This window comes from Saccopteryx bilineata, chromosome 3 (genome assembly GCF_036850765.1).
Source record: "Saccopteryx bilineata isolate mSacBil1 chromosome 3, mSacBil1_pri_phased_curated, whole genome shotgun sequence".
In the NCBI taxonomy this organism is placed as follows: domain Eukaryota; kingdom Metazoa; phylum Chordata; class Mammalia; order Chiroptera; family Emballonuridae; genus Saccopteryx; species Saccopteryx bilineata.
Window position 1 is genome coordinate 59,712,923 of NC_089492.1, and position 576,716 is coordinate 60,289,638.

Sequence of the window (576,716 nt, forward strand, 5' to 3'; positions counted from 1 at the left end):
ATATCCAAAGAAAGAAATGAAACCTTTTTTTTCACTTTTTTTTTCTTTTTCTTTTCTTTTCTTTTCTTTTTTTTTTTTTTTGAGATTGCCAGCAAACATCCATTCTGTCTTCCTCTTCTTCCCATAAACCAGCTGAATGGAAGAACTATTTTTACCCCTCTCTCTCCTCCCACCTCCCCATGCTAGGGTTCCATCATTCCTTTCTCCACCCTTCTGCTGAAGCTGTTAGTTAACTGAAGAAGCTATGAGAGGATCTTTAGATCTTCAGGGCCCTCAGATCTTGCACATAAAAGGTGATAATGAAGAAGAGGGGTCCTTCCTGGCCCAGCCCAAACATAGGACAGCCTCTCAGTGCCCAAACCTTGTGTTTAATTATGCTGAGTCTTTCTTTCCTTTTTGTTTCTTCTGTTTTCTATCACCCTAAGCTCCCCAGAGGAAGCACCACCATCCAGGAAGTGGATAAAGGAGAGGGGAGATATGAATACTGAAGAACTACAGTGTGTCCGTAAAGTCATGGTGCACTTTTGACCGGTCACAGGAAAGCAACAAAAGACAATAGAAATGTGAAATCTGCACCAAATAAAAGAAAAACTCTCCCAGTTTCATACCTATTCAGTGCAGTTCGATGTGGGCTCACACACAGATTTTTTAGGGCTCCTTAGGTAGCTATCCCATATAGCCTCTACAGACTCGTCACTGACTGATGGCCTACCAGAACGGGGTTTCTCCACCAAACTGCCGGTTTCTTTCAACTGCTTATCCCACCAAGTAATGTTATTCCTATGTGGGGCGCTTTATTATAAATGCGCTGATATTCACGTTGCACTTTGGTCATGGATTCTAATTTAGTGAGCCACAGAACACACTGAACTTTCCTCTGTACCGTCCACATCTCGACTAGCATGGCTGTGGGCTGCTCCACTGTATACACGGTGTTACGTCATCATCTGCACATGCATACATGCTGCCACATCATCCTACAGAAACTGGTAGGGTTTTCCTTTCATTTGGTGCAGATTTCACATTTCTATCGTCTTTTGTTGCTTTCCTGTGACCGGTCAAAAGTGCACCATGACTTTACGGACACACTGTATTGTAAGGTGGTCAGCAATGGGGGAAGGTCACGTGAGGAATCCAGACCCGGGAACTTTGGCTAGAACCGCCCACACCCAGGCTTGCCAAAAGAAACTTCCCAGGAATCCCTTGGAAAAGAGCGACCGTCTGTCAGCCAATGAAATTTTACCACGTCATATTAGCTCAACCACCCTAACGACCCTTTAAATTTCCCCCACGTGGTTTTCTCCATGTGATTTTCCTGGCCTTCATCTCCCAGGCCAGTGAATCTCATCCGAGAAATGCTGTACCCAATAAAGCTTTTGCTTATCCACACTTGGTGGCTACGCCCCTTCCTTCTTTCTCAGCGGGGAAAAATACCTTACAACTATTAAGGGTAGTAAGAAGGAAACACCAAAATGAAGAGGTTTGCAAGCTTAATGTGTGGGAGAATGATACTGTATGCTTATTTAAATTCAAATTCTCAGGCTTCTCTAAGTCCTTGAAATTTGGATTCAGTAGATCTGGGGTGGAAGTGTTGGATCTGTATTTTAAAGAGGTGTTCTGATAATGTTTTAAAGTGAGTCTTATGCCTTAACCTGTGGTCGGAGCTCCCTGATCTAAGTCAGTACTCCCAGCTCATGTGTGCTCTGAAGCTGCTTCCCAGAGGTGGACAGAGGACAGTCCAGAGGGATGACCCTCCACCAGCCGCATCCATTTACCTTGCTGGGCCTTACAAATCCTGTTGTCTGTTGAGTGTGCCTATGTGGAGGTGCAGCACTGGCTCAGCAACACTATTTTGGACCCAACACAGGTTAACTATCACTTGAATTATAAAGCTAATTTCAAAACAGAAAGAGAAGAAAGGATAGCATTCGGTTCCAAGTAGGAAGGTAGGAGAGACCTCTACACAATATCCCCAATTACTCTACAAAGGAGGATAAACAAAAAGTCCTGGAGAACGCGAGGATGCCACAGTTCCCACCTTTGGGCAAAGACGCTCTCCTCTTGTGTTGAAACACTGCATTTCTTTCTTTCATCTTTCAGCAGCTGCTCTCTCTGCCTTGTGTTTTTAAAGCACGCCGTGGGATGTTGCCCGACTGTCCAGGATAACCATAATCACCATAAGGTGCTCCCTAGGTGTATCTGGTGAGCATGCAGGATTCTGTTCCTTGTTCTGACATTGGGGAATGGCACTACTTTAATGGAAGTGCATCCACTGAACTTGTCTTTGACTTCAGTGCCTGAAAAGATAAAAATTAGACACCCTTCTCCTGCGAATCAAAGCCCATCTCGTGTTAGGGCAGATTTTCCCTTAACACACAACTGACCACCTTCCAGGCTACAGGCAGTGTTAAGTGAGAAGGTGGCAGGAATCCAGGAGGCTCTCTCCCTTCTGGCTGACTCGCCCTTTCCTGACTCAGGTCCACCGGAAGGTTCGGAGCTACAGCGGTAAAACACACTGGTTGCCTTGGGAGCCTGTCACACATGCGCTCCAGCTGGGAGGTGCTGGAGCAGAGAAGGTGGGGGTGCTGGTAACGTAATGTGGTCTTATTGGCAATTTAGTTAAACCTGCTAGGCAGCACTCTCCCGAGGCAGGAAGATGAATGATCATTTTAGTGATTGAATCAGCTGGCATTTGAAAGAGGACGAGCAAGAGAGAGCTCCTTCCCTGAGAGGTTTGACAGATAAAAAATGACCCAGGAAAGTCCCTATTAAAACAGTGCTCTGGGCTGGCAGAGGTACTACTGGAAACCAATGCATATTTATCCTAGTTTGGTTAAGATTTCTGCTAAAACTCGCTGCTTCTTTCACCAGCACCCAGAGGACAAGGTTTCACATGTTACTATCTTTTACCCACATGCTTTTTGTTGAATATCAACTCTCAATTATTTTTAGTATTGCAAATGTACAATGGTAGTAAAAAAAAACAACCACAGACTAATTTTAGTTGACTTTTGAATGTACTTTTGTATTGACATCTGAAATGGGTGTTCTCCATGCTTTAAGACATCTTGTACAAAATGTAATGAGACTCCACCAGGCAGATCACCCCAGTTCCTGATGACTCCTTTCATGGGCTCACATCTATAATCCGGGACCTCTTGGGATTCAACATTATTGATCTTAAGACACTTGGCTTGTAGGAGAGATAAAGTTAAGTGTTTGCATTTCTCCATTTTTCTGTTGACAAAATGAATGGGAGCTGCGAAAGTTATAATGAACCACACTGGGTGTGCTGAGCAGGTGTGGTGTTGCAAAAAGGGCATAGCATCTGGTAATGCAGGACCTGGGCTAGAGAACCAGCTCTGCTACTGAACAATATAGCCTGAAGCAAGTCATTTAGTCTCTCCAAGCAGTAGACCCTCATCATTAAAGGGTTATCATTGTCAGTACCCCACTTATCTCATGAGGTGGTAGGAAGGTCGAGTAGGTGGTAAATATGAAAACATTGAGCAATTGCAATGTGGTCTTTTCTATTTCAGTCCAGGGCTCCAGTACTAGTCAGTATCCTACACAGTGACGAAGCAGTGTCCTAGGCTCCTAGCAGTGTTCTAGTAATCCTTGTAACGAATGAGTGTGGAACTTTCTGTATACAAAGAGATAGTCTGTCTCAAATAATTGCAAATTTACTGTTAGTATACTTTCTGGTTTCACTTCAAGCTGCAATAGTATGACCGGAAGTATCAGAAAAGATATACCCTCACACTGAAATCAAGAAAACTTGGACTTGGTTGAAGGCCTGCAGTCTTGGGCTAAACCACGGCCATGCCCAGAATGCAGATCTTGTCTTTTTCTTTTCTCTCTGTCTCTCCAGGTTATCTCATTCAGCCCTATGATGTTAAATGCCATCTGTGTGCTGAAGGTGCTGAAAGTTACAGCTACAAGTTGGGATGTTTTCTAAACTCCAAACATGTGTCCAATTAAAATTTCAATTTCCAGTGCCTCACTTGGTTGTCTAATAGGCATTAGAAAATTACCATGACCCATACAGTCCACTGGTCTCCTTTTAAATCCACTTTGTACCAAGCCTCACTTTATCTCAGCTGAAGGCAAATCCTCTACCCAATGGCTTGGGCTAAAATCATAGCCCGCAATGTTCAAATCCCAGCTCTGTTGCTTATTAGCTCTGTGACTTTGTCTAGGTAAGTCTTCCTGAACCCCGGTGTCCTTCTCTCTAAAATAGGGACAATATTGCACCTATCTATTCAGATTTTTAAATGAAGATTACATGTATTAATATGCATAAAGCCCTCAGAACAGTGCCTAGCACACTGTAGGTTCTTTGTAAGGGTTTGTTATTATTGTTACTTGCTCATGGCTCACCTACATTGCAGTCACCACCGTCACTGCCATGCACATGCAGGTGCAGGTTCTCATTGAATTCAGGCAGACCGTAAAGAAACAGTAGAGCCCAAAATTGGTGGGCCATTTCTTTATTCTAGCCTCACAACTGGCCAGTGAATAAACACACAGAAGAAAAACACTTCCTTTCCACTCATTCAGAGCTCACAAAGCTACTGACACATCCGGGTTTTCTTAGAATCAAAGGCCCCCACCAGTCTTAAACTGGTTTCTCTCTCCTTTCCTTCTATCTTAACTTCAACAACTTCTCCTCCTCCTCCTCCTCCTCCTCCTCCTCCTCCTCCTCCTCCTCCTTCTTCTTTTTCTTTCTTCCTCCTTCTAAAAAAACTACCTGGATCCACAAAGACCCCTCATCCAGCACACATTAGCATAACAATGGCTCTTCCCAAGCAGGAAGGTAATTAGCAGTTTCACCAGGCAGCACCATTCATGTGGGCAGTGCCATGTTTAACAATAAAAATGAGCAAATTCAACACAAATTTTACAAACTTATTTGCCCAACAGTCCCCAAATGTCTTATATAAGTCTTATTTATGCCCCATCTTCACCTATAACAAGGCCAGATACAGACTCTCCAAATTCCCATTCTTTGCCTCAGAAATTATTAGCTCAACTGTTTGTCTGCACTGATCAATTGGAACAAAGTGCTTGGTAACTAAATTTTGGCTAATACTCTTCCTTCCCCCAGGCCACTCAACTTCAGCACACCCTCAGCCTGAGCCAGCAGGCACATGAAAATAGGTTGGCCACAGAGTAAACATTCTGTGCCCTACTATCTGGTCAGGCCACTCTACCCCAATATCCCTTAACTGATTCCTTCCAGCCTTTTTACTTCTTCCTATAAAAGAAAACCCCTTTGGCCTCACCCTTGATGTGTTTACAGATTTTATGGTCACAGTGTTCTTCCTATTGCAATAATTCCTTTCCCTCCTTGCAAGGATCCTTTTGAATAAAGTCTCCCTTTAACAAATCCATTTTTTTTTATTTGAAAGTCCCCAGTGTCTAAAAGATGCCTGATACAGGGTGAGTGCCTAATGAATATTTACTATAGAATAAAAATATATTTTTATTTGGGATTCTAATAAAACATTGCAGCTTAAAAAAAGTTTTAAAGTTATTTTATTTACTTAAAAATATTTTGGGTTTATTGGGATGATATTGGTTAATAAAATTATATAGGTTCCTGGTATAAAATTCTATAATATATCATCTGTATATTGTACTGTGGGTTCACCACCCAAGTCAAGTCTCCTTCCATCACCATCTCTCCTCCCTTTACCCTTTTTACCTCCCCACCCCACTTCCCACCTTGTCGTCTCCATACTGTTGTCTGTGTCTATGAGATTTTGTTTTATTTTTTGCTTAATCCCAACTCCTCCTCTAACAGCTGTCAGTCTGTTCTCCGTAACTATGAGTCTGTTTCTATTTTGTTTTTTAATTTACTTTGTTTTTTAGATCCCATGTGTAAATGAAATTATAGCAACTCTGTCAGTGGTGAACCCCAATGCTCCCTGTGGAAACCCCCTGGTGAAACTCACAGAGTCAGTTCCACTGTGTGTTAACTTCTGGCCACAGAGAGAGAACCTTAGGAGTGAAAAGGCATTCAGAATGAGAGTGGATGGTTGATGGTCAGGATAAAATTGTCATTTACCCATCAACTCCTTTCACTCTTCTTCACTTGCTAATGCATGCCCTGGTCCTCCTGACATTTTAATTCCCTTGTTCCCCATCCTCAGTCCTTTGCTGCACACCGCCTGGCATGGTATGTGAGTGAAGATGAGATTAGTGTGAGGGTATTGTACTTGCAGGAGGCTAAATATCCATGTAATGAAAGGGTATTATTAAAAACATCTCCCATTTTTCAAGTAGGTGTTTAACATCTTATAAACTTTGTATTTAAATTTGTATTATACTCCTGATTGTATTTAAAAATTAAAACCAGTAGATATAAAATGGAATAAATATGTCGCAGACACTTTCCATCACACACACATACAAACAACCATGTTTTAAAAACATTTTATTTTAGGTTACCCATGTTTAGTCTCTCATCCTTTAGTATAGAATATGTAGCCTGACCTGTGGTGGCGCAGTGGATAAAACATCGACCTAGAACGCTGAGGTCGCCGGTTCAAAACCCTGCACTTGTCTGGTCTAAGGCACATATGGCAGTTGAGGCTTCCTGCTCCTCCTCTCTCTCTCTCTCTCTCTCTCTCTCCTCTCTAAAATGAATAATTAAATAAAAATATAAAAACAAGCCTTCCTGCTTCCAGTTAAGCTTCAATTCATCAAAAAAAAATATGTAGCTGACTCTAATTTTATAGAAAAAATTATCTTCAACCTGAAAAGATAGAGCAACTCCTATTATATTTTCTCTATACTGTTTAAATAGTTGTGGTTAAAAAAAGTAAATAACTCTCTACACCAGTCCAGTTTTTCCTCTTCCTGTGACTAATCTAAGCATCCTTCTCAATTGCAAATATGTTAAATGATAATTATGATTGAGGTACATAGCTAATTTGAGTTTATTGCCTTTTTAGATGTATAACAAATATGAGCTTTCCAAGTCAGTATAATTATGTTTCAAGAACCATAAAATATGCTTCATTTTATTGTAACTATATTGTCATTTTGAGTTAATTTATTTAAGAAAATTCTGCTTACTGCTATTAAGGAATCTATCTCATGGCTGGGCATGAAAAAGGCCATTAATTAACACTTCACTGATGGACTGATCATGGAAGGAGTCTGCCGTTCATGGGCCCTCGCGGTAACACAGCACCATATAAAGATCTTGATGCCAGCTGCTGGTGATAGGAGAGTCATTTTGAATATGTAAGAATTAGAAATGGTATCCTGGCTGGTTTGCTCAATGGGTTAGAGCATTGTCCCGAAACAACAAGGTTGAAAGTTTGATTCTGGGTTGGGCACATACAGGAAGTAACCAATGAATGCACAATTAAGTGCAAAAACAAAATGAAAGCTTCCTTTTCTCTCCCCTCCAGTCTCTATTTCTCTTAAAAAATAAAAAAAGAATTAGAACCAGCTAATAGGTAAAAATTCCTAAAAACAACATTCAGGTTACTTTTAATGTTTCACAGGATGTCAGACAACCAACAGTAATTCACTGAGTATTTTCTTTGTGCCCAGCATTGTGCTAAATGTGAATGAATGATTTAAAAAGGGTATGAGCCTGACCAGGTGGTGGCATAGTGGATAGAGCATTGGACTGGGATGCAGAGGACCCAGGTTCAAAACTTGGAGGTTGCCAGTTTGAACCCAAGGTCACTGGCTTAAGCAAGGGGTCATTCACTCTGCTATAGCCCCCCCCTCCCCTTCCCGGTCAAAGCACATATGAGAGACCAGTCAATGAACTACTAAGGTGCCACAATGAAGAATAGATGCTTCTCATCTTTATCCTTTCCTGTCTGTCTGACCCTATCTGTCCCTCTCTCTGTCTCTGATACAAAACAAAACAAAACAAAACAAAACAATAAAAGAGTATGGGATCCAGTCTTTCAATGATGCTTCAAGAAATCTATTTTATTTTCTTGGCATTAGTTTAGATTAGATTAAACAGTTTGACTTTATTTTTCTTGAATGGCTGCTAGATGTGCTCACTGATTCCAACTGAAATTAGCTCTATTTCCCCGAGTTTAATCTTGTTGACAGTTATTGATAATGCCATCTCTCTACCCCAATGAATCACTTGATCAAGGACATACTTAATTCCTTTAAGCTTTTCTCTTGTTGCTTTCTCTTCCTCTTCCACCTCAACCAAATTCAGATTAGTGAGCTCATTACTATTTGTATGTTGGTGTCTTTTAACATGTAGCAAAATTCAGATGTTTTCATAGAAGCAGGGAAATTGCTACTTTCCTATTTCATCACACTGCCATTGATTTTTAGGTCCCAAGAATTTATCTCCATTTTGAAAATACATCATGATAAAGAATTACACAATCACTGGTTCTTTTAAAGATTGGGTGACTAAATACTGCCTTAAAATACACATTTCATTTTATCCAGATGAAGTTCCTTAAAATTTGGTGCTACTCTCTTAAATTGATTAACACTTGTAGTCTCATATCTTCATAATTCATATTACAGGCTTTGCTCATTTCTCCAAGCACAAATATTGTTGTCAGCTTTAAAGACTGCAATCTTTGAGTAATACATAAAAAGTGCAACTGAATAAGTAATTCATGGAAGGACTCTTCTGGTTGTGCAGAAAATTAATGAAGTTTTCAAAGGTGCCTGATTTGTCAACAGGGAATAGCTAAGATGTCCTGAGATTTTTACTTCAAGCCAAAGAAACAAAGACTATTAAATTATGAGGACCGGAAAGGAGAGAAATTTTATCTAATCCAGAGATTGCAAACAGGAGACCCCAGGTTTGATCTGGCCTTCAGATTGTTTTTCTTTCTTAAACTTTGGTTTCAAATGCCTTCAGGGAACAGAAATGGATCTTCTACCCACCATGCTGTCTACTATTGTCCCTGCTGACCACTGGGTACATTCGTGCATTCACATTGTGTGCTTGGCACCTGAACACAAGTTCACTCTGTGACCCAGTTCTTTCATAAGGATGTGAAACATCTCGGAGGTAAATGATTTGTTCAAGGTAACTGATGAGCAATGTGTTTTTTTACCACACAACTATCCTTATTCTCCATCCAGAGTCCTTTCCACTCCCTGCGTGGTGATATTTCTCTGTGAGATTCAAGTCAGAACCAACAACAAATCTAGGTCATTAATACAACATTTTATACTTTTATAAAAATCACCTAAGTGTTTTAGAGAAGGAAGCTTAGTTCAAAGAGGTTGAGTAATTTGACCAATCCAAAGAAGAAAGCTGATCTCTGCCCACTCAAGAGTCATGAATACTTATTTATTTGTTTCTTTTAACTTGTAAAACTTTTCTCTCAAATTACAGTTTATATTCAACACCACTGTAACATCCTTCCATGCATCAGCACCATGGCCAGAACACCACACACCTTACAGGGTGATGGCCTGATGCTTCGCGCACCCACAGGGCCTCACACATCACCACCATGACTGACTTATCTTCCACACGGCAGCCACATCTCTGTGACTATTCTGTAATTGCCAATTTGTATTTCTTAACTCCTTTCCTTTTTAACCAGTCCCACAAACCCCTTCCCTCTGACAACTCTCTGTTCTCTGCATCTATGAGTCTGTTTCTATTTTGTTTTAGATTTTAGATTCTGCAGATTTTGAGTCTTGTGTTCAACCCTACAAATGTTGGGTTTATTATTTGTTTTACACAATAAAAGGAGCAGTCATTAAATTAGGACACTTCTTTTCACAAGCTTAAAGTCACAATTTCCAAATAAACCTCTAGAAGGTATTTGCCTTTAAAATGCCATTGATCCCTTAGAAAAACAAACTACTGAATTAAATAAGTAAAAGACCTATGGTATGCTTAGAAATTATTTTCTCTTAGCCATCATGTGACTCATGCAAAATTTCTGTATGTCATCCCGACTTTATTTCAAAAAGATCATTCCCACTCAGGACCTGGAATTACTAGCTGCACTGGTTTGCGGCATGTGCCCAGATATACAAGTAAATATAGTTACTCTATTATACCATTTCATTATGGAAATACTGCTCTTTTTGTTAACACATCATTATTATACTATTTATTATTAACACATCATTATATTATTTTTAGATAAATACATCCAAATAAAATGGATAGATTTCTCAAAAAGAAGCATGATATTGAAGAATCTGATTCTGGAAGAGAGCAAAAGTTAAGTGTAAATAAAATAGGACTTGAAAAAAAAAAAGATCATTTGGATTGCCAGAAAAGGCAGTAATATTTCTTCATTTAAATTGTCACTAACAGGGTAATCAAGGACCACACTGCATCATAGAAGCATGAAAGGCAAAAAGCATAAAAGGCTTAGGTGAGAGAATTCTAAATTCTTCACATTTTCTGACTTAGAGCTAACCATTCATTAAGAGAACAATAGTTCTTGTGTGGTTTTATAAGGTATTTGGGAAAAGCCATTAACAGTTAGGAAAGAGGCCCACAGAATGAAGGACAAAGTCCCAAATAATTAGTGAAAATACACTCTCCCATTATTCTTTGTCCAAACAGTGCCATCAGTATACACCATTTGTTTGCATTCTATTTACATCTCTTCCCTCCTTATTTCTTAGTTACCATGTAGTCAATGGATTTGTCATACTTCCTTTTCTCTTTGTTTATTCCTTTTTTCTCTTCCACAGAGTGATTCCCAGCAGTCCCAGTGGGAGATCTATATGAGTTAGAACAGGGGTCGAGAACCTGTGGCTTGCAATCCAGATGTGGCTCTTTTGATGGCTGCATCTGGCTCGCAGACAGATCTTTAATAAAAAATAATAACGTTAAAAATATAAAACATTCTCATGAATTACAATTTATTCATTTCATACCACTCATGTTCATGGTTGTGGGTGGCTGGAGCCAATCACAGCTGTCCTCTGGGACAACACCAAATTTTTATTGGATAATGTGTAATGTACACGGGTCATTGTATGGCTCTCATGGAATTACATTTTAAAATATGTGGCATTCATGGCTCTCTCAGCCAAAAAGTTTCCCAACCCCTGAGTTAAAAAGAAACCCTTGCATTTATGTGCCAGCAAAGTTGTATTTCTGGCGATATTCTCTTGTTTGTTTTTAGATCTTAATTAAATGAGACTGTTAGTTTTTAAACCTCTTCTGTGCTTCACAACAATTTTCATTCTTGTATTCGGTACTTATCTGATTGCACTGTGAACATGTGCTCAGACATTCAGCTCCCTTATTTGACTCTATGCACCTCAAGGACAAGATTATGTCTTAGTCAGTTTTGTATTCCTGGTACTTACCATAATCCATGTGATATTATTGAAGAAAAAACTGAATAAATAAAACCACACAGAATAATAGGGTTCTGCTTTTAAAAGAAGCAAAGTTTTAGGTAATATATAAAAATACAGGAAAGAGACAGAGTGAGTTAGAAGAATCAAGAAATATAATTTATAGAAGAGGGTGTGTAATCAAAGGAAGGGAAGCTGGGTCAGTCCAATGAGCCAAGTAGATCAGAGGGAAGAGTGGCTACCATTGACCTCTGACATTCTCTCTGCCCCATGTCAAGTTTTTTCCTTCCTCTGATATCTTGTTCCTTACCATTTGCTTCTTCACTGATGCTTGAGTGAGTTGTGGTTATATTGATTTGGCTTTCAGATTCTCCTTTTTCTATCCCCCTATATAACAGACAAAATTTCTCTTTATTCACATCTTTTTACTTTATACTTGCTGGCTCAGGAGTACCTCCCACCCCACACTGACATAACACTTACAATGTACCAAGCATTTTCTAAGCAGCACCCCAGCCCTTAGAATGGGAACTTTTGCTCTGGCCATGTGCATACCATCCCCTAGGAATGAGAGGCTCATGGTGCCCAAGAACATGTCCACCCAAAGTCTGAACCACCCTCCCATGTTCCAAATACCCAGATGGGTAAATATCCCTCACTTTGGCCCTGGCCGGTTGGCTCAGTGGTAGAGCATCGGCCTGGCGTGCAGAAGTCCCGGGTTCAGTCCCGGCCAGGGCACACAGGAGAAGCATCCATCTGCTTCTCCACCCCTCCCCCTCTCCTTCCTCTCTGTCTCTCTCTTCCCCTCCCGCAGCCAAGGCTCCATTGGAGCAAAGATGGCCCGGGCGCTGGGGATGGCTCCTTGGCCTCTGCCCCAGGCACTAGAGTGGCTCTGGTAGCAACAGAGTGATGCCCCGGAGGGGCAGAGCATTACCCCCTGGTGGGCAGAGCGTGGCCCCTGGTGGGCGTGCCGGGTGGATCCCGGTCGGGCGCATGCGGGAGTCTGTCTGACTGTCTCTCCCCGTTTCTAGCTTCAGAAAAATACCAAAAAAAAAAAAAAATATCCCTCACTTCTCCCATCTCCCTTGTCCAAATGGCCTTCAAACTTGCATATGGGGCTTGTGTGAACCTCTTCCAAAGGCTCTAATTAAACATGCTTGTGCTCCTTTTGGGGGTGAGTTTGGCGAGCTCTGTTGTGTGCAATGTCCACGTATGCCCTTATGAGTCCCCTCATGATACAGGACACAATCAAGGGTGAACATAGAAGGGGCTGGTCTTGAGTGGGGGTGTGAAGGCCTCTACTTTTACTCAATGACTACTTTCAGCTTCCATAAATGTTAACAGCTGCTAAGTGCTTTACATATATGGTTTCATTTGTTCTCCACAACTCCATGTGGGTGAAATCAAGGACTTATGGGGAAAACAAAATTAAAGGGAATTACTAAGTCTCAAGTAAACTTATTCATTCACCAAATATTGATAGTCATAGTAGTAAGCAAAAGCAAATGGCTTCTTCTCTCATGAAACTTTTCATACCCCTTAAACAAAGCAATAAGGACAACCCAGTAAGCAAAAGAAACACTCTATCATTGTCCACATCTTTAAATAACAATCACATTTCCTGTAACACCAGTTTCTATTTACCAGTCTTGGATGGCTGGAAAATATGTAGGCTCAACTTCTCCTCACTCTGAGAAAAGTCCTTGTAAATTTATATCTTTTCTTGTGAACATTTTTGCCTATGTCTTGTCTTCAAAACAAAGGTTCAAAATTTCTTATTTTTAACTTGGAGGTATTAGATACAACTTCTTAAATTCTCTGATAATGTTAATAACACATTATATATGTTGCTAGATGTTGTCGGTGGTTAAAGATTTTTTCCTCTTTCCTCTTCTCTGTTGAAACAGGAACCCTGAAATGAGTCAAGGCAATTTAACCCTTCTAACTCTCCCAAGTCTAGAACCAGACTGGTTGGAATGACTTAGTGGGTATCCATTAGAAAAGGATATCATCTTGGAATCACTAAGAGTGGCTTTCTCCTGGACCCCAAGCATAGCTGTTACTTCATTAATCCTATACTTCTGGGACCTCTGAGCCAGGTGGTGCTGAGCACCACTGAGAGCTTGAGGGTGGGACACAGACTACAGCAATGGGTCAGACATCCTTACTAATGGGACTGGCACCACCTGTGTAGGACAGGATTCCAGAGACAGAACATAGCTGGAGAGAAACACTGGCTAGAATGAACCAATCAAACTGTACTCTGCTTGAATGTGGAGGCCTGTACTTCCTCCTTGGGCTGAATTGGCCTATGAGGTTCTTGGACATTGCAGGGGAGGAAGAAACTTTCTGCTCTTAAGGTTTGGAGAGAAATAGTTAAGTAATTGTTTTGAAACAATAGAGATCCCAGGTATTTAGCATTTGTGATACTTATTTTGTGGGTTACATTTGGGATGGAAAAAATTGGGGCTTAAGAAAACATGAATTGTGTTTCCTAACTCCAGTCTCCCACCTCCTAACATCCCAGTTTTGTCTGCAGTGACTTCATGCCATGGTCCATGCTCAAAGCCAGATCCTCTTTTGCATCTAGTTCCAGCTTCTCATTGAGCAAAGGCAACTCTTGGTCTAGAGATGTCTTAGCTTTCTCATCTCTCCCAAGTCTTTATGCAAAAACTCTGGGCCTCTCTACCATTTGCTCTACCTATCTCCCATTCACAAGGACCAGTTTTCTTTTTTTCTAAAAGTCTCCTAGAGAAAGGACTTGCAAATTCTAGATTCAGAAATCAAATTCTTATAGTATCTTATACCACATATATCTAAATTTGCAGTCAAACTCACAGTGCCTAGAATCCATTCAGAGCCCATTTGTAGTACTAATCTCCCCAATCATAACTCTCCTCTTATCTCCTATTATCATATCCATTGAAAGCTTTAGGGAACTGAAACTATATTTTTGTGATACTTTAACGGAATCATAAGAATGTAATATGAATTTTCAATTCAATAAGATATATGCAGGTTGGATGTTTCATTATTTATGAAATATATGTATATAATATATATAATATACATTAAAATATTGAATATAAAACCTAGTAGATACAATACCTAAGTTCAGGTTCTTAACAAAAATTTTAGTGAGATAAATTGAATTTTAGAAATAATCCTAATAACTTTAAAATTAACTAATTTTGATTAGAAGAAGTGAGGCCTCATCTAGCATGATAGAATTTGCCATGGAGGCATAAAATTACATGAGCAGAAGACGAAAAATGAGTTTTAAATAGCTTATTTTAAATAGGATGAAAACAGCATACTCAAATATCTTCTGTACATGTTATTAATCATATTATTCAAAGCACAGGGGCAAAAGAACTAATTTTAAATTAAATGAATATTTTAATATGTTGAATAAGTAACAAATCTAATTAAATGCACAATTGCTAAAGTTTATTCCTTTTATTAGAATTTTTCTTTGTGAATTCAAAATAATGTCCAATTTCTGCCAAATCCAAATTTTGAAATCATATAGCTGACATTTGGTATTGAAGAGCTATTTTATCATGAGTTTTATATTAAAATGTTATTGAAGGCCCTGGCTGGGTAGCTCAGTTGGTTTGAGAATTGTTCTAATGTGACGAGGTTGCAGGTTTGATCCTGGTCAGGGTACACACAAGAATCAACCAATGATGACATAACTAAGTGAAACAATAAGTCAGTGTTTCTCTCTCTCTCTTTCTCTCCCCTCCTTCCTCTGTCTTTAAAAAGCAAAACATAAATAAATATATAAAAATTGAAGAAATTGTCATAAAATCTTTTTATATTAAAATAAAAATAAACATCGTAAGATCATTACATATCTACATTAACAAACACCAGATTTTTAAAAGAAACTAAATATGAATTCTTTGAGGTATTTGCTTTATTAGTGACAACAAAGTTTCCATGTTGCAAATATAAGAGCTCGAAAAATAAGTTTTAAAGTATTTTTATCATATACTTTAACATACTTTTGCCTCATAAACAGTGGTTGAGTGACTAATGAACACATGTACATTTCATTGTCTTTTCCTTTAAGTGACATTATAGCTCACCAGAGAGAGACATGTGCCTTACAACCTTGGAGACAATGGATGGAGACTTAGATTTGAACATTTGTTCTGTACAATTTCCTTCTCTTGAGCAGAATCAACAGCATCATTACAAAAATTTTTAGAAAACACTAAGAAAATGTGGTCTTCCCTCAGTCCGAAATGAGGTAAATTGAAATGCAACACTAATTGTTGAGCTATAAAAGAATGAGGATGATCAGTACAAGGCTTTTCATGACCAAAGGGCAAGAAAAGCACTTTGGGGTATAACCATGTAACCAACTTAACTGTGCCTCCCCTTGAATTCATATGTTGAAGCTATAAACCCAATGTAACTGTATTTGGAGATAGAACTTGTAAAAAGATAACTAGGGTTAAATGAGGCCATCAGAGTGGGGCCTTAATCCAGCAGGATTGGCATCCTTATAAGAAGAGGAAGAAAAACTAAGAGTGTGGGTAGACAGAAAGAAGGCCACGCGACAACAGAGTGAGAAGCAATCACCTGTAGCCAAGTAGAGAGGCCTTACTAGAAACCCACCTTGTTCATATCTTGATCTTGAATTCTTAGCCTCCAGAACTATAAGAAAAATAAATTTCTGTGTCTAAGCCATCAAGTCTTGGTATTTGTTATTAACCTTACCAGTAATAAAGGAGTGTCCTTCCATTTACCAGTGTACCCCTTTCTGTTTCTTACCATCTCACTTGATGACTAAGGTCCTTTTGCTGCGTCCTATCTGTTCAAAGCAGCCATTGATCCCCTATAATCCCAACCTGCCTTACTAACTCCAGATCATTTCTGACATTCCTCCTTCAAATATATGTTGTTTTTGCATCTCAAACCCTAGGAAACTTGCCAAGTGACTGGCTTGCCTATTTTAGTCATTAAAACTTGCAAAGATGTTTATAAACATATAGCAACAAATGACCAACAAGCCATGAAATTCTGATGTTCCCTTTTGAGAAAAGTGTCTATTGGTGGTCCATTACAATTATGTTTTCCCAGCATTGCTTTGAGCACAGCCAGTTAACACTGGGCTGGTCCTGAGCAAAAGGCAACTAGTAATAGAACAGCCTATCATGCTGCCTATGAAATAATTTTACCTAGAGGACACTCCTTGTTTGATGACAACTAAATGAGCCAATCAGATTGTGGTTCTACAAAAGTTTGAATGCAACTCACACAGAGAATCTCTCAGTAAAGTAGGTAAAGACGTGAGAGAGCTGGCAGTAGTCATAAGGCACGAGGAGCAGAAGTTATGAGGGAGAAAGGGGAAGAGAGGAAGAAATAGCTGGCAAAAGCAGAGAAAGGAGAGGAAAAAGTCAAGATAGAAACTGCTTAAAAGACCACAGCAGCAGCATTGAGATTTCTAAGAGGCCCAATTGCCCAGTTCTTGTGGGATTCATATACATGGTGGTTAAGAGTGTTAAGATACTCCCTGCCATCCAAATAATTCAGGCTCAGGCATATACTTGATCTTTCTATGAATCAGTTTAGGTAAAATGGAAACAATGAAAGTACCTCTTTCATGGAATTGCTATGAGGATTCAACGACATATTGCTTACAAAGTCCTTGCTATATTGCTTTTGCATAGTAAAAAACAATGCATTTTAGCTGTTATTTTTTTATAACTTGCTTTCCAACTTCCTGAAATATTGTTAAAAATATTTTAACCTCTGAATTTTTATTCAGACACAGATCAATTACTACTTCCTTACTAAAACTTTCTTGATTTATCAAGGAAAAATGAGCTGATATCTGTCATACTGCAACAATCAAACCTTGCTTACTGTGTTATGTTTTAAATTCTATGCTCTCTACACTTCCTGTTATTATTATTATTATTTTCTGTGTATACTCATAAAAAGCTCCCATTTGATCAATTAAATAAAGTTAGGATCTATTCCTTGCAATCTGAAAGATGTTAATACATAGTTATTATGACAAAATGTGTGGGAGACAGGCTGTAAGCTGACAAAGCCCTTATAGCCTAGGGCTTAGTTTAAGACTCCACACATCCTTTTAAGACTATAAAATCTTCCCACACCCCTCTAAGACTAAGATCTTTTCCACAGTCTTGACTGTTGCATGGTGGGGGGTAGTGCATCTTATGAGGATTCCTGTTTATGCCTCAGATGTGTGACTTTGTATCAGAGACTTCCTTATTTGCATATGGCTCTGCACTATATAATGAAGCAGACCACGGGCTTTGCTTTTGCTCTGGCTTGCTATCAGCTTGCAGAGACCTCCTAATTCCATCCTTTTTCTCTCTGAGTTTATTTCTTCATTCTTACTCAGGACCTGGACAATTCCTAGCTGTGCTGATTTGTGGCAATAATGAATAATGCATCTCTAAAAGATACATTTTGAAGAGGTTTAGAAGAACTAAAGTGTATAGTTTCTAATACTCACCTGTTATTTTCCCCCTAACCAAAAGGAGACATGTGGAAGAAGCTGTAATTACCCAAAGTAATCTGACTAAATGGTAAAAAGTCTCTTTGGCAAATCCCAGTATGGGTAATGCCACTTAAACTCACTATTTCTCATTTTCTCCTTCCAAAGTTGGGTATTCACACAGAAGGCCTATTTTCTGAGAGGTAAACTTTCCTCATAAGATCCAGTTTCAAAGAGAAATTTTGGTCTGAGTAGTAAAGTCTTCTCACACTATTTTGGAAAAGTCAGTAGAATTAAATAGAAATATATATAAAATAGCAAAGATGGAAACTCAATTCAAATGAGCTTAACGGGTTAGTAGTCATGTGGTTCAGACAGTCGAAGGATGAGTTCTAGGATCCAAAACCTTGGGACCAGAAATGGAACCCAGAAGACTTTTCATTCTCCTCCAGACTCTCAGAGCCTTTACTTCTTCCTACTTTCTTTATCCATTGTGCCTACTGCAGCAATGATTAACCAGAGTGGGGGTTCGATCCCTGGTCCGGGCACATATGAGAATCAAACAACGAATGCATAAATTAGTGGGACAAAAAATCAGTCTCTCTCTGTCTCTGTCTCTCTCTCTCTCTCCCCACCTTCCTCTCACTCTCTAAAACCAATAAAAAATAAAATGAACAAACCGTGTTTTTAGAATAATAGTTCACCACAGATTCCACAACTAGTAAGAAGTAGTGACTTAAACCAAAGTTTTCTCAAGTCTTCTATCTCCAAATCTTATGCCCTTTCTTTAATTATATTGATGTTGATTACTAACTTCTTTTGTTCTCAAGACATAGAAGTAATAATTCTAATAGCAGTGATTATGCTTTTTTGTTTGAAACAGTAGACAATTACTTTACTCTTTTTTTTTCTGTCAAGAATTTCCAACCTTAAGTATCTCCTACTGTTTGATCTTGCAAAATGATTCCCTAGCGTGGGTATCAGAAATAATGATGTGTTGTCAGTTCTGTTTTTAATCTCTCAAGGGTTGGAGTAGCTTATATTTGCATTTCCTTTTTAAATTCTACTGCACATCAAATTCTGCCCCCACTGTTCCCAGCTCTGTTCCTATCTGTCCCTCTCTGTCACTGTCACAAAAATAATAGTCAATTAAGGTCTGGCTCGTTGGCTCAGAGGTAGAATATTAGTGTGTGGATGTCCTGGGTACGATTCCTGGTCAAGGCACACAGGAGAAGTGACCATCTGCTTCTCACTCCTCCTCATCTCCTTATCTCTCTCTCTGTCTCTTTCTTTCTCTCTCTGTTTCCCTTCCACAGCTATGGCTCCACTGATTTGAGCTCATTGGCCCTGCATACTGAGGATGGCTCCATGGAGCCTCAGGCACTAAAAATAGCTCAGTTGCAAACATAACCCCAGATGGGCAGAGCAATGGCCCCAGACAGGGGTTGTTTCCAGATGGGTCTCAGTCAGGGAACATGTGGGAGTCTGTCTCTCTATCTCCCTTCCTCTCACTTGGAAAAGAAGAAAACATAAAAAAATAGCCAATTAATTTTTGCTCTCAATTAAAGAGATAAAATTAAGAAAACATTTGACGAAAAGTCTATTAAAACCAAATATATTTGGTAAATATCAGATTAAGTATGTGACCTTCATGGTTATTTAAAATCTCTCAATGGTTTAGATTTCTCAAGAAAAAGATCAGGAAAAAGATCTGACTTTAGTATGTACTACTCCAGAGAGTCTCAAATATCTTGAAGAAAAGTTGGGGAATAAAAAAGCAAATAAATATTGTAGCTCTAAGGTCTGTGTCTCCAAACAAATATAGTGTGACTACTGGAACATGAAACTGATTGTCAGACAGACAATGCACCTCTAAAGTCTGCAGAGAATTATAATTCCAAGGAAACTATAAACTTGGCATTAAAAATGCCTGTGAGCCTTAGATAACTGAAACGACCTGTGAGCCTTCAATCTCCCACAGAAGGAGAGTGAACTGAAAAACCATAGAACCCCTATGGACTTTGAAATACGTATGCTTCAAAATATTGTAATCATCTGTTTTACGTGGAAATTGGCTAGTTGTGAACTTAATTTGACCTTAAACATTTTTATGTCACTCCAAAGGAAATGGATTACTTTTCTAAGCATATGGCTACCTTGCCTCATACGTATTAGAATATGGCAATTTAAGATCATTCCAGCTTAATGAGGCAACTCTGAATGTTGTAATTTTGAATGACTGGAGTATGAGGTATCTGATGACATCCAGGCCTCAGCTGGAAGAAACACCTGACAGGCCACATCAGCAATGGAGCAACGGTGACTTCGGTACCCTGAATCTCTCCAAAAAATCTTGAACTCACAAGCTGAAGATATCTAGTAGTGGTGAAGACAGAGGAAGACTGAACAATTCAGAGACTCAGTTTGTACACCACTTTCCCACGTTTTAAGAAAGCTTGCTTATCCACTTAGTCTTTTGAGGAAATGCTGGAATTTATAAATGTTTAATTATGTTGTTTCTTGTGTTATATTGCTACTCAAAGAACTGAATGTTTGCTGTGACCCAAGTAAAATAGAAATTGAAACTGAAATTCAAAACTCAATATCAACTGAGGGCATAGTCCACAATTTCCATTTTGAATGTGGTCAAGGACTGTAATGGAAAAATAACAAGAACTTCTCAGACTGTGATACTGGGGATAATAGAGAACAAAGGGATAAGTGCTCTTCCCAGAGACCAAATAACGCTATAACCAAAAAATATTCTCTTACCCCCAGTGTAAGAGGTCTCTATCACATCTGTCCAGTGTGATTTCAGGATTACTGGGCTCAGTGACTGGCAAGTATCTTTCCATCCTTTCTTTTCTGAATAGGAGTGTTGATGGTAGTTATTCCATCTCTCTTCTACTATTGTATATAGGGAATTACAAATAATCTTTATTTTTGTATGTACATCTCTGGAACAAGAGGGTCACATGTAGATATGTGGAAGAGCTAAGACGACAGTATAAAACCTAAATATCTGAACCTTTCAACTAGATGTAGACACTAAAGAAATCTTGGGAGATGAACTGAGTGTGTTCAATGTGTGTTAAGAAGAGAACTAGGAGGCCTGACCTGTGCTAGTGCAGTGGATAAAGCATCTGCCTGGAATGCTGAGGTGAGCAGTTAAAAACCCCGGGCTTGCCCAATTGGTGCACATGCGAGAAGCAACAGCTGCCTACAAGTTGATGCTTCCCGCTCCTCCCCACCTGCTTTCTCTCTCTCTCTCCTTTCTCTAAAATCAATAATTTTTTTTTAAAAAAGAAGAGAACTAATATATTATTAGTAACTGCAAATGACTGTTGCAGAAATACTGACTGCTCATCAAATATTCGTGTGATTGACCACATTTCCTCATTCTTTTGCATATAGGCGAGGCCATGTGACTTGTTCTCACCAATGGACTGTGAGCAAAAATACTGTGTGTTACTGCCAGGCTGAACCAGAAGATCAGGCCCACGTTTTCCAGGTGTTATTGTTCCCTACTCTGGCCCCTGGGTGACCAGGTAGAACAGGGCCCAACCTTTTCTCTAACCCTCAAAACAGTGGAAACAAGAAAGAAACCATTGTTTTGGGAAGCCACTGGGACTGTAGAGTTAATTTGTTCTTTTAGCATTACCTAGATGGTGCTAACTAATAGAAACTCTAAAACTTTAAAACTGGCCTGCACATTAGCTAATAAAAATATCAGTGGCATTCTTTCATTATAACATATTGAGATATAGATCACAAAATTATGGGGAGAACAAAACATCATTATGGTTAACTAAATATTCTTACTTTTGCAACTTGACCTTGTTCTTCATATATTTTCTAGTCCTCAAACATCAAGCTAGAAACTTTTATCACTGTTTTATCATTATGATATCATCCTAACATCTCTGTCATAAATATCAACATTTCTCTGGATCATATCCCATTATGTCTGAACTCAGATTTCAGTGCACCACTACATGGATGGAATCTTCATCTGTCATGAGCCAAGCCACAGAAAGCACCTTCTCCTCATCCAGACCTAGACAATGGCATAACCCCACATTAACAGGGTCCTTTAAGGCAATAGAGAAATGAGTAGCTGACTTGGGAATGCCAGATACAAGATCAGAAAGCATGAAAGATGCTTGTGAACAGGTCATACTTTCACCCTGGGATTGGTTGCTTGTATACAAAGGGTTACATGGAGGAATCCTACAAAGACATAGGTGGCTGTAGTGTGAAGAGCTCAAAGGGAGGTTGAATAGATTGTGCAGAATATCAGCACAATGTCACTCGGAGTGGTTAAGAAAAGAACCCCACCCAGAAGTCTCTGGTTTACACTTACCAGGCAAAACATTAAAACAAAGACAATTTAGATCACAAGAAACAGAAAGACAGATTCAATGTAGTTAAGACACAAATACTTAGTAAAGAGCTGTTGTTCTTACACAGGAACTTGAGTTGGTATAGAAAGGTATTATCACAAAAAACACAGGGTTAATGCTCCTGAATATAAAAGGAATGGTACACTTTCATTGGCACTTTGGGGAAAAAGTAAATTTTTTAATATATCAAGCATAACTATTCTAATTGTCAATAAAAATGACTTATTTATTTATTTATTTATTTTTGTATTTTTCTGAAGTTGGAAATGGGGAGGCAGTCAGACAGCCTCCCTCATGAGCCCAGCTGGGATCCACCCAGCATGCCCACCAGGGGGCAATGCTCTGCCCATCTGGGGCGTCGCTCTGTTGCAACCAGAGCCATTCTAGTGCCTGAGGCAGAGGCCATGGAGCCATCCTCAGCACCCGGGCCAACTTTGCTCCAATGGAGCCTTGGCTGCCGGAGGGGAAGAGAGAGACAGAGAGGAAGGAGAGGGGGAGGTGTGGAGAAGCAGATGGGCACTTCTCCTGTGTGCCCTGGCCGGGAATCAAACTCGGGACTCCTGCATGCCAGGCTAACACTCTACCACTAAGCCAACTGGCCAGGGCCAAAAATGACTCATTTTAAACTAATTTTTTTTTACTTTGATCAGTGCAAGTAAATTTAAAAATTGCTTTTAAAACTTATGGAATAGGCCTGACCTGTGGTGGCACAGTGGATAAAGCGTTGACCTGGAAATGCTGAGGTCGCCGGTTCAAAACCCTGGGCTTGCCTGGTCAAGGCACATATGGGAGTTGATGCTTCCAGCTCCTCCCCCCCTTCTCTCTCTCTATCTCTCTCTCCTCTCTCTCTCTCCTCTCTAAAATGAATAAATAAAATAAAAGTTTTAAAACTTATGGAATATAAGGCTGTATTCTGGTAGCCAGTAGCTTTTGTATTTATACTATGTGGACCCTGTCACATGATCAAGCAAGAGAATACTGGTTTATATCTCAGCCTCATATAGGCAGAGATAGTTTTCCTCTATAAAGAGTTCTCAGGGGCCCTGGCCAGTTGGCTCAGTGGTAGAGCGTCGGCCTGGCGTGCAGGAGTCCCAGGTTTGATTCCCGGCCAGGGCACACAGGAGAAGCGCCCATCTGCTACTCCACCCCTCCCCCTCTCCTTCCTCTCTGTCTCTCTCTTCCCCTCCTGCAGCAGAGGCTCCACTGGAGCAAAGTTGGCCCCGGCGCTGAGGATGGCTCTGTGGCCTCTGCCTCAGGCGCTAGGATGGCTCTGGATGCAACAGAGCGACGCCCCAGAGGGGCAGAGCGTCGCCTCCTGATGGGCATGCCGGGTGGATCCTGGTCGGGCACATGCAGGAGTCTGACTGCCTCCCCGTTTCCAGCTTCGGAAAAATGGGGGAAAAAAAGAGTTCTCAGGAAGGACACTATATATTTGTACATATACATACTCATAAACATAGTTATTTCTACATAGATCTATATGTGTGTGTATAGATAAAATGTATAATTTTATTTTCTACTTCAGCTTAGAAAATACAAATAAAACTCGGCTAGGTTATAAATGTCATTCAAAAGTCACATTAATAATGAATAAAAACTAAGAAGGAACACCAGCTGAGCAAAGATATCAAAGTTTATTTTAAATTTTAAAAAAATTGAAATAGAAATATTTAGCTTATTAAACACTTAGGTCTTATTTAATGTTACAGGATAAAGAAAAGGAGGAAAAGAAACAGAATAATTAACATCTCAGAAAAGAGGAAAGTTTACAAAGTCTTTAAAGTTATCAGGACCAAGAAGAAATGAGGAGTATTAGAGTGGAAGTTAGAGAATTTACTTTTTTTAAAAAAAAATTCACATTTGATGCTGCTGCAAGTCATGTCCATGATTAGCTAAACCTCTGACAATGTCCCTTGAGTTTATATGTGATCAAAACTCAGCAGCAACCTCAGATTATTTTGGTATGCCATGCCTTATTGAATAACAACTATCTGAAATTTGTAGCTTTATAAAATATTTTAAAATAGATCTGTATGTGGGAAGGTTAGATAACTCATTCATTCATCATCATTCATTCACTTATTCATTTTTCTATTTAATAAACATTTATTTAACTCCTGTGATGTTCCAGACACACATTCAGGTGCTTAGGAAGCAGCAGTAAACAAAACAAAAGTTTTTACCACATGGTACTTGTATTCTATTGGAGAGAGAGACAATAAACAGACAAGTAAATGATTATATAATGCTATGTCAGAGTTAGAATTCTGACAACTTTTAAGTCTCTGTGAAATAAGTGGATTGCTTTAAAATACTTAAGTTTTCTTCTTTTGTTAAATATAAAAACTTTAGGTAAATACAAAGAAGAGCATCAAGTTGTTCAACTTGATAGAAAGCAGATTTACTTACAACCTCATCACATTATCCTATGATCTTGCCAACTTGATAATAGGCAGAGAGTACTGTATTTGGTATATTCTTTTCCTCAGTTTCCATTTTGTTAGCATTTTTGTTTTTAACAGTCTTCAAAATATGTTTTTAATAGTTCCAAATATTACAGGCTATATAAAGAAATGTTAATGCTTCCATTGTTTTTGACAATTTCTATGATCAGGAATTAAATTTATATACATAAATATTTATCTGCGTAGCTGACTATATCTTTAGTATACTGTGCATAAAGTGAAATTATTGGTTCTAAATAGATGTACATTTTATGACACTTGATATATGTTGTAAAATAGATTTACAGAACGGTTGCACTTTCTCATTATTATCACGCAGTATGAGATAATAAGTAGATGTAAAACTTCAGACAAAATTACATCTCAGTGCTATTTTAAATTACATATCTCTGTTTACTGGTGAGATTAGTTCATGTTTCTTTAGTGAATTCATTTTTATTTGCTCTTCATCTTTTTTTCTTAAAGCATTAGTATTTTTCTTTTGCTATACAAGATATTTTATGTATGAAACATATATTTGTTGTAATTTTTCCAAGTAGTATTTATATTTATGCTTTTATAATATCTTTACATTTAAAATTATTTTTATGCACTCAAATTATTGATATCTTTTCTTTGTGATTGCTTCTATTCCTAGTGTGCTTAAAAAGCTCTTCTAAGACCAGTAAAATTTTTCTTATGCTCTTCTAGTTTTTAAAAATAATTTAACTTTTATATTTACCTGTTTAATCTATGTGGGATTAATTTTGGTGAGATGAGGTTTTGGGTCTTTTCCAAATCATTTGTTCTATTACCACATTTGTTAATAAAATAATCTTTTTCCCATTAGGTCTGTTTTTATCTGTTATATCTGCACGCGCGTACACACACACTCTTATCTGTTTCAGAGGCTGCATTAATCTGAATAATTACATTTTTAGGGTTAGGAGGTGATGTTCGGGTACTTTTTGTCCCAGCTGTTGCAAAATTAAAATAATTCTTGGTATTGTCTTGACGGACTTCAGGAGAGAAACGGTGCGGAGGCATTTAGGACCCAGGGGAAAGCCAGGCTCGGTATAGAAAGACGGAGTCTCTGGCGCACACGCCTCCTACCAAAATCAGAGCCCGTTGGAGCCGGGGCTCTCATTCACAGCTTTCTAGAGAAATCTGAGCCCGAACCTACCAGAATAGGGGATCTCACCTACTCAGCTCAGCAGCGAGGACACCTGCAGAAATACATTCCCAAAGCAAGGCTGGGCAGCTGTGTGAAGGTATTTGTTGCTTTTTTCTCTATTCTGTATTTGCCGAGTCTCCCCACCTTTCCTCCCACTCTTGCGATGCCATGGCTGCGGCGTTTCAGCACTTGGGTGCGTGGACAGCTCCCATCTGCAATCCCTCCGTACTCCATCCCTTCCGCGCCCCGCTCCCCACCGCTCTCGCGGTCCATCCTTCTGCTCCCGCGCCCGCTCAGCCTGCGCTCCCTCACACCGTGAGCAACCCCATCTCCACCATCGCCGTTATGATCTCCACCATCGCCAGCGCCGTAACTACAGTCAACACAACTGTGTCTTGTCACTTAGACAAAGCCCTAGGTCCGCAGCGTGGAAGGAAAGAGCCCAAGTTTTCAGGCATGGGAAGGAAAGTTCAGGTGGCCGGCACCTCTGAAAACAAAGAGAGACGCCTGCTTGAGAGAAAGAAAAAGTGAAGACAGGCAAGAGAGACCCCAGGCAGGGGGACAGATGGGGCACTTCCCAGACACCAACAGTTAGCCAGCTGCCTTTCAGATTAGGGACTGTTTAGTTCAGGAAATTAACATGGCCTGGGGGATAGTGTGATTCCGGTAAAATAGATATGTAAACTCCATCCTTGGTTTGGCTTTCCAATGGAGAATCACCAGGAAGCAGGGTGGGGGTGATTGATGACTCATATTCACCCACACTCCCTTTTTTCTTCCTGAGTGTTTATTGCAGAAACTCTGAAATTAAGTTTTGTGGTTTTTTTTACTAAAATGTTTTGTAAAATGGAAACCCCAAAGGTTAACTCTGTGGCCAGGGTGAAAATTAAAAATGATGGTGATGATAATAACGTAACGAATGCGGCTCTCGTTGGAAAGTGCTATTTGTTCAAATGCCTCTTCCTGTCTACTTACTTCATTTCAATTTTCCAATCTTAAACCTCTCATTGAAGCAGAGAATATAGATCCCTTGGTCAAATGACCAAATGATAATAACGATATTCAGAGCAGATGGCCTGGCTTTGTTCATCACTAGTCAAGGACTGACTCGGATTTGGAAGGCAAGATCTTGCATGCTTTCAGTAATCAGGCAATAACACCATTTTCCTATAATAGTAAAGGGTAATGGAGTGCAAAAATTGAAAAGACATTTTATGTAACTGTTCTATCAGGCTCTGCTTTCAGAGTGCTATCATTTTCTATCTCAGTTGAAGCATCGTTCAAATATCTTGAGGGTCAAACCCAAGTTATAGCACCTCTTTTATTTAGCTAGGATCAACTGCTTATTAAGAGCTAACAAACATAGAAAAGTGCACGAGCCTGTCATAAGTAAATATCTTTTGGTGAGTGCTCATAAAATCAATTATGACTGAACAGCAAAATATTGTTTTATTTTTTTGGCAAATTGTTTTTCAATAAAATCAACATCTTAATTAAAAATGAGATGAATCAAATTTTTCTATGGAAATAATGTCATGTCACATGTAACAACCAAGTTTAAATCAGAGCACAGAAAATATTCATTTAAAAATTACCCTTGTACATTTATTCTGCCTCTTTAAAAAGAGGCGATAAAGCAAGTTTCGTCTTAACCAGCTTGCTCATCATTAGAGGCATTGTCAAAAATAAAGAATGGTTACAAACAAGTATCTTCTGGAAGAAGTTCTGCAGAAAAATTCACAGCAAATACTCTTCTCAAATGTCAAAAGTTAGTTACAACTAAACATTGACATAATCTTCCATGCTTCTAAGGTTCACTTACTTTTAAATTCAAACCAAGTAAACTAGTGAAAATGTATTGTGAAATGAACTTATATACTGTCCTTGGATTAGTAATAGTCACAGTAACCAGTAAACAAACCTCTCAAGACCCCAACCAATGAGATACTTAAAACTTCCTTATCTATATGCAAAGAATGTTTCAGCTCAGGCAAATTTTAAAAGTGTACATATTGCCAGATCTACCTCCTTCAAACCAGAAACTCAAGCCAGGTATCCAGTTCCTCCAATTCTTCTGTTTTCCTGTGCTTAATACAATTTCCTGAGGCTGAGGATATTTCAAAATAATGCTGCTTCGATGAGATTTACAGGCATCTGTCTCAGAAGCAATGCCATTCTCCAACTGAAATATTATGCTGAGCTTATTAATTTTTATAGAGTGCTGCTATCCTGGCTTCCTTTTTTTATTTTTTCCTATTAAGGGGCATTTTGCTTTTTTTATGTTTCCAATAACAGAAATTCCTCATTTTTATAATGGGCTTAAAGGTGAATAGAAAACATATTTTTCAGTAGAGAAGCATCATTCACTTTCATAGATATGTTCTCAGAGGGTCACATCCTTTGAGAATCATAGAGAATAAAGTGAGAAGGTCCTTCATTTCCCAAAAGGGAGAATCCATAATTTTTCAGAACAGGAGGTGTCTGTTTATTTCTTCAAGCTTTACAAAGGGACACTTTATTAACCCTAAGAAGTCTTTTTATGACTTTATACACATCCTCACAGCAAAGGCAACCTTAGTAAATGGCTTCAGGCTGGCTTGGATCTCCTCTGCATTCCTGTTACCTAGTGACTCAGAGAGAGAAGGTAACACTACTGAATGGGTATACAAAACACGAGGTCTGGCCAATGCAATCTGCCTAGAAATAGCCCTCAACATTGCCAAGAAAGATCTTTCCCCTATTAGATCCTTTTCCCAATTTTGATTATTTTAATTATGGTTCCTTTTATCTAGATTTTACTGAAATAATTTTGTTTCAGGAGAAGACCCACAGTATGAATGACTAGATGAGTCTACAACCCCTAACATTAGCACCAAGTGTTACAACTCTCTAGAGAAAACTGTGCTTAATTTCCATTCCAAGTTTTTAATTTTTTCCCCACTTAAGGAAAGTTTGACTTATGTTTGAGTCTTCATGGGTGTGCAAATAAACTGGTCATTTTTCTCTCAATAAAAAATAAACACCTTTCATTTATTTAGATAATAAGGTTATTATTCTTGACTACCTCTGCTGCCTCCCATAGATCTTTCTCATATTTTCTCTGGCCAGATGGTCTATGTAGTTCTTCCTTATGGCCCTATTATCATGGTACAGAAAGTATCAGAGAAAGTTTTCTGTGTGGGAGGCTAATTTCCTATAAGATTTTCTTCCTCCTGACTTCTGAGCCATCAGGAATTTCCCCATTGTGCTTGAGATGCTTCATTCTTGTTTCCTGGACCCTTTTAGCCAAATCTTCAGTTCTTAGATTTTATGCAGACCACTTTCTCCATCTCTTCTTACAACAACATTACATCAATTTGGGGTTTTTTTAATCTCTCAAATGTCTTATGTAAAATTTCATACTTTTCCATGTGTCAAGTACATAGTATATTTGGTGTTCATTATTTGATAGTTTTAGAGTCAGTAGAAGGAAAGTTGTGGGCCTGGAAATGGCAGTTGGGGGTTCAAATCATAGTCTCTAGTAATAAAAGACCTCTAGTCTGATGTGTGGTCAAAATAAAATATAATAAACAAAACATATGAGATTTTTCTCTTTTTCTTTTTCTCTTTCTCCTTACCTCTCTTCTTCTCTTGCTTCTTGCATTGTTCCTTTCTTTATTGCTGTTGGTTGATGTATATAACATTCAAGCATGTGTAAACAACTAATGGGGTGATCTGAGAAGTTATTATGAATGCCAGGACCCCAAAAGAAATAAGCATATTGGGGTGATTTTACTCCCTTCTTGGACAACATAGCACTGCTGTCCACAGACGGTGTGAGCTCTAATCTCAGAGCAGTTAATGTACCTCCTCAACCTTTTTATTCATTATGAACCTTTAAACCATTGATTCCCAAACATTAATATGCATATGAATTGCTTGGGGATTCTACTACCTGTGCAGCAGGTCTGGGAGGGTCCTGAGGGTTGTGGTGCTAACAAATTCTTAGGTGCTGATGTTGCTGCTGATGCACACAGCATACTTTCCGGGAGCAAAGACAAAGAACAGCCTTCTTCTCCTTCTTCTTCTTCTTCTTCTTCTTCTTCTTCTTCTTATTATTATTATTATTATTATTATTCTTTCTTCTTCCTCTTCTTCTTCATCTTCTTCCTCCTCTTCCTCTTCCTTCTTTCTTCTTTTTTCTTTCTTCTTCTTTTTACATTCTTACCCTATGTCTTATTAAATAATGGCACTCAAACTAAAGGAAAACAAAAGTCATTCCAAGTTCAGAGGCAATAATAACCTCAAATATCATAGCTCTGGTTAGGGAGAAAGTTATACCACAGCCAGTTTCCTCCCACCTCACGCAGACATGTCCTTCTGCATCTCTTTCACCAGCCAGTTTTCCTAACTCAGACACCTGCTGCTATCCTCTGTCCAATCACATGCAGAGGAAGGGTCCCAGAGACATGCCGGGGGAAAAACACTGAGTGGACACAAGTAGACTTCGTGTCCATTTTTGGGTAATCCCTGTTCTTCTTACAGTTCTACAGATCCTCTTCCTCCTAAAGAGTCTATTCTTAGAGAAATACCCTCATCCAAGTGTTTTTCTTTCTTCTCCAATTGCTACTCTTAAGAAGCATAACTAAATCCATTTTTAAATTGTGGCATTGACTGCCAATGACTTTTTATTAGATAGTTTTATGGCATAAAAAAAATCCAGTCCAAATACTCCTTTAATTTTAAACTTTTCTACTTAATAGAGTGAGGCAGCAGACAAACCCATACCTTCCTTACAAGCTGTCTTTGTCTTCCTATCTTTGCATTTTCTGTCCCAAAGTAAACTACAGGAATAAAAGCTATATAGATTGTCCTAGAACTCAGAACTCTAGAACTCTTCTGTCCAATAGGTCTACTTTATCCAAATCCTAGCATATTCTAATTCTGATCTAGTATCTATTTTGGGTAGAAGTTCTTAGTGTCTCTACTCTGATGAAATTCATTCCAATTTACTTTTAATCTTTGTTAAGAGCCGGAACAAATGGGAGCAGATGACTATGTGTTTAGTTGCTATTTTAAAGGGCGCCCAGGGAGACTACACAATGAATATTTATGTGGCAAGGGTAAACCCTGGGCTAGGAGTGAGCTACAGATATGGAAAGTTGACTGTGAGCCAGAGGCTAAATTCTGGTTCAGCTATACTTTCAGATGATTAAAGGTCTCCCCTTTGTCTTTCCAGACTACTCTCCCTGCCCCTGGTATGGATAGTTCTTATCTGCAAGTTGGCTAATGGTTGATAGCAAGTTGATGGATTAGGGGTCAATTTGCTATTCACAGGGCTTTGCCAGCACTTATGCAAAGAAGTCCTACACCCTAATGGTCAATCTCAAATTCATCATTTGGAAAAAAGATTCCTTTCTGGTCAGCACCAAAGAATGTTGTAATTAACCAACCTCTAAGACTTAAATGTAGGCTTACTGGCAGTAAGGGAGCATGCCATCTTTCAGAAAAGATTTTAAATAGAGTAGTATTCAAAAAAAGAAGATTTTGTTGCTCACTGTGATTTTCAGCTTTGGTCTAGATGTATCAGCAGCATCTAATTTTATTTTGTTCAGCATAATAATTTAGCATTTCTAAGGGAAAATACATATTTAGTTGGAAAATTTTGAAGTGAGATTTTAGAAAGGTGAAGAGCCATAAGGGTTAACCAAGGCCTGATCTGTGGTGGCGCAGTGGATAAAGCGTCTACCTGGAAACGCTGAGGTCGCCGGTTCAAAACCCTGGGCTTGCCTGGTCAAGGCACATATGGGAGTTGATGCTTCCAGCTCCTCCCCACCTTCTCTCTCTGTCTCTCTCTCCTCTCTCTCTCTCTTCCTTTCTCTCTCCTTTCTAAAATGAATAAATAAAATTAAAAAAATTAAAAAAAAATCCTCAAGGGTTGTAACCGTTACAACCCTGATTGGGCCTATTGGTTAACAAAGTCCCTTTAAAAAAAAAAAGGGTTAACCAAATTTAAAATATGTTTAAAATTTGGAAACATGACTTTCACAGTTACTGATGGGTGAAAGAGCTGATTAGACTTTCACGTGAGAAGTTTTATCATTTAGGTCCATTTTTAAAATCTTCTTCTTACAAGAGAAGCCCACAAAACAAAGATAGATATAACATCCCATTTTATATTTGAGTTAATTTAAATTTGTATCCTTAAAATTGTTCATTGTATTATCAAGAACACCAAGATATAACACATATTTGAAGTATTGTTAATTAATTATCGATGTTTCCATATTTTAAAAACAATATTTAGGCTCCATACGTTTTACCTTTCTGGTCATGACAACAATATATTCCTTTCTCCCCTGAATTAGTCAGTTTTATAGCATTTCTTAAATAATCTCCCCTAGGACTGGTGGGGTGTGGATGTGTGCCGGCCATGCGCATGAGTGATTGTGGAGGAACTGGTACCCTGGGTGGTGCAGGCAAAGCAGCCATTCTGAGAGGCAGGACAGGGTCATGGACAGAACTTGAGCTTTGGGCCAGGTAGGCTTGGGTATGAATCTTTGTTCTTCCAGCTATACTTAATTTATCTAAATTTCAGATTTATTTTTTCATCTACTAAATAATAACTTAGTTTAAATGGTTGGTGTGGAGATTAGATCATATAACATCAAAGTCCTAGGCACATAACAAGTACTCAATGAATATTTGTTTGTTTTTCCTCGACTTTAATACTAACTAATTATCCAACTAAGCCAAGTGCTTAGTTGTGCTGGGCCTCAATATCCTTTTATTTACCTGGAGACAACAAAATAATGATATCAACAAGAAATTACAGTAAATGTGAAATGTCAAAAGGAGCTTTTCATTTCCAAAGCACTTTTACTTACATTATTCCACATAATCCTCTGCACCTTTCACGGAATTATCTTTCTTCTACATATTGCAGGAGCAGTGCAACAATGAAGAAAACAATTGATAGAAAATGCTTTAAAATGACTGCCTAATGGTAGACAAGATGTGGTTGTTATTCTGATTGTTTCCGACTATGTTTAATATGTTTTTCTGAAGATAATGAAATAAATGAGAATAATGGATTATAAAATGACCAAAATAGATTTCACTTGAGTTAATGTACTTTAAAAAAATATTTTATTCGGTAGAGCGTCGGCCTAGCGTGCGGAGGACCCGGGTTCGATTCCCGGCCAGGGCACACAGGAGAAGCGCCCATTTGCTTCTCCACCCCTCCGCCGCGCTTTCCTCTCTGTCTCTCTCTTCCCCTCCCGCAGCCAAGGCTCCATTGGAGCAAAGATGGCCCGGGCGCTGGGGATGGCTCTGTGGCCTCTGCCCCAGGCGCTAGAGTGGCTCTGGTCGCAACATGGCGACGCCCAGGATGGGCAGATTATCGCCCCCTGGTGGGCAGAGCGTCGCCCCTGGTAGGCGTGCCGGGTGGATCCCGGTCGGGCGCATGCGGGAGTCTGTCTGACTGTCTCTCCCCATTTCCAGCTTCAGAAAAAATGAAAAAAAATAAATAAATAAAAATATTTTATTTATAGCCCTGGCCGGTTGGCTCAGTGGTAGAGCGTCGGCCTGGCATGCAGAAGTCCCGGGTTCGATTGCCTGCCAGGGCACACAGGAGAAGCACCCATCTGCTTCTCCACCCCTCCCCCTCTCCTTCCTCTCTGTCTCTCTCTTTCCCTCCCACAGCCGAGGCTCCATTGAAGCAAAGATGGCCCGGGTGCTGAGGATGGCTCCTCGGCCTCTGCCCCAGGCGCTAGAGTGGCTCTGGTTGTAACAGAGCGATGCCCCCAGAGGGGCAGAGCATCGCCCCCTGGTGGGCAGAGCATCGCCCCCTGGTGGGCGTGCCGGGTGGATCCTGGTCCGGCGCATGCGGGAGTCTGTCTGACTGTCTCTCCCCCGTTTCCGGCTTCAGAAAAATACAGGGAAAAAATATTTTACTTATAGATTTTTAGAGAGAGGAGAAAGAGAAAGGTGGTGGGGGAGGAGCAGTATGTACCTTGATGGGGCAAGCCCAGGGCATTGAACCAGCAACCTCAGCATTTCAGATTGATGCTTTATCCACTATACCACCACAGGTGAGGTGCTTTTAAGATGATCTTTTTATACCTAGACTCCTTAGTTCATAAATACAAGAGTGTGTTTATGGGAGTGTGTGTGTGTGTGTGTGCACTCACAAATGTACACTTTAAGGCTGAATTCTGAATGAGGAAATATACAAATAGATTTTTGTCTAAAGGAAATGAGATGAAATATGAGTTTGGAATCTATAGATGCCATACTTTCAAATATCATAATATGGAGACTCTCCGTTCCTCTCCCTTATACAAAAGGACCACTAACTCAATTTCTAATTCATTAGAAAAAGCATGATTAGAAGCAAGTGGAAGTTAGTTTCTTGGGTTCTTCAGAGGGTGTGTGATAAGTTAATCTCCATGTATTTGGAACAATCTCTAAATTTAAAAAAATCACTGAGGACTCAACCAACAATGGGAAGGATGGCTTCTGAAGCTCACAGGAATCTGCTTCAAGTGTCTTTTTTGCTTAACAAGCATATTTCATTGCTCAGGTTGTGCCTGGCACTCTGATAGGCATGGCAAAGTATCAACCATTCAAATAGAGTGGCAAGGTTTTTGATCTGGCATTTTAGCCAAAAGAAGATACATAAAGGAAGAGGACAAAATTGTGGTAGCTGGGAAAAGCATGGACAGCTAGGGCTCAACAGTGGGTAAACCTAACCCCTTAGCCAGAGTTAGGTTTCTAGAATGGCAAACTTGGAGTGGATTTTAGGGCAGGAGAGGGAGGCTCTGAGAGGGAAGGACTTTCTGAATGTCACATAGGCCATAAGTAGTAAATAGTAGACCCTCTCTGTTACATATAAGGGAAATAAGAGTGTTGTAGTAAAAAGCGTGGGATGGAGAAAGATCACTTGGGCTTAAACCCAGTTTCTGCTTCTTAGTAGCTGTCTATAACCTTGGGAAGGTTTTTAACCTCTCTATGCCTCCAATTCCGCATCTAAAAATGGTGAAAATATTATACTCATTTAATACAGCTCTTCTAAGGATTAAGTAATATACTACATAGTAAAGAATATGTAAGTGTCTGGAGCATAATAAATAATAAGTTATGGCTATATTATTATTAATACCACTGGGACATAAAACTACTCATGTGATACCAAGTATAATGTAGCCTTTTATAGTTGTTTGACCAATTCAGAAAAGTTAAATGAGAACCAAGTCCTTCACATGAACAAAAGAGTATACAGTCTATTGAAATTCTACATCCTGTAAAACATTCTTATGTAGCACAGCATGTTTAGTACCTTAAATATTATCAGTTGAAGTTGTTATTTAAGTAGCAGTCTATTCAGACTTCTGAAATGAAGGATTTGCCTTTAATGAAAATTATTTCATCTTAAGTATGAAACCCAGTGACTCTGGCTTGGGTAATCTTCCCACAAGCTGCCACTGTTTGCTGAGCACAGAATAAAGATATAAATTGAAGCAAATTTATTTCAGATGTTATAGATTGGAGACCCAGTTATGTGTGGAAGTGGGCCATGAAAAATGCAACCTCAACTCTCCCCCTGAACCCATAATAATTTATCCCAAAAACATTGTTCAGCTCCCTGAACTGTAAGGTAAGTAACTTACTCCTAGCATCTTTAAATCTTCTGCAGGGGATGAGCCACTACTATTTCTTGTGCTCTAAGCACTTTGCACCATGGCTTTGAACTGTGAACATAACCAAGCATACTTCAAAGAGTGATGAACGGGAAGTACAATGCACCTACCTAGGCTAAGTTCTCCTAGGGAAAAAATGCTTTGTAAATGAAAGGGAAAATGAAAAGCCCCCATTGGGTCCTAGATATACCCAAACAGAATGGGAAACCACTTATTCACCAAAACAACATTTTAAGTACTTTATTCATTTATTCTATGTATATTTATTGAGCACCTACTCTGTGACAGGCACTGTTTTAGGCACCAGGAATTAGGAGGTAAACAGAACAAAGTCAGCCAGCTCATGAAGCTGACCTTCTTTGTACCAGGCACTGTATTGAGGATGCAGAGATGAATGAGGTCCAGCTGTCTCTGCAAGGAGTTCAGAGAAAAGAGGGAGAGAGAAAAAAGGCAATAAAGTGTGGTGTGGTAGGGGCTTTGGAGCCCCTCATAACCTCTGAAGATCAGTGTGGGGTTCCTGGAGAAAATGATCTTCAGGATGACTCCCGAAAGGCAAAAAGGAATTAATCAGTGGTCATTATGGGCAGAGAGAGCATCTTTGCCAAGGCCCCCAGAAATTGCAGTGCTTCAGTGTTCTGCATGGCTGGATGGTGACAGATGGGAATCAGATGATGAAGGGCCTCATAAACTACATTACATAGCTTTATACTTTATCCTAGTGAGTTGGTAGCTATTGATCAATGTCAATCAAAGGGTGACATGAGAACTCAACTGTAATACTGGGAAAAGGCGAGGCTGGCATCAAAGGCATCACAGGGAGAATGTTGCAGTACTACACAGGTGAGGGGTAACATGATCAAACAAAGGCAATGAAAATGGATGGAAAAATTGGGTAGGTCTGAGATATATTATGAAAGTGATTGCCCAGAAGTGGGTGGTGAGGGAGAAGGTGAAATAATGGCTGACTCCCAGGTTTCTAGCATGGGAAATGGTGTAGAAGTTGATACCAGTCACTAAGAAACGAAAGTGGAGGAGCAAATTCAGAATGAGTTCGTATTATCAGTTCAGTTTTAAATGTACTAACTTTGTGGTGTCTACGGGGCACTACGTGGAGGTGTTCAGTAGGCAGTTGAATATGTAACCTGAAGATCAGGAGAAAAGCTATGGACAGATAACTGGATAACTTGCCTATTGAATGTATGAACAGAAAGATCATTCACTAGTAGGGTGAGCATCTGTTTGATTCATTTGGAACTGTCCCAGTTTGTGCCTATTGTTCCAGCAGTATTATTATTAGTGTCCCCTAGTGTCTAAAGTTGGGTACTGAGTTGTATGATCATACTGGTCATTGGTTGGTAAGAGCAGTCAAAGATAGAAAGGGTAAGTGTAAGGATGAATTTGGAAGAGAGAGAGACATCAAACAAGGGAAGTTTTTGAAGGGGTGTAGTGAGGCTATTAGAGAGGGAATTTTAACATCGTGTGGTGATTGAACTAGATGGATTTTGAAGTTTTCTTCCAATCCTGGGAATAGTTCATTGAATTATTTTCCATTATTATTTCCTTTCCTTCCCTTAAAATCAATGAGAATCAAGACTCTTCTATTTTTATCTCCACACATTACAGAGCTAAATGTTATCTTGCAAAGGCAATATAAAGCAGAGATATGTAAGTTGGTTGTTTCCCTTAAGAAAGTATTACTATCCTAAATTAAGCAGAAGAATAATTTTGGCTTTTTTTTTAAGAGAGACAGAGAGAGAGAGTCAGAGAGAGGGATAGACAGATAGGAACAGAGGGATGAGAAGCATCAATCATCAGTTTTTTGTTGCGCATTGGACACCTTAGTTGTTCATTGATTGCTTTCTCATATGTGCCTTGACCGTAGGCCTTCAGCAGACCACGTAACCCCTCGCTTGAGCCAATGACCTTGGGTCCAAGCTGGCGAGCCTTGCTCAAGCCAGATGAGCTCGCACTCAAGCTGGCAACCTCGGGGTCTCGAACCTGGGTCCTTCTGCATCCAGTCTGATGCTCTATCCACTGTACCACCGCTTGGTCAGGCTCATTTTGGCTTTTAAATTATTTTGTATGATAAAGCATTACCAATACTAATTAAGTTGGGAGTAGATATTCTGCTTTTTTATTGTAGATATCATAGATATTATTGACTTAGGAATTCTAGGGAAAAAATACAAGCTTCCAAGTTTATTTGTGTCTTCTGATTTTTTGAACTTCTACGTTAAATCAAACATGTCTGGGTTTAAACATTTGTAGTTGAATGAGAAAGATAGAGGTGCCTCTCTGCATACCATTTAGGTGGAGAAATCATAAAAAATGTATCTAACATGATTAAAAGAATCATTATTATGAGTGAGATAATATCTCAGAACAACAAAAATTTATATAAAGTGGAACAATTTTTAAGCCCATATAGATATTACACAAGATAGGAAGACAACATAGAGTTTCAAGTCCCTTTGTCTTCCCTGCAGAAGAGTGACAAAGGCAAATAATAACATCCTTTGTAAATTTCCACATGTAAGCATCTTTTCCAGTTGCTGTTGAATTTGATTATTAAAGATCAGCTTCTAGTTATAAGCCTGTCCTTCCCTCCCCACCCCATTGTTCTTAGTTCAGTTTAATAATTAGGTATCTCTGGAGCTGGGATAAGTAGCCTTTAACAGTCCATTTTTATTGTTAAGATGGAAATGGCTGCCTTTAAAAAAAAGGTGGGGAAAGGAGGTTTCTTTGAAAGATACTTCTATTTGAAAAAAAGTTAATGGGAAGCAGTACACTGTACAGGAGCCATAATTTGTCTGCCATATCTGGGGCTGTGGGGAGCCTCATGGAGCATGCTGTATCAGTAAGGATCTTTCTCTCTTCTTACTGTCTTTTAGGGTAATTAACAGCACAATCTATTACTAACCTGACTATATACTGTTATATTAACTGGTCAGTGTAACTGAAAAAGTTTCAGATATATTTAAAATACCTGCATATTATGCATTTTTTTGTCACTAAAATGATGCCAAATACACTCCTGTAAAAATAATTCACCCTGTATTCTTTGGATACCTAATATAATCAGACCAGAAGCATAATATCCTGCTTTGCTATCTCGGATCCAATTCATTTGCCCAGACTTTTTTTGTGTGTCATCTCTGTTTTGTTTCTCTCATTTTGCAGTTGCAATGGCCTCAGTTTGGCTTCTCTTTTGGAGGGCTACCACCACATAGGACCTGGATGTCCTACTGCTTTCCAGAAACAGAAAGAAGACCCTCGAGTTCTCTGTTTCAGTGGCAGCCTGGTCATAAAACAACTGTTGAGTGGGCCAGGGTTTCAGCAGACCATTACGTGAATGGGACCAGTTTCTCTTCTTCCCAAATATCAGAAATTAAACACTTGGAACGGAGATTTGGCCAAGATGACCCATTTACAGGCTGGACTCAGTCCAGAGACTATAGAGAAAGCTCGCCTGGAACTGAATGAAAATCCAGATGTTTTACATCAGGATATTCAGCAAGTCAGGGACATGATCATTACCCGGCCGGACATTGGATTTTTACGTACAGATGATGCCTTCATTCTGAGATTTCTCCGAGCCAGGAAGTTTCACCAAGCAGATGCCTTTAGACTCCTGGCCCAGTACTTCCAGTACCGCCAGCTAAACCTGGACATGTTCAAAAACTTCAAGGCCGATGACCCTGGCATTAAGAGGGCTCTCATCGATGGGTTCCCTGGAGTGCTGGAGAGCCGCGACCACTACGGCAGGAAGATTCTCCTGCTGTTTGCAGCCAATTGGGACCAGAGTAGGTAAATGTAGATAGTGTCTTTACTTGTTTTTTTTTTATATAAGCATAGCCACTGCATGTTGGGGCTCTATGGCTTTATAGATAGTGGGATTTTATTTAAAAAAACATATCCCACATACCCACAAAGAAGGTTTAAGCCTACAAATTTACTGTTATCAGAAGGCAATTCCTGATTTATGGTTATATTTTGGAACAACAGATTCATAGTGCTAGAATTGTGAGACACCTTAGAAGTCATTAGTCTCTTTATCAAACTGAATTATTGTTTAAAATTGAAAGCTGGTCTTCTAGAAGAACCATAATTTCTATTTTTAGTGTTCTCATCTTTAACCACTACAACAAAAATGGATTTGAAAGATGGTTTTAAATCAAGTGTTTTCAACACATAAAATTATTTCTGGGATCCCCTCCATGACTTTAAAATCCTATATTTCTTCTGAGTGGTAGACCTTTCTTCCCGAAAATCTTATAAAGAACCACAAACTGAACATGTCCCTAACTGAATGTCATCATCCCTGCTCTTCTCCATTCAGTCTCTTGAGCCAGAATTCTGGCTGTCATCCCAGGCTGCTCCTTGCCATTGCTCTCACATCTAATTAATTGCCAAGTCCTGTCCTTTTCTTAAAACCTCCCAAATCTTTTCCTTTTTTCTCCCATTGCTGTTGCCTTCGTGTAGGTTCTTATCATTGCTCACTTGCCTTACTGCAACAGCTTCCTAATTAGTGTTTCTGCCTCTGGTCTAGTGTCCTCTGAGCCATTCTTGTCTACACTGTAACCAGAGTGACCCTTACAAAATTCTGTCACGTCACTCTCTTGATTAAAATTCCTCAAAGTACAAGAAGGCCCTTTATGATTCATTTTCTACATCTTCACTTCACCCTCTGCCCTTCTCTGTTCTCTGTTCTAGCTGGTGGGAAGTATAGCGTTGCCTTGAGTAGCTGAAACTTTAATATGCCTCCCTGCTTTTGGACTGGTCCCATTATTTACCAACTATTTCTCATCCCAATTCAAACAATCCTGGACACAATCTGATTCATATCCATCTTTATGGTTCTTCAGGAAGGTGGTCTCCATCTCCCCCCTACCCCAACCCTTTTTAATTAGGTGCCCTTCCTTTATTCATGTTGCCATTAAAGCATTTACAATAGAAGTGTAAGAATCAATGCTATCATAGCTAATACTTTTGCATACTCACCACATACTCTACTAAACCTTTATATATATTGTTTAACCCATCAAGAATTTTGCATGACTGGAATTATTATTATCCCTATTTTACGTTTGATGACACATAGAAGTTCAGTAACTCACTCACACAACTAGTAAAATATGGAGTGGGCACTGAACCCCAGTAGTCTGACTTGAGAATGAGTTGTCTAAACCTCACTTTTTTGTAATTGTGTTTACTTGTGTGCTCCTTTTTACCCCTCCTCCCAAGACTGCAAGTTTCTCCAGGGAAGGAGACTGTGTCTTTTTTATGTTTATCTCTTGGCACATGGCACAGTATTGGATATATGTTGAATGAGAAAGAATACATGAATCAGTCTCCAAACCTTCACCTGTGGTATGCGCGTTCACAGAAGGGTCACCATTGAAATTTTTCTGTTACATGGGGAGACACAGGTTCAAAGATAATAATAGAAATAACTTAAAAAACTTACTAAAGAATCCCTCTCCAAATATATTAGAAGGAATTCTGGGGTGCCCCTTCACTGCCTCATGTCACGACGCCTCCTCCTAAATATGCTGATGGTATAGGACACTTCAGAGACCACTGGCTATTTTACAGTTAATTAATCGGGTTAGGGCACTTTCACCCCGAAAAGGGATTTGAATATTTTCACACTGTTAGTGTAGAGTTTGTCAGGGCTGCCCCCAAGCCTGGCCCACCCTTCCATGTTTCTGTTCTATTATTTCGTAAGTGTTAGTGATGAGTCTCTCATTCCAATGCTTTATTCATGAGAAAGGTTTCCAGGCCTTTACAGTTCCCTTTCTGTCATTCACTCAGCAAACACTTAATGAGTACAGGCTTCACACCAGGGCTTGCAGTAGGCACCGAGAACACTGACGAAAACACCAGGACCCTGCAGTAAGGAGCTTGCGGTGATGCACCTGCCAGACAATGGTGCGGACACACCCCTCGTAGCTCCCGGCTACCAGGGGAGGCTTCCTCCTCAGACACAAGCCATCCACACAGGACATCAGGCTTCAACTAGAGGGAACGGCTGTCCTTTCGAGAGTGATATATTAACATTTGGATTTAAGAACAGAAAAATTTTGATTATTCTGAGAATAATCATGCGGACTTTGTTTGTACTTAGTTGTAAGTGTTCTAGAACTTCCATCTGCCTAGGCAGATGATGCATAGAATGCCAGCACGTAGTGATTTACTCATAGAGAAGTGTCATAGCAAAATATATTATTTTGTATTAGCATTGGGTCTTTGTATACATCTCAAAATGCATTAAGAAGTAAGAACCAATAGTAATAAGAGGAAGCAAATCTCAAGGAATAATCTAAATGTTCACGATTATGAGAATCTTGGATGAGTTACTTCACTTCTTTGTCCCTCAGTTTCCTCAAGTGTAAAACAAGAAGCTTGAACTAGGTAATTCCTGAGACACTTTTCGGCTCTAATGGCTCATGGATGTGAAGCTCTTTAGACTAATGCTATGGATGGAAAGGGAGTTTAAATTCACTCTACGCTCTTAATCCACTAGGCTTTTTGAAGTAATCTCTCTCTTTCTCTTCCTCTCACCACTCCCACCGCAAGGTTGGGTCTACTTGAGGCAATTTTTTTTTCAAACTAAACAATACTATTTGTTTCAAATATTTTGGTTTTAACAAGAAGGTGAACGATGAAGCTATACCATCAACAGGTAGAGATCATTAGAAGTGAACACTTCTCAGTTTGAATGTGGAGAGCCTGTCATGTGTTTTACTGGCTATATAACCTGGGACAAGCAACCTCTCTGGGACTCAGTTTTCTTCTCTGTGTGTGTGTGCGTGCACGCATGTGTGTTGGAGGGGGTGATAATGTTATCTATCTAATAATTTAATTGGAAGGATTGAATAAAATAGTGCATTTAGGAACACAGCTCATTGGCACATGGTAAGCACGTAATAAATACTAGCCTCTAGTAATATTATTAGTATCATAAAACATCATACTATAAATATAATAAAGATAAATAGTAAATAAATTAACAACATAGACAGGAGGACAATGTTTGAAAATGGTAGTGGGTCGACAGATGTAATCTTCCTGCACGCCCATCCAAAGCACTTGTTCGTTTACTCACCAGGCACGTTCCCTGTCACACAGACCCAGCCTACACGGGGCTCGTAAGGCCAGAAAAGTTGACATGGCTTTGCCAAATGATTCCTTCACTCTCATTGGGAGCCTGCAATGACTGGGAAGTGATTTGAATGTCTCATACAAAAAATTTACCAAGATTAAAATGGTTATTAATATTTATTAAAACTATGTAAATCTCATTCATCTGGACCCAGACTCCATAAACAAAAGTGCAGAATGGTGAGGATGGGAAGCAGGAGCCTCCAGAGGCACATGCCAGGCCCGGCTGCCCAGGTCAGATGGGCCACGTGAGAGGTTGGAGCCCTGGCCGGCTGCCCGGGTCAGGTGGGTCACGTGAGAGGCTGGAGCGTGCACATGCCCGGCCGGCTGCCCGGGTCAGGTGGGTCACGTGAGAGGCTGGAGCGTGCACACGCCCGGCCGGCTGCCCGGGTCAGGTGGGTCACGTGAGAGGCTGGAGCGTGCACACGCCCGCCGGCTGCCCGGGTCAGGTGGGCCACGTGAGAGGCTGGAGCGTGCACACGCCCGGCCGGCTGCCCGGGTCAGGTGGGTCACGTGAGAGGCTGGAGCGTGCACACGCCCACCGGCTGCCTGGGTCAGGTGGGCCACGTGAGAGGCTGGAGCGTGCACATGCCCGGCCGGCTGCCCGGGTCAGGTGGGTCACGTGAGAGGCTGGAGCGTGCACACGCCCGCCGGCTGCCCGGGTCAGGTGGGCCACGTGAGAGGCTGGAGCGTGCACATGCCCGGCCGGCTGCCCGGGTCAGGTGAGTCACGTGAGTCCAGGAGCTCCCTGGACCTCAGAGCATAACTGGCCTCCTCCAGAAACCGGGCTACAGCAGAGAGCTCTCTGACTTCTATGGTTTCTGAGACTGCCGGTATGAACTGAAATGAATTAGATTAAACCAGCACCCACATATACATTCATAAATAAAGCTTTCAGAGTCAGCAGAGTTTATGTTTCAGCTCACCAGCTTTAAATGTGCTGGTGACCGAAGAGGACATTATTGTTCAATGAGCCCTGTGATCTCTCATCTGAACTGATATCAGCATTGGCAAGAATTCACAATTTGCCCCTTAAGATTCGATACAAATAAAATCCATTTATTTTTTTCTGAGTCGCACACTAACCATTGGTTAGAAGGCTGACTTGCCCAGAAATGCCATTCCCATGGGAAGGAAAATGTGAGCACATTTTTCACCAATTTCACTCAGTTAAAAAAAGAGGTAAACTTGCTCCAGTTATCTTACTTTCTGGAGTCACAATTTCATCAAGTGGAAATGGGTATGATATCTGGCATGGGGAGTTGTTGCAAGGATCAGTAGCTTAGCGAGGTGGGGGTCAAGGGGGTCTATGCCCCAGGCGCCACTCACAGAGGGTGCCAAATGGTCTCCAAGACAAACAAGAAAAGAAGCGTACTGAGGGGGAGAGCAGCACCAATAAAGTGTGGTGCCCCGGGCGCCAGTTATGTTCGCTACGCCACTGGCAAGGATTAATCCCGGTTGCCCTACTTGATGGTGTCCAAGAGGCAGAATGGAATAGCGATTAAATGCACTAACTCTGAAGCTAGTTGGCCGACTTTAAACCTCAGCTACCTCCCAACCAGCCATGTGATCCTGAACAAGTTGCTTAAACTCTTACTTCCCTCAGTTTCTCACCTGTACAGTATGTGTATGTGGGTGGGGAGGTTGTCAATGATTATAGGTTAGCACTAGTTGGTGTTCAATAAATTGCAGATGTTTCTTAAGAAAAAAAAATTCAAATCAGGCAAATATCTATGATACTGGGTCACAAGATGTCCTTTCGAAGGGTGGCAGAATTTGGTGCCATAATCAACATTTCTCTACCTTGAAAAATATGAAAAACGCAACTGAGACTCCAAGCCACCTGTGTTCCAAAATTCTCTACAGTAGTTGAGTTGTAGCTCTGAGATATCACCTGGTCTAGGGCCTTTACTTATTGTGTTTATGAAATTCTCAGGCTATAAGAAAGGCATTAGGGAAGGGGTCTGGATAATAAAAGCCACACAAGAGACAAAAAAAAACACCCATTAGTGCTATGTGAAAAGCAGTTGGTCTCTAAGCACTTTAGTGGGAAAAAAACAACTTATAATGCATCGCAAATCATAATATATAAAATTATACTGGATGTTCTTTTGTCAGTGTGTTGTATGTTTATCACAATTATAAGTTCAGAAATCAGCAGCTAGTTTAAAAATTAGTTGAAAAGTTGGTCTGTAAGGAAGCAGAGGCACTCTAAGGAAGAGCTAAGTTAGGGTAATTAAATAGCGAGGAAAGAAGGCTGATGAACAACTTGATTACTACCATCAAGTATATGGAATTACTCTAAGAAGGCAATTAATCCAGTGGGCTCTTTCCCCACCATCCGCAACAAAGGATAAGAGGTTTGGGTTAAAGAACAGCCAATGGAATTGAAGATTAAGAAGCATGAACCAAGACCTCAGACCCAGGGCCACGACAAGGGTGAAGGGGTGGGGCATTTGCATGGGGTGCAAAATTTAATAGGCTGCAAAAACACTAAGGCATCAAAGTAAAGAATACTGTCATGCACTATTTTTAAAAATCAAGATTAATGCAGAAAAAAATTCCCTATGAATAATATATCAGAATTTTTAAGAAGACAGCATAAGAATTACTGATTTTTCCCTTCTGCATCATACTCCAGTGTAACTCAGCACGGCTTGGCAAGGCCACTCAGATTTCTCAAAGGATGAAAGAGCCTTCAATGGGCTCCTGGCCAATTATATTACAGTGCGTAATACTGTACGGCCATATACTACACAGCTGCTAGGGCATTATGGTTTTCAGGCATTTCCATGTACATTTTCTAGTTGAATTCTCATAATCATTGGAGAATTTTAATATCACTAAGTGACAGATGAAGAAGAGGTTCAAGGAGGAGAAGATACTTTCTAATTGGGGAACTATATGATTCATCAATGTAAAAACATAAGCTCAGAGTGAAGGCTTCCAATTTCAAGTTCATTCCAAAGACAGCTGGAGCCCATTGCTCAGTCCCTGCGTGATTAGATATTTCAAAATATCCTTGGAGCTTCTGAAAGGCTGTAAGTAGATTTCTTGGTGGTGTACAAGTGTGTAGATGAATACAGTGAGACAGTGGAGAGGGTCTGATGTTTAGGGGCAGTGATTCTCAAGAGAAGCCCATTTGGCGTTTGAAGCTGCGCAGTTCTTAATGTGTAAGATGTGTCGAGCATTGTGGAATGTTTAGCATCACCTCCCCCAAGCACTGTGACAACCTAATAGACTACCTTCATATTTCCAAAGACCTTAGGGGAGTTAGAGTGCACTTTGCGGACCTCTGATGGGGTGCGCCAACAAAGATTCTAACACTAATATCTATAACTACATTTTGTTAAGTGCATTTGTGCCAAATGTTTTATATATGGTGTGTGTGTGTGTGTGTGTGTATAAGGTCTACCGGAAAGTTCTGTTCATTTCTATTACAAGTTTTGACATGTAAGCACATATTTATTTGGCTCATGTGTGCCTATTTTTATCACTTAATGTGTACATACTGACGTAGCAAATTAACTAAAACAAAGTTGATTCACGTTAGTCTTATGTGTGAAGCGATAGTGTACCCATGGCTACCGATAAAGTTCATTTACGCCGCTGTAATTTTTACGAATTTCAACCAGGAAGAAATGCTACAGAAGCATATCTGTCGTATCCACCATATTCCCCGGACTTAGCCCCCTCCGACTATCACTTGTTTTTGTCCTTACAAAATTTTTTGAAGGGCAAAAAATTCAAAAATGAAGAAGAGATCAAACAAGCACTGGTTCAATTTTTCGCATCAAAAGATAAAACATTTTTCAAAAATGGGATATACAAATTTCCCTCACGCTGGCAATAAATTATTAATAATAATGGCAATTATATTATTTAATAAAGTTTATTGATGGTAAGAAAAATTTGTATTTTGTTTTATTCCAAAAATGGACAGAACTTTCTGGTAGACCTCATATATATATATATATATATATTTTTTTTTTTTTTTTTTTTTTTTTTTTTCCTAATCCCTACCATAGTTTCACAACGATCTGTGTTGGGTACAGGTAATATATTATATAGCAGTTTTCTTCCCTAGTCTGTCTGAATGTAAAGACTGCCTTTCCACAAAGCCCTAGCTACTGTCTCATTCCTACAGTGAACTCAGAGTTCCTAAAGCCTACTACAATCAAAATATGAATCATTAGTATGTTACAAGTGGCAAAGTGGTCCCAGGCTCCAAATTTAAGGTGTTTTACACCTCCCTCAACTCCTTCTCTTAGCCAAGCGGCACAAAGCAGCTTCATGTCAACAATATAGCCATTCTCACAGGGCTCAGGCGGTAAGGATGTGCATTGGACGCTGGGTGCACAGAAAGTTGAGATGGTCTGAAGGCTCAAGGCTGACAGCCTGTCTAGTTCCTAATATGAATAGGAAAAAGGAAGTGGAGAGGGGCTGATAGCTTCAGTTAGGCAAATGAGAAAGTGGATGGGGTCCTGACCAATACACAAGACCTGTTATTCTTTAGTGGGACAAATCCAAGCCTCATTCATTCCTTTGTGCACTAGTTAAACATACTGAATAGCTACAGTTACCTTGTTCTGTGTGAGTTTCTAAAGGTCCAAAGACTGTGTTCTTGATCTGAACTCAACATCCCAGAATGGTACCTCACAATAGTCCTCCCCTATCCCTCCAGGCATTAAATGATGGGAAGATGAATGTTACTAGGGTACTTGACCTTCTTGCCTTTGCTACTCTGAAAGCAAGGACACTGTCATGTTTACTTTATAATGTAGAAAGCAACCTGGAATCTGTCTGTTCTTAGGAAGCATTTTTCTGGGACAGCATTCAGCTGTTTCCTGTCCCTTCATGCCATGCAGTAATTTATTTGATGGATATGCTGGAGATAGCAGCTCCTTCAAACGTCACCGGTTATTGCTGACCTCTGGCAACCTCCAAACGGCTGACATGGCAAACATCCCCACAATTCCGTGGTGTGATTTAGCAGTGGGAGACAAGGCGAAGTCGGTTCTTCCTTCTGATTCAAACCCCAAGGCAGTAGGTGGGATATGACTCTTCAAACTATAAATAAGCTGGTTGATTGAGGTTCACCTTTGGCTTTTGCAAGAGCATAAAAGAGCTTTTTACAATAGCAGGATGTCTGTACCTCCTTCAGTTAACTGTTCTTGGTGTAAGAATGTGTAATTTAAAAAGGGACAGACTTTTAACGTGTCAGTTCTCGAATATTTGTGAGAGAAAATGAGATGAGGTGATCCAGGTGGATTTTATGCTTCCCACCAGTACCATGAGGTAACCTTCTTCCCCAAATCCCAAGGGCTGTTGACAGAGGTTTAAAAAAATGGGTAGCTATCTGTTCTTCCTATGGAAATATTACCAGAATTATTCTGGATCAGTTTTTTAGTTGTCATGAGTTTAGGAATGAGCAAAAATGAACTAAGGAGAAGGAGAGTTATTACAACCACAAAAACAAACAACACTAAGTGCTTACCACGTGGCAGGCAGTGAGGCTCTCACATAGGCACTGTAATATCCATATTTTGAGATGATAAAATGGTGGTTCAGAGAGGTTAGGTAACCTATCCAAAGTCACACAGATTGTAAATAGCTAAAATGGACTAGATCAGTGGTAGTCAACCTGGTCCCTACCACCCACTAGTAGGCGTTCCAGCATTCATGGTGGGCGGTAGCGGAGCAATCAAAGTATAAATAAAAAGATAGATTTAACTATAGTAAGTTGTTTTATAAAGATTTATTCTGCCAAGCTTAGCGAAAATCCGACATAAAGTACTTGGTAAGTAATTATTATTATATGCTTTAACTTGCTGTAACTCTGCTTTATAAATTTTATAAAGTAAAGTTACTTCCCTACTTTATAAATCACCATTACTGTGGAACAGGTGGTTGGTTAGAAAATTTTACTACTAACAGAAATACAAAAGTGGGCTGTAGTTATAAAAAGGTTGGCTATCCCTGAACTAGGTCTTGGACCTAGCTTCACAGTTAAAATGCCATGCTGCAAAGCTCATCACTAGAACTCATTTGCCAAATTTGGGGGCCACTAAATCTCGAAAGACTTGAAAAGGATCTCAGCTCAAAAGCAAATCCTAAAGCTACATATTCCAATGACACAGAAACCATGCAAATCAAATGTTGAGAATCCTATCCAATCTCTGCCCAGATGATTTGACAATAATAACAGTGACAACTTTGACTATTAAAAATTCCAGCACAACAAAAGAATCTGGATGTTGCTTGGAGTACATTACAAAAAGTGGTCTTAATATGAGCCTGATTTTACCTGCACTCCTTGTATTAAAATGTGTTCATAGACAGACCTTCAGCTGGCAAACAGATCCCCAGCTGTGCAGCTTACTAGCTCTGTGACCTTGGCAAGATAATGCACTTCCTCTAACCCTCAGTGTCCTCATTGTCTGGTAATAATCATATGCGCCTTATAGAGCTGGGAGAATTAACCGATCCTAGATAGGTAAGGGGACACACACACACACACACACACACACACACACAGCTTTTCCTTTTTCCCATAATTCAGGTGTTTTCACACTTCTACTTAATCCAGTGTGAAATGCCCAAGATATGATTTCTCATTCAGTTGAAAGATCTTATAAAATAGAATATAACTCTCTCATGCTCCTAGAAAGCTGGTTGTTGATGATGGGGAGTGAAGTCAGAATAGTTTATGCTGCCCCCTCACCCCACTGGATGAGTGTATGGCTTGTCATGTGGGTCAACCAAGCAGCTCCACAAAGAGTTCTTTTAAATTCCCTTCTTCCTTCACAAAACTCCTTATCAGGCATCCTTCAGCTCTCACACTCTAATGCCACTTCGTCCTGGCTCAGCTGCTTTCTGCCCACTGTCAACATTTCCTTAGGACTGAGCTCGGACCTTTGGAAGCTTGCCTGTTAGAAGCCGGCTCCCACATGGATTAAATGGAAGCAAGAGCAGTAGGGTCTCTGCTCTGAGATAATACAGCATGTGTGTCCCACCTAACTGGGTGGTTGTCCTCAGGAAGATATCAAATGTCACATAGCTTTTGCAGTATTATTGCAACTGTGGTACGAGAGGCCTCTAGGACCGGGAGAGCTAACTTTTATTGATAGCATATCTTCTCAGACCAGCTGCTCTTCCCAAGTTCACATTTACAACCCAGGAATTTAAAAGATACGGCACTCATTACCTTGCAGGTAAAATGTCCCCTCTAATAGCTAGAAATTTAAGGGTCTAAGAATAACTTTCTTCTCTGCCCAAGTGGATTTGCTAGTGCTATATCCACTTAAAACTGGGCTGCAGTGAGGGAATGACCTGAGTCTGCTCTTTAAAAGGATAAGGTCAGTAAAAGAGGGCATGGAAGAGGGGGCAGTTTTTATTCATGGCATTACCTCCTGCGTTCACTGTTAGATTTTTCTCATGGGCATAGCTGACTTCCTGAATGAGTGCTTTGCAAGCTATGGGGCCTTTTCCTGTACAATTTGAAGCTCTCCTGGACTATGGACTGCTTTTCTGAGTTCCCAAGGAGCTAGGAAGCATCTTTTGATCCCTTTGCAGGGAAAAGATACTGTAGAGCTGAAAAGAAACCCCAAGTCCCTGAGCCCCAAACCTCAGTGCTATAACCACCCACTAACTCTCCTGCCCTTTAAATATGCTCTGGATAATCATTCCTAACAGTGATTATCCACAACCTTAAACAGCTGCGGGAGTGACTAAATGCCTGCACCTCACTAAGGTTGTAAATCACGCTCAGCAGCTTTTACTATATAGCTGTAGAAGTTATTGCTACTGTACTGCAAAATGTAACATCAGACAGGGAAATAAAGAGAGGGTAAATTTTGCTGTGAAGGTTTTAAAGTGATGTGTTGTTTTTTCTTTGCACATTGTCTTTCTGTTTCTCATCATTTTTCTCTCCTGTTTGCCTCTGTTTTTTTCCCCACGAAATGTCTCTGGATTTTATTTCAAGCATGGCATTCCCACAAATAACATCCAGTGTCTTTCCAGATTAGAGAATATTGATATTGGTAACGTTCCCAGGCATTGGGAATCGCCTTGTACTACATTGCTTAATCCTCACAACAATTTTTGAAGGACATATTATTATCATCATCTTAAATAGTGGCCATTTAACCTGGACAAAATCATGGGGCTGGCTGGTAATTTGATCCTGAGTATTACTCTTTCTCCTTCTTCATGATGCCTGATTATGTTTGGGTCTCTTGTTGGGGACTGTGCCACCTAATCTTTAATTCCTTGAAATCATTGCTCAGAAACCTTTAATGTCTCCTTAATAAAGTTGGTTCAGTCTCTTTGCCATATATTTTGCCATACAAAACCTTAAGAATTTGGCATCAGTTTCCTTACCCAAAGAACATCTTCCACTTGAGTCGAAGGAGTCTCCCTCCTCCCCCTTCTCTCTCTTCCTCCTCCTAGCTCTTCCTGACCTTAGCTTTTGTTGTTCTTCCTACTCAGTCTGCATCTGTGTAATGAGGTGAGCATGGGCCCTACAGGAGCACAAATAAGAGGCCTCTATCCCAGCTGGAAAGACAGAACCTCAGAGAAATGTTCCTAAAAGCATTGCAAGGAAATGCAAGGGACGTTGTTTGAGACAAAAAGCACACTATGCAGCGATCTGTGCAGAAAGAACTTGCCCTGTGGGGAGAGCCCCAGTTGGCTCCATTGCACAGAGAATATAAAGGCTCACATGGAGAGAGACAGGGCTGGGGAGGCAGGCTGAGGCCAGGCATGAAAGGCTGTTTGCCATAGGGAATTTAGGCTTCATGCTTGAGGTCAAATCAAGTCCCACTCGTCTTTCAAAGCTCATATCCACCCTAACAGGCTTTGCCCATGGCTGCAGTGTCACTGACCTCCCCTTTCCCTCCCTGAATGCCTGTCACACTGTCTTCTTCACTACAAACTTTTCCATGCTTCAGGAAAGTTTCTGGAAGGCAGCATGTCATGTCTTTCCCTCCTTGGTATCCATGGGTGTAGAGTACGGCTCAGTGGCATCCTCTTGAATGACTGACATGTGGGGAAAAGTTCAGAACAATGGAAAACCCAAAAGAGAGAGGCTCTTTCTAGACTCTTCCCCATTACAATGTTGTTGTTGAGGGGCCAGGAGTTTTGTGCAGTTAAACTTGATAATAAAAGAAGAAGAGACTAGGATGTTCTTTCTACCCCTTGCCTACCGATTCTCAGCATGACATCATGGAGACAGTGTCCTTTAAGATCGAGGGGGGGGTGGCAACCAGGGCACAGAATGGGAGTCAACATTGTGGGATCTGTAATGGCTCCCTCCCCTGTATGATGAGGTGACAAGTTTCTTCATCTAATGATGATGAAAGTAGATGACTATCATCATTTGCTCTCAACTCTTGAGTTTAATATTCTATGGTGCCATTGTGCATAAGACTGAGTTAAGAAAAGGTTTCACGTTATAAAACCTCCTTTGTTCAGGGAGCTACCTTCTGTGCTAAGCTCAGGAGTGGAAACTCGATTCTCTACCTCGATTTTAGTGAATGGCTTTTTATAGCTAATTGGTGTTCTCTCCCTGACATGTCTGTATAGATTTTGATCACACATTTTCTCATGAGTTTCTGATGAATCCATCCATCATGCAGTTTTATAGCATGCGTGTTGATTAGTATATCACACAGCACAGGTAGAGTATTTCAGTTCGATATTTGATCTGTGAAATCTCCCAGAATAATACTGCAATACCTCATTTATCTTATATCTTTGTAAGAAAAGAGGGCATTCAAGAGACATTAAATCTTCAACTAGTTGAGGGCTGCCTTTTAAGGGCTGATTTTTAAACTTTGGTATATTTAGTTCTGGTTAAAAAGAAAAAAGAAACTTTATAATGCATTATGTACTGCCTACCCTGTTAAATATAATTTTATACTTCCTTTATGACAAATGGTGACTATAATGAATATAAATTATTGTCCCCTGGGCTGTGAAATAGCTATCATGATGAGGATTTGGGGGCATATGAACTTTGTCCCCCTGCTATGTGGCCCATACTGCCATGCTTTATGCACTTTCTAATCTTTTTGTGTATGTGTACTTTTTTCTCCTCTTAGCTGTTAATTATTACTGTTAGTGGGCCTGCTTTAAAAGCCTCTCTCTTTCTAATTTTCTATGGATTATGGAGCCAGGAAACTGAGCTTGTTGAATTATATGCTTTGGGCAAGGACTGCTGGGGAAGCCCAAGAAATAAAGTAAATGAGCTGTAGCAGGGCATGAATTTTTAAACATCTCACTGTATGCTCAGAAATACAGTTCTGCTTAATGCACCAGCAGGCAGGGCGTGAAGCACCTTCTACCGCAGCATCTGCTGAAACTGTGCAAAATTGAAAACCTGGGCAATTTTTCTTCCAAGGTTTCTCCAACCTTGGATTTGTGTACCACACATCCCTCTGACTTCCGTCTCTTCTGTCTCTATAATACTTCCCCCCGCCTAACAAAAGGGGACCCATATCTTCATTTATACTTGGACTAATAGTTGTATTTTTAACAAAATGGTGACTATCCTTTGTATTTTCATTTTTAGACTTTTTAGCTATTAAATATAAGCTTCTGTTTGTCATCAAAGATGTGCTGGGCAAAATAAAGTAGCTTATTATTATTATTATTTTTTTTTTTTTCTGAAGCTGGAAACGGGGAGAGACAGTCAGACAGACTCCCACAAGCACCCGACCGGGATCCACCCGGCACGCCTACCAGGGGGCAATGCTCTGCCCACCAGGGGGTGATGCTCTGCCCCTCCAGGCGTCACTCTGTTGCGACTAGAGCCACTCTAGCGCCTGGGGCAGAGACCAAGGAGCCATCCCCCAGCACCCGGGCCATCTTTGCTCCAATGGAGCCTCAGCTGTGGGAGGGGAAGAGAGAGACAGAGAGGAAGGAGAGGGGGAGGGGTGGAGAAGCAGATGGGCGCTTCTCCTGTGTGCCCTGGCCGGGAATCGAACCCGGGACTTCTGCACGCCAGGCCAACGCTCTACCACTGAGCCAACCGGCCAGGGCCAGTAGCTTATTATTTTGCTTATCTTTTACTATGTCCTTTACCTTCCCTCCACACCTGCTCTAAAGCAATGGAGAGCCCAATAGCATTGTCATCGGGTCCATTCTCTTTGGCCCCCTCACCTGAGCTACCACCCTCTTCTCATTTGTCATATGACTTTTGCTTCACTACCATGGCCATAGTTTTTATTATAACAAGTTTAAATTTCCATTGCTTTGGTTCTTCCAGTATCCAGTCACCCAAGGGAAGGGACAAGGGCAGGAACATTGGCAGGGATCCACTAAGGTCAAAGCCACCTTAGTTGGGGAGTGAAACATGGTTGATGCTTTCTTTCTTGATTTCTGCAGTGGTCTAGGTAGTTGAAGCTACTGGTTAAGTGAGATACTTTAACCTGGTTTGTTCTTTATCTGAGGGCAGAGACTTTTGATCTATAGTTTGCTACTGGGAATTTGTGAATCTCCTAACATTTCAGACACATGCATTTGGCAGAAAAGATACAGTTTCCACCAGATTCTCAAGGGTTTTACAACACAAAAGAGATTAAGGATCACCACATTAGATCAAAGTTCTACTGGTTAGCCCTTGAGTACAAATCTGTGAGACACTAGGAAGGCAAGCATCTTGTTGGGTAGTATAATAAAAAGGATTGATTGCTTTATCCTAAAAATGAAGAATATGTGGCTATAAGGTTAAGAATTCTCATTAAAGAAAATGGTGAAAACAGAAATAGTGTCAAAACATTAAAAATCATTCATAACCCCTCCACTTAGCTATAACTACTACTTACATTGAGAGTTGAGGTCTGTTTTAAGCGCACACACACACAATTGAGCTTATACTATGTATAGCTGTATGAATCTACACAGAATAGCATGTTGGTAAAGAGCTCAAGCACTGTGGCCAGATTGCCTGGGTTTGAGTCAGAACTCTACCATTTACTAGCTAACTGAGCATAAGCAAGCTACTTAAACACTGTAACTAATTTTCCTTACGTATAAAAGGAAAATAATAGTATCAACTTCAAAGGGTTGTAATGAGGATTAAGGTGTTAACAAAAGTAAAGGTTCAAGAAAAAAATGACCAATTCATACATAGTTAGCACTCAATAAATGACCAACCCATAGTTAGCACTCAAAAAACATCAACTCTTTGTTATTCTGCTTTTTGGAGAATAAAATTTTAAATTTTTATTAATTTTTAAAATTATATCATGGTTTGTTTATTAGTTTACTAAGTGTGCATTGAGCACAAAATTGTGGCTGGATAGTTTAAAACTCAATTAATTCTGGACATTAGGCTATTTTCAATTTTTAGCCAGTATAAATAATGGTTTAATGAATATCTATATAAATATTTTACCACATCTTTGGTTTTGTTCTTCCTTAGGATAAATTCAAGAAGTTGAATTAATGAGCAATGAAAAATTTTATGGCTCTTGCTAGCTATAGTTAAATTGCTTTTCTGATGGTTGTTTAGTTCTCTATTCCCATCATTGATCTCTATTCTCCAGTCTACAAGAGCACCATCTCCCCTCCTCACAATGCAAGGTCTTACTACCGTACTACCATTGAGCATTGCTCTCTGTTGGTCTGATTGTCTTTATTTTTTCCTGCTTTACCTCACTTTCACATTTGGGGTTTGTAAGTTATCTATTTCTATTATTTTACATGTTATTCTCCAAATTTTAATATGGATGCTTTACTAGCAGGTCTTCCTAAAGGATCCAAAGTCAGTTAATTTCTCTATTCTCATCCAGGACAAGAAAAGAAAGAATGCTTTAACTTCTCTCTGAACTTACTCATGTTTAAAATCATTCTTTCAAAAATACACTGATAGGGATTTTGACAGGGGTTGTACTGAATCTGTATGTTGCTTTGGGTAGTACAAACATTTTTAACAATATAAATTACTCTAATCCATGAACACAGAATATCTTTCCATTTATTTGTGTCTTCTGTTTCTTTTATCAGTATTTTATAGTTTTCAAAGCATACAAAGTTTTCATCTCCTTTCTAAGCATTTTATTCTTTTTGGTGTTATTTTAAATGGATTATTTTCTTAGTTTCTCTTTCTGATAGTTTGTGGTTAGTGTATAGAAATGCATCTGATATTTTGTATATGGATTTGGTATCCTGAGAATTTACTAAATAATTTATGTATTAATTTTTAACAGTTTTGTGTGTGTGTGTCAGAGAGAGAGAGAAGGAGAGGGAGAGGGAGAGAAAGAGAGGGAGGTAAAGAGTGAGAGAGGGAAAGAGAGAGAGAGGGAGAGAAAGAGAAGGATGAGGAGAGTGAAAGAGGGAGAGAGAGAGAGAGAGGGAGAGAGATGAGAAACATCAACTCATCAACTTGTACTTGTGTCACTTTAGTTGTTCATTGATTCCTTCCCATATGTGCCTTGAATGAAGGACTCCAGCCAAGCCAGTGATCCCTTTCTCAAGCCAGCAACCTTGTGATCATGTCAATGATTGCAAACTCAGGCCTGCAACCATGTGCCCAAGCTGGTGAGCTCACACTCAAGCCAACGACCTTGGGATTTTGAACCTGGGACCTCAATATCCCAGGTTAACTCTCTATCTACTTTGCAACAAGCAGTCAGGCTAATTCTAACAGTTTTTTTTAATGGAGGTTTAAATATATATTATATCTTGTCATCTAATATCATGTCACAATAATAATATCATGCCACATGGCAGAGACTCTACCCATCCTCTATGGATTTAGATGAATGCCCCATTCTCTGTCAAGGCCAATGATAGGTAGAAATTTCTGTATTCCTGTTACAATGAGGTTTTCTCCATTTTCCAGGCCTTGACTTCCATCTTATCACGATAGAAGCATTAAAACTCTAGTCCCTAAAAGATAGATCTGGTTCAGTTGCTCCATAAAGCTTTCAATATCCCATCTTTCTGATGATCCTTGCTTCATTTGTGAGTCCTGGAGATTTTCCTTTCTTGATTTCGACTTCAGCTACCAATTAACATTTAAAAATCATATTTATCCCATATATCTATTTTGTTGGAGAAAGGTTGCTGCTTCCTTCCTTCAACCTATTCTATCATCGCAAACAGAATTTCTAATATATAAATATTTGTATATTTGCTTTATATTAATTTACTTTAAGTTTTTTATTTTTGGGGGTTGCAAGCATACAATCACATATTCTAAAAATACTGATAAATTTGTTCTCTACTTCTATCAAAAACTGTTATTTCTTTTTTTCTGCCTATATATTCTATCACAGATTGATAGCAGTGTGTCAAATTCTTCTAATATAACTGTATTTTATCAGTCTCTAGATAATTTGCATTTGATAAGTACCATATTATTCATTTTATTTTTAGCATCAACTATAGCTTTTATCTCTATAAAATAATGCTTTTTTTTTAGTTGTTTTGACTTATCAGATATTAAAATGTTGCCTCTATAACTCTTCCTTTGGAATTATCTACTGTTTTTGATCACTTTAATTGTTTTAAGCTTTTCTGTGTTTTGGGGGTTTTTTTTGCTCTTTTTCAGATGGGTTCCTTATAAGTTACAGTTGCTCTGGATGGTGTTGTTACTGTTTAATTCTTTTTATTTTTGTTATTATATGCATTTTATTGATTTGTTCAGTTTTGCTGTATATATTTTTACTTATTGCTATTTTTCTGGCCATAATTTAAGATAAGCTTTGTGCTTTTAAGAATTGTTAACTTAAAATTTTCAAAGACAAGATTAGACCTGTATAAATTATCTTATAGTAAAGAATACATTAATAACTTTGAAAACAGTCTCGAGGAAGGTGAGAAATATAGTAGTGTTCCGTTTTACACTCTACCCCTCTCATCCTGGGTTTGCTCAGAACCCTGTGGTCATGGACGCCATCATTTCTTTCCATTATCTTAGAAATAAAAGTAATCACTTAAGCCTGACCTGTGGTGGCGCAGTGGATAAAGCGCCAACCTGGAAATGCTGAGGTTGCCGGTTCAAAACTCTGGGCTTGCCTGGTCAAGGCACATATGGGAGTTGATGCTTCCTGCTTCTCCCCCCTTCTCTCTCTCTCTCTCTCTCTCTCTCTCTCTCTCTCTCACTTTCTCTCTCCTCTCTATAATAAATAAATAAATAAATTTTTTAAAAAATTCTTAAAAAAAAGTAATCACTTAATTCACTTGAAAATACCTTTTAGTAGTCAATTTTATAATCATTGAAAGGAAACATTTAAATTCATCTCTGCATCTTACTCATGTGTCTGCTCAATACTGTTTTTACCAAGAGTTCTCCATTCTGGACTTATTGTTACATGTGCTTCGTTGCCTTGGCATAGATACAATGGCTTATTCAGGAAGAGGTCCTGAGGGTTGGTCTTTGTGTGCCCAAGTAGATAACACATTTGTGCTTTTTCACACACAAAGAAGGGTGTAGGCTCAGAGGCTTAGCCTCCAGGGCTCTGAAGTGGTTTGCTAGCTTGCTCTCTGGCACGACGACTTGTGGAGGAGTCCGAGAGCAATTTGATTTTGTTGTGGATTTTTTTTTTCTAGTTGCCTTAAAAATTTTTTTTCTGGATTTTTATGAGTCTCTCCTATTTTCCCTCTTTTCACCTTCTCATTTCAGATGCTAACAAATTCTTTCTTGTTATGCTTAGCAGTGGTTGTTATCCTGACATTTTGTTTCCTTAGAACATAATGTACACTCTAAATTTCTCACTGAAGTATTTCTTCAGTGAGGAAATCTCTCTTACACTGCTCTGGCTCCTTGATGCTCTCTCGTTGCTTCTTACTAAGCAATAGTGCTGTGCATGTCCACACAATTCCTCCCACCCAGTGACCCCTCTTCTGAAAGTTCATGGATGCAATAGTCTTTGAATGTTTTGAATCATAGAAATGAAATATTTTAAGATTTTTTTGTCATATTTCTTGGGAAAAAAACCTCTTCATTAGAGATAAAAATGGTGGTTCTTCGCTGATCTTGCCTGGGTTCACTGGCAGCACTCAGCTGTAACATTCATTAGCTATGAGTTGGCCTCAGTTCAACAGTGGAGAGCTCTGCTTCTATCTTCAAATAGCTTTTAACCATAGGCTTCTGTTTAGTATGGTGGTCACAGGATTCCAGGAGAGAAAGGGCAAATGGCTGCAAGCCTGTTGAGGCCTAGACTGTGGAACTCAGATGTTACCGGTTCACATTTTTATCATCAAAGTTAAGTCGCTTGACCAGCCTGGTTTAAAGAGACTCTGTCTCTGGGAGAGGTAGACAGCATGGTCACATTACAAAAGGAGATGTCTCCTGAGACAGGAGAAATTTGTGACCACTGAATAATAAATAGACCACAGACACCAAGTCTAATTCATTTTTGTATTCAGTATAGCACCAAGTAGATCTAACATAAACAAGCGTCTGATAGATATTTGTTGAAGTGAAAAAGACTGGAGATCAGTAATTCCAAATCTGATGTTCTATTTAAAATCGACTTGGCATTCAGATATTTTCAAAGACATTTTTTTCCCTTATGATTTAGGAGGATTTCATTCCACACAATAAATGTAGCCCCCAAATGCAGATTTTATCTTTTAATACTTGAGAATCCTGAAAACACTGTTCAGTTCAGTTAAAGGATTTTCGATTTGACAACTCATGAATACGGTATCCAGACTATTGTTGAAAGTGAGCCAAAGTGGATCTCTTGGTATTGGAGGCAAAATGTACTTCATATACATGAATCTATCTTATTATATATTTCTGTGTAAAGGAAACTATCAATATTAGATGTAGAGAGCGCAAGAGAATTCAAAATGGGCCCTTTAAGGAAGATACTACATTTTTCTCTTTAGTTTATAAAAAAGAGAAAGAGAGAAGCATTATTTCTATATATTGCAATAAATTTCATCTTACAGTACTCTAAGTGAGTTTACTTTGCAGCAATTTAAAATAAAGTCAGTCCTGAGCATAAATATGTATAGATATCAGCACAGCTAGTGGTTTTATTGTCATGATAATGCTCTATTGTTTAAGATCCAGAATCTCATTTTACATTTCCACTTCTTAATGGATAAAACAGGGAATGGAAATTTCCAAACCACTTCGAGAATTATTTGTAATGTAAATATTGTCTCTCCTTGATAAGCTCATTAAAGTCAAAGACCATAGATTATCCACTTTCTCATGTCTAGCTCAGAGCATTACATTTAGTTGACCCCTCAATATGTAAACTGAATTAAATAAAATTGAGCTTGTAGTTTCAATTCTAAGAATGACTTAAAAGTTTCAACTTTTCAAAAAAAAAGTTTCAACTTTCTGTTTGATTTTATTGCTACAAACACATTGGAAATAGTCTTTAGATAACTTTCAAGGGCATTTTTCTCTTCATCATTGAAAGGGGTATCACAACAAAGTAGGACCACTGAGCCAACACCCAAGTGACCTTGCTCTTATCTCAGGATAAGATTCAGTGGCTTCTCCCCAACCATCAGCATTTAGGACTATATTTAAATTAGAAGAATGGGATTCTGTTTTTCAGAGCCACCCCTGTCTTAATCAAGCTACACAGACTCAACAGTATCCACCATGTGCCTGCACCATGCAGAGAGAAAAAGACAAGTCCTCGTCCTCAAGATATGTGTAGTTGAATCGAGCAAAGAATATTTACATAAGTAATAATAATCTTAGTAATTCTAATAGCAGCTACCATGTGTTGCACACCTATTCTTTGACAAGAACTCTACATTCATCATCTCCATTTTCCAAGAACATTGCAAATTAGATAATTATTTTGCCTAATTTGCAGGTAAGGAAACTGGTCCAGGGAGTTTTGTAAACTTGCCCAATGCCGTAACTACCGTAAGTAGGTAAAGCAGGAATTCTGACTCAAATTCAATGCCAAAGGCCATGCTCTTTCTTAGCTGTCTTCTAATCCAGGGAAGACTGGATCAGGACATATGTCAGGAAATCCTAAAAGAGCTTCAAATGGGGGTGTAGGACCCCAGCAAACAGTGAGGAGGAGAGAGTCCTAAAATGGCATGTTTTGTGGTGAAGGTGGAGACTGAGCTTCAGTTGTTAGGTGGGGGTTGACTTGGACACAGAGGATGGGCAAAAATCACAGGGGAAGTTCAAACTGGGTCAAGGCGAGCTGGTTGTCCTATGAGCTTGCCTGCTTTCCTCTTCTACTCTGTCCTGGTCAAACTTATTCTTTTATATTACCTCTCTTATCTTCACCCAAGAACTCTTCTTGCCTGACCTGTGGTGGCACAGTGGATAAAGCGTCAACCTGGAAACGCTGAGGTTGCCGGTTCAAAAAACCCTGGGCTTGCCTGGTCAAGGCACATATGGGAGTTGATGCTTTCTGCTCCTCCCTCCTTCTGTCTCTCTCTCTCTCTCTCTCTCTCTCTCTCTCTCCTTCTATAATGAATAAATAAAATCTCAAAAAAAAAAAAAAAAAAGAACTCTTCTTCCACCATTCAATGCGTCTTACAAATCCATTGCTTCACAAATCCTCCTTCAGAATGCAAATTCCCTGAAACCTCAGACCTCCAGCATGCCTATTCATTTCTAACCTGCTTTAGATGAATTTCTGTGTGCCCTAATTCCTGTTTTCATGTTTTCCCACTTATGCTGGTTGTCTCTCAGGAGGAGCTGGGTCTCATGGAAACAGAGATTTGTCTTTTGTTGTTAATGCCCCTTATCCTCACCCTGCTCTCTATTTACTTTGAATTTGGAAAATGTTACGGATAGACTCAGAAGCTTGTTGTGAGGAATAAATTAAGGCAATAAAAATAATAAATGGCAATCCATGAAAGCTTTGCAGAATGGTGCACTGCATCTAAAATAGAATTTTTATGATTACGTCTTCAAATTCAACTTGGACCTGTATATTCTTTTTTTTTCTTTATTTTTGTTCTAAAATTATTTTTGTCCCTCCCTTTTGACAATTGTATATTTTCTCATTCATTTTCTTCCAAGTTATTTCCTTCCAATGATTTTCTTTCTTTTAAGTTAGTTTTTTTAAATCAAGGTAATAATGCAAATAGTTTCAAAAATTAAATAAAATAGCCTCAGCCTCTTCCTATCTCTCCCTGTCTCTCTTCTTCTCTTGCTCAGAAGCAAATGATTTCAAATGTTTTAACTGTATCTACTGGTATTTACTTGTATATTTAAAACTGACATGCCTATACAGCTATTTGTTGATTATTTTACTTTTAATAACTATTTAGTAATCCTACTATAAAGCTTAACCCCACCTTGCACATACATTTTCTTTCCTTCCAAACTCTCAAAATAGTTAAAACATTATTTGAGGCAAAATTAATATTTAGTGTTTCTATTATTATAACAATATATATTTATAGCTAAGCCATATTAAAAAAATCTGACAATATTTTAAATGTTTTTTTTACCTGTAATAAACTATGATGACATTTTCTTCCTTATACAACATTTTGCTATCCCTTAAGTTAGTAAATGTTTTTATAAGAATTTAGTTGATATTCTATGCATCCGGTACTGCCCTTAGACCCAGGCAACAAGAGTCTTTTGCCCTTGGCCATGAGCTTTGAGTCTGGCTTTCCCCCATCCTCACCCCTCAAGTCAAGGAATCCATAAAGGGGTCATGCCCACCTGGAACCTGTGCCATTCTGCCCTCCTAGAACTTCCCTTGAAACCCTGCACTCAAGAATTCCTTGCTCAGATGGTCCCAAGTTCCCTTTCAGGTCCCTTTTTGCAAAGGCAGACAGTGCTATTGTGTACAAACCCTAAGGCTAAGTAGTGACCAAGGAGTAGGTGTTTCAGTGATATCCTCAGGCTTGTGCAAGACCCATGGTGGTAGAGAACGGAGCCAGGGGCAGGAGGAGGGGGATGGCTGTGGGTTGAAGCCTCCATTAAACTCTTGGCCTGATCTGCAAATATTAGGGGCCAGTGTGTATGCACCTAGCAGTAATTCATCCCCAACAGATGACTGGACTAAATCTCCTCTCTGTTCTTCAAACACAACTGCTAGTATCTTAGTCTTGTTTATTTTTTGTTTTTTTGTTTGTTCGTTTGTTTTTTAGAGAAGGCCTTCCTCTCACAGTTATCCAAATCACTAGCCTCGCCGCACAGCTGGCACCCATCCCCTCTCCTCTCTCTGTTTGGGGACCCCCGCTGCTTCCCCTTTTGTGTGTGTGTCTCTGCTCTTTTCTGGATCCCTGTTTCTCTTTCTTCTTGGTTTATTTCATTGTTTTGTGGAGTGGGTACATGGGAGATACATTGGAGGTAGGAAAATATTATATTTCAGCTTCACCGTAAGCTAGGTGTTAAGTTTATAGGCTGGAAATAGTTTGCCTTCAGAATTTTGGAAGTATTGCTTTATTATGTTCAAGCTTCCAATGGTTCAGCTCAGTCCAATGATACTTTAATCTTTGATTCTTCACATGGAATCCATTTCTTCTCTCCTGGAGCCTCTCAAGAGATGACTCCTGGTGCTCTGTAATTTCAGATTGACAGGTTTGGTTTGGGTCTTTTTTTTTTTTTTTTTTTTTACTCAGTTGAACACTCAATGAATCCGTGCAATCTGAAAATTCACATGCTCAAGGCCAGAAAAACTTTCTTACTTTATTACTACTTTTTTGTTATTAAATTCCCTCTTCCATTTTCTTTGATTTTTATTTTTGTAACTTCTGTTATTTGAATATTTGATTTTCAGGAGTTAACATTTTTTTTTGTACTCTTTTCTTCCACATTTAAAATTTGTCATTTTATTTTATTTTGGGGGGAGGATTTTCTTGAACATTCTGAATATAATCCTTGTTTGCATTTTTCACATATGCTATCATACTTTTTCTTAAGCGCACTCTGGATCATTGCTGTCAATAACATTTTACTCTTTTATCCCCCAAAGACTCAACATTTTTATATTCTCTGAAGATATAATTATAATTCTCTGTTCATTTTCTATTTTCTTCAAGTTAGTTTTCTCATTTGTCACCAATCCTTGGCCAAGTCACCTTAAGAGTGGGAACTCTAAAGACCTATTTGGAAGTCTGCATGCCTGGGAGAAGCCTGTCAACTTGGTGGGCTCCATACTGGCACAACAAGGTGGCAAGCTATTTTTTTCCTTGGAGGACTCCCAAATGTCAGTATCTATAGGTCCTTTTTTTCTGAGCAGATTACCATCACCGGAGGGATGTCCTCCCAATCTCTTACTGGGGAAAGAGGTGGCTGCCAGCTCTCTGGGAATTGGGTGGAAAAGGGGGATGTTGGTGTTGCAGTTTCAGAAATACACTTTGAGTTGACCCACTGTTTGGCGCTTGGGCCCGGCCTGAGCTGGGCTTGTCTCCCTGTAGCTTCTCTGTGTTTCAACCACCCAGAGAGTACACTGTCCCTCTTCTGCTGAGAAGTCTCCTGGGTACCTTAACTGCTCTTTTAAACACATTCCATGGACTCTTTGCATCTGGGCCACCTGTCCCTGCCTTCAGAGGAGACTCTATCTCTTGAGCATTTCCAGAAGTTTGTGGTGCAAACTGATTCGCTTCTTGCTGACTCCGTTCTCTGGCCTGCTGAGTCAGCAGCCGCTTGTCCCTGTGCTTGCCCACTTCCAGAGTTGTCCATATCCCTCATTGGTTCTCGTTTCTTCATATGTTCTCTTTGTTCCCTAGGATTATACATTTTAAAAACTCTTTTACTCTCATGTAAATAAATATTTTATTTTGAAAGTTAAATCTATGCCTTTTTAAAAATTTATTTTTCCATTACAGTTGACATACAAATGTAGAAGAAATAAACATGTTCAATATGCCATGTTTAACTGGAAGTTCTAACAATATTTATTTAGTTTTGTTCATATAGTTTCTTTATAATTTCCTGTGAGCCTATTATTGATAACAAGTTTTGAGTCCATTTATTTTCATATGCATCTACTATTTTTTTTTATTACATTACTTAGGAAGCATAAAAGTTTTCAGGTACACTTTAAATTAGGGCAAGAATAAAATATGAAAAAATTTGAAAGTTTAATACAGTATCTACACATCAAGTGTCAAATAGGTAAACATCGGCCCTGGCCAGTTGGCTCAGCGGTAGAGCGTCGGCCTGGCATGCAGGAGTCCCGGGTTCGATTCCCGGCCAGGGCACACAGGAGAAGCGCCCATTTGCTTCTCCACCCCTCCCCCTCTCCTTCCTTTCTGTCTCTCTCTTCCCCTCCCGCAGCCGAGGCTCCATTGGAGCAAAGATGGCCCGGGCTCTGGGGATGGCTCTGTGGCCTCTGCCTCAGGCGCTAGAGTGGCTCTGGATGCAACAGAGCAATGCCCCAGAGGGGCAGAACATCGCCCCCTGGTGGGCGTGCCGGGTGGATCCCGGTCGGGCGCATGCGGGAGTCTGTCTGACTGCCTCCCCATTTCCAGCTTCGGAAAAATGAAAAAAAAAAAAAGGTAAACATCATAATAAGGAGAAATTATTATCAAAAACACCTTTAAAAAAATCAAAGCCCAGTCACCTAGTTGTGACACTTAACAAGGTCCTGTAAAATCTCACCCAGAAGTGAAGATGTTGTATAGTATAGATACATGTCTGAGCCTGTAAGAAAAAATAAAACAGAAAGGAAACTTTAGGATTAATTATTAATTAGAAATCTTGAGTTTCCAAACTAACAAATACAACAGCTTAAATTTTTTACCAAGTGCTTTCTGTGTAAGAATAAATATGTTGCCAAAGGAAGAACAAATATGGGTTTAGTAAGAAGAGACTTTATTCAAGATTATTGCAAGGGAAAGATAATTATTTTTAATAATCCAGTATTTATATAACTCTAAGTCACTTATGTTACTTATTTCAAATTGCGTAATGCCAAAGCCAGTCGAAAAAAGAAGCTAACGCACACTACTGCAAGGTAATTCAATGAGTTGCTCTTTTTTCTTTTTAAACAAATTTGTACAGGAAAAAAAAAAAACAATCACAGTCTGCACCATGCAGTCACCGTCCAGTCTGCAGGAAGCCAGGGGAGCCTGTGACGGCAGCTGGCGGGCGGCTCTGCAGGAATAATCCCTGTTCACAGAGGACACGTGCTCTGGGAAATTCTCCAGTCTCCTTGAGTTCCTGTATTGCACTAGGGAGAGGAGGACTATTACTGTAGGGAGCACGCTGTGCACATGAGATCAGCGAGTGTGTGAGGGTTTGGAAAAAAGGGTTTTCTTTCATAGGGAGGAGAAAACAAGGCAAGAAAAAAAAACGGTGGGTGGGAAGGAGAATTAAACATCAGGATCTATAGGTCAGAGAATATTTTACCCGGAGGCCAGGTGAGGACGAGCCACGGGGAAGGAGAGATTCTTAATCAGATGTGGCTAACAAGCATCTTGCTTTGATTGATCTTCAGGGATCAGCAGTTCAGCGAATCGGAAAGAATGGGGAATCGGAGGGTCTGTGTCTGGCCTTGTCACAGGTGAACAAAGGAGGGGCATCTGGGAGAGTCTTAGCTAAGTCATTTGGGAAGAGCGGTTTTTGCAGTCGGCCCTATTTTCTGGAACACAAAGGATGGGCGATTTCTTAATCTTGGCTGTTTCTAGGATCATGGGAATCACTAGTGACTAGTTGGTCAATATGAATCAGCAAGATGGCTACCCCTGAAAAACTAAGCGGCTAATGAGGGTAATAACTGAGCAAAGTATTTCAGTACATTGTGTAAGTGTTGTGATAAACAAATATGCAGGTTGCCATGGCAATGCAGAGGAGAGGAACCTCGTGCGGGGGGAGGGGCAGGCAGCAATAGCTGCGCTGGGTCTTAATGGATGACCAGGATATATCCAGGTGGAGCCCAGGGCACCAGCTCTGAAACCAGGAAATATCAGCTGAAATCACAAAGGCAAATAAGCTTTTTTGTGAACTTGATGCAGCACAGCTGATGCTCAAATGGACTAAGGGGAAAATAGTCTTTTCTGGCTGAAGAGAGATTTTTCTCCTTAGGGCTGTTACAACAGTTTTCTTGGGGTAAGAGGCTATTTGTAAATATGTAGTAAAAACCAGTGTAATACGTATGATTTTTTTAGAGCTTATTTTCCAAATTAAGGCTTTTATTGTCTCCCAGCATGACCTTTCATCTTCTAAAAGGTGTCAAACTCTTACTTTACGCTTTCTGGGGAATGGACTGCTGCCAGAGGGAATGTTTTCCCTTGCACTCCAAACGCAGAGCAGGTCCCCTGAGCCCAGAGAGCCGAGCATCCCAGGGGACAGGCCTTGCCCTGGGCTTGGCGGTGCTCTCTGAATGGCCTGTGGGAGGGAAACCTGTTTGTGTGTCAGAACTTAACCTGCATGCACACCAAGTGTGGTGCCTGGTGGACACCTTTGGAGGTTTAGGGGTTGGTGACAGGGTCAGGGCACACATGAACACTATCTAAGAGAAGAGACATTGTCTGTCTGAGTAGGACTCAGGAAAAGGAGAGGGCGACAGGGGCTCTGCATGCCCCCTGGACCCTCATTTCTATCTAAGCTGCCCAGAGATGCCCCCAGAAGTTGCTATGATATCACTCCAACTGCCTTTCAAAGTATAAACTCTCTCCAGACATCTACCTTTGAGTCTTTTCAGAACTTTACCCAATACTAGACACATTTATTTCCATGAGTGATGGTGGTTCTGTTTTGTTATGAATGTGTAGCTTCTAACATGCTCTAGCATTTTAACAAGAGGGAACCAGATGCGTTTTTTCTGATTTGAAGGGTAGTAAAACAGCACACCCTCAGTTTAGAGGCAGAGCCAGTCTTGCGGTGTTGCATTGGCTTCCCGTTCGGCATCGTGCCTTTTCCCGCAGGAAGGGTCCTCACCAGCGAGTCTGCCCAGCAGCCGCGTCAGGACAGTGGGAGCAAGTGTAGCTCTCACCTGTCACACTGGTCTCTGTTGGACGACAGGTGTGAGGCATGGAGGAGGTGAGCAAGGCAGAAAAAGAAGATTTTGGCAAGTAAAAAATGAACATTAATAGTAATAATAGTAATCCAGCACAATGAGAAAGAAAAAGAGCCAAATGTCTCAAAATCAACAGAGCAATCTAGAGAAAAATAAGGTGGGAGAGAGGAAGGCAGATTTAAAAAGCTCGTGAACCTGAAGATGCACACTGAGGGGGAAAGAGAGGTGGAGCAAAATGCAAGCATCTGAGGAAGGGTAGTGCATAAAAATAAAAACAACACTAAAACTTCAGAAATCTTCTGCATCTAAAACTACAGAGGGAGGCCCTGGCCGGTTGGCTCAGCGGTAGAGCGTCGGCCTGGCGTGCGGGGGACCCAGATTCGATTCCCGGCCAGGGCACATAGGAGAAGCGCCCATTTGCTTCTCCACCCCCACCCCCTCCTTCCTCTCTGTCTCTCTCTTCCCCTCCCGCAGCCAAGGCTCCATTGGAGCAAAGATGGCCCGGGCGCTGGGGATGGCTCCTTGGCCTCTGCCCCAGGCGCTAGAGTGGCTCTGGTCGCGGCACAGCGACGCCCCGGAGGGGCAGAGCATCGCCCCCTGGTGGGCAGAGCGTTGCCCCTGGTGGGCGTGCCGGGTGGATCCCGGTGGGGCGCATGCGGGAGTCTGTCTGACTGTCTCTCCCCGTTTCCAGCTTCAGAAAAATAAAAAAAAAAAAAAAAAAAAAAAAAAAGAAGTAAAACTACAGAGGGAATAGAGTGTGGTAGAAAGAGCAAAGCAGGAAATGCAATGTGAATTCTGTATTGGCCTTTGTCAGTCATTCCGTGTCCAGGGTAAAATCACACGACTTTGTCAGCTTCCCTGCCTCCAGCTGTGAAGTCAGTTAGGGATGGGATCAGGCTGCTGACTCGAGCACCTAACGAGGGGGACCCTCGGCACCGCTCAGACTTCTGCATCCGCCACAAGGCCAGGGGAGCCAAGGCGTCAGGACGGGTGGCTTGTATTCCTGTCCACTCCATTCCTTCCCAACCCAAAGCAGTGAGCTCTTTTGAGCAGTAGGTTTGGCTCTACATAGTTTCTGGGCTCAATTACGAGAAAGTCTGCTGTTATTTCTGGATCTCATGGCCACAAGGGGGTAAGTTATGTAATAATGCCCCCTTGTGATTAGGCCCTTGTTTTCCTCTGCAACCTGTCAGGTTTGCTGCACATTCCCAGTTCTCCTTTACCCGGCAATTACTCTCTGTACTGAGAGTCCAGGTCCTGGTCGGGGTTGACACCCTGCCCAGCTCTGGACAGCCCCTCCCTGGCCGACTTGCACAGTTGCTAGATGGCCTGTTTCTTTTTCTTTTTTAAAAGAATTTATTCATTTTTAGAAAGGGAAGAGAGAGAGAGAGAGAGAGAGAGAGTGCGAGAGAGAGAGAGAGAAAGAGAGAGAAGGGGGGAGGAGCAGGAAGAATCAACTCCCTTATGTGACTTGACCAGCCAAGCCCGGGGTTTTAACCAGCAACCTCAGTGTTCCAGGTTGATGCTTTATCCACTGCACCACCACAGGTCAGGCTAGATGGCCTGTTTCAAATTGGTTGCCATTTCATGCTCCCTGCCATTCCGGACACACACCCAAACACCTGCCCTGTCGGAGAGTTCTACCGCTGTGTCCTGCCTTTAGGATGAGCCCTCTCTGATCCCACCAGTTTTGATCTGTGATTTGGGCTTCTGCATAAGTGTCTTCACATACAGCCATTTATCTGTAGTCTTTATTTTCAAGATGAGGACACTAAAAACCAGAATCATTCCAAAATTCATGCGAGGTCCTACAGCTCAGAAGTGGCAGGGCTGGGATGCAGGTCTGGATTTGGGTGACATCTGGAGCTACCTGTTCCACCTCCTCATCCAGATGGCTGGAGAATATCTGCTGTAAGGCCCTTATTTTTAAAGATGACAATAAGGAAAACAAAGACCGTGGAAATTGATTTGCCTAAGATTATTTGCCTAAAAAACTGACTTGCCATGTAACAGTAGTCAGTGGCAGAATTGAGTTTTAATAGATCTCCTCACTCCCAGACAAGTAGTCTGCAGCAGAAGACCTTGAGACTTGGCACAGAAAAATGGGGCAATTTCAATGATTTTTCAGTCTCTCTGTGTTTTCTCGGGAAAAGTTCAGACGCTTAGGATGGAGCCGAGTGTGACCCATTTTCTCTTATTTCACTTTGTGTCCCTGCAATACCAGGAACTGACCCTCTAGTTCTGTAGATATTTCAATTCAATTGAAACGTAATGGGTTAGGGCAATTTTTAAAAAGATTCTATACTTCTTTCATTCTGGATGAAGTAATGGGGGGGGGGGAGGCTATTATTTACCATTTGAAATACTGTGATAGACCTTCAGTTGACCAGGGGTTCTCAAATTGAGGGTATGCCAGAATCACCTGGAAGGCTTGTGAAAGCCTAAGATTGCTGAGCCCCCAACCCAGAGTTTCTGGCCTATGTGGGGACCAGAGAATTTGCATTTCTAATTAATTCCCAGGCGATGCTGACACCACTGGTCCAGGGACTGCACTGTGCAGATCAGCAGTATGGACGTGATTATCTTAATTCTTTCAGTGAAGCCAAAAGGATGCTATTCTTCTCTGCATTTTATAAAAGAGGATATTGTAACTCAGAATATTAGACAAGTTCCTAAAACTACCCAGCTAATTAAAGCCACATTATCCTAGCAGAGGTCTTTCTTGTTCCCAGATAGTGTCTTTGCTCATTCAGGAAGCAACCTGGGTATCCATTGATAGATGAATAGGTAACGAAGATGTGATACACACACACACTCATACACACAGACACACTGGAATATTACTCAGCCATAAAAACAAAGAAATCTTGCTATTTGCAACAATATGCATGAGCCTAGAGGGCATAATGCTAAGTGAGATAAGTCAGACAGAGAAAGACAATTTCTGAATGATTTCACTTATATGTGGAATATAAAAAAACAAAACAAACAAACAAAACGGAAACACAAACCCACAGATATAGAGAAGAAGCCGATGGCTGCCATAGGGAGGGGTGGAGGGATGGGAACAAAAAATAATCAAAACAGATAAATGCTGTAGAACAAATTGGGTGCTTAGTTTCATGGGAAAAAATATGAACTCAGAGTGAGGACTTGTGTTCAAGTCTGTGGTCAATAAAAAGAAAATAAAACTGGGTGTGACAAGGGACTGTGAGTGGCACAGTAAACAAACAAAGCAAGAAACAAAACCAGAAAGCCCTGGCCGGTTGGCTCAGCGGTAGAGCGTCGGCCTGGCATGTGGGGGACCCGGGTTTGATTCCTGGTCAGGGCACATAGGAGAAGCGCCCATTTGCTTCTCCACCCCCACCCCCTCCTTCCTCTCTGTCTCTCTCTTCCCCTCCCGCAGCCAAGGCTCCATTGGAGCAAAGATGGCCTGGGCGCTGGGGATGGCTCCTTGGCCTCTGCCCCAGGCACTAGAGTGGTTCTGGTCGCGGCAGAGTGACGCCCCAGAGGGGCAGAGCATCGCCCCCTGGTGGGCAGAGTGTCGCCCCTGGTGGGCGTGCTGGGTGGATCCCAGTCGGGCGCATGCGGGAGTCTGTCTGACTGTCTCTCCCCGTTTCCAGCTTCAGAAAAATACAAAAAAAAAAAAAAAAAGAAAAAGAAAAAGAAACAAAACCAGAAACAGAGGGGAGGGGAGTGGGGGCTGGGTGAAGGGGAATAAGAAGTACAAACTTCCAGTTATGAAATTAATAAGTGACGGGGATGCAACGTACAACACAACATGGTCATTAATAGTGCAGTAACTTTGTACAATGATGGATTGTCCCAGTAGAGCCCAAGCTCTATGTCAATCAGGCATCCCTGCTTCAACTTCCCTGAACAGTGGGACACTCCTGTTTAACAGCAGGGCTGGTGGCCTCTTCGAGACTACTCTTGAGGTGGCTATGAGAATTCTACATATTGGTATCGAGACCAATTGCCGCTGGAGGAAAGACATGACTGACACACAAGTTAGTTGCAAGAATCACACAGGCAGTTTATTTCTCACAAATCCTTTAGTTGTGCCTGGGTACAGCTAAATGGGCCCCTGTTGGCATGCTCCTCTCTCCTCTCAGCTGTCCTTGGTCAGAGCAGCGTGGACAGGATCCACTTTCAAAGGTGGAGTCTGGGCGACTAACTGCAAGAGGGGGCCCCTTGGCTTTGGCACCCTTTTCTGGCATAAACCTTTTACAGGTGTTAATCTATGGGATTATCACATCAAACCACTTTTTTGGGAGTTCCTCACAGGGAGCTCTTTTTAGCTATATAACTTCACACACACACTAACTGGACCCTGCGCAAAAGGCACAGTCTGCCTATCCCATCTGTACACACTAGATTAGTTCCCACCCAGAGGGCGTAGCCTTACTCACTTGCCTTAATGGCTTTTAATATTATATTCTAATTTATTTATACATATCTTCTATATTTTTCTATATTTCTATATATTTAATTACTATAACATTATATTACTATAACACAGATGGTTACTAGATTCATGGTGGTCACATTGTAAGGTATATAACTATTGAATCACTATGTTGTATACCTGAAACTAATATAATACTGTATATCAACTGTACTTGAATTTTAAAAAATCATATTCTTTTATAAGCAGCAGATTTTCCAAGGACGAGGCAAATTGATGGTTTCCTTCCATGTGGGAGCTGTGGTCAGGTGTGGGAAACTCACAAGGGGTCTCCTCTCGGATTCCATGCTTCCTCTGCTGCAGAGACCCTGCCTGTTGCTGGTGTGTTCAGACCCATTGTCAAAACAGGAAGACAAGGTCTAATTTACAGCCAGCTCACCCTTCCCCCTTCTCCCAGGGGTTGGTGGAGAAAGGAAGCGTTTTGTTTGTGAATGTGTATTTATTTTGAGGGGGCCAAGGATGCTTTGCAGACAGGAGTTAGGGGGTGAGGGTGGAGGGTGCGGAGAGGCTCCCTGGAATGACTCATAAAGACTGTCCTTGCAGAATTGGGGACAGTGCATCTACTGCCCCTCCGGGGCTTGGGTGTAGTGGGCCTCTCTGCCCTGTCCTCTTCCTTTGTAGGTGGAAATGAGGGGATGATGCAGGGAAAAGATGCATTGGACCACTTTCCCCCATACAATCTGAGCGATCTGCATAGTGGGCAGAACCAAAGGGACAGAGCAGAAAGGCAGACGGCCTGACGTTCCCTTGAAAGCAGTAGGAATCTTGCCCTGGATGCAAGAGGGCCTCCTATTTGAGCAATTAGGAATCAGGTAGATGCTGGGCCTCCCGTGAGCAGTCATCAGCCGCAGGGGGTGAGGTACTGAAGTGGTCCAGCTTCAGCCTCAGCTGTAACCTGTGTCCTGTGTCCCAGCAAGGTTGGTTGTCCTGCCATTTGTCTCTCACGGAGCATCCACTGAGGGGTCCAGCGCCCCCAGGGGTGGTTAAAAGGTACCTCACCAAATTGATGTTTGGCCTGTATCTCATAAGCAACATGTATTCAGAAGCATAAACGTCAGGCAAGCTGATGGAGAGTTTAAAAAAAACACTTCTCACTTTCTAGCAGTGCTGGGTACATTTCTATTGGAAATGCATTTCCATATTGTATTAAAAACAAACAGAAATTTTGTTTCTAACTAATTTTTTTAATTTTTTTAAGTGATTCAATAATTTTAAAACTCTAAGGAAGAATATATTCAGGTTGGCTGTTTTGAAAATAAGAAGACAATTTGTATTTCTTGCTTTTTGCTTTTTTAAAATTTTGTAAAGTCCATTCTTTCAACTTAGTGTTGTTGACATAAGAAAAGTCCAGACCTGTAGAGAATTTTTATGAGTTTATTTGAGCCAAACTGAGGACAATTTTAGGGAAATAAAATATAAATGGGTTGAGAAAATGCTCTAGAGGATGGCCATTTTGCACCTTATTTTATAGGAAAGCCTTTGGTGACAGAGTGGGGAGATGGGAGAAAGCAAAGCAAGGGTGGGGGAGATCTCTGGGATTGCATACCATGTAACATGGATAGACACAGAGGTCTCTTACATTGTGGGGGCAGGATACTTAGCAGTTAACAATGAACATGGTAACAATGACAATGAGGGTTCTGTAGCCTCTGCTCTGGTGCAGTGATTGTGCCCTGCCGGGTCTGGAAAAAGGAAATTACCCTAGTTCCAAAGGTATGTCATCATAGATGCAAAAAGACGATTGGCAGGCTCAGTTCAGGTAAAGATTAACCTTTGTATCCCTGGCTGGTTTTCTCAGTGGATAGAGCATTGGCCCAGTGTGTAGAGGTCCTGGGTTCAATACTTGGTCAGGGCACATGGGAGAAAAGACCATCTGCTTCTCTTCCTCTCTCTCTTCCCCTTTGCTCTCTCTTGCTCTTTCACAGCCAGTGTCTCAAGCATCAGCCCTGGGTGCTATGTAAAGCTCCATTGATTCAAGCACTGGCCTCAGACAGAAAATAAATAAATAAAAATTTTGTCAGGGAAGATACCACCTTGGGACATGACTCTGCACCGTAACTCACTTTTAGTTAGAAAGTTTTCATGTCAGACGACCATCCTATCTGGTTACTTTGGGTCTCTGAGTTTGTAGGGCCCTCCATGCAGGCCTCCCCAGAGCTTGTCAGGTTTAGTATATGACCCTTTTCGTTTACAGTGTAAACATCACAGGCAGGATACAAACAGTGAAGATAATGGCCTTCTCTTAAATATATTATGAATAAAAACATACACCTTTAAAATGCACTGACAAGAATAAATTATGCCTAGTAGGAAAACAATAGAAAACATTTCCTTTACAGCTTCTTGATTGCTTCAGTGTTTGTCATTCTTAGTCACCACAACAGAATGAATTCTATGCCACATGTTGATAAGTCCATCATTCTGTTTAGAGGGAACCAGGTCTGAAAATTGCACTGGACTGAAATTGGATGGTAGCCCGAAGCTGTTAAAGATAATAGACCTGTGTTAAAACTCACAAAGGAATGGAGCAGTGGTCTGGCTGTGATGCGAACTCATCATCCTCCCTGGGCCGGCTTCCACACACACAATGTGTTCACAGCTGGCTGTCCATTCTCCGTGGGGCATCTGGTCCTGTTCTGGGAGCCAGCTCTTTCTGGGCTACATCTAGTGGCAATCCAAGCAGGTTTGTTTCCAAGGTCACTAAAATGAACTTTTCCCTGGGTTTCAGAATTCTGTTTTTGCCAAAATAAAGTGTATCTCAGAGATATTCTGGCAGAATTTTCCACATTTTAGGGCTGGAGGTGAAAGCCAAGGTTGTGGTAGCAGATTGGGATGGAGTTACCAGCATCTAATTGATGGCTTCGGAGGAAATTTCAGGAGCCTTGGATGTGACCACTACTGAGTAAAAGCAGCTATTGCCTCTTCTCTTTGAATGGATGCTGAACTTGCTGTCATTTCCTGGAGGGCTTGTAATGTTCAGACTCTTAAAAGTGGCAGATTCAAAAAAGTTGGGATAATTGGATAATTGATTTTCCAGTGAAAAGTGATCATTTCCAACCTTCAGCTAGCCACCTTTAACACCCCAGATTCCTGAGGGGTGTTTGCAAGGAAATCTCTGGGGGGTGCTTTGCCCAAACCTCTCCACTAGCAAGGTGGTGAACTGGATCTGGCTGCTCTTCTGACCTTGGAGCACCCAGTGGGGTTACCTATCAGCTTTCTTCCTCTAGCCCAGCTCCCACCCCGGCTCCATTTTGGCCCCTGCAGAGGGGGAAGAAGTCTCCTCCCCAAGCAGAGGGGATTGAGGACCCTTGTCCATCACTTGTGGACAAGGCCTACCAGGGGTGAAGACCACGGGGATGCAGAGACCCAACTCCAGAGACCAGGTTCAGTGATGCAGATCCGTTTTATTCAGGAAGTAAGCTAGCTCATATACACAGGTTCAGCCTATAGGGTGTTACAGTGTGTTCTTCACAGCCAATGGCTGAAAAGATCAGGGAGCTGCATGGTTGGTGCTGAGTCACTTCCTTACAGTGGGTGAGCTCCCTCCTGGGTGTGCCTAGGAGGGTTTCAGGTGCTGGAGTGTTCTCGCAGCATTGCATCAGCCACAGCTGCTAGGAGTGCGCTCTACCTACATTTCCTCCTTCTCTTTTAATTAGGGCCAATTGGACTTGATGAATGATAGCTTGCTGTTGTTGTCTCTATGGGCAGGATAATGCCAGGGTGGGGAAAAGCAGCCCAGATGTGGGGATCTGCCCACATCTGGGAGTTAGCAGTATTATCGCACACATAAGCAGGAACAGAGTACCAGGGCCTGGGGGCCTGTCAGGGGCCATTCTCTGGGCTTGCTCCACTAAAGCCTTTATATCCCCCCAGGTAATGGGGTGTGCACATTGGCCGTGAGGTCTTCCTCTGGAGCGCTGAGGACCTTCTCCATGCAGCCGTTCATCGGGGGCAAGGTTTGCCATCTCCTGGGTTGGGGGGCTCGCTGGAGGGGTCATCTTGGGACACTGGAATTGATCAGATACTCTGTCCTGGGATCCAAATGGGCTTTGGGATGTTTTCTGGAAAGACACAGCATAACCTCTCCCTTGCATTAGAAGAGGATGTGGTCCCAGCCACTGAGCTGTGGCTGGATCCTTCCAGTGTACCAATGGCAATGGGGTCAGTTGACTACAAAGGCCTCCCCAATACTTTTAAGTGGGAGTTATGCCATCAGAATCAAAATTTAAATAATTGAGAGTGAATACAGCACTAAGGAGCACTTCTCTGGGTGAAGCACAGGGCATATCCCCCCTTTGTCTCTGTGTCGCCGTTCTACAATGGCTTGTTCTTGGGGGTTGTAAGGAATGCCAAGGCGGTGTGTGATTTGCCATTGAGAACAAAAGGCTTTAAATTGGCCACTGGTATAACAGGGCCCATTGTCAGTTTTAATCTCCCAAGGTACACCAAGGCAAAGCATGGCTTGTTGAAGGGCATGAATTGCATGTTTGGTTTTTTTCTCCAGCTAGGGCCGTGGCCAAGATGGCTCCAGATAAGGTATCTACCACTATGTGCATGTAGCAAAGTTTGCCAAATTGGGGGACATGAGTGACATCTATTTGCTACACAGTAGTAGGCTGTAGGCCCCGAGGGTTGACACCTTGTGACTGTAGGGGGCCTAATGGTAGTAAGAGCCCGCACTGTTTACATGTACAAACAAGGTGTTTGCAGGCTGCATGAGTGAGATGGGGAAAAAGAGATTTGAGAGAATGGGCAGACGTATGAAACTGGGTGTGAAGTTGTCTGGCTTGCTCAGTAGGAGAAAGGGTCAAGACTAGATGATCAGCTTGTGTGTTGCCTGCTGTTAGAGGGCCAGGTAAGCCAGAGTGGGAGCAGAGATGCTGAATATACCAAGGGTATTGATGCTCCTCCAATAGTTCTTTAAGTTGGCTGAGGGCCGTATCAAGTAACGTCTGCTTGGGTTGGAAGGTGGAATGAGCAAGGCCTTTGACTGTTTGTACTGCATAAGCACTATCTGAAAAGATGTTAAGGGGCCATGTTGTCAAAGGTGTAGAGCATAGTAGATGGCTAGCAATTCACCTACTTGTACTGACCCCTCATAGATATATTTGTGGAATTTAGTGCCTTCCGTTTGTGATTTGAACACTATTCCGCAGAAGGAACGACTGGCATCTGTAAACGCAAACATGCTGTGTGGAAGAGGGGTAGATGCTGGATACGAATGAGGGGTGGTTTGCAGGAGGACCCTTTGTAGTGTCTGTAAAAGTCAATCATTTGGGAGGTGATTGTCTACTTGTCCAGGATAGTTAGCTAAGAGCATCTGCATTTCTAAATCATTGGCTAGGAGAAATTGTATATGGTTGAGAGGAATTGGCAGGATAAGTACATCAGGCTCTCTCGGCCATATAAGGTGACACAAGTTTGCCGTAGCTTCTGGCCAAGAATGCAGATTGCAGTCTTGCTGTGGGTGATTTTAGACAGCTGACTATATGCTAAGTGTACCCAGTAAAGGGGTTTGTTCTGAAATAGGACTCCTGTAGGAGTGCCTTTTGTGGCTAGGACAATAGCTGAGATTGGCTGATCAGGTTCTAGTCTGGCTGTCGACACAGAGCTAATAGCATTGTTAACGTCCACTATAACCTGTTTTGCTGCTGCAGTGAGACGGTGGACACTAGTGGACTCTCTGTCGCCCTCGAGGAGGGAGAATAAAGGGTCTAATTCAGCAGTAGAAATAGATAGGTATCCACGTATCCAGTTTATTTGACTGCATAGCTCTAGCAATTCATGTAAAGAGCATTGCTGAGGGACTGTGAGCAAAGGGGAAATAAGTGTTATTTCTTCCCCTATGCGATATCCCAAGAAAGCAAAGGGCGGCAAGGTCTGTACTTTCTCTGGTGCTACAGAAAGCTCAATGGCATTCAGATTAGTTAACAGCTGCTGGTAACACTCTTCAAATATCGTAGGATTGCCATGAGCTATTAATATGTCATCCATATAATAGTATATGAGGCATTGCTTCTGCAAAGGTTGTGTTGTGGTGCCTACATACTGCTGGCAGATGGTGGGGCTATTTTTCATGCCTTGCAGTAGGACTGTCCACTGATACCTTTGAGCTGGAAGGGCATGATTAGTGGAGGGCACAGTAAAAGCAAAATAAGGCTTGTCCTCTGGTGGAGGGGAATTGAGAAAAAACAGTCTTTAATGTCTATAATTTTGATATGGGCTGCCCGCAGTACCGCAGAAGGATGTGGTAAGCCTGGCTATAAAGTGCCCATTTTTGCCATATGCTTATTAATTGCCCTTAAATCATGGAGGAATCTTCATTTTCCAGATGCCTTCTTCTGTATCACAAAAACAGGCAAACTATGAGGACTGGTGGAGGGTTCAATATGTTTGGCTTCTAACTGTTGCTGGACTAGCTTGTGTAACTCTTTTAGTTTCGGCTTTGTTAATGGCCACTACTCGACCCAAATTGGTTGGTTGGTATCCCATGTAATTTTGATGGGTTCTGGGGGATTTAGTTGAGCAGTGGCCTTTAGAATTGGGGGGGGGGGGCTGGCTGGTAATAGAGACATGGAGTAAAGTTAGCATGTCTTGTCCCCAAAGTGTATGTGGTAATTCAGTTATAAATAAAGGACTGAAACTCCAGTCACCCAGTCAGGACCTGGCCTGGGCCACGTGGCCGTAGGGCTTGTTGGGCTGGTCACACTCTGCTAACTCCCTGTAGGAGAGGCCCGGGCCACGTGGCCCAGCCTTCCTTTTTATCCTCTTCCCTAATTACAGAAACATCAGCACCTGAGTCTCTGAGCCCAAGAATGGGGTGGCCTTCTACTCGCAGGGTCAGAAAGGCCTTATTCTGAGTTAAGGGTAAGGTCCAATAGACTCCTATGTGGAGTTGCTCTCTTATGGGCGGGGCTGAGAGCTGCCCCACTTCCTGTTTAAAGGCTCCAGGGGGCCCTGACCGGTTGGCTCAGCGGTAGAGCATCGGCCTAGCGTGCGGAGGACCTGGGTTCGATTCCCGGCCAGGGCACATAGGAGAAGCGCCCATTTGCTTCTCCACCCCTCCACCGTGCTTTCCTCTCTTCCCCTCCCGCAGCCAAGGCTCCATTGGAGCAAAGATGGCCCGGGCGCTGGGGATGGCTCTGTGGCCTCTGCCTCAGGTGCTAGAGTGGCTCTGATGGGCAGAGCATTGCCCCCTGGTGGGCAGAGCATCGCCCCTGGTGGGCATGCCGGGTGGATCCCGGTCAGGCACATGCGGGAGTCTGTCTGACTATCTCTCCCTGTTTCCAGCTTCAGAAAAATGAAAAAAAATAAAAATAAAAATAAAAATAAATAAAGGCTCCAGGGGCTTTCCATCTGTGGTAGTAGTTGAGCAGCAGTCTCATTTCCAGTGAAACCCTTTTTTGCAACGGGGGCACACAGAAGGTGGTTTTTTGTCATTTTTCCTTTTCCTATCAGGGCACTGCCATGCAAAATGTCCTGTGCCCTTGCATTTAAAGCAGGCTCCTTGTGTTTGCTGGTTTCCCTGATGGGAGACACTTAACTGAGCTGCAAGAGCGGTAGCTAGGGCAGCTGCTGAGTTGCTGCCCGCATCTCGGCATGCAAGGACCCAATCATGTAGGGACACAGCTCTGATAGGTCCTACTGCCTGTCTACACTCTCCATTGGCACCTTCCCACACTAGTTCTTTAGTTAGAGCATCTGCCACATTAGCATGCGTTACTTTACGCTTTATGGCTTCTTGGACCCTTCCTAAGAAATCTGAAAAAGGCTCATTGGGACCCTGAAGCAATTTGGAAAAGCTTCAAGGACCTTCCATGAGCATTAGTTTGGGTAAAGGCTCTAGTGGCACATAGGCACACTTAATCAAAATACTGAGGGGGTCGGGTAGCTTGTACAGCAGGGGAGGCAAATTGCCCTTCTCCTTTGAGGGCTTCCAGGGGGAGGTTAATACCAGCCCTTTGATTCCTTTCACCTATTATCTCACATTGCTCATTGTACAAAGTTTTCCATTGAATTAAATCTCCCATGGTGAGGACTGCTCAGGCTAACGTCTTCCAATTACGAGGGCAATTTAAATCAATACTGATATTCTCAAGTAATTGCTGAACATAGGGAGAGTGAAGGCCATCTTCCTGGATGGTTTTTCTGAGAGTAATGACTGGTTTTTGGTCATGAGGATACCAAGCTTGTGGCCATGCAGCGGTAGGGTTAATGATGACTGGAAAAAGGTGAGGGGGCTCTAGTCCCAATACCACATGAAAAATATCTCTTTGCTGACACAAAGGGGCATATAGGCTGGCCCATGGGTCTACAGCGGGGACACAGGTTAGATTTATAGCTGGGGTAAAAAATGGAGTCTGAGGAACTTGGGTGGGGCACTGAGTCCCGGCAGGGACTGCAGAAGTGGTGACTTCCGCTTCTTCGGGCAGTGGAGCTGATGATGAGGTTATTAATTCAGTTGGTTTTGTTTCTGCACACTCAGCCGCAAGTTTATCAAACTCAAAGGCCCAATTACCTTCCTCCTCTGCAGGGGAAGGTGAATATGAAGGTAGGGGCTCCTCTGAAAGAGGAGTAGCCTGTAGGACCTTAGGAACCGGCGGAGGGTCCTCAGCAGGAGCACCGGTCAGGCAGGCATGTATTGCTAATAGGGCAGGAGTGAGGCCAAGAGGGAAGATTTGTCCTTCATGTACTTCAGCAGAATGAACACATCAGAGAGCTCGGGCCAAAGTGTCCAGGTCCCAGAGAGGTACATCCTCAAGCCAGGGATTGAAACCAGAGAGGATCTCCCAGTAAGTACAAAGATCCTTTTCACTAACTTTAACTCGCCTACTCTGCAATAGGGCTTGGAGGGCTCAAGCTTGTGGGGCTCGGGAGTGAGGGAGGTTTCCCATTGCAGAGGGTCACTCACCTGTCCCTTGGATGCTGCTTGGGTCCCTGTTCGGGCACCAGTTGTGGACAAGGCCCACTGGGGATGAGGACAACAGAGACACAGAGACCCGACTCAGGGGACCAGGTTCAGTGATGCAGATCCGCTTTATTCAGGAAGTAAGCTAGCTTATATACACAGGGTCAGCCTATAGGGTGTTACAGCATGTTCTTCACAGCCAATGGCTGAAAAGATCAGGGAGCTGCCTGGGTGGTGCCGAGTCACTTTCTTACAGCAGATGAGCTCCCTCCTGGGTGTGCCTAGGAGGGTTTCAGGTGCTGGAGTGTTCTTACAGCATTGCATCCGCCACAGCTGCTAGGAATGTGCTCTGCGTTCTACCTACAATCAGTGAAGGAAAGAGAAAAGAGCAGAACAGAGTCATGAAAGAGGACACGGTGGTGAGAAGGGGAGCGGACTCTGCTGTCTACTCAAGGGGGTAGGTCCTGGCTCCTCCATGACTTAACCAATAAAGTTTGCTGTCAGCCTTAGTTCTTGTATCCACTCGACAAATTACTCCCTGCAAAGTGTGGGGAAGTCTTTATTTTCAGAATAATAAAAAAATGCAAATGTGATTTTATAATTAATTATCATAAGAACTATTGTCAATACTGGAAAAATATAATTACCAGGATTATGTAAAGTAAAAATGTGGGCGGTAAGTGTACAGTGCATATAGTCATGAGAAACAAAGTTGAACTTGCTTCATCTTGTCTTGTGGATACGTAGTCAGGTGCTATTATTCTTCTATAGTGATGCACTCTTCAATATAGGTTAATAAAGGAATGGATTTTTATTAAAAGCCTTGAACATAAGGATAGTTTAGAAAATTGCCACTAAAGAGACACTGAGAAAGAGGTATAGCAGCAAATAAGTAAATCTGAGCCAACAAAACACATATTTGACTCTGGTAACACAATGGGTCTCACAAATATTATTTTCCATATTATCTATTTTATATGGTACTTTTCCACTTTCATTGGAATAGCACTTTTTCTTGGTCAATTCAGTTCCCAGATATGGCAACTCAGTATTTCTTTTCTTTTTTTTTTACTTTAAATACTTTTTTATTTCAATTACAGTTGAGATACAATATTGTGTTAGTTTCAGGTATACAACCCAGTGATTAGACATTATATAACTTACTAAGTGATCATCTGGATAAATCTTGTGCTCATATGACACCATACTCAGTTATTACAATATTATTGACTTTACCCTATGTTGTAATTTATATCTCATGACTATTCTGTAAATACCAATTTATGTTTCTTAATCTCTTCAAAAAATGAGGACCATATAAGGATCCTCTGGGACACCTTCAAACATACAATCCTTCACATCATGCAGTGCCAGAAGGAGAAGAGAGAGAGCAATGAATTAAAAACCTATATAAAAAAAATAATGATGGGAAAAACTTGCCTAACCTGGTGAAGGAAATAAACATACAAGTCCAAGAAGTGCTGAGTCCCAAACAAGATGAACCCAAAGAAACCCACACCAAGACACATCAGTCAGTATTTCTTAATCCTGGCTGCCTGAGACCTGACCCAAAATTAATATCATACATCAAACTCTGTGTAGAGAGTAGAGGTCACAGATAAGAAAACTGAATAGTTAAAGAGAAAAGCAAAGCTAGAGTCTTTCAGAGCCTCATAAAGCCTGTGTAAGATATGTCTGTGCTTACTGCACTGTAGTAACAAGGGCTCCCTCCCACCAAACACCTTTTATATGTCTCTAATTAGTTAATAAGCAGCAACCAATTAATTCCCATTTATCATCATATTTTCACTAGCAAAGTTCCAAATTGTACTCCTTTGTAAAATAGTTTTAGTTTTTTTCCAGATAATTTATTCATTTGACAAACTTTGAGTGCCTAATCTGTGTATAGTGTGGTTCATGGGCGGATATCAGCCCACAGGCAGGGACCTTCCATTCTAATGGTGGAGATAGTTGTAAAACAATTCATTACATAAGTAACATCCCGCCTAATTAAAAAATGTTTTCCACTTTTGTTTTTCCTTTATTAGACTATTTCTCGAAATGAACACAGCTTTACTTTGCTTATAATAAAAATAACACATGCTAATTAAAATACATTTACACAAAAGATGTAAAGAAAAAAGTTAAAATTACCTTTAATCTCATTACCCAGAAAGAACTTTTATTAACATTTTGATGTGTACCTTTCCACATTTTTTCCTATGCATACACAAAAAGTATGATTGCGTTATACATATTTGTCCTGGTAGAGCCCAAGCTCTATGTCAATCAGGCATATTCGACTGGACTTCCCTGCACAGTGGGACACTCCTGCTTAATGGCAGGGCCGGCAGCCTCTTCAAAACTACTCTTGAGGCGGTGGCTCTGAGGATTCTATTTATCGGTACCAAGACCAATCGCCACCGGAGGAAAGACACAACCGACAAACAAGTTAGTTGCAAGAATCACACAGGCAGTTTATTACTCACAGATCCTATGGTGTGCCTGGGTACGGCTTAAGGGGGCCCCATCAGTATGCTCCTCTTGGTTGTCCTTGGTGAGAGCAGAGTGGGGACGATCCACAATCCTCAATCCACATTCAACGTTGGAGTCTGACTGCAGCTGGGGCCCCTTGGTTTAAGTACCCTTTCTGGCATATGCCTTCTAACACATGTTAATCTAAGGGATTATCACATCAAGCCACTTTTAGGGAGTTCCTTGCAGGGAGCTCTTTTTATCTCCATATCATTTCACACACACATACACTGACTGAGCCCTGCAGAGAGGGCATGGTCTTGCCTGTCACATCTCTCCACACAAGGTTAGTGCTTACCCATAGGGGTAGCCTTATTCACTTGCCCTAACGGCTTTTAATATTATATTCTAATTTATATCTATATATTTAATTTCCTATATTACTATAATAATTATGTCTTGTAAAAGTTATAAAATTAAATTTAACATATAATGGGCATTTTTCTTTTATGATAAATACCAATCTTTATCATTATTTTTAAATCTGCAGAGCAACATTTTAATCATTCAATCATATCTCTATAATGATAATCATTTACGGGGCTTCCAGGATTTCGGGACAAATAACACTGTGATAAACATATTTATACAAACAACTTTCTATTTTTTCAGTTATTTCTTTAGGATAAATTCACAGAAGTAAAATTGCTAGGTAAATTGGACAAAAATTAACAAACTGAATACATGTTGCCAAATTACCCTTTGGAGAGGCCAATCTTATTTACATTACTATGATCAGTGAATGAGAAATTATTGCTCCACACTTTACCAATATTAGCAATTAGAAATCTTAAGAATGTATTTATTGTTGCTTAATTACTCTGGCTACTTCATAAGAAAGCACTGATTGAATTCTGAGAGAAAATTTCACTTGAGCCACGAAAGCCACTAAGATTCAATCCCACAGTTGTTAAGTCACAGATGTCTTGAATCTGAATATAATTTAAGTGATGTTCTGCTTATTATCTTTTAAAAGTTTGTTCTTGAAGTCTGTACAGTTAAGTTACTGGCCGATTGATTTTCATTTCCCATTTTGGTCCTGCACATCCAAGATTAACCTGAGAAGTAATTGGAAGGGTCGTGAAGTCACTTATTAACTTTACATCCCCCCTCCTTTCCATGTGAAACATCATGAGACAGATCTAATACTCCTGTGTTCCACTGAAACCGTTTCAGTTCTGCAACTTGAAATTTCATTTTTTTTTAAATTTTTAAATTGATTTGAGAGACACAGAGAGAGAAACATTGATTTTTTACTCCACTTAGTTATGCATTCATTGGTTGATTCTTGTAGGTGCCCTGACCAGGGATTGAACCCACAACTTTGGCATATGGGGACATTGCTCTAACCAACTGAGAACCTCCCAGGGCACATCTTCAAATTTCTGGCTTGAAGCACTTCCCTCTGCCCCCAAAACTTTCTCTTACTCATCCAGCAGTAACCTTCTCCCCTTCACCTTTTACGTTGAGGTTTCTGCCCCTCTTTGGCTTTTCCAAATAACTTTTTTTAAAATTTATTTTTTGAACTAAATTTATTGGAGTGACATTGGTTAATACAGTTATAAAGGTTTCAAGTGTATATTTCTGTGATGCATGATCTGTATACTGCATTGTGTGCCCACCAGTCATCCTCCATCACCCTACATTTGGCCCCCTTTACCCTTTACTATACCCACTGCCTTCTCTTTGGTAACCACTATACTATTGTCTGTATCTATGAGTTCCAGTTTTATATCCCACATATGAGTAAAATCATAAGGCTCTTAAATTTTTCTGACTACTTATTTTGCTTAGCATAACATTCTCAAGGTCCATTTATGTTGTTGTAAATGGCAGTATTTCATCTTTTCTTACGGCTGAGTAGTATTCCATTGTCTATATGTACTACCTTTTCTTTATCCAATCTTCTATCACAGGACATTTGGTTGTCTCCATGTCTTGGCCATTATCAATAATGCAGCAGTGAACATAGGGTTGCATATATCTTTGCGAATAAATGTTTCCCTCAGAAGAGGGATTGCTGGGTCATATGACAACTTTATTTCTTAATTTGTTGAGGAATCACCATACAGTTTTCCAAAATGGCTGGTACAACTATCTAATTTTTAAATTATGAGTGTGGTAATTGTTCAGAGAAGAACAGGATGCTAAAGAATGGAAAGCAAGAGTCCTGATTGGCTCCAGGGCAGATATTTAAGAAGAGATCTGAAAGAGCCACGGTTAGCATCCCAGATCAAGAGAACAGTCTGTGTAAATGTCCTTGGGTGGTAAAAAGTCATGGTGTATTTAAGGAACTTAAGAAGGCTAAGAAACTGAAAAGTTGGAGTTTGGGTCAAAGGAGGTACACTTTTCTCATAGTGGGACCCCTACTCTTGTTAAATGTACACACACTCGGAGCTGGTACAGCTAACTTCTAGGGGGCACAGAGCACAGGAGAAGGCTGCAGCAGTACTGAGAATGAACCCTGAGTTGCAGGAAATGATATTCAGGAGGGACAAAACAAAACCATGCAAAGCCTGGCAAGTTGTCCTATGAAAGGATAGTTGGAGGCCCTGAAGGGTTTAAGAAAAGGAGTGGTGTAATGAACTTTGTCTCAGAAAATTTCTCTGCCTACAGGGCTGAGACTAGATTGGAGGGTTTTAAGAATAAAAGCAGCAGATATTAGTCCCAAGCCTATTTTGTGCTGAGATGAAGATGACAGGAGGTGTTAAGTGGAGGTGAGGACAAGGAGACCCGGACAGATTGAGAAGTTATTAAAGGTAAAACCAACAGAGCTTGGGGACTGACAGGATATGTGTGAGAGGAGGGGAAGGAGGAGAAGGGTCAAAGATACCTTCCGTATTTCTGCATGAGAACCTGGGTTTGGTCCACGGAGGTGGGGAGCAATGGGAGGACCAGGCTTGGGTTGTCAGATGGTTCAGAATATACACCAAGTTTTTTTGTATGTTTGATTCCCCCATCTGAATGCTCAGAACCTCAGCGTAAAACTATTTAAAGTAATTTTCACTTCTAGTGTACTTGATTCTAAACTCCCGGTTTGAAGTTTTCAATAAGAAAAAATATAAATACCAAAAAAATCAGGCTACATAAATTTTCACAGGGAAGAGAACACCAGTTGATGAAAGATCACTCCAAGCAGTGACATCAAGCACCTTCTGGCTCACTAGCACTCCCCTCCCCCCTTTTTAAATGCTTTTTTAAAAAGATTTTTTTATTTATTGATTGATATTTTAGAGAAAGAGAGAAGGGGGGAAGAGTGGGAAGCATCCACTCATAGTAGTTGCCTCTCATATGTTCTTGACCAGATAAGCCCAGGGTTTCGAACCCACGACCTCAGTATTCCAAGTCAATGCTTTCTCCACTGTGCCACCACAGGTCAGGCTCCAGCACTTTCCAAACACGGCCATACTTGTGGGCTCCAGTACCTGCATCTTTTAAGCCAATCCACATAATCCCTGAACTGCATCAAAGAGGCACATGCTGTATTTGCCACACAAGGGTTTTTTTCAGAAAGCTTTCTTTTCATCTCTTGCATAGACTAATCAGTCTGCAGGGTATTAAATTAACATAACACATTAAGGTGTAGTGTTATACTCACCCTGTAGTGTTCTACTCACCGTCCTGAGTGTTTTTAACCACTGAAGAGAAAATCAGCTGTTCATATGGGTCTTTGCCCATTTCTCTTAGGCTTGGTTCACATCTCTCCCTCACGTCCCTTCTTCACTCCTATTCTCTATTTTCCAAATTGGATATTTCTTTTGCAAGTCTGTATATTTGGTATTGTCTGATGTATTGGAATGTGCTTTTCTCCTTATCATAAATTATGGTGATAATGCATTGCAAGAGGGAAACATTTCAATAAACAACTAGAAGAGTTTTGGTTCCTGAATGGCTTTATTATTCTGAAGATAAACTAAGGGTGTAATCTGCCATCTTGTTAAATGTACACGTACATTCAAACAATTGTCAGATGCCAGGCAGCTTAGAAATACATATCTTGTCCTCCCCCTCTTATGTTATGTTCTTGTTCATGTGTACTAAAATCAAAGGTAAAGAGAAAAAAATGAGCAAAGCAATTACCATGTTGAACAGAGAAAATGGAGCTGAGTGAATGTCTTCAGTTAGTGTATGATTCCTTGTCGCCCACATAGTAATGATAGTAGCAGAGAGCTGTGGGGGCAGCTGGTCCTTTCTTGTGAAGCTTTCCTTACCTCTCTCTGGCTGTGGAGTTGAATGGGGATGGTGTGCTGCTTGCCCGGGAGGCATGATAGGCTGATGATGGCAGACTCTACAAAGATTTGGTATGGATAAGGAGGACAGGTGTTGGTGGGAAATGAATGCATGTCTTCATCTGTTCCAGGAAGATGTGGTTGACACCATGGTTGGTCTTTTTTTCTTTTTTTTTTTCATGGTTGGTCTTTATAAGCATATTTGTGCTATGCCTGAATCTGGTCTTTCCTCTCTACTTGCTCAGGTCTGGACTCCTGCAAGGAATACTATATAGTCAGGATCATCCCAGGAAGGTCTAAACTGACTAGAATCTTCTTCATGAGTCCTTCTCCCTATATGGAAGGTCTCCATTCTGCATAAAAGGTTGTAAGTGGAAAATTACAGAACATAGAAGAGCTAAAACAATTTGACAAATAAGAATAAAGTGTGAGGAACCACTACCTAATATGAAGTCTTACTCTATAGCTACAGTGTAGTATTGATGGAGGGACAGACACATAGATCAATGGTACAGAGACTAGAACACAGAAATAAACCCACAGAAACAAGCCAAGGAATTTTCGGCTAAGTGCAAAACAATTCAATGGAGAGAGGATAGCCTTTTCAACAAACAGAGCATGTATTACTGAACATCCACAGGTTAAAAAAAACTCTCCAACTAAAATTCACATCTTATTTAAAAATTAATTCAAAATGGATTATAGATTTTAATGTGAAAGTATAAAATTATTATAGTACCCAGAAGACTAAAAGAGAAGAAATCAAATTAGTGATTTTGTTCATCAAGTGTTAGTGAGGATGCTAAGAAATTGGAATCACGTGTCAATATTACTCTTGAGAACATAAAATAGTATAGTATTTCTGGAAAACAGTTTCTTAAAAAAAAACAACCTATACATACAATTACCATATGACCCAGAAATCATACCCTTGGATACTTATCCCAGAGAAATTAAAACTTATATTCACATAAATGCCTATACCCAAATGGTCATAGCACCGTTATTTGTAATAACCACAAAATGAATTAATTCAGACATTTTTCAATGGGTGAATAGTTAAACAAATACTACTCAGCAATAAAAAATTAAATTAAATTTAGAAAACTATATATGTAACAACTTGGATGAATTCTAGTTAATTTATGCTGAATGAAAAAAAACTAGGTCCCCCGCAAGTTATATAATATTCCATTTATCTAATATTTTTTGAAATGACAACATTTTAGATATAAAGAAGAGCTTAGTGGTTGTCAGGTTTTAGGGACAGGAGGAAAGAAGTATGAAAGGGCAACATTCGAACCCTTGTTGGCTCAGTATCTTGACTGGGATGGTAGACACAGCGACCTCCATTGTGATAAAATTGTGTGTGTGTGTGTATGTGTATGTATATATATATATGTGTGTGTATATATTATATATAAAACACCACCCTTTATTGTGATAAAATTGTGTATACACACACGTGACTATAATTGCATGTGAATCTACAGTTATCTCAATTTTTAAAAATTCTTTTCTTTTCCTTATAAATATGAAATTGTCTTCATGCCCAACCAAAACCCACAGTAAATCATTCTTGGCATAAAATTTCTGCTAAGCTTTGAGATAGGTGTCTACTCTTTTTCAACAAGAGCTCTTACAGAAACCCTCAATTTATCAGACTTGGCAATGAATTCAAGTTTATTAGCATCATCATATGAACTATTCTCTCCAAAAAGATCTAATCTGACTGTACCCAAGCCTGTGAAGTTCACTCCAGTTTGAGAGAAACAATTCAATGGCATAAAAAAACAACAATAATAATAAACAATAGGCCAATCTAAGGTGTAGAACATTCTGCAGAACAAGTGGCCTGGAAATCACTTTCCAAAATGATGGATAAAACTGTTTGTCCTTATACTTTATCTGCATCCACATATGCACGTATACACACATATGGCAGGTAGGGCAACTATGCAAAATGTTGACAATTGTTGAATCAAATAATGGGTATATTATTGGAGTATTCTTTCAACTTTTCTATTTGCCTGGACATTTTCTTAATAGAGTCAGTGGAAAACATACTCTACTGACCTTCTGGGTACTGAATGGATCTTTCAGGTTCTTTCCCACTATGATATTCAGACACCGAAGTTTAAATCTTGGCCCGAATATTTGTTAGCTGTGTCCCCTGGGCCTCATTTTTCCTCATATATAAAGATAAGGGCTTTGAACAGTTCTGAAATTCTATCATTAGGTCACCAGAATAGTTGATTCAAAATCTCTCAGTAATCCGTTGACGTCATGAACAATTCTTACTGCCAGCACATTTATCTTCCAACTTGAATCTTTCAAATAGTAATTTTAAAACTTTCCCTCTTCTTCTGGACCCTGGAAAAAAAGAATGAAGGGGGAAAATGTAGTCTTCAAATATTTAAAAAAACATTCTTTGTTTGCTCCTCACTTACTCCTTTTCTAGGCTAGTCATATACAGCAAGTCAAACCAATGTATAACTATACATATACATATACTGCGTGCAGATGTACATGCTATGTGCAAGCCTCTTTAGCCTTCCCTTGATCAATAGTTAGTCGTATTTTCATTTTCTCTGTATTTTTTCCAAGGTCTATCAGCCTAAGTTCTAACTAATTTATTCCTATTGCTCTGAGCAGCTCCCCTGGTATGTCTTATCCAAGGGTAAGTCCTGAATTCAATCAGAATTCCAGACCATCATTCACTTTCTGAGCTATAAAGCTGAACATGAATACAAAGAATTGCGCCAACAGGTGTGCTTGGCCTTAATACAAAGTTCAGCTTCAGGAACAGAGAGCTAAATTTCCCTCTCCAAAGTCAAGGTCTGAGTAAACCCAGGACAGAGGCTGCCCAAGTAGAGTACTGTAGCAAGAACAGCAGAACATATTAGATCAAAAAGCTATGGGGCTAGAGCATACCAAAGGTATAAATTTCAAGTTGCTCATCCTAACAAATAGATGACCCTGTGAGGCTTTTTTCTCTTGTAGTTGCTCTTATAAGGTGTATATATTTATTTTGTGTTATTGTTAGAACTTGATTTTTTTAGAGTAGTTTGAGGTTCACAGCAAAACTGAAAGTGCAGAGATTTTCCTTATACTCCTGTCTCCTCACATGTATAGTTTACCCTGTTATCAACATTCCCCACCAGAGTGGTACATTTGTTACGATTGGTGAACCTACACTGACACACCATTACCACCCGGAGTCCATAGTTTAGTTTAGGGTTTACTCCTGGTAATCTGCATTTAATGGCTTTGGGCAAATGTATAATGAAAGATATCCATCATTATAGTAACATAAAGAGTATTTTTCCTGCCTTAAAAATCCTCTGTGCTCTGTCCTGTGATCTTTTTCCACACTCCCAACCTCTGGCAACCACCAGTAATTTTACTATTTCCCTAGTTTCACCTCTTTCAGAATACCACATAGTCGGATTTATACAATATGTAATCTTTTTAGCTGGCCTTCCTCCACTTGGCAATGTGCATTTAAGTTTCTTGTATGTCTTCTTATGGTGTCATAGCTCCCTTCTTTTTAGCACTAAATAATGTTTCATTTTGACATACCATAGTTTATTTATCCATTTGCCTACTAAAGAGCATCTTCGTGACTTCCAAGTTTTGCCAATTATAAAGCATGGTTCCCCGGTGGGCATGCCAGGTGGATCTCGGTCGGGTGCATGCGGGAGTCTGTCTGACTGCCTTCCCGTTTCTAACTTCAGAAAAATACAAAAAAAAATAATAATCTCTCATGACTTAAAAGGTTAATTTACCAATTTCACTAGTAGAAGGAAATATTAGATTCTTGTAATTTTACTATGTCTATAGCATGTGACCAATTTATAGACCTTGTAAAGTTGACACCTGTTAAAAATATAAAAATAAAGGTATATCTGTTTAATGATGGCAGGAATTACTATTGTAATCAACTTAGAAGTAAGAACTCTGGATCCAGTATAAATGTCACTTCATTTTACTAATGGTCAACTTAAGCCATAAAAAAGTTACATAATTCATTTAAATGTATAAAATTAACCTATGGCCGAGGTTTTTGCCTAGCCAGTGAACTGGTTCTAATCAAACATTTGTATGCTCCACTTGGTGTTCTTCAAATTTTTGAAGAATCTGGGAACAGTGTGGCTCCCAAACCGTGACAAAATGACTCCCTGTTCTCGGTCGCACATTGAGAGGACCTTCCTCTGGCCTTACCACACCATGCTCCCCTCGAGGGGGACCAGGACTGTAGGTCTGTAGGGCCAGGGAGATGCACCCCTCTGTAGACCATGCACTCTCTTTTCAGCTTGTGCTGTGGAACTCAGAACACTGAATGGTCCCAAACCCACTTCCTAGGCCTGCACGGGCCTCTTCCTCAGATCTGACTTTCCCCAAGTGTGCACAGACATGGACCTCCAGGCCCGAGACAAAACCAAGGGGGTGCTGTCTGCAGGGAACACGGCTGAGCGTAGACATGTGAACCAGGCTGTCCGTTCCTTTGCAGGCCGCCCTTCCATGTTGGGTGGAGCCAGGGAGAAAGGGCCAGGGTGGGTGCACCCAGGTGCTGGGATGACTTTCTCAGTGTGCCACAATCAGGCAGGGAATTCAAAAGAATTCTAAATTAAGACCTGGCCTTCCAGGTCATCCTGAAAGTATATTTATCAAAGGAGGGTACTAGAACATATTTTAGTAAGCCATTTTTTGGCTTAATTTTTACCCTTTAAATATGGACATACAGTCCTTGGGCCTTCGTTTGTGCTCTCACCCCAGGCTTCACAAATGGTAGGGGCCGACCTGTTTGTCAGTGTTTAAACATTAGAGGATTCACATGAGAAATCCCAATTTTAAGCTGTTCTTGGTGCTAAGAGGTAGCTTCTTCTGTGGTTAGGTGATCTCCGAAGGGCCTGTGTCCCGCAACCTGCTTCACCATTCACAGGTCCCGCCTGCCCATGCAGACATTTGAGTTGTCAGCTGCTATCTCCTGCGTGGAGAGCTGAATTGAAATCTCCTTGCTCTCTAGCAAGCTGTGAGCTCTGCCTTGTGCTGAACACAGGGCTGACACATAGCTCAGCTCTCAAAACCGTTTGGAAAGCCGACGTAGGCAGGCTTGCTTGGGAAAGAGCAGACTTGTATACAGTTGGGCAGGAACTGTGTGTTGAGATCTGGAGGACGAGTTTATAAAGAGACCATTTAGTCATGGTTCATCTAGAAGAGGCAACTTTTCCACTGGTTTGACAGGCCTTCCTAGCTGCTGTGTGTGAAAGAAGAGAAGATGTTATTGAATCACTTTAAAAACACAGAAGCAGAGTTTTGTTTGGGTTGTGATTCTGGAAACCCTTTTATATCATCCCACCCTGGAAATCCTTTAACTATAGGAAACATCTTACAGTTAAGAGATAAAATTATTTAAAAACTGGCTTGAATAGCATTTTGTGTGCATGCATTTAAAGCAGATTCAGTGGTCAGTCAATCAAAGGAAGCAAATATTCTCAATCTTTTGCAGTTTCTATTGTAGACCGTAGGGAAGACAGGGCCCCTGGAGCAGTGAGAAGTGTGTGAGTGGGAGGCACCAAAACAAGAAAGCCAGAAGGGAGACAAACTCAGAAAATTCCAAAAATATGACCTAGGTGGACCCTGTTTACTCCCAGACATCTGGGGCAAAAGGCAGCTCCTAGAGCTCCCAGGCCGCTGCAAACAGGGTTTCCTCTTTACTATATAAAGATTTGGGGAGTGTCAAAGTCTATTTTTATAGGGAGTGCTGAAGTGAGACCCACATAATTTGTTCTTGATTTCTTGACAACAGACAGTGAACGCTGCCATTAGATATTTGAGTTCTAATCTCTGCTCATCACTTTGCTGTATGGCTTTCCACCAATGACTTTACCAAGCCCCAGTGTCTGATCTTGTGTGCACTAATGTCTACTTCAGTGGTTCTCAAACTTTTGAAGTTGGGGCACATTTAAAATCTTACAAATAATTGTAGGTGCACTATATACAAATTTCTGAGAAATATGTTATAATAATTAAGTGAAGTATTAAAGAAAAAATAAAGTCCAAGCATGCTTTTATGGTAATTAAATGAAATAAATATGACAAAATTAAACTTATTCTGACATTAAAAAACATTTTATGTTACATTTTTTGAATTATGCTTTTTATAATTCATAAAAAAGAGAGGTTAAAAAATAAAAAAACAACAAAAAAGTTATCTTTTTATATAGAGAGAGATACATTCTTAGTAAGATTTAGTAAATTCGGCAGGTCCTGGCACAGATGTGTTAAGTTTTTTTATTCTTGTGTTTATGAGAAACATGAGCCTGATGTGTCCTAGCGATTTCTTCAATGTTTGGGCATATATTTGAAAGGCAAACTCTGATTTCCTCATCAATATATTGAAGAATTCCTCTCTTTTTACTCTTAATTGTGTTGAGTGCAGAAAACCCCCACCATACATATCATCTTAACTTTACACCAAACAAAGGATAGAAGAAACTTGCCTCCAGTCTTTCTGGGGAACATGGGGGGTAGTGTAAACAATCCACCACCACAGCTTAACAGCCTTTTGCAACCTAATCAGGCAAGTGAGGTGGTGGGTTGGGCAGACTGTCAGTTTACAGCCAATTTCTCACACCTCTGTCCCCCAAAAATCTAAATTCCAAAATCCTTGTTGATTTTTTGGTCCCCAACAGGCACATATTTCTCTGGAATACCATAGGGAGCACCTGGAAATCTTCTAGGTAACACCAGTGCGCCCTGGCGCACACTTTGAGAACCACTGGCCTTCTTCATAGGGTTGTCGTGAAGGTGATGAGATGGTGCATGCGGAGCCACGGCATTTAGTGCCTGGCTCACATTAACCATCACTAAACATCAGCTCTGTTCCTTTCTACTAAGAGAGATAAACCCAATCAAATTCAGCTGGACCAAAACTGTGTCTTTGGCCCATAAACCAATAAGTTTTGTGCCCTTCTGAGAAGGCTCTAAGTTATGAGAGCCACATAATTTGATAAGTTTCCATTTCATTAAGTTTCAAGATTAGTCTGGAGGGAAAAAACTATGACTTTTTTTTCTTGACAACTTTGTATTAGGCCCAAAGAAAAAATATGTGAGTTGTCAGTTCACAGTCTCTGGTGGGGGATAAGGAACAAAAGCGTTTCCACTGATTCTTTTTTTTTTTTAAACATTTTTTTAGATTTTTTATTTATTTTTTAGAGAGAGGAAACAGAGAGAGAGAGAGAGAGAGAGAGAGAAGGGGGGAGGAGCAGAAAGCATCAACTCCCATATGTGCCTTGACCAGGGAAGCCTGGGGTTTTGAACCAGCGACCTCAGCATTTCCAGGTCGACGCTTTTACCCACTGCACCACCACAGGTCAGGCGTCCACTAATTCTTGAAGAAGGTGCAACTTTTTGCATAAATAATAAGTATTAAATACTAGAGTTAAATTTTCTAACTTTCTTCAGTCTTTCAATGTTGACAAATGTGTCAGTGAAGAATGCATAAATCAGTACAAATGAATGCGTCCAGTCAGTGTGAGATGATAACTGAAAAAGTCTGCTCTACTCGGCAGTATCCTCTCCCTTCGTTTCATCCACATAACTCTAAGGTACCATATTGTCTCCTTTGTGAATTGAATACCTCAAAGGACATTCTCCAAGCTTTAAAGGGTTTTACCTTTTCTTGTCCTATAGACTGACACAGCTGACTGCTTTGTCTACAGAGAAAGCTCATTAGTACAGGTGGATGGAGAAGTCTTCCTGGGGGCCAGTCCCTGGGAGCATGGGAAGAACTTTTCAGGGTCAGATTATATGAAGAACATCTCAGTCTGCATGAGGTTCCTCTGTCTCATCCACAGGCTTTTCTCCCTGCTTTCAGCCTAGCTGGCCAGTGTAAGCACATCTATCTAGATGGCTCATGTTAGTTATTCATCCATTTAATATACACTTATTAATGCTACATGAGAAAAATAATTCCATGGAATTTGTTAAGAATAGCCAAGAAGGCCTGACCTGTGGTGGTGCAGTGGATAAAGCATCGACCTGGAATGCTGAGGTCACCGGTTCAAAACCCTGGGCTTGCCTGGTCAAGGCACATATGGGAGTTGATGCTTCCTGCTCCTCCCCCTTCTCTCTCTCTCTCTCCACCCCTCTCTCTCTCCCTTCTCTCTCTAATAAAAATGAATAAATAAAATCTAAAAAAGTAAATAAATAAATAAATAAAAGAATAGCCAAGAAGACTTTATTCAAGACTCATGCAATGAGGATCAAGACTATTGTAACGGGGGAGAAAGTTTAAACTCAACCTCAATTACAATGGGGACAGTGTGGTTTTATAGCTAATAGGCAGGGTGAGGGAATGGATGGAAATTAGTAAGAACTTGGTTAGGTGTCAAGGATGGGGGAGAGGGTGGAGAGGAATTTGATAAATAAATTTAGCAAGATTCTTTGCTACACCGAGCTCTGCAGGTCAGAGATATGGACAAAGAACGTGATCTACTTAGAAAAAGGGCTCAGAGGAGCCTGACAAGTTTTGTCCAAGTAGGAGTTCTTATCAATAGTCTGTTATTTCTTGTGCTAAGCAATTGTCCCTAACAAGGTGACATTTGACTCAAGACTTAAATAATGAGAAGGAGTTAGCCTAGTGATGAATAGAGAAAGAATAGTCTAGGCACAGAGAAAGTGAGAGCAAGACGGGAACAACAAGACAGGGCCGTGATTCCAGTCATTGTTCAGGCTCCCATTTGAGTTAATAGTTCTTCCTTTGCATGTTCTGTGAGCCTCGGAGCTGAGACAGGCCAACTGAACTGAGGAGTTGGGAAACATGTGACTATTTTGCAACAAATTGCTCATGTGGCTTCATTGAGCTTCTCGGGAACTGAACTTGGTTAGTTAAGATAAAGAAGTTACTAGCATTGGGGTGGGATCCATTCTGGGGGCTGCACTGCACGTTGTGGGATATTTAGTATTACTGGCCTCCATCCCACAAATGTCGGTAGCATTCTCTAAATACCGTGAAAACAAGTAACGACCCCTTTCCCATAGGCACATTACCAGATGTCTCCCAAATAGGGAGGAGGGATCCTACCTTCAGTAGAGAATCATCGGGTAATCATAAAGTTTCTGCTAGCTCTCAGCTGTCTCATTCCATATGACTTATACAGTAACTCCACCCTGGGAGAAGCAGCCTCTGTGTTCCTCCACTCTCCCCAGCCCTCACCCCCAACTTCCTCAGTACCTGGATTTTCAGCAGTCAGCAATTACTTGCAGTATTTATACGTTGCTTCAGGATCCAGAGAATTATGTAGGTGTGAGTATCATTCCCGAAGGTGTGAAAGAAAGAAACAGAAAGTTCCAGTTCTTTCCTCGGGGAATGTCCTACATGAGTAAAATCCTCCTTGTGATTTGTTCATAGAAAAGAGATCAGTAATGGCCCATCAGTTTGTGGAAGGTAAGGATTAAAGCAAGAGGAAAAATTGGAGATAAACTTTCCAAAGCTTGAGCATTTAATTTTTCCTCTTCTTTTTCTCTTTGGAAATTAAACTGCTGATCTTTCTAAGTAATCCCTTACAATCTCTGAAATTCGTTAGGATAGATTTAGGCAATGATATGCTTCGACAGCAAAATCCCAAATTATAAAATGGTATATTTTGTATGACTATTTACAATATATAAGTTATATATGTATGTATGTATGTATATATGTATGTATGTATCTATGTATCTATCTATCTATGTAATGCATTTTATAAATTCTGTTCTGCTCTTCAGAGTAGGATATTTGGGATGGCTGTTAAAGATAGATATATGTTGATGTTTTATAGTATCTCCTGTAGTGTAGTACCTATTAAGTGGCAGCAATAAATAATAACCATTGGCTCTCATTGCTTAGAGGATTGCCAAGTGATAATCTCCCATGTAATTAATTAAAAGAAAACAATATTGTCTCTAACCACTTTTATAAAATAATTCCTCAGAGATTTGTCAGAGCCTCCATGGGTAAAGTTATTTTGTAGGGCATAGTTAGCCCTCCAAGCACACTGACCCTGGGTAGGAAACAAACCAATTCTGTTGTTAAATGACCGTGTGTTCATGTTTTGATGAGTGCATTAAATGTTCTCTTTTGTTTTGCTTCTGATTCCCAGAATTAGGCAGGGTGAAAATGTGTTCTGATGCGGCCTAGTCAATGGGCTCATTAGAGCTCTCAGCCCACTGGTTTATGAAGAGAGTCCAGGGAGAGGGCATTACCACTCTGTATTCTCTATGACTTGCCTGATGGGGGCTGGGTTGGGGCCCAGTGAGTACACATGCCTGCCCTCATCTAGGAGGATTTTAGAAACTCCCACATCTCTCTTATGACATGTCTGGTCCTGTCAATTAACTATTATAGTCACAGCACCCTAGGCTCCAGTTGTCTTCGGAAACCTCTGAAGGGGATTCTTCTGCTGAAGTTAGGCACATGTTCTATTCTGGAAAATAGTGTAGGTGGAATTTGCAGAAGGCTTTTCCCCTTTAGGCCGTGGGGATATATTTATCTTGGTTTCAGAAGCATGATCAAGCGGCTTGTCATTATAGTAATTTGTGAGATGTCACTAACATTGTAGGAGTTGATCAAGACCAAAAATTCTTCTCATCAGACTTGCCTTCCTGGAGCCCAAACTCATAAACATTGTAAATAGTGGTAAGGGTCTCCCTGAGCTGGATAGCTTTAAAGGTCATGGGAACCTTATATCTTTCTCTCTTCAAGAATTCAATAACCATGAGGTATCTTGAGAAAGAAGAAATAGTTGAAGAGTGGTAACCAGAGAGAAGAATGCCTACTTGGAAACCAGCCAACAAGTTGCATTTCTGTCAGATTATTAAACTACCCCGAATAACCTATCTATGAAAATAAGACTTTTCTTCCCATCACATAATGGTTTCCTGTGGCTCTCCTCTTTTAATCTTTCATGAACTTGATTGCTTGCTGATGTTTTAGTAGCTTACAAGTAAGGCTAGAATTTTAAAAGGGGAAAGGATAAACCAACATTGAAAACTTCAGTCAGATCGCAGACTCTTTAAACTCAGTCAGCCCCTGTGGACTCTTCTGATGTGAATTACCGGTATTTGTCAGGGTTGAGACTCCTATTTGTAGACAACTACTTTTAGAGCCTTGGGACATCTCTTGGTTTTAAGATCTTTTTATCCTGCCAGAATATATTGATCTCTTTATTAAGTACAGAGGTTTGGAGATTTCAATGGAGGTAGGCAATTTTATGAATTAACTAAAATTATGAGATGTTGTATACTTTTAAGTCACATGAAATGTAATATCTATAGCGTCCCTTTGCTACTGTACTATTTATATAGCTCAAGGTGCCTTGCACACTGTCATTAGAGTTTGTGATTTCAGAAAGGAATCTCTTGATTGCAAGAGTGATTTCAGCTTGTCACCCAGAGGAAAAACCACAGGAGGGTAAAATAACTCAAAGCCATATAGTACCATAGGATGGGTCCTTTCCGAAAATGCCTTCTCTCTCATCTTATTGCCCAATTTCTTATTCTGAAATTTATGATTATGAGAGTAAAGAATACCCCTTTTCAGTACTGACTAGTACATTTCATGAACCCTGTGCAAGATCTGTGTCAGTTGTATTCCGTTGGAATTAAGAGTAGTGTGGCCATCCACATTGGTTCACCCACAGCAAAGATCTTGCTGTTTGTAACCCTGGTTAGGCTGATTTGATTCTAACTCCATACCTAATATTTAGTAGTAAGTGCTATTTTACCTACTTGATGCTCTTTCTAGTTTTTACTTTCTGAAGATCCTCAGCCAGGGGAGTTACCAGAATAGACAAGCATGAAATTAATTTTTCATAGTCTTTCAGTGATGGATGGGATGCTCATAGCTCACTTCCACTGGGGTGTGTTTTTATTCTTCTGCTGCTTCCTTTCGACCCTGGCTCAATCCCCATTTAGAGAACTGTATGCAATAAACACCTTCTTTGCTTGCATTCCAGGCTATCTTCAAGTGGTGTTGGGTGTCAGTTCTTTCTCAATGGGCATGAGGCATGCCCACCTTCCTATCTGCAAGTATCCAACTAGTGTTTATTATTAACTGTTCTAGGTTGTCATTTTCTTATTGTCTTCATTTATCCTCTCACTATCCTCATATGAATGCAGGCATGACCCTCTCCTAAATTAAAATCAACTTTTAAAACTTTGTGTTTTTTCCAACGCGGGTAGCATATCATTCTATAAATATGAACCATGATAGAAAAAAATGATTAAGGGACACACATCTGACATCACTTCCCCCAGCAGTGAGCATAAGAGGCAGTGAAGGGGAAGGAAAGGTACCCACTGGTGCTCCCAGAGTGGGTTTTGCTTATTTTCAGTGTTTCAGAGCTTCCAATGGGTTGGTTTAGCATGCTCTATTTTGTTCCTTCACTAAGACTCATTTATTGAGCATCAACTGTGTGTAGGTACAGGTAATTTCCTTGGACTCAAAGGCAAAAAATACAGACACTCCAAACCCTGATGAAGCTCATAGTCTAGGCTAGAGAGGCAAGTGGTCTCTTCTTATGAACAAAATGAACTATTCTCTCCTACAGACATGGCATCTGCTTATGGTGGTCTTTCATCACTTGAGTGGCAGAAATGTAGACCCCGTACAACTATGCACTTCTACGCATCCCCTTGACAACCCAATGTCAAATAATATGAATATTGCGTGTTACTGTCCTGGGTGCTGATTCCTATTGTGTAAGAACTACTGAAGATACAAGTACAATACCTCTGACTCATTTCCTACTCAACAGAGTTTCTTTTATCCTTGATTTGCCCACAAGAAAGTACCACTATCTTTCCCTTCTTTATGCCAAATCTAATCTATAACCAAGTCATGGTTACTGTCCCTCATAATTCTTCTCGTATCTCTATTGTTTTCATTCAGCTCTCATTGAATGCTCTGCAATTGCACCCTTCAGTTTGGACCAAGTCGCTCCAGTCTCCTGAGTTCACTTTACATAATCCCTGTTGTCAGCCCAAATTTTCTAAAAGTGTAACTGTCATTGTTTCCTTCCCCTGCATAGTTAGTAGTTCTCCTGAAAAACAGAACAAAGAACACACTTCAAACCTTATTTCTACATTCCTTTTTACTCATTTCATGGCACAGGCAAACTTGCCATATTTCCCAATTCAATAGTCTCTACACTCTCAGACCTTACGTTTTATGTAACTCTTTCTATGTCCACTGTCCACAACTTTACCTTCTTCACAGCCCAATTGAAGATGGTCCCTAATCTACAAGTGGTAAGTGATTTCTCCTTGCAATTCAAAAACATTTTACAACCTCTATTACTTTCTACCTGATATCATATTCACTTATGAGGTCATGAAAACCACCATGATGATCAGCTCCTTCTATGGATTAGTAAGAGCCAGTTGCTCTGCTCTGACTTTGTGTACATTTATCTCACTTTATCATTACCAGTGAGGCTGGTGTTATGATTCTCTTTCTGTGAATGAGGAAACTAAACCACAAAGAGATAAAGTAACTTACCAAGGCTGCATAGAATGGACAGAATTTAAATCAGAATCTGCTAACTCTAAACCTTTTGCTTTTAATGACTTCGCTTTGTTGTCTTCCATGTACATATAATCATATATTTTAATGTCTTCTACCAGTTTCTATCTACTGGTAAAAAAATACCCTCTTATATGTCTTCTATAAAGTAGAACTTTATTAAATCTTTGAACAAATGCTTCTTGATTCTTTATCCAGTTTCAGATACTTCAAAGATTTTTAAAGAAGACGTTAAGAAATTGCATTTACTGTGTAAGTGAACCAATGGATGCATTTATGTTAATTTTATTCTCTTCAATTCTTGGGAAAATTTAGAAGCAGTTGGACAAAATGTGATAAAATATGATAAAATATAAATCTTATCTATTCAAATCATCTTTTTATTTAAAACAACAACAAAAAGAAAGCTGAATGGAGGAAATTCTAAATGGTGAATTATTGTATATGCTCACACACATACATTATATTCTTGTTTACCACAGATATACAATCAAGAAAGACTCTGGCAAATTGAAATTTGAGAGCTTTAGTTTCTGTGTCATTTTGAATGGTGGATACAAATACTTTGTGTTCTTGTTTTTATATCTAGAGATGGGTAAGCCTGTCAGGATTGGTCTAGAGAGACACAGCCTCTTATCTTTATGCTTTACTTGAGTGAGAAAACGTTGTCCTGCTATTTTCTCTAGTCTAGTTCAAAATAGGGCATTGTTCAAGAGCATTACCTTCGTGTTCTGTCCTCAGTAAGTGTATGGTTGAGTTGAATGTAGGTTGAGTCTGAGAATGATTGCCCCATATTCTTTCCATATATTGTTGCTATAAAAGATAGAGATAGACAAACATTTAAAATGACTGTACTTGTTTTTTAAAATGTACACCATTTCAGTTGTGATTCAGTGACCTGAACTGAACCAAAGATTCAGAAAGAGGATGATATGCTACAACTTGCTCTTTGTCTAAATCTCCACACATAAGGCTTTGCATGTTTTAAGATATTTGAATAGTTTCAAATACATTATTCATTTTATCTAATGCTGAGGCACTGAGAGCCAGATATTCTTATATGACAACTAATAATAAATCAGGCAGCTCATTTATTCTGCTGTTATAAGGAAGTATATTCTTATGTTAACATGAATCCAAGTTTTCTTTACAAACCAAATTAGGATAAAATTAATAGAAATGAAAAATTAATTGAAAGGTTTCCTTTCTTTCTTTTTTTATTCATTCATTCTTTCTTTTTTTCTTTTCTCTCTCCTCTTAAAATTATAAGCCTATCAAACCATGTGAAGCAGAGTTAAATCCCAGGCTTCTGTTTTCTTGGGGATCATCCCTGCTGAAAAAGCAATTTTCTAATTTGACTTTCTAGCTAATATTCAAGGTAGTAAATTTAATATTAAGCTCTTGCAAATATTAATTCTATTACAGCAAGGCTAATTATTTTTTTTGACAGAGACAGAGAGAGGGACAGATAGGGACAGACAAGAAGGGAGAGAGATGAGAAGCATCAATTCTTTGTTATAGCAGCTTAGTTGTTCAGGGATTGCTTTCCTTTATGTGCCTCGATAGGGATCTACAGCAGAGCGAGTGACCTCTTGCTCAAGCCAGCGACCTTGGGCTCAAACCAGCAACCTTGGGCTTCAAGCCAGCGACCTTTGGGCTCAAGCTAGCGACCATGAGGTCATGTCTATGATGCTGTGCTCAAGCTGGTGAGCCTATGCTCAAGCAGGCGACCTCGAGGTTTTGAACATGAGTCCTGTGTGTCCCAGTTCAATGCTCTATCCACTCTGCCATTGCCTGGTCAGGCATAAGCTAACCATTTTTTTTTTACAGAAACAGAGAGAGGGATAGACAGGGACAGACAGGAATGGAGAGATGAGAAGCATCAATCATTAGTTTTTCGTTGCACATTGCGACACCTTAGTTGTTCATTAATTGCTTTCTCATATGTGCCTTGACCATGGGCCTTCAGCAGACTAAGTAACCCCTTGCTCGAGCCAGCGAACTTGGGTCCAAGCTGGTGAGCTTTTGCTCAAACCAGAAGAGCCTGTGCTCAAGCTGGTCATCTCGAGGTCTTGAACCTGGGTCCTCAGAATCCCAGTCCAATGCTCTATCCACTGTGCCACCGCCTGGTCAGGCCATAAGCTAACCATTTTTATTAGCATCTTCCTTGCATCTAATATTTTAAAAACACAAATGTTTCTTGTTTTGTTTTTTACTTTTTCTGGATTACCCCATTGAGAAGTATGGATTCATTTGCTTACTTGCACAATGATGCATGGAAGACCATCCAGCTAAAACATGATTCACATAGGAATTATTAGAATCCATTTAGGAAAATATGTCACCAAAATTTCTATTCCAGACCTTTTATAAGACCCTCTGCCTTGGAAGAGGAGAAAATAGGTTTACCTGAACAAAATTTTGCACAATTTCCATTGCCCTGCTGCCAGTACTACCATGAATAACTGCAGCCACGATGGGTAGACCTATAATCTGTGCAAGTGCAAATTTTGTCTCCAGTTGGAGTATGTTTTACAATTCACAAAACTCCTTCACACATATCATTTTGCATAACTGTTGCAACAACCCCCTATATGGAGGAACAGGTAATTACCCCTCAATGAACTTCAGTCTTCTACCTGAGGTTGTATGCTTGGTGAGTGGCAGAGCCAGATGTCAAACCCTTGAGTACAGGCCCTTTTGTCACTTTACCAAAAGAGGGCTCATCCCATGTCCAGAAGCCAGAATGCATCAGAGGAGTTGCGGACAGAGCATGTGCTCCTCATCACCTTGGCAAGGGCACCATTATCTGATGAGAGGCAAAGCACTCAGTAACTGTGAAAGCCATGCCAAGCACTCAGTAACTGTGAAAGCCATGCCATGGTTATCTTAGCAATTAACTTTGGGAGAAACTTTAGATGAGATAAAGGGGTAAAGAAGCATGCCCAGATGTAATGTTTTTGAATAAATATTTGGTGGCAAACTAGCTGCAAAACCACTTGTCTAAGGAGAACCTTAAAAAATTCCCAAGAAGAATTTATATGCCTCTAGATATTAAATATAAAGCTAAAAGGTTGTAAGCTAGGACTATCCAAAAATTTAGCTACTAATTTTAACAGACTTCTTGCTGTTGAAAGTAGCATAGGAATAAGCTTTGTGATTTCAGAATTGACTACAAGGCTTCCCACTGCTTTTCCTAAGAAATAGTGTCACTGATAACCACATTTTATCTGTATGTAGTTATCCGATTATGCTTAGCTTTTTTATTTCTTGTGTGAGTCTAGTTCTGGGATATAGGTTTAAGATTCTTCACTAGAAATTTAAAGTACGAAGAAGTCACTTCCTGAAACATAAATATGTTCCAGTGCAAAAGTATACATTATTTTCCATTATTTTGCATCTGTTTTATTTTACACTGCTGACTTAGATTTTAAAGGCTTAGGAGGAGATATTGAATAGTCAATTCATATAAAGAACAATGGAACCTACAAATAAGTCACTATGCATGAGTTCTAGTTTCTGAATGTAAAATAATAAACCTCTTGTAAATAAACTATTAGTAAGTCCTAATTAGTATAAAGTTAATATTTTGCAGAGGAAGTTGGAATTTCCCATTTTCCGCACATTCCATTCAACTCTTTCCTGCCCACCAAGTTCCTCTGGAAAAGTGAAGCATTTGAATATTTAGAAACTATAATGAAGTCCAGGATCCTTTTACTTTTCTCCAGGGATCATCCCATGATTATAACACTTTATTCACTGCCAATACCTATCCTGTAATAAGGTTTTGGTCTTGAAAATGCAGTTTCCAGGCAGAATTTAATATTTTCTCTTGGGAATGTATATGAGTGGGATATGTGATGGGAAGAGATGCTTTCTTTCATTTATACAGGAAAAAAATGAAATAATGATTAAGTGATTTGCTAAAAAATTTCGTAATCAATGATTTTCATCTTCACCATTCAATTAAAAGTGCTGTTTCAAATTTTTCCAAAGATTTTCTTGTTACCAAATACAATGGCCCTTTATCCTTCCTTATTTTCCTAAGTATTCTGTTGTATTTGACTTGTTTTTCTACCCTCTGGTATTAGATTGTTGTTTCTGTGTAACAAACTATCTCCAAACTCAGTGGCTTAAAAAGGCAATAATTTATTACTCCTTACAAACCTGTGGGCCAGTTGGAATTTATCTAGGCTGGGTTCAGCTGGGTGGCTCTACTTCTCATGAAGATCTGCTAGTTGGCTGGGAAGTTACTGGTCTCTTTCTTATCCTTCTCTTCAATGCATGATAGCTATAGCATGTTTTTACCATGGCAATGGCACAAGACAAGAGAACAATTAGTAACATCTGAGGTCTATAAGAGCTAGATTCAGAATTGGCACACTGTCATTTCTGTCACATGCCATCAGTTAAATCAAGTCACATGGATATGGGGCAGGAAATATACTCTATTGATAATGAGGTTAACAGATAGCTAGTGCGTGGATGCTCAGATAAGTAAATAATTAGAGTCAGTAATGGGTAATGCAATTTATCATGTCCTTATTTCTTTAAATACAGTGATCCTTTCACATTTTATTTTCTCAATTCTTCCTTCATTAACCTCTGTACTATATGTAGGCTTTAGCTAAGGCTTAGCCTTTCAGCCATGAATTTTTCTATGTGTGTGCTCTTCTTAAGAAAGCTTATCCAAGATAAGGCTTTCTAACTCTCTAATGGTCATTTCTAGTTTACCATTGGCTATTTCCATATTTCCATTTGGAATTGCTTCAACTCATAATCTTTGGTCATTTGCTCCAGTTAAATCAATGTGGGGTTTTTTTGTTTCTTTTTCTAATACAAAGCTGAATTTCTAAAATAAATTTTAGTCTTTAGATTATGTTTGCTATGCCTGACCTGTGGTGGCACAGTGGATAAAGCTTCGACCTGGAACTCTGAGGTCGCTGGTTCAAAACCCTGGGCTTGCTTGGTCAAGGCACATATGGGAGTTGATGCTTTCTGCTCCTCCCTTCTCTCTCTCTCTCTCTCTCTTTCTCTCTCTCTCTCCTCTCTAAAATGAATAAATAAATAAAGTTAAAAAAAAAGATCTTTGTTTAAAAAAAAAAAAAGATTATGTTTGCTATGAATGCAAAACAAAAAAACAAAGAAAAACCTAATGAAAATTTTATTCTACATTAATAGGAACTTTACATCCTTAAAACTTAAAGAGAATGTACCTGAAAGAAAACAATAGCCTGCCCAGTGGTGGCACAGTGGATAAAGTGTTTACCTGAATGCTAAAGTTACTGGTTCGAAAACCAAAGTCGATGGTTCTGCACGTGGGCTTGTCAGCATGGGGTTGCTGACTTAAGTGAAAGATCATCCATAGGATGCCAGAGCTCACCAGCTTGAGCCCAAAGGTTGCCGGCATGAAAAGCCCAAGGTTGCTAGCTTGATTAAGGGGACACGGGCACAACCCAGTCAAGGCACGTATGAGAAACTCAATGCACAACTAAAGTGAAAGCAGCTATGAGTTGATTCATCTTATTCTCTCTTTCCTCCCTCCCTTGGAAGCAATCAATGCACAACTAAAGTGAAAACAACTACGAGTTGATGCTTCTCTCCCTCTCTTTCCCTTTCTGTCTCTCTCTCTCAAGAAAAAAAAAAATGAGAAGAGTATTACAGCTATTTCCTAAGATAAATAAAGTTTTTGCCTGACCAGGCAGTGGCGCAGTGGATAGAGCCTCGGACTGGGACGCAGAGGACCCACGTTTGAAACCCTGAGATCCCCGGCTTGAGCATGGGCTTACCAACTTGAGTGTAGGTCACTGGCTTGAGCATGGAATCATAGACATGACCCCATGGTCGCTGGCTTGAGCCCAAAGGTTGCTGGCTTGAAGCCCAAGGTCGCTGGCTTGTGCCTAAGATTGCTGGCTTGAACCCAAGGTCGCTGGCTTGAGCAAGGGATCACTGGCTCAGCTGTAGCCCCCACACACCCCCATCAAGGCACATATGAAAAAGCAATCAATGAACAGCTAAGGAATCGCAACAAAGAATTGATGCTTCTTATCTCTCTCCCTTCCTGTCTGTCTGTCCCTATCTCTCCCTCTCTCACTGTCTCTGTCACAAAAAAGTGGTTAAAGGTATTAATAATTTTTTTAACATAGAGATTATATGGGGTGCCATGATCACTGTGTTTAGATAATTAAAAGTATATGCTATGAAAAGATCTGAAGTTTTTTTCTTTTCATCAGAGCCACACCCAATGGGTACATTTAAGGGAGGAAAAATTTAACATGATATAATGAAGAAATTTTTACTAAAAAACTGAACAGAAACAGAATGAGTTGATATTTTTATTTTGCACTTGTGTCATTTCTAAAATGTCTTGCTCTTCCTTCTCCCACTGATCCATCAAAATCCTATCTGTCTTTTGAAGCTTATCCCAAACCTTCATCCCTGACTACTTAAACTAAATTGATCCCTTTTGATTTATCTTGCTAATCTCCTACCCCATCCCAACGAAATTAAGGGCTCTCTGAAAGTAGAAATACAACATGTTATTTTTAATAAGTTCAAGTATGATATACCACACCAAACTTATAATAAGCTTTCAGTACATTTTCACTGGTTTACAGCTCAGTCACAGATTTCCTGATTTTAAATCTGGAATCACCAAACCTGGTTAGAATTCGAACCAGATTTAAATGCTCAGGAACCTGATCTTTTCACACTGATTTTACAAGAGGACGGTGTTTCTGATTTTAATGATAGCCTGAAAAAAGTAACAGATTTTGCTATCACTTGCTATCCAAAGTTATATTTTTCTACTTACCAAATAAACAGACACCAAGTTCTCTAAGATCTTAAATTTATAGTTCTAATAATTTGTTGACAAGAGAAGAGTGAATATGCCATCATTTCTTCGTGTCTGAAAATTATTTAAAATAAAATTCAGCTGGTGAATGGGGGATATATGATGTGAAGGAACACTACACCACTGGAGAACTGTCACTCTAGTTTGTATTCAGGTCTGCCTGTTGTCATAGTTACTGATGTACTCAAAGCAATTTCCTTTCTAAATCACACTCTGTAAATCTTCAATGAAAATAAGCTATTCTTCATGATTATTTTTTCTCTTCCCGTGAATTGAAGCTGAAAAATAGCTTGGTTTTACACTTTTAGCAAGATTTTAAACAAACGAAAGGAATAAGATGTTTAATCAAAACAAGCGCCTCTGATTAAGGTCTCATCTCATTTGTTCAGCAATGATTCATTGAGTAGTTAGGTACTGGGACATGACTATGATTACAGTCCAGTCCCTGCTCTAAATAAGATGAGAGCTCTGTCCAGGGAAAGAGAGGGGTAAGGGATGCATTTCAAGGGAAGGCCATCAGAGATGTAGTGGAGGCAGAGTGCAGAGACCCCTAGAAACAAGGCAGATGCCCTCTAAAGTTTAGGGTCCTGGTGTAGTCAGATCAAAGGGAGCTTTCTGTCTTGTGAACCTTGGAGCACTGCACTTTTTCTGTGAAGTTTAGCAAATGCATTTTCAGTTGCATTGGGTACAGAACACCAATGTTACGTTGCAGTAAGCAGTGATTTCCCCACTCACAAAACTGTGGAGTGAGGAGGCCCACGCCTCAGAGCAAAGTGCTACCACCTACTCATATTCACACACAGCTCCTCCTTTCTGCTCTGGCTGCAGGAACTCCTTCACAGACATCCTCCGGGCCATCCTGCTGTCATTGGAAGTCCTTATTGAAGATCCAGAGCTTCAGATCAATGGGTTCCTTTTAATTATAGACTGGAGTAATTTTTCCTTCAAACAAGCCTCCAAACTGACACCTTCCATTCTCAAACTGGCCATCGAAGGGTTGCAGGTACGTTCCATGAATGTACAGTATGAGACTATGTACAGCAATGTTATTTTTCTTTCTTAATTGCAACCAAAGTAATATTTGCCTTTTAGAGTGGAAAGGAAAACAGATTAAAGTTATCCATGATATTGTGTTTTTACCTCAGCCTGAATTTACATGTTTGCTTTTTTTTCCTAATTAGGCTTCACTTGCATTAATAACTCTAAATTACTGTTACTGCAGGCACAAATTACCTACTGTAGCAATTATGAATAAAGCTCAGAGATATTTAGCCTAATTCATCTGAGAGCTTATAAAAATTAAAACTAGAAAATACCCACTTTATGAGCCTGTCCTACATAGAGGTAGCATGGGAGCTTTCCAGGGTTTCTAGAAGTATCTTCGTAACTTGGAAAGCCCCATGGGTACTCCCCAGAATACAATGTGCTGCAATGTTTGTACTAGAGTAAATCCATACAGTGCAAACAACGGAAACAAATGAAACTTAACTTCCTGTTTGTGTGAACAGTGTCAAACCTTTGGGGAAGAGTTTTCTGTGCTCTGTGGAGGTTGTGGTAGTCAGTCTCTGGGCTCCCTTCTGCTTTTAAGGACCCATGAGTCTATGAAAAGCAACAAACTCAGGGAGGCAACACTGCTTAGCTTCGTGCTGACACATTACTATAGAACAAAAGTGAAGGCACGGTTCAGGGAGTTTCAGAATCAGCATAAATAAATCTCATGTCCCTTCTTAATTTTGTGGCAAGACTCACTCAATGGGGTAAATTCCCTTCCCAATAAACAGCAGTTACATGCAGCTATATAGGTAGTAAATGATTTGCTAATTCTCAGATAAAGCAATCATTACTCGTGTGTTTCGAAGTGCAAGACAAGAAATCCCATTTCAATCACCCATCCTACTCTAGTGAGAGAAGCAATTAGTGGGTCTGTTTCTTAAACTGGGGCTTATTCTTATTTGGCCCCCAGCAAAGACCTAGTGGGTTTATGATAAACATGTGTTCACTGAATGGATCTTATTTGATTGAAATGGTTACCAACTTCAAGGGGAAGAGAAGTGGAGCAGGCATTTCAGAAGAGGAGGAACAACTAGCCACAGATCCAGAGGTGCCCAGCTGTTCTGGGTGGCTACATCGTGCAGTAAATCAGAGATACTCTGGGCCACATGGGGTGTCCTGCCTTACCTTACAACTCCCAGTCATAGGCTCGTATATTCTTTACTATCAGTTGCTCTCTCTTAACTTGAATTCCTTTCCTCAGCCTCCTCTCGTCTAAAGCCTCTGAACACTCAATCTCCTTAAAACTATCAAAGGGAGTTTTAAAGTAAGCTACAAGGTTTATTTCATACCCTTTACTTATGCTGACCATCTTTCCAGGATTTTCTGTAGGAGTACAAGTTTTATTTAATTTTATCTTTAAAAACAAAAAGAAGATAATGTATTACATGTATAAGTAGCTTTAACTCAAGTTCTCAGTATTTATAGTATTTTTTCATAAATTAAATAAGAAAATGTCCTTTATCCAACCTTGTGTTCTAATTTTGCTTTCTGAAAAACATGTTGAATTATGTAATGTGTCCCTTGCCAAATTCACTGGGCTGATGTGGGTCTTCCTGTGTTAATGCATGGGAGTGCAATTTAAAAGGTAAAACTAGGCAGAAGCTTATTAACTATTTTTATGAGAAATACTAAATGACCTTTTGTGGGGCAAAGTGGGTCCCCTCTGAGCCTTCACTTGTCATGTACCAGGATCAGGGATAAACTCTGCAATGTCCTATAGCTCTGGTTAGGACATAGCTCCTACTGGGAGAAGGGAGATGTATGAGGCCAGGGTCCCAGCCAAGAAAATGCATATCCTTCCATCATCTCACACAGCAATGGCTTTGGTCCCTTTTTCCCCCTTCCCTTCTATAAGGCAAGTATAATTTACCTTGAAGATGGGGAAGCATTGGGCCATCCTCAAGTCAAGCTCTCTGGATCAGGCTGCAGCTTTTTCTATGAACTGCTCAAGCCCTGGAGACCCAGAGACACTTAGAAAGGTTCAGTTCCTCCTGCCTGGAGAAGAAAGCTAACTGTCTCAGGGGTGGGTGACCTGGGTACAACTCCTCCATCTAGGAAGGGCCTCCCTATACTATTTAATTTGTTGTTTTGGCAACTATGAAGAAGCGCTCAGGGTCACTGCAGCGACCAGCTTCTGATAATTTCTCAAATCAGGCTACTCTCTCTTGGGCGTTAGGGACATTCAGACACCAAGGTCACCCCTCCATTGGCTCTCCCAGTGACTTTTTCAGTGCAGGGATAGTTTCTATTCCTAGTGTAGCCATCAACCCCTTCTAACACTTCAAAAAAGTTGTACTTGGTACTAAGCAGAATATATGGCTTTGTAGGCTCTCAACTAGGTCTCTGTCAACCATGAAGGCTCAATATGAATTCCACAACCCCACTGGCATGGGTGAAGGCACTGACCAGTGGAGAAAGAGAAAGCTGTACAGTGGCAGTGACAGAAGAGATGCCGTTGCTCTCCTCCCTCCTCTGCATCCTCAAGGGGACCAGAGGGGGTGAGGGTGTCTGCCAGACATGCAGGAGATTGAAGGACAGGGAGATCCTGTGTTCCAGTAAAGGAAACTTGCTCTTTGGTGTCCTACATTTGTACAGTAGACATAAGCATGTAGTGTTGTCAGCAGAAATCATCAGATCACTTTGTGCTAGCCCATCTAGTTGGGGTTTCAGCTGTTTATCAGAGTCATCTAAAATTATCTGCTGCTCAACCCCCATAGAATTTGGGCACTTGGGATATGACAGTTCCTCCTCCAGTAACTAATACAACTCCTCCTGCAGGGAGAAGGGAGTGGGAGACCACTGTTCAGACAGTGAGAAGTTAGGGTTGTTTTTGATCATTCTTGCACCCCGCATTACAACCTACTTCCAGAACTACTAGTTTTAACTTTGTTACGCCCATTCTTAGTTTTTGATAAGATAGTTACCAATGAGACATTCAGTTATTACTTGTTGACTATAGGGTGCTCCAGAAAGCAGATTCTGACACAGAGAACAACATGCAGGAGATTTATTAGGGAGCATTCTTGTGGTCAACAAGAAAGTTTGGCAGCAGAAGTTAAGGTGGGACTCAGTCATTTTCAATGCATTCTGAGGCTGAGATGATCCTTCAGAATGTCCCTGATTGAGGCCAAGGGACTGGGCTTTATATTATCATAGCCCTGGGAAGTGGCTATGAATTTGGGCAAAGTGGCTCTCTACAGCTTGAGTCCCCAGAGGACACTGTTATCTGAGAATTTCCCCCGGTAGCACCCACGTCTCCTGGGAATAAATCCTCCAATCTGAAGGAGACCTAACCGCATATGGAGTATCTACTGCAAATAAGTAATAGATATTTGGAATATCCTGTAATGTAATGTAATAAATCAAGATGTCTAACTTAAAAAAAATTTACCCCAGGTAATATAGAGCTAATGGGCACTGGGCTAGCAACTTGGTGAAAGCTTTCTATTTATATCTACCAGTTGTATTTCTATGCTTCAAAAGGTAATTATATGTATTCAACTGACCTTTGATAAAGGAGCAAAGGCAATACAATGTAGGAAAGATGGTATTGGAACCATCTTTTCAACAAATGGTGCTGGAACAATTAAATAATCACATTAAAAAAAAAAAACCCAAAACAGAATCTAGATGCAGACCTTACACTCTTCACAAAAATTAACTCAAGGTGGATCACGGACCTAAATGAAAAATTATAAAACTTCTAAAAAATAACATAGAAGAAAATTTTTGTTATCTTGAATATGGTAATGACTTTTTAGATACAACACTAAAAACAGAGCCCATGGAAAAATAATTAAAAAACTGAATTTTATTAAAATTTAAAAATCTCTGCTTTGCAAAATACAATGTCAATAGAATGAGCAGAAATGCCACTAAATGGGAGAAAATATTTCAAAAGACACATCTGATAAAGGAGTATTATCCAAAATATATGATCTCTTAAAATTCAACAATAAGGAAACAAATAACCCAATTTAAAAATTTGACCTGAACAGACACCTCACCAAAGAAGGCAAATAAGGATACAAAAAATATACTTCACACCATGTGTCATCAGGAAAATGCAAATTAAAACAACAATAAAATATTACTACATAGCTGAATGGCCAAAATCTGGAACACTGGCGATCTTAAATTTTGGCAAGGATGTAAAATAAAGCAAAAGTAACTCTCACATGAATTGCTGGTGGGAATGCAAAATGGTACAGCTACTTTGGAAGACAGTTTGGCAGTATCTTAGAAAACATACTTTTACCTTATGATTCAGCAATCTTGCTCCTTGGTATTTACTTAGAGGAGTTAAATTTTTTGACTTATGGTGGTGAACACACAATGCAATATGCAGATGATATATTACAGAAATCTACACCTGAAAACTATATAATTTTATCAACCAATGTCATCCAAGTAAATTCAATAATTTTTCTTTTTTAGTGAGAAGAGGGGAGGCAGATGTGACCTCTCTGGGATCCACCTGGCAAACCCACTAGGGGGCGATGCTCTACCCATCTGGGGCATTGCTCTGTTGTTTAGCAACCGAGCTCTTCTTAGTGCCTGAGGTGGAGGCCATGGAGCCATCTGTAGCAGCCAGGGCCAAGTAGCACCAATCAAGTCAGAGCTGTTGAAGGGGAAGAGAGAGAGAGAGAAGCGAGAGGGAGAGGGATGGAGAAGCAGATGTGTGCTTCCCCTGTGTGCTCTGACTGGGAATTGACCCTAGGACGTCCACATACTGGGTGGATGCTCTACCACTGAGCCAAGTGGCCAGGGCCTTGATAAATTTTTTTTTAAATAAATTTTTATTAGTGGTAATGGGCTGACATTAATAAATCAGGGTACATATATTCAAAGAAAACATGTCTAGGTTATTTTGTCATTAAATTATGTTGCGTACCCCTCGCCCAAAGTCAGATTGTCCTCCGCCACCCTCTATCTAGTTCTCTGTGCCCCTCCCCCTCCCCCTAACTCTCTCCCTCCCTCCCTCCCATGTCCTCCCTCCCCCCACCCCTGGTAACCACCACACTCTTGTCCATGTCTCTTAGTTTCATTTTTATGTTCCACCAATGTATGGAATCATGTAGTTCTTGTTTTTTTCTGATTTACTTATTTCACTCCGTATAATGTTATCAAGATCCCACCATTTTGCTGTAAATGATCTGATGTCATCATTTCTTATGGCTGAGTAGTATTCCATAGTGTATATGTGCCACATCTTCTTTATCCAGTCTTCTATTGAAGGGCTTTTTGGTTGTTTCCATGTCTTGGCCACTGTGAACAGTGCTGCAATGAACATGGGGCTACATGTGTCTTCACGTATCAATGTTTCTGAGGTTTTGGGGTATATACCCAGTAGAGGGATTGCTGGGTCATAAGGTAGTTCTATTTGCAGTTTTTTGAGGAACCACCATACTTTCCTCCATAATGGTTGTACTACTTTACAGTCCCACCAACAGTGAATGAGGGTTCCTTTTTCTCCACAGCCTCTCCAACATTTGCTATTACCCGTCTTGTTGATAATAGCTAATCTAACAGGAGTGAGGTGGTATCTCATTGTAGTTTTGATTTGCATTTCTCTAATAACTAATGAAGCTGAGCATCTTTTCATATATCTGTTGGCCATTTGTACTTCTTCCTGAGAGAAGTGTCTGTTCATGTCCTCTTCCCATTTTTTTATGGGATTGTTTGTTTGTTTGTTGTTGAGTTTCATGAGTTCTTTGTAAATTTTGGATATTAGGCCCTTATCTGAGCTGTTGTTTGAAAATATCATTTCCCATTTAGTTGGCTGTCTGTTTATTTTTATATCAGTTTCTCTTGCTGAGCAAAAACTTTTTATTCTGATGTAGTCCCATTCATTTATCTTTGCCTTCACTTCTCTTGCCATTGGAGTCAAGTTCATAAAATGTTCTTTAAAACCCAAGTCCATGATTTTAGTACCTATGTCTTCTTCTATGTACTTTATTGTTTCAGGTCTTATATTTAGGTCTTTGATCCATTTTGAATTAATTTTAGTACACGGGGACAGGCTGTAGTCGAGTTTCATTCTTTTGCATGTGGCTTTCCAGTTTTCCCAACACCATTTGTTGAAGAGGCTTTCTTTTCTCCATTGTGTGTTGTTGGCCCCTTTATCAAAGATTATTTGACCATATATATGTGGTTTTATTTCTGGGCTTTCTATTCTGTTCCATTGGTCTGAGTGTCTATTTTTCTGCCAATACCAGCTGTTTTGATTATCGTGGCCCTATAATATAGTTTAAAGTCAGGTATTGTAATGCCCCCAGCTTCATTCTTTTTCCTTAGGATTGTTTTGGCTATTCGGGGTTTTTTATAGTTCCATATAAATCTGATGATTTTTTGTTCCATTTCTTTAAAAAATCTCAATAGGGATTTTGATGGGAATTGCATTAAATTTGTATATTGCTTTGGGTAATATGGCCATTTTGATTATATTTATTCTTCCTATCCAAGAACAAGGAATATTTTTCCATCTCATTGTATCTTTTTCGATTTCCCTTAACAATGCTTTGTAATTTTCATTATATAGGTCCTTTACATTCTTTGTTATGTTTATTCCTAGGTATTTTATTTTTTTTGTTGCAATCGTGAAGGGGATTATTTTTTTGAGTTCGTTTTCTAATATTTCATTGTTGGCATATAGAAAGGCTATGGACTTTTGTATGTTAATTTTGTATCCTGCGACCTTACTGTATTGGTTTATTGTTTCTAATAATCTTTTTGTGGAGTCCTTCAGATTTTCGATGTATAGGATCATATCATCAGCAAAAAGTGATACCTTTACTTCTTCTTTTCCGATATGGATGCCTTTTATTTCTTTGTCTTGTCTGATTGCTCTGGCCAGAACTTCTAGCACCACGTTAAATAAGAGTGGAGAGAGTGGACAACCCTGTCTTGTTCCTGATTTAAGGTAGAAAGTCCTCAGTTTTATGCCGTTTAATAGGATGTTGGCTGATGGTTTATCATATATGGCCTTTATCATGTTGAGATATTTTCCTTCTATACCCATTTTGTTGAGAGTCTTAAACATAAAATTGTGTTGTATTTTATCAAAAGCCTTTTCTGCATCTATTGATAAGATCATGTGGTTTTTGTTCTTCGTTTTGTTGATATGGTGTATTACGTTAACCGTTTTGCGTATGTTGAACCATCCTTGAGATTCTGGGATGAATCCCACTTGATCATGATGTATTATTTTTTTAATATGTTGTTGTATTCGGTTTGCCAGTATTTTCTTTAGTATTTTAGCATCTGTATTCATTAGAGATATTGGTCTGTAGTTTTCTTTCTTTGTGCCATCCTTGCCAGGTTTTGGTATGAGGGTTATGTTGGCCTCATAAAATGTGTTTGGAAGTATTGCTTCTTCTCCAATTTTTTGGAAGACTTTCAGTAGAATAGGAACCAAGTCTTCTTTGAATGTTTGATAGAATTCACTAGTATAACCGTCTGGGCCTGGACTTTTATTTTTGGGGAGGTTTTTAATAGTTTTTTCTATTTCCTCCCTGCTGATTGGTCTGTTTAGGCTTTCTGCTTCTTCATGACTCAGTCTAGGAAGGTTGTATTGTTCTAGGAATTTATCCATTTCTTCTAGATTGTTGTATTTGGTGGCATATAATTTTTCATAGTATTCTACAATAATTCTTTGTATATCTATGATGTCTGTGGTGATCTCTCCTCTTTCATTTTGGATTTTATTTATTTGAGTCCTGTGTCTTTTTTCCTTGGTGAGTCTTGCCAAGGGTTTGTCAATTTTGTTGATCTTTTCAAAGAACCAGCTCCTTGTTTTATTGATTTTTTCTATAGTTTTTCTGTTCTCTATTTCATTTATTTCTGCTCTGATTTTTATTATCTCCTTTCTTCGGCTGGTTTTGGGTTGTCTTTGTTCTTCTTTTTCTAGTTCCTTAAGGTGTGAAGTTAAGTGGTTTACTTCGGCTCTCTCTTGTTTGTTCATATAGGCCTGAAGTGATATGAACTTTCCTCTTATTACTGCTTTTGCTGCATCCCAGAGATTCTGATATGTCGTATTTTCATTTTCATTTGTCTGTATATATCTTTTGATCTCTGCGCTTATTTCTTCTTTGACCCATTCATTTTTTAGAAGTATGTTGTTTAGTTTCCACATTTTTGTGGGTTTTTCCCCCTCTTTTTTGCAGTTGAATTCTAGTTTCAAGGCTTTATGATCAGAAAATATGCTTGGTACAATTTCAATTTTTCTAAATTTGCTGATATTGTCTTTGTGGCCCAACATATGGTCAATTCTTGAGAATGTTCCATGTACACTAGAGAAAAATGTATACTCTGTCGCTTTGGGATGAAGTGTCCTGTAGATGTCTATCATATCCAGGTGTCCTAGTATTTCGTTTAAGGCCACTATATCTTTATTGATTCTCTGTTTGGATGACCGATCTAGAGCCGTCAGCGGTGTATTGAGGTCTCCAAGTATGATTGTATTTTTGTTAGTTTTTGTTTTAAGGTCAATAAGTAGCTGTCTTATATATTTTGGTGCTCCTTGGTTTGGTGCATATATATTAAGGATTGTTATGTCTTCTTGATTCAACTTCCCCTTAATCATTATGAAATGACCATTTTTGTCTCTGAGTACTTTTTCTGTCTTGTAGTCAGCATTATTAGATATGAGTATTGCTACACCTGCTTTTTTTTGGGTGTTGTTTGCTTGGAGTATTGTTTTCCAGCCTTTCACTTTGAATTTGTTTTTATCCTTGTTGCTTAGATGTGTTTCTTGTAGGCAGCATATAGTTGGATTTTCTTTTTTAATCCATTCTGCTACTCTGTGTCTTTTTATTGGTAAGTTTAATCCATTTACATTTAGTGTAATTATTGACACTTGTGGGTTCCCTACTGCCATTTTATAAGTTGATTTCTGTTAGTTTTGTATCTAGTTTGATTCTTCTCTTTTGTTTTTCTATCATTTGTTTTTGTTTGTTTGTGTTCCATACTTCTTTCATCTGTTGCTACCTTTTTTAAGTCAAGTGTTTTTGTGGTGGTTTTTTCAAGCGTGGTTACCATTAAGTAATGAAAAAGGTACCTACCATATTCATTGTAGTACCCTATGTTATAAGTATTTCTGCACTTCATCATCCTTTGCTACTGTTAATCTCCATCCTCTCCCCCCTTTTTTTCCTTTGTTGTCACAGTTTAAGTTTGGTTTTATTGTGTTCTTGGTGGAGCTGTTACTTGTGGTGTTGTTTTCTTTTGTTCTTTGAATCTGGTTGGAAAACCTCCTTTAGTATTTCCTGGAGTGGGGGCTTTCTGTTGATAAATTCTCTCATCTTTTCTGTATTTGTGAATGTTTTTATATCTCCTTCATACTTGAAGGATAGCTTTGATAGGTATAGTATTCTTGGCTGAAAGTTCCTCTCTTTCAGGGCTTTAATATTGGGGTCCAATCTCTTCTAACTTGTAGAGTTTCTGCTGAGAAATCTGATGATAATCTAATAGGCCTTCCTTTATATGTTGTACTCTTCTTTTCCCTGGCTGCCTTGAGAATTTTTTCTTTGTCATTGGTTTGTGTCATCTTTATTATGATGTGCCTTGGAGTGGGTTTGTTGGGGTTAAGAAAATTCGGTGTTCTGTTTGCTTCTTGAATTTGAGGCTTTAGTTCTTTCCACAGGCTTGGGAAGTTCTCATCTATTATTTGTTTGAGTATATTCTCCATTCCATTTTCTTTCTCTTCTCCCTCTGATATACCTATTATTCTTATGTTATTCTTTCTGATGGAGTCAGACAATTCCTGTAGGGCTTTCTCGTTTTTTATTATTTTTGAGTCTCTTTCTTTTTCTCTCTGTTGTGCCTCAAGTTGTTTGTCTTCTATTTCACTAATCCTATCTTCAATCTGGGCTGTTCTGTTAGCCAAGCTTGTTACCTCGTTTTTCAGCTCGTGAATTGAGTTTTTCTTTTCTGTTTGACTTGTTTTAATAGTTTCAATTTCCTTGGTAATATATTCTTTGTGTTCATTGAGTTGTTTTCTGATCTCCCTATATTGCCTTTCTGTGTTTTCTTGTATATCTCTGAGTATTTTTAAGATTTCTATTTTAAATTCTCTGTCATTTAGCTCCAAGGCTTCCAATATGTTAAGTCTTTTCTCCATAGATTTTTCCACATCTATTTGTGTTACCTCTCTTTCTTTTGTATTTATAATATTTGATTTCCTCTTTCTTATAGGCATCTGAGGGTGGTCTTGTTGATAACATTAATTAGAATTAATAAAGAGTAAAAAGTAAAAAAAAAAAAAAAAAAGGTAAAACACCCCACAAGAAAAAACAGTAATAATTTATTATTTTCCCCTTTTTTCTTTCTTCTCTTTCCCTCCTCTCCCCTCCTCAGGGAAATATCATGCCTATAATGGAGGGCCTGATTTGGGGTGAAGAGTTCAAGGGGCAAAAAAAGGGAGTAGAGACCTACTAAATGTAAAAAAAAAAAAAGGAAGAAAATTTTAGACAAGCATAAGATGATTTGCTTGTAAGTGATGGTCAACTAAGAGATATAATGAGAGGGATAAGAGGGAACCAGAGAAAAGGACCAAAAAAAGAATAATAAAGAAGAAAAAAATAAAAATAATAAGTAAAAATCTGTTGTATTAAGTGGAGCGAAGACTAAATACAATGGAGACCTTGGGTTGGGAGGACCCAAAATGCCACAAAAATAAACAAACAAGAAAAAAACAAAAGCAAAAAAGAAAAATAAAGCCAAAAAAAGCCTTGAGTCCCAAATTAACTAATTTTTTCGTGATTGAGGATTAAATGGGAGGAAAGTAAAACGAGAAAAGAAAAAACGAATAGAAAGGAAAAAATAAGAAAAAGAGAAAAACGAAGGAAGAAATAAAAAAGGAAGAGAAAAAAACAGAATAAAGCAAAACAAAAAAAAACAAAAGAGGAGAGAGTGAGAGTTAAGTGTTTTGGAGTATAACCTTAAAGGAGGGTGAGGATGAAGAAGAGAAATAAAATGTAACACTCATGGGTAGTGTAGTTCAAGAAAAGGGAAGCATAAGATGGGCAGAGAATAGAAGGACCGAGGTGGAGGAAATAAAGGCAATAAGATAGAAGAAACAAACAACAACAACAAAAAAAATAGTGGAACAAGTTGTAAAGTCTGTGGATTTTTCTTGATTTTGAGAGGTTAACTTCTTCCTTTTTCTTTTCTCTCCCTCTTCCTGGTCGGTGACTCTGTACCCCAGGCTCTGCCTCTGTGTCACACTTAGGTAGGGATTTGCAGTTGATGGGATTCTATGGCAATGTCATATAATTGGCTTTAGTCTTGCTGGTAGTCAAGGCTTGTTGGCGTTTGCAGGGTCCAACGATGAGAGAGTTTGCTTTCCTGGATTCTCTCTCCTAGTCCCCCCTTCCTGAATTAGCAGCCTGGTGATCCAGCTATAAGGCTGCAACTGCTTCTGCCTGGGGAGTAAGAGGCTCAAAGAGCTGGGAAATCCCCACTCTATCCCCACTCAGTGCAAGGCTTTAGGAAAGGCTCTGGCAGTCAGGGCCTCCAGTGTAATCAGGCGGGGGTGGGAGTCAATTGTTGTCAAGGTGACTGTTCAGCGCCTAGCATTCAGTTGGACCTCTCAACCCAGGCTTTCCACACTTTGTAGCCTGTTTTGGCTGGGAAGAAGAGGCACTAGTTTCTGCTTGCGACTAGTGTAGTATAGATCTTATTATCTGCCAAGTCCTTCTTGTTAGCGTTTATCCCTGAATATGGAGGCTCTATCAATCAGAAGTTGCCCCCGCCCCTTTAGCGAGAGGCACTAAAAAATATCACGCCTCTTGTCTTGGATCGCTGAACTGAGAGAGATCTTATCAATTAGAACCGAGGGTGCGCAGATTTCATGGGTTAAGCTAATTTCAGCGATTGGGTCGCAGCTGTGCTCCCGAAGGCATTTTAGGCTGCCTGCGCGCGCCCCTCCCCCAACGCTTGATTGTTAGCTTGAATGGCTGGGTGAGGTGCCCCGCCCACGGAGAGAATGTCCCAAGTAGAAGACCACCCTGGTGCCTCTCCCGCTCGCCCTGCCGCTGGCGGCTGGATCGCACCAGGTGCAGGATAATGGGGCACCCTGGGTGTGCGGGCCAGTAGGGCGCTCTGGGTGTGTGGAATGCCCAGGGCACGCGCGCGAATGGGGTGCTCTGGGCACCGGTGGCTGGCGACTCTCACTCGCAGTGCGCGGGCCGCTGGGAACGTTAGCGGTGCAACCGGACCGGGCGCGCGCCCGCGGCTGCTCGCGGCTCCCGAGTGTGGGCGGTGCTCGCTCTGCAACCCGACCGGGCGCGCGCCCGCGGCTGCTCGCGGCTCCCGAGTGTGGGCTGACTCACCACAGGCGCACTCCCTTGCGGCTTGAATGAAGGTCCCTGCGGTAGCTTCCTCCACACCCTCGTCTCTCAGATTCAAGTGATAACAGTCCTTTCGCTTTCAGTTTGTGTGGAACTCCGAAATGCTCCGAGGATAAATTTTTCTGTTTCTAGTTGATAAATTTGTTGTGATTTAGGGGAGATCTGTCGGACGCGCTGCTCATGGCGCCATTTCCGTGACGTCACTGATAAATTTTTTTTAAATGTATGTGCACATGAATGTTTTTAGCAGTTTTATTCATAATTTCCAAAACTTGGAAGCAGCAGAGATGTCTTTCAGTAGGTGAATAGGTAAATTATGGAACATCCAGACAATGGAATATTACTCAGCTCATAGAAGAAAGTACTATCAAACCATGAAAAGTCACAGAGGAGACTTAAATGCAAATTGTTAACTGAAAGAAGTCAATTTGTAAAGGCTACTTGTATATAATTCCAACTATGTAACATTTTGAAAAAAGTAAAACTGTGGAGACAATAAGATGAGTGGTTGCCAGGGAGTGAGGGTGGGGTCAGGGAGGGATGAATAGGTGCAGCTCAGAGGATGTATAATACTATAATGTGGATACATGTCATCATATATTTATCTAAACCCCTAGAATGTACAACAGCAAGAGTGAACCTTAATGTAAACTATGGACTTTGGGTGATTATGATTTATCAATAAGGGTTTATCAACTATAATAAATGTGCCCCTCTGGTGGGATATGTTGCTAATGGCAGAAGCAACACATGTGTGGGAACAGAGGGTTTATGGGAAATCTCTACAACTTCCTCTCAGTTTTTTTATAAACCTAAAACCATTCAAAAATTAATTTTAATTTTTCAAAAGTGAATTATACTGCATCTGACAACAATCATCAAAAGATGGCATGTGCATAGAACTTTGGTTATTCACTTTCACAGGTTGAATTAATGAGATATAATAGTAATCATACAAAAGACTACTCTTTACAGGATATCAGATTTTTAGATCAAAAGATACCAGTATCAGCTAGTCATAAAATTCTAATATTCCTCCTTTCAGGGCAATGCTCTGAGGAAATGTCATTGTTTAGAATATTAAGTTGTCCTAGTTCCATAAATATTCTATGAACGTGAGTTCAAAGGATTCTAGTTAAAAACTAATTTTGAGAATGCCTGTAAGTCATTTTCTTTTACTCTGCTGTTTGATCTCTTAAATGTGGTCAATAATGCCTAAAAGAGCTGTTGTATCTCTTCATTACAACTTGTTAAATTTTTTTTTCTTTTTTTTTTTTTTTTTAATAAATTTTTATTAATGGTAATGGGATGACATTAATAAATCAGGGTACATATATTCAAAGAAAAGAAAACATGTCTAGGTTATTTTGTAATCAAATTATGTTGCAAACCCCTCGCCCAAAGTCAGATTGTCCTCCGTCACCCTCTATCTAGTTCTCTGTGCCCCTCCCCCTCCCCCTAACTCTCTCCCTCCCTCCCTCCCATGTCCTCCCTCCCCCCCACCCTTGGTAACCACCACAATCTTGTCCATGTCTCTTAGTCTCATTTTTATGTTCCACCAATGTATGGAATCATGTAGTTCTTGTTTTTTTCTGATTTACTTATTTCACTCCTTATAATGTTATCAAGATCCCACCATTTTGCTGTAAATGATCTGATGTCATCATTTCTTATGGCTGAGTAGTATTCCATAGTGTATATGTGCCACATCTTCTTTATCCAGTCTTCTATTGAAGGGCATTTTGGTTGTTTCCATGTCTTGGCCACTGTGAACAGTGCTGCAATGAACATGGGGCTACATGTGTCTTCACGTATCAATGTTTCTGAGGTTTTGGGGTATATACCCAGTAGAGGGATTGCTGGGTCATAAGGTAGTTCTATTTGCAGTTTTTTGAGGAACCACCATACTTTCCTCCATAATGGTTGTACTACTTTACAGTCCCACCAACAGTGAATGAGGGTTCCTTTTTCTCCACAGCCTCTCCAACATTTGCTATTACCCGTCTTGTTGATAATAGCTAATCTAACAGGAGTGAGGTTGGTATCTCATTGTAGTTTTGATTTGCATTTCTCTAATAACTAATGAAGCTGAGCATCATTTCATATATCTGTTGGCCATTTGTACTTCTTCCTGAGAGAAGTGTCTGTTCATGTCCTCTTCCCATTTTTTTATGGGATTGTTTGTTTGTTTGTTGTTGAGTTTTATGAGTTCTTTGTAAATTTTGGATATTGGGCCCTTATCTGAGCTGTCGTTTGAAAATATAAGTTCCCATATAGTTGGCTGTCTGTTTATTTTTATATCAGTTTCTCTTGCTGAACAGAAACTTTTAATTCTAATGTAGTCCCATTCATTTATCTTTGCCTTCACTTCTCTTGCCATTGGAGTCAAGTTCATAAAATGTTCTTTAAAACCCAAGTCCATGATTTTAGTACCTATGTCTTCTTCTATGTACTTTATTGTTTCAGGTCTTATATTTAGGTCTTTGATCCATTTTGAATTAATTTTAGTACACGGGGACAGGCTGTAGTCGAGTTTCATTCTTTTGCATGTGGCTTTCCAGTTTTCCCAACACCATTTGTTGAAGAGGCTTTCTTTTCTCCATTGTGTGTTGTTGGCCCCTTTATCAAAGATTATTTGACCATATATATGTGGTTTTATTTCTGGGCTTTCTATTCTGTTCCATTGGTCTGAGTGTCTATTTTTCTGCCAATACCATGCTGTTTTGATTATCGTGGCCCTATAATATAGTTTAAAGTCAGGTATTGTAATGCCCCCAGCTTCATTCTTTTTCCTTAGGATTGTTTTGGCTATTCGGTGTTTTTTATAGTTCCATATAAATCTGATGATTTTTTGTTCCATTTCTTTAAAAAATCTCATAGGGATTTTGATGGGAATTGCATTAAATTTGTATATTGCTTTGGGTAATATGGCCATTTTGATTATATTTATTCTTCCTATCCAAGAACAAGGAATATTTTTCCATCTCATTGTATCTTTTTCGATTTCCCTTAACAATGCTTTGTAATTTTCATTATATAGGTCCTTTACGTTCTTTGTTATGTTTATTCCTAGGTATTGTATTTTTTTTGTTGCAATCGTGAAGGGGATTATTTTTTTGAGTTCGTTTTCTAATATTTCATTGTTGGCATATAGAAAGGCTATGGACTTTTGTATGTTAATTTTGTATCCTGTGACCTTACTGTATTGGTTTATTGTTTCTAATAATCTTTTTGTGGAGTCCTTCAGATTTTCGATGTATAGGATCATATCATCAGCAAAAAGTGATAGCTTTACTTCTTCTTTTCCGATATGGATGCCTTTTATTTCTTTTTCTTGTCTGATTGCTCTGGCCAGAACTTCTAGCACCACGTTGAATAAGAGTGGAGAGAGTGGACAACCCTGTCTTGTTCCTGATTTAAGGTAGAAAGTCCTCAGTTTTATGCCGTTTAATAGGATGTTGGCTGATGGTTTATCATATATGGCCTTTATCATGTTGAGATATTTTCCTTCTATACCCATTTTGTTGAGAGTCTTAAACATAAAATTGTGTTGTATTTTATCAAAAGCCTTTTCTGCATCTATTGATAAGATCATGTGGTTTTTGTTCTTCGTTTTGTTGATATGGTGTATTACGTTAACCGTTTTGCGTATGTTGAACCATCCTTGAGATTCTGGGATGAATCCCACTTGATCATGATGTATTATTTTTTTAATATGTTGTTGTATTCGGTTTGCCAGTATTTTCTTTAGTATTTTAGCATCTGTATTCATTAGAGATATTGGTCTGTAGTTTTCTTTCTTTGTGCCATCCTTGCCTGGTTTTGGTATGAGGGTTATGTTGGCCTCATAAAATGTGTTTGGAAGTATTGCTTCTTCTTCAATTTTTTGGAAGACTTTGAGTAGAATAGGAACCAAGTCTTCTTTGAATGTTTGATAGAATTCACTAGTATAACCGTCTGGGCCTGGACTTTTATTTTTGGGGAGATTTTTAATAGTTTTTTCTATTTCCTCCCTGCTGATTGGTCTGTTTAGGCTTTCTGCTTCTTCATGACTCAGTCTAGGAAGGTTGTATTGTTCTAGGAATTTATCCATTTCTTCTAGATTGTTGTATTTGGTGGCATATAATTTTTCATAGTATTCTACAATAATTCTTTGTATATCTATGATGTCTGTGGTGATCTCTCCTCTTTCATTTTGGATTTTATTTATTTGAGTCCTGTGTCTTTTTTCCTTGGTGAGTCTTGCCAAGGGTTTGTCAATTTTGTTGATCTTTTCAAAGAACCAGCTCCTTGTTTTATTGATTTTTTCTATAGTTTTTCTGTTCTCTATTTCATTTATTTCTGCTCTGATTTTTATTATCTCCTTTCTTCGGCTGGTTTTGGGTTGTCTTTGTTCTTCTTTTTCTAGTTCCTTAAGGTGTGAAGTTAAGTGGTTTACTTCGGCTCTCTCTTGTTTGTTCATATAGGCCTGAAGTGATATGAACTTTCCTCTTATTACTGCTTTTGCTGCATCCCAGAGATTCTGATATGTCGTATTTTCATTTTCATTTGTCTGTATATATCTTTTGATCTCTGCGCTTATTTCTTCTTTGACCCATTCATTTTTTAGAAGTATGTTGTTTAGTTTCCACATTTTTGTGGGTTTTTCCCCCTCTTTTTTGCAGTTGAATTCTAGTTTCAAGGCTTTATGATCAGAAAATATGCTTGGTACAATTTCAATTTTTCTAAATTTGCTGATATTGTCTTTGTGGCCCAACATATGGTCAATTCTTGAGAATGTTCCATGTACACTAGAGAAAAATGTATACTCTGTCGCTTTGGGATGAAGTGTCCTGTAGATGTCTATCATATCCAGGTGTCCTAGTATTTCGTTTAAGGCCACTATATCTTTATTGATTCTCTGTTTGGATGACCGATCTAGAGCCGTCAGCGGTGTATTGAGGTCTCCAAGTATGATTGTATTTTTGTTAGTTTTTGTTTTAAGGTCAATAAGTAGCTGTCTTATATATTTTGGTGCTCCTTGGTTTGGTGCATATATATTAAGGATTGTTATGTCTTCTTGATTCAACTTCCCCTTAATCATTATGAAATGACCATTTTTGTCTCTGAGTACTTTTTCTGTCTTGTAGTCAGCATTATTAGATATGAGTATTGCTACGCCTGCTTTTTTTTGGGTGTTGTTTGCTTGGAGTATTGTTTTCCAGCCTTTCACTTTGAATTTGTTTTTATCCTTGTTGCTTAGATGTGTTTCTTGTAGGCAGCATATAGTTGGATTTTCTTTTTTAATCCATTCTGCTACTCTGTGTCTTTTTATTGGTAAGTTTAATCCATTTACATTTAGTGTAATTATTGACACTTGTGGGTTCCCTACTGCCATTTTATAAATTGCTTTCTGTTAGTTTTGTATCTAGTTTGATTCTTCTCTTGTTTTTCTATCATTTGTTTTTGTTTGTTTGTGTTCCATACTTCTTTCCTCTGTTGCTACCTTTTTTAAGTCAAGTGTTTTTGTGGTGGTTTTTTCAAGGGTGGTTACCATTAAGTAATGAAAAGGGTACCTACCATATTCATTGTAGTACCCTATGTTATAAGTATTTCTGCACTTCATCATCCTTTGCTACTGTTAATCTCCATCCTCTCCCCCCTTTTTTTCCTTTGTTGTCACAGTTTAAGTTTGGTTTTATTGTGTTCTTGGTGGAGCTGTTACTTGTGGTGTTGTTTTCTTTTGTTCTTTGAATCTGGTTGGAAAACCCCCTTTAGTATTTCCTGGAGTGGGGGCTTTCTGTTAATAAATTCTCTCATCTTTTCTGTATTTGTGAATGTTTTTATATCTCCTTCATACTTGAAGGATAGCTTTGATAGGTATAGTATTCTTGGCTGAAAGTTCCTCTCTTTCAGGGCTTTAAATATTGGGGTCCACTCTCTTCTAGCTTGTAGAGTTTCTGCTGAGAAATCTGATGATAATCTAATAGGCCTTCCTTTATATGTTGTACTCTTCTTTTCCCTGGCTGCCTTGAGAATTTTTTCTTTGTCATTGGTTTGTGTCATCTTTATTATGATGTGCCTTGGAGTGGGTTTGTTGGGGTTAAGAAAACTTGGTGTTCTGTTTGCTTCTTGAATTTGAGGCTTTAGTTCCTTCCACAGGCTTGGGAAGTTCTCGTCTATTATTTGTTTGAGTATATTCTCCATTCCATTTTCTTTCTCTTCTCCCTCTGATATACCTATTATTCTTATGTTATTCTTTCTGATGGAGTCAGACAATTCCTGTAGGGCTTTCTCGTTTTTTATTATTTTTGAGTCTCTTTCTTCTTCTCTCTGTTGTGCCTCAAGTTGTTTGTCTTCTATTTCACTAATCCTATCTTCAATCTGGGCTGTTCTGTTAGCTAAGCTTGTTACCTCGTTTTTCAGCTTGTGAATTGAGTTTTTCATTTCTGTTTGATTTGTTTTTATAGTTTCAATTTCCTTGGTAATATATTCTTTGTGTTCATTGAGTTGTTTTCTGATCTCCCTATATTGCCTTTCTGTGTTTTCTTGTATATCTCTGAGTATTTTTAAGATTTCTATTTTAAATTCTCTGTCATTTAGCTCCAAGGCTTCCAATATGTTAAGTCTTTTCTCCATAGATTTTTCCACATCTATTTGTGTTACCTCTCTTTCTTTTGTATCCATAATATTCTATTTCCTCTTTCTTATAGGCATCTGAGGGTGGTCTTATTGATAGCACACAGGCGCACTTCCTTGCGGTTTGAAAGAACGTCCCTGTGGTAGATTTCTCCACACCCTCGTCTCTCAGATTCAAGTGATAACAGTCCTTTCGCTATCAGTTTGTGTGGAACTCCGGAATGCTCCGAGGATAAATTTTTCTGTTTCTAGTTGATAAATTTGTTGTGATTTAGGGGAGAGCTGTCGGACGCGCTGCTCACGGCGCCATTTCCGTGACGTCACTCACAACTTGTTAAATTTTAATCAAACTAAAAGTAATATTCATGCCACCAACTTAATACAGCACAGTGTTTGTCTCAGTTCTGCTGGGGAATTCTGGTGGAATGAGAAACACAATGAAGTTTTGCTCTTGAGTTTTGTAATGTTTCCAAAATCAACATTTGGAATTATTTCATAGAAATCATTGCAGCCTAACCACTATAATAATTTCTCCATGTTCAGCCAATCCACCTACTTAAAGAGCTTACTGTGCTGAAGTGTTTTATTTAGGAAGAGCTATAGCAGTGTGTCCTATAAACTTGTTATAAAATACTTGATTCCTTTTAGAATGAAGGCATTTGTTAAAGGTTTAGAGAAGCTTTCTTTTCACTCACTAGAGGAGATCCAGACAGCAGTCTTGCCCCCTGCCAACCTCCACTGCTCATTTCTGTGCTCATGTTTTTCTCTGGCCAATCACTTTATCATCTCAAGCCTCCTTTCAAGGTTTTCTTACATGGCCATTTTTGTTGTAAAATATACAGTTTATATTCAGTTTATATATCTATTTCAGTTTCTATTCAAATTCTTCCAACAGCTTTGAGTCAAGCTAGTGGAAAGGGCAGTCAATTGATTTCCCAACTCTTAACCCAAGGGCGGAGGGGGGTTTGGAGCAATGCTCAAAGTCTTAGCCAACAGTGAATCATCCATACTCTAAGTGGCCCTTTTTATTACACTTGTTCATACTGCTGTCTGTCCTCTCTAGCCTCCTTTTGACATCCTACTTCTTCAACCTTTTCCCCAAACATATGGTATCTTCACTTGCCCTTGGGGAATTCAAAGTGCCATAGTTACTCAAAAGGTTAGAACAGTAAAAAGCCTGTCAAGTCAGTGGGCAACCTGACAGTTCCTGAGTGTAAATGGATAGTGTGATTAGAAATTTGAAGAGGCAGGTTGGGCAGGTGCATGTCAAGTTAGTCGTGGATTCACATCAAATCAATAGTCCATAACTCAGATAGGCAGACAAACTGACTTCTGGTGTATTCACTCATTCAACATAAAATGTGGGTCTTTTAAACAAGATTACACCAGACAACAAAGCCATACCAGCTTCCTGATACATACATTCTGGAATTTTATTAGGCATAGAGTAGTCCTCAAACAAGCAATATGAGCATCCCTGGGAGCTGGTTAGAATTGAAGACTCTCAGGGCCTCGCCCAGAGCTACTCAATCAGAACCTGCATTTCAAGGAGTTCTCCAAGTAATTTGTATGCACGCTGAAGTTTGGAGAAGCACCATTCTAACACATGGTGTTGCAATATAATGTGATGGATTGCAACCCTAAATTTGTCAGACTCCCCTAGAGGGCTTGTTGCAACCCCCACCCCAGGTTTTATGACTCCATTGACCTAGAACAGAGGCCATTAGCTCACCCTTCAAAAATGTTCCCAGGTGCTGCTAGTGCTGCTGATACAACCACAGTTTGGTGTGGGTAACAGCCTAGTCAAGTATTTGTGATTTCATGCCAGGCTCTGCCAATGAAAAACCTAAGTAGGTCATTTATCTCTCTAGGTTTCAGTTTTGTCTCTGTAAAATGTGATGTCATAATAGTACTGCCACATAGGTTTATGGTGAAAATGAAATAGTACATGAAAATTGCCTGGACCATAGTCAGTGCTCACTGAATGACACAGTGTTGTCAAAAGAATGAAAAGGCCTGCACTTATACATGGGCTCTGGTGGCTCTGATGCACAGATTTAAATGAAATTGCTCTCCAGTGCCCTGGTTCTGAAAATTAGTCATTGCCCATCTATTCACTGGCCTTGAACATGGAACTCCTTCTCTCTGCTCACCTTAGTTAATGACTTAGGTCTGGATAGGTGTCATTTGCCCAAGCTCTGACACTAAAGTTGACTTTTCTTTCTACTTATGTGGTGTGATCCTTTTAATTATCACCCAACAGTCTATTCCCAACACTTTTGCAGTTGGATGATCAGTGGGGTCAAAACTTCCCTTTGTCTTCCTGTAAAACTCATTTTAGCAGGAACATTTGCAGTGTCTTTTATTGATCCTTACTTTTTTTATGTATTAAAGAATATTAGGGAGAGATTAAAAGAAACTTGTTGCCAAGAAGTTTCTTTATGTTTTCCAAACACTCCAGGTATGCTTGAAGAACACTTTCCCTCTAGACAAGCTATTTTTTACCTTCTCAGGCCACAAAGCTGTAATTCTGAATTTTCAATCACGCAATATGTTATTACGGAAATATTAGAGGAATAAAATATCTCCTTTAATGTTCTACCTTGTTAAGTATCAATTAAGCTCAGGAAGATAATTAGAGCTAATGACACTCTGGTGATCCTGATGGCAGAGAGTATGGCCCATTTAAAATAGTTCCAATTAAGTAAGTCTATCTCCGGCGTATTTTGATAAATGGCTTTTGGGGGCTCTCATGCAGTCCTAGCCAATGCTCTGATTCATCCATTCAAGAAACAGTTACGGCCTGACCTGTGGTGGCACAGTGGATAAAGCGTCAACCTGGAATGCTGAGGTCGCCGGTTCAAAACCCTGGGCTTGCCCAGTCAAGGCACATATGGGAGTTGATGCTTCCTCCTTCTCTCTCTCTCTCTCTCTCTCTCCTCTCTAAAATGAATAAAGTCTTTAAGAATTAAAAAATATATAAATAAAAATAAAGTCTATTTTTTAAAAAAAAGAAACAGTTACTAAGTCTTTACTTTGAGTCAGTCACAAATGTAAACAGAAATTGTCCCTGTTCTCAGGAAGTCACAGTTCAAAGCAAAGGCACCTATGATGAGAATGAAGTAGCATGTGCAGGAAGTAAGAGAGGCATTAGGTTAATAAAATCCCAATCCAGGCAAGAATTGCTAGGCCTGACCAGTGGTGGTGCAGTGGATAGAGTCGACCTGAGATACTGAGGTCCCAGGTTTGAAACCTCAAGGTTACTGGCTTGAGCAATGGCTCATTCATCTTAAACGCGGGTTTATCAGCTTGAGCGTGGGGTCATTGGCTTCAGTGTGACATCATTGACATGATCACTGGCTTCAGCCCAAAGTCACTGGCTTAAACAAGGGCTCACTAGTATGGCTTGAGCCCCTACCCTGGTCAGAGCACACAGGAGAAGTAACCATCTGCTTTTCCCTCCTCTCCCTTCTCTCTCTTCTTTTTCCACAGCCAGTGGTTCCACTGGTTTAAGCGTCGTCCCAGGCACTGAACATAGCTTGGTAGCTCCAAGCATAAGCTTCAGGTGCTAAAAATAGCTCTGTTGATTCAAGCATCTACCCCAGATGGAGGTTGCTAGGTTGATCCCTATTGGGACTTATGTGGGATTCTGTCTCACTATCTCCTCGTCTCTCACTGAAAAAAAAAATTAAAAAGAAATTAAACCTTTATCACTTGTAACAAACATTTTTTTCACAATCTGCATCTACAATGAATAGTGTTGATTTTTGCTGTTCTTGTTTAAAGCAGTTTATAAAGTTTATGAGATCAAATCTGTTCACTACATTTTCTAAGACTTAGAAAATCTTCACCCTCCCTAATGTTTTATAAAATTTATAAGTATATTTTTCTAAATTTGAATTGTTTTAATTTAATATTTTGAATCTATTAAAATTTAAATGACATGAGGAAGGGATCTGACTTAATTTTCCTATGTATTTTGATTAATCCTAATACCAGTAATCAGATAATGCATCTTGAAATGCATTTTAGAAGGTAGACAATTCAGTGTAGAAGAAATATTAAGGAGAGTTGTGACAGAGCTAATTATTTATTGAATGCTTTTTGTAAGAAATTTGAGCTCTTTCTTTCATATGAATATCAGCAGTGACGTGAATTGGGAAAAGGTGGTGAGAAGTGTCTTCAACAACTATTTAGTCAACTTACCATGCGCTAGAGGTCCAAGCAGGTATAGGTAGAGGACAAGCTGATCATGCCCCAGGACAAGATGAAGATTAGCTTGGTATTTCTCTGGGGCCACATGGGAGGAAAGGAAAAATGAGACGGGTCAGTCAGATATAGGGCAGTTGTTGGGCATAAAAGTTGGACCGATGAGTTTAGAAAACACCCTTCATTGTCAAGGAATTCTAAAATATATACTCATGAAAATGATTTCTCTTATTTCAATAATTATTGAGTGAAATTTAGTCATTGAAAGATGTTTAATTGAGAGTATTAACAATGTTTAAAAAAAACTTAGATTAAGCTACAGCCAGGTCAACTAGAATGTCATTAATTGAGAGGAGTAATCCCTAATGTCTTAACCCATGGGCTCATTAAGGATTTGAAAGAAATTATGAATAACTTGTTCCATTAACTAAATGAGGTTTTAATTAAGATATTTTTGGAAAAACAAGAGTACACAGCAATGTTAAAGTGGATTTTAAGATGTTGGAAGGACCAACTCAGCTCTGAAAGAGATCTAGAGCAGCTAGGACCAGGCTCAGAAGCTCTGAAAGAGATCTAGAGCAGCTAGGACCAGGCTCAGAAGCTCTGAAAAGAATGGCAACTTGATAGATCCAAAGCCTGAGAACATCCTGAACTACTTCTCTCCAGTCGGAGCATGTTATTATTGAGTACTTCAGTGCAAAGTTCCACTTCTTTGTTGTTCTTGTGTGATTTTCCTTAATTACCATTCTTAAAAACGTGAATGTCTTATTAAACACCTTCTGTAAGAAAGTCAGCTACATATAATAATGAGGAGAGAGCAAGTCTCCCACACTCTTCACGCCTTCAGAGGAGAGAAACCAGAAGAACACAAGGGAAAGGAGCCAGCAGGGATAACTGAGTCAGCCAGTTATAAATTAACTACATCCTATAGGTCTCTAAATGGTTGCTTGGAGCCACTTGCAACACAAAGCAAGAAAAGCAGGATCTGTATATAGCTATGACCAGTGACCCGGAAACCCCTTCCCCCTGGCTGACCCCACTGAAACTCCCCCACCCCTCTCCTTTAGTCCTGAGAACCTTTTTTTTTTTAAGTTTTTTATTTCTTTATTCATTTTTTTAGAGAGGAGAGGGAGATACAGAGAGAGAAGGAGGGGAGGAGCTAGAAGCATCAACTCCCATATGTGCCTTGACCAGGCAAGCCCAGGGTTTCGAACTGGCAACCTCAGCATTTCCAGGTCGACGCTTTATCCACTGCGCCACCACAGGTCAGGCAGTCCTGAGAACCTTAAGCAAAGGAATCACACACCCAATGCTTGGATACTGTAAAGGTGTATAACCCATAAGAAAATCTAGTTCAGGTAGCTCATGCTTTGGTGCTACTATATAGTTCCACATGCTCCATCAGCAACTAATAAATTCTCCTTTCTCTATTAAGTTATCTGAGTGTCTTTTGGTATCTTTTATTAGGTGTTGCTCCCTGCAACAATAAGTCTATTAACTCCAAGTATAATTGATACACAGAAAATAATCAACTCTATGCAGAAACCTAATATTCAGTATTATGAGCTACCAATATTACGAGTCTATTAGTTTAAGTCTATTTACAGTGCTGCCCAACATGAAATTTTATACTTAAAATAGAACTTAGTTGCCTGACCAGGCGGTGGCGCAGTGGATAGTGTCGGACTGGGATGCGGAAGGACCCAGATTCGAGACTCTGAGGTCGCCAGCTTGAGCGTAGGCTCATCTGGTTTGAGCAAAAGCTCACCGGCTTGAGCCCAAGGTCGCTGGCTCGAGCAAGGGGTTACTCGGTCTGCTGAAGGCCTGCGGTCAAGGCACATATGAGAAAGCAATCAATGAACAACTAAGGTGTTGCAACGCGCAATGAAAAACTAATGATTGATGTTTCTCATCTCTCCATTCCTGTCTGTCTGTTCCTGTCTATTTCTCTCTCTGACTCTCTCTCTCTCTCTGTCTCTGTAAAAAAAAAAAAAAAAAAAGAACTTGGAGACGGTATAACTCAGTGTGTTTCAAACTTTAGTATGTATCAGAATCCACAAGGATATTTTAAACATTAAAAATATTGCTAAAAAAGAAAAAAAGAGAAGGAAAGGGGGGAGGGAGGGAGAGAGAGAGAGAGAGAGAGAGAGACAGAAAGAAAGAAAGAAAAGAAAGAAAGAAAGAGAAAGAGAAAGAAAGAAAGAAAGAAAGAGAGAAGAAAGAAAGAAAGAAAGAAAGAAAGAAAGAAAGAAAGAAGAAAGAGAGAGAGAGAGAGAGAGAGAAAAGAAAGATTGCTCAGCCCATCCAGTTTCTGATTCCACAGGTCTGGGTGGGGTCTGAGAATCTGCATTTTGGTCATGTTCATAAACGATGCTGATGTTACTGATCCAGAAACTGTCTTTGAGAATCACTACTAGAGCACCTCTCTATACAAATAATAAATCAAGAATCAAAATGATTTGTTCTATATCATAAAGCTAGTTAATGACACAGAAACTTTGTTGTCAACACAGGAGCAGGTTCTCAAGGTTACATTTTGTGATGCTAAACCAGCGTATAAACACCACTGTCTCCTTAAATAAAAATAAAATGGTTTTGAAGTTATATCTATCTATCTATCATCTATCTATCTATCTATCTATCTATCTATCATCTATCTATCTATCTATCTATCTATCTATCTATCTATCTATCTATCATCTATCTAGATATATCCTTCCACTTGTCAGTTATTGCTAAGATATTGAGTGGTTCCACTATCCACATACCATCCCAAATAAAATCCCTGACTGAATTATTTAATCTACTTTTTGCCTCATGTATATAATTGGTTTCCAAGTCCAAAGGAGATTTTATCTTTTTAATATTTTTCAATATTTTGTCTTCTTCTCTTCATCCCTGAAGCCACCACTTTGGTTTGGGATCTCACCTTTTTGTTTGTTTGTTTGTTTTTACAGAAGGCAAATAACTTTCTAATTGTCCTTTCTGCCTTGTTCTAAGCTTATTTTGATTCATTCTTAAGGTTCCATATTGTCTTCCTAAAAGCAAAATCTGTTTTATAATATACACCATTTCCATATTAATCTGAATAAATATCTTTCATGGTAAATTTTAAAAATGGGAAATAATAAAAATTTACTGGATCATTTTGAAATTTTTCAAAAATATGAAGAAATTAAAAATTAACTGTGATTCTTCAGCCAGAGAGAACCACAGTTTATATTTTAGTGTTTCCTTTTTACCCGTTATTGAGATATAATTCATTTAGCATGTAATTCACTCATTGAAAGTGTACAGTTAGTGGTTTTTACCATATTCACAAAGTTGTGCAATTATCACCACAATGTAATTTTAGAACTTCATCATTATCCCACAAAAAAATCCCATACCCACTACTAGTCTTTCCTCATTAATTGCACCCTTCACTCCTTTCAGAGCCTTCAGCAACCACTAATTTTTTTTTCTTTTTTGTCTTTGTAGATTTGCCAATTCTGGTTATTTCACATAAATGGAATCGTACAATATGTGGTTCTTTGTGATTGGCTTCTTTCACTTAGCAAAATGTTTTCAAGGCCTGTGCATGTTCTAGCATCCATCAGTACTTCATTCTTTTATTACTAAATGATATTCCATTGCATAGTTATATTAAAAAATTTTATTCATTTATCAGATGATGGCTATTTGAGTTGTTTCTACTTTGACTATTACACATACCCTGCTATGGATATTCATGTACACATTTTTGTGTGGACATATATTTTCAGTTCTCTTGGGTATATCTAGTAATGCAATTACTGGGTCATATAGTAACTCTTCATTTAAAAAACTACCAATTTATTTTTCAAAGTGGTTGCACCATTTTATATTTCGAACAGCAATTTATAAGGACTCCAATCTTTGCCAACCTTAGTATTGCCTATTTTATTTAAAAAAATCAAAACTATAGCTATATTTATTGGTGTGAAAAGATATGTCATTGTGGTTTTGCATTTCCTTAATGACTAATAATATTGTGAATCTTTTCATGTGCTTATTGGCCAGTTGTTTACTTCATGGAAAATTGTGAATTCAAGTGCTTTGCCAATTTTCAATTGAGCCATTTGTCTTTTTATGATTGAGAGGCAAGAGATACATAATTATTTTGAATTCTACTCTTGTTAGAAATAGCATTTGCAATTTTTTTCTTTCATCCTGTAGGCCAGGGGTAGTCAACTTTTTTATACCTACTGCCCACTTTCGTATCTCTGTTAGTAGTAAAATTTTCTAACCACCCACCAGTTCCACAGTAATGGTAATTTATAAAGTAGGAAAGTAACTTTACTTTATAAAATTTATAAAGAGAGTTACAGCAAGTTAAAGCATATAATAATAATTATTTTCCAAGTACTTTATGTTGGATTTTTGCTAAGTTTGGCAGAATAAGTCTTTATAAAACAACTTACTATAATTAAATCTATCTTTTTATTTATACTTTGGTGGCTCCACTACCACCCATCATGAAAGCTGAAACGCCCACTAGTGGGCAGTAGGGACCAGGTTGACTACCACTGCTGTAGGCTGTCTTTTCACTTTACTGATGGAATCATTTGAAGCATAAAAGTTTTTAATTTTGATGAAGTCCAATTTATCTATTATTTCTTTTTGTTGTTGTGCTGTTGGTGTCAGATCCAAGAAACCATTACCCAGCCCAATGCCATAAAGATTTATTCCTATCTACTTAGTTTAAAATTTTTGTGTTTAGGTTTATGATCCATTTTGTGTTAATTTTCATTTATAGTGTGAGGTAGGATTCCAACTGTAATCTTTTGCACGAGAATATCCATTTGTCCCAGGTTTATTTGTTGAAAAGAATATCCTTTTTTATTGAATCATATTGTTTCCCTTGTTGAAATTAATTGGCCATAAACATAACAGTTAATTTCTAGGCCTTCAATTTTATTCCGTTGGTCTATATGTTTATCCTTTGCTAATACAACACTATCTTGATTAATGTAGCTTTGTAAGAAGTTTTAAATTGCAAAATTTGAGTCACCGCACACTATTCTTCTTTTCTAAGTTTTTTTTTTATCATAGGTCTCTTGCATTTTCAAACTAATTTCTTAATTTTATTTTGGATTATTTATTGTTAATGTATTAAAATAAATTTATATCTTGTATCCTATCACTTGCTAAACTCATTTATTAGCTTTAATATGTACATTACATCACATCATCCAAAAAAAAGGAAGAAGAAGAAGAAAAAAATAATTTTACTTCTTTTCTAATCTGGATGATTTTCATTTATTTATATTTTTCTCGCCTAATTGTTCCAGCTAAATCTCCACTACAATATTGAATAGAGGTGTTAAGAAGAGACATATCCATGTCTTGCTCCTCTGGATCTTACAAAAAACCATTTAGTTCTTCTCCATTACGAATGAGGTTAGATGTGGGGGTTTTTTGTAGATGACCATAGCAGGTTAAGGAAGTTCCTATTTCTAGGTTAGTCGCTCACTGCCATCTTCTTTTAAAATCCTTCAGTAGATACCCATTTCTTATCAGATCAAGTTTATGTTCTACAGCCTGGGTCATATGCCCTCCTAGAGCTTCCCCTGCCTGTGTTTCTAGCCTCTCTCCTGATATTCCCCCTGCACCACCTTTCTAACCCCACCTCCAAAGTATTTAGCTCTAGCCATATTCACATATGCCTTTCTTAACATTTCATGTTACCTCATGCCTCTCTGCTCTACCTTCTGCTTTCTCCCTGTTTCACCTCTTAATTGTGCTTCATGATATAGCTCAGGTGTCACTAATTTCAGAACAGTGTCAATCAACTAGATTGGGCTTAAATGCCCTGTTTCTGTATTCTCATAACACACTGCTTATACTATGCTAAAATTCAACATACTCTTCTGCATTGTTGCTTTAAATTTCTGCCTATCCAGGCAGGATGAACTCTTATAGTCAGGGGCCATATCTTATGTATCTTTCATCCAGAGGGCTTGGAACACACTGACTAAATTGCTAGACAAATGGATGGATGGATAGATATTGAAATTTATGTCATTTTTTTTTTTTTACTTTCACAAGCCACTTTTTCATTGCATGTATTGGAGTGACATTGGTTAATAAAATTTTATAGGTTTCAGGTGTCCAATTCTATATCATCTGTATATTGTAACTCCCCTTTATCTTCTACCTTCTCTACCCCTTTCCCTATAATAATCACCGTACTGTTGTCTGTGTTGATAAGATATTTTTGTTTGCTTAATTGATTCACCTTTTTCACCTAGCTTCCAATTCCCTTCCCCTCTGACAGCTGTCAGTCTGTTCTCTGTATCAATGAGTCTGTTTCTGCTTTGTTTGTTAGTTTATTTTGTTCATTAGATCCCACATATAAGTAAAATCATCTGGTACTTGTATTTCTCTGGCTGGTTTATTTCACTTAGTATAATACTCTCCAGATCCATCCATGCTGTCACAAATGGTAAGATTTGTTTTATGACTGAGTAGTATTCCATTATGTAAATGTCCCACAGCATTTTATCCATTCATCTACTAAAGTGGATGCTTCCAAATCTTGGCTATTGTAAATAACACTGCAACGAACATAGAGTGCATATATTCTTTCAAATTAGTATTTTGGATTTTTAAAGATATATTCCCAGAAGTGGAATCACTGGTTCTATTATTAATTTTTTGAGGCAATTCCACATTGCTTTCCACAATGGCTACACCAATCTGCATTCCCAACAATAGTGCATGAGGGTTCCCTTTTCTCCACATCCTTATAAATTTGTGTGTTGATTTATTGATGTTAGCCATTCTGAGAAGTGTAAGGTGATATGTCATTGTGGTTTTAATTTGCATTCCTCTGGTAATTAGTGACACTGAGCATCTTTTTATGTCTATTGGCCATCTGTATATTCTCTTTGGAGAAATGTCTACTCAGGTCCTTTACCTATTTTTTAAATTGGATTGGCTGTGTTTTTCATGTTGACTTTTATGTTACTTATAAATTTTGGATAGTAACTCCTTATCAAATGTATCATTAGCAAATATATTCTCCCATTCAACATAGTACTGTCTTTTTATTTTGCTCACGGTTTCTTTTGCTATGCAAAAGCTTTTTAGTTTGATGCAGTCTCATTTGTTCTTTTGTTTTGTTTCCTTTGCCTGAGGAGATATATCAGGCAAAAAAATATTGCTATCAGAAATGTTTGAGAATTTACTGTCTATGTTTTCTTCTAGGATTTTTATGGTTTTGAGTCTAACAGATAAGTTTTTAAATTAATTTGAATTTATACTTATATATAGTATAAGAAGGTGGTCTAGGTTCATGTTTTTACATGCATCTGTTCAATTTTCCCAACACTATTTACTAAATGGACTATTTTTACCACCATTATATGTTCTTGCCTAATGTTAATTGACCATAAAGACATAAGTTTATTTTATTTGGGTCTCTCTATTTTGTTCCATTAATCTATATATCTTTTTTTTATGCCAGTACCATGCTGTTTTTATTACTATGGCCATGTAATATAGTTTTCTATCAGGTAGCATGATACTTCTAACTTTGTTCTTCTTTCTCAAGATTGCTGTGGCTATTCAGTTTTGTTTGTGGTTTCATATTAATTTTTGAAATATTTGTTCTAGTTCTGTGAAATACGCTATTGGTATCTTGATAGGAATTGCATTGACTCTATAGATTGCTTTGAGTAGTATGGACATTTTAAATAAATTCTTCCTATTCATGAACACAGTATATGCTTCCATTTATTTGTATCTTTTTCACTTTTTTTTTTTTACAGAGACAGAGAGAGTCAGAGAGAGGTACAGATAGAGACAGACAGACAGGAAGGGAGAGAGATGAGAGCATCAATTATTCGTTGTAGCATCTTAGTTGTTCATTGATTGCTTGTTCGTGAATTGCTTCCTCATATGTGCTTGACCAGGGGGCTACAGCAGAGCAAGTGACCCCTTGCTCGAGCCATCGACCTTGGACTTAAGTCAGTGACCTTGAACTTCAAGCCAGTGACCTTTGGGCTCAAACTAGTGACCATGTGGTCATGTTTATGATCCTACACTCAAGCCATTGACCCCTCACTCAAGCTGGTGATCCCTTGCTCAAGCCAGATGAGCCCACGGTTAAGTTGGCAACTTCAAGGTTTCGAACCTGGGTCCTCCGCATCCCAGTCCAACACTCTATCCACTACACCACTGCCTAGTCAGGCTTCACTTTCTTTCTTTAGTGTCATTAACTTTCCAAGTACAGTACAAGTCATATATCCTTGGTTAAATTTATTTCTAGGCATTGTATTTATTTATTTTCTGATGCAATTGTAAATGGGATTGTTTTATTAGTTCCCCTTTCTGATAGTTCATTATTTCTGCATAAAAATGCAACCAATTTCTGTATACTTATTTTGTATTCTGCTACTTTACTGAATTCATTTATCAGTTCTAGTGGATTTTGGTGGAATCTTTAGGGTTCTCTACCTACAGTACCATATCACCTGCAAATAATGACAGTTTTACTTTTTCTTTTCCAATTCAGATGCTTTTTATTTCTTCTTCTTATATGATTGCTGTTGCTAGGACATCCAGTACTATGTTGAATAAAAGTGATGAAAACAGATATTCTTGTCTGTTTTCTGTCTTGAAGGAAATACTTCTAGTTTATTCCAATTGAGTGTGATATTGGCTGTGGGTTTGTCATATATGGCCTAAATTATATTGAGGTATGTTCTTTGTGTTCCAGCTTTGCTGAGAGTTTTTATCATAAATGGGTACTGAATTTTAGTAAATGCTTTATCTGCATCTTTGATATGATCATGTTGTTTTTATTTTTTATTTTGTTTATGTGATGTATCTCACATATCAATTTGTGAATATTGTACCAAACTTGCATCTCCAGAATAAATATCACTTGATCCTGATGTATGATCATTTTAATGTATTGTTAGATTCAGTTTGCTAATATTTCACTGAGAATTTTATCATCAATGTTCATTAAGGATACTGGTTTTCTTTCTTTGTAGTGTCTTTGCTTTGGAATTAGTATAATGCATGCCTCATAAAATGAGCTTAGGAGTCTTCACTGTTCTTGAATATTTTGCAATAGTTTAAGAAGGATAGGTGTTAGCTCTTCTTTGAATGTTTGCCAAAATTCACCATGAAGCCATATTATCTAAGACTTGTTTATTATGAGGTTTTTTAAATTACTCCTTCAATTTCATTAGTTGTAATCTGCCTATTCAGATTTCCCGATTTTTTGTGATTTAGTAGGGAAAATTGTATGTTCTTAGGAATTTAACCATTTCATTGTAATTTCCCAATTTGTTGGCATATGGCTGTTGGTGATATTTTCTTACAATCTTTTGTATTTCTTTGGTGTGATTTATTGCTTCTCCTCTTTGACTTCTGATTTTATTTATTTGTGTCCTCTCTCTTTTTTCTTGATGAATCCAGTTAAAGTTTGTCAATCTTATTTATTTTTTCATTGATCATTTATATTTTTTAGACTCTATTTCATTTATTCTTCTGTAATCTTTATTATTTCCTTTCTTTTATTCACTTTGGGCTTTTTTATTGTTCCTTTTCTAATTCTTTTAAATAAAAAATTAAATTTTTTATTTGAGATTTATTTTTTTGCTTCTTGAAGTAAGCCTGTAATGTTAAAAATCTCTCCCTTTTTATTTTTATTTTTTTATTGAGAGGCGAGGAGGCAGAGAGACAGACTCCTGCTTGTGCCCCAGCTGGGGGAAGGGATGAAGAAGCAGATGGTCACTTTTCCTGTGTGCCCTGACCAGGAATCGAACCTGGGACTTCTACATGACAGGCCAATGCTCTACCACAGAGCCAAACAGCCAGGGCTGAAAATTTCTATCTTAGGAGTGTGTTTGCAGTATCCCATAAGTTTTAGGTTCTTGTGTACTCATTTTCATTTGTTTCATAATATCTTTTGATTTCTTTCTTGATCCTGCTTTTAACCCACTCATTGTTTAGTAACATATTTTTAGCCTTCATGTCTTTGTGTGTTTTTCAGGTTTTTCCTTGTGATTGATTTCTAGTTTCATATCATTATGGTGAGAGAAGATGCTTGATAGGATTTCAGTCTTCTTAGATGTACTGAGAGTTGTTTTCTATTCTAACATGTGGTATATCTTAGAAAATGTTCCATGTTCACTTGAAAAGAATGTATATTTTGCTGCTTTGGGGTGAAATACCCTGAAGATATCAATTAAATCCATTTGAACTAGTGTATCATTTAAGGCTGCCATTTCCTTATTGATTTTGTTTGAAAGATCTATCCATTAATGTAAGCTGGGTGTTAAAGTCTCCTACTATGACTGTATTACTGTAAATCTCTCCCTTTATGTTCATTAGTGTGAGGCAAGCAGAGTTTATCAGGACCAACTAGACCAATATTTGGCTATATGAAAGGAAGGCTTTGTATAGGTTGGGCATGTGAGGGAAAAATGGCTCCAATTCTAGAACTACAAAATTCACTCTGCCCAAGATTTTGCCAGGAGCCCTAACTAAGCAGAGCAGTGCCACAGGAAGTCAGGAGAATGGAGCTAGTGAATCACCTGTGAAATGGAAACATCAGTCAGGTTTTGTGAGAAGGTGGGAGAAATGGACCCCATCCCAAAGCCACCCTGCTCAGGTATTAAACTCTTCAGCGAGGTGTAAGCTTTGCAGGGTTGGTCAACAGGGAGTCCACACAATGGGACTATTGCTTTCCCCCAGGCTGATGCCATATAAAAGGAAGTGCTCCATTTAAGAAATATGGCATCTTTGGTGTGGGAAAGTAACTCAGGACAGGTATCCTGGTGGTTGTCCCTTCAGGTCTCCCTTCAGAACTACAAGCCCCAGACTCTCCTCACAGGACTCTAGTCCGCTCTGCCTTCCCTTCTTAGGAGATCTGAGAGAGTAACTGAGAAAAAGATTTTGTGCATTGGCCCCTGAAGAGGGTACCTGTGTCTTTAGCAGACTTCTGTCTCCCCCTAGAGGACAGAATTTTTGCTGATTTTAATAGCCAGATGTTATGTGGATGCCTCTTTCCAGCTCTGGTACTCTGGGTTTGGGAGCTGGGTTGGGGTTGAGATCCCATGCTCCTCAGGGGAAATCTTGGCAACGGAGATATCCCTCCAAAGTCTTAGCCACTGCCCGTGAGAGCAGAGCCAGCCCTTTTCACATTGTTGCCTTTCCTTCCAGTCTCTATGTGGCTTCTTCTGTAAATCCTTGTTTGTAAGACTTCTCTTCAGCTAGTTTTCAGTGAGTTATTTAGGTTAATTGCTTTATATTTTAGCTGTAATTATAGTTTGGTCCTGAAAGGAGGTGAGTATAGCTTCCATCTACTCCACCACCATCTTGGATCCTCTGTCATTTTTTATATTGAGCACATATAAATTAATTAAAAAGAGTCACACAACCCTAAAGTAGTTAGTAGCCTAAAAGGCAAAAATTAAGTTTATCTAATGCTTATGGAGTATAAATGGGAGTAAAATTAATAAATACATAAAGAGAAACAAATATAGGGTGACGGAGGATGATTTGACTTTGGGTGATGGGTATACAGCATAATCGAGTCTCCAAATGATGTGGAGATATTTTCTCTAAATCTCTGTACTCTGGTTAACCAGTGTCATCCTGTTAAATTTAATTGTCTAAATAAAATTTTTTTAAATTAATAACAAATAAAAGACCATAAGAAGAAAAAATATTGGAATCTAGTATTTCTGCAAAACTTGTTTTAATTCCTGGAAATAATGCTTTCTATGGTTGGTCTCAATTGCTTTAATGCTCTATGAATAATGCTTCCTAAGGACTCTCATTCCTCATCTGTCCCAATGTTCACTCACAGTCTCCACCACCAGTTATTGTACATTATATTCAATTCAAAATACATGGTAGAACATATATTAAGTAATCAACCATCCTCATGTATATAAAAAAAGTAAGAGTTGCAACCTGTGATCCAAAAAAAAACAGGTTTCATCAAATTATCACTTCTCACACATAAGATTGAGTAAGACATCAAAAACGGCAATAATTAAATGTCAAAATGGGCAGTACAGACAATAGCAGTTCAGTGGAGGGAAAGTCTCATTCACTGAACAATTATTGACTATGTGTTAGCTATAAGCCAGGTGAGTATGTGATGTTGAATCATTCAGAATCTGTGTGCTCAAAGAATTTATAGTCTACTAAAGAAGTAATGCAAGTTAACATATAACTTATTCATCCAGAAAATATTATTAAATCCATAGATAGTATCCTAGGGGTGCTAATGAATAAAAAAAGACCAAAATCTGCCTGAATAAAGCATACATTCTACTGAAGAGAGGCAGACAATAAACAAATAAATTATATAATGTGTTATAAAAAGTACTATAAAAATACAAATCAAGGTGATCAAGACTGAAGGGGCATGGATGAGAATGGCTTGCAATTTAAAGTAGGGTTATTGTCAAATCGATAGTTGTCAGATAGAAGAGGGTTTGAGGGGCTGGGTAAAAAAGGTGAAGGGATTAAGAAGTACAAATTTCCAGTTATGAAAATAGTCATGGGAATGTAAAACATAGCATAGGGTTTACAGTCAATAATATTGCAATAACTATGTATAGTGGCAGAGTACTAGGTTTATTAGGGTGATTATATCACAATATATATGTGTGTCTAATCATTATGCTGTACATCTGAAACTAATAATTTTGTATGTCAACTGTAATTTAAAAATTTTTAAAATAGAGTTATTGTGATTAGCTTCATTAAGAAAGTGATATTAAAGCTAAAATTTAAAGAAGATGAAGTTGTTGACCATATAGTTGTTGTGATCTAGGCAGAAGGAAAAGATACGGCAATGCCCTGAGGTGAGAGTGTGTTGAGAATATTCAAAAAATAGCAAGAAAGCTCTAGTTTTAAAGTTCAATGACATGGAGCAATGGTAGAAAATGAGGTCAGAGAGGTTGGAGTGCTCTGTGGGCCTTGGAAGAAGGTTAGTCTTAGAAAAATGGGGAACAATTAGAGGGCTTTGAGAAAAGTGATACAATTAAATTTGCCTTTTAAACATATTACTCTGGCTACTTGTGAAGAATAGAGTTGAGGTACTAGAGTAGATACAGGAAAACCAGTTAGGAGACCACTGAAACAATTTAGGCTTGAGATTATCTAGCAGCCAAGATTAGAGAGGAAACAGTCCAGGTGGTGAGAAGATACAAGATTCTGGATATAAAAAAGAATAGAATACTTTTTTTTATCAATATATATTTAACTAAGGGTGTGATGGACCTATGTACTGAAAACCACAAAGCATTGGTAAAAGAGATGGAAAAAGGCACAATGAAATGGAAAAAATATTCCATGTTCATAGATTGGAAGAATCAACATAGTTAAAATATTCATATTACCCAAAGCAATATACAGATTTAATGTAATCCCCATCAAAACCCCAATGTCATTTTTTAAAAGAAATAGAACAAAAAATCATCAGATTTATATGGAACCACAGGAGACTTCCTAAAAGCATTCCTGAGAAAAGAAGTACAAAGCCACAAGTATCACACTACCTGGCTTCAAATTATAATACAGAGCTATGATACTTAAAACATCATGGTATTAGCAGAAAAACAAACACACAGATCTATAGAACAGATTTGAGAGCCCAGAAATAAAAGCATATATATATGGACAAATAATTTTTGGCAAAGGAACCAAAAACATACAATGAAGAAAAGAAAATCTCTTTAATAAATGGTGCTGATAAAATTAGAAAGCCACAGCAAAAAAATAAAATTAGGTTGCAGTTTGTCCCCATGTACAAAAATTAATGCAAAATTAGTCAAAGACCTGACTATAAGATCTGAAACAATAAACTAATAGAAGAAAACATGTATTAAACTTATGGATTTTTGTCTTAAAGAACATTTTATGAATTTAACCCAAAAGACAATGGTAATAAAGGTAAAAATAAATGAATGGGACTATATCAAACTAAAAAATCTTCTGAGAAACCAACAACAAAACAAAAAGGTTACTGACCAAATGGGAGATAATATTTGAAAACAACAGCTCCAACAAGACATTAATATCCAAAATATGTAAATAACTCATACAACCCAACACCAAACAATCTAATTTTAAAATAGGCATAAAGAAAATTAAAAAATGGAAAGAGGACCTGAACAGACACCTCTCCCAAGAAGACATACGAATGGCCAACAGATATATATGAAAAAATGTTCAACTTCACTAGCTATTAGGGAAATGCAAATCAAAACTACAATGAGATACCCCCCACACACACACTGATTAGAATGGTTATTATCAACAAGGCAGGCAAAATAAGTCAGACAGAGATAGCTAAGAATCATATAATTTTACTCGTGTGGGCTATAAAACTGGAACTCATAGACACAGACAACAGTATGGCGGTTACCAGAGGAAGGAGTTGGAGGTGTAGTAAAGGGTAAAGGGGGCCAAATACATGGTGATGAAAGAAGATTTGACTTTGGATGTTGGGCACACAATGCAGTGTAAGATCATGCATCATAGAAATGTACATCTGAATCCTATATGATTCTATTAACCAATGTCACCCCAATAAATTTAATTTAAAATAACTTGTAAACATTAAAAATAAAGTTAGAGATAGTACTGTATGCATGTTCTTTGAAACAGAAAGGAACCAAAAAAAAAAAAATTAAAGATTTTTGTAAGGGCTACTACCTAGGAGAATGGGAAAGGATAGAGAGAAAAGCAAAATATTCAGGTGAAACCAACTGGTGATGGTGTTGGGGAGGTCAGGAATTCAGGAAGTGTGAAGTCTTTCAGGCAAAGTTATCATTTCGATGGTTGGATATATAAGTACCAAAGCAAAAGCTAGCACAGGATTCTATGGGAACACGTGGGGTGGAGGAGCACCAATACAAAGTTTCCTGATGAAATGGCAAGTGCTGCCTCTAAAAAGGAAGCTGATATGATAAAAAATGCTTTTGGAAGTAAGTTTGCCATTGAACAACAGGAAAAATTTTGCTACAGATAGAGTGCTAAGAGAATTCCAGACATAGGGAACATTTAAGCAAGATCCTTGGAATAGCAACAAGCATAGTGAGGTTGTGAGAGTGAGCAGAGAGCCCTGCCTGGGGCACAGAGTCCAATACCAGGGCATAAATACAGACAGGTAACTTGGGGCTAGACTTGAGGACACTTTAGCAGGGGTCCCCAAACTACGCATGCGGCCCCCTGAGGCCATTTATCCGGCCCCCACCGCACTTCCAGAAGAGGCACCTCTTTCATTGGTGGTCTGTGAGAGGAGCATAGTTCCCATTGAAATACTGGTCAGTTTGTTGATTTAAATTTACTTGTTCTTTATTTTAAATATTGTATTTGTTCCCGTTTTGTTTTTTTACTTTAAAATAAAATATGTGCAGTGTGCATAGGGATTTGTTCATAGTTTTTTTATAGTCTGGCCCTCCAACGGTCTGAGGGACAGTGAACTGGCCCCCTGTGGAAAAAGTTTGGGGACCCCTGCTTTAAAGTCTAGACTCCTCCCCTAAAAACAGCCTGGCTCATTGGTCAGGTAAAGGCCCCCTCCCGAGGCCTCTATAGCCAGTGTTCACATGTCTATCTCAGCACTCCTCCAGAGTCTTCTATGGGTCTGTTTACTTTTCTTTTGGTCCTAGATTGTAAGTTCCTTGAGAGCAAAGATCTGATATTTTGATTTTGTAACTACCACAATGATTCATGGGTGGGATTTTAATAATTTTTTTGTTCAAAGAATAAATTATATTTTTATATGTGACAAACATACTTCCTGATCATATTTTATTTTAGTGTCTAAGAGGATTTCTAATTTAAAGAATAATCTTCATCTATTGAACAGGTAAAAGTTTCATTATAATTAGCCTACCTTAATAAGAACATGTTAGAAAGATTGCGGAAAACAGGATTTTTCAAAATAACAACTACCAAGTGACAGAGAGCACAATACCCCTCAAGCTGCTAAGGAGGAACATTTGGGAACTTGAAGGTACAGAACAGATTGGCTTGTTATGAATTGATTAAAGAGGAAAATGTCTGGTGGATTCGCAGTGAAAGCATTTGTCTAAGCTAGTTGTATCCCTTGTGTGGATAAAAAGAGCTCACTTAGATAATAAGACCTTTGTCTTTTCATATTATCTCTTCAGAGACCTGTCAGCAGAGCCCTGGGTTCCACCTACCCACAGACCTTCTAAGATGACAGTTATTCTTTACAGGAGAGGAGCTTCAATGTCAAGCTCAATTACCAGCCCTGGCAAGAAAAGCAAGGTGGACTGCCATGTCTGGCTTAAACCAACCAATTGCCACTGATTCAGGGGCTGGCCTCCAGAATCAAATCTGCTGCTTAAGTTACCATCTGGGTTTGATTGTTACAAAGAGCTCTGCAGGGGCATTAAATACATGCACTAATTCCTTTAAAAATATTTCTGTGTTAATTACTGTACCAGCCATGGTTTTCACCCTGACTCTTGTGACTTGAAAATACTATCACTTGTTTTCCTTGAAATGACAGGATCACTTTGCTCATTTTGGGGAAAGCATCTGCCAGAAACCCAAATTTGAATATTCATATTTGTTTTTCAGTCAGTCTTTCACATAAAAATAATGTTCTCTGTAAAAAGCAGCTTAAGCCCTGGCCAGTTGGCTCAGTGGTAGAGCATCGACCCGACATGTTAAAGTCCTGGGTTCGATTTCCGACCAGGGCACACAGGAGAAGCGCTCATCTGCTTCTCCACCCTTCCCCCTCTCCTTTCTCTCTATCCCTCTCTTCTTCTCCATCAGCCAAGGCTCCACTGGAGCAAAGTTGGCCTGGAGCTGAGGATGGCTCCATGACCTCTGCCTCAGGCACTAGAATGGATCCAGTTGCAATGAAGCAACACCCCAGATGGGCAGAGAATCACCCCTTGATGGGCTTGCCAGGTCAAGCACATGCAGGAGTCTGTCTCTCTGCCTCCCTACTTCTTACTTCAGAAAAAAATACAAAACAATCAAACAAATCCCCCCCAAAAAAAAGCAGTTTAGTCCACTCCCAAGTCAAACAATGGCACGAGGACATTCTTCAAGATAATCGGTTGTATCTCAGTGCACAGTAGAAGTGCTTCATGGGTACTTCCCGTTTCTTCACACAGAATATTAAAAAGCTATGTGTTTAAGAGTCAAGATTTAATAAAGCTATTAATGTTTACTACTTTATTAAAGGCCCCTATAAATGGAGCTGACATATTTTTTATTCCTGGGACATGGAAGTGTAGAAGACAATGAGTTTTCATACATTAGTTTGGTGCCACTGTCTTTATTCATGCTGCTTCATTGGTGCAAGTGACAACACAGTGAAAGAGGTAAATAATTGTAGTAATATTATGAAAATAGTTTTGACCTTATGGTTGCCCGCAAAAAGGTGTCAGGGATTTTGACAGCCTGATAGAATAAAAAATGTTTTCTCAGTGAAAGTATAATTTGCATTTCTCTAGTTATGACTGAAGTGGAGCATCTTTTCACATGTTTAAATGGAATTTGTATTCTCTTTTCTGTTACTTAACTATTCATACTTTTCCCCATTTCCTTTTTATGTTGTGGGTCATACCAATTTCTATTAGAGACCTTAGCTTTTTGAGATACAATTTGCAAATGTTTTGCATAGCTTTCTTTTTTTATTTTTATTTATTCATTTTTTAGAGAGGAGAGAGAGAGGGAGAGAGAGAGACAGAGAGGAGAGAGAGACAGAGAGAGAGAAGAGGGGAGGAGCTGGAAGCATCAACTCCCATATGTGCTTTGACCAGGCAAGCCCAGGGTTTCGAACCGGCGACCTCAGCATTTCCAGGTCGATGCTTTATCCACTGCGCCACCACAGGTCAGGCCAGCATAGCTTTCTTTTTTAATTTGGTTTTGATTTTACTTGCAGGATTTTTTTCTTTGTTTTCTTTTTGCTAGATAAGGAGTTTTTATTGTAGCATTTATTAATTTTGTATGGCTTCTGGATTTTCTCCTAAAATGTTATGGCTTCTTTTTACTTTACTTTAAAATCTTTCATCTGTTTGCAGTTTATCCTAGTGCAAAGTGTGAGAGTTTTGTTTTATTTTGTTTGGGGTTTTTTTGTGTTTTTTTTTCCATAGAAGGCTTTCTGGTTGTTCCACACAATTTATGGAAACATTTATTTTCACCCTCTGTATTTTCCATGTTCATGACATGCATTTATATTTAAGTCTCTTCATGCATAGATACTACACTGTTTCATGTACTGAAGCTTAAAAATATTAATATCCAGGAGACCCAGTTTCTTGAATAAGTCTACTCAGGCTTGAGCCATTGGCTGTGGAAAGAAAGAGTGCTGATTATCGGAAGCTGACTGCAATCTTCTGGGTCAGAAGCCGAAGGCCTCCCTAGGAGCGGCCTCCTTCACCCTCCTTCTGCTCTGTGCCGGCCACTCTCCACTCCATCAGTTTTCACTGTTAAAGTGGTGTTTGTGGGCACTGAGAACTGTTTCTCCCTCTGTCCTCGGTGCAGATGACAAAATTCAGTGCTTCATAAAGCTTCCAGATGTGAGAGGATGTGTGTCTGCATCCACATTGTTGAATCCAGATCCTAGAAGTTGTTCAGGGAGCAGAGAATCATTGAATGTTCATACATTGCTTATGGGAACATAGGCTCCCAAGAACATTTTAAGAGAAATAAACATAAAGGAGAGTGTAAAGCAAAAAGAGAAAGAGAAGAAAAAGTAAGGGGGGAAGGTATTTATCAATCTCCAGGGCTTGCTTGACTGTAATTCCTCCCAATCTTCACCACACCCCATTTCTTCAGTATTTCACCCTCTTCCTCAGGAAAGTCCACCTCTTCCTACTGGTGCCCAGCTCTCTCACCTGACACTCACACTCCCTACTCACACTCACTGCCTCAGGGACACCGTCACCCTACTGTCAGTCATACTCCCTGTGCATCTGCTGCATGTTCTGCTCTCACACTCTCACGTGTGCAGTCACGCCCTCACTCCCATGTTCTCTCCCCTCATTCACTCTCATTCTCCCTCACGGTCACTCACTCTCCCACACACTCCTTTATCCACTCTCCCTTCCTTTTCCAGATCTTTCTGCTTGCCTCGGAATTATAGCCCTTTTCAGGGAGGAATGAAAAGAAGCCTCTCTAATCACAGCTGGGATGTGCAGCTATGTTAGTGCTTCTATTTTTATCAAAGAAAAAGACATCCATATGTTTCCATACAATCCAACCAATATCGACACAGCCATGTGCAGGGCATGGAGGGATGGGAGAAGAGGGTGAGGAGGGTGGTGTCAGCCCAGCCCGCAGGAGTGGCTGACTGTGGACGGACGCTCAGCTTCGGAAGGCAGTCACCTGGTGGCACTCAGCCCGGTGCTTCTTAGCAGGTATTCACTCAGCACTCTCTGGGAGCTCACACCACACTAGGTCCAGATGATAAAATGATGGGAAAGACATACTATCCTTAAACAAAGTGATGGCTGGGGGGTTGGGGAGACATGTGATATAGAAACTAATCAAGAAAAACACACATTTTAAATGATTTTGAATTAAAAAGTTAAAATTCTAATGGAAATACTATGATATATGCATGAGAACAGTTGAAATACAGAGAAAGAACCAAATCAAAGAAAGGTAGAAAACAAAGTACTGTGAAAACTTGGTAAAACCAAATGACTACATATGGCAGAGGTCTCCATGTTGGCGTTTTGAGAAGAGGGATTTGACTCAGACCTCAGAAATAAGGTCGAATAATAACAGAAGGTCTGAACAGGCATCCATACTGGTTATAGCATGGATTACTGGGAGGGATGGGGCTGAGATGCATTTGTGATATTATAATGAGTCACACCTGTGTAAAGACCAAGTGCTCTCATAGGGTGGCACTCTGTCCTCATAGTGACGAGAGGAAGAGTGACTGCTTCTCCTCTAACTCTGTCCAGAGGTTATGAACCCCGGGGCAGGGACAGCAGTGTGCTCCAGGAGGGTCGAGGAGCCAGTCTGGTTAAGACTGGCTGCAGGTAAAGGGAGGTGATGAGATCTGAGGTGAAGACATGACCTTCAGTCACTGTGCAAGGGTCTTGAATGTCAACAGAAGGGCTAAGAATTTGTATTATGAATTTCTAAATTCCCCAGACCTTCCTGTCAGAATCACCATAGAATTCTCTAAATTGCACATTTTTATTCTCCTTTAATTACTTTCCCCACTAATAACAGATATCTATATTTTCCTCCTCAATCTTTTGCCTTTCTGGCCTGCCCTGTGGTGGCACAGTGGATAAAACGTCGACCTGGAACACCTGAGGTCGCCAGTTCAAAACCCTGCACTTGCCTGGTCATGGTACATATGGGAGTTGATGTTTCCTGCTCCTCCCCCTTCTCTCTCTCTCTCTCTCTCCTCTCTAAAATGAATAAATAAATAAATAATTTTTGCCTTTCTGATTTACATTCAGAAGCTTTTGTGCATTTTTGGAATTAACATTTTAATTTGGTCTATTTGAGAATGATCCTCTAAGGCCATGACAAACAATTTGTCATTTCCCTGAGGCCCTTGAATTCAGTGCCTTATGAGACTACAGGAGTAACATGTCACTTAGCCACTGGGCAGGCATAGCTCAGCCTAAAGTCTATATTTCCTTTTTGAGTTCTGTTTGAAACTCTTGGTCAAAGATTTATTTTATTGGGTAAATCATATACTACAGTGGAAATAGTTAACTGGAGTTTCCCACATGGGAAAACGTTGAAATGCTGCTCTGGGCAAAAGCCCAAAGCTTTTGCCTTAATTGCCCTCACTGGCTCTGGCCTCATCTATATTCTAAGGCCTTCTCCCTAATCATTTCTTTCTGCATTTCTAGGCTCTCCCAGGCTTTGTCACTGCACATCAGGCCCATTTTTTACGTTATTTATTTTTGCTTGTTAACACTTCCTTGATGGTAGGAGCAAATGGGTGTGGCCCCTGTGAGGTGTCTTCGTGGGGTAGCCCCCTGCAGGGTGGCCCTGTGCTGCCACCCAGGTGGGGAGCTGGGCCAGCTGCTCCAGAAGCTCTGAGCTGAGGACAATGCTGCTCTCAGCCCCCGATCTTTGTTTGGCCGTCATACATTTGTGTCAAACATTTTCAAGAAAAAAGAGTAAAATCTGTAATAAGAAAAAAATGAATGCTAGGGGAGTCTTTTTATTTTTTGTATTTTTCTGAAGTGAGAAGTGGGGAGGCAGAGAGACAGACTCCCTGATAAACCCAAATGGGATCCACTGATCATGCCCACCAGGGGGTGATGCTCTGCCCATCTGGGGTAGTTGCTCCAATTGCAACTGGAGCCATTCCAGTGCCTGAGGTGGAGGCCATGGAGCCATCCTCAGCACGCGGGCCAATTTTGCTCCAATGGAGTCTTGGCTGCAGGAGAGAAAGAGAGAGAAAAAAAGGAGAGGGAAAAGAGTGGAGAAGCAGATGGACACCTCTCCTGTGTGCCCTGACCAGGAATCAAACCAGGGACATCCACACGCTGGGCCAACACTCTACTGCTGAGCCAATCATTTAAGGCCTGATGGTAGGAGATTCTTAATTATCTTTCCAATGGTGATGGCTAAATCATCTCAAGGTAACTAGAACTTTATTCAAAGGCATCAAAATAATCAGCTATTCAATAGATTTTCCCATCTTGCTCATCAAAATCCCTGGGCAACTACTAACAGCAAGGCCAGCAGCAGAACTGCCACAGTCAGAGAACCTCAGAAATATTTGTGTGAAATATGCTAGGTTGAGTTCTTATCTCTGCATCTATCTCCATCAAAAAATTGGACCACATCTTACCTATGGTGGTGTAATGGATGAAGCATTGGCCTGGAACACTAAGGTTGTGGTTCAAAACCCCAAGCTTGCCTGGTCAAGGCACATATGAGAAGCAACTACTACAAGTTGATGCTTCCTGCTCCATCCCCAATTTCTCTCTCTCTCTCTCTCTCTCTCTAAAATCAATAAATAAAATCTTTAAAAATATTGGACCACAAACAGATAATCCATGGACAAAGTTCCACCTACACACACAAGAATAGAAAAAGGCATCTCAGTCATGGAAACCTTCCTTGCTGTCGTCTCCAGCTGAAGCAGTTCCCCCTTTCCTTCCTTGTTCACTGTGGTCTCCCAGAGTGGTGTTCCGCACCCGGGCTGTAAGGTGCAAGTCAGTCTTTGGAGGTGGGAAATTCAATCAGTCAGAATGCTGGGGAGTTTGAAGTGGGTGGGGGTGACATTTGGTCCCAGCAGGATGGGGCTGGTTCTTAAGAGAACAACCAAAGGGGAAGCTGCTCCCTCCCGCTATGTGGCAGGGAGTGATTGGTCAGGAGGTTACACAAGACCAGGGCAGGAGGAACCCGTCCAAGGCACGCCTGGCCTGCAGAGACCAGAAAACATGGTAAAAAAAGAGACTGAAAAACCAGGCAGGGGGAGTGTCCAAGAGAGAGACTGCGGACTGTGGAGAGGAAAGAAACCTTGTTTGGGAGTTTCCACAGGATATGGATGAGATGGAAAATGAGTGATATTTAAACATAAAATAAAAGAGCATAGCTGTACATTATGAAAGTGCCCTTACTCCCCCATCTGCCGTTGTCTATGTGCCTATGCACACATGTGTTTTCAGAAACATCCATATATCTCAAATATTTAAAATACACTTTTTTTCACCAGACTTTTGTTTCTTTAAATATGATGCCAAGCAGAAAGTGACCTATGTAAAGTTCTTGGTTTAAGTTTGGCCACACCGTTCAAACTTTCTGGGTTTGGGGGATGCCTGCCTGAAAGGGTCAGAATTCTTCTGGTTGCTCACCTGCTCAATCCAGGTGAGGACTGCTAGGTATAGAAATTCATCTTCATTGGCATCAAGTATTAAAAACTATACTCAAAACAGAGAAACAGGTAGAAAACCCTAAGCATTTCCCAACTAAGTTCTCACAACTCACAAAATTGTTCATACATACAAATAATAGTCATCCTTAACCCTCTTCCTTATGCCGGAGACTGGGAAACCCAACCTGAGAGCCATGTGACAACAGCTGGGTACTCCGATAGGGTCTCTGGACTTGAAGAAAACTTGAAGAAGTGATGAAAAACTCCATGTAGCCAACCTGGTGTCAGATATCACACCCAGAGCCAAGTGGTCTATTAATCCCTTTAGTCTAAACGTTTTATCCCTCAGTACCTAAAACTTTTATTTGGCTTTTGTGCCCTGCCCCAAATCTTGACAAGTTGTGATGTGTTTGTCCTACGGAAAGAATCAATTGCTCTGGGTAGAAATCTCACTGTCCTCCCAACCAGAGGATTTGGTTTGGAGTCTGGCTTGACCTGTTTCTGCCCTCATTATCTGAGAAAGACCTTGGTTTCTCCCAGAATTAGATTTTTCTTTTTACCCATAAAAACAAAGAATTTCTAGTCTCAACCTTATAGAATTGTTTATTTTTCTATTTGTCCTTTATGTGTAAAATTTTTATTTCATACTTTTAAAACTATAAAAGTGATGCACGCTAATTTTACCTAATGAAACAGGTGCTAGCAAAGGGAAACTGTAGAAAGGCAGATGATTTTCTTCCCCCCTCCACCCCCTTCCTCTGATATAGGTGATGCACTCATCCTTCTAGTTCCTCCTTCTTGCTCATACATACATAAATAAATAGGAATTTTATTTGTGCTAAAATTTATTGATAATACATACATTATTCTGCAACTAGGTGTTTTTCTTTTCCACTCAATACATTGGTGTTTCGAAGAGCAAATGAAAGACCTTAGTAAACTGTAGTCACCACGCTTCAAGGTTTAGACGTTGGGTGTTTTGTTGGTTAGATCAATCAGCTTTCTCACCCCAACATCCATAAGAGATCAGCTGAATGGAAGAAAAAGTACATTTATTGAACACAGATGAAGTCAGTTACTGTTGCTTAGAATGCAGAGCTGCCTCATCCGCCCAGCCTGGTGGAGAACGTGTCAGTGGGAACAGGATGAGGATGGGGCTGGGGCAGAAGAGAGCCAGGATCACCTACCTGGTCCATGTGGGTCCCCAGAACCAAGCACATCACAGTGTGCCTGACCAATAAACCTGGGGTGAGATGGGAGACGAAGGAAAAGTTAATGAATAGATCAGTGAATCTAAAAAGGAGCAAATGAAGGCACAAAGAAGACTACAAACAAGGACTATTTTTTTAAGCAGCATTGTGGTGAAAATAAAGACGAAAGTAATGAGGGGAAACAGGGAATTTTATCTAAGACATCTCGGGATGCATTTGAATAAGCAATGAAAAAAAACACAACTGCTGACACGCTGGAGGCTGATGGCAAGGGACCTGTAATTGTTTCACCAGCCCAGGGAACTCCGAAGGGGAATTGGAAATCAGGCTTCTCTTTTACCCTCTTACATTAATACAGTTTAACATAATTCTTTGGAACGTCCTCAGGGAATATGGCCTCTGGGAGCAGCTCATTCGCAAGCTGGATGCCTCAGTTATAACCATTATCATTCTTTATATCTCCATAAACTCCGGTTTTTCTGGCATAATGTCCTGCTTCTAGCTGCTTCTGGACTTTGCGTGTTGAACTTTAACTGTTTATCTACAAACTGCCAGTGAAAGATGTAGTGTCCAAAGGGCCCACCACACCACAGACTTCTAGAGTTTCTAAGAATGTTTTCTAACCCCTTCACAGTTGCTATTTACCTACTAGGCATGCCAAGTAAGCACGGTAAAGATGGTTCAGTAAGGTAACAGGCAAATAACCTACCCATTATCTATACAAGCCTGAAGCCTTCAAATCTGATTATTATATCTTTTAACAACTTTCTTTCCTTTTATTCATTTGATATAGGAACTCTGGAGTTAAACTGCTGAGGTTCAAATCCTGACTCCAAAGTATGTTGCTTATAGGTGCTGAAGTAAATTAACCTCTCTGAGTCTCAATTTTCTCATCCTTCAAATGGAACTCATAATATTGCCTCTCATAAGATTGTTATAATATTTAACTGATACATGTATAAAGACACATAGCAGAAGATTTGGTACATGGTAAACACCTAAGAAAGGTTTGTAAAAGAAACTTTTAAAAAACATTGTTATTATTTTAGAAATTATGTTTATCAATGATTAACTTATTTTTACATTTAATACTTAAAAGTATATCCAACTGAGTGTGCAAGTTAAGAAAAATAGAGACTAAATCTAGCATCAAATGTAGAGTGTTTTTTGTTTTTTGTGTGAGGTAGTTGGTGCTGTGTTGGGATGCAAATTTTATTCTGAGTGAACTCTTGAAATATTGAAAATATACTGCTCACAAAAATTAGGGGATATTTTATTGCTTCATATTTGTTTTGAAATATCCCCTAATTTTTGTGAGCAGTATAGCTAGATGGGCACCTAAGACTCTCCCCTCAACAGGACCTAGCTGGATGTCACTGCTCGAACCTTGTACAGAAGAGCTGTGAGTACATAGCTATGTCACCAAGAAATTCCCTGTTTAACATCCAGGAAGAGGCTACTAACTAAGCCCCTACAATGACCTAGAGCAGGGGTCCCCAAACTTTTTACACAGGGGGCCAGTTCACTGTCCCTCAGACCATTGGAGGGCCGGACTATAAAAAAAAACTATGAACAAATCCCTATGCACACTGCACATATCTTATTTTAAAGTAAAAAAACAAAATGGGAACAAATACAATATTGAAAATAAAGAATAAGTAAATTTAAATCAACAATCTGACCAGTATTTCAACGGGAACTATGCTCCTCTCACTGACCACCAATGAAAGAGGTGCCTCTTCTGGAAGTGCGGCAGGGGCCGGATAAATGGCCTCAGGGGGCCGCATGCGGCCCACGGGCCATAGTTTGGGGACCCCTGACCTAGAGGTTGACCTGGGCACTGAATTTGCCGAGTGCAAAGCAAATGTGATCATTGAATCATAGGAACCGGGGTTCCAAGGGTAAGAAAACAAAACAAGCAAATATGTAATTAAAGATTATTTTCAATGCTGTGACGAAGAGAATATAAGTCAATATGACTTGGTATGGCTAAAATGCTCCTTAGCTAAGATTTCTCCCTTATTGTCTCTGTCGTTCAGCTGTTTTCTTTTACAAACCTAATTTATACACAAGACCTAGTTTTGAAGCTGCCGAAGTTCCAGTGAGGAGTCATCTATCACTTGAATAGGGTTAGCTAGACTATGGAGGAAAACCAGGGAAAGGATAGTAAACCACTAGCACAATCATAGAGGAAATCTTCTTAACTGAAAATCACCGTTAATTCCCATAGTGAGCTGTGTATGCTCTGGAAGACTAAGTAAAATCAAAGGAAACATGATTATCAAAAGTCTTCTGTAATCTACTCTCGTGAGTCAGTTGAAATGTTTAAAAGCATTTAAACAAAGACGAAAGGCTTCTTCACAGGGCAGAATCAAAGAAGACCGGGGTGGAAGCAGCCCCAACCACCCATCTCCCTGTCCTCCAGCCCTGCCCCAGGTGGGCCATCCCCCAGGATGGGAATGCTCCCTCGGCACAGCTAGCAACGCTGCGTGACCAGGAAGGAGCTCTCTGGGAAGAACTGCAGCCATCCTGCCCCCATACGCTTCCCCCTCCTCCTCCCTGCTGTGGCATCCGTGCTGGACACTTATTTCTTTATTAGCTCAGGAAATCCTGAAAATCAGATGAGAAAGGGTCTAAGTGCTTTAGCTTTAGCAGAGATTAGTAATAATAAAAAATATTCTTGAATATAAAAATTATCTAATTCATATAAAAATTACCTAATTTACAAAAAGAGCATTTTCAATTAGTTTACTCAAAACAAATTCACTATGACTTTTATACCTTTTCTAGGGCAGGACAAGCATAGAAATGTTCTATAGGGATTTTGTCCTGTAGGAGACACCTGCTCACCTAATTATAAATGTCTTCAGAAGGGCAACTGTGTGGTGTTATATAATTGTGCTGAAAATATTTTTCAATAGGGGAATGACTGATAAGGGGTAGTGTGTCCTAAATCTGACCTTGGATCTATCAAAAAGAAGGGTGCAATTGTGAACACGTGTGATGAAACTGGAAAGACACCTATGCTCCAGTTCTACACAAAGGCATACGCGAACCCCTCACAGGGGCTCACCCTGGTTGTCCATGTCCTGCCAAGTGCGTATGTTAGTCATCGAAACAAACACACACAAGCAAAACTTAATACCTAACAATGCAAGTAACAGTAAATTCCCTTTCATAATTAAATTTAATAGATTCTCTTTCTTTTTTTTCTAAAGAATGATTTATCTACATTCCTTTAAAATGCTATTGAGAGAAATTTCAACTGTGCCCCCTTTTCCTCTTGCCTTTTGATAAAATTAATTACCTAACAACTAGCAGAGGCATTCCAATTAATTTTACTGACTATACAGATACATTTTCCAAGAATTACCAGAAAGAGTCTCTTTTCATCACTTACTAGCATGTTTGACCGAGTTTCTCCCAGGGAAGAGAGAGTAGTAGACTGAACTTAGACAGAAATGTAACTTGAACAGTATCAGAGGATTGAAACAGTTAATTTCCCCAATATGAACACACTAATTTTCTCTGTGACAAACCTGTCTGCTTTTCAAATAAGAGTAATCTGCAGAGACTTGGAAACATTTATCAATATTTTATAAGATTATTATGTGAGGCTCCAGAATGCAGGCCATCTTTGCCTATGCTTATCTGTCCTTGCTCATCATGCACACGCGCGCGCGCAAACACACACACACACACACACACACACACACACACACACACTGTATCAAGCCACCTGGCACTATATACAGAATGATATACCTGTTGAACTATTTATCTCAGTGGAGAGGACTAATTAGCAAGTTAATTAGTTCCTGTTTTTTCTTAAAAGTTGTCAGTTGTAATCATTCATTTGTTTTTTCCAAATTGCCATTCTTATCATCATTAAGGCCTCACAGTGAATGCTTGGACTTCACAAAGGTCTTAGACTTCCTGCAGAGCAAAGCCTCCAGTGTACCCAGAGTTTTGGGCAAAGCATGGGATTTACTTGACAAATCATTGTTCTTTGGCATAGAGTACTAAAACGAAAGACTGATTCCTAATTTGTTTGTTCTATCTCCCCAGCAGCAAAGAATCACAAACATGTAGACAGCAAAATAGCTTGAACTAACTTCCAGACATAAGCTATACTTCATAATTTATTTATGCCATGCAACAGTGGAAGCTCTGTTAACTAAATAGTAGTGTATATAATCTTGCCTTTATTTAGTTATGATTGTACTTCTCTTACATCCACTAGTAATAAAAAAATCATAGTCATAAGTATGTATAATACTGCCTTAGTTATTTTTGTGTGTGTGTCTTTTGCTCACCAAACTGTGTCTCTCTTAAGGGAGGCTACCCAGTACTTCATCTTTGTGTCTCCAATGCCTCCACCCAGGCACAGTGGGTCTTGTTAGATAATCACTGGCTAAAAAATAGGAGAACTTATGAGTTACTCTGGAAGATTTGAGTTTTCTTCAATTGGAACTATTCACAGAAAGGGAACACCCATAGAATGTATCTGGGAGATTAAATGTCTCTATTTTATGCAGTGCAAATGCAAATATATCTTTCTCTTTGGTATGAGCTCTTTAACCATGTGGATATTAAATATATATAGTTGTTCCTTGAACAATACAAAAGTTAAAGGTAAGCCCCTCCCACTGCAGTCAAAATCTGCATGTAACTTTTGACTTTCCCAAACTTAATGACTAATTGCCTACTGTTGACTGAAAACCTTTCCAATAAAAAGTCAATTAACACATATTTTGTATTTTGTAAGTGTTATATACTGTATTTTACAATAAGATAAGCTAGAGGAAAGGACATGTTATTAAGAAAATCATAAGAAAGGAAAAATGTATTTATAGTATTTACATATATATGGACCCACAGAGTTAAACATGGGTTATTCAATTATAGGTTGAAATCCCTCTGTTTATTCTCCCTATACATCTGATTCAACGGCCCAGTTCCAATTGTGCCTGTACTCAGTGGCAGCGGTTACGTCAGTCTCTGTAAGTAAGATGCCTAGCTACACAATCGGGCTGGTTATAAAGTGGTGTTAGAATTTCAAGATGACTGAAGGGTTAAGTGAGCTTTTAGATTAACATCTCAAACCCGATTCTCATTATTCCCCACCACGTGTGACAGCAGTTATAAAAGTCAGTAAGGGAGTCTTCCCAGGCCTCTGTCTTTGCCTCTTTGATTTCAGTCTTTGTCTCCTTTACAAGTCTGAGCTCTCTTTGACTAATCCCTTTGTTGATGATCTTCAGGGAAAGGATAGCTACGTTTGGGAGGGAATAATGCATTTTATTTCACCCAGTGGATCCAAAGTATTGCCATTTCAACATGTAATAAAGGTTTTAAAAAGATTAAAGAGGTATTTTTTTATTTTTTTTTGTACTAAGTCTTCAAAATTGTGGTTTTTTATACATTTCAACTTGGAAAAGAAGCATTTAAAGTGTTCAATAACCTAGTGGCACCCATTAAACAGTTCAGGCATATAGGAATCGACTGCTTACCAGCAGTAATCTGTTGAATCTGATAGTGTATGCCAGACAGATAGAGAACTGATTGTAGTTCTGGGCATAAGTGTTAGAGGAAAGACAGAATCCAGGAAAGAACTCCCATTTTTCTGTTTGTAGAAGCATTAGGATGTGTGGTCAAGAAGAACAATTCTGTTACAGCTGTTTAACTCTCTCTACCAAATTTTATCTGAGAAAGTCCCCGAGTATTGCGGTAGTTGGAGTTGAATCTATATAGCTCAGTATGTAGTATATTCAATTGTTCTTAGAGAATTTCAAAATATTTTAGTGCTTCATGATTCAGCCAGTAATGAGTCCTAGCTTTATAGGATTCTAGAAAAATACTGCAACTTAGATATCTGAATAAATGTGAATTGGAAAAATGACCAAGTGAACCAGTAGCCCCTAAATTAATGAGCCCATGGTCATTTGCATGCAGGTCTTCTGTTAAAAGTGCTTTCATATTTCAATGGAATAATTTTTTCTCTGTTTGAGGTCATAATTTTCATTGGCTTGTAATGAAAATTCCTTTATTTTCAGGAATAAAACTAATGTAATACACAATAAGCTGTGTTTGGATTCTTTTCTTTTTTTTTTTCTGTATTTTTCTGAAGCCAGAAATGGGGAGAGACAGTCAGACAGACTCCTGCATGCGCCCAACCGGGATCCACCCCGCACGCCCACCAGGGGGCGACACTCTGCCCACCAGGGGGCGATGCTCTGCCCCTCCGGGGCGTTGCTCTGTTGCGACCAGAGCCACTCTAGCGCCTGGGGCAGAGGCCGAGGAGTCATCCCCAGCGCCCGGGCCATCTTTGCTCCAGTGAAGCCTCGGCTGCGGGAGGGGAAGAGAGAGACAGAGAGGAAGGAGAGGGGGAGGGGTGGAGAAGCAGATGGGCGCTCCTCCTGTGTGCCCTGGCCGGGAATCGAACTGGGACTTCTGCACGCCAGGCCGACGCTCTACCACTGAGCCAACCAGCCAGGGCCCTGTGTTTGGATTCTTGAGTTGTAATGTATCTCATCCAGATTTTTATAAAAATCTCAACTGTGATTTTTACTAAAAATAACAACTTTATTGAAATATATTTCCTATCTCATGAAATTCACCCTTTTAAAGTGCACAGTTCAGTGGGTTGTAGTATAATCACAGAACCATTACCACTATCAAACTTGGGAACTTTTTCATCACCTCAAATAGAAACTCTGTTTCCTCTAGTAGTCACTCACTGGCACTCCTGTCCCCTGGCACCATGTAGGTACCTTTCATTAGAAAAATCATCTCTTGGCCCTGGCCGGTTGGCTCAGCGGTAGAGCGTCGGCCTGGCGTGCGGGGGACCCGGGTTCGATTGCCGGCCAGGGCACATAGGAGAAGCGCCCATTTGCTTCTCCACCCCCCCTCCTTCCTCTCTGTCTCTCTCTTCCCCTCCCGCAGCCAAGGCTCCATTAGAGCAAAGATGGCCTGGGCGCTGGGGATGACTCCTTGGCCTCTGCCCCAGGCGCTAGAGTGGCTCTGATAGCAGCAGAGCAACGCCCCAGAGGGGCAGAGCATCGCCCCCTGGTGGGCAGAGCGTCGCCCCCTGGTGGGCGTGCGGGGTGGATCCCGGTCGGGCGCACGCGGGAGTCTGACTGTCTCTCCCCATTTCCAGCTTCAGAAAAATACAGAAAAAAAAAATAGAAAAATCATCTCAAAGGTGGAGCTTATCATTTATGTAATAGAATAGGCAGTGAACTTTTTGGCATGGAAGTGTATTGCTCTCATGCTATTCTCTATTTCATTTGCTCTACAAATATTTATTGACTAGTATGTAGGGTATTAGAATAAAAGAGTGTAGCTAATTCTGCTTGTTAGATGTGATTCTTCTTTTGACATAAGCTCAGGGTATACAGACTAGATCTCATTTCTGTGCTTGACTGCTATTAATTAGGTCAGCTACAACACCATTTTGTATGAAGTTATAGTTTAGGTTGCTAAAATACCATCTATCATTTCATGTCTCTGTCCCAACTGAGCTGGACATACATTTTTGCAAGTTTATTTAAAATTAGAACCTGGTTAAAAAAAAAAAAAGAAAAGAAAAACCTGATCAGACAGTGGCACAATGAATAGAGCATCAATCAGGGATGCTGAAGGCCCAGGTTCAAAACCCCGACATAGCTGGCTTGAGCGCAGGCTCATTCAGCTTGAGCACAAGTTTATCTGCTTAAGTGCAGGGTTGTCGATGTAAACATGAGAGGATAGACATGACCCCATGGTTGTTAACTTGAAGGCCAAAGTTGCTGCCTTGAGCCCAAGGTCACTGGCTTGAGCAAGGGGTCACTGGCTCATCTGGAGCCCCCTGGTCAAGACACAGATGAGAAAGCAATCAATGAACAACTAAAGTGCTGCAACTACAAGTTGATGCATCTCATCTCTCTCCCTTCCTCTCTGTCTCTTACTAAAAAAAAAAAAAAAAAGAAAAGAAAAGAAAGAAAGAAAGAAAGAAAGAAAGAAAGAAAGAAAGAAAGAAAGAAAGAGAAAGAAAGAAAGAAACTACCTGGCTTTAATCAGGAGGCCATGGGTGTATGAGTACAAAGTTTGACTTGCTTGCATTTCACATTCTACCTCTATTCTACTGTATTTCAGGGGAAACCCAACCAGCCTATAGTCCATGAGCACCAATCCATCATTCTTTTTTTTTTTTTACAGAGAGAGAGAGATAGAGATAGATAGGGACAGACAGACAGGAACGGAGAGAGATGAGAAGCATCAATTCTTCGTTGAGGCACCTTAGTTAGTCAGTGATTGCTTTCTCATATGTGCCTTGACTGTGGGGCTACAGCTGACTGAGTGACCCCTTGCTCGAGCCAGCAACCTTGGGCTCAAGCTGGTGAGCTTTTTTGCTCAAGCCAGATGAGCCTGCGCTCAAGCTTGTGACCTCGAGGTCTCGAACCTGGGTCCTCCACATCCCAGTCCGACTCTCTATCCACTGCGCTACCACCTGGTCAGGCCAATCCATCATTCTTATACATATATCATTCTCACACATGCCTTCTTCTATCAGGGGTCCTATAGTGTCACCCGAGTTTAGTCCAAATATTCTTTTGGACATTTATTTCTGTTGCATAGTAGGAAAAGCTTACCTGACAAACAATCCCCACAACACAGTCTCTTCTAGCTCAAGAGTTTGTGCTTCACTGTATGCGGACTTATTTGCTATTGTCTCTTGTGTTTGTTCTATCTTCTCGAATGGAGTGAGGGTGCTTAAGACTAATGAACGGTGTGCCCTGTCCCGCCCCAGCCTCATCACATGTCAGTGTGTCTTCATGCCATTAATACATGACAATTAACGGAATCAGCTTAAGTGTCCGGTAGAAAGCTGTAAGTTGCGCAATCATTCTTACTCGCATTTTATATATAATGGTATTCAGTAGGGAGTACGGTTCTGTCAACCGGTGTTGCTGCCTTTGATCTCCAGGCTCAGCACCCACCATTACTGGACTAGCCTTGTGTCTGAGCACCTACTATGTGCCTGGCTCTGTGCTAGGTGTTTGACAGCAGCAGCCCTACCCTATGCTCACCTGTCCCTCCCTTCTATCAGTACATTCACCCCACATGGAACAGGTGTTTCATTTTCTGTCCTCCTTAGACTGCGCCTCCTCCTGGGCAGAATGGAGCCTCACACTGAGCCGACACGCAGCGGGCGCTCAGTCAGTTCTGTCCTGTGGATACTAAAGTGGGAAACAGTTACTGGCAGCTTTCCCTGTTACAAGTAGAGCGAGATTAGGAAGGGACAGACTCTGCCAGGGCTGTAGAGAGCCTTCCTCGCTGTTTGGGACATGCCACTAGGTGACACTGTGCAAACAGCAGCAAGCGCCCCAAAGCTGTTGATGACATGGAACCTAAACCCGCTGGGCATCCCACCCCTTGCCCAAACAGAACATGACTCACGTGTCTCAGGAAGGGGTTGTCAGTGCTCAGTCCTGCTGGGACAGGGCACCCCCGGTCATCAGGCTTCTCGTTGGTCCTCCTGCTGGAGTTTCAACTCCGCCGACGGCCAGGATAAACGGGGGTCTCGCCTGGTTGCACTGCTCACACCCTCTGTGCCTGTCTGTACAGCCAGATGCTCCAGCTCCTTAAGCTAACTTGGCCCTATGAAGGGTCAAGTCTATTTTCCTGAGGAAACTAGGGATCCCTTGCTTTGAAATTCCATTGTTGAGTTTTCAAACCAAAGGCCAAAGTTCAGTAATGTCAATAACACAGCATCCATGTATCAGTCTGGGTGTAACCAGGAAAACAGAAACAGCTAGAGGTATTAAAAAGTGAGGTAACTTAAAACAAGGAACTGGCCACACCACACAGGTGGTAGAAAATGAGTAGCCAAACAGAGACGATGGAGTAAACAAGAGGGTAGCCAGAATAGGGCACGCAGCCCACCTGAGGCTGGAGACAAAGGGTCCTGCGGGTGCAGGGACGGAGCCCACCTGGGCCGGTCCTGAGAGGGCATGAATCTCGGAGGAGAGGCCTGGCTTCTCTCCAAGATGGGACCAAGGGGCGGAAAGTGCCCTGGCTTCCCCACCTCACCCACCTCAGAGTTTCACTGAATATCTCCCACAGGCTGAAAAGGAGTCTGGGAGCTGGGGCTAGGGGCAGGGTCAGAGCCCTCACTACAGCCCAGAGCAGGGGAGGGTCAGTGATGGACCCACCCCGGGGCAAACAAGACCAGGAAACACACAGTCTGTGTGAGAGCTCACTGACAAACCCAGGGAAAATAACCACATGACTGGAAGACGGACCCAGTGGTGCAGAAAGAGCCTGGCCATAAAGTGGGCGTGCCCAGATGTGCTTCCGTAGAGAGGGCGGGAATGTGAATAAAGGCTAAACAGAGACACAGGCAGGGCGCATCCCAGTTGCCAGGCTCTGCGGTCACACACACCAATCCATTAGAGCCTCACAATCACCTGTAGGATTTTCCTAGGAACCAACTGGGCCCAGAGAAATGAAGTAACTTGCCCAAAGTCACAATCCGTGTAGCATCGGAACCAAAACTCCCTGAACACAGTTTCCACTGACGACACTGTGCCTGAAACACAGCGTTGCATTCCCATAGGTGCCCATAAGTATGTCCCTGCTAGTGACACCATTAGAGGGACAGAGCTGGTGACAGCTTCCAGTTCATGCTTTTCTGCCTTCCATGGAGGGCCCCCTCCTCAGCCTACACACACCTTGTCACCACCATTCCTCTCCCCACCTCCACCCCCGCAAGCACACACACACAAATTCAAACTGGTAACAGCTCCAAATCTGTTCCCAGGATATAGGAGAGAAAAATAATCAGGATTTTGCCCTGACAGTGGTTTCTTTATTTTATCAGGACCTAAAGGTCTGTGCAAAGAGAATGCTCTTTAATGAGGGATTTGCCAGTTCCAGAAGGGGGCGGAGATCAGCTGTCACCTCTGAGTTAACACCCCAAAAGTCACAGCTAACTCCTGTCCTAAGAAGGCCGCTGTTGAATTCTTTTCTTTTATAAATTTGAATGCATTTTCTCCTAAATTTAGGAGGCTTCACTAATAAGCAAGAAAGAGAAAGACCTAAAAAATAGACATATATCAACTGTATGCTGGAGTCTGTGGTGTGTGTGTGTGTGTGTAAGGGGAAGAGGAAAGAGCAAAATAAAAACTTTTATCCTGATCTCATATTCAATCCCAGAACTATAACTAATGGATACAATGTGGACATAACATGAAGTAGGATAGAAGGACAATATTATAACATCCTGAATACTATCCCTGGAAGTGTCATATATGTGTGGAGAGTCTTCTCCGTCAAGCAGTGGGTTCCTTGTTCCTTTAGTATGAGCTCCATGGAGGGCACATGGCCAGCACAGCAGGCTTAAATTATGCTGATGTAAAAAGATCTACTCTTCCCCTTGGGGCTGATTAGGATGCCCCTAATGTTGCTCCCCTGTAGATATCCACGTATTTGTGTGTGTATATGGAACTATTATATCTAAAAGCATTTTTTCTTGAAGGTATCAGCTAATTCCAAAAGCCTCTAATCTGAAATAGGATACCTTAATGCCGCAGTTTTCAATAAACAGTGCTTTCGTTGCATATGAAATACTTATAAGGATTTGTGTTAGTAACACACAGACACACACACAAAAAAATAGAAGAGCCACTTTCCCCAAGGTATATTATAATGGTGGTGGCAAATTTTCTCTAACAGAAAATATCTAATTTTATGAGTAATAATCTTCTCTCGAATGGCTGTTAAGTTCCCAAAGATCTTTCCAGCTGTTAAGTTAAAAGCACAAACAAAATTTCAAAATTAACAAGTCCTATTTGGTGAGCTTTTTATTATCACCGGGATCATTTTTATCCTTTCTTATTAAAAAACTACCAAGATAAGCTGTTTTTCCATGAGAACATTACTCATGTATTTATAATGGTCAATATTTATTAAGGAGCTGATTAGCTGTCAGTGCTCAGACCAATGCAATGCATAAATGAGTATATAAAGACTGCTGTAAAGTGTACATACCTGTCACAACTCTTTTGCAGATGACTTTATGAATCATAAATAAATGAATGCATCAGATCCCCAGATATATTTAAATCAAACATTAAATTTCATAGCACCATTGGGGTAGTTTGGTGTGATTTAGCAGGAATTTTCTCCGGATAGTGGAGTGTTTACAAGACAATATGGGCCCCGTGCTGCATGGAAGACGGAAGAGCAAGCAGAAGAGGAGTATGAGATAGTTTTTCAAAAACAGAAAAAATAAAATCCCCCCAACGGCACTTAATAGCCTCCACGAGCAAGGCAGATATTTTTTTCCACCCAGCAAAGCAGCAAACTTAATGAAGGACTTTTTTTTAGGTCCAGCCCGACTCTTCGCCTGGGTCCTAGGTCACAGTGACCTGTCAGCCATCTCTCTGGACTCTACTGCTTGCAAGCATCATACTCTCAAGAGGACACCAAATCATTGTTCAATGTGTTCTCATTTAAAGAAAAGAGTATGCTCTGTGCTGACCTCAAACATAGGTCTCATTTAACCTCTAATGGGTGGTGCTGTTGTTTCCTAAGGCAGGAGAACAAAGAATTGGAGTGGAAATTAGCCTGACTGCTTTGGAGGAGATCTAGTACCCTGTTCCGACTGGCAGGGAGCTTCCCTCTCTTTAAAGACCCAAAGACCATGGGCACGCTTGGGAAAATGTGAATAATACACATATTCAAATGACTAAAATGTAGTTCTTAAACAGACACAAAGTAATTTCTTGAAAACACATGCTGGCTCCCAATTACTTTATGACTTTCATAATGGATTTGTTTAAAATAGTATCTGACAAGATCTAAACTGTCACGTTGGCAACTCAAGTCTGTGAGATCAGCTACCTGACGTCCACTGTTTTCTGACCTACACAGAGAGGTAAGTCCGTCTAAAATTTTACCCTGTGGATTTTTTTAGAATGTTGGTTTTGGTTAATATATACCTTCCTAAAAATGCCTCATGGTTTAAAACATATGGGAAACAACCAATCTAACAGTTCAATCAGTTTCTTTGTTACTGGACTTTTTCAAAAACTATCATTAAATAGATAAATATGTTCCTTTATTTCCCAAGGGACTTTGAATATACAGTGTTTAATTTGAAGTCCTCTTTTTGCATGGGTGAGGAAGCGTTCAGAATGGATATTCTGCTAGACTGACTTTGGGAAATGCTGGCTTGGTGGATCCCTTCCTTTAGACACAGTGGGGGCACTCCTGTTGCTGGGTGTATGCATAGTTCTCTTTGCCTGAAACACTGGCCCCGGGCAGCTGCATGGCTTCCCACATCACCTGTGGTCTTACTTGGGGCTGCTTTCTCACCAACGTCTTCCCTGACCAAGTTTTTAAATTCAAGTCCCTTCCTCGACATTCCTTAGGCTTCTTCCCTACTTATCTACAAGGTAGCATCTTCTATCTAGCCTATTTGTTTTATTGTTTGTTTATTTATTTATTTATTTATTTATTTATTTATTTCTCTAGTTATGAACTCTGCCAACCAGAAGATAAGCTCCTTAAAGGATAGGACTTTCACATTGCCCCACATTCAAGGGGGATTTCTCAGCCTCATCTTATTCATTCACTCAGGATCATTTGACATCACTGAATGCTCTATCTATTGTAAAAGTGCTGAGATGTTGCAGAAATGCCTGGCTGGCCACCCTTCAGATATCTGTCCTGTAGTCTTCTCATATTTCTTCCCTTTAAACATGACAGTGCAGAGGGCTCAGTCCTGGGATGGCATCTCTGCTCTATCCTTGCTTATTTCCTGGACGACCTCACAAAGTGCATGGATTTAAATATCATCAAGCTGTTCACTCCCGAGTCATTTCCTCAGCCAAGTTGTCCCCTACCCTTCATTGTTTGTGTCCGAGTTCATTAGGACAGGGTAAGTTGTGCTGTGTTTGGTTTTACTAATGGAACAAGCGTTTCTTACTCCCACAGAATCCTCTGCCCCTGTCTGGAATTAGCCAGCTATTTTAGACATGTATCTCTCCTTCACCTAGTGGTTCATAGGTTGGGGCTCCTTCCATTTTGGGGCTCCTTCCTCTTCTGAGGTCTCAGAGTCCTTCATTTCTCACCACATGGAAAAAGGAGAAAAAGTTGGAGTACTCACATATGTTTGGTTGTTGAATGAGATGGACCTTCCACCCCCATCTCATTCTCCCGAAATCAGTCATATGTCTCACCTTAAAGCAAGTGCACTGGAAACATCGTTTGGCCATAATCCTGGGAAGGGGAGAAAATGAGAGCATTGGTGAGTTCCACCAACTACATCACGAAGACGAAAGAGCAGTACCACAAATCAATTCCATGGCTTTGTCTAAGCCAGTCTTGATAGAATCTTCCCTACTATTTATTCTGGAGATGGGTTATTGGTAGTTTTTGATGTAAAAAAAAGTGTTTTATATTTAGTGATTATAAAATAAAATGTCCTAAGTACAAGGAAACTCTCAGCTGATTCAAATCTTCTGCAGAATAAGATCAAATTAAAATAAATGCATCCATGCTAAAAAAAAAAAGTACAACATTCTTCAAAAGGTGGAACCTTATATGGAGATACTCTGGCTTATTATTAAAATTTTCAGAGTTTTTATTAAGAATCCCTGTTTATTCTAGTCTAATAACAACTTTAACTCTCTTTAAATGACAACACTCTCAAACTATGATGATGATCCTTTTATGAAACTTATATACAGGATGTGTAGCTAAAACAAGAGTGGGACAATTTAACTTGAATTTGAGATTTATGCTCATAAAATGTTTATTGTTTTACCTGAATTAGTAAGCATATGCATCCTGAAAAGTCACATTAAGATGGCCAACAGTCCAAATTTTGCTGCTACCTGGAGTTTAAATGAGCCTATAATAGAGGAATACAGTGAAGGAGCTAAGAGCTTGACTATCAGAACAGTCAGGTCTGCATCCAAATTCATTCAGTCTCTTGGTCAGTATGAACCTGACCAAGTTTTTAATGACTTTAAATAAGGCTATGTTTCCTTATCTGTAAAACTGGCATAATAGAGATAATATATACATAATACCTACATAATATTGTGATGATGCTATATGAGATAACACAGTGGTCCCCAACCTTTTTTGGGCCATGAAACGAATTAATGTCAGAAAATATTTTCACGGACCGGCCTTTAGGGTGAAACGGATAAATGTATCATGTGACTGAGACAAGCGTCAAGAGTGAGTCTTAGACAGATGCAACAGAGGGAATCTGGTCATTTTTTTTTAAAATAGAACATCGTTCAGACTTAAATATAAATAAAACGAAAATAATGTAAGTTATTTATTATTTCTCTGTGAACCAATACCAAATGGCCCATGGACCGGTATCGATCTGCGACTCGGGGGTTGGGGACCACTGAGATAACAAATATAAAACTTTCTGGTCGATAATAAGTGGCCCATTCTTTTTTTTTTTAATAATTTTATTTTTTTAATGGGGTGACATCAGTAAATCAGGATACATATATTCAAAGATAACAAGTCCAGGTTATCTTGTCGTTCAATTATGTTGCATACCCATCACCCAAAGTCAGATTGTCCTCTGTCACCTTCTATCTTGTTTTCTTTGTGCCCCTCCCCCTCCCCCTTTCTCTCTCCCATTCCCCCCACCCCCCCATAACCACCACACTCTTATCAATGTCTCTTAGTTTCACTTTTATGTCCCACCTACGTATGGAATAATGCAGTTACTGGTTTTTTCTGATTTACTTATTTCGCTTCGTATCATGTTATCAAGATCCCACCATTTTGCTGTAAATGTTCCAATGTCATCATTTCTTATGGCTGAGTAGTATTCCATAGTGTATATGTGCCACATCTTCTTTATCCAGTCATCTATTGACGGGCTTTTTGGTTGTTTCCATGTCCTGGCCACTGTGAACAATGCTGCAATAAACATGGGGCTGCATGTGTCTTTACGTATCAATGTTTCTGAGTTTTTGGGGTATATACCCAGTAGAGGGATTGCTGAGTCATAAGGTAGTTCTGTTTTCAGTTTTTTGAGGAACCATCATACTTTCTTCCATAATGGTTGTACTACTTTACATTCCCACCAACAGTGTATGAGGGTTCCTTTTTCTCCACAGCCTCTCCAACATTTGCTATTACCTGTCTTGCTAATAACAGCTAATCGAACAGGTGTGAGGTGGTATCTCATTGCCGTTTTAATTTGCATTTCTCTAATAGCTAAAGAAGACGAGCATCTTTTCATATATCTGTTGGCCATATGTATTTCTTCCTGGGAGAAGTGTCTGTTCATATCCTCTTCCCATTTTTTTATTGGATTGTTTGTTTGTTGTTGAGTTTTATGAGTTCTTTGTATATTTTGGATATTAGGCCCTTATCTGAGCTGTTGTTTGAAAATATCATTTCCCATTTAGTTGGCTTTCTGTTTATTTTGTTGTCAGTTTCTCTTGCTGAGCAAAAACTTCTTAGTCTGATGTAGTCCCATTCATTAATTTTTGCCTTCACTTCTCTTGCCTGTGGAGTCAAATTCATAAAATGCTCTTTAAAACCCAGGTCCATGAGTTTAGTACCTATGTCTTCTTCTATGTACTTAATTGTTTCAGGTCTTATGTTTAGATCTTTGATCCATTTTGAGTTAATTTTTGTACAGGGGGAGAGACTGTAGTCCAGTTTCATTCTTTTGCATGTGGCTTTCCAGTTTTCCCAGCACCATTTATTGAAGAGGCTTTCTTTTCTCCATTGTGTGTTGTTGGCCCCTTTATCAAAAATTATTTGACTATATATATGTGGTTTTATTTCTGGACTTTCTATTCTGTTCCATTGGTCTGAGTGTCTATTTTTCTGCCAATACCATGCTGTTTTGATTGTCGTGGCCCTATAATAGAGTTTGAAGTCAGGTATTGCAATGCCCCCAGCTTCATTCTTTTTCTTTAGGATTGCTTTGGCTATTCAGGGTTTTTTATAGTTCCATGTAAATCTGATGATTTTTTGCTCTATTTCTTTAAAAAATGTCATTGGAAGTTTGATGGGAATTGCATTAAATTTGTATATTGCTTTGGGTGATATAGCCATCTTGATTATATTTATTCTTCCTAGCCAAGAACAAGGTATATTTTTCCATCTCATTATATCTTTTTCGATTTCCCTTAACAATGGTTTATAGTTTTCATTATATAAGTCCTTTACATTCTTTGTTATGTTTATTCCTAAGTATTTTATTTTTTTTGTTGCAATCGTGAAGGGGATTATTTTTTTGAGTTCATTCTCAATTGTTTCATTGTTGGCATATAGAAAGGCTATTGACTTCTGTATGTTAATTTTGTATCCTGCGACCTTACTGTATTGGCTTATTGTTTCTAGTAGTCTTTTTGTGGATTCTTTGGGGTTTTCGATGTATAGGATCATATCATCTGCAAAAAGTGATACCTTTACTTCTTCTTTTCCGATATGGATGCCTTTTATTTCTTTGTCTTGTCTGATTGCTCTGGCTAGAACCTCTAGTACCACATTAAATAAGAGTGGAGAGAGTGGACAACCTGTCTTGTTCCTGATTTAAGGGGGAAAGCCTTCAGTTTAGTGCCATTTAATATGATGTTAGCTGATGGTTTATCATATATGGCCTTTATCATGTTGAGATATTTTCCTTCTATACCCATTTTGTTGAGGGTCTTAAACATAAAATTGTGTTGTATTTTATCAAAAGCCTTTTCTGCGTCTATTGATAAGATCATGTGGTTTTTGTTCTTTGTTTTGTTGATATGGTGTATTACGTTAACCGTTTTACATATGTTGAACCATCCTTGAGATTCTGGGATGAATCCCACTTGATCATGATGTATTATCTTTTTAATATGTTGTTGTATTTGATTTACTAGTATTTTGTTTAGTATTTTAGCATCTGTATTCATTAGAGATATTGGTCTGTAGTTTTCTTTTTTTGTGCCATCCTAGCCTGGTTTGAGTATGAGGGTTATGTTGGCCTCATAAAATGTGTTTGGAAGTATTGCTTCTTCTTCAATTTTTTGGAAGACTTTGAGTAGAATAGGAACCAAGTCTTCTTTGAATGTTTGATAAAATTCGCTGGTATAGCCATCAGGGCCTGGACTTTTATTTTTGGGGAGGTTTTTAATGGTTTTTCTATTTCTTCTCTACTAATAGGTTTTTAGGCTTTCTGCTTCTTCTTGACTCAGTCTAGGAAGGTTGTATTGTTCTAGGAATTTATCCATTTCTTCTAGGTTGTTGAATTTAGTGGCATAAAGTTTTTCATAGTATTCTACAATAATTCTTTGTATATCTATGGTGTCCGTGATGATTTCTCCTCTTTCATTTTGGATTTTGTTTATATGAGTTCTTTCTCTTTTTTCCTTGGTAAGTCTTGCCAAGGGTTTTTCAATTTTGTTGATCTTTTCAAAGAACCAGCTCCTTGTTCTATTAATTTTTTCTATAGTTTTTCTGTTCTCTATTTCATTTATTTCTGCTCTGATTTTTATTGTCTCCTTTCTTCAGCTGGTTTTGGGTTGTCTTTGTTCTTCTTTTTCTAGTTCCTTAAGGTGTGAAGTTAAGTGGTTCACTTGGGCTCTCTCTTGTTTGTTCATATATGCCTGAAGTGATATGAACTTCCCTCTTATCACTGCTTTTGCTGCATCCCATAGATTCTGATATGTCATATTGTCATTTTCATTAGTCTGTATATATCTTTTGATCTCTGCACTTATTTCTTCTTTGACTCATTCATTTTTTAAAAGTATGTTGTTTAGTTTCCACATTTTTGTGGGATTTTTTTCCTCTTTTTTGCAGTTGAATTCTAGTTTCAAGGCTTTATGATCAGAAAATATGCTTGGTACAACTTCAATTTTTCTGAATTTGCTGATGTTGTTTTTGTGGCCCAACATATGGTCAATTCTTGGGAATGATCCATGTATACTGGAGAAAAATGTATACTCAGTCACTTTGGGATGAAATGTCCTGTAGATGTCTATCATATCCAGGTGCTCTAGTGTTTTGTTTAAGGCCACTATGTCTTTGTTGATTCTCTGTTTGGATGACCGATCTAGAGCCGTCAGCGGTGTATTGAGGTCTCCAAGTATGATTGTATTTTTGTCAGTTTTTGTTTTAAGATCAATAAGTAGCTGTCATATATTTTGGTGCTCCTTGGTTTGGTGCATATATATTAAGAATTGTTATGTCTTCTTGATTCAGTGTCCCCTTAGCTATTGTGAAATGGCCATTTTTGTCTCTGAGTACTTTTCCTGTTTTGTAGTCAGCATTATCCGATATGAGTATTGCTACACCTGCTTTTTTTTGGATGTTATTTGCTTGGAGTATTGTTTTCCAGCCTTTCACTTTGAATTTGTTTTTATCCTTGTTACTTAGATGAGTTTCCTGTAGGCAGCATATAGTTGGATTTTCTTTTTTAATTCATTCTGCTACTCTGTGCCTTTTTATTGGTGAGTTTAATCCGTTTACATTTAGTGTAATTATTGACACTTTGAGTTCCCTATTGCCATTTTATATCTTGTTTTCTGTTAGTTTTGTGTCTTGTTTAATCCTTCTCTTTCGTTTTCCTATCTTTTGTTTTTATTTGGTTGTATTCCATACATCTTTCCTCTGTTGCTATCTCTTTTATCTCATGTGCTTCTGTGGTGGTTTTTTCAATGGTGGTTACCTTTGAGTAATGAAAAGGGTCCCTACTCTGTTCATTGTAGCAAACTATTTTGTGAGTACTTTTGCACTCCATCGTCCTTTGCTACTGTTAATCTCCATCTTCTCCCCCTCTTTCTTTTTGTTGTTGTCACAGTTTAAATTTGGTTTTATTGTGTTCTTCTTGGAGCTTTTACTTGTGGCTCTGTTTTTTTTTTTTGTTCTTTGTATCTGATTGGAGAACCCCCTTTAGTAATTCCTGGAGTGGGGGTTTTCTGATGATAAATTCCCTCATCTTTTCTGTATCTGTGAATGTTTTTATTTCTCCTTCATATTTGAAGGATAGCTTTGATGGGTATAGTATTGGTGGCTGAAAGTTCCCCTCTTTCAGGACTTTAAATATTGGGGTCCACTCTCTTCTAGCTTGTAGAGTTTCTGCTGAGAAATCTGATGATAATCTAATGGGCCTTCCTTTATATGTTGTATTCTTCTTTTCCCTGGCTGCCTTGAGAATTTTTTCTTTGCTGTTGGTTTGTGTCAATTTCATTATGATATGCCTTGAAGTAGGTTTGTTGGGGTTAAGAAAACTCGGAGTTCTGTTTGCTTCTTGAACTTGAGGCTTTAGTTCTTTCCACAGGCTTGGGAAGTTCTCATCTATTATTTGTTTGAGTATGTTCTCCATTCCATTTTCTCTCTCTTCTCCCTCTGATATACCTATTATTCTTATGTTATTCTTTTTGATGGAGTCAGATAATTATTGTAGGGCTATCTCATTTTTTTTAATTTTTGAGTCTCTTTCTTCTTCTCTCTGTTGTGCCTCAAGTTGCTTGTCTTCTATTTCACTAATTCTCTCTTCTATCTGACCTGTTCTATTAGCTAAGCTTGTTACTTCATTTTTCAGCTTGTGAATTGAGTTTTTCATCTCTGTTTGATTTGTTTTTATAGTTTCAATTTCCTTGGACATATATTCTTTGTGTTCATTGAGTTGTTTTCTGAGCTCCCTAAATTGCCTTTCTGTGTTTTCTTGTATATCTCAGAGGATTTTTAGGATTTCTATATTGAATTCTCTGACATTTAGCTCCAAGGTTTCCAATATATTAAATTTTTTCTCCATAGATTTTTTCCTCATCTAGCTGTGTTACCTCTCTTTCTTTTGTATCCATGATATTCGATTTTCTCTTCCTTAATGGCATCTGAGGGTGGTTTTGTTGATAGTATTAATGAGATTTAATAAAGAATAAAAAGTTAAATAAATAAAAAATCAAAAAGAGTTGCTTTTTTAAAAAACTTAATAATGAAATAAAGAAAAATAAAATAAAATAAAAATTTTAAAAAAAGGAAATTATTCCCTCCCTCGTTTTTTCCTCTTCTCTCCTCTCCCCTCTTTCTTGAGAAAATCTTGTGGTGAACTGTGAATTATAACAAACAATGCCTGTAATGGAGGGCCTGGATTGGGGAAAAGTAATAAAGGGGCAAAAAAAAAGAAAAAAAAAGAAAAAAGAAGGGGGTATGGACCCACAAAAAGCAAATAAGGAAAAAATTTGGGTCAAGAATAAAATGATTTGCTTTTAGGTGTTGGTTTTCTAAGAATTATGATGAGAGGAATAAGAGGAAAACAGAAAAATTGGGGGACAAATTAAAAAATTACTATTGTATTTAGTGGAACAAGAACTAGATAAAATGGAGAACCAGGGATGGGAGCACTGCTAGTGAGTTAAAAAGGTGAAGTAAAAACCCCCTAAAATGAGTGACCCATTCTTAACTATTAAATTAGCTTCACTGACTGCATTTTCTTTTTAATTTTGTTCAGAAAATTTAATTTTACAGGGTGACATTGATCAATAAAAGTACATAGGTTCCAGGTGAACATTTTCATAACATTTGAACTGTTGATTACATTGTATACCCATCACCCAAAGTCAAATCATTTTCCATCACCTTATATTTGTCCCTTTTTATGCCCTTCCCCTGACTCCCATCCCATGTCCCCTCCCCCAATTCCCCTTCCCTTGGTAACCACTTCAGTTTTATTTATGTCCACAAGTCCCAGTTTTATATACTACCTTTGTGTGAAATCGTACCTATGAATTGTATGATTTCACACATAGGTGATTGCAATTTTTAAAAAATTGTGTCTATTATATTTATTATACCTGCCTATTAAAATTTTAGGTACAGACCAAAGACATTTTTCTGGTTAAAAGTTTAACATTTGCCAGAGGTTTGTTGTGAATGACTTCTGTGTGACTTCTGCCTGCTTCTTTCTTAGGAGACACCATGATTTTATGGATTTAAGCACTAAGTGGCAGGTTGAATCTTATGAAACCTGCTGTATCTTCTGACATTGATTTTCTGGCAAACCAGTGATTCAAGCACTCTGGGTTTCTCCATGAATTGGCTTGTAATTAATGAACAACAATCATCTATTTACCACTTAGAGTCCCTGAGGGAGAATTGAAGATGACGTGTTGTATACTCACCACAATACATTTGCTATTTAATAGTCAAATATAAACCAGTTTTAAGGTCACTGTGGCTAGAGAAGCTGGCAGTGATTTTTATGGCAAATTAAATTTCCATTGTTTAAGCTCAGCTCTGCAGACACAGAGTGACCAGGCGGGATGAATTTGCCTTCCATCCCTTCTTTCCTCCCAGTAGCAGTCACCTCCTAGAATTTGGTCACCAATGTGGTCATCTCGCCTGGCCAGCAATGAGGTTGCCAGAGCCAAGGAAGAATGAAGTTCTCTTATTTAGAGCTCTATTAAGTAAGAAGTAAAAATAGCCAATGAGATTATCTTGGCTTTCCTGTTACTAAAAGCTTTCATACCAGGTATGAGGCAAATATCATTGTAATCAATATATTATTTAATTGATAGTCACATTTCCTGTTGTCTTGTCAGAAATTTGGGACACAATATAAAATAATATTTATCTATTATCCTCTTTTCCTTCCTTTCTTCCTTTTTTCCTCCCTTCCTTCCTTCTTCCCTCCCTTTCTCCCTTCCTTCCTTCCTGCCTGCCTTCTTTCCTTTCTTCCTTCCTTTTATGGTTTTATTTTTTAAATAGAAACACCTGTAAGCTTATTCTTAGAAAATAGTAGGGGCTAAGCAAAATGTTGGAACTCCTGGTGGCAAATAAACTCTTAAAGACTCAACCACAGTCCATCGTCAAATCCTTCATTAGCTCTTTTATAGTAGGCTGTCTTATTCGGCCTCTGCAGGACATCCAGCCTGATCTTCCCTTCTGATTGTCTACACACTGTTTATTCACTCTGCTCTCAGGAACTGCCATAAAGCCTCAGAACCTAAACTCTGAATTCTGTGTCTTTTCTCAAACAAAGCATTGTCATTTCCCTCACTGTCCCTGGACAATGCACTGACTGATGACAAGGAGCACTTCTCATATATCCCTGTATTCCTGCATTTCACTCGTAAAAGGAGCTCAAAAACTGCTTGTTGATCTGCTAAACAGGATTGAACATAAAGGATATCATCAAGTTATATTGTTTAGGTTGCAGCCAGGGAGGTTCTGAGCTTGGTCTGCTTGCCTGGGCCGGTTTGACAGAAGGTCAGTTTCAATTACTATGGTTAGGAGAATTGCCAAACGGTTACAATTGTTCTAGGACCTGCAGATAAGACTGTCTTCTAGCATTCTTTGGTCTGAACTTGCATAAAAACCCAAGTCTTTCCTAATCTCAAGAGAGCACTGGCTGGTACAGCTTCTAGAAGGCATCAGTACCTTTTAGGAGCATATATTCCATAGGTAGCTATAGCGTTTGCACACCTGCCTTCCCAACGAGTTCATTCTCTCTTCTCTCATGCTTGCTACTGATGTATCTGAAGCATTTGAAGTGTAACTGCTATAGCATGAGCTCTCCATTTCCTTGTAAAGAGGTAGATCTGTGACTTTCACACTAATGACTACCACCTGGTATAATAGAAACCCATCACCACGAAACATAGCATTTTTAGAAGGTTCTCTTGCGTCAGTGAAGCCCATTATGCTGAAAGTGTTATTATCTGTCTGCTCTGGTGTGAGAAGTGGGTGCCATTAGTAAGACATGCATGAACTGAACAGAGAAAATCAAACGTCACGCTTGTGTCTTTATGCCACCTTCAGACCTACATACAGTTATATGAATGAATGGATGCCTTCTGTCAAGGCCCTGAAGGATTCAGAACTATTCACAGAAGGGAGACAGGAGATCCAGATGATCATCCCTCCCCTTTTCATCTTTGCATTTGACTTTCAAAGGATAGATGGGGCAAGTCTGCAGTGTTTGTGAGTCTCAGTTGCCCTGTTCTAGTTTCCACAGAAGAATAGAAGAGGGAAGGAAGGAGGAGAGTCATAGGATATAGCCAATGTGAGCCAAGGTCTCAAGCTTCACAGGGCAATGCAATTTTAAAGTCAGGTGTGTTTTGAACCGAGGTGAGAAGTGTGTTAACCTGCAAGTATTACATATGTTAGAAAAATGCTACATTATCCAACAGAAAACTCTGCCAAATGCCTCTGGTAACATCTGTATCTGATTGTCAAAGAAAGAGTGGAAATAATTTTGCCTTTGTCATGATGTTCCTAAATCCTGGGCAAACACAAGAAAAGGCAGCTGAGGAATATTTAAATGGCACTGTGTGAAATGAAGGGTAAACAAAGTGCCCATGGAATAATGAAGCATGTTTCAATGATTCACTCAATACTGCCCAAGACTCCCTAGGAAAATGAAGAAGAGTCGCGTAGATGCCCCACAGTGTATCTTGCACCTTACAATTTACCTCAGCATTTTTTGTTTAACATCCCATCCTTAGAAATGCTTCTATACTTTAAAAAAAATGGCTGCTCCATTTTGGAGAGTTTTGAAACAGTCACAGAAATAATATTTTTGGTTTTTTTGTTTTAAGATAATAATAGTAGATTCAATATCACAACGAGGATATTGATAGTGATACAGTCAAGATACTGAACATTTTCATCACAACAATCACTCATGTTACCCTTTTATAGACACATTTATTTCCATCGACCTCACCCACTTCTAATTTCTAGCAACCACTAATATGTTGTTTCTATAATCTTGTCATTTCAAGAATGTTATGTGATAAGTGGAATCATACATGTAACATTTTAGGGTTGGCTTTTTTCACTTAGCAAAATACTCCAGAGAGTCATTCAAATTGTGTATGTCAGTAATTGTTCCCTTTAATTGCTGAGTGGTATTTCATGGTATAAATGTACTCATTTAACTATTCTGTCATTGAAAGATATTTAGGTTATTTTCAGTTTGGGGGTATTGCAAATAAATCTGCTCTATTTTCTCTGAAGCTGTAGTTTCTCTTTTTAACTATTTCATAGAGTAAAAGTTTTTAATTTTGACATCCAATGTATTATTTTTTTATTTTCTAGAATTTTTTATTGAATTTATTGAGGTGACACTGATTAACAAATTATACTGGTTTCTGCTCCTCAATTTTATAACACTTCTCTGTACACTATATTATATATTCACTCCCCAAGTCAAGTCTTCATCCATCACCATTTATCCCTGCTACACCCTCTTCTACCTCCCCACCTGGCCATCACCACGCTGTTGTCCATGAGTTCTCTCTCTCTCTCTCTCTCTCTCTCTCTCGGTCCTTTTCTGCCCAATTACTCTACTTCTGTCCCCAGTCTCCTCCCCCCACATCTGTCAGCCTGCTCTCTATGTATAAGTCTGTCTCTATTTTGTTTATTAGTTCATTTTGCTCATTAGATTCCACATATGAGTGAAGTTATATGATACTTGTCTTTCTCTGACTGGCTTATTTCACTTAGCATTATACTTTCCAGGTCCATTCAGGTTGTTGCAAATGGTAAAATTTTCCTTTTTTAATGGCTGTATAGTATTCTACTGTGTAAATGTGCCTTTTTATCCACTAATATACTGTTGGGCACTTGGGCTGCTTCCAAATCTTGGCTATTATAAATAAACCTGCAATAAACATAGGGGTATATATACCCTTTTAAATTATCTTCAGATAAATTCCCAAAAGTAGAATTTCTGGCCATAGGCAGTTCAATTTTTATTTTTTGAGGTGACTCCATACTTCTTTCCACAGTGTCTATACCAAACTGCATTCCCACAAACAGTGCACAAAGGTTCCTTTTTCTCCATACCTTTTCCAACAATTGTTGCTTGTTGATTTATTAATGATAGCCATTCTGACCAGTGTAAGATATAAATGAATAATGAACTATCAGAAAGAAAACTTAAGAAAATCCCATTCACAATTGCATCAAAAGTAACTAACTAAATAACTAAATAAATAAAATACCTAGGTATAAATTTAAATAAGAATGTAAAAGACCTATACTCAGAAAATTATAAGACACCGAATAATGAAATTGAAGAAGATACGAAGATACAAATAAATGGAACCATATATTGTGTTTATGGATAGGAAGAATTAACACCAATAAAATGTTCATACTACCCAAAGCAATCTATAGATTCAGTGCAATTCCTATCAAGATACCAAAGGTGTATTTCACAGAACTAGAACAAATATTCCAAAAATTTATATGGAACTACAAAACCCCAAATAGCCACAGCAATCTCAGAAAAGAAGAATGAATTGGAGAAATCATACTACCTAATGTCAAACTATACTACAAAGCCATAGTAATCAAAACTGCATGGAGCTCAGCAGTAGACTGTCAGCCTGGCTTGTGGAAGTTCCAGGTTTGATCTTGGTCAGGGCACACAGGAGAAGTGACCATCTGCTTCTCCACCTCTCATCCACCTTCTCTCTCTCCCTCTTTCTTTCTCTCTCTTCCCCTACCACAGCCATGGCTCGAATGGTTCAAGCAAGTTGGCCCCAGGTACTGAGTATGGCTCCATGACCTCACTTCAGGTGCTGAAATAGCTCGGTTGCCAAGCAGTGGAGCAGCAGCCCCAGATGGGCAGGATATTACCCTGTAGGGGGCTTTCTAGGTGGATCCCAGTCGGGGCACATGAAAAAGTCTGTCTCTCTGCCTCCCTGCCTCCTGCCTCTCACTTAATTTAAACAAAAAAATAAAACCCCACATGGTACTGCCATAAAAACAGTTATATAGATCAATGGAACAGAATAGAGAGTCCAGAAATCAATCCATGCCTATATGGTCAATTAATATTTGACAAAGGAGGTAAGAACATACAATTAGTCAAGGCAGTTTATTCAGTAAATGGTGTTGGGAAAATTGAACAGTTACGTGCAAAAATAAAAATAAAACTAAATTATGCTTTTCGAGTCAAATCTAAAATCTCTTTTCTTAGTCTAAGATACCAAAGGTTGTCTCATCTTTTTTTAAAAACTAGTCCAGGATCCATTTTAAGTAAATTTTGCATTTAGTGTATAGTTTGTCAGGTTCATTTTTGATCTGTGGAAGAGTGATTGTTCCAGCACTTTTTTTTTTTTTTTTTTTGAGAGAAAGGTGGGGAGAGACAGGATCATCCAGCTCTTCCTATATGTGCCTTGACAGGGAATCAAACCAGCAACCTCTACACTCCAGAACAACACTCCAGCCAACTGAGCTATCCAGCCAGGGCTTAAATTCTTTTTTTTTTAATTGATTGATTGATTTCCTAAGAGACAGAAGGTAGAGAGGAGGAAGGGGAAATTAAAGTATTCATGTGTTATTCTACTCAGTTATGCATTCATTGGTTGCTTCCCATGTGTGCCCTGACCGGGGATTGAATCTGTAGCCTTGTTTTGAGACAACGCTCTTAACCAACTGAGCTAACTGGCCAGGGCTGTTCCAGCACTGTTGAAAAGCTTTCTTTCCTCCAATGAAATGCTTTGTACCTAAGTCAAAAATCAGTTGGGCGTATTTGTGTGGATCTATTTCTGAGTTCTCTGTTCTGCTTCATTGACCTACGGGTCTTTCCCTCCTCCAGTACCACACAGTCTTGATTACTGTAGCTGTATAATGAGTTTTAAAGTTGGATAGAATGATTCCTTCCATTTTATTCTTCTTTTCAAAATTGTTTTAACAGTTCTAAGATCTGTGCTTTCCCATATAATAGATAATATTATCTGTGTCTACAAAAAAATCTTACTTAGCTTTTGATAGGTACCATATTAAATCTGTCTATCAATTTGAGGGGAGTTGACATATTTAGTATGTTGTCTTCCAAGTCACAACATAATATGTCTTCATTTATTTAAATCTTCTTGGATTTTTTTTCTGCTTGCGTAGTTTTCAGCATACAAATTCTAGATATAACTTGCTGGTCTATGCTTAAATATTTAATGTTTTGAGTAATTGTAAATGGTAGTAAATGTTTAATTTTGATGTCTTCATGCTTATTGTTTAGAAATACAATTAATTCTTTGTATGTTTCTCTTTGATCCCACAATGTTGATGAACTTATTAGTTATAGGAATTTAAAAAAAATAAATTGTTTGGAACTTTCTATGTTTATAACTATGTTATCGGTAAATAAAGACCTACTTTTCCACAATTTTTTAAAATAAGGAACGGGTGTTGAATTTTATCAAATGCTTTTTTTTGCATTGGTTGATGATCATATGGTTTTTCCTTGTTAGTCTGTTAATATGAAGGATTACTATTGTAAAGACATCTGGGATTTGTTTTAATTAGGTATGGCGAGACACACAGACATGGAAGTGTCTGTCATGAAAGAAGAAATTTGATTCACACATCTTTAGAAATGGGGGCGTGGCACACCACACAGTGCAGGGTACAAGGGGAAGCTCTGGGTTAGTCAGGAAGCAGAGGAAGCTAAAAGGGAAAACTGGCAAGAGACATTATTGTAGTTTTCCTGGGAAGAAATGGGCAAGTCAGAGAAAGGAGGCGCAGCAGATGTAGGATTGGCTAGTTTGAGTTGTATCGGTGGGTTCTTGGGTATAGGGGCTGTGCCTAGCTGGCTGGTACCTGGCCCTGAGGGTGATTATTAAGGCAGAGAAATAGTGGCCCAGAGTGTAAAAGCCCAATAAAGGAAGTTATTGGAAATATGGGTGCTAGATTGGTTAGTGTGCATATGAAAGCAGTGCTCCCAAAGCTAGTTATTTGCTATCTCTAGGAATCAGCTAACTCTTACTAGTCAGCGTGGCCCTAGGCATTTAAGCATAAAATATAGAAAATGTGGTTAATACATTAGAGCAATTGATTTTTAAGTATTGAATCAGTCTTGCATCCTGGGATAAACCCTACTTGATCATAGTGCATAATTCTTTTAACATAGTGCTGAATTCTATTTGTAAATATATATATTGTCAGGGACTTTTGCATCTATCTTCATGAAGGATATCAACGTGCAATTTTATTTTTTGGAACTGTATTTGTTTTGTCTTGGTATCAGGGTGATACTAGTTTCATAAACACATTGGGAGTTTTTCCTTCTTTTCTATTTTCTAGAAGAGATTGTGTAGAATTGGTGTTAACTCTTCGTTAAAAGTTTAGTAGAATCTTCTAGTGGAACTATCTGAACTTGGAGATTTATATTTGATAACTTTTTAAATTATTAATTTAAATTTGTCAGTTTATGTTTTGTGAGAAAATGATCCATTTCTTCTCAGTTGTCAAAAATAGGTGTGTAGAGTTGTTTGCAGTATTCCCTGATTATCTTTTTGGTGCCTGGACACTCTGCAGCAATATCTGCTATTTTGTTCCTGATTTTGGTAATTTGTGACATCTTTTTGCTTCTCTGTTAATTTTGTTAAAAGTTTGTTTATTTTACTGACCCTTTTAAAAATCAGCTGTTTAATTTTGTTTTTCGATTTTCAATTTTATTAATTTCTGTTCTTTAGTATTTTCTTTCTTCTCCTTGATTTAGTTTCTTTTGCTTCCCTCTTTCTACATTTTTGAGGTGAGGGTTTTGATTATTGATTCAAAAATTTTCTTCTCTTCTTATACTTGTGGTTAGTGTTATAAATTTCCCTGTCAGTACTGCTTTAACTGTGTCCCCAAAAATTTAATGTTTCATTTCCACTCAGTTTCATGTATGTTTAAAATTTCTCTTGAGACTTCTCTGACCCATCCATAAATTGTTTAAAAGTGTATTCTTTAGTTGCCAAGTGTTTATAAAATTTTGCCATTATCTTCCTGTTTTTTATTTCCTGTCTGATTCCAATATGGACAGAGAATGTATTCTGTATGATTTCACTTCTTTAAAAATTGTTGAGGTTTATTTTATGGTCCAGGTGTGATCCATTGGTATATGTTTTATGAGCAATTAAAAACAAAATATGTTCTGTAGGTATTGGGTGGAGTGTTTTGCACATACCAATTAAATTTTACTCATTAATGGAGCTGTTGAGTTCCTTTCTATCCTGGCTGATTTTCTGTCTATAAATCTATCAATTGTTGAGAGAACAATGTTGAATTCACTGATAATAATTGTAGATTTTTAATTTTTTTGTACTTCTGCCAATTTTTGTTTCCTATATGTTGCAGCCTATATAAGTTATATTTGAAGTGAGTTTTTTTGTAGACAGCATATATTGATAGTATAGTGGGTAATGTTACCTAACTCACTCTATTCTTTAATTGGTATATTTAGACCAATTTAAATTAATTACTAAGGCCCTAGTCAGGTAGCTCAGTTGATTAGAGCATTGTCCCAAATACCAAGATTATAGGTTTGATTCCCAGTTAAGGTACATACAACAATAAGCCAATGAATGTATAAATAAGTGGAACAAAAAAATCAATCTCTCTCTCTTTCCCTTCCTCTCTCTCTTTAAAATTAAAAACTGAATTAGTTATTAATATGTTAGGGTTTAAGTCTGCCATTTAATGTTTTCTATTTGTTGTTTCTATTGCATTTTCATTTTCTTCTTTCTGCATTCCATCGAGTTACATGTACTACGTTTTAGTATTTTATTTATCTATAATGTTATTGAGTATACCTTTTTGTATGACTTCTTTAGCAATGCTCTAAGTATTGTATTATATAGCTGATCAATATATTGATGTCAAAATTTTACCAGTTCAAGTATAAAAATCTATCTCCCTTTACTTTTTTTTCCTCTCCCTAATTTATATAATTGCTTAAATATTTTTTTACATACATTTGGAACCACATCAGACAGTGTCATGACTTTTATTTCAATTTAGAAAATTTAAGAGAAGAAAAGTTTATCATATTTACATATATATATCATATTTACATATATATATATATTTTTGGTTACTGTAATTTTTCTTCCTTCTTGATGACACAAGGGTCTTTTCATCATTTCCTTTCTGGTTAAGAGAACTTCTTCAAACCATTATTATTAAGGTAGGTCGGCTGTTAACATTTTGCTTGGTTTTTCTTCACTTGAGAATTTCTTGATATCACCCTCATGCCTAAAGGATATTTTTTCTGGGTATAAAATTCTATGTTGATATTTCTTTTCTTTCAACACTTGAAAAATATTGTACCTCTTCCATCTGGCATCTGTGGCCTCTGATGAGAAATCCACTGTCATTATATTAGGTTTTCTGCTGTAGGTGAGATAACTTTTCCCCCTCTGGCCACATTTGATATTCTGTCCTTAGTTTTCAAAAATTTATTTATGGAATGTCTTGGCATCAATGTATTTGAGTTTATACTGTTTGGTGTTTACTAAATTCCTCCAAACTGTAAAGTTAAGTCTCTTGCTAAATGTTGGAAGTTTTCAGATATTATTTCTTGGAGTACTTTCAGTCCTGCCCTCTTTCTTTTCTTTTTCCAGGACAATGATGTCACAAATGTTAGATCTCTAGTTGTAGGCTCAACAGGTCTCTAAGACTCTACTCATTGTTTTAAGCTCTTTGTTCACACTGGGTGATTTCTGTTGCATCTTTTAGTTCACTGACTTTGTTTTCTCCCATTGATCCTACTGATGAACTCATATCCTGTACTTTTTTTCTTTTGCTTACTGTATTTTTCAGTTCAAAGTTTTATTGTTATTTTCTTTATATTTTATATTATTTTGCTGAGTTTCTATTTATTTTCTGAGATTTTATGTTTTTTCTTTCACTTGTGACAAGTGAATTTATAATTGCTTGTTTGTTTAAAATCTTTGCCAAGTTTTCTAACAGCTCTGTAATTTTGTGTATGCCTCTATTAATTGTAATATTTCATTCAGTTTGTGGTCTTCTGGGTTTTTGGTAAAAAGAGTGATTTTTTTTATTTTAACTAAAACATTTTAAGTCAGTGAGAAATAAACCTTGATAGTTTTAAATGATGAAAAGCAAGCGTTGTATGTTACTATAATATAATATAGCCTATTCTTAATGAGAAAAAAATAATAAAAGTATATCTTTTATAGTGGAACTGTAGGCAACTTTTCTTTTCTTCTTTGTTGTCTTTTTATATTTTCTAATTATTCAAATAATATTTTTATTTACTTGTATTTTTCCAGAGGGCGTATTATTTTTATAACAAGGAAATAAGTAAAAATATCAATAACTTAAACTGGGGGAAAGACAAATTTTATATTTTGAATATTTATTATTTGAAATAATGTTATATTTTTATTGATAAATGCTTGAAATATTCAAATATTGATACCATTTTTTTGAATGTAGAGTATGTTTTTGGCTCATACTTTTTAGTTGCTAAGAACATAGAACAACAAAATGTTAGACTGCCATTGTATCAAGGCTTGCCATCTTCAGCTAGGTCTGCCCCAACCTCAAAGAAATGTACCTCCTTGGGTGTGGTGCCACTCTTAGGATCCTGGGAGACATTTCTGTGACAGACAACTTCTCCATTACCTGCAGTTTGCTGATGAGACCAGGCTACAAAACCAACAATGATGGGCATGCCCATATGAGGATTGTGTCTACTGATTTTTCCTCCTCCACCTTTTTCTCTTCACTACACACACACCATTATTAATAATATGGCCCAGCTCATTTGCACATGCAAAATATCTGCACAGAGAACTTTCATTGGAATTTTATAGATGGGACTTGAAAATAAAGTAATCCTGTTTCTATTCTGGCCCAAACCCAGAAGTAGGAGGAACAGGGTTTTACATAAATTTATCTGTACATGGTTGCTGGAAGACATGAAGGAGATCAATAAAAAACCCTCTGGGCCTTTGAGCTAACCAACTCAAAGCCAAGGCCAACCTAGAGAGGACTGACGGGAATCTCAGGCCTGTGTTTTGTCTTCCAACATCCTCCGACACAAATAGGAGACAGCTTTGATGTCTTTGATGACTGAGGTTCCATAGACTAAAACTAAGGCTCTCTAGACATTTTTCAAAGGTTAATATTTCCTTTGAGGTTTTGCCTATTCCCTCTAGAATGTTATTTACAGAGTTTTCTTCCACTTTACTGACCTAGAAGTGTGTAATGCAACAGCCTCTCAGCAGAAAAAACATCTTTTTATTGGTCTTATTAGAAAAGACAGTAAAGCACTGGTTTTATAGATAAACCCTTTCCTCTCCTTCTTCTGCTACAGCCTCTCAGAACCCATGCTTAGTGTGTGGGATAATGGGTTATACTTCTGAGTAACAGGTGCCAAAGGACCACAAAGAGTAAGGCTAGTGCTTAGCACTGCAAAGGGAAAACTTCGGAAATTTTCCCTTTTCTTTCCTTTCCTTTTTTTTAAGGAACCAAAGAATTTTTAGATGGCAAACTGTTCCTAAAAGAAAATACTGCCTTATTAAGAACTTTTACATTTCTCAATTCAGATTTGAAATAGAGATTATAACAAATGTACCAATTACTATAAATGGTCTCTCTAGCTTTACATGGTAGTTTCATTAAGTATTTTTAAAATGAAAGAAACAAAACAGAAAATAAATACTCTGCAAAACAAAGAACTTTTATTGACTGTCTAACGTTGCCTTTAAAATATTTAATTTTGTTGTACTTGGTAAAATATCTACACAGAGGCAAAATTATTTTTAAGTTTTCAAACGTCAACCATTAAGCACAGTGCCATGCACATATTAGAAACTAGGTCTTGGTGTAAACACTGCAGAGAGATCTTGTAGACTCAGAGGAGTCTGAAAAAAGTTAGTAACCCTCTTTCCAAGTTACTAAAAATGCCCCGGGCAAGGCCCTTTTAGTACACTCAGACACCTGCCAGAGGCAGCAGCTGCCTGCAGCGCTGGTTCAGACAGCCAAGCCTCTGCCATTTCACCTCGTTTTGTAACATTTTACAAAGATATTTGTTGAAATGAAATTGACTGCCAGCACACTTGGCAATTCAGATTGTATTAGATGTTCCTTGCTAATTCCATTAACCAAGATGGATGCAAGGCAATCTGGGAGAGCCCTTCACCAGGACCTCAGCGCTTGGTGCTGTGGGACTAGCTCAGACATGGTAATCAAGGTCTCCTATCCTGTAAATCTAATTAGCACTGAGTGTAGCTTCTCAGCTTCGAAAACACGTTTGTGCCCTGATCTGGATTCCAAAATAGGAACCATTTATAAAACATTCTTATTTCCTGATACAAAATATATTAATCTGCCAAAAACAAGGACCTCTATTAGAAGAATTCACTAGCCCATCAATCAGCAAGCATCTCATCCCTGGGTCCCAGGATGAAGAGAGGGTCTACTTCCGTAATCTGTGAAAAAGGTGTTGGTGCTCCCAGTGTGGGTGGATTCCAGAGATCCTTTGGAATTCTTTTTCAGCTCCTTTCCACAGAGTCCTCACTCACCCGGACAGTGCAGCCATTATCATGGTAATCCATGGAGAGGGTAGGAGCAGGGAATCAGAGGATGAGGGTAAGGAGGTGGGCCTTGTGCTGGTTGGGAACTGAACCTCCTTTCCTAATGCTACAAAGAAGGCTGCCCAGCTTCTGCCACGTGCGTGGTCACATACTTGTGACTTGGAAAAGGTGGGCCTAGCACTAGATTTTTAAGTAGTGCAGCAACAGGGGTCTGGGCAAGGGGAACAGAGGAAACGTCAGCGGGTAGGAAGGGCTGTGTTTTCCGTCTTTCCTTGCCTTTACCTAGCGTCGGATGGAAGACACCGGTTACTCTGGGACTGCAGCCCTGCACGCCCAGGCTGCCCAGGCTGCCCAGGCTGCGTGCTAACTGGCCTGTTTCTCTCTTTCTGCCTCAGGACAGCTTTCCTGCCCGCTTCGGAGGAGTCCATTTTGTCAACCAGCCCTGGTACATTCACGCCCTGTACACGCTCATCAAGCCATTCCTTAAAGACAAGACCAGGAAGCGGGTAATGAGAAACGCCCTGTGCTGGGAAGGTGGGCTGGGCTGGACAGTTACAGCGCCCTCCCCCCCGCCTTCCCCCGCCTCAGTCGCTCAATTCGCCCCCCACCCTCATTTATCTCTGTGGTTTTTCTGCTTTTCTGCAATCCCTGAGCTTTGGAACCTCAGCTGGAGTTTGCAAATGGCCTGGATTCAATCAATAATTTAGTACAACTGGGTTATTTTCAGAGTCCCAGTGACAACCAAAGGAAACTTTGAAGGCATGCAAATACCAGATGCCTATTTTACTGCAAATGAGTGTGGGAGATAAGGGGTCAAGCAACTTCCTGTTTGTGGAATATTTCAATAGCCAGCATTTTGTCCTGCAAAAGTAGTATCACAATACAGACTATTTACAGTCCCCCCCCCCCAGACTTGGGTCATAGCTGACAAATCTATCACCTTTGAGGTTGGGGAAACATTTCTCATTGAAAATGATGATGAGGAAGGCGTTTAAAATCTTGATTGCATCAGCTGCTGACTGTGGGAAACTGGCCTTCTTCAGGGAGATCTGATTAGCTGAGAACTGAGCATTCATTAACCACTTTGAATCTGTTTCCTCATTTATAAAATAGGGAAACTAACACCCACATCGCAGAGCTGCTGGGACAATTTGAGGAGACAGCATATGAAAGCAGGTAGCAAAAGGTCACAACGGAGTGGAGACTCAGTGACTTTTATTTCTCTTTACCATTTAGCTCCCTTTTCTTTTAAGCTTTCTGATTTCAGCACCTCCTTGGGTAAAGAGCGCCCCCTCACAAGGAAGCCTGGCCAGGGTCATTCTTACATGTACCCTTACACCTAGGGACCCCATGCTAGAGCTCGGAGAACTGTGGGGAGAATGATGATGTGAGGGAACCCCCCCACACACACACACACATACACTCACATACTCTGCAGGGCTCCTCACTCCTAGACCTCAGATGCTTCCCAGTCCTTACGGAACATTGCAATATGGTTCAGGCCAGGTCATTCCCTGTCCCTAAATAAATGTGGAACTGGGAATTAGAACTAACCAGCCTCAGGAGACAGAGACATTCTGGGACATTATGCAATCTGTCTGGGACTCAGGACCATGCTAAGGACAGAGATGTGTCCTAGGCTGTTCCCAGTATAGCTCTAGACTTCCCACTGGCTTCATATTCTACTCAGGAAGTAGCCAGCAAGAATTCCTCCCATCAAGCAATCAGCACTTGGTGCTGCTCCATAAAAGGGGGTGTAAGGCCAGGAGCTGCCATTGTGGCCATTCACATGCAGGTTCCCATTTGATTCAGACAGATGGTAATGAAACAACAGAGCCAAGAACTTGTGAGCCATTATCTTTAATCCTAGCTTGCACTTGGTGGGCAAGAAATACACACAGTGGGAAAACACTTCCCTTTCCATTCAGGGCTCCCAAAGCCACCGACTTATCCGAGTTTCCTAGAATCTAAGGTTTGTACCTCACCAGCCTTATTCACCTCTGTTCCGCATCCCCTTCTCTCTGCACAAACTCTGCACTAACTGGCTTCTCCTACAGAACTCCACCATCTTGGCTGCTTCTTCTCCCCTCCACGTGGCCTTTTTCTGTTTTCCTCCCATGGGCTCTTCCTAGAAGGTAATCACTCTTCCTTGGAACAACGTGATCTCTCCTTTTAAAACCTTTTAGCATGAAAGCCCTCCCCCAACACATATTAACATAATCACTCCCATCCCAAACAAGAAGGGCAACTAATATTATCACCTAGGCAACGGGCTTCCACGTGAGCAGCGCCATCTTTAACAAAGTGAGCATAATATATTTTATCTGCCCAACAGGGGGTTTCTGGAGCTCTGGGTGCAGAACAGAATAGGATAGGTGGGACGTCTAGTCTCCCTCCTGCTGCGTTTCTTCATCCCACAGAGCCCCCAGAAGAGGGCCAGTTTCCACAGTGCTCTTTGTCCTTTGAGAACCAGGGGTGTTGGGTGGGTAGGTCCAAATGTTTGCTCTTAACACCAGGCTGGTATTTAGTTCCAGGTTTTCTGTCCTTCAATACTACAGTTCCTCCTGTGAGGTATTTTGCAAAAGCCAGAACATGTGAATTTCTTATTAAAACTTGGTCATACCCAATTTAATGTCAGAAAATGTACACTGCTTTCTGTAGTGCTACAGTATTCTGAAGAATTTTAGCACTTAGCTTCTTGTCCCCTTCCTCTTTAAATGATGCCATTATATCTTAAGTTAAAACCAAAACAACAGAACAAAGTAGCAAGTGTTTATTGTATACTTATATGGTATACTGTAATATAATATACTGTTATATAGCACAATATCATACTTATACAGTATTATATGGTACTACATTTACATATTTTAAAGATCACATGTAGATTTTTAAAAAAATTTTTTTATTAAGTGAGAGGAAGGGAGGCTGAGAGACAGACTCCCACATGTGCCCCACAGACTCCCAGAATACCTAGGAGGTACTCTGTGCTGCTACTCAGCAATTGAGCTATTTTTAGTGCCCAAGACAAGGCTCCACAGAGCCATCCTGAATACCCAGGGCCAACTCGCTGGAACCAACAGGGTCATGGCTGTAAGACAGGAAGAAAGAGAGAGAGAGAGAGAGCGGAATAGAGAGAAGGTGGAAGGGGAAATTGAAGAAACAGATGGTCACTTCTCCTGTGTGCCCTGACCAGGAATTAAACCCAAGGCATCCACACAGGTTGATGCTCTACCACTGAGCCAACTGGCCAGGGTCACATGTAGATTTCATAATGATTAACTGGGTTGCATGTGTATACATGCGTGATGGTCTTATACTTATGAGTACTAAGTCTACAACATGAAGAACTGTGGAAACTGATGTTATTATACAGATGTACTTTAAATACACTTCCAGGATTCAATTCCTAAATTGCAGACTGTGGTAATTATCAACTTGTGGCTTATCCACTTTGTGCATCTGTCTGAAAATAATTGTAATTTAGAGGTGTTTTCTCTTCTGCTCGACCAATTTCCATCACCATCCATTATATATTTAGAAGATGCAAACCTGTTTGGCTATTAGCCCTCAACCTAAAGACAAAAGGAAAATGGTTTTAATACTATTCCACAATAAATTCCCAGTTTTCAATTTTATTAACTAAGAATTGATTGAGCTTTTTCCTTGTGCACACATTACCTCGGGAGCTAGGAGCATATTAGAAAAGGAAGAAAACATTACCCCTTTTTCTATGTATCTTTCTTTTCTTGTTGTCCAGCAAGACATAAAGGAATGAATTAGGAAAAAAAAACAGAAGTCAGCAAATAATAGTTAACTGGGAAGGGAGTTGGAGAACCAGAGTGGCAGGTGTCACTGGGACAGATTTAGGAGGAAGCTACCACTTGGTGTAGGCCTGGGAACAATGAGGATTATTGAGGGGACAGAGGGCTGGGAATGCCCCAGGAGACAGAGGGAGCAGTGCGCAGGTGTATGGGAAGCATGGTTAGGGCTTCGGATGGTCTGCATCACTACTCTTGTCATTAGCAGGGACAGTTAGGAAATGACTATGTCTGTAAATTAGGGCCATGGTCAAACAATACCCCATTTGTTCATAAACTTCATTTTTAAGGACTATTAATTTAGCCCTTTTTCTGAGAAATTAATTGGCATTTTTAAAGACGAAGCCATAGACAAATGCCTCCTGAAACACCATGAACACCAGCAGTGTATCCAATTTGTCATTGCTCAGTTGTGTGTTGGATTAAATACTCGGTCATATGTTTTAGATTTTTTAATTGCTAATTATTTTTTTCTTCCCAGATTTTCCTGCATGGGAACAATTTAAACAGCCTTCACCAGCTAATACACCCTGAATTTTTGCCCTCTGAATTTGGAGGAACCCTTCCTCCTTATGACATGGGAACTTGGGCCCGGACGTTACTTGGTCCCGACTACAGCGATGAGAATGACTATACCCACACTTCCTACAATGCGATGCACGTGAAACACACATCCTCCAACCTAGAGAGGGAGTGCTCACCCACACCGATGAAGAGGTAAGGCCTGGCTTATCAGAGCCTCCCTGTCAGAGGTAACAGGCATTTTTGACTTGGGCTTATTGTGGGTTAAGTAATTGAAGACCTTTATGGGCACAGCACCTAAAAAAATACATTGCAATACATTCTCAGTTGATTTCATCAGAATTAAAAGCAAATGGGGCTTGGCTGGCCCAGAAATATATTTGTCCCATTGTATTGAAGAAACCATTCAAGGCAAGGACCTCATTCATGTCATGATTATAGTCTTAATCCCTAAGGAGTCTGTTAATACACACAGAATGAAATGTGGGACCTTTAGACAGAGTGATGGAAAAGCAGCCTGCTAAAAAACGTCCCCGTCATCTAGGCATTTGGAACCATTCATTGAATATGTACTTGACTCTGGGCACTGATCAGGCACTGGGACACTAATATGAATAAGAACAGAGGAATGGGCCTGGTGAAGTTCAGTGCATACTGCGGCATGGGAGAGGGTTTTATTTTTTTAATTGATATATATAAATATATGTGCTTTATCATTGTAAAAAGTAAAGCCTTATTTTTAAGGCTAAATCCCCTTCCACCTTCCCCCACTATCCTTACCCCCAGTCCCACCCACAGGTACCCACTGTTCTCAGCAGGGAAAGAGCCTTTCGTTCTGTTTTCTGTCCAATACAGTGCACTAGTCTGCTAGGACTGCTCTAACAGTGCCACAGACTAGGTCTCTTTAACAATGGAAATGTATTTTCTCACCGTTCTGGAGGCTAGAAGTCCAAGATCAAGGTGGTGGCAGGTTTGGTGTCTTCTGAGACCTCTCCTGTTGACTTGCAGGCGACCCTGTTTTCCCATGTCTTCCATGGTCTACTTTTTTCTTATATGGACATCAATTATTTTGGATTAGGACCCACCTCACTTGACCTGTTTTAAGATTTTTGTATCCAAACATAGACGGTCTGAGGTGCTGGGGGTTAGGAATTCAACATACATTTTGGGTGGACACTTTATCCCGTGACATTGTTACGTAACATCTTTCTGTGTTAGTAAGTCTCGATGTGGCTCATGTTTTCCATACTGAATAGCATTCCAGAGCATGGGTACATCAGATTAGCCATTTCCTTTTGATTGGCATTTAGGTTTTTATTTTGAGGGTTTTTTTCTCCATTCCAAACAAGGCTCAATGAGTGTCCTTGATAAGCCTCCTTGTTCCCATGGGAAAGTCCTTCTGTTTAGACTTGGAGCCCGGAATTGCTGGGGAAGAGGGTGTGTGAATTTTTCATTTTAGTCTACAGTGCCTCGAGGCCCTCCAAAGCGACCATACTAATTGACACTCCCACCAGGAGTATGTGAGACTCTCCTCCCCCAAACTTTTGAAAAGTACTTGATATTATCTACCTTCAAGTTTAATCATAACCTGGTTGGTGGGACAACTCTATATCAGGGCTCGGGAACCTATGGCTCGCGAGCCAGATGTGGCTCTTTTGATGGCTGCATTTGGCTCGCAGACAAATCTTTAATAAAAAATAATAACGTTAAAAATAGAAAACATTCTCATGTATTAAAATCCATTCATTTCCTACTGCTCATGTTCATGATTGCGGGTGGCTGGAGCCAATCACAGCTGTCCTCCCGGACAACACTAAGTTTTTATTGGATAATGCATAACGTACACAGGTCATTGTATGGTTCTTATGGAATCACACCTTAAAATATGTGGCTCTCTCAGCCAAAAAGTTTCCTGACCCCTGGCCTAGGATCACATAGCTAGCAAATGGCCACACTGGGATTTCAACCAAGGCAGTCCCGCTCCGAGCTCTTGTTTGTGCCCTCTATAACATAGGAAAACCACTTCTTGCTTTTCCTTATACATTCTATCCTCAGCTCTAGTGCCAGCCCTCTCTCCAGTCCCTCATGGGCAGTGACAATCACACCTCACATTGCCTGTCTGTGCCCTCTCTCTGGACACTTTTGACTAAGGCCATCATCCCCTTATACATGTCTGAGCTTCCATGTCAAGTGGTGTAAAATAGGAATTTGCCACTCTTTTTCCAGAGGATCAGTTACAGAGCTACATCTCTTTTGGGTGACCAGACATGTCCTGACACCAAATTTCAACCCCGAGTTGATGTTGAGGGTCAGAGGAGGTGGCAGTTTTCATTATTATGGTGAATTTTAGAAGGTAAAATCTTTGTCCAGCTCTTACTCACTTTAGCCCCTCCCCAATGGTGGGATTTAGCCAGTTCGCATCGGTTTGGCAAAATCAATAACTAGTTTTTTGTAATTTGGTGAACCAGTTGTTAAAATGGCACTTGTAATCAGGGTTCTCTCTAATGTGGGCACCTGGGCAGCTACCTAATGTGGAAATCACAAATTTACATTCCTTACTCTTTTTTAATGTTCATCTGCGCAACAGTATTCTGAGCATAGTAATGTTCATTCTGCCCATAGGTGAAAAAAAAAGTGATGGAATTATGCTTGTAATATTTATTTATTCATTTCATAAAACTCATTACACCTTTGATCAAATACTACATTTTAATTTCCTCACATTTGTTACTTCAGTAAAAAAACATATAAAGTAAAGAGAGAAGGAGCCAAACAAACAGGAGGTAATGGCTTGCATCTGTTTCAGCTTCATGTTACACCTCAAATTTCCCTGAGATATTATGAATATTATTTAATATTTTAAAACTCTTTCTTATAACAATCTAGTTTTGTATACCTCTTTTATTGTTCTTATTTAAGTGTTAAATGCATGAAATAATAAACTACCTTTTGGTATATATCATTTTTTTAAACTTAAAATGGTCATTAGGGCAGGGAACTGGTTGCTAAATTATTTGAATTCCACCACTGCCCCTCCCCAAGAATCCAACTTAATGGTCCAACACAAAGCAGACATACTGTGCATGCTTGTCATGTATGAATTAATAGTTAATGAAAAGTACTAGCTCCAAAACCCATCCTTGGTGCACTTGTCCAATTGCTTCAACCAAACTGTCAGCTCTTAGATGGAAAGAGTTGACTTCCCCTGGATTTCCCAAGGATCTCATGGATCCTGCCTTCTGAAATCCTAGTAGAGAAGATAAGGTATGCCCACAAATAACTATATGACATCGTAGCATGGGAGAGGTACTCTAAAGGAGATGTCTCAGCGTTCTGAGGCAGCACTCATTAATTTCACAAGAAGACTCTTCGGGAAGTCCTCATGGAGGCAGAAGCCTCTGACCTGGATTTGGAGGCACAGAGACATTGGAGGGATGGGACATTACATACACATCTTATAACCCTACCAGGGCCACCAAGGTGTCGCCCACTCCTGCTGCCTTTGCTGCAACAGTCTGAGCTTTTGCTTAGGTATTTCAGGCAGGAACAGGTTGGGCTGCGAGGAGATTGGCAGCAGGGACAAGGAGGGACAACCCCTGCTGTTGGACTGTGCCCGCCATCAGGTGCCGCACTGACAGAATCCGCAGTGACTAAGAAAATTACAGGGACAGAACAAGCACCTTTTTACCCCTTGGAATCTATGGGGACATGGCAAAATTCAAAACAGAATTGGAAGAGACCTTAAAGGTCATCTGTTTCAGTTTCCCACCTGATGTGGTTGTGTGTTCTGTAGCAGAGGCTGCCGGCTGGCCTTCGTTTGCATCGTCCAGAGACAGGCAGGCAGCTTGTAGGGCAGCATGTTCCGTGTATCATGGCACTAGGAAGTACCGCCTTATTTTGAGCCCAATGACCCGGCTCTGTCCTCTGGAGCAGTGCTTCTACTTCCTGTGAGTGGACTTTACCTATAGTCCTAACCCCTGCCGTAGTCCTCAGCAGCCTTCAGGTCCGTTATTCCTCCCATTAATTTTCCAAGTAAATATGTAGGTCTCAGAACTGAGAAAGAAATGCCAAGCCTGATGATAATGGAACCATGGCTTCTTCTAAAAGCCCGGAAATTACCATGGCACAAAAGCACATTTTTCTCTTCCCTGTGCAGCAGGTGAGCTGAATGGCATATCACCACACCCAGCTGTTTCACAGTCCAGCCACTTAGGTCAAATGGAGTCACTTTGAGGAAAGACAGAGAGTGCCTTTGAAGATACACAGAGAGGTGCTTTATGTGCAGCATCCAAGACAGAGAACAATGACCGTGCCCACCCAGGCCTTATCCACTTAACAAATATTTAGTTAGCATCTCCTCGGTGCTGAGATCACAGGGCCCTGTCTTTCATGGACTCAGAAGACTAGTGTCAACAAAGCACCTCAGTGCAAAAAGTGACAATACTAATTCCACCCGTGCAGAAGAATGCAAACGTTACATTTTAGTTATGAATCCTTACAACTTTCTAAGTTGACATAACACAGCAATGATTCTGTTTCCTTCATTATATACAGAGGTCAAAGTAGGTTTAGAGTTGTGAGTATGGCAACTGTTTATTCTTTTATTATTATTTATTAATTATTGCATTATTTTCTATACAAAAGAACTGTAAACCTACTTTTTTTTGCGAACCCCTGAGTTTACCTTTAAAGGTGTTTGCTCTGAAGCTTATTTACGTATTTATTTTCAGCTACATGATAGCATCATTCATATAGTTAAAACATTTAATCCTTGTCATTGCCAGGAAGTTGGGATTAGTTTTTGTTGCAGCTTGACCATAGACAAAGATGGGCTGAGTATATGTAATCATGTATGTTTTTATTTATTTACTAAACCTTAAGAGCTTATCAGAGACCTAGAAAATTATTTACAGAGAAAAAAAGCATAAGAAACTCAAGCTGCACTCTTCCCTAGTAAAATTGGCCCCAATTTTCAGATCCACCCTCGTCATCTCCCCTAGAGGGTCCGTGATTGGAAGAGCCAGTGCTCTGTGGGCTTGTCCAGCTACATTACGTTAGGATTTTTTTTTTTTTTTTGTCTTCTTGACCAAATGCCTTCATCCTAATATTCTCTAAATACCCCTTCTGGATGCCACATATAAGAAGTGAGAAGGTGTCATAAAGACATTGTGAGCCATCTGATTTTTTTTTTGAGGGGGTTGGTTAGTGTAGAGAAGATAGAGGAAAGTCTGGATTATTAAATTCAGATTTCTGAGCCAGAAAGAAATTTTAAGCCATGTTGCTTCCTCTTGGTCCCTACATGGGTGGTAAAAGTGTTTAACTATTTTCAGCTGTCCATAAAATTGGCCGTGACCTTGGTGATCTTTCAGCATGTAGCCCTTTTTACAGGGTGAATGTATGCATTTGCTGGATAACTACTCATTTCCGGCAGAAGTAATACATCATCATGAATTACAACCCATACAAAAAAAATGAAGGATGGTGGTGTGGGAACAGGAGGACCCTTGTCTTTTAAGCAGTAATGGCAAAAAGGGTCCATTTTACTGTGTGGCCTGAGAACAGATGTCCCATATGGATGTTACATTCAATAAAATTACGTAATGCATCATTTATTAATAAATGACCCACAGTCTCTGCTGCCCCCTAATTGTCTCATGACAGGTTTCCAGTGAAAAAGAATGGAACTTTTTAGTTTTGGGGGTGTCATTTCTATGAAGGCAGCTAATGCCTAATATGTCATTGCTTCCAGAAGCAAAGATCTCTTGGGTAAGTAATAAACACCCAGTGTTTTATGCAGGTTATTGGATATTGGTGTATTTCATGGGTGCTGACAGGAATTTGTTAACATTTCTTAAGGAACAACAAAAAAAGTAGCTGCTTAGCATCATCGCTGCTTATGTTTCAGGCTGAGATAGACATCCTGCTTTTTCCAGCTTTCTCTCAGTGGCAGAAATGATGGGGCCATCTCCTTACAAGCACATCCGACACAGCCGTGCAGAACTAGAGTCAGAGGAAATCCACACAATGAATTGGGTCCACAAGAAAATGAATGGGGTTAGAAAAATGCTGTGTATAGAGCAAGCATGCTCTCTCTTCTTTTTTAAAAGAATAACATGACAAATTCTGAGCTAAAGCATTCTGAGCTCCTGGCAAAGCGGAAGTAGGGTTGAATTAGAGAGAAATGAACAGATGTGGGTGAGCTGCCTGGGTGTATACAGTTTCCAATTCAAATAGTTTGATTACTCACAGAGTGTGTTCTGAAAAAGACTCCTGTGTGCCCAAGCACCAGGATCAGATGCAAGTACTAGCGAAGGGAGATGTAGACTAGGCAAGAAAAACAAAGAACATTTCTTCCTTGTGAGCATATTTCTGTTGGTAAACAAACATTTTGCTGGATTTCAGTAGCTGATACTGTGTGTGCCCAACAATCTAGCCAGCAATGAATCTCGCTTATAAGCTTTAATGATTGTAGTATGTAATAAAAACCTCTTTGTAGTGTCATTCTTGAAAGCAGGGTGCTGCTTGCATATGGTATTACGGTTTCTTTTCAGATTTAGGAAAACATTATTGTAGATGACATTTGGGTTTAACAGCCCTAGCTGGTTGGCTCAGTGGTAGAGCATCAGCTTGGCATGTGGAAATCCCTGGTTCGATTCCTGGTCAGGGCACACAGGAGAAGTGACCATCTGCTTCTCTGCCCTTCCCCTTCTCCCTTCTCTCTTTATCTTTCTCTCCCCCTCCCATGGCTCATTTGGAACAAGTTGGCCTCAGGTGCTTAAGACCGATCCATGCCCCTCCTCAGGCACTAAAATAGCTCAGTTGCGGAGCAATGGAGCAACAACCCCAGAAGAGCTGAGTATTGCCTGGTAGGGGGTTTGCCAGGTGAATCCTGGTCAGGCTGCATGTGGGAGTCTATCCCTCTGCCTCCCTGCTTCTCACTCAAGAAAAAAAAAGAAAAGAACATTTGGACTTAATGTGTCCAAACTGTGGTGTTTGAGTTTTTATGTCTAGACCACAACTGAGTCTTGTTGAGCTACCAGCATCTCACTGGAAACACTTGTGTTTCTGTTTTAATGGTGGTCAGCCCAGGATCCTGGTTGTGCTCTGCTCTGCTGCTCTCCAGGATGGGTCTCTGAGGTGCCACACACATCACCATATCCTGATTCCTACCTGCTGACTCATGCTTCATGACATTGATATGATGGTTACACTTTTCCTCTCTATTTGTCTTTATTTCCCAATTTTACTGGGTTCTTGTCATTTTCTTCTACTGATTTTTTTAGTTGTGTGACCTAGAGCAAGTCACTTAACCTTGCCGCATCTTGGCTTCCTCAGTTATTAAGTGGACATAACCCCTGGGGGTCACTGTTAGAGTTGAATGGCAGGAGCGTGAGGAAGTGCACCACAAAGCACTAAATAACAGTTCGATAAGTACTCTCTTCCCCAACACTGTACACAAGGAGTCCCATGTTGTTGAAGTTTTTATTTCTTTCCCAATGGAAGTTTCCCCTGAACTATGAGAATTCCCAACCATGTAACAGAGAGGTAGGCAATGATTAGGCTTGGTGACTTGAAGGGAGATGCCTTGAATTCCTGGTTAGAAGTGAGACTTACACTGGCCATTTCCCTTCTTTACCTTATTTTATGCAGAGGGCCAGTGTTGAGTCTCTTGTGTCTTTGGAGTCCTGCACCTAGAAAGTGGTCAGGCAGAGTAAGGACAGAGCATGGAAGGCAAAGCCAAGGAGGAGGAGGAATTAGTGACATAGACCCCCTGCCTCTCTTCCTGTAGGTCAAGCTGGCCCTTGTCGCCGCTCCATCTTGGTCTCAGCCTGTCTCTTTTTGGCTTGGATAACAATTACAGCTCTGTTGGTCTTTGACAGTGATGCTCCTTTCTCTCTATTTAATCTAAACCATTACCCATGTGGTCTTGCATGCAATCTTTAACCCTTTGAGTAGTGAGATTTTTTATGCTCACTGACCTCCCAGGAATGAGTTTTTTTTTTCCCAAAAAATGAAATTAGTTCCAGTTACAGTTTTATTAACTTAAAATCATGTTTGTTTGAGGACCAATTTATGGAAACAAGAAGAACCTACATTTGCCTTTTTTTAATGTTGCCTTACACATGTACAAGCCTACTCTGGATGGTAAGGAGGCACGAGGATGTACATGAATGTTCATACTGCTCAAAGGGTTAAAAACTGTAATGATGCCTAACCCCCACCAAAGACTTCCCTCTGGTCTCCCGCTAAAGGCTGCTCCCCTGTCATGCAGGCCATGGCCACACTGGCTTCCATCCCCCCCCCCTCGTTGTGCCAGGCTTCGTCCCTGCCCTGGGCTGCTCTTAGCCTCGTCTGTGGCCAACTCCTCATTCATCATGTCTGGCTTCCCCATCCGCCTCCTCTCATCCTGCTGAGCCCTCCCTTCTTATTCTGCTATTATCTACTACCAGATGCTGTTTTCTTCTTAATAGGGATCACAACTCCATAGATACATGTTTTTTGGTTCTACTTACATATTAAATGTTCCTTTTAGAGATTATATACTCTCTGAGGGAAAGGACTGTGCTGTTTTATTCACCAGAATGTATCCTGTACCTCACATAATCCCTAGTATATTAACAGAAGCTCAATGAAAATTTTTTGAAGGAAGGAAGAGGGGAGGGAGAGAGGGAGAGAGAATAAATGAGAAGGGAAATAGAAAAGAAGGAAGGAAGAAAAGAAGAAACTGTATGACAGCAAATGCTGTTGGAACAGGGTACTGTGTAGAGTGATGAGGATGTTATCATCTACCATCTATAATAGCATAATGATTAGTTTGAATTTGAAATGGTCATTTGGGTAATCAGTAACTGGCTCCTTAATCTTATTGTTTCTCCCAGTTTCCGGAATTCCATTAACAACAAACAATAATAATATTATGTTTTATAAATTTTATTTATTCATTCAACAAATGTGTATTGAGTAGCAACTAGGCACCAAGATATAACGTAGGATAAGAGACGAGGATCTGAAATCAGAGTCTACAGGTTCAAATTAGTTCCAGTCTGACCTCAGTGATCTTGCTTTTCTCTTTCTAATGGGGGTTAATCATAGATCTACCTTATTATTACACTGTGAGAATTAAATGAAGCAAGCACAAATATTAGCTGCTGAGGTGAGTGGCTCACGGGGCAGACTCTGCTCCTTTTCTCCCACCTGCAGTCTACTAAGAGAGACAGACCTTAAACCCGTTACTACACGGCAGCTGTTAAAAGATCATCCTGACAACTGCTTTGAAAATTAGTGTCATGAGGGTGCACATTGTGGGGGTCCTGTTCTAGTCTAGGAGGTGATGGGTAGGAAGGGCTTCTCAGAGGAAACGGGACATAAGCTGAGGCTTGAAAGATGAGCAGAAGAATTTTCCAGGTAAAAGGAGGAGAAGTGGAGGGGACATCCTGCATTCAGAAGGGGCAGGGCCAGTTCCCGTATGCCTGTGTTACCTAGAGATGGAAAGCGAGAAGCAAGGAGAATCATGGCTGGGAAGGCACAGGGGCCTGCCCTGCAGAAGCACATGGATCGTTTTGTGTGTGTGTGTGTGTGTGACAGAAACAGGGAGAGTCAGAGAGAAGGACAGATAGGGACAAAGAAACAGAAAGGGAGAGAGATGAGAAGCATCAGTTCCTCGTTACAGCACCTTAGTTGTTCATTGATTGCTTTCTCATATGTGCCTTGCTGGGGGCTACTGCAGAACAAGTAACCCCTTGCTCGAGCCAATGACCTTGGGCTCAAGCTGGCGACCTCGGGGTCTTAAACCTGGGTCTTCTGCGTCCCAGTCGGACCATCTATCCACTGTACCACCACCTGGTCAGGACACATTGATCTTGATAAAAACACTGAATGTTATCTTGTGAGCAAAGAAAACTCATGGAAAGGTTTTAAGCAGGGGAGGCATATGAATATATGAGTTTATTAAAATTGTCACTCTGTCTGCTAAGAACGGACTGGATGGAGTAGAGGAGGTTAAGTGCAGGGACCTGGGGCTCCTGCAAAGTGCAATCAAGAGCTACTGACAGTGGGGCTGGGGCAGTGAGAGTGACACTGGAGAGCACAGACTAAAAAATATTTAGTGGCTAAAATTGACAAGACCTCACGATCAAGTGGTTATGGGGAATAAAGCAAAGGGGTTTCAGGAGTGACTGGCAGCTTCCCACACGTGTAACGGATGGAGAACACGCCCACCTCTCCTCCCTCCCGACCCACCCTCCACCCCCGGGATGTGGAACTCTGGGGAGCTGCTCCCTGGGAAAAAGGTCAAGAGCAGTGACCATTCTGTCCTTCCTAAAACTCTCACTCGACCTTCTACCCCCCCCAACTTCAGGGACACCACCTCCTACACCTTCAGACACTCACCCCGAGCTCCCCTGCCCATGGCTTGCATTACTTTTTTTTTTGAATGCGTGTGAGCTCCTAGATTTTGACCATCCCACGATTCTCTTCTGAGCTTTGTAGCCATATATAAGCAACTGCCTACATTAGCCCTTATGTTAACCATATTCAAAACTGAACTCATAACCCTCCCTCCAACCCTGTTAATTCTACCCACTTAATACAGATCTCAATGTCTCAATGCATTATTGTAAAATACAACTTTTGCGGGTTTTTTTTAATCAGCTAATATTTTTAATTGGAACCAAAGTAAAACAAAGACCTAAATTGAATAGTGGTAATCTTCCATCTTGGTGGAGGTGCACCCTTGCTAAAGCAGCACGAATCAATCCCTTCCCCCCAGATCCCACTTTCATGTTGTCCTGATTCATTTGCTTCCTAGCACTTCCCACACTCCAAAACCTTCCATTTGCTTTCCTATTCACTGTCACTGTAAGCCCTTCCCTCTCAGCTCTGGAAGATGTTCCTTAGACTTGTTCTGAGGATTCTTGAAAACTGGAGCTTTTCAGGTTTTGAGAATCTCTAAAAAATAGATCATTTATAAAATTAGATGTAAAATAGATTATTTTTTTATAAAATAGTTATTATTATTTTCACGTTAAGACTGAAATGGCTGAGGCATACAGAGGTTAAATGATTTACCCACCACAAGGAAGTTACAGAATACTATCAATTCAGTTCTCTTTATTCCAGGCAAAGGCTCCTTCTCCTATATCAGAGTAGTTCTCATGCTGTTTGCACCTTCATTCTTGTCCTTCCTTCCCTCCTCCTCCTTCCTTCCTTCTCTTCCTCCATCTCTCCCTCCCTCACTCCCTCCACCGGGGTTCACAGAGCACCTTCGTGGGTGTTTGCTTTTGCTTAGCCATCTTGGCTGAAGTCCGTTCCCATTCCTGCCAGCCCCAATTCTCCCCTGTCTTTAAGACTCCGTTGAAAAGCAACTTACTCACTGTCCTTGCAATGTGCTATCCCTAAACCTCATTCAAGTAGGAAGAGACAGACACTCAGGAAAAAAAAAAAATTCAGGCTAATCTAGTAATATCAAAGGAGATCCATTAATGTTGCAATTTAGATCTATTAACATGTAATTTAGATCCATTAACATACTGTCATTCATTAGTCTTAAAAAACGAGGCCTTTGAAAGGTAGCTTTTACCAGGAACACTAGCCATCCTTTTCCAACCTCGATGGTGAGTCATCCCCATTGCTTCAGCTGTTGGCAGCTCCTGGTGTTTTCCACCTGAATTGGAACATCCTGTTTGGTTTTAGCTTGTCACTCCCCTGAAGCCTTGCACCACCAATTTCAGAGGGAGGAGAGTAATTAGGAACAATGGAAATGCTCTAAAACTGACCTACACCGCTCTGTGCCTAATTCTAATGAAATGTGACTCTATTCAAGGCAGGAGGTGCAAGCACCTACAGCCATTGGCTGGGCTGCCATTTTAACTTCTTCTGATTGGTAGGAAAAAGTAAAAAAATAAACTCTTCACAAATATCTGCATGTTAAAAACATGATTTTTCACACTCCTTCTTACCATACCAGCACTCCTGAATCCACATCAAAGTAAATATAAGCAGTGCATTCCATCCCTCCAAATTTTGCAGACTTGCATGGAGAATATGGAGTGATTCCAAGGCTAGCCGACTGGTTCAGGTACAGGTTGGGTCATAAGACATCTATAGCCCCCCTTCTGATGCCCTGGGTTCCAACAATGGATTTGGGCACAGCGTACACTAGTTATGACCTTGAATTTTCTCAAAACTTCAGGTGCACTAGGGCCACTCTGCTTAAAGGAATTCTTTGGTACATTGCTCAGTAAAATCAAGAATACATGTCTAATCTAATTTATCTCTTGCTCTTTATTTATTTTCTAAACCTGCAATCTTTTCTTTGGCTTTCTGCAAGTGGGCAGATGTGGGCTGTTGTCAGACAAGGCAGCGTGTCAGTTGTTCATGTTCACACTCAGGGAGATGTTAGTAAAATGATAAATACTTCTAATTTAAATTCATTCTTCCCTCAGAGAACTCCAAGCACTTTAGTGTATCTTATATTTCTCATAGCCTTGTGGAGAATATGATAACAGTCTCTCATTTTACGGATGTAAAATTGTGAATTAATTTGACAGAAATACCTAGTTTCATAAAAAGCAATAAACTTTGCAAATAAATTAAACAAAGTGTCCAGTTGCACCTGCTGGTTTCCACCATGGCCTTTTGTGACTCCCTGCCAAGTCCTTTCCTTCTCACCTCCAGTTCCTGGACTGGTGCGTCCTCTGGTGGCCGAGCTCTGCCCCCAAGTACGTCTATCTAACCTCCTCTCTTTCTTTCCACTAAGCAATTTTCCATGTAGATTGATTGAGTTCTGTAGAAGTGTTCCCAGCCATTTGGTGAATGTTAAACTTTTAAAAGAAAGGTTCTCTCTCTCTCTTTTTACGTGAGAGGAAAGGAGCTAGTGAGGTAGACTCCCACATGTACCCCGACTGGGATCCACCTGGCAAACCCATCTGGGGTCAATGCTTGAGTAATGAACTATTTTTAGGGCCTGAGGCCGATGTGCTTGGACCAATTAAGCTATCCTCAGTGCTTGGGGCCATGCTTGAACCAACTGAACCACTGGCTGTGACAGGAAAAGAGGGAGAGTAAGAAGAGAAGGAAGAGGGATAGAAACAATCACTTCTCCTTTGTGCCTTGACCAGATCGAACCCAGGATGTCCATGCACCAGGCCAATGCTCTATCCACTGAACCACTATCCAGGGCCAAGAAAGGATCTTGAAGTATTAAATACCCTTCGTTATCATTATAAAGATATGACTGTATAACCTGTAATTCTTAGAACACTTATTTTTCTGAGTGAAATTTCACTATTTTCTTTTCTGATTTAAGTTACTATGCCTAAATTAAAGTTTAAAAAATAATACTGTAGATGATTATGTTAACTATTGTGTTCATCAATACCAATAGGAGAAATGCTTCTTTGAGACCTTGAACATTAGCAGTGCCTGATATATATGTTTATGTCCTTTGGTTTTTTGTCAAGTTGTAGATATTTCTTGTGCAGTATAGCACAGTTTTTAAGAATATACATTCTAGAGTCATATTTGGGTTTAGATTCTAGTTCCACAACTAGTTGTGGAAACTTATGCAAATGAGTTAACTTCTCCAGAACTCGGTTGCCTAATCTGCAAAATAGAATTAATAATACCTTTCCCAGAAGATCACCGTGAGGATTAAACAGAGATAATGCAGGCTGAATTCTTAGTGCGGAACCTAGCATGTAGCAGTACTCAATGGTGGTTGTTGTCAGTGATGATGATGATGTTGATGCTGGTGATGATAATAATTATAACCAGTCATGGTGTTGGGAAACTCTCTTTCATGTTAAAATTCTAAAAATATCCAAATAAATTTTAAATCTTTTTTTCCAAAACATTCTGAAACTGATTTCAGCTGGGACAACAAGGTATACTGATTGCTGATTGGAGTTTTGCACACACTGGCTCATCCTTGAGGGCTGCACATTAGGTGGGAGCCACTTGCTCCAGCAAGGAACTGTGAGTCAAGGAGGGATCGTTTCTAGCAATAAGATACTTTAAAGAATCTACAACACTTTCAAAATGACAGAGGAAGAGAGTTAAATTTGAATTCAACATTTAAAAACTCATGAAAATAAAAAATATTTTTTAAAAAATATTTTAAATCTTTTCGGCTCATGAAACTAAATGTATTGGGCACATACTAACTTCAAGAAAGGCTTTCTGCCTGACTAGGCAATGGCGCAGTGGCTAGAGCATCGGACTGGGACACGGAGGACCCAGGTTCAAAACCCTGAGGTTGCACAGGCTCATCTAGCTTGAGCAGAGGCTCACCAGCTTGAGCAAGGGGTTGCTGGCTTGTGCAAGGGATCATAGACATGACCCCATGGTCGCTGGCTTGAAGCCCATGGTCACTGGCTTGAGCAAAGGATCACTTGCTCTGCTATAGACTCCTCCTGGTCAAGGCACATATGAGAAAGCAATCACTGAACAACTAAGGAGCTGAAACAAAAAATTGATGCTTGTCATCTCTCTCTTCCCGTCTGTCTATCCCTATCTGACTCTCTCTCTGTTCTCTCTCTCTCTCTGTCCCATCAAAAAAAAAAAAAGGCTTTCCATGTCTCAAACTTTTGTTATTTTTAGTATTTTTATGCTTTTCCAGAAGGAAACCAACGTGAAGTAGAGAGGTCCAGCGGTCCCTTGTCTATAGTGGAGGTTAGGTTTTAGAACCCTCACGATAGGTGAAAGTCAGTGAAGTAGCGACCTTATATTTACTTTATTATTTATACATATTTTAAGGCTTTATGGACCCTCCCCACACTCTTATAAACCATTCCTATATGTTATTAACCTTTCCCATATTCTTATAAACACTTCTTATGCTCTTAAATACTTTCTACACTCTTAAACCTGTGTAATTTTGACAACATATATAATTATATACGGGCACTCACCAGTGAATACTAATATGTTTTAATTTTTTATATTTTTATATTGTTTTTAATTTTTTAGACTAGAAAATGCTTGTTTTACCACAAAAATAATTAAAATGATAAATATATAAAAATATCAATATACCACAAAATCCCACAATATAGCGAAACATCCGTGATACAGAATTAGATATATACAACTTAAAAATCCATGATACAGTGAGACCACGAAAAGTGAACCGCAATTTGGCAATGGATGACTGTACTTCTATTTGAGCAAATTAGCTTAAAGTCTGAACTGTAGAACTTTGAAAATTGAAGTCTATTATCAGGAACAAAGGTGATTGTAACCCAGTCTAGCAGAGTTCAGGAAATCTCAGGGGTAAAAATACCTCATCCAAGATCGCCCATTTACAGTTGAAAAATGTGGTGTCAGGAAAGCTGAGTGAAGTACCACAGAGTCACACAGAGAGCTGGTGACATGGTGACTGAGAAGAGGCACTTAGCCCAAGCCCAGCACAGTTCTATCAACTCACACCGGGGGGCCCTTATAATGAACAACAGAAAACATCTGTAGTCATAACATAAAGTCAACATAAAGCTTGTCCTATGTTCAGAAAGAACACTTCTTTTCTTCAAATAGCTTAAATTTCTTCCTAAAGTGTTTTCATATTATTTATTTATAGATTAAAAAATGTGTATGTTCCCCTTCATCTAAATGATAACAAATTAGCAGAATCTATGCTAATGAAGTTTCTTTCTCATCAGAATTGAGGCAACAACAGTGCTACTCAGAAACCTGCTCTCTTGTCACAGGAAGTTTTGTGTGAATCAATGAGAGGATTAAACCTGATCACACAGTGGAGCAGTGGATAGGGCGTTGGACTGGGATGCAGATGACCCAGGTTCGAAACCCCAAGGTCACCTGTTTGAGTGCAGACTCATCTGATTTAAGCACAGCTCACCAGCTTAAGCCCAGGGTCCCTGGCTTAAGCAAGGGGTCACTTGGTCTGCTGTAGCCCCTGGTCAAGGCACATATGAGAAAGCAATCAATGAATAACTAAGGTGCTGCAACAAAGAATTGATGTTTCTCATCTCTCTCCCTTCCTGTCTGTCCCTATCTGTCCCTCTTTCTGGCTATCTCTCTCTGTCTCTGTCACACACACACAAAAATGTGAGGATTAAATGAATTAATAAATGGAAAGCTAATAACAGTAAATATTAGCAATGACATAATAATGTTGCTGAGGCCCTTTAAGATGACTATGAATTTTTCAGAGAAGGTTAATATATCACTCTGGACTCAGCCATAATCATAATAGGATAAACAAGGTTCTAGACCAGTGCAGTACAATAGGAACATCATGTGAACCACACATGTAATTTTAAGTTATCTTGTAGCCATATCACATAAGAAATGGAAGATATTAATTTAATAATGTTTTATTGAGCCCACTGTATACAAAAAATATAATTTCAACATAGAATTCTAAAAACTCTCAATAAGATACTTTACATTTGTGTTCCTCCTACTGCCTTTGACTGCCAGTGAACACATCACCTTTGTTGACCATCTCCATTCAGACTGGCCTAATTTCAAGTCTACGTGTGACTCAGGCTCTGTGTTGGACCCCTGCTCTTGTTCTAATTACTTGTGAGCCCAATTTCATAAAAGCAACCTGTTTCCACCTTTTCTGAAAGTGTACATGCTTTCTTTTCTGTTATAAGGTGAGTGGTCTATTCCCAAGCCCATCTGAGGTAAATATAAATACATTATACATTTGAATTTGAGTTGTAGTACATATAGACAAGAGCTGAGCTGGATGTTTGGCTCACTCTAAATATAGTTCACTTAAAAAGCAATAGAATGTTTATTTTTCTTGGTTTCTTTCTATATTTCAATAAATAGTGGCAGATTGTATTGACAAATTAGAAGGAGGTTTAATTATTTATTTTTTACTTTGATAATGAAAAGGTTTGCTGCTTTACATGAGAAATACTTAGGCTTATCTTTCTTAAAAATTACTTTATTGGCCCTGGCCGGTTAGCTCAGTGGTAGAGTGCCGGCCTGGCGTGTGGGAGTCCTGGGTTCGATTCCCAGCCAGGGCACACAGGAGAAGCACCCATCTGCTTTTTCACCCCTCCCCCCTCTCCTTCCTCTCTGTCTCTCTCTTCCCCTCCCGCAGCCAAGGCTCCATTGGAGCAAAGTTTGCCCGGGCGCTGAGGATGGCTCCATGGCCTCTGCCTCAGGTGCTAGAATGGCTCTGATTGCAGCAGAGTGATGCCCCAAGATGGGCAGAGCATCGCCCCCTGGTGGGCGTGCCGGGTGGATCCCGGTCGGGCGCATGCGGGAGTCTGCCTGACTGCCTCCCCGTTTCTGGCTTTGGAAAAATACAAAAAAAAAATTATTTTATTTACCTTGTTCAGTAATCATTGATTGTTCCCAGTAAGCATAGCCATGTTTTCTGCACAGACGGTTTTGATTATGAACAGTTTGGTAGCTGAACAGAAGAATATGTACTTGTCTTAAAAAACATATCTTAAAACTCCTTATTGAGGACATCATTAAGGCATAATGATAGAAAGAAACCCCATGTTGCTCAAACAGTGGGAAACAACTGCAAATTTGTTTCACTGGAAGCTACATCAACAGATGCTTCTCATCTCTCTTATTAATGATAAAAATTTCTGTTACTTCTAAAAATTGTAAGATATAAGGGAAGGTAATGAGCTTAGCTTTCAGGTGGAAGTCTCAACACTTATTTTGAATTTTAAAAGTATCAGTCTTTATTTTGAAATGTTAGTTTTTCATTTAGCCTTAGGTTCCATGGTGCATCAGAACACAAAATTCTCTCATCCGCATTTTATAATGCAGAAGAGTTGTTATAATGCTTAGAGTTTGTTTCATGCTTTGTGGCTCAAACTGTAAATTAATTCAGTAATTCCAAATCTTACTTTTCATTATCTATAAATGAGGAAGAATAATAACAGTTAAAAATGAGCCTGACCAGGCGGTGGCACAGTGGATAGAGCGTTGGAATGGATGCAGAGGACTCAGGTTCAAGATCCCGAGGTCGCCAGCTTGAGGGCGGGCTCATCTGGTTTGAGCAAAGCTCACCAGCTTGGACCCAAGGTCACTGGCTCAAGCAAGGGGTCACTCAATCTGCTGAAGGCCCATGGTCAAGGCACATATGAGAAAGCAATCAATGAACAACTAAGGTGTTGCAACGAAAAACTGATGATTGATGCTTCTCATCTCTTTTTGTTCCTCTCTGTCCCAATCTATCCCTCTCTCTGACTCTCTGTTTCTGTAAAAAATAAAATAAAATAAAATAAAATAAAATAAAATAAAATAAAATAAAAGAATGAGCATAAGTGCCAAGCTGACACTGGTCTAGGCACTTTACATGCCTCAGTTATTTAATGTGCATATTCCCACCTACTGTGATGTAGGCAGATGAGGAGTTGGAATTCACCCAAGATCACGAAGTCAGTGGTGGAGGCATCATTCAGGCCCAAGCTGGAGCTCCTGAGGGAATTTCCTTGATACTTCAAGTTACAGCAAAAAAAAAGATGCTGCGTAGAATTACTTAGAAGAATTCTTTAAAGATATTTTAAAAATTCTCTTTGTTTAGAAGTCCTTCTATAGGCTCACCAGAATATCAGAAATTTTGTGCTACTCCACAAAGCCAAGCCCATTGCTGACTTGGGGAAAGACAGCAGGCCTGTGGAATGCCACCTGATGAAGGAATGAGGTTGATCTCTGGAAAACGAATGGGTAGGACCTGAGTCACTGAAGGTGTGATTGGATCATTCTGAAGCTCCTGCCAGCTCTGGCCTTTCTTCTGTCACTCTTGGGAAATGCCTGGGTTTGAAAGGCAGAGTTTTGGCATCCTGGTATGGGGTCCATAGAACTCAAGCCAGGCAATGGCTGTTCATTAGTAAGAATCTGTGGGGATAGCTGTTGAGATACCATCGCTCAGTGTGGGCTTGTTCATGGTGAATGTTTTCTGTTTTCACCTTGTTCTTCCTGGATTCAGTAAAAATTAAATCATGGTTGTAGATCTTTGATGATATGAAGTGGGGAAAGTTCCAAATTTCAGAGTGGAAAAGCGGAAGGGAGAAGATACAAAGGAAGAGAGAAAGGCAGGAAGGGAGGGAAGGATGCGGTAAAGGGAAGGAGGGGGAAAGAGAGAATGAGAATATAGCAGGAAAAAAAAAGTGTAGTTATCAATACTAGAATGAAGCCTTTGTCATGGTAGTTTGCTACACCCTGAGATAATGATGGCTGAAATCACTCAAATCACTCCCTTGCCTGCCCTTGGGGTTAAGCTGGCTCTCAGAGTTGGAGAGACAACCCAAGAGAAAAGTCTGAAATGTTTATTTTAGCAGAAGTGTTAAGCTTCTTGTGAGAAGGTAAAGCCCTGAATGGGAAGATTACCACCAAGAGTGATCTGGGTAAGGGTGTCACAAGGTAAGTGGCTCCTCCAGTTACTACACTAGATGCACAATTGTGAGCATTCTGTTTACAAGTGCTGGAGACATTTTTATCTGGGACCAGTGGATCAGTCTTCCCAGAGATTACTTTGACTCAGCTAAATGGACTGAGGGCAAGATTCAAGATGGGTGTGTCTCTTGGCTTCATTTACTTGTACTTGATTTTTTAAAAGCAACATTTGCTTTATATTTTTTCAATAAATTACAAATATCATAACATAGTGTTACTTATATCAATGTTCATTGTGTGATCAGGTAAATGGAATTATGTCCCACTGAAAGTAAAGAGACCATAGTCATCTGTCTCATCAGAGAAAATGCAGGCAAAAAAGTTGTTTGGGTCTGAATGCTCAGTTCCTCAGACTTGTTCAATTGTTATCAGCTACTCGCTCAAGACATACAGGTTATTGACTGAGATAGGAGAGCCTGCATTCTGTGCTGCTGCCACAGATATTGAAAGAAATCACAGGCCCTGGCCAGTTGGCTCAGTGCTAGTGTTGGCATAGCATGTGGATATCCTGGGTTTGATTCCCAGTCAGGGAACACAGAAAAAGCAACCACCTGCTTCTCTACCCCTCCTTCATCCCCCTTCCTCTCCCGCAGCCATGGTTCAATTGGTTCATGAATTGGACCTGGGGCACTGAGGATGGCTTTATGGACTCCGCTTCAGGCACTAAAAAAATGGCTCAGTTGCTGAGCAACGGAGCAGTGGCCCAGATAGGCAGAGCATTGCCCCCTAGTGGGCTTGCCAGATCGATCCCAGTCAGGGTGCATGTGGGAGTCTGTCTCTCTGCCTCCTCTCCTCTCCTTAAAAAAAAAGGAAGAAATCACATAGGTCCAATCTGACCCCAGATGGAGGTGGAACAGTCACCTGAACAAAGTCTGTAACAATTTCATGTGTGGACAGCTTTTTCTTGCCTCCCTTTCCTTCTAGAGCTAAGGCCTCACCCACCCAAAAACATCTCTTCTGGGTGCTATCACAGTACTAGTGGGTCTATGACTGGGTAATGGATACAGTATTTCCACAAAAGAATAAAGGTTTCTCAACATTTGCTCACAGTCCCTGACCTAGCAGGAAACATTCACAAACATTCCCTAGCATGGCTGAATATAAATAAATGACTGTATGAAGATTCAATATTTGAGGATTTGTTGAGGTTTTTTTTTTTTTTTTTTTTTTCCGTAATGGCTTCAAAAACAAGGGCAGGGAAGTTTGTAAACAAATCTAATACTCAGGAAAATTACTAACAAACCCCTGACCAGTTGGCTCCTTTAGAGCCACATCTCAAAACACAAAGGTGCGGGTTCAATCCCTGGTCAGGGCACATAAGGGAAGCAACCAATGAATGCACAAGTGAGTGCTCCCCCCTCCTCTCTTTGTCTTTTTAAGATCAATCAATTTTTAGGCCCTGGCCGGTTGGCTCAGTGGTAGAGCGTTGGCCTGGCGTGCAGAAGTCCCGGGTTCAATTCCCGGCCAGGGCACACAGAAGAAACGCCCATCTGCTTCCCCACCCCTCCCCCTCTCCTTCCTCTCTGTCTCTCTCTTCCCCTCTGGCAGCCAAGGCTCCATTGGAGCAAAGATGGCCCGGGCGCTGGGGATGGCTCTGTGGCCTCTGCCTCAGGCGCTAGAGTGGCTCTGGTCGCAACATAGCGACCCCCCTCCATGGGCAGAGCATCGCCCTTTGGTGGGCAAAGCGTCGCCCCCTGGTGGACGTGCTGGGTGGATCCCGATCGGGCGTATGCGGGAGTCTGTCTGACTGTCTCTCCCCGTTTCCAGCTTCAGAAAAAAAAAAAGATCAATCAATTTTTAAAAAGCACAGACAATAATTTGGACAGGTAAAATATTTCAATATTCAAAAGGATGATACGGTGGAAATATGAACCAAACTTTAAAAGATAAAGTTTAACTCAACCAAGCACCTTCAAGATGAGGGAGAAATGGTTTAACAGCAGCATGTGTAAATATAGGTGTATTTTTCCTCAGCTGTGTTATGTGAGTGCTAGAAAGGCTAATGCAATTCTAGGTGCATTTTTTTATGCTTCAACAGAAGCATACATAAAGAAAAAAAGAAAGCAATAATTTTACTCTATTTTGAGATGACACCCCGTAGGCAACCAGTTCATAAAGCTGATGCAGGAGAGTGCCCGAGTGATGAGCTTTAGAAACCATGGCACAAGAAGAATTCGGTTAGCCTTGGTGAGGGTGATGAGGGCAATGAGGTCTAGATAAAATACTTAAATGGCTGTTTATGTGGACCCCGTGGATTATACATACTAGGGTGGATCCAGCAGATAGGACCAGAAACAATATACAGAAGTTGCTAGAAGACAGATTTTAGTTCAGTGCAAGGAAGAACTTACTAGCATAGCAGTGTTGCCCCTCGAGGGGCTGAAGAAGTGTGTTTCTCAAGTTAGATGTATTCAAGAGGCTGCATGGTCCCTTATTGAATATTTCCTATTAGGTTACTCTAGATAAAAGTCCCTTGTAACTCCGTGACTATGACTTACTTGCCATGTTGTAAAATAAAGTCACTTAGCATGAAAGGAGATGAGAAAAGCAGTGTTGAGGTCTCTAAAGTGGAATGACCAATAGCTGCCATTTCCCCCAGGGCCTGTAAGGCACAGCGACTAGGCAGCTGTCCGAGGTGCTGGAGGGAGTTGTCTCGAGTAGGCAGATGGCACTTTGGTTTTCTTCCTGCTTGTTTGGCTGTCTTCTGGATTTGTGGCTTTTCTGTTCCTTGTATAATTCTATAAATTTCCCCAACTTCCAGACAGCAGAGCTTTAACTAAACCAGAGAGAGAAATGCACAGAAAATGTGTAAAATAGCGGAGCTACCTGGGGCGTCCTCTGCTCCACTCCAAGAAAATATGAATCCACTTTATTGTAAAGGTTAGGCTTCACACTTAAAGTTGGACTGTTTGGCTGGATTGATATTTAGAGTAAAAACCTATTGATTTGAGACAACTGTACAAATTTGCTTCCTTAATGTCTTTATTTTATGCTTTCTTTTTTTCTTAAGTGAGAAGCAGGGTGGCAGAGAAATAGACTCCCACATGCACCCGACTGGTATTTACTCAGCAAGCCCCCTATGGGGAGATACTCTGCCCATCTGGTGCAGGTGCTTCGTTGCTTGGCAACCGACCTATTTTAGTGCCTGAGGCGAGGCCATGGTGCCATCCTCAGCGCCCAGGGCCAAGTAGCTCCAACCGAGCCATGGCTACGGGAGGAAGAGAGATAGAAAGAAGGGAAAGGGGTGGAGAAGCAGATGGTAATTTCTCCTGTGCGCCCTGATCAAATATCAAACCTTGGATTTCCACAAGCCAGGCTGACACTCTACTGCTGAGCGAAATGGCGAGGGCTCCATGTTACTATGGCCTTGTAGTATAGTTTGACATTAGGTAGTGTGATTCCTCCAACTTCATTCTTCTTTCTCAAGATTACTGTGGCAGAATATACATATCCTGAGTGGAGATAAGAATCTTAGGCAGAAAATTATTTCTATGGTGAGGTGGAAGGAACACTAAATATTTCAGCTGAACAGCTTTGCAGCCTTAGATATACCAGGAGTAGTGTGATGGTGATAAATCTGTCCTGTTCTTCATTCCCTATTTTTGTTGCTTTTCCTATGTTACTTGATTTTTGTTATTGTTGTTCCTTACTTTTTTCTCATATAAAAAAATGGAGACAACAATAGCACCACTCCTTCGGGTTGTGAAAACAAGCTAATGCATGTAAAGAATTTATAGCAATGGCAGGTGCATACACAACAAATATTACTGTTATTACAGCTTGTGTTTGGGGGTCCTTAAGACCACCCTAAGGTTTGATACCTTGCCAGGACTCACAGTTATGGTTTGTTACAGCAAAAGAGTAGAGATTAAAACCAGCAAAGGAAAAAGGTGCATTGGGTGGAGTCCAGGTCCACTGGACCAGTTCCAAGCTCCCAGTTGTCATTCCAGCAGAGTAACACAAACAGAGCCTAATTCTTTTAGCAATAATGTGCAACAAAAAGTGCAAAGTGTTACCAACCAGGGAAACTCACCCATGCCTTGGTGCTCAGGGCTTTAATTGGGGATGAGGGGGTAGGTCGGTCACATAGGCATATGGTGTGTGTGTGATTGCCCTTAGCTACTCAGTCTTCAGTTCCTTCTTCCCGCCCCTCCCCCCATCACTAGAGGTCAAACTGATACAGTGTGACCCAAAGCTCAGGCATACAAAAACAGGCATTCAATATAAATCATTGTCAGCATACTATGTGGCATGGCCCAAAGTTTCAGTTATATAAAGGTGCTTTTATAAGGCAGGGTACCCAAGGGTTTAGAGGAGGCAGGCAAGAGACTGACCATTGGAATGTGGAAGGTTTGGGCAACTCAGGTCTACTGAGTTAACCATTTACTGCACATGTTTGTAAATTTTGCTTGCTTGGTTAATCAATTTTAATGTTTTGAATGATTTTCTTTTTAGCATGTAAACATTTATTGAATGGTGTGTTCATAGCTCTTATAACTTTCTCTTTATAAACTGAAAAATAATTTTAGTTTCAATCCATGTTATAAACTCAGGAAAGAAATGGTTATTGCTTCAATATGAAAGGACACATCAGAAATTAAATATCACTGTTGTTAATAGCAATAGTGCACTCCATCAATTTTAACTACAAAACTAGAAAGCATGTCAAATGCTTTGTGTATATTATAAGGTCCTTATCAACAGCTGTGGGAGGTAGATAATAGTTCTATTTTACAGGTGAGAGAGTAAAGGTTCAGAGTGTTAAAAATTCTTCAGCCAGTAAGGGGTAGAATCTGTATTTACTATTTGATTCTAAAGCTCATGGTCTTAACATCATGCATGACATTTTCTTATGACTTTGAGTTGAATAAAGGCTCTAAAAAGTATTTTGAAAAAATTTTAAAATCCAACAAAAGCCTTGGCCAGTAGCGTAGTAGATAGAGCATCATCCTGGAGCACCAAGTTTGTTGGCTTGATCTTGGGGTCACTGGCTTGATGCCAGGGTCACTGGCTGGACCCCAAGGTTGCCAACTTGAGCCCCAGTCAGGACACATATGAAAAGCAACCAATGGGTACACAACTAAGTGGGACAACTAGTTAATGCTTCTCTCTCACACTCTCTCTCAAAAAAAGTCCAACAAAATTTATTTGACTTTATACATCTCAAGGTCCATAGAATGTTTAGAAGCTGGGGTAAAGTTGTGGCTAGGTCACATATTTTTTTTACCAATGGATGAGTTTTCTGCACAGAAGATTCCAAGGTGCCGCTCTCCCTATAAAAATGTGAAGACACATTTTTATAGAAGGAAAACAGAGCTCCTCAAGGGGAGGGGATTAGTTATTTTGAACGTTTTGATTAATAAAGGGAATATAAAATCCAAACACCCTCCAAGGTTCCAAAATTGTTGCCCTCATGAATTGTTTGTAATCATATCTCTTTCCTTCCTTCCCATATTATTAGATCTCAGTCTGTGGTAGAAGCTGGAACCCTGAAACATGAGGAGAAGGGGGAGAATGAGAACACTCAGCCACTCCTGGCTCTGGACTGAACCCTGAGTCACTCCATGTTCCTGCATATTGCCAGCCGTCAGTGTTATCAGCCACCCAGGAAGCACATGAGCAACTGACCCACACAGACACGTGCGTTCGGCTTGACAACAGATTCTTCACTCTTGCCACCCAGTAATGACTGTCACCAGCCATTGGTCGGAGCAGCCAAAGTGAAACAAAGTCTTGAGAGATGCTTTCTTTTTTTTCAATGAGGGCACTGGATGGAGAAAAAAGCAAGGCAGTTATGTAAACAAGATTCCCCTCTCCCACATTTATGGTATTAAGTGAATTGAAAAGAGAAAAACTAAATTTGATGCACACTCTGCATTAGAACAAGGATTTTTCTGAGGCATTGCCCAGAGACCTTCTCCAGTTTTTTGCAATTTAAGATTAAGTGCATTTCCAAGTAGATACGTCAGAATTAAACTGTGCAGACACAATTGTCAAGTTTAATGTAGTGCAAAGCCCTGAGACAACGGTATCTCCAGTAATTTCCATTCTTATTGAATTATTTTCCTTGACCTCATCACCAGCATCAAGTTGTTCAGCCTGAGAGCATGTTCTCTGAGGTCTGGCTATTTTCAGAGTTTATTTTGATATCCTGCAAAAATGACTTTGACATCACATCTTTTGTCAGGCTACCAGCTGATTGTCACGAGTTGACTTTAAAAGAAGGCACACAATGTGAAATACGATTATTTCATCTTAGCAATGTGACTTTCACAGGCAACCTGTATCTGCAGATGGGGGTGGGGTCCCATTGGAAACCCATGTCAATGATTAATAAGTACATTCAAGTTGCCTCACTTGAATCACTACAGCAAAGAAAAGTGTTACTAAAGCAACTAACCCCTTACCTTCTCCTCCTGCAAACAGATAAAGGAATAAGAAAGGGCATGGCTGTTGCTGAGCAGGTAGGTATTCAATCTTGGAGGAAGACTCTTAAGGATGGCTAAATATGCAAGTACTGAAAATCAGAGACTAGGAATGCAGGATGAAATGCCAAAGATCATTGTATTTCTTTGTCTATTCTCCTTAGAAATGGAGCCCCCCAACTATCCATTCAGAGGAATTAGATAAAATTAAAGACATCATAGGACATAACATCCTCACTTGTGCCATGTTTCTCAAACCAGTTATATGTTTTTAGATATCTCTTATTCTCCCAGACATCTGCATGACATTCATTAGTATGACCAGTGGGCGCTCAATGTCAAATAAAAATATTTTTGTTGACAATGGGCAGTAAAAAATGATTTTACATTTTAAGGATTTGGGAGGGTTATTTTGTTAGCTAAAAAATTCAAAAGAAAGAGCTGATTCAACTGGTCACAGATCATCCTCAATGGAGTGTATTATTAATATTAACCATTTATTACATCTCTTTCTCAATGAATCTAGTGTTTTAATTTTTTTCTACTGGTAGATAATGGTTAACAGAAGTAATTTTTGTATTCCACCCTTGAAATAAAATTGAAATAGAATTAAAACTATTTCTCAAACAACTGCATCACAGTATTAATAAGACCAATTCATTTTGTTTAGACATTTTAGATAACAAAATAATACTGTAATAATTCTACCAATGCAGTGACTGAAACACTTTTCTTATATACTGTGACGTAAGGAAGGATGATGAAGAATTAAAGTGAATCAGAAAATCCATTTTATTACTTGGGTTTTTAAGGTAGTTGTGGAACCCCAGTACTTCAAATGCTATTGGAATCAACTATTGCCAACCCTTTTGCAACAGTAGGTATAATTCTGGCTTTTCAATTGGCAATATTTAGAATCCTATGGTGACCTGGTTTTAAATACCATTATAACTACTAAGTTAAGACCTAGTTTTTACTCTATTTCATGAGTTCATTACATGAATGTAAGGTGATGGTTCAACAATGACAACTTATACTTTGAATTTCTTTATGTGTAAGCAGCATCCATACAAGAACCAAATCCTGTAAAAAGTAACACAGATGTTACTACATGAGCACTGGATTGTACTGTCCTTTGTCTGTCCTTTCCTCTGTTGAATAAATACTGAAGAACACAAATACCTTTTTATTCTTCAAGAGTTTCCTTTTTTTATAGAGTTTGGTAATTAATTTTGATATTTTTCCTCACATACTGCTTCAACTATTTTAGTGAGTTTTTTAAACACTGGCAAAACATAAGGGGACCCAAGCAATATTTTGCAAACTCTTCTCCTGAAAGCTATTGTGCTTTAAGGGCAAGCAAAAACAGTCCATTTCAATTTGAAAGAACTGATTCTGATTGTCCTTGAATGAAAAAGAAAGCACAAGCTTTTTTTCTACCTCTAAATGATATTTGGTAACCTAAGTGTCGTTTGTTCCCCATTTTTGTTCATATTGGCTTAAAATTCAGTGCATTAATATTATGACATTCTCACAGCTGACCTTTCTAGTTAGCTCAATGTTTAAAAACATCATTTAATGCATTCATAATCCACCAGATTAATGACTTGGTCATTTTGAAATGAGTAGGCAAGACTATTTTTCCAACAGCTATTTTTAGGCTGTGGGTAATATTAAAGCAAAACTATGAATAATAACTGCTATTTCAAAGTGATGTTTACAGGGCAAGAGTTTCTCAAGCCAGGGCACTGAAAGAGTCTTCCGAACTCTCTCAAAGAGGAAGGCTATTTTGAGATCTGGTACCCAGGAAAAGAATCCTGGCATTCTTGGTCTTCCACTCTGCCATCCTTCCTATTCTCGCAAAATTGTGATGGGACTCCGTTCCCGGACACTGTCACTCACATGGATTTACAGCAGGCAAAGATATTCTGGATCCCAACTCTGTCTCATGGACAGGATGAGGCAGGGGCCGCTGTCATAGCAGTCACCGGCCTTCATGATCCCGTGGGAACATTTTTACTTGGAAAAACTTTCCTTTTTTTTTTTTTTCAAACCCTAACACTTGGCATTGAAAAAAATTAACATGTGGCATTTTTATAACTCAATATAAAGTGATTTCATGTCTCCTTTTAGTCTGAAAGCTTCCTCTTAGAAAGAAATGCCATTTTGACAGCATCTCCACCATTCGTGTGGTAAGGAGAGAAAGGAAGACATCGGCTCTCAATGAAGCTAAAAAGAGCAAATAGACTCAGCAGGTAGAGAGCTGTACAGTTCATAGATATTGGCATAATTACAAATTTTCCTTTGTATTAAGAAAATAAAATTGCTTCCTTCATGATTGTCTTTGTCTAGAGATAAAAGAGAGAAGTGTGAGTTCACCAGGAAAGTTACCATTAAACAGCTAGAAGTAAAGCATTTACATAGCATCATTAAAATTAACAACAGCAAAAAAAGTAGTGGTATATGATGACAAAAAAATCATCTAAGTACCCTAGAAAAATATATTTGCATAGAAAAATTAGAAGCTAAGCAATCCATTCACAGTTTCTACATGTATTCTCACTGTACACTGACAGCCTATTCTAAATGAGGAAAACATCTTTGGCTGGCATGGTAGAAGCTATCACGTATTTACCTGAAATACGGGCACCAGATGGGTGCTGTCATGGGATGAAATACAGCAGGGTATTTTCTAAGGTGATTGCAGTGAGGCAAACATTCCCTTTAGTGTCTTCTAACCCTAAGAAGAGGTTTAGAAATGTTCAGGCTGCAAGTCAAGGGTATTAAGGGCACTGGTGCTTGAACTTCCATCCCCACATCCAAGAAGATAGAGCCAGAGAGGCAGCCTCTCTCCAGTGTGTCCTGTGCCCGCACGACATGCTAAATCGCAGGCAGGCTGCGTCTCTGCTGAGGTGTCAGCTCTGGGTGCCACACATCCACGATGAATATCAGCCGGAAAGATGCAGCATCCTGCCACACCTCGTGCTCAAAGGAGTCATCAAAGATGAGCACCTTGCCTTCTTCCCATGTCCTGCAACAGAAAAATAGGATTCTTGTGATTCCGATTCCTGAGGATCAATTCATGTCTATGTGCAGGAAGGTACTGTCATGATGACCTTTGCAATGTTACCAGACAACTGAACCACCAAGTCAAGGTTTAGGGTTTATTATTTCCTTAGTGATTTAGAGAGACTTTCAAGATTTTTTTTTTTTTTTTTTGAGGAAGAGTGAGCAAGTGAAAGAGAATCAGTGATAGGAAGAGAAAGAGGGAGGAGAGAAATGAGAAGCATCAACTTGTAGATGTTTCACTTTAGTTGTTCATTGATTGCTTCTCACACATGCCTGGACCAGAGGCTCAAGATGAGCAAGGGACCCCTTGCTCAAGTTAGCAACCTTGGGCTTCAAGCCAGCGACCTTGGGATCACGTTAATGATCTTACGCTCAAGTGGACGAACCCACACTGAAGCCAGCGATCTTGGGGTCTCATTCCAGGTCGATGCTCTATCCACTGCACCACTGCATGTCAGGTAAGAATTTCAGGATTCTTATCATGAACATCAATTTTCAATGCTCAGCAATGAAGGTTCACAATGAGCAGGAGACTGGTGAAAAGAATATACTTTTTCTTGCTAGAAACCTAGGCAAGGCTTGTTTAGTTGGGCAAGCATTCGGACGCATGCCCCAACCACCGATGCCCAGGTTGACTTCTGGCCAATGACGCCATGGAATTCTCCCTGCAGGTTCAGGGGTGACTTTAGACCTGCACACAGTGACTGGCTCCCAGGCTTCTCTTAGCTTGTAGGATACCTGGCAGGGGATCTCTGCACCTCCAAATGGTTTTCTTTTCAACCCATTCCATTTGTTAAAGTTCCACTTTATGAAAGAAAGTTCTATTTTATAGAAGGATAGATGGTAAATATTTCTAATGTCATCTGTGAAGCAACTGGATTATACATGGAATATTTTCCATCAAAATATCCATTAGGGCCAATAGCCCTATGTCCTAAGATATCTGTATAGGAGCCTAGATCTAAATATAGTGTGCAGGCAGCAATTACACAGTGCCTTTCAAATCCAATGAAAGTTTATTAATCATGCTAATGTTCTCCTATTTTTCAAATAGGTATTAATTATCAATATATTCCATGCTAAGTTATGTTTTTAAAGTAAAAACTTTTTTTACTAGGAAATTTTCTTTAGATAGTAAAATTCTACTTAAGAACTTATAAGCTTAAATTCTGGATAAGCAAATAAAATTATAGGAGGAAAAATGCTAACTTGATTTCAAGTTATTACATTATCAAAATTTCTTAGGAAAATGATTTGTGTCTTTATGTTCATTACTAAGTGATTACTCAATATTAAATTAATTTACATATTACAGGCACTATTGACATTTGGGACCACATAATTCTTTGTGCTGGGGGCACAAGGAGGCCACCAGACTCGTATGGGGGCTCGTATGTGCTGGCAGCCTACACAAGCAAACCAATACCTAGGCCGAGTCAGTGCACTGGAATCTGAGAAAGTACAATTTAACAACCATTCACACACAGCCAACCAGGCTTCCATAAGCCAGGCAACCACAATGCTATAGCTGCTCAAATAATTTCTTCCTTCGCTTCGGTGTGTTCTCTATAAAAAGCTTGCCCTAGGTCCTGTTGGTGGACTGCTCCTAACCATATTTGGTTTGACGCTGCCTGATTCAAACTGATGTAAAAACGAGACTAAGAGACATGGACAAGAATGTGGTGGTTACCGGGGGTGGGGGGAGGGGGGCTGTGGGAGGGAAGGAGGGAGAGGGGAAGGGGGAAGGGGAGGGACACAAAGAAAACTAGTTAGAAGGTGACGGAGGACAATCTGACTTTGGGTGATGGGTATGCAACATAATTGAATGACAAGATAACCCGGACATGTTTTCTTTGAATATATGTCAAAGAAATATATTGACCTGATAAATAAATACCCTGATTTATTGATGTCACCCCATTAACATTAATAAAGATTTATAAAACAAAAACAAAAACAAAAAAAACCCTGATGTATGTACAAATAAACTCTTGAAAATTTTAATGAGTATCAATTTACTTTTTTTTTTTTTACAGAGACAGAGAGAGAGAGTCAGAGAGGGGATAGATAGAGACAGACAGACAGGAAAGGAGAGAGATGAGAAACATCAATCATCAGTTTTTCGTTGCAATACCTTAGTTGTTCATTGATTGCTTTCTCATATGTGCCTCTACCATGGGCCTTCAGCAGACTAAGCCCTTGTTCAAGTCATCGATCTTGGGTCCAAGCTGGTGAGCTTTTGATCAAACCAGATGAGCTCGCACTCAAGCTGGCGACCTTGGGGTCTTGAACCTGGGTCCTCTTCATCCCAGTTCGACGCTCTATCTACTGCGTCACCACCTGGTCAGGCTCAGTTTACTTTTAAAAAGTATCCCATCCTCTTGATTGCTGAAATCATGCAATATTCCTCATATGTGGCCTGTGAATTCTGGTTTCTGTGCCTTTACAGATGCTCCTCTTTCAGCCTGGAATGCCTTCTCTCTAAGCTCTCAATGTCTAAGTCTTTCCTGTCTTTTAAAATCACCACTGACTGCCTGAGTAGGTGGTGGTGCAGTGGATAGAGCATCGCTGGCTTAAGCACGGGCTCATCTGGCTTGAGCATGGGCTCATCTGGCTTGAGTACAGGGTTGCCGGCTTGAGCATAGACATGATCCTGTGGTTGCTGGCTTGAACCCAAAGGTCACTGGTTTGAAGCCCAATGTCGCTGGTTTGAGCAAGGGGTTATTGGCTCAGCTGGAGCCCCCTGGTAAAGGCACGTATAAGAAGCAGTCAATAAACAACTAACGTGGCACAACTAAGAGCTAATGCTTCTCATCTCACTCCTTTCCTGTCTGTCTCTGTCTCCACCTCTCTAAAAAGAAACCCACCAATGAAACCTTGGCAGCAAATGAGCTGCCCACTGACCTATCTGTAGCATTGTTATCTGTGTATCTCTTGTGACTCCTCCTTGATCAGATACGCCTGGCAGGGGAAGGCCCCCTGGCATTCATCTTCGAATCTGCCCAGCACTCTGCACCACGTGCCATGCCCAGGGCAGGGAGGTATCTGCCAACAACTGAATGAATGACTCCTGAGCACCCACCCCCATCAGCCTCTACCAAGGACTATAAGAAATGCATAAAACCAACAGCTTCCTTTATGCTCTCCAGAAGCTTAACCCACTCATGGAGATTAGCTTAATATATGCTAATTAATAAAAATTAATAGAAGATAAAGAACAGAATTACTGAGAATATATACTATGCACACTCTAAAACATCAGAAGATAGCTTCCTTTTCATGAAACTAAATTGGATCTTAGTAATAGGTTTATTTTGGATGGAAAATCCAGGTGAAGGGAGTAATAAGATTAGGACAGGAAAAGGCATTGGGAGAAGGGCCCTTACATTCACATCCCTGCTCATGCTAAGGCCGGGGCTAAGTGCCTTGTGGGCACTGTTCCATTTGATCCATACAATAGTCCTGCAAAGCAGATAGTGTCACTGCCAATTTTATAAGTAGGAAGGCTGGGGCTTGAGGGGATTAAGTAATGAGCCAAGGTTACACAGAATCAGGTGGCAGGGCAAGGATCTGAACAAGGCCACCGGCTTCCACGGCACCATGCTGACTCCTCTATAGAGTAAAACAGAACTGTCACCAGGGTGTTCTCTTCAGGAAGGGAGACTCTTTGTATTATTGAATAATTCAAGGGGTAAAGCAATACACACACAATGTGTAATAAGTATGGGGCTCAGCACAAGTCAGCTGACTCTGAATGCAAGTCTGTCCATCTAGAAAGAGAAGCAAGAAGGCTCATCAAACAGAAGGTGTCCCTGGAGCTGGGGAATATCTCCAGATGAACAGAAAAGACAAAGAAGGTACAGAGACTAAAGAGTTTGGATCAACAACACACTCCCCTGTCTACATCAGTTACAAAGGAAGGGAAAGTATCTGTCAGGGTCAATAATTAAGAGAGAAGACGGTGGGAGCAAACATACTTGGTCTCATTGGCACATCGGATCTTGCAGCCTTCCTTGGGGATCACCAAGCCCAGGTGCATTCGGAGCCTGCAGTTTGTGGGCCCTGTGTGCGGCCACACGTGAGTTCCTGGGTGCATGATGGAATATTTGATCTGTGCAGAAAATATAACACACCGTTCTTCCATTTATCAAAGTGTGGGGGAATTGCTAAATTAAAGTGACAGTACAAAATTACTGTCAGTTTGAATTAGAGCCTTTGTAAGACTCAGAATTAATATTCTCCTCTTATTTCTTTGTTAAGGAACTAAAAATAAGTACTCCTCTTTTCCACAAAGCTATGCATACCAAACATTTTCCACCTTTCACTCTGACATTAACCCCAAGAAATTGTTTCATTAAGAGACAGTGAAAGGAGGCATTCACTGGGTCAAAAGGGAAAAATAAAATCAGTTGTAATCATCAGCATTCCCTTATTGCTAAAAAGCAACTGTGCTCTTCCAAGCACTGGAAACACCCTCGGTACCTGGCCTCTTCTGCATCCTGTTGTCTCGGGGAATTTATCTAGTAGAGAGCAGGTTTTAGGAACTCCTTTACAGGCATTTTCATTTTTTCTTCCTGGAACAATAAACGATAAAAGCATTGTCAGAAACAAATCACAGTAAAGCTTTAAACTCATCCTGTTACGACCACATGCGATATATATTTTCATCCTTACTGTAGGGTTGAGAAGGCTGCACATATGCAAGAAAACAATGTGTCTTGTTCTCATAGATACCGACTTGCAGAGCAAGGACTAGAATTTTCCACTCACTGGAGGATGATTTGACAAAGGATGTCAAAGGATGCTAATTAATAAAAAGCAATGGAAGATAAAGAACAGAATTACTGAGAATATATACTATGCACACTCTAAGAAATCAGAGGAGAGCTTCCTTTTCATGAAACTAAATTGGATCTTAGTAATAGGTTTATTTTGGATGGAAACTCCAGGTGAAGGGAGTAGTAAGATTAGGACAGGAAAAGGCATTGGGAGAAGGGCCCTCACATTCACATCCCTGCTCATGCTAGGGCCAGGGCTAAGTGCCTTGTGGGCACTGTTCCATTTGATCCATACAATAGTCCTGCAAAGCAGATAGTGTCACTGCCAATTTTATAAGCAGGAAGGCATGGGTAGAATATTTATTCTCTCCCACCCCACCCGTGGCAGGCAGAATATTGACCCCTTCCCAAGGGTATCCACATTATAAACCCAGGAACCTATGGATATGTTATGTTAACATGGAAAGGAGAAATTTCTAATCAGCAAACCTTAAAATATGGAGATTATCCTGGATTAACTAAATGGGCCCAATGTCATCCCAGGGTCCTATGAGTGGAAGAGAGAGGCAGCAGAGCCAGAGTCTGAGCGACAGGGAAACACTTGACTGTGTGTTTCCGCCATTGCGGACCTGATGATGGAGAGGGACCTACGGACCGAAGAATGTGGGCAGACTCCGGGAGCTGGAGCCTCCAGAAGGAATGCAGCCGAGACACTTTGATTTCAGCACCGTGGGACCCACTGTAGACCCCTGACCTCCAGAACGCTAGAGGTAATAAATGCATGTTATGTTAAGCCACTGAGTTTGTGGCCACTTCTTACAGCAGCCACAGTAAATTAATACTCCTGCTACTGATGAAAAAGAGCTTATATTTCAACCTAAAAATGCATTTCCAGGACTAAAAAGTTACCTAAACACATTTTTAATAAGAGTTTAATAAATATTTTTTATTTTATAGATCATCCTTTATGTGTAGACAAAACATAGGAGTTAAGTGAAGACAGGAAGAGGTTTTTGAGAGATGATGTTTTCCAAATTATTGTGCCAGACACAAAGATTTTGTGACGTAGTCTTAAGCATCCTAGACCATGCAAATTTCTTTATCATCTACAGAATCACTATTTCTTAGAGAAGATGTGCTTAGGAAGGTACAAAGCATCATTTGCTTTCTTAGAATTTTTAAAAGATAGAAACATTTTGACTCCCTATTCAAGATGCCTGCAAAGGAATCTACATCTAAAGCTGAGTTTAGCTTTATTTAATGAATGTTAGTTGTGTCCTAAGATAATCATGTACTGAGAATGCATTAAAAGAAATGGAACATAAAGGCGTTCTCAAAGTGACCTCAAGATTTTAGAAAATATAAATAGCTTCTATATCTACACTGGCTTTTTCTAAGTATTCCTTTTGCCTTTTAATTGGGTCACATGTTAGTGGCTATTTTTAGTTATTAATGGAATGGCTTAGGTGAGTGGAATGATAAATGTCAGTTTCAATAAACACATTCTTGTATAAGTTATCATAAAGCATTTTTAAGTCCTAGGTTTCCTGTATAAGTTATCATAAAGCATTTTTAAGTCCTAGCTTTCCATTCCCACATGTAGGATCTGGGGACAGTCTGGCAAGACTTAAATCTGGGTTCTGTCCTGGTCAGGCAGCATTTAAGTGAAGCCTGGTGGATTAAGGAGCAACCAGATTTGGCTGGACTTCACATGAGTACAGTAGGGAGGGCTGACCACATGCTCCTGGAGAACAGATACATCTTGGGTAACATAATGAATGTGTCATTAGAATTGCTAGTTTGTCAGGACTCGATTAGAGAGCACCTCTAGTCACATAAATCTTTTCTAGTCTGTAAATACAGATTCTCTGTGGCGGGAAAAGCTGTTTAGCAGATGCCTGGTATCCGTGGACTGTCATTGGCCATTTTAACTATTCACATGTGACCACGAGGGCAGGAATGCACCAACAGTTCCATGGTGCTCACCACTCCCTATTATTAGGATGACTGATCTGTTGCCCACACTATCTGGTCGGGGAGGCGCTATTAGTGTTGAATTTCATAGAAGAGGAACCAAGGCGCGTGGTCACACAATAAGTGGCACAGCAGGAATTCCAGCCTAGCTGGACCCAGAGTCCGTTTTCTTAACCATGACCCAAGACTGCCTCTCCACTGCTGTTATTATTGTACAACATATGATTATTATGTAGTAAAAATAGTATCACTATCATTTATTGAATAACGGTGTGTCAGACCCTTCAAAAGAGCTACTGATCCTCATAACAACCCCATACTTGAGGCACTATTTTCACTGCCAGTTCTCAGAGGAGGAGGCTGAGGCTCAGAGGTTCCGGAACTTGCCATCACACAGCAAATAAGAGTGCAGCCAGGCCTCCAACCCAGGACTGATGGTCTCCAAAGCCTATGCTTTAAAGCACAATTTGTCATTTCTAGAACTACTCAGCTGAGGAGGAAATTGTCCAGCAGCTGAACTCAATGTGACTTTGTTGTTGTTTTTTTACTTCTCACCAAACTGAAAGTAACTCTCAAGTGATATGCTTTGTTTCTCTGGGAAAATGGCCCTAGAAAGAGATCTAACTGTCCACACAGATCTGAAAAATCAAATGAATTTTTCATTTATAAGTGAATACACTTTATGAGATATTCATGGAGTTGGGATTTCTAAAGGCCTTGGGTTGTATCTTTCTTAGGCAAGGCTCTACTGCTAGGATGACAACAGGTTCAACTTGCACAACAACCCTGACCACTTGATATTGGCTACTTAAAATACTGTGTTAAGAAGGATTCGGAACTTCAGCTTGAGCCAGTTCAGAAAGGCTATTGGGGTCTGTCAACACTGTCTCCTACAGACCCTGGAAGAAAGAACGGCTGAATGCACAGTGCAGCACGGTTGCTAACTGTGTATCTCATTGTTCACTGCTGCTGACAATTCATACATTTGAACAAAACAGATGTTCCACAACATTCACATAGGAGTTTAAAAACTTATCTATGAGAAAAAAAACATTATTTATATCATTGATTCTGTCTTTTTTCTCCAACTCAAAAATGTTAATCATTTAAAAAGGAATAAATATACTTTAATACTGATTATATCACTTAGAGGTCTACCTTAATTGCCACTTAACATTTGGATTGAAACAAAACTTTCAGCCACAGCTCAAGGCCTTCAACAATCTTGCAGCATCCTCTTCTAACCAAACTGGACAACTAAGTTGATATACATCCATTTCTTGGTCGGGACCTGAGCTCTCTGTGTCTCTCCCCATCATCGTCTCCAACCCCAACTGCCACAGGACTGCTCTGTCTGTCTGAGCCGCAGCACTGAGAGGGCACCTGCCTTCAGAGACTCCATCCCGCTCTGCGCAACCTATGATATTAATCGCCTTCAAAATTCTTTGTAAACTTCTTTCCAGAAAGTAGTTACTGGGTCCCTCCCAGAAGCTTGAAACCACAAATAAAAGGCCACAAAGAACCTGAATAAAACTTTTTAAAAGTGAAATATGTGACTGATATTCTTTTGTGATAAAAAAATAGAAATTAATTTCTACTCAATTGCAACCCATTGACAAATACATGCTTCTGACCAAGCAGGTGCACACACACATGTAAATTATTTTGAATCAAAATGGAAATCAAGATGGAAAGGCAGTCCATTTTTAAAATAACACAGTAAAAATATCATACATTAGAGCTTATGAAATATATCCAAAGCTGTACCCAGATATCAGTCCATAATCTTAAGTGTTTCTAGTAATAAAAAAATAATAATAATTTTACCAAGGTATTTCAATTGAAAATTTTAAAAGAATAATAAAATAAACAGTTTTAAAAATGGAACAAGAGGCGAAAAATATAAAAGCAGGAATTAGATAAGGTGAGAAATAATTTTATGAGATTTTAACAACATAATAGATTACTCTGTCAAATTTAAGAAAAAGGATAGCATATTTCATTCAACTGGAAAAAGGATTTAAGAACAAATACCACGAAAGTAAAAAAAAAAAACAAGAAGGAAATACTGTTAACAATTCATGCAAAGTTGAGAAGGGCCCTCATTTCAAAAATGATTGTTAATTGCTGGTGTCTGTATAAATTTTGATGATTCTTTTAAACCTATTACCCTTGTAGACTTAAAAAATTAGAGCTGTCTTCCTAATAAGTCTACTTTTTGGTTTGGACCTTTCAATTATTATTTTAAAAATGATACATATACGGAAGAAAAAAATTTATGGAAAATCAGGTACACTCAAAATGTGAAAATTTACAGGTTATCCAATACTGTGTGATTCCACTTATAAGAGGGATCAAAAGTGGTCAAATTCACAGAAACAGAAAGTTTAAAAATGGAACTTTTTAAAGTTCCACTAAATGGTGGTTGCCAAGGATTGGGGGGGGGGGGGATGAGGAGTTGTTAGTAGGTATGAAGTTTCAGTTTTGCAAAATGAAAAAGTTTCAAAAATTGGTTGCATAATACTATAAATATACTTAACAGTTATAAATGATTAAGACGGTAAATTTTAGGTTATGTGCCACAATTAAAATTTTTTTTAAATACGCATAAACTTAGTCAAAATGTCACCTCCAACCAAATGTCTCCTTTATTTATTTTCTTGCTTGCTTCATACTTCTTTATGGCCTATAATGCTTTGCATACTTCAATTTTTCAAGTGCCTATTTTTAGCAGAGTCTGGTTTCTGAAAACTACTGCCAGGATGCATGCTATTTTGAAGCATTGTTCTAGGAAGCACAATAACTTCTACGAAGCATAAGGGTATTGTGGAACTGGGACATCAGGTGAACTGGTCAATGCTTAAGGCCAATACAACTGACTCATTTTAGTGAGATGTCAATAGGTAAGCCTAGCATGTTATTCACACATTGGCCACATTGCTGCATTTAAAAACATTTTGTTGCCAAAAAGTTGACAGTCACTTGAAATCATGTGATCTTTCTTCTCATGGATGTTTCCTTGAACATCTCATTGAAGCAGTTCTTTTTCTTATGTGTAAAGCATTCTGAACGCACAACTGAGATAAGTGATTATGCTTATTTGTCCTTTAATATAAACCAACTGCTTATTATCGTCTCAGTTTATTTCATGTGTAAAAGTTATGCAATGAGTGCTGTTTATCTTCAAATTGGATTTACTTTTGCATAGCTATGGTTAACTCAGGTTAACTTGAGTTTTCAAGAATAAAAGTGGAAAGAGATTTAAAGATAAAATTCAATTCTACTCATTCTAAGGCTTGACTGATATAGAAATTCATTGAACACAACACATATTGGAGCCCGGTGTGCCTTCGCCTGAGTTCAGCTCAGGGAATATGAGGTTGAACATGAACCACGTCCTCGTCTTAAAGAGCTCAGACATCAGTTATTATTGTCTCGTCACTGGTGTGGCATCACCTCTAACAACTCTTACCTGTGGTGATATCATTTTGGCATGCATCATTATCTCCATTTTACAGGAGCAAGGAGGTTCCGGAAGCTCCTTTCTAAGGCACTGAGGCACTTTGCAGTTATGCTTACACAGTCGAGTTACTCTTTGTAACATCACTTAACAGAAAAGACCAGGAAAGTAAAAATACTACCATATTTACTTATCCAAATGCACATGTGCTATACACACATATATTTACATCCATATACACATAGAAGTGTTCACATGTAGTTTTAAAACACAATGAATGGGGCCCTGGCCAGGCGACTCAGCCGGTAGTGCCTAGTCCTGGCACGATGAGACTGAAGGTTCAATCCCTGCTCAGGGCACATATGAGAAGCAATCAATGAGTGTATAACTAAATGGAACAACTAAGTAAAACAAGTTGATGCTTACTCTCTCTCTCTCTCTCTCTCTCTTTCTTTCTCTCTCTCTCTCTCTCTCTCTCACGGGCTCTCTCCCTCCTCCCCTCCTCAAATTAATGGGGAAAAAAACCCAATGAATGGACTTTGATTATCTAGGTTTTTGCAGGCAGTTTCCTATAGATTGGAGAATCCTGGCTCTGGGAAATGTCACCAGACTAGTGTCCACTTCCTGTAAGTGGTTAGCTGCAAAGAACAGTCGAGGAGTCGGGAGCTTGGGGAATCCTGGCTCTGGGAAATGTCACCAGACTGGTGTCCACTTCCTGTGAGTGGTTAGGTGCAGAGAACAGTCGAGGAGTCGGGAGCTCACCTTGCTGCCACAGTGTGAACTGGCTCCAGTGCCCCTTCTCCCTCAGGTTTTCGTCCTCGGGCAGGAAGAGGCCTTGGGCTTTATCCATCACTGCAAGGCCTTCATCGCGGATCAACTTCCAGTTTCTTTCTAAGGACTAGAGAGAAGATTCTGGTTTCACTGGACTGAAATGCCAGGTAGAACACCTTATAATGACTCACAGCTTTTCATTTGTCTGATTAATCAAGTAATAAAATGTTGCCCTTGGCTAGGTCAGCGGTTTTCAACCTTTTTACACCCGTGGACTTGTGAAAATAGGGAAATTGATTTTTGGGATCGCTAAGATAGAAATCACCCTGAGCATAAGCAAATTCAGCTAAGATCACTGGGTCTATAATCTTCATACAACATCCGGTTATTAATTAGCTCTTGCGGATGGGCATAAAATTTCTGGCGAACCAGCCCACCCAGATCGCTTATTTCAATATCCTCTAAGACCCTTGTCAAGGTTGTCCTAACAGACCAGAAAAAACCCCAAATATTTTTCAGAACTAAGTGCCTTTGCATCATAAAGGAACCTCAGAGAATAATCCCTTCCATAATTAGTTTTTAGGTTTGCTTTAAGGTTTATTTTATTTTATTTATTTTTGAGAAAGAGAGAGAGAGAGAGAGATAAGAAGGACCAACTCATAACTGTTCCTTGATTACTTCTCATGTGTGCCTTGAATTCTCTCTCAAGCTGAGCTAGTGGAATCCTTGCTCAAGCCAGCGAGCTTGGGCTTCAAGCCTGTGACCTTTGGATTATGTTCATGATCCTGTGCTCAAGACAGCGATCCTGAACTCAAGCTGGTAAGCCTGCACTCAAGCTGGTGACCGTGGGGTTTTGAGCCTAGGACCTCAACATCCCAGGTCAATGCTTTATTATCCACTCATCACCACTGGACTGGCTAAAGGTTTTCTTTTTAAAGACCACATATTAACAAGAGTATTGATCTTGTTATATCAGTGCACTAACTACAATAACACCATGTGATACTCGAACTTCCGAACTGGAACACAAACCATGGACTTCACTTCACCTTCAATAGAGGTCCCATATAGAGGCATCATAATGATGCCACCCAACATTGTAAATATTCACTAAATTTCAAAGACATCAGAAAAGTGCCCACCGGAGAACTGGCTGTATTATAAAATTAACAACAACACAAAGCAAACAAATGCCCAGAAAATCAATAAGGAGCCAAGAAGATAACACATCTACAGGTCTCCACAAAAGACGGGCACCCTGAGCATTGTATGAAAACCTGATGCCAACTTCAGCCAAACTGAGGGAAAAGTTTTTATATTGTAGGAAAACACTAGGTTCATTAAAATATTCTAGGGCAAGAGACAGATTGAAGATTAGATATTGATTTAATACTTCTTTTTCCCTCATTTCCTTGAGTCTATTGGTTTATTTATTTTTAAATTTCAGCTTTATTGAGGTATAATTGACACATACAATTGTAGAATATTTTTTTAAAATTATTATTTATTTATTTATTCATTTTTAGACAGGAGAGGGAGAGACAGAGAGAGAGAGAGAGAGAGAGAGAGAAGGGGGGGAGGAGCTGGAAGCATCAACTCCCATATGTGCCTTGACCAGGCAAGCCCAGGGTTTCGAACCGGCGACCTCAGCATTTCCAGGTCGACGCTTTATCCACTGCACCACCACAGGTCAGGCACAATTGTAGAATATTTAAAGTGTACATTGTAGTGATTTGATATACATTGTGAAAGGAATTCCCCCAGTGGTTAACACATCCATCACCTCACATATTTATCTTTGTGTGTGTGTTTGAAAACATTTAAGCTCCATTTTCTTAGCAAATTTTAATTATGCAATACAGTGTTATTAACTATATTCACCATGTTTTACATTAGATTTTCAGAAATAATTTATCTGATAGCTGAAAGTCTGTACCCTTTAACAACCTCTCCCTGTTTCCCCACCTCCTGGCAACCACCTTCCTATTCTATTTCTGGTAGAATACACATATAAGTGACACCATGCTGTAAGGCTAGGGGCCGCCGCCATTGTGGCCATGCAGGTGCAGGTTCCCATCAGATTCGGACAGATGGTAAAGACACAGTGGGGCCGAAAAATGGTGGGCCATGCCTTTATTCAAGATTCATACTGGCCAATGAGCAACACATATAGGGAATAACACTTCCCTTTCACTCAGAGCTCACAAAGCTACTGACACACTCTCCGATTCCACAACCAGGAGCATCTTCTCCAGTTTTTCCTAGAATCAAAGGCCCCACCAGTCTTGGCAGAGCTTGCAAAAGCTCCTCACCTCTGGTTCCCTATCTGCCAACATGGCTTCTTATTACGCAAAACTGGCTTCTTTCTCTCTTTTTCCCTGTCATCTTGGCTTCTTCCTTAGCACTCTGCATCCTCTCTGCTCTCACTGTCCAAAAACGGCTTTCTTCTTCTTCTTCTCTCCTTTTATAACTTTTCTGGCACCAAAACCTCTCCTCCAACAAAGACTAGCATAACAATGGCCCTTCTCAAGCAGGAAAGTAATTAGCAATTTCACAGATCACATACCTGGTGCTGCCCAGTGCCATCTTTCACAATAAAAGTGAGCAAACTCAAATAACACAAACTTTACAAACTCTTTTGTCCAACACATGTCGTGTTGTCTTTGTCAGGCTTATTTCACTCAGTGGAATGCCCTCTAAGTCCATCTGTGTTGTTACAAATGGTGGGATTTTCTTCTTTTACGTCATCTTTATCCATTCATCCACTGTTGAACATTCAGGTTGTTTCCATATCTTGGTTATTGTGAATAATGGTGCAATGAACATGGGGTATAGGTATCTCTTTGACATCCTATTTTCATTTCCTTTGGAAATATACCCAGAAGTGGAATTGCTAGGTCATATGGTAGTTTTATTTTTAATATTTTGAAGAACCTCCATACTGTTTCTACAGTGGCTGCACCAAACTTACTAATTTTATACTTCTCTTTCCGTGAAACCCATCCATTGATTTGCATGAAAATCTACAGCTGCTCCCCTTATCACCCTGCTTTATGTTGGTCACTTATCCATAAATGATTTCAATATTACTTCATCCCAAGTAGGTCATTCATAAGCAGCAAGTCAAAGATTTAATTTCAATAAAGGTATACTCAAAGGCCCCCACTGTGGCAAGTCTTCAGAGGGGGAGAACACGGTGCTTTTCTCAAGAACACCAAGATTATGGAAAGAATAAAAAGATGTACCTCAGATAGTCAACTCTTCTGTAAAACATGTAAATCACTAACACTGCGGGCAGCTAGTTAACTTGCTCAAGGTGCTAGATAAATCTGCTCAATCCTTGTTCAATTGTCACACAGATGAGAGGGGAGTAACCTCTCCAACATAGGAAATTACTCCCCAAGTGAGGGTATGGCACCTCACAGGCAGGCTTTTCCCCTCCTCCCTCCTGGTATTTTAGACATTTCTTTCATTTCTTTTGAAAGCAAATTTTAGAGGCATCTTTGGGAGAAGTTGATCTTTTGTTACTAAAATAGGGCGCAAAGCCCTAAGGAAAATGTTAAAGTAATTGCATTACTAAATAAAATGTTTTAAATTTTACTTAAGAAGAGCTGCTCTTGTATGTGAAATGCTGTCATCCCTGCCCCCACTCGTCTCTTCTCCATGTCTCCCAGGGAAGCTGCTGGGGTCCTTTTCCATGAGCAGTAATGATTTTAAAAAAAACATTTTTGTATCTCCTTATTACACATGGCGCACAGGAGCTGGGTGACAAACCCCTGCTCAAAGGAGCAGACCACAGAAGAGCGCCTCCCCGGCCCCAGCTTGAAACACCTGTGCTGCGAGGCCACGGACCTGTTCAATACTAACCAAGCACTGCACAGATTTCTAGGTTATTTTCAGTATAAAATAGCCACTCATCTTTTTCTCTTCTAGGTTCAACACCTTGTGATACAATTTTACAACTGGAAGGATCCATCCTGTTAATCTAGTGGAAATTTTATCACTTAGGGACAACGGAGTAACTCTTGGAGTGCCTAATGAGCTTAACATCTCAGGCTCATGGCCAGAAACGTTCTTCCGTGCCCCCTTGACTATTCCTAAGGCACCTGAGGGAGGTGTAGGGTGAGGCTCTGGTGGGCCCGGGGGACCCTGCTCCCCTCTGGAATGAGAGTGATTGATAGCTGCCGCCAGCTCCTGTGAGTGATTTAACAGGTGGTCCTCAGGGACAAAGGGCTCCCCACTGGGCACTGTGTAGCCTAAGACAGTTCACATACATAGCAGCTGCAGAAAACTGGACTGACCAGAAAAACCACACTGAGTAAACCTGAGGAAATCATGAACAACACAAAGGTAACAACAACCATGATCTTCTATGGGGTCAATGCAATCATTATTTCTACAAAAGTAATGACTGCACTAGGGGAGTGATTTTCAGCCACCTGACTATGTAGGTAGGGGCACTGGATCCTTTTTCCGTTACATTGTCAAATAAAAAAAAATGACAACAGCCAACACAACAATAGCCATCTGGTGTGAATGAATCAAAATAATACTTTTTTTTTTGTCAGATAGACAATATATATACTTTTTGCTGTGCCACAGAATTTTAGTAATTACTTTACGTGTGCTATGATATGACAAAGGTTGAAAATCGCTGCCCTAGGAAAGACATGCAAGGTCTTTTTCATGGGCACCAGGGAGAAAGCTGGGAGGGGACCTGGTAATGCTATTTTAAGCACAAAACCCCCCCACACTGTATAAAATTCACATGGTTATAGATGATTAGAGACCAAACTAATTACATGTGATGTGCATGCGTGTGTGTGTGTGTGTGTATGTGTGAAAGAGAGAAAGAGGATAAAAGTATACATTTTCTCTATAGTTAAATTATTCAGTTTTCTAAGATGGCAAAGAATTCCATTTTTTAGGAAAATCCTATTGGAACCTGAAGGCTCACATGGAGTAGGCAATCCCTACATTTTAAAACGTCTCATAGGAAATACTAACTTCTGTGACCCTAAATTCATCTATTTCATGAAACTGAAAAAGAGAAACTGATAGGGTTGGTATCCAAGTTGGTGCCCAGAACACAACAGCTTCAAATTCACATTTTTTCTCACGGCTACACAGACTTGACAAAACAGAGATTTGGGCCCTGGCCCAGTAGCTCAGCTGGTTAGAGTGTCGTCTCGATAGACCAAGGTTGCAGGTTCAATCCCCAGTCAGGGCACATACAAGAATGAACCAATGAGTTTGTAAATAAGTGAAATGACAGAACAATGTTTCGCTCTCCCTTCCTCTCTCTTTCTCTCTAAAATCAATAGATACAAGTTTAAAAAAAAAGAAACAGATTTGATTGTTTTTACAGTGCCACACTTGTAGCACTTGCCTATTGAGTTAAACCTCAGTGGTATCTGGCACTCTGGTTGTCTATGATGAATTTCCCACTCTCAGGCCCCATTAGATTCATGATAAGCTCCAGCTCTCTTTAATCGAAACCCTCCGTCCAGTTCAGGACACTTTCCTCACCTCGCCGATATTCTGCTCATCCCACTAAAGCCAAGCTAATTAATTCTTATTTAACTATTTTGCATCTTATTTTCATTTGATTAAAAAAATACACATTATTTTCTTTCTTGTGCTTACAGCTCTTTTTTTATATTTATCTACTAGGTTTTCTAATTCTCACCAGAAGCCTCCCACCATAAAAAAGAAAACCGCACATTTTTAAAAAGTTTTCAAATATTACTATAGGGTTTATAATGAAAGCAGCAGTCTCTTGCTCAACTCTTCCCCAATCCGTAGCTATTTCCTTTAGCGCGATAACAATGATGTCTTCTTTCCCCTCTTCATCATGCAACACAGTTAAATTCACTTATCTTTCATTCACCTGGGTCAATTCAGTCAGTTTTCTAATGTCATGACAATGAGGTAGCATTCACACTTGAGTTGCAATAATTATACTGCATTTCACATGCAGCTTTTTTTTTTTATTCTGTCTTCTTTTCTTTGGTTTAATTTTCTAAGGCACTTATCACTGTTTCTTCTTTATAGCACCGAAGGAATTCTAGAAAATCTCGATACTATTCTCCCTTTGCCAAAAACATCCCATAAGCTATTATTACTTTTCTTCGTTTCTCTCTTTTTCTCAGAGAACCCTCCAATAGCAATCTGCCTTGCTTTTATCTGAACGGGCTGCTGTTTGGGCTTGCTGGACAACTGCCCTTGGCCTCTGCCTGGTGTCGGGCTCCCTAGTTATTGAATTCTAGTTGTTCCTGAGAAAGAACGCACCACGGATAAAATTGAATTTCTGAGGCTATTCATACACTTGATTGAAGGCCTGGCCATGTACAGAATTCTGGGTGGTGAGTAATTTCGTTTTAGAATTTTTGAAAGCACTGCTCTATTGCATTATAACTTTCAGTGTTGCTTTTGGAAAATCTTATACCTTCGGAGACCTTTTATTTTGGTCTTTAGAAGTTTTTTCAAAGTCAGTAGAGTGTAGTATTTAGGAATGTAAAATCTGGAGCCCAACGGCCTGGATTTGAAATCTGACTCTGTTACTTACTAGCTGTGTGATATTGGGCAAGTTAATTAACCACTCTCTGCCTTAGGCTACTCACTTACGAAAGGGTAAGATGCTACTACTTCCCTTGAGAGTCTCTGAAAAGATTAAATGTGCTGAAAGTATGTGTGCTCTCTATAAGTATAGCTGTAATGGTAACGACAAAGATTTTAAGATCTTTTTATTTCTGGTTTCCTGAAATTTCATGGCAATGTGTCTTAGTGTAAATGTTGGAAACTCAGCCATCCCTTCAATATGCAAATTCACATTTTTAAATTCTAGACCAGCTAATATTATTTCTATAATCATTTCTCATCCACCCCCCCCCCCATCTTTCTGGAACTCCTTTTGTTTGTATGTTGGACATAGTTGAGTCTATAATTTTCTTAACTTTTTTTTTATTGACAGACAGACAGAGGAAGGGAGAGCGATGAGAAGAATCGATTCATAGTTGAATAATTTTGTTCATTGATTGCTTCTCATACAGACCTTGAGTTCTCTCTCAAGCTGAGTCAGGGACTCCTTGCTTAAGCCAGTGACCTTGGAATCATGTTAATGGTCCTTTGCTCCAGCCAGATGAGACCACGTTCAAACTGGTGATCTCGAGGTTTTGAACCTGAGACCTCAGCATCCCAGGTTGACACTCTATCCACTGCGCCACCACCAGTCAGGCAATTTTCCATCTTTGTATTCTTGTTTATCCTTCTGAGAGAGTTCCTTGACTTAGCTTCCAATACTGCTACTTAATTTTTATTTTAACAAGTCACATTTAAAAATCTTTGAGAGCCCTGCCTGGGTCCCTCGGTCCTCATTTCTTTTTTTGTATAGTATCTTTTTTTTTTTCAGGGATACACTATCTTCTCTTAGAAATATTATTTGCATTTTGTTCCCTCCATTTTCTGTTTCTCCCTGAGCTACAGCCTTATTTTTGTTTTGTTCATTATCTTCTTTCACATGGAAGCGTCTCTCCAATGTTTGATGATCCTTGGCAGTTAGAGCTATGAAACTGGGATAGGGTGAAAGGCAGGGCCCCCGCCTGACGGGCCTCACTGCTGGGAGCATCACCAAACCGGTTCTTTCATTGGGCACCCTAAACCGTCCGAAAATCCTCACTTAACATTGTCCATGGCTCTTGGAAACAGTGACTTTAAACAAAACGATGTATAAGGAAACCAATTTAACTGTAGGCTAATTGACATAAACAAGAGTTAAGTTCTGTAAGGCCAGTGGCCGTCACTGTGGCCATGCAGGTTCACACTGGATTTAGGCAGATGGTAAAAGAACTGTGAAGCCAGAAGGGGGTGGGTCATTCCCTTTATTAAAGTCTTGTAAGGGTGGACAAGCAAACAGGCAGGGAAGGCTGTTTCCCTTCTTCTCTCCAGACTCACCCAGACCCCCAGACCCCCAGAAGCACAACAGCACTCCCCAGCAAAACTGGCAGGGCGGAAATACCCCTTCTCTGGCAAATAATAGCAAACAATCCCCCTCCCCAGGGTGGCAGGCAGTCCACAGCCTCACACAGGCTACACACACATGGCACTGCCCTGTGCCAATGCTCCAATTAGGCAAAATACAAGCGAGCAAACTTAATATAAACTGCTCACAAAAATTAAGGGATATTTCAAAATGAATATGAAGCAATAACAAAAAGAGGCATTTGATTTTTTTTATTAAACAAAAAGATCAGAAAAACAAACAAGTCAAAGAAAGTTGTTTGATTATGCAAATGAGATGCAAAACCAACTTTTATTTCATGGGTGAAAATGCATTTGACAAAAGGCTGGAAGTACTGGAGTATCTGCATATTCTCTGATCCCAATTTTTGTGAGCAGGTATATGAAACATATTGGTTTGTCCAACAAGTTTCTAAGGCATATTTCTGGTCACAAAAATACCATCAACTTCTAAATAAAGACCTAAAACATTCACATTAAATACTGAGATAAAAATGATTTTTTAAAGAGATAAAATCAGCTTACTTAAATCTTAGCCAAAACATGCTAATACTTTACACTATGATTATAAGACAGGGGTAGCAGTATACTCTGCCTTAGGAAGCATACAGTGTGTGTGTGTGGGGGGGCGTGGCAGGTCCCCCAAGTGCCAAACTGAAGTTAGAAAGAACAAAGATTACAGCGAGTCTAATGCCCTCACAACAAACTATCTTTGCAATAATTTTAATAAAATCCTTAGATTAGGAGCAATCTCTTGCTATTCCTGATGTATGATTGCCTATTTTTCAAGTTATAAAGAAAAACATCTGACATTTCTTATTGTGGAAATAACAAAGGCCAACCAAATGAAAGAGCAAAGGCTATTTACTTGCAGCTTGCTAGAGTGAGCACCACCGCTTGTGTTTTGGCGGAGAAGTGGAAAAGCTTCCCAGAGAAAGCTTCCAGAGTGCCCTGATTGGAGGCTGTCGGCAGGGGCCGCTGTGAGCGGCTGACCAGGTGTAGGCGTCCCATGTGGACTGGAGCGCACAGGCCTTTCTCTGGTTGCTCCTAAGTTGGAAGCAGGAACAGTTAGAAAAGCTGTCAGTTACTAATCAAGTCCCGGCCAATTTGGGCTGACTGCACACAAGTTATTGTTTATCTTCCCAGACTGTCACCAGAGAGCCACACAAGGACTTCTGCATGTCTCATTCACAACAAGCTGGCTTCCTGGGTATTTATTGTAGATGAGGGGTAGGATTCCCAGGCTGTGCAGTACAGGTCGTGGGTCAAGGTCCTATTTTTAGTCTGGTCTGGCCATTGTCTGTGTGTCTCTTCCTTCTCTCTTTCATTGTCCTTTTTGAAGGATAACACCTAGCACTGGCCAAGACAAGAATGTGGAGAACTGAGTTTTGCTCTTTCTCAGCAGTAGGAGAAAACATAGTCCAGGGTGCCAGGAGACACAGCCAGCCTGAGCTTCTAGGACTCAGAGAGCAAAGGAGACCCGCCTTACTCAGATCATAGCCCAGAAGAGCAGGGGCACCGGCCAGCATTCTTAGTCAAAGGAGGTAAAAGGGGAGACCAGGGCTCCCTGCACGGTTCTACCTACTGTGAATAGTGTGCTGAGCTATGTCCTGAGGGAGTGACAGTTCTGAGCTAAAATCCCCAAAGTCCCTCAAGGGACTGAAAGTCTGATGAGTAAACTTTCTGTGTACATATAATCACTTGATAAACAGAAAAGCAAGTTATGATGTGCCTGTGCATACATATAGTCAAGAAATCAACCTGTGTGCATGTACAGTAAGCCATAGATCATGACCTATTCAATAAAAAATTTGGAACTGCACATGTACTACCATTCCTCATGTACAGTTTGCAGTTATTCTAAAATATCAAACACTGTACTCTGACTTCCCAAAGGGAGCCACGGAGTCAATATTTAGGCTTTTTTTCACATTCACAAATACTGAAAACTCAACAATTTTACTTTGAGAAAGAAAACATGCTTTTAGTTTGAAATAATTCAAAGAATATAAAATATTTTAGCCCTGGCTGGTTTGCTCAGTGGATAAAGCGTCAGACCAGCATATGGACATCCTGGATTTGATCCCTAGTCAGGGCACACATGAGAAACAACCATTTGTGTAAAGCCAGTAGCCACGGCCACCATCACAGCCACCTGGCCCATGCAGGTTCGCATTTGATTCAGACAGACGGTAATGAAACAACGAAGCCAAGAACTGGTGGGCCATCATCTTTATCCTAGCTTGTACCCGGTGGGCAAGAAATACACACAGTGTGAAAACACTTCTCTTTCCAGTCAGGCCTCCCAAAGCCACTGACTTATCCAAGTTTCCTAGAATCAAATTCTTCTGCCTCCCCAGCCTTATTCACCTCTGTTCCCCATCTCCTTCTCCCTGCACGAACTCTGCACAAACTGGCTTCTCCTTCAGCACTCTGCCATCTTGGCTGCATGTCATTTCCTCCATGTGGCCTTTCTTTGCTCTCCTCTGCCCCATTTTATAGTGGAGAAATGAAAACCTTTAATCCAATATACAAACAAGGAAGTCTCTGATACAAAGTGAAAGGCTTAGTCTTAAAACTAAGCCTTAGGCTATAGCCACCCAGCCTGCTTACAGCCTGTCCCCCACACCCAATGCAAACTATAAGCAATCAAACATATATATCATATTTACAAACTTATTTGACCAACAATTTGCTTCTCTTTTTCTCCTCTCCCTCTCCCCCTTTTCTCTCTCTTCTTCTCTCACAGCCAGTGGCTCAGTTGGTTTGAGCTTTGGCCCAGATGCTGAGGATAGTTTGGTTGGCCCAAGCACATCAGCCTCAGGCACTGAGTTTAGCTCAGTTGATTTGAGCATTGGTAAAACAGGGGTTGCCAGGTGGATCCCAGTTGGGGTGCCTGCAGAGTCTCTCAATTTTCCCTCCTCTCACTTAGGAAAAAAACAACTATCCTTTTGTTATTGCCATAATCGGCATCATATGTAGTCTTGTCCTATAACCTCGGCAGTGTTGACTCTTTTTAAAGGTTCACATTTAAACACACACAGGAACACCCATGATGTTGTGTTTTTGTTGTATTTTGTTTTGTTTTTGAGCCTTACCAAAAGCTTGAAGGAGGGCAAAAACAGGTAATTATTCTGTATTGAGAGATAAAGAAACTGAGGCTTCCATGACTTGCCCAAGGTATTAGAACTGAGAAAAAAAAAACTAATCTGTTTCTAATTGTAGACCCCCCTTTTAAGAAGTTCACCTTTAAATCATAAAGCATCAGATTCCGAGTTCCCTCAACTCCCCTTGTCACTTTGTTGTCATTTTCAGTGACAGTTTCATTGGAATCCAAAAAACTAAAAGTCTGATTTAAAAAGATAGGATTAAACTATTATGCTAATCTTAAGGAGCTGCTTCCAGCACTTCCTCATACTTAATACCATTCTATAAAATTGATAATCCTCTTATCTTACCGCGTAATTCCAGTGTAAACCGGACATGTTGGCTTCTTTCTCAATCCATTTCATTTCAAAAGAAGTTCAGTGGAAACATTCAAATATTTAATCACACAGCTAGAAATGTTGAACTACTAATGTTATTACTGTATGTCTTCTTTTCTTTGTCCAGGTGACATTATTCATACACAATGGATTTCTTAATTAATAAAAGCCACCGTCTGAAGGAAAATGACAGAGAGCGTACTGTTCTAATCAATCATTCTTAAGCACTGTGTCACACCATTGGCAAAATATCACCAGGCACTTCTCCAACTGTAATAAAATTATAATATGAGGAAAGGAAAACTTATCTGCGATGCGATTTGTTTATATCAGAGCAGCTGCTCTGAAACATTTGAAGGATGCAAGAGTTTTCTTTTCCCCCAGTGATGAATAGGGGAAAGAGTTGGGTAGCAAGAAAAACAAAAACAAAAGGATGTTAAACAATGGCTTTTAGTTGCTTTTGGCTGTTATGTTTTCAGTGTTACTATAGTGCTTTCTATGCATGCATGTTCACATCTAAATTCACCTCGGAATATGGTGGATTAAAAATAATCTCAAAAATGGAAGAGCACAGTTCTCAAGGGATGTTGGCTTTTCTCTCACTAGAAGACATTTCTCTTCTCTTTTCTATTTATATCCTAGCCAAATCTTTAATCCATTTTTGTTTCGATTTGTGTTAAATGCTCCTAAGGCATTAGGGTTTTGTTATCTGTGATGTGGGCAACAACCTACTCAGTTTTATTATTTTTTTAATTGACTGATTTTAGAGAGAGAGGAGGGAGAAAGAGAGTGAGTGAGAAAGAGAAAAGAGCATTCACTTATTGTTCTATGTGCACTCCCTGGTCACTTCCTATCTATGCCCTGACCCACACACAACCTTGGTGTATTGGGATGATGCTCTAACCGACTGCGTAAACCAGCCAGGACCCAAACTACTCAGTTTTAATGATGCCTAAAAGATAAAAATTCAACGAGAATATTTTTTTCTAATTTTTTTTTGTTGAGTTGCACAATCTCTTAACACCCCCAGTGCACAGAGCTCTCAAATTGCAAACTACACAATAAAAGGGAACAATGACAACTCAACAAAGGGAAAAACACAGATGATGAATTTTACTGAACATTGTCTCATGCCTTCAAGAAAATTGTACTGTACATCTCCTTGGAACACACAATGAGGAGAATTTAAGTGAAAATGTACCATGTATGGTATTTAATTATCACATAAACGCCAGAATCTGGGTCATATCCTAAAAGAATTTGGCCAGACACAAAGGTTACCAGATTTAGAAAGTTTCCACTTTAAGATGTTAATGCCTTGGTGGTGATCCGTGATTCATAGTATTCAAATCTGTAATTTGAAAATGGAAGAAAATATTCATGTGCAAGTGTTTGTCAACTAAATGGTCATGGGCTCTGGGTATCTCACATAGCATCTCTCTCATCTCAGTTATTACTGACAAGTGGTTGATCACCTTAAAACGACTTTTTAAAAAGTCATAACCAGACCAGTATTAACATTCCAGCAAATAAAGGTAGTTAGCAAAGTAAAGCTAACTTTATAAGCACAAAGCACTGAGTTCTGAACACAAGATGTCACCCACACTGAGATTTCCATGCTGCTGAGGACCCTGTGACTAACATCCATGTCTTGCTTTTTTTCTTAAATGAAGCATAACTTAATGCAGGCAGAGCTGAAATCAAGAAACCCAGGGAAATAGAATTTTGAAGAAGGGGAAGGACATGAGACACAAGGGCAGACGTTAGTAATTCGAGGGCAGGCAGAGTGAGATACCAGTGAGGACACGGACTTTGAGGACACAGAGACTTTAGTTTGAATCCCAGTCCTGTCACCATTAAATATGGGACCTTAGGCAAATTTCTTAATTTCACTAATCCTTAGTTTACTAATGTATAAGTGGGCACAATAACACCTATCTGGCAGAGTTGTAAAGATTAGAAGTATTATACACAAAAGTGCTCAGCACACTGACTGCAAATAGGAGACATTTAATATGAAATTACTGTTTTATTATTTCAATACTATATAATATTTAAAAATTGGCTTTCCATGATATATTTTAGAAACTAGAAAATATTTTACTATTAAAAAAAGGTAATAATTAAAATGACAAATCATTGTAACAATAATGTTCATTGAGCACTTCTTACTTACTTATTAAATGAATAACCATGGAACAAGTACAATTTCCACAGGTGCTTTGCTGATAATAAAGTTGAAACACAAAGCAGTGTTGCTCAATGTGACACAGCTAATAAGGAACGGACCACAGAATTGAAGCCAGCTACTGTGGGTATGGAGCCTATGCTCCACTACACTGCCGTGCTGAGGATTAGAATGCCATCACCCTCCAGAAAGCTGTTTATTCTTAACATACTTGAACAACAGCGTATCTACTCCTCGATATATCAGTTTTCCATTTTTAATAGAATTATTGAGATATCATTCACGCGATATAAAATTTACTCAAATAACTTTTATAATTCAGTGGTTTTTAGTACATTCAGAGTTGTGCAACCATCAACACTATCTAATTTTACAACATTTCATCACAACAAAAAGTAACCCCTTATACATCAGCAGTTACTCTATCTGCTCAGTCCCTGGCAGTCACCAATCTACTCCTGTCTCTATGAATCTGCCTCATCTGGACAGTTCATAACTCTACGTAGCATGTAGCCTTTCAGGTATGGCTTCCTTTACTGAGTATGCTTGCAAGGTTCATCCATGTTGTACCATGTATCAGTACTTCATGCTTTTTTATTGCCATGTGTAGCTATACCACATTTTATTCATTTATTCATCATCATTTAGATAGGCATCTGGGTTCTTTCCACTTTTTTTGCTTTTATGAATAATGTTACTATAAACATTCCTGGACACATTTTTGTATGAATGTGTCCTAGAAGTAGAATTGCTGGGCCTATGTTTAACTGCCAAACTGTTTCCCAGAGTGGCTGCACAACTTTCTCACACTCCGACCAAAAATGGCTGAAGCTAACAATCACACCATATCTTGACAACTCTTCGTAACGTTCATCTTTTTTGGTATAGCTCTCCTAGTGGGTGCTACGTGGTATCGCACTGTGGTTTTGATTTGCATTTCCTTAATGGTGAATGATATTGAGCATCTTTTTATGCATTTCTTGGCCATTCATATATTTTCTTTGAATAAATGACTATATAAATCCTTTTCCCATTTTTAAATTGGGTTATTTGTTTTAACATAATTGAGTTATCAGAGTTCTTCATATATTTGGGATCAAGTCTCCTGTCTGTTATATGACTTGTTTTATACCTTACAGGTCTATTTCCATTTTGAGTTCTTTTTTTTTTTTATAGTATGAGGTAACCTCATTATTTTTCATGTGGATATCCAGTTGTCCTAGCACCATTTGTGAAAAGACAACTCTCTCCCCATTACATTGTCTTGGCACCTTTGCCAAAAATTAATTAATCATAAACGTAGGGATTTACTCTGGACTCTCCACTCTTTCCCACGTATGTCCCACGTGTCTGTCCTCATGGTCCTATCACATTGCCTTCACTAACTGCTGCCTTGCAGTAAGTTTTGAAATTGGAAAGTGTGAGTCCTCCAACTTTTTTGGCTATTCTGGGTCCCTTGTATTTTCATAGAAATATTAGGATCAGTTTGCCAAGTTTTGCTAAAACAAACAAACAAACAAACAAAACCAAGAAAACCCCCTGCCACATGAAATTTTGATAGATTGCGTGAAGCTTTAGGTAAATTTGGACAGTATTGTTATCTTAACAATATTAAAGTTTTTTATCCATTAACATAGGTCAGAAACACCCCCCATTAACATGAGGTGTGTTTCTACTTATTTAGATATTTTAAAGTTTCTTCTAATATGGTTTTATAGTTTTCAGTGTACACGTCTTACAGTATTTTGTAAATTTTATTCCTAAGTACACATTGTTGGGTCAAATCATATCCCCTTAATTTATATGTTGAAGTCCTAACCCCCACAGTACCATAGAATGTGACCTTATTTGGAAGTAGGGTCTTTACAGAACTAATCAAGTTAAAATGAGGAATTGAGGTGGGTTCTAGTTCAGTATGACTAGTGACCTTGTTAAAAAAAGGAATATTTTGAGACAGATACACACACAGGGAGAATGCCATGTAAAGATGATAATAGCAATCTATAATCCACAACTTCAATAATTGTCAGAAAATGACCAGAAGCTAGGAGAAGGAGGAGACAGATTCTTTCAGAGTTTTCATAAGGAAACACACAGCCGGTACCTTGATGTTGGACTTCCAGCCTCCACAACTGTGCAACAGTAAGTTTCTACAATTTAAACTACCTGGTATGTGTGGTATTTTGTTATGGCAGTCCTACCACAGTAATACAATGTCTAATTATTTTTTTATGTTATTGCAAATGAAATCATTTTCTTAATTTCATTTTGGGAGTTTTTTGCTAATGTAAAGAAATACAATTGACTTCTTTATACTGATTTGGTATCCTGCAGCCTGGATGAACTCTAATATTAGTTCTAATAGTTTTCTTTGGTGAATTTCTTAGGATTTTCTGTATCCAAAATAATGTCATCCACAAATATAAATATTTTACTTCTTTCTTTTAGTCTTTCACCATTAAGTATGATGCTAGGTATAGATTTCTATAGATGCCCCTTTTTTTAAGGCTGAGAAATTTACCTTTTTTTCCTAGTGTTGTATATATTTAATCATGAAAAGGTATTCAAGTTTGTTAAATGCCTTTTCCATCTAATGAAATGATCATGTAATTTTAATTCTTCATTCTAATAATACGGTTTATTATATTGATTAACTTTTATTTGCATTTTCTGGAAAAATTCTGTTGGTTTTATATATATATATTTTTATATGGTGCTGAATTTAGTATGTTAATATTTTGTTGAAGATTTCTGTGTCTATATTCATAAGGAATTTTGGTCCAGTTTTCTTTTCCTGTCATGTTCTTGTTTGGGTTTGGTATCAAAATAATATTAGCTCATAAAATTAATGGGCCAATTATCCCTCCTCTTTTATTTGTTGAACGTTTGTGAAGAGCTGATAGTAATTATTATTTATGTATTTAATATAATTCATCAATGAAGAAATCTGAGCCTGGGCTTATCTTTGTGGGAAGCTTTCAAATTAATAATTTGAAATTACTTGTTACAGGTGCAGTTAGATTTTTTATTTCTCAATGAGTCAGTTTCAGTAGCCTGTATCTTTTAATAATCAATTCATTTCATCTAGGTTATCTAATTTATTAGCAAATAGTTGTTCATATTATTCCATTATAATCCTTCAAATTTTGTGAGTATGGTAGTGATATCTCCTCTTTCTTTCCTGATTTTTAGCAATTTGAGTCTTCAGTCTTTTTTTTAAAATTAGTTAATGTGGATAACAGTTTGCCAAATAATTTTTAAAGAATCAAATTTTGGTTTTATTGATTTTCTTTATTGTTTTTCTATTCACTATTTCATTTATTTGCACTGCGAGCTTTATTATTTCCAGTTTTCTGCTTGCTTTGGGTTTATTTTGCCCTGCTAATTTACCTTCTTATAGCAAACAATTAGATTACTGCTTTATAATCATTCTCTTTTTTTAATGTAAGCATTAACAGGTGTAACATTCTAAGAACTGTGTGCTACATAATATCAGTTTTGCTATGATGTTTCATTCATTCAAGTCTTTTGTTTTTGTTTCATTCATCTCAAAGAATTTTGTAATTTCTCTTGTAATTTCATTGTTGACCCACTGAATATTTAAAGAGTATGTTGTTCAATTCTCATAGATTTGTAAATTTCTCAACTTCCTTTTGGTTCATGATTTCTAATTTCATTCCACTGTGGTCAGGGAACATGTTTTGTATTATTTCAATATTTCAATAATTTGAGGCTTGCTTACTGGCCTAGTGCATAGTATATGTGTACTTGAAAAGATTGTGTATTCCGCTTTTGATAAGCAAAGTGTTTTAGAGATGTTATCACTTTCTTTATTCAGTGTTTATTTTTCCAGGTCCTTGTTCACCCCAATTGGTGATATTTAAAAAAACAAACAAATAAACAAAAAACTTGCCACTGACTGTTTTGTCTGACAGTCTGGGACAAAGCTTTACTTGTGAGTGAGGTCAAAGAACAGATGTCCTGAGAATAAGCTTTCTGAGCAGCCTGAGATAGGTCAAGTGCTGACAGTGCTCTGGGGCGTCGCTCTGGGAAGTGCTCCTACCGAGCCTGCCTGCCTGGTCTCCGCAGGGGTACCCAGAGGCTGCGGTGTTCCAGGCTCAGAGCCGGCAGTGAGTCAAGTTACTGTCCACAAATCCTGCTGTTCTTACTGAGGTTTAGCAGGCTTTCTTGAATAATGTTCCTCAGATTGTTATAAGTCCTCATTAATGTACAGAGTTTTGAAAAAGCTGATTTTGATGATTTTTCTCTGCATTTTTATTGCTTTTATGAAAGAGTAGATTTAAAAAATAGTGTTTCTGCTATTCCAAATCTTTGGCCCATTTTCCAATATTTTATAAGCAATTAAACGCTTAAAATTTTGACAGGAACTCTGTCCAACATATCTTTCCTATTATGCAGCAGCAATTTCTAGAAAAGAATGCCCTTGTCTCCTGAAATAGCAGTGAGAGGGCTCTTTTTCTTCTCTAGACCTCCCTCTCCCAGGGCAGCAGAAGTAAGGACAGAATTTTCCCCACATTCAGGAAAGGCCAAGAAGGATGCCAGTCACACCAACTGCTTATATAGAAGGAAGGTTAAATAATAAAACCTTTATATTCCTGAAACTTCTGACACATCTATGAAGCAATTCAAGAAAACTCATAGAACAGACCTCATCTCTGAGCACCTATTCTATGTCAGCTAACCCTGTCCTACTCCTGAATAAGAGGGACATGGTCCCGCCATCATGGAGTATATGATTTCACGGGTCTATGGAGAACTGAAGAGGCTATGAGAATAGAGTGTATTTAAGTGTTTTAAAAGGATGTGCAAGGTGCTTTTGAGTACATGTAAGGAGGAACCTCTAACTTATCCTCCCAAAAAGAAACGACAGCTTTTCCAAAATCCGAAGTATAAACAGGAATTGGATGTGAAGCAGACAGGAGGGAAGAGAGAGGGAAGGGGTAAAGAAAAGGAGCTATCACAGGGAAGCTCTGTGGGAGGACAGATTTCAGCTGAGAAGGTACTATAGGGCAGGGGTAGGAGATAAGGACAGAGTAATGAACCTGGTATCTGGGGTAAAGCTGAATCACTGGAATCTAATGAAGACAATAAACTAACAAGTAAATAGAGACAGACTCATGGTTGACAGCTGTTGGGTTGAGTGAGACGGGTAAAGGGATTGAGCAAAGAAGGACAAAAAAGAGAGAGAAAAAATTCCTGGACACAGACAATAGTGCCGTGATTGCTGAGGGTGGAGGTGGAGGAGGGCACAAGGGGTAAATGGTGATGGACAAAGACTTGACTTGGGGTTGGGGGTGGACACACAATACGGTGTACAGAGCTGTGTTGTAGAATTGGGCAGCTGAAGCCTGTATAATTATGTTAACCAGTGTCACACAATAAATTCAATTAAAAAACTATAAGTTGGAAAGGAACATAACCATGGGATTAAATGGAGAGTTAATTTTTACATTGAATGTTAATGTCTCCAGGCAGTGGGAGATAGAATAGAAAAAGTGAGAAGTCTCTTTGGGGAGCATAGCTTTGATAGGAATTTTAACAGCGTTTGAACCAGAGTGGAAAAGATTTCTTAGAAAAGAATCACAAGACTTCTGGCTTGAGCACGGAATTACCTGTTTGAGCGTGGGGTCATCAGCTTGAGCATGGGTTCATAGTCATGACCCCATGGTCACTGGCTTGAAGCCCAAGGTTACTGGCTTGAGTAAGGGGTCACTCGCTCTGCTGTAGCCCCCGGTCAAAGCATATATGAGAAAACAATCAATGAACAAGTAAGGAGCCGCAATGAAGAGTTGATGCTTCTCATCTCTCTCCCTTCCTGTCTGTCTCTATCTGTCCCTCTCTCTGTCTCTGTCACAAAAAAAAGAAAGAAAGAGAGAGAGAGAGAGAGAGAGAGAGAGAGAGAGAGAGAAAGAAAGAGAAGAATCACAAGAAAGGGAGAACAGAGAACAATGTTGGGATCCGAGAGCACATCCACGGTCAGCAAGGGTACTGGACACTAGGTCGCATGCCAAGCATCCTTGTGCCTCTTCCTTCCCAACACAACCTGATTTAGTTCAAATATTCACCCTTCTACAGATAATCCAGTGAGTATGGAGGAATATGACCCTTTCTGCTCCAGAGGCTGATCTGTTGTTTTAAGGAAAATTTCATAGCCCCTTGTCAATAATTCATCCAGAGAGGACTTCACTTGGTTCAATCAGACAGAAGGAAAGGATTTTGTGCCTTGCTCGATGGAAAGGGACACTCTTTCTCCTGCTGAAGCTTGTTCTCTCCACCTACCAGCTACTTGATTTCTCAGCCTCCCCTATAACTGTGAGTACCCATGTGACATGGTTATGATTAATAAGGCAAGGTCTGCTCAGAGGTTTTTAGAAGGCCATCTAGGGCTGCTGTGGAGGCTGAACAATGTTAGGAAGCCCCAAATAATTTCCAACCCTCCAATCCCAGGTGCTGCTGGCAGCCACCTTGCAGAAAGCAGGCATGAGTGTAGGGTGGTGGGCAAGGGGAAAGGTCACGTGAGACACCAGACCCGGGAACTTGGCTAGAACCGCCCACATCCAGGCACGCCAAAAGAAACTTCCCAGGAGCCCTCTGGGAAAAAAGCGACTGTCTGTCAGCCAATGAGATTTCACCACATCATATTAGCTCCACCACCCTAGAGACCCTTTAAATATCCCCCACAGGGGTCACTCTATGCGACTTCCCTGGCCTCTGTGTCCCTGGGACCAGGGAACATCGTTGGGTGGGATGTGCTCTGTACTCAATAAAACCTTTTATTATTCCACACTTCGTGGCTCCGGCCCCTTCCTCCTCGGCAGGGAAAAATACCTTACATTTGGTGCCAAAAACCCAGGAGGAGTCAGAAGACCACAAGGACCATTCCTCTCCCTTTCCCCTCTGAGAAAGAACCAGGACCTCCGATCTTCTACCCACTTCAGTGCACAGTGCGGTAAGTCCCCTGCCTCCAACCTCCCCTCAGTTCTTTCTGCCAAGACTCCCTGTTAAAAACTGCAGCTGCATCAGGGACCTCTTTTCCATTCCTTCCGAGTGCATGTGTGCCCTGGAGACGTCCCGAGCACATTCACTTTACCTATCTGTCCGGTGGCCAGAGCTTGAGTTGCGGGATGCCAATGCTCAACTCTGACCACTCCGAAGACTGAGGGTGGCCGTGGGAGCACAGGAATCTAAACCTGATCCAAAAACACTCCTGGAGTTGCCTTATCCGAAATCTCTCCCTCCCTAAAGAAGAAGAAACTGTTCTTCTTCTCCGCTGTGGCCAGGCCACAGAACCCACTGGATAATCGGACCAGGTAGCCTCCTGAAGGGACTTTCGGTTTTAATACCCTCACCAATTTAACTATCACCAATAAAGCTAGGAACTGGTTGGAGATCCCTTACATTCAGGGTTTCTAGTATTTGCTGCCTGCTAGAAAATACTAATCCTAATCTCTGTGCTGCCTGCTACACAGCGCAGGCCTTTTCTGGCCAGAGAAACCTCACCTAAAACCTCTGCTGCTAATCTTTCCTCCTTCACTTGAACCCCGACTCTTTCCCACTCCTGCCTAACTCCCAGGGGTGCCCCTCTCTCAGGGGGTGCTCCTCTTTCAGGACCCCTTTCTGGTCCTTCTGTGGACCTCTTTTGCTCGAGTCTCTTCCCTCCAAGAGCCCCCTCCCCTCCCTTCACAGGATCCTGTTTATCATTCACCTGCAAATACCAGTCTCTTTTTCTCCTCCCCTGCTGGTCAGGGGCCCCTCCCTTCTCCACTGTGTTCTTAAGTCCCTCCTCCATCAGGCCATTCTCAGCCTGCCATTGGCCCTTACACTGGTTTGCAAGATGCCCAACCCCAATTTTCTTGCAGGAAATTCTGGCCCTGTCCTGCCTCTGGCTCCAGCATATCTGGCTGGATCTGGTGCCGGGCTCCGCATGAGCCCTCCTCCTCTTATTCTCAACCCCCCCCCCCAAACCCCTATCTGGGACCTGTGAACACGGCATTTAAAGTTTTTAATGGTCCCAACTGTAGAAACAGGCCGAGGCTGTTCGCCAGGCCTGTATGCAGCAGAAGGTAATGCTCCAAACCCAGGCTCTTGTAGCAACCCTGAAGCCGGCAGAGCAACAGGGGCAAGGCACAGGAAGTGCCCGACCCAAGTCCAAGCTGCAAAGAGGAATCCCACCAGCACCTTGCTTTAAGTGTGGCAAGCAAGGTTACTGGTCCTGACAGGGCCCCTGCCTGTGGCTGCCTACTGAGCCCTGCCCTAACTGCAAGCAGCCCAGTCACTGGTGGAGCAACTGCCCCTTTGAGCAACAGGCTTTTCTTCAGTGTCTCTCCATGGAGGACAATCCACTCAGATGGGAGGCCAAGCTAGCCAGATGGACCCATCGTTTAAACTCCTAGGCCCCATGGATCGCTGAAACGGCCTGGACTCAGAGACCCCCCCCCCCCATCATCCTCACCAAACCCAGGGTGATGCTGCAGGAACGGGTAAGTCCATCTCATTTCTTGTGGACACGGGGGGCTACCTTCTCTGTTTTGCCATCACACTCTGGACCTTTAGTTCCCTCACAGATCTCGGTTGTGGGAGTGGATGGGACCCCTTCTTTTCCTCTTCGCACGCCACCCCTGACATGCAGTTTGGATGGAATCCCCTTTTTGCACTCGTTCTTAGTTATGCCATCATGCCCTGTACCCCTTCTGGGTCAAGACATTCTACACAGTCTCGGAACCACTATCCAGCTGACAGCATCTTCCCACTTACTTCTCCCACTCCTGACTGAAGGCTCTCCCACTCCCACAGATCACCCTAACCTGGTCACAGCCCCTATTCCACCAGATATTGTCAACCTTCAAATCTCGGACACTTCTACCCCTGTGGTAGCAACCCACTTGTACACAACTGCTTAAAGAATCCCTTCCCTGCCTGCCTCAAGAAGACACACTGCCACACTTAACTTCCTCGCCATGAAGGGATATTGTGTCTCCCCTACTAAGGCTCAACTTCACTCTCAGTCTGTAGTCTATCTGGGCATCGCCTTAACCCCCACCACCCAAAGTTTCACCCTAAATCAAACTCAGACCCTCCGCAGTCTCCAACCACCTACCACCGCGGATCAGATTCTTTCTTTCCTTGGTCTAATAGGCTTCTTTAGACACTGGATTCCCAATTTTACTCTCTTAGCCAAACCCCTCTACGAGGCTGCAAAAGAGACTCCCACGGGACCTCTCACAACTCCCAACATCGTCAAAAGGGCTTTCTCTACCTTTCGAAATACCCTCATCTCCTCTCCCCCTCTCGCTTTACCTGACTCCAAACGCCCCTTTCATTTTTTCACTGATGAAAAACGCGGTAATGCTGTTGGCGTGTTAACTCAACCTGTGGGGCCTACATACCACCCTGTGGCATATCTCTCTAAACAACTGACACCACCATCAAAGGCTGGCAGCCCTGCCTCTGGGCACTGGGCGCAATGGCTGAACTCACCCAGGAGGCTACTAAACTCACCCTTTCCCAACCCATCACTGTCTTCTCCTCCCACAGGCTCACTGACCTCCTTTTTCACAAATCTTTTTCTCCATTGTGCCCTTCCCGCCTACAAGAATTTCACCTCCTGTTCATCAAAAACCCTTCAGTCACTCTTTGCCCTCTCCCCAACTCAACCCAGCCACTCTACTGCCAGCTCCAGCAACACTTCCGGAACCCACCCACTCTTGTACAGAGCTAATAGATTTCCTCAACAGGCCTCGAGATGAATTATCAGATTCTCCTTTAAAAGATCCAGATCCAATACTCTTTGTAGATGGGAGCTCTGTATAGGGACCCAATGGATGATGACAGGCAGTCTACGCGGTGGTCACCACCTCCTCCATCCTAGAAGCCCAACAGCTGCCAGAGGGCACCATCTCCCAGAAAGCAGAGCTAACTGCCTTCACACGGGCACTCACTCTGGCCCAGGGAAAACTTGTAACTATATATACTGACTCTAAATATGCTTTTCTTTTTCACCCACAGCCACTCTGCCCTCTGGACATAAAGAGACTTCCTCACTACCAAGGGCTTCCCCATAATCAATACTACCCTCATTTCTAAAGTTTTGCAGACATTACAGCTTCCCACTGAGGTGGCTGTGGTACATTGTAAGGACCATCAAACCTCTCAAAACCCGGTGGCCTTGGGAAATGCTTGGGCCAACGTGACGGCTTGAAACCTCACCCTGGTAACCTCCCCCACTCCTCTCATATTTCTCTCTACCTCTTTGCAACCTTCCTACACTCCTGAGGAAGAGCAGACCTTCCTATTGTTCCTGTCTCTCCTACCAGGAACCTGCCGCCAGAGTGAGCTGAAGCAGAGAGCAATGCTGTGCAGTAAGACTGGCCTGATGAAAGGAGCTTCAATCTCCTCAACCGTCTGCGAGAAAAATTAAGCAAAAATCTCTCCTCCTACGTGTTTAACTCCTAATGGCAGCCACCCATTCTTACCTGGGCTGCCCCTTTCCTAAATCTTCTAATTATCAGCATATAACTCATATTTGCTCCTTTTTTAAAAATTCTTACAGGACCGCATCTGTGAAGTTTCTCAACTCACGGCCAAACAGATGTTCCTCCTGACACCCCTCAAAACCACCACCTTCTGATCTTCCCCTCCCCACGATGCCCCTAATCAGAAGGAAGTAGCCAGATGAATAAGCGGTGCCCCTAATTAACATAAAAGGTCAGAATGTAGGGTGGTGGGCAAGGGGAAAGTTCACGTGAGACACCAGACCCAGGAACTTGGCTAGAACCACCCACAACCAAGCTTGCCAACAGAAACTTCCCAGGAGCCCTTTGGGAAAAAAGTGACTGTCCATAACCCAATGAGATTTTACCATGTCATATTAGCTCGACCACCCTAACGACCCTTTAAATATCCCCCACACGGGTCACTCCATGCAACTTCCCTGGCCTCTGTCCCCAGGACCAGGGAACCTCGTCGGGCGGGATGCGCTCTGTACTCAATAAAACCTTTTATTATTCCACACTTCGTGGCTCCGGCCCCTACCTTCTTCCTAGGCAGGGAAAAATACCTTAAAATGAGCACAAAGCTGACCAAGGAGGAAGCACAGAGACAGGAAAATCTTCCCCCAATAAAACTGCCCGAGGTCTGCCCTACTCTTAGGCTTCCTTCACACGAGCCCCTCAAATTCCTTGTCGTTTAAGCCAGGTTCATGCTGCACTTCTGTTACTTGAACTTGAAAGAATCCTAAAAGCTACAGTAGGGAAATAAACTTACAGAGAAACTAGGGAAAAAAAAAGATTAACTGGTAAAGAATCAGAAGAGAGTGCGATACAATTGAAGATAGGCTGGAATTTGACAGAAGAAAGAATCACTGACAATGCTAAATGTAGAACATTTATCAGGGAAGATATTTCTCCCACACTATTTCTGCTTTGGATACAGACGTCCTTAAATCATTCTGCATTCACTGTCACCATACCATGGCTTTCGATTTATAAAGCAGTCATGGGCTAACTGATGACAACCTACTTTACCTTAGATTATGATGTTTACCTTGGATTATAATTTATTGTACTTATGATGATGATAAAGTATGTGTTTACAATGCAATACAGAATAAACATGGTTAGGTAAGACTTACTCAATATAAGTACAGTGAGACCACAGTGAAACTTTTCCTTTCCTCAAGTAAACCAAATTAATCAGTAAAATCTTGTAAGTTTTACAGACACATTTTATTCAAGATGATCTTTAACAAACAAAAATTTGAAAAATGCAAAATATCTATCTAAAGATTGAGAGAACAGGCCCTGGCCACTTGGCTCAGTGGTAGAGCATCAGCCCAGCGTGTGGATGTCCCAGGTTTGATTCCTGGTCAGGGCACAAAGAAGTGCTCATCTGCTGCTTCTCCACCCCTTCTCCCTTTTCTCTCACTCTCTCTCCTCCCCTCCCCTCTCCTCCCACAGCCATGGCTGGCTTGGTTCTAGCAATTGGCCCCAGGCACTGAGGATGGCTCCATGGCCTCACCTCAGGCACTGGAAATAGTTTGGTTCTGAGAAACGAAGCAGCAGTCCCAGATGGGCAGAGCATCACCCCCTAGTGGGCTTGCCAGGTGGATCCCAGTTGGGGTGTATGAGGGAATCTGTCTCTCTGCCTTCCTGCCTCTCACTTAAAAAAAAAAAAAAGTTGAGAGAACAATATAGGAAACCCCAATGTACCCATCACTGAGATTCCAAAATTGTCAAACTGGTTCACTCTTGCTTTTCCCTCTCACCTCTCTTAGATAATGGAATGCAGCTATAATGTCTGGTGGTAAACACAGCTCCTAGTTCTGTACCTGGGTCACCCGAGCCTATCTGAATGGGAGCGGACTGAAGGGAGGCATTCGCTAGACCAGTACTGCTGCCTGAATCCAGACCAGCATAGTGGCCAAAGCTAATGCCCCTTCCAAAGATGAAAAAGTTTGAGTATAAATGAAGAGAATCAGGAATAGCAGCTGAGGGGAAGGGAATGGATAATGGGTTATGTAATAAGGGAAATCCAATATTATGTCAGCACCTCAAAAGAGGCTCAGAGCAAGAGATGATATTGTCTTTTAGCTCAATTATACAAGATGCCTGAAAGGGTGAAACCATATATTGCTAAGACCACTCCTACTTTTGTAACCTAACAAGATTCAGGGAAGCCTGCCAACCTGAGTGGCCATGCCCTGGGAGATGTTTTCATATGATAGGATGGTGCACTGGGCTCATCATTAATGACTGAATGGGCCTCCAAGATGCGCCAGTGTCTGTGAACTGTTATAATCCTTTTGCTAAAAGGGATTCATCCACCAGGGGCAGCCTGTGGTTTAACAGGACACATCACTGGTTTTCATCTCAGGTCCCTGGCACAGAGCTCTAGAAACCCCTTGGAATTTCCTGAATAAAGGACTATTTTTTTTGTCATTCATTAAAATTCCTTAAACATACCTAATTTTTGGTAATGAGGTGATTTAGGATGGGGCCCCTACCTAGTCTCAGGATGGTCTGGTTATCAAAAAACCCCCAAATGGTTAGAGGGAGAGAACTTTCAGGCCCATCCCCCAACCACTAGGAAAGAAAAACAGAGGTGGTAGCTTAAGCTCTATAAAAACTCTGGACAAGATTTGATGAACCTCTGGATTGGTGAAAAGTATTCAAATAGCAGAGGGTGGCATACCTAGTTCACGGGAACAGTAGCTCCCGCACTCGGACCCTTCCGGACCTGCCCTCTGCACCTCTTCACCTGGCTGTTCCTCTGTATCCTTTATAACATCCCTTGTAAAAAACCAGGAAACCTAAGTAACTATTCCTGAGTTCTGTGAGCCATTCCTGCATGTTAATCAAACCTGAGGAGGGGGTCCTGGGAACCTCTGATTTTGAACCAGCTGGTCAGAAGCACAGGTGACAACCTGGACTGGCACCTGGGATCTGAAATAGGGGCAGTCTCGTGGAATGAGACCTTAACCTGAGGCCCCCGATTTTATCTGCGGGGAGATAGTGTCAGAATTGAATTAACTTTGTAGGACACTCAGTAAAAGTCCACTGAGAACTAGAGAATTGCATGGTAGTTTTGAAGAACACATAGTGAAGACATAAATCAGCAGTTTAAAAATCAGATTGTTGTTTCTTATATGAACAATGTATATATGGCAGTTATATTCTCAGGCAGGATTATGGAAGCCTATTGAACCCAAAAAGTAGCTGATATCACCACTCTAAGGGTACACGTGTGAAGCAGATGTGAGAATCCTTGTCTTCTATTAAGCTAGACATCAAATGGATTTGTAAGAAGATAAAAACAATTACAAACTTCTCACTACATTTTTTGTTTTGAAGATAGCTATTTTTAAAAAAGTTATTTATATCAACATGGAATGAAGTTATTTTTATCTTTAAAGAATTCATAATTATTATTTTTTTTCAGTTTCAATTTATAATAATTATATTGATATAATTGATATAGATGTATCAACAGATATATTGATAGATATAACCACCCTATTTATTGATAGTTATAACACACACACCCACATGCAAACTCTTTGGGGGTGCTCAATAATTTTTGGGTTTTTTTTGGTATTTTTCCGAAGTGAGGAATGGGGTGGAGGCAGACAGATGCCCACATGTGCCCTAACGGGGAACCACCAGGCATGCCCACCAGGGGGCGATGCTCGGCCCCTCTGGGGTGTTGTTCCCCTGCAATCGGAGCCATTTTAGCTCCTGAGGCAGAGGCCATAGAGCCGTCCTCAGTGCCTGGGCCAACTTTGCTCCAGTGGGGCCTTGGCTATGGGAGGGGAAGAGAGAGATAGAGAGGAAGGAGAGGGGAAAGGGTGGAGAAGCAGATGGGCACTTCTCCTGTGTGCCCTGGCTAGGAATCGAACCTGGGACTTCCACATGCTGGGCCGACACTCTACCACTGAGCCAACTGGCCTGGGCTGGGGTGCTCAATATTTAAGAGTATGAAAGAGCACTTAAGTCAAAATTTGTGAGAACTACTCTTTAATAAAAATTCCTTTCTTCACTATTTCAACTAAACTTTTGGCTAATGGGATGACAAGAGTGTTTTTGCAGTGTTTCTTGCAAACATCACTGGATATAAAATCTCTCTCCTCCCTGGCATTCCTGTCCATGAGAAGCATCCTGCTTTTGAGAGCAATCCAGCGAGGATGAAGGCTCTGTTAACACTCACCTTCACCAAGTCCGTGTAACCTGTTTCCTTTGGGGTCCACCATGGCTGTGCTCTCAGTCCATTCACATTGTAGAGTGAGCGCTGCCAAACTGATGCAAAATGTCCCCTCTTGTGCCCAAGCTCGTACCACTTATATGCCTGAAATAACAGAAAAATGAACCACAAATGAGGCATTTTTATTAATTTTAAAATTAAAGTCACTAACACCAAAATATTACTTGGTGGCAATAGAGAACTTGCTAGTTAGGTGCCCAACTGTTTCAAGGGTGAAAATACTGTTGTTTGATTGGGTTTCTGAGCATGACCTATTATGACAAATGATTGTGTGGCTTTTACTTTCAGTCTTAGGCTGTAAGATCTTTAATACAGGACTCATGCTGCCCGCATTCTGGTCTCTCCCAGAGTGTCTTCTGGCACAGAATCTAGGACTTATTTCATTGAGTAGTAAATAATTTTAGACACTTTAGTAGACTGTACATATTAGCTTTCATTTCTTAAATTCTATTTTTTATGTTTCCTTTAAAAGGAACGGATTATGATTTTGATCATTTCTTCAACGATATTTGCACTTACTGAGTTGGAATGCTAAAGCCAAGAGTGTCTTTTTCACATGTTCTTCCCGAGTCCGCATTTAAGAAGGCCGCCCCGCAAAACAGAGTGTAAACCCTCCATTGAGAGAAGTAGACAAAAAGAAACACTATTCTGAGTTGGCATTAATATAGAGATAGTCCATATGCGATTTTTTTTAAAAGGGGATTTTTGTTCCTTCTTTTCTTTTCCTGCCATAAGGGATGACAGTTGTGGCTTCGGCTAGCTGTAACATGATACCACTTGCCTCCAAGAAGACCAGCCTTTTCAGGGACAGCTGGCTGCGAGATGCTGCTCCAAATGTCCCTTCAAATGACCCCAGCCATATGCTCTCCGAGTGGCCCCCCACGTGCCTCCTGCAGGCTGCACGCTGCATTGTACTAAGGCAGGGACTAGCCTGCTGATACACTGCAGTGTTCCCTCCATTGTCAGTCTCACCTAATGATTGCTTCTGAAGAGTGACTTCAAATACACATTCTGATCAATTAAACAGCCATTTAATACAAGCAGATTAAGAAGAATATCTTCATACAACTCCGGATATGCTTTAATGTAAACTATTAACTTTTTTTTTTTTTTTTTTTACAGAGACAGAGAGAGAGTTGGAGAAAGGGATAGACAGGGACAGACAGACAGGAACAAAGAGTTGAGAAGCATCAATCATTAGTTTTTCATTGCGCATTGCAACACCTTAGTTGTTCATTGATTGCTTTCTCATACGTGCCTTGACTGCGGGCCTTCAGCAGACTGGGTAACCCCTTGCTCGAGCCAGCGACCTTGGGTCCAACCTGGTGAGCTTCTGCTCAAACCAGATGAGCCCGCACTCAAGCTGGTGACCTCAGGGTTTTGAACCTGGGTCCTCGGCATCCCAGTCTGATGGCTCTATGCACTGCGCCACCACCTGGTCAGACTAAACTATTAACTTTTAAAAGTCTTTTACAATTCATACTTCAAAATCTGCTTCATTAGAAAAATCAAGTGTGATAGCAGTATCCCTTCATATTTTCGGTAATGCTTTCAGTTTTCTACTTGGTTTTACATGTGTAATTGGCATCTGCTCTTTCTAATAACTGCAAATGCCTCCATAGTACAAATGTTGAAACTGAGGTTTAAAAAGGCTCAAATCACAAACTGTAACTCAGGCTCCTGGCAAGTTGTTCCCTGTTTTTCCATCTTAGTAGTATTAAAAAAACAAAAAACTGTCAAAAGTAATATTCTTATTTAATTATCTTTCTCTATAATGGGTCAAGTGAACAATGTATATGCTAACAATTCTTATATATTTTCCTTGAAATACATGTAAATTGTAGGCATAAAGTACTTTAAAAACTAGAAAGTTAAATTGACTAATTGACACTTTAAAAAAAATAACATCTTTAAAATTATTTTGATTGTTTTGTCCAATTTAAATTTAGTATTTTATTTTCTATACCTTTTAGTGTTAAAGTAAATAACAATATTAATTATAACAAATTATCTTTCAAACTTTTCAAGTCTACTAATTTTTGAATCATCAGCAATTCATGTTATTAACTAGGTATATTGTTAGAATAGTGAGAAAACCATTATTAGAAGGAACCAAAACAATAAACCTCATTGCTCTAGCTGAGGAGTTAGAGGTCTTAAATTTTAGTCCTTGCTTTATTATTCACCATGCTAGATACCTAAGTAACAACATTTTTCTTAAAATGTCATGTTTAAACTATCTCTAAATTTTTTTCTGACATTCAAAGTCAGTCCTATGTGACCCTTAACTTTGTGTCCCTCTGCCATTTAACTTTTGGAAAAACAAACGATGACAATGATATATGAGCAATTTTAAAATATCACCGTCAATAATATCTTCAAGGAAGGTTAAATCATCTTCAATTACAATAAATTCAGCCAGATTGCTATTTTTGTTTGTTTTTAAATATCTAAACTACTTTTCAATAAGAATTGCTAGAAAATCAATAATCAAGTTAGAATCCTCTGAGAATACTAAAATAGAGTAACTGGGGTCACCTTCTTCTTCTTCTATATTTTTTAAATTATTATTTTGGCGAGAGAGGAAGGGAGAGAGAGAGAGAGAGAGAGACAGGAACATTAATTAGTCCCATATGTGCCCTGACCGGGGATAGAACCAGCAACCTCTGTGGTTCAGGACGATGCTCCAAACAACTAAGTTGTCAAGTCAGAGCTGGGGGCATCTTTTTAAATGTGTTTTCTATAATTCAAATGATTGCCAGGTATGTGTGTCCTTATGCGCGTGCACGCGTGCACACACACGACACATAAATAGCATGGCGAATAATTCCAACTCAGAAAAGCCCAGGCCCCATGTGGGATACAGGAATGCCATACGTGGAGTGCGGTGCGCTGTGTGGCCAGGGAGATACATCTGTGGTGGCACACCTGGCCGCAGCTGGCCTGAGGAGGACAGCCAATGCCACGGCGTGGAAACAGGACTTTATTTTAATTTTGCACCACGGGCACCATGGGGTGTTTGAGCATAAGATAACCTGGAAGAAAGTTAAGACTAAAGCAAGAAACAACAGCCAGGTTCTTCCAGCCATCACTGATGTGGAAGGCAACAGCTGACAACACTGACTGAGCAAGAGGAAGGTGACATCGGCCAAAGGCACCTGGAGGTTGACTTCTCAGATCCTGGCCCTGTCTAGACACGAGGCCTCTCCAAGGACGGAGAAGCTGGAGCTGATTCGAGTCCTGACCTGGGAAGCTGGCAATCTGATCAAATGAGAGATGGAACCCAGGAAGAAAAATAGTTTTAGAGGAAGACAATCGAGCTGTCATTGTGACATTGTAAGGTGCCACCGAGCAGGCAGCAGACACGTGGATCTGGACTTTAGGAAATGAGAGCTGGAATGTGGATTTGGAAGTCACGGAAACACTGGAAACAGCTGAGGTGGAACTGCTAAGACTGTCATGGTTTGGCTTACTCCCTCTTCCTGTCTGTATAAAAAACACCGATTAGAAAACCCTTTCTCAATAACAATGTTATTGTCAGCCTCTTCAGCACAGAGCCTATGGGCTTGCTGCTCTCTTGGTGCCTGGAGCAGAGCTGCATGCCCTGAGAACATGAAGGACGGCTGCTTCCCAACATGCAAACTCAGAGCATGACAGTCAAGCCACAGACTCAATATCTGATATGAAGAATATGCTAACATGGAGGTTCTACAGGCTTGTTTTTATTCTAGAGTAAGGATGAATCCTTGTAAACTTTAAAATCAAGAACTGTGCTGTCCTGTGCATATTAATAATAAGTAAGCCTATAGAACAACAGTCTCATAGATTCCAATCCCAAGCCCTTAACAAGTGTTCAGTTGTGAGTGCTTTGCCATTGAAGTAAGGGCTGTTTCATCTAAGATGTGAGAAGAAATCATAGACTTCTTTGATGTGCATTTACCCTGGACCCTGAGCTGTTCAAAGATAAGTTAGTGACAATTTCACTTATAGAATTCAGACATGAACACTTATCCAGTGTTAGATACAGCAGCAAAATCTTTCTTATCCCTCTTATTCAAAGGAGTTATCAGGCATCTACATCTAAAAGAATGAAGGAACACAAAAGTGAGTACTAATTAGCAATTTCTTCTCCCTTATTTCTCTTTACCTCTCATATCTCATTCTGTTTCAGTTGGCTGATTGGTAGGTTAGAGGAGAAAGGTACAGATACATAGAAATGTATCAAGTAAACAGTGTCAGCTATCCAAATCTCTACTATCTCATATTGGTTCACATCTCTAGCTGGCAATTAACCTATCACAAAACGCCTTGCTCCAATGAATCTTTGTCCAAATGGTCCTGTGTTATTAATCTTAGAAACCGGAAACTATGTTATCCTTACATATCACTTTATTACATTTATAGAATGTGAGAGTTTCAAAGACTTAGTATCTCACTTAACCCTTTTATCTCTGACTCTGAGGAGAGTCCAGCCTAGAGCCATGTGATAGTGTAGGACCTCTGTGATGGTGGGCTTCACTGTCCAGCAATTTTGTGTAAATGATAGCAAACAGATTGTGACAGTTTGGAAATTTACAGTATAATGTCATGATTAATGATCTAATGTTATGTTTAAAGAAGCTGACATTGTACTCAGAAAATGTAACCACCACAAAAAAATTATGTAAGTTGTTCTAGTGACTACATTTTCTGTGTCAGTGCCTAGTACTACTATCGCTATAGGTGTTCATCTTAAAGTTGGTATTAAATATTTCAAAGAGTAATTTACACAATTAACCATGGGGTTCAGTGTGCCTAGAAATAATCAGCTGAATAAAGACTTCATTCTAAAATAACTACTTTTTTATGTTCCAAAATAAAAATAAATCTAAGCAAACTGTTAAAATATTTTTGAAATAATTAAACAATTTCAAAGATAGCTCTTTATTTTATACTTTAAAAACATCTTTCAAGATAATGTCTATCATTTTCTCTATACAAACATATACACAAAGGCACACTTGCACACACAGACACATACACAGAAATGTACACTAATTTAGAGACTGCTCATATGATTCCTTAGAAACTTGCTTGGAAGAAGTGATAAAAGTCAAATCCTGAAAATTCTTTAAGGCTTAAGCAGGAGTTGTAGGTTTGTTTCAAAAAAGTTTAAATCACCACCTTCAAAAATTTATGTTCAAAATATTTTTTGAGTTGTAACTTTCTTTTTTACCCCTGCTCTCTCTTCTTTTAGAACAAAAAGTTCATAAACACATTACCTCTTTGTTCCCAACCCTCTGCATGGCATCCCCCAGGTGAAAATAGAATCTCCCGTCATCTGTGCCAGGATCGCCAGACTCTATTCCTTCCTGTAGAGAAGAATGTGTTAGCATTTGTGAAAGAATTAAAAACCACATTTAAGTCATTGATTTACTTCAGTGGTAGTCAACCTGGTTCCTACCGCCCACTAGTGGGCATTCCAGCTTTCATGGTGGGCAGTAGCAGAACAACCAAAGTATAAATAAAAAGATGGATTTAACTATAGTAAGTTGTTTTATACAGATTTATTCTGCCAAACTTAGCAAAAATCCAACATAAAGTACTTGGTAAGTAATTATTATTCTATGCTTTAACTTGCTGTAACTCTGCTTTATAAATTTTATAAAGTAAAGTAACTTCCCTACTTTATAAATCACCATTACTGTGGAACCGGTGGGTGGTTAGGAAATTTTACTACTAACAGAGATACAAAAGTGGGCGGTAGGTATAAAAAGGTTGACTACCCCTGATTTACTTAATCTTTATATAACACAAAAATCTAAGAACCAGATAAATTATCTCAACATTAAAGTTTGGCAATTAGTTTACTGGTTTATATTTACAATGCAAAACCAAAAGGAGGTAATAAAAGTTAAATTTAACAATACATTCACCATTAATTAACAGTAGACTAGCCCATAAAATTAGTATGATGCTTTGTGAATTGTCTCTGTGGGTGCAATCGTATTTCAATATCTCAAAGAACTTCCTTCCTTGACTGGTATCTATCACATTTACTTTGTTCTCTAAATCTGACCATTTGTCACCTAAAGGCTTTTTATTTCCTGAAATACCGGAAATCCAATGTTTAATTACTCATCTGTGTCTAAAGTGATAGAGACACAACTACAAGTAATATTTTTCCCCTCTCCAAACGAATGTACCTTCAACTTTTAATAAAATACTTTATAAAACATACAATAGGATTAAAGTTCATTGAAATCTTTGAAAATGTAATTGTTATCAATAAATCTTATTCTAAAACACTTAGCTGATATCTCTCCCCAACTCCCACACAAGGATCAAAATGAGATTTATGTAAAAAGAGAGAGAGAGAGAGAGGAAATATTAAAGCAAGAGAATAAAATTTAAAAAGTAGAATAATAATGGTAAAAAAATTTAAATATCAGGGAATTCTTTAAAAAATCTGGATCTTTGAGGCTTTTTTGCAAGAAGCCCATTTTATTGGGAAGAAATGTTATTTGCATAACGTAGAAAAGTTGCTACAGGAACACAAGAAGCATCACTCAGGGGGACGTTGGGATCAGGCTTCTTGACTGACACTCAAATAAATGTCCTCATTTGTTAGCTGACCACCCCACCCTCTGTGTTCCCATCTCTGAAGCAGGGAGAGTCCTATTAGGCCTTTATTATGTCAAAGTAAACCTAAAGGGAGCACTTTATATGATTATTTTTTATTGATTGATTGATTTTAGAGAGAGAGAGAGGAAGGGAGAGAGAGAAGCTTTCATGTGTTGTTCTACTTAGTTGTATATTTAGTGGTTGCTTCCTGTATGTGCCCTGACTGGGGATCGAACCCACAACCTTGGTGTTTTGGGATAAGGCTCTAAACCAACTGAGTTAACTGGTGAGAGCCTCTAAGGGGAACACTTTAAATCAGAGAAACATCCATGCCCAAAGGATTGCCGTAGGGAACGGAAAGGTTTGCAGAGGCCCAGTGACAGCCAAGACCAATGGTGGGGTACACGCCCACCTCATCGGGACACCACTGCTCAGCTTCTGTGCTGGGATGTGAGCCAGATATGACCTTTCAAGAATAACCACAAATCTGCATAATTATATAAAATGTTCAGATTCTCAACAGAGACAAGCAATGAAAATTGTTTTTAATAGAATTATGTTGGCCAAATATAACATGTAACCTATTTTCAATCAGTGAGCTGTTATTTCGTATCTCTGATTTAAGTCATATGAAAGAGATCATAAAAGTATAATATAATGTGGCCCTGGCTGGTTGGCTCAGTGGTAGAGCGTCGGCCTAGCGTGCACGAGTCCCGGGTTCGATTCCCAGCCAGGGCACACAGGAGAAGCGCCCATCTACTTCTCCACCCCTCCCCTTCTCCTTCCTCTCTGTCTCTCTCTTCCCCTCCTGCAGCCAAGGCCCCATTGGAGCAAAGTTGGCCCGGGCACTGAGGATGGCTCTGTGGCCTCTGCCTCAGGCGCTGGAACGGCTCTGGTTGCAACGAAGCAACGCCCCAGATGTGCAGAGCATCGCCCCCTGGTGGGCATGCTGGGTGGATCCCGGTCGGGCGCATGCGGGGAATCTGTCTGACTGCCTTCCCGTTTCCAACTTCGGAAAAATACAAAAAAAAGTATAATATAATGCTACTTAAAATGAAGTTCACAGGCAGTCAATCATCTATCTACCTGTACAATATGGTAGCTGCTGGCTAATGTTATTATTTAATTTAACATTAATTAGAATTAAAATGAAAATGAAAATTCTTCTGTTACACTAGCCACATTTCAGGTGCTCTGTAGCCATATATGGCCAGTGGCTACGACACTGGAAAGTACAAATAAAGAACATTTCCCCTGTGCAGAAAGTTCTGTTGGATGGTGTACAGCTGGTGGCCGTGGCCATGCAGGTTCACACTGGATTCAGGCAGACGGTAAAGGAACTAGAGCCGGAGGATGGTGGGCCATTTCGTTTATTAGAGTCTTGCAATGGTGGACGAGCAAACAGGCAGGAAAAACACTCCCCCTCCCCCTCTCTCTTAGGATTCACAAGCAAAACAGGCCAGGGAAAAACCCCTTCTCCGGCAAACAATAACAAAAAATGGTCCCTCCCAATAGCGGTAGGCAATTTGCAATTTACAATCTGCAGCCCTGACGGCAAGCACTTACAGCCTAACATAGACTATATACACATGGTGCTGCCCTTTGCTCATGCACCAAGCAGGCAGAGTACAAGTGAGCAAGCCTAACACACTTGTTACACATTTGTTTGCCCAACAGAAAGCCCTGAGCTAGACCAAACGTGATTCTAGTTATTTGACAATGATTCAACAGGGTAGGTGAGAGAGGAAAAAATGATAGCATATTTTAATCTGAATATTTCAACCTATCAGGCTTTTAGGAATTTGGCTTATTCAGTCTGTATTTTTCTTATCTCACTTTGTATAGGTTGCCATGAGCCTTATTCAAAGTAGTTTCAACATATAACTAAATTGTAAAAGGGACATTTAATCTATTTCCCATATTTTAAAATATATCAATAATTTTAGTTTCCCTTAGACATGTCAATAAAAACTAATAACAATTGCAGTTTTAGGAATTGCTTCATAAAACCTTTTCCAAAGAGTTTCTGCTCATGCAGCTGGTATTTCTACATTTGACATCCTCAGTTACGGTGAAGGTCCACACTGGCCTGTGAAGGTCATGTTCAGAGGATGTACATTCTCATCGTGAAAAGACTCAGCAGTGCATGCCAATCAATCTACAGTGCAGAATCAAGGTTGTCCAAATGACTCAAAAGAATTGGAAGGTGAAAAAAGAGCAAGTGCAGGACAGTTAGTTACCTTTAAATAGGGAATGCTCTCCGCAATCTTGTTCTGTGCCTTCAGGATGAAGCCGTAATGTACTTTAGCAAAGCCGTCATTAGGGGTTACATTCAGAACCTAAACTCAAAGAAGACAAAAGCTATTGTGATTGACTACAAATTCTACAAATGACTGTCAAAACAAAGTTTAATTAGCTCTGCTGTATTTGAATTATGATGTTACAGCTTAAAACACCAGTGTTTTGTCTCATTGAAATATATTAATTAGGCTTAAATGGCCCCATTTCCTCTCAACTCAATGTTTTCATATTATGCATTAGCTTTTCAAAAAGGAAGAAATAAACAATAAACATCAAAAGGCAATGTCTGTTAAAGCATTACTTGAACAATGCAAGTCAGCAAAACATCTGTCAATTGTTATGACTTCAATTTTTTTAGTAATAAAAAACCTACTTTAAATTTGCCATTTTAACATCGATTCTGAATGACTATACATTTCTTTACATACATGCTTTATACATTGTCTAAATTAACAAAAAATTTAGATTTGTATTTTAATATATCATGATCCATTGATTCAATGTAAATTTCTTGAAGGTCCAGACCATTTTAAGGACTGAGAATAAAGTGGTGAGCAAATCTAATATTCTGTGATAAAATCCAGGTAAATATTTAAAACAAGTTAGGTCATGGTTTGTTGTCATATGCATTTATTATAATTAAAGATAAATGATAGAAACTGCCGCTAACTTAAATATTAGCAAAACAATAACATTCAATGTGTAAAGCTACTTATACAAGCTAATTTACAGAACAAAAGTGAAGGTTGAAGAAAGTTTGGGTTGAGTGACTATCCTGTTGTTTCTCTTTCTCCTTGAGCTCAGGTAGGGAAGGGGTGCACAGCCACGAAGAAATAAGTGTGCGGAGAGGGGACTCCCTGCTCTTGGGAGCCCACAGAATGCACTGCAGATACTTGAGCATTTTCCAGCTTATATCCAGTCCTACAGCCCACCCATCGGCAAATCCCATCAACACTACCTGGAATCATACCCCTGTTCACCTCCTTCACTGCTGACACTCTGGTCCACGTCCGCCTTCTCTCCCTTACCTGCACCCCCAGCCCTGCTCTCCTGTTGCCCATTCTCCATATGGGGCCCTGAATGAACTCACTAACCCGAAGTCAGATGCCGTCCCCCTCTGTTCAGAACCCAAAGGGAATCCACAGAACAAGCCCAAGCTTTAGGAACAGCCTCCAAGGCCTCCCTTGAGCTGGTCTCTCTACTCCTCTGGCCTTCTCTCCTACCTGCCTCCCCCCAGCTACTCTGTGGTGTCCTGGATTCCTTGCTGCTGCAATGCAAGCCAAAGGCACACCTGCCTTCAGACCTTTGCACCTGTGGTGCTGCTCTTTTGTCTTAGTCTTATCCTACAAAAGGCTCACTCTCTGACCTTGATGAGGTCCTTGATTAAAGGTTACCATTTCAGTGAAGCTTATGCCCAAACATCCAATATAAAACAGGCACTCCATCCCCATGACTAGTCCCTTTCTAACTTATTTATCCTGAATCCTTATTCATAGCACTTACTTCCATTTGACTTATTATTGTTTAGTCCCCCCCCACACTAAGAAATAAGGTCGACAGGGATTGTATCTGTTGCACTCACTATGGATCCCCAGTGCTTAGAACAGTGCCCAGCATGTGACAGGTCGTCAAGAAATCTGCACTGACTGACCAGATGGGTGAACGCGGACTTCCTCCCTAACTAGATCTCAGAACACATGGACTCCACTTCTTCTGCACCTTCCTCAGCACCTGTCACCAAGGTAGATGCTCAGCAAGAGCTCAACAAACTCCTGTGGAACTAAAGTGATTGAGGCTGATTGTGTTCCTGGTTGCATAACTCAGAAGGGATTATTATACTTATTGCAGCCACACAGATGACATTTCTGTCTCCTATAGACACATAGCCATCATTTCAAGTAATTAGCAAATGTACTCCTTTACTAGATATTTTAGAACACACAGACCTCTTCTAGGCTCTGGACATATAATCATAAATGAGACATGCTCTCTTATCTCAGGAATCTCTCTGTCAAAGGAAGGAGACTGACTCATAAGCAAACAATGGTAATGCAGTGAGGTAAGTGTAACTATGGTGAGATGCATGAGGAATGCAGGGAGTGTGGCGAGGGACAACTAGCTCGCTCTGCATTGGCTGCAGGTGGCAAGGTGTTTAGAGATGAATAGGAGCTTATCAGGGAGAGGGAGCATGGCAGATGAAGGGAACAGAAGCATTTAAGGCAATGGAGAAAGTGAGTAAAAAGAAATGGTGGGCCAGAAACAGCAAAAGAGAATGAGATTGCAGAGGGCACAGGGCAAATCACAAAAGCTCCTGTTTACTTTCACATGCAAGATAATCCACTGAGGAGTAGAAAATTAACCCTTTGAGTAGTGAGTTCTTTTCATGTTCACTGACCCCCAGGAGTGAGTTTTTTTTTTTTTCAAAAAAATGAAATTAGTTCAAGTTATAGTTTTATTAACTTAAAATCATGTTTGTTTGATAACCAATTCATAGAAACAAGAAGAACATACATTTACCTTCTTTTTAATGTTGCCTTACACATTTTTAAAATAAAAATTTTTGTTATCTCATGCAATTCTTGCATACCTTCAGCTCAAAGTTTAAAGACATACATGTACAATTGTACTATGGATGGTTAGAAAGCATGAGAACATACACAAACATTCGTACTACTCAAAGGGTTAAAATGCTTCTGTTTGCATGTCACTGAAATATAATATTTAATATGCAACAGGTTCCAGGGCTCTCCTCTCCTCTGCACAGCAGACAGTCACACATCCACACGTGATCCAGAAGGGAGCGTGGGTGGTCAGGTAACCGATGTTGCCCTCTCTGCTTGGTTCATTCAGATCACTACTGTGCTTACTGCAGTTCACATGTGGATGAATAACAGAGGTTCAAGGTGTACTATCCCATTGCAATCAACAAATCCTCAGGGAAGGACAAGTGGCTTTACAAGATTTCTAAGGGGAAAAAAGATGGCGATGGAGTAGGAGGATGTTCCAACTTCAACCTCCCAGAACCAAAGTGGATTACAACTTAATTTTAAAAACAATCATCTGGAAAAACCAATTTCGGGCTAAACCAAGAGGAATCTATAACCAAAGATCACCGAAGAAGCCACACTAAGACTGTTAGGAAAAGCAGAAACACAGAGAGGGCTGCCCAGCTCCCGGGAGCGAGTGGCAGCCTGGAGGGACTCATGTGACGAGAGGGGAGTTTTCCAGAAAGGGGAGGGTCCTGGGCCCCAGGACCAAAGCCCCAGCCTGCAGCCCAGAGCCTAGAAGAGGCGTATGGACAGTATTTAACTGTGAAACAAGCCAGGATACTGTTTTCAAGAAAGAGACAGATTTCTCAGACCCAGGATTCATCTTAAAGGGACTGCACAGAAAACCTCTTTCACAACCACTCACCCAGGGCTCTGGGGGATGGGGAGAGCTGAGAGACCAAAGTAGCAGGAAGAGAGTGTAACTAGGAGGCACAGGGAGAAACACTTTGAGGGACAGCCACCCTAACCCCTGGGCTGAGTCACTCCCCAAATCTAAAGTGGTATTGCCTGGAACCAGCAATACCAGCAAAGGGAAGCAGGTTACCAGCCAAAAAGAAGCTCTCCTGCTGCAGTCAGAGCAAAGAATAGCTTAGAAGCAGGGAGCCATCAGGAATATAGTATTGAGTGCTGAGGTCTGAGCTACATCGCCAACCCCACACTGCTGAGTGCTCACCAGAGGGCGGGCAGCGGTGGGATGTGGGAGCCTGGACCCTTCAGTGGGGGCGGAAGCCGGGGGGCCAGCCATGGCTGCAAATGGGGCTCATGAAAGTGGTCCGACTGCAGCTGCAGGCTGGGCCACAAGAGTGGTCTTGCCTGTGGGGGCACAGCAGTAGCAGGAAAACCAGCTGAGGCTTGCGGCTGGGCACACAAGCTCAGTCCCACCTGCAGGGGTGGTGTGAAAGCAGGGGGCTGGCCAAAGCTTGCAACCTGGGCATGTGAATGCAGTCCTGCCTGCAGAGGTGAGGCAGAAGCTGCAATGACCACAGTATCAGACCAGCACCAACAACACCTGTGCCCAAAGGCCTGAGGCGATGGCAGAGGGAGTGGTGGGCCTGCAAAAAGACCACACCAAGGGAAGACAGAGGCTACACCCATTGGACTCCTGTGGCCACACCCTTCTTGTACACAGACAAAATGGGAAGGCAGAGAAATGTGACCCAAATGAATCAACAAAAGAAATTCCCAGAAAAAGATCTGAATGAGATGGAAATAACCAAATTACCGGATGCAGAGTTTAAAATAATGATTGTTAGGATGTTCAAAGATCTTAGAGCAAGAATGGATGGACATAATGAGCACCTAAATAGAGATAGCAAGTATCAAAAAGAACATTAAAATCATAAAAAAGAACCAGTCAGAAAGGACAAATACAGTGTGAGAAATGAAGACCGCACTAGAAGGAATTAAAAGCAGGATGGATGAAGCTGAGGATAGAATCAGCGATTTAGAGGACAAGATAAATGAAAGTATGGAAGCAGAGCAGCAAAAAGAAAAGAGGTTCAAAAAGTATGAGGAAACTCTAAGACAGCACTGTGACAACATGAAGAGAAACAACATCTGCATCATAGTGGTTCCTGAAGGAGAAGAGAAAGATCAAGGGATAGAAAATCTGATTGAAGAAATCATAGCTGATAACTTCCTTCAATTGATGAAGGAAAAGGTCACACAAGTGCAAGTAGCACAGAAAGTCCCATTAAGGATGAACCCAAAGATGCCTAAACCAAGACACATCATAATTAAAATACAAAAATTAAAAGATAAAGAAAGAATACTAAAAGCTGTAAGAGAGAAGCAGTCAATTACCTACAGAGGAGCCCTCATAAGGATGACATCTGATTTCTCAACAGAAACATTAGAGGCTAGAAGGGAATGGCAAGAAATATTCAAAGTAATGCAAAACAAGAGCCTATAACCAAGACTTCTATATCCAACAAGGCTATTATTTAAAATTGATGGAGAAATAAAAAGCTTCTAAGACAAAAAAAAAAACCTCTAGAAATTTATTACAACCAAACCAATGCTACAAAAAATATTAAGGGGCCTGATGTAAACAGAACAAAGGGGAAAAAATCTAGTAAAATAAGAATGTAGATTTAAAGAATAAAATGGCATAAACAACTACATACCAATAATAACTTTAAATGTAAATGAATTAAATGCTCCAATCAAAAGACATAGGGTAGGTGCATGGATAAGAAAACAGGACCCATACATATGCTGTCTACAAGAGACCCATCTCAAAACAAAAGGTACACATAGACTGAAAGTAAAGGGATGGAAAAAAATATTTCATGCAAATGGAAATGAAAAAAAAAGTGGGGTAGCAACACTTATATCTGACAAAATAGACTTTAAAACAAAAGCTATAGTAAGGATAAAGAATATCACAACATAATGATAAAGGGAGCAATCCAGTAGGAAGATATAACCATTATAAATATCTATGTACCTAATATAGGAACACCTAAATATATAAAGCAGATTTTGATGGACATAAGGGCGAGATCTACAGCAATACTATAATAGTAGGGGATTTTAATATCCCACTAACATCACTGGATAGATCCTTAAAAAAGAAACTTAACAAAAAACAGCAGACTTTAAGGCCACACTAGTCAGGGGTACCCAAACTACGGCCGGCGGGCTGCACGCGGCCCCCTGAGGCCATTTATCCAGCCATCGTTGCACTTCCGGAAGGGGCACCTCTTTCATTGGTGGTCAGTGATGCATCCTGTTCTCCTAGTTTTTTTATAGTCCAGCCCTCAATGGTCTGAGGGACAGTGAACTGGCCCCCTGTGTAAAAAGTTTGGGGACTCCTGCACTAGATCAACTGGATTTAATAGATATCTTCAGAACCCTTCACCCTAAAGCAGCAGAATATACATTCTTTTCAAGTGCTCATGGTACATTCTCTAGGATAGACAACATGTTAGGACAAAAAATGAGTCTCAATTAATTTAAGAAGATTGAAATCATATCAAGCATCTTCTCAGATCACAATGGCATGAAACTAGAAATCAATTACAATAGAAAAATGGAAAAACTCAAACACTTGGAAACTAAATAGCATGTTATTAAATAATGAATGGGTTAACAATGAGATTATGGAAGAAATAAAAAATTTCCTTGAAACAAATGAAAACAAACATACAACAACTCAAAATTTATGGGACACAGCAAAAGTAGTCCTGAGAGGGAACTTCATAGCATTACAAGCATTCCTTAAGAAACAAGAAAAAGCTCAAATAAACAACTTGACCCTGCATCTACAAGAACTAGAAAAAGAACAGCAAGTAAAGCCCAGAGCTAGTAGAAGGAAGGAAATAATAAAGATCAGAGCAAAAATAAATGACATAGAGGCTAAAAAAACAATACAGAGGATCAATGAAACCAGGAGCTCGTTCTTTGAAAAGGTAAATAAGATTGATGAACCTTTAACTTGACTCACCAAGAAAGAGAGAGAGAGGACTCAAATAAATAAAATTAGAAATGAGAGGGGAGAAATAACAACTGACACAACAGAAATACGAAGGATTATAAGAAAATACTATGAAGAACTGTATCTCATAAAATTAGACAACCTAGGTGAAATGGACAAATTCTTTGAAAAAATATAATCTTTCAAAAATCAATATAGAAGAGTCAAAAACCTAAAAAGACCAATTTCATCACATGAAACTGAAACAGTTTTCAAAAAACTCCCAAATAACAAAAGTCCTGGGCCAGATGGCTTCACAGGCGAATTTTATCAAATATTCAAAGAAGAACTAACTCCTATCCTTCTCAAGCTATTTCAAAAAATTCAAGAGGAGAGAAGACTTCCAAACTCCTTTTATGAGGCACGCATAATTCTGATTTCAAAACAGACAAAGACACTACAAAGAAAGAAAACTATACACCAATATCCCTGATGAATTTAGATGCTAAAATTCTCAACAAAATATTAGCAAACCGGATCCAGAAATACATGAAAAAAATCATACATCACGATCAGGTGAGATTTACTCTGGGAGACAAGGCTGGTACAATATCTGCAAATCAATCAATGTGATTCAACACATAAACAAAAGAAAGGATAAAAATCACATGATTATATCAATAGATGCAGAAAAAGCATTTGATAAAATTCAGCATCCATTTATGATCAAAACTCTCAGCCAAATGGGGATTCAGGGAACATACCTCAACATGATAAAGGTCATCTATGACAAACCACCAGGCAACGTCATAATCAATGGGCAAAAATTAAAACCAATCCCCTTAAGATCAGGAACAAGGCAGGGGTGCCCTCTTTCACCACTCTTATTCAATATAGTTCTGGAAGTCCTAGCCACAGTAATCAGACAAGAAGAAGAAATAAAAGGCATCCAAATTGGAAAAGAAGAAGTAAAACTATCATTATTTGTTGATGATATAATACTGTTCATAGAAAACCCTAATGACTCAGTCAAAAAACTACTGGACCTGATAAATGAATTCAGCAAGATGGCAGGATATAAAATCAATATTCAGAAACCAGTGGTATTTTTATACACCAATAATGAACTGTCTGAAAGAGAAATTTAAAAAAATCCCCTTCACTATTGCAACAACAAAAATAATGTACCTAGGAGTAAATTTAACCAAAGACTTGTACTCGGAAAATTATAAAACATTGATAAAGAAAATCAAGGAAGATACAAACAAGAGGAAGCATAGACTATGTTCATGAATAGGAAGAATAAACATCATTAAAATGTCTATAGTACCCAAAGCAATCTATAAATTCAATGCAATTCCTATGTAAATACCAATGGCATACTTCAAATATATAAAACAAATATTCCAAAAATTTATATGGAACCAAAAAAGAACATGGATAGCCTCAGCAATCTTGAAAAAGAAGAATAAAGTGGGGGGTATCACACTTCCTGATATCAAGTTATACTACTAGGCCATCGTACTCAAAACAACTTGGTACTAGCATAAGAACAGGCATACAGATCAATGGAACAGAACAGAGAACCCAGAAATAAACCCATACCTATATAGACAATTGATATTTGACAAAGGAGGTAAGAGCATACAATGGAGTAAAGACAATCTCTTTAACAAATGGTGCTGGGAAAATTGGATAGGTACTTGCAAAAAAAATGAAATGGGATCATCAATTTACACCATTCACAAAAGTAAACTCAAAATGGATAAAAGACTTAAATGTAAGTCGTGAAACCATAAAGAGCTTGGAAGAAAACATAGGCTGTAAACTCTCCGATATCTCTTATAGCAATATTTTTGCTGATTTATCTCCATGGGCAAGTGAAATAAAGGACAGGATAAACAAATGAGACTACATGAAACTAAAAAGCTTTTGCACAAGCAAAAGACACCATTAACAAAATAAAAAGACAACCCACACAATAGGAGAATATATTCATTCACCAATACGTCTGATAAGGGGTTAATAACCAAAATTTATAAAGAACTTGTAAAACTCAACACCAGGAAGAAAAAAAAATCCAATCAAAAAATGGGCAAAAGAAATGAATAACACTTCTCCAAAGAGGACACACAGATGGCCAATAGGCATATGAAAAACTGTTCAGCATCAGTAATCATTAGAGAAATGCAAATTAAAATCACAGTGAGATACCACCTCACACCTGTCAGAATGGCACTCATTAAAAAAACAACACACGATAAATGTTGGTGAGGTGTGGAGAAAACGAAACCCTCCGGCACTGGTGGTGAGAATGCATACTGTGGAAAACAGTATGGAGATCCCTCAAAAAATTAAAAATGGAACTGTCCTTTGACCCAGCTATCCCACTTTTAGGAATATATCCTATGAATACCAAATCACTGATTCAACAGAAGAAATGCACCCCCACATTTACTGCAGCATTGTTTACAATAGCCATGATCTGGAAACAGCCCAAGTGTCCTTCAGTGGACGAGTGGATTAAAAAGCAGCGGTACATATACACAATGGAATACTATGCAGCCGTGAGGAAGAAGGAAATCTTACCTTTCTCGACAACATGGATGGACCTGGAAACTATCATGCTAAGTGAAATAAGCCAAGCAGAGAAAGAAAAATATCATATGACCTCACTCATTTGAGGAATCTAATGAACAATGTGAACTGAGCAACGGAACAGAGGCAGAGGAGGGATGAAAGGGACCAGAGGGAAAGTAGTCAGAGGGAAAGTAGAAGAGAAGATGGGATTAGAGAAGGGAAAGAGATTAATGAAATTATATATACATTACACAGCATTATAGAGAACAGGACAGCAAATCCTGGAGGGAAGGGGGGATGGCATTGGAGGGAGGGGGCAAAGGAGGTACCAAGGGGAACATGGGGGTGGGGGAGATATATTTGGTGGGACATTTGAATCTATGTGAGCACAATAAATTAAAATCATAAAAGATTTCTAAGAATCTTAGATTGATGTTAATATTAATAGTATAACAGATTTTTTCTTTCTCCTTCTCTCTACGCACACACAAACATACACACATCACAGACAACACAAAACAATTGTATAGTTGCCATTTCTAGTCCCAGCATGAACTCTTTATATGACACATTATCAGAATTTTTAAAATCATATAATTATAAATAATATAGCACATTGATATTACTAAAATATTATTTTTTCAAGGAGAAGAAAATATCTTGGCCCTGGCTGGTTAGCTCAGTGGTAGACGTTGGCCTGGTATGTGGAAGTCCCAGGTTTGACTCCCGATTAGGGCACACAGGAGAAGCGACCATCTCCTTCTCCACTCCTCCTCTTCTCCCTCCCCTCTCTTTCTCTCTCTCTTCTTTTCCTGCAGCCATGGCTGGGTTGAAACAACTTGGCCATTGGCCCCAGGAACTGAGGATGACTCCATGGCCTCACCTCAGGTGCTAAAGTAGCTTGGTTGCCAAGCAACAGAGCAATGGCCCCAGAAGAACAGAGCTCCCATAGGGGGCTTGTTGGGTGGATCCCAGTTAGGGCTCATGCGGGAGTCTCTCTGTCTCCCTACTTCTTACTTAAGAAAAAAAAAAAGAAAATACTTTTTTGGCAGTTAAATGAAATTCAGAAAGTATTTTAGTATTTCATTTCATCTTAAAACTTATTTTGGAGTGCATACCTTTTACAACATCCATCATATATTCGTACATACACATGTATACATGAATAGTTTTTACTGGAAAGTTTCAGTCAAACATGCTTGAAGACCACTGCTACAGTCAAGGGAACCAATAAAGAGTTAAAGCTGAGCGTGAGGTGGGAGATCTGTGATCTGTGTTGATGAAGGTCGGAGGAGACAGGCTGGGCAGGATAACTCTGTCCTGGAGGCAAGAGCTGATGAGTGCTTGGGTCAAAGATGGAGGGGATTCAAAAGATATTCAGAAGGTAAAATTAACAGAAATTAGTGACTTGGCATCAAATTGCAGACTCCACAAGGACACTGTGTTTGTATCATTAGCAAGCACTCTTGAAGTTATTGTGGTGTGTTTCAATAAATACGTGTTGATGAGGTGAATGAATATGTGTTAGGAGTAAGAAGAGGGAAGAATCAAGAAGGATGCTAACTTTGACTTAGGGTGGCAGTGAGACTTACATAGAAGGAAACACAGGAGCACCTCCAAAAGCTACATCTTGCCATTTCAAAGTTGGTCTTTGTTGAAACTAAACACAGCAAAAACCCAGAAAGGGAATGATCAATAATTTTTTATGAATTTACTTAAAGATAAAAATATAAAGTTACACTATCAGTTTTCTGCCAATGATCTTTGAGCCATACCATCTCAGGATAAATTGTGGTTAAGTAAAGAGAATCCATTAGACACAGCTTATTAACTCAGAAGTGAGAGGAGAAAATAAAAGGCAAAACCCACATGTCCTTTTGGGCTTTTAATGTTTCTTTAAAAGGAAACCCACTCGGATGTTATATTTTAGACTTTCTGCGCCCGTTGTTTACTCAGATGGGATTATGATTTCAAATGTATAAGCAAGAGCAGGGAAATTTTTAGTTTTTAAGGTGAAATAAACTGTTTTTGAATCTGAGATTTAGTATCAGGTAAAGAGTGAATATATGCAAGGAAGATTTTGAAAGGGTGAGGAAGGACAAATCTGCAGAGGGTGAGAGGAACTAGTATGTTTTCAGATTCTGTTCTAACCTCACATGTGTTTGATACATAGTTAACACTTGATCATGATTTCTGGAAGAAAAGAAGGAAGAGAGAAAAGGATGGAGGGAGGAATGAATTCTAATAACTCCACCTTTGTGGCCTCCAACAGTGGCAGAATAATGGGCATATCGGATACAGTTTGATAATTCTTACATTCCTAAGATCCCAAATCTTGGAGATACATGATGTATCCCTTGATCAAACTTTGCTAGACAAGGCACTCAGTGTTCTGCATTGGCCATTAGCGTAAACAGTGCCTCACATGGACATGTTCTATGATCGGTAGGATCAAGCCACTTTGTGTAGATATTTAAGATGCTCTAAAAAGCAAAGGTCTTATCTATATGTTCTTTCAGAAAAGATAAAAATTATGACAAGGGTGAAAAGACAACTGATGATCTGAAATGTACTGATTTTCAATTAAGCATCAATAGCAATAAAAGGAGGAAGGCACCACTATGAGCGGACCAGTCCCTAGCCTGGGGATGAAATCACCGCGCTGTACCTGCCAGCATTTTAAAAGCAAAAGGAATCATACAGGCTACTCCCAAGGAGTAGCGTTTTGATGTAGGGAGCACCAGACGGAAAACGATAGACAGAAAGGCCTAAATTCAAGAATAACAAATAAATAAAGAAGATAAACAGATCTTTCTTTTACAGAGGTATTAACGTTCTCCAGCTTCAAAGTTTGTTTGATATCCTTCCTGTTTACTCCATAGCAAATGAATTCCTGCACTGCTTGAAGGAGTCACAGTTTTCTAGATTTTATAGTTACTTGTGACCTAGAGGTTATTTATTAAAATATACATTACAAAGTAGAAACCCTTTTAAAGGCACTGTTGTGAGAGGATCAAAGAGTCAGTGCCCTCCGAAAGGTGAGTAATTTACTCCATATGCCCGAAAGCCTCTCTCTGGACTGGACTTCCGGTGAAAAAAGAAAGATTGCATTTCTATGTTTATGAATAACTTGAGTTCATCTTCCTATCATAGACACCACTTTTAGAAAGGCCATTTGTGGACTTATAAAGATCAAGTTTTTTTTGTATTTTTCCAAAGCCAGAAACAGGGCAGGGGGGCAGTCAGACAGACTCCCACATGCACCCTACTGGGATCCACCCGGCATGCCCACCAGGGGGCGATGCTCTGCCCATCTGGGGCCTCGTTCTGTTGTGACCAGAGCCACTCTAGCGCCTGAGGCAGAGGCCACAGAGCCATCCCCAGCGCCCAGGCCAACTTTGCTCCAAAGGAGCCTTGGCTGCAGGAGGGGAAGAGAGAGACAGAGAGGAAGGAGAGGGAGAGGGGTAGAGATACAGATGGGCGCTTCTCCTGTGTGCCCTGCCCGGAAATTGAACCCGGGACTCCTGCATACCAGGCCGACGCTCTACCCCTGAGCCAAACGGCCAGGGCCCCTAAGATCAAGTTTTAAAAGTACCACAATTATGGGTTAAAGTTTTGATGTACCAAGTGTCAACTAAAATTTAAAATCTTCTAATCAAGGGGAAAAAAGTGATGTGAAAACACTTAAGAAGATGTCAACTCTCATTTAACTTAATTTAAAATAGAGTGAGAAATAGGGTGGTGTACTAAATGCAATTTACAATAACATTAGAACTCCAAGTTCAAAATAACTTGATATAGTTAATAGAAGACTGCTTTCTGCTCACCTTTTCATAAACCTTCTTGGCATTATCGTTATCTCCCATCAAGAGATAGCCCACTCCGAGGTCATTCTGTAAGGCAGTATCATCAGGAAATAGTTGAACTAATTTCTGTAGTGTAAGAAGAGAACCTCTCATGTGACCTGATTTTGATGGGAAGAGAAAAAGAATCCAATAAAAATAAAAACAGATTATGTACACTTTTATATTGAGACTAAAATCAAGGCAGACTATTCAACACAGCCTGAAGACCAGCTTAAATGTGACCCTATGTACAGATGGCTAAGTACCTATTAGGATTTCATCATGGAGTTGCAATGGTATCAATACATCCTATAAATAGACATTAAATATCATACTGATGATAAACACTTTAAAGACATTCTTATTTTCTAAACTTATTAACTATTTTTATTTTAAATTCAGTCTTAAGAAAGTTTCACTTACCAATTCCTTATGTTAAAAAAAGTTTTACTGAGATATTTTTGGTTTCTTATGATTAACTAACAAATTATGAATAGAGAACAAATTAAAAATCTGACAGATTTCAGGGTCTAGCACCCTGTGTGAAACCTGGAGAGGCACTGAGGTTCACTGCTGACACTGTTTCCAATTAAGAATGTCCTCATCTCTAGGTAAGGACCTACTCATGTAGCTAAGGAGACAGACAACAAGCAGTATTATGGGACCCCCTGGTGGACGAGAGGATATTATGCACACAGGAGTCATGACAGCCCTAGCTCTCATTTTTAAGGCTATCTGATGGAAATTTAAAATTTCTGGGGCCAACTGTCATTACTCTTGCCAAATTTGGAAAGACAAATTAAGTATAGCAAAATTTGAAAAATAAGACTAGTATACATAACAAAATTAATTACCTAAAGGCCTCAGTTACTCACAAACTGAAAAACAACCAAGAGCATTTTAGGACCATCAACAGCGAATGGCCCACTAACAGAGAAATTATTGGGCACGAACATCACCAACTTGTCCTATGGCTGGTTCCCCGCGGCTGGCCAATCTGGGATGGGTCTGCTCAACTATTCACTCCTTCACTGACAAATCTGACCCAGTATCCTTCTTTCCTTATCTGCCCAGACTAAGCTCACACTCCTCTGCTTCTACACTCTCCCTATTATCCACTGCAAAGCGCCGGGTGAAGTCCCTCCTGCTGCCACCTCTCCCCGCCCCACGGTCCTCTCCGCGAGGCATCAGGGATCCCCGTCCTACCTTGCATGCACTTCATCACTGCGTCTCCTTCACTGACAAATAACTCCCTTCTCACCGAGCCTCCGCCAGTGAACTCGCATCGCTCTCACTCAGAGGAAAAGACTAAAGTGAAGGACCACTGGGGGAGAGGGCTAGATCTATCCACAGGCAGTCTTTTGCCCAGGACCAGGAATAAAGAAGGCAAGAAAGGCACTCAGTGCAAAGTTCAAGAGGGTGCCAAAAATTCAGTAATCGAAATGAGTGATTTTTGTGTATTCTTTTTAAATATCAAAATTAATTCAAAAGTCTATGGTGAACAAAATATCAAAAATTTAAGGACAGAATCAGTAACCAGTACTAAGCAGAGCGGTATTAGAGCCTCAGGCAAGAGGACAACTCAGTAACATTGACTTTGCACCCAAGACGAGTGGCCTAACGTGAGTGCCCACCCGGCCTTTCCAGCCTGTCTGTGTGCCGCACGCTTTTCTTCCCCTGAACTGACCCTTCCTTCTATTTTACCATAGTTTGGGGCATCTCCTATCAGCTATTTGGGTCACTTACCAAAGTGTCAGACTACCTTAATTCCATCTTTCAGAAAACTGATAAAGGGTGAGCTGGCCTTGAATATTACTTCTGGGAGCCTCTCCTAGTGACTTCGATGATTTCTTCGTGTAACTTGCCCAGCCAGCCTAGCACCCACCTAGCACTGGCTTAGAGTCTTCCCTCCCCGTTTACAGAAAACATATGAGGAGGAAGAGGGTTGCAGCCCGGTCCCTTGATGGTAAGTTATAGCCAGTCTCACTGCCTTGGTGCTGGAACCCAGGTCACTCAGAGGATATGCTTTATGCTGCTCTTTTCAAAGTACTTAGTGATTAAAAATTTTTTTTTATCATTTTCCTTGGTATGGAGTCAAACTTTACAAGTAAAATTTTAGAGTGTCTGAAACTCAATATTCCTCTATAAAAATTGTCCCACTGATCATTTGAACTTTCATGAATCAGGTTGCTCTAGTTAAGAGAGAAAAGAATTTTTGACATGTCAGGAAGAATTTTTGATTCTAGACCTATTAATTTATTAGCTATAACTCTTTTGGCAAATTACCCACCCTCTCAGCATGTATTTGCCTCAGTAGAAAGTAGGGGGGGGGGACGAGGAGGGCAGGGTGGTGGAAACACCATCCTCATCTTTGTCATTATCAAGGTTAGTATTTCTATTTCAGTCTAAGAAACAGTCAGGTAAATTACCTGAAATGAGCTATAGAACTCAGGTTCCAGGCTCTCCAAGGTAAAATCATGGCGTTTACCACTGGGTTAACTGTTCTTACTCCATCTCACCTAGAAACTGCTGTCTGTCTGACCGCCGCTTCAAACTCAGCTTCACCAGGTCCGCGGGGACGTCGGGCAGGCTGGCCACCTCCTGGTAGGTCTCAATGGCCCTGCGCAGTACCTCATTGCTCCTCCTCTTCTCGGCCAAGTCGTCTTCGCACTAGAGGGAGTCACACACCACATCAATGTCCCATGACAAGCTGTATTCACAAAAAGACAACTTTTATACATGCTTTAAAAATAATTCAAAACAGATTCAAGTTTCCTCTTTATCAAGAGATAAAAAATAAACCAAGGAAAGTACCACAACATGCTCTTTTAATAATATGGAGGAAGGTTAGCTACTAAGCTACAGACAAGAAAGAACATAATAAAAGCAAGACTAATGAATGCTAGGGTTGATGCCGACTTATTTCATGTTTTACATTAATGTTATATAGATAGGACTCCAGTCCACCATTGCTGTTCTCCCATCAGTTTATCCCTGTGTTCACTCTTTCATTCAACAACTATTTTCTGGGAGCCAGGCTCTGTTCCATGCACGTGGACAAAACAGACAAAGCCCTTTTCCCATGTCACTTCATTCTGAAAAGGACAGAAAGACAATATACAAATAAGAGTATGTGTGTCTTATGACCATAGTGCTGTGGATAAAAAGAAAGCAGGTTTAGCAATGCTGGGTGTGGGGTTGTAGAGATCTTAGTTCTAATCAGAATGACCAGGGAGGGCTTAAAAGTAAGGGTAAAAGAAAATTCCTGAGCAAGGGCCATGAAGCAGAAATGCAGAATAGAGGAAAGGCTGGTGGAGGAGGGGAGGCAGGAAGAGGATGGGGGGAGGGGTGTTAAGTAATGAAGACCTGCTGAGTTCTCTTACACTCACTCTACTGAGGTGTATGTCATGGGCTGTGCTGGCAATAGTATGGAGAACAGGTTGAGATGGTGGGGGAGAAGCGGAGAGCCCAGCCAGGATGCTCTAGCAGGATTCCAGACAAGGGGTAATGGCTTTGGCTTGGGTGGTAGTAATGGAGGTAGTAGGAAGTGGTTGGATTTTAAATGTATTTTGAAGGTCAGAGACAACAGATTTGTAGATGGTCTGAATGGAGGGTTTAAGAGGAAGGGAAAGAAGAGAGAAGTCAAGGATGAGTCAAGGTTTTGGGCTTAAGCAATTACCAGATAGCCTTGTCATTCCCCAACAATGGGAAGGTAAAGCCGAAGCAGGTTGACAGGCATACAGAACCAGGAATTCAGTCCTGGAGATGTTAAAATCCCAATGCTTGTCAGGTACCCAAGTGGAGATAATGAGTAGGAAGAAGTATACATGAGTCTGGGGTTCAGCAGGGAGGTCAGAATGAGAGACACTGGGGAATTGTCAAGATAGAGATAGTTTTTAAAACTAAGGAGCTAGAAGCAGTTCTGAGTGTAAACAGAGAAAAGAAGAGGTCTGAGACCAGAATTCTAAGAAGCTGCAATGTTTCAAAGTCACTAGAGGTCAGAAATACAGTGGAGGGCCAGCACAAAGGACAGAGGAGGAAGGAGGAAAAGAGAAAATAACAACAAAAAAGTAGTGTCCTGGTGGCCAAATGACAAAAGTATCAAGAGGGAGTGAGCAGTTGTATTAGAAGTGGCTATCAGGTTGGGCAAGGTTCTGAACTGGGTAGTGTGTAGCCTCTGTTGGTCCTGGCTAGAGCATCTCCATGAAACTACTTGGGACTCGTAATGGAATGCAGTAGATTCAAGAGAAAGCAGGAAAGAAGGTGTTGGAGACACCTTCAAGGAGTTCTGCTGTACAAGGAAGCCAGGAAATGGGGGAATGTGGAGACAAGGGAGAGTTCTTCTTCTTTCTAAACAATGGAACTATCTTAGCATGTTTCGAAGTTGATGCAGTAGAGAGAGAGAGACTCAGTAGAGAGAGAAAATTTGGTGATGCAAAGGGGGACACAAAAGTTAGAATGACATCCTTCAGCAGGAGAGAGGGGATGAGAAGGAGATCAAAAAAGTCTCCTTCATCAATGCTCACAGGATGGAAGGCAGAGCACAGGAGCACGTGTAGGTGGGCTGTTGGTACAGCCTGGAACCATGTGGAAGTTCTCTGTGAATACTTGTATTTTCTTAGTGAAATAGGCAAAATTCTTAATAGGAGATTCAGAATAGAGAGTGAAATATTAGAGATAGGAAGAGAAAAAGGCGTAACATGGCCATCAAAATCTCATCAGATTTAGCTGACTAAATTTAAAGATTACATTTAGTTAGATGCTAAAAGTAGCAGATATCAATTTTTTTCTCAGAATATTCTATTTAATATGTTTACCTTGTAAAGTGTGAGCTGTAGTTAATTTACAAGATGGAGCAATAGTAAAGTTACAGTTGTTTTGCATGGAAAATACAACAATTAATAAATAATAATACAAGAATATACTGTTTCTCATACAACTATAAACCTACTTTTGTCCCATCCTGGGTAGATGCCCACAAAATAAGGGAGATCTCCACAATCTGAGAAGGTGGTAAGAAATGATTCATCCCATCTTTCCCCCGTAAATAAAAATTGATAAGAACCAGCAAAAGTTTATAAAATATCAGTGGAAAGCTTTTCAGAAAATAGCATAAAAAAGAAAGTTATCTTTTGATCAGGTAAGTTTCCCAAAATGATCAGGCTAGAACTGAAGCAGTGGAGATAGAGAGAAGTAGACATATTCATAAGGAAGAAAAATTGATAGGACAGAAGTCTCAAGATTAGACAAGGGCAATTTCATTCTTGCTTGATAGAAGCTTCAGAGCACACAATTATCTGTTCAAACCTGTAAATGATCTCCTGAATAAACTTCTCTACCAGAGAAAGTCCATTGTCAATGACTCATACTGATCATCTTGATCATATGGCTTTCCATATAGTCATTCATATGCTGGCTTTTCTGTTTAGACATCAGTTTGTGGTAAGTTTTGCTCTGGCGAGTTAACTCCCCCAAAACACAATGCTTGCAGATGATTTCACAAATTGCCAACACTATCCTTTCAGGGATCATTTCTATAGTTTGTTACAAAATGCCAGAGCCTAGACCTGACAGAGACTTTTAGGACCAACTAGTCACAGTCTTGATTCGGTAGCCCCTTCAAGCTACCACACAGATCCTAAAACTGAAAGCTCTCTTCAAGGGGAAGGCAAGGACAAATGCCTATCAAGATAATTTTTCTTTACAGAGACAATAATAGCTAAACTCAATTTGAAAAGACAGAAAAATGATACACTTGTTTCCTCCCCCACCCAACCCAAGGTCCTTCATTTTAGCAACTATAAACATTTTACGACTGCCAGAATTGGGAAAATATCAGTATTCAAATGGCACCTAATTCTTTAAAATCTCCTGAATGAAAATAAAAATCATTGATTTGAAAATCAAAATTATACAGATTGATTTTTATAAGTTTAGCATCTGTATATTAAGTAATTTGAGCTGAAACTGAATATTGGTTCCAGGACATTAACACTGCAAAGCCTTTTGTTGACTCATCCATCCAGCGTTCCTAGGAGATGTGTCATTTTCTGCCTCAGAGGCTTTAATAGTTCAGGTAAGATAATGTGAATTGAGTTTCTAATTTAAGATTTTGCCTCTGATGAAAACTTGGTCAAAATTGATTTTGCAGTGATCCAAAAAATAAGACTGCTACTTTAAAAATAATTGATACAATAATTTCTCTTTAACTTAATGTTGCTGAATTTTAAAAATTTGTTGGAGTAGTCTACAGTAATTATTTAATCTGCTAACAAAAAATAAAAAGTCATCATTTATTCCTCCTATTAAATCTATCTTCTGTTGCATTTATTTTTAAAGCTTCTATGTATTTTCCTTTAAATTATTCTATTAAAATTTAATTTACTATGCCTAACTTTGACTTAATGACATAATAACATAAATCTCAGTAACACCTTGTAGCATAATAGTTTAAAAATAAAAAAATATTGCCTGAGGTCTAAATTTCAAACTCCTGCTGTTACACGTGGATATAAATATAGCAGTCACCATGTGCTAAAATTAGTGCATTTATTTGGAATTTGGTACCTAAAATTAATATCACATAAAAAAACAAATTCTAAAGCACAAAACGTTTCTGCCATAATTTAATTAACATTTACATCGATCATTATTCTCTCTAGTTAATATGCTTTCCTTCACCAAATGACTGTCAATACTAGTGACAAAGCACATCACTTATTTCAATAGGCATGATCTTTTGGAAATATATTTTCTCTGGCTTAATAGCATTACAATTTAGCGATTTTGCAGGATTACTGACCAAACTAATTTACAAAAATGAGGCCCTGGCTGGTTAGCTCAGTGGATAGAGTATCGTTGGTGGATAGAGCACTGAGGTCGTGGGTTATACCCCCAGTCAGGGCACATATGAGAAGCAATCAATAAGCACATGGCTAAATGGAACAATCAGGTGGAACAACAAGTTGATTAATTTCTTTTTCTTTCTCTCCTTTCCTCCCCTCTTCCACTCTATCTCTCAAAAAAATGGAAAAAAATTTTTAGGTATAAAAATGGTATAGTTGCTATCTGCTAAACCTGGTCTGCAACCATGGATAAGAGAAACTTAGTTGCATTAGTTTTTCACAACCTTAACTCATTAAAATAAAATTAATACATTTTTAAAAGGGAGGTGGGACCTTTGAGCATCTGGATCTTCAGTGGTCACCACATTTAGTTCCGAGTAAACCATACTTGTTTTGTCTGCTATTTATAAATATAGCAGTCACCATGTGCTAAAATTAGTGCATTTATTTGGATTTTGGTACCTAAAATTAATATCACATAAAAAAACAAATTCTAAAGCACAAAACGTTTCTGCCATAATTTAATTAACATTTACATCGATCATTATTCTCTCTAGTTAATATGCTTTCCTTCACCAAATGACTGTCAATACTAGTGACAAAGCACATCTCTTATTTCAATAGGCATGATCTTTTGGAAATATAAATGTGTTAGTTTCCTGTGAGTGTCAAATGTGAGTTATTGTACTGACTCCCTCTGAGGGGTGCTGTTTGCTTCTCCATGGTCTGGAATATTTCTGTAGCTCTGCATCTATTGTTCCCCAGCAGGGCTGAGAATCAGTCTCCAGCTACCAGGCTGGCACTGTACTACCTGACACATTCGTGCATCAGCCCTGGATTTTACCCCGGGTTCCAGACTCCGTAAGTCCCATGTTCTACTTGACGTTGTCCACTTGAATGTCTAATAGGCATAACAAACTTAACAGGACCAAAATCAAACTTTTGACTTTTGAACCTTTCCAAGCCTGTCCATCTACTAGTTTTCTGGTCAGGAACTGTCACTATCCTCTCCTTAGCTGGACAAACCAGAAACCCAGGAGTCTCCCTGGACTCTGACGTTCCAGCTAATCCAGTGATTGGCAAACTGCGGCTCGCGAGCCACATGCGACTCTCTGGCTAGTTTAGGAGTACCCTAATTAAGTTAATAACAATGTACCTACCTACAGCGTGTCCGTAAAGTCATGGTGCACTTTTGACCGGTCACAGGAAAGCAACAAAAGATGATAGAAATGTGAAATCTGCACCAAATAAAAGGAAAACTCTCTCAGTTTCTGTAGGATGATATGGCAGCATGTGCACATGCACAGATGATGACGTAACACTGCATATACAGCGGAGCAGCCACGGGCATGCCAGTCGAGATGTGGATGGTACAGAGGAAAGTTCAGTGTGTTCTGTGGATCACTAAATTCTAATCTGTGACCAAAGTGCAGTGTGAATATCAGCATGTTTTTAACGAAGCGCCACAACATTAATCACTTAAAACAGAGAATCACAGATGTTATTCACTCTGTTACACCAGACGTGCTTACCTGTGTGTGGCAAGAACTTCACTATCGTTCGGATGTGTGTAGGGCAACATATGGAGCCCGCATCGAAGTGCACTGAATAGGTATGAAACTGGGAGAGTTTTCCTTTTATTTGGTGCAGATTTCACATTTCTATCATCTTTTGCTGCTTTCCTGTGACCGGTCAAAAATGCACCATGACTTTACAGACACACTGTATATAGTTTAAGTTTAAAAAATTTGGCTCTCAAAAGAAATTTCAATCGTTGTACTGTTGATATTTGGCTCTGTCGACCAATAAGTTTGCCGACCACTGAGTCTATTCCATCACCAAGTCTTTGTGGTTCTGCCCTGTGCCTCGTTCCCATCTCCACGACCATGACCACAGTCTGAGCCATGGAATTTAAGTGCACTTGCCAACAGTCTCCTATTTATGCTTCTACTTTTGACCCCATAAGCCATTCTCCACCCAGCAACCAAACTTTATAAAAAAAAGTTAGACAGTCACACCCATGCATAAGCCCTTCAGTGGCTTCCCAGTGCATAGAGCAAGGCAGTCCGTGAGGCCCTGGCCTCACTTGTCCCACTGCATTGTCCCTCAGCAGTCCTCCTCTCTGTCCTGGAGCTTAGGATGCCAAGATGGTTTCCTACATCACCATCTTTGCCCCTGCAGTCCTGCCCTGTCAGCTCCCTCCAAACAACCCTGTCACATCTTCGCCACTTGTCATCTCCCAAGAGAGGCCTTTTCTGATCACCTTATGTAAAGTGCTGTCTGCCCTGTCGCATTACCTGTAGCCCCAAATCTTAATAGGTATGCTCTTTATTTCATCACCTTCTTTTCTTTATGGTGTGGATTATTATGGCATAAGATTTAATATTTATTTTTAATACTTTGCAATATTCTTTGAATATATATTTGTTTAAAAAGACTTGCAAAGCTTTGCTCAAATGTCATCTCTTCAGGAGAGCTTTCTCTGCCACTCTGTCCTGTGCTTCCCTCCCTCCCAGCTCCTGTGCTGTCCTCTGTGTTACATTGGTCTTTGCCATTACAATGAAAACTCCATGTTTTGTTGATGGCTCCCTGTTGATGATGTCTAAACAGGGCCTGGCATATCGTGGGTTTTCACAAAATAGTTTTTGAGTAAATAACTCCAGTCTTCCACTGGAATACAAAATCCACCAGGACAGAGACCTCTGGAGTATTCATGACAATCCCAGGGCCTGACATGCCCGCGTGGGTTTATGCAACTGCAGATGAATGTGGAAAAGCTTCCTGAAATGAGGAGCTGGGAGATGGAGAAAGTCAGATAAAAATGGGGGTGGCAGGAGCCCTTGCGGCTGAAAGGGACTGCAGAGAGCACAAGTACATTCCTCTTGCTACTTTCAAAGTCTTTCCTAAGCATTCTGGCAACCTCTTGTTATAAAACTGAGGTTCTTAAAGCCTTCTGAAGCCAAATGTAAAAATTATATGGTGGGTCTAAATGGAATGGGACGGGGCGATGATGGGAAATCAATGCCCAAAGTGTTTTTATTTTGTTTTCCAAACCAGAAAGATGCCATATTGGGGAGTGGGGCAGAAAAAAATGTTTCTAAATTCAGCTTTACACAATAGCAATAATTAATTGTCTTATTTTAAATAGTATTCCTTGCTTGAGTTTGTGCCTATGCATGCGAAACTGACTCTGTATAAAAGTCAAAAGGGAAAAGGAAAATGCAAATAAATAGTGGGCGATGAGAAATACAACTACACAGAACACAAGTACATCAAAAGCAGTTATCTAAGTAGAAGGTTCTAGAATACCTGTGCCTTCCCATATCTTGCTCGTGGACTCTGAGGGTATTTACGAATTAATTCTTCAAATGCAGTCACTGCTTCCTCAATTTTTCCCTGTCAGGAAGAGGTAATTTAAAAAATAAATTCAAATGCATAATACTATTCAATATAGTTATTAAATATTCACCAAGTAATTCTGTCAAAATTTCTTGGACTCCATTTTGAGTTTAAAGACAGTTTTATCTAAGATTTAAAAAAATTAACTGTATTATGAAAATGTAAAAACCAGACAGAAGTAAACATAAATATATTTTATCTTTTAAAAGACAGAAACCTGACAAATGATGTAATTGGAGTCTTTGTTTAAGAAAACGCATTTTCCCTCCATATGGATAAATTCTACCTGCATTCTTAAGAAAATATTTAGGTTCTAAGTTGGGGGAAAATACTGCCAGTAGCTAGGCAGGTGTCCCCAAACTACGGCCCGCAGGCTGCATGTGGCCCCCTGAGGTCATTTATCCGGCCTCCCCGCTGCACTTCCGCAAGGGGCACCTCTTTCATTGGTGGTCAGTGAGAGGAGCACTGTATGTGGCAGCTCTCCAGTGGTCTGAGGGACAGTAAACTGGCCCTCTGTGTAAGAAATTTGGGGACCCCTGAATGTCTTGTGGTCTGCAATGAGAGTCTGAAGCACCTGTAGAAATGGCAGGGATTAAGCACGCAGGACGTGAGGGGCGCCTGGCCACGGCTCCCATGACCCACTGGACATCACAGTTGATTTGGCTCATCTAGCTGCCTGGAGTGCCTGTGGCCTCAGTGCCATGGGACCCTTCCCAGAGCTCACCTGTACCCTTACGTAGATGAGCCGAGCACCTCTGATGGGGCTCTGACCACCACCGCACAGAAAGGAACGGAGGACGCGCTGCCCGTACACTGGGTGAGGATCTCAGCCCGGGGCTGAGGAGCCCTCTCCCACCTCATTCCATCCGCACCATTTCACAGGGTCAGACACATGTGTCCTGGCTTCTAATAGATATTTGGAACCATGGGCCAGAGCCAGGTTTTCTGAGTTGAACTTTCCCAGACCCTCAGCTCCCTACACACTGGTGAGTCCATTCAGCCCACCTGTAAATGCAAGCTCCCTGTAGTCTGCGCTCTGCCCCTCACTGAGGGAGTTTTTACAGAGCAAGGTTTCCCTCAGAGTGCAGCTGTGCAAAGCAAACTCTGCAACCTACCAACTGTTACATCTACTTCCAAAGGACTTGACTAGACAGAGAGGAGTGAGGCAACCTCCACGTTCAAGTTCCTTCAACTCACTCCTTTACCGAGGTACCACGGAAGAGGGTGCTTCTTTACCCTCACAGGACCATCAGTGCCACTGAGGGACTGGTGAAAAGTATATGCAGGGTCGTGGTTCCGGGTGCAGGCTCTGGGCCGGGCTGACTGGTGAGTCTGGGCTCCACCACTTAGAAGGTGTGTGACCTATGGCAAGTTACTGATGACTTTGCCTTAGATACCTCATCTGTAAGATGGAGATAATGAGGACCCTTGACTACCCTGTGGGGCTACTGTAAAGGTCAAATCCAAAAACATACATGAAGTACTTGTAGACACTACAGAAAGCATAGAAAGCACTGGACAATGTTACCTATTATTGTTGCTATTATTATTATTATTATTATTACTGTGGTGGGTGGAGAGCCTATCTAGGATCAGCCTCTTATCTGATAGGCACGTAAATGCAAAGTAAAGGAGGACTTGGACATAGAGAAAAATCAAGCTAGGAACATATTCTCTAAGTTATATTTATTTTCAGAAATAATTCTATCACTATTTAAAATATGCTGTCCCTTTTACAATATTAATTTTTTATAAATGATTTTTATTTTATTTTATTTTAGAGAGAGGCAGGAAGAGAGAGACAGAGAGACAGGAACATCGAACTGTTCCTGTATATGCCCTGACCAGAGATTAAATATTAATTTTTTAGAACAATATTAGGTTCCCAGCAAAATTGAGAGGAAAGTATAGAGATTTCAATATACCCCCAGCCCCACACAAGCACAGGCATCTTGATAATCAACATCTTGCACCAGAGAGGTACATTTGTTACAATCAATGAACCCCACTGATATGTCATAATCACTCAAAGCCCATGATTTACCTTAGAGTTCACTATTGGTGTTGAACATTTTATGGGTTTAGATAAGAAGATAAATGCATGCTGTCCATATCTACCACTATAGTATCACAGAGTAGTTTCACTGCCCTAAAATTGTTCTATGATTTTCCTATTCACCCCTATTCCCCATTCTCTGCCCTGCCACTCACCCCTGGAAACCAATGCTCTTTCTACTGTCACCATAGTTTTGCCCTTTCCAGAATGTCACACAATTGGAATCATATAGTAGACAGTCTTTTCAAATTCACTTTCTTTACATAATAATATGCATTATTATTATATGTTATATATTATATATATTATATATTATATATCAGATATATATTATTATATATTATTATTATATTATCAAACCATGTCTTTTCATGGCTTGATATCATATTTTTTTATTGCTGAGTAATATTTCATTATTTCAATGTAACCCACTTAATTCATCCAGTCGCTCACTAAAGAACATTTTGGTTGCATCCAAGTTTTGGCAGTTATGAATTTAACTGCTATAAACACTCATGTGCAGATTTTTTTGTGTGACCATATGTTTAAATTCCTTTGGGTAAATATCAAAGAGCAGGGTTTCTGGATTGTATGATAACAGGATGTTTAGTTTTGTCAGAAACCACAAAATGTCTTCCATGGTGGCTGCACTCTTCTGCATTTCTATCAGCTGTAAATGACAGTTCCTGTTGTTCCACATCCTTGTCAACATTTGGTGTTGTGGGTGATCAGGTAGGTGTGTAGTGGTATCTCATGGTTGTTTTAATTTGCATTTCCCTGATAACATACTATGTGGAGCATCTTATCTGGATAATGTCTTTGGTAAGCTGTCTGTTAAGGTCTTTGGATCATTTTTAAAATCAAGTTATTTGTTTCCTTATTAAATTTTAAGAGTTTTTCAAAACAATTTGTAATACCACTACTTTATTTTTTCTGTGAATGATTTTAAGGAATGAAGAATTCAGGTTAAGGAAGGCATTGGCCGGTTAGCTCAGTGGTAGAGTGTTGGCCCAGCGTGTGGATGTCCTAGGTTTGATTCCCGTTCAGGGAACACAGGAGAGGCAGCCATCTTCTTCTCCACACCCCCCTCTCACTTTTCTTTCTCTCTCCTCCCCCTGCAGAAACCTCAATTGGAGCGAGTTGGCCCCAGATGCTGAGGATGGCACCATGGTCTCTACCTCAGGTGCTATAAAGAGCTCAATTGCTGAGCAATGAAGCAATGCCCTAGATGGGCAGAGCATTGCCCCCTAGTGGGTTTGCTGGGTGGATCCAGGTTGGGACACATGCGGAAGTCTGTCTCTGCTTCCCCTCCTCTCACTGAATAAAAAAACAAAAACAAAAAGAATAATCCAGGTTAAATATCTTTTCTATGTGACTTTCTTCTAACTACCTGCATTAGTTTCCTGTGGCTGTTATAACTAATTACCACAAACTTGGTGGTCTACAGCAACAGTAATTAATTCTGTAGAACAGAAGTACTCATCAGTTTGCTGGGATGCAGTCAAGGTTTCAGCTGCATTTCCTCTGAAGGCTTTAGGGGAGAATTTGTTGCTTGCCTCTTCCAGCTTCTGAAGACTGTTGTCATTCCTTGGCTTGTGGCCAATGCATTCTAATCTCTGCCTCTGTTTTCACACCACTTTCTCCCCTGTGTATGTTTCTTCTCTTCTGTATTTATCAAATCTCCATCTGCCTCTTTCCTAAAAGGACAAATTTGCAGCCTATAATGATTAATTTTTTTGTGTCAAAGTTGACTGGGCTAAGGGACACCCAGACAGCTGCTAACCCACTATTTCTAGGTGTGTCTGTGAGGATGACTCAAGAAGAGAATAGCATTTGAATCAGTAGACAAAATAAAGAAGACCATTCTCATCACTGGAGTAGGCATCATCCACTCGGGAGAGGTCCTGACTAGAACAAAGAGGCAGAGAAAAGGAGAATTTGCTCTCATTGCTTGAGTTCAGACATCCATTTTTTCCCTTCCTCAGACATAGGCACTCCTGGTTCTCAGATTTCTGGACTCACACTGAAACCTATGCCACTGATGCTCCGATTCTCAGGTCTTCAAACTCAAACTGAATTACACTACTGGCTTTCCTGGTTCTCTAGTTTGCAGATGGCAGGCCTCTTGCCTCCATAACCATATAAACCCAGTTCATATTATATATATATTTCCTATTGGTTGTGTTTCTCTGAAGAATCTTGACTATGGCATGGCCTACCAGGATAATCCAGGAAAACAGCACCTTCTTAAGACCCTTAACTTAATTACATGCAAAAGCCCTCTTCCTAAGTAAGTTAACATTTACAAGTAGAGGGATCAAAACATGATTATCTTTGGGGGAAGCCATTTTTCTGCCTACCAGAGTCTGGCCTCCAACAACTCACATCTGTCTCACATGCAAAATATATTTACCAACACCTGTATTCTCCAAAGTCTCCAATACCATATTATCAACCCAGATTTGAAATCACATTAGCTCTAAAGTCTTGAATGTCATCATCTAATTCATCTACAGCAGGAACGGGTATGACTCTGGTTATAACCCCCCTTAGGGAAAAATTCTTTTCTATCTGTGGACCTGTGAAACTAGCAAACAAGTTATCTGCTTCTAAAAAGCAATGGTGAAATAAGTATAGGATAATATTTATAGGTATTTATACTCTAACATGGAGAAAATACAAGGAAGAAAGGTATCACTGATGACAAGCCACTTCAAAGTGCAGCAAGGCTAATTCCACTAGGTTTCAAGATCTGTGGCTTGAGGTTCTGCTCTCCGGGTCCTCTGCTCCAGCTTCCTTGTCTCCAGCCTCCAGGTCCTAGGATCTATGTATTGAGTCCATTTCCATTCTACTGAAAAGGCAGTATGGGTTTGCAGTTGATTAGTTTCATTAGCTTGTATCCTGCCTATAGAATTTTGGGAGGCTGACCACTTTCTTTCAGCTTGTCCTGTCTCTTTCAGGCCAAGGTGGTAGTGCTTCTGCTGATATAATATTCTCAAAACCTTTATGGGTCTCCTGTATATGTCACAGGAACTCATACCATCCAAGAGCCACAGATCCTCCCTGGATAATCTCATCTCTGTTCTTGGCTTCCGCTGAGATGGTTGTGTGGATCCAAATATTACACACCTAATTTCTTCAGGAAAAGATTGCCCAGCTCCATTCCTGACCTTCCCTCCAAAGAATGCTTTTCTAATGGTGCATTTCCTAATTTTATCATCTTCAGAAATCTGGATAGACTGAGAAATTCCCAATCATGTTCTGTTTTTTATTATCTTGATTATCTCTTCCTGTTCATATATATTTTACACTAAGCAGCAAAAAGAAACCAGGCAACACCTTCAGCAAACTGCTTGAAAATCTCCCCAGTTAAACTTTCAAGTTCATTGCTTACAAGTTTTGCTTCCAAAGAACTGTAAGATATAATTTAGTTAAGTTTTCTGCCAGCATTTCCTTTCCTCCAGTTTTCAGTAATGTGTACCTCATTGTCTTCTGGGCCATTATCAAAATGCCTTAATGTCTGCATCTCTGGGAACATTTTGTTTGTAACGATAGGTATTCTCTATGAGAACAGAAGCTTTCTCTACTGTGCCTCTCACTTCCTCTGAGCCCCACCAGAGCAGCTTTACCATGTGTTTCTCCACCAACACTGTACTTCCTGTAATCCTTGCTGTGGTTATTATGCACCTCAGACCTCTCCCAGCCGCTGCTCCTGACCCAATTCCAAAGCCGCTTGCACATTTCCAAGTTGTTGCTATAGAAGCACCCCATTGCCCAGTATGGTTTCCCATGGCTGCTGTAACAAATATCACTAACTCAGTGGCTTCAAACAACAGGAGGCTATTCCCTCTCAGTCCTGGGAACAGAAGCCCACAGCAGTTTCACTGGGCTGAAATCTGAAATCAGGATGTGACAGAACCATGCTTCCTCCGGGGCTCCAGAGAAGGTTCTGCCCCTCGCTCCTGACAGCACTTCTTGACTTGAGGAGGCATCACCCCAATCTCCATTTCTGTCTTCCTATTGCCTTTTCCTCTGTGTGTGCCTCCTTCTATTTTGCGTGTATCGACTTTCCCTCTGCCTTTTTCTCCAAGTATAGTAACACTATAGGTTCCTTTCTCCAAATACAGTAACATTTACAAGTTCCTTACATAGGAGCCGGATAACTTTTGGGGGATCGTTTTCAGCTTTACGCAACTTAAGTTGTAAATGTTGAGGCGGTATTTGTGAAATGTATGCTAATTGTACCATTATCAAATCTAAATATAGGAATAGCAATATTCATAACCAATTTGCTAGTAGTACTTTGTTTCAGCTTGACATTTTCTTAGCTAGCCATCAAGGTTATAAAAATAATAAAACATTCTGGCTCTGTCTTAGACATCCTTTGGATCCCCCAAAGATAGGGGCTGTGTGGCCTTTTAAGAAGGTACTATGTGGCAAAGTAAATGTGTTTGCTCTTAGTCTGAAAAACTTTTCCTTCCTCAGGTTCCTACTAGAGAATATAGCTCCCAATGCTATTGTGCAATTCTTACTAAAATAATTCAACAGCAAGATACAATGTTTGTAAAAATTGTCTGAAAATCATCTGTTCTTCAATGTAGTTTATATTCTATCTTAAGACCAAGATAACTAATCGGAAAGTCACATACTTGAGACCCATTGTTTTGGCATGAGGCCATTGGCATGAGGACTTTAAGACATACGACTGCAGACGTGCTATAGAATCTGTGGGTGTGACATCAGGGAAGAGGCTGTGCAGGCTGTCCTTTATGAAGATCTCCAGCAGGGTGTTCTCTCTGGACGTGGTGCAGAACAGCTATTCTGATGAACATGACTCATCTTATACTGTAACGCTGCTCCCCTTGTTCTGCCTGCAGTTATTTTATTTCTGGCACTGTTTACCGCTGTGGTGTGAGCTTTCTTGCTTTCTTATACTGACCTTACTCTGGCTTCAAGTTTTCTGTCTCTCTCCTTCTTTTCACTTATAATCCAATAATAATAATAAAAAGAAGAAGAAGAAGAAGAAGAAGAAGAAGAAGAAGAAGAAGAAGAAGAAGAAGAAAGAGGAGAAGAAGAAGAAGAAGAAGAAGGAAGAGGAGGAGGAGGAGGAGGAGGAGGAGGGGGAGGAGGAGGGGGAGGAGGAGGAGGAGGAGGAGGAGAAGAAGAAGAAGAAGAAGAAGAAGAAGAAGAGGAGATGATTCCAACAAAGAAACAAATATTTCAGTACATAATTTCAATTTTTTTTCTGGGGGTCAAAAGGAGTTTTAAACAATAAGTATAATTTTTTTAAAAAACAGACTATTGAAATATGTGATCTATTAGATTTTTGAAGGAAAAATAAAGTGGCCTCACATTTGCATGCAGCCAGTATTTAAGCTGGGGCGTGGACTGAGACTGACCTCGCTGCCGCTGCATGCCTGAGCCCAGGCCTCTGCTACTCTGGGGCAGTCAGGTGCAGCAACTGAAAACACCCGCGATCAAACAACCCCGAAAGACTTGATTATGCTGATGATCCGGTCAATAATCTGGTTCCCGGTTGCGTCAGAAGCAAGAACTGCCGAGGTGGCCACTTCTTCCTCCTTCATTCAGCCTGTTACAGATACAGGGTGCTCCTGGAGGGAGGCACCATCATTTCTCTGAATCAGCAAAATCCAGAGACTGCTCCATTGATTGTTCCAGCATGTGATGTCCCACAGACTTACTTGCCCCTTGATAACTGATCCCTTCTTTCCCAGTCATTATAATTACATAAAAGTGCCTCTTTAAAGCTGTTTTTTTCTTTATCCCCAAAGTCACCTATTAATAGGCATTCCATACGCTACATGATTTAGTAGAGAGGAAGTAGAGAATGCCAAACAAGGTGATAGAAAAAGTAGATTCCTACTTCACTTCTATTAAGAAATGCAAATTTCCTAAAAATATGCAGATGGCTTCATTTTATAAAGTTGTACAAGATAGACTCAGAAATGATTTGTGGGGTTGAGTTAGTGAACAATGACTCGCTGCAATGATCTCTGGAGTGACGACATTTTCACAGCTGGTCCCGAGGGTAAGCCAAGCCACGGCTATGTTCTCACAGAAACCTTCCACGTGCTGATACCTTCCCCGTAAGTGTGGGAATCACATTCTTGTCCCATGTCAGTTTCTAACTTGGGTGTTTGTTGTTGTCGCGTATTTACTTACAGTCCCCAAGGTCCCATTTTTTGCAGGTGAAGTCTACTGATAAAAAGAGCACATTTGCCTGACCTGTGGTGGCACAGTGGGATAAAGCGTCGACCTGGAAATGCTGAGGTCGCCGGTTCGAAACCCTGGCTTGCCTGGTCAAGGCACATATGGGAGTTGATGCTTCCAGCTCCTCCCCCCTTCTCTCTCTCTGTCTCTCCTCTCTCTCTCTCTCTCTCTCCTCTCTAAAATGAATAAATTAAAAAAAAATTTAAAAAAAAAGAGCACATTACAGGAAAACTAATGAACACTATGCTGAGTATAAACTCAAGCACAGAATAGAGAAAGAGAAATTTCCCTGAAGAACAAGAAGAGGATTGAGTGAAGAGGTCATTAAGTATATTATCATAAATACACCGCCCGATAATCAGATGAATATGAATGAGTTAACAGAACAAATAACTTCACTCTAGTGTCAATTCAGTTTTCAAAATCGGTAATATCTAGGAAAAATGCAAATAATGTTTCAAATTAATTGATGACAAAGCAAAGCATAAAAGCTGCTCTGAAAACTAGAGGCGCCTGAGGTTAAGCCCAAGTGCGAAGAATGCCAAACCTAAGGCCATTTCGCCTAACAGTAACCACCCTCAGAGTATTGGACTTGCCGATTTTTTTCTTTTGGATTGAGCTGTTATGAAATTAAAACCTCCACTTACATTGTACTCAACAGCATTGATTTTTTTCCCCCTGATTTCATTTTGAACTTTACAAAAACCAAATAGGAAGGTATGGTGATGATTATGCTCATTTTTAAAAATAAGAAGACTGAGGCTCAGAGTGGCCAAGTGATTTGCCTAAAGCCACATGACTAGAATGGGATGTGGGCTGACTCCCAAGCTGGCTGGCCTGAAGGTCAGTCCTATGTCTACTTGGCCATTACAGCTGCAATTTTTCTTTTCATTTGATTCATTTTACATGGAATGCTGATGTCCTTGGGGGAAAAAAACCCCACTCTATTTAAATGTGATGTCTCTTAACATTTTTTTTAAAACAAATCAAGAGAAATGCCTGAGTTTATTTAACAATTACGCCACTGCACGTTTCTGAGCAAAACAAAAACATCAACCTACCCTTTTACGGAGTTTTTCTGCAGCATCAAGTTCAGCTTTAATTGTCTTATCAAATTTATTTAATAGTTTAGGCTTCTTTTTCTTAACTGAAAGAAAAAAAAAAGATTTTTATTTTTTATTTGATTTTTTGTCTAGAAATAGTTATTAAGAATAGAGATTTACAAGTAGTGAGAAACCTAGGGTTGGTCCCCAACCTACCACAGCAAGCGCTAGCTCACCCCTGGTGACCTTCCCACCCCGGCCGGCCGACAGTCAGCACAGGGCCTCTCCTTACATGCTCAAAGGCGTTGTTAGGGGACTGGGTGAGCACTGCTCCATCTAGGTTCAGAAATGATTTCTAAACTCTTTCAAAAAACTTTTTGGCTGAGCCCTCTGAAACACTTTGTGAATATATCTACTATGTGTCTGTCTGGTCAGGTAAATAGAAAAAAAGAGGAAGCTACTCTCAATGGAGTCAGGTAAACAGAATTTCTTAGTCTGGCACTCAGTGTGTCATGGCCTTATCACTCTGGCTACAGTTCATACTTCAACCAAAGTAGGTCATCCCATGCTCCCCAAATAAACCTTGTGTCATTTCTGATGCTATTTTCCCCAAATTAAACGGCCTAGGACTTATGGTTGCCAGATGAAAATAAATTCCTTCCTTCTTGCAAATGACTCATTACAATAATTTATGCACTTATCTCTGTCCCTTTTCCAACCATAAGCTCCTGCAGAGTGGCTCCATGTCTCAGAGCAAACTGAATTTATTCATGCTTACTGAGCATGAAGTCAGAGGCAGCAGGTGACGGGCGGTCCTGCTGGTGCACACCCAGCAGTGCTCACGGAGTGAACAGATATCAGCTGCTCCCTAGAAGTCTGAGGACACAGGAGAGTGACAAGGTGAAACCTGGGAGGGGTAGCTGGATGTCCCAAACAGAGAAGAGGCCAGGCAGTGGGGAATGGGGAGGAGTGAGAGGGATGGAGAGAAATCAGAAGTCAGAAGAGAACTTCCTCAATGTCCTTACACTAAACCTACAAATTCAAATAATTCTGCCCTATCCTGTCACAAAGGAGGAGGGGCTCCCCTTCCTAAATGTACACCCTTCCACACGCACTCCTGCTGTCCATCACCTTTGCATCTCTTCTGAATCTCTCCACTCTCCGGCTCTCTTTTGAGCCCATAAGACAGCAGAAGGCTCTGCTGTCCTAAAGCAAACCAACCAAGCAAGACAACCTCAGCCTACCCTCCTCTCCTTGCTGTCCTCTCTTTCCCCTCCCCTCATGCATGCCTCCCTCTAAACCCACACTGCTCCCCACACATGGGCAGAAGCGAGTCTTCCAGCAGGAAGAGGAGCTCAGTAGTTAAAAGTAAGATGGCAGGGACTCAGTCCCAGCTATGTCACGCGCCAGCTATGTGATCTAAGTCAAGCCGGGTACTAAACTTTTGTGACTCTAGTGTATAAAATGTGGAAAGTAGTTTGAGGATTAAGTCAATATTGCACAAGAGCAAAGGCACAGTCCCTGGCATATAGTAAGTGCTTCACACCTGAGAGCTACTGATGTCTATGGCTTTCTCTACAGGTTTATTTGTTCCCTTCTCTTAGTACCCTACCCAATGGGGTCCCTCTGCAGCATCTGACACACTGACTCCTCCCTGATTCCTGAAACAAGGCTTCTGTGTTGCCCGCTCTCTCAGATTTCCTCCTTAGTCTCTGGCCTCTCCATTTCTGCCCTATCTCCTCTGTGGCTCCTGCCCTCTGCTGATTCCTGGGATCTTGTTCTCTTCAGGGTCAGTCTCTAGAAGTCTAAAGAAATTTAACTGCTTGATTTCCAACCTGAGCTACAAATTAAGCAGTTAATTTTCTCCTGCATTACAAAAATTATAAATTCAAGTGCCTAAAGTTTCTGGCACAGATGTCCCAAGTTCAGTAGATCAGAAGTGAAATTTGCAATTCCCCCAAATCTATTCTTTCTCATATTTACCCTATTTCAGAGAATGGTGGCATATTCATCTCGTTATCCAAATCGCAAGTAAAATAGGGCACAGAATGTAGAATTATCCAAATGAGGACTGAATGGAATCGCTACTATTCCTTTTAGCATTTACTCTGTGTCAGGCTGCCAGTCTCCAAGCCAGGTGCTTCACAGGTCTCCTTTCGTTCTCTCAACTCCCGGACACAGGAAATTTAGCTTCACAGCTGCGGCCACTGAGGTTCCAAAAGGGTCAGCCCCGTGACACCTCTCCTCTCTTGTCTACCAAAGAGGAAGGAGACACTTATTTCCTACTTGCATGGTTGCAAAAGGAGAGAAGTTTTCTGGAAACTCTTAGCCTTCAGTTTCTCCCCACAGGGGAGCTGATATGACTTATCCGATTACTGAGTTGAGGGAAGGGACAAGTTTGTGGGGCTGAGTCCCATCCGTTATCTTCCTCCCGGGAGCAAACACACTCTGCTGAGCATCCTATAGGGAGGGGCCCGCACAGGAGCACAGCTGTTCTGTGCTGCCTAGAGTGGGCGGGCACGGCTAATTCAGGGGTTCAATTTTAAGAAACTTTGGCCCTGGCCAGTTAGCTCAGTCGGTTAGAGCATCGTCCCAAAACAACAAGGTTGCAAGTTCAATCCCCAGTCAGGGCACATACAGGAGCGGCTCAATGTTCCTGTCCCTTTTTCTCTCTCTCCCTGCCTTTCTCTAAAGAGAAAAGAAACCTATTATTCCTGCTTATCTCAGCTCCATCCTTTAAATCAGCTCTCATCAGTAATAAAACTGACACTTTCTCTTTATTTTATTCTTTGTGAATTTCTGAAGTTGCTATGTTCTTTTGTTTATTCCACCCTCCTTTTCTCTTCCTGAACCTTCAGGCCCTCTATGGTTGAAAAAATATATAAATGCCTAAAGCAGAGGCTGAAAAAATAGCAGCACTGGGCACTTTCAACTGTGTGTCATTACCCGTTAGCATACCTCCTGCGGATATGGAAAATGAACTGACATTTGACTGAGGTGTGGATTTGTAGTGGTGGCAGTTATCGTGTCATCTCAGTGCTGGCTTATGTCTCTCAATTGCTCATTTTGGTTTTGCAGAATGTCTGTCAGCAAAATGCCTACGGCACCAGGGAAGTGTCTGAGTATAGGGCTCACTGCTAGCACCACCGGTTTTCCCAAACACTCTCCCATGTTGTACAGTTAACTTCACATGAGATTTATTTACTTATAAGAAAAAAAACCCAACTGCCTCACCAGGTGGTGGCGCAGCGGGTAGAGTGTCGGCCTGGGATCCTGAGGACCCAAGTTCAAAACCCCAAGGTCGCTGGCTTGAGCACAGGCTCACCAGCTTGAGCACAGGGTTGCTGGCTTGAGTCCAAAGTCACTGGTTTGAGCAAGGGGTCACTTGCTCAGCTAGAGCCCCCCCCATCAGGCACATATGAGAAAGCAATCAATGAACAACCGCAACAAAGAATTGATACTTCTAATCTCTCTTCCTTCCTGTCTGTCTGTCCCTGTCTGTCTCTCTCTCTAAAAAAAGAAAAGAAAAGAAAAAAAACTGTTGGCAGTCCAGGGCATTCAAAATAGTCAATATTAAAATAATATGCTTGCCAAACAGTTAGACTGGATCTTAGTGTCAAAATAATTCAATATCATCACAAAAATAGACAAAATATTAAAAATCTTATAGCATCTGCTGCTAAGAAATTACTGTCCCATCTTTTCACATATCTTCCAATTTAATAGCTCCTAACGACTGCTCCTCTTTCTAAAATCCAAGTTTTGTCCTATCATGACTATTTTCATTTTTCAGTGTATAAAAAGCCTATGGCAATTTTCTCAATTGTAAAATCACACAGATCTCTTCCTTCTTGTTTGGGGGCAGGCGGAACGTGGTCCTGCTGCTGATGACACAGGTTTTCAAGGTTGTGTCGGGACCAGGGAGAACTCTCTCAAGTTCTTCGGGCCTCACTTTCCTGTGTACAAATGAGGGATCTGGGCTGGTTCTCTTAAGGCCTTTTGAACTGGGAAATCATGTGCTTCTAATTGTCAATTGACTTAATCATGTTAGTAATCTTTCAAAGTTGACCTAGATGTTACTAGAATGGATCATTCATTTTGTTGCATATAGATTTTTAAAAACCGTTTAGGAAGAAGCTGTCTACGATATAGTAAACTTTGGTGTTATTTTTTTAAATCACTGCCACTACAAGTATTTTTACTTTTTCAAAACCACAAAGAAAGGAGAGAAGGTGACCATCTGCATTTGAAATGCTTACTTCCCTTGCCATGCCAAGACTGAAACATTAGAGTCACTAAAAAGGAAAAGAAGGAAAATAAAAGAGTAATTAAAGGCATGAAAAAGCCCCAATGATACATCCTTAGATTATATAAAAATGTACAAGAGGATTTGGGGTTTACAAAGTACTGTATCTTAATTGTAGTGGATAAACTATCTAGATGTATATGCATATGTCAAAACTCATCACTGCATACTTACACACATGCAATTTGGATTTACTACACATACATTATATCTCAAAATGACATAACAAAAATGTTGTAAGAAGAGATAAGCCACATCATTCTCTATAAAAACTCTCATTATAGGTATACAGGGGTTGAGAACCTATGGCTTGCGAGCCAGATGTGGCTCTTTTGATGGCTGCATCTGGCTCACAGACAAATCTTTAATAAAAAAATAATAATGTTAAAAATATAGGCCCTGGCCAGTTGGCTCAGTGGTAGAGCGTCAGCTTGGCATGCAGGAGTCCCAGGTTCAATTCCCGGCCAGGGCATACAGGAGAAGCGCCCATCTGCTTCTCCACCCCTCCCCCTCTCCTTCCTCTCTGTTTCTCTCTTCCCCTCCCACAGCCAAGGCTCCACTGGAGCAAAACTGGCCTGGGCACTGAGGATGGCTCCATGGCCTCTGCCTCAGGCGCTAGAATGGCTCTGGTCGCAACAGAGAGACACCCCGGATGGGCAGAGCATCGCCCCCTGGTGGGCATGCCGGGTGGATCCCAGTCAGGCGCATGTGGGAGTTTGTCTGACTGCCTCTCTGTTTCCAACTTCAGAAAAATACAAAGAATATATATATATATATATATATATATATATATATATATATATATATATATAAAACATTCTCATATATTACAATCCACTCATTTCCTACTGCTCATGTCATAGTTGTAGGTGGCTGGAGCCAATCACAGCTGTCCTCTGGAACAACACCAAATTTTTATTGGATAATGTGTGTAACGTACATGGGTCATTGTATGGCTCTCACGGAATTACATTTTAAAATATGTGATGGCCCTGGCCGGTTGGCTCAGTGGTAGAGCGTCGGCCTGGCGTGCGGGAGTCCCAGGTTCGATTCCCAGCCAGGGCACACAGGAGAAGCGCCCATCTGCTTCTCCACCCCTCCCCCTCTCCTTCCTCTCTGTCTCTCTCTTCCCCTCCTGCAGCGAGGCTCCATTGGAGCAAAGATGGCCTGGGCGCTGGGGATGGCTCCTTGGCCTCTGCCCCAGGCGCTAGAGTGGCTCTGGTCGCAACAGAGCGATGCCCCGGAGGGGCAGAGCATCGCCCCCTGGTGGGCAGAGTGTCGCCCCCTGGTGAGCGTGCCGGGTGGATCCTGGTTGGGCGCATGCGGGAGTCTGTCTGACTATCTCTCCCTGTTTCCAGCTTCAGAAAAATACAAAAAAAAAAAAAAAATGTGGCGTTCATGGCTCTCTCAGCCAAAACGGTTCCTGACCCCTGGTATAACAGTATAAAAAGCTTTTGAGCATAACATCATACTTTAAAAATAAAATTCAGTCTGGTTTTTAGCATCCTCCCTCCCCCACCATATATCTATCAGGAAGTAATTCATACTCAACCATGCTTAAGAGGCTCCATGCTGCGTGCGCGCGCGCGCGCACACACACACACACACACACACACACACAATTCTAGACTTAATCAGGCTCTCAGTGGCCTCTATATATTTTTCTTATTTAATACCTTAGCTACCTTTACTACTTTTAATTGCCCCTCTTGTTATCCATTCAACCTTCTAAGCATCCTACTCTTTTTTTTTTTCATTTTTGACTGTTCCTGAACTATACCAAAATATCATCATTCTTCAGTGTGACTGTACTGAGTGGAGAGGGCCCACCCTTGCTCTCCAACTCATTCATTCATTCACTGTTTGCTAAAATGTCACTGTGTTCCAAGGACTGAGCTGGGTGCTGGGAATTCAACAGAATCTTCCTCAGAAGTCTACAGTCTCAGTGAGAAGATGTAAATGGATAACTCATCTTCAAAGGAATGTGCATAAAGGGTGAACCAGGACAGCTGCTGGTCTGTATGGTCGGGGGGGGGGCAGGAAAGCCTCCTGGGGAAACTGAGAACTTGAGCATAGGTACAGGGAGCATTCCAGGCAGAGGAAAGAGTATTAACTTTGTAATTCAATTACAAATGTAAAGTTGTACTTTTTTAAAATTGATTTTAATTTGTTGTGTTTATATAGTTACAAGTATACCCCCAAATATATCTCCCTCTCTCCCTCCTTGTTCTCCTTGATACCCCCTTTGCCCCCTCCCACCGCCTTCCCCCCTTCCCTCCATGATTTACTATCCCATCCTCTATCTCTCTGTGTTATGTTTATATACTTTCACTAATGTCTTTCCTTTCTTTGATCACCTCCTCTCTTCCCCTTTCCCTCTGCCCACTTTCCCTCTGAACTCTTTGACCCATTCTCTGCCTCTCTTCCATTCCTCAGTTCACATTGTTCATTGGATTCGTCATATGAGTGAAGTCATATGATATTTTTCTTTCTCTACCTGACTTATTTTGCTTAGCATAACAGACTCCAGGTTCATTCATGTTATTGCAAAGGGTAAGATTTCCTTCTTTTTCAGTATTCCATAGTATATATATACCACAGCTTTTTAATCCACTCGTCTACTAATGGACACTTGGGCTGTTTGCAGATCTTGGCTATTGTGAACAATGCTGCCATAAACATGGGGGTGCATTTCTTATTTTGAATCAGTGATTTGTTATTCTTAGGATATATTCCTAGAAGTGGGATAGCTGAGTCAAAAGGCAATTCCATTTTTAATTTTTTGAGGAATCTCCATACCGTTTTCCACAGTGGCTGCTCCAGTCTGCATTCCCACCAGCAGAGCAGGAGGGATTAAAAAGCTGTGGTACATACACACAATGAAATACTACGTGGCTGTGGAAAGCTATACTTTTATCACTAACTATTTTCCCTGTATCTTTAATGCTAAAAATCTCCCCTTGCTTGGATGCTAGGGTTTGGTGCTATATATGTGAATGTACTTACTATGGGCATCCGGGCTTTCTAGAATTTTGGAAAGCTCAAGATAGAGATATTGCTTAGGGACCTCGAGCACCGATTTGCTTTCTCCCCACATCCATGGATGTGGACTTAGTGAGGCTGAGCCTGCTTCAAAGGCCAGGAGGGGCCGGAGGGCATGTTTAGAGGGTACCTATTTTGGTAAGAAAGGATGGACACTCCAACTACAAAAGGACAGTAGCATAGCAAAAACTGGGCTTTTGAAAGCATGCAAGACACAGAGTGGACAACCGTAGCTCCCCACCTCCACCTATACGAGGGATTCTTGATGCCGAGCAGAGAGTCATGGCATCTGCTCCTGCTGTGACTGCCATTTTGCTTTTGACACAATTCTGTATGGCCAATTAGGACCGTAATTTGAGAGAGAGAAAAAGAGAATAAGAATTTTCCCCACCAACTCAACACCCACCTGAAATGCTATATTTATTCAAGGGAAATAATGTACATCTTGAACTCTTTCCCAGTGATGTTTCATTAACCAGCTTTGCTAACTTTCTTAAATGGCCTCTGCATTCTGGTTCCATCTCCTGTGACTCACCTGCAAGGTGAGTGAGTTCTTTGTGCAGGCTCTCAAATGTGGCATGAACTCTGACACTGTGACTTCTCCTATGGTCTTTTTGTTTTGTTCTTTTTTAGACAGGAAAACCCTTCCCTCTACCAAAGAATACTCTTTAATTCAACTTTTGACCCTAGTTTCAATGTCATTTCCACTACTGAGTCATCTAAGACATCTTGATGAAAAGAAAAAGTGCATATAATATTTTGTTTCTAGAAAGAATAAACTTTTCAGGCTGTGCTTAAGTTGGTTGTATATACAGTGTGCATTCCTCCCCCCCACCAGCTCCAGTAAGATTGTTCATTTTTGTGAGGCAAGAACAGTGTTTTACTCATATTCCAAAAATTTATATGGAAACAAAAAAGAACACGAATAGCCTCAGCAATCTTGAAAAAGAAGAATAAAGTGGGAGGTATCACACTTCCTGATATCAAGTTATACTACAAGGCCATTGTACTCAAAACAGCCTGGTACTGGCATAAGAACAGGCATATAGATCAATGGAACAGAACAGAGAACCCAGAAATAAACCCACACCTTTATGGACAATTGATATTTGACAAAGGAGGTAAGAGCATATAATGGAGTAAAGACAGTCTCTTTAACAAATGGTGTTGGGAAATTGGACAGCTACCTGCAAAAAAATGAAACTAGACCACCAACTTACATCATTCACAAAAATAAACTCAAAATGAATAAAAGACTTAAATGTAAACCGTGAAACCATAAGCATCTTAGAAGAAAACATAGGCAGTAGCTCTCTGACATCTCTCGCAGCAATATATTTGCTGATTTATCTCCACGGGCAAGTGAAATAAAAGACAAGATAAACAAATGAGACTATATCAAATTTAAAAAGACTTTGTACAGCTAAAGACAATATGAACAGAATAAAAAGACAAACCACACAATGGGAGAACATATTCGACAATACGTCTGATAAGGGGTTAATAACCAAAATTTATAAAGAACTTGTAAAACTCAACATCAGGAAGACAAACAATCCAATCAAAAATGGGCAAAAGAAATGAATATGTCCAAAGAGGACATACAGATGGCCAATAGACAGATGAAAAAATGTTCAACATCACTAATCATTAGAGAAATGCAAATTGAAACCACAATGAGATACCACCTCATACCAGTCCAAATGGCGCTCATTAACAAAACAACACATGATAGGTGCTGGCGAGGATGTGGAGAAAAGGGAACCCTCCTGCACTGCTGGTGGGAATGCAGACTGGTGCAGCCACTGTGGAAAACAGTATAGAGATTCCTCAAAAAATTAAAAATGGAATTGCCTTTTGACCCAGCCATTCTACTTTTAGGAATATATTCTAAGAACACCATATCACTGATTCAAAAAAAGAAATGTACCCCCCCCCCCATGTTTATGGCAGCACTGTTCACAATAGCAAAGATCTGGAAACAGCCCAAGTGTCTGTCAATGGACGAGTGGATTAAAAAGCTGTGGTACATATATACAATGGAATACTATGGGGCCATGAAAAAGAAGGAAATCTTACCTTTTGCAACAACATGGATGGACCTAGAAACCATTATGTTAAGTGAAATAAGCCAGGCAGAGAAAGAAAAATATCATATGACCTCATTCATTTGAGGAATCCAATGAACAATATGAACTGAGGAACGGAATTAAACCTGAAGGGAAGGGGGGAGGGAGCTTTTGGGAGGAGGGCAAGGAATACATAGATGGGAATATGGGGGGGATATAATCGGGGCAACACTGGAATCGATGTAAACACAATAAATTAAATTAAAAAAAAGAACAGTGTTTTACTCATAATTTGTTTCTAGCATTTACCATTTAGTCTTCATCAAATGTTTCTGAACGTATGAATGTGAGCAAGCATGAATAAATCAAGACAATTAGAAGGGGAAAGGGCCATGTCAATTTGTAATTTAGACTTATCAGCTGTTTAAAAAATCAGAAAACTATAAGCAAACAAGATAAAGAATGAACTGAGAGTAGCTTGCTCTATAAAGAAGGTCTAATCCAAAAAGTATCAATGGACAACAATGGAGGTGACAGAGGAGGGAGAAAAAGAAACAAGGTGTGTATTAGGCAATGCCCACTGAACATTTTAGAGAGAACACTGATATTTTATGCCTTGTTCCATTTTAGTGTTTTAGTATATTTAGCAATTTGGAACACAAAAGGCAGAAAACCAGACACAGCTAACAAGTAAGTTCTTTAACTGCAAAGTTCAGCTAATTTTAGTAGAATAGAGACACTTTGCGGAGAAGCTTGTTTTTGTTTCAAATCACTGCTTAATGCCTTATCAAATTATTTGCTGATAACCATAGCTGACATTTATTGATCACCTACACTATTAGACACATGTAACTCACTCAGGCTGCACAAACTATAAACAGTAGGAGCCAAGACTGGAGTGTGGGCTTGTCTTGACTCCTATGTCTTTGCATTTGACCATTTTGTAATATTCCTGGCATCTGGCTCAGAAGTTAAGAAACTAGGGTGTCCCCAAGGGCTTTGAGAGATGGCAGGGTGGAATGAAGTGCCAGTATATGTATTATGTTGTGTAAGGAAACAAACTAAATTTTGTACTACTTGTCTCAAAGGATAAAGAAAGTTAAACAACCACAGTACTTTCCCCTCATTTTGTGTCTCAAAGACCCGGTGTTTCCATGTTACGCAGAGACATCCTGGCTGAGCAGCACAATCTAGGGCATGGAGTGTGGAGTCCAGGGCGGGAGCCTCAGTTCTGCCCTTCCCAGGCAATCTGCTCAGTCTCACCTCTGCAATGGGGATAACATCTCACCCCGCCCACCAACCACAGAGGAGCATAAAATACATCAAAGCTAAGCATGACTTCCAGCTATAATAATTTTCACTTACTTTAAAACTCTGCTCTTTAGTTAAATAGATGTAAATAACAGACTTTATTAGCAAATATCTGAGGAAATAAAATTTTTTTAAGATTTCAGGTTTGCTATACTGTCAAATATTTCCCTGGCAGAGATTCTGGGCAATTTGTAGCTTTGCCACACTATACCTCTTGCCAATGCGCATTTCCCGAGTCAACAGAGGACTACGGAGCTGTGGCATAACACTAACTTCCTGTGATCCCCAAACTCTGCTGTCTGTTTTCAAGCAGAACCATGTGAAATATGAAAACCAGCCTTTGGTTATAGGTATCCAAAGGTGGAATCTGATGAAAAATAATCCAAAGACCAAAATGATTTCAGGGAAGGAAAAGTAAGACCAAAGTAAAATATTGAAGAAAAATGGTCTCTATATCGGAGATGTAGCCTGAAGCTGAAACAATCACATAATGTTTAATTGCAATATTATTCATGCTAATTAAGTTAACCCAAGATAGACCCCACTACATATTTTAATCTTCCTGTATTTAAATTGGAAGTTAATTTTGCTTTTCTTTTAAAAATCAGTGACAGTTTTCAATATTAGGAGGGAAAAAAATCTCTAAATTTGGCAGTGAGGAAATCTACAAATTAAGACAAATGATAAAAAAAGAAGGAAACAACAATGCAAAACAGTCAAGACTTCAAGAATCAATCCAGCCCTAGGACGTTTGACGAAATTCTCTCTGCTGTGTCCAGGGAAAGCAAGCCTTATCTACCAGGGTTCCCCGGGGCATTGGCAGAGCCTGTGAGCAGAAGCCCTTAGTTCTTCTCTCTCTCATTTCAAAGTGGGAATTGTGCAAGGTATTCTATTGCTGTGCTTCACACTGGGGTCTGCAATAAATCTGCCACCACATGGAGAACAAGTAGTGTCATTTGCTCCTGGGAAACCCAATCAGCGGACAGCCACGGGAGTTCCTCTGGCAAAAGTCTTTGCATTATCACTTTGAGAATGAAAAACTGATGTGTCTGATCCAAAAAGCACCCCTCCTGAGGCTACTTCCTCTAACGCGACCCACTATGTAGGTACTGGGAGAAGCGGTAGAGCTGGGCCGCTCCAGGGAGATTCTCTTACCTGCAGCTGTGACTGCAGATTGGCGACAAGAAGGATGGTGTGCCCTGCCTTTGCCTCCTACAGCTAAGGAAAATGGGGTTCTGGTCTCCTCAGAATGAAATATCAACTATGCATCAGCAGGAGTGTAATATTCAAAGTTTGATCTGAGCAGTCAGCATCAATATTTCTCAGTTGAGAGATACTAACTAGTACAACACAGTCAACACTATATAAAGGGCAACTGTTTTCATCTGCCCCCTCTATTGAACTAATATGGGATTCAGCTGGGACCATTCAGTGGAGCCAGCAAGTATTCTAGTTTATTAAACATAGACTGCTGTGTCCCCATAGGCTTATTTCAATAAATTATACATCACTCTCCTTCTAGAGTAATAATCCTTTAACAGATGTGACCTCATATGTTAAATTAGAAATTTCAGAGACGCTAAGTGATGTGTTTTCTATACAGAACAAAACTGCTTCAGTCCGCAGGCTTACCAACAGCTTTGTTCCCACACTGTGAATTTCATCTCCATGTGCACTGTTCCATGAGAGAACAGTGGCCTTCCCCAAATTTTATTTTAGATACAGTTCTAACAATCTTGGTCTTCTGGTTCTCTAGCCCTTTCCTTACTACAAGTAACAAATGAGAGGGAATGAGGGTTGCTTGAGTCAGATATATACTGAGCAGCAGGAAGTAAAAGCTGAGAGACTAAAGTAAGAAAGAAACCACCAGAGACAAACCCAGCTCAAACAATATTGCAATATGGACCAAACGGTGTAGGGGTAAACAGTGCTATGCATTTCAACAGCCCCGAAAGGCATCACTGCACAACAACCGATGTTCGTTAAAATGGGCATTACGGGAATGACACACTGCCCTCCGATTCCATATATGTTCTTTGGTATTACCTAATCCAGTGTGAACCTGCAGGTGCTCACCTTCCCGCTTTACAATTGGCACAGTAGGCAAGATTTGTCTCAGACAGATGTGGAGCTGTCTGTACCCTTGGAGGGTAGGGTAGCGGGGTGGCCATCCTCAAGCAAGTGGTTCCCTGTGGTCTCCCCATTGTCCACCTGGGCACCTCCCGTGGATGGGATAGCTGTCTGGGTGGAAAAGGTTCTCCACATTGTGGATGAAGGCTTTGAGAAAAAAGTACCTACAGGGTGGCTGAGACCGTAGGGTGGATGCTTCTTACAGCTCTGTGGGAAAAACCAAGAGCTCCCTGTGAGAGGCCTCCCGAGTCAGAGAACTCCAGTGTGAGCTGGAGGGAGCATGGTGGAGTGGCAGGCGCTGGAAGACACCAAACGGCTGTTGGAGAAGCTACGTGCTAGCCGCCAAACCAGCTCTAAGCCCGCGGTAATGGTTGCTTCTAACTCCTCCGAGAAGGACAATGGGGCTAAGACTACTCTCGTTAGGCTAAAAGCCTGGCTGGTAGTCTCTCTGAGGGTAAAACCCCAACAGAAGAAGGTGTTTCAGGGTCAGGCGCAGCCCTCCGCCTAGTGGAGCACTCTGTGTTCTTCCCCTACACCCATACAGAGTTGATGGAGTGAGGGACCACGTTCAGGCAGAAAACCACTGAGTCTCTAGTGCCCGGTTGCTGCAGTTGAAGGACATAGGGGTGGATGGTATCGTGCTCTTTGGAGAAGAGATGGAGAAATTAGCCACCATCACAGTACACTCCTCCCTGAGACAGCATCTCCAAAACTGCTGTACCAACCCAGGAAATTATTCTTTAATAGAGTGGGTGATGGGGCTGCCATCCATACAACATGGCTGAATACTGGGGGCTGCCAGGGGCAATGAGCTGCTGGTGGTCATATGCTAAGTTGCAGCAAATCCCCCAGGAGCTGCCCATGAAGAATGCCACTTTTAATGTTGGAACCCCGGGACCAGATGAGGAGGTATTTATGACAGGGATGAAGGACCAGATTCTCTGCAGCAGGCCACCTACTCCTTTTGGGTCTCTGGTGGCCATCCTGGGCCCCAGCGTGGGACAGCCCATCAATAAGGTCACGCAGACGGTGGCAGATTTGGGGGAAGCAGAGGGCAGTGCTGCACCACAAGAGTGTCCAGCTGCCCACGCCCCCATGCCCCCACTAACAAAGAGAAAGGGCCAGTGAAGGTAACCAGAACACAGAAGTAGGTAGATTTGCTGGTGGCCAGGGCATACAAGGAGAAATTAGATGGGAAATCTAATAAAATCCTCTTAGAGCTCTGGCAGCAGCTAAAACCAGAGCAGAAGTTACAGCCACTGAAGAAGCAGGGGAAACGAGCAGCCCCAGCTGCTGCTAAGGGGACCTGCCTAAAGGAGACAGGTGGGGACCGGAGGCCTCACGTGGAATTGACAATCCACCAGTCCCCTTCTAATGTGCAGCGGGTGTTAGCTCTGGTGGATACCGGTGCTGAATGCTCTCTCCTATATGAAAACCCGGAGCAGTTCCCCAGGACCCCAGTTACCGGGGTCAAACTGTTCAAGTTAAACCAGTAATTATTCTCTTAGGTATAAGAAGAATGCCTCCTAAACCATACAAGGTATATGTGTCCTTGAATATATCTGTCCCTGAATATATCTTAGGGGTGGATGCATTGCAAGGGCTGTGGTTAAAAACTACAGTCGGAGAGTTCTACCTTTGGGTTTAGGTTGTGAAGGCGATGTTGTGGGAGTATGCAATACATTCCCGCCCCGGCAACTGCCTGCCCCCTGGCAGGTCACTAATACCAAGCAGTATCAGTTGCCAGGACAGGAGAAAATCACAGGAATATTTCAAGTTAGAAAAAGTAGGAATCATTTATCTGGTGCACAGTCCTTACAACTCCCTAGCATGGCCTGTGTGCAAGCCAGATGGAACTTGGCAGATGACTGTAGATTACAGGGAACTGAATAAACTTGTCCCTCCTTTGCATCTTGCCCTTCCCTCTGTAGCTGACCTGATGGGTCGGCTGAGTCAGGAATTGGGAACAAACCATTTTGTGGCAGATTTATCTAATGTCTTCTCCATTGCCATAGCTGTGGAAAGCCAAGATCAGTTTGCCTTCACATGGGAGGGGTGACAATGGATTTTTACAGTGTTATCACAGGGCTATCTGAAGAGCCCCATCCTGTGCCTTGGACTGGTAGCTGCTGACCTAGGTAAATGGAACCAGCCAGGGGTGGTTCACATGTACCATTACACTGATGATACCATGGTAACTGGTGACTCTCTTCCAGAGTTGGAGCAAGCAATCCCCACCCTGCTGTCTCATTTGAAAACACCCTAGTTTTTTTTTTTTTTAATCATTTTATTTTTTTAATGGGGTGACATCAATAAATCAGGATACATATATTCAAAGATAGTGGACTGGGCCCATATGTTTGCAAACGTGGCCAATCAATCTGCCTGCTGGGTGCACCGAGATCCCTGTGAGTTCTTCTGGTGGCTTGCCCTGGGAGATCAAGCCAGCAGATGACCAAAACTGGGCGTGGCTCCAAACCTGGACCAACCATGACCCTACTCCAGTGTGGGATGACACTTGGAAGAAAGTGCCAGCTTTGGTGCTGGAATAAGTCAGTAAGACAAGCCCCTGGTTAGGGTATTCAGTGTGGGACAGCATGGGATGGCTCTCCACTCAGAATGTGAAACTTACCCACCAGGAGTCCTTCCGCATTACAAGGGAGAGGTGAGGGGGGGGTACTCAGATGGGGTGGGTACCGCATCCCTTTGCTGCAACATCAGGCAAGAGACTGAGAATACCACTTGGGCACACAAGAGTACTGCAAAGGTGGGTGCCTCCCTGTATCCTGGAATAGCCTCCGGGTCTGTGGGCTGAACAGCTGACCCTATTTGCCCTCTAACTGGACAGGCAGGTGAACTGGGGATGGCCTCACTTACCAGGGTATGTAGTGACCACGCTGCAGGAAGGCCTGGAAATTGGGGCATCCTTAAGGCTTGCCATTGCATGAAGTGTATTGCCTGGTGATTTTACTCAATGGCAATACTCTCTTCCCAGGGAGCCAGTATAGTGACCCAAATAGAGGTGACTGATTTAGCACTGAATAACACAAGGGCCTTTAATATGACTCAGAAGGCCCTGGCATTACTCAGTGATGAAGTACACCAAATGAGAAAAGTTGTCTTACAGAAAAGAATGGCACTAGATATGGTAACTGCTTCGCAAGGTGGCGTATGTGCCATGATAGGCTCAGAATGCTGTATTTATATCCCAGGTGAGCAACATAACGTCAGCCAGCCTGACAAAAGAAAGCCAGGAGGTGGAATGTTCCACTGGAGAACCCCTCCAGGATAGCGCACCGTCATGCTTGTTATTTTTGGCATAGCTTGCTCAGTTACTTTTTTGCTGCGGTCTTTATTGCTGTTGTGGCATATGGATGCAAGGCACCTTACTCCTTGCACAGGGACCTCACAGAAGATGTCTATCATGTAGATCAGGGGTCCCCAAATTTTTTACACAGGGGGCCAGTTCACTGTCCTTCAGACCGTTGGAGGGCCGGACTATAAAAAAAACTATGAACAAATCCCTATGCACACTGCATATATCTTATTTTAAAGTAAAAAAACAAAATGGGAACAAATAGAATATTTAAAATAAAAAACAAGTAAATTTAAATCAAGAAACTGACCAGTATTTCAATGGGAACTATGGGCTTGCTTTTGGCTAATGAGATGGTCAATGTGCTCCTTTCATTGACCACCAATGAAAGAGGTGCCCCTTCCGGAAGTGTAGCGGGGGCCAGATAAATGGCCTCAGGGGGCCGCATGTGGCCCGCAGGCCGTAGTTTGGGGACCCCTGATGTAGATTGTGGGTGAACAACCCTAAGGAGGTGGAGTGTCAGGAAAATGGTTGCAGTTAAGCTTGCTCATTTGATTTCAGCCGCAAGCAGAAGCTGACATAACTATCATGCGTTACATAACCAAGGGCACAGCAGCTTATGCACTGCCTTAATGGAAGCAGCTTATGTAATCAAGGACATGGCTCTTGGCCAAAAGCCACTTTTGTCTGGGCAACCCATAAGAGGCTGCAGCTCCTTGCCCCTTGCATGGTTTCTCCCTGCCCGTTCATTTGCCTATCACCACAGGAAGCAGCTCCTTCCCCTGCCTGGTTTCTCACATGCCCCATGAGACTAAACAAACAGGAATGACACACTGCGTTCTGGCTCCATATATGTTCTTTGGTCTGACCAGACCCAGTGTGACCCTGCAGGGCCTCAACCTCTTGTATTACACTACCTTATATTTTTTATTTGAGTGTTCAGATGTCAACAAGGATCTGTATGTTTGTTGGTGTTTGTCAGAAATTATATTAGCTGGTTTTATTGATTATATCTCTTAAGACAGAGGTTACCATATTTCCCCATTTGTAAGACACTCCTATGTATAACATGCACCTTAATTTTCGGTCCCCAAAATTGGAAAAAATTGTATTACATAAAGTTATTAAACTCAAGTTTTATTCATCATAAAATTCATGCAACTCCTCAACACTGTCCCATCCATTAGCTTGTCCTCATCTGTGTCTGATGACGAATCAGTCTTCAACAATGAGTGTAAAAACAAGCATGAAAAAGCAGGAAATGCAAGTACAAGAAACTACAACCACTGTATAAGATGCACCCAGTTTTTAGACCTCAAATTTTTCAAGGGGAAAATATGTGTCTTATACATGGAAAAATATGGTTTATCTGATTCATATAGTTTTAGATGTTATCTAGGATCTCACCAAGCCCAAGTGGGAATTTTTAATTATAATTTGATCACTGCAGTAAGAAAAATCCCAAGGTTTCTCCTTGTGTGATAAAAATGTGAACACAGACTTAGTAAACATACTGATAGAACATGACAAGATGACCACAAACTTCCAACAGCATACCAACTGTAAAGATATGGGGAATGAAAAATAGCTGAATTCACTTGAGCAATAACAGAATGATAAAGTGACAGAGAAACTATTTCTGATGTTTTAACAAACAGAAAATACATTTTGAAGTGACCAGTATTTATTGCAGAGAAACATGAATATGGATCAGTAACAGAGACATAAACCCATAATTATATGTATTGAAAAATAAAGCCTTATAGAAGTAATGAAAATAATAATGAAGAAGAGGGAATGTTGCCTGACCAGGTGGTGGTACAATGGATAGAACACTGGCCTGGGATGCTGAGGACCCAGGTTTGAAACCCCAAGGTTGCTGGCTTGAGCACAGGCCCATCTAGTTTGAGCACAAGGTCATCAGCTTGTGCACAGGATCACAGACATGACCCCATGGTTGTTGGCTTGAGCCCAAGGTCACTGGCTTGAAGCCCAAAGATTGCTAGTTTGAGCTCAAGGTCGCTGGCTTGAGTAAGGGGTCACTGTCTTGGCTGGAGCCCCCAGTCAAGGCACATATGAGAAAGTAATCAATAAGTAACTAAGGTGCTGATGCTTCTCATCTCTCTTCCTTCCTGTCTGTCTGTTCCTATATGTCTCTCTCTTTCTTTCTCTCAATGCTATTCCAAAACAAAGAATTAAAGGCTTTTTCAGACATACAAAAGCGGAAAGAATATATGACCAATTGGCCTGCACTACAAGATAAAATGATACCAGATGGAAATATAGATCTCCACACACAATAATAAAAGGACTGAAAATGGTACCTATATGGGTTAATAATATGTTTTCTTTCTTACTATTTAAATTTCTCTAAAACATAATTATTTTATATAAAATAATTGTTTCAACAAAAGTAATAACTATATAATATGGACCTTAGAGTAAAAGTAAATGTATAAAATATGTGGACAGGAAATGTAGAAATATATTATTGTAAAGTTCTATACAATATGAAGTATGAAGTAGTATAATAGCACTTGATGGCAGAATGCTGTAAACCCTAAAACAATCACTAAAGTAACAAAACAGAGCTATAGCCAGTTCCAACAAGAAGATAATTGCATAAAAATTATTCAATTACTACAGGCCCTGGCCGGTTGGCTCAGCGGTAGAGCGTCGGCCTAGCGTGCGGAGGCCCCGGGTTCGATTCCCAGCCAGGGCACACGGGAGAAGCGCCCATTTGCTTCTCCACCCCTCCGCCGCGCTTTCCTCTCTGTCTCTCTCTTCCCCTCCCGCAGCCAAGGCTCCATTGGAGCAAAGATGGCCCGGGCGCTGGGGATGGCTCTGTGGCCTCTGCCTCAGGCACTAGAGTGGCTCTGGTCGCAACATGGCGATGCCCAGGATGGGCAGAGCATCGCCCCCTGGTGGGCAGAGCATCGCCCCATGGTGGGCGTGCCGGGTGGATCCCGGTCGGGCTCATGCGGGAGTCTGTCTGACTGTCTCTCCCTGTTTCCAGCTTCAGAAAAATGGAAAAAAAAAATTATTCAATTACTACAAAGGAAGGTAGAGAAAGAGAAAAAATACAACAAATAAGAGGTATGACAGAAAAACACTTCAAGGGATAGAATCAAACCTAATCAAATTAATAATCACACTAAATATAAATATCCAATTAAAAGCCAAAGAATTTCAGCTTGAATAAAAAAGTAAGACCCAACTATATGCTGACTACAAATAGTGCACTTCAAATATAAAGAAACACATAAGTTAAAAGCAAATAGAAAAAAATGATACGCCATACTAATGATACCAAAAGAAAGCTGGAACACCTATATTAATATCAAAGTAAATTTGAGTCCATAGAATATTATCAGTGGTAAAGAATGTTATTTCATTATGATAAAGGAGTCAACTCATTAAAAGAATGAAATAATCTAAATGTTTATGCATCTAGTAATAGAGCTTCATAACCACAAATCAAAAATTGTAAAGAGAATAGAAAAATCACAGGTCCACAGAGATTAAGACACTGCTCACTCAGTAACTGATGGAACAAGTAGAAACAGTATCAGTAAGAACATAGAAGACTTGAATAAGAATACAGCCAACCTGATCTAACTGATATTTCTAGAATGCAACCCCAACAATTGCAAAATACACATCTCTGCAAGAACATTTTTCAAGATTCTGCTTTAAGAAATGAGGAGGAAAAAGAGCAAATTAAACCTAAAGCAGTAGAAGAAAAAGAAAAAACAATAAAGATCAGAGCAGATATTAATAGCTTAGAAAGCAGAAAAATAAATCAATAAAATTAAAGCTGATTTTGAGAGAAGATATAAACTGATAAAACCTCAGCAAGACTGATCAGGACAAAGAGCAAGACAATATAATCAATATCAGGAATGAGTCAAGTATTATCATTACAGATTCTTCAATCAGAGAATAATAAGAGGATATTATAAATAATATTATGCCAATTAATTCAACAAATTAGACAGACACAATTCTCAAGACACAAACTACTAAAGGCTACTCAAAATGAAGTAACTTGGGGATGACGTCAGAGTAATGGCGGAGTAGGAAGCGATACCGATAAATCTCCCCCAAAACTCAACAAGATCTTCAACCAGAAACAGAAAAACCTATACTTGGAGCCTCCAGATGCTTCACAATACACCCGAAGGTATGGTCGAGTGAAAAATTGGCTAAATATATAACCAAATCCTGAAGGAAATAGGGAGTAAGAAATGCTCCGCCTTCCTCACTAACCTAAACAGGGCGGCTTTCTCTGGTAACTGTGAATATAGAAACTGAGGCAGGCAAAGGGGGTGAATACATCCAGGCCGCGCACAAAAGGCCGAACCAGGCTGTGGCACGGAGATCCTAGCGGAGGAAAAACTGTTCCTGTGGCAAGCCGGGCAATACAAGCTAACACTAGCGCCAAACCCAAACAAAGAAAGACAAGCGGAGCAGCCATTTTACCCGGTCTCCTGGTTGGTGCGCAGTTAGTGGGCGAGAGATCTCTTCCTAAGCCCCAGAAGTGGGTGTCCGTGTTGCCCCACAGAGAGGCAGGGTCAGAGGCCTTTCTGTGGGCCGAAAGCAGAATCTCTGGGCAGCCCCAGCGCCCTGGGAAAGCCGCGCACGGGAGGGAGCGAGAACTAATTCCAACGGTGGAGATTTTCCGTGCTGGTGAGGGTTTCACTCAGGGAAACGCGGCCGGCCTCATATCCTGGTGTGCGCGCGCAGATAGGTAGTGAGCGATTCCTCCGAGTGCCTCGGCAGTGCGCGCCCGTGTTATCGCACAGAGGGGCAGAGTCAGGGGCCTTTGTGTGGGCAAAAGCGGAATCTCGGGCCGCCCCAGCGCCTTGCAAAAGCCGCGCACGAGGACGGAGCGAGAGCGAATTCCAGCGCTGCAAATTTCCATGCGGTTGGGGGTTTCACTCAGAGCGTGAGACTGCTGGCCGGATATCCTGGTCTGCGCGCGCAGATAGTGAATGAGAGTTTCCTCCAAGCACCCCGGAAGTGGGTGCCCGCCTGTGTTACCGGAAAGAGTGGCAGAGCCAGAGGTCTTTGAGTGGGCGGAAAGCCCGCCTGATTATGCTAGCAGCTCTGACTGACTGAGCCTTACCCAGAGCGCTGTGCTGAGTGGAAATAGAGTGGGGAGTTGCCAGCTCTTTGAACCTCTTACTATCCAGGCAGAGGCAGCAACAACCCCATAGCTGGATTATCAGGCTACTAATTGAGGAAGGAAAGACTAGGAGAAAGGCTCCAGGAACACGGACTCTCTCACTGTCGGAGCCTATAAATGCTAATGAGCCTTGACTCCCAACGAGACTAAAGCACAATACATGACATTGCCATAGAGACTTATCAACTGCAAACCTCTACCTGAGCGTGCCAAAGGGGCAGAACCCGGGGTACAGAGTCACCGACCAGGAAGAGGGAGAGAAAAGAAAAAGCAAGAAGATAACCTCTCAAAATCAAGAATAATCTGCAGACTTTATAACCTATCCCATTTTATTATATTTGTTCGTTTGTTTCTCTTATCCTCATTCTTGATACTTTTTTTCCTCCTCCAATTTGGCCGATTAACTCTCTGCCGGTCTTACTCTCTCCTCTCCTTGAACTACACTACCCATAAGTGTTACATCTCCCATTATCTTTTTTCTCCTCTTCCTTTCTCTCTATGAGGGTTGCACTCCAAAACCCTTAACTCTCTCTCTCTCCTTTCTTTTTTCTTCTTTTACTGGTTCCCTCTTTTTTTCTCTCTCTCTCTTTCTTTTCTCCCTCTATATTAGTTTCTTCCTTTCTCCTTTACATCTCCTCTCATTCAAACATCAATAACAAACAAATTATCTTATCTGGGACTCAAACTTATGTTTGTGGCATTTTGGGGGTTTTTACTTCACCTTTTTAACTCACTAGCAGTGCTCCCATCCCTGGCTCTCCATTTTATCTAGTTCTTGTTCCACTAAATAAAATAGTATTTTTTTAATTTGTCCCCCAATTTTTCTGTTATCCTCTTATTCCTCTCATCATAACTCTTAGTCAACCAACACCTAAAAGCAAATCATTTTATTCTTGACCCAAAGTTTTTCCTTATTTGCTTTTTGTGGGTCCATACCGCCCCCCTTTTTCTTTTTTTTTTTTTTCTTTTTTTTTTTCTGCCCCTTTATTACTTTTCCCCAATTCAGGACCTCCATCACAGGCATTATTTGTTATAATTCACAGTTCACCACAAGATTTTCTCAAGAAAAAGGGGAGAGGAGAGGAAAAAAGGAGGGGGGGAATAATTTCCTTTTTTTAAAAATTATTATTTTATTTTTCTTTATTTCATTATTAATTTTTTTTAAAAAAAACAACTCTTTTTGATTTTTTATTTTTTTTAACTTTTTATTCTTTATTAAATCTCATTAATACTATCAACAAAACCACCCTCAGATGCCATTAAGGAAGAGAAAATCGAATATCATGGATACAAAAGAAAGAGAGGTAACACAGCTAGATGAGGAAAAATCTATGGAGAAAAAATTTAATATATTGGAAACCTTGGAGCTAAATGACAGAGAATTCAAGATAGAAATCCTAAAAATCCTCCGAGATATACAAGAAAACACAGAAAGGCAATTTAGGGAGCTCAGAAAACAACTCAATGAACACAAAGAATATATGTCCAAAGAAATTGAAACTATAAAAACAAATCAAACAGAGATGAAAAACTCAATTCACGAGCTGAAAAACGAAGTAACAAGCTTAGCTAATAGAACAGGTCAGATAGAAGAGAGGATTAGTGAAATAGAACACAAGCAACTTGAGGCACAACAGAGAGAAGAAGAAAGAGACTCAAAAATTAAAAAAATGAGATAGCCCTACAAGAATTATCTGACTCCATCAAAAAGAATAACATAAGAATAATAGGTATATCAGAGGGAGAAGAGAGAGAAAATGGAATGGAGAACATACTCAAACAAATAATAGATGAGAACTTCCCAAGCCTGTGGAAAGAACTAAAGCCTCAAATTCAAGAAGCAAACAGAACACCGAGTTTTCTTAACCCCAACAAACCTACTCCAAGGCATATCATAATGAAATTGACACAAACCAACAGCAAAGAAAAAATTCTCAAGGCATCCAGGGAAAAGAAGAATACAACATATAAAGGAAGGCCCATTAGATTATCATCAGATTTCTCAGCAGAAACTCTACAAGCTAGAAGAGAGTGGACCCCAATATTTAAAGTCCTGAAAGAGAGAAACTTTCAGCCACGAATACTATACCCATCAAAGCTATCCTTCAAATATGAAGGAGAAATAAAAACATTCACAGATACAGAAAAGATGAGGGAATTTATCATCAGAAAACCCCCACTCCAGGAATTACTAAAGGGGGTTCTCCAATCAGATACAAAGAAAAAAAAAAAAACAGAGCCACAAGTAAAAGCTCCAAGAAGAACACAATAAAACCAAATTTAAACTGTGACAACAACAAAAAGAAAGAGAGGGAGAAGATGGAGATTAACAGTAGCAAAGGACGATGGAGTGCAAAAGTACTCACAAAATAGTTTGCTACAATGAACAGGGTAGGGACCCTTTTCATTACTCAAAGGTAACCACCATTGAAAAAACCACCACAGAAGCACATGAGATAAAAAAGATAGCAACAGAGGAAAGATGTATGGAATACAACCAAATAAAAACAAAAGATAGAAAAACGAAAGAGAAGGATCAAACAAGACACAAAACTAACAGAAAGCAAGATATAAAATGGCAATAGGGAACTCACAAGTATCAATAATTACACTAAATGTAAACGAATTAAACTCACCAATAAAAAAGCACAGAGTAGCAGAATGGATTAAAAAAGAAAATCCAACTATATGCTGCCTACAGGAAACTCATCTAAGTAACAAAGATAAAAACAAATTCAAAGTGAAAGGCTGGAAAACAATACTCCAAGCAAATAACATCCAAAAAAAAGCAGGTGTAGCAATACTCATATCGGATAATGCTGACTACAAGACAGGAAAAGTACTCAGAGATAAAAATGGCCATTTCATAATGTCTAAGGGGACACTGAATCAAGAAGACATAAGAATTCTTAATATATATGCACCAAACCAAGGAGCACCAAAATATATAAGACAGCTACTTATTGACCTTAAAACAAAAACTGACAAAAATTCAATCATACTTGGAGACCTCAATACACCGCTGACGGCTCTAGATCGGTCATCCAAACAGAGAATCAACAAAGACATAGTGGCCTTAAACAAAACACTAGAGCACCTGGATATGATAGACATCTACAGGACATTTCATCCCAAAGTGACTGAGTATACATTTTTCTCCAGTGTACATGGATCATTCTCAAGAATTGACCATATGTTGGGCCACAAAAACAACATCAGCAAATTCAGAAAAATTGAAGTTGTACCAAGCATATTTTCTGATCATAAAGTCTTGAAATTAGAATTCAACTGCAAAAAAGAGGAAAAAAATCCCACAAAAATGTGGAAACTAAACAACATACTTTTAAAAAATGAATGGGTCAAAGAAGAAATAAGTGCAGAGATCAAAAGATATATACAGACTAATGAAAATGACAATACGACATATCAGAATCTATGGGATGCAACAAAAGCAGTGATAAGAGGGAAGTTCATATCACTTCAGGCATATATGAACAAACAAGAGAGAGCCCAAGTGAACCACTTAACTTCCCACCTTAAGGAACTAGAAAAAGAAGAACAAAGACAACCCAAAACCAGCCGAAGAAAGGAGATAATAAAAATCAGAGCAGAAATAAATGAATTAGAGAACAGAAAAACTATAGAAAAAATTAATAGAACAAGGAGCTGGTTCTTTGAAAAGATCAATAAAATTGACAAACCCTTGGCAAGACTTACCAAGGAAAAAAGAGAAAGAACTCATATAAACAAAATCCAAAATAAAAGAGGAGAAATCACCACGGACACCGTAGATATACAAAGAATTATTGTAGAATACTATGAAAAACTTTATGCCACTAAATTCAACAACCTAGAAGAAATGGATAAATTCCTAGAAAAATACAACCTTCCTAGACTGAGTCAAGAAGAAGCAGAAAGCCTAAACAGACCTATCAGTAGAGAAGAAATAGAAAAAAACATTAAAAACCTCCCCAAAAATAAAAGTCCAGGCCCTGACGGCTATACCAGCGAATTTTATCAAACATTCAAAGAAGACTTGGTTCCTATTCTACTCAAAGTCTTCCAAAAAATTGAAGAAGAAGCAATACTTCCAAACACATTTTATGAGGCCAACATAACCCTTATACCAAAACCAGGCAAGGATGGCACAAAAAAAGAAAACTACAGACCAATATCTCTAATGAATACAGATGCTAAAATACTAAACAAAATACTAGCAATCGAATACAACAACATATTAACAAAATAATACATCATGATCAAGTGGGATTCATCCCAGAATCTCAAGGATGGTTCAACATACGTAAAACGGTTAACGTAATACACCATATCAACAAAACAAAGAACAAAAACCACATGATCTTATCAATAGATGCAGAAAAGGCTTTCGATAAAATACAACACAATTTTATGTTTAAGACTCTCAACAAAATGGGTATAAAAGGAAAATATCTCAACATGATAAAGGCCATATATGATAAACCATCAGCTAACATCATGTTAAATGGCACTAAACTGAAGGCTTTCCCCCTTAAATCAGGAACAAGACAGGGTTGTCCACTCTCTCCACTCTTATTTAATGTGGTACTAGAGGTTCTCGCCACAGCAATCAGACAAGACAAAGAAATAAAAGGCATCCATATCAGAAAAGAAGAAGTAAAGGTATCACTTTTTGCAGATGATATGATCCTATACATCGAAAACCCCAAAGAATCCACAAAAAGACTACTAGAAACAATAAGCCAATACAGTAAGGTCGCAGGATACAAAATTAACATTCAGAAGTCAATAGCCTTTCTATATGCCAACAATGAAACAACTGAGAAGGAACTCAAAAGAATAATCCCCTTCACGATTGCAACAAAAATAATAAAATACTTAGGAATAAACATAACAAAGAATGTAAAGGACTTATATAATGAAAACTATAAACCATTGTTAAGGGAAATTGAAAAAGATATAATGAGATGGAAGAATATACCTTGTTCTTGGCTAGGAAGAATAAATATAATCAAGATGGCTATATTACCCAAAGCAATATACAAATTCAATGCAATTCCCATCAAACTTCCAATGTCGTTTTTTAAAGAAATAGAGCAAAAAATCATCAGATTTATATGGAAGTATAAAAAACCCCGAATAGCCAAAGCAATCCTAAAGAAAAAGAATGAAGCTGGGGGCATTACAATACCTGACTTCAAACTCTATTATAGGGCCACGACAATTAAAACAGCATGGTATTGGCAGAAAAATAGACACTCAGACCAATGGAACAGAATAGAAAGTCCAGAAATAAAACCACATATATATAGTCAAATAATTTTTGATAAAGGGGCCAACAACACACAATGGAGAAAAGAAAGCCTCTTCAATAAATGGTGCTGGGAAAACTGGAAAGCCACATGCAAAAGAATGAAACTGGACTACAGTCTCTCCCCCTGTACAAAAATTAACTCAAAATGGATCAAAGATCTAAACATAAGACCTGAAACAATTAAGTACATAGAAGAAGACATAGGTACTCAACTCATGGACCTGGGTTTTAAAGAGCATTTTATGAATTTGACTCCAATGGCAAGAGAAGTGAAGGCAAAAATTAATGAATGGGACTACATCAGACTAAGAAGTTTTTGCTCAGCAAGAGAAACTGATAACAAAATAAACAGAAAGCCAACTAAATGGGAAATGATATTTTCAAACAACAGCTCAGATAAGGGCCTAATATCCAAAATATACAAAGAACTCATAAAACTCAACAACAAACAAACAAACAATCCCATAAAAAAATGGGAAGAGGATATGAACAGACACTTCTCCCAGGAAGAAATACAAATGGCCAACAGATATATGAAAAGATGCTCATCTTCTTTAGCTATTAGAGAAATGCAAATCAAAACAGCAATGAGATACCACCTCACACCTGTTCGATTAGCTATTATTAGCAAGACAGGTAATAGCAAATGTTGGAGAGGCTGTGGAGAAAAAGGAACCCTCATACACTGTTGGTGGGAATGTAAAGTAGTACAACCATTATGGAAGAAAGTATGGTGGTTCCTCAAAAAACTGAAAATAGAACTACCTTATGACCCAGCAATCCCTCTACTGGGTATAAACCCCCAAAACTCAGAAACATTGATACGTAAAGACACATGCAGCCCCATGTTTATTGCAGCATTGTTCACAGTGGCCAGGACATGGAAACAACCAAAAAGCCCGTCAATAGATGACTGGATAAAGAAGATGTGGCACATATACACTATGGAATACTACTCAGCCATAAGAAATGATGACATCGGAACATTTACAGCAAAATGGTGGGATCTTGATAACATGATACGAAGTGAAATAAGTAAATCAGAAAAAACCAGGAACTGCATTATTCCATACGTAGGTGGGACATAAAAGTGAAACTAAGAGACATTGATAAGAGTGTGGTGGTTACGGGGGGGAGGGGGGAATGGGGGAGGGAAAGGGGGAGGGGGAGGGGCACAAAGAAAACAAGATAGAAGGTGACAGAGGACAATCTGACTTTGGGTGATGGGTATGCATCATAATTGAACGACAAGATACCCTGGACTTGTTATCTTTGAATATATGTATCCTGATTTATTGATGTCACTCCATTAAAAAAATAAAATTATTAAAAAAAAAGAAACAAAAACAAAAACAAAACAAAACAAAAAAAAATGAAGTAACTTGAATATCTTAAAGAAACTGAATTTGTAATTAAAAACTTCCCATAAAGAAAACTCTAGTCTGGCCCAGTAATTTTCACTGGTGAATTCTACAAAATATTTAAGGAAGAAATAATACATAATACATAAGTTTTTGAAGAGAAATAATTGCTACTCAACTCATTCTATGACATCAGCATTACAATGAAACCAAAACCAGGCAAAGACAAATACATGAAAAAAACAAACCACAGATTTTCTCATGAACATAGATGTAAAAAGTACTCAACAAAGTTTTCACAAATTAAATCTAACAACATATAAAGGATAATGCATCATAAGGTTTAGCTCAGGAATGTGCACAGTTGGTTCAATATTTGAAAATCAGTGTAATTCATAACAATACAATAAAAATGAAAAAATATGATCATTGCATTATACATAGGAACAGCTTTTTATTGAATCCAAAAATTCTCAGCAATGTAGAAATAAAAAGAAACTTTCTCAATCTGATAAGCAGCATCTATGAAAAGTCTACAGCTGTCCTGGCTGGTTGGTTCAGTGATAGAGCATTGGCCTGGTGTGTGGATGTCCTGGGTTTGATTCACGGCCAGTGAACACAGGAGAAGTGACCATCTGCTTCACCACCCCTACTCCTACCCCTTTCTCTCTTTCTCATTTCCCCTCCTGCAGCCACGGCTCGATTGTTTCGAGTGCACTGGGCATGGGCGCTGAGGATGGCTCCTTGGAGCCTTCACCTCAGGCACTAAAAATACCTTGTTTGCAAACATGGCCCTATATAGGCAGAGAATAGGCCCCAGATGGGGGTTACCAGTGGATCCCAACTGAGGCGTATGCGCGAGTCGGTCTCTCTAGCTCCCCTCCTCTCACTTGGAAAAGAAGAAAAAAAATCTACAGATGACATAATACTTATTAAAAGAGCAGGAACAAGACCAAAATTTTTATTTTTTACTCTTGTAAATCCTGTTCAACATTCTAGTGGAGGCTCCAACCACTGAATCAGGCAAGAAAAAAGAAAATGCATCCTGATAGAAAACAAAGAATAAAACTTCTCTCGTGAACAGAATTACTACTTTATAAGAGATTTCCTACACCTTCCCAGTCCTTTCTACCTCATGAGGACAGAGCCAGAAGGCACCATCCATGAGCCAGATACCTCACTAGATACCAAGTCTGCTGGCATTTTGATCTTGGACTCTTGAGCCTCCAGAACTGTGAGGAATAGCCACCCAATTTGTGAGTACAGCAACTCAAAAGGACTGAGACAAATCTAATCTCAAATAAGTCAGATTTTAGAAAGTGGGGGGGTAGAATTAATGACTAAAAGCTTAGAAATCATCAGGCAAAATAAGAATTATAAAATACTTTGGGAACACAGGAAGCAAGGGACAACAAAGTAATAAAGTAATAATTAAGGAAGAAACTGGTGTTTGTGTTTTGAGTTGAGGTTAGAAGCACAGATCTAATGTGGAACAAGGTAAAGAAACAAAAAGAAATCTTCCAAAGAAAGGAAAGTAAGAGGTGGACACGTGAAACAATCAGGTGGAATTTCATAGAGTTCTTGGTCAGAAGCCATGATGGTCAAGGCCACATTGGTGGCTTGGAGCCAGATTCGGGAGTTTCTTGAACAATATTCACAGGCAATGTGGTTTTAATGAATGACTGTACATAACCTGCGTATTGGGAAGTTTCTCCTGTCGTGAGCACGCATGCATGGGAAGGCAAAGAGTAAGAAGTAGGAAGTGATTGCAAGAGGCAGAGGAGAGACCGCCACAGGGCCGAGGGAATGGTGATGCAGGGACAGAATTCAATTCCTGGCTAAGTGAAATGACTAAACGTTAGTGGGGAGGAAAGATTTGAATATATAACTCCTAGACATATGTTTGAAAATACCCCACCAAAAATTGTAATTTCTTATCAGTAAAACTTACATTCAGATAAATCTTTTTTTCACTTGAATAAAAATACATATATTAATTTAATTGTTTAATATGTTTATAGATTATCATGTCTTTTAATAATGTGCTACTGGTCATACTGTCACTTAGAGAGAAGGTGGTGACATTCTAAAACAGCACAGATTATTGTCAGCCCAAAAGATATGGCGTGCTGTGATTCTTTCTGTGAATAATGTGCAGCTGATTTTTATGCAACAGCACATCACGTTTTGGTTTTTAACAGATGGCAAACTCTTCTTACCAGGACTTTAAACTTGCCCACTGGGAATGGAAACTATTTATACAGTAAACACTTTAGCTGATCCTATCCTCGGACAAGTTTAATTAAAAAATGAGGTACCAGTAGCACAATCAAGCAGACTCATGGGAGGAAGCAGACACTTGCTTCCTTGCTGAATACATTATTTTACCCCAGCAATTTAAAGCATCCGTGGAAATTATTGGCACTAGTGAGTTTTATAATAAATCCCTTAAGCATTTAGTGCTTTATTTTTTGTTAGCTGTTTTCAAACCCAGTGTTAATAAAGCTTTCACACCCAAGGCAGAAGAAAAGCATAACTTACTCTTTAATGAGATGTCACGACAAGTATGCCTCAAATAGCTCTCCAATACTCTCATACCATTCGGCTTATGGATGTTCATTTCTCACATAGAAACACTTTCTAGAGAAGCATCCCTAAAGAATCAGTATTCTCTTAAGACATTAAATATGTTGGGCGGTCATGAGAACTACTTTATCAAATCCGTCAAGAGCCTCTTAAAAAAGAAACATATACAAATAAATAGTATTAAACAGCAGCATCTGGATTTGAGGTTTGCATGATTTTATATTAAATGATGATAGGAAAAAAAGTAATGATTACCATTGCTCATATCTCTATAGCATGACACCAGTGACAAAGTAAAATGGTCACCCAACCTACACAAAAGCTCCATCTCCTCATTTTACACACAAAAAAATGCAAAGCACCAAGAGTCTAAGAGACACATTCAACATCAAGTAGCAAATAAGAAGCTCAAGGTCAAGTGGTAAATAAGATTTGGTAGAAACGACACTCAAATGCTTAGTAAAGAACCTCTTCACTATACACAACAATTTTCAAGTGTTGATCAAGTGATCCATACGAGGAATCGAGGAAAATATTAATGAATAAAAGATAAAAAAGATGGCGGCCACTTCAAAGGTAAGACATAGAGTGAGCAATAATCCCATCTCCAAATTTCCTATAATGTAATTATGGCCTCAATCTCCAAACAGTGCATTCAGCCACATTCTTCCATTTAAACCAAACATATCAAACCAAAAACTTGTTCCAAGACAGGGGTTGGGGTCCTATGGCTCGCGAGCCAGATGTGGCTCTTTTGATGGCTGCATCTGGCTCACAGACAAATCTTTAATAAAAAAAAAATGTTAAAAATATAAAACATTCTCATGTATTACAATCCATTCATTTCCTACCACTCATGTTCATGGTTGCGGGTAGCTGGAGCCAATCACAGCTGTCCTCCGGGACAATACCAAATTTTTATTGGGTAATGCCTAATGTGCACGAGTCGTTGTATGGCTCTTATGGAATTACATTTTAAAATATGTGGCATTCATGGCTCTCTCAGCCAAAAAGGTTCCCGACCCCTGTTCTAAGTTGATGGACCAAGAGCGAGTGTCAATGCATTACGTATGTTTGATACTATTCAACTAAAAAGCAATTTTAAAAAATTGCTCATATTTTTCTAACAAGTCTCTCCTCCTGTGTTTCATAATCACAAAGAAATACTCCGGGAAGTGCATTGTTGAGCTTTATCCGCTTCTCAGGAGATATAAGACCATCTGTCTCTGGCCTCCTCCTCACCACACTCAGAGATATGCAACCAGTGGCACAGCAACACCTGGCCTGCTAGGCCCTATACTGCTTGCCTCTAGTGACTGTCTACAAGTGGCATGAAACACATGTGGGGGTCATGGCACAGTTAAAAAGCAAATGTGGTATGAATCAAAGTGACAAGGCACAGAAATAAGAAGCTCACCCAAGTTCATTGGTTTTTATGTTGCAGCTATAATTTGCAATTAATGCTACTTTCACCCCATGACTAGCTGAATGACTTTAGTAATAACATCACTAATGTGGTGGTATAAATGGACAGAGAACTCAGTGATCCTTGGGAGAGAGAAGCCAAATTTTAGTGAAGCATAAAAAATCAAAGTTATTACCTGGAACACATCTTTAGCAAATCTTGGCTTTTATGTAAAAGATATCAATTAAAGGCATCATAAACAGGTTTCATTCACCTTTATTTCAAGTTTAAAGTATACTTTGCACAAATGAAGCAGAGTTGGTAGCCAACTAGCCCAGAAGGTTCTACATAAATTTTATTTATATATATATTTATTTAAATTTATATATATATATTTATTTAAATTATACACACACAGTCCTAGAAGTAGGCTCTAATTAAATCTATTACATGAAACGGGAAAGGAACAAATAAAAGATATCATCACTGGTACTGAAGAACCAAAGTAGAGAAAGTGTAAAATTCAGTAGATATGAGAAACATAAAATTATAAAAATTTTCTCCAAAAGTGGTAGTGTCAAGAGTTTCAAGACAGGACTCTAATCAACTTAAGCTGTTTTACAGGCAGCATCCCATGATATCCTAGGAGTACTGATCTTGGAGTTTTTTGTATCAACCCATCATCCCTGTCATTTAAAATCAAGTATCTGAATTGACAGGTAGATAGATGCAAAGAGAATTACCTGGATAGCATCCCTGCTCACTGCTGGAGAACCAGCTCAAATGCCACCCTCCTCGAAGACTTGAGCTGCTCTCACCTCCCCAGCAGTGAGTTCTCTCCTCCATGCTCCCACAGCATTTTGCTCATAACCTCCACCTCCTTATACTATAGCTTTATACATACTTGCTCTGTTTTCAGGACACTCCCCAGAACATGGAAAACAAAAGAAGTTAAACTATTAGCTAAATTCATAATTCATCTTCTTAGTGAGAAACTGCTTCCTCAGGTCCCATGTCCACACTCTAGGAAGAGTCAATACACAAGGGAGTGGCTGAAGTCCCAAGACCTGGTGCATTGGGCTACACCATTACCTAACACAAATGAATCCCCTGTATTAGAAAGTGTATTAGCCCTGGCCGGTTGGCTCAGCGGTAGAGCGTCGGCCTAGCGTGCGGAGGACCCGGGTTCGATTCCCGGCCAGGGCACACAGGAGAAGCGCCCATTTGCTTCTCCACCCCTCCGCCACGCTTTCCTCTCTGTCTCTCTCTTCCCCTCCCGCAGCCAAGGCTCCATTGGAGCAAAGATGGCCCGGGCGCTGGGGATGGCTCCTTGGCCTCTGCCCCAGGCGCTAGAGTGGCTCTGGTCGCAATATGGCGACGCCCAGGATGGGCAGAGCATCGCCCCCTGGTGGGCAGAGCGTCGCCCCTGGTGGGCGTGCCGGGTGGATCCCGGTCGGGCGCATGCGGGAGTCTGTCTGACTGTCTCTCCCTGTTTCCAGCTTCAGAAAAATGAAAAAAAAAAAAAAAAAAAAAAAAAGAAAGTGTATTAGAACACAGTAAGTTCCCAAGTTACAAACATCCGACTTACATAGAACTCGTACTTAGGAACAGAGAGCCATAGGACTATTGGTAATCAACTACAGTTGGGCATCAGCGAAAATGATATCAGAGTTACTGGACTTCCATGGCAAAGAACTAACAACTAAAGACCTTGTGGAACTGGAACAGCAGAGGATTAGAATTTAGGGAAGAAAACGGGAGCCTAGAATCTCCAGAACCAAAAACGTTTTCTACAAGTTAGCTCATGCCTTCCGCCTCATTGAAGCAGGTTGGCGAAGTTAGAGGAGCAAGATCCTGATACACAGAGGTTCACCGAAGTTTACCACACAGTTACCGAAGGCCTGAGATGCTACAGGGCCATTTATGATGAGACAAAGAAAAGCTCTGCACACCCCTCCCTGATGCCTCCTTCAGGAAACTGACTCCAGCAGCAGAATCAGACCCTGACTCTGACACCAGCCCCGTCCTCTCCAACAAGCCCATCATCTTCCGCATCATCCAAGATGTTTAAGGTTGTATTTGAAAATGTTTAAGTATTTATATGCACAGAAAAGTAAAAATAAATACTATGTTAAGACAAACATCTATGTTGCTTTTAGTAGATAAACGTACCTGTTACAACTTCAACTTCAAAGAAACCTACAGAACTGTCATTCATAAGCCAGGGCTTGCCTATTGAAACAATTCCTTTTCTTACTCCCTTCAAGCACATGTGCTGACTTCTTAAAAATTAACCAAAGGCAAACTTCAGTATTTTCTGATTTTGTCATAACTGAGTGGATAAATGTACTTAGGACTTGAAATAGAATTTGTAATATAAGTTAGTGCATATTTGCTCTAAGTGATATCTCTAGTAGTGAATAATTTCTGAGATGTATGAAATAGATGCCTGTAACCCCCTCAGTGACATTTTCTTACTACTTTAATGATAAATTTTTAAAAAGTTTTCCCTGGCAACCCAGGATAGGCCTATGACAATGACCCATTAAATGGTTAAATGTTAAGCACCTCCTGTGAGCAAGGCACAACCCCCTCCCCTCAGGTCTACCCCCAGAAAGGCAAAAGGTGGCCAATAAGGTGGGATGGTTTTGCTTTTGATTATTAGATGTATATTTCCCTCCAGCATCTTCATCCCATACAGGAATATATCAATAAATGATATGTCCTAGGTATCCAGATATTTTGTCACACCTATGATAAAGGGTAAGTTAGTTGTCTCTAACAGTTAAGCAGAAAAAATCTCAAAGAAGACAGTTTCTTCTTTGCAGGGGGAAGAGGGCCTGAGGATCGGTCAGCCCGAAAGTAGATCTCCCCTGCCACAGCAGAGGGGCGGCCAGGCCCTCCCTGCAGGGTACGTGCAAGACTGCAAGAGGCTCACCTTGCTTCCAACATTTGCTGGCATCGATGCAGAAATACCTAATGGTAACCGAAAAAGCCTGGCCTATAAAAATATCATTGACAAAGGTCATGCTCTTTAACACCTGAAGTTTGAACATGTATAGATGGCTACTGAGCATTCATTACCATCATTCTGTGTGCTGACTGAAATTGGTGAGGTTTAGCAAAGGAACGAACCTGTGTGAGGTCAGAGAAGAGTCTGCAGATGTGACAGGCCCGGGCCATGAAAGAGGAGACTCTGGTCCACAGCCAGAGTCAGACCCGGACACCTCCCCAGCTCAGCGCAGTGCCGTACCACTGCGACAAGGCGGCGGCCAGTGGCCCTCAGACCCGCAGGGCAGCGAGGTCTGCTTTCTAGCTGTGTGGCTCACACACTTGTCTTTAATTAACTTACAAGGGTTCTTTCTGTAGTGTAGTTTCAGCTCTTCTCAAATCATCCTTTTGTCTATATTTTAAGTTAAATAGTCCCTTTAAATTGGATACAAATATTATCAAGAAACAATATCTCTGGGGAGGGGGAGGGGCACAGAGAACTAGATAGAGGGTGACAGAGGACAATCTGACTTTGGGCGAGGGGTTTGCAACATAATTTGATGACAAAATAACCTAGACATGTTTTCTTTGAATATATGTACCCTGATTTATTAATGTCATCCCATTACCATTAATAAAAATTTATTAAAAAAAAAAAAAAAAAAGAAACAATATCTGACCCAGGTGGTCCCGGTGGAAAATGTTTAGTTAAGATGATCCTGGTACATAAGCCAGACTGGCCAGGTATGTGATATACCTGACCCAGTACTTCCCAGCCATGACTGCAACTTAGTTACTGTGCCCTGAGCTATGAAATGAGAATTGTTGGGGGGTGGGACACAGGCCATTTTCTAAATATCCCACATGTGATTCTGGTCCATAAGCAGGGTTGAGAAGTGCTTAGTACACCCTGGTGCCTAGTTGCAATCCAGTTGCATTTTGTGCATCGTGGGTTTCAACAGCAGTTGATTATTCATAGATTAGCTTCTCGTGTTCTAGATGGTGGGCACCAAGGAAAGTGGAAAGTTAAAAGCATTAAAGCAGCTGACAAACCATGAGTGTTGCTGATATCACCGCACCGACCCCATTCCCGATGCCGTCATCCTGGGCCCGCCCCTGAGCTTCGATGCTGTGTCAGCCAGCGAAGGGCTCCAGGGTCTGCCAAGTGCCTCCGGAGAAAGGCAAGGCCACTCCTCTATGTGGAAATACTTCTGTCAGCAAATGTCCTCCTGCTGCCAGCTTCAGCTGAGGCTGTCCTTGACACCCTGTGACAGTGGCTTCTTGTTTCGGAGACATATTTGCCTGTTGCCTACTGTCCGGCCTCCCAGACTGCACCTGCTGCTTGTGCCTAATTTGCTGTCCCATGCTTGAGAGTCTGTGCTGTCACCTCAGGCTCCAGCCACGCCCACCCCGCTCTACACCAGCGCTGACCAGGCTCAGTAACAGCGAAGGACTGCGGGATCTGAGCAGGTGAAGCGGAAGAAGAAAGCCTTCTAGGAGTGAAATAAGTAAATCAGAAAAAAACAAGAACTACATGATTCCATACATTGGTGGAACATAAAAATGAGACTAAGAGACATGGACAAGAATGTGGTGGTTACCAAGGGGGGGGGGGAGGGAGGACATGGGAGGGAGGGAGGGAGAGAGTTAGGGGGAGGGGGAGGGGCACAGAGAACTAGATAGAGGGTGACGGAGGACAATCTGACTTTGGGCGAGGGGTTTGCAACATAATTTGATGACAAAATAACCTAGACATGTTTTCTTTGAATATATGTACCCTGATTTATTAATGTCATCCCATTACCATTAATAAAAATTTATTAAAAAAAAAAAAAAAAAGAAAGCCTTCTAGCAAAGGGGGAAAGCATGACTGATGTCCCAACGTGTGGAGACGGGGAGTTGACCGGTTTCCTGAACAGAATAGAAGAAAATCACCCAAAATGAAACAAGAGAGGATTAGATTTATTTTCACTATTACTAATACCTTCTGTTGTCGACACACACTGATTTTTAAAAATATTTTATTTACTCATTTTAGAGAGAAGAGAGAGAGGAGCGGGGGAGGAGAGGAAGCATTAACTCCCATATGTGCCTTGACCAGGCAAGCCCGGGGTTTCGAACTGGTGACCTCAGCATTCTAGGTCAATGCTTATTCCACTGCGCCACCACAGGTCAGGCAACACACACTGATTTTTAAGTGAAAAACATAAAAATATATTGGCAAGAATTACTGCTGTAAATGCCACAGCAATCTACATTATATCAGAATGAATAATGCTGTGGGGAAGAGCTGTCACCAAACTGAGATCACGTTCAGTAACACATTTTTCAAACTAATACACTCTCCAATCTGAGGTCTTATTTAAATAAATAAATATACTCAATACAATAGCCTTGTCTTTTTACAGCGTATTTTTTTGAAAGCTTAATTTTAAGCGAGCTTGGGCATATGTGGCTAATATGTTCATCTTTAATTTGCTGCAGTTATAAATAATGCATTAATACACAATAAAGTGGATTATTCTGATTAAAAGACAGGGTCAGATTTCCCATCAATTAAAAAAAATAGATCCTAACAATAATTTAAAAACATACTTATATCGCTTTTTTTCCCATAAGAAACCTATTTTACTTTCCTGCTCATGTTGTCACAACCATTACAGAAATTATATTTGAAAATGCTGAGTGCTCAGTGGGAAGCATTAGAATGGGATTTTAATGACAGCGAAGAATCTGCTATTATTGTCCCGTGGTGTGTTTGACTGCACAGTTACTCTGGTGGAAACAGGTGTTCTGAATTATTCTTTGTACAACAGTATGGTTTAAGATCCTGAAATTAAAAATAAAAATAGAGGAGATGTGTATTTCAACACAGCTGAAAACTTCTACTACACTTGCTGAGACTGGTAATATATGCCGAGTTTATTTAAATCACCCAAACTGCTGTAATTAAACTTCTCTCTAAATCAGACTTCTAGAGGAGTCAGAAATCTCCTACAATTAACTTATCTGTAGAAGTAATCAGACAATAACTGCTGGTATATTTTAGGAACCACTAAAACTACTGTAGCCGTTGAAGGTAATGACTGTGATAAATCTTTAACAGCCGTTATCGCAGAACCTCTTCTCACAGCTGCATGGGTGGGAGGGAGATGGTCTGCTCAAAGATTTTCCGAGTTGGTTTAAGTGTGCTACTGTTACACTGCTCTTCTGCAATATGGGGAAATTATGAAGGTGTAGTGTATAGATCAGGGGTCCCCAAACTTTTTACACAAGGGGCCAGTTCACTGTCCCTCAGACCATTGGAGGGCCAGACTATAAAAAAAACTATGAATAAATCCCTATGCACACTGCACATATCTTATTTTAAAGTAAAAAACAAACAAACAAACAAAAAAACGGAAACAAATACAATATTTAAAATAAAGAACAAGTAAATTTAAATCAACAAACTGACCAGTATTTCAGTGGGAACTATGGGCTTGTTTTTGGCTAATGAGATGGTCAATATCCATTTCCATATTTGTCACTGCTAGTTGTAACAAGTGATATGACGTGTGCATCCCACGTCACCGGAAGTAGTACTGTACATGAGCAACGCTGCGCTTTGCTCACTGACCATCAGTGAAAGAGGTGCCCCTTCCGGAAGTGTGGCGGGGGGCCGGATAAATGGCCTTAGGGGGCCGCATGCGGCCCGCGGGCCGTAGTTTGGGGACCCCTGGTGTAGACTGAACTGAACCGTCAGCCGGCACTACGCCTGAGTAGGCTACTGATGCTAATACTGAGGAATGCATAGTGTTCTAGGGACTGTCTACAATGAACAAGGCACCTCCAGTGGGTGGCCGAAAGACAGATGACCTACATATATTGACCATGAGTAATTAAGTTCAAGGCAGTGATGACTTGAATTCATGTGCATCAATGGACATGATACTCAAGAGACCAGATAATTGAAGCTTGATGATAGGTGTCTTCACACAGCCAGATACTACAGTAGGATATTTATTGTAGTCTCAACACAGGTAAATAATCTCAGTAAGATAAATAAGTGAGAGAAGGGCCATGCTTCACACTTCCCAAGCTCCCAAGCCATCTGAATCAAAGTGGTCTGATGTTTTTCTACATATTATTTCATAATAGAAAAATATATGAAAGCAAGGAGATATTGTTGGACCTGTTTAAAGTATAACAGACCAGAGAATACCATTCTCTCCTGTGCTCATTCACACACTCATTGATCCTAATAGCCACTTATCTGTAAGGCTTTCTACATGAAGTTCATAAAGAACCAACTGGAAAAGTATTTTTGCAATATCAAAGCCACAGGATTAACATCAGTAATATAAATGAAACCACTGAAAATCAAAAAGAAAAAGGCAAAAAATAAGCTATGAAGAGACAGTTCAGTCAGGGAATCCAAGACAGCTCACAAATTAGAGATGGCCAGCTCTCTGATATTCAGAGATGGTTAGTATTTGTATTTCATTAACTCAATAAAAGATCACTGAATATTAAAACGACTATTTAAAGGCACTGAGAAGTGACCAAAGACAACGGGCAGACTTATACACAGAAGAGTTTCTTCTTGGGAGACTGTTTTGTTCCTACACTCACTCAGTAAGAATGGTAAGTTTGTGGGTTTTTTTTTTGTTTGTTTGTTTTTTTGCGACAGAGAGAGAAGAACAGACAGGAAAGGAGAGATGAGAAGCATCAATTATTCGTTATAGCACCTTAGTTGTTCATTGATTGCTTTCTCATATGTGCCTTGACTGGGGGGCTACAACAGAGCGAGTGACCCCTCGCTCAAGCCAGTGGCCTTGGGCTTAAGCTGGTGAGCCTTGCTCAAACCAGATGAGCCCGTGCTCAAGCTGCTGACCTCAGGGTTTCGAGCCTGGGTCCTCCGCATCCCAGTCCGATGCTCTATCCACTGCGCCACTGCCTGGTCAGGAGAGTTTGTGGTCTTGTGTGACAGTGCCCCCCAAGCACACAAGTCAGGCTGTGAAAACAGTGTCCTTCTCACTGAAGGGGGTAGCTGACAGCACTCAGAGCAACAAAGCAAATGGAAATGTAAAGGGGGGATTTTGGAAGCAGAAGAGCCCCAGAAGGGCTGAGATTCTTTAAAAATTTTAGAGTAAACTCTGCCCAAATCGCTGGCTGAGAGAAAACTTCCTATCCTCATGGAGCCTGGCCAAAGCAGGCAGAAGCTTGAGGAGGATGGCTCGGTTATACAGCTGACCCTTAAACATCACAGGTCTGAACTGCACAGCTCCAATACACGAAGTTTTAAAATAAATTCCTGTTCTGTTTTTGGCTGTAGAGGGCCAAACGTATGCATCGTTCTAGGCCATTTAGTAGAGGCAACTTGAGTATCTGCGGACTTTGGTCCCCATGAGCGTCCTGGAATCAATCCTCTAAAGAGAGCAAAGAACAGCTAAGGAAGTCAAAAGTTTTATGTACATTTTCAACTGTGCAGGGGGGTTGAAGCCGCTAACCCCCACGTTATTCAAGAGTCAACTGTATGTGACAGCAAAACAAACTATCCCCAACTTAGTAGCTTACAACAACCATAAACATTGTCATCTTACACAAGTTCCTTGCTAAACAGAACTGTCCAAAGGGCTGCCTCTGTATCTCAGAGCCTGGCAGCTGGTTTCCCCCGAGCGTGTAATCCAAAGGCAAGGAAGACAGAAGCCACAACATCTTTTATGACCTCGCCTTGAAGTCACATTCTGTCATTTCTGTAATGTTCTACTGGGGACACAGATGAGCCCTGCCCCATGGAGAGAGGACTACACAAAGGCGGGAATGCTAGGAGGCAAGAATCTCTGGGGCCTTCCTGGAGGCTGAGTACTACAGAAATCTACCTTTGAAAGACAGAGCTGCTTCTGGTAAAATCTGCAAGTTTTTTGTGTTCTCAATATATACATAGTAGCAGGAAATACTAGCTTGAGGAATAAGACAGCAGAACTTGGAGCTACCGAAGCAACTAAAAAGTTAGATGGGAAATCCCAGAAGCAAGTTCCAAAATCTGAGCATGAGTTCTGCCCAAATCTGTAGCAGACCACTGAACCATGCTCGCACCAGAGGGCTAGAATTCAAAAACAGCCCCTGGAAGCCACAACTCCTGAGCAGAGGCGGTACAGCTTCACTCCGCAGTGGAAACAAAGTTTTCAGTGTGAAGCAAGCAAACTGTCTGTCAGAAACCAAAAAGCCTCAGAAACAAAAAATTCCAGAATTGCTACAACAAATTATCAATACAATTCAGCTTTTAATCAAAATTACTAGACATGTGAATAACAGAAACCTCTTGACCATACTCAGTAAAAATAGTAGTCAGTATCAAGTGCTTCCGAGTATGCCTAGATATTGGGTTTGTTAGAAAAACACTTCATATCAGTGATTAGAAATGAGTACAAAGAATTAAAGAAAAACATGGTGTTAAGGCATGAACAGATTTTGAATCTCAACAGTGAAAAAAAACACTATAAAATAATTGGAAATCTATTGCTGATAAGAACTGTAACTGGAATGAAAATTTTACTAGATGGGCTCAGGGCACATGTAAAATGGCAAGAGAAAATAATCACTGAAGTTGAAGATAGAGAAACAGAAATTATGCAATGCAAAGAAAAATGAAAAAAAAAGTTTCAGAAACCTGTGAAACATTCTTTTTTTTTTTTTTTTTTTTTTTTTTTTGTATTTTTCTGAAGCTGGAAATGGGGAGGCAGTCGGACAGACAACCCGGCATGCCCACCAGGGGGCAATGCTCTGCCCATCTGGGGAGTCGCTCTGTTGCAACCAGAGCCACTCTAGCGCCTGGGACAGAGGCCAAGGAGCCATCCCCAGCGCCCGGGCCATCTTTGCACCAATGGAGCCTTGGCTGCAGGAGGGGAAGAGAGAGACAGAGAGGAAGGAGAGGGGGAGGGGTGGAGAAGCAGATGGGCGCTTCTCCTGTGTGCCCTGGCTGGGAATCGAACCCGGGACTCCTGCATGCCAGGCCGATGCTCTACCACTGAGCCAACCAGCCAGGGCCTGTGGAACATTCTTATGCAGTCCACCAAGTAACTGGAGTGCCAGTAGTAATGAGAAAGAAAAAATTATTTGAAGAAATAATGAATAAAAAATATTTAATTCCCAAGACTTTTTGGTAAGGATTCAATGAGAACCTATATGAAACATAGTATACTGTAGACACTTAAAGTTCATTCATACTTTAACATTTCTGTTTATAAACTATCCATGCCCCCAATTTGCATCTCATATTATTACCATCAAATGAAGAGGCAAGTAAAGGAAAAGTGATTTATAACACTTTTTTCATATTATATATAACTATTTAGTCAGCCCCTACTATGTTATTGTTAAGTACCACTGGAGGGGTGTGATGATTAATTTTATATGTTGACTTGGCTAGGTCACAGCACCCAGATATTTGGTCAAACATATCTGGATGCTGTTGCGAAGGTATTTCTAGATGAGATTAACATTTGTATCCATAGACTCTGAATAAAGCAGATTATCCTGCATAGTGTAGGTGGGCCACATCCAATCAGTTAAAGTCCTAAAGAAAATGAGCCCCAAACTGCCTTTGGCTTCAGGCTGCAATATCACCTCTTCACTGGGTCTCCAGCCTGCCTGCCTACCCTGAGATTTTGAACTTGCCAGCCTATATAATCACACGAGCCAATTCTTTAAAATAAATCTCTGTGTTTCTGTCCCTTTCCATATCTCTCTTTCTACTTCCCTTTCTCTTTCTAGACACACACACACACGACATTGATTGTTTCTCTGAAGAACCTTGATTTATACCAGGAGTGTGGGTGGGAGTCATGGTTCCCACCCTTAAGAAGTATGTTGTTTAAAAATTAAGAGAAACCTCAAAATATGTGCTAAAAATCTATAAGTACAGGGTGTCTTGGGACACAAAGGAGAAGCACATCTTCTGGTCAAGCGATAGGGGTTCAGTCAGGGCAGGCTTCTTAGCAGAGGCAAGCTCTAAGCTTAGTTCTGAGGAACAGGGGTTTGCCAGGTAACTGTAAAGTGGGAGGCAGCAAAGGGCATTCTGAAGGGGGGCCAGCCACAGCAGGAGCCAGATCACAGGTGATTTACGTGCTTCACTAAGAAGTCTAGTTCTGCAGTTTTGCTCAAATATGTTATATATGGCTGTAAGAATCCCAGGAAAAACTTCATAGAAAAAAATGTTTTCATTAGTCTTGATTATTGCCCTTGCTGGTTCTTCCTCTATTTTCCTCATGATCAGAGAAAACCCAGAAGTATTCATTAGACATACTAGTTACACCACGCTGATTTACTGGCTGTAATATAGCCATCTCAGACTTCTCTGAATTACAAATGTGTTTTCTGTAAAGAAAAATTTACAGTGTTAAATGTGACTTGATTTTTAGTGCCATCTGGTGTTTTGTTAGGGCACTAATTATTCCTTTTTAAAGATACAAATACAAATACTAACCAGGAAATCTTTAAATGCTTTTCTTTTTTCTTTTTTTTTTTAAGATCTGGGTGTTTTTTGTTGTTGTTGTTGTTTTCCCTGGTTGGCAAACTGCAGCTCGTGAGCCACATGCGGCTCTTTGGCCCCTTGAGTGTGGCTCTTCCACAAAATACCATGTGTGGGCGCTACCTTGATAAGGAATGTACCTACCTATATAGTTTAAGTTTAAAAAATTTGGCTCTCAAAAGATATTTCAATCATTGTACTGTTGATATTTGGCTCTATTGACTAATGAATCTGCTGACCAGAGTTTTAGGTTAAAGGAGGAGAAATAGTGAGATGGACTCCCATATGTGCCCCAACCAGGACCCATCCAGCAACCCCCATCTGGGGCTTATCCTCGAGTACTGAGCTATCTTTAGTTCCTGAGGCTGACATGCTGGGATCAACCGAGCCATTCTTAGCGCCTGGGCCATGCTTGAATAGACTGAGCCACTGACTGCAGGAGGGGAAGAGGGAGAAAAGAAGGAGAGGGAGGGGGGGAAGAAGCAGATGGTAGCTTCTCTTGTGTGCCCTAACCAGTAATTGAACCTAGGATGTCCATATGTGCGGCTGATGTTCTATCTACTGAGCCATTGGCCAGAGCCTATTTTTTGTTGTTTGTTTGCTTTAATTTTTTAATTTATTGATTTAAGAGAGAGAAAGAAAGGGATAGAGAGAGACAGGAACATTAGCTGTTCCTGTATGTGCCCTGACTGAGGACCTAACCAGCAACCTCTTGTGCTTCAGGATGGTGCTCCAGTCAACCAAGCCATCAGGCCAGGGTTTTAAATGCCTTCTTAAAGACATTCACAAAATACACTGTTTAAGCATATCCCTAATTATAATGAATAATATAATGGAATATTAAATACTAATCTAGATCAAAGGAAAATTTCAGCAAAAGTCCCTGATCCAAGTGCAATTTTAATACACACGCACACACACACATGCCAAAACACAGGCATGCATATTCTGTTTCTCCTCATTCCATTAAGGCTCAAAAATCCTCCAATACCAACATTTGATATATATGAAGTTAGTAACATATGGCATACTTTTCTATTCAGTGAATTTGCTAAGCACACCTCTTAAGTAGCATAGAGCCATTTTAGACTGCTCTCTCTCATATCCACACCCTATCCATTAGCAGATCCTACTGACTTTACATGTGAGCACAGGCAGGTCTAACCACCATGGCCACCTCTTCCTCACACCCAGACCTCCCTGCCATCATCGCTCCCTGCACCACTACAATCATCTTCTAAATGGTCTCCATACTTCCAACCCTGCAGTCCTGGAGCCAGACCAGCTTTCTAAGACATAAGGCAGCTCACATTACACTCGGCTCAGAATCCCCTAGTGGCTTCCAGTTTCACTCAAGGTAATATATATATTGCTCACAAAAATTTTATCGCAAGCAATAAAATATCCCCTAATTTTTGTGAGCAGTATATAGAAAGCCTTTCTTCAAAGGCCTTCAAGAGTCAACCCTTGCAACCCTTGTGACCTTGCACATCCCTCACTCCTTGCACCCTCCTTACTCATCCTCACACATGCTACACACAACTAACCTTAGGGTCTATGAATGTGCTATTCCATCAGGAATTCTTCTCCCAAGTGGCCACACAGCCCATGCCCTCACAACTTCAAATGGCACTGTCTATGAGGCTTATCTATAGAGCAACATCTCCCTGTCCTCTTCTCCTGTTTTCCATTCTTCTCCAGTTACCACTGCCTAGTATTTTCTAATTTTCATATTCTGCCTATTAGGTTCTAATCATATATCTAAACACCACGGCGTACCCACACAAATATAACTGTCATGAGAACTGGGGCTTTGTTTTTATTGAACTGTTTTGGCCCCAGTGCCTAAAATGGAGCCTGGCACATAGTAGGTGCTCAATTTTACTGAGTAAATGAATGAATAAAAATAATTATTAGATTTCGACATCTAATGAACCATTTTTGTATAGCATTACTCTGTTAGTCACACTCATGTTTTATGGTTATGAAATGTGGACATGTGGGAAAAGATGACATCCAGTGGGGAGAAGTGGATATAGCAATTTTATCTAAAACAAATAGATACAAATAATCTGATTCAATGTAAGGGGCTGGCTCTCTACATGAGGGCCTGTTTTGGACTTGTGACTCTATAAAAGTAAATGTCATCTAATTCTCGAAAAGAAAGTGTTCATGTAATCACTCATTCTAAGTAAAAACAAAATCTTCCACTCTCCTATTTCCTCATCAATATACTTGAGGGAAGATAATACAAGTAGAAAATTAGGCAACTTAGTAATTCATGCTGAGACAAATGTATAATTATCACTAAAAATCTCCATTTGGGTAGTGGGAGGTAGAGGAAGGTAGAGGGGCGATAAAGGGTTAATACAGGCTACAGTACACAGATGATGTAATATGGAATTATACACCTGAACCTATATACTTTATTAACCAGTCACCCCAATAAATTCAGTAAAAAAGTCTCTATTTTCATATATTATAATCTGACTATTAAAACACAGTTTTTTAAAACTGAGGTATAATTGACAAAACACATACAATTTTTCACTACATATTCCAAAAATAAAAGTATTTCCCCTCCCCTCTTCCCAAAGCTGACAATTGGCTCAAATAGAATTTTCTTTTTTTTTTTTCTTTTTAAGCAAGAGGAGGAGAGATAGGGAGATGGTCTCTCACATGCGACCTGACCAGGATCCACCCAGGGGTACTGTCTGGCGCCAATGCTCGCACCAACTGAGCTATCCTCAGCACCTGAGGCTGATGCTCAAACCAGTTGAGGAACTGGCTGGAGGAGGGGAAGAGAGAGAAAAGGGCGAGCGGAAGGGGGAGAGAAGCAGATGGTGGTTTCTCACATGTGCCCTGACCAGGGATCAAACCTAGGATGTCCACACCCCAGGCCTATGCTCTATCCACTGTATAAACCAGCCAGGGCTTCAACTAGTAGTTTCAGCTGGCTTCAACTAGGATTTTCAGTGAATCCGTAGTAGCGTTTATTCTTGCATTTCACACTCAATAAAATATTTTACTTACAAACATCTTTTGGTTAGTGCTGACAGGAACTGCCAGTTTCACATGATGGAAAGTGATAAACCAATCAAGAGAGGCTCTGCACTGATTGTCTCCATGAAGAAATGGCCAAGGGAGCCCAACTGCACTCCACTGGAAATGCCCTTTAGAATGTGCCCCCTGCCCCGGATGATAAAGCTGCACAGAGCACGCTGGGCAGTGCAGAGGGAGGCGTGGCCCCTAGGACAGAATGAAGCCTCTTTGAAGAGTGAGCAGCAACATGGCTCACAAGGATGCTGTGAGCAGCAGTCTAGGATAGGGTCTGCATGTGTTCATCAAGTGCAATAAATGATGCCCACCATCCTCCCAGAGGCAAATCACTTAGTGTGTGAATGAGAAAGGCCCTAATTCGCAGACACTTGCATGGGCTGGGCATGGCATCCTAGTGCACAAAGTGAAATATCCAGGCTCCCAGCCATAGTCCCTGACTCCTTCTCTAACTGTACTGCACACAGTCTTGGCTTATTCGGGGTGCCCCACCTCAGAGCCTTCGCACAGTCTCTTCCCCTGTTCAGTGCTGCTAGCTGAGCATTCACAGCTGCCTTGATCGCATCACAACCTCTTCAGACACCTCCCCTTACTCACCCCCGCCTCCTCCCAGCACTCTCCTGCTCATTTCCTTCAGAGCACTATAACCAGTTCGGTTTGTGTGTGGCCAGACTCCCTAGCGAAATGTGAGCTCCGTGAAAGCAGGAACTTTGTCTGTCTTGCTCTCTCACCTGGGTCTGCTTGACCAGTACAGTGCCTGGCATGCAGTAGGCACGCAGTATTTAAGTGGATAAATATATCAGTATTCTTTTTCTGTGAATGATGAGAAGTTGATAGTTTTTAATAAATATATTCTGATGATCTATCAAGCTTTTTAGCATAGAAGGGTACCATTCTTCTAAAATACGGTGGTAGAGTCTATCTTGTTAACAAAGCCATAAAATATGCTACACTTAAGATTGCAAATAGCTTCTTCCTCTCCATATTTGAAATTTCCTTCTTCCTTAGACCAGAACCCTGAATTTTAACTTTAACAAAATTCTGTCAGTTAAACGTAGTTCTTCTACAAAGCCTACTCCTTACTCCTCCTTCCTTCCTATTGTCTGAATGTGGCTGTAAGGGCCGGTGCTTGAATGACTCTTTCGGAACATGAGGTTATGAACTGGGAATGACAGAATGGCAAGAGAGGAGCTGGGTCCCCGATGAGCCACTAACTGGTCATCGGTTATTTATATGGGTAAGAAATAAACTCCTGTCCTGTATAAAATTTAAACTTTAAGAAAGTAGTCCCTAGGCCCTGGCCAGTCAGCTCAGTAGTAGACAATCAGCTCGGCATGAGGAAGTCCCAGGTTCGATTCCTGGTCAGGGCACACAGAAGCAAGCATCTGCTTCTCCATCCCCCCTCCCCTTTTCATTCTCTCTTCCCCTCTGGCAGTCATGACTTGAATGGTTCGAGCAAGTTGGTCCCAGGCACTGAGGATGGCACCATGGCCTCACCTCAGTTGCTAAAATAGCTTGGTTGCTGAGCAAGGAAGCAGTAGCCCCAGATGGGCAGAGCTTCGCCTGGTAGAGAGCTTACCAAGTGGAGCCCAGTTGGGGCGCATATGGGAGTCTGTCTCTCTGCCTTCCTGCCTCTCACTTAATAAAAATAAAATAAAAATAAAAGTGTATGTAACTGAATTGAACTATAATGGGAATGTGAGTATTGACTGTAGGGAAGGCCTGAATCTGACCTGTAACTCAACTCCAGAAGACATGATGGGGAGAAGGGTAAAAACAGGGACTCTTAAAGAAAAACAAGATATTTTTGGAAGTGTTTATTCCCTAACCAAGGTAGGACAGGAAACAAGAAGAGAGGATGAGAGGATTTGTTTTATGTCCTTTCTGTTATCCTCTGGGATGGTGTCTTAGCCACAGAGTGAGACTTGGGAAAACGTCCCAAAGAGTAGCCTTGGTCTACAGGGGTGGTTTTTGCCTGGAAGCCACGTAAGGAAATGTTTATTGGCCCAAGGCAAACTGAGTGACATGGGTCATATTAATGTTTTTTGTAAAGCTACATTTCTTTTCTTTTTTTAATTTAGTAAGAAGAGGGGAGGCAGACACAGACTCCCACATGCGCCCCAACTGAGATCCACCAGGCAAGCCGACTAGGGGGTGATGCTCTGCCCACCTGGGGCCCTTTCTCCATTGCAACCTGAGCCATTCTTTAACGCTTGGGTTGGAGGCCATGGAGCCATAGTCAGCATCTGGGGCCAATTCGCTCTAATCGAGTCATGACTGCAAGAAGAGAAGAGAGGAAAAGAGAGAGAGAAAAACAAGAGGGGGAAGGGTGAAGAAGCAGATGGGCGCTTCTCCTGTGTGCCCTGACAGGAAATCAAACCCAGGACATCCACATGCCGGGCCAACACTCAACCACTGAGCCTACCGGCCAGGGCCATAGAGCTACAATTATTCAATTTAAAAAACTATCTTTTATTCTCAAATGGTATCTTTTTGGGTTAAAATGCCTTTGCTTTTATAAATAATTATGACAGTACACATGGTCTTTAAAGTCTTGTTTTAACAAAATTTAAAAATTGGCATAGCTATCTATGTTAGATCCCCAAAGCAACCAATTTAATTACTAATAAAAAGCTGCCCCAAGTCCAAATCTTTAGATTAAGAATAGTTGCCAAATGAGGTTAGGATGAGAGCAGCAGATTGCATTTATTATTTACAGATATTAGTTTTATTTTATCCTCCTGCAATAAAGTATACCATAGGAGGCATACAAATCATTATCTTCAATTCTGGACAAAGACACTGAAGGTTAAAGTGTTTTTAAGTACAGGTTTTCTTCTCCTTGTTAGTTCTGTGCTCCAAAGAGCACAAGTATTGATATAATGATTTCATGTGATCCCTGAGCTTGGATGCATTAAATCACAGAAGAGGCGACATCATCACTCTGTGTTCTTCAGGGATGATGCACAGTCTTCTCCCCCAGTGTCACTGAAGGTTTTGGTTTCCCACAGATTTCCCAGAGTCTTGGGTCCCCCACAGACTTCATACTAAGAGTACTAGCTGGGTCTGGTTTTCATTCTTACAGTTTGTGTATTATAGAGCCTTTATTGCCTGTTCATATTAATTCTCAGTAATTAAAAAATGCTAGAAATTCATTTCACAAATATTTACCGAGTGTCTACAATATGCCAGGCACAGGGAACGCGGCAGTGAGCAGAACAGAAACAGCTGTGTTTTCATGGAAACTTGATTCCAGTGGGCAGTTCAAAAACTAAACACTAAAGAACGAAACTACCAAATACAATCACATGGTGGTAACTGCCAGGTGGGCACCTGGGGCAAAATAGTCAGCCTGGGTGGGAGCAGGGGCCAGTGCAAAGGCCCCGAGTCCCGTGTGTGCTGGCAGGGAAGCCAGCGTCGCCGGCATGGAGTCAACAAAGGAGAGTCACAGGACATGAGGCTGGGGAGGAAACCACAGGAAAGGAAGACAGGCAGACAGTGTGAGGCCTTGTAAACCACTGCAAAGAACTTTGTTCGTACTCTGAGGAAGAGAAGAGGATGCCGGAGACATCTGAGCCGCACTGTGCAGCTTAGGTTTCAAAAGCACCACTGTGACTACCGTACTCGGAAAATTAGAGACCAAGGTGGATGCACAAAGACCAGTTAGGAGGCAACTGAAATAATCTGGACAAGAAAGCGGTGGTGGCTGAACCTGGGTGATGCTGGGTGAAGGTGGCAGGAAGTAGTTGGATTCCAGGTATGTTCCGGAGAGAGCTGACAGGGTTTCCTGGTGGAAAGTCAAGATTCACGGGAGGATCGGGTTGGAGGAAGTCAGGAGTTCAGTTTTACACATAAGTTTGCAGTGATGATTAGACATCCAATTGAGGTCATCAGGTAGCATCACGTAGACAGGTGGACAGACCAGTCTAGAGTTCAGGAAAGAGACCTAAGCTGCAGGCAAATGTGACAATCTCTGTCATACTGAGATATTTAAAGCCATGAGATTAAATGAGAGCAAGAGAGTGTGTGAACAGAAACTCTCCGGTCTGAGTCCCGGGGCACTCCAGTGTGTGGTGGTCGGAGAGATGAGGAGAATTCAACCAAAGAGGCTGAGAAAAGGCCAGAGAACGTGGTAGCCAGCAGGGCAAGTGAAGGAGGAGTTCTGCAGCAGCAGAAGTGATGAGTTCTAGCAAAAGCTGCTGAGACCCTCCTCCTTGCCAGGCTTTTTTCTCCTGGTGCTCTGCTCTACCTACCAGAATGCGTCAGCAATACACCGGGAGACTGGGAGGTAAGGCAGTGTGGACGGCTTGTGGATGGTGATTAGCTAAATCCCAGTCATATGTCTACGAAAGTCAACCATTGCCAACAGTTGAGAAGAAAAAGCAGCAACAAGCCATTTAGACATGCACCCTTAAGTACTAGAAGGAAGAGAAAGCTGAGAACATGATTCATGCACAGAAAGTATGGGTACAAGATGTCTGCTTTTAAGTCATAACTTCTAAAATTTTATCTCTATGTAACTTCGATAAAAAATTAAAAACAACCTGTCAGAAAAAAAAAAAGAGTGAGCTAAATGCCTTGCTCCTAGCCTAAGGGCTACAAAATTATGGCCAGAGGCCAACAACTCCTGATGCTCATTAAATATTATTTGCATACTGAACACATTTGATCTTACACATTATGTGTCCTGTGTCTTTTCAATGTAGACACTGCTTTCATCACTACAAATGAAAGAGATTCCTGAAATTGTAAAAAATATTAATTAACTTGAGGATTTGATCATTCCATTGATACTAAAACACAACCACTATGGTATGATTATCCATATAATTTTTTAACTTTAAAAATAGCTCCTCACTCTATGTTTTGGAGTCTTCATGGGAATTGAATTAAAATTGTACTGAGTTATCGACTGTATTAGAATGCCTTTGTAACAAACTGGAAGGCAGAGATGATCCTTTCAATGAAGATACAACTTTGCTTTCCAACAATTTGAAGGTGCTTGAAAAAGTTAAAGCAGTCTAGTAATCCTTGGACCTCTATACCTGGCACAGATGCAAATGTAAGTGACAAATAATGTTTAACGTCTTCTAAGTGCTTTGTCTGTGCTAGACAGTGCTTTAAGCAATTTATATGTATTTTCTCTTAATTACTATGGTGAAAATAGATTTCTGAAGTTGGTAATTTTATTATTCCTATATTACAGAAGAGGAAACTGAGGAACAGAAGTCACATCATTCTCAAGGACACAGATAGAGTGAACAGCAAAACTAGGATTAGAAGCCAGACAATCTCACTCCAGAGCCTTAGCGCTACATGTTTAGGTAACATATTAATAAATGTTTGTTGATGAGATCATTGAAAGATAAACCCAGTGGCAATTCATTTTAGCTAGTGATAAAAAATAAAATCATCGTGCTGCTTATGGACGGTATGACTTTTTCAGATGTGTATTTGAAAGGCTGTTTGATAATCTCACCTTTTTCTTTTTGTTCTGAACCATCAGTTTTCCTATTTGTTTCTGAAAAGTAAAGACAAAACAAAATAAGTACGGTGAAAGTCACCATTCCATATCTTAAAATATAGAACCATATTTAAATGTATTTAAACTGGTATAATTAAAATATATCTCTCTGGGCAAACAATTCAATTTTCCTAAGTCCTGAATTCTGTACAACTTGTTATAAAATACTAAGAATAGACTCATTTGAATTACTTATAGGAGACATGAGGCAGTAACTAGGTATCAGGTGCCAGGCTATACATGTTTTCCGTTAATAAGAGAGCTGGTGTGAGTTAGCACCACCACCTCTCAGCCCATCTATGAGTACAAAGGCAATATAAGGTAGGAAGAAGCCCTCATCAGGCTTATTCATTATTTTGTCTTCTAAAAACATACTACTACTGAATCATAGGCACCACGTGCTTTCAAGGAATGCAGTATGTCTTCCTACTGAGACACTGGTCTCATTCCTCTAAGGACTTCACATATAGGAGGTGAGCCATTGCAGGGCCTGCATGGGGCCCAGGTGTGCTGTAGCTCACCTGCTGAGGAGCTGCGATGGGCCTGAGAGCCCACTGGTGTCCGTCTTTCACTAGTTAATCAAAGTTAGTATCTGTCCCAGAAATGAGGTGACCAAGCACAGTGAAACCCACCAAGAACATTCATCTCACAGGGAAGACAAGAGCATGTGACAACTCTGTTTATAATAAAACTTCCACATTTATAACCTCACATCTGGTTATTAATACAGATTAGGGTAGTGAATTTTCAAGACAGACAGTTGATTATAGTCCCAGTAGGTATCTATCTAGTTCCAGGGTATTTCTAGGAACATGCGTGTATGCATATGTGAGCGGGGACGGGCAATCTAAGAGACATAAAAATCACGGGCACCGTCCTTTCCCCGCAGTAGATGCGAGACAGTGTGGGTGCGGTCCAGCGAGGGAACCGGGAAACAATCACGGCTCTCTCAAGGTTTCTGGTCCCCAGGTCCCCACATTCAGTCATATAAAACAGTTCACTTTGTGGAGGAGAGAATTAAATACAATACAGGTTTCTGATGCAAGAAAGAGATTTTCATAGGACAAGCATTTTTCTCCTTCAAGACCTTATGGGAGAGGAAGGGAACCAACTTCAAAAGCTCGTGTTAGGCTTAGTTAGCACTAAGCACATCTCATTCCTCTCATGTCCAGGTCTCTCTCTCTCTGTGCGTGGGAGGAAGCAGAGGCTGAGAAAGCAGAGTGCCCTGTCGTCAAGGTCAGTGGTGTACATCACTTCAAAGTGTATAATCTTCCACTTGCCCTTCTCTAGCTTTCTTGAAAGAGAAACATAGTACTAGACAAGTGCAGGTCTTGCTTTTCGCAGTGTGGGTTTTATAAATTTGACAGCTATACAGTTTTCATCGGTGCTGCAAGGAGGTATCCAGGACATTAGAAAAAAAGAAAAAGGATTCTCGATCTTATTAACTATAATGTCCTTGTCATAGGCATCAGGGATACGGGATTGAAGAAAAGTATCAAAAATTTCAAGGAACTCTTTCGAGTGGGATGCACAACGCCAACACCTCCCATCAGCCTGCACCCGGTGCCCACGTGCTCACTGGACACGAAAATGGGCTCTGGCTGGCAGCACTGCAGCTTCTCTGCCACTCAGGTCCCGATGTGCACGCAGAAATAACCGTCTGCCAGGAACTCAACCCTCTGCACAAAGCACTTAGCAGAGTAAGTGCATTCAGTGAAAGTGAGTCTAATCACCCTGAGCTTCAAGTTTTATTTTCTGTTTCCTGTGTGCACGTTGGAGGAGAAAACACGTTCTAGAAGCCTAGAAGCTCACCTTTGCTCACAGTATGGTGGTCATGGAGGAATAGGAAGGTGTAGGGGAAATACCAAAATTCCTAGGATTGAACAAAAACCTACAATGGATGGATACAGGGGATATTTCATTGTAAAGCTGCTTCCTGGGAATGTAGCATAATAGTAAATGTTAACAAAAGAAATAAACATTACCTATTAGAAATAGATAAGAGGGGGGGCAGAAGGTACTCCTTTGTGATTGTAGTCATAAAACATTCCCTGGCCCTGGCCAGTCGGCCTGGCATGCGGAAGTCCCGGGTTCGATTCCCAGCCAGGGCACACAGGAGAAGTGCCCATCTGCTTCTCCACCCCTCCCCCTCTTCTTCCTCTCTGTCTCTCTCTTCCCCTCCCGCAGCCAAGGCTCCATTGGAGCAAAGATGGCCTGGGCGCTGGGGATGGCTCCATGGCCTCTGCCTCAGGCACTAGAGTGGCTCTGGTCGCAACAGAGCGACGCCCCCAAATGGGCAGAGCATCGCCCCCTGGTGGGCGTGCCAGGTGGATCCCGGTCGGGCGCATACAGGAGTCTGTCTGACTGCCTTCCCATTTCCAGCTTCAGAAAAATACAAAAAAAAAAAAACCACCCAAAAAACAAAACAAACAAAAAACATTCCCTAATAGTCTAAAATCTAGGACATATAAAATTAACCGATATTATTATGTAGCAAATAAAAATAATATACTTCAGAATAATGACAATATAGAGAATTCTTCTGCATTTTATTGCACACAAATAACATTAAACAGAAGGCATTTACTTTATTTTAAGAAATCCATGGATGTTGCCCCTCTTGGCATACATTTGTAAAGACAAGGCTCATTAATTCAGATATTTGGAATTAAAAAATATTTGAAGTTAACTACAGCATAAGGAATCTTCAATTCCCAGAGTTCTAGAGATGATAGAAAAATTCAGTAGAATTTTTTTTTAATTTATCTTCTGTCACTCCTAAGTGTCCCTAAAAAAATATGGCTTTATAAAAGGTAGTGTTCTATAATTCACAATATGAATTAAGAGCTTTATTGGGTTTTGAGTAGCAGCTTTGTATTACCCATATCACAGGTTTAGAATATTATTGCTTTTCTTACTAACTTATTATTTAAGATTTCACTACACATTGGGTCAGCATGCATAACTAACTACATTATAATTATGATCTGTAATGACAAAAATATAAAATCTCTTTGATTTTAACCCTATAAGCAGGAAAACAAGTCACCTCATCTTAAATCAATGTTAACATAATGAAGAGCTACCCCTGGCACAACCACTTCCACAGCTTTTTACAGAACTCATGGACCTTTCCAAAGGATACTATAGCTACCTTCCTTTCTAATGGATGAATATTTCATCACAGGGACCATTTCTGAGCCACAAATAAACCCCATTAAAAATAGAAGAAACTTCAGTGTAGAAAGGCAAGGCTCGTCCGCTGTGCACCAGCAGCTGGCATCCGGCTCGGGGAGCCTGGATGAGCTCCCGCACATCCTGAACGAGCCCCACTGGAGGCAGAACAGAGGTCCTGAGTAAGAGCCCTGTGCTGTCCATAGTACCGTGAGGACATTCCCTATGTAGCCAAATGCAGAACAATCTTTAAATTGCACACCAGGAATTTATATAGCTTTTCTAAAATTTAAGCAAATATTGACTGGTCAGCTTATTATATGATGAATACAAGATGCCAAAAAGCATTTTTGCAGGATATTGTAGGTGACTGCTTTGCTCTAGGCATGAACAATGAATTCATTTCCCCCTCAGCTTGAAAAATAAATTAACTATAATAATTTAAAACTTTCACTGAAATATAAACCTTTTTCTATATAACAAGCTAAAAGCTACAGGAACCTCAAATTTTGAGTTTTACCCTGAAAACCTGAAGCTAATATAGATTTTTTTTTTGAAGGATTATCAGTGCAGATATATACAACTCAAATCTTCACAGTGACTAATGATCTCTCCTAGCGTTTTTAAGAATGCTGAGGCAAGGCGGTCCTAACGGTTTTTAAATCCCGTTGAACGCAGTTCGCACATCAGTCCAACATAGTTAGTATTAATTCCTAATAATATATATCAAAACCCTGCCAAGACAATTGCTGCTGCATCATCAATATAATTATTAAGTGTTACCTGAAAAATACACATTAATACAAATAAGACTAAAAGCTGTGTCACAAAAGAAAGAAAAGAAATGCAATGGAGTCACTAATGCTATCAAAAAAGGACAAGCAGGAATGCCATGTTACATGTAACTTGTTTCTAAAAAAAAAAATACACTAAAACGCCAGTAGACTATGATTCATTCAAAACATCTTTAGTGTTCACGCCCAAAGATCTTGATCTGCTCAGTAATTACTTCACAAGATCTATCACAGCCATCTTTTGGAGCATATGGTTAGGCTGGTCCTCCTGTGGTAGTGGGGGCAGTCTTTCTGAAGCTTTAAGTATCTGCAAAAATAAGGGGAAATCTAAATTAAAGGACCAACTAGACATAGACTGAAACTGCGTCATTTTCATTTGAGCTTTAAAAACCCACCAACAGAAGTAAATGTTTTTTTTACTTTTGTCTGCATTATTTTTATTTATTTATTTATTTATTTATTTTTAAGGGCAACTTGATAACAGAATGAGGAACTACCTAGAGAATCCTGGCATAACTTCCAAAACAGTTGATGAAAATCTGAGGCTCTTTAGAGTATCTGAGAATTACAACTGAATTTAAGAATTTCAATCTTTTGAGAAATATAGTAATTCTTTCTCCCACCCTTGTTTCCATTGTGTTAAAGACAATAATAGAGGGAAAAAATCTAGTGCGGTGTCTGAAAAACAAATATAGGAAGGATTTTCAAGGAGCAACTGGATGCTGTAAGTTGCAGTTAAAATATTACTTTAATAATTTTAAGTCAATTTTTAATGTAATTGACAATATAAATGGTCAGTAAAAAAAGCATACAAATTTTTTTATTTTTCCCTTAAAGAACTAAAATACATTCCTGTCCAACTTGTTCCAAATACTTTCTTTCTCATTCCAAATTTTAGGATAGAATTTTTGACTCTCACAGCATTAAATCTGTGTTACAATTAGATGGAAAATGAGCTTGCTATTGCACATAAAGGCCCAGCCACTTTCTAAAGCTGGGTTTCCTTCCTTCCTCTCTCCTTCCCTCTTTCCTTCCTTCCCTGCTCCCTTCCCTCTTCCCTTCACTTCCTCCCTCCCTCCCTCCCTCCCTCCCTTCTTTTCTTTCTTCCTTTTCTCTGTCCTCCCTCCCACCATTTTTATCTCTCCTTCCATCCATTTATCTATCTACATGGTATGAGTATGTGTTTGTGTCTGTAATTAGAAATTTTTGTCTAAGCAAAATTATTTGGGGCTAATGTGAAGTAAGTAGAAATACTATATACTCTTTTATATACCGATGAAATGAGTGCTTGTGTTCACCAAAAGACATGTGCAAGAATATTCACAGCAGCTTCCTTCAGAATAGCCAAAAACGATAGCCATCAATGTAGAATAAATTTTTTTAAACTATAGTGTATTTATAGTAATTAGCAATGAATAAAACCAAATTATTTTAAATCGCTAAGTGGATGAAATTCAAAGACAGGATGTCGAGCAATTGAAACTGGTCACATTTTATATATAAAATAACTTTACTGTGTGTGTATGAATTTACTTATGGCTCTATTTAATAATTAAATCCAAAAGTAAGCAAACCAATCTATAATGGTACAGATGAGAACAGCAGCTACTTGTAGCGGGTTACTGAAAGGGGGAAGAGAGAGATTTCTGGGGTACCAGAGCATCCTGAGTAGTGGGTGCAAGATTGCATAACCTAGTCTTAGAATGATCAGGAAAGACAAAGTAACCACCAATTAAATACTGGGTAGGCCCTGGCCGGTTGGCTCAGTGGTAGAGCGTCGGCCTGGCGTGCGGGGGACCCGGGTTTGATTCCCGGCCAGGGCACATAGGAGAAGCGCCCATTTGCTTCTCCACCCCCACCCCCTCCTTCCTCTCTGTTTCTCTCTTCCCCTCCCGCAGTCAAGGCTCCATTGGAGCAAAGATGGCCCAGGCGCTGGGGATGGCTCCTTGGCCTCTGCCCCAGGCGCTAGAGTGGCTCTGGTTGCGGCAGAGTGGCTCTGGTTGCGGCAGAGTGACGCCCCGGAGGGGCAGAGCGTCGCCCCCTGGTGGGCAGAGCGTCACCCCTGGTGGGCGTGCCGGGTGGATCCCGGTCGGGCGCATGCGGGAGTCTGTCTGACTGTCTCTCCCCGTTTCCAGCTTCAGGAAAATACAAAAAAAAAAAAAAAGAAGAAAAAAAAATACTGGGTACAAGGACGTTTATATGTATACAAGTTCATCACATTGTGTGCTCCATATTTGTGTACTTCTCTGTTTGTAAATTATACCTCAGTAGAACAAGTTTTAAAAATGAGTTTGACTTTAGGTTCTCTTAAAATATATCAATTCCTGTGAGAGGAATAAGCATTTCTTTAACCTATGCAATCAAAAATACCTTGAGACTATGGGAAGTTGTTCAAATGATAATAATGAATACTGATTGATGAAAAAGGAAATAAACTAAATGTTCAGTTAAAATTTTAAACAACTTAAAAATATGCTCCTAAATATTTAAAGATGACTGCACTGAGACGTGGTCCGCTGAGCTGCAAACACACATTTCCTAATCATGCCAGACATCTCCCTACTACTGTTTCCTCCCGCCTTCTGTATTTCCCCTGAGGTTCCATTGTGCATCCATTCAAGTCAGAAACACCGGGCGCATTCCTCCACTTTTACCCCTCAATCAGCCCCTCTCTCATCAAATTGTTTCCCACTCTGATTTCTACACAATCAAATCCACCTTCTTCATTGCTTCTACCACAGTTCAGGCTCCCTCCATTTCTAGGCTAATGCATCTGCTGCCTTCTCTACCTCCTTTCAAATCTGAATTTGATCTTGTGATTCTTCTGCTTGGAACTTTTCAGTGGCTTCCGGCCACTTTTAGACCCAGCTTCAAATTTTATTTATTTTATTTTTTGTGTGTTTTTCTGAAGTGAGAAGCAAGGAGGCAGAGAGACAGACTCCCGCATGTGCCCGACCACAATCCACCTGGCAAGCCCACTAGTGGGCGATGCTCTGCCCATCTGCTGCATTGCTCTGTTGCAACAGGAGCTATTCTAGTGCCTGAAGTGGAGGCCATGGAGCCATCCTCAGTGCCCAGGCCAACTTTGCTCCAGTGGAGCCTTGGCTGCAGGAGGGGAAGAGAGAGATAAAGAGAAAGAAGAGGGGGGAAGGGTGGAACAGTAGATGGGTGCCTCTCCTGTGTGCCCTGACCAGGAATCAAACCCAGGACATCCCCACACTGGGCCGACGCTCTACCACTGAGCCAGCCAGCCAGTGCCCCAGCTTCAAATTTTAAACATCATCTATGAAATGCTCCAAGAAGTGATGCTTCCCTGGCTTTCCCAGCTTTGTCTTCCTGCACCTTAGGTGGTGCACCATCTTGGTCTTTGTTCTGCAGGTAGTTCGTCCTTGCTCCCCACCTGCCAGCTCCTGTCACTTTTATCAGCACCTCAAATCTCAGCGTTAGTACTGAGAAGCCTTCCTCACCACCTCACCCCAAAAAGCTGGGTTAGTTCTCCCTCCTTCTATGTGCTGCCCCATGACCCACTCCAAGAAGTTAATGACATCATACTGGTTGTTTTAGTCAGTTGTATGCCCACAGGACTATGAACACTACGAGGCAGGGAATATAGTGCTGATCATTTACAGCCCAGTACAGAACCTATACCATAGGAGTTGCTCAATTTGTGTTTTTTAAATAAATGAATGATCAAACCGATAACAATAATATGCATATTAGGCACTTTTTATAAATGCTAAGGCCTGTCTGGCTGCCATCCTAAAGCTGGTCATGAGCCTCACTGATCAACGTTAGAAAATGCTGGCTGCCAGGAGAGGTGTGAGTAACAGCTCTGGACCACACACTCACATGAACCATCAGCACTGCTGAGAGCTCCACAGTGGGGTGAGTCACAAATGGAGCAGGTGGGATGAGCCTTTTCCATTCTCAGAGGCAGTAGCAGCGGGACCACCCAGAAACACTGATGCTCACATAGCTCCATGTGAATAACATGGTTACAATCACAAAATGTAAGATTAACTATATTTTCTGCCACTGAATGACAGAAAAGTCTTGATGAAACCAAGTTAGCCAAATCATCTTAAGGTATGATCTGGCAGAAAATTTTACTCTGATAAATTTCCTAAGTGAATCCTTCGCAAATCCTTCAATTTATGCTACATAGGTTTATGCTGTCATATTGCTAGAAATATGCTGTATGATTTCAAGTAAAAATATAGGTTTGAGGAGAAAGGTAAAAATCCACTAAAGAAACAGGGATTCCAAAATCAATTCTTTAAAACTCTAGTATTCAAAAGAATTGATTACTAACATTAGAATGATCAATTCTTAGAATTCACCTTCTACATCCTTGCCAGCAAAGCATTTATACATTTACAAATTAAACAAAAGGGAGCAAAATTTAACCTATTGGACAACTTGCTTTTCCATAATGAATCATAATTAATCTACAACATTTCTGAGTCCTAACTGATATAATAATATGTATTAAAAGAAAAATGTCACAATATATCTTTAATTTTACCGGACCAAAACAGCTCTCAAAACTCATCAGCTCCTGCCTGACCTGTGGTGGCGCAGTGGATAAAGCGTCAACCTGGAAATGCTCAGGTCACCGGTTCGAAACCCTGGGCTTGCCTGGTCAAGGCACATATGGGAGTTGATGCTTCCAGCTCCTCCCCCCTGTCTCTCTCTCTCCTCTCTCTCTCTCTCTCTCTCTCTCTGTCTCTCTCTCCCCTCTCTAAAATGAATAAAAAAAATAAGAAAAAATTAAAAAACAAAACAAAACAAAAAAAACTCATCAGCTCCTACACCTTCATTTATGTAAAATCCTCTGAAAGTGTTAACCTTGGAGCCAGAATGCAAGGATAGATCTCAGTTCTTCCACTCAGCAGCTCTGTGACCACAGGCAGAGTACCCTGCCTTGCTATGCATAAATATTCTCATCTGTAAAATGGTGATAACAGCATGTCTACCGCCTGGGCTACTGGAAATATTAAATGAGTATTAATTCATGTAATGTGCTTAGAAGAGCACCTGGAGGATGCTTCGTAAATGTTAGTATTCATCATCCCCTCGTGTATGGCTGGATACAATGATAAATCAGATACTTCCTGCTTCATGAAAGTATCACACCAATAAATGTATTATTATGGACTTAATAAGCATTAATAAGACTGCATAACCTAGTCTTAGAAAGATCAGGGAAGGCAAAGTAATTATCCGTTAAATTCTGACGGCCAGGAAAAAGTGAACTAACATCCAACATTTTTCAGAGATCCTCAATTCAAGGTTTCCACTGAGTAAAAGAACTTTAAAACTGAAAAGCAGAGAGGTGACAGGCCCTACAATTAGTGTGCCATAGTTTCTGTAATCACATACATAATTAAACACTACGACAAAAGCAGTCAGTCAATTGCACAAAAAGATCATGAACACAGATTTATGACTATTACTATTTTATAAGATTGAATAATAAAAAATTGTAATAAAAAGAGTGAGAAGATAACAGAAATAAGCAAAGCAAGTACAATCATTATAACCATTGCTAACTCTCAGCCTCACATTCTCTCTGGTCAAGGTCAAACTACAACTGTGCAGTGGGTCAATCAATTTTATGACACCAAATTGGCTTCTCTTGATCCACCTTAAAGATCAGGCTAATTAATTACTGAACAATAACAACCATATCCACCACTTACTGACAGCTTACTATGTGTCAGGAAGTATGCATATTAATTAAATCTTACGTGCTGTGGTAGTTAAATATCTTATCTGAAAATCACCGTAGTCCAGCACACCCCAACCATTATTTTATAAATACTTATGGAACAATTTCTTTAAAAGAATGGATAGTGATCAAAAGGCAAATTCAATAACCTGCTCTGCCTTTGCAAGCTACAACAAGGCACCCTGCGAGCCATAACTCAACAATCAAGTAAACTATAAAAGTAGGACAGAAATATCAACCTTCTTTGCTCTGTGCAACTTTCCTGAACATCAAATATATATATGCCCAGTAGTCATCATGTAAAAGATCAATTTCTCCATGGATATCTATCTCATTCATATTATAACTAGAAAGCCCGGCGGTCATACGAAATGACTGCTGTTCTAGATATTATAAATTGTAATTAAAATGATTTGTGCAAAGGTGTCTGCTAATTCAAACTGAATTACCCAGGGCAGGCGGCGAGGACGCCCCTTTGCTTAGTGCCCCACGGGGTTTCCCCCTTCTACTTGCTTAATTGCTTAAAGTAGAGTGCAATGAAGGAAACCACTGGCGGTACATTTCTTAAGAGCCACCGCTAGCTCAATAAATAAATGAAGGTGATTTAAATAATAAAATGTTAATTCACATGTCAAAGATCTCTTTGTATACAACACTTCTTTTGTAGATCTTTCCATCATTTTTAAGCTTGCCTTGCAGAGGACCATCAATTATTTTTAATTTTACGTCCATTCTTTCACGAACTCTTGAACAGGCAACATAAAGTTGACCGTGTCCAAATGCAGGCTCAGGTAAAAAAAATGTCAACACGCTTAAGAGTTTGGCCCTGAGACTTATTGATGGTCATAGCAAAGGCAAGTTTTACAGGAAATTGTCTACGTCTCAATTGAAACGGCAACCCTGTTTGAGATGGAGCCAAATAAATTCTTGAATGACATGTATTTTACCTTTAGAGGAGCCAGTCAAAGACTTAGCTATTATGACATTATTTTTCAATTGGAGAACCTCTAGTGTTGCACCATTGCAAAGACCCCTTCTGGTGTTAAGATTTCTTAACAGCATAATAATTGCTCCAATCTTTAACCTCAATTTGTGAGGTGGCATGCCAGAAGGCAGGACTATTTGAATGCCGTGGCAACTTCACCCCATTGGCTAGTACAGTTATGCAAGCAACCAATAAGCTATCGGCGACAAACAGACACTTAAACCACATATAATAAAGATGCTAACAACTCAGTTCTCTTAAGCATCTCTATGTATCACAAATTGTACACAGTATGACAACTACCAAAACCTGAAATACCCCATCATTAAGTAAGCAAAGAGGAGCTGAAATATAACTGGAAATATTCTTTGATTACAAAGTGTATTTTTTTTCCTTGAAATTTAGCATTCAATAAAGTTTGGCAGGAACAATTATGTCTATCAAAATCAATAGTAATGCACATCACTGCTACAAAATTCACATTAAACATAATGTAAAAAATATGAGTAAAGACTGAATGAATAAATGACACAAAAGAAAAAAATGGAAATAAAACACAGAAACAAGAAGAAATTCACTTGAAAAAGAACTACTGGAAAATCCTCCCTTAATGAAACATCTCTTCCCACTATGAGGACGGGAGGTTTGTATGTTCATTTCTGATTGCCCTGCTGTCATAGGCACTAGTGATGCTCTCAAGGAGGCTGGGAACGGGGAGTGATGTCTCCAATGTGTGTACTATTCCACTTTCATTTTAAAGCAATTCTAATTCCATGTCTCCATCAAATAGCCTGGCAGCCAAAAAAAAAGAGGAAAAAGTAAAATAAAAATCCAACTTCTACTACTACTGCTGTGTTTAATGGCAAAAATCACATAAGCACTTTTATCATTAATACTCCTCAAATTCTTGCTCAAATTCTGATGTGTGTTTTCCATTACTTTGGCTCACCTGATCAAACCCAGAAATTTTCTTTTTAAGTTTAGGTATAATTAATCCTTCTCTCTCACAACTTTTACTCTTCATAGATTTATTTCATTCAGCTAGTGTGAATATCAACAGCATATTTTAAAGTAAACAAAAAAGGAAGCAGCAATACATTTAAAAGACTTCATACCTGGTGGGACTTCCTGGTGATCCTCTGTTGGGGGCTCATGTACTTCTAAAATAAACAGAAAAGTTACAATCCGTTACGTATTGCTGACCAGTGTTTGAAATATAGATTGCTGGTATTTAAATTACAGTGATTATTTTTACAGACTTTTCTGGTATTAAATTTCAGTCATTAAAAAAACACTGAGTTCGGCTCTGGCCAGTGGCTCAGTGGATAGAGTGTTGGCCCAGCTTGTGGATGTCCCGGGTTCAATTCCTGGTCAGGGCACACAGAAGAAACAATCACCTGCTTCTTCCCCCCTCTCTCTCTCCTTTCTCTCTCTCTTCCCCTCTCACAGCCAATGGCTCAATTGGTTCCAGTGTAGTCCCGGGTGCTGAGGATAGCTCCTTTGGAGCACATAAGCCTCAGGCACTAAAAATAGCTCCCTTGATTCAAGCATTGGTCCAAGTTGGGGTTGCCAAGTAGATCTGGGTCAGGGCACATGCAAGAGTCTGCCTCACTATCTCCCTTCCTCTACCTTAAAAAAATTGGGCTTCTATAGCTATAAACTTTGCAAAATGATGTATATTTTTAAGTGTCTGTACAACAGCCTTTACAATCTTATCTACCTAACTAACTAAGCTCAAAACTCACTGCCAGGCAAAGGAGATATGAATTAAAACACAGGTTCACACCACAATTTTGCATCAGATTTGATAGGAAAACTGAGGAAGCATATTTAAAACATGTTTCTTCTTGAAAAAATGCTTAACTCATAACCTTAATATTAATGTGAATGAAACAAATGAAATCAAGTTGAAATAGAATATTAAAAATAAATCACTATATTTAATAAAGTTTTTTGAAAAATATTATTCAAGAAAACATATTCAAGATTAGCCAAACTATGGCTATGAATTTTTAACATCTTATAATTGTCCCTGGCTGCTTCAACCTTTTACAACTAAAGCACATAGATCTCACCACCCTGTTGTATAATGGTATACTGATCTAAATTCACTCTATAAAAGTACATCCTATGTTACTATCTTCATAGCGAACAGCCATGTGACAGTACGTTCATCTAGAGATAATATCAGAGAACTTTTCCTTTTGCTCCTTCAGGTCTGTAATATGCTTTGGACAAAAGGCAGAATTTCTAATAGCATTTTCTAAAACTCAAAATTCTTATGCAGCTATTTTAATCATTTTTCTTCTGGCATTAATTAGCTTCTAATGATAAGAATGATACATGCTTAAAATAGAAGGTTTAGAAAGAGTTTACATAGAAGTAAAAAAGAAACAGAAAAGAAATCCCACGTATTCCCACTGACAACCATTCTGGAATATCACCATCAATGTTCACTAGTTTTGTGTATGTGTCTAGCTTGTTAATGGCTTGCCTATTTTATTTTTTTCTTAATCACTTGGAAACATAGTAGCACTTTATCAACTTTACCAGTATTTTTTCTCAGAATTTCTTTTGCTTATGTCATTTTTAGATATATTTGAAAATACCACATATATCATAATGTTTCACTCACTGTAATTTCCATCACTAAGAAAGCCTTGATATTACTGCAAGATAAATTTCCACCTAAGTTTATCCTGAATAAATGTCCATTTAACAAATAGCAGAAATTTATTTTGGTAATGATGTAACAAGAGGATTTTGAAAAGGAAGTAGCAAATTGATTGTATCAGCACAACTTGAAAGAGCTGCCTATTGATACAGTGTTCTGTTTTTACCCCAGGACTTTTAAACGCACTCCCATATGGCTTTCACTCCCTCTCATTTACTCAAATGGCTATCTGTCCTGTGCTTTCAGGGTCTTCTCTACTGGTTTTCCTCTTGCTACACGATTGTTCATGCTCTCACAAACTCACCATTCCCTACAGCTCGGCCTGGGACTGCTTGCCCTCTCTCTGCACTCACCCCCAAACTCATCTTAAGCATTTCCCTGGCGTTAATGCCATCCTCATGCCAATGGCTCCCAAACACTTATATCCATCTTGGATCTCACCCACCCTGTTCAGATTGGCAGATCCAACTCCCAACTGGCACCTCCATCTGGATATCTCACATGATTTTCAAACTTAAAATATCTACTACAGAGACTTTGATTTTCTTCCTTAAACCAGTTTCTTCTACATCCTAGTTTTCTACTCAGTAAACGGCCCCAGCATTCGAGTTATTCAAACCAAACCAAACCAAACGCTGCCTTTATCCTTCTTTCCTTCACAACTATCAGAATTTCCATCATGGTCATTCTAAAATAGATCTCAGGTTGAAAACTCCTCCCTTCATTCCCACTGCCAGGCTCTCACACCAGGCTACCTTGATTACTTCCCTGGATTGGTAACCAATCATTTCCTAGCGGGGTGGCCTCTGCTTCCATTCCAGCTCCATCCAATCAAACCTCGAACTAGAAGTAAAAGTAACTCTTCAAGACATAACGCAGACAACGGATTCTCACTGTACTTAGAATATAATCCAAATTCCTTATGAGGTCCTCCAAGGCCCTGACTGATCTGTTCCCTGTCTCTTTATTGTTTAAGACAATTCTAATTCGGTTTTCTGTTACCTGTAACAGAAAGTGACCCTCCTGACACAGATGGGGAAGACCAGAGGGTTTAAGCACAAGACTGAGGTAGCACAAGACAGATCTGCACTTCTGAAGAGATCATCCCCATGGCGCCGTGAAAGATGGATCTGGAGGGGAACTGTATGACTGGCTAGAAGGCTATGGCCATTGTCCAGGAAGGGGATGGGGCTGAACTAGATCACAAGGGCTACAGAGAAGAGAGTAGATCTGAGAAGTGTTGATTCTCAACAGGACTCGGAATTAGCTTTAGAAACATGGTGGGGAGGACTCAGCAATGACTCCCATTTCTCATTTGGGACTCGAGTAGACATTGCTGCAACCAGCCAGGATAAGGTAGGGCTGTGAAAGCGGAGGCTGGTGGCAGGGAAAGACAAGGAGCCCCCCACTGTCCTGTCGGTGCTGCAGGAGCACAGGTGGGGCTGAGGCACGGAGTCCAGAGCCGCCCCTCCCCCCGCCCCCGTCTACCAAAGCAGTTCCCCTGACAGACTCATTGTGTCCTCAACCGGCTTCAAAATGCCTGAAGAACACGAAGGACCCGGCTTTCAACCAATCTCTGCCCGTGGCTAACCCACCCTCCTGAAATCTAAAGTAGCCCTCGTTACTGCAAACCAGCTCAGGCACCTCTAGCCTAGCACCTGCACACTCCTGCTCTCCGACCCCAAAGCACTGTGCAGAGATTCCACAGGAAGTGCTTGGGAAATACTTGTTGAATACATGAACATATTTTTCATATGAAAATTATAACCATCTCTGTAAAATTAACTTACCTTCTAAAACTATGTTTGAGTCTTCTACAGCATTATCTAAAAAATAAAAACCCAAACATATCTTGCATTAAATCAACTCCATTAGATTCCCGGATTAATTTATATCCCCTCAGATACATAAATTTGGCTCTTTTTCTTACAGAGACTAACAAGTATCTACAGTAGCATATCAACTCTAATTCTCAGGTTATATTCAAAGAATACATTACATAGGCTGATATTACCCCTATTGACGTACAACTTCCACCATAAGTAGGAAATAAATATATGGACAATATCCAATTACTTCCTTGGTAAAATGAAAATGTCTTAGATTTCAACATCTGCTCTTTAGAGAAAAAGCTTACCTGAACTTTCTATCCCGTCACTATCCGATGGTTCATATACTATAAAATACACAGGAAAAAAAAAGAAGAAAAAAGCATCCTTTAGCACTGCATAACTCTCACTGCAACACAACACTGGCTGGACAGTTCAGGAGCAGAGACTATCTCTAATGTATCCTTTACTGGGGCTCAGTCCCTGAGAAACGGCAGGTTCCAGGGCAGGGTGGGGAGGCTCTGGTCTCAAGTGCAGCAAGCCCAGATTGAAATTCCAGGTCGGTGCCTTTTTAGCCACAGGAGGCAGGCGATTGCATAGGCTTGCTTCCTGTAAGGTGGGGAGGATCCAGGTGCCTCTCCAATCACCCGTTTTGTTTATTCCCAGGTGGCATGGAATTCCCTTTTTACATTTTCTTCATGTCTGTAGTGGAGGCTCAGAGTTACCCGAGGCTCTACCCTGCTTGCCTCTCTGGGTCCACGTGTTCACTGGGCAGATTCTCGGCTCTGTTTAGGGAACAAATCTCAGATCTTACATTTGGGGCCAACAGTCCTGTGCCAGCCTCCTAGAATGAGGGCTCGGTTGGCAGGCCCTCTGTTCACGACCCGCCCACAGCCCCTCACCCACTGCTCCCCGTGTTTGCGTGCGCAGGGCTCGAAGCTTCTTGGCTCTGCTGCAGGGGCCCTCGTCTCTACAGCAGTCTTCTCACACCCGGGTCGGGTCACAGCTTTCTTAGACAACCTGATCCCTATTTTTCTGTTTTCCAAAATTCCGCAAATTGTTGTGCACATTCCGAACAAACTTTCTTATTTTCCTAGCACGATTATCAATTTACTCTTTTTGTCCATTTAAAAAGAAAAAAATTTGAGCACCTACTATCTTTGTGATATTATTGCTACTGCTGGGACAGATGGAGCAAGGGACAATTTTTAATACATCGTTTCTGTCCTTCAGTGGCATTTGTAAGAGCAGGGAGCGGTGAATGTTGGCTCACTCGGTCACCCTGAGCCATGTACTCAAATATGCTCAAGTCTCTACCAACTTTAAAGAAAGCCCTTCCTGAGCCTGCTTCTGCTGGCCTCCTCTTCCTCTCAGTCTCATTTCTTCAGAGGGTCATTTGCATTTCCTGTCTGTCTTCTCCGCCTCCTCTTCCCAACCTGCTCCACTCTGCCTTCCTGCCCCAACCACATCCGGAAAAGCCTCCTAAGACCACCAATGAGCACTTCATTTTTACTTTTTTTTTTTTTATGAGAGTTTAGCTGACATAAAATATTAGGTAAGTTTCACGTGTACAACATAGTGATTCTACATTTATACACCTTACACAGTGACCACCAGGATAAACCTAGTAACCGTGCATCACTATACAAAGTTATTACTACACTACTGACTACACCCTCTTTGACATTACATCCTCCAGACATACCTGTCTCTAACTGCAGGCCTGTACCTCTTATTCCCGTCACCTCCTGTACCCACTCCCCTCCCCACCCCACCCGTGCGTCTATGAGTCTGTTTCTGCAGAGCGGAGCCCCGCAATTTCCCCCCTAACCATGTCAGGCCTGCGAGCAGCCCCCTTCCTTTTCAAAGACCACTGCACTGGGGCTTCGGCGTGACCACATCCTGCCTTTACCCCTCTGTTTCTCCTCTCAGTCTTCTTGATCATGTCATCCTTCTCTTACTAGGCACAAAATGGTGGCTTGCCTCAAAGTCTAGCCACAGAACCACCTGCCTTCCCACCCTGCCCTGTCTCCCCAGTGATCTCAGACTTTGGCTTCAATTACTCATGATTCCCAAACTCACACCATGAACTGAACTTCTCTTCTGAGATCCGGACATCATCTATCAGCTTATTAGATATCAGCCCTCAGATGTCTCAGCATGAATTTTCAACATGTGCAGCCTGGATTCCAGCTCTGCAGTCTTTCCTGTCTTGGGGGGAAAAGCACCACTGTCCATGCATAGCCTGAGGCAGAACAGTGCACGTGGTTCTAGACACCCCGCGCTCTCTGCCAGCCGTACCCACACATCGAGCCCTGTCCATGTTACCTTCTGGTATTTCTCAGCTGTGCCCACTTCCCTGCACCTTCACTGCCACCTCCCTGGTGTAAACTACTTTCACCTCTGTCCAGCCCTTTCCACTGAAAACAGCCTCGCCAAGGTCCCTGTGAGGCCTCCGTAAAGCTAGATCGAACGCATGTTTTCAGTGCTCACCTTGCGTGGGTCTCAGCAGCATGGGACCTTGTTGAACATCTCTTTCTAGAAACTCGTCTCCTTTGACTTTTCATTTGGCAGAGATGTGGCTCAGGGTAAGATCAGATTTGGGCAACTGCAATAATGTCAGTGGTCTGTCCACAGCTGCTCTTGTCTCTTCAGTCTATTTACTGCATGTTAGACTGACCAATCTTTACAGAATAGTGACCTGAACTTGCAGTGCCTCAAATAGTGCCCTAGGGTGAAGATATGATTATCTTGGACCTACCTCCAGGCATGCTCTGGACCAGGACTATCTCAAAATCTCAGCCCACATCTCTCTTTTTATCCTCAGCTCCAGACATGGCTTTCCACCTCAGAGGCTTCCTCTGATGTACCAGCCACCTTTCCCCATTCCTCATCCATTGCTCTTATCTGCAGTTCAATGCCAGGGAAGCCTTCCCTGGTCCACACACTCGCTGGGTCTCTCCACTCTGTACTCCTGTTACATAGCGCACTCTTTCTCGCCAGCCCTCTGCAAACTGTAACTAACCACTAAACTGAAACTTTGTGTGTAATTTCTAACCCCCTGCGAAAATGTAAGGTCCATCGGAATAGGAACAATATGTGTGTTTCTCACTAGCACTGCTCCATTGCCCTACGTTTGGGACCCAGGGACTTAACACATATGTGGTGTACATGTAAACAGGTCAATTAGGTGGTAGGACTGTACTGTCATTTCTCAGGTATACCCAATGGAGGCTTGATGTTATCTGGAATATTTCTTTCTTTATATCTATATATCTATATCTATCTATATATCTATATATCTATCTATAGATATACTGTTTTGTAAATTTTATTTATCTATTTTAGAGAGGAGAGAGAGGCAGAAGTGGGGGAGGAACAGGAAGCATCAACTCCCACATGTGCCTTGACCAGGAAAGCCCAGGGATTTGAACCTGGAATATTTCTTTATGTGAAAAACTGGTTCCCTCCACACTTTAGTAAGTAAGCTATGAGTTTTGCAGGTTCTAGTGTTTGGGGAATTTAATTCAGAATACATTCTGTTTTCCCACTAAAAATGGTTTTGTTTTCACCTGACTTATAGTCTTACCTATACATGGTCACTGGGTTTCCCTGGTTTGGTTCCTGAACTCCAGAAGGGTATCTTTATAACACATAGTGAGTAGTCCTATAGAGTTCTGTGAAAAAGCTAGGATCTACAGTAAGGTAATCCAAAGTATCTCACCAAATCTTGACTACTTAGGTCATATTTATTATTCTTTGTTAATATTTTAAATTATTTTTATTATGATATTTGCCTATGAAAATACATTTAATTTTACAGTATCTTTTTTAGCATGGTATCTAATTTTACACTTCTTTCAAGTTTAATTTTAAAAATCTTGAGACTCAGTCTGCATATTACATTGCCAATATGTTCTTCCCACTATATTTAGAGGAACACTAAAATCTAAAATGACTAGTGGAAATTAGTAAAGGATCTCAAATCCTACCTCTACATACAACTTTTAATTTTTAAATCCTTATTTTCTCCTTCAAATTCAAAATTAAAAAGAAAATTTAAATTTAATCAGAGTTGCCAAGTTATTTCAGTTACCATAAAAAAAAAAAAAATTAGTCCCTAAGGATAGAATCCAGGATTTTTCCAGTGGCCTCTATCATTCATACCTTAGTAGAAACAACCACTGTGGATGGTGACCTTGATAGGGTCTCAAATCTTTAATACATACACTTAAGTTTACCAGGTCTACATGCAGCCATTCTTAATTTTCTCCAGTAGAGATTTACCAACTATCTTGAGACTTCAAATTTCTTGAAGTAGGGACTCTGTATTATTCATATAGGAATGTCACGCCCTAAAACCACTGAGCACGTAGAAAGTCCTCCATATTTGACTCAAGCACAATACATTTCTCCATCCTTCTTGCTTCACACACAGATATACCTGACTGATTTCTTTCCTTCTATCATCATCTTTGAAGATATTGTAGTAGAAGGATGCACCACCACCTCTATTATTTCTTAGTCATTTGAAGTTATGCAAATTCTTCATGATACCTGCAACCTTATTTTTCTCACCTGGGAAATAGCAAAAATATAATCTGTTTCATGGAGTTTAATAAAACAGCATATGAAGTGCTTGGGCAATAAAAGGAGCTACAAATCTCAGTCTGATGCTGCTCATGCCACAAACTTGCCAGAAATAGTGTCTCTGTGCTGCCGTTAAGCCTGCAATGACACTCTGCACTTTTTCCCCAGGCGAGCAGATAAATCTTCTTTATTTAAGAGTGAGATTAATTTGTAGGTGCAGCTAGAGTAGTTGAACTCTGACTCAAGTAGCTTTCCAAGCAAAGGACATATTTTAGTCAAGGGGCAGCAATGACTATAAAGTAATAAGTTTTCCTGAATAAATTTTAACTGCTTCCTAAGGCTACTTGCAAAAAGTTTAAGAAATTATTTAGGCAATGGCAAACCACTGAACTAGGTAAACAATGTTCCCAAGCCAATTCTTTGAAAACTACCATTCACTTAAATGGTTTAAGCTACGGTTTAATAGCTTAAAACATTATTTCTGTATACTTTATAGTCAAATGTGAGTGGATTTTAAAATAAGTAGGTGGTTTAAGCTTAAGAAGCATTTCATACCTTGCTGATCATAGTCTTGATATGTTACATCATCTGCAGGAAAAAAAAGCAAAATATGTTTTGAGTCATTCTGTGTAATCGCTTAGCTAAAAAACAAAACTTAACCTGAAATACAGAATTCTATTTCTTTAAATATTAATGTCTTCACAGTCAATAAAAACTGCCTCTGCCCAAAAATAAATATAAGGACAGATAAATTATTTTCCTATAACTTCCTCAAACTGGCATAAAGTAAGACATACACAAGTAGAGTTAGGAATTAATACCCTGTCTTCTGTGCGGCAAGTAATAAATGAGGTAAAATATGAAAGCGTGATATTTTTAATATTTTTTTAGCCCTGGACAGTTGGTTCAGTGGTAGAGTGTTGGCCCAGTGTGTGGATGTCCTGGGTTTGATTCCCAGTCCTGGCACACAGGAAAGGCAATAATCTGCTTCTTTATCCTTCTCCTTCCCCCTTCTCTCTCTCTCTCTTCTCCTCTGCAATCATGATTTGATTGGTTTGAGCATATCAGCCTGGGTGCTGAAAATGGCTCTATGGAGCTTCCACCTCAGGTGCTAAAAATAGCTTGGTTGTGAGCATGGTCTCAGATGGGTGGAGCATCGGCCCTAGGCAGGGGTTTGCTGGGTGGATTCTGGTCAGGGCACATGTGGGAGTCTGTCTCTTTATCTCCCCTACTCTCGCTTGGAAAATACAAAATAAATAAATAAAAATTAATTAATTAATTAATTTTGTTATAAAGCAAAAAGTCTCATGTTAGGTGTTAAAATTAATTCTTGGTCTCTTGTAGAAAAAAATCACCATATTAACATAGTATTGCAACTAGGAGGCTTTAATAATGTTTAAAATCTAATGAAAATGTTCATCTAATACCTGCATCATGATATATTCTTTCATCATCATCTATTACTGGTTCAGTGGAATCTAAACAGAAAAACACACACCTTGGTCAAACATGAAACTGAACACATTACTAGACATCATTCTAAAATTACTTAAAAATTATATTCTAATCCTTACAACTATGTAAGACAGACATGATCATTATCATACAGTAAAATTTAAGATAAGTAAAGTTCCATGATTTGCACCCAAATTCAAAAGACAGGAAGGAGCAGTACTAGGATTTGCACCTAGTTTAACTCGACTCCATCCTCTGCCTCGTTAATTCTCAACATGTTCCTGCTGGTCTGATCTACAAAGATCAAAATCCCTACGGTGGTATGAGAAACACAGTGCATTTTTCCTCCTTTCCCCATATAATATTAAACTATCTGAGCAACCAAAAGTGATCATGAGTATTTTAAAGAGTACTCTGTCAAATCAGAATGAATCATTACCCAGGGTTAAAATGGCCTTAGCCACTACTGTCTCTGACAGAAACACATATCACAAAACTGGATTTTCCCGTTCATACATCATCTCTTCCATATCCTGATTATAGGCCTGTGAAACTATAAATCGAGAAATAATTAGGAAATTACAAATATGTCTTATGAAGTGTTATACTTGATACCAAAATAGGGTAAGTACAATTTCCAGTAATGACAGAAATGTAAAATCAAATCATACTGCTGCTCAAACTCACATTCAGTCTTATTTGGCTTATGCAAATTCAGCTATATTCAGAACAACAAAACAAGACAACTTGACACAAAGACAGAGAGAGAGAGAGAGAGAAGTGCAGTGAGCCCCCCCCCCCATCGACTCAGCAAGTACCTGCCATTGAGCCTGAGCGAGGACACACACATTTCCCAGCCCCTCACTTGCACTCAATGCCCGAGTATCCTCAGACTGCAATATAATTTCAGTGTTTACAGATACATATTGTTGAAATTATATGGGCCCGAAATGTCAGCCAATGATATCACATGGTCCTCAAGCACAGAAAGAAGGATTTATCCCAACACTGGGAGGAAGTAGCCAAAAAACACAGGCTTATGACTGAAAGATGACGTGTCCATCTTTAGTGCGGCCATATCTCCTGGGACACACGGCATGTAACAAAAACCAATTCTGACCTTTCACTGACTTTGTAATTTAAGACTGCAAAACATACAATGTTGCTGCATATTTTTACCTAGTAATCCCACTACTAGGGACTTATCTTCAAGAAGTAGACTTCAAAAACTATATACACAAAGATATAGATATATGTGCATCTATACATAATTATGATACAATATGTTATATAAATAATCACTAAAATACATCGTAGATTTGACATATTATACTATTCACAAAACTTAGGGGATATTTCAAAATGAATATGAAGTGATGAAATACCCCCTAATTTTTGTGAGCAGTATAAATATTATTAGTAGTAAATAATCATAGACAATGTTTTTTTTTCTCTCTCAATCCTCTTCTATTGGAAAAGACTCCTTCTAATTAAAAAGAAGAATATTAAGTTAAAAATCTTACCTGTCTCTTCTACATGGTAATTATCTTCAGTTTCTGGAATAAAAATAACATGAAATCAGTATGACTACTTTCATAAAGGGGCATATGTGTGTGTGTATACACATACATATTGCATATGTATAGTCTGAATCTATTCTTACCATTAATTTTTATTTTTAAAGTAATTAACTATTAAAATAAAACATGAATATATCAATTAAATGTCTGCCAAATACTATCTTTCACTGAAAGTCTCTTAGAAATGACACCCATTTTCTTCTTCGATCCACTCCCCAACCCCACAAGGCTGACAAACATTGTAACTTGGATTAAAAAGAGGGGGTGATTTGGACAGAGGGGGCCCCAGAGCAGGGGCTTTCTTCTAATCTACTGCACATTCCATTCCGGCGTTCTATTTTCCGGAACGAAAGTGCATTGTCCACAAGTAGGAGTACAAAGGAAGAACTAAGAAACTCTAAATTTGGGAAGCCAAGTGGTAAAGGCTGATAATTTAATGCACATACTCCTCATAGCAAAGTGCTGCCCCACAGAAGCACACCCTCGTGTGACCCTTGTTAATTCAACAGCTCTGTGAAGTGTGTGTGTGTGTGTGTGTGTGTGTGTGTGTGTGTATATATATATATATATATATATATATATATAAACATTTTTTAGGTTCAAATGAAATCTCTGTCCCAATTAAAGATTAGGTCAGAAAATAAGGTTTCTTTAATTTATGAACTTTTTACAAGTGTTTCTTCCTACTCTCAATCTATAACTCCTAACCTCAAAAATATCAAATTCCTAAAAAAAAAAAAAATCAAATTCCTGTTTTGGATGTTTAAGTGTCTTAACTGAATTTAGTTCTGTAAGCAGCATGTAAGATGACAAAATTTGGAACAACTGTTAATCTTCATGAGCCATCTTGGCCAAAACAGGAGGCAGCAAGAAATACCAGGGAAATGTGCAAATCATTTTATCAGCATCCCTACTCAGAAACTAGAAACATTTTCCCTGTAGAAATGATGACATGCATGATAGCTAAAGGTCTACAGTTCTAAAACTAGTCTGTAAATGCCTACTTTCAATGCACAAGGCAGCTGAAATCATGTATCAATACATGCTTAAGAGCACTTTGAATTTACATTTTTCACAGAGAATTATGCATTATACACAATTCAGTGGGTTGGTATGGAAATCAAACCATCGCTCATAACATTATTTCTATGAAAAAGTGCATTTCCTACTCCTAAGAACAAGCACAAATATAAGATTCTGGAAATACACTCACCTCTTTCTTAAATCAGAAGTTGCTTGCTTCTAACAGTTTCCCAATATATTAAATATTGTGAGAAGTAACTACTTTCTCTTTACTCTTATGCTTTAAAGTCCTTGCAATCACTTACCAACTGTGCTGTGCAGAGACTAGTGCTCTGCTCCGTTTTTGGCCTGGACCAGTCCTGTAGGGCTCCGCCCGCCACCCACTGGCTAGGAGTGCAGCTGTTCTAACCTTCACCTGTTCATACACAGCCGAGCAGGACGTGAGCTGAGACACATGAAAAGCAGACAGCCTCACCACACTTCTGCTCAGGGCTGGCTGCACTTTAGCATCACCTGGGGAGCTTTTCCCTTACCCACCTGGGGGCCTCCACTTCCCAAACATTTCAGTAGTCTCTGTCTAGGGTGGGTCACAGGTATTCATTTAAAAGCTCCCTAGGTGATCTTCACTGTGCCCAGGACTGAAAACTAGTTGTAGGGTTATCGGTTCATCTCAGTGGACTTGTTTATAAGAAGTACCCTCTCTGGATCCATGACCTCAGCTGTGGACCTTCCCACCTCTATGAGCGCTGTGGGTTATCGACTGCTTGTTTCTCAGATCTGTCTACCTCTTTGAACTTGGCTTAGGCTTAGCTAATCCTTGAACCCTGCCAGGTACCTCTGGTCTAGATCCTGTGTGGTGTGTGGGGCTGTGTCGTTGCCTGGGTCCTGGGGCAACTCCACCATGAACCAATGATTATCAATAGGGCTTCTAATAATCATGGTAGTCTCATATTAATTTAGAGCAGAGCACAAAATATATGAATCAACGGCTTTTATCATCACAGAAATTGCTTCTCTATATGCCAGTAGTCAATAACCAAAACTTAAATATTGTAAATGATCCAAGATAATCTATTCAACTGATGATTAAATAACCAGCTGCAGCCCTATGTTCACTGCAGCATTATTCACGGTGGCCCAGACATGGAAACAATCGAAGTGTTGACAGATGACTGGATAAAGAAGATATGATATATATATCTTCCTATATATATTTTATATATATATATATATATAATGGAATAAGAAAAAATAAAATATTGCCATTTTCGACAACATAGATGGATCTTGAGAGTACCATGCTAAGCGAAATAAGTCAGACAAAAAAGTCAAGAACCATAGAATTTCCCTCATGTGTATGTGAGAACAGAAACTCATAAGCACAGACAACAGTGGTTACCAGCGGGATGGGAGGGGCAGTAAGGAGTAAAGGCGGTCAAATACATGGTGACGGAGGAAGATTTGACTCTGGGTGGTGGGCACACAATGAAATATACAGATCATGTATCACAGAATTGCACACTTGAAACCTTTGTACTTTTATTAACCAATGTCACCCCAACAAATTTAATTTTTAAATATTAAAAATAAAATTTTGAAACAGAAGAAATGTCAACAAACTATGCTATCTTACTGCCCGATTTTGTAGATAAGCTTTCACTGAAACACGGCCACAACTGTTTGAGGCATTGACCAGGGCGGCTTCTGCGCTATGACAGCAGAGTAGAGCAGCTCCACAGAGGCTAAAACAACGGCCCTCTGGCCATTCACAGAAAACGTTTGCCAAATCCAGTATAAAAGCTAAGGTACTGTGTTTTAACTAATTGTTGTTATAGAGTTTATATCAGAACAAAAGACTGTGACAGGTTATCAAGTAAAATATTTCATCAATTGTTTGAATTTTTTATAACCCATGGCACCCTAGGAAGGAGAGAATCAAGTAATGGCCTGAAGTATTTATTTCACTTTCTTTCTTTCTTTCTTTTTTAATTAAATGAGAGGTGGGGAGGCAGAGACAGACTCCCATATGCTCTCCAACTGGGATCTACCTGGCAAGCCCCCAACCAGGCGATGCATCTGGGCCACTGTTCCATTGCTCAGCCACTGACCTATTTTAGCACCTGAGGTGAGGCCATGGAGCCATCCTCAGAGCCCGGGACCAACTTGCTGAAACCATTCGAGCCATGGCTGCAGGAGGGGAAAGGAGAAAGAGAGAGAGACAGATGGGGGGAAATGTGTAGATGGTCACTTCTCCAATGTGCCCTGACTGGGAATCAAACCCAGGACTTCCACACACTGGCTAACACTCTACTGCTAAGCCAACTGGCCCAGTCCTCATTTACCTTCTGGAAGAAATTTATATATTCTGATTTGCCCTAAAAGTGCTTAGAATCAAAATTGGGATATCTATTTATTTTAGAGAGAAAAATTATTTAAATTGGAGTTTTTAGCTTCAACTCAAGAAAAACGTTAGATAAAAATTAAATGTTTTAAAGATGTTGAATAAAAACAATTATAATTACCAATTACCTATTGTATTTTATTCTGAAAGCAAAAAATGTTCTACCTTCCTGAAATGTCCCAGCTTCCAGGAACTCGAATCTCCCATCGGCATCGCCTCCCACAAGGAGATCGTCATCTTCCGGGTGCTGCTCTTGTGCTGGCTCATCCTCCTCCTGCTGTAGGTCTTCCCCTTGAAAAGTGACAATGAGCAGAGAGACACAGGTATATGGCAGGGGCCCACAGCAGTCACTGACAGACACATGAGGCCCTTCTGAGGGGCACACACTGTCCCTTGCTGGGCATTCCCTGCCCGCGCTGGGCCACTGCACACGCTGGAGCCCACACTGAAGCTCTGTCTGCACCGTAGGTAGCCTAGTGCCGGTCCACCTGACAGGAACTGGTCCCTCGCACTAGAACATGAACACACCAAGGTCAAGAATCTCATATATTTCATTTACTATGTATGCTCAGCTCCTAGGGCCATGCCTAGCCATAGGAAGTGTTCAATAAATATGTAATGAGTAAGTGGATTCATGAATATTAATACATTTGCCTCTTCAATTGGATCAGAGAGAAGGTCTGATCTTTTCTTTGTGACTTTTCATTGAGAACTGCCATAAGATTCCATGTAACAATCTCAAATAATTCTACACTAATGCTGCAAAGGGCAGCCAGCCACCTATCGGAACCATATGTGAGGTCGTCTGCATTGGGTCACCTGGATTAAACTTTATATCTAAAAGTTCCTTTAAGTTTTACAGAGATCCCCATTTTCTCTTCTGAGTCTTTCATGATATACTGAACTGCTCTTTTATATGGATGTTGGACATGTTCTCTTATTCCGCTGCAATACAGTATAGCTTGCCATTGTGGTATAAAAGAAATTCTCCCCAAAGTTACCTGACACGGCTTCAAGCAGAGCATGTCCTCTAATACTCCATCCAGAGAGCTCACGTGAACCAGACCCTGCTGAGCAGTGTGGTATAGGTTTAGCAGTGTGGGGTCTGCAACGAATGGCTCCAGATTCAAGTTCTTCTACACCAGCTGTGTGACCCTGAGCAAGGGACTTAACTATCGTATTCTGTGCCTAAAAACGTCTCTTCCATAAAAAGGAAATAATTAGAGTACCTTCTCCTTGTATTGTTGTGAGGATTAAGGTACTTAGAAAACTGCCTGGCTCCTAAGTATTTAGGTGTTATTGTTATTGTTGCATTCCTGTTAAACCTTTAACATCATCCTCATCACAGCAGTAACTATATTAGTATTTCTACTGCTACTGAACTGTACTCTAAGACTGCAAAGTTTTCTTTGTCACTTTATTTTTATGAGGCATAGTGATGTTCTCAGGAGTTACCGGAATTACGTAGGCCCATTTATGTCAGCGCTAGTTATATGCTTTCTGCCTTCTCATCATAGCCTGCTATATTGTTTTTCCTCATTTCAGAGTTTTTGCTGCTCAGCAAACCAATTACAAATTCTCATTCTTGACACTAATTTTATGACTCTTTTTCTTCTTGCCGTATTCCTCTTTCCTTACTCATTTTTATCCAGTGCAATGTGACAGCTTCTATATGAGCAGGATTTCTCTCTCAGCCACCACTGCTCACTAGAAGGTCCCTGTTTTCAGTGAGGACACAAACTAAACACCATGTGCTCTCTGTAAGCCACCTGTCGGTGACAGCCTGACACAGAGAAAACAGTCTCCTTGGGGCTATGGACTCCAGGCCCTGCCAAGCCCTCTGCAGCCAGCATACCAACCCTAGAAGGTGGGTGCTATTGTTTCAGTTGGAAGGATGAGAAACTTGAAAGACTTTGCTAAAGCCAAACATGGCAGCTGCAGGACCTGACCCCAATAATGAAACACAGAGCGACGGGGAAGAGAGCCCACCAGAGGTGGAAGTCAGGGAGGCCGAGCTTAGTCTGTAAGATGGGAAGACTCTCTCTCTCTCTTTCTCTTTCTCTTTCTCTCTCTCTCTCTCTCTCTCTCTCTCTCTCTCTCACACACACACACACACACACACACACACACACACCAGCAGGAGGTATAACAAGTGCAGAGGCCTCAAGGCAGGGATAGGCTTGCAATTACCAGGAAGAAAGCGAAGGACATCTGAGCCAGAGAAAGTGACAGGAGAGAAAGAGCCCAGGCCCAGACAAGGCCCAGTGGGCCAGGCCCCACCAAACACAAGTGCAGAAGAGCAAGAGTGGAAGCAAGTCCCTAGCTGGACACTACTGCAGTGGCCCTGGCGGAGGTGGTGGTGATGGCCGATATGCAGGAATCCAGGCATGTGCTGGCGGCAAAGCTGACGGGACCTGCTCATGGGTCACACGTGTGGGGAGAACAGGAAAGCGAAATCAAGGGAAATTCCCAGGCTTTTAGCTTAAGCCAGTAGGTGGATAAGGAGAACATGAACTAAAATATAAAAGACAGAAATAAAAGCAAAAACATTGGGAGAGGAGCTGGGGAAGAGCCATGAGGAATCAGGAGTTCAGTTTTAGGTACAATTTAAATCTCAGATACTCAAAAAAATGCAAATTAGTGTAAGTATGCATTGGATAAACCAGGAGCTCAGATGAGGCCAGGGCTGCCAGCCTATATTCAGAAGCAATACAAGTAACATTTAAAGCCATGGCCTGGCCCTGGCCGGTTGGCTCAGGGGTAGAGCGTCAGCCCAGCATGTGGAAATCCCAGGTTCGATTCCCGGCCAGGGCACACAGGAGAGGCACCCATCTGCTTCTCCACCTCTCCCCCTCTCCTTCCTCTCTGTCTCTCTCTCTTCCCTTCCCGCAGCCAAGGCTCTATTGGAGCAAAGTTGACCCGATCGCTGAGGATGGCTCCATGGCCTCCACCTCGGGCCCTAGAATGGCTCCCAGTGCAATGGAGCAATGCCCTAGATGGGCAGAGCATTGCCCCTAGTGGGCATGCCGGGTGGATCACGGTAGGGCACATGCAGGAGTCTGTCTCTCTGTCTCCCTGCTTCTCACTTCAGAAAAATACACAGGCACACACACAAAAAAGCCATGGCCTACTGTCTAAGAGGATGTCTTCAGAAGAATGAGGACAGATCCAAGACAAAGGTTTGTGGCAAGAAACGCAGGCGCTAGGCTTTGATTTTTCCCTCTTCTGTCTGAATTCCTGCACCCACCCACCTAAATACCTACCATACTTTTCCGTTTTCTCTCTCCCCACCTTTGGCTAATTTTAGTTTGACTAACCATCTCGAGTCACTAGGTCACCACTACAACCTCCCCTCTGATGTCCCTGCGGCCAACTTCCTCCACTCCGTCCCTCTTGCACAGACAGAGGGCACCACGCTCAGCACCGCCACCGGTGCCACCGCTTCCAATGACTCAGCATCAAGTAAGACCGTCCTTCCCTCACCGCCTCCACCGGCGTCACCCACGTGCCGGCCATCCTAAATGACTTTGCCCTCCTCTTTGCTGCCGCACTTCCCTCACGCAGGCCCTTGCCCTGCTGACAGCACGTGCCAGGCAGAGCACCACACTCCCTTCCTTCAGCTCCTAAATCAAAATGTCATTTCCTCAGAGAGCCTCTGCTAACCTCAAAGTGTGAGCAAGCCCCACAGGACATCCTGTGTTTGGCCATTACAGTACTTATATCACAATCACTTGTTCAGACTGCATCATCCTTGTGTTAGGTTAAAGTTTTTTTAAAAGCAGCAGGAAGGGAAAGCCTGCGCTTGCTCAGAGGCAGCGGGACAGGCAGGAGGGGTGGCTTCCCCAGCGAGATGAGCAGGGACAGAAGCGCGCGGGCTCGCAGCCCCCTAGCGGCCAGCGGCAGACACGCAGCACGCAGCACAGGCTCAACCCCCGCCTAACCCGCAAACGCCAGGGCTGGAAAAGGCAGTTGAGTCAGCCTGCTAAAGCTCAGTTTAGCAGTTTAAGTGGTGGATATTCTGTTTGTTTTTAAGAAACATATCCTTTTTCCTTTAGGACTATCTTTAGCTCACACCGAACCAGTGGAAGTATCAGGATATATGAGTTCTGCCTCCTTCAAAATCCCTTTGTGAGTGACATTTTAGGGTTACGCTCTCCGCTGTTATCAAGGGATGCTTTAAGTCTTGTGAAATCCTAAAACATTGGTTTCTAGAGTGTCATTTCATGGTCTCTGTTCAAAATTCTCACAAGAAATATTTTAGACATAAGTGATGGGAAAATGTTTTCTAGTCTCTAAGCTGATCACATATTTATCTCCCTTATGGTGATATTCAATGTCACCCCATTGTGTTTTGGTGGCCCCCCCACCCCCACCCAAGCAGTCAGCAAAATGCGAGGATCAGCGATGGCGCCCAGATAGCTCATCACAGCTTGTTGGCTGTGTCCTATTTCTTGCTCCCTGTTCTCGCCATGTGTTCTTGATGCACCATTGTCTCAGTTAGTTGATTCACATGTGTTCCTCCCATTTTTTCATTAGTTTCTCAACAGTAAGGTGGGAGAAAACAAGTTTAGTGCTATTTCAAAAATATTTGTCTTTCAATACCTTTAAAAAACACTCAATTATTACTTAAATTTTAAAATGATGTTCAAGTCATCTAATCACTTAATTATTTTAGCAATGCATGAAAAAATTGATGTGAACTCATACCATGTTCTGTGTAAACCGTTTCATGGAGAGAGGAATGAATTTCTTCCTGTATTGCGTCTTCGATATGCCGAGGCCCTAAAATAATTACAAAACAGAACTGAGGACAGAAGACCTAGCCACTAGGGGGCCCTGAACTCCGGCCCCCATGTGCACACATGCTCTCGGGTTCAACTGCGCATCCTTTTCACATCAGCTCACCACTTACTTTAATGTTAGCAAATGTGGTAGATATTTTAAATTGATTTTATTTTGACAGCAGTTATAAATTTTAAAAGACTTCATGAGATCTTAAAACAAGAAAACTAATTGGGAGGCAGATTTTTCTTTAAAAAAAAATATCTGACTCAGAGCCTCATTATTTGTTTCTAATTAACAAAATTCACACTAATGAAAGAATAAAGAAAACGGGAAGGACAAAGCTTTCAGAAAGAGAAGCAGTGGGAAATAAAGATAAAAACGTGTAAGACAAGGTCAATATACATTACTGTATATGGGCAATACAGTAGTCATCAATGTATGTGTCTTCCCTGAAAATCAGGAGAAAGGACCCCCCTCCCAGGGTTGGAGACCTTCGATGGGCAGGGTGGGCTGACCACTGCCCGAAGTTCCTGTGAATTGTGAGTAGAAGACCTTACATTGTAAGTCACAATCCTTTCAGCTCTGGAGAACTCCATTTGACAGTCAGACTCATAGATTCAAGTACATATCAATTACAAAAAGTAGACAACATCAGTAATGACATTCTGACACCACTGTGGTGCTTATCGGATTATCATGTTTATTGCAACATCACACAACAAACCAGAGGCTATAATTACACCTACATTATTATCAGTAAATAGAAGTAGCTCTAGACTTAGTATCACAAAGGCTGTCACATGAAATAATGCCACTAACGAGCTAATCTTCCATGACAAAAACATATTTCATTGGAACCTCATATAGAAAAAAGTTTGACTCTACTTCGCTAATTACACTACAAACCATTTCTGAAGCACAAGAAGTGCCTTCTATTTTTATAGATGTTTATATTTCACAGATCATTTTTAAATATAGTGTCTCATACAATCACATAAGAGCCTGGCAGTCTCTATTCCTCCCACATCACCTCTCACAACACCCATGATCGATTCCTGATTGGATTTCCAGCTTTACAGCCCTCCAGGGAGAACATAATGTGAGTAAGGAGAAGTGGAGGATAGCACTGAGCTCCACTGCTTAGCCTTTAATGGCTTCCTTTGCCTGAAGCAACGAAAATCTTAGTTCTCCAGAATAGACTATAAAACCGCCACAATCTAGCCCTCACACGCCTCTCCAGACTCCCGCTCCCTGAGCGCTGGTCTGAGCTTGGAGTGCTGTTTCATCTGTCCATGAGCCTGCGCCCTCTTCCTTTCCCCTGGGGACGCTGGCTTGAGACAGAAGCCAGACCAAGATGAGGTAAAGACTGACTGGAAAACAAGTCAAGGAAGCAATTGTAGAGTCTTCTTTCAAAAGCCTAGTACAGCAAGGGGAGGGGCTGGAGAGCAGAGAAAGGGGATGTTGGGCAGATAAAATATATTATGCTCACTTTGTTAACGATGGTGCTGTCCACAAGACCTTCACCCAGGTGATATTAATGTGTGTTGGGGACGGGCTGTGGGCAGGCAGAATCTTTGTAGCCTGGGGCTTGGTTTTGGGATTAAACCTTTCCCACCCTTTTTTGATGTAGGGTGGTACAATCCCATCATGCCTCAGAGAAGTGACTTTGTATCAGAGACTTCCCTATTTTGTATATTGGATTAAAGTTTTGGATTTCTACACTATAAAATAGGGGCAGAACGGGAGCTTGCTCTCTTGGTTCCTGAGATTAATATTAGATGAGAGAGCAGAGAGGAGAGCAGAAAGAGGCCATGTGGAGTAGGCCAGGAGAAGCAGCCAAGATGGCAGAGTGTTGAGTGAGAAGCCAGTTTGTGTAGAGTTTGTGCAGGAGAAAGAAGGAGATGGGGAACAGAGGTGAATAAGTCTGGTGAGCTAGAAACCTTTGATTCTAGGAAACTCGGATAAGTCAGTAGCTTTGTGAGCACTGAATGTGAGTGGGTTTTGGGGCCCAGTGTGCGTTTTTACTTGCCCGCCGGGTGCAAGCTAGGATGAAAGATAATGGCCCATCAGTTTTTGGCTCCATTGTTTCTTTACCGACTGTCCGAATCCAATGCGAACCTGCATGGGCCAGGCTGCTGTGTTGGTAGCCACGGCCACTGGCTTTACAGGGGACTATAAGGACCAAGAGGGTGTTTATTTTATGGTATTTTAACAGGAGGGGTGTTCCTATGTTTATGGAAGAGGTGGTAGGCAGAGAAGAGGGAGAAGCTAAGTCAGGTAAGAGAAACGTAGAAAAGGCTACATTTAAACTAAACCAAATATTGCCAAGAAGTTGAGAAGGCTATGAGGTGATGATAAACTCATTGATTTAGGAGAGTATGTTATCGGTAATATGCAGAATAATATTAACAAAAAATTAAGAGTGAAAGTGAATTGCACATTTCAGAGTAGGTACTAGCTTTGAAAAAAATTGTACTTGTAAATTTATTTAGCAGAGAGTAAAATCTAAGATGCTAAATCCAAACACATATTTAAATTATATTTTTAAAAATCAGTATTGCCATGGTATGCTTATAGCAATTCTATAGGAATGGTAAGAAGATGATAAATTCTCCTACAATTATGATTTGAACAAATTTAAAAATCAAACCAGCATGCTCATCTTAAGAGGGAGGGAGAAAAATCAGATATTATTCATCAAAGTGATAAAATCAGCCATACTATCGATTAAACCCAGGACTTACTGGGAAGTAGCTACTAAATGAGGTGTCATACCTAACATTGCCACTAGGTGGCAAAATGATATCAAATATTTGAGAACTGAGCAAATTAAAAAATGTGCAGAAATTAAATAGTACTTTGTAACAAATATCTTGGCATAAATAGATAATAATAGTAAAGGATTCAAATTCCATTTACCAACTTATGAAGAGATTTCTGGAGTTTTCATTGCATGGGTCACAGGCGTTGGGTGACTAAGAAGATACTTGAACTGATCTAGGAATTCATGAATATGTAAAGGAGGCTTCATAGATACATGGATGTTGGGAAAGCCTTTTGATGTAGAAAGGAGACTCTCATAATTAAAAGATGGGGAATTCAGTAGACCTACTCTATTAAATAATGTGGAAAACGATACCAAACTAGGGTACAATGTGCCTAATTTTATTTCCACGGTGGTCAATTACAATAGTCCTGGAACTGGAATCAAGAAACAGTTCATGATATTCCTGACTGTGTGATCTTAGGCAATGAGGAGTCCTCTACCTGTGCCTTCGATTCTTGATATCAGACATTAAAATTGTCCAGGAAATTAAGTTTACTAAAAAAATTTCAGAAGATTAAAAAAAAAGTATTTCAAAATTCTGTAAACATTGCAAAACAAATTATGGGTAAAACATGATTTGGGGAACTACAAACTGGGATAGCTGGCACGCTGCGGTGCAGGTGAGAATTACAGGAAAGCTTACCTGGCCCCTCGGGAACCTGTTTCTCCAGCCAAGGGTGTGTCTCCGCCTCCCCTGGTGCGACTGTTGGCTTTGAAGCAGATCTTTCTTTAAGGCCTGCATTTTTATTCACAAAGTTAACTTATGTTTTTTCCCCTCTTTTATGACAAGTAAAACCAGGACAAATAATATTTCCAAACACTTCATCAATAGTGCAAGTAATTTAAAGTTTATAAGACTTTATGTATTACCTGAAAACACTGATATGTTTAAAAACTGAGGTAGACAAAGTTTGCTCTTTAATTTCACATGGGTCTTTAATATCTCTTTACCTCAGTTCATCTTGCATTTAAAAAAATCATGTTTAAATGTTCACAAATCTCTAAGATATAAAGTCATGTCTGAACTTGCCAAATGTAGTTCAATGTAAGTTCAAACTCTTCTTGTGCTCATAGGTGACTAATAAATTTCTAAGTTTTGAACTCTGAATTCAGCAAACAAGTAAGATATACTTGACTTTCTACTGCTATTTGTGAGTACATTAATTTTGATTAATATATAATTACTTATTCTTCATGAAAACTATAGTTAAAAGTGGGAAGAAATCATACATAACTATTGACAGTCTTCTTAAGGTAGTACAGGCGATCATATTATTCCATAACAGCTAAAAGATATATGTTAAAAAGAAAGTTCTTTTTATGTCTGAAGAAAAATGCCAGTAAAACCTTACATAAATCAACATGAAAGCTGATTTTAAAGTCAACACCAGTCTAAATAAAATGTTATACTGAATTAGTTCTTTGATATTTTGTAAATAGAGCATTAAAGTATATCCTCCATTTAAAGCAACAAACTGGCTGGGTTCAAGAGTCTGTAGATACTACGTACCAAACCCTGAACTCATGACTACCCCAGAGAGAACTGTGTACCGATAGTTGTTAATAAAGGAAGCGTGATGTGCATGTCAATAGCTTGGAGTAAAAATAACAACACAGAATGGACAGGCATTTTTCTAATCTTAAGCACCTTTATATACTACATACACATACTATTGTAGTCAGGAAATTCTAATTTCAGTGTCTTTTACTCTTCTGTTTTGATTCTCTGTATTTTTTATTATCATTCCCTTTTCTTTACCTCTTCATTTCTCTCATTCACAAACAGACTCTCACACCCCTCTCCCAAATCCTAAAGACACTGAGACATAGATACACACAGAACCGCATCTCATTTCCTGTACTAATTTTCAATACGACTTAAACAAAAAACAAACACCAGTGCATTCAGCTGTTCTATCCCTAACAAAAAAGTGACTTCTAATTATAAAATAGTTAAATTCCAAAGGGAATATGCACAGATATCATGGATGCTAATTATAGTTCAATTTCAGGAGGCGGGGAGATGAAAGCTTGTTAAAATACATCACATTTTAAATACCAAGTCCAGGGCTGAAAGCTCCATGCAGTTTTCCACTTAACTAATCCATCCCTACATCTCTCAAATGGTAATGGTACAAGTATGGAACTATTCATTGCAAAGTTCTGCTGAATGAATAGGGGAAACATCAGGAATCTTTGGAATCATGTAATTTATAGTTCCTCTCAGCATCGCAGAAAACACCTGGCACATAGCAGGTGCTCAATAAACACATGTTGAAAAGCTGAGCACACCCAATGGTATGACGACTCTAACGGCTGCAGAAATTCCCTGTGGGGTCAGGCTCCTTGGCTGCAGTGGAGCGACTGAAGGCTGTAAAGGTGGGAGCAGGAATTCATATAAATTTCCCCATTACTATTTACCAAACAGACTGACACCTGCTGAGCTCCCACCAAAACAGGAGCACTACCCTCGTCTGCCTCGGACAGTCCCAGCTAAGTGTTATCTGTTGTCCTGGTATAATCATTCTACTCTGAAAAGTATCTCCATTTGAATGAACTGATTCTTCGCTAGTCCTATGTAGTGGGTTTTCAAATTGTGCTCCGTAAGTTCAATAAGCAATAAAGTTTTCCCACCAAACAATAAAGAATGAACTGCCTTAAAATTCCCCTTTTATTGGACTTTGAAAATATTCCACTTGAAAAAACTTTTTTTTCTGAGTGTCTGAAAACTAGTATACCAACCAATATTCAGACATAAACTAGTATACCAACCAATATTCAGACATCAAATGCCCCTCAAGTCGGCTTTCTCTAAATCAACTGGAAGTTACTTGTCTCTAAAAGTGAAATTGTAAAATGTGAAAAACAACATAACAAAGCAAAACCGTATGACGAGATAAAAATAGAATGAGCAATTTTCTTTTCTGTCCAAAGTGGCAGATGAATTGTAAATGTACTGACACCTGGTCACAGCTCCTTTGTGGAGGTAAAATCAGCATACAGAAATAAGCAACACTGTAAACATCAAAGAAGCTGAGGGTCCTATTAACGCATTTCCTCCCTGGACCTCTACATTTCCCAGAACTTAACAGAAAGGCACTCTACACTAATTCTTACTGCTTTGACAGCCCACATGAAAGAATCAGCCTTGGTGGTGTTGACAATTTTTTTGGCACCCAAATTCATTTTAGTCCATGAATAGTTGTTCTTCAGAAAATAGGGGTAAATCTATGTCTCACATAAGATCTTAGGCAAAAGGTAAACAAAAATTAAACAAGAAAAATAAATGTATACAAGGTCAATTCACAGAGAAAAGTTTTTCAAATTGGATTTATTATGTGTATACATTTCCAGGGTACAGCCCTGAGATGTTCAAAATTACATTATGAAGAGAATGTGTCAGTTCGGTTGTTCCTGGGACTGCAGGTTACAAAACAGCAGCTCGTAGGGGCTTGAGCAAGACCATTTACTGTCCAAGTGAAGTGCAGTGGCCAGTGGGCTGTCTCAGCACCGGCTTCCTCATCCGGCCAGAACCGGGCTCCCTGGCAGCCAGCTCCTCTCAGACAAGATAGAGCCCAGCAGCTAAGCGCCCCTGGCTGTCCTCTTGCTCTCCTTCTTTCTCAGGCTTGAGACAGTCTTCCCCAGAAGCCTCCCACACTCTCCCCTTTCAATTATTTAAGTCAAACCCAGAACCCACTTCCATCCCTGCACTGGCAAGAGGAACAGATGACCACATCTGCCCGACAGTAATTATCCAGAGTTGATGAATGCTGTAAGTCAACCACATAGACCTGCATGACTTAGAAACTAAATTCCCTTAAAACATACCTTGTTTTAGTTCTATCAGCATATCAGATAAATGAAGAAAAAATTTAAAGTCATATTTCCGTTTAAGAAATAATTTCTCCTCCAATTTTAATTCAAAATGGAAGAAGTTATAAAAAGTAAATGAAATGAGCATTCTCGCCTGACCTGTGGTGGCGCAGCGGATCAAGCATCAAGCTGGAGTGCTGAGGTTGCCGGTTCAAAACCCTGGGCTTGCCCTGTCAAGGCACATATGGGAGTTGATGCTTCCTGCTCCTCCCCCCTTCTCTCTCTCTCTCTCTCTCTCTTCTCTAAAATGAATAAATAAATAAAAATAAAAAATAAATCAACCATTCACAACAAATTTGGTTATCTGGCACAATGACCCCGGCGTATTCCTTGCTACCCAACTCCACCTGACCACATGAGAAAAAAGAAATGTACTATACTTTCAATATATATATGACATAGTTTACTTTTATTATTTAAATTTTTTTTCCATTGATTTGAGAGCGAGGAAGAGAGAAAGAGAGGGGGAAAACAGAGAAGGAGAGAAAGAGAGAAGCATTAATTCATTAGAGTTAGTTGTTCCATTTTAGTTGTGCAGTCACTGGTTGCTTTTCATATGTGCCCTGATCGGGAATCAAACCTGTGACCTCAGTGTGCTGGATGATGCTCTATCCATTCACTCACCTGGCCAGGGCGACATAGTTTAAAACTTACTAAATTTTGCATATTATATTCATTCATTCAACAAATATTTAGCACCTACTAATGTAAGTCACTATAGAAAATACAGTGGTGCCTTGAGATACGAGCAGACCAGCATACAAATTTTTAAGATATGAGCTGCGACTCGGTTCGTATTTTTGTTCGAGATCCGAGCAAAATTCCAAGATACAAGTCGTGATGTGGGAAGCTGCTGCCAGTTGGCGTGTTGGCACACAGGTCCAGTATCAGCAGCACAACACCAGCATCTCATTCTTTCTCACGTGTTACCCACAGAATCAAGTCAAATCTCGTGCGCTGTACTCATTCCTGTATCATTTTTGCATTTTTTACTAACTTTTTTTGTGTGCTATCATGGGGCTGAAGAAAGTGAGTGTAAAGACAGTGGTGAGATGAAGAAGAGAATAATGTTGATAGAAGTAAAGAAAGAAATAATAGAAAAACATGAGCGTGGTGTACGAGTGATTGAACTGGCAAGGCTGTATGACCGCAATATATCTACAATTTTACCATCCTTAAACAAAAGGATGCCATCAAAAGCGCAAATCCAGTGAAAGGAACTACAATTCTGTCCCAATTAAGGACAAATATCCATGAAGAAATGGAGAAGCTTCTGCTGGTGTGGATGAAAGAGAAAGAGCTGGCAGGAGATACAGTGATGGAGACTGTCATATGCGAAAAGGCACGTATTATTTACGGAGACTTGAAGATAAAAGAACCATCAACCTCAAAAGAGGCAGCAGAAGATATGTTTAAGGCAAGTCACGGCTGGCTTGAAAATTTCAAGGAGAGATCTGGCATCCACTCGGTGGTGAGGCATGGTGAAGCTGCGAGTGCTGACGTTAAGGCAGCTGAGGAGTACATCGCACGTTTTGCTGTGCTTATCGCAAAGGAAGGCTACATCCCCCAACAAGTGTTCAACTGTAACAAAATAGGATTGTTTTATAAAAAAATGCCCCAGAGGACTTTCATCGCTGCAGAGGAGAAGAAGCTGCCAGGCCATAAACCCACAAAGGACCGTCATGCTAGCGGTGACTGTAAAGTAAAGCCACTGCTAGTGTATCATTCCAAAAACCCTTGAGCCTTTAAGACTCACAAGATTCTTAAAGAAAAACTGCAGGTTATGTGGTGTGCCAGTGCTAGGGCATGGGTTACACGGCAGTTTTTTATTGAATGGGTAAATCTCGTCTTTGGTCCTGCAGTGAGGAAATATCTTCAAGAAAATAAACTCCCAATGAAAGCATTACTAATCCCTGAAAATGCTCCAGCCCACCCACCTGGTCTTGAAGATGACATTCTCGATGAGTTCAAATTCTTGAAAGTCCTCTACCTCCCAACCAACACAACTTGAATCTTGTAACCTATGGATCAGCAGGTCATTTCCAACTTTAAAAAGCTTTACACAAAGCACTTGTTCTGCCACTGCTTTGAGGTGACTGAGAATACAAATCTAACCCTTCAAAAGTTTTGGAAAGATCACTACAACACTGTGATATGCTTATGCATTATTGACTTGGCATGGCAAGCAGTTACAAGAAGAACCTTGAACTCGGTGTGGAAAAAGTTATGGTCTGATGTTGTTTGCAGATAGGGACTTCGAAGGATTTGAACCAGAGACCGAGAATGAGGTAGAAGCATTAGAGGAGATTGTGTCCCTCGGAAAGTTAATGGGTCTGGAGGTAGATGAGGGTGACGTAAATGATCTCGTCGAGGAACATGAGGAGGAACTCTCAACTGAGGAGTTGAAGGAGCTACAGATGATGCAACATATGGAACTTCTGCAAGAGATTAGTAGTGAGGAGGAGGTCGAGTCAGAGGAAGTGATTTCTACAAGTGAAATTAAAGACATGCTGGCAATGTGGGAGAAGCTTTCAAGTTTCATTGAAAAGAAACACCCAGAGAAAGTTTCAACTGGTCCTACTTCAGCACTTTTTAATGACACTTGTTTGTCACATTTCCGTAACATTTTAAAAAGCAGGCAAAAGCAAACCTCTTTGGATAGATTTTTATTCAAAAGTCCTGCAAGTGAAAGTGCCGAAAAGTACAGCCAAAAAGGCAAAAACAGGTGATGATTAAATGAGAAATACATAATGTTAAGCTTAGGTTAAGTTTAAAGTTAAGAAAGTGTATATTTTTAAAATTAAGTTTTTGTGGTTTCATTTTAAGTAAAGAAAGTGCAGTTTTAGTTTTGTTTAAAGAAAATGCAGTTTTAGTTTACAATTAGTGTTAAGAAAGTGCAGTTTTAGTTTACATGTCTACAGTGCCTGCATCCCTTCCTCCCTCCCTCCTCCTCTGCCATTCACCTCCGATAGCCGCACTCGTCTGTCTCCAAGGTAAGAATACAGTACTAAATAACACTTTTTTCTTTTATTTCATATACTTTGTTATGCATTGGTAAAGTATACATGTGCACTTCTTAATTAAAAAACATGTCTTTTTTTAATAATTTAGGATGGTTTGGGGATGTTTCACGGGGCTGGGACTGATTAAGTCTATTTCAGTTATTTTAAATGGGAGAAATTTGTTTGATATACGAGTTAACTGACTTATGAGCTCGGTTACAGAACAAATTAAACTGGTCTCTCAAGGTACCACTGTAAACACACAAAACCCCTATCTCCCGCAGAGAGGGAACAATTAGAAAAATCTACAGGATGGGAAGATGGTTTGAGGCAGAGTGAGGCAGGGAGTGCCAGGCACTTAGGGAGCAGGGCATGGGGCTATCTGCACTCAACTGATGAGGAAAGAACATACTGCTCAGATTTGAACAGATTTCTGATAAGATCTGAACAGGTGTGTCACTGCTTGAGTTACACTGGGGAAGAGGGCTCCAGGTAAGGCTCTGGATCAAGTATAAAATTACTCAGCAGGGAGGATCCTGGGAGCCAGGATGACCCAGGCAGCTGTGCAGCTGAAGTGAGCAAGGGCGTGACTGTGTGAGACTCAGAAAGGCCCTGGACAAAGGGACCACAGAGGACTCTACTGAGTGAAAACGAAGGATTCACTTTCGTAAAATTACACACAAAGCACTTCAACAAAATCTGGGAATTATAAATAGTATTATGCTTTCTATGATTTCATATACTTAGCCCATAAAAAGCTAAGATATTTTTCAACTTTAGTTCGTCAGTTTGTGGTTTACTAACCAGCAGTAGTGAAAATCCTGATGTTACCTACCAGGGTTACTCCAGCTGCTGGTGTTTGTGAAGGGAAATGTTCAGGACCGCTACTGCTTCAAATGCAAGTAGTCTAACAGTTTAATCAATATAGCCTAAAAATATCCCTAATAGGTACATGAAACTTGAGAAATATTCAGGAAATCAATAAACCAGAAAGGCATGCATACTAATTGACCATGCTAATTCTCCTTGTTGTTCCTGGCTTGTATAACCAGCAAAATACAGATGTTAGCAGGTATCCCAACAGCAGCTCTGTAACTTATCAAAATTCTGAGACTTCCAGCTACTACGAGCTGCTCCACGACATGCAGTAAGAATCCCAGATTCAAAGCGTCTTCATATGACTCAAGATGGAGAGATTTCAGAAAGAGGATGACATAAATCTCAAAAGAATTAAACTCTCTAAAGGGCTCCCTAAGAGCCTAGTTTCAAGACCAATGAATGGAATGGACTCAGTTTAACATCTTACAACACAAGGAATGTGCAGCAGTGGGGACCACATGTCCCAAGAGGACTGCCTTTAAATGTCACTTGAATCCCACCTTGACCATATTCCCAGGGCTATAATTTTGGTTTCCACAAGTACAGAAAACAGATACAATGGTACCTCCTTAGAAGGGTTTTAAAAATTAAATGAGGTAATTTAAACACAGCAAATATATATATTTTTTCCCACCAATTTATGTTTTCCTTTATTTCTTCTAAAGAAACACATTTGCTCCCTCCCTGTGCACATACACACAGCAACAGGAGTGCAGCTATAGGCTATTTCCACGGTGGGCAAAGCAATTACTGAGGAAACGTGGGCGCATTTTTCTTTAAAGCATACTTTTCATCTTTCTAATATAATTTTATATGTTCACCATTCAATCAGCACACAGTGAATGTGTACACGTATCAGTTACTGAATATAAATCATCGTCTAGCAGCAAAGGACAGGAATGAAGCCATGAGGTGGGCATGATAACCAGAAGGCACCCAGTCCGACCCCTAGGAGAGGATCAATGAAAGCGCTAGTGCGGCCCTGGCCGGTTTGCTCAGTGGTAAAGCATCGGCCTGGCGTGCAAGGGGTCCCGGGTTCGATTCCCGGCCAGGAGACACAGGAGAAGCGCCCATCTGCTTCTCCACCCCTCCCCCTCTCCTTCCTCTCTGTCTCTCTCTTCCCCTCCCGCAGCCAAGGCTCCATTGGAGCAAAGATGGTCCGGGCGCTGGAGATGGCTCCTTGGCCTCTGCCCCAGGCGCTAGAGTGGCTCTGGTCGCAACAGAGCGACCTCCCGGAGGGGCAGAGCATCGCCCCCTGGTGGGCATAGCGTCGCCCCCTGGTGGGCGTGCCGGGTGGATCCCGGTCGGGCGCATGTGGGAGTCTGTCTGACTGTCTCTCCCTGTTCCCAGCTTCGGAAAAATACAAAAAAAAAAAAAAAGAAAGCGTTAGTGCAGATGCGATGACTCATGACTCAGCTAGGCCCTGCGAGAGAGGCGGCAGGTGGCCTGCACAGAGCAGGAGCACACTCTCCACAGACGGAACAGTCCTAGCAATAGTTTGTTTCATCATTTTCTTCCTCAGCCCACACACTGCCCTGTATTGCACAGTCGGGACTATAGCCACCTTGACCACTGATGTCCCCAGGGCCTGGCACAGCCCCTGTCCAACTGCACATACTCAAAATATTTGTTAAATGAATCGATAAATGGACAATCAAGATGACACAGCATATGGGTGTTTTATATAATTATCAAAAACAGGCCTGACCTGTGGTGGCACAGTGGATAAAGTGTCAACCTGGAAATGCTGAGGTTGCCGGTTCAAAACCCTGGGCTTGCCTGGTCAAGGCACATATGGGAGTTGATGCTTCCTGCTCCTCCCCCTTCTCTCTCTCCTCTCTCTCTCTCTCTCTCCTCTCTATAATGAATAAATAAAATCTTAAAAAAAGCAAAACAAAAATAGTTGACCTTTAAAAAAAAAAAAACACAAATTTTAAGTATGTGACTTTCTCTAATCTTTTAGGATACAAGAGAAGTAATATTTGAGGCAAGGATGAAATAAATGACAGACCTCTACAATATATAGATGTTACAGAGTGATAAATACATATAAATAAAGAAAAATCAAACGAGGTACAAAGTGAGAACGAAGAAAAGAAAAATAGGTGACATTCTGCTCCTTAAGGCTTATAAAATTGAAGCTTTTGCAAAAATTGACTTCTATGTAAAAAATGCTACCCAAACTGGTCACAAACATCTAGTTCATGCGGTTTTATCCTTAGGCAAATGGAGGAGGCAGGATGGCAGGACGTGAGAATGAAGAGTGGTCCCAAGGGTTTTCTCAGATTAGATGGGTCTGCTGTATAACACTCACCCTTCATTTACTATCAATAAAAAACATTCTAGTTAAATAAAACCAGGAGAAAGTGAAAAGAGCTTCACAACAAAATAAACCTGATTTATGTGATGATTAAAATGCAGTATTGCCTGACCTGGCGGTAGTGCAGTGGATAGAGCATCAGACTGGAACACAGAGGACCCAGGTTCAAAACCCCAAGGTCACCGGCTTGAGAGCGGGCTCATCGGGCTTGAAAGGAGGCTCACCAGCTTGAGTGCAGGGTCACTGGCTTGAGTCAGGGATCATAGACATGACTCCATGGTCACTGGCTTGAGCCCAAAGGTCGCTGGCTTGAAACCCAAGGTCACTGGCTTGAGCAAGGGGTCACTCGCTCTGCTGGAGCCCCCGGTCAAGGCACATATGAGAAAGCAATCAATGAACATAAGGTGCTGCAATGAAGACTTGATGCTTCTCATCTCTCTCCCTGTCTGACCCTATCCGTCCCTCTCTCTGTCTCTGTCACACATAAAATAATAATGGTAGTTATTTACCACATGATTATATTTTCTTATATTACTTCAACCGTCTAAAAGGAAGCCCACGCTCCGCGTGCCCAGACACTGGAGCACTGAGATCCCACAGAACCTAAGAAAGAAAAAGCCCACAGCTTCCCCTTGGCTCTGTAGTTATGTGGGCCAATCAATGTTTGGTTTTGTTGTGGTTTTCCCCACATAAGCTAATCTAAATAGATTCACATAGGTAATCAAAAGAAATATGAATAATAAACTTAAAAGTAAAACTAAATATGTTCCTAATATCTTGAAGAATAATAATGAATGGTTTTTTCTACAGAAACACTGAAACTTGCAATACTAGAATGGGGAATTTACAGTTTTTGTGGAATGGAGTAGAAAACCTCCAAAGAACAAAAATTGCTTCTATAGAAAACATGTTCCAAGTACAAAGCAAATTTGTAAATAAATTTTATAATTAGGCTGGTTATAAAATGTCTTGATTATAGCATACACTTAAGAGTACGGGTAATTATTTCATCATGTTTTCCTAGCCTTTACCTTTCATATCTCGTGTTTTCATGTTGTAGCTGTATCCTCTAAATCAGGGGTCCCCAAACTATGGCCCATGGGCCGTATGCGGCCCCCGGAGGCCATTTATCCGCCCCCCCCCCCACCGCACTTCTGGAAGGGGCACCTCTTTCATTGGTGGTCAGTGAGAGAAACACTGTATGTGGCGGCCCTCCAATGGTCTGAGGGACAGTGAACTGGCCCCCTGTGTAAAAAGTCTGGGACCCCTGCTAAATCCTAACGCATTCTTACAGCCTGACATACATAAACATGTATAATTTCTGTTGTTTGTCCTCTCAGTGATCCCAGCACACCCACTTCAAAGATAAACTAGTCACAAAGGATGAAGGACTTGGCTGGCTCACAGCCTGCTGACTAAAGCAGGAGTGGGAACCATGGCCCCCGGTCCCTACACACTTTTCAGGACTATCTGAAACACCTGAGTGGTGTTTCCTTTTCCCAAAGGAAAGGAAGGCGGAGGGCCAGCACGGGATCTGCTCAGCACAGTGCATGCGACTTGCCAGCCAGTTCCCACAGCCACGGAGGGAAAAGAGTTCACTTCGATTCCCAGATGAGGAAAACCGGCATCGCCAAAATGCCTTTTATAGTGAAATAATACGAGTGATCAGTTTGGAGAATTGTTACCAATGGGCATGAATAGGAAAAAACTCCGCAGAGGACACAAGAGAGGGACCCATGTCAGTGGACGTGCCGTAAGTCACCAACCCATTTCAGGGAATATGAACTTACAATTATCTTAAAACATTTAAAATTTAAAATCATACTTGTTTACTACCTTCCTTTTCCAGTGGAGGTTTCAGTTAGGAGTCCTTGTTATCCAAGCAATCGTGAGAACCAGTCAAGTCACAGAGGGGCATGGCGAAGCAGCCCTAATGCTACAAACCGTCCTCTGTGAACTCGTCGCAAAACCAGCCCCTGGATGAACTCGAGCATTCATGCGGACTGATTTATGTCAGTCCTTAACCACCCCCTCTCACCGTGAAATGCTCAGAGAACCGGCCACATTATACAGATCATCCATACAGCACAACTGAAATTCTTGTAAAAAATATTTCAAAGAGATGCCTGCAAGTGATGTTAGAAATAAGTAAAATTCACATGAAGCGCCATTAGGTTGTGAAACATAGAGGTTACACATCACAACAAGTAAAGAAAAATTTAATGGTTAAAGTGCTTCAATAGAGTAATGTGAATATTGAAGGAGTAAAAAAGATCTTGGAAAAAGTAAGAGGCTGTCAACTGTTTCTGTAAAATTGATCATCTTCAACGTGGTCCCCAACCTTTTTTGGCCCACGGACCAGTTTAATGTCAGAAAATATTTTCACGGACCAGCCTTTAGGGTGGGACGGATAAATGTATCACGTGACCGAGACAAGCATTAAGAGTGAGTCTTAGATGGATGTAACAGAGGGAATTTAATCATTTTTAAAAAATAAAACATAGTTCAGACTTAAATATAAATAAAACAGAAATAATGTAAGTTATTTATTCTTCCTCTGCAGACCGGTACCAAATAGCCCACGGACCGGTACGGGTCCGCGGCCCGGGGTTGGGGACCACTGGTCTTCACAACGACTTGTCTACTCACCTGTGAAGCACTAGCATACGAAAGTTTAAGGAAAATTATGCCAGCACGTCATTTCTTAGAATTCTAAGTATCATCTCATAGTGCAATTTAAATAAAACATTAGTTAGTGATATGACAAAATATTTTTCGTTCTTATCATTTAATTTTCACTTTTCAGGACTCCCAATTACTTCATATTATAAAATATTTGTCTCAGTTTATAGCTGTTTTATTTAAAAAGGTAACCTTTCTAGTTTTAATTCTCCTTAGGTAACAATGTAAGGCAGCAGAATATGGAAATAACTACAGAGTAAATAACAAAGTGAGTAAAATCTAATATCAATGCAAAGTGTGGCCTCAACTTCAATAAAATTCAGTTAAAACCTTTATTTACTGAAGAAAAGGGAAGGAAAGAGAAAAAAGAAAAATTAATTCCTAGTTCAAAAGAACTCTTAAAATAATCTTTAAATGTTTTAGTAGAGATGTTTCAATTCAATTCTTGAGCTGATCAATTAAAAAAAATTCAATAGAACTAATAAAATATTTCCTAGTGTTCACTAAACAGCAACAGATGTTTATAGGCTTCTGCTGATTACAGGTTATTCTAAATATTTTTTTTCACTCATTTTCTTAGAGTTTAGCCTTTATGTACTTTATGCCCCCTGCAAACACCAGGGTAAAAATGACTAGAATGCTCTCAGGGAATGCAGTTACAATTCTCTGCTTCCGTAAGGTGAAAAAATCATCTGGTGATATTAACACTTAAAATCTGGTATCTACATTTGAAAATCAGTCCTTGGCAGCAAGATCTGTATCAGGATGTGAATACCTGCTTTGCTCCGTGTCTGTCCAGTTCACACCAGAGCCTCCCTCTGCGCCCAGGAGCTCACATTCCTGCAGGGAGCAGCTTGTGTGGTGCAGCGGAACATACTAACCTCTAGCCAAAGCTTTGTGCTTAGCAGCCAGACTGAGAAAACTCACCCACCCCCACTACACAAAGGAACTGTGACAAAGGTGTGTAGGTGTAGTTGTGACATGGGTCACAGATGGTCACCAGCCCTCACCAGGCCAGTGGTAAATTTCCCAGGGATTTTTTTCCCAGAGTCATGCAAAACACTGCCCCTTTACACTAAGACTGCTAAACTAGAAAGCTCTGTCAAAGGCCTGCCGAGGGCCATAGACTTAATCAGGTCATCCCCATTAGATGATTAAGAACTCATGCACAGAAAAGCACAAACCATTTGTAGAAACCTATTGAAACTGATATTTCCTTTTATTAAATATTTTCTTAACTACATTGACTTCTAGTTAGATCCCATATGTGCAACTCCTTAGAAATGGTACACAATTATGACACAACCCAACATGAAAAACATATGGCATTCCACCAAAATAACGGAAAAACTGTGCTATAAAATGGAAGGATATCTTTATCTGAATAATTAAAGCCTTTCTATACTGATCCTGAGTCTGTAAAGATATAAATGTGTTCCAAAATTGTTCTTCTAAATAAAATTCTCTTTTATTCATGACTATATTCAGAGTTCTTGAGACAGTGTAGCTGGCACATAGCCCTTACTGGGTGACAGTGGGGCAGGATGGGGGGGGGAGGCAGCTGAGGAGGGCAGAGGGTTGGAGAGATGGAGGAGGTAAAGGAGACAGAGCCAATAGGAGAGAGATGGGAGAAGGAGAGCCGGGTTAATCTGTGAAGAGTCTAAGGAGAGGACCGTCCTAAGAGACAAGGGGGTAAAGGAGACAGAGCCAACAGGAGAGAGATGGGAGAAGGAGAGCTGGGTTAATCTGGGAAGAGTCTAAGGAGAGGACCGTCCTAAGAGACAAGGGGGTAAAGGAGACAGAGCCAACAGGAGAGAGATGGGAGAAGGAGAGCTGGGTTAATCTGTGAAGAGTCTAAGGAGAGGACCGTCCTAAGAGACAAGGGGGTAAAGGAGACAGAGCCAACAGGAGAGAGATGGGAGAAGGAGAGCTGGGTTAATCTGTGAAGAGTCTAAGGAGAGGACAGTCCTAAGAGACAAGGGGGTAAAGGAGACAGAGCCAACAGGAGAGAGATGGGAGAAGGAGAGCTGGGTTAATCTGGGAAGAGTCTAAGGAGAGGACAGTCCTAAGAGACAAGGGGGTGGGGATCCCGAGTTTGAGGAGGGAGGATTGCAGGGGTGTCACCTGAGCTTGAAAAAGTGCCCTGTGAAGAGAAAGAAGGTGTGTGTGTGTGGGGGGGGGGGGGGGAAGCAGGAAGGAGAAGGTGGGAAGAAAATGAAAGGCAAACAAAGACAGCAACTTCCTCCCTACCTGAGTAGTTATCAATAACCTTCAAGTTATGTCACTCTGCGTATAATTACTATTTAAAATCTAAATATTCTTATTCAACTCCAATGAAGATATTAAATATATTAATGAGTTCATTACAATTCACATTATACATATACATTTATCTGGATACATGATAAATAAACAAAAATAGAATGTTATTACATCACATTTTTATTACATATTTTTAAAGCTTCATCTTTTAAGTTTAGAAGCATTAGACAGTGTACTGAAATTTCCAAGAATATACTTGTTGAGCACCAATAAAGACATTCAATAGCTAACTTAAACATCTTCCCCAACCAGAACAACACTACACTTTCTACGCGCTTGAGCAGCAATCATGATGAACATTACCATTTCTTCAGACGATGACATCAGAGGCTCAGCTCTTTCTTTTCTGAATAGTGCCCTTTGCGACCTGTGCCACTGTAGTTGAACTTCTTCCTTCCTTTCTGTCATCTTTGTCTCTGGATGTCACTTTACTAGAAATATCCTTTATATTAGTTGACTTTTTCCTATTTTCTTTGGTTTTAGAACCTTTATCTAGTCCCGCTTTCTCCTTTTCTCTGTCCTTCTTACTCTTCGGAGACTCTTTCCTGGCTGTATCGGAGTCAGCAGTTTTCTTATCCTTCCGGTCAAACTCTTTTTCTTTCTTCCTCTTTTTTCTCTCTTCATTCTTACTTTCCTTCCTTGACTCAGACTTCTCTTTTGCCTTCTTGAGCTCTTCTTTAGTGAGTTCTTTAACATTCAAGTTATCCAATCAAAGGAAAAAATGTTTATTGAGAGAATCTCTTAATTCATAGAATAGCAGCTTAGTGCAAAAGTATTGATTTTTTTTTTAGTCTTTCCACACACTTAAAATGATCATTCAAAAAGTGACTTTAATACACTACTTTTAAGTTGGTTAAAAATAGATGCTATTCTCTATAAAGTATCAGCTATAAAAATAATTCTGGAAACTTGCCATCACATTTTTCCAGTTTAAAATATGGTACAATTTGTCTTAAAACAAAGTTAACATGCAGTATTATTCAAATGAACGCATCCATAAAGCAGTACTTTACAGTGTTAACTCATCTCACAACTCTGTATAACATAATTAAAGGAACACTGACACCATAAGAACAAATTTTCCATAATTGGCAAGTATTTGTACAAAGGTAATTTAAAAAGGTTTAGCTCTAACAAGAAAGTATGTCCTTACTAATATTTGTGCTTTAATACTTGAAAACAATAATGAAAATATTTCTATTTATTTTTAATTAAGAAAAATACAATATCTATGAGGATAAAAATTTAAATTCCTTATCTATAGTGTCTAAAATGATAAGTAGAATTTCTTTTCTACTCACCTTCAACATTATGAAATCAGTATTCCTTTAAGTTTGTTTCCTGTTAATCTATGTAGAACCACTCAAGGCAACATATAAGTGCTGTCCATGCTCTCACAGGGAAGAGCGTAATTCAATGGAATATACAGTAATTCCAAATCTCATGTAAGACATTCCTTTCAATGTGCTTTGTATAGTTCAATAGTGCTGCTAGCCAAAGGTTTAAATTTTACCCTCTTGCTCTCTCATAGGAAATCATAAGAGATGCAAGGTGTTTACCATATTTTGTGGCATTTAAGCAGAGACAAAGAAATGGAATATTTCTTTAATATAGTAAAATGTAGAAGATATTTTTACCCACTAAAATTAGGTAAAATTGCCCTGGCCGGGTTGGCTCAGCGGTAGAGCGTCGGCCTAGCGTGCGGAGGACCCGGGTTCGATTCCTGGCCAGGGCACACAGGAGAAGCGCCCATTTGCTTCTCCACCCCTCCGCCGCGCTTTCCTCTGTCTCTCTCTTCCCCTCCCGCAGCCAAGGCTCCATTGGAGCAAAGATAGCCCCAGGCGCTGGGGATGGCTCTGTGGCCTCTGCCCCAGGCGCTACAGTGGCTCTGGTCGCAACATGGCGACGCCCAGGATGGGCAGAGCATCGCCCCCTGGTGGGCAGAGCGTAGCCCCTGGTGGGCGTGCCGGGTGGATCTCGGTTGGGCACATGCGGGAGTCTGTCTGACTGTCTCTCCCTGTTTCCAGCTTCAGAAAAAAAATGAAAAAAAAAAAAAATTAGGTAAAATTCACATGGCACAAAATGTTATTCCGTTCTTCCTGAAGTTTTATTAAAACCCTGTAAAAATGCAGACAAGCACTGACAAGGACTCCGCCAGCATGCCCTCACCCCGCGTCAGCGCCATTCCCGAGCAGCACAGATCACGGCACTGCAAGGCCGGGATCCGGGCGGCACCGGCAGGCCCTACTCTGCGTGCTGGTTTTAAAACAGTAAGTTTTTGATGTTTAATGTGCCTCTCCAGAGTAAGAAGTAAAATTACACTTTATTTGGTATTTATTTTGCAATCATTTATATAAAACTAAAATGGTGAAAAATCTGTTTTCTTCCCAGAAATTATTCAGGTGAGATACCCAAGTTAAACCATTAAAATTTCCTCATCTTAAAATTAAAATATAAATCACAAAATCCTGAAGCTCACATAGTGAAAGTCTCACCTGTTAATGTTTCACCAAAAATGAATAACAAACTACAAATATGCCAGGCACTAAAACACAAGAGAATATTACATATTTTATAGAGAAAAACACGCACTTCTCCCATGCCTTCTCTGTGAAGGACATAAATATTTACAAGTGAATAGAAAAAAACAGAGGGATATAAAATAAGCTGTTAGCCTACATGGAATGGTTCACAGGTAAAATTATTTTTAAAGAATTCAAATATAAAACATGGCAAATTCTATACCAATAGAATGCAGTGCTAAAGATTATAAATCTAAGTTTTCATTTTACTGGAAACTACAAGTTTGCTCACACTAGCTTTTATTGTGCCCGAAGAAAGTTCCATCAGAGCTTTGGAGAAGTGAAATCAATCACTGATAAAACAAGTTTTAGGTTGGAGGGTAGAACTGTGTACTTTTAAATTTATGTAAGTATAAATTAAAATTTATACTTAAATAAAATCATGATATTGTTACATATGTTTTTATGTTGAAGACATAAAGTTTGACAACATGAAACAAATTACTGAATATTATAGGCTTGAGGCACTAAAGTTTTTAATAAGGCTTTGATAAAACTACTTATGACCAAAGGTGCATCCAAAACCAAAAAGCAGTAACGCTTAGCATTAGTAGCTGCATTTACATAACATATCCAGAAAATGTCATGCATTTTCAAGCATTAAATTTGATTCACTCAAGGCTAATTTCAAAAATAGAAAATACCTTTAGCCTTAGTTTTTCTCTTGGCTACCCCACCAGGTCCTTCTGTTGATATTTACAAGATGAAAATAGGTTATAAACAAAATATTACGGTAATTAAAAAATAAGATATCTATACAAAGTTTAAATTGGTGTATCTGTTAAACAAATTAAGTTAAATTCACCATTTAAAAAAATACATTTCTTCAACATATAAATATCATTTTAGAAGCTTGTTTCCACTATTTATAACAGAAAAATGCATTAATTATAATCAGCCTATGAGTTAGTCAACTTCACAATATGCTTTACATGTGACAGACTTGTTGGCTTCAGAATTGTCTATTTACCACAGGAAACGGTGTTTTCCTCTCAGTGGTGCATGAATAGTCAGTGGACTTCCGCCCAGATACAATCAATTACAGGCACCAAGGGTGAAATGAAAGATCTAGGACTTTACTTTCCTACCCAGTCATCATTGCCATCCCCAAAAAGGATAGTCTAGCCTAATTTAATAGAATTTTAATCTTTACTAGTTGATTAATCATTACGTTTCCCCCATAGTTTCAAACTTTATTTAAAAATTACACAAGTACGAAATACACTACAGTTCCATTATGTATATATTAACTTTTTTGTTCTTCATCTAAAAACTCTGCAACGGCTTTTCTATTTCCTCTCTTGGTAAATGAAGGTAATGAAAATGGGTTTCTTTTTAACCCTCTAACAAATGTCAGCACACACAGCTCTCAGTACCCTCTTATTCTAACCGGGTTATACCTAGCATCCCAGCCAACGGATGCTCCCCTTGTCGCATAAGTGCTTTGTTACACTAACGTATCAGCAAACTTTCCAGAGGGGCATTTCAAGTTGCCAATCCATTTCCTAGCCCAGTGATTTCCAGCTTTCTTCATCTCATGGCACAAATAAACTAGTAAAATTCTGCAGTACACTTCAAAAAATATATTTTCCCAATCAGATAAAAAAAAAAAGTTTTTTTGATTCATTCACACTGGATGGCTATTGTTGTGTTGGCTGTTGTCATTTTTTTTTATTTGACAGTCTAAAAGAAAAGAGGTCAGTGGCCCTGACTAAATAGTCAGGTATTGCATGTTTCAAAAAGTCTGTGGCATACCAGTTGAAAACCACCAACCTAGGCACATCAGGGTGGGAGATATGATTAGTGTTCATCTCGTGTGAGGCAGCAACAGGTACGATCTGTCACTCTACAACCAAGGTCACAAGAAAGTCCCCTACGCTCTTTCATACTTATTCCTGTTGGAAACTGTAGCAGTCACTCCATATTTTTCTCCAAACCATAATCACACTCACACTTCCAGCTTCCATCAAATGAGATAGCCCCATTTGAAAAGGTAATTAATACTGGCTGAACTATTCCCATCATCATTCTGGCAAAAAACTAACAGTATGTCTTACCACTGACTATATTTTAAAAAGAAACTTGAATTAACTATTGCATGCGGCTTTCTATTATCTGTCCAATTACTTGATCCACATACACAACCATAAACAGTATGTGATGACAAGTATTTTTCCCAGATAAACCTGACTCTTTCCTAAACGCTACTAAAAACAGCATGCCACCTTGCAATAATGAATGCTTCCTTGGACCACTCCCCACTGAAGATTATTTCAAAATAAAATAACAGACTTATTCTTATACTGGCAAGTTTTAATTATATAAGTATTATCCAATGTGCAATATAAATTAGCATAAATCATTAAAATGCACCTTTAATGATATTAATGTTTCCTCCTGACACTTGCTGGTTCTTAAAATGAAGCCCTGAATTTTCCTGTTAAAAAGCAGAGTGGCCTGAACAGGCAGTGGCGCAGTAGATAGAGCGTGGGACTGGGATGCAGAGGACCCAGGTTAGAGACCCCGAGGGTGCCAGCTTGAGCGCGGGCTCATCTGGTTTGAGCAAAGCTCACCAGCTTGGACCCAAGGTCGCTGGCTTGAGCAAGGGGTTACTCGGTCTTCTGAAGGCCCACGGTCAAGGCACATATGAGAAAGCAATCAATGAACTAAGGTGTCGCAACAAAAAACTGATGACTGATGCTTCTCATCTCTCTCCATTCCTGTCTGTCTGTCCCTATCTATCCCTCTCTCTGACTCTCTCCAAAGTATCTATTTAGGCTACCTTTCCTAAATTTAAAGCATATAGTCAATAATTTTTCAGTACTATTGGCATGACAAATACTGAGCTAATAATTTAAGTCACAATTATATTTAGTCTCTGAAAAAAATAGTATAGACTCAAAAGAAAACACAGTACTTGGAAAACAGGAAGTAAATAGCGAAGTCCCTAAGTATTAAAGAGAGAAGAATCAAGGAAAATGCAGTGTCCTAAAAATTAAAGGAGCAATTATAGGTAGGAAGGAAGGCATGAACAAAAGTTTCAAAGGAGGACAATACTGAATGATATTAACTATTAAATGTCCCATAGGTTCTCCAGATTGCAGTTTTACAAGCAGTACAAGAGGCGGCCATATTACAGCGATGAGAAAACACAAGTGGAAAGAAAGGTGAGCAAAACCCAGGGAGCTCGTGAGGGCCACTCTTACCTTCTTAGAAGAAAACTGATCATTTATATATTTTCCCAAGAGTATCAGGGCCACAAAAGGAATAAGGTTTTGAAGAATTTCATCTGTGTTTGTATGCACTGAAGGCTAGACAAAACAAATCGCATGCCTATAGCAAAAAGAAACTGAGTTCCTGAGAAAGGGGAGAAATGGTGAGGCCAGAAGAGCAGGTGCAGACAAAGGAGAAAAGTTGGCTTTGGAAACCAGAAGATGCCACATCTCAAAAAATGGCTGATGAGTGAGGAAGCAATGATTCAAACAGAAACAGTAAATAAATGTCATCCACTGTAAAGAAAGGAAGATAATGGAGCTCCAGCCAGGGTTGACTACTTCGGTAATGCAGAAAAAGTCACCTCTACAGAGGAAGGAAGATGATAGTACAAAAGGTTTTGAACACCTACTGAAGAGAATAACAGTCACAACAGTGAGCACATCACGGAGGTTCAGTTCAGGGACATTTACAACAGCTCTTTTTCCAACAACAGTGTAAAGCTCAGTGGTGGAGAGAGGTCAATAGTGATCCACAATTGGTAACAGCAGGTAAGGGGGAAAAATCACAAGTTTGAGAAAGTAGAGATGTGCCTCTCCCCAAAAAAGCATAAGGTATGTATATTAAGACTTTGCTAGTATATAATACCTCATTTCTAGCAGAATTAATTTCTTACCATTTGTAACTGTGGCTGATGGGGACTCTCTTTATAGTGTCAAAACCCAGCAAGTATACCGTTTTTCCAGGAGAAAAATAAGGAACAATTCCATCAAACAATAAAATTCATGATAAAAATAGTTTCCACATAGTATGGAGAAAATTTATCAATCAGACACTTTAAGCTGCTTTTTTAAAAAAATGTAATCCAATCAGGAGTTATTTTATTGATAGAATACATTCTAAGTGAAAGCAGTTATCAAAGCAGCATTAGGATGTGGCTACGAAGAGAATGGCAAAAAATAATCATCATGTTGCTTCCTTCCTTTGGTCTGTTTACTCTGATGGTTTCTAAGTGACTGCTGTAAATGGTTCGGTTGACTATTTGGCAATTCTCATAGAGAAATTTGAACAAAGTATGTCTAATGTTCTTCCCTTAGAACACAAAGCAGTTGCCTAATGGTAATAACATCATTTTGGCAACTGCCTCAGAACCACATATCCCACCCACACTTTTAAAATGAAATGTTCTGCATGAAATTAAAATGCTCAATCATTAAGCCAGTGGTGGAACCTGGAGTCCCACCACGTGCAGCAGACATCATTTTAAATGGCTAGCTCCATTACAGTAGCCCAAGTAGCTACTGCAGATTTTCAGAGAGTTGGCCGCAGAATTGGTAGGTTGGGTATCACTTGCAACTTAGGTCATTCCAGTCACTCCCACAGCCCCTGCTGGGACTTGTGAGTCATTTTGAGCCTCCTTCCCATACTGAAACATCATAATCTACTTAATCATTGACTAAAGATAGCAAAAGAGGCCCAAACACCTAAGTAAAGGTTCTGTGAAGTAGGCAGACATTTTCATTAGAAAAGACATCTATTATTTTTTGTTGTGGCACTTCGTTTTATTTATTTATTTATTTTATTATTATTATTTTTTTTTTTTTGTATTTTTCTGAAGCTGGAAACGGGGAGAGACAGTCAGACAGACTCCCGCATGCACCCGACCGGGATCCACCTGGCATGCCTACCAGGGGCGACGCTCTGCCCCTCCGGGGCGTCGCTCTGCCGCAACCAGAGCCACTCTAGCCCCTGGGGCAGAGGCCAAGGAGCCATCCCCAGCGCCCGGGCCATCTTTGCTCCAATGGAGCCTTGGCTGCGGGAGGGGAAGAGAGAGAGAAGAAGGAGGGGGGGGAGTGGAGAAGCAAATGGGCGCTTCTCCTATGTGCCCTGGCCAGGAATCGAACCCGGGTCTCCCACACGCCAGGCCGACGCTCTACCGCTGAGCCAACCGGCCAGGGCAATTTTTTTTTTTAATTTATTGTGTTTACATAGATTCTAGTGTCGCCCCGAATGCATCCCCCCTCCCCCATATTCCCCTCAACATCTCCCTTGCCCCCAGACATCTAGTTTTGGTAAAAAGCATTTCAGGACACACTATACCAATTTCCTTTTATATTTGTAAATACATGGCATAACTATGTTATCACAGACATTTTTGAAAAAAGGAAGCTATAAACCTTCCAACCTTTATGATCAGTAGGGAAGGGAAGATTGGAACCTAACAGAACTGAAAGACTAGATTTAGGCAGGGATTACAGCCCGAGTTTGAATAGAGATAAAATGCAGATTCAAGTACAGATTAAATATTGGAAGACTGAAGACTTCTGTTAGCATTGGTCAGTTTATTCAAACTTTTAAACTGTCATTTATTTCTCTTCAAAAAATATGTCCAAAATTGTTTCACTAATTTAAGCTGCTTATAAAACAAAACACCTCAGTGTTTTCTAATGCAGTGGGCAACTCCTGAGGCTCTCACTCACCAGAACTAACCCCAGCAAATATCTAATAAAGAAAGTACATTAGGTTTAGCTTTGAAGGGAAATTCAAACGAAGCCTGAAGCCTGGTTCCTTACTGCAAGGAGTTCACAGTTAGCTAGTACCTATTGCTATGTGTTACATAGTTATCTCAACAAATAAGGGAGGCAGAGAATTCAGTATACTGGCCCATCAATCAACTTGTGATAATAAAGTCTGAGTCACTGACTTTCATTAAAGTGCGCCAGATATGTGCTGTGATCATAGGAAATTCCTAACTTGCAGAAAACATCTTGCTTGTTTTATAGACCAGAATCTTATTAAGAAAGGGTCACAGAGTATCAATCCCCAAAAGGTGTAACTGCCAACTATACAAATTAAGAATAACGGGTGATGCCTATATCTGCTTTTGATAATTTTCCAAAGTGATAAACATCAAAAGAGAGAAGGAAACATGCGTTCAGTCTAGCTAACTATAGAGAAAAAACAGAATTCAAACAGAAAGAAGTTTTTCTTGCACGCTTGGAGCCAGTTCTGTAAGACGGGGAGGCAGTTTCCAGAATAAAGAATGGAGCACAAGATGAAAAAGGCCAGTCCCCCCGCCCCTGCTTCCCGGCACACCACAGTGCCCGAGGCTCGGCCTGGGTCGCAGCCTGTAAGCCTGCAGCGAGGCCTCGAGTTTTCATCAATAAGATCAGCACCAGAAGACACTGCTCCAAGTGAGTTACACCCCACCCCTCACACCCCGGGGACAATCAGGGCTGACGAAGCTAAGAGGCAGAGAAGAAATCCCCAGAGTGTCTCTGCCTGTGTGTGTGCCCAAGTCCAGAAAAGCCAGGGTCCTGTCAGTGGGACAAGCGGCAGGCAGCTCTGGGGACACACTACACCTGAAGACAGAGCACACTCTGTAAGGTTCTGCGGCAGCTCAGCATCAGAAACGCAAAGTGACTATAGTACAACCTAAAATTCTACGACTATAAATTAATATTCAAATATTTTTGCCTTTTAAAGGAAGTACCTCAGTTTAAGCAAGGAGAATACATTATGAAACAGAAAAGTATACAATTCCTTAGAAAATTAAGAATTACAGCATGTATAATAAATAAAGTTTAAGTGAGGACATTTTGATCAGCTTCAAAATACTATATATACCAGTTCTGCAAATAACGCTTCTCTCAACAAAAACAAACCTTAGGCACAAATCGAAGGAAGTCACAGAAGGTAGGGGTTCAGCAACTACCTGAATTTCACCTTCCTCTGAGGTTTGTCCAAAGGGCTGATTAAAAGGGGTACTAAATAAATAGCGAATTATTATTTCATACCCTCATTTTTCACTTATAAAAATAAAGCATAATTAATTTCTGTACATAAAATGTGTTAGTATCGTGACAAAAAAAAGGTCTGTTGAGAAATTAATGGTTCCAAACACACAAATTTAATTATTTACTTCTCATAAACTGATCAAACATCTTTTGGAGTTAGTAGTAACGAAGCATTAAGAAATAAGACTGCTTTAAAAACTATATCTCAGGCATCCAGCTAAGTGAATTTCATTAAAAATGAGGCCTAAGAATGCTTTTAAATTTAAACCTAATGAACTTTGATACTTCACAGCACTCAAATTCAAAGTGGAAAGTGCATTACGTATGGGCAAAAACTGCATCAACTTTCAGAAAGAACATTAGGAAATCATATTCATTTGTTCCTGAATATTAACATTCCAAGAGCAAAAGTTCTGGACTGTCAGAAACATGAACAGAATAAAACGTATATCCCTTAATAATCAGGGTAGACAAACTAGGGTCCTAATAGCCACATAAGCTTCAGAAGGTCACTGTTGATGTCCAAAAAAACCTGTAGAATACTGCCTTTAAAAAAAAAAAACCAAAAACTTAAATTTGGCAAATGGACAATCTTAGTGGATTGGAAAATGGAGAAGCTACCATTTTCTTAGCCTACAAGAATGATTTCTACCCGAGAAATTGTGTTCTGGTTCCCTTCGAAAAAAAATAGGCGAATAATCTGTCTACAGAAAGAATTTTGATTAAACATGAGAAAAATATTTGAAAAGCAGAAATTATTATAGTTAAATAAAATTATTAAAAATGCAAACACTTTTTAATTTGAGGCTCGAGGAAGAACCAAAGCTGCTTCAATCTCAGAGATTTAAGAACAGGAAACACCTCTCTCTACAAGAGTAAAAGAAACCAAAGGTCTTAGGTCTCTTTACTCTCAAACTGGAGCTTTAAGGAAGGAAATGGATGAACTCTCATTTTAAGAAATGCAGGTTCTATATGATTAATATCATTGTTTTTGATATTATTCAAGCAAACTAACGTTAAGTGAAGAAATTCAAAGATGTTTTTAAGGCTTTCTAATGGTAAAATCATATTCCCCTAGAAAGAATTGCCACTTAAAAAAATTTTGTTTACAAATCTAAAATTCATATTATACCAAAGTCAATTAATAAGGCAATCCAGGAAAAAAATGGAAAAAGACTTATTTAGGATGAATAATTTTAATATGTACAACATTATTTAAGATACATATTCACATTTTCCTTCTCGTGTAATATGCTTTCTTTAAAAAATATACAAATTACTTTCTCTGGATGTATATTTGGAAATAAAATTAAAACTAAATTTTGCTTTCATACACAGAGATATTTATAATACTATCTGAATACAGTAAGTTAGCTAACCTAAGGCAAAAACATGAAGTTATCTTCAAATTATTTTAAAAGCACCATTAATACAGAATTTTTCATTGAAGTTGCCATTAAGCTATGTGACAAATCAGTTAACCTAAACAAATTACAATTTAAAAAATCAGACTTTTGAAGAACCATCATTTTACACATCAGTCATGTTAAAGATCAACAGAGAAGCTTTTATTTATGAATCATGCCAGAAATAGTCTGATAATCAAGTCCATTATAATCATCTTAATTAATAGTATGTTAGAAAGACAAGCATCAAGGGTTAATCACAAAACAATTTGCTATTAAGCTACTAAATTTAGTTCAGTGAATACAGAAGTTAAAACAAAACGATACAGAAACCAATTATACCACCAAGGACATCACTGTCAATGCACTTTGCAGACAGCTACAAGAATGAAGAATGCACACTTTCTTCAGTGGCAGTGGGGAAGCGAGCAAGGGACTAGCTGGGAGCCGTGCTGGGGAGAAAGGCCACATGATCGCCTTGTGTGGTTTGATCGCGGCTGCCCCACTGCACGTTAAGCCCTGGGTGAGCAAAGGAAAGAAAAGAAAAAGGCTGCTTCTGGTTTTCATAAGCCAATGACTTCAGTCCCTGAATCAAAGTTACTGGTTATGTAAATCCAAAATAACACAAGTCTTTCCCTGAACCCCTTCATTCTGTGACGTACCATCAACACCATCTGCAGTTTCACTTTCTTCTTCTTCTTCTTCTAGCATTTCAAAAGGAGTCATTATATCATAGAGAAAGGAGAGGAAACCATAAAACCAATCTGAACTTTCCTCTGCTAAAATATTAAGGACTTCCTCAAGAGAATCAATATTTTCATTACTGCCATCTTTGGTCAGGCCTACATAAGAATAAAGGAAGAGAGAAAGAGAAAACAAGGAGAGCAGTTAGGTGGAAAAAAGAAGCCAAGGAGGGGTGATCTCAAAAAGGACGTGCATCAGGGTCACAGACGGTTACAGAAAATGTATTTAGGAAAATAAAGAAATTGATTTCGATGCACACCTTACAATCAACTCTCAATCACATGAACTAAAGGAAAGGTGCCATTTGAGCAATCCTCCCCTGTCCTACCAGCCCCTAAGCAGGTCTGCCTTTCTCTCATCAGAGACTCCAGAGCTGAAAAACAGAAAACTGCATCAGCCGACAGTGACTGACAACATCAGGGAGAAGCGTGAATAACAGTAGTCTGAGGGAAAAAAGACAGATTCTCCGAACCTCCAGATTAGCTAACCAACCAGATATTATCGACAGTTGATTATACAAACATTTACAAAGCTCCATAAATAGTTATTGAAACAAAAAGGTTCATTTCTTCCTATTTTTCCCCTGAGGACGTGGGAGTTGATGTGAGAAATTTTGAAATTACTGATTACTCATCATAGCCTCCATGGATGAGTATAAATGCACTCAAACTATGTCTAACTCAGATAATTAACTTAAACTTTAACACTATAAAAAATATTAGCTTTATAAATGCTCTGGCTACTGACACATAGTCCTTTAATTTTAGCCAATAAAAGTCAGTTATTAATAATCATTCACTCTGCATACCAATATGAAATTTGATCAGGGCCTTAGCCAGTCATTTGCAATGAGAGCATCCCAAAGCTCTGTCTCCATTAGCCCAAGAAATTAGCTTCTACTGCAAAAACCCCAGACTTCTGTTGTTTGTAAGTCTTAGAGCCAAAACAGGCCCCCATGATGGAAAGAAAGCTAAGTAATATTGTTTTTATCATGTTGGTTTTTTTTAGTTTACTTTGTTTGTTTGTTTGTTTGTTTTGCCTGTGAAGAACTGGCACTGAGCAGGGAAGGTCCCTTGACTCCACAGTCACCAGTACTATCAAGCTCCAGACAGCAAGGCCTACTATTGTGAGGAGCGGGGTGTGAACCACAGGTTGGAGGGATCTGCCTGTAAAAATTATAAATATCTGTAAAAGATAATAGTAAGATAACTAATCATTACAGTAAATTTCCCCCACTTTAACCCATAGAAGAACTACATCATACCATTCTTCATGTATTTGGGGAAGAGGGGTCCACAAATTGCAGTTAGTGTTTAAATTACTGTTGACAAACCCAGAATGTTTTTTCACTCAATTTAACAGTTGCCAAGTGCTATGAACACAAATCTATATTCCCACCCAAGTTTTGGTGGGAATAATAACATTGTTTCTTCTTCCTATCTTAAAGCACTATAGCTGTATAATTACAATATTGTTTTCTCTCCAATTTTCCAAGACAGATACTTTCAAGTATCAAATATAAAACATAAAATATAAAAGTTAGGCCCTGGCCAGCTGGCTCAGTGGATAGAGTGTCGGCCTGGCATATAGATATCCTGAGTTCAATTCCCAGTCAGGACACACAGAAGAAGTGACTATCTGCTTCTCTCCCCCTCTCTCTCCCTCTTCTCCTCCTTCTGCCAGTGAGTGGTTCAGTTGGTCCAAGCATTGTCCCAGGCACTGAGGATAGCTTCGTTAATTCAAGCACCAGCCCCAGAGAGGGGTGGCCGGGTAGATCACAGCCAAGGCACATGTAGGAGTCTCTCTCACTCTCTCGCCTCCTCTCTCATAATAAATAAATAAGAAATAAATAAATAAATAAATAAAAAGTTGACTATCCTTTACTATGATAGGCTGAACTGCCTAACAAAGATGCAAAAGTATTTAAACAAAACTATTTTATCCAACTAGGCAACTTTCCTGTATTTCTTAAGACAACATTATTTGTCCAAAGAGAAACAGAAAAAACTCTGAGTGTACAATTCCTTAACCTCTAAGAGCAGGCCCAAATCAAAGAGCGGGATGGGAATGCCTTTGAGTGGGCAATGTCCAGTCTTTCCTCTCCAGCTCACTCGTGTGTCCTCTTCCAATCTATAAATGTTGACCACGGCTTCCCTTTTGTTCTTCAGCTATACCTGAGGTGGTACCAGCCAGGTATTGGTCATAGGACAAAAGGCCAATCATGCAACCCTCCAGTGGTATTACTCTAAGAATAGGTTACTCTTAGCAGTTAGTTCTTGGATCAATTTGCTATCAATTTTAGTTAGGAAGTAAGTGCTCAGAGAATACATTTCCAAACAATGTAGTTTTTCTATGATCAAAACCAAGGATACTCTATTTTAGAAAATTTGGCCACAAAAGTAGGCCGTGTAAACTAGAACAAGCTTAGAAAATTTTCAAAGAACCCCCATGGGTCATGGCCAGAAATAATGACATCATAAAATAAATGATGGCTATTGATCTAGAATTATGCATACATATTTCATTCTTCCTTTGTATTTCATAAAAAAGCCAAACCTTAAAATATGAGAGAAATGTAAACATGAACGTGTACATTTCCTCAATTTGATAAGATTCAGAAATTTGTAGATTTAAGAATACAGGAAAAAATTCTTATGAAAGAAATGCCAAAAGTATTAAAATTTAACAATCTCAACTATTACTATCCCTGCCACGCCAAACTCTCCCCTCCTCTCCAACTTCCTACTTCCGTCCATCCCTCTGCATTAATCCAAACCCTGACCTTTGAGCCGCCTCTTCAATGAGAATGCACCAGGAATTTGGGCTTTTTTTGGTATATGCTCACTGAATCTGCACGCCTCATAACCTCTCCATGAACATACAGAGCCCATTAATGTCTCTGTACCCCCAAAATTTCACCAGGTTCTTTTTTTTACAACCATCTGCCAGTAATAGAGGCATAACTAAACTATAATAACTTCACAAAATAGGAAAGAACTTTAGTAATAAAATTCCATTCCAGTCAAAGGTGCACTTTATGCAGAGAATTCAAACATCATAGCAAGAAAGTCAAAGGAATAAGTGAGCCTAACAGCTCATTTAGGGTTTGTTTCATCTCTGCTGAAGCCACAAGCCAACTGTGAATTAGTACATATATTTGGCAAAATTGTTTACTTCAGCCTTTGTGCTTTGTGCACTTACTGACCAGGGTTACTAAAATAAACTCAGTTACAAATTTGGTTCCACCTCAAAATATGTAATTCTTATAAAAGAAACAAGTTATGATTTATCCTTACTGCATATGTGTCAACCCGCAATTGGCAATGATCTAAGTTACAATTAATTACCCTGTAAATGGTTGCTTAAAAATCTTAAAGGGGCCTGACCCGGTGGTGGCGCAATGGCTGGAGTCTCAGACTGGGACGTGGAGAACCCAGGTTCGAGACACCGAGGTCGCCAGTTTGAGTGCAGCTCATCTGCCTTGAGCAAAATGCTCACCAGCTTGGACCCAAGGTCTCTGGCTAGAGCAAGGAGTTACTGGGTCTGCTGAAGGCCTGTGGTCAAAGCACATATGAGAAAGCAATCAATGAACAACTAAGGCAGGGGTCAGGAACCTATAGCTCACGAGCCAGCTGTGGCTCTTTTGATGACTGCGTCTGGCTCGCAGACAAATATTTAATAAAATAAATAATAACATTAAAAATATAAAACATTCTCATGTATTACAATCCATTCATTTCCTACCACTCATGTTCATGGTTGTGGGTGGCTGGAGCCAATCACAGCTGTCCTCCAGGACAACACCAAATTTTTATTGGATAATGCGTAATGTACACGGGCCGTTGTATGGCTCTCATGGAATTACATTTAAAAATATGTGGCATTCATGGTTCTCTCAGCCAAAAAGTTTCCTGACCCCTGAACTAAGGTGTTGCAACAGCAACGAAAAACTGATGATTGATGCTTCTCATTTCTCTCTGTTCCTGTCTGTCTGTCCCTACCTATCCCTCTCTTTGACTCTCTCTCTCTGTCCCTGTAAAAAAAAAAACAAAAAACCTTAAAGGGAATAAACTCTTGAAATATAAATATAACACTAAAAATCAAGTTATTAATGTATTAATGTAAATTTGTTATACAAATCAGTGTGTTTTATAGAAAAAAATAACCCATTTAATTTTAAGAGTTAACATTTCCTATCTGACAGATCAGATAGCTGATTTTAAAGCCAAAAATAAATCAATAACATATAGATGAGAAGTAATATTTCTAAAAATAAGGAACCTGGGTCCACATTAAGTTATTTTTTAAGTTAAAAAGCTTCACTATTCTAAATCCATCATTTGAAGTAAAATAATAAAATGGAGTAATGTACTTACCATTTATAGGTGAGCAAATAAGCATCATTCTAATATGTTAAATTATGTATAATCTTATTTATTTTGCATGCTGAAGATTATAATCTTCTGAAGTATAGTATACTTACAAAACTCAAATTTAGCTATATAATGCTAGAATTACATTAAAAACTTCATTAAGAAAGGAAATTTTATAGTGAGCTTCTACTGTTAGGTAGCAAACATAATTCCCACTGAGCAATAATAAAACGTAAACTAAAATTAAGAAGCTATATTACACTTAACCCCAACTAAAACATTTTTTCATATTTAGAACTTATTGTTTCATGGAAAAGTTAAGATAAATCTAATGAAAACAGTTCCATTGGTTACAAATGTGGTAGCCTCCCTTTTTTTTTTTCATGTCTATAAAATGGAGACAAAATCATGTGTCTAGGAAAAATTTCTTTGTGCCATTATTTTATTAAGTTTACTATAATACTAGGCCATAGTCATTATTTTTCTAAAAACTTTAGCACAAAAAAATTTTAATACATATCATGCTGCATATGAAACAAAGGAAACGATGCTAACAAGCAGAAATACATCTCTCTCTAGGCCAGATTACAGAGAATTTGCATATTAAAACCAGTACCATACTTTCTAGTAAAACAGCATTTTAAATCAAATGAGGGAATATCACATACTAATTTTTAGAAAAAACATCTCAGTGACAAAGGTAATTCTGGTGACAGAAAGAGAAGGGCTCAAGACTTGCAAAATAAAGAAACCTGGCCAAAGACTACTAGTTCATACTCTTATTGTTAACTTTAAATTATGCACAGCATAAATGAATTTATATATCTTTTAAAAATTTACATTTTCAAATAGAAGTAGATTTCAAATAGAAGTCAAATGATGCTAAAGAATACTGTAATTCATACTTCAAGACAGACTAACACATTATCTATATATTCAAATGTTAAATCCAGAATAAAGGGTGCTTTAAATCTGAAAAAAACATATCGAGTTTAATACTTGTCAGAAGACTATGTATAAAAGCTATATATTATCCATTTATAAAAGTAAATTGAAATGTGAGTCCTTGGATAATAATTAAGCCCTCTTACATTTCAACAAGAATGAAATAGTTGATTTAAGTGGAAAAATATATTCCATAAAATGTATACAATTGACACTGATATCATCAAGGAAAACATATTCTTTTGTTTCTAGCATCTTACCACCATTAATAAAAAGTAAAATGTCTACTTGCCTAACAAAACTTTAGCATCATCCACATCAAAATCTCCATCACCGTCAGCATCATAGACTCCTAGTTTTCCTGCAAGAGGAAAGACGGATATGGGCACAAAAGGAAAAACAAAGTTAATAAGGTATTGCCACCTCTGCAGTCCTCTACATCAGCCATCAATGTTACCAGCCAATGCAATTCTTTGCTCTTTTAATCCTGAAAAGCAGTGCTAAGTGAGTACCTTACCTAAAAATGATGGGCGATTCACTTAAGATATTCAGGAAATGTTTGCCTCTTCGAGGCTCTAACAAATCTAAGATATATAACTGAGATGATATTTTCCTTTTAAAGGTTTAATAATACCCCAATTTAATCATTTCAGAGCTTTTTCTTGTAATTGTACTGCTACAAATATTTTAGGTAAAATTTTCAACATATATAAGGAATAATAGGAATAATACTGACCCATTTCGAACAATTATGTGACATTTAATGTTTCTGAAGTATGGAAGGTCCACCATCAATATTAAAAACAAAGAAAAAAATACCAAGCCTCAAATAAAAATTACTTATAAATAATTAACATCGAGTACAAAGTACTAAAAATAAGGACAACTAATATAATATTTTACTATAATGATTTACAACAGAAACATTATGAATCAATCTTTTAAAAACAAGACTTCTGAAAACAAAGTATATAAAACTGGCTTCCTGAAATCACACAGGAAAACTTAGTTATTCTACCTAAAAATTTAATTAGCATGAGCCATCTACGACTAAGAAGAAAAATAAGGCTTACGGCATACAGCCTAGAAGACAACACTACTAGAGCCTTTCCTTATGAAGAATAGTAAATAGGTATTTTAAGACTTTAATAAAAATTTATCAACTAGGAGCACTGTTATATTTAGCTTTTCAAATATAAATCAAATACACTCAATTAAAAAAATCCTAAAATCTACATGATTGAGAATTCACCACTGGACAATGGCTATGAAGAGACATAATAATGTGCAGCGATATTTTCAACAACATTCACAGATACAGCATCAGCACTAAAAGAACCGCTGGCAGCACTGTTACCATTTCTCTAATAAAAAGTCAATTAAAATATTGTGTAAGAGCGGGCAGAACTTTTGAAGTAGAGTAGCTATGACCAATCTTTACCCTCCCAGAGCCCTAATTCTACTTAAGAAAATATAATAAACTTGCTAGGCAGAAGTCCGGTTTAGAAATCACACACACATTAGAAATGACAAGAATAATAATGCAGTTACTTTTATTGCGAAGTAAATGAAAAGTGCTGATCTGCAGGCTGAGGCTATATATAGCATAGAGCTCAAACATTAGGAACATGAAAAATGTTATAATTTCTGACAAACGTATAAAGGAAAACTGGTCCTACCACCTACATTCTCTGATGCAGAAGATAATTGAGTTAGTAGAATAAAGATGAGATTATAGAGGCTACTAATACAAGTGGGCTGAAAAATGCATCTCCAATAGCCTACCTTGAAGTACCTCTGATAAGTTATAGCGGAAGTCCTTTGCTTTGGCTGCATGCGCGTAAAAACATGAAAATTGTTACTTGTGCTTAAAGGAACAAATATTTGAAATCTCTTCTTTTGTAATAGGCTTCTCCTAGCAACATATTACAAAAAGCACAGATTACATAGAAGTTTGTCTCTACATTAACATAATTCCTCTGTTAGTCTATCAATTTATCCAGAGACACTTAAATAAAAATAAGAAGCTTCAATGAAAAGCAGATTATTCATGAGTATATTTTGTTATTCTTTGTCTCCACCTCCCCACCCCTAGAAAGATGGCTATAATTAACAAGTAAAGCAGTACAAGAAATTCTATGGAAGGCAGGAAGGTTTTCCATGCAACACTGTACATATAGTGAAATGTGCATTTTGTTCAGTGACAGGGTCCATGCCTTTCCCTGAGTTATTCAAGGTGAGGGCTGTTTAGTCACATCAGTCATAAAGTAGAAACGATCCTAACATCCATCACCGATGAATGACAAAATGTGGTATATCCACACAATGGAATATTATTCAGCTACAAAGTGAAATAAGCATTAAACCTTGAAAACATTATGCTAAGTGCAAAAGGCAAATACAGAAGGCCACATACAATATGATTCCATTTACATGAAATGTCCAAACAGGCAAATCCACAGAAACAGATAAAGTATTAGAGTTTGCTAAGAGAGGGAAGGAGTGAGGAAATTACTGTTTTGAGAAGAGGTGAAGGACATATTCTGGAACTAGCTAATGATGATAGCACAAAACAATGAATATATTAAAAAGCAATGAACTGTTAATTTTCAAATATTTATAATATTGAATTTTGTGTGTGTGTAGGAGAGAGAGAGAAAGAAAGCAAGAGAGAGCCAGGAAGGGAGAGAGATGAGAAGCATCAACTTATAGTTGTGGCACTTTAGTTGTTCATTGATTGCTTCTCATATGTGCCTTGACTGGGGTTCCAGCTGAGCCAGTGACCTTGGGCTCAAGTCAGCAAGTCCTTGGGCTTCAAGCCAAGGACCTTTGGCCTAAAGCCAATGACCAAAGGACCATGTAGATAATCCCATGCTCAAACCAGCTCAAGCTGGTGAGCCTGTGCTCAAGTCGGAGGCTGTGGGGTCTCAAACCTGAGACTTCAGCATCACAGGTTGATGCTCTATCCACTGCACTACCACCAGTCAGGCTACATTATTAAAATTTATGTTATGTTAATTGGTCTTGCAAATTGTATATTTATGATTCATTAATGGATCCTTAAATAAATTCAGTGTTTCATACCAGTATTTTTAAAATTCATAATATAACAAAACAGAATAGAAATTATGGAGTACTGCTCATAGTGAGAGTAAGTACTGTTTGATAACACTTCCGTGTGATATATGTATAATACAAAGCTTTCTTTTTTAAAATTTTACTACAGATCATCTTCTAAAAGTTGAAAAGCCAATTTCTCTAAGGTAACTCTGATAACATGCCTTTTTTTCACTCTACTGAAAACCACTGAAAGGGTACAGAAATCAACAGTACAAAGAAGGTGGTGATATATCTTTAAAATTACTAAGGGATGTCACTTATGCTCTTACAAATTCATATAAGAAACAATATCAAGGCCCTGGCCAGTTGGCTCAGCCATAGAGCATCAGCCAGCATATATAAAAGTCCTGGGTTTGATTCCTGGTCAGGGCACACAGAAGAAGCGATTATCTGCTTTTCCACCCTCTCCCTTTTTCTCTCCCACAGCCATAGCTCGAATGGTTCAAGCAAGTTGGCCCCAGACGGTGAGGATGGCTCTATGGCATTGCCTCAGATGCTAAAATAGCTCAGTTGCCGAGCAATAGAGCAACAGCCCCAGATCGGCAGAGTATCACCTAGTAGGGGGCTTGCCGAGTAGATCCCAGGCAGGGCACATGCAGGAGTCTGTCTCTGCCACCCCCCAATCTTGCCCTTGCTTTAAAAAAAAAAAGATCAAAATTCTTACCTAAAACTTCCTCATAATCAACAAGATCAAACCAGACGACAGCTACTGATGTCCAAACTCCCAGCAATGCAATGACCATAAACCATGTGAAAAATGAACTTCCAGAAAGTACTCCTTTCCTTCCATTTTTGTGTCCTCCATGCTTTGTGTCTGTTGAAAAATGAAATTATTTACAGTGTCATTATATAAGAAAACACTTTATCAAACACCTCTTTTCACTGAATTTTTTCTGCAGTAATTTGGTTGTACTTATAATAGTAAGACATTTCAAAACTAATTTTCACTTAAATTCTCAAAACATGTTACACACACAAAAAGAGGATTTTGAAAATAAAAGATTCTGCTTAGACTCAACACAACATATGTAAAACCCTAATTTCCAAGTAATTAAAGAAACTAGAGATGAGCTAATTATTTTCTAAAAAGTTTGATATAATATGTATTTCCATATAAGTTCTTTTTCTGAACCATCTAAATATTACATCCTTTAAAGTTCAGAGCATTATCAACAACTTAATGAAATCATGTAGAAATGGCGTAGCCAAATCCTTTCCTCTGTCCCAGTTTCTGTAGTCTTAAAAACTCTGTTAATTGTCACAGAAAATACCTCCCCCCCAAAAAAAACCCCACTCTATATTCTTAGCCAAAGAAGGACAGAAGGAAGGAAACAATTTATAGGAATAGAGCTCAGGGAAGCGAAGTTAAACAGGACAGTCCAGTCTTCCTCCTTCACAAAGCCCACTGGGATCTATGGAAACAGGAAGAGGCTTGTTCACAGTTGGTCTCAATGCAGGAAACAGCTTTGTAAACTGCCATCCCCCCAAAGTGTCATTTATCACATTCGACATTCTTAAATATACCATATATTTTTGGAAATATTCTTCTGACAGCCAAAAATAAACAAAAATGATGAAAGTGATATTAATAGAAAATGGTGAACACTATCTTTAAAAGGGAAGACCACTAATAGCCAAGTTTCTCTTTAAAAAGAATATAAATATTATGTAAATATTAATAACTAAGTGAAAAAAAAAACATATTCTATCCTAAAGTGCCCTGTGAGAAAAAGAAAAGCTTATCAACCAGATAGAGAAGCAAGACACCATCTTCTACTTGTCAAGCACGTTGCCTCTTCCAAGGGCGTCCACATGCAGGGCTGCACGTGGTTCTCAGGCTGTTCTCGTCAGTGTCTCTCTGGAGGGTATTGCTGGGAGTTGACACAGGACAACTCTTTATCCCGTGTGGCCGTTATTCACACTGCTCAGCGGCCGGCATCCGTAGTGCCTGCTGGTCCCAAAGGTAAGTAGTTCCCAGCGATTATGACAAAAACACACCCAAACATGACCAGCTGTCCCCCACAAGGGCAATGCCTGATTGAGAACCACAAGGGGAAAGGAGAAGAACAATCATCTGTGTTTCATAAAGAAAAGATTAGATGATTCACCCGAAGTCACCAGCACAAGTTAGGTTGACCTAGGAATAAACCCTGACTTCACTGGTCCCGAGTTCCTTGATCCACACATGAGTGGGCCAAAGCACATAATTTCCAAAAACCTGACAAGCTCTGATCTAGAACCTGCTTTCTGACACCTAAATCCAGTTCTAAGATATGCACAGTTTTAAACCAACCACTAGATTAACTTTTCAAAAGGTGCCATAAAATCTAAATCTGAGAGAAAATGTATATGTGTATGTATACACACTCAAACCTATACAGCTTTATCAATCCATCTTAGAGTTAAGTATGTAAAATTATGATGACCAACTATGAGAAATTTTATTCAAAAGTCAATTTTCTTTCCTAATGTTCTTTAACTATTAACAGACCTATCAAAAAGGGCCAGATTTATAAATAGACATGGTGAATCCACAAAACTATACTTACCAAAAAACATATGGCCATACAATTTCTTTCTAATATGATCAATTAACTCTCCTAAAAGCTGATTATACAAAAACATAATTTCTACATGAAGAAGTACTTGCTGGGCACAGACCACCAAGCTGCACATTAAATGCACTGCCAACAGGCTGCCCAGATTCATTTTCTGAACACTGCCGTGGGCGGGAGGGAGGCTGGGTACAAGTTTCTGAAATGTTGGTGAGGGTAAGAATAATTTTTGATATTTTTATGTGTCTGAAGCACAGAAACAATAAGAACAATATAAAATAAAGCACCATTAAATTTGATCAAAGAAAAAAGTGAGTAGCATCTGTGGGGGGCAAGGAGCACTATAGATACAGCAGCACTGCTGGATGTTTAACTTACACTGCTCACAAGTATCAGGGGATATTTTATCGCTTCATATTCATTTTGAAATATCCCCTAATTTTTGTGAGCAGTATATTAGACCTCTATATACGTGAAGAATTTTTTAATCTTTATAAAAATCTTACTTCTATGATATCTTTATTATATGCGGCTTAAGTGTCTGTTTGTCGCCGATAGCTTATTGGTTGCTTGCGTAACTGTACTAGCCAATGGGGTGAAGTTGCCACGGCTGAACGCAAATTGAGCGGGTCAGGGGGAAGGTGAACATTTGTTTGCATTGGCAATCATCTGTTTTACATAAAAACTACGTCTTAACGTAATTTCTTTTAAGAATGCCTCCTAGAAAATACTGTAAAACTTGCCTTTGCTATGACCATCAATAAGTCTCAGGGCCAAACGCTTAAGTGTGTTGGCATTTTTTTACCTGAGCCTGCATTTGGACACAGTCAACCTTATGTTGCCTGTTCAAGAGTTCGTGAAAGAATGGATGTAAAATTAAAAATAATTGATGGTCCTCTGCAAGGCGAGCTTAAAAATGATGGAAAGATCTACACAAGAAATGTTGTGTACAAAGAGATCTTTGACATGTGAATTAACATTTTATTATTTAAATCACCTTTATTTATTGAACTAGCAGTGGCTCTTAAGAAATGTACCCCCAGTGGTTTCCTTCATTGCGCTCTACTTTAAGCAATTAAGCAAGTAGAAGGGGGAAACCCCGTGGGGCACTAAGCAAAGGGGCGTCCTCGCCGCCTGCCCTGGGTAATTCAGTTTGAATTAGCAGACACCTTTACACAAATCATTTTAATTACAATTTATAATATCTAGAACAGCGGTCATTTCGTATGACCGCCGGGCTTTCCAGTATAGATATATGCTCACATACCCACTTGTATAGAATACTTACTATACGAATACTGCCTTCCAGAACATTAATTTACTCCCAAATATGCAATAGAATTATAATGACTAAGAATGTTCTTCCTTTGACTACTTATTGCCTCTGAGAATCATATTTAAATTTTCTATTTAAAATAAGTACTAGAAAAGTGAGTTCTTGTTTTATTTCATCTTGTATATTTTGTAATTGACACCAGTGTCTTGTATTATTCCTAATTAACTGGAAAATAATATAGCTAAATAAATAGATCTGCATCTCTACCCCTCCCCCTTCACGCGCTCTCTCTCTCTCTCTCTCTCTCTCTCTCTACTTCTCCCGCAGCCATGGTTCAATTGGTTGGAGCATATCACTCTGGGCACTGAGGATGGCTCCATGGAGCCTCCACCTCGGGTACTAAAAATAGCTTGGTTGAGAGCATGACCCCAGATGGGCAAAGCATGGGCACCAGAAAGGGGTTGCCAGGTAGATCCTGGTCAGGGCACATGCAGGAGTCTGTCTCTATCTCCCCTCCTCTCACTTGGAAAGAAAAAAGAAGAAAAAAATGAAATAAATAAATACAGTTCATCCTTTTATTCATTCATTTAATATACTTGTGTTGGCCATGGCCAGTTGACTCAGCGGTAGAACTTGGCCAGGCATGTGGGAGTCCCAGATTTGATTTCTGGTCAGGGCACACAGGAGAAGCGACCATCCACTTCTCCACCTTCCTTCCTTTCTCTCTCTCTCTCTCTCTCTTCCTCTCCTACAGCCATGGCTCGAATGGTTTGAGAAAGTTGGCCCTGAGCACCGAGGATGGCTTCATGGCCTCGCCTCAGGTGTTAAAATAGCTCAGTTACCAAGAAACGGAGCAGCAGCCCCAAATGGGCAGAGCATCACACAGTAGGGGACTTGCCAGGTGGATCCTGGTTGGGGTGCATACAAGAATCTGTCTCTCTGCCTCCCAGCCTCCAACTTAATAAAAAAATAATATACTTGTGTCAGATGTGATACAATTTTTACTCAATAATTAATGTATACCTAGATAAAAGTAACTCAAGGTGATGCCATTTACAGAGGATAAGGAAGTAGGCGATGGGTGAAACAGATGAAGGACAGAAGTACAAATTTTCAGCTATAAATAAGTTACAGGGATGTAATGTACAACATGAAGAATACAGTCAATGGTATAATAAATTTGTACAGTGACAGATGGTTACTAGATTTATTGTGATTTATTTTGAAAGCAGTATGAATGTTGAATAACTATGTCATACTCCTGAAACTTATATAGTATACTATTGTATATAACTACTCTAATTTAATAAAAAAAAATTAGGCCTGACCTGTGGTAGCACACTAGATAAGGCATTGACCTGGAATGCTGAGGTTCCGGTTCAAGACCTCAGGCTTGTCTGGTCAAGGCACATACGAGAAGAAAGGATGATGAGTCGATGCTTCCTGCTCCACCACTTTTCTCTCTCTTTATCCTTTCTTTAAAATCAATAAATGAAATAGTTTTTTAAAAATTTAGTACATAATTTTTTAAGATAACTCCCTCAAAAAGAAAGAAAAGATATTATTTAAAATAAGCTTATAGTGAAATAGCCAATAAAACAAAAATAATAATTTGATTACAAAGTTTAATTCTTTCTATCTCTTTCTTTAGGCAGAAATGAAGAGGAAAATTTCTGAGATTCTCAAAAGGAAAGTATCATTTATCTAAATTGATTCAGTAATACTTATCAAAATGTTTGACCTACAATAGTAAATATAAGTAAAAAGTGGAAAAAGGCTTTTAAAAATAATTACATAAATTCACGCACCAAAACAGGGAAAAGGCATTGGGAGCGGGAGGGGACAGAGAGCCAAACACAGTACAGAACCAGCCTTCACCTGAAATCTACTTACATTTGTCTTAAACATTATCCTAACAACTTCAATCAAGTGTCCTAACTCACTGCACAGAACTAAAGAGTAGATTTTAAAGAGAACCTAACCCAAATGAGTTAAGACAACAAGGTGCAGGCGGAGGGAGGACCTATAAAAGGCATGGTTACAGCAGCGAGGGAGGACACAGGAACGTGAAGGAACAGTGTGGCAGGGGGCCATTTAGGACTGGTGTGTGTAGGCTACTACTAAACAGTCTTAAAATAATCTTTAGTACAATGACCTTCATATTGATTTTGACATTAAAACATTATTCTAAACTGTTTAAGAATGAAAGAAATGTATAATAAATCTATCCAATATATTTTTATTAAACAGATTTACCACTTTATTAGCAATATTTTATCCATTCATTTACAATGTGAAATAATTAAGGTTTTACTTTAGTATTGTTAATGTTAATATTAATTCCATAAAGGAACAAAATATTAATAGTAAGTTATAGAAAGGAATCTTTCCTAAGATATCTTTCTGAAGGAGACTTTTTAATCAATACCAAATAATACACTCTTCATATGTCACTTTGTAAATATGGTGTGTCTAGTCTCAAAGGGCAGATCAGTATCTTCCTAATTAAACTGGAGAATGCATAGTAAGATAAACCCTTCAAGAGAGTTTAAAACTCCCTGAGCAAACCCGAAACAAGACTTTAATCCAAAGGTATTCTGGAAGAACATCGAGCAGTTGTGCCTATTTTCTAAGACCAGACTCAATCTAAGGGTCTCGATTTCATTTTCTGGCTCCATATTCAACCTGTAGTCCCAGGGATTAGTCAAAAAGATTTTTTAATGGGTGTGTGGTGGGGTTAGGATCATGGCAATGACTATGTGATTCACTTTTTTCCATACTGACCCATCAAAAAAGTACATGACCTACATATCAGACCATATTCTTACATATACTACCACACACAGATAATCATCATAGTGAGCAATGAAATGTGTCTCTCTCCAAAGTGAAGAGTGGATAAGGGAGAACAGGTAATTTTATTTATTTGTTGAAGAAAGGAAGATAGAGGATGTACCCCAGTACCTGTACAGTAGTCAATTACTTCTCTGGACTACTACAAATCAGCCATTTACATGTTCACTAGCATTGTGCAGGCAATTTCATATTTTTCATGAACTACCTATACATTTAAAGTAAAAAAAAAAAAGAACATAAAAACTGTCAAACTGGTCATTTGTCCATGTTACAAAATGTCAACCTTTGGGAGTCAAGAATTGTTAACAGTGGGTAGAAGTGTAGATTATGTAACCCATGGAGAAGAGGAAAAATGTCTTCAAAAAGAACTGTCAGACATATATCTCATATTCTTCTTCATGGCTACATGAGGCACATTATCAGACTAGTCAAGAAACCCATTCTAACCATTTATCCAAAACAGTGTTCCAAGCACAATACTCATATTCTCTGTACTAATAATAGAACCCTTCCGGTGGCCACTCAGCAGCTGAAAGTTGGAAGCAGGTTTAATATGCCTATTTTTTTCTTTAAGTTTTCAACAAATGAACCAATGTAACTTGCTTTCAACTAAATGGGATGACAATCAAAAACGTAAATTCAATATATCATTAAAGAACGGTTGAAGGTTAATGATTTAATTTTAAAAAACAAAATAAAATCCTAGTGTCTTTTCTTGCATTTATCCTCTTCTGCACAAACATTTTCACATATGCTAAGACTGCTCAAGCCAACTAAATGTGCTCATTCATACAAGATGGGATGTACACATCCCTTCAGTTTCCTGTCACTGTGTATGAATGAATACAGACAATTCGTAAAATTTACTGTAATTTATAAAACTATGAAAAACTACCTGTACATTTTTCTTAAGTTCATAAAATGCCGTATCTGATAGTATAATACACTAAAAAGATATTCTAAGTTAAGACACCCAAACATTCAGATAAAAGACAGATTATTCCATAAAAAAATTGAACTGCTGTGCAAAGTCCAGGAGTTCAAAATAGAAAATGTAGAAGACGTAGTCAAAGCACTTAGCCAAAAATAATTTAACAGCACACACTGACTATAAAGCTAGTAACTGTCAGCAGGATCCAAAACCACGTTTAGCCCAAACAATCAAGATACTCCTTTACCTTCAGCCATTTTGATTTCTTCAATCCATGAGTAATATGTATCGAAGACAAAAACCCAAGCCCCTCAGCAGGTTCAGGCCCACCGCACGCCCTTCCCCACCAAAGCTCTAGACAGGCCGAGCTCCACAGGCAAGGCTTCTAGAACTGAAATTGGACCTGACCACACACTCTGCTCCCCGGTTATTTTTAGAGGCCTCTTTCTCATGGCCTAATACTGCGAGCCACTCAGGCTGAAATGCACTCCTAATAATCCGGCAGCTTTTCTCCCATTTAGGGATTCCAGTCTTGGTTGTTCCTATCTCCCTAATCCAAACCCTAAGAAAATCAAGCACGCTCGAAACAATGAAACAGAACAAATTGTGCTGCCAGTTTTGTTTTCTTGGAATCAGTCTTTCATGGTTTTAGCTTAAGTACCAAATCATTCAAAACTGAAACAAGTCTTGCTATAAAATGTGGCCCCAAGCCCAGAAACAGCTTGATCTGGCCCTTCAGCATCTATCAAATGCCTACATAAAAGACTATGATTTAGTCTGAATGAAACAGAACCCTAAATGGAAAGAAATTAATTAATGCTCTAGAATTCTGATTCTAAGTCATTACCATCCCAAGATGAATTCCTGCAACAGCAAAAGTAAAGCAACGGTATAGTTTATTTCACTAGAGCTGGGAAGGATGGCACAAGGAAGAGGAACAGAGGGGAGGTGAAGGAAGAGGAAGAAGTGGCCAGAAGGCAGGGAGGGAGGGCACATGGAAAGGAGACACTCTTCAGCTTCAGGAGCAGTGATCTAGAAAACCACCTCAGAGAAGGACCTAGAAGGACATCGACAACTACACGCTGATTTTGCTCTACTTTCCACCAACCCCATTCTCCAAATATTCTCTTCTGGGAAATAAAATCAGCCCAATTTTAGTACCATATAGTCACTGATGGAAGATTAGCAGTTCAAGGAAGTCATCAGAGTTCTGATTAGTTTACTAAATTAATTTAGCACAAATAGTAACCAGAGCAAGGCAGCGACCTTTCAAAGTTGTTTACAGGTCTTTAAATGTTTCAATCAAATTAAATGTTTCACATGCAAATTAAACATTTACATGTTCTGAAGAGAAGTCAGCAACCTACAGCACCAGGATGATGGCCCAGAGCTGGGACGGAATGAAGAAGGCATCAAGGACAAATGCACAAAACTGATGAGTGTCTTAGTTGTCCTCCCACCAAAAGCATTTCCCCCCTCCATTTCTTTCCTCGATAATCTGTCCCACTAAGATTAAGTGCTTGCTAAAATGTTGAAAGATAAAGCCCTGGCCTGTTGGCAAAGCATTAGCCCAGCATGTAGATGTCCAGGGTTTGAGTTCCAGTCAGGGCACACAGGAGAAGCAACAATCTGCGTCTCCACCCTGCCTCTCCTCTTTTTCTCTCATCCCTCCCGTAACCATGGCTCAATTGGCTCTAGCAAATTGACCACGTGTGCTGAGGATGGCCCCTTGGCTCCCCTCAGGCACTAAAAATAGCTCAGTTGCTAAGCAACAGAACAATGCCCCAGATGGGTAGAGCAACGCCCCATAAGGGGCTTGCCTGGAGTCTGTCTGTCTGCCTCCCCTGCTCACTCAATTTAAAAAAATGTTGAAAGATAAAAAATTATTTTTTGACAGTGGCTTAAGATGACCCACCACCATACAAATTCAATAGACAAATATTTCAGAAGCATTCTTTTGCTGTTTTCAGATCGTAAGGGTAACAAGCAGTGATGGGATTCAGCTGGTTTTTAATGGTTCAGCAGAACCGATACCTAATTTTTTGTTGAGTCGGGTGAATCAGTTGTTAAAATGACACTTGTAATTAGGGTTCTCTCTAATGTGGGCACCTGGGCAGCTGCCCAATATGAAAATCACAAATTTACATTCCTTACTCGTTTTTAATGTTCATCTGCGCAACAGCGTATTCTAAGGGCCCAAAGTAATGTTCATTCCATCCATAAATGAAAAAAATGTGATGGAACTATGCCTGTAATATTTATTTATTCATTTCATAAAACTTCTTATACCTTTGACAAAATACTAGATTTTAATTCCCTAGTGTTTATTTTACGTTGTAAACAAACATACAACATAAAGAGAAAAAGTGCCAGACAACCAGGAGGTGACAAGCTGTCATTTGTTTCAGCTTTGTGTTATCCCAAAATTTCCTCGAGATATTATGAGTATTATTTAATATTTTTTCATTAATATTTTAAAACTGTTTTATAATCTAGTTTTGTATAGCTCTTTTACTGTTCTTATTTAAATATTAAATGCATGAAAGAATAAACTACCTTTCAGTATGTCTTTTTTTATACTTACAATAGTCATTAGGGTGGAGAACCAGTTGCTAAATGATTTGAATCCCACCACTGGTGACAAGTGACCCTTCCTTGGCACCACTGGAAACCAGGCCACTATTCTCACATGGCCGGTGCCCAATTCAGACTCAAGAGATCTGATTCAATTCCCAGCTGCTTCATTAATTTTGATTTGGGTAAAGGCAGCAAACTTTCGGGCCTATATTTCCTGGCCTATAAAACAGGTCTTGGCACAATGTAGGCGTGCAAATATTTGTTGAAGTCACTCATGCAACACACTGTGTTGACTCAATCAGGACTAGTGCACAGGTCTCACCTCCAATCGCAGCTCTCTCCATGAACCCGGCCTGACAGCAAGGCTCCAGAGCTGCCAGGTCCCTCCTCTCCCGTTTCAGCCTGTGCAAGGCCAGCTGCACTCTGAGTGACAGGTCTGTGGCCAAATGCTGACCTGAGACGCGAATCACAGCTATGAAATCTGGGTATACTTCAACCCTGAGTCTTCCACACAGCTCCGATTATTCCGCCTGACAAGTCATCACACACATTCACAGGGCCTGGAGTTAACCTTTCCCTCATCTTCCGCATCAGTTTTACAGTAAAATTTCTTCACTCAGTTTCACAATAATGGCAAACATACTACCCTAATAGGGTGTCTCTGAAATAACATTTGACCTACCACCACATTTCTTAAGAAAAAATATATTCTGAATTCTAAGTAACTATCTCTTATGTCATTTTTAATGATAGGAAATGTTATGAAGTTTGAAAATAATTTTCATAGAGCAAATCATTTTTTAAAAACCCTAGAAAAGACAACTAAAGTAACAATACTTAACCATTTTTTGTTTTGTTTTGTTTTGTTAAAGCTAATGGGACTAATAGCAACTCCAAGGTCCAAGCAAAGATAAAACTTCTAACATATCCACCAAAGCCATTATTATCAGCCTAATGCCACTGGAGATCAGGAGAGCCAAGACCTATGCCCACGGAGTCCTAGGTACCATCCTCCTCCAAACCTGCGAGGTGCAAGTCCCCCAGAGCTCCCCGGACCAGCACTGATTACCTCCTCCCCTCCCTGAACAGCCACCTGACAGCAGCTGTTCTCGCATTTCAGAGCAGGGGCTTTCTTTTTTTTTTTTTAAAGGGATAAACACCCCTTCCTCCACCTTTTGTTCTTCTTCTTCTTTTTTTTTTTTTTTTCCTGAAGCTAGAAACGGGGAGAGACAGTCAGACAGACTCCCGCATGCACCGACCGGGATCCACCCCAGCACGCCCACCAGGGGGCGACGCTCTGCCCACCAGGGGGCGATGCTCTGCCCACCAGGGGGCGATGCTCTGCCCACCAGGGGGCGACGCTCTGCCCACCAGGGGGCGATGCTCTGCCCCTCCAGGGCATCGCTCTGTTGCAACCAGAGCCACACTAGCACCTGGGGCAGAGGCCAAAGAGACATCCCCTGCACCCGGGCCATCTTTGCTCCAATGGAGCCTTGGCTGTGGGAGGGGAAGAGAGAGACAGAGAGAAAGGACAGGGGGAGGAAGAAGCAGATGGGACGCTTCTCCTGTGTGCCCTGGCCAGGAATCGAACCCGGGACTTCTGCACGCCAGGCCGACGCTCTACCACTGAGCCAACCGGCCAGGGCCAGAGCAGGGGTTTTCAACCTTTTTACACTTGGGGACACATGAAAATAGACTTCTTTTAGGGATAGTTAAAGCAGAACTCACCCTGAGCATAAGCGAATCTGACTAAGACCACTGGGTCTGTGGTCCTCATACAGCATCAGGGTGGTCAACACTTTTACAGACTGGCATGAAATTTCTGGTGGCCTCATCCGCAGACCGGTGGTTGACAAACACTGCTTTAGAGCACATCAGTCACCAGAGGGCCTGTGAACACAGATTCCTGGGCCCAGTCCCAGGATTTCTGACTCTGCAGGTCGGAATGGGCCCGATAATATGCATTTCTAACAAATTCCCAGGTGCCGTGAAGCTGCTGGTGCAGGGACGACACACAGAATCACTGCACTCCTGCACCAGCCATCCCTAGTTCTCAAGGAGTGCAGACGGAGAAAGCAGTTCTTACTCTTACTGAGTCCCAGACCTTCATTTCCTTACACTTAAAAAAACCCAAAAAACCAAACAAACAAAAAACAATAACCTGTTCCTCCAACATCCAAGCCCCCCATTTATACCACCCCACCCTGCCTCATCGCTGTCATCACCCCCCTCAGGGAAGCCCCCTCAGCCAAGTCTTCACCAGCAATTCCGACCGTAGCCACTGAGTTCAGTGTCTGTGTGGCTAACAGGACAGGTCCTCTTTCCTTCACCGTTCACCCCACTAACCTTGTTCCCCTGCCCTCTATATCCAGCACTCATTCTTATACTCTTACCATGGATCTCGCTATGAACCCTAATTCACCTTCCCAATCCCATCTTCATTCTCCCTGAAAGAGCGCTGTAGCTCTCCTCCTGGCACAACCCATCCTAACGGAGCTGCAACTTTCCTAAGAAAACTCAGCTTATTTTATTTAGGTCCATAGAAGGATGGAAGGATATCACGAGATACCAAGAACACAGTTCTTTAAACCATAAACAAGAAACTTTTCATCTACATATAGTCTCCAAAGCAAATAGGCAAGTTTCACCATTCTAAACCTAATATTAAACAGGCAATATTACAAAAGTAACAAAAGACAACTGCAGACATTGAGTAAAACTTAATGTCTACACCACCCGAGCTAGGGAACACTACCTCTACGTGCTTCTAATCCAGTTAAGACTGCATAGTGAATCATCAAGGCCACTCCCTGACTCACTAACTCTTTTGCTTCTCTCTCCCGGCTCCGCCTCCCTGGACGAACACCCTGACTCGCCATCTCCGGGGCACAGCCAGTGAAAATCAGGGACAGGACCCAGGGGAGCCAACCACACCCAGCCCACAGGACTACCTGTCAGTCTTACCATTCTTCTCTAGAAATCTCACTTTCCTATTCTCCACAATCACTACTTTGAACTTCTTTGCTGTTAAATCAGGGGTACCCAAACTACGGCCCGCGGGCCGCATGCGGCCCCGAGACCATTTATCCGGCCCCCACCGCACTTCCAGAAAAGGTACCTCTTTCATTGGTGGTCAGTGAGAGGAGCATAGTTCCCATTGAAATACTGGTCAGTTTGTTGATTTAAATTTACTTGTTCTTGCCTGACCTGTGGTGGCGCAGTGGATAAAGCATCGACCTGGAAATGCTGAGGTCGCCGGTTCGAAACCCTGGGCTTGCCTGGTCAAGGCACATATGGGAGTTGATGCTTCCAGCTCCTCCCCCCCTTCTCTCTCTCTGTCTCTCCCTCTCCTCTTTAAAATGAATAAATTTTAAAAAAATTAAAAAAAAAATTTACTTGTTCTTTATTTTAAATATTGTATTTGTTCCCGTTTTGTTTTTTTACTTTAAAATAAGATATGTGCAGTGTGCATAGGGATTTGTTCATAGTTTTTTTTATAGTCTGGCCCTCCAACGGTCTGAGGGACAGTGAACTGGACCCCTGTGTAAAAAGTGTGGGGAACCCTGTGTTAAATGATTCTATCTTCTCATACTCAAAAAAAAAAAAAAAAAAAAAAAGCCACAGCCTCCTACTTCATAGAAAAAAAACAGAACCATCAGGAGTGTCCTGACTATGCACTGGAACCACACAGGACTAGATTCATCTGCACTCACTCTGCCCAGATCAATCCACCCGCCCACCCCGCTCACCCCCCCCACCCCCCTCCTTAGGCCCTCTATCTCTTCACTCCCCTATACTACCGGCCTCTGCCTCCTCTATGTCTGCCCTCAACCCCATGGCAAGGCCTGCCTTTTTGCCTTTCTTCTTCCCGTTACAGATGAAATTCTCAACAAAGCTGCTAATTCACTGCTTTGATTCGCTAACTGCCTACTCACTCTACAACCTGTAGGTTGCAATCTGGCTTCTGCACATGGCTCTGGGGTAAGAGTAACTCAAATGACAACTTCCAGATCATTAAACCCAACAGGAAATTTCAGTGCTCATCTTACCCGCCCTCTCAGAAGAATTCTCTCTCCTTGACTTTCCACGACTCTCCCCTTGACTTTTCACAACTTCAGAATCATCTGTCATCTACCTTTCAGGACTAATTTTCAATCCCCTGTGCTAGGTCATTCTCCCCTAGTTAATTTTTCAATATGGAAATTCCGTAAGTGTTGGTCCTACGCCATTTCCCTAGCTGACTTCAGGTACCTTCTATATGGCTTATACTTTTTTATGCCCTTGAGTGCCAATCCCTCATATTTGTCTATTCACTACCCCACCTGAATGACTTACGGCAACCCCAAGCTTGGCCTATACACAAACGAACCTATGATCCTCCCATCTTCTCTCCAGGTTCTAAATCTCAAGAAGCACTTCCATCAGACAGCTGCTTAAGCCAGAAACTTGGGACTCTTCCTCCTTCCCAAACTCTCATCTCTCTGGTCAGCCTGTATCCAGCAGGCTGTTATAAATGGTTACCACTGTGTCCAACAAGAATTCCCCTCAGCATCAGGGCCATCCCTGTCCGTCTACCCCAGGGCGATATTTCAGGGAAACCCACCTCAACCCACCCATTTCTACCTCACTGCTGTGACCATCCAAACCCATGTTACCATCCTTTCTCCTAGGCTCCTATAATACCTTAATATGATATCTAAATAAAACATAAACGTTATTGCTCCATACAGCAGCCAGAATATGTTTTTAAATCTGATTATATCATTACCGTGTTTTAAAAATCTCTCACTGACTTCAGTATATTCTCAGGATAAAATAAAATTCTTCACTGTAGCCAGTAAGACTGTAGCTGAGCCTGACCTGTGGTGGCGCAGTGGATAAAGCGTCGACCTGGAAATGCTGAGGTCGCCGGTTTGAAACCCTGGGGTCAAGGCACATAGGGGAGTTGATGCTTCCAGTTCCTCCCCTCTCTCTCTCTCTCTCTCCTCTCTAAAATGAATAAATAAGTAAAAAAAAAGAAGAAAAAGACTTAAAAAAAAAAAAGACTGTAGCTGACATGACCCCAGCCTACCACTGCCACCTCAGTTCTGTTATTTCTCCCAGCTGTGTATATTCCAGATGCAGAAAACACCCTCACCATGCTCCTCCCTGTCTTGGGAGCTCTGCACGGGTTGTTCCCTCCTCCTGGAACGGCTGCACACAGCTCCTCCGCTTATCCCCACCTCACCTCACCCTCGCATTTTCTAATATGCTCTCACAAGAGCACGTACTTCTTCATACCGTTATTTCATTAATAATTCATTTTTAATCTGTTTCGGCCTCCAGAATGCAAGCTTCATAAAGGCAAGGACTAAGTCTGCCTTGTCCATTACTGTACATTCGTCGTGCACCTGGCAGGGACCCAACAAACATTTGTTAAATAAGTAAATTCCTTCCCAAATTCCTGCTACTATGAGTAACCTCTTTCTGCTAACACTCCAGAAATAAAGGAGCAAAGTTTAGTCCAACGTATGCCAGGTCACCTAAAGGATCCTCATCTTCATGAATTTAATTCATGGCAGAAAAATACCTACAAATAGTCAAGGGAAAATGTCAGGAAAGAAACCCAGAGGTTCCCAAGCACTGGTATGAACCCAAATCGGTCCATGACCAAGTCTTCACTGCTCTGTGTCACGTGAAGTCCGCACCAATCAATCATGGGGGACTGACCCCCAGGTTGAACAAGGAAGGACCAAGTAGGAAGGATACCGTAGCTCCACAGGTCCAACCCAACAGGCAGACCCCACTCTGCTCTCCTGACTGACCCTGTGTAGAAGCAGAATGACAAGGAACTGCCAGGAGAATCAGACTTTAGTAAAACAAAACTGAGGAAGTCATTTCCACTTTCATCGTGTGGATGAAAGTAGAAATAATATTAGCAATACCTATCTACATCAGCCCTCGGGCGTTTTTGAAAACATTACTAGTCTTTGGAATCCCAAGCTGAGGAATTGCTGTCCTAGCACCTACGTTTGTCTTACTGCTGATTCGAAGCAATAGATAACAAAACTGAGTCCAGACCTGGGTACATCAACCCCACCTTGTGATTCTGGGATGTGCCAAAACCCCACTGGTAAGTGCTAAAGCACACTATAAATGGTAGTTAATTCCCAAAGCCAGTTCCTCAGGCCAGGCCGAATAAGTTAGTTCTTTAAACTTCACGATTTCTCTATATGGAGCAATCTATAGAGACAAGACTTCGTCTCAAAAAAAAAAAAAAAAGAAAAAAAGAAAAAAGAAACAAACAATAAAACCACTTCCTGGCTAGTCAATCATGTGTCTGTGTGGGGAACAGTTATCAGTATGGTGTTCAAAATGAGACAGTCTCCTGCTGAACTGAGTGGCAAAGAATAAAGAAAAATGAGTTATGGCATTCATTCAGGAACTTCAAAGTGGTAAAAGGATGTTAAAACAAAAATGTTTTTTTCTAAGCTAAAATCAGTAACATAAAAGCCTAGCCCTACTCGTTTAACTTTAATTCCATTGTAACAAAAAGGTCACAAAGCCCTGTATATGAACACCACTGATTTGCCACTGTGTATCTGAAGGAGTTTTGACCTTAACCCAGATAGCACAGATACATGGCCATCCCTTCCTGGTAGTTCCCACCTTCAAGGCAAAAAGAAATCAGCATCTACAATACGATGTAAATGTAAATGGAGAGGGGAGACAGAGGGATAAAAGAGCACTAGTACAAAATATACACAAAGTTTTGGTGTAAATTATAAATTTACAGAAAAAATAAAGAGTTGATTCAATTATACAGTACAATACAATTTGGGGGCAGCCACAACCCTTTACTAAATAAATTAATGATAACAAAGCTGAATAACAATAATACGTAAAAAGCAAGAATAGCTGCAACTAAAAACTATATGAAGAATTAACTTTCTGAACCTCACTGGTTGGCTCAGCGGTAGAGCATTGGCATTGGCCCAGCGTGTGGAATTCCTGGGTTCAATTTCCAGCCAGAGCACACAGGAGAGGCGCCCACCTGCTTCTCCACCCTTCCGCCTCTCCTTCCTCTTTGTCTCTCTTCCCCCTCCATCAGCCAATGCTCCATTGGAGCAAAGTTGGCCCGGGCGCTGAGGATGGCTCTATGGCCTCTGCCTCAGGCGCTAGAATGGCTCTGGTTGCATCAAACCAATGCCCCAGACAGGCAGAGCATCGCCCCCTGGTGGATCCCAGTTGGGTGCATGCAGGAGTCTGTCTCTCTGCCTCCCCGCTTCTCACTTCAAAAAATACAAAAAAATAAATAAAATTAACTTTCCCTGAAGGAAGGTGTGGTTTTTGCACTTGCCTCCTTGGAGGTGACCTCTAGGTCCCTGAAGTGGCCTGCCTGCTAGGAGTGACTTTGGAGGCTTTGAGCACTGGACTGTCTAGAGATGACTTATGATAAGGATTTGGTGGGGAGGATGACGTCAGAGTAATGGCGGGGTAGGAAGGGATACCGATAAATCTCCCCCAAAACTCAACAAGATCTTCAACCAGAAACAGAAAATCCTATACTTGGAGCTTCCAGATGCTTCGCAATACACCCAAAGGTATGATTGAGTGAAAAATTGGCTAAATATATAACCAAACCCCGAAGGAAATAGGGAGTAAGAAATGCTCCGCCTTCCTCACTAACCTAAACAGGGCGGCTTTCTCTGGTAACTGTGAATATAGAAACTGAGGCGGGCAAAGGGGGTGAATAGATCCAGGCCGCCGCGGCACAAACGGCCGAACCAGGCTGTGGCACGGTGATCCAAGCCGAGGAAAATCTGATCCTGTGGCAACCCGGGCAATACAAGCTAACACTCGCGCCAAACTCAAACAAAGAAAGACAAGCGGAGCGGCCATTTTACCCGGTCTCCTGGTCAGTGCGCAGTTAGTGGGCAAGAATTTCTTCCTAGGCCCTGAGAGTGGGTGCCCGTGTTGCCCCACAGAGAGGCACAGTCAGAGGCCTTTCTGTGGGCCGAGGACAGAGTCTCTGGGCAGCCCCAGCGCCCTGGGAAAGCCACGCATGGGAGGGAGTGAGAACTAATTCCAACGGTGGAGATTTTCCGTGCTAGAGGGTGTTTCACTCAGAGGGAAACGCGGCCGGCCTCATATCCTGGTTTGCGCGCGCAGATAAGGAGTGAGCAATTCCTCCGAGTGCCTCGGCAGTGCGCGCCCGTGTTATCGCACAGAGGGGCAGAGTCAGGGGCCTTTGTGTGGGCCAAAGCGGACTCTCGAGCCGCCCCAGCGCCTTGCAAAAGCCGCGCACGGGGACGGAGCGAGACTCAATTCCAACGCTGCAACTTTTCCCTGCGGTTGGGGGTCTCACTCAGAGCGTGAGACTGCTGGCCGGATATCCTGGTCGCAGACAGTGAGTGAGAGTTTCCTCCAAGCGCCCCCCAGAAGTGGGCGCCTGCTTGTGTTACCGGACAGAGTGCCAGAGCCAGAGGTCTTTGAGTGCGCCGAAAGCCCGCCTGATTATGCTAGCAGCTCTGACTGACTGAGCCTTACCCAGAGCCCTGTGCTGAGTGGAAATAGAGTGGGGAGTTGCCAGCTCTTTGAGCCTCTTACTATCCAGGCAGAGGCAGCAGCAACCCCATAGCTGGATTATCAGGCTACTAATTGAGGAAGGAAAGACTAGGAGAAAGGCTCCAGGAACACGGACTCTCTCACTGTCGGAGCCTATAAATGCTAATGAGCTTTGACTGCCAACGAGACTAAAGCACAATACATGACATTGCCATAGAGACTTATCAACTGCAAACCACTACCTGAGCGTGCCAAAGGGGCAGAACCCGGGGTACAGAGTCACCGACCAGGAAGAGGGAGAGAAAAGAAAAAGCAAGAAGATAACCTCTCAAAATCAAGAATAATCTGCAGACTTTATAACCTATCCCATTTTATTATATTTGTTTGTTTGTTTCTCTTATCTTCATTCTTGATACTTTTTTTTCCCCCTCCAATTTGGCCGATTAACTCTCTACCGGTCTTACTCTCTCCTCTCCTTGAACTACACTACCCATAAGTGTTACATCTCCCATTATCTTTTCTCTTCTCTTCCTTTCTCTCTATGAGGGTTGCACTCCAAAACCCTTAACTCTCTCTCTCTCCTTTTTTCTTCTTTTAGTGGTTCCCTCTTTTTTTCTCTCTCTCTCTTTCTTTTCTCCCTCTATATTAGTTTCTTCCTTTCTCCTTTACATCTCCTCTCAAACCTCAATAACAAACAAATTATCTTATCTGGGACTCAAACCTATGTTTGTGGCATTTTGGGGGGTTTTTACTTCACCTTTTTAACTCACTAGCAGTGCTCCCATCCCTGGCTCTCCATATTATCTAGTTCTTGTTCCACTAAATACAATAGTAATTTTTTAATTTGTCCCCCCATTTTTCCGTTTTCCTCTTATTCCTCTCATCATAACTCTTAGACAACCAACACCTAAAAGCAAATCATTTTATTCATGACCCAAATTTTTTCCTTATTTGCTTTTTGTGGGTCCATACGCTCTTTTTTTTTCTTTTTTCTTTTTTTTTTTCCTTTTTTTTTTTCTTTTTTTTTTTTTTTTTTTTTTTGCCCCTTTATTACTTTTCCCGAATTCAGGCCCTCCATCACAGGCATTGTTTGTTATAATTCACAGTCCACCACAAGATTTTCTCAAGAAAGAGGGGAGAGGAGAGGAGAGGAAAAAAGGAGGGGGGGAATAATTTCCTTTTTTTAAAAATTTTTATTTTATTTTATTTTTCTTTATTTCATTATTAATTTTTTTTAAAAAAAAACAACTTTTTTCGATTTTTTATTTTTTTTATTTTTTTTAACTTTTTATTCTTTATTAAATCTCATTAATACTATCAACAAAACCACCCTCAGATGCCATTAAGGAAGAGAAAATCGAATATCATGGATACAAAAGAAAGAGAGGTAACACAGCTAGATGAGGAAAAATCTATGGAGAAAAAATTTAATATATTGGAAATCTTGGAGCTAAATGACAGAGAATTCAAGATAGAAATCCTAAAAATCCTCCGAGATATACAAGAAAACACAGAAAGGCAATTTAGGGAGCTCAGAAAACAACTCAATGAACACAAAGAATATATGTCCAAGGAAATTGAAACTATAAAAACAAATCAAACAGAGATGAAAAACTCAATTCACGAGCTGAAAAACGAAGTAACAAGCTTAGCTAATAGAACAGGTCAGATAGAAGAGAGGATTAGTGAAATAGAAGACAAGCAACTTAAGGCACAACAGAGAGAAGAAGAAAGAGACTCAAAAATTAAAAAAAATGAGATAGCCCTACAAGAATTATCTGACTCCATCAAAAAGAATAACATAAGAATAATAGGTATATTAGAGGGAGAAGAGAGAGAAAATGGAATGGAGAACATACTCAAACAAATAATAGATGAGAACTTCCCAAGCCTGTGGAAAGAACTAAAGCCTCAAGTTCAAGAAGCAAACAGAACTCCAAGTTTTCTTAACCCCAACAAACCTACTCCAAGGCATATCATAATGAAATTGGCACAAACCAATGGCAAAGAAAAAATTCTCAAGGCAGCCAGGGAAAAGAAGAATACAACATATAAAGGAAGGCCCATTAGATTATCATCAGATTTCTCAGCAGAAACTCTACAAGCTAGAAGAGAGTGGACCCCAATATTTAAAGTCCTGAAAGAGAGGAACTTTCAGCCACGAATACTATACCCATCAAAGCTATCCTTCAAATACGAAGGAGAAATAAAAACATTCACAGATACAGAAAAGATGAGGGAATTTATCATGAGAAAACCCCCACTCCAGGAATTACTAAAGGGGGTTCTCCAATCAGATACAAAGAACAAAAAAAAACAGAGCCACAAGTAAAAGCTCCAAGAAGAACACAATAAAACCAAATATAAACTGTGACAACAACAAAAAGAAAGAGGGGGAGAAGATGGAGATTAACAGTAGCAAAGGACGATGGAGTGCAAAAGTACTCACAAAATAGTTCGCTACAATGAACAGGGTAGGGACCCTTTTCATTACTCAAAGGTAACCACCATTGAAAAAACCACCACAGAAGCACATGAGATAAAAAAGATAGCAACAGAGGAAAGATGTATGGAATACAACCAAATAAAAACAAAAGATAGAAAAACGAAAGAGAAGGATCAAACAAGACACAAAACTAACAGAAAGCAAGATATAAAATGGCAATAGGGAACTCACAAGTATCAATAATTACACTAAATGTAAATGGATTAAACTCACCAATAAAAAGGCACAGAGTAGCAGAATGGATTAAAAAAGAAAATCCAACTGTATGCTGTCTACAGGAAACTCATCTAAGTAACAAGGATAAAAACAAATTCAAAGTGAAAGGCTGGAAAACAATACTCCAAGCAAATAACATCAAAAAAAAAGCAGGTGTAGCAATACTCATATCGGATAATGCTGACTACAAGACAGGAAAAGTACTCAGAGATAAAAATGGCCATTTCATAATGGCTAAGGGGACACTGAATCAAGAAGACATAACAATTCTTAATATATATGCACCAAACCAAGAAGCACCAAAATATATAAGACAGCTACTTATTGATCTTAAAACAAAAACTGACAAAAATACAATCATACTTGGAGACCTCAATACACTGCTGACGGCTCTAGATCGGTCATGCAAACAGAGAATCAACAAAGACATAGTGGCCTTAAACAAAACACTAGAGCACCTGGATATGATAGACATCTACAGGACATTTCATCCCAAAGTGACTGAGTATACATTTTTCTCCAGTGTACATGGATCATTCTCAAGAATTGACCATATGTTGGGCCACAAAAACAACATCAGCAAATTCAGAAAAATTGAAGTTGTACCAAGCATATTTTCTGATCATAAAGCCTTGAAACTAGAATTCAACTGCAAAAAAGAGGAAAAAAATCACACAAAAATGTGGAAACTAAACAACATACTTTTAAAAAATGAATGGGTCAAAGAAGAAATAAGTGCAGAGATCAAAAGATATATATAGACTAATGAAAATGACAATATGATATATCAGAATCTATGGGATGCAGCAAAAGCAGTGATAAGAGGGAAGTTCATATTGCTTCAGGCATATATGAACAAACAAGAGAGAGCCCAAGTGAACCACTTAACTTCACACCTTAAGGAACTAGAAAAAGAAGAACAAAGACAACCCAAAACCAGCCGAAGAAAGGAGATAATAAAAATCAGAGCAGAAATAAATGAATTAGAGAACAGAAAAACTATAGAAAAAATTAATAGAACAAGGAGCTGGTTCTTTGAAAAGATCAACAAAATTGACAAACCCTTGGCAAGACTTACCAAGGAAAAAAGAGAAAGAACTCATATAAACAAAATCCAAAATGAAAGAGGAGAAATCACCACGGACACCGTAGATATACAAAGAATTATTGTAGGATTTGGGATGGCCTGTACGGGTGCCAATCTCTGCAGGAACTGAAAACTGAAGGTCAGCCATGCTGCGGTACAGGAGCCAAGAGAATGGGGAAGGGACGGCTGCAGGGTATTGGTGACAGCCACCAAGCAGCACTCCTACAAGATGCCAGTTCCCACAGACCAGAGAACTAAGGTTTGCACCATCTTGCCAGCATCTCACTCAAAAGGTTGACTGCCAAGCAAAGGACTACCAGGAGCAAGAGAGGGTGCAATATTCCACCCAGAACAGATGCCCAGGAGGGTTGGAAGAAGTGGTAAGCTAGGGGGAGGGCCCTTGCCACGCCTCCACAGAACTCACAGAGGAGGTGTTTGGGCGCCTGTCTTTGCAGGCTACCACAGATGTTAACAACCAGCACAGGAGCTCTGACAGGGAACGGTGAGGTGGCAGAGGCCTTTCCCTCTGTACCTCTCCCGGCCTCAGCACTCCGCACAAGCTGAGCCTAGAAGAGGCGAGGCGGACACTGTCCAAAAGCAGACCACGCAGAGAGCACCCTTCCTCTACCAGGTCCTCCTGCCTGGCTTCTAATGGGAGACATGAACTTTTGCAATGCCAATGAAGTCAGTGTTAAACCAGACAGACTTTTAACACTGCGGAGTGACTAGGATGTGAAGGAATCTTTCCCAGAGATGGTCATGAGTCTCTGCCATCCAGAGATCAATCTAATCCAACTAAGCACAATGACTGAAGAAAAATGAGACTTCATAGTAATACCCTGTCAGATGAGGACTACTAAACAAAACAGCTACAAAATGTGACTGCAGACATTAGGCTGAACCATAAGATTGTCAATATATGACCATTTTAGCAAAAAAAAAATGGTTATTTAATTTTATTGAAACAAACTATGAGTATTTTCCCAATATTTTATTATAAAAATTTCCAAACACAGAACAAAGCTTAAAGAATTTTACAGGCCCTGGCCGGTTGGCTCAGTGGTAGAGCGTCGGCCTGGCGTGCGGGAGTCCCAGGTTTGATTCCTGGCCAGGGCACACAGGAGAAGCACCCATCTGCTTCTCCACCTCTCCGCCTCTCCTTCCTCTCTGTCTCTCTCTTCCTCTCCCGCAGCCAAGGCTCCATTGGAGCAAAGTTGGCCTGGGCGCTGAGGATGGCTCTGTGGCCTCTGCCTCAGGTGCTAGAATAGCTCTGGTTGCGGCAGAGCAACGCCCCAGATGGGCAGAGCATCGCCCCCTGGTGGGCATGCCAGGTGGATCCCAGTCGGGCATATGCGGGAGTCTGTCTGACTGCCTCCCCGTTTCCAACTTCAGAAAAATCCAAAAAAAAAAAAATTTTACAGAGAATATCAATATACTTATTACTTAGATCTACCATTAACATTGTATTATAATGCTTATGGCCCATCTACTCATTCTTTAATATCCATGCATCAATCCATGTTATATGTATAATGAATTTCAAAATAAATTATGGACATTAGTTCACTTCCCTAAGTAGTTCAGGCTTCTGTATCATAACTACAATTCAATTTTTCTTCATCAGTTTTTATGTAAAACTTACATAAAATGAAATGCTCTAATTTTAAGTGTACCTTCCCTGAGTTTTCACAAAAATATACACCGTGTAACCCAAACCCCTATCAAGACATGGAGGGCTCTGGCAGGTTGGCTCAGCGGTAGAGCATCAGTCCACTGTGTGGATGTCCCAGGTTCAATTCCCAATCAGGGCACACGGGAGAAGCGACCATCCGCTCCTCCACCCCTCTCCATCTCCTTTCTCTCTATCTCTTCTCCTGAAGCCATGGCTCAGTGTGAGCAAGCTGGTCCTGGGTGCTGAAGATGGATCCATGGTCTCCATCTCAAGCGCTAAAGTAGTTTGGTTGCCAAGCAACAGAGCAACGACCCCAGATGGGCAGAGCATCCCTCCATAGGGAGCTTGTTGGGTGACAGGGTACATGCAGAAGCCTGTCTCTGCCTCCCCACATCTCACTTAAAAATTAACCCTTTGAGTAGTACATTCATGTATGTCCTCACTCGAAAGGCTAACAAAAAATTCACTACTCAAAGAGTTAAAAATAATAGTAATAAAAAAAGACATGGATCATTACACCCCCCCCAGTTCTCTCATGGCCCTTCCAGGCACATTAACACCAGCCCTAACCCCAGAGGCAGCCTCACTAGTCTGCCTTTTTTCCACTATAGGTTAGTTCTGCCTGTTCTTGAAATTTTATAAAAATGGTATCACACACTACATGCTTGTTTGTGTAAGGCTCCTCTCCCTCAGCTTAATGTTCCTAACAACCATGTATGTTACATATAGTAGTAGTTCATTCTTTTCTGTTGCTGCGTAGTATTCCATCATGAGTACACCACAGTATATCAGTGCATTTATTTTCCTGTTAGTAGAAACCTAGACTCTTTCCCATTTTAGACTATTACAAATAATGGTCTCGGAATAGCTGCTAAAAATATTCTTGTACAAGAGTATTGCTTGCTGACATTATAGAAATATGTGCTTTCAGTTCTCTTGGATAAGTACCTAGAGGTAAAATTTTTAGGTCATAGGGCACATGTATATATGCATAAGAAACTGCCAGACCTTTTCCCAAAGTGGTTCTACTATTTTATATACCCTCCAAGATGTCTGGGAGTTCTTGTCAACATTTGGTCATGTCAATCTTTATCATATTAGCCACTCTGGTGAGTATGCAGTTGTAGCTCACTGTGGTTTAATTTTCAGTCCTCTTAGGAACAATGTGTGAGCACTTTTCTCAAGTACTTATTGACCATTTATTTATCCTCTTTTGTGAATTGTCTATTCAAGTCTTTTGCACATTTACAAATCTTTATTTTTTTAACTGAATTGCAGGAGTTCTCTGTATTTCCTAGACACCTGTCCTTCAACAGATATAAGTGTTACAAATGTTCTCCCAGGCTATGCATTTCTTATTCATTTTCTTAAAGCATCATTTTTTAAAAGTATTTTTATTTATTTTTTAAGTGAGAAGAGGGGAGATAGTGAGACATACTCCTGCATGCACCCTGACCGGGATCCACCCAGCAACCCCTGTCTTGGGGCCACTGCTCAAACCAACTGAGCTATCCTCAGTGCCAGGGGACACACTCAGGCCAATTGAACCACTGGCTGTGGGAGAGGAAGAGGGAAAAAGGGAGAAAGAGAAGGGAAGAGAAGCAGATGGTCGCTTCTCATGGGTACCCAGACCGGGGATCAAACCTGGGATGAGGATGTCCACACACTGGGCTGACACTTTATCCACTGAGCCAACCAGCCATGTTTATATATATATACAGTGGAAGGGAAGGGAAGAGAAAGAGAGAGGAAAAAAGAGGAAAGAAAAGAGAGAGGAAGAGACAGAGAGAAAGAGAGAGAGAAGCATCAACTCATTCCATAGTTATGCATGCATTGATTGCTTCCCTTGACCAGGGATTGAACCTGTGATTTTGGGCTCAAGCCGGTGACGTTGGGTCTCAAACTGGTGACTTTGCACTCCAGATCTATGTTTTATCCACTGCACCACCACCAATCAGGTTTAAAGCATCTTTTGATAGGTACAAGTTTTTAAGTTTGATGATGTCCATATATTTTTAAATATATCCCCAAAGTGGAAAATGTTACTTAACGCATAATAGGGTTTATTTACATGCTTCATATTCTGAACTATGATATCTACTTCAGCATCTGCACACAATCGTTGAATCTGTGACATGCTATCACTAACAGAAGCCCATTATTGTTTCAAACGCTGCCACCGAAAAGGAAGGTCATGAAATCAAAGGCCAGTATGTCAACTAAATGTCTATTAGTGTGGGTATCAAAGAGAGTAAACTCAAGAGGAAAAACTATTGCGTCAGACTGGGAAGTGGAGGACGCAGGTTCAAGACCCCAAGGTTGCCACCTTGAGCACGGGTTCATCTGGTTTGAACAAAGCTCACCAGCCTGGACCCAAGGTTGCTGGCTCGAGCAAGGGGTTACTCAGTCTTCTGAAGGCCCGCGGTCAAGGCACATATGAGAAAGCAATCAATGAACAACTCAAGTGCTGCAACAAAAAACTGATGTTTCTCATCTCTTTCCCTTCCTGTCTGTCCCTATCTATCCCTCTTTCTGACTCTGTCAAAAAAAAAAAAAAAAGATAAGCTATTTTTAGAAATATTTTCATTAGCTATGATGACTCACAAAAATTTTCTAAGCCAGTTATCTTCCCCTCAAGTTCAACTGGATGGAATATAGTTCCTCCAGCACCCAACGCCCTGCCAACACAGAACCCTTCGACTTCTTTCAAGAAGGAATTTCCTTGTTTTTTTTGTTTTGTTTTGTTTTGTTTCTTTTTTATTTTTCTGAAGCTGGAAACGGGGAGAGACAGTCAGACAGACTCCCGCATGCGCCCGACTGGGATCGACCCGGCACGCCTACCAGGGGGCGATGCTCTGCCCACCAGGGGGCGATGCTCTGCTCCTCCGGGGCCTGGGGCAGAGGCCAAGGAGCCATCACCAGCGCCCGGGCCATCCTTGCTCCAATGGAGCCTTGGCTGCGGGAGGGGAAGAGAGAGACAGAGAGGAAGGAGGGGGTGGGGGGTGGAGAAGCAAATGGGTGCTTCTCCTATGTGCCCTGGCCAGGAATCGAACCCGGGCCCCCCGCACGCCAGGCCGACACTCTACCACTGAGCCAACCGGCCAGGGCTGGAATTTCCTTGTTTTTATGTGTATGTTTCCCCTCAACTTTTCATGACTCAGAAATTTAAATCAGTAGACTGTTGTAATGAGAAGAAATCCAAAAACAAACTTCTTTTTACTATGAGTTTCACCTTATCAACCTCATACAATCTTTAGAAAAATCATAAAAAGCAGCAGACATATTTTAGAGGAAAGGCACATACTTTCCCTGTGAGTCTTTGCGGAGAAAAAAAAAATCTAATTTAATTTTAAAAATCCTTTTGTAAGAGAAACATCAAAAAATTCAAGGGTGGGTTGGAGAGTTAAAGAACATTATTAGAATAAACTTGGAAAATCTGAATGTGGACTTAATATTAGGTAACAACACCGTGGCAGTCTTAAATTTCCTGAGCATGAGAATTGTTTGTGGTTTTGTAGCATATCCTTGCTCTTAGGAAAAACATACTGAAGAATTCAAGGGCAAATTACCATGATTTAATTTTCAAGTGATTTAGCAGCAAAATGAATAAATAAAATGGTGTGTGTGTGTATAGAGAGAAAGAGACAAACAGAAGGCAAAGACATCAAAATATTAATAACCAGTGAATAAAAAATCTTTTTTGTAGGCCCTGGCCGGTTGGCTCAGCGGTAGAGCGTCGGCCTAGCATGCGGAGGACCTGGGTTCGATTCCCGGCCAGGGCACACAGGAGAAGCGCCCATTTGCTTCTCCACCCCTCTGCCGCGCCTTCCTCTCTGTCTCTCTCTTCCCCTCCCGCAGCCAAGGCTCCATTGGAGCAAAGATGGCCCGGGCGCTGGGGATGGCTCTGTGGCCTCTGCCTCAGGCGCTAGAGTGGCTCTGGTCGCAACATGGCGATGCCCAGGATGGGCAGAGCATCGCCCCCTGGTGGGCAGAGCGTCACCCCTGGTGGGTGTGCCGGGTAGATCTCGGTCGGGCGCATGCGGGAGTCTGTCTGACTGTCTCTCCCTGTTTCCAGCTTCAGAAAAATGCCAAAAAAAAAAAAAAAAATCTTTTTTGTAACTATCTTAAAGGTCGGAATTTCTTTCTAATTAAAAAGTTAGAAAAAGCCCTGGCTGGTTGGCTCAGTGGTAGAGCATCGGCCTGGCGTGCGGATGTTCTGGGTTCAATCCCCAGCCAGGGCACACAGGAGAAGTGCCCACCTGCTTCTCCACCCCTCCCCCTCTCCTTCCTCTCTGTCTCTCTCTTCTGCTCCTGCAGCCAAGGCTCCATTAGAGCAAAGTTAGCCCCGGTGCTGAGGATGGCTCCATGGCCTCCGCCTCAGGCGCTAGAATGGCTCCGACTACAGCAGAGCAACACCCCAGAGGGGCCAAACATCGCCCCCTGGTGAGTATGCTTGGTGGATCCCGGTTGGGTGCATGCAGGAGTCTGTCTATCTGACTCCCCCACCACCACCACCCCCGCATGCTTCTCACTTCGGAAATTTTTTTTTAAAAGTTATAAAAATACAGATTTCCAGACCCATTCTAAAGAATCAGATAGGATAAGGCTAAGCACTTAAAATATTAACAACTGCCAATTTAATTCATGATTAGATTTGGGATAAGTTTTAAAAAGATGCTTTAATGATGCTTCTAGAGACAGCTTAAGAAACCTGGCTATGGAGTGAATTAGACAATACTGATATTAAATTTCTTGGTTTTGAGAACTCTATTGTGGTTATGTCAGAGAATGTCCTTGTCCTTATGAGATACATGGAAAAGTAGTTGAGTTAAGCTGTCATGATGACTACAACTTACTCTTAAAGAGTTCCAGAGAGAGAGAGAGAGAGAAAGAAAGGCAGATACACACAAAAAGAGAGCAGATGTGACCAAAAGCTAATAGTAAATCCAGGTGAACAGTACACACAGGTCTTTCAACGCACAAATCTTTTTGTTGTTACATAGGTTTGAAAGTTTCAAAACAAAAAAAAATTGGAAAAATACAAAAATAAAAACAAAACTCAAACTGGCTTTAAAAAAGAACATAATAGTAGTCAAGGCTCAAGTTCTAAACCCAGCAATAATGCAAAGAACACAAGTCAGCCTCTGGTCTCAAACATGTTAAAACCCAAATGGAAAACTGTCTCCACTTGACTTCCCCTTCATGCAAGTTGAGTTCATGTATTTCCATCTGCTTGCTGGATATTTTCCATGGGCTACCCTGATTTTCACCTCAAAGTGACCGGGAAATATAAACCTAACTTCTCTACCACCTGGAAGCCATTCAAACACCTGGAGAAGCTAATGTCCCCTCAGAGGACTCTCCAGTGCGGGCCAGCCATCCCCAGGGTTTTCAGGACACTCGGACATTATGGTTAATACACCTTCAACTCAAGGACCTCATCCAAAAGCTCATTCACTCCGAGCAGTCTCCATCACTGTCCCCGAACACACGGCCCCCACAACTGAGACCACAATGCCAGACTGACCGTGATTTCCACTTCCCTCACTCTGGTCACTAACAGCACTCAGACTGGAGATTCTTCGCCAGCCACGTCATGCAGGCGACTCCCTCGGAGACTGCAAGCAATTAAAAAACCAAACCAAACAAAACACTAGGTTTTCTGGAAAAAAAACAAACAAAAACTTCTTCAAGCCTCTCCCAGATCATCCTCAACAGTGAGTTCCTCTGCACAGTGCTACCTAACCCTGTGAAGCCCACCCCCAGCCAGGCCGTCCTCCTGCAGGGCAGGCCTTCCTTTCTACCACTGCTCCCTGGTAGCCTCGTGCCACACACAGATGTAATAAGCATAACTGGGCTTGCAGTCAGCCTCAGACCATTAGAGCAGCCCTCTGGGGGTAGAGTTCTGCAGTCAACTCTAAGTTAAACCAGATGACATAACCAACGTTCTACCATTTCAGGCACAGGGGGATTTTCAGAGATGGTTTCCTTGAAAAGGAAAAACGACAAGGTTATATCCTGACCACTTAGTCTAGAAAGCTTTTCTAAATGCCTAGTTTTTGTTTTTTAAATAAACCTGTATTTAGTAGACCGGTATTGTCTTCTAGTGTTCATGGCCTTCTTTTCTAAGTACTTAAAAATAATTTATAGTGCTAGAATTTGCCTAGTATTATAATGAGACATCAGTTTACAGCTGCCCTGAGTTTACCTCTCTTTTCTTAATAAAAGGGGGCCATTTGTCCCTCGAGCTTCTCGGCCACCTCTTCTTTCATGTTTCCCCAAACACTAGTCCCCCAGGAACCTTTAGCTGGCCTGTAGTTTTGAGAGTCATGGAGAACTTCTTCCATTGGTCATTGTCTCCCCACTGCATGGCGTGCCCACCTCATTCACTCAGCAACACTCACTGCTCTGAGCCCACAGGTCAGCGATCATCCCAGAGGCTGGTGCTAGACAAGCGCTGGATTCCCTCCCCATTGGGCACAAAGCCTGGAACACAGTAAGCTCACAATAACCCACTGGACATTTACACGGTGTTCCCACAATGGCCTAAAATGTACATGTAATTTTTTTTGCCCACCTAAGTGGTAAAGCCAATCTAACATATACAGAGTATTTTAAAAACAAAACCACACAAGGCCCTGGCCGGTTGGCTCAGCGGTAGAGCGTCGGCCTAGCGTGCGGAGGACCCGGGTTCGATTCCCGGCCAGGGCACATAGGAGAAGCGCCCATTTGCTTCTCCACCCCTCCGCCGCGCCTTCCTCTCTGTCTCTCTCTTCCCCTCCCGCAGCCAAGGCTCCATTGGAGCAAAGATGGCCCGGGCGCTGGGGATGGCTCTGTGGCCTCTGCCCCAGGCGCTAGAGTGGCTCTGGTCGCAACATGGCGACGCCCAGGATGGGCAGAGCGTCGCCCCCTGGTGGGCGTGCCGGGTGGATCCCGGTCGGGCGCATGCGGGAGTCTGTCTGACTGTCTCTCCCTGTTTCCAGCTTCAGAAAAATGCAAAAAAAACACACACAAAAAAAAAAACCACACAGCAATGGAGGTCAGGCTGGTTCTGAGTGAGATAGAAATGGCCAGGAGAGCTACAGGTAGAGCCTCATCAGCTTCCACAACTCATTCCCACCCCAAATTTGTGTCCTTTTCCTCCCAACCCCACCCCAGTTCAAAACCAAGTGATGGGCATGGTCGAATGTTCAGAGATGGTCCCTAGCCCTGCCCTCATTGGCTCATTTGGCTCTAAGCACCCTCCACAACCCCTCCCTCAGCTCCAGCCTCAGTGAAGGTACTGTACTCCCTTTCCCCTGGATGACGTCATCCAGAATAACAGGCTTCAAGTGCTCCACTGTCCTACTGTTTCAAATGCGGGTCTCTTGGCTATGCTCTGGAATAATCTAGTCTGCTGCTGAAGGTTCCAAGGAGTATGACCACCAAAAGATCGGACTAGTTAAAACAGCTGAAGTCACACAACTTTATGCAAATTACAGAGAAGCTCCAGTTCAGGAACCAACACTCCTATGTGTTGCAGGCACTGTCCTAACCAGGCATGGCCTCTCCCTTATCTGTGGTTTAAAAATTTTCATACCATCCTGGATAAAAGCATTGCCCCAAATAGAACATTTCTTGTCAACATATGCCAGATCAGCAAAACAAAATGCGTTCAACTCGGTAAGATAGAAATAAAAATCACAAGGTGGTAAATTTTAAATAGCGTCCCCAGTTATTTTCACATATCTGCATATTTATTCATTCAACAAACACTTCTGAAACCCCTACCCTGTGCTACAGCAATGAACAAGGGAGGTCTCCTACTTTATAATCTGGTGTGAGAGAAAAACAAATTCAAATTTAAATAAAATTAATTAAAATAAAATAAAATTTCACTTTGGCTATGTGAGGGTAAAGGGCATATAGGACAATATGGATAAAAATATTCATTTGGGAAGCATCATAATCTTGTATTTTAAAGATATAGCATACTAAGGCACAATCTAAACTCTTCTTTATAAATGTTAGCACTTTTCACCTCACAATTTTATTTATATATATATAGTGTGTGTGTGTGTGTGTGTGTGTGAGAGAGAGAGAGAGAGAGAGACAGAGACAGAGTCTGAGAGAGAGGGACAGACCAGACAAGGACAGACAGAAAGGAAGGGAGACAGATGAAAAGTATCAGTTATTCGTTGTGGTTCTTTAGTTGTTCATTGATTGCTTTCTCATATGTGCCTTGACTGGGGGTGTTAGAGCAGAGTGAGTAACCCTTTTCTCAAGCCAGCGACCTTGGACTTGAAGCCAGCAACCTTTGGGCTCAACCAGCGACCATGGGGTCATGTTTATGATCCCATGCTCAAGCCGACGACCCCACACTCAAGCTGGTGAGCCCATACTCAAGCCAGATGAGCCCACGCTCAAGCCGACGACCTCGAGGTTGTGAACCTGGGTCCTCTGTGTCCCAGTGGGATGCTCTATCCACTGTACCACCGCCTGGTCAGGCACAATTTTATTTTTTTAATCAAAATTGGCAAATTTTAGTCTTAAGTCAAAAAGGAAATACTCATCACTCTTACCAAGGAATTTTAAAAACCAAAACCAAAAAGAGGAAGAAAAACTTAGTAGTATTACAGTATTTACATAAACAAATTTAATATATTTCTGAGTCATATTTAAAAAATAAAAAAATCAAAATCTTCCAAAGCAAGCAGAGCTTTTCCAATTTCACAAAATACAGAATAAAGTTTCTACCCAACCTTCTTCCCAATCAGAATGAACAAACTACAAATGAGACTGAGGAATACCTCTCATGTTTTCAGAATAGCTTCCTATATGTATAACTCCAAAAGCTACTTTGTTGAAACTACTAGTGCTATGTCTAAACAGTTCCCAGTAAAGGGCTTATCTAGTTAAATAATTCTCTCCATCAATCAAATATATGCATCCCTAATAATTTTACTGTTTATTTCTTAGTTTCAACATTTATAATCAACAGGACTTTCTGGCCTGTGTTCTTGTCCATAATAGAAACCTAAAAAATCCACCATGCAACTTACTTTTTGAGCACTTACCACACTGAAGGTAGTGTAGAAGACACCAAAACACAGCTCCTACCCTCAATGCCGTTTTGGTCTACTAGAAAACTTTTTACCAGTATTTGTTCATTCCAACATTTACTGAGTATCTACTAAGTCCAAACAAACATTTAAGCACTGGAAATAAAAAGAAAACAAAACAGGGCATTTACTGTATCAAACATAAGGAGTAACTGTCCCAACTCTAATGAGGTCTGATGATATTTTGTTGTCTGATATGATTGGGTCACACTTTCATCTCTGAAGGAGCCAGTAAATGCATGAGGATGCTAAAACAGTGATACGAAGAGGGTGCTACGAGCTGGGGAGTAGAAACCTAGTCTATGGTAAGATGATGAAGGGAGCAGCAGGAAGAGCTGATGAGGAAGTTAAATCTGAAGGACACATAGGAGTCACACCAGGAAAGGGAAAGCGAGAAGCTGTCCTAGAAAAAAAAAACAGCATGTGCAAACACAGAGACTACAGAAAGTGATTTAATATGGCTCAATTAATATAAATATAAAGAGGGAGAGGCAGAGGATGGCTAGAGAGGGTAACCTAGCTCATGCTGAGAAATTTAAACCCTATCGTGAGTACTTGGGGAACGACTTGAGGTTTTCAAAATAAAGAAGTGAACATGATCTAATTGCCACTTTATGAAGACAGTATGACAAAAGGATGAAATGGAATCAGTTATGAGTAATCTAAGCAACAAATGAGAATCTAAAATGTTCAACTAAAGTACCTTAAGTCAAAACTGGGATCTAAACTCTGTTCTGAATTGTCCTAAATCCATGAGCTTAGACAAATTTAACTTCCATTTCTTCATATACAAAAGAGAATTTAGAGCCTGACCAGGCAGTGGCACAGTGGATAGAGCATCGAACTGGGATGCAGAGGACCCAGGTTTGAGACCCCGAGGTCGCCAGCTTGAGCAGGGGCTCATATGGTTCGAGCAAATCTCACCAGCTTGGACCCAAGGTCGCTGGCTTGAGCAAGGGGTTCTCAGTCTGCCAAAAGCCTGCGGTCAAGGCACATATGAGAAAGCAATCAATGAACAACTAAGGTTTCGCAACGTGCAACGAAAAACTAATGATTGATGCTTCTCATCTCTCCATTCCCGTCTGTCTGTCCCTGTCTATCCCTCTCTCTGACTCTCTCTCTGTCTCTGAAAAAAAAAAAAGAAAATTTAAAGAATTACTATAATTTAAATGCAAAAACACAAAGAAGTATACAATGTCTGACATAGAGTTAGCACTCAGTATGTGGTAGCTATATTTTTGCCTTATCATTATTGTTATTACTTAAGTTGATAGCTCAGGAGCACTTTAGAATTGGGGCCATCAGTAGATAGCTGTTAAAGAGTGTTGTGTAGCATGGTGCTGGAGCAAGGCCAAGCAGGGAAGCCTGGGAAGCCTGCCATTTAGGGAGCAGATATAGTAAAGGAACAAGAAGAGCCCAGTGGATTTGGGATTGAGGTAGTCTCTCTCTGTTGACTCTCGCCAGAAAGACCTGACGTGAAGGAGAAAAGAAAATGAGCCTGTATTAATCATTTGTAATATTTGGCTGGATAGAGTAAGCAGAGTAGAAGAGGATTTTGTGTTTTTTGTTTTGTTTTAGATTAAATGAGAAAGACTGAAAAAAGGGGTGTGAAAGGGTGGAGAAGAGTTTCCAGGAGAAGGTAACTAACTGATGGCTCAGTCCATGAAAAAGTGATGCTCATTTAGGGCATCCCCCAGACAAGCCCAGGGTTCCTTCCCCAGCCTTTGTTCTTTCTTTAGGTAGGTAGAGACCGAAAGGTCCATAATAGCTGTGAATGCCAAAAATTTCAATTCTAACTGTGGTAGCGGCTCGTCTCCACTCACTATCCTACTGGGCCTCCTTGGGCTAAGAAAGGACAGGGGCTTTATTGAACTACACATCAAAGTTATTTTCATGAGCTCAGGTGTGAACTTTCCACATCCAAATTAGAACCATATCTCTCCAAGATTCCCAACTGCATTGGCTTTAGCCACCACTGTATGTCCTAGACCCTGTCTCCCCATTAGGGAGGTAATCAATCTCATGTCAGTTATCTCCCAATGTCATTCAACTCACAATCCAACCCCATCCATCACACTAGAGATGAGCAACTATTGAATGATGTTCTCTGATTTCTCTTCACAATGGGAAGAAGTCATCAGTCAAAATTGGATGTGAAGTAGTAAGGCACTGAGCTCAAGAAGTTGATGATTTAAAGAGCTGGTGGTGAAAACATGGGTAAAAATCAACTAATCACAGCCCTGGCCGGTTGGCTCAGCGGTAGAGCGTCGGCCTGGCGTGCGGGGGACCCGGGTTAAATTCCCGGCCAGGGCACATAGGAGAAGCGCCCATTTGCTTCTCCACCCCCCTCCCCTCCTTCCTCTCTCTCTCTTCCCCTCCCGCAGCCAAGGCTCCATTGGAGCAAAGATGGCCCGGGCGCTGGGAATGGCTCCTTGGCCTCTGCCCCAGGCGCTAGAGTGGCTCTGGTCGCGGCAGAGCGACACCCCAGAGGGGCAGAACATCACCCCCTAGTGGGCAGAGCGTCGCCCCTGGTGGCGTGCCGGGTGGATCCCGGTCGGGCGCATGCGGGAGTCTGTCTCTCCCCGTTTTCAGGTTCAGGAAAAAAAAAAAAAAAAATCTTAAAAAAAAAAAAATCAACTAATCACAAACAAAGACTGTGAGGCTTTGCCTAGGGACCAGCCAAGGGGGAAAGTCTTGAATGTACATAATTTAGGTTTACTCCAAATTAGTACTTCATTAAGCCAGTGAACTGTGCTCTATCTTAGTCTTACTCTATTCTTACTTAGCCATCTTACTGATCAAAGAGAATTCTAAAAATTGCCTTGGGGACTTCTTAATACAAATAATGCCCTACCTCTAGAAAAATAAAATAAATACAAGTTGCTTCTCAGCTTTGCACCTTCATATATATTAATTTCACCTGAAAAAATGTCCTACCACCATAATCTTATAGAGCAAAAGGTAACTGAAACACTGGGCTATGTTGGCACATAAATCTACTATACCTATTATATAGGCCAGAGCCCTTCAGTAACTATGTCTTACAATATATCTGTCAGGTACCCTAGGCCTCTAGGGGTATTTATTTGCTGATTATATCTAAATAGACTGAGCAGCTAAACCCATAACATAATCAAATAAATGAGAAAGTTTCAGAACATAAGATTATATTTTGTTCACAAAGAAAGTAAGTTCAACTTTTAACAAAGTAATACACCCAGCACTAGTCATAACCATTTCAAGAGGAAAGTAGGCGCCAAACCAAGTCTATCCAACCACATCACCAGTATTCAATGGCTTTCATTCTCACAGACTTCAGAACACCAGTCTATTTTATAAAGACTTTTCACTTTAATAAACTCTAAAAATATTCCTTGTATCTAAAAGCTAGCTAGCTACAATGTAAAGAATCCATATATTTTTAAATTATTTTATTTTATTGCAAGATAACAGCAGGCAGAGTAGCCATATTTTGTTTACAAGAGGTACAGCTAAAACCATAAACAACTTTTACCAGTAAGTTTAAACATTCAAAGACAGAAACAAATAATACATTTTTAATAAATGTAATATGCCTAAAAAGAAACCAAAATGTAACTAGCCAACCTGACTCAAAAGAAACAGAAAACTTAAATGGTCATATAAACATTTAGATAACGAAGTGATTTCCCCTCCTTCCTAACCCATGTCTTCTTTAATGGTGAGTGAATCGCAAAAAGTTCAAAAGAATTCTGCCAAAGAACTAACCCTATAAGACTACCTCCCCCAAAGAAGAAATCTTCCTAAATTCATTTATGTGGCGAAAATAACCTTGATAACCAAACCAGTAAAGAAAATTACAAATCAATTTTTCTTATGAATATACTAACAAAACTAATCTAAAAATACCGAGAAATATGTAGTATCACGTGGTTGGATTTTTCCCCCAGAAATATGAGTGGTTTTAAATTAGAAAGTTTGTTATTATAAATTATAAGACTTATATGCAGAGAAATTGGGTAGTAATCATAATCCATAGTAAGAGGAGGAAGGAGAGAGGGATGAATAGAGGAGAAAGGAAAAAGAGGAAGAGAGGAAGGAAATTATAGACCCACATCCCTCCTGAACAAAGATGCGAAACTATTAATAAGGCACTATATAAAAAAGATAATTCATCATGACCAAGTGAGGTTTATTTCAGGAATGCCAGATGATTTAACATTCAAATCATCAATACATGTAATTTACCATATTAACAATATAAACATAAAAAGCCACATGGTCATTTTGATTAGAGGGAAAACATTTGACAAAATTCTCAACCTAGAAATATGGATTTCCTGAATCCAATAAGAAGGAAAAAGCATAAAATAAGATAATATAAACATCAGCTTTAAAATATTTGTACTTCAAAAGATACTATTAAGAAAATGAAAAGGTAGTCATAGATTAGAAGACATATTTGCAATACTTATCTGTAAAGAACTTCTATCCAGATTATACAAAAATTATAGCTCAATAACAAAAAGTGAAACAAGCAATAAAAATGTGTAAAAGAGCTAAACAGAAATTTCACAAAGGAAGATAATGTATATGGCCAATAAGCACAAGAAAAAGTGCATGACATCATTAGCCATAATTCTAAACTATGATATAATGAGAAGCCACAAAACATACACTATATTGGCTAATATCAAAAAGACTGACAACACCAATTGTTGGTACAGATGTAAAACAACTTACCACACGCTGGTGGGAGTGTAAAATACATTTATCTATTAAAAATCTAAAAATTTTGTTCAACAAAATATACCACAGAATATGACAATGTGAATAACCAGATAGGGAGAAAGAAGCCCTTTACCAGAAACAGAGCAATAAGCAAAATATATAAAGAGGTCATTCACAGAAAAGGAAACAGGAATGGTTATCCTCACTAGTAAACTCAAGGGTGATCAGGAAGAGTAGGTGTATTTCCTGTGACCCAACAATTCCAATCCTGAATTATGCTCCAAAAACACTTCAAAAGATGGACAGGTACAAGAGCATTTAGGGCAGCAGTCTAAAAACAAACAAACAAACAAAAAAAAAATAAGCCATGTGGTCTTTGTCAACAGACTGCTAAACAAAAAGAGTCATGTTCCTACAGGGAAGAACTATATATACAAGGGTGGACATAAATAATACGGTAACTAACAAATAATAATACAAGAATAAACACTTTGTTTCATGTACCCACAACTGTAAACCTACTTTCACCCACTCCTGCATAAAAACGGAGAGCTAGAGTTTCGTAGAACTCAAACAAGAGGAGTAAAACTAATATGCCAAGGGTGAGCCTATTTATAAAAATGTCAAAATATGCCAAAGACATATATATATATTTCTATACAGAGGGATACTTCCTAAGCAGTTTTCATATATATTGCTTTGTTTGTTTGTTTGTTTTCTGAAGTTGGAAACGGGGAGGCAGTCAGACTCCCGCATGCGCCCGACTGGGATCCACCCGGCATGCCCACCAGGGGGCGATGCTCTGCCCACCAGGGGGCGTCGCTCTGCCGCAACCAGAGCCACTCTAGCACCTGAGGCAGAGGCTACAGAGCCATCCTCCAGCGCCCGGGCCAACTTTGCTCCAATGGAGCCTTGGCTGCAGGAGGGGAAGAGAGAGACAGAGAGGAAGGAGAGGGGGAGGGGTGGAGAAGCAAATGGGCGCTTCTCCTGTGTGCCCTGACTGGGAATCGAACCCGGCCAACGCTCTACCACGGAGCCAACCGGCCAGGGCTATATATTGCTTTTAACGATATATTTTACATGCACGTTTGTTTTCAAGTTATTTATTTTAGGTCCAGTTAAAGTAGATACTGTAAATAATATTATTTATCAGGTTTCACACTTGCTTGAGTGAAAACTTAAGTGATACTAAATAAAATCAAGATGTGGTTCTTGGTAGAAAAATAAAAAAATAAAATAACATAATGTGCAGCATACCGTTAGATAATATTATTTGTGTTTCTATATGTTTCATACTATAAAGAAACACAGAATTATTATTATCACAAAATATACAAGTGATTGGGAAGGGATAACACAGGAGAGAAAAAAACCCAAGAATTTGGCAAATTTTATTTCTTCACCTGTATGGTAGATATGGGTATTCACTGCATTACTCTTATAACTATTTCTAGGTCATAAGTATGTAATATTTTAAATAGGGTTTTAAAGAGAATCACACAAAAATAGTTTCATTCTAGAAGTTAGAGACTCACTGCCAAAATGCATGAAATAATTTCTAAAACTCAGTAAGTGACAACTATCTAATTCAAACTGATTTGATTCAAAGAATGGGGAGTGAAATTAATATTAAAGTCTTTCAAAAACACAACACAGATTTTTATTTTCATGTAAGAAAAAAATAAATCAACTGCTCCTAAATAAAACTTAGATGTGAACCTAAGACCAAACAGGCTTTCTAGAATACCATTTCAGGAAAACTGAAATTAAAAACAAGGTGTGGGAGCTAAGAGGGAAATCATGTACATCAACAGTATAACAAGCAAGAAGCAGAAGCTACAGACAGGAAAGAACAACAAAGCAGCAGTGAGCCTGCACGCGGAATGGCAGACAAGGCTGCCAGACCTGCACACAATATGGAAAAGTCAGTTACACAATACTGGTTATAGAATCAAAGTATTTTATCACACAATATTCTCCCCTTTAATATTAAGACTTATATGCTTGCTGGTTTCCATACAGAATGAATCACTGGGTTAAATATGTACTCAAATCGGATGAAAAGGAATGCTGGCATTTCTCCAAGTCCAGCAACAGTGGCGTCCACTCTGACTGGACACCCCTCCTCCACTATGCCTGGCACCACTCTATTCATACCCTAAATCAGAGCAGAGAGAGCATCTACGACAGACGTTGACAGTCACACTGCAGCCAGAATGACCAGGCAAGTCACCTGGAACTCACCGCGGGCCAAGGAACAGCCTGACCCTTCAAAAGATCTTACGTAACTATTGTTCAAAGATTTATTCACCAAAGTGAGCTCAAAATTTCCTTTGAGTTCAAGCAAATTTGTCCTCAGACATCATCAATCTGATCAGAACTAAATTACCTCCAGTGGTTTGCCAGTAAAAGAACCATATCAGCCAAAGGTAACCAAGATATACCCCTGAAAAACAAATATCAAATGCAACTCAAATGCCTGAAGCACTCTCATTTTAGGAATATAAAGTAAGTAAAATTTTTAAATTAATAGAGGCCCTGGCCGGTTGAATCAGTGGACAGAGCATCGGCCTGGCGTGTAGACATCCAGGGTTGATCCCCAGTCAGGGTACACATGAGAAGCAACCATCTGCTCCTCTTCCCCTCCCTCTGTCTCTCCCCCTTCTCTCTCTCTTCTCCTCCCACAGCAGTGGCTAAACTGGTTTGAGTGTGGCTACAGGTGCTGAGGATAGCTTGGTTGATGCCAGCATCGGCCCCTGCCAGGTGGATCCCAGTCGGGGCACATGCAGTAAGTAGTCTGTCTCACTATCTCCCCTCCTCTCATGAAAGAAAGGAAAGAAAAGAGAGAAAAGAAACAAAAGAAAGAATGAAAGAGAGAGAGAAAGAAAGAAAGAAAGAAAGAAGAAAGAAAGAAAGAAAGAAAGAAAGAAAGAAAGAAAGAAAGAAAGAAAGAAAAGAAAAGAAAATACCATCTCAACTCCCAGTACTGCCAGTAGAGAAAAAAGTTAAAAGGTGAAAGCACTGGGATCAAGAATATACCCCTCCAGAGGTACCCAGGAAAGAAGAGAAGGAAGACATGAAAAATCCAATCTCGAGTCCTCTAATAGAAATGGCCAGGACTATAAGACCAGACTCCACACTTGCATTCCCCCCTACAGATGACACTGTGTGTACAGTGCTGAAGGGACACTGGGTAGAAGGCACTGGAATATATGAGGGAACAAAGGCAACCTCACATCTCCAGACAGATGGTTGAGGCTCTCCAAAGATATGGGTATGTTGTAGAAAGGTTTTACGTACACACAACTTTTATTGATGGGAAGTTAAAATTTTAAAAATAAATGTATCTTGGTATAGAACAGTGATTTTCAATCAGTATGCCACAAAAATTTGTAAAACATTTAATACCTGACTCTTTTGTCAGGGGCACTGATCTTTTCCTTTAGATTCTCAAATAAAAAAATGACAGGCCCTGGCCGGGTGGCTCAGTGGTAGAGCGTCGGCCTGGCATGCGGGAGTCCTGGGTTCAATTCCCGGCCAGGGCACACAGGAGAAGTGCCCATCTGCTTCTCCACCCCTCCCCCTCTCCTTCCTATCTGTCTCTCTCTTCCCCTCCTGCAGCCAAGGCTCCATTGGAGCAAAGTTGGTCCGGGCGCTGAGGATGGCTCTGTGGCCTCTGCCTCAGGCGCTAGAATGGCTCTGATTGCGGCAGAGCGACACCCCAGATGGGCAGAGCATCGCCCCCTGGTGGGCATGCCGGGTGGATCCCGGTCGGGCACATGTGGGAATCTGTCTGACTGCCTCCCCATTTCCAGCTTCGGAAAAATACAAAAAAAAAAAAAAAAGACAACAGCCAATACAACAATAGCCATCTAGTTTGAATGAATCAAAATTATACCTATTTTTTGTCAGATCTGCAAATAATATATTTTTTGGTGTGTCACAAAATTTCAGTAGTTAATGTATTCCATGAGATGAAAAAGGTTGAAAATCGCTAGTAGAGAACGAAGTCAAATCACTTAGGAGATGCAGAAGTATCCAAGACACAAACTAAGCTGCATATTTTCATGATGTTAAAACAGTGTGCTGGAAGAGCAACAAAGGACTCAAATGTATCTGAGCTCTAGTGAAATAAAATAATGTTACAGACCTCAGAGGGATTAGAATAAATCAGCAACTTGAAGGTTGATGGGCAAATAGGATACTTACATATCCCCAGAGGGAAACAGAAATGTATCAAGTGGTAATCAAAGCCAACATATAAAAATGACCTCTAGAACATCCATTTTGCAGATGCTACATAATATAACAAAACATTTATTTTATATCATCCAAAATTTCAAGCACACAATGAATGGCCTACTTAGCTCTATTATCCTTATATTCTCCAAAGTTTTGTACTCACTCTCCAGAAATACTATATATAGTGAAAACATCTAAAAACAAGGAAGCATATAAAATTGGTTTTAGGGCTATCATAACTGAATAAAAAGTAGAGAATAATTTTTCCACTTGAAGAAACCAAGATTAGAAAAACGTTAATGCTTTGCCACACGGTTCTGAGATATGAATCCAGGTCAATACTATCTCCCAAACTACATTGCCTTTCTAAAGAAAAGTTTATTCTATTGGGACAAGAAAGCTCATGGGGTTAAATATCCAATACTAACTGAAAATACGAAGGATAGCCCACATAAGCCTTCATCAAAGCTATTCTACTGGTAATCAGCAGAACGTGAAGACCTCTCATTTTCTAGTAATCTCTCAGAGATACATGATTTTAAAACTAGACTAAAAATACAGATCTTTCCTTTTACTTCCCAAGCTCAATATAGGTTAATATGATTGGTCTTTCTTAAATGTGTTCAAAAATTTCCTCAGAACATTGTTTACTACTTCGTTTCACATGATCTGTCTGGGCGGACAAAATGCTGTCCCATTGAACACAAAAATAGCACACAGTTCTTTACTGGAAGAATAATGGCCTTCCCATCTTTTCATCCTAGAATGACTAAACAGAGGATTAAGCACCTGGTCCTAACTGATAGCAGGCACAGAAAGGAACTTCACCCAGGCCTGTTCATTCAAGGAGGCCAGAAAGCAATCAGTAGTGTACTGATTGTTCCTTACCGAGTAAGCTGAGAGATAACAAGGTAGAAAAGAAAACAATTCCTAAATAATTACTACCCATCTAATGAATCTTCGAATGTATAAATTTTACAGATAGTGTATGAATGCATTTAATTCTACATCAAAGAAGCCTAAAATAAATAAGGCAGGTAGGAAAAAACTTTTACTATTAAATTTCAAAATCTGCTGTTGAGAGCCGTGGCCGAGTTTTTAAGTAGTTGTCCATCCATAGTTTTGAGTATGTATAGGACTGATTAAGTAAAAAACAAACACACACACAAACTAATTGGTGTTACATAATCTGAAGCATCAGATTGAAGGAAGAAATAATGTTCTACAGTGACACCTACTGGTAAAGGGCAATGGAGAAGCACAGGATACTATTAGATAAAATAAACAGATGTTACTTCCCTGTAACATGTTAAAAGCTACAGGGAAAGATTGAAAGATACTCAAAAGGGAAAAGCTAAACAAACAAAAACATTACATACACCAGTGTCAGTGTATTACAAAACGAGCCCAAAAGGACATCATGATCCTTTAAAAAAATTTTTTTTCATTAATTTGAGCTTGGGGGTGGAGGTGGGGAAGCATCCTCTTGTCATTCCACTTAGTTGTGTATTCACTGACTGCTTCTTGTAAATGTCCTGACCTACCCCCAGGGTTCGAACCCATGACCTTGGTGAGCCAGGGAAGATGCCTTATTGACTGAGCCACCCAGCCAGGACTATCATGATCCTTCTTAACCAAAGATTTTCTTTTTTTTTTTTTTTTTACAGAGACAGAGAAAGAATCAGAGAGAGGGATAGATGGGACAGACAGACAAGAACAGAGAGATGAGAAGCATCAATCATCAGTTTCTTATTGTGGCACTTTAGTTGTTCATTGCTTTCTCATATGTGCCTTGACCGTGAGTCTACAGCAGACCAAGTAACCCCTTGCTCAAGCCAGCGACCTTGGGTCCAAGCTGGTGAGCTTTTTGCTCAAACCAGATGAGCCCACGCTCAAGCTGGCGACTTCGGGGTCTCGAACCTGGGTCCTCTGCATCCCAGTCCGACGCTCTATCCACTGTGCCACCATCTGGTCAGGCTTAACCAAAGATTTTCAAATCAATAAATCTGAAAGAGGTTTCCTCTAGTCCCAACTGGCCATACAAGTCAAATTTTTATATGGAAATTAAAGGTACAATTTATTCATGTGTCTATTGTATTTTAAAGAGTAAAACTGAAACAAGTAAAATTGAGCTCTATAGGACACTAGATGTTAGCAGTTTTCAATTTAAGTTGAATAAAAGAAAAAGCAGGCACTTGCTTTAAAAATCTAGGTGTTATATAAATCCCTAGAGTTTCAGTTTCAAAACACTTTTCAACAACATGACCACCATGATAAATAGAAGGCCAGACTATCACCTTTTCCTTACAATGCATGCTTCAAAACTCTGGGTCCTTTTTACTCCATACTTTTATATAAAATATTAAGCAATAGTAATGTTGAATGTGACCCATGCCCTCATCAGATTCAGACTTTCAATGCAAAACACCAAAAAACAAGTTACTATTTGAGCCGTTATACATCTCAAACAAAGATTTTCAAGCGTACTATTTCAAACATAATTTTAGCCAGAGGCAACTTAATTGATGAACCAGAAAAGGCACACTTTTCCTAAATAACTAGTATAGTGTGCCACAGAGAGCGCCAGAAGGAAATGTAAAATAATCTACCTGCAACCCCAAAACACTCATAAAAATTTTCAAATTAGACAACTTAAATTCAAACAGTGGTATAATAAATGAATAACAGAAAACTTGAGTTCTAGTCTCGAATCTTCCATTAACTAGTTGCATTTCCAAGAACTACACCAATCTTTAATGAACTGGACATCAATTTCCTCATCTGTAAGGTCAGAGGGAACAGAATGGGACTCATTATAATGCCACAGGCAAACTTCCTCAGCTTCTATGCTTTCCCCAGCAGATGGAAATGGTTTAGGCATGGATGTCTATACTTCAGTGGCCCAAAAAAGAGCAACAAAAGAGAAATTGGCTTCATCTTTGTGGTATATCTGGCTACAAGAAAAAATAAATAAAATCACACTGCCACACAGCAGTGTAACTGTTTACAACTGAAAGAATCCTCATTTCCATGTCCAGAGTCCTCCACCTGGCCCACAGTCAGAACTCTGTATTTACTGAAAATAAAAAATGGCTGCAAAAAAAAAAGAATGCTCATTATATAACATGCAATTTCCAATATCAACTTTTTTAATGCATTGAGGTGTTTTTGTTCGCCTGTTTTGTTTTTATATAACACTGGTACTTTTTTTTAATATATTCTCTTTTACATATTGTTTCATGACAATTATGGAATCAATGTGTAAAATGCTTAAAAGGTGGTAGATATAGACAGAGGCCATATCAAATATGGACAGAGGCTGCCTTAAAATGAAAGTCAGAATATATTCATTTAGGTCCTAATGTTTCCTAAATGTATTACCTGCCTGTTAAGACTGGTTCAAGTTCAAGTTAATTACTGGCACAGTTCAGTGGGGGTAGGAACACAATCCAACACATTTCCTAATGCTAATTCTTACCAATAACAGGCCACATCAAATGACTTCCTTGGGTGCAATCAGTACTCTCTACTAACGATTAAAAAATAAAGAAACAAAGATGCAATTCCCTTATAAAAAGCTACAGGACACTTATGAAAATAATTAACCCCAAAGTCTTTCCAAGTCTTGTTCACCAGCTCTCCCCGTTGGTCCTTAAGCAGCACAAAGTCTCTTCTCACCTAAAACTTTTAAAAAGAGTAGCCAGAGGTGCCTGAGCCAGTTCATCTACTCCTCTGACTGTTTAAGTCACTGACTGGCATTTAAGGTCAAATGACAAAAGAACACAAATTTTTGTTATGTCAAAGGTGAATTAATATGATTGCTTTGAACTTCTAACTTTTTCCATTGACAATACAAATACTAGTTCTCAGAATGTAAATTAGTGCAATAACTTTAATTGCACTATTTAAATTTATTCATTCATTCATTGAACAAATATTTATTGAGCACCTATTAAGGGCCAAGACTGTTCTAGAAGTTGTAAATAGGAATGAACAAGAGGAGGGAATAAGACAGGAAGAATAAGACACATGAAAATAAATAAGATAATTTCATATAGGGATAAACAAATAATTCTTTGAATCAGGGATGTAGTTATCTGATTTATTTTCCTGAGAAATATAAACATATTACATGTAGACTTCAGGAAACAGTCTAAATCATTTCAAAATGATCATTTTAAAAAAAACATTTACAACTCACATTCAATATACATGTGTATTGCAGTCTCAATATCTTGAGTCAAGGAATTTTAAAAGAAACTGTGAACCACTGAAATATGAGATGAAACAGATTTAAAACATCTGCTTCCTCTCTCTTTGGTGGGTAAGTGCATGGAGTAGAAAGGTGAATATTCAATAAACTTAAAAAAAGACAATGGGAACTAATAGAGAAGCTCACTCAGTATTCTGTGGTATTCTTTAATGCTTTAAAGGCAATCAGAACGCATATTAAGAAAGCTACATTAAGGCAAAGGTATTTAAAATAATTTCCAGGAACATTCAAACTATTCCCCTCCGCACACTCCACATCCTCCCATAACCTTTGAGTTGCTGTTAGAAGCGGCTGATTTGGCAGGAATTTATGTTCTCTGACTTTGGCTCATTTCCAAACTACCCAAGATATTCAAGGCAAAGGTAAATTGCTTCTCTTACTCCCATCTTCAGGCCTACAAAAGGCAAGGCTGTCTTGATCAATAGCCTCCATCACCGCTGCGCGCTGCAGGTGAGGGATCAGTCCAGCAGGGGTTCGCTCACGAGACCAAGCCGAGGCCGCGGACCCTGCTCGCCGGGCCCCTCCAGCCCGCCCGCCAGGCCCACGAAGCGCGGCCTCTACTCGCTCCAACTGCGCCAACTCGGAGGATGGAGGAGACGCACCGGGAGACCTGGAGAGATGGGAACGCATCTCCGCCGCCCGATCGCACCAACAGGCCCGGCCCCAGATCCCCGCCCCGAGCGCCTCTGACCTCTCCGGGACCCAGGGCTGCTGCTGCTGCCGCCGCTGCTGCTGCTGCTGGAACCACTGCTGCTGCTGCTGCTGTTGCTGCTGCTGTTGCCGCCGCCGCCCTTGGCATTCTTGCGTGGAGCCATCGCGCACACCGCTGGAGCAGGCTAGGGGTGCGGGACTCCCTCAGTGCGTGGGTGACACAGGGGACACGGGGTCCGCTGACGGCGGCGGGTGCTGCAACTTGGGTGCAGGACGCGGCTCCAGGAGCAGCCCCCAGTACCTCAGCACCTCTCGCCGAGCCTCGGAGGACTTTCAACCGCGTGGCGTCTGCGCGCGCCCGACCCTCCGGAGAGCCGGACCTGTGCCACCCTCCAAAGGCGAGAGCGCTGCTCGCCGCCCTCGGCCACGCCCCTTCCCGGCGAGCCCCGCCTTCTCCCCGCCCATGAAAGATGAGCGACGGGTGGTAAAACCTATCACAAGGGCGTCTATGAGGGGGTGGAACTATGTTGTGCTTCCCCGCCCCCTGCAGACTTGGGGCTGTTCTGGCAACACGTAGCCGTCTGTGAGCTTGATCCGCTTGCTACTTTCCAATCTATCCCGGTCCTTTGGAACGTGGCAAACGTGGAAGCCGAGAGGGCTCTCGCGAGTGTTGGAGGACCTCTGCACACACTGGATGGGGCGGGGCGCGAAGGCGGGGCCGGCGGACACGTGTGCAGCGTCGGGTTGGAGCGCGCCTACTCTTGGTCTTGCACTGGGAATTTTCTTCACATTCTACTTCCTTATGTGCACAGACACCAAGGAATGCAACCCCGCTTCTTGAGAAAGACAAGTTTTTCTTGTCATTATTAAGACGTTTCGGCAAAGGTGATGTTAGGAGTAGTAGTTCAATGCTTAAGCCATACATAATTGTTGATCTGTTCAATTTTAAATCAGGAGTTTATTTTGTTTATGCCATCAATATTTTCAGATGATCTTAGCTATGAGGTGCAAATGTAAATATAAAACAAGAAGTTCTTATCTTGTGCTAGATAGCACCCTCTACCTGAAATCTCCACCCACCACCCGTCTCGCCTGATTATGCCTACATTCATCTTTCCTTCATGCCCCCCAGCCGTGGGTCCCGGTCCCCTGTTCAGTCACAGTCTCTGAGTCTGTGCAGCCTCTGAATTCTGCATAGATCTAAATAATGTCTGGGCCCATGGTTGAACCAAACAAGGACTTGAAGTCAGGAATGTCAACTTCATCTTTGTGTCGCCAATTGCCAACACAATACCTGGTGCGTAACAGACAAGCAAAAAACATTTGGTGATGCAATACATTTCTAGCAACTTATGAAGCCCTTCCCCAGTTCTTGTCCATGATCCAGAGTACCTTCGGGCAGCGTCTCAAGAGGGCTCAGGCCTCAGAGACAGTTGTTGCAGTGTGACATCTAATTTTATTCCTCTTTGCCAGCCCCTGCCCCCATTGTCAGGTCCCCGGTCCCACCACCTCTTCTGCTGTGAATATCTCAGTGCCTCTGGACACTGCCCAGTGGTGCACAGAAGCCCACTGAGGGTGGGTTGTGTTGCATAATGGGGAGAAGGTCTCTCTCTCTCTCCTTTTTGTGAAATAATGTTGAAGCAGATCTTTGTTTTTATCTTATGGCATCTTCTTCTGCCTCCACACATCCCTTCTCCCATTTGGACCCCCTTTCAAGTGTGTGTGTGTGTGTGGGGGGGGAGAACTAGGCTAAGAGAAAATTCTAAGCGATAGTACATAATATAAAATAATAATGAGAGCTAAGCTGAGGAAAACAATGCTAAAGATCTCTGAACTCCTAAATTCTCACAAAACCCTGTTATTGTGTCCATTTGTAGGGATGAGGTAACACTGCCAGAGAGGTTAAACAAAGTATCTGAGGTCACAGAACTAGTAAGTGGAAGAGCAGGGATATGACCTCAATCCATCTGACTCCAGAGCCCATGGTCCAAACCCTCCTTTCAGGACAAGTCATGGTTTTGAGCAGAGAATGTCTTCATGGCTCCCCCTTCTCTTAGCAGATGTCTCCCTGGAGCCTCATTGATCCTACTTAAGAAGATAGGTCTGAAATCTGATGGTGGCTTAGCAAAGTCCACCTCTTTGAAAAAATCAAGGTCCTTTAATAACTAACTCAAAAATGCCACGAAGGATACTTTGTTTCTGCATTTCCAGAAACCAAATCTATAACAATGACAGGTACATTGCTGTCTATCTTAGGCAGTCCCAGGCCAATTGAGAGGCTTTGTAAATATAGAGCACAAGAATTCAGAGCTGGTCACCTGACTTCCTCCTTTTACCACAAAGAAACAGATACAACAACATTTATACACTCAGGTTATACAACTTATAACAATTATCACTAAGTAGTATGCAAATGTATGACAGTGTTTATGATATCAGATACTATTGGCTATCTATACAGTTTAGTGTCAGAGACAAAATTTCCCCAAGTTAAATACCAATGTTTTTAATTTTATATCTTTTTATACTTTCCTCTTTATGAGCATTCAAAATCACCAAGCTTACCTTGGATCCATGAACTTCTTCACATAGGTTTTTTTCTTAGCATTGTGGTGGGGAGGTTAGGGAGTCAAAGTATACTTGAAATTAAACAAAAGGTTAAATATCCCTTGTTAATCTAACCTCATTTCTGTGATTTCTAAAGAAGTTATGATTGAACCCTTAGTGATGCAATGTGAAAAGCACCATAAAGACAAGACAACTAGGACAAAGTGTTAAAATACTAATTTAATAGAGCTTTTAAACTGGGCCAAATATGCCTTTCAGATATTTTCATAAACTTTCCACTGGCCTCACTGGGATTTGCAAGTGAGAACTTGAGGACAAGATTTGTCCTAGTTGTGTGTGTGTGTGTGTGTGTGTGTGTGTGTGTGTTGACCCTTCACAAGCTCCAGTCACACGCTTTCCCAATTAGCTATTTCAGGACTGACTTATATCTATTAAAACACTGTTTTAAAGTTACATTTTAACATGCTTCCTAGAAAGTGTTTCTTGTTTACGTTCAGACTTCCTACTGTGAAATTTTATTATTGCAAACTAAAATTGAGTATTCCCTCATCTTTTATTTACTGCTGTAATGGGTAAAAAATGAATTTCAACTGGTCATAATTCAGTCATATGTTTTTATTTTACATTAGTGAAATTGTCTCAATGAAGTCTATACTGATAAGTGCAAGAGCACTTTTAAGGCATTCTGTACTCAAAGTGTTCTCAAAGCAATTATGCCCATGTAAGTTATAGCTCAACAAGTAAATGAACTGTCATTTTCATCAAACAGCTTGGCTTTATATTAGCATAGAAAACATAATTCTGGCTAGTCTCTACATTATAAAAATATAGAATGAATTTATATTAGCAGAAGTAATTTTAACTCTAGTCAAATATATTAGAACTGTAATTGTGTTGTAATACAAAAAAGTAATTTGAAAACAGCTAAGAAACTTGTTATTTCTTTTTTTCATTTCAGTCCTTTACATTTTTTTCTGTCAGGATTAGTACATCTTAGGTGCCAAATTTTGTTCCTAATAAATAACATTTAAGTAATGGTTATTGCTAGGTCTCAAGTTTTTTAGTACAGGGAACTATTAAAATTGATTCTTTTTAAAGTTTCAAACAAGGCCAGGAAAAAAAAAATCTTTAACATGGAGGAAAAGTCAAGTAATTAAACTAACAACTGATTATGGGCTTGGCAATTCTGAAATTATGAAGTTTCACATGAAAGGAAATATTGATGTGATATAGGAGTCTTTAGAAAGTAATGGAGAAATCAAGAAAGGAAAGAAAAACTTGGGAGTCTCAAGGATTCTACTATTTAAAAAATAATCACTTTACTTAAATTATGTTTACCTCAAGAATCTGTATATGTATATAATAAAAGTAATTGTATGTCTTTTATTAAAATAACTATTGTCTTCAGGTGGAAACAGTTCCCTGACCCAGAGAAAAGTATTCTTAAACTAGTTTCTATGATCAAATTTCATCAGGTCTCAATACATTAAGCAGATGTACATGGCTTACAACATAGTGTTACAACAATCTGCAAAATTAAATTATTTAGTCAACTTAAAACCTTGATGGTTGAGGAGAAGTCATGCATACCCAATATAAGTCAGTCTTGATGAGGCCCTTTTCACACTGTCATCAGTTGGCTTGAGTTTATTCACCATTTCATAAGCACATGACAGGCATTACTGAGCCCATAACAGAAAAACAAAAATCCTTAAAGGCTTTGCCAAAGAACTTGTTTGCCTGAAAACCAGGGAGTCTCCTTGTATCATTGCAACAAGATTTTATTAACCTAAAAGCACTGCTGACGTAATTGAAACTCTATAGTACTTCTTTAAGAAGTACAATGCTCATTACGTGGAAAAGTTGTTTGGTATTATATTGTGGCTAGTAGCCCTGAATATTTTGTAATTCCGTGTGGAACTGCTACAGTACTGACTTCATCACTACATGAAGTCCTCTCCCTGCTGCTGGATCTTTCTGAGCTAGAAACAGACACCAATATCGAGACATTGACTGAAGTTACTCCTCCCAGCACCAGAGAGTTTATTAATCTCATAAAGCTATGTGAAATCATTTCCAAGCAGCTGCCTCACAAATCATGTGCTTCCATTTTCTCTACTGCTTGATGGTTTGTATATTGCACTTAGTTTTTCTAGCTCCAACACAAAAAAAGAACTGAGAAATGCAGTTACCAGAAGGTATCCTTAGAGAAGCAATTGTGTAGAGACCTAACTGTACGAGTTTAGACCCAGCCCAAGAGATTGTTTTTAAATAGATATATTTACTCCAAGTTTGAGACAATTAAAATAAAATATAAACAGCTTGCTATGGGGCTTAAGCTTATGTGAAAATAAACTAAGTCGCAAACAGTACAGTGTGTCCGTAAAGTCATGATGCACTTTTGACCGGTCACAGGAAAGCAACAAAAGACAATAGAAATGTGAAATCTGCACCAAATAAAAGAAAAACCCTCCCAGTTTCTGTAGGATGATGTGGCAGCATGTGCGCATGCACAGATGGTGACGTACCACCGTGTATACAGCAGAGCAGCCCACGGCCATGCCAGTCGAGATGTGGACGGTACAGAGGAAAGTTCAGTATGTTCTGTGGCTCACTAAATTCGAATCCGTGACCAAACTGCAACGTGAATATGGGCGCATTTATAATGAAGTGCCACCACATAGGAATAACATTATTCCGTGGGATAAGCGGTTGAAGGAAACCGGCAGTTTGGTGGAGAAACCCCGTTCTGGTAGGCCATCAGTCAATGACTGATCAAAAGTGCACCATGACTTTACGGACACACTGTATTTCGAAAACTACATGCAGGCTACCATAAAGGTCAGGGCTGCCAATGGCCCAATCTGTATATCTTTGTAGGACAGGTTAGATATTAATAAACATTTTCACCTCAGTCTCTTCGACTTGATCTTCCTCTTCCTGGGGAATGTTTTCACCAGACCATCCAAAGGGCCATAGAAATCTTGTCATCCTCCTGGTTTAGCCCCAAGCCCTCCCATAACTCTCAAGCTGAAATGTTTATATTTGTAAGGTAAGCTGCTTATATTTGTAAGGTAAAGACTTATATTTGATAGTAATGCAAAAAAATAAAATAAAATAAATATCTTGATGACAGAGGGGGAGATCTTTCCATGTGGCACACAACCTAAAATAGCATTTATCCATTTGTAATACTGTGAACAGTCAGAGTTAGTTAATGTAGAAAATATAAAAAAGCAGGCATAGGAAGAGAAGGAACCATTTTATGAAGCTATGCAGTAATCATTTAGGAAATATGGTACCCTGAAGTGAAGAATAGCATTTAACGAATAACTACTTAACACCTGAAATGTGATCAAAAGAGATTAAACTGACAGCTCTCTGCAGTTAGAGCCTCAAATAATGATGTGACTTCCATATCAGACCAGCACTTGGCCTGACCTATGGTGGCGCGGTGGATAAAGCATCAACCTGAAACACTGAGGTCTCCAGTTCAAAACCCTGGGCTTGCCTGGTCCAGACCCTTATGAGAGTTGATACTTCCTCTTCTCCTGCCCTCCTCTCTCTCTCCTCTCTAAAATGAATAAATAAATAAAATCTTAGGAACAAATCAGACCAGCAGACCAGTATGGGGGGTCAGATGTGACAGAGAAGAGAATCTGTGAATGATATAAAACTAGGACCAAAAAAAACACCAAAACCCAAAAACGTTTATCCCATTAGCTAGATTTGCCTAAGTCTGTTTTTCTATTTCCAAGTTAGGATGTGTTGGATCTATTACAAGATTTGTGCTCAATTTTATTATCATAGTAGTTTAAACATGTGTGCCTGTACATTTAAGAATTTGGTAAATTGCACATAGATTATTGTATACTGTCAGTTCAGATTTTCATCTCGTCTGTAAAAAAAGAAAGTCAAGTCTCAAGTTAAAAGGATCACTTCAAGTATGAAAGATATATAATGACTCAGACTTCAAATTCAGGTTCTCAGAAGGAGCGGATCTTATAAGCAGCGACTCTCACTGGATTATGCTTATTCGAGTCAAATCCTGTTTGTGTATGCATTATGACCCATAACACAGTCAGTTTCCAGAGAGTTGACCCTTCTAGAGCACTGTGAGGTGTTCCTCACTCTTTTTTATCATCCTTTGCCTCAAAGCATCAAGGAAAGATGTGAGATAACTCTGCCCCTCTCCCCTGCTATTCTCTAATGGCTTTCTCCCCTCAAAACTGCCCACACTGGTCTCCAGTTTTACCCTGTATACGTGTTGGGCACAAAGGAAAAGGGGAGCGTGCAGACTGTGGTTGCCTGGTCTCTTACCACCTGTCCCTTTCTTCCTGGTCTATCAGCAAAGCAAGCCTAAATCATTTCAGCCTGGGAGATACTGTGAACTCACAGTTAAAATGCTTCCCACAGCTGCAAGTAGAAAGTCCTAGAATGATTGAGATGACTCTCCACAAACAACACAACACCCTCCTTACTCCGGTCCCCACTTAGGACTCCCAGAAGAAATGCAAGTTGTATGTACAAAAGGATGGCAAATTCAGCATGACTGGCAAAAACTTGGCCTGCCTCTGGCCCTGAGCCCACAGAATAACAATTCTGCAAATAAGTAAGGCACCATGCCAGAAAGACTGGCCAAAACAATTTACTCTTGGGAGCGAGGGATGAGGAGACTTTAGCAACAGGCAATAGTGCAAGTCAAGCAGGACTGGTTCAAGCCCACTCTGAGCCCACTAATTTCCCCAAGCCAAGCACAGCGATCATCTCGAAGTCCTGACTCCAGGTCAAGCATTCGTCTTCCCAGCTGTTCCAGCAGGAGTGGACAGGGGTATTTACTACCATCAACAGGTTATAACCAGAATTCAAGAAAGTTAGGGACAGCTTTTGTTGTACATCTCAGCACTTACTACAGAGCCTTTCACACAGTAGGGTGACACTCTATGGTCATTGGTGGCTAATGGAACAACTCTTTGTGAGACTTTCTGTAAAAGAGTCTCTGCTCTAAAACAAATTGCCAGTCCCCAAGGCCACGCTTTGTGGCTGCTCTGAACACTCTTTGGTTGTTTTCTGGATGTCCAAAAGCTAGAGCAATAAACCAGAGAGGGAAGTGGCATTATCCCACCTTCCGCAGTATGAGACCTGTGACTGATGGATGGCTTCCCCACATGTCTGACTCTCCTGGCCACTTGTTTACTTCCTTATCTATAACTCGTCCCCTTCAGACAGCCTCAACACAGTCAGACATGTAAAGAAGGTTTCCAGAGGTGCATGTCTTGGTCTGTGGGTCTTTGGGCTGCTTTTTTGTAAAGAAACAGGGAACAGAGCCAGAGGACGACAGAAGCCAGCTCCACCTCTGCATCCCCCTGCTCCCTCCCCCCTGTGTTTAGGAATCTTGATGTCCAAGGCCTCTCTCTCCTCTGCCTCCTTCTCTCCATGCCCCCCACTGGGAGCCATTCTTCCATTTGGAAGAATGAGGAGTGGTCCTTCCTATCACACTTAGTTGGACTTGGTTGGCTGTGTGGTCACCAGAGAATAAACTCATTGTGTCCTATTTCATTTTGAAGTTCATACTTTCTTTCCTTGAATCCACTCTCTCTTTCCAGAACCCTATGGGCCAGAAAATATTTAGATATTTGCTAATAGGGTAGTAATATGGGGTTTGGGGGTTTTCTCTCCTGCAGTTGTTAAGATTTTGGCAGTGTTTGATAAACAGACATAACAAGTTGGCTGGACTTTATCTGTCAGTATCATGATTTTTTCATTGAGAGCTAGTTCTGATGGGGGAACAATAGTTGGCATCTGAAGATTTGGATGGAGGAAGGAACTAGAATAAAGTGCCAGAAGAGGTGTAAAAGGCGATATTTTAAAACCAGCTACAACTGTTTTCCTGTTCTTAGGCATCCAATGAACTGTTTATGCCTAGATTATATTCTTGCTGATAAGAACTGTATTCTTTTAAAAGTACTATTCAGATGATTTGAGCAAATTAACCTATGAAAAACTAAGGGAAATCTTATTTCACATAATTCTACTAATGTTTTCTGCCTTATCACTTGTAACTTTGGCACTGTTGCCTTTTAAAAATTTTGTTCTTGACATTTTCATGATTATAATAAGCTTTTTCAACATGCTGCTGTGCCAGATGACAAATGACATTTGCTCCTAGTTTCATAGTTCTTAAATAATGGTCTCTGCTTTAAATATTTCCAAGGTATCAATATATGTGTTAATCTGTAATCATGAAACATTATCAACGTCTATTCAAATTTAATCCACACCCACCAAATTTTCAGCTTGTGAAATGACTCGTTTTCCATACGCTTTATTGCTGAGATTGTATGATTAAGGCAATGCTAACTAATCTTAATTAAATGCTGAAACTTCAAGATAAGCAAGGCAGGTGTGTGCAAGATTCATTTATATTCAAACTTCAGAAACACACAGATGAAAACTATTCCCTGATTGGATTGTGCTAAGAAACCGGATGAATCCTGATGGCACTTCAGTGACAGGGGAAGACAGCATTTAACTAAGAGTGTCACAAGTCAAGTTCTGGCTCTACCTAGTTGTGCTATAGAACCTCACGAAATTCAGTTGGCCTCTTCAGGCTCAGTTATCTCAGATGTAAATAGTGGGCTGTCACCATGGAGCCCATCCACCTTCACAATCTGATTAAAGTTATGGACCATCGTGAGAGACATTCCATAGCTATAAAGTTTTTTAGTGAATTTTAGGGATTCATGTACCAAAAGTTAAAAATATCTGCACCACAAGATAAAAGTTCCTTTTACCACTTGCATTCTATAATGTTAAGTCTCAGTAGCTGCTAATAAAAATATTAGTTTCTTATATTTTCCCAAGTTTATTAACAGGTTTGGTAGTGGAGGATGAGCTAGCTGTCTTGTATCCATGGTAACTTTGAATACAATCAACTGGTCTACAAAAAAAAATGCTTAGGATATCCACATGAGATATTAATATGGTTGGCAAAAGAATGATTCTATTACTGGTTCAGTAGACTCACTTAGTCTGACTGTCTTTTGCACTAAATGCAACCTTTCTGGATCCTACAGGGAGATAATTCATGACAAAGTCCCTTGGAAACTACAACTGTAGCCAATTGTTTTCATATTTATACCACAGAAAGCATAAATATTTTTAATGGCAATATCCCTACATGCCTTATTTTGACCAAGCTGATCAACTAACCTGCTAGATCCTGGGCAGAGCAATTTATCATAGCTAAAAGGTTCTAGGCATTTTCAAAGAAGTGTAAGGTTAGAAACAATATGACTTCTCTGCATTTTCCTCTCTTACTCTCAAATTTCCTGTCTTTGTTAAGTGTTTTGTGACCTCTTTGCATGTGAGACACTGCCCTGTGAGCTACAGTACCAGCTGGATGTCATTTAACTCTATGGTGCCTGAGTTAGCCTCTATATTTGATGGCAGAATAGTCTAACATGGACGATTTCATCTAGTTCAACCTGTAAGTACTCTGTGTGGCCTGTTCTACAAAGGTCAACCAAGAGCCTACTGCCTGCTGGGTCCTGTACCCAAGACATGCGGACTTTGTCTTAAGGATCTCATGCCATTCTGGAAAGAGACTGGGACTCACTAACAGTCACCATACAGGGTGCTACCTTCCCCCTCTGCCTACAGGAGTGGCTGGATGAGGGGGTACTCATATTTACCAAAACTTAGAAGCAAACTTGATAAATCAGTTACACATACGCTGAAATATTATTCAGTGTTTTTAAACAGCAACAAAAAGGGGCCAACAAAGCCACAAAAAGACTTGGAAGAATCTTAAATGTGTATAGGTAAGTGTAGGAAGCCAATTTGAACAGACTACATTCTTTATAATTCTAACCATGTGACATTCTGGAATGGGTCAAACTATAGAGAGACAGTAAAATGATGGGTGGTTGCCGAGGACGTCTGGGTGAGGGAGGGAGTAATGACTAGGTGGAGCATGGGCTTGCGAAGGCAGTGAAATTACTCTCGATGACACTGTAGTGGTGGATGCATTTGTCAAAATCATGGAATGTACAACAGAGAGTGAACCCTAATATAAATGACAGACTTCTGTTAATAATAGCATATCAATATAGTTCATCACTCGTAACAAATGTTTCACACTAGTGTAAGATTTTAACAATAGGGAAACTGGGGGAGGGCAGAGAAAATGAGAGGAAGCTACCTGGCAACTCTCTAGTCACTGCTTAGTTTTTCTATGAATCTAAAAACCTCTAAAAAAATAAAGTCTCCAACAACTATAACAACATAACAATATAGAAAAGCTGAAAGTAAAAGAGTAGAAAAAGATAGATTGTGCAAACATTAGAAGAAATCAGATAAATTAGACTTGAGAGAAAAGAAAATGACCAAGTTCAGAGAAGACAGTAACAACAGGAAGGCCAATACACCAGGAAGAGCTAGCAATTGTACTCCTGGCTGTTTATCCCAAGAGAAAGTAAAAATGAAGGACTGGTTTCGTATCTCACTTGTGTTGATGCTTACCTGAACTACACGTGATAAAAAATGGCACACAACTATTCACACACGTTGTACCAATGTCAATTTCCTGGGTTTGATGTAAATCATACTTTAGTTACGTAAGATGCAATCATCAGGAAAACCAGTGTAAAACCAGCACAAAATACACGGGACCTCTCTGTATTACCTTGCAATTTCCTCTAAGTCGGTAACTATTTCAAAAGCAAAAGTTGAAAGAAAAATAAAAGGAGATGATGCTAATTGAGAAAGTAAAATTTTAAAGTACAGTATATGTCATTTGAGTTGATTTTATGGGTAGTTGTCCTGTCAGCTGCTGTTTCAAAACCCTGGCTGAACTTCCTTAAAGTGGCCTTTTGTGAGCTCTGCCAGCTGTTGCTCCCAGGTTTCTGGAGACCTTCATTACAGCACTCCTCTGGCACCTTGCCAGCTGTGCCTCTATGCACAGCATTAAACATTTTGTTGCATTTGTGACATTTCCATCGAAGGTGTTTTTTTTTTCCTTTTGCCTTTTTTGAAGTACCTAAGAAATGTAATTTCCCCTTTATCTATTCTTCAAAGACCATTAGTATCTACTTTTTTTCTCATTTTTAATCGATTTGTTTAGTTAAATTTCCCAAAGGAGAGACAAAAAGCAGATACTGAGAATAGGAGTATGAGTGTTGTACTAGCAGGTGATGAGCTGGGAACTGAGCGGACAGGTTTTTGGGATGGCTGAGACGTCAAAGCTGACAACCAAGAGAATGTCTTGATTTTCACAGAACAAGAGAGCAAGGCTCCAAAATTTCTATTTTGAGAGAATGCTGGGTGCTTGTAAGAACCAGCTTGGAAGCTTTAAAAAATAACAATGCTCACATCTTATCCCAGACCAGGTAAATCAGAATTTCTGATTTAATATATAAAAACACACATGAATCTATGTGTGTGTGTGTGTGTGTGTGTGTGTGTGTATGTATTATATAAGATTTCACACATACCGCTGGTATAAATAGTATGTTGCCAAGTGCTGTGGAGGAAAATAAGATTGAAAAAGGAATAGGAAATGTATGTGTGTGTTTGTTGGAGAAGTTGCAAGTTAAAATGGGTAGTCGGAGATGGACTTCTTTGCCCACTTTTTTCTTGTTCTTCTTCATGAAGTTCTTTTAATACAATACATGAACCTTAAAGAAGGAAGTCTCGTAATATATCAATGTCAACTAGCATTTATTAAGTCAACATTATCGACATCAGGAACTTGTCTGAAGAGTAAATATTTATAAATCTAAATAATTAAGCCTGATAGCTAGCTCATAGTTTAAAATGAACCGGAAAGAAAGTGACCCACTAAAATTACTGTTTGCATTAGGTTCTCAGTGCTAACATACAGCAATATGTTCTGCAGTTCAGAATATTACTTCCTTTCTAGACTAAGATATCTTGAAAGAACAAAGTTCACTTGGAGTAAACCATTTTCTTTTCAAATACAAATGTATTGTCTTTTAAGATAGTTGAAATACTATTTGACTGTTGTACAATATTTGGAAAATAAAAAGGAAAAAAAAATAACCATGACCTCACTATTCATGTTTTGGTTAATGTTTATATAGTCCTTTTTATTCCTGTACACATATGTGAGGGTTATTTTTCCTTTTCTCTCTCTCTTCTTCTCATGTTTTCCAAAACATGCCAGATATGCTAGGCAAACTATAATTATAAATATACATTATTTGTAGTGCATATTTATATATACTATAGTCATAGAGTATAAGTAAGACAATTGAAATATTTGGGGAAGTGGGTATCCTAGCAAATGGAATGTTCTGGTGCCTCTTCTCCTGTTTTGCCTGATCCATGCCCACCCTTGGTCCAACCCAGAGTTGGTCAGCATCCAGCTTTCTCACCATTCATCTGAAGACACAAATTGCAACAGCTACTCCCAGATTAAAACATTCTAATCTTCCCCTTTTCTTACTCAGCTTCTTGGGCTACCCAACTTTTCAATCTCATTGATCCTTCCAGTCTATTGAACTTTTTATTTCTTTCCCACCATCTCCCCTTCCTCTGCAATCCCTGCTCTCTCTTGCTCAGATTCTGCAAGCCCCATCTATAACTCTCTTCACTGTCAACTTTTTCATTGTGTCCTTTGGTCTCCTGATCATGAACCAATATAACTATAAATGTCCACGGTGCCAGTCCAAACACACCTGGCGTCGTACTGCCAGAGAAAGTCACCTAAGGGCATAGACTGGGTCCTTGACAATGTCAGGAATTCTATGTTTCAGGGTCTTGTTATAGCAACCATGCCCCCCAGCATGCCCCTACTTCTCAGAGGAAATGCAGCCTGCGACACAGGACCTTCTCGACGTCCATGTCTCAACCATACATTGGCCTTCCTCTGAACCCTCTCTTTCCTCCCTTTCTCTTCCCAACAGAAGAAATGTCTGTACTGCTTAAGACAAAGTGCTTGAGCTCCTTTTACACCAACATTATCTTTTTCCTCTCTATCCTGGGTTGTTCTTTTAGACCAGAGGCTCCAAATCTGGCTGAACATTAGACTTCCTTAGGGAGCATTCAAAAAGTACTGATGACCAGCCCTCACTTCAGAGTAATTAAATGAGAATATCTATGGGAAGAGTCAGCTACAGTTAATTTTTAATACTTCCCTGGTGGCATTAGTTGGTGGTCATGGTTGAGATCCATGGTGTGAGTCAGTTAACAAGCTCAGTTCTCCAAGGTTCAAAAGCTCTTTTCATTTACCGTCCTACTCCTCCACTTTACAGCTGAATTTTTTGGAACAGCTGCCTCCTGCAGCCCTTTAGTTCCAAATGCCTGCTGAACCTCTGCATTTCTTTCTTTTATTTTAGAGACAGAGAGAGAGAGTCAGAGAGAGGGATAGATAGGGACAGATAGACAGGAATGGAGAGAGATGAGAAGCATCAATCATCAGTTTTTCGTTGTGGCACTTTTTTTACTTGTTCATTGATTGCTTTCTCATATGTGTCTTGACCGCGGGCCTTCAGCAGACCGAGTAACCCCTTGCTCAATCCAGTGACCCTGGATCCAGGCTGGTGAGCTTTTGCTCAAACCAGACGAGCCCGCACTCAAGCTGGCGACCTCGGGGTCTTGAACCTGGGTCTCAGACCTGGATCCTCTGCATCCCAGTCTGACGCTCTATCCACTGCGCCACCACCTGTTCAGGCTGAACATCTGCATTTCTTTAAACAAACAAAAAACAGAGAAAGAAAGTTTGCTTTTTCTTGCCATATGTTCCTGAAATCCTGACATAAGGAAGTATCTAGTAAGTATTTATAGAAAATAAAGTTAAAGGTCTCAATGCAGTGATAGGCCCTTAACGTTTTACTGGGCAAACACAGTGATATGTTCAGTGATATGTTTCAGTGTATGTTTTCAGCACCTCACTCAAACAGCCCCTTAGAGTCTGTGATCTTAGAACTGAAAAGCATTGTTGCTCACCCCTACTAAGAACTCCTTGCTCTGCCCCGCCTTCTTCTACTGTCCCCAGACAAGTCAGGGAAGGATGTTACAGTGTGTGTAAAAGAAAGCTTTTCATTTGGATATCTTAAGGAACTAGAATAATCAATTTCCAATTTCCACCAAAGCGCTGATTTTGCTATCTCTCCCACCACAGTCAACCCTAAAGGAATGATGGAAGGAAAACACCACTGAAAAACCGAGAGCCCGCAGGGGTGGGAAGAGCTGGGGTGGTGTGTGAGTGGGAGCAGCTGTGGTGAGCGGCCAGAGGTAGTGGTGACACCGCAGTGGTGGGAGATGAAATAGGAAGGATGGTGTGTATTTCTGCTTTTGCTCTTCTTGCTGTGCCTCGGGCCAGACAGTGCGTGTGTGGACACCTGCAGACATCTAGCGCTCTGGTTCAGAGGTCCCAGGCGGAAAACCAGGACATCACAGATCCTTCATTTAAGAGGAGCAGGAAAACCATAAGTGGGCACTGACTTTAGGCAGTGCTTTCCCCACCAGCACCCCTAACTTCCCAAAGCCCCCATGGGGGGACTTATAGTCTAGAGCAGTGGTTCTCAACCTTTCTAATGCTGTGACCCACAATACAGTTCCTCATGTTGTGGTGACCCCAAACCAAAAAATAATTTTGGTGGCTACTTCATAACTGTAATTTTGCTACAGTTATGATTCGGAATGTAAATACTTGATATGCGTTATGTATTTTCCGATGGCTTTAGGCAACCCCGCCGAGGTCGCGACCCACAGGTTGAGAACCACTGGTCTAGAGAGTGTCCCAGGCCACACACTACGTGGAGTAGGGAGGGTAGGCAAGGAGAGAAAGGGTGAAGATGCTTGGAGCTGAGTTGCTTTGAAGTGCCAGGACTAGCTGATGAATCTGTTTAGTGGTTGAGGTTCTCCACCCTGGGCCATCCATCCATTCCTCCTCCTCTGAGCTCACTGGGCTTGCCTCTGGGGTCCGGCCCCAGCACCACCCTACACATTCAGGATAACAGGAGCTCACCAAACAAAGTAGCAAGATGTTTGAGGGGCATGTCCAAAAAAAAAAAAAAAAAAGGAAAATGCTATGTCACAGTTCCCATAAGAGTGGAACTCAGAACAGATGGGCCAAGAAGTTGCAGTCTGATAAGCACAAAAAAAATGAGATAAGGAGAGGTATTAGCAATAAGAACATGAAAAAGAGAATTAGAACCAAGCTGACACATTTATCTCCACAATTATAATTGGAAGAAAGAACACATCACTGTGAAAAGGAACAGAATGGATACAACTTAGGAATGAATTTAAAAATAGGACCAGACTGGCAAAATCTCCCAGATGGTAGGAAAGAGCAAATAATTAAACATTATAAAAAAAAAGTTATGGAATATGAAAGATAGAAGTAGAATATCTAAATAATTGGTGCTCAGAAAGAGAAATAAATTAAGAAATTAATAGGTAGAATATTAAAAGAATATTTGAAGAAATAATAAATAAATTGGTTATAATTGTTCTATTTATAAAATTTAAATTTTTATTTTGTTTATATATTTATAAATAAGAAATAAATTTTCTAGAATTAATTTTAAAAATAGGTCTTAAATTGAAAACACGTATAGAGTACTAAAGAGGAGAGATAAGGAAAAATAGTCACATCTCTCAGATGTTGGAACATGGTAAAATTCTTGTCTTTGGGTAGTTAAAATCAAGCATAGAAAAAAGAGAGACCAAACTGAAATAATGAATAAAAGTGGTAAAAGAGAGTTATATAAAAGTTATTACAAAAAGCAAATGAACTAAACATGCCAGTTAAAAAACAAATATTGACAGATATATGCAGTTTATAAAGACACACCTAAACGTATTGGATACAAAGGTTGAAGGGAAAAGAATGTCTGAAATTTGTCATAATGTACTAACTGAAAACGAGTTGGTGCATTCATATTAACAGAGATTTTAAGACAAAAAGATAAAGACTATAACCACGTAGAAAATGTTGGATCATTAAATATCTACTAAGAACTTCAAAATCTGTGAGGCCAAAACTGATACAATAGTAGGAAGATATTGATAAATTCACCATCATAATGGGAAGTTTCAGTTTATCTCTCCTAACTAGTGTAGACTAAGCAGACAAAACTGAGCAAGTAACCAGACAATCTAATCAACAAAAACATTGAGTTTCATGTTGTAGACTTCCAGGAATTCTGCCTCTCACAAGTATAAAATACTCATATTATCCTAGCAAATATAAAACATATGTAAAAATTGCTCGAATACTCAGTCATAAAGAAGGCCTCAAAATTTTCAGGATAGAGATGTTATATTAACTACGATCTTTAACCATAATTCAGATAAGGTAGAAGTTAATAACCAGAAAAGGTAACTTAAAAATTCTCAAATACCACCTGATCAGTGGTGGTGCAGTGGATAGAGCATCAGCTTTGGATGCTGAGGACCCAGGTTTGAAAACCTAAGGTTGTGGGCTTATCTAGCTTGAGTACAGGGTGGCTGATTTGAGCATGGGATCATCAACATGATCCCATGGTCACTGGCTTGAGCCCAGAGGTCGTTGCCTTGAGCAACAGGTCACTGGCTCAGCTGGAGCTCCCCTCATCTTCCCTTACACCACATCAAAATATGTATGAGAAAGGGATCAATGAACAACTAAAGTGTCACAACCATGAGTTGATGCTTCCCATTTCTCTTCCTTCCTATCTATATCTTTCTTCCTCTCTCTCCCACTAAAACAAAACAAAACTAAAAACAAACAAAAAACCTTCAAATACCAGTAAGTTAAAAATAACACTGCTGAATAACGCAGGTTAAAGATGGAATCATAATAAAAATTTAAAAATACTTATAACCAACTTATACTAAAAATATATATTTATTTGCTATTTTTAAAGTACAGTGTAATGGTTAATTTCATGTCCACTTAGCTGTGCTAAGAGTTACCCATATAACTAGTAAACTATCATTTCTGAAAGTGTCTGTGAAGATGTTTTCAGAAGAGATTAGCATTTGAAAATGTAGACTGGGTAAGAAAGGTCTGCCCTCACCAATGTCGTAGGCATCATCCAATCCACCGAAGACCTGAATAGAACAAAAAGGCACAAAATGGGCAAATTCTTCCTCTCTTTTTTTGAGCTGAGACATCTGTCTACTCCTGCCCTTGGACATCAGAGCTCCTGGCTCCCAGACCTTCAGAGTCAAGGACTTAAACCAGTGCTCCAGCACACCCCACAACACATTTCTTTCCTGGTTTGCCAACTTGCAAACAGCAGGCTGTGAGGCTTGCCTCCACAGCTGGGAGCCAATTGCTATAGTACGTCTCTCTCTCTCAATGTCTATTAGCTATATATATCCTATTGGCTCTGATTCTCTGGAGAACCAGACTAATAGAAACAGTTTTGGATTTACACACGTGAACGGAAGATAGTACAGAGAATTTCCATCTACCTCACACCCATTTTCTTTATTATTATTAACCTCTTTCATTAGTATATTTGCCTCAATTAATAAATGCATTATTATTATCTAAACTTTACTCCTGATTCAGATTTTCCCAGTTTGTTCCTAATGTCCCTTTTCTGTTTCAGAATCTCTTTTAGGACACCCTGTTACAGTTGGCAGTCATGTCTCCTTAAACTCGTCTTGGCTGCCAAAGTTTCTTAGACTTTTCTTAATTTTGCTGACTTTGACAATTGGAGGAGCAGTGGTCATGTATTTTGTGGGATACTCCACTACTGGAATATGTTTGATGTTCCTACCTTGATTAGACTAGGATAATGTTTTTTGGGAGGAGGAAGATAGCAGAGATAAAGTATCAATTTCATTAATGATAATTGCTATCAACATGGTGTATCACAGCTGAGGTTGACCCTGATCACTCAGCTGAGGTAGTGCTTGTCAGGTTTCTCTGCTGTTAAGTTATACTCCCCTCTTTTAATAGTGTACTCTGTCTAAAGAAGCCATTATGGTCAGCCCACACTTAAAGCAGAGAATGGAAAGACTATATAAAAGGTAATGCTTTGAGAAAAAAATTATAGCTTTAAATATTTTCATTAGAGAAGAGTTAGCTATCAAAATTAATGAGTCATGTATCCATCTTTGGAATTGAAACAATGAACAACAGAATAAACCAAAAGAATAGAATAAAAGAAAAAATAAGTGTCAAAATCAATACAATGGAAAACAAAGATTTGATAGCTATCAACAAAACTAAAATTGGTTATACACAGATTGCTAGAAACACTTATAAAGAGAAGAGGAGAGAGAACTTCAAATGATATTATGAAAATCTGGAATATTATGGTGTGTACGGTGGCTCCCAGCTTCTAGGTTTGAATACCTTCCTTCTTTTCTTTCTGCATTGAAGTTATTAGTAACAAAGGTGTGTTTTCTATTCTGAGTTGGTGAACTACTTTTTGTCCACATTGCTCATGACTCATTTCCCTTTACTTCAAGGAGCAAACTGACCCTTTAGTAAAAAATATCACTTTCCATTCTCAGCACCTGAACCAGGAGAACAGCAGGTAGCGAGATAAGGCAGTGGTTCTCAAACTTTGTGAAGTCGGGGCGCATTTAAAATCCTACAAATAATTGTAGGTGCACTATATACAAATTTCTAAGAAATATGTTATAATGATTAAGTCAAATATTAAAGAAAAAAATATAAAGTCCAAGTTTGCTTTTATGGTAATTAAATGAAATAAAGATGACAAAATTAAATTTATTCTGACATTAAAAAACATTTTTATGTTACATTTTTTGAGTTATACATTTTAGAATTCCTAAAAAAGAGGGGTTTAAAAATAAAAAAATGACAAAAAAGTTATCTTTTTATATATATAGATACATTCTTAGTAAGATTTAGTAAATTCGGTAGGTCCTGGCACAAATGTGTTAAGTTTTTTCATTCTTGTGTTTATGAGAAACATGAGCCTGATGTGTCCTAGAGATTTCTTCAATGTTTGGGCATACATTTGAAAGGCAAACTCTCATTTCCTCATCAATACATTGAAGAATTCCTCTCTTTTTACTCTTAATTGTGTCAATGGTCAAAAATCTTAATTCACATAAATAGGATGTTGAAAATTGTAAGAAAATGTTCAAAGCTTTTTTAGATATTGCCACATATTCTCTTTTATAGAAATCCAAAAGACTTCAAGAGACAATTCCTTATATTTAATCATCAATCCAAAACCCCCACCATACTTATCATCTTAACTTTACACCAAACAAAGGATAGAAGAAACTTGCCTCCAGTTTCCTAGGGAACATGGGGGGGTAGTGTAAACAATCCAGCACCACAGCTTAACAACCTTTTGCATCTTAATCAGGCAAATGAGGTGGGGGGTTGTGCAGACTTTCAGTTTACAGTCAATTCTCCACACCTCTATCCCCCAAAAATCTAAACTCCAAAAACTCTGTTGGTATTTTGGTCCCTGACAGACACATATTTCTCTGGAATACCATTGGGCGCACCTGGAAATCTTCTAGGATGCACCTTGAAATCTTCTAGGGCACACCAGTGTGCCCTGGCAAACACTTTGAGAACCACTGAGATAAAGTTTTGTTGAACATTGGGGTCCCCTGAAGGAGGTGCTGAGATGTACATTGTAGATCAGAAATCAACATCTGTGAAGGATGTGAAGAGGGCAACGTCAAGCCACCATCTAATTCAGCAAAGCCTCAGCCAACCTGGTGGGGAGGGCAGAAGTGAGTGTTGTCCATCAGAGTGTCCTGTGCTGGTTGAAACAGCCACATCCTTCTGTGTTCGCATCTCACAGTCAGTGGAATGCTTCAAGCAGTCATTGACTTTGGGCAAAGTGGTTCTTTAGAGGTGAAGGGGACTCTACAGGGACTGAGAGCTGGGCAGTCTCAAAACTTCATCTTGAAAAAAATGAACAAGATGCGAGAATAACAATACCAGATATTCAATTTCTTTATAAAGTCACAGTAACAAAGACAGTAAGATATGGGCACAAAGATGTACAACTATTCCAGTGAAACCAAAAAGGTTCAAAGTAGACCTACCCATATATGGCAATTTGATTTGTGTAAAATATTACAGCAGTACCTTGAGAAAAGGAATGGTCTTTTAATAAGTGATGCTAGATCATCAGATATTGTATCAGTCAGGGTCCAATGAGGAAGGCAGAAGTCACACCCTGTATTTCCATGGAGAGCAGTGAGTGCAGGAAATGTGGTAAATGAGTCTGAGGGGACTACACCAGCGCAGAGCACACAGTTAGACAACAGACAGCGTGTGGGAAGCAGCTTCCCCCACTGGGGCTTAGCCGTCTGGAAAGAAGAGTTGTGGTTATTAGAACCTAGAAGCTTGAAGGAAAGATCCATCAGAGTGGGGACCCAGATCTCAAAGAAAGGGGTACCAGCTGCCTGATACTGATATCTCTGAAGGGGTGCAATGAGGCTGGTTCTGAGTGTATGGAAATGACTGGACACTGGAACAATTGCTACTGAAAGCAAGGCCATTGTTGTGCTTCAGGGTCATTGCTGGAGTGAGACTGAGAGCTAGCAGGAAGGCACATGCCCCTGCTCCATCTCAAACTTCTAATCTCCCTCCGTGCTTCCTAATTGGTGGTGCTCCACAGGAAGCAGAGGAGACATGGCTTTACTGAGTATTTATAGTCTAGAACATAGATTACTAGATAACACTACATCAACATAAAAAACATAATTTTTTATCCTTAACACCATTACACAAAACCTATGCCAAATAGATTTTTAGGTTAGTGATGAAAGGCAAAAAACATAATCCTCTGGAAGAAAACAGACAACACAGGAAATACCTTTGTCATGTGAAGAAATCTACCTGTGGCTACAGAGAACTTGCAGAAAGAATCAGAAATAAGAGGTAGAGATAACTACTTGGTAACATTTTAGTCTTTGGTTCTCGTCGTACTTGACATCATGTGCCACGTGGTTTAGGCGGGTGAACCAATAAAATCCTCCTTTTCTGTTTGAGCTGGGTTTCTGTCATTTGTAATCATATGCGTTCCAAATAATTCAGTGATGGAGTCCATATATGGCACAATATTTTTTAGGGTAGACTGTTCCTAAGAATAAAATTCTATCTAACTTACGAAGTAAAGGCAAAATGAATATAAGACGTTATTTTTAAAAGGGGAACGAATGATTATGAGTGACAGAAATAAGTGTATACCATTGGATGGAACTCATTTGAAGTCTATCCTAAAATATAACCATTCTTCAAAAAACTACATAAGAAAAAAAGTGTAAATTATTCTCAGATTTCAAAAGTGGGAATTTTATTTTAAGTCAAGTTTGGGGCTTACTACTCTTCTCTCTGAGTACTAGATTCTATTTTTATAGTGTTAAGAAATGATTCTGTTCCAACCATTGGTCTTTTTAAAATACTTTATAGCTGAAGCAAAATAGATGTTTAAAAAAGGACATTTTAAATTTATAATCCCTCATCCCGAATTAATTGTACCAGCCTTATGTTAAATATTATATTGTGCTAAAATTAAAAATGGAGTGAATTTTGATATATATACTTTATAGACAGCAAGTGAAAAGATAAACATCAAATTCTGAAACAGTGACAACTGCTGAGGCTTTTAAAATATAAAAATGTATAATTTGTTTCTATATTTTCTCCTGCTTTCTGCTTTCATTGTCTTCTTTGTCAACACCCCAATTTAAAGGTTCTTTTTGGCTTCTGCTTCTAGAACGACCAGTCACTCTGCACTCAACTTCAGTTCTGTCTTCAAAATGCTCTCAGTTTTCCCCAGAGCCCTAACCTATGTGAGTGGTCATCTCCCAATAGACAATAAATGTTTGTACAATTAGAAATTCTAGGTCAGTAGCAACTTTACAGAATTATGTACTTTGCCCTTTAGTGCTATTTAGAAGAGTATTTGGAGAGTATAGGTCTAATCACTCTATAGACACTGGCTTTGATATTGTCTAGTATACATAACATGGTTTTTAAACTTTTCAAAATATGGCCGCTGCCTATGTCTTGGACCTCATCTCTTACTGGCTCTTCTCTCGTTATACCCCTCAAGTTACGCTTTGGTTCTTTCAGTTTCTTGGGCTCCCTCCTGTCTTGGGGCCCATTGTTCTCTCTGTTCTTGGCCAACTTTCAGATGTCAGCTTAGCCATTGTATCCTCAGGGTGACCTCTCTCACTGCCCAGGTCAGATTTGGTGTCTCTGTTTATAAAACTTACATCTGACAGGTAGCATATCTTCCTCTTTACTATAGTATCCCCAGTGCCCAGTATGAAGCCTGGCACAAGAAATATCTGTAACATAGATGAACTAATGTTCCATACACCAAGCAATTCTGAAAGGGATTCAATTGATACAAGACATCTGGAAATGTATTCCACAACAGCATCATAATTCAATAGAAACTCTTCCTTGAAAACTTTCTTATTCTGATGATCTAATGGCTACGTTTCCATGGAGCAGAATGAATTTACAACTTTAGCTAAGTCACCGGTTGGTAAAAAAAAAATTAACAGATATTATAGTGAGTGTTTGTTTTAAGAGAAGTAAGTACAATTTATTATATGAGTTGAGTAATTTTCAAATAGCTAGCATGTATGCTAATTAAAATGTTTACTGAAGTCCTAATAGTAACTGATACTAAAAAAAATACATACATAAAATAATACTGTAAATGATATATGTATGTGTATGTGTGCATGTGTGTGTGTTTGTGTGGGTGGGTGGGTGTCTATATCTAGCTACATATCTATATCTATATCTACCTGACTACCTGAAGCAAATTTTACAAAATAACATCTTTATACGTGATATACTCTGACATTATTTATTCTATTCTATTCTATTCTATTCTATTCTATTCTATTCTATTCTATTCTATTCTATTCTATTCATGTTGTATTCTGTTAAAAATAACACTGATTCCCAGTGGACTTAATTGTTTTTGTTGTTTTTTTTTTCTATTCACAAATGGGTTATGATCTTAAGTTTGGACAACACTGATCTAGAGAACTTTACCTTTTCAAATATTTGCTGCTTGCTTCCCTGCTCTCCCTCCCTTTTGTTCTATAATAAGGAATTTGTCTGGTCTTCTGCCCCTTCCTCTTCTCTATTTCTGGCATGGATCTTTTGAAACCTTTGGAATTTCCCAGGTAGTAGGAGTGTCTGTTATTCACAAGCCCTTTGGAACACACCTGAGTTTATGCTAATGAGGCAACTCATGGTTGGCCCCCAGATATTCAAGATGGGAGCTGGCCACCTGAAAGACAAAGCACAAGGTTGGGATTTTCAGTTGTCTGACCTCTGGAGAAAGGAGGGTGGCTAGAGATTGAGTTCAATCACATGGCCAATGATTTAATCAATTGCAGCTACTTAATGAAACCTCACCACAACTCGGAATGCCAAAGCTCAGTGAAGCTTCCTGATCAGTGACTGCATGGATGGGCTGGGAGGGTGACATGCTTTGACTACTGCAGGAGAGAGCACAAAACTTTGCATTTAGGACCTTCTCCTACCTTGCTTTATGCATCTTATTATTTGGCCGTTTCTGAATTGTGTCCTATATAATATTATAAACCTATAATCACAAGTATAGCACTTTCTTGAATTCTACGAGCTGTTCTAATGAATTATTGAAACTGAAGGGGGTTGTGGGAACCTTCAAATTTGTAGCCAGTCAGCCAGGAGTGGTAAAAACTTGGAGACCCCTTGAAGCTGTGGCTGGTGTCTGAAGTCGGGCAGGCATGTAGAGGACCAAGGCTTTAACTTGTGAAGTCTTCACTAACTCTAGGTGCTTCCTGCCAGACTGAATTGCAATATATCAATTAGGGTTGAAACAGGGTAGCCCTCTTTATTCTTCTCAACCATTGAAACAACATTCCTAGACTACATATGGAGCCACATAATCCTCCTGGGCCATTTTAAACGGGATGAAATGCTGTCACTTTTCTAATTGGGGACTTGAGAGTCCCTGATGCATATGAATGAGACCAAAAGTTTTCTCTCCTGGGATATTGTTTTTTAAGCTGGTAATTAAGAACTAAAAGATTCAGAAATAACTTTTAACCCTCCCTCTATTTCCTGGGTAGGTGATTCAGGGGAAAGGAACTTTTAGGGTGCTCATCTTAGCAGCCTAATCTGAATTGAGTCTGGTGGGTGGGAGGGTGTCAGACAGGAGCCTGTTTACTAGATTACTTCCATGGGTCACTCTTTTGGCATTGCTTAGCAAAAAATCACCTGCCGCCGGTGTTCTCTTCTTGAATTAGCTGTAAATCGCCCATTCTCAATTTTGAAATCTAAGACCCCACCTACCCCCTTTTTAACTCACTGTCTTTGGACTTTTCATGCTTATGTGATTCCCATGTGCATGCCTTAAAGATTTGGTTTTCTCCCAGTTATGTCTCTGTTAATTTATTAGTCCAGCTACAAGAACTAGAAGGTGGAAGGAAAATTAATATTTTTTTACCCTCCACAAGTATAACAAGATCTCAATTATTTTTTTTGCGTTTTCCCATTTTCATGTTTCATAGTCATTTAAACTTGGTTTTCTGTAAATTTTATTTCATGACTTTTCTGATTTTTAATTTCTAAATAAAATGTTCTTTGTTTTTATTTGTTAAGTCTGGTAATCCTACTGTATTCTACTAATAATAAAATAAAAAAGAATAATTAGATATTAGAAAATTTCAGATAGGGTGCACTGCTTTTGCATACAAAAACATCAATAATAATACTTAATTACACACTGAATTCAGTGTTAAACTGGAAATGCTAGATCTAACACTAAATTTAATACCAAAGATGTGAATCTTAGAGTGAATTAGGAGCCATTCAATATTCACCTTTTTATCTATCTTTTTTTTTTTTTACAGAGACATAGAGAGTCAGAGAGAGGGACAGACAGATAGAAACAGAGAGAGAGAGATGAGAAGCATCAATCATCAGTTTTTCGTTGCGACACCTTAGTTGTTCATTGATTGCTTTCTCATATGTGCCTTGACCATGGGCCTTCAGCAGACCAAGTAACCCCTTTCTCGAGCCAGTGACCTTGGGCTCAAGCTGGTGAGCTTTTTTGCTCAAACCAGATGAGCCTGCACTCAAGCTGGTGACCTCGGGGTCTCAAAGCTGGGTCCTCTGCATCCCAGTCTGATGCTCTATCCACTGCACCACCACCTGGTCAGGCTATCTGACTATCTTTAACATTCTAAATTTTGAGAAAGAGAAATCTTTTTTGTTAAGTCTTCAAAGGGTTCTAAAAATATTATTAGTTGGCTATCATAAAACTTGTCCAAGCTCACACAGTTGCCAAATGTTTATCCAGATGTCAACATAAGAATGTCCAAACCTATAAAGAATTTTTAGAAGAGTTTGAGCCAAACTGATGACATATGCTGGGGAGCAAGATCTCAAGTGCCCTAGGAATAAGTTGTGCAGTTTCTTTTGTATATTTCAGATTAAGGAGGGCTGTAAGGAAGATGACACGAAGATGGAGCAAGCAAGGCAAGGATTGGATTACAGGATAGTTAGCAAGATTATGTATTTTCTTGAGGGTGGTTATAATTTATTTCAAAGGTTTGTTAACCTAGATGCACAGAAACAATGGACAAGGCTTCCTTAAGGCAAAGATAAACCTTTTAACTAAAGAAGTTATTTTCCTGGGGTTTGACTACCCACTATAGCCTGCATGCTTAGGAAGTTATGATTAGATCATCCTGTAAGGTTACTTTGCATAGAACTCCTTTTTTCTCTTTTGTCCATACAGGAACTGAAAGTTTCTTCTCTACCTGATCAATTCAGTAGCTGCCTGAGGTGCGAATGATTAGCTGTATCTTAGGTTCCATCTGTTCCAAACAAATCTAAAGTCATCTTCAGCTAGGACCCTTTCCAGGAGTTGCACACCTGGTGCTGGACTGCGTGGTGCTCTTAGCTGTCGGCTGCTTCTCAGAGGCAGGAACTACTTGATTCTTTCTTTTCTTTCCCTCCCTCCCATCCTTCCTTCCTTCCTTCCTCCCTCCTCCCTTCCTTTTCCTTCCTTCCTTCCTTCCTCCCTTCCTTCCTTCCTTCCTTCCTTCCTTCCTTCCTTCCTTCCTTCCTTCCTTCCTTCCTTTCTTCCTTCCTCTTTCCTTCCTTCTTTCTCTTTCTTTTTTGAACAAACAAGTACTGTACAAAGTTTAGAAAAGAGCTTGGAAGTTTAACACTTTTATTTGAAGATCTTGTAGAGTAAAGCAAAGGGAAGAGCAGGGGAGTGAGCTGGGGAGTCAATTCCCCTTGGTGCCTGGAGGAATGGTAGAAAGTCCAGGTCAGGGGGAGGTCAGGCCGTGTGGTGCCCTCTTTGGAACTGACACAGAATGCAGAAATTGCTGCGTATGGGCTGTCAGTTTGTATTATGTTTCGGAGAGTAAAATAAGGGCTACTTTGGTCTTTTCCTGGTCATGCATGATAATAGGGCTCAAAATCCTTGTCGCAGTTCAGGGACACACCAGCTCTCAGCTCAAATGAGTCTTATGCACAAATAAGAGAGACATGGCCAGGTCTCACATGAAATAGTCTGAAACAAAACCACCTATGTTGTACACATAGCTAAAGAATTAAAGACTTTTAGAAAGATTTTGGTAGTGTCCAAAGCTCAGATGTGTATAAAGTGACAATTCAAAGTTAAAATCATTTCACTTAAAAAGACTTTATTAAAGTATTTCACAAGACTGGCCTGTGGAGTAAGCATTTTAAGGTAGTTATTTTATTTAATATTCACAATAGCACTAAAAGGTATATAGTAACATCGTCATTTTATAGTGAAGGTAACTGAGGCTCAGAGAGGTTAAGTGAGTAAGAGGTTACTCAGTGTCACATAGCTAATAGCAGCAAGTCAGGGAAATCTGTGCCCGTTTTTCGAGCTTTTCTTATACATGGATGTTTGCAGCAGCTTTATTCTTAACTGCCCAAACTTGGAAGCAAACAAGATGTCCTTCAGTAGGTGAATGAATGAGTAAACTATGGTACCTCCAAACAATGAAATACTCTTCAGGGCTAGTTCTCAATGGCTTTTAGCTCAAAATAATCTCTATCAAAGAGGAATACTTTGGGAGGTCATACTCTGGTACACTTCAGCCCTATGGAGAATACCTAGATACCCTTGGGCACGGAGATGGTATGTGTAGATATAACCTCAAAGGCATAATAAATGAAAAATAAAGAATAATCTGTATTTCATTAAAATTGAAAACTTCTGTCTAAAAGACACTCTCAAAAGAATAAAAAGACAAGCTGTTGTTTGGGAGAGAGAAAATATTTGCAAATATATATCTGCTAACAGATTTTCTGAAATACAGTATATAGTAAACTATGAAACTTAAAAATACGAAGACAGACAACCTGACTCAAAAATGAGTCAAAGACTTGAGCAGACACTTCCTCGAGGAAAATATAAAGATGGCAAATGAATATATGAAAAGATGCTCAACCTCAACTGTCATCAGGGAATGGCAAATTAAAACAATGAGATACCACTACGCACTATTAGAATAGCCACAGTGTGGAACACTGACGACACCAGCTGCTGGTGAGGATGTGAAGCACCGAGAACTTTCATTCACCGCTGATGGGAACGCACAATGGTACAGTCACTTTGGAAGACTGCAGTTTCTTTTTTTTTAATTTTTAATTATTGGTTCATTTTAGAGAGGAGAAACAGAGAAAGAGAGAGGAGAAAGGAGAGAGAAGGAGGGGAGGAGCAGGAAGCATCAATTCCCATATGTGCCTTGACCAGGCAAGCCTGGGGTTCCGAACCAGCGACCTCAGCATTCAAGGTCGACACTCTATGCACTGCGCCACCAAAGGTCAGACCAGAAGACTGCAGTTTCTTGAAAAAATAAACTTACTTTTACTGTATGATCCACCAATACTGCTTCTTATTATTTACCCAAAGGAGCTGAAAACTTATGTCTACACAGAAACCTGCACATGGCTATTGACCACAACTTTGTTCATACCTGCCCAAGCTTAGAAGCAACCAAGATGTCCTTCAGTAGGTGAATGGATGAATAAGCTATGGTACCTCCAAACAATGAAATATTCTTCAGTGCTAAAAAGAAATGACCCATGAAACTATTAATACAAAATGACATGGAGGAAACTTAAATGCATACTACTAACTAAACAAGTCAATCTGAAAAGGCTACATACTGTACGATTTCAGCTATGTGAGAGTATAAAGATCATCAGTTACCGGCAGTTAGAGGTAAGGGTGGGATGAATAGGCAGAGCACAGAGGAGTTTTAAGGCAGTGAAATTATTCTGTGTGACACTGTAATGGTAGATTATACATAATGGTTATTATACACTTGCTCAAACCCATAGAACAGGGGTCCCCAAACTACGGCCTGCAGGCCACATGCGGCCCCCTGAGGCCATTTATCCGGCCCTCGCAGCACTTCTGGAAGGGGCACCTCTTTCATCGGTGGTCAGTGAGAGGAGCATAGTTCCCATTGAAATACTGGTCAGTTTGTTGATTTAAATTTACTTGTTCTTTATTTTAAATATTGTATTTGTTCCCGTTTTGTTTTTTACTTTAAAATAAGATATGTGCAGTGTGCATAAGGATTTGTTCATAATTTTTTTTTATAGTCCGGCCCTCCAACGGTCTGAGGGACAGTGAACTGGCCCCCTGTGTAAAAAGTTTGGGGACCCCTGCCATAGAATGTATAGCAACAATGAACCCAAATGTACACTATGGACTTTGGGTGATAATGGTATGTTAATTGCCACGGACCAGCACAGCTCCAAATAACGGTGTGGAATTAAGGAAACACACTTTGTCAGAACAAAACTGATGGGACTGGGAGGACTCCTCAAACTGCCTGGCAGTATCTGAGTGCCTCACAGCCCCAGTTTGCTTTATTATATAGACCTATGCAAATCAAGGACCCTGATACAAAGTTGCACATCAAAGACTAAGACAGGAATTCTCCCAAGGCAAAAACAGGATACATTAGTGAAATTTACAAACATCTGAAACAAACAAAGAGTCAGAGGAAGGGCAAGTATATTGCTTCCTGCAACCCAAGGAAGGAAGTGGAGTGGGTACAGATAATCAGCATCAAAGTCAAATATGGAGATGGAGGGGGAGAACTTAACCCCCTGCCAAGCCTCGAATCTATAATGGCTTTTTGCCATTAACGGTCCACAACAGTTAATGTAGGTTTATCAATGGGGACAATTGTGACTCTAGACAAGAGCTGCTTGGGGACAAAGATTGTATATCCATTTTTTAAAAAAATCAGGATAACATAATTTAAGAGCATAAATTTGGAAAGGACCTGGATTTTAATCCTATATTATAAATAAAGGTGCTACAGGCATCCTTGTACAAATATTTTAGTAGACATGTATTTTTGTTTTTCTTGGGAAGGATTTCTTGAGTGGAATTGCTTGGCCATAAGTATAAATATTTGTTTAAGTTTATATAAAATTGTCAAACTGTTTCCGAAGTGGTTGCATTATTTTATATTCTGCATTTAATTCTGAAAACGTTAATTTAAACTTTCTTTGTGTTAGTTTCCTCTCCTGAAGATCATGGAGGTATTAATACCCACCACTCATGATTTTGAGAGGATTAAAATATAAGTATTATGATGGTAACAGAGTGCGTGGCACAAGGTAATTTCTCAATAAGAGCATCTATTCTGCTTTGGTTGTCATTCCTGTGGGTTTTTTTTCAAGTTAGAGGAGGGTAGGTAGATTCCCACATGCACCTCAATCGTGATCCACCCAGCAACCCCCATCTGGAGCCATTCTCGCAACCTAGCTATCTTTAGTGCCTGAGACAGAGGCTCCACAGAGCCATGTTCAGCACTGGCCAGGGCTGATGTGTTTGAACCAATCGAACCATGACTGCAGGAGGGGAAGAGAGAGAGAGAGAGAGAGAGAGTAAGAGAGAGAGAGAGAGAGAGAGAGAGAGAGAAAGGAAAGGGGAGGGGAAGGGAAGGGGTAGAGAAGCACATGATTGTTTTTCCTGTGTGCCCTGACTAGGAATCAAACCAGGGACATCCACATACTGGGCTGACAGTCTACCACAGATCCAACTGACCCAGAGTTATTCTTGATTTTTTGAAACACTTCATTATGAAAATTTTCAACCTAACAAAAGATGAAAGAAGATGAGCACCCATATACCAACTCCTAGATCCTACAATTTACTTTTTCTCACACTTTATCATCTCTTTATCCACACATTAATCCATGTTTTAATGCATTTCATAGTAAGTTTTGGACATTAGTTCTTTTCCCATTAAATACTTTATTATATGTATTATTAATTAGAGTTCAATGTTTGTTTATGGTTCTTTTTTTTTTTTTGGCGGTAAATTTTTTTTTTTTTGGTATTTTTCTGAAGCTGGAAACGGGGAGAGACAGACAGACTCCCACATGCGCCGGACTGGGATCCACCCGGCACGCCCACCAGGGGCGACGCTCTGCCCCTCCGGGGCGTCGCTCTGTTGCGACCAGAGCCACTCTTGCACCTGGGGCAGAGGCCAAGGAGCCATCCCCAGCGCCCGGGCCATCTTTGCTCCAATGGAGCTTCTGCTGCGGGAGGGGAAGAGAGAGACAGAGAGGAAGGAGAGGGGGAGGGGTGGAGAAGCAGATGGGCGCTTCTGTGTGCCCTGGCCGGGAATCAAACCCAGGACTTCTGCACGCCAGGCCAACGCTCTACCACTGAGCCAACTGGCCAGGGCTGGCGGTAAAATTTATGTAGACTAAAATATCCAAATCTAAAATGTACCATTCTATGATTTTGAGCAGATGCATGGAGCTATGTAAATCAACTCCCTCAAATACAGAACTTTTTCTTCACATCAGAAAGTTCTCTGTTGGCCCTGGCCAGTCGGCTCAGCGGTAGAGCGTTGGCCTGGCGTGCGGGGGACCCGGGTTCGATTCCTGGCCAGGGCACATAGGAGAAGCTCCCATTTGCTTCTCCACCCCCCTCCCTCCTTCCTCTCTGTTTCTCTCTTCCCCTCCTGCAGCCAAGGCTCCACTGGAGCAAAGATGGCCCGGGTGCTAGGGATGGCTCCTTGGCCTCTGCCCCAGGCGCTAGAGTGGCTCTGGTTGCGGCAGAGCGACGCCCTGGAGGGGCAGAGCATCCCCCCTGGTTGGCAGAGTGGTCGCCTCTGGTGGGCGTGCCGGGTGGATCCCGGTCCGGCGCATGCGGGAGTCTGTCTGACTGTCTCTCCCCGTTTCCAGCTTCAGAAACACACACACACACACACACACACACACACACACACACACACACAAAGGAAAGTTCTCTGTTATCTTTTCCAATCAATCATTAACCTTACCCCCAAGAAGGAAATCATTCTTTTCCATTTATTCTACTTAGATTAGTTTTGTGTATCCTAAAACTTCCTATAAATGGAATATAAATTTACTATGACCTCTTTTGGTATGACTCCTTTTGCTCAGCATAATATTTTTATATTCATTTATGTTTATTATTTTATATGAATGTGATAGCACTTGTTTATCTATTCTCTTATTGATGGACACCTGGGTGGCTTCTATGTTTATCTATTATGAATAAAGGTGCTGTGAACATTTTTGTATGTCTTTAGTGGCCATATGTTTTCAATTCTTTTGAGAAAGATGTCTTAAGCAGAATTGCTAGACCATAAATAAGTATTTGTTATTTTTATATAGAACTGCCAAACTCTTTTCCAAAGTGGTTGTACGACTTTATATTTCCAGCAGTTGTTGCTCTACATGCAGATCAGAATTTGATGCTCTTCTTCTTTTTAATTTTAGCCAATCTTGTGAGTGACAGTGTGGTTTCTCTTTGTGGTATTAACTTCCATTTTTCTGATGACTCATGATGCTAAGAATTTTTATGTCCTCATTGCTGATTTGCATACCTTCCTTTGTGAAACATGTATTTAAATCTTTTTGCCTGTTTTTTTAAAATTAATTTTAAGGGGGTGACATTGATAAATCAGGGTACATATGTTCAGAGAGAACATCTCTAGGTTATTTTGACATTTGATTATGCTGCATTCCCATCACCCAAATCCAATTGTCTTCTGTCACCTTCTAACTGGTTTTCTTTGTGCCCCTCCCCTCCCCTAAGCCACTCCCTCTCCTCCACCCCCCACCCCCGCCCTGTAACCCCCACACTCTTGTCCATGTCTCTGAGTCTCATTTTTATGTCCCACCTATGTATGGAATTATATAGTTCTTAGTTTTTTCTGATTTACTTATTTCGCTCAGTATAATGTTATCAAGGTCCATCCATGTTGTTGTAAATGATCTGATGTCATCATTTCTTATGGCTGAGTAGTATTCCATAGTATATATGTACCAAAGCTTTTTAATCCACTCGTCCACTGTCTGACACTTGGCCTGTTTCCAGATCTTCGCTATTGTGAACAATGCTGCCATAAACATGGGGGTGCATTTCTTCTTTTCAAACAGTGCTATGGTGTTCTTGGGGTATATTCCTAACAGTGGGATAGCTGGGTCAAAAGGCAGTTCGATTTTTAACTTCTTTAGGAATCTCCATATTGTTTTCCACAGTGGCTGCACCAGTCTGCATTCCCACCAGCAGTGCAGGAGGGTTCCCTTTTCTCCACATCCTCGCCAGCACTTATTCTGTGTTGTTTTGTTGATAAGCGCCATTCTGACTGGTGTGAGGTGCTATCTCATTGTGGTTTTAATTTGCATTTCTCTAATGATTAGTGATATTGAGCATTTCTTCATATGCCTACTGGCCATCTGTATGTCCTCTTTGGAGAAGTGTCTATTCATTTCTTTTGCCCATTTTTTGATTGGATTGTTTGTCTTCCTGGTATTGATTTTTTCAAGTTCTTTATAAATTTTGGTTTTTAACTCCTTATCAGACATATTGTCAAATATATTTTCCCATTGTGTAGTTTGTCTTTTTATTCTGTTCTTATTGTCTTTAGCTGTGCAGAAGCTTTTTAGTTTGATATAGTCCCATTTGTTTATCCTGTCTTTTATTTCACTTGCCCGTGGAGATAGATTGGCAAATATATTGCTGCGAGAGATGTCAGAGAGCTTACTGCCAATGTTTTCTTAAAAGATGCTTATGGTTTCACGGCCTACATTTAAGTCTTTTATCCACTTTGAGTTTATTTTTGTGAATGGTGTAAGTTGGTGGCCTAGTTTCATTTTTTTGCAGGTAGCTGTCCAATGTTCCCAACATCATTTGTTGAAGAGGCTGTCTTTACTCCATTGTATTTCCTTACCTCCTTTGTCAAATACCAGTTGTCCATAGAACTGTGGGTTTATTTCTGGGTTCTCAGTTCTGTTCCATTAATCTATATGCCTGTTCTTATGCCAGTACCAGGCTGTTTTGAGTACAATGGCCTTGTAGTATAACTTGATATCTGGAACTGTGATACCTCCCATTTTATTCTTCCTTTTCAAGATTGCTGAGCCTATTCGTGTTCTCTTTTGGTTCCATAAAAACTTTTGGAATATGTGTTCTATATCTTTGAAGTAAGTCATTGGTATTTTAATCAGTATTGCATTGAATTTATAAATTGCTTTGGGTAATATAGACATTTTAATGATCTTTATTCTTCCTAACCACGAGCATGGTATATGCTTCCACTTGTTTGTATCTTCCCTGATTTATTTTATCAATGTTTTATAATTTTCCAAGTACAAGTATTTAATCTCCTTGGTTAAATGTACTCCTAGGTACTTTATTTTTTTGGTTGTAATAGTGAAGGGGATTGTTTCCTTAATTTCTCTTTCTGACATTTCATTGTTAGTTTATAAAAATGCCTCTGATTTCTGAGTATTAATTTTATATCCTGCCACTTTGCTGAATTCATTTATCAGGTCCAGTAGTTTTTTGACTGAGACTTTAGGGTTTTCTATATACAATATCATATCATCTGCAAATAATGATAATTTTACTTCTTTTCCAATTTGGATGCCTTTTATTTCTTTTTCTTGTCTGATTGCTGTGGCTAGGACTTCTAGAACTGTGTTGAATAAGAGTGGTGAAAGGGGGCACCCCTGCCTTGTTCCTGATCTTAAGGGGATTGCTTTTAATTTTTGCCCATTGAGTATGATTTTAGCTGTGGGTTTGTCATAGATGGCCTTTATCATGTTGAGGTATGTTCCCTGTATTCCCACTTTGCTGAGAGTTTTGATCATGAATGGGTGCTGGATTTTATCAAATGCTTTTTCTGCATCTATTGAAATTATCATATGGTTTTTCTCCTTCCTTTTGTTTGTGTGATGAATCACATTGATTGATTTGTGAATATTGTAGCAGCCTTGCCTCCAAAGAATAAATACCACTTGATCATGGTGTATGATTTTTTTCATATATTGCTGGATCTGGTTTGATAATATTTTGTTGAGGATTTTAGCATCTAAATTCATCAGGGATATTGGCCTATAATTTTCTTTCTTTGTGTTGTCTTTGCCTGGTTTTGGAATCAGAATTATGCTCGCCTCATAAAAGGAGCTTGGAAGTCTTCCCTCCTCTTGAATTTTTTGAAATAGCTTGAGAAGGATAGGAGTTAGTTCTTCTTTGAATGTTTGGTAGAATTCACTTGTGAAGCCATCAGGCCCAGGACTTTTCTTTTTTGGAAGTTTTTTGATAACTGTTACTATCTCATTTGTTGTAATTGGTCTGTTTAGGTTTTCTGATTCTTCCAGATTAATTTTTAGAAGATTATATGTTTCAAGGAATTTGTCCATTTCATCTAGGTTGTCTAGTTTTTTGGTGTGCAGTTCTTCATAGTATTTTCTTACAATATTTTGTATTTCTGTTGTGTCAGTTGTTATTTCTCCATTCTCATTTCTAATTTTATTTATTTGAGTTCTCTCTCTTTTTTTCTTGGTGAATCTGCTTAAAGGTTCATTGTTTGCCTTTTCAAAGAACCAGCTCCTGTTTCATTGATCCTCTGTATTGTTTCTTTAGCCTCTATGTCATTTATTTCTGCTGTGATCTTTATTATTTCCTTCCTTCTACTAGCTCTGGGCTTTACTTGCCGTTCTTTTTCTAGTTCTTTTAGATGCAGGGTCAAGTTGTTTATTTGAGCTTTTTCTTGATTCTTGAGGTATGCCTTGAATGCTATGAAATTCCCTCTCAGGACTGCTTTTGCTGTGTCCCATAAATTTTGAGTTGATGTATACTTGTTGTTGTTTTTTTTAAACTGGACTACTGTGCAGTTAGTATCGTGACTAGCAGGCCATCAGAAAAAGACAGCTAGATACTCTGATCAAAAGATTAAGTGAACAAAAGAAAAGGCAGCAGGAGAGACATGTCTTTGACAGCAAGTCCTAGAGTCACTCGGTATCACTCTTCCTTAGTCCATGAAACTCTGCATGTAGGCAGGCACTTTTTAGCTACTCTTTGTTGGGCTGAATTGAGGACATAGTGCCCTGCTTTTGATGTGTTCAGTTTGGTCACAAAAACACATGGTATACTATCTTAGTTTTGGGTTCTCTCCAAAGTAAACTGAGACAGACTTCAGTGCAGGGAGCTCATTTGGGAGACCATCTCAGAATGAGGGAATCAGAATGCGAATGACAAAAGGGAGAAGAGCCAAGTGGTGTGCCATCAAGGTTGTTGCTGCAAACAACAAGGTTCCATTCCCTCAGGTCTGCTGTGAAACATAGAGTGCCTCCAAGAATTGTTCACAGTAGGACAGTCATCTCTGGTTCTTAGCAGCACAACTTGCCCTGCACTTCCAGGGCCCACAGTTACTGAGTCCATTACAGGGCTGGTTGTGATCCGAGGGGTCCAGGCATGTGACTGAAGCACCAGAACGGCTTGCTAATGAGTATTGCTATTCTTTCTGAGGCTTTTTCATGGGAGAGAGAGTGTATCACATCAGTCCCTTTGCAAGGATCCCCATTAGCCTCTGCTGGCCTGTAAAGTCACCAGCTGGATTTGGCTATAAAGATGCCCTTTCTGCCTCCTCCCTCAACTCTCCCACCAACACCTCCCTCCTGCTCTCTGGATAACACAACAAAGCCAAGTTCCTCTCCACTGCCCTGTGCAGAGTGGCTTTCTTCTTGTTCTGAAGCCTGGGTTCCAGCTAGCATTCAGGCCCTGGGGCTCAGCTTTCACCCCAATTAGGTCTATGCTCACATCTCAAAAAAGGCAGCAGTAAATAATAACCCTTCTCATTATTACACCATATTTTCACAAGCCTGTCCTGCCCAGGTCTTGGATGACTTCTTCAGCCCACTTGGACTTTTATCATTGCCTGCCATGGTCCTACCTCTATGCTCTGCTGAAACACATCTGTCACCCCGTTAGAGACAGGAGCTCTTGTTTTTCTGAGGGGGATAATTAGGTCATCTGATGATGAAATGCCCCCCTAGTGCAATGTTTTAACACCGCTCACCAGCAGTCAGTCAGCTACATTTACCCATGCCATCTCTGTGCTGACGCCCTTCCGCTCTGATTTCTCTCTACTATTATCCTTACCTTTATAAAGTCAAAGATTGCCTTTTAAACCCCTTTAAATCTGCCTTGATTGGTGCTCTGCTTTTTCCTCTTAACTGGCAGCAAACCCTTTCTATATTTAATTGAATATATACCACTTAGAAAGCATTACCAAGTGTAATTATAATGGTCTCTCTTTCCTTTCTTTCTGTTAGCATCTGTTTCAAATATTTATCACTGCCAACTATAGACTTCTGTTTAGGACACAATAGTTTGCTATTCCTGGAATAAGCAGAATCAGACTCCTTGCTTTTTTAGTTGATATAAGTAAAACAAGATCAGTGGAAACTCAAACCTTTCTTTCTTTTTTCTCTCCTTCCCCCTTCTCCCTTACTCCCTCCCTTTTTTCCTTCTTTTCTTTATGTCAGTGGCATATGCACCAAAATAGCTTTGTACCAGGTACAGAGGAAGGAAAAGTTTTAAAGCCCAAAAGAAGAGAAAGATTAGCAGTTTTTCACATATCTGAAAGATCAAGTAGCTAAAACTGAGTGTGAATACAGAGACTCTGGATAATAACATTCCTCAGTTTAATTAAATAGACTCTATAATCTTCATACAACATCAGCGTTGTCAACTCTTTCTTGGACCAGCACAAAATTCTGGTGGACCAGCACTGGTCTGTGGACAGGCGGTTGAAAACCACTGTTTTGTGGTATAAATCAGAAGGCCTTGGGGATTTGCTGATGTTTTCTCTGTTTAAAACATTTTCTTGCCTAACCAGATGGTGCCACAGTGGATAAAGGGTTGGACTGAGACACTGAATACCTAGGTTCAAAACCCCAAGGTTGCCGGCTTAAGTGTGGGCTCATTGAACTGACCCCATGTTCGATGGTTTGAGCTCAAAGTCACTGGCTTGAACAAGGGGTCACTCACTCTGCTGGAGTCTCCCAGTTAAGGTACATATGAGAAAGCAATCAATGAACAATAAAGATGCTGTAATGAAGACTTGATGCTTCTAATCTCTCTCCCTTCTTGTCTGTCTGTCCCTATCTGTCCCTCACTCTGTCTCTCTCTCTCTGTTTCTGTCACCAGAAAAAAATTTTCTTGTTCCTGGGGTAGTAATTTATTAAAGTCTTATAAATTAAATGTGTGTTAATCATGTGTTAATTATAAAAGATGATTTCATTCTTTTCCATCTGACAGTGTTTCAGAGATTTGGTTTCTTTAGAAAAGACATTAGAGGAAAACTGCTCTTAACCCTCATTGAACAGGATCTCATTGGGTACTGTTACCAACAAACACAACAGTGAAAGTTTGGGATGATGATCCTTAGGTCCATGGCTCTCAAGGGAAGAGGTATCAACCATCCTGAATCACTGGAAAATGGTCCATCCTCATCTGACTCGGTAGGCTTTTTGGGTTGAATTGAGATCTTCTCTCTTGGCCTAATTTGAGTCCTCTTTACTTCTGGCCTCAAATGAACTACAAACTCTGTTGATAATTCTCCTCCTACAGTTCATCTGTGTTGCAGTTCTCTAATGTGTGATCTTCAATCTTAACTACTGTATGCAGCTATTGTCACATTGGAGGGCATGCAAAACAATCCTCATCGACAAGAAGAAAACTAGCCCTGGCCAGTTGGCTCAGTGGTAGAGTGTCAATCTGGTGAGTGAATGTCCTGGGTTTGATTCCCAGTCAGGGAACGCAGGAGAAGTGACCATCTGCTTCTCCACCCCTCTGCCTCTCCCTTCTCTCTCTCTCTCTTCTCTTCCAACAACCATGGCTCAGTTGGAGTGAGTTGGCTCCAGGTACTGAGGATGGTTCTGCCAGGAACCAGCATGGCTAGTAGTTCCAGATCCCTGAGGGAGAACAATGTGGAATGAAGAAAACAAACTTAAAGAGAAAAAGGATGGGATTGGGAGGCCTCTGCAAGGCGATGGCAAGTCAGAGCAAAACAGCCCCCAGTTTGCTTTATTATATAGCCATATGCAAATAAGGAAGTCTCCTGGATACAAAGTCACACATCTTCAAGGCAACCCAAGAATTCTCTCAAATGCAGAAATCCCCCACCCTGCATAACTGAAATCAACCAACATTAGAACAAACAAAGGGTGAGAGGAAGGGCATGTAATTGCTTCTAGCAACTTAACCAAGTAAGTGAGGTGGGGGGTTGGGATGAGTGCAAATACTCAGCTTCATAGCCAATATAGAGGTGTGGAGGGGAGAACTTAGCCTTTTGCTAAGCTTCGAATTTACAAAGGTTTTGCCACTTGCAGTCTCCCACATGGTTGCATGGCTTTGTCTCAGGCGTTAAAGAGCTCAGTTGTTGAGCAATGAAGCAATGGCTCCAGATAGGCAAAGCATCTTCTGATAGGATGCTTGCTGGGTGAATCCCAGTCAGGGCGCATGCAGGAGTCTGTCTCTCTGTCTCCCCATTTCCCACTTTAAGAAAAAAAAGAAAAAAAAGAAAACCTAACACTTCTATGAAATCTGTACATGATTAGGGCATATCAAACAGTGCTACAAGACTGGACTGACCAGATAGATGCACTGGCCGTAAATGCTCATCCTCCAGCCTAGGCTAGAACATCATCTTCCCCTTTCACTGTTGTCTGTCCTAAGCTCCCATCATTAGGAGTTGTGCTTTCTGGCTCTCTGTCTCCATACCAAGCCATGTATATATTTTAAATAAGTAAAACTTTTCTGGCTCTACTAGGATTCCTCAAATTTCAGACAATTTTCAGGGTGACCACTATTTAACTTGATAAAAGAATAGTCACAGAAGGCTAGTGGCCACATTTTCATTTCTAGTAAAGCCTATGTTTTACCTTAAAACTAGAAAATTAAATCAACCAAATTTTTGAGCGCGTCATATCAATTTATTCTTAAGATGGTCATAAAGGAACATATGTCTCTTTAGCAGTTTGTGATGCTTTTGAGGATAGTGTTTCATTTTAAATTAATGCTTTAGAATAATACATTTCTAAGTGTTTAGTTCCAAAAGCCATGTTTAGTGATTCTCTGTACTAAATCCCTCATCTTACTGATGAGAAAACAGTCAGAGTGATTAAGGGACTCACTGACAGTTACCAGTAAATAGTGGAGCTCTATTTGTATCTAAGCTTCACTTCAAATGTGGCCCTCTACCCACTGCATCAGATTCCATGAGCTAGCCCAATTCAAACAACCCCAATTAGTTTCATTTGGCATTACATGTGATCTATTTGTATTTCTTTAACTTTTTCCATTGATTTGAGAGACAGGAGGGAGAGAGAGAAGTATCAACTCATTGTTTCACTTAGCTGTCCCATTTCATTTAGTTGTGCTCATTGATTGCTTCTCCTACGTACCCTAACTGGGGGTTGAACCCATGACCTCTGGCACTTTATTCACCGAGCCACCCAACCAGAGCCACATGTGATCTATTGTTTTAAGTGAGTTATTGTCTAACAAAAACATTTAACCCAAATAAAATGCTTTAGTAAGCAACATCTGTTCCAGAAGAGGCTGTTTCAAGCAGCTTCTGGTGAAATTCTTGTGTCTCTGGAAACACAAGAGAAACTCTACTGGCTGGAAAAGGCAGAGGGTCTTGAAACTCATATCATCAGTGGTTACTAAAGACCTGAACCTTCTCCAGCACCTATAGTTTTGTCAACCATTCATATATACTTGATCAAGATATTTCTGTGTGATGACTCAATCCAGCTGGCGTAACGGGAAAAGCCATGATGGTCTGGGGACAGTGGGGTATCCTTGCGTTGCTGATGAATGAAGTCAGCAGGCAGTTTTTCTAGTTCTTTAAATGCAATTTCAGTTGTAGAAGGTCACCAGGAGGCATCAGCAATGAAAAGGTACATAAATATTAATTTCATAACAAATAAAATGGATGGAACCGTTCAACAACTGTGCATTCTGAAACTCACAGAAATGACTAGGCACTCAGGTGATTCAAAACTGAAGTGTTGATGGTTTGTGTGGTTTTTAACCACATCGGGTAATCTCTCTTGCAAGAATTTAATCCATTCCTATGTAGCTATTACCTTCTAAATAACCTAATAAGAGATTAGGAAGTGAGGTCTAATGAAAAGACTCTTGCTGTGGTTTATAAATTTAATACTAATAATTATAAAAATATTTTTTTCTACGAATTAGGTAGTTGATGGGAAGAAGCAGAAAGATCGCATATAACTGTTCCCCCCTTCCTAGCTCTGTAGCTCTGTAACTTTAAGTTTGTAATTAGTTATTTCCCACATGTAAATCAATTTTATCACACGTAAAATGAGATTTCTTATTTTATCTTATGCTTGTTGGAAAAATATATTTAAAAGTACTTCGTACTTTTAAAAAAGTATTTTGTAAATAGTAATTTTGAAAAATTAACATTTATATAAAACATTGCTCAAATTTTAAGGAAAGTTTTCACCAAGTGAGTTTCAATATAATCAAGATTGCAACATCCTTATCTTTCTAAAATAAACACAATAAATATAACATTTAACCCATTTTTGCTCTGCTAAGAAAATTTTTAGATTTTTAAGTATCATCTTAACTGTGATAAGCTGTTAATGAGAGAGTGGAAAAATAAGTGAGATCTTTGATCAAATGCTTAAAAAATGCAAAAAGGCTGACTTCATAATTTTGAAAATAACTCTGGAGAATCTATCCTCCAAAGAGCAGGCTGAACAGAACTTCTCGGTGACACCAGGCCAGGAGGAGCTGCTTCCAGGGAATTAGAGCTTTCTTTCTTCCTCTTCTTTAAAATACTGGAGGAAAACTGCGAGCACCTCCACCGACAAGGTACCTGATGAACTTGAATGTAGTCTCAGGTGGTCTGGTTTTCACAGTGGGTCCAAATGGGGAGGCCTCCTCCTTCCTTCCCTTCTTCTCTCCTCCCACTAGTATTGATCATCTACTTTGAGCAATGCTACTGAAGACTGGGGATAAAGTAGAAAACAAGAAAACATAAAACTACCCTCATGGAAATCATGTTTTAACAGACAGACATTAGTTACTCATCACAATGGTAGGACAAATAAGTACTTTTTTCTTTTGATGTTTACTATTCCCATTGTCTCTGTCTTGTGGCTACAAAGATTTAAAGACTTTATTTGCATAAGTCAAAAATGTTCTTTATTGCCTCTATCTGTACTGTCCCAAAGCTGATTTATTAGCCATGTCTCTCGATTGTTAGAGTGGGGTCCACTCTAACAATCCAAGTATTTCCATTGGATATTTATAACTCCTGCTCCACCGGAAAAAGGCTAAATTCATAAAAGCTTTTATAGGTTCCTCAGTGTAATTACTTTCTGTTTTCAATATTTATAGAAGGTGAAGCAACCAAAATTGCATATTAGATCAGCTATTAAAATATTTAAATGTTTGATTAATATAATTCTTTTCTTCCATTAAAAGCTGGCGTTTGAATATTTGAGTGTGTGGGTTAAAAACCCTACATTTTAATAAGGTACTTAAGTTCAACAAATTCGGCACACTAATTTTTATACGTCTCCCTCTATACGACCATAATTATGGGTCTGTGTGCACCTGAGCTCCTGAATCCATTCTCCCACTAGTACCTGCTAAATGTTGTTGGAGAGTGACTTGGGAAGGTAGGATTTGGGGGACTTGCGTGTACTCCAAGGACAGCCGTAGGCTACCTGTGAATAAGCAAGGGAAAGACTGGGAAGGACGTGCAGAGAATACTTTCCTGTCATTGCCTCTGGGGAGCAGAACTGAAGTAGGCAATACTACTTACTTTACTTAATTTTTTAATTGGTGAGTTTACTCTTTTGCTTTTTAACTTATTATGTGTGTTAATAATAATTTTTTAAAAGTTGTCCACACTTCCACCCACAAATAATAGCAGCTTTGCCTTCCCAACATCACCAGGTATTGCAGGCACCAGGCTCTCCTTGGCTTCAACCATGACCTATCTGGTGGTTTGACCTATGACCTATCCGCAGATGCCTCCAAGCCTGGCTCTGAAGGCCTCCTTTTGCTCTGACTCCACTCCGACATTTATACTCTCCTTTTTAATTTTTTTTCAGGAAGATCATCCACGGTTGCCTTGAATGCAATACACCTCAAAGCTCCTCATCCATTCCATCAGATCTCACTTTACCTTCTATACTTATATTTTTGCTAATAAACCATCTTATTTTTATTGTTTGGATTTGAAATATAAACATTTTCTTGGGTTGCATTACCTCTGGATGGCTCTAGCCAGCTCACTTAAATCCAAGCAATATTGGTCTATTTCTGTTCCCTTTCCCATAAAACCCGGTCTGCGTCGCAGGCCCTCACTGCCTCCTGCGCGGTGGACTGCCCTGCTCTTCTGCCTGCCTCCGGCTGCCCACCCTGTCCTCTGTACCACAGTCCCATGAATGGTTCCTGCATGTGGTTTGATCATTTCAACTATCCCCCTTGTGAGTCCCAGCTCAGAAACTTTCAGTGACTCCTATTATCTACTGAATGTTTAACTTTTTTTCTTTTTTCTTTTTGTATTTTTCCAAAGCTGGAAACGGGGAGAGATAGACAGACTCCAGCATGCGCCCCACTGGGATCCACCCGGCAGGCCCATCAGGGGGCGACGCTCTGCCCACCAGGGGGCGATGCTCTGCCCCTCTGGGGCATCGCTCTGTTGCGACCAGAGCCACTCTAGCGCCTGGGGCAGAGGCCAAGGAGCCATCCCCAGCGCCCGGGCCATCTTTGCTCCAATGGAGCCTCTGCTGCGGGAGGGGAAGAGAGAAACAGAGAGGAAGGAGAGGGGGAGGGGTGGAGAAGCAAATGGGTGCTTCTCCTGTGTGCCCTGGCCGGGAATCGAACCCGGGACTTCTGCACACCAGGCCGGCGCTCTACCACTGAGCCAACCGGCCAGGGCCTGAATGTTTAACTTTTAACCTCACATTAAGGTTTTCTTAGTTGTCATTCCCTTTTTTCTTTCCTTACTCCCTCATTCTCTCACTTCTGCTTTCCCTCCCTTGCTCTCCTTTACAGATGATTATTCTGTATTGTAAAAGCCTCTGTTCTAAAGCTAGGGAGAAGTTGATGAGCAAGACAAAGTCCATCCCTGCCTTTCTAGAGGGGGCAGATAGAAAAGAGATGCAGAACGGCAATTCCTGTTGAGTGTGCTAAATGCTCTGATAGGGAGGCGTGGGGGTGAAGGGGGGATGCACAGGGAATGCCAATTCATTGAGGAGGGTGATTTCTCTAAAGAACTAATACCTAAGTTCAGATGTGTGCACGTTCATCAGAAGAAAGGGCTTGATCTAATTTGCACCAAGAAGGTGAGCTCAGGCTGCCGTGCGGAGAAATGATTTGATGTTCTCAAACTTCAGAGTGGCTCAGGATCTTCTGAAAGGCTTGTTAGGATACCCATTGCTGGATCCCACCGAGTAGATCTGGAGATGGCCTAAGCACCTGCATTTCTTTTTATTTTGTTTTTAAATATAATTATTTTATTTTATTTTGTAGTGAGAGGAGGGGAGGCAGAGACAGACTCCTGCTAGTGCCTCGACTGGGATCCACCAGGCAAGCCCCGTCTGGGGCAGATGCTTTGTCCATCAGGGGTGTTGCTCCGCTGTTCAGCAACCAAGCTTTTTTCTTAATGCCTGAGATGGAGGTCATGAAGCCATCCTCAGTGCCCAATTCGCTCCAATAGAGCCATGGCTGTGGAAGGGAAAGAGAGAGAGAGAGAGAGAGAGAGAAAGAGAGAGAGAGAGAGAGAGAGAGAAGTGAGAGGGGCAGGGGTGGCAAAGCAGATAGGTGCTTCTCCTGTGTGCCCTGGACGGAAATCAAACCTGGGACTTCCACACTGCAGGCGATGCTCTACCACTGAGCCAACCATCCAGGGCCAGCACCTGCATTTCTAACGAGCCCAGAGAAGATGCTGAAGCCCTGGCTGGGTCCATATTTTGAGAACAATTTAGCTGAAGAAAGTAAGACTGGAAGCTAAAGGGCCACATATGAGGCTGTCCATCAGCCCAGGTGAGCCCTGGCAGGTGACCTGGTCTGTAGGAGAGGTGGAGGTGATGGGGAGAAATTTGAAGGTCTTGAGAGCTGTATAGGGGATGGGCCATAGATGGGACATGGAGGTGAAGGGGAGGATGGAATGAAGGGTGGCTGTGATTTTTAGCATAAGTGCCTAGGTGGGCGAGGCTGATTACTGAGACAAGATAAAACTCTCCAGATGGAGAAGCACAACTGGGGCAGAAGGCGCTGAATTCAGTATGAGGTCAAATACGATACTTCAGTGAAGAGTACAGGCTCTGCACTCAGATTCCTGGGTTTGAACCCCAGCTTTGTCCCTTCCCAGCTAGAGGACCTCAGATAACTTCCTTAATCTCCCTAAACTCTAGTTTCCTGATTTTAGCATCAGGTTAAAAATGTACCTACCTCATAGGATATTATGGGGAAGGGGGATTAAATGACATAGCGCATATAAAATGTTTGTAACAGTGTTGGGCAAATGAGTTTGTAAAATCTGTATTTTCTGGTTTTGCTCACTTTTATTGTTAAAAATGGCTGCTGACCACATGATTGCATTGCCCAGGTGATACTGTTAATTACCCTCATGTTTGGGAGGGGCTTGGTTATGCTAATGTGTGCTGGAGGGGGGGTTGTCCCGCCAAAAAAGTTTTAAGAAGGAGGAGCTAGGAGGCTATTTTGGCAGAGGCCCCATGGTTGCAGAGGAGGCAAGCAGCCAAGATGGAGGCATGCAGATGGAAAAAAGGAGGGGACTGAGTGAGCTGGCGGGGGCCTTTGATTCTAGGAAAAACCAGAAGGAGTCTACTGGTTGTGGAACCGGAGAACATGTGAAAGGGTTTTGGTGCCCTTATGTGTTTGTTTTTACTCTCTTGCCCATGCAAGCTAGAATAAAAAGATGGCCTGCCAGTTCTTGGGTCCTTGTTTTATTACCGTCTTTCCACATGAGCCAGGCGGCTATGATGGCCGCTGCTACTCGCCTTACAAACAGTATCTGGCATATACTCAATTTTAGCTATAATGAGAAATTTCCTTCGTACACACTGGCTTTTTCAAACTGATATTATTTTCTTGAAGGCTACACAGCCCATGTTTTTCTGTTTGTTGCTCTGTTTCTTCTAGTTCTTCTGTCTGAACTTATTCCTGTTATTCCTACTTATTTTATTTTTTTAAATGAGAGGAAGGGAGATAGTGAGACAAATTCCCCCATGCACCTCCACTAGGATCCACTCAGAAACTCTTGTCTTTGGCTGATGCTCAAATAAACCGAGCTATTTTTAGTGCCTTACTTTGGGACCAGCAAGCTATCTTCAGCACCTGGAGTGACACTTGAAGCAATCCTGAACCACTGGCTGTGGTAGGGGAAGAGAGAGAGAAGAGGGAGAAGGAGGGAAAGAGAAACTGATGTTCACTTCTGTGTGCCCAGACCAAGAATTGAACCTGGATGTCCATATGTAAGCCCAAAGCTCTATCCACTGAGCCAACCTGTCGGAGTCAATTTTTACTTATTTCTGCATGCCCAAATCATACTTCTCAGGATCCAAATGAAATTCCACTTCCTCCATGAAGCCTTCTTGATTGCCCTCTGGCACAATAATCTCTCCCTTCTCACTTGCACCACACTTCGTTTGTAATCCCATTTTAGAACAAGCTATTTTCAACTTTGTTCTCTGATTTCATAATTATATGCTTCACACTGGCAACATTGGGTCCTATCATGTTTTACGACTTTCATTTATACACTAACTTCTTGAGTACATGCTGAAGTTAGTTTCTAAATGTAGATAGCTGCCACTCTGAATTTTTGTATACATTTGGATTTGGAGTTGGGGGCGATGTTATGATTTCTTTGTATTTAATAAAAACACTTGTATCCACAGAGACATGGATTTATTTGTAGTTCATTAGTTCAGTAGTAATTCATTATATCAACAAATCCTTTATTAAATTGCTTACTTCTCCTGGGGGAAATTATTTAGTGGTAAATGAGAATATTTGAAATCAATACTGCTTTCTAGTTCTAAAAGTAAATATACATTTTTAAAATTGACTAAGGGTATCTTTTTTTTCAACACACAAACACATATACACATATACATAGCATTCTTAGTAATTCTCAACTGTCAGTTCTGTTTTGATTTTCTGCCTTAGTAGCATTTCAATATGGTCTACTATGGAATATGCTCTTGTTAAAGACGCTACTATCCTTGCTTTATTTCTACCAATTAATATGTTCCAGAGGTTTTTATATTACAAAATAAGATGGGATAAATACAGAGCATTTACCAAAAAATATTCTTTGATCATCTATCTCCCTGAGGAGGGTATAAGTGGATTACAGCACTAAAAACAAGAAATACTTTGGAAATTGCTGAAAATCAGTGTGGGAAAAAAAAATAAGACAAAATATTACTTTCTTTAATTTTTTTCTGAACAACATCATGCTTTATGGAAGGAAATAATAAAAACATTTTTCATTTTGAATTTAACTATTATATTATTCTTTTAGAATTATAAACTTACTCTAATAAATGCAAATTTCTCTTCCTTGTGATACCAGGAAAGATCAGACATAAAATGACGCAATGTATAATTAAAGGGAGATTTTGTTCCTATTAGACATCTGCCACATTGGCATTGAGGATGTGCAAACACCCGATAGCTCTACTGTACACACCGACGGACTCTTTCCTCTACATCTGGGGAACCCTGCCCTGAGCTTGCCTGCACATGAGATGTTTACCTTGCTCCCTTCATAATTTCTCAAGCAACTGCTCTCCTGCACAGATGTACCAGCAAACAAGTTCCTTCCTCCTAAAGTTAGGTTTTTCACGTTAAAAGAATTTTTATAATAGGCCTTGCAGTGTTTGAGAAAAGCTAGGGTCAGTTTCTTGGGAATCATTAACAGTGTTTCTCTAATTCCCAATATTTACCTGTTGAGCTCAGACATAGCCTTCTGGGAGCTCTGGGGCCAGCCTGAGGTCCATGTCAGGTAGGTAACAGAGCTTACTACTTCAGTCTTTCTGTTAGCAATAAAGTGAAACTGTGCATTTGGTGCTAGGTGTAGCGTTAAATGCAAGGAAGTGCATGAAAATATGTAAACAGTCATTACAATGAAAAAGCTGTCTCTCCACAACTAGCTAAATCCCCTCCAGTGCCTACTGAGGTGTCTTTAGCACATTTGGGGAAACACGGATCATGGCAACAGCATGACCAGATCCTTCCTGCCCTCCCATCTAGAGTGGGGCTGAATTCCTTCCCGTTCTTAACCGCTGCAGCCTCAGCCCAGGTACATTTCTCTCGGTCAACAACTTCCACCCAGACCGGTTCTGATGTGGCTACAGAAGCCATACATACACTCATTACTTTTTACTTCTTTTTAACAATGTCCCTTTTATTCCTGTCCCTACCCTTCCACAGTGGGGTCTTGGTGACCATCATTCCTCACTCATTTGCCTAGAGGGCTGAACACTGTCTCTTTATCCAGGGATACAGGACATTTGGGGTATTTGGACCTTGGTGCCCCTTTAACCTGTTCTTAACTTGGCTGGTTTATTTGGTGGTGCCTCTCCACCTACACTTACAGAACTCTTCTGCACTCAGTATGAGGACTCCATGGCCTGTATGCCATCTCAGTTGGGCCAGGAAGATTGCTTCATCCCATATTGACAAAATGGTTTTCCCCACAGCTGCCTTTGCACAGGTCTGACTTTCCAAAACCACACTCATTGCTGTTGTAGATGCAAGGTAAGTACCCTGCTCTGTGGTGCTATACTTTCTGTCACCTTAGCCAACAATTCCATGTCACAAACAGGCATAGAGCACCTGTTGTATTCCTGCTGGATGTTGTGCATACAGATGAGATATAATTCCTGCTCTCAGTAGTGGCTAGTTCTAGCATCTAGCTGAGAACCAGAGCGAACCACCCACATTATCTGCTCCACATTGACTTTCTTCAAGGCACTTGGTTTTTTATATAGCCACTACAGAAAATACAGCTTAGTGAAGATATAATGTTAAAAGGAAGGTAGCATAATTGAATATTAAAAATCTCAACTCATTTCAGTTAGTAATTTGCAAAGACTGGCAAATGTTGAGTAGCACCATGTTCCCTTTAACATTTAAAATATCCTGCAATATCTGCATTGATTGTGTTATCCTGGATGTCTTGAAGTGCATTCAGGGAGCTGTGGGAATTTTGTATGAAATGAAATTATTATAACTCTATGCTCTCAAAAGTATTTTTAAAAATTGTACTTTTTCTGGTATTGTTTTGTGGTCCCTACTAGCTTGCCATGCCATCTGAATGTATGATCTAACTGTGTGCACTCTACATGCTTTCATTTACTTACAATACTCATTTCCACATGTGCAATCCATCTGTTTATTACTGTGACCGACTATTTTTAGATTTTAATTAGATAAATTAAAAGGTGTGGGGAGTGAACAGCCAGTAGTGTTACAGGTATATCTGATCTCTCTCTCTGTCTCTCTCTCTGTCTCTCTCTGTCTCTCTCTCTCTCTCTCTCTCTCTCACACACACACACACACACACACACACACACACACACACACACACACACTGCTCTCAGGCCTCTCCCTTTGCTGCCAGTCTCTGTCGAACTGCTGGAGGTGCTGGTTGACCCAGGGTAGCGTCTTGACCTCACAGAGATGGGAAAACTCAAGCCATCGCTGCAAAAGAGGACCAAGGGGATAACTTCTCTTTTCTCTTGATAACCTCAGCTGCCTATTTCCCTGGAGAACCTGCAGGCCAATCCTGAGGTAGGTGGCACCTCAACCACCTGGCTCAGCAGAACTCCTGGCCTGCGAGTCTGACGGCAAGCATGTGCTTCCGGGCAGCGGCTCTTCATCTTCCTCAGGAACTCACGAGGCTCCCTTGAAGAATGGGCTTGTTCCTTTTCTTACTTTTATGGATACCTGCTCTCTCCAGTAAATGTATAGTTTGTGGTAAAATTTAATGAGGTTAACATAACTTTTAGATTGAATATTCATATGATTCACCTGTTTACAGTTATAATTGACAGATAATAGGACATTATTTGGGGAATGGATGAAGATGAGCTTCAGGTTCTGTGTTACACTAGAACACATTACTGCCTATAGGCTAATTATTAAGCATAAGATATAAATAAATACCAAATTATGCATGAAATTCTAGTAAGTATGAGTTTGTAAGAAAATAATTTCCTAAGAGTTTTCTGTAGAATATAAACAGCATTACTTGCAACAATGAATTCTAGAATCAAACATATGCTAAGTTAAACAAAATTCTAACAATTTTCTCTACTGCAGGAATTCTCAGAGCCTTGAATATGCCCGTATGAATAGCCAAACTTCAAAAGACATAGTGTTTAGTATTTTCCAACCTTAATTTAGTCTAGAAATTTTAACTTACAAAAGTGAACTTGGTTGATACTCACAGAACAAACATGGGAAGCAGTGTTCTGTTGAAGACCAGCTAGATGTTTGGCTTTCTCTGCTCTTTCTGGGTTGTCCTTTCTCCTTGGTGAAATGTGATGATCACACTGGTAAATAACTGGGAACCCTATCGGACCAACTGGCTTCACAAACACAACCCTCACCACCCCCAAATCCAAAAACAACATAAGAGATAACATTTTTCAGTTGTACATTTTACACAGAATCTATTTTTATCCACACTTTCAAAAGCATAACTGATAGTTTATAATCTGTAAGCTATGCTTGCAAATAAGGTCAAGTTTTCAAGGAGAAGCTTTTAACTTGCCTCCTGTAGGAAGAACACTGGCAAACATTGCATGTACTGCCTGCTGGCTGGACCAGTCCCCCCTGGGGAAGCTCAGAACCTCTGCTTGTGTCTACACACAGGAGATGCTTTAAAAATGATCTTAATACAGTTTCTCTCAATTTTTATAAAATTACTTATTAGATACCCACATTCCTGATGATTTGGCATGTTTAGTCATATTGAGTAAACTCTCTCAGGTGTGAAGAAAAGAAGAAAAGATTGACTTAGAGCAGGGGTCCCCAAACTTTTTACACAGGGGGCCAGTTCACTGTCCCTCAGACCATTGGAGGGCCGGACTATAAAAAAAACTATGAACAAATCCCTATGCACACTGCACATATCTTATTTTAAAGTAAAAAAAACAAAACGGGAACAAATACAATATTTAAAATAAAGAACAAGTAAATTTAAATCAAGAAACTGACCAGTATTTACATGGGAACTATGCTCCTCTCACTGACCACCAATGAAAGAGGTGCCCCTTTCAGAAGTGTGGCGGGGGCCGGATAAATGGCCTCAGGGGGCCGCATGTGGCCCGCGGGCCATAGTTTGGGGACCCCTGACTTAGAGTTTAAAAACTTAAAAAAACAAATTCCATCATTTATTCTGGTAAATGCATACAAAATTATAATCTTTGGCAACTTTTTTAATTTTTATTTGTTTTCAAAGTGAGAGGAGGAGAGATAGAGAGATAGACTCCCACATGCACCCTGACTGGGATCCATCGGCAATCCCTGTCTGGCACCGATGTTCTGCCCATCTAGGGCCATGCCTGCAACTGAGCTATTTTTAGCACCTGGGGTGGAGGCTCCATGGAGCCATCCTCAGCACTCAAGGCAATGCACTCGAACCATAGAAACATGGCTACAGGAAGAGAAGAGAGAGAGAGAGAGAGAGAGAGAGAGAGAGAGAGAGACAAGGGGAGGGGGAAGGATGAAGAAGCAGATGGTTGCTTCTCCTGTGTGCTCTGAATGGGAATCAAACCTGAGACATCCATATGTTAGCTGAAGCTCTACCACTGAGCCAACTAACTAGGGTCAATAATCTTTGGAAAGTTCTTAAAGATAAGACTGACTAGAAAAAAGGTGCCCAGGACCTACTTTAAGAGAGAAAAAAAACTAACTGAAATTTATAAAATAAAATGGTGCTCGTATTTAAAACACTTACATTCAAGTATTAAAAAACCAGGAAATAGAAGAGATGAGGGAAGGGAAAAGTCTGAAAGTACTTACAAGTTGTTTTTGTGTGTGTGTGTGTTTGTGACAGAGAGAGAAACGGAGAGAGGGACAGACAGACAGGAAGGGAGAGAGATAAGAAGCATCAATTCTTCACTGCAGCACCTTAGTTGTTCATTTATTGCTTTCTAATATGTGCCTTGATGAGGATGGCTGCAGCAGAATGAATGACCCCTTGCTCAAGCCAGCGACCTTAGGTTCAAGCTGGTGAGCTGTGTTCAAACCAGATGAGCCCGCATTCAAGCTGGTGACCTCGGGGTTTCAAGCCTGGATCCTTTGTGTACCAATCCGATGCTCTATCCACTGTGCCACCGCTTGGTCAGTTTGGAAGTATTTACAAGTTTTTAATAATAGTTGTTTCTAGGTGGATGAGATTATACTCTTTTCTTTTCTTTAATTGTATTTGCTTTCTAATTTCTTTCCTAATAAACATAATATTAATAGTTATTTTTGCCTAACCTGTGGCAGCACAGTGGATAAAGCATCAACCTAGAATCCTTGGGTTGTTGGTTCAAAACCCTGGGTTAGCCCAGTCAAGGCATATATGAGAAGCAACTATGAATTGATGCTTCCTGCTACTCTTACCCCTTTCTCTCTCTCTCCTTGCTTTAAAGTCAAAAAAATATTTTTTAAAAAATAGTTATTATTAGGGAAAACTAAATATAAACTATTTTTATAAAAATATCACTCATCTGTCATGAATAAAAATAAAAACCTTTGTTTCTAAGTGGAGTTTTTAACCATTAGTCAGGTTCCATTACAAAGTATTTGATTTTTTGTTGTTCACATTCAACTATAGCTGCTGCTCCTTATCTTCTTCCTTATCTTTAATAACAGTTTTATTAAGAAATAATTCATATGCCATAAAATCCACTTTTCTAAAATGTGCAACTTAGTGGTTTTTTTTATGTACACAGTCTTGTGCACCATCACCACCAATTTGAGAACATTTCATCGCCCCCAAAATAAACTTTACCCATTAATAGTTACTCTCTATTTCTCCCAGCCCAAGACAACATTAATCTACTCTCTGTCTCTACAGATTTACCTATTCCGGACATTTCATATAAATGGGATCCTACAGTATATGGTCTTTCATTCAGCATAATGTTTGGAAGGTTTATTTATGCTACACCATACATCAGCACTTCATTCCCTGTTATCACCGAATGATATTCCATTGTATGGATATACCATATTTTATTTATTTATTCATCAGTTGATGGGCATTTGTGTGGTTTCTGCTATTTTCAGTTATTTTATGTAATGCTGCCATGAACATAGTGTACAAGTTTTTATGTGGAGATGTTTTCATTTGGGGGGGGGGTATGCCTAGAAGTGCAATTGCTGGGTTATAATAATTCTATGTTTAATTTTTGAGAGATTTCCAGACTGTTTCTCAGCCGCTGGTCCACTGTACATTCTCATGAGCTGTGTTAAAGGGTCCCAATTTCTCCACAGCATTGCCAACACCTGCTATTTTCTGTTTTGATTCTAGTTTTTGTTTCATATACTGATCAGTGTGAAGTGGTATCACATTGTGGTTTTGATTTGCATTTCCCTGATGACTAATGATGTTGAGTATCTCTTCATACGTTTATTGGCAATTTATATCTTTGAAGAAATATCTATTTTAGTTCTTTGTCCATTTTAATTAGGTTGTCTTAATTATAGTGTTGTAAGAGTTCTTTATATATTCTAGATATAAAACTTCTTTTTAAAACCATCTTTCTTCGGACCTTAATAGATTCTTTATTCTTTTATGAGCCATAGTTAGAGAAATCATAAATTCTTTTGACCCAAGTGTTCCAAAAAGGGAAATTGAGTGTAACTGGTGGCTTATTTTGGAGTGAGCTAAATTTCATTCACAATGCCGGGCGTGCTGGTATGCATAGTCCACGGGGGTGGAGAGGGTAGAGTGCCAGGCCCCGGAGGAGGAGCGCGGGGGCTGCTGTTATTCTCAGTGCCAACTGTGGTCTCCATCAGGAAAATCCAGCTGCAGGGCCAGCCTGGGAGGTGCCAGCCAGTCTGGGACCTACAAAGCCCTGATCCTGCAAGTTAATCCCAATGAAGACTGCACCTGGACACTAGAAAAGCCGGAAAACAAAAACATGAGAATCATATTTTCCCACTTCCAGTAAATAGAGACTTCAATCTCTAAAGAGGGTGGTTGAACTCTGGCCACACCAGGGAGTCTCTTTGGGAAGAAGTCAGGGGTTTCTTGAAGTCATGTTAATTCTCATGACTACGATGTGGATGATAAAAGTTGGTAGTCACTGATTGATGACTCCGCCCCTGACTCTGGTCACAGTGGTCCTGTGAGATCATTATGAGTACTACAGGTGCAGGGAGGTTGGGCACTTGTCTCAGGTCATACCGCTAGTAAGTGGAATGGCCAGGGTTTGGATCCAGCTAGTCCAGTTCCAGATTCCCAGCCTGAAAACACTGAGCTGGTGGTTGCAAACTTTGTATGAGGATTTGAACACTTTCAAGTGGGTAAAAACAGCAAGATACTAATGTGTAAATATTTATAAAAAGGAACTTTGGAAGACATGAATTAAGATCATTTCTATTTTATTTTTTAATTGTGGTAAAATACACGCAACATAAAATTACCATTTTAATGATTTAAACATGTACAGCTCGATGGCATTAAGTGAATGCACAATGTTGTGCAACCATCACCACTATCTAGTTCCAGAATTTTTTATCACCCCTAAGGGAAATCCCTTACCCATTAAGAAGTCACTCATATCCCTCTCTCTCAAGCCTCCAGCAACCACTAATCTTTTGGTGTTCTTAGATTTGCTTATTCTAGATATTTTAATGGACAGAATTACATACAATATGTAGCCTTTTCAATATGGTTTCCTGTGCTTATATTGTAGCATGTATCAGTATTTCATTCCTTTTTATGACTGAATAATATTCCATTGTACGTATGTACCAGATTTTGTTTATTCACTCATTCATTAATGGACATTTGGCTTCTACCTTTTGACTATTGTGAGTAGTGTCACTATGAACATTACACGAGCATTTTTCCATATATTTGTTGGTAATTTGCATATCTCCTTCAGAAAAAATGTCTATTCAAATTCTTTACCACATTTTTAAATTAAGTTGTTTGTCTTCAGCTGTTGAGCCCATTTAGTTTTTGGGAAAGAGAATTATTGTCAATTGTTTTTGGATCCTGTGGCAGGTAGAATGGTCTCTCAAAAACATTCATGTCCTAACCCCCCGAACCTGTGAGTACGTTACCTTACACAGAGAAAAGGACTTGGCTAAGGTGACTAAGTTAAGGATCTTTAGATGAGATGATTATCCTGGGTTCTCTGGATTATCTAAATGGGTTCTTATAAGACAAAGGCAGAAGTGTCAGTGGGGAAGGGAACAGGACAACGGAAGCAGAGGTTGGAGGGATGTGCTTTGAAGATGGAGGAAAGGATCACAAACCTGGAGGCCTCTCGAAGCTGGGAAAGGCAAAGAAACAGATTCTCCCCTAGAGCTTCCACAAAGAAATATGGCCCTGCCAATGTATGGATTTTAGCCCCATAAAACTCATTTTTGACCTTAGACCTCCAGAACTGTAAGATTATAAATTTGTTTTCTTTTGAGACACTACGTTTGTGTTTTTACAACAGCAATAGAAAACTAATACTCATCCAGTATTTTTTAAAATGAGATCTATTTTTAAAGTATAATAAAAAACTTAAAGCTTTTTGGGAAGAGATGATAAGAGTGTTTTCAATACAGTATACTTAAGGTAAGTAAAATTTGAGTCCACTAAGCACCTCTAATGGGCATCTGATTACCGTGACCCTGCAGATGCTCTACTAGCCACTCTAGTTGAAATGTGTGATTTGGATGCAATAGTCTTAATAAACATATATACGTGTAGAGAAATAGTGACTGGTATGAAGAAAACCCATTAAGGTAATTACCTCTAAATTTTCTTGTGAAATCTACTTAATGCTCAGTAGAGGTCAGTAATGGAGCATGGCAGAAAATGAGAAAGACATGGAGACAATACCTGCAAAGAATTTGGAGACATTTTAAGGTTTTTATGTATGATTCACAAAATTAAGTTAGAAATATACCTTTATTAAAACACTATATATAGATATTTGAAATGTTGTGCATACTTTTTGTTTCTTTTTTTGTCATCTTGGTAAAAGTATAATTTGCATTAAAAGTGTATCTCTTTTAAGTAAATGAGCCAGTGGGTTTTGACAAATGTATGCACCCATGAAACCATCACCATAGTCAAGATCTAGAACCTGTTCATCGCCCTCAAAGGTTCATCTGGGCCCCTCATCAATTACCCCCTACCCCAAACCCCAGCCCAGGTGGCCTGAGCTGCTTGCCAGTGCTGGGGAGCAGCTTTGCTCCTTCCAGAGTTCCTGTGGATGCAACTGTATTTCACCTCTAATCCTATATCTTAAATACTATTTTAAATGTGATCGGAGAGCCACCCATAAATTATGGTAAAAATCCTATGTGAATTGTACAGTAATATATTATAGGAATCATTTCCTCTGAATTCTCACTTTAGGGTTCTATTAAATTGTTTTGTTTAATAGATATATTTGTCTTGCTAAAATAGTTCCCTTACTGTATAGCAGTGTTTTCTTCTTTTCCTTAGCAAAATAGATTTTTAAAAGTTCTTTTAATATCGTAATAATCTTGATATTTTCCTTTTCACTTTATGTTTCTTGATGAAGAAATCACTGGGTTACTGTAGAATCCAATTGGTGCTTAGTTTTTAAGAGAGCAGTCATGGTTGTTTACAGAGAAGAGGCGGTATATAGGTAAGCAGAGTGGAACAGTCTGGAAGTCTTCCCAGCCAGATATGTGAAAAAAGATTACTAAATAAGCCCTATATCTTCTAAAAGACATTGCTTAAAAGTTAAGAAAATACTCTAGTAACTGGCCAGAGGTCTGCTCTACCTTAGAAGCGTAGAATACTGATAATGAAGTAAAATATTTAAATGTGGGCAGCTTGTGTACACACATTTCCTCCCGACATCTTCCTCCTTCAGTAAACCTGGAATATGACCTGATTCTCAAGGAGGTCACAGGTGTGCCTCACTTGGGGCATAATTGTGAACTCACTGTAAATTTCTTTCTCAGAAAAGTTGTACATCTTTGACCTCTGGTTTGTTTGGGTAACCTTAATAAATAAATTACAGAAAAAAAATATAAAAAGTGTGCACATTAACTATTGGGTCACTATTTGCCAAAGACTATTATTCGGGGCACAGGATGATGGGTCAGCAGCCTCCTGCAGCTGAGAACTACCAGTGTCCACACAATTCTAGAAAGTGCTCACCAAAACACATCTAGTTAATGGACCGTGGAGAAGGAGGGCCTTTTATGCGCTCATCAAATAAACAGAGCTAACTCCTCCAAGCCTTCATTGAGAATCAAGTCTCTTTCAGTAAACTGATAGATAGTTCTCAGAGGTAATCTGAAAATTAAAGCTTTGGAAAAAAAATAACCATTTCCTACATTAAATGTTAAAATAGCTAAATTTGAAAAAAAACAATGAAAATGGAATCAGAAGTTGAAATAGACCATTCAGACACGTGGATGACAGAAATGTCCAGTAAAATGTTGACAATGACCAAGCAAGTTGACAATGCCCAAGCAGGTTGGCTTGAATCAAGGCAGTAGAAAGTTAGTCTTCCACTCGTGTCCAAGCACAAACACCTGTAAACCAGCAACAATTCAGGTGATGGTTAGAGATGCCATCCCACTGTCTCAGTGATGACCCGACGGGGTCAAATCATCACAGGGGTCCCATGGGTGTGTGTGTAGACAGTCTGAGCCATAACTTCTCCTTGGGATGATTCTTGCTCCTGAATCTCCTTTCTGACAGTCACTTCTCTGGTAGTCAACCCAGCAACAGCATGTATGATTCATGCTTCTTTATTCCCATTGGAAGCTTTGTGAAGGGTTACCCTGTTATCAGCAGAAATGATTCAGTGGAAGGATAAGGAACATGCTCTGACTGAACGGACAGCGGGAAAACCATCTGCCCACTGGGTTTCCCAGCACTTCGATGCTTTCATCTCCTACTTTTCATTTTTCATAAGCACTTTGTGACTCTTAGTACTGCTAAGGACTCTGGTGCACACCATTTGGAAGCAGCACAGTGAGTGAGTGATTGTCACTTTGTCCCACAAAGCCCTGGGCTCTTAGCTTCCATACACCAGTTAAACCACACCAGCTGGGGTTGTCAATTTTATTTATTAGGGATCTGGGCAATATTTAGATAAAAGTCATATGCTGTTGAAAAAAAATGGAAACACTCAAATAAAATGGATGAAAAGCCTGAATTTAAATCCTGACTTCACCACTATTTAGCTATGTGGCTGTGGTTTGGTTTAACTCATCAATGCTTCAAACTATCTCTAAGAAAAATAAGGGTAATAATACCTCATTGGGGAGCTAGAGAATAAGAGTTAACCATGACCATAAAACTTTCACTGTAATGCTTGACACATAGCACTCAATATGCAATGGTGGTTGCTGGTACCACTGCCATTATTTCAGCTTGAGTCATTCAGGAAGGCTCTGGAATGGCCTTCAGCATTCTGAGGTCACAGCGATCCCTGGATGCAGCTCCAGTGCAGAGCACGGCTTTGTGCTCAGTGCCCCTCCTTCCTGGAAGCTTGATCAGATATGGGCAGCGGAGGGTATAGAACACAGTATCTTCTCTGGGTCAGTAGTGGGACAGTGAGAGGGGAAGAAACAGCTGCTCTCTCATTTTCTCTCCCTTATTCCTCTTCTACGTGGCCCTCATTTAAAACTTAGTCAAAAAGACTGTCTTTATAGAGAACATAAAATTCTAGAACCAAGACAGTGTGAAGTTTGTACTTGAACCATACCTGTAGCATTTCCCTGCTAGTGTCTTCCTAAGTAGTGTTTTACATTCATCTCATTGTATAAAACGCTGAATGTTAAATTAAAAAAGGACGAGGCACTCTACCAGATGCACTTAGATCTGGTGAGCACTGAGTCATGCCTGGTCCTTTGTTGTTGACACAGAAGCACAATGTCTCTCCAGGAAGGTATGAGTGCCACTGAGCGACTCACTGTTTTTCCTAGGAAAACTTTCAGCCTCTATCACTATTCTGGAGAGTGAGAGGCAAGAGAAAACTAAGTGGAAAGGTTAGAGCTCAGTTCGGAGCCTAAATCCTGATCTTGGTTTGCAAGTGAAGATTTGGGAGGGAGCTCACGCCTGGAGACAGCAGTCGTGACCAGGATAGAGCAGGAGAGTGCCCACGGTTACCTACCACGCTGGGCAGCCGGGGCAGGGGCTGACTCTGCACTGCGGTGATGGTGACTATGGAGGGCAGAGCTGACACAGCCCCACATGGCCGCGGCAGCTAAGGACAGGTCAGTGGTGTGCTGTGCAGCCACGCGGTAGGGAGATGCAATTACTTGCGGATGGAGTTTAGGGGAAAATTTATTATGATAATAACAATAAAAAAATAATCCAGGCAGCCTAACCTGTGGTGGCACAGTGGATAAAGTGTCAACCTGGAATGCTGAGGTCACTGGTTCAAAACCCTGGGCTTGCCTGGTTATGGCACATATGGGAGTTGATGTTTCATGCTCCTCCCTCACTTTTTCTCTCTCTCCTTCTCCTCTCTCTCTAAAAATGAATTCAAAGAATCTAAAAAAATTAAAAATAGAATAATCCAGGCAAAATCAAAAGGGGTTTGAACTTACATAACCTAAGGTAGAATAAAGAGAAAGAATCAACACAATGGTAAGTTATACAACATCACCAGACAAAAAACATCAGCCTGGGTTCTAGAGTAATAGCTAGTAAAGCAAAACAATTATGTAAGAAAAGGAGAATTATGAGTATGTACAAACCTCACCAAACCATGGAGGAACACATCACCAGACACAGAAGCCTCATCCTGGGCTCCAAAATCAGCCACCTGCGTGTGCATCCATGAGGAAGAGTTCTCTAGAGCGTCAAGGGCTGTCTGAGACCCTACTATTTTATAGGCAAATTTTGGCTGGAGGCTATTACACGAGGGCCCTTCATGCATGGCCTCTAGGAACAAAGAAAGGTCACCACATTCTGTAATAATAAGGCCAGCAGTCAAGTTGTAAGGCCATCCTCCCTGGCTTCCAGGGAAACTGCAGCAGGGTTTTTCATTCCACCCTGAGTAAATGACTCAGTCATTCCTGCAGCCATTTTTTTGTGACCCTTTTTGTTCAAGTTCAATTGAGTTCAATTTCATATTTTTTTATATACTATTCCTCTATAAGCGGTCACACTAACTCTGGAACTCTGGAATTCTGGAAGGGTTTTGTTGTCATTTACAGTGGGGGAACCCAACCAGATAAAGAATGTTTCCACTAAAAAGAACTAAATGAGTATTGGTTTCAAAATATCTAGAATATTCATGAGAGAAGAAGGTCCCCATACAAGAAGACTCTAGAACCAGTTCTCCTGAAAGTCACTGTTGAGCATTTGCAGATATAAAATCTAAGAATTTATTAGAAATAGTGGTAAAGAACGTAAAGAAACATAGAAAGCATAGCTTTGTGTTCAAAGTAATGTTTCATAATTATTTTTTTATCATGTGAGTTATCTTTATCCACAGGTTCCTCCTCCAACCCCTTCTGTTAAAATACCCCAAGCTAAAGCATTGATTTGGTACTTTAATTTCATGGTTTGAACACCTTCCCTGAAGAAGCAGTTTCCAGGGCATTGTGTATCCCAGGAACCTGGCCAGGTCAATTAGAAGTGGATGTATGCAAATGGGTTAGCCCTCTGTGGGCTGTATTCTGTGGAACCCAGGAAGGTGATCCAAGTAGTAGGTTCAGGGGAATTAATTTCAAATAAAAATTAAATAGACTATCCAATGAATTTATGTCAGCAAGAGCTAGATAAAGAGACAGGGTCCAGGGATGAGGCCAAGGTACAGAATTTAGGAAAACGGATAAAAGCAAGTGGATTTTGAGCAGTGGCTGCTTGGGAGACCCTGAGGAATGCTCTGAACCAGAGAAAGTAGCCTCAGCCTTCCTATAGAGGACCTTTGGTGTCAGACACTGCTGGCAGGAGGAGAGGCACTGGTGCTGGACAACTGACCTCCAACAAGGCAACAGAGATTGATTATTTCTCACAATTCTGCTGGTTTCCAATAGGGGAGTTTCCTTTCTTGCTTGTGAATGGCTTGACTGGGGCTGAAATGTCCAAGCTGGCTCCAGTCATATGTCTAGGAGTTGATACTAGCTGCTGATTTGAGTAGGCTGACTTGGTTCTTCTCTATGTGGCCTCTTATCCTTAGAGTTAGACAATGTACTGGCCCTAGGCTTCCAAGAGAACAAGAACGGTATCTGCAAAATTGTTTAAGAACTAGGCTTTTTAATTATAGGATTAATTATAATCTTATTTTACCTTCTTATTGCTCAAAGAAACTTATAGAGGCAGTTCAGATGCAAGGAGGGTGAAGAAAGGGGCTCTTCTTTCTGATGGGAAGAGCAGCAGTGACACATCGTGAAGAAGTGTGGACGTGGGGGAATATAATTTTTTGGAGATCATCATTACAGCAAGCAAGTACATGGAGTCTTTGTCTTAACAGGGCTCATTTCTTTTGTGGATGTACATTATGTTACTGTAAAGCCAGCAGCCAGGGCCGCCATCACAGCTGCCCGGCCGATGCAGGGTCGCATTGGATTCGGACAGTCGGTAAAGAAACAATGGAGCCAAAAACTGATAGGCCATTTTCTTTAATTCTAGCTTGCACCCAGCGGGCAAGTAAAAACACACACTGGGCTCCAAAATCCACTCACATTCAGTGCTCACAAAGCTACTGACTTATCCGAGTTTCCTAGAATCAAAGGTTTCTAGCTCACCAGACTTATTCACCTCTGTTCCCCATCTCCTTCCTTCTCCCTGCACAAACTCTGCACAAACTGGCCTCTCACTCAACACTCCACCATCTTGGCTGCTTCTCCTGACCTCCTCCATGTGGCCTTTCTCTGCTTTCTGCTCTGCTTTCTCCTCTAATCATCCCAGGAACCAAGAGAGCAAGCTCTCGTTCTGCCCCTATTTTATAGTGTAGAAATCCAAACCTTTAATCCAATATACAAAATAGGGAAGTCTCTAATACAAAGTCATTTCTCTGAGGCATGATTGGATTATACCGCCCTACATCAAAAAGGGTGGGAAAGGCTTAATCCCAAAACCAAGCCCCAGACTACAAGGATTCTGCCTGCCTTTAGCCCACCCCAACACACATTAATATCACCTGCACGACGGCCTCCTCGTGGGCAGCATCATCTTTAACAAAGTGAGCATAATACATTTTTATCTGCCCAACCAGTTACTCAGTCCAGATTCTTTCTTGATATCATTCTTATAGGTTTTTCAAAATGTTTTTGGTAAATGTTTATTAAGTACTTGTGCTAGATGCTGAGGATTTATTTGATGGTGACTAAGACATTCCTTTAAGGAATGTCTCTTTCCTTACCTATAAAGTCAGAGGGATAGGGTACCTGTCGGAGGAGGGGGAGAAAGACAGCAGGGCAGAGCACGGTGGGAAGGATGGTTGTGGAAAGCCAGCGACATGGTAAGGTGGGTTGGAAGGGAAGCAGGATTGTATTTTTTTCAGTTTTCCAAAAACTGCCTTTGAGGGAAAATTTCAGTATTCCAGACATAAGATTAATTTATCTTTTTTCCAGGAATAATTTGATTTTAAAGAAGGAAAAAGTTAGTTGTAAAGCCAGGAGCCGGGGCCAGGGCCACCACTATCAAAGCAGCCCGGCCCATGCAGGTTCGCATTGGATTCGGACAGTCGGTAAAGAAACAATGGAGCCAAAAACTGATAGGCCATTTTCTTTAATCCTAGCTTGCACCCGGCGGGCAAGTAAAAACATACACTTGGCTCCAAAACCCACTCACATTCAGTGCTCACAAAGCCACTGACTTATCCGAGTTTCCTAGAATCAAAGGTTTCTAGCTCACCAGCCTTATTCTCCTCAGTTCCCCATCTCCTTCCTTATCCCAGATACAAACTCTGCACAAACTGGCTTCTCACTCAACACTCCGCCATCTTGGCTGCTTCTCCTGGCCACATGGCCTCTTTTTGCTCTCTGCTCTGCTCCTTCTGCTCTCTCATGCTAATCATCCCAGAAACCAAGAGAGCAAACTCTCGTTCTGCCCCCATTTTGTATTGTAGCTTCACAACCTCTAATCCAATATACAAAATAGGGAAGTTCTCTAATACAAAGTCACTTCTCTGAGGCATGATTGGATTGTGCCACTCCACATCAAAAAGGGTAGGAAAGGCTTAATCCCAAAACCAAGCCCCAGGCTACAAGGATTCTCAACACACATTAATATCACCTGGGCGACGGCCTCCTCGTGGGCAGCACCGTTTTTAACAAAGTGAGCATAATATATTTTATCTGCCCAACATTAGTGCTGGGAGTTTTTGGTTGTAGTGGGAAGTCGTTTTAATGTTCTGGTATATCTCTTAGAGAAATGTCCAGTGATGACTCAGAACTGTGATAAGCCAAAGGTGGATCATTGTAAGGACAGGGGCCATCAGATTCCCATTGGATTTGGGCAGATGGCAAAGGAATAGTGGAGCCAGAAAATGGTGGGCCATTCCGTTTATTAGAGTCTCTTAACGGTGGATAAGCAAACAGGCAGGGAAGAACTCATCCTTCTCACGCAGGGTTCCCAAAGCCCTGACTCATTCTCCAGACTCTGCTGGACCTCACAGGCCCCCACCAGCCTCAGCACCCCCAGCCAAACAGGCCAAGCTGAAATCTCAGGGCTTCCACGCCTCTCAGCAGTCTCTCTCTCTCTCTCTCTCTCTCTCTCTCTCTTTCTTTCTCTGCAAAACAGGCTGGGGGGGAAAACCCCTTCTCCAGCAAACAATAGCAAACAATTGCCCCTCCCAAGCAGGAAGTCAATCCTCAATTTACAATCTGTTGCCCTGAGGGCAAGCACCCACAGCCTTCCATAGGCTATACACACAAGGCGCTGCCCCAATACCTGCGAGCAAACTTAAAAAACATTTGTTTACCCAACAGTCATCCATGACATTTGTCAAACTCAGAGTTAATGCCAAACCAGGCCATCCAACCAACTGCGCCATAAGCCTGCACCCAGGAGCACATACACAGCCATGACAGTTTCTGAGTAGGGTGGTGAGGGAAGAGCCTCCCACTCTGGCAAATCTCATTGGTGCAAACGTGCCATCTGTCACTTGTCTGGCCCACATTACCCTGTCAAGTATGCCAGCATGGGATGAAATACAGAAGACAGAGCCTGCTCTGTTTACTCCTTTGTTAAGCAGACACAGCTGGCAGGGTGCCACCTGCTCAACTATGAACCACCAGGGTTTAAAACAAGCAAAATCTCACAGTCTCTCAAATCTCATTTCTTACGCTGTATAAAGAAGTCTTAGCAAATGTACTATCAGCTTGCACAATGGAGGTCTAAGTGGGTTTATTATTTTTTTATGAGATTGAAAAACTGATTATAATAATTTAAATAGCCTTGTGTTTCCATAAGACTTAACTGTGGAAATATCAGAGTTGATGGACTTCCGTTGTGAATCCTTGCAGTATTTTTCTGAGGCCGATGGAGAACAAGTCTCTTCATTGTAAGCACTCAGATGACTTATTGTATTGAATTATTTGGGAAGCACCTGGTACATTTCTTGGTTGACACATGCACTCTCCTGGCCTGGTCTGATGTCAGCATGGTCCTGAGTGGGTGCCCATCTCTTATGAAACAGTGACTGCATTTTCCACAGTCTTTCAGAACATCTGCCAGTGCTACCCAAACAAATCCTGGTGTAATTAGGCAGTAAATGTGTAATAGAGGCATGGGATTCTCCTCTGATTACTTTTCTGCTACAGAGAAACAGGACCTAATTTAACAGTCAGCCTGTAATTAGTAAACAGGGTTCTTACGCTAGGGTAAACTGAACCCTTTGCATTTTTGTTATGACTTGTATTCAGAATTAAAATTAAACTAGAAAATCACAAATCCACCTTATGGTGGCACACTAAGTCAATCTCATGTAAACTGATTACAAAGTAAGTTTAAAGCACAATGTACTAGAGGTGGCTTTACTGGGAAAGTTCCAACTCTGTGTGCATCAGGACCTCTTATTCCTTCCAGCTTATTTATTTATACTTGTTTGTTGACTTACTTAGACACACTTATGGGTAACATGAGTGGATAATAAATAGTCTGTGTATTTTATTTATTTAAGAGAACAATGGTATAATTAATATACCCTGATATTCATCTTCAAGTGAACCTCTCCACATAGAACAAAAACACCCTCCATCTCTTAGGAAAAGTAAGTTTGGCCACATTAATGTCTCCAAGTTCTTGGGCATTTATTCTTAGGTGCTGCTGTAAGGACTTTTTCTGATGACCAGGGCAGCTCTCTTCTCGTTTCTTTGGGGCTACAGCTGGAGGGCTGAGCAGAGGCTGCTGTCCAGGGCTGCAGGGCTGTCTGGAAATGACAGACCTGGATCACCACAGAGGCAGTGGCCGAGAGGGACAAGTGAGTGAGTGAGATCGTTCCAGAGAGAAGATCCAGGAACTGAGAGATCAGGGTGTTTTAAATTGAACTTTCCAAGAATAAAGTCAGGACAGAGCTTCAATCCTAGGGGATATTGATAGTGGTCCAGGTACCACAGTTATGGAGCAATGCAGGCCAGTGATCTGGCAGTCCACAGGTGACAGCAAAAATGGGGAGTTATAAATGGCATTATTTTATGAGATGATCTTCAAATCTGGAAGGTTCTGGAGGAAAGAGAGAAGAATTTAAAAGTGAGAGGGAGGATATGGGCTCCACCTCTGAGTGGAATAGTCCAAAGGCAGTGGGAGAGAAACGACCATTTCTTTAGGTTGTTGCAAGGGAAGCAGTGTCTTCAGGGAGCGTCAGGCTTCTGGTGTACAAAGAAGGTGAAAAGAAGATTTAGGAACAAGGTTAAGAAGATGGAGGATTTTACTGATAATGGGTGGTGAGTTCCGAAGGGCACAGTGTAAGGTTTTTTGGAATTAGACATAGGGAGGAGTGAGAGAATAAGAAAGAAAAGGGACAGTGTGGAGTCACACAGGCACTGGGGACCATAGGATGGTTGATGGATGACTGGGAGTGCAGGGCTTCTAGTCACGACTAGCAAAGAGGCCAGAAAGGCATAATGAGTTTAGTTCCTGTGGATAACCAAGGCACAGGGTGTGCTGGGGGACAAAAAGGGTGCATATCAGGGGCTCCCTCATCATTCATGTTGAGGGGATACAAGGTCTAAAGTAGGAGAGTCCTGATCCACTTGTAATTCCTGTTGATAGAAGAGGAGATGAATGTCTTCTATTTTGACCCCCATAGATGGGAGAGAAACTTCTCGGAGATCCAGATGTGTTCCACACAAGTACACCTTTCCATGTGTGATGATGGCAGTAGAAGTCTTATGTGGGTGTGGCCTGGTCCCAGTGCTCTGGTTCGTTTTCAGACTCTGGGATACTATGTTGTCTGCCAGACTGCCCTGAATTGGAGTTATTCTTTGAATCCTCAGGGGCATAGAAAGTTTAAGGTATGAAAAATCTAAGGAAATTTCATTGTTATAATGCTTTCTTTGAAGATACCGTATTTTGAACTCATCAGCTCCTTCCCATGAGGGATCTAAACATATAGGAGTAAGAGATATACAAGGATACAAAGATTAGGAAGAATCAGGTAGAAAATTTTATGTGTGCTATATTTTAAATAATAGCTTTATTGACATATGATTCACATACCATAAAATTCACCCACTGGAAGTGTAAAATTTGTGTATTAGCATATGTAATATTTAGTTTAATATATAGTGTGCAATTACTAATGAACTGTGCAAGATCACCACTACCTATTGTTAGGACATTTTCATCAACTGTAAAGTCAGCTGTTAATCTTATTGGGAATCCTTTGTATGTGTTGAGTTTTTTTATTTTGCTACTTTGAAGATTTTTCCCCCCTCTGGGTTAGGATGGCTTGACTATGATATGTCTGAACGTAGATTTCTTTGAGATTATCCTCCTAGGAATCCATTAAATTTATTAGATTTATAGGTAAAACATATTCATCAAATTTGCAAGTTTTTAGCCATTATTTTCTTTTTCTTTTCTTTTTTTTTTGTATTTTTCTGAAGCTGGAAATGGGGAGGCAGTCAGACAGACTCCCGCATGTGCCCGGCTGGGATCCACCCAGCACACCCACCAGGGGGCGATGCTCTGCCCATCCGGGGCGTCACTCTGTCGCGACGAGAGCCACTCTAGCACCTGGGGCAGAGGCCAAGGAGCCATCCCCAGCACCCCGGCCATCTTTTGCTCCAATGGAGCCTCGGCTGCGGGAGGGGAAGAGAGAGACAGAGAGGAAGGAGAGGGGGAGGGGTGGAGAAGCAGATGGGCACTTCTCCTGTGTGCCCTGGCTGGGAATCGAACCCGGGACTTCCGCACGCCAGGCCGACGCTCTACCACTGAGCCAACTGGCCAGGGTCAGCCATTATTTTCAATTATTTTTTTCTCTCTTTTTTTCTCTCTCTTCTCCTTTTGGGACTCCCATTGTACATATATTGAGATGTTCTGTTAATTAAAAAAAAACATTTTGAATGTTCTTCAGACTAGATCTATATTATTATTATTATTATTTTGTATTTTTCTGAAGCTGGAAACGGGGAGAGACAGTCAGACAGACTCCCGCATGCGCCCGACCGGGATCCACCCGGCACGCCCACCAGGGGCGATGCTCTGCCCACCAGGGGGCAATGCTCTGCCCCTCCGGGGGGTCGCTCTGCTGCGACCAGAGCCACTCTAGCGCCTAGGGCAGAGGCCAAGGAGCCATCCCCAGCGCCTGGGCCATCTTTGCTCCAATGGAGCCTTGGCTGCGGGAGGGGAAGAGAGAGACAGAGAGGAAGGAGAGGGTGGGGGTGGAGAAGCAAATGGGCGTTTCTCCTATGTGCCCTGGCCGGGAATCGAACCCGGGTCCCCCGCACGCCAGGCCGACGCTCTACCGCTGAGCCAACCGGCCAGGGCCCAGACTAGATCTATATTAAAGTTCACATGATTCTTTCTTTGCCAGCTTACATATGTCCTTGAACTCTCTTAGTGAATTTTTCATTTAAGTTATTATACTTTTCAACTCTAGAATTGCTATTTGTATCTTTTTAAAAAATAATTTTTATGTCTTTATTGATATTTTCTACTTAATGAGCAACATCATCTCATATTTGCCTTTAATTTTTTAGACATAGTTCTCATTAGTTTTTAGCTATATTTATAATAGCTGCTATATGTATATGATTACTAAGTTCAACATCTGGGTTTTCTAGCCAAATATTTCTACTAACTGTGTTTTTTTCCCCTGTGCAAGGGCTGTTTTTTTTCATGTCTTATAATACTTTGTTTAAAATTGGACAGTTTAAATATTTTGTGGCTGTTCTAGAAATCAGACCCCTCTCTTACTATTACTTTTTGTCATTGTGGTTTGTTTAGTGACTTTTCTTGGCTAATTTTGTAATGTCTATAATCTTTCTGATTGATTAATTTAGGCCTTAAATGTTTTGAACCAATAAGTTTTCAATACTTTGTCAAGTATTGTCTCAGTGTATGTTAAAAGAATGTTTTCAATGGCAGTCTACAACTGTGCTTTAGCTATCACGCTTTCTTTTAAAGAATGTCAGTATCAGCCAGAGGGGGGATATTAGGGATTTTCTCAGGTCTTTTCCTGGCATGCAAACAGCCTAACACATGCATGTGGCTTTTGAAATTCTCATGAATACGTCAGAGTTTTTCAAAGACTTCTAAAAACATTTCATTTTTAAGACACTTTTTAATGGTTTCAGTCTACCCTTTTTAATCTGACTTTTTTGAGCTATAATTTTTAAATAACTTTCTATAATAAAAAGAATAAAAACAGTCTTTTTTGGAGTTTTTCCAAGATAGAAGTCATTCAAATAATTTGTTGATGTTTTTGTAGACATATTTAATCACACTGTGTATGTATAGATAATTAAAATCACATAAATATTAGCTCTTTCTTTACTTATTTGTCTCCACTGATAAGTCTTTAGAGGCAGAGATGATATCTTGTTTACCAGTCTGCTTACAGTAAGCGTGCACACTGACTGACACAGCATTTAGTCAATAAACACATAAAGGCAAATTTGAGGACAGGACAATTTATTTAAGGAAATATGATAAATGATTGTCTCTTTAAGAAATGCCCAAACATCTTAATTCTTTCATGCTTGGTGATAACAACAATGAGAGAAAAACAGCTTTTGTGTTTCCTATACAATAAATTTCCGCTAAAATATACAGTAGTGTATGTGTTATTTCAAACCACTACTGACATGTCCTTTATTTTTTAGCATCTGTTGTTATTGTAATATATTTCTGTGCACCTTGAAAGAAATTGCTTCTTGGCCAGCTATGATAAATTCAAAATCATCAATAGCCAGAGGATTAAATATTTACGGAACAATCTGTCACTAATCCGGTGTACAAATGTTTCCTGTTGCTTTTTCCAAGGACATGTATTATGCCTTCAGGTATAAATGTTTTACAATTTGCATTTTATGTTTGGCCATTCTTCAAATAACACTGTGTGTAAAATAATAACATACTTTTGTTACAGTATATGGTACATGTCTAATGATACTATTCAAATGAAATTAATGGACTTTTCAGATCATCTTTTCTTTTTTGTCCCCAAATTTACTTTTTTTAAAAAAAATTCAAAATCTATATTTGTGTTATATCCACGATGGATGTATGAGGACTTACAGAATAGCCTGTGCACCAGCATCAGAAAAGAGTCATATGAAGTGCCCTACTTATCTTTTAATCAAGTGAATGCTTAAATGTTAAGGGGAATCTGAATAGGAACTTGCATGGAAGGCATTTCTCATTATGGGAAACTCTGGGAAGGCATACTTTCTTTGGTGCTAATATATTTGAAAGATATTTTGTGTCTAGTTTTTGAGTTGATGGAAAATAAATACACGTGTATATATATACAATATTAAGAAGCTAATATCTCACTTTGATCTATAGCAGAAGTAATCAGTCCTGTTGTAGTGAAAATATCACACACACACACACACACACACACACACACCTTAAATTCTCTAAATGTTCGCCCTGGCCAGTTTGCTCAGTGGTAGAGTGTCGGCCTGGCATGCAGGAGTCCCGGGTTCGATTCCCGGCCAGGGCACACAGGAGAAGTGCCCATCTGCTTCTCCACCCCTCCCCCTCCCCTTCCTTTCTGTCTCTCTCTTCCCCTCCCGCAGCCAAGGCTCCATTGGAGCAAAGTTGGCCTGGGTACTGAGGATGGCTCCACGGCCTCTGCCTCAGGCACTAGAATGGCTCTGGTTGCAACAGAGCAACGCCCCAGATGGGCAGAGCATCGCCCCCTGGTGGGCATGCCTGGTGGGCATGCCTGGTGGATCCCGGTCAGGTGCATGCGGGAGTCTGTCTGACTGCCTCCCCGTTTCCAACTTCAGAAAAATACAAAAAAAAAAAAAATCTCTAAATGTTCTCCACTCCAATATAGTCTTCCAGACTTGTAAGTTAAATAGAGGTAATTTTTTAAATATGATCAAAATTCAGAGTTTTCTATTACTGTTAAGAATGTCCCCCTAATACATTAAGGGTGTGTGATGCTTGGATCTAGAGAGTGTAAAATAAAAGCAGACATTTAAGTGGAGGATGGGTACTTTGCTCCATAGCATCAGCAGTATTGTGTTAGCCTTTGTTTCTGGATAAGATTTCGTACCATGACCACAGCAGGCAATGACTTAACTGCACTCAAAGTAGATGGTTATTTACATAGGAAAAATAAATAGTCATGTAATCTCTTTAAACAACATTTGGTTGATGTTTTATTATTCTTTAAAAATTTTCAGTTGATCATTATTACATAATCTGGCTATGATTATCAAAAGCCACTGGGATAATATCTTAGAAAAGAAAAAGAAGTTAATGCTCAAAGCTGTAATTTACCAAATGACATAACAAGTTTGTAAGAAAATGCCTTGGATAGAGCACTGATTTTTCTTTTTCAGCTCCCTTATTTAATGGCTTCTGTGGTGAAGGTTAGAGTTTTTAGCAGCAAACACAGAGATTAGGAACCTAGACTTGGGAGCCATGTTACCTGCATTTAAAACCCAGCTTGCCTACTAATTAGTTGTATAATGTTGCACAAGACATTCAACTTTTCTATTCTCAATTTCTTCATCTCTAAAAGGATAATAATGGTTACCTCATAGAGTTGTTATGAAGATGAAATAAAATGACATATGTCAAACACTTTGAACAGTATCTGGCATATAATACAAGTTATATGTGTTTGCCAATATTATTATTGGTAAGTCATTTTATAGAATACATGTTAGAGGTTCTTAGAATTAGCTATAATTACTAAAGAATATCCTTATATATTACTTTTATTTCAATTATCTGTTCGCTATTAATTTAAAAAATAAAAGCATTTATTTATTTATTTATTTATTTATTTATTTATTGCCCCTTTTGAGTCTTTCGCAGAATGGAAGCACCTGGGACATTTTCACTAAATTACTCATCAGAAGATTCATTACCATTAATTGAACTATGGTTACTTGCATCATTAGCTTATTAACTTAAATCAACTAATGGGCAGTAGCAATTTCCTTAGTTGTTTTTTTTTTTCAGTGACTTTTTCCTGCTTGGATGCTTGTTTTAGTTTAAGTCTAGAAGAGCCACTGATGATTTCTTTCTCTACTTATCTATTTTTTAAAATCTTGACAAATACTTACACATTCCTTTCAAGAGATTCAGTGCATACCTTTGAAAAGCCTCAAGGCCAATCCTCAAAAACAGAACAAAGAAGAGGGCGCAATAAAAGGTGGGTGTAGATGAGCAGCACTTTCGGATCATCTGTGGGGAAGCACCAGCCCTTGTTTTGTTTTTAAACTTCCATCCTGCTGCCAACCAATAAATTTATGAAATACAGTAAAATTGAACTTCCAAGGAAAATGATCATGCAGTTGGGTGACATAGTAATCTCAAACTGCATAACGTTTCTAAGCCCCTACTCATAAATCCTGTACATATGTTGAAATGGAATGGCAACAACCATCGTGTGGGCTGGCACCTGGAGCCGTAGCACTGATGGTAGAGTGTGCTCAGACAGTCAGGTTTCTGAGCGTTCTAAGAGGATGCCAGCCTAGGTTTCTCAAATGAGTGACAGCAAATTTCCATCATCCTTCACAGCACTTGTTTTATGAAATTGCTTATTTCTCATTCAGTATTTAAACTTTGAGAGCTAATCTATAGTATCAAAAAAACAGTGCAGTGTGGCTTGGGAGGGCATTGACTGCAAAGGGTCACAAGAAACTTTTTATAGTGTTGGAAATGTTCAATTTCTTGTCTGTGATAGTGGATAACTAGACGTGTGCATTTTTGAAACTCTGAATCATATGCTTATAATGAGTGAATGTTATTAAATGTAAGTTATACCCCAGTACAGGTGCTTAAAAATATAAGTGTTTCAAAATATGATTTTTACTTTGGGAGGAATGAAGAAATTGAGGGATATATGCACTTGTCCCCTAACCTCTTTAAAGCAAGGCATTGTGGGCACACATCCTTTTCAATTCTTTCCACACCACGATCCCATTGCTCACCATGCACTAAGTGCTGTGCTTGCTGACAGGAGCTTCCTGGGGTTAGAAGGTGCATCACATGGTAACGGTGGACTTTGTGCTCATTATCTCATCTTTTTTGGTGGCCTGAAAAGTCTTTTCCCTTTTCACAGAAGCATCTCTTTAAAATAAGAGAACTCTAAATTAATTCCCATAAAACTTTGAACTTGCTTTAAAACTTACTGGTCAAAGGTGAAATAAACTTGAATTTCCTGAAAAGTAATTTTTTAATTAAAAATTTAAAACATTTAAAGAAAGTTTTAGCAAGTTATAAACTTGCTAAATCTATATAGGCATAACAGAATTATTTTTTTTATTTTGGGGGAGTGTTTCACTAGTTGCAATAATTGTGTTTCACATAAAAATAATTATTTATTTTTTATGATTATGTTTATTTTCATGGAAAAGTATAAAAAATAATTTTACTTTTAATAATACAGAGATAACTATGTTAAATGTTATAGTGTATATTTTTTCATTTTCTTCATTGACTATATATACATTTGTAAAGCAAATATTTGGTGCTAAACTACTTCTTAGGTGTAGACATGATTGGCTTGAACATTCATTCAAATTTACACTGTTATACTATTGATAATTAATTGTTTAATATATCACTTATTTTATATGAAGATTTTAAAAACTAATTAAACAGCCTGACCAGGCGGTGGCACAGTAGATGGAGTGTCAGACTGGGATGCAGAGGACCTAGGTTGGAGACCCCGAGGTTGCCAGCTTGAGCACAGGTTCATTGGTTGGAGCAAGGCTTGCCGGCTTGAGCCCGGGGTCACTGGCTTGAGCGGCAGTGGGGGGGTCACTTGGTCTACTGTAGCACCCCTCCGCCACCCTCCCTCGTCAAAGCACATACGAGAAAGCAATCAATGAATAACTAAGGTGCCCCAACAAAGAAGGATGTTTCTCATCTCTCTCCCTTCCTGTCTGTCTGTCCCTATCTGTCTCTCTCTCTGACTCTCTCTGTCTCTATCACAAAAAAAGCCCCGCAAAAACTAATTAAACAAAAGTAAAACAAAACAAAAGTAAAATTAATTAAAATCCCTCACAAAGGACTTTAAATGAACCATGAAAGAAAAATAAAGATGAGATAACAGAATGATCAATTATTTATAGTATACAATAATAGGGACAAAAAGGAGAAAAGGCATATAGGTACTTTGAACTAACTCACCTAGAACAAATCCTAAAAAACTAAAAGAAATATAAGAAAACGTCTTCTCACATCATTGTAAGAGCTAATCAGATTGAGAAAAATTACTAGACAAATTGAGAGCCCAGAAATAAGTTCAATATTCAAGCTGCCTTCATTTGCTTATACTAGCAGTTTACAGTGCTATGATTTTTATAGCAAAAGAAATGAAAGTCAATTATAGAAAACTTATGGTGAGGAATCCTATAACCTTCTTTTTTTCCTCCCTACTGTAAAGACATATACTAAGCTGGAATCCTAAAGATTATGCCTACAAAATAACAGCATACCAAATATGATATAAAACAGCCCTTATCTGACTTTTAGTCCTTGTATTTATTATAAGAACTTCAATTTTGAACTTAAATTTAACTATTTATGAAATAAAATGCCACTTGATTCCTGGGGAAGGGGAGAAGAAACTTACTGGAGGAAAATATCTTAGTCTTCCAATTATTTACAAAAGTAAAATAAGGTAAACAGTGTAATGACAAAGATATCTTCCTATACCAAGAATCAAGACGCTGTGAGTAATAATCTGCATAAACAAAATAACAAGTCCTCAAACTTCAACTATAGGAATTTTTAGAGACAGACTATAATAATGTTTTCTCTGCTTAGATATACAGAAGTAAAGTTTAAAGATATCTACAAATAGAAAACTATAAACAGTTACATAGCAGGTTTACAGAAGAAATCAAACCTAATGGCCAGGTTAAAGCAGATTAGATGGAACTAAAGAGAGAATTGATAAACTAAAGACCTAAAAAAAATTATCCAGAATGAAGCATATGGAGATTAAAAAATGGTTAAAAATACAGAAAGAACTCAGAAGGCAAGCCAGTCAGCGGAAGACAGATACTATAAGATTCCATTTATTTGTGAAATCTAATGAACAAAATACACACACAAAAAAAATAAAAACAGCTTCATAGAGACAGAGAACAGACTAAGAGCTGTCAGAGTGGAGAGAGGTTAGGGGGATAGGTGAAAAGGGGGAAGGGATTAAGCAAAAAATAAAACAAAACCCCAAAGTTGTAAACACAGACAACAGTAGATGATCACCAGAAGGAGGGGGTTGTGGAGAAAGAAGAGAGTAAAAGGGGATAGATGGTGATGGGAGGAGACTTGACTTGGGTGACGAACACAATGCAATATGCAGATGATGTGTCATAGAATTGTACAATTGAATCTTATATAATTTTATTAACCAATGTCACCCCAATAAATTTAACAAAAGCTTTTTTTTTTAAAGGCATAAAGAATAAAGTGCAAAAGTTTAAATATGAGTTCCTGAAAGGATGGGTAGAAATCATATTTGAAAAGATAATAAATGACAATTTAAAAAATCAATCCATGAATTAGAAAAAACAAATTCTATGTAAGATAAATTATAATATGTACCAGTACATATTATAATAAAATGGTAAAAAAAAATAAAATCAAAGAAAAAAATGAAGATTATTTTGAAAACATACTGTTCACAAAAATTAGGGGATATTTCAAAATAAATATAAAGCGATAAAAAAAAGAAACATTTGATTTTTTTTATTAAACAAGAACATCAGAAAAGCAAATGATGAGTCAAAGAAAGTTATTTGATAATGCAAATGAGATGCAAAACCAACTTTTATTTCATTGATGAAAATGCACTATACAGCAGGCTGAAAGTACCGGAGTAATCTGCACATTCCCCGATCTCGTAGTTTTGTGAGCAGTGTGGGTTGCCCCAGTAGAGCTGCACTAAATTAAAATGATCCCAGATGAAAATCTGAGATGTAGCAAATAGCCATTGATCAAGGAACCAATGTGGGAGTTCTGACTATTTTTAAGGAATATCTATTCAAATATATATAACACAATGAATTTACTGCAGAGTTCTTGAAGAGTATCCAGTCTTCACTTTATTCAAGGAACTCTTTGTTGATGAGCTAATTACTATTAGAGGTTGAACAAGGGTTACAATTCTCTACTGTGGTAGCTGAAAAGAGGCATTTGTTGCCCAGATATGGATTTTCGCCATACAAATATAGCAGGACCTTACTGGGCTACTTTATATGTTGGTTCCAGGAAATCCTTGCTCAATTAACCATCATTATTAATTATTCTGCACTGAGATCATGTGATTATCATGTGGCTACTTGCTGTTTATTAGAGTAACCATATTCGCTTCACCTCTTTAATATAAATGCTGCTACTTGACTTCTTACATCTCAGGACCTTACATTCTTTATACTTTCTTCATGTCAGCAGTGGTGCAGCCACCCAAAACCTTACCCTAAAAAAGAATTTGATTTAGAGTGACTGAGGTGATCAATTCCCATGTGCATTTCTTATTGGGGGTTTCACTATCTTCTACTTTATCTTAAGTATTATAGATGAATAGTTTCAAATTCCTCCTATTTCCTTAAAAGCCTATTGTCTACACCCACTTTTTAGAAATAAAAAGGGTTTTGGGTGCAATCAACGGCAATCATCTTTTAGCAAAAAGAGGGATTTGTCTGGATGCTAATGAAGGGGTTCACACAATTGATGGAGTGTTGATTGGACCAAGGGCTTGGAAAACAGGTTGGGATCAGGAAGCCTGAAAGGATTAGCAGGAGGGGTAAAGTTGTGCTGACACGGGGACAGAGATATCGAAGGCCATTATGGTCACCGTTAGAAAAATGATTACTCTTAGTGTGTACTTACTGCTTTTGATCCTGGCAGACCTTTAAACACAGAAAAATAAATTTAGATATCCTGTGAAATATTTGAAGAATTTTACTAAAAGTCATTAGCATTATCTCTAAAAGGATTTTTTATATCCCAAATATTCAGTCTAGGAGACAGGCACAAGACAATAGAGATTAATAATTGTCCTATCTTCAAACATGACCTTCTTAGAGCCATTTAGCAATACTCCAAATGAAAGAATTGAGTGTAATTGGGACACTAGATATGCAGACTTTTGCTAAACAACCAATCTAAAAGGTCATGTCTTGTCTAAAGTATATTGAAACACCTGAGGGACAGTTTCCTAGTTTAGAATTAGAGAAATTAATTAGGACAAATACTCTTATTAACTTGGAAACAAAACTGAGTGATTTGAAGATCTAAAACTAGACACACACCTTTGGGAAAACATTTCTGAACTGGATAAGTTAACTGTTCAGTAAAAAGAATAAGTATTTGAATAAAAGGTGTTTTAAGATATGAGGAATTAAATTGAGAATGTAGAAAGCATGAAGATGCAAGAAACCAAAAGTAACAGATGCTTCGGGTCACGTGGAAAAGCTAGCAAAGAACCACTAACAAACAAATCAGCAAAATCAACGGAATGTGTTCTCCTTTTCTGTTTGGTTTATGATTTCACATGGTGTGACACTCCACACACAAGCTTAGAGGGTTTCCAAATACAAGGGATTATCCACAAGCACAGAAAATGGTGAGGGAAACATAATTGCTTGAATTGTAATAAGCCCTATCTCAAAAAGGAAAGTCATGTAAATTGTGATTGGAGTGGATAATTACTAAGCAATTACTTCAATTCTCCATGAGGAAAGCAGAAAAGTGTGAACTAAGACTGGGCTAAGAAAGAGAATTCTAAAATAAAAAAAAGAAAAAGAAAGAGAAAGAGAGAATTCTGTGCTTGTGTCTGCCTTTCTCTTAATGTCTGTTTGTCCTCAAAGCCTCAGGGAGGAGACAGCACCTGTTTCTTGGGAAGGGGGATGGTCCTGGTGGTGTCAATGTTTGTCCCAGGGGTGGAGGTGATGCTGGTGATAAGTTGGGTAGTTATGGAAGGGTTTGAAAACCCAAATTTCATCTTCTTGCTTTCTAGAGCAGACTGGAGACCAGCGAAGTTAGTGTAGAGAGATGCAGGGCCCCGCAAACCAATTCAAATTGTGCCTCTCAGCCATGCAAACAGCCTTTCTCAGATTCCCTTCTATCAGAGGCAGAGGTTGAATATGAAAATATCTAAGGTTCCTTCTAGATGTTTGTGTATCTGGGCTAAAAATACAGGTTAGTAAGAGTGAATTATTTTTCTGGAGAACATATTTTTTTCTTTGTTTTGAATGAAACAAAATGCCATTTCTTAAAAGAAACTGCCAAGTTTTTGCTTTGGTATTTGCTTCAGGCAATAGGAGTCAGACAAAGACTAACTGTATTTTTCCAGTTGAGTTCAGACTTCAGTTGGTGTTGCTTTACTTCTTGCAAAGATTCTAATATGAGCCATATTATATGCACTTAGAATATTTAGAAAAAGGATTTAAAAAAAATAAAGTATTTTGAATTCAAATTTTTTATGCTGTAACCTACTGTTACAATTTGTTAATAATAAAAAAATCTCCAATGGTTAAAAATTAAAATAGTAAAATATACTCATAATACTTACACCAAGGGTTTTTCCTGAAAACATCACACTCTAAGAATAACAGTTTAAGGAAGGTTGAAATATAAATCTTAGAATCAAATAAATAATCATTTGCAATCCACATTCCCTTTACCTAAATATGCAATGTAACTTTTCTTATGTTAATTGTCCCAATTTCTTTCCTTTAGCCTTTTCATATTATTTGATAAAATCACAAGTACATCAAGAATAGTAACTATAATTTCCTGCACTCTCAGAAAAACACTTGAACACCAAATAACAATAAATCATAACAAGGTAGAATTAACAAAATTCTTAATAAACTAATTTCCCAAGTGATTTTAACATCTAGGTTGTGGTGCACTATGTGTGTGTTTTTACTTATTGAATGTGAGTAATAAGTGAGGCTTGCTTACTTATTCTAGTATAAAGTGCACACAAGCACACTCACATGCTTGTGTTTGCTGGAATCAGTAAACACTGCATTAAGTTCTTCATTGTTCCATTGCTGACCGAGATGACTGAATACATTCTTGGTTAAACTAATTAATCCAAAATCAAAGCAACAGAGGAATATTAAAAGAGAATAAAAGCACAGTGGAGAATAATTTTTAAAAAAACGAAACCAAGGTTGTGTTTATTTCAAAGAGTAAATGGGGACATTCCATATCCCTGTGACTCTCAACGAACAACGATGTTATCATGGGTCAAATTCCAGTGGAAAGTTTCTCTGCAGATGAAATGTGTTTCTGACCTTACATAAAAATAACTTCTGGACTGAAACTCTGCTAAAAATAATTTTAAAGCATTTTTTTTCCATTTACAAAATATATACATATATTTTCTTCATGCAATTTGATTATAATTATAAAATTATTTCTTAGAGAGCAGTTACTCTCATTTTATATTTTGCCAATAGAATACCACACATATGTAGATCCTTAAGATATCTGCATTTCTCTAAAAGAGAGGATTAATCCAGAAAATCTTCAATTTCCACAGATGTCAGCTGACCCACATAATCAACCTTCTCTAAATTAGAGGGTCTTAACCTGAAGAATCATTCGATAAAGAACTGTCAAGTCACTGTGGAAAGAGAAGTTTTCCTAATGATGTTCTTGGTGTTGTCACAGTGTGAGCCAGTGAAAAATGCTTTTTCCTGTCAGTCATCTCGAGCTTCACTGACCAGTGATTGTCACTGCAGTCACACTCCCGGTGGCAGGCTCTGGCTGCTAGACTGTTCTGATCAATTGACTTCTAGTGGTTTTATTGTTTACGCTGCACCCTTGAAATTATCCATCATTATCTTTTTTCTTAAAACTCTAGTCTAGGGATCTTTCCAGAGCTAGAAGGGTAGGATGCCTCTTCATCTATAGAAATGATGACTCTTCTCAGAGTTCAGAGCCAGAAGTGAAAGTCCTGCGGAGGGGGCTAAGAAAAGGACAGACAATCCCTTCCTCTTTCTGCTGATGCAGGGGAAAAGAAAATCTCTATATGTTTTTGCTTTGGGGGTAGATCTCTGTTGTTTTTATCCAAATAGCAAGGTCATAATTCTAAATTGAAATATATTTCTATGTCCCCCTTATACGTGGTTTTGCTTTGTGGTTTGTTATCTATGGTCAACCATGTTGGTCTACCGTGGTCTGAAAATATTACATGGAAAATTCCAGAAAGAAATATTTCCTAAGTTTTAAATTGTATGCCATTCTGAGTATTGTGATGAAACTGCCATCCAGCTCTATCCCACCCAGGATGCGAATCACCCTGTGTCCAGCACCTCCACATGACCAGGTCGACACTCTTGGTATCGCAGTGCTAGTGTTCAAGTGACCCTTATTTTATTTCATTATTGACCCCCAAATGCAAGAGTAGTGATGCTGGCAATTTAAATGTGCCAAAGAGAAGCTGTAAAGTGTTTCCGTTGAGTGAAAAGGTCAGTACATTACAATAAGATCATTTGAGAGAGAGACCACATTTGCATAATTTTTATTATAATGTATTATCATAGTTGTTCATTTAGTTTTGTTATTAATCTCTTATTGCACCTAATTTATACATTTAACTTTATCATAGGTATGTATGTATAGAAAAAACATAGCATATTTAAGGTTCAGTGCTATCGGTGGTTTCAGACACCCACCGGGGTTCTTGGAACGTACCCCTGAACTGCTGTGTGCCAGCCAAGAGCACATTTGTTAGCACATTCTGTATACTTGCCATTCTTCTTACCTCAGATATGATGATCAGTTGACATGCTTTTATTTTACTCTCTTTCCTGAGCAGTGCCCCCTCCAGGGCAACTGAGTCTTCGTGGGGAATGTTGTCCTCTCTAAATCCTTGCAGGAGGCAGTGTGGTCCCTGTGCCGCAGCAGAGAAGGACTCAGCCTTGGGGAAGCAGAAATCAGGACAATGTGCTGTTTAAGATTTTTCTTCAACATCTTGCATCCTTTCAACATTGAAAAATATCAACTGGGATTATTGATCTCAATGCTGTTTTAATATAAGGAAATACAATGGCTGGGAGATGACAAGTGTCATAAATCCTGGTCTTGTTCCTTTTCTTAACCCTCAGCTTCCCTCAAGGAGGGATGGATGCCTGTATAGAGAGAACAGATTTCTTTCTCTTTTTAGGTTTTAATGTTCCTGAATTGTAAACCAATAGCATTTGTGCATAACTCTTAGTGTCCCAGTTTATGCCTGTCCAACACATTCTATCTTCTATTCACAACATTCTTTTTTTTTTTTATTCAATGAGAGGAGGGGAAGCAGAGAGACAGATTCCTACATGAGCCCTGACTGGGATCCACCTGGCAAGCCCACTAGGGGGCAATGCTCTGCCCATCAGGAGCATTGCTCCATTGCTCAGCAACTGAGGTCTTAGCGCCTGAGGTGGAGTTCATGGAGCCATCCTCAGCTCCAGGGACCAAGTTACTCCAATCAAGTCATGGCTGCAGGAGGGGAAGAGAGAGAAAGAAAAGTGAGAGGGGGAGCTATGGAAAAGCAGATGGGTGCTTTTCCTGTGTGACCTGATTGGGAATTGAACCAGGGACATCCACATGCTGGCTGATTCTCTACCACGGAGCTAACCTGCAAGGTCCTATTTACTTCATTCTAAGGATATCCTTCATGGGAAACCTCTTTCCATCTGTCAGTCTTCAAATTCTTCTTCCTACTATCTGAGCATATTTTCCATTCTGCCTCCCATCTTAATTCTCTAGCCCCAATTTCTCCTCACTTGAGTTCTTAGAGACCCTTAGGTTCTTTAATGCTCACTTTCACTACCCGCACCCCCAAATGTGAGAGATGCATTAATAAGACTCCTCAGTCAAGAAGGCACCTCCAAATACAACCTAGTCTGGAAGGCCCACAACTCTTTTACCCCAGGCAGCCCCACCACAGAAGCATCTTTGAAGCAATGGTCATCTATTCACACCTTCTAAGACTCTAAAGCAAGTGGTATGTGCTGCTAAGATGCTCAGATTTAAAAAATAAATCCTCTTTGTTTTAAAGCTTTAGATTATTTCCTCTCTACTATGATGGAGACAAGAGGACTGGTCTACCCTAGTGAGTTAAACAATGGTCTCCCAACAAGATGTGTCTAAGCCCCAACTGTCAGTACCTATGAATGGGATCATCCTGAATTTAAGCTTGTCACTAAATCTAACAACAGGTGTCCTTATAAGAAGAAAGGGAAACAGAGAGATAGACTCACAGGGGATAAGACCATGTGAAGAGAGAGGCAAAGAATAGAGTAATGAATTGATAAGGAAGTTATGCCATTGATTGCCAGCAACCATCAGAAGCTACGAGAAAGGTACAGAAAAGATTCTCCCTTAGGAACCTCTAAAAAGAAACCAACCCTAATGACACTTGGTTTTGGACTTTTACCTTCAGAACTATGAGAGAATAAATTTCTGTTTTTTAAGGCAGTCTGTGGTGCTAACAAATGCATGTAGCTACACTAATATCAATTAATAAAGTTTTTTTTCTATTATACTATCTCTATCTCTGACAATGGAATTAACTGTTTCTAAAGGCCAGAGTGTCAAAATTGTCATGCCATTACTAATGCCTGTGCATGCCCAGTCTGGATGAGAAGATTGCTTTACTAAGAATCACTCTTCTTGAGATAGTGGTGTGACTCTAAGTGGCACACACTTGACCAAATTCCTTAATTAATTAAGTTTAGACATGGCAGAGTTTATTATACTCAGTGCAGTTTATTAACAGTACTCAGTACTGTTATTTATGCCCTCCTTAATCGGTATGAATAGATTTTAGCTCTTTGAATCAACCATGTAATAGGTTCTGTACTCTTTGTTTCCTTCATAGCACTTAGCATGCTATTTTGCAGACCACAGGTGCTCAGTGGGTGTGACATGTCACATGCTCATCCTCTTCAGTATAAAGCAATCCTAAGTTATAACAAGCACACAGATATTGAAAAGGGATCAAGAGACTGATGAAACAGATAAAAATTGGTTGGGTACTGAATTTAGAGTGTTGTGTAACTATGTGAGTGATAATGTAAACATTTTGAATAGTGAATAAAAGAAGTTAATCATTAGTTAATACCCCATGGAAATGAAAAGAAGTAAGATTTAATAGCTGTGGTCAAACAACTCTATGCAGTAAAATAAAATTAAAGATGATATGGATAGTGTGGTTTTAGGATTTAAAAAGGGAGTATAAATTTTTTTTGTCTTACCCTTTGTGTGAGTGATGCCTAATGAAAGTCAGAAGGAATTGGAGCAATAAGGCATCACAAGTAAACTCTATTTATCACCATGGGAACTTCAACCAGCGGGAACATATCAGGAAGGCAAGTTCCCAGCTGTCTTGCATGATGAGAACTCTGCATGAGTGAAGATTTGGAGCTGAGAGACAGTCGAGATTCAGAACACAGTGCCTGCCTTTGTAGGAACACAAAGACTGGATGAAAATAAGGGCAGCAGTGAAGGCAAGTGCAGCCCTGGCCCAAGGTTTAAACAGGAGAGCTTACCCACTTTAAGGTCATAAACAAATTCTATACAGCTTACTGGTCAATATGCTACTATTACAACAGAAATTCTATTGAAACTTTGGGTGATGACATCACATAGACAGCAAAGAGATTGCTGATGACTCATCAGGTGTTCCTGGCTCCAAAGTCAGGTAGACCTCTAATTTTCCCAGCTGAGTCAATTAGTATCACCTGGCAGTTTATTCTGAATGTGTACGCTAGTCCCTACCTGGCTTAGAATACAGTATAACATCTAGCGCTGAGACAGAATCAGTCCTTTGCCAATAGCTTATAGTTCTTGGTGTAACAGTGTTGTTTTGACTTGTCACCTCATTTTTTGATTCTTAAATCTCCCTTAAATAAGACCCTTTACATAGATTCCTACAACATACTGGTTGCAAATTTTTTCAGTTTGCCATAGTTTACGTATTTGTGCAATGCTGAAGTTATTTAAAAATATTTATTATTTTACATAATTATACACAATCTATTTAATATAAACATACAAAATACATAGTTATATGGTCAAATTTATTGATATATTCTTTTATTGCATCTGGATTTGATTCATGAATACAGCCTTCCTCATCCTTGGATTCTGGAAGAATGTGTCCTTCCCATGCATTCTTTTCATACACGCACAATTTTGTTTTTAACACTTATTTTTTATATCAGTTGGAATTTATTATTGTGTATAGTGTGAGCTAAGGATTCAATTTTGTGTTTTTTTAAATAACAAAATATTTTTTGCCTCAGTGATTAAGAGTGTATCTTTATGATTTATTAAATTTTCATTTTTTTCTTGGGTCAATTTTCAGACTCTATTTTGCTGGTCTGTCAGTCTGTTCAGGTGCCATTGCCACACTGTTTTAATTATAGTGGCTCCAGAGTATGTTTTTGTATCTGATAAGGTTACACTTCTTCATAGTTTTTCTTTTTTTAATGTCATCATGGCTATTCTTGCATTTTCCTTTTCATTATGCATCTTGGTATTTAATTGTGTAGCTCTTGAAAAATGCCTATTTATTTATTTTTGATCACCTTAAATTTATAAGTCAACTGGAAGAAAACTTACATTTTAACAAGAAATCAAGTCTTCCTATCTCAAGAGCAAAGGGTATCTTTTTATTTGTTCATGTCTTTTTTTGTCTCTTTGGGAGCATTTAAAAATTTTCCATAAATAGGTTTTACAAATTTCTTATTAAGTTTATCCCTAAATATTTAAGCTTATTTTGCTATTGGAAATGGGGCTATCTCCAATATTGTATCTTTTAACTGGCTATTGTTTATGTATGCAAGGCTATTAATCTCTTTATGTTAATTTGACATCTGCTTTATCACTGAATTATTTTCTTTAGTTTAATTTAATTTTGTTGAAAAAATAAGGTTAAAAAATTTTATCCATGGCAAATGTACTATACTGTATATCTATAGTATTAGGAGTTAAATAAATTTTTGGTAGTAAAATGCATATTTACTTCCTAGCAGCCTAACTAAAACAACACATGGGTAACTGCTGACTATTTTAACTGTGAATATGAAAAATTAGAAAGTTATATTATTTTTGTAAATGTAGCATGATAGTTACCAATCTGTTTATTTTTTTATAGTAGGAATTTTGTGCTATCCCTTTGAATAATTTTTTAACTATAGCTTTGCATTAAATATTAGAATGGCATTTGGAATTTTATATAATTTCTTTAAAAAACAGACTTTCCTCATCTTTGCCACATTCAATATTATACTAAACACTCTGTGTACTTAAACTTTATTCCAAGTGTGTTGCCCTTCTGCAATCTTTGCAATCAAAGAAACTGGGTGGATTTTTGCTATGGCAGCAATACTTGTTTAGTGCACAATAAATATAATCTAAAATATTTTAGATTTATCTCTTCATAGACTGGGAAGATATAATTTTCCTCAACTCAGTGTATTGATTTTATAGCCCTTATCATAAAATCTCAGGCCTGGGAAGCCCCTTGAGAAGCAACTCTCAACCCCTGGCTTCACAGAGGACCAGAGAACTTGGCATAAGATATCCTGCAATTTTCTTCGGAAACACATTTTGGTGTTTAATAACCCATAAGATTCTCAGAAAATTTTTCTTATACCCATATTAAAATGCCAATGGTGCATGGATGTTGAGTTTCAGTCCTAAAGAACTGGAATAAATGACCTTTGCTAGGAAAGCAGACGTCATCTGGGATCCAAAGAAGTGCTGTCTATGGGAAATAAACTGAAAATATTACCTTTCTGGGCTGGAGCGCGAGACTTTCAATCAAGGGCCCAACACCACAAAGTGTTTGAGCTGCAATAAGCTGCACAATTGTCATAAAATAATCTTAGTTACAACCCTCTTAGACTCTCCTGAGTAATATTAGCAGTAGGACTGAAACTGACAGTACAAGATGAACTATGGTAACAGTCAAACAAGTTGTAGTCATGCTGGGCGTAGCTGTGTGCGTGATGGGTTATGCACACAGGCAGACGTTCCAAGTTGATCTCAGCAGGCACATTGCATCTGAGCAGAGGCGGATGGGCTGAGCCCAGCTTCCTGGGGGGTGCTTCCGCCACCTGAGCAGCCATGCAGATCCCTTACCACCTGTGCCTACCCCATTACTTCTGTAAGTTATTTCCAAAGCAATGCCTTTTTTTTTCCTTTTTTTTCAAATGCTGGTTTGCCAAATGTTTGACCTTGACAAATTGGATGATTTATGGTTGTGGATAGTCACATGTCCATAGGAATAGGCAGAAACTCTAGTGACTGGATTGTATGATGGTTCAGGAAGAGGTGCTATTCATCCAACAAACCAGCAAGAATGATGGACACCACACGGGACAGTGGCTGGGAGAACTCCCGAACATGTAGCAGACTACTTCTGAGCAGTGAACAAACTTTTATTGTCTTAAACCAGTGATATTTTTAATATTTCTTAGCCTTTCCTGACCCACACAGTTTCGAGTCACAATTTGTAAATGCTGCATTCTTCTTTTCCAACTTAACATTATTTCATTAATATTTTCTCTATTTTTCAGTATTTACCTTTTTTAAAATGAGGTAATAACCATTCAAGTATATGCATCATTATTTACTTAATTAATTCCTTCTGGTCAATTATTTAGATGCTCTACCCCTTTTAATATAAGTAATGCTGAGAACAGCTTTATTCATAGTATTCCTGCAGAGTAATTCCCAGGAATAGGTTACTGATTTATTTATTAAATTATAAATTAATGTATTCATTCACATTCTCAAACCATGTGAAAGTCATGTCATTTGTAGTGGACAGCACTGGGGGGCCCGCACACTGTGCCTAACAGATGAACTTGACAGTGGTCATAAATAGTTGAAGACTGAACAGTTGTGTCATTGAAGACAGCAAAGAGGCTATGTCTTCACCAAGCACTGTGCTCAGGTCTGTAGGTGCTCCACCTGGACTAAGACACTAGCCTTGCTTTTTAGCTGTAGAGGCCTTGGCAGTGGCTAGTGCTGCTGTCATGGGGCATCGCTGTTTCAGACTGGGGCAGAGGGGTGGAGTGGGGGGTGAGGGGGTGGGGACAGCTGCCCCTAATCTCTCTTGCATTCATTATCCTAAGTGCTCAGACCATGCTCTGTTGCTTGGATATTAGAATATCTGATTATTTGTCTTGCATTCTGTTGCTTGGATATTGGAATATCTGGTTATTTGTCTTGCACAGTACTGGTGGGTCAGCAGGGCTTCTGAACCTCTGGACCTTGTCTTGGGATCTCCTTATATAGTTTCCAGAAAGGTCTCCCTCCCTGATCTTGTCCCCTGCTTCCTCAAGCTGGATCTGTTTCACTGAGCCTGGCTCCAGTCTTCTACCCCGTATTTGTGTTATTCATCAGAATTTTGACACATTGGTTAAATATACTTGAAGCAAGTATTTGTATCTAACTATGATATGATAACACAAATTCTCATTTTTTTGGTAAAATTCTTTTTTTTTATTTTAATAATTTTTATTTATTTATTTATTTATTCATTTTTAGAGAGGGGAGAGAGAGAGAGAGAGAGAAGGGGAAGGAGCAGGAAGCATCAACTCCCATATATGCCTTGACCAGGCAAGCCCAGGGGTTTTGAACCAGCAACCTCAGTGTTTCCAGGTTGATGCTTTATCCACTGCGCCACCACAGGTCAGGCAAAAAAATGTAAAATTCTTATATCAGAATTAAAGTGTATTAGGAAAACATAAAATATATACAATTTGAGTCAACTAATTCTAATTGTTTTAAATAAATAGTTGAATTACCTTGTAGTTACACTAATATTTATTATTAACATGTCAGAAACACTAGGATATAAAATATTCAGTCTAGTTATTTAGATGATTTTAATAAACAACCTAGAGCAACAGCATGCTAATCTAATCAGCTATTTGATAATTACTGTGGGTAAGTAGATACAGTTCAGAAAACACTGCTAACATTTTCTTATAAGATAGTGTCAAGTATTATGTGACTTTATTAAATTTACAAATATTTATCATGCATCCACTATAAAATTCACTACATTGCAAGTGAGCAAACATGGAATCTACTTCCACAGGTTTACAGTCTATTTTAGACATTGGCAGACCAGCTGCTTCTTTTTACGAATAAGGTTTTACTGGAACACAACTACATCTATTTATTTATGTATTGTCTAGGGCTGTTTTTATGCTACAAGGACAGTTAAGTTGTCATAACAGGGATTAAAATATTTATTATAGATACAGTATATCTCACTCTTTAGAAAGAGATTGCTGACTTCTGGTTTACTATAATGTCATAGGTATAAACAACAATGTTACAGGTAAATCGTTTAAAAAAATAAAAAGAAAATAAGAGACATTTCAGGCATTAAAAAAATGCCTAGTCTAGATCAGACACTGACTAAATAAATATTACATATATATTGAAGCTATCATTTAATTTGAACTTTGAAATATCTGAACTTGGAAGAGGGAATTTATATTGACAAGTCAGTAAAGTGGAACAATGAGAACAAAATTTCAAATTTCAGAATGACTTCCTCTTGGTCTCTCTGCATCCCCACTTATCTTCAGTTGCTTCTTCTGTTCCATCCAACAGACTCTTGCTCTTCTCGACACTCCTATTCTGATGATTGGCTCACACTCACTGATTTTGCTGAATGTTTCTTTTCATGTTCTGTGGAATCCTACCCATCCTTCAAGATTCACATAAAATATTATTTTATTCCCAAACAACTCCTCTCCTTGTCCTTATTTTAGGAGCAATTTCTCTGATAATTACTCTTCCCTAAATTTCATTCACACTTTTCTCATGTGATACTTTACACTCATATGTTGTTCTTGTATATGTACAGTTAACTGCTAACCTGTCAACTTTTGGGGAGCAAAGTTTATGGTTAACTTGATGGAATTTCTTATGATAGAAGATGGTCAGTAAGGATGTAACAAATGACCACTGGCACCTGGCTCCCTCTCTGTTTTAACTGTGCAGAACATTTATTGTTATCTGACATTTTCTTATTGATGGTTTTGTTGAATGGCTGTCCCAGCACCCATATGTAGACATCATTCAATTAAGGACCTTGTCTATCTTTCCATTTTTATGTCCACTTCTTCACACATCTTAACAGCTCAATCAAAACGTATTGAGTTAATGATTGAGTGAATGAATGAAATCCTAAACCTGTCCTTTCAGAAAGTAATGATAGTGCCTTCATACACTAACATAATTTTACTTGCTATTTAATGGTAATTCTAACAAATAAGATTCTCAATTTATCTGTGAGGTAGCACTGCTTTTTGAACAAGTTTCTAAATAATACCATGAGAAATAGCATGCAAATTCAAAGCCATCACATCTTCAAATATAAATATCAATTTATCTGTAAGAAGGCATGGCATTCTTCAAGATTAATTACTTATTATAAAATATGGGTATTTTTAAATGTTTTGTATTGATGCTGAAGTTGAGGAGATTGGGGAACTGGATAATTATCTGCTAATGTTTCCTACTGCCTGATAAATTTTAATAGGATAATTGTTAATATGCTCCATTATTATTCCTTATGATAAGCCATAATGGACAAGAAATTTCTAGGCAACTGTTCTTCTCTAGCCTGATTAGAAGGTGGTAAGCAGATAAAGGAACCATTTACTGATGTAAAAAATAAAGCACCCACTTACTGAAAAAAATCTGGATTTTATCATGACTGAGATTATGAGGCTCTTTAAATAGAGAAGGGATATTACTGAACACAGCACACATGGTTGCAGAAATGGCAAAGTGAAGGGATTTCTGCTTTGTCATTTGCTCTAAAGTCTCATGAAGAACAAGTTTTTAGTTAAAGTTCTCCCTTATTGCTTGCTCATGTTCTTTGACTTGCTAAATTCACAGAGTATGTACACTGAAAATATGTGTTGAGCAGAAAAAGCTTAAAATGGCAAGTCACATTTCATGGTTCTGATCCAAGGGCAGGTGGAAATGATGGTGTTCTCAGACTCTAATCTCAGACAGGGCTCGGCTGAATCCTGGCTCAGACAACAAGAGCTGCGTACCCTTGAAGAATGTATTCCAACTCTGGTATATAATTGGGGGTAGCCACAGTAGGACTTTTTAAAGGACTGTGAAGGGAATGATATGAGATAATAAATAGTGGTACCAATAACAAGTCATGTGCCACACAGTGCACCACTTAATCCTCCTTACAGCTATAAAGATCAGACTATTTATCCTCACACTCAGAAGAAGAAACTGAGGCATGATGATTGACTAAGATATAGTGAGATCTTACTAAATAATATTTTTGTTGGTATACACCAAAGACGTGTATTACTTCACTCAAAATATATTAACACAGTCAACCAATATTAACCCAGAACTTGGCTGAACTCTTTACATGATTTTCTAAATTAACCCTCACATTATCCCCCTGCATACTAATGTGATAATGTGACCCCCATTTTGCAAATGAGCAAATGGAGGTTTAACAAATTTAAGTTTATGTCTGATGTTCTATAGCTAGAAAGCAAAAACAGCCAAGGTACATATGCAGCAACCTGATTGCAGACTGAGAAAATAGTCTGTGTTACTCTGTGCTAACACTAACCATTTACCTGTCTCCAGGTTATTAAATAAGTAAAAGGAACTGGCTTCAACAAAGAGGCAGGTTGTAGAATAAAAGAAAAGAGCATCCAGACTGACTGGTAGTCACATAGTGGATAGAGTGTTGACCTAGGATGCTGAGGTTCCAAGTTCAAAACTCTGAGGTTGCTAGCTTAAGCACAGGATCTCTGGCTTGAGTGTGGGATCATCGACATAATCCCATGGTTGCTGGCTTGAGCCCAAAGTCACTATTTTGAAGCCCAATGTCACTGGCTTGAGCAAGGGGTCACTGGCTTGGCTAGAGCCCTTCCTCACCCTGCCCTGTCAAAGCACATAAGAAAAACAATCAATGAACAACTAAAGTGCTGCAACTACAAGTTGATGCTTCTCATCTTTCTCTCTTCCTCTCTTTCTTTCTCTCTAAGAGCATCCAGAGTGACTTTAATTCAATTTATTATGTTCATATTCATCTTCCAATAACACTATGCTAAGTACTTGGGGAATACAAAGTAATATACTTAATTGACTCCAAGATGCCACCATTTGTAATATGGATCATTATTTTATTTTTAATTATGGAAAGAGTGTCCCAGATGATGGAGGTGTAATAGGTGACCCTACATTAAGTTGAGACAAGGGCTGTACATTTAGTATAAGAGTAAATAAGAAATAAAGCCGACAAAGTGAAAAGGATGAGGAAAGTTTCAATCTCACCATTGGCAAGAGAGAGAAAACAAATTTCGCCTGAAAATGTGACATCTTTGTGGTTTAAACATGCACTTCAAGTTTAATCTGAAATGATTTCAGGATGGTAGTTACTGACAGAAGCTCAACCACTCTTTTTAAGCACTCACTGCAATTCAAACCTATGATAATTTGAATTGCTGTTGACTATAACATGCATTCCCATTTCAGAGATGCTGCAATGTGAAGAATGCATCTCAGCATGAATAGAGCGAATATGAGCTGCACTTGTCTTAAAAGTGCTTAAAACATCTAATCTTTTTATGATTAACAAGATAAAGCACAAACAATAACACAAATTATATCAGAGTACAAAATAAGTGTTGTAGATGTATAGGAAAACAAGGATTCAAAATTGACAAACTTCTGGGAAGAACAGTGAGGCAGGAAGTCTTCTTGGGGAGGTAAGACTCAGTCTGGGCCTTGGTACCTGGACTGGGCTTTGATGAGAAGGGGTAGAGGGATAACATATGTAATAAGATGTGAAGTCAGATGACATATTTTTAGGTCAGAGGAGACCAGTGTAGCTAGAGTGGAGATTTGTATTGGTAGGTAAGTTTAGAAAGTCCTATTGAGTAGATATAATTATTATTATCAACTTTAATATTTTTAAATTTTATTTTAGGGAGGAGAGAGAGAAAGAGAGAGAAAGAGAGAGAGAGAGAGAGAAGGAGTAGAGGAGCAGGAAGCGTCAACTCCCATATGTGCCTTGACTGGGCAAGCTCGGGATTTCAAACCAACGACCTCAGCAATCCAGGTTGATGCTTTATCCACCGCACCACCACAGGTCAGGCTGAGTAGATATTATTGAAGACTTTTAAGAGAAGACCAAGATAAGGAATTAGGAATGAAAATGATATCACTTATTTATTTATTCAGTTAATCACCCTGATCAATTAACTGCCCAATTAAGAGGCATTAAGCAGCTGCTACATGCTAGGTACTATGCTAGGAGCTAAGTATAAAATGATGAATAATACTCTATCTCATCCTATAAGTTACCATATGAAGTGGAACAGTCAAGTAAACAATGGGATTATACCACAGTATGTACTCTCATAATAGCTGCAATTCATTGAACAACTATTATTTCCCTAGGTACTAGGTAGGTAATTTATAAGTCATATATTACATTTTAAAAGCAAAAATACATTTATTTTAGAGGTGAGAAAACTGAGGCTTAGAAAGATTTTTTTTCACCCTTTTCAATACCTAATTAAAAGTAAATAACTATTACTTACATATTCTTGATTGCACAAATTATGCAAAAGAACAATCATAAAATAATAGAAAATCTTGGAGAAGGATTTTTTAACTCCTTTAAAATTACCAAGAAACTTATATTGTAATATTAAGAAAAATGCCAAGCAATGAAGTTTTAAAGCAATTAATATATGTCAACTCCATAACAAGGCTGAGATAGAGTTTGGCCAAAGTTATTTTGGAAACTTAGCTGATGCATGGCAAAGCAATAATGTAATGCATTATATATGGTAAACCATTAATATGTCTCACCAGTTATATTAACTCCAGCCCCACAGTGATAGATGGGGAGAACAGCTTTACCCTAAATTTAGTGAAAGCTGGGGTGTGGATCCCAAATCTCTCCCAGTACCACTCAAGGCAGAAACGTTCCCTCTGGCTGCTGAAGGCACAGGAATTGGCAGCTGTGAGCTGCTCTTAACTTCCTCTAGGACTGTCTTCCTAAGAAAAGGGCTGACTTATCCAAGATTATGTCCCCTTCTCAGGGGCAGGTCACATCCAACAACCAGTCCATGAAGGCTACGAAGACTTTTGTTCCCATTCAGGTCAACTGTGAAGGGTTATCTTCTCTAGGATTACAGCCTTCCTTTCAACTTCTCTGTGGTAGGCAGAAGAATGCCATCCTGTGTCTCCCCAAAGATCTCTATGTCCTGATTCCCTGAATTTATGAATATGTTAGGTTAAATAGAAAAGAGGAATTAAGATTGCACATAAAATTAAGTTGCTAATCAGTTTACTTTTAAAATAGAAGGATCATTCAGGATTATCTGAGAGAACCCTATGTAATCACAAGGGGCTTTGGAAGTGGAAGAGGCAAATGGAAGAGGAGGTCAGAGTGAAGCGATCTGAGGAAGACCGACGGCATTGCTGGAGCTGAGGAAGGAGGAAGGAGTCAGAAACCAGGAATGTCTGGGGAGGTTCTCAAGAACCTGGAAAAGGCAAGGAAATCATTCTCCCTAGAGCTTCCCAAAAAACCTCTTGAATTTCATCCTCTTGAGACATGTGTCAGACTTCTATGGAACTGGAAGATAATAAATTTGTATTGTTTTAAGCTACAAAGTTTGTGGGACTTTCTTATGGCAGCAATAAAAAACTAATACATCCTCCCCTTGACCAGTTCTATTCCCTTCCCTCCCTCAGGGGTGTTGCTTCTGAAAAGCATTTTCCAATTAACTTTCTGCAGCAAATCTTGGTCTTAAAGTCTTGTTCCTATGGGACATGATCTATGATACTAAAAAAATATTTGATTCTTTGTATTTTTTTTTACTTGAAGTAGAGATTTCAGGTTCATCTAATTACTAGTGGCATTGTTGAGACCACTAGCTCAGTGGTTCTCAAACTTTTTGAAGTTGGGGCACATTTAAAATCCTACAAATAATTATAGGTGCATTATATACAAATTTCTGAGAAATATGTTATAATAATTAAATATTAAAGAAAAAAATATAAAGTCCAAGTGTGCTTTTATGGTAATTAAACAAAATAAATAGGACAAAATTAAATTTATTCTGACATTAAAAAACATTTTTGTGTTACATTTTTTGAGTTATGCTTTTTAGAATTCATAAAAAAGAAAGGTTAAAAATGACAAAAAAGTTATCTTTTTATACAATAGATACATTCTTAGTAAGATTTAGTAAATTCGGCAGGTCCTGGCATGTATGTATTAAGTTTTTTCATTCTTGTGTTTATTAGAAACATGAGCTTGATGTGTCCCTAGTGATTTCTTCAATGTTTGGGCATATATTTGAAAGGAAAACTCTCATTTCCTTGTCAATACATTGAAGAATTCCTCTCTTTTTACTCTTAATTGTGTTGAGAGTAGAAAATCCTAATTCAAATAAATAGGATATTGAAAATTGTAGTAAAATGTTCAAAGCCTTTTTAGATATTGCCACATATTCTTCTTTTATAGAAATGTAAAAGGCTTCAAGAGACAATTTCTTATGTTTCATCATCAATACAAAATCCCCACCATATGTAATATCTTAACTTTACACCAAACAAAGGATAGAAGAAACTTGCCTCCAGTCTTTCTGGGGCACGTGGGGGTAGTGTAAACAATCCAGCACCACAGCTTAACAGCCTTTTGCAACCTAATCGGCAAGTGAGGTGGGGGGTTGGGCAGACTGTCAGTTTACAGCCAATTCCCCACACCTCTGTCCCCCAAAATTCTAAACTCCAAAATCTCTGTAGGTTTTTTGGTCCCCAACAGGCACGTATTTCTCTGGAATACCATAGGGCACACCTGGAAATCTTCTAGGATGCACCAGTGTGCCCTGGTGCACACTTTGGGAACCACTGCACTAGCTCAAAGGCATAAAATAGTGCAGTTTTATTTGTAAATTTTCAGCTTGGATAGAACAAGTCAGCCCATAAGGGACCATGTTCAAGCATGTGAGAACTAGCTTGCACTGCGAATCTAGCAAGTCAAAGACCTAGTTCAGTTACATCAGGGAGGCACAAGCAAGCACCATGGCCATTTCAACTGTGATTACACTGTGGAAAAACCCTAAAGCAGACTTTAGAAACCCAGTCCAGGCCACTGATAGGCAGAAGTTCAAGGTCCAAAGAGCTTGGTCAGTCTATGAACTGTATGAAGATTCTGAGGCTGGCCTAAGGAGGGGATTAGCAAATGTTGGCTCCCTCTTTCTGTCCGCAACTGTCTATGCCTACACATCTTCCTCAGAGTGTAATTGCCACAGAGCAGCAGGCAAAATTAGTTTTTGTTTGTGGATTCTTGAAAGCAAATAAAGCTATTAGAGAAGGAAAAAGGAAAATAATGTCAAATAAATTTTCTCCTTTCCAATTTGAAAACAAACAAACAAACAAAGAAAAAAGCCCAGATGTGTGTTTGAATGTAACTAAAGGGAAAATAAAATGTGTTGGCATTCCTTCTTGTCCGCATGATGCATAGTGTACAGCAGAAGAGGGTGTAAAGCTACCATTAGCACTCCTGAGCCTGCACTAGGGATCTGTGACACATAGAAGATGTATTAGGCAGAAAGTGTGTTTATTTGAGTACTTTTCTTAAGATGTCGTAAGGTGTTTTTTTTACAGTAGTCAAGGTATCTTGAATAGAATCACCTGACACCAAATGAACAATAGTGAAGACATAACTGACTTCATTCATGTGTCAATTCATCTCAAGGCTCTAATTGTTCCTGCTCCTAGGGAAGGATAGTGGCTGTGACATTTGCTCAAAGTGATCCAGAGACAGAGATTTCAGATACATACTGGCTCTTCTTCTTGGTCTCTGATTACAAAGTTTCTCACTATCTGTAGTATATTACACTGTGTTGTGTATGACCATTATCCAATAGACTGAAAACACCTTAACATGAGGGTCTGAATTTGACGATTTTATTTTTTTAATTTAATTTTCTACACCATCTTGCACAAGTGTCAACAGAGTGAAAAAAAAAAAAAAAGAAGAAGAAGAGCAATTTGGGTAGAAATGGTCTAAATAATTGCTAAAATATATGGTTGGCCTGACTGGGCTCTGCATATGATGCCCAGAAAATTTGATGAGCCTGAGACGACATGCCTCAGGCTGCTTCCATGTGAACTTCCTACAAGCCTCTGCCACCTCCTTTCTCAACATGCCTTTGCCTGGTGGTCCCAATAGTGAACCTGGCAGCCTTTGATAAATAAGGTAGGGGACAATGGCTGCTGGCCTGGTTCCCTTCCTTTTCAGCCCAGTGAAATTTCAGGAGCTCTGATCTTGAAGTTTACAAACAAAGATGTTACATGCCTCTGGTTCATCACTGGTGAGAATGGTCTAAACTTGGCTGCTGTCAAATTTCATAAAATGAAGCAGACTTTGCAATATACCGTACAATTATTATAATACTACTGAGAAGAAGGGAGGAGCAGAGAAAAAAATGAGGCAACAGATATTAAAATTTTATTTCCCACCTTGAAGTAATCTGATTGCTCAGTTTTCCTAATCACTGATGAAACACTAAGTCAATTTGTTTTGTTTTTTATGCTGTGCAAAATGGAATAGCCCTATTCCATGAAGGATGCACCCACAAATGCTGCTTAGCAGGAAAGGCAGAAAAGAAGAGAAAGTTTTCCACTGAGTGGGTCACGGCTCTGAATGTGATGGCCTTGATATTGACTAAAATTAACTAAGATGACATGTCCTGGAAATATTGAAAACAGCAAATTCTGTCATTTGAATCTCTGCCAGTCCACTCAATGTGAAGCATACCTTTGTTGATTCACATAACAAGTGATGGATGATGAAGATAAATGTTACATGAAATGTCTAGATGTCATTCATGTTTCTGTACAATAACCTTATAATGGAGGACACAGGACACTTGTCAGTTACCTGTGAAGTTTCCTTTTCTTCTTCCCCTTTTCAACTGCTCCCATTTTTGGGCGGGGGGAATTAATGTGCTCTGAGGAAGCTGTGCCCACACACCATTGCTGCAAGAATGGGATAAATAATATAGGATTAGCCAAGCACTACATCTCATTACTCTGGGTACAGTGATTGATTCAGGGGTGGACATGTGATTTAATTCAACTGAACAGGAGCGAATCTTCAAATTTTGCTTAGAATTGCGGGATGACATGGGCACATTACTCTCACCCAAGTGATATGGGGTGCAGATGTGAAACCCAGGACTGTAGCTGCCATTTTTAGTAACACTAACAAAAAGACAGAAAGAACCAAAGAATTATAAAGACACAGAAACAAAACCCCAGTGACATCATAATCCTGAGGGTCAAGCCTTGTCTTATGATGGATCTATATCTTCACATCTCAGTTATACAAGCTAATATTTTCTTATTATTGTGTAGGTCAGGTTAATTAATATTTTGTTTGTTGGCAACATTAGGTATCCACACTAATACAGAATCATACTGTATGTTGTGCTTAATAGTACTTATTATGAATAGATATTTATTTTCTGTAATTTTAAAATAAAAACAGTCAGAGGTAAATAGAACTTTTAAGCCCACATCAAGCTTTAGTGTCATAATTTCATGGTAAACAGAATTTTTAGAAAAGATTCTAACACATTGTCTCAGCAATCTTCTATTACAAGTGCTTATTTTTCTCTATCATTGAGTAATTTAATCTTTGCACTAAAATTTCAGTTTTACACAGTTTAATGTTAAATCACTATAAGGAGCACCTGATGGTTGCCCTGGCCGGTTGGCTCAGCAGTAGAGCGTCGGCCTGGTGTGCAGGAGTCCTTGGTTTGATTCCCGGCCAGGGCACACAGGAGAAGCACCCATCTGCTTCTCCACCCCTCCCCCTCTCCTTCCTCTCTGTCTCTCTCTTCCCCTCCTGCAGCCGGGGCTCCATTGGAGCAAAGATGGCCCAGGTGCTGAGGATGGCTCTGTGGCCTCTGCATCAGGCGCTAGAATGGCTCTGGACGCAACAGAGCGACGCCCCAGATGGGCAGAGCATCGCCCCCTGGTGGGCATGCCGGGTCGATCCCGGTCAGGCGCATGCAGGAGTCTGTCTGACTGCCTCCTCGTTTCCATCTTCGGAAAAATGAAAAAAAAAAAAAAGAAGAAAGAAAGAAAATAAAGAGCACCTGAAGGAAATAACAGAGTGTCTTGAGCATAAACAAATTTCTTAAAACTATGAAGTTACCAGATAAGCTCTCAAAAGAAAAAGAATAAAAAGAAAGTAAAAACCAAACTCAAAAACTCTATTCTTCAAGGAAATTAGGATGACCAGACTAATTGCATTTGGTGTTGTGTAAATTTGGTTGAGTCTTTTCTACATTTCCCATATAGATTTAACATTTCAAATCTCCGAGAATGAAGACAGCACACTGAAACATTTCATATAAAGGTGAAAGTGTGAAGAAAATATAATTGCATCTTAAGATGCTACTTAAATATTTTGACTCTTTAACGCTGATAATACCACATTTCGTTATTCACAAACTTAATTACGAATGTTCAACTTTTGAGGACTCAATAAAATGCATATGCCCTGCCCTAGGATTTGGGTTATAGAGTTTTATATAAGATTCAGAATCATAACATTAATATCAATTAGGGTCCTTTGTCAGAAACAACAGAAATTAGTTCTAACTTGAGCAAAAGAGACCTGTTTGTGAAAAAGGATATTGAATGTGTGTGTGTGTATGTGTGTGTGTGATCCTTTTGTAATCCTCACAAAATTAATAAGAGGCTAATATAGAAGGCTTGAAAACAGGAAGCAGCAAAAGGAGAAACACAGTAACACACCAATGCAAACATCTCTAAACATTAACAGCCTAGGCAGGAATCCCCATCCTTATAAGAGGGAAGACCTCCAACTATCCCTTCTCACTACCTTACTTGGTCAAGATGCAAAATCCCAGGAGATAGGAATTGTATTGAGGCAGAATAGTAAAAAGCTAGGAAAATTTCTTGGCAAGTGGAATGGGGAAACAAACAGAGAGTCAAATGGCCAAGCAATTTTTAGCCAGATAATAGATCAGAAGGTTTTATCTTTCCCAACCAAAGACACTTAGGAACAAATGGTTTACACATTCCAGACCATGCTGGGGCAGACCCACTATTGTCTCAATCCCTCTTCGGTAACATTCTTTGGTGGTGAAGCTGAAAGAGAATAATCTTAACCCCTCTATATGCTCATTTTGAAGCATCAATACATTAAAGGACACATTTAGGTAGTTGATAAATATTCTGTTAAGATCCTCCCTAAAATTCTTGCCTTTAGAAAACAGATAAAAATCCTTAAGATAAAGAACCCAGTGCTCGCTTTTCTTGGTATATCCCCCTGCCTTCCCTGTTCTTTTCTCAGGTATGTATCTTTGTTTAATTTCTCCTAAGCTCGAAAGGTTCAAAAGAGAACCTTGCAGTCAAGGTAGCAGAGGGAACCGGGCAGTGGCAGCTTGTCCTGGGCTAACTCCCTGAACTTATCTCTAAGAGCTCCCCTCTTGCCTCTGCAACTTGTTTCCTGAGTCCATGCAACCTAGTATGGTTCCATTTTTCTGCTCTGTGACTTTCTTGTCACAGGGCCAAGGCAAACTTGCCTAGGCTTGACTCTTACTCATGTTTCCAAAAGGCCAAAGCCATTCTGCTTAGGCTTACTCCTGTTGCTATGATTTTGCCTCTTGTATCCTAAGCTCTTCCTTTGTGTCACTGTCCCATATTTAACAAACGTACTCACCTGGCCTTGTGTTGCGAAATATTTCCTGCATAAAGTAAAAAACCCATGCATTCTGGACCAAGCTGGGGCAGATTCACTTTGGTCTCGGCCGTTTTCTGGTGACAGTATGTTCAAATGGAGGCAACATGCAGGAAAGAAACTGCTCTTTTGGCTTGTGCTTCTGTAATGAGAAGTGGACACCTGGAGTCATTCTCTCCCAAAGAAATTGGGGAACCAGTAGGAAGGAGCCGCACTCTATCAAAACAAAATGGCTCAACTGGCAGTTGAACTATCTGTAAACAGGTAGTTACTAAAGAAGTAAATAACATTGTTACTAGTCATAAAGTTAAAATGTTCCTAGAAACAGATCTCAAAGATAAAATGCCACTACTCTAGTAGGACAATTTTGGATAAGGAATAACTGGGAAGTAATATTTGTGATCATGCTGTGTGACTCTTTGAAATGTAGAAGAAAAAAGCCTTCAGACTGCATGCTTGCAAACCATATTCTAACACTTAAAGAGCTTGGCGTCTTCAGTCTCACACAAATGATAAAGAGCAAGCTGCCCAAGAGAAATGGGCTGACATCTCAAGTTCACCTTTAAATAGGGAAAAGAAGATGAAGTGAGTTAATTTATAAAATATACTTTTATTAGAAATATTACACAGCAAGAAAATAAGGGAGTGTGTTAATTTCAAGTTTCTAGAAAACAAAGTGGTTTATTCTTATTATTAATATAATCTTTATGGGGCTCCTGTATGTATATAATTAGGTTTATTCTTCTCCCATTAATCTGTCTTCTACTAGTTTAATTATTAGATCAGCCAAAGAACCTAGATGGAATAAAGGGAAAATATTTCCACCCTTTCAGCATGCTGAACCTGATTTCCAAGTGCCCTGCCTTTGCTATACTGAATTATTTGAAGCTAGCTGAAGAAGAGAGAGTTCATCTTTAGACTGAAAGCCTGTGGGAAACACCCTGGACTTTGTTTGCTTCAACTGTAGCTAAGCAACACAAAAGAAATGGTAGCATGAGGGAGGGGAAAATGCATCATTGTTGCTTAACAACCAGCCCATTTCCTAAACACTCAGAAGAATGGTTATGAAAGAGCAATCACACTTTCCTGTAACACAGCCCTTGGTAAATGTAATTCGCTAGTGCAATATCTACATACTAGTGGGTTCTGACAGTACCATCCATCACAGCACAGCCCTCTCCATGTCACTGCCTCAGATGAATAGGTGCAAAATGACAGTCATTCAACTAGCCAAATGGAAGGAACCAGGGAAAATATGCTGTGAGGTCATTTTGGCCCTTGGATATAGCTTGGTGATGTGTATCTTTTCACATATACTTTGTTGTGTGTGCGTGTACAAATTAGCATGATTATACACTTTGCAACAACTTATTTAACAAAACTCATTTCCTTAAAACAGAAAAAAATTGTAAATTTAAAAAAGGGTTAAGCTACATTAAAATTGATTAAGATTCTGTCACATGCAGGATTAGTTTAAAATTAAGGTTAAGAAAGAAGTATCACAAGGTGACGTCAGAGAAATGGCACCGTGAGGGGTGCTCCTGGTCTCTCTCCTTGAAATTTTAACAAATTTAACAACTAAACACAGAAAAAAATCTCAGGAGCACCTGAAATATACACACACCAGACAAACATATGATTGGGCAAAAAGTTGGCTGAATATATAATACACTCAGAAGGAAATAAGACAGAGAACGGGGTATTTTGCTTTCCTCACCTCACTGATCTGAGGAAGGGATGCTTTCATCTGGAGCTGAGCGAAGTGGAGGCTCTGAGGCAGAGGGAGGAAGCTGGTTTAGGGTGGGTCCTCAAGCAAAAAAGAGAATTTACCAGCTCTGCCTGGGATCATGGAAGCAGGGTGTGTGCCCAGATGGTGGGTTCCACCTAAGGTTACCAGTGGGGGATGTCCGCATGAATTGGCGACAGCTTTGTGTACTCTGGGCTCCGAGATCACTGGTGGTGTATGAGTGGCTTCACCTGGCACCACTAGCGTGGAGGGCTTAGCTTGAGGTTATCAGCGATAGGCACCTGTGTGGACTGTTGCCAGAGTCTTTGTGCATTTCCATTTCTGACTGAGACCACAGGCATAGTTCACCTGAGTGGGCAGGTGTAGGCCTCTGTGTTCATTGCTGGAGTCTTTGGGGCTAGGCACGAATGTGACTTGCTGTGGGCTACCAAAAAGTGCACGAGGAAGAAACCTGGGAAGATTAGACCTATGGTTCTCTGAGGTATGCTAGACATGCCTGGGGGCCCTTAGAAAGGTGCTTGATCTGCAGTTGGCTCCCAACCCTGCCTGCTTTCATTGGCAGCTCTGGTTGGCACAGCCTTAACCAGAACTGTGCTTTGAGTGGTACTGGAGGACAGACCTGGCTGCTCGTGGAGTCAACTGCTCTGCAAACAGTGGCTGGGGCAAGCCTTACAGCTAGGTCCCCAGGCTGCTAGCTCAGGTGTAAGAGACATGGGGAGAGGCAACTGGAAGGCTGAGACTCCCATTCTCAGAGCCTCCAAGCCCTAACAAGCCTCACCTATCAATGGGTCTGAGGCCCATCCTACATCATTGCCACAGCAACAAACTGGCAAACCTCTGCCCCAGAACCCCACAGGGGCAAAACCTGTAGTACAGCACCACCTGCCAAAAAAAGGGAAGAAGCTACCTCTCAAAACCAAGAAAAAATTACATTTTTATAACTGTGTATTTTTTTCATTTTAGTCATTTTATCTTCTTTCTTTTTATTATTCCTTTTCCTTTTGAACTTCATTATTCATAGCTGTTACATTTTTCATTCTTGTTTTTTATGAGGATTTTATTTCAGAAACCTTTACTTTTTTTCTCTTTTTCTTTTTCTCATTTGATAATCATTTATCATCAAATTATTATATTTTGGATTCATATTTTTGTGGCATTTTGCATGTTTTTATTTCATTTTTATCTCTTTTGTCATTTTCCCTCAGTTCTTGCTTCTTGTTCTCTATAGTTTTTGTCCCACTTATCATTACAAAATTTTCATTTTTTTCACTGTATCTTTTCAATTTTTATTTTATTTTTAAATTATCTCTTACTAGTGTTATTGACAATACCACTCTCAAATGCTATTAAGGAAAAAGAAATAAAATATCATAGATACAAAAGACAGAAATGTAGCTCAGATAGGCAATGAAAATTCTCTAGAAAAAAAATTCTATTACTTGGAAATCTTGGAGTTAAATGACAGAGAATTAAAAACTGAAGTCCTAAAAATACTCAGGAAAATACAAGAAAGCACGGAAAAGCAATTTAGAGAGCCCCAAAATGAATTTAATGAACAAAGAGATTAATTCACCAAAGAAATTGAAACTATAAAAAGGAAATAAACAGAGATGAAAAACTCAGACATGAACTGAAAAACAAGGTAACAAACTTAGCTAATAGAACAGGCCAGAGAGAGGAGAGAATTAGTGACATAGAAGGCAAGCAACCAGAGATACTACAGAGAGAAGAGGAGAGAGACTCACGAATTAAAAAAAAAAAAAGAAATCCCTACAGAAATTTTCTGATTCCATCAGAAAAAGGAACATAAGAATAATGGGTATATCAAAAGGAGAAGAGAGAGAAAAAGGAATGGAGAACATCTTCAAACAAATAATTAATGAGAACTTCCCAAGCTTGTGGAAAGAATCAGAGACTTGAAACAAGAAGCAAACAGAACACTGAGTTACCTTAACCCAATCAGACCTACATCAAGGCACATCATAATAAAATTATCACAAACCAATAATAAAAAAAAAATCCTCAAGGTACCCAGGGAAAAGAAGAATACAACATATAAAGGAAGCCCCATTAGGCTATTATCAGATTTCTCAGCAGAAACTCTACAAGCCAGAAAAGAGTGGACCCCAATATTTAAAGTACTGAAAGAGAGGAACTTCCAGCCCAGAATACTATATCCATCAAACTTATCCTTCAAATACAAAGGGGAAATAAAAGCATTCACAGATATAGAGAAGATGAGGGAATCTATCACCAGAAAACCCCC

The 576,716-nt window shown here is 40.0% G+C and overlaps 2 protein-coding genes across 10 annotated transcripts; one reads left to right on the forward strand and one right to left on the reverse strand.

Moving 5' to 3' along the window:
- The first annotated feature begins 25,764 nt into the window (after positions 1 to 25,764).
- CLVS1 (clavesin 1) lies at positions 25,765 to 222,204 on the forward strand. Its single transcript, XM_066266202.1, has 6 exons — positions 25,765 to 25,900; positions 38,664 to 39,290; positions 108,917 to 109,091; positions 191,084 to 191,194; positions 194,991 to 195,226; positions 219,888 to 222,204. The coding sequence occupies exons 2-6, from the start codon at positions 38,836 to 38,838 to the stop codon at positions 219,973 to 219,975; spliced, it is 1,065 nt and encodes a 354-aa protein (XP_066122299.1). The 5' UTR covers positions 25,765 to 25,900; positions 38,664 to 38,835; the 3' UTR covers positions 219,976 to 222,204.
- On the reverse strand, positions 221,620 to 473,606 carry ASPH (aspartate beta-hydroxylase). Of its 9 annotated transcripts, none has more exons than XM_066266192.1 (26): positions 473,203 to 473,602; positions 426,627 to 426,776; positions 424,628 to 424,672; positions 423,135 to 423,203; positions 391,348 to 391,440; positions 387,800 to 387,874; positions 383,258 to 383,383; positions 379,612 to 379,644; positions 378,585 to 378,641; positions 378,061 to 378,111; positions 377,189 to 377,221; positions 372,352 to 372,390; positions 372,005 to 372,040; positions 368,656 to 368,700; positions 356,812 to 356,853; positions 304,760 to 304,845; positions 295,322 to 295,408; positions 287,687 to 287,837; positions 285,150 to 285,286; positions 272,214 to 272,312; positions 268,632 to 268,721; positions 263,317 to 263,454; positions 234,895 to 235,030; positions 228,403 to 228,494; positions 227,898 to 228,031; positions 221,620 to 223,882 (listed from the first exon to the last, which is right to left on the reverse strand). In XM_066266192.1, the coding sequence occupies exons 1-26, from the start codon at positions 473,324 to 473,326 to the stop codon at positions 223,732 to 223,734; spliced, it is 2,319 nt and encodes a 772-aa protein (XP_066122289.1). In that variant the 5' UTR covers positions 473,327 to 473,602; the 3' UTR covers positions 221,620 to 223,731. The 9 variants fall into 9 exon arrangements, with proteins under 9 accessions (XP_066122289.1, XP_066122293.1, XP_066122292.1 ...); XM_066266196.1 differs by lacking the exon at positions 473,203 to 473,602 and adding an exon at positions 433,828 to 433,991; XM_066266195.1 differs by lacking the exon at positions 387,800 to 387,874 and having other exon boundaries at positions 473,203 to 473,604.
- Positions 473,607 to 576,716: the final 103,110 nt, after the last annotated feature.

Excerpts from the sequence above, each read along its gene's own strand:
- CLVS1 (XM_066266202.1), top strand. The coding sequence starts at position 38,836 with ATGGGACCAGTTTCTCTTCTTCCCAAATATCAGAAATTAAACACTTGG. Across the intron at positions 109,092-191,083 it reads TGGCCATCGAAGGGTTGCAG|GACAGCTTTCCTGCCCGCTT; the intron begins GTACGTTCCATG and ends TTTCTGCCTCAG. Across the intron at positions 191,195-194,990 it reads AAGACAAGACCAGGAAGCGG|ATTTTCCTGCATGGGAACAA; the intron begins GTAATGAGAAAC and ends TTTTCTTCCCAG.
- ASPH (XM_066266192.1), bottom strand. The coding sequence starts at position 473,326 with ATGGCTCCACGCAAGAATGCCAAGGGCGGCGGCGGCAACAGCAGCAGC. Across the intron at positions 287,838-295,321 it reads CAAGATATGGGAAGGCACAG|TGCGAAGACGACTTGGCCGA; the intron begins GTATTCTAGAAC and ends GACTCCCTCTAG. Across the intron at positions 223,883-227,897 it reads CGATGTGCCAATGAGACCAA|GACATGGGAAGAAGGCAAGG; the intron begins GTATGTTTGCTC and ends TTTCTGTTGCAG.